At 49.7% G+C, this 566,583-nt stretch overlaps 9 protein-coding genes and 1 long non-coding RNA gene across 39 annotated transcripts; 6 read left to right on the forward strand and 4 right to left on the reverse strand.

The window, feature by feature from the left end:
* The first annotated feature begins 23,190 nt into the window (after positions 1-23,190).
* Positions 23,191-302,332, forward strand: CACNA1B (calcium voltage-gated channel subunit alpha1 B). 14 transcript variants are annotated; one of them, XM_071817478.1, is made up of 49 exons: positions 23,191-24,078; positions 26,272-26,377; positions 32,561-32,700; positions 121,227-121,318; positions 122,715-122,867; positions 127,185-127,372; positions 146,759-146,862; positions 162,115-162,230; positions 168,447-168,503; positions 169,218-169,292; positions 171,546-171,635; positions 176,097-176,306; positions 184,393-184,505; positions 187,675-187,787; positions 191,418-191,549; positions 192,403-192,475; positions 195,897-196,014; positions 201,792-201,859; positions 207,185-207,291; positions 223,505-224,326; positions 225,498-225,712; positions 227,850-227,970; positions 230,227-230,356; positions 232,042-232,101; positions 233,443-233,549; positions 241,831-241,927; positions 243,748-243,908; positions 245,675-245,812; positions 246,628-246,829; positions 248,251-248,415; positions 249,459-249,569; positions 249,729-249,812; positions 253,501-253,506; positions 258,943-259,059; positions 259,990-260,055; positions 260,705-260,796; positions 262,551-262,701; positions 265,893-266,020; positions 270,484-270,580; positions 281,262-281,370; positions 283,408-283,515; positions 284,742-284,854; positions 285,718-285,845; positions 286,979-287,105; positions 288,030-288,140; positions 290,029-290,064; positions 292,350-292,557; positions 292,720-292,931; positions 294,526-298,335. In XM_071817478.1, the coding sequence occupies exons 1-49, from the start codon at positions 23,819-23,821 to the stop codon at positions 295,060-295,062; spliced, it is 7,074 nt and encodes a 2,357-aa protein (XP_071673579.1). In that variant the 5' UTR covers positions 23,191-23,818; the 3' UTR covers positions 295,063-298,335. The 14 variants fall into 14 exon arrangements, with proteins under 14 accessions (XP_071673579.1, XP_071673577.1, XP_071673567.1 ...); XM_071817476.1 differs by lacking the exons at positions 23,191-24,078; positions 253,501-253,506; positions 270,484-270,580; positions 294,526-298,335 and adding exons at positions 214,309-214,371; positions 272,887-272,983; positions 301,841-302,332 and having other exon boundaries at positions 26,277-26,377; XM_071817466.1 differs by lacking the exons at positions 23,191-24,078; positions 253,501-253,506 and adding an exon at positions 214,309-214,371 and having other exon boundaries at positions 26,277-26,377.
* Positions 302,333-303,360: 1,028 nt separating this feature from the next.
* On the forward strand, positions 303,361-372,629 carry COL27A1 (collagen type XXVII alpha 1 chain). Of its 15 annotated transcripts, XM_065854046.2 has the most exons (69): positions 303,361-303,491; positions 323,319-323,466; positions 324,363-324,521; positions 325,057-325,252; positions 327,052-327,195; positions 329,110-329,151; positions 336,878-337,142; positions 337,227-337,636; positions 340,498-340,542; positions 342,012-342,131; positions 345,946-345,984; positions 346,115-346,168; positions 346,625-346,678; positions 347,489-347,596; positions 348,259-348,312; positions 349,593-349,646; positions 349,764-349,808; positions 350,041-350,094; positions 350,901-350,945; positions 351,282-351,335; positions 351,422-351,466; positions 351,756-351,809; positions 352,467-352,511; positions 352,736-352,789; positions 353,382-353,426; positions 353,958-354,011; positions 354,442-354,549; positions 355,447-355,500; positions 355,772-355,825; positions 356,029-356,073; positions 356,673-356,726; positions 356,944-356,988; positions 357,665-357,718; positions 358,139-358,192; positions 358,398-358,451; positions 358,661-358,714; positions 359,368-359,421; positions 359,604-359,648; positions 359,951-359,995; positions 360,293-360,400; positions 360,681-360,734; positions 360,982-361,035; positions 361,235-361,288; positions 361,531-361,638; positions 362,088-362,141; positions 362,410-362,517; positions 362,819-362,872; positions 363,004-363,057; positions 363,288-363,341; positions 363,759-363,812; positions 364,479-364,586; positions 364,795-364,848; positions 364,966-365,019; positions 365,313-365,366; positions 365,841-365,894; positions 366,094-366,147; positions 366,891-366,944; positions 367,610-367,663; positions 368,711-368,764; positions 368,844-368,897; positions 369,057-369,110; positions 369,231-369,248; positions 369,388-369,441; positions 369,650-369,712; positions 370,008-370,173; positions 370,457-370,563; positions 370,833-370,913; positions 371,169-371,357; positions 372,161-372,629. In XM_065854046.2, the coding sequence occupies exons 1-69, from the start codon at positions 303,389-303,391 to the stop codon at positions 372,308-372,310; spliced, it is 5,442 nt and encodes a 1,813-aa protein (XP_065710118.2). In that variant the 5' UTR covers positions 303,361-303,388; the 3' UTR covers positions 372,311-372,629. The 15 variants fall into 15 exon arrangements, with proteins under 15 accessions (XP_065710118.2, XP_071673381.1, XP_071673379.1 ...); XM_071817280.1 differs by lacking the exon at positions 367,610-367,663; XM_071817278.1 differs by lacking the exon at positions 363,759-363,812.
* Positions 372,630-373,188: 559 nt separating this feature from the next.
* On the forward strand, positions 373,189-378,527 carry SLC31A2 (solute carrier family 31 member 2). The gene is made up of 4 exons (XM_065853888.2): positions 373,189-373,320; positions 375,675-375,741; positions 376,761-376,929; positions 377,489-378,527. Exons 1-4 carry the CDS (start codon positions 373,315-373,317, stop codon positions 377,655-377,657), a joined length of 411 nt encoding a protein of 136 aa, XP_065709960.1. The 5' UTR covers positions 373,189-373,314; the 3' UTR covers positions 377,658-378,527.
* Positions 378,482-409,397, reverse strand: NIBAN2 (niban apoptosis regulator 2). Its single transcript, XM_065853887.2, has 14 exons — positions 409,206-409,397; positions 394,223-394,353; positions 390,390-390,518; positions 390,166-390,271; positions 389,267-389,434; positions 385,328-385,443; positions 385,137-385,241; positions 383,981-384,143; positions 383,517-383,704; positions 383,196-383,351; positions 382,350-382,466; positions 381,578-381,685; positions 381,355-381,466; positions 378,482-380,801 (listed from the first exon to the last, which is right to left on the reverse strand). Exons 1-14 carry the CDS (start codon positions 409,258-409,260, stop codon positions 379,717-379,719), a joined length of 2,739 nt encoding a protein of 912 aa, XP_065709959.2. The 5' UTR covers positions 409,261-409,397; the 3' UTR covers positions 378,482-379,716.
* Positions 409,398-417,922: 8,525 nt separating this feature from the next.
* On the forward strand, positions 417,923-440,349 carry LOC136110296 (syntaxin-binding protein 1). Its single transcript, XM_065853522.2, has 19 exons — positions 417,923-418,102; positions 428,400-428,449; positions 428,605-428,686; positions 429,404-429,480; positions 429,692-429,770; positions 430,103-430,206; positions 430,930-431,078; positions 431,707-431,791; positions 431,987-432,117; positions 432,637-432,744; positions 432,853-432,913; positions 433,498-433,563; positions 433,695-433,775; positions 433,887-434,025; positions 434,239-434,348; positions 434,519-434,620; positions 435,870-435,955; positions 436,256-436,410; positions 438,761-440,349. The coding sequence occupies exons 1-19, from the start codon at positions 418,066-418,068 to the stop codon at positions 438,841-438,843; spliced, it is 1,785 nt and encodes a 594-aa protein (XP_065709594.1). The 5' UTR covers positions 417,923-418,065; the 3' UTR covers positions 438,844-440,349.
* A 146-nt stretch (positions 440,350-440,495) lies between these two features.
* Positions 440,496-455,186, reverse strand: AKNA (AT-hook transcription factor). Its single transcript, XM_065853521.2, is given in 23 exon segments — positions 440,496-442,052; positions 442,420-442,594; positions 442,866-442,991; positions 443,099-443,200; positions 443,289-443,393; positions 443,615-443,718; positions 443,955-444,128; positions 444,851-445,031; positions 445,243-445,466; positions 445,670-445,776; positions 445,912-446,119; positions 446,314-446,487; positions 446,575-446,702; positions 446,806-446,968; positions 447,078-447,178; positions 447,277-447,336; positions 447,409-447,575; positions 447,686-447,827; positions 448,242-448,316; positions 448,807-449,792; positions 449,915-450,157; positions 450,160-450,195; positions 454,928-455,186. Coding segments are annotated over 23 exon segments (4,293 nt in total). The 3' UTR covers positions 440,496-441,799.
* A 287-nt stretch (positions 455,187-455,473) lies between these two features.
* On the reverse strand, positions 455,474-501,223 carry WHRN (whirlin). 3 transcript variants are annotated; one of them, XM_065854155.2, is made up of 13 exons: positions 500,566-501,219; positions 486,968-487,183; positions 476,733-476,858; positions 469,168-469,370; positions 468,762-468,798; positions 467,275-467,487; positions 466,733-466,945; positions 464,931-464,963; positions 460,904-460,975; positions 459,913-460,510; positions 457,911-458,089; positions 457,179-457,301; positions 455,474-456,216 (listed from the first exon to the last, which is right to left on the reverse strand). In XM_065854155.2, exons 1-13 carry the CDS (start codon positions 501,163-501,165, stop codon positions 456,034-456,036), a joined length of 2,796 nt encoding a protein of 931 aa, XP_065710227.2. In that variant the 5' UTR covers positions 501,166-501,219; the 3' UTR covers positions 455,474-456,033. The 3 variants fall into 3 exon arrangements, with proteins under 3 accessions (XP_065710227.2, XP_065710229.2, XP_065710228.2); XM_065854157.2 differs by lacking the exon at positions 457,911-458,089 and having other exon boundaries at positions 500,566-501,223; XM_065854156.2 differs by lacking the exon at positions 464,931-464,963 and having other exon boundaries at positions 500,566-501,217.
* A 26,912-nt stretch (positions 501,224-528,135) lies between these two features.
* On the forward strand, positions 528,136-531,398 carry ATP6V1G1 (ATPase H+ transporting V1 subunit G1). Its single transcript, XM_065853859.2, has 3 exons — positions 528,136-528,277; positions 529,592-529,692; positions 531,087-531,398. Exons 1-3 carry the CDS (start codon positions 528,196-528,198, stop codon positions 531,258-531,260), a joined length of 357 nt encoding a protein of 118 aa, XP_065709931.1. The 5' UTR covers positions 528,136-528,195; the 3' UTR covers positions 531,261-531,398.
* A 7,891-nt stretch (positions 531,399-539,289) lies between these two features.
* Positions 539,290-552,365, forward strand: TMEM268 (transmembrane protein 268). The gene is given in 11 exon segments (XM_065853891.2): positions 539,290-540,290; positions 542,049-542,154; positions 542,156-542,172; positions 542,174-542,352; positions 544,106-544,215; positions 544,739-544,846; positions 546,058-546,207; positions 547,497-547,607; positions 549,231-549,311; positions 550,211-550,396; positions 551,171-552,365. Coding segments are annotated over 11 exon segments (1,320 nt in total). The 5' UTR covers positions 539,290-540,198; the 3' UTR covers positions 551,351-552,365.
* A 523-nt stretch (positions 552,366-552,888) lies between these two features.
* Positions 552,889-556,448, reverse strand: LOC136110507 (uncharacterized). The gene is made up of 3 exons (XR_010652620.2): positions 556,299-556,448; positions 555,365-555,466; positions 552,889-553,631 (listed from the first exon to the last, which is right to left on the reverse strand). It is a non-coding gene; the product is annotated as an uncharacterized lncRNA (long non-coding RNA).
* Between the last annotated feature and the right edge of the window lie 10,135 nt (positions 556,449-566,583).

Raw genomic sequence — 566,583 nt, forward strand, 5'->3', positions numbered from 1 at the left:
CTGCATCGGAAACGTGAGCAGCCCAGAGTCAGATGGCAGCTGATAAAAACGCTCATAAAAGGGAGGAAAAGCCCGGATTGATGCCAGTGGCAGGGTGGGAGGAGTAGGGGGGACTCTGTCCCCATCCCTGTCCCCATCCTCATACCACCGGCAGCTTCAGGACCTCTCACATGATTTTTTCCCCAGTGTCACACCAAAATCTTGGGGACATTCCCACCGGCTTCAGCCCAGCTTGCCCAGCGTTCCTGCTCTGCCATCGTCCTCATTCCTCTGGGCGGTTTTATTGGTTGTGGAGAAGGTAAGATGTCCCAAAACAGCTGAGTCTGGCGACCTGAGAGCAGTTGGTCAATAAAACACGGCGGCTGTAGGTTGTATTTGGGGAAAAATCATGGGTTTTGCTGCCGGAATTGCAAAGAGCACGGTTAGGAAGAGCTGGAGCTGCCGGGGAAAGCGAGCGGTACCCTGGAAGACACCCACATGCCCTCACACGTCAAGATCATTTAACTACAGGCTAACGCTAATTATAACAGCACCTTCCAATATTGTATAATTAAACATTATAATGAAAATAATATGCTTTAATTGAAGGTGAGAAGTGGAAAACCCCCAGAGAAATCTAATCTGTGAGCGTAACTTGCCCAAAATGAGCTCTGCTCCTGGCGGTGAGGCGGAAAACACCCCTGGGTTTGGCAGCGCTTGGGCTCCCGCGACGCTGGTGCTGGGCCAGGGAGGATTTGCAGCCCGCGGTGGCGGGCAGAGGCGGACGCGCACGGTCACACGTGACTCCCAGCACCGCTGGGCGATGCCTTTGCCTTTTGGTGCAAATGACCGCAAAACACGTACAGACATTTACTGCCCCACCGCATTTCCGCAGGTGAGGGTGAGCCGGAGAAGGGCTGTTTGTTTCACCAGTGGGCCCTGGCTCTGCGGCTGTTCCTGGGATGGAGGGGACAAAGGGGCCGTTGCTGCTCCCCCAAAACAGCCGGTTTGGCGTTGAGGGCTCCAGGGTTGGGGTAACGGGCAAACCCTCCTGGGCTGCTCTGCCGACCCCGCTCGAGCGGGCCAGCGGCTTGTTCACACGCTTCATTTCAAAGCACGCAGCAATTTGAATGTTGCTATTTTGCCCTGAATCTAAAGCTGCTCTGTTGCTAACTGATGGCTCCCAACAAACCGCTGCTGCCAAACCCACACCGTGCACAGCCCAGGTCTGTAGCTCTGGTTTCGCTTTTGTTTAAGAGAGAGGTTTCTTTAATGCAGCAAGAGCATCTGCTCCGGGCTTTGCTCTCGAGCAGCCGGTACTCACTCTGCTCATGGCAGGGAAGGATTTCTTTTCCTTTTCGCCCATAGCCAAGCGGGACGCGAGGCCTCGCAACCGCCCTGCGAGGGGCTGGGAGCTTCCCCTCGGCTCTGCTGAAGATGCAAAGAAACATTCGATGATTGGTTCGCCTTTTCCAGGGGATTCTGGCTGTCATCATGCGATGCTTTGGGACATCCCCATGATCGCACAGCAGGATGGGGGCCGGATGTGGGTGCTGAGCTCAGACAGGGGCTGGGGCTGAGCTGGGGGGGATATTGTGCATCCCGCAGCATCCTGTGCTCACCCACGTGGCTGGGAGGAGGCCAAACCCCCAGTTTCACAGACCTGGAGGAGCCACTGCTCTCCTTCCACGTGTGGGACATCCCTGCTCTTTCTTCTTCCCACTGGGCCTCCCGCAGTGAAGGTCAGGGAGCTGCTGAGCTCCGCCGGCTCGTCTGCTGGGGGCTGCTGGGCACGGGTGGTGTTAGAAAGGCACCCGAAATGCCCCATCCATCGCCCTGCGGCTGAACTGGCCCAGCAGAACCATAAAATGACCCTGAAATACCAGCGCTGATCTGGCTTCTCTTCTTTATCAACTCCCTCTCTCCATCAGGCAGCGCTGACCTCCATCACTGAGGAACCATGAGCCAGGATGATGGTTATCCCGCAGCCCAGGACTGGCAGCTTAGAGTTATAAAACATCTATAAACATACAGTTTCACTCCACATCTCATTCCTGAGCCTCTGCCAGAGCTGGAAGAAATATTAGTTTATCTCACCGATAGCACAGAATATTCCCTCAACTGCGAAAGGGCTCCCTTATCGCCCTTTTAATTTCCTTTCTAGTGCTACGGGGCAGGATGAAATCCACTGGCACCATCGCTGCCGGCTACAAGAGCCCCGGACCAGGCTGAGCTCGGGGCTGGAAGTCTGCGGTGGGGACGGGAGCGAGGGAGCAGGTGAGGGGATGGTGTCGATGCCGGGGGAGGTTGGGTTCAGTCCCCTCATCCCTTCCCCAGGCAATAGAAATAATGGACTAAATCTCCAGAAAAAAGCAAATGTTACTCAACACTGCCTGCAAACAGGGGTGCAATGCTGCTGTGTTCATTGCGAGGGGGAGGCTGGACAGGGTCAGACCCACACCTGAGCTTTCCTGCTCAACTCTGCCTTTTAATGTCTGTTTAACTGAAATGAGCGTCATTAAAGAGGACTCAGCCCCTGATGACCACTTTAAGCAGCTGCTGGGGCTCCCATTTTGCTGTTTATACTGGGCAGAAGACACACTGGGATGACATCACCAGCATTTTGGCTTGTACCAGCACTCGTGTGGCCAGCAGGACCAGGGCAGTGTCCACAGAGGGCAACGGAGCTGGAGAGGGGCTGGAGCACAAGTGTGATGGGAGCGGCTGAGGGACCTGGGGGGTTCAGCTGGAGAACAGGAGCTGAGGGGAGCCCTTCTGATCTCTGAACTGCCTGAAAGGAGCTTGGAGCCAGGGGGGTCGGGCTCTGCTCCCCAGGAACAAGCGCCAGGAGCAGAGGAAACGGCCTCAAGTTGCACCAGGGGAGGTTGAGGTTGGATCTGGGAACAATTTCTTCTTCCCCAAAGGGCTGTGGGGCATTGGAACAGGCTGCCCAGGGCAGTGCTGGAGTCACCATCCCTGGAGGGGTTTAAAAGCTGAATAGATGAGGTTCTTAGGGACACGCGTTAGGGCCAGGGGTGGGTTAATGGTTGGACAAGGTGATCTTAAAGGTCCTTTCCAACCACAATAATCCTGTGATTCCATGACACCTTGCTGGGTTATATCTGTGTGCCACGGAAGGTGGGGAACGGCCCTGCAGTGCCAAGAGAAACCGCAGCCACTGGCCCTGTGCCGAGGAACCCAGTACAACCTGCTGCTCCTTCACAGGATGGGGCTCACCCCATCGGCCCCGGCTGCCCGGTGCCCCATGCCCAGCCCATCGAGCATCGCTCCTCCCAGAGCTCAGCATCAAAGCGCCCTCAGCAGCACTTGCAGCAGGGAAATGCCCCCTTGCATGGAAAGTTTGTATTTGTGAGGAATAAATGCCCCCCAGACCCTCTGCGAGGGGCGGGGAAGTGGAAGGGAATTTGGGCAATAAAAGACTCCCGACCATGTTACCCTGATCAGCTCATGCTCAGCACTAGCAAAGGTGTCCAAAACACCTGGGGTTTATTAAGCAGCTCTTCACCGTCCTTGGGCACCTGAAAGGTTTGCAGGTACCTAAAATGAATGCCCCTGTCCCCTCCAGACCTGCTGGGATCAGGGGTTCACACCCCGAGGCTGCCAATGTTTTTAAGCCATTGCAGCCTGATGTTTGGCTGGGATTAAATTGGTCACCACAGCAAACTTCCCCAGCTGACCTGGTAGGAACAGGGCACCAGCACCGGACGCCAAGACTTTGTTTAAATATTCGGAGCTCGGCTATTTAACACTAACGTCCAGAGGTTACATTTGGAAAAGGGACAGCTATTTTAAGAGGGATTAATTAGCCAACTTTCCCATCTTTAATAGTGTTGCAGGAATAGAAAGTGTCATACACATATGGATCCTACATGCCCAGTGAACCACTGAGGGTGGGTTTGCAAAGGGCATAAAATGCTTCTAAGCCCAGGCAGAGCCCAGTGTGTTTTGGGCTTAGTCTTACTGAGGTGGCTGGGAGCGGGACAGGGACACCAAAGGAACCACAGGTGTATTTTGGATGTCTTCCTCTTCCCCATGGAAAGGGGAGAAAGTGTGCATCTGTGCCTCTTTACACACTAATTAAGTCCCATCCCACACTGCTGCTGCCATTTGGGGATGACACAGAACACCTGTGCTGGGCGCTGCTGTTTGCTCTGGACTCTTGTGCATCAGTACAGGGTCGGCAGGATGTAGCTGTATAAGCTGGAGCAGAGGTAAGGTAGTAAGGTGAGGTTTGTGGTGTTGATAAGGTGGAAAACATAAAGGTGTTTTTGGGCTAGAAGTTGTCTTTGCTGGGGGGGTCACATTGTGCTCATCACTTGGGAGCCCAGGAAGGTGTCTGGAGCCCATCGTGTTGGGGATGTAAAGCACCTGATTATCCTCTGAAGGAGCCTCTGTCTGTGTTTGCAGGGTGAGGCTGATGGAAATGGTGATGTATTGTCTGTGATTTGTGATGAGCTTGTAAAAAAAATCAGCAACCCTCGTTTGAAAAGCAGAACAACATGCAAGAAATCATTGAGGTTTTTCTTCCTTGTTTCAGAAAATATAGTTGTAATGAAATAGCGGTGATGGGTAAATAATAAAAGCCTTTTGTGCACCTTGCTCGTACTAGATAAATATAAAGCCCCTCTGATACAGGGCTTGGAGTGGGCAGAAAATATTCCACCTGAGCAACAGCAATTAATGCACTTGGTTTTGTCTTTGTTGTGCTCTGTAAATATAATTCGGAGCAGCAAATAAGCAGATAAGCTTTACCCAGACATAATAAGACGAATATCCTTTTCTTCTGTCTCTGCTGGGAAGAGGATTTCTCTCTACTTGTGCAGCTGTTGGAGGAAAATTGCTGGAATAAATTGCTTGGGAATTTGCGAACAGCAAGCATGGTCTGCAACATTAACAAAATGACTGTATAAATGAGTAAAGGAACACTGGGGAGAGTATTCTTGTTTATATCACGAGCATCCCTCTGACAGAGTTTTGGGCTGGAAGAACTTTAGGAACTTTGGTGGCAGGAAAGCGTTTTGTTTTGGTGGTGAGTGTCTGTTTTCCCTCCTGCTGCGCCTGGGAGCTGCTTTTCTGCCGATCTCCTGGAGCAGATGCAATTTTTTCCGGGGAGAATGGGTCGAATTGGGTACTCGAGAGGATGCTGGAGCTTTACACCTCATGGTGGAGAAAGAGCAGGAATTGCTGACTCAGCGGATAGGTGATGCTCCCCATCAGCACCCAGCGTGTGCGCAGGGGCTGGAGCGGGGAGGTGCCAAGCTGCTGGTTTTAAATGGGAGCAAAACATGGGTTCGAGCAACTTTGTGCGGATGCGCGCTCTGCCTAAGCTATCCCTGAATTTAACCTGGGTATAAATCCTCTTCTTGAACTCAAATGTTGCTGAACTGCTCAGCTATGAGACATGAGGCTGCTCTGCCCCAGGGTTGGTTGCATATGGTGGTGGGTGAGCAAGCCCCCCTTGTCTCTTAATTACCTCCATGCAAGGACTGTAAGTTTTAAGTAGTGCTGTGCATCCTCTTACCCACCCTGTGCAATGCGTCCTCTCAGTAGCTGGAACTTCTCTCTTTGCCTCCATTTCTTACCAGTAAAATGGGAATAAAACTTCCCAGCGGATTGTGTGGTCCTTTGTGCTCCAAACTTGCCTACAAGCATTTGAAAACCTCACCCCAAGTGAAGAACTGAGGGTGCAGCTGCTCCGGCTGGCCTGGGAGAGACCCTCCTGCTCCCAGGGGAGGAACAGAACAAGGATTTGGGGTGGAACTTTCAGAGATATTGAGATAGAGACCTGGCATAATACTGTGTTTTAAGAGGCCTGAGCTGCTCCTGTAAAGCTAGCCTGGAAAACATCCTTCACTGTTTGGGCAGGGTTGTCTGGTGTGTGGGGGCCGGTCGTGTTGTGTGCTGTTATTTGTTCTGGTTTTTTGTGAAAGTCCTGTTGCAAACTCCATTAACCTGCTGCAGAGAAGGGAAGAGAATCCCAAACAGCCTACGAACTCTCTGTGCAACATCTCTACTGGTAAAAGTGGTGTTAAACCCACAGGTTGTGTGCTGAATTCGGTGGTGTGGCTGCTGAATCCTTGTTTCTCAGTGATAACAAGCAGCTCTCCAGTTCTCCCACAGCAGCACAGCGTCTGCTGTTCCATACGAGTGACCTCCCCAAATGCAGTGACCTCCCCAAACACAGTGACCTCTGCTTCAGGGCGCGATACTTGACATGGTTTCTCTGTGCAAAATGTCCATGTTATGCAAACTGGTGCCTCTTGCTTTCTGAGGGTTGTGTTTCTGGGTGCCTGGTGGGCGATCATCCCCGCGCAGGTGCTGGGAGCTGCTTCTGTTTCTTGGCAGAGCGCTTGCCAGACCCTCTGCTGCTGCACGAGCGTGCGGTTTGCTGCCTCTGCATTCGCCCTGCCTGCAGAACCCTGCCCTGTGGGTACAAGCGCACGTTGTTTCAGATGGTGCCCGGATCTCAATGCAAAATCAGATTTTTCCATTTATTTGCAATGTCACCACAATTCTCCACAGATTGCATGCAGAAACAAGTCAGAGCAGGGATGTGTGGCTTGGCTAAGCGCAGCTTTCCCTGCCCTTCCAGCACGGGGAGGAAGATGCAGCTGCCTGAGGGGAGGTTCCAGGGCAGAGCCTTCCTCCCAGCCCTGCCGAGGACAGGCTGGGACGTGGGGTGTTCAGCTGGAGAAGAGAAGCTCCAGGGAGAGCTTATTGCAGCCTTTCTGTACTTAAAAGGGGCTGATAAGAAAGGTGGGGACAGACTTCAGCAGGGTCTGATGGTTTTTAAACCAAAGGAGGGAGATTCAGGCTGGACATGAGGAAGAAAGTGTTGCCCTGAGGGTGGTGAGAGCCTGGCCCAGGCTGCCCAGAGAGGTGGTGGATGAACCATCCCTGGAGACATCCCAGGCCAGGCTGGACGGGGCTCTGAGCAACCTGAGCTGGTGAAGATGTCCCTGTCATGGCAGGGGGGCACTGGGGGAGCTGGGATGGTCCCTTCAACCCAAACCACCCCGTGATCCTATCCTGGTGCCATCCCTGCCCCACAGACCTGGACCAAGGGAACCTCGGTGCTGTGGTGTCCGACTCCTGCTGATGCTGGGCAGAGAATGAGGATGGGGGCAGAAAAGGGGTCACTGGGAGCTGCTGCCCCACAAGCTGTGGGGGAGATGATCAGCCAGACCTGAACTGTTCCATTTCTCTGGAACAACAGTTTTGCTGCATATTGGGTTCTGTTAAAGGAATTCAATTTAGAAAACATTATGCTGGGTAAAGGATGAGAAGAGCAAAACATTATGGCTAAATAATTTCAATTAACCATTCCAGACCTTTCTTGCTAATTCAGTTGAAATAAGTGCCGCCTGGTCTACAGACCTGCAGAACTGAGATCCCTGCGCAAACGCAGCTTCAATGTCCACAACAACTTCATCCAGCTGAGAACTGGACCTAAGGACGTGCTGTTTTGATGTTATCGAGCCTTATTTCTTGAAGCAAAACAGAGAAGGAAAAATCTGGACTGTGAAACAGAGCTCAGATACCTCTTTGCTGCCACTTCACTTGGCACATGTGACAATTTTCAGGCTGTTTTTTTAAATCGGTGTAAACATCCAAGTAGTGCCTAGAACTAGACAAATGGTCTAACTCAGTTCTACTCTGGAAAAACAACCCAGCTCCAAATGCAAAGCTTTACCAGAAGTCTTTGGCAATCAACCAAGCTTTTGAAAGTTAGCAGATATTCATGCTAGAGGAAGTTAATTCACTGTTCAGATCAGTTATTCCTTTTTCTTTGACCTTTTGAGTTGTTGCCCTTGGTATTAAGAAACCAAGTGGTGTTGGGATGTTTGCCTTACCCAGCTGCACTTCAGGCTGATTTTCAGATTTGGATGACAGAAATATTTACTCATGTTTGAGTACTAGAAATTCCTGGGGTTTCAGCTCAAAAATCAAAGGGAGCTCAAACACAGGGAGGTTGGGAATTGTTGTGCAGCCCTGACCAGCCTGGCTGGGCTTCATCCTCACTGTATCTCTGCCAGCTTTGATTTCTGCAGGGAACGTCCTCCCTGAGCTTCCCAGCCAGCTCTGATTCCTCCAGTCCCCTTCTCTGGCATCCTGAGAAATTAGCAATGAAGTGTTGAAAATAGCTTTTTTCCCAAGGTGTTTACATGCCTCCCCTATTCACTTGTCTAAAGGTGTCTTCCTTCTGGTTGTTTTCCTTTCTTGTGTGAAGTCCTAATTTGGATTACAAATTCCTTGGGTCAAAGACCATGTGGTGGCAGAAGCTCGTGGACTGTGTGGTTATGGGCAGGAATAACCTCAGAAGACACAGTATAGACTCTCAGATCTTTCAGTGCCTTTCTTTTCTAGCATTGTGGAAAGCCCTGCTTGCTCTCCTCAGTCTAGCGTCCTTCTATTCTTTCCCATTTTTCCGTATTTTCATTCTCTAACTTCATATTTATCTCTCTCGTCTCTCTAATGTGTCTTTCACCCATATCTGCTTATGCAGGGGGGGAACAAAAAAGCTTTGATTATTTTTCCTCTTAGCAGCTCCCACACGGGGCGACCTGAGCTTGTGCTGCTCGGACCCTGCTGGGCTCTGTGTTTAAGGACAAACTGTTGCTTCTGCATTAGCTCTGGGGATACTGCTTTTCTGACTTCCCTGGCTCCCATCACCTGCCCCACACTCCGTGGGTCAGGTTACCCAGGAGATTGTGGGGTTTGATGGGCTCTGGGGGGTTGTTTTTTTTTCCTCTTTCAAGAACAGCAGAGCTCTTGATGTTGGTTTGTGCATCTTTGCTCTGCTGGAGAGACGCAGGCCCTGGGAGCTGTCAAGGAGCCTCTTTTATGAGCACTTTAAAGCAAAAAAATGAAACTGGTGCCTGAGGAGTAGATAGGACTAATGAAGCTGTTTTATCTTTGCTGTTTGTCTGTACATGGGGTGGGGACAAGGAGGATCCTACAGAGTATTGCAAACGCATGTAGGGTAAAGCAGTTAATAGGATGAAAATGAGATCAATACCCAGGACTTAATTAAGAAGCTGTTTTTATTTATGTCCCAGGAGAAAAGTCCCCCCAGATCAGAGATGCCAAACCCTTGCTGATCGCAGGCTGTGTCCTGCAGGCCACCGACAGCCCAGCAGCCTTGTTCAATGTTATTGTCAACTGTGTCCTCAGTAGATAACAAGAGGAGAAGGCAACGAGGGAAGAAACGAGGATTCAGCCCAATGGCCCTTCAGCTTTGAGAACTGCTGCTCAGGGTTATGTGGATATTTGGGGTTAGTCTGTGCAACCCCCAAAATCCTATACATGGTTTCTTTTGTGCATGAGCGGATCACCTTCTGAGCAAGGAGAGGGTTGATAGGGCTCCAAGGTGGGATGAGGAGGGAATGCAAAGAGCGTCTAATGCTTCTCTTGGGAAGTACTGAGCTCTTTTGCTTTTATGCCTCTTGCGAAGCAAAATGAGCTTGATGTGTTTATTTCTCAGTGAAGTGAAAAACGTAGCCGTTCCCAAGAACTAATCCTTTATTAAACTGTCTGAAATAGGAACAGTAAAGACCTCGGTAAAGAGAAATATTCCAAACAGTGAACTGGGCTGCTCAGTGCGGTGTTGGATGTTTTCGGACTAAAGCAAACAACCAAATTTTGATTAAAGTCTTGAACTTCTATCTTGGTGACATATCAGATGAGGCACTTGGAAAGGCTGGAAAATGGATGGGTGCAGAGCATGCCTGGCAGTGTGAGCTCGGTGCTGGACCCGGTGTTTGCAGGGAGGATGGAGCTGGGAGGAAGCTGAAGAGCAGAGCTGTGCACCAGCCACCTCGGCAGGGAGGAGAAGCCTCAAAATGGGCTGAAAAGCTGCGCTCCTTTCAGGTTTTTCTATTCCCAGATAGCGTAAATCAGTCACAGTGAGGCTTGCTGGTTTATATGGGATTGGTTTTGCTGGTAACTTTTCCCATTTGTGGGCTCTGCTGCTGGTGGTATCTAAGCAAAACCCAGGTTTTATTAACACACCTCCGGACTCTCCTTTGTTTTGAGAACTATCTTTTCTACAAAGCGTACTACTTTTTATTTTGTATTTGGATAGAATTATCAACCTGTGTGGCTGCAGCAACCTGCTCAAGTGCTGTGCTCTACTCTCCCTCCCCAGAAATGACTGCTGGCCGTGTCTCTTCTGTGTCCATGGTGGTTCAATGGGGCTCGTCTGGGCTGTTGTCTCCTCCAGCCCTGTTGCCTCTGATGGCTGTTTAGAGCAGGGAGTGCTCCTGGCAGCTTTGAGCACAAGGATATACCATTCCCCATGGTTCCCACTCAGCTCAGGCCACAAAACCAACTGGTGTTCCTGTCAGGAATGCCCTGAAGCCATTGACACAACCTTGCTGCCCATCCAGGAGATGCCATCAACCTTACTCAGCTCATACCTGATGAGTCAAGTCCTGTTCTCACTACAGCTCCTGGTGCTCTTAACTCTGTCCTTGTTGTTCGAAAGTGTGAAGAGTTCAGTCTGCTGCACACCAATCACTTCTGCCCATCGACCGACTCCTGGTCCTGGTGGTCTTGACCTTCAGCCCTCATGGGGCTGCTCTGCAGCCTCAAGTGAATGGTCCCATGGGGATGAAGGGTGGCAATGGTGCTGGGAGCTGAGCTGACCACCCTCCTCACCAGCATTAATGCACATTACTGTTCCACCCAAGTGATGATCCCTCTAATTTCCATGTTTCAGGAGACGATGTCAAATGGATACTGAATGCCCCATTCACTGGCAGAGAAATGTATCCCTCCCCGAACGCTTGCAAGCCGTGATTACTGTGTTTAACTTGTAGAGATGCCAGTATTTAAAACGCTGGCTGTACATTTGTATTTTGCCAAGGAGTAACTTGAATAGCGAACACCATCATTTGATGGGAACATGGGGACTCGCCTCTTCCCTGGGAGGGTGGGGGACGAGGCCATCACACCACTGTGCTCATGGAAGAAAACTGGCCTGGGGACAGGAGCAGTCCTGGTCGCATCTAAAGGTCTTCGCTGAGCTCACTGAAGAAGCATTTAGAAGCAGCATTTGATCACGCAGACTTCTTAGATGTCAAAGACAACATCAAACAGCTGGACATGAAAGGCAGGCTGCTCCTGGGACACGGCCTTGCCTTCCTCAGCTGGGTGTTGAGTACCAGCCCTCCCTGAGTTCTTCTTTCTCCATGAAAGGTCCAAGTCTTGCAGCATATTGAGATGGGATAAATCCCAAAGAGAGAGACTGTGGGGTCTGGATTTTTTTTTTGATCCAGATCAGCAAAGATTTTATTTGAAGACCATAAAGAATTTACTGATCCAAGAAAACCAAGTGATGGCACAGGAGTGTTTTCTCACTAGTAATAATGCAATCATGGGCTTGAAGAATTTTTTCTTAAATACTTGTGACATCCCCTTGGTTTCCCAAAGGTTTTCTTAATAAGGTTAGATTTTGTCTTGCAAAACACTTCAACTGCAGCCAGTGTAAAAAAGACCTGGAGCTGCACGTTAGTCTAACCAGTGAGGTCCTGGGGAGGGAAGCAGCCAGCAGCACTTGAGGGGCTATTGTCACCTTCAGGCGCTGTGCTGTGTGTTTGGTGGTGGGACATCACCTTCTGAACTGTCCCAGCCTGGAAATAGCAGACACAGTCCCTGTGTGAGCTGGATGGTGCCCTTCACCACATCTTTGGTGTCACTGTCACCTTTGGGGGCTATGGCAGCATCAGCAGGCGTGTCCCACCACGCTCTCGGTTGCTGTTGGGGATGAAAAACACGTTGCAGTAAGTTAAGTCCTGACTTCATTAGGAACTGGGTGCCTGTTGCTGAGGTGCTTATGAGAATCCCGCTGGGCTATAAATGCTTTTTGAAACTCTGCCTTTAAGTAATTTTTAAAAATGGAAATGCTTTAGAGATGTTTACAGCGTGCTTGTTTTCCACAAGCTGGCAATAGGCTTAGTGCTTGTGAAGAGTTGCCAGATACCTTCAAGGCCCCTCTTCTGACCAGTGGATTCCCTTGCTGCCAAAACTCAGACAAGAAAATGGGTGTTCTAGTCCTAAATCTGCTTTGCTTTATTGTATTTATTATTTGGAGTCCCTGTTCTTGCCAGTTCTTGCAATGTGGCATTGTTAGCTCCAGTTTCTTCCTCTAATTTCCCACTTTTTGGCACTGCTGGGTCTCTTCTGCAGCACTACCTGCTGAAAAGTTTCTCAGCTTTGCTATGTTTAGACAGTTTCTCTCGTTTATGGGTCGGCCTGTGCAGCTCAGGCACACGCAGTTATATACAGCAAGGGTTTGAAATATGAACTCTTCAGCCATCTGATTTCCCTTGCAATAAATGTTTAGTTTTGACATGTGCTCTGTTTGCTGATTAAAATTATATTCTTGGTAATAGAAGCTCTCAGTATCTTCTCTAATGTGAGGAGGAATCATTAAGTCCTCTCAGTAATGCAAATAAATAATGCCTTTGGAGAGTCCTGAGTGCATCATAAATCATCAGAGTCGTGTTCCTGAGGTGCCACCTCCTCGTGCCCTGGTGCTGGATGATTGCAGCAGGGTTTTAGCATGTGCTAGATACAGATCACCTGCTGGCCCCTAATGCCACCTGTAATGTCACCACCTGAAGAGCCTGGTGACGCTGCGGTGTCCCTGATACCTGGTTATGGGCTCTTATTGTTTTATGTAACCACTTTATAACAGGGATGGAGCATCTTGGGATTTTTGACTCTTTCCTCCAAATAGCCCAATCATAGACAGAAATGCTGCCATCTGTACTGAGGTCAAAGCACATAAGACCTGACCTGACAGAATCCAGTGCTATGCTATAAACATATATATACACATTTATGTATGTTTATTTTAAAAATATATCTTCATGTAGATAGCAACAGTTTGTTTTGTTTGCTCTGGAGCTTTGGGAGCCCATACTGAGCATTTGGGCACCTACCAGGGCAACTGGGGCAAGTATCATGGAGAAAGGTGCAACTTTTCTGCTAATTACCCAACAGGACATAACTGGTTCTGATCAGTTTCTATCATACTCATTCCTCAAGTCATATCCTGTGTGCTCTGTCCTTGAGGTTTGTCTTCTAAGAAGACTGAGAAGAAGTGGTGGAGCCTCTCTCGCGCATTACCCCAGCGATGAGACCATCAGGAGCACTGATGAGGGTGCATCACTCTGGAAGTGCCTGATCCATGATGTTTGCTGGTTTTAAGTGTGAGCATGTGGCTTATTGACTTGGTTTTGTAAAGGGCTGGATAGTGTCAGGTATGATCAGAGGTGGGTGTTTAGAGAGAGGAAAAGTTTCTGGTGGAAACTTGGAGCCTTAAAGACTTGAGGTGCCACCAAGGTTAGGGAGCAGCTGGGCAGGGGGATTGCAGCTTTGGGTGGAGGTTCTTCAACAGCATGGGGCAGAGCAGGTGTCCCCAGGTTAAGCGGCTTCACTTGTGTGTTTTTGAGAGCTGCTCTAGGAACAGCTAGAATCCTAAAGATTTTTGGAAATGTCTCATGTTGCGTATGATGTCTCCAGTTACCTACAGCAGGTTACAGTGCTGGAAACCAGCACATGGACAAAAATCCTCCCTTTATCCCTGCAAGTGACTGAATGGACTCACCATGGGCCAAAGTTGCTGTTCCCATCTTTTGAGAGGAAACTTCTCTTGTGCAGAGCAGAAGTGACTTGTTGCTTCAGGAGGCTCGGCTGAAAGCTTTTTGGAATGACTGCTAGCAGCTTCCCTCTGCTGAGACAGACCGGCTTATTTAGTCTGGCCCATTTACAGAGTGCCGTATGAGCATGGAGAGAGATGCTCTGAGAGCATCGATCTGTATATGGACCAGTGTCTCACATTGCCTGACCCCAGAGAAGGAGGAGAAGGATCTCCCAGGTCGTGGTGGGTATGCTGGACCCCTCTGCAGGGATGAGAGCCCTGGCTTCCCCAGGGTCTACATCCCGGGAGGAAGAGCTGGTGGTGGGCAGGGGGTGCTCTCCTCCTGCCTGCTCCCAGAGCTTGTGGGAACTGGCAAGGAGTGGCCAAGTATCTGTATAACTATCTGAAGAAGCTATACACGGTCATGCTGAGGATGGACGAGCTGTGTAGCTCAGCACTGGCAGCTGCCTAAAATCCGATGCCAGCCCTGAGGCTGTGTCTTGTGCTCCTGAGGGAGCCATAAGCAGAGCGGCTGCAGAGATGCTGCTGATGCTGATATCCCTGGGCTGGGCAGGAGGTTGTAAACCTCCCCAGGCAATTTCTCTTGCACATCATTAGTGTTTCAAAAGTATTGTATAAGCCAGAAACCTGCTTAATTTATAAGGCCATGCTTCTGTGTGCCAGGGGTTGTGAGCGCGGGCAGAGCCAAAGGCAGAGGTGACAGCTGGGGCGATATGTGCCTGCAGAAGAGCTGCCTCCTGTCTGTGGGTGTGGGTCAGTGGTATCCACAGCCATGGCTGGGATGGGGTGTGGGGTGAGAGGATTTTCGTAGAATCCTAGAATCATTTTGGTTGGAAAAGACCTTTAAGATAAAGTCCAACCATTAACCCACCCCTGGCACTGACCCATGTCCCTGAGAACCTCATCTCTGCATCTGTTCAACCCCTCCAGGGATGGCGACTCCACCACTGTCCTGGGCAGCCTGTTCCAGTGCCCCACAGCCCTTTCAGTTCTGGCTGTGCTGGAACAGAGGGCGCTGGAGCCTGATGAAAATCCCGAGGCTGCAGCAAGCGGCTGCCACATCCCCCAGCTCCCAGCTGCCACCTGCACCGGGGCCGAGGGACCCACTGGGAAGGGGAACCCACAGGGTGCTGGGTTGGTCCACCTGTCCTACGGCTGCAGAATGGCTTCTGCAGGATTCATCTGCTCCTTGACATTTGTGATGGTGATGAGCAATTTTCCCCTTTGCTTGCTGTCATGGGGCTCAGCAGCGTGGGGCTGGGCAGGGGAAGCAGCTGGGACTGGAGGTGAATGGTTTTCCTCCGAGGCAGCTTCCAACCTTCTTCCCAGCAGCTCTGGGCACCCTGAGGAGGCCAGACCATCACTGGGGCTTCTGTCCCTTGTGCACCAGCTCAGGAGCAGCCTGTGCTCTGGTTCTTCCTCCCCAGGGTTTCCAGCCTCTCTCCCTTGGCACCGGGAATCACCTCCCAGCAGCCGGTACTTATTGATCAAGGCAGAAGCACCTTAAAACGCTGGTGATCATCTGCGTTTGTATTTGGGATTGATACTATTCACACCCTTTTAACCCCTCTGTGCTGGCTTTATTACCTGACAAAAAATCTTCAGATTGCTTGTTTACCTCTTTAGTGTAGTAATATTTGTAGGATGACTGGGTTTCCCCTGTCCTGTGACCCTGAGGGTTGATTTTCAGCCTTTATCACCTTTCTGTTTGGCTACAAAATGCGTCGCCCCCATCTTAATGAGGCGCTCGGATTCCTTTGCTCCCCCAGCTGCAGTGAGCAGAATTGTGCCCCTGTGTCTGCTGCTCCTGGCCAGGACATGGCGCTGTGAGGGATGGGGCACCCAGCTCCCTTCTGTGGGCTTGTGGCCAGGAGGAACCGCAGCCCTGTTAGCACCTCTCGAGCCCAAGGTGTAGCAGCTCCCTCCATCCCATTGCCAAGGAGCGAGTCCCAGCGGGTTTCGCTTTATCCCGTCTGTAGGTGTGGCGGGTCTCCTGGGCAATGAGCTCATGTTCCGGGTGGTTTTACTGGCTCATAACCCAAATTTTCTCCCACCATTGAGGGATAGCAGACCCCCTGCTTCATTTAATGTTTGTGCAATGAGAGTAAGTGATGTGCTTAAAGGATTAACTCCTCATTTTCCTCAGCCTCTCTTCACTTTACCATATAATCCAACAGAGAGAGGTAGAGATTGCTGTATCTTGTGTGTGACCACAAGAGATTAATTAAACAGTAAGCCCTAATTACTGAAGCTAAGGCTGACCGACTTACTGTGCCTTGTAAAATAGCTGAATACTTAATTTACACGAGAGGGTGGACATAACTTTCACCATTAGCTGAATAAACAACGAGCACTCAAGCTAAACGGATTGGTTGCCTGATAGGTGTACCATTGTAAATGCGTACCATTATGTAGGTGTACCATTATAAATGTGTACCATTATATAGGTGTACCATTATAAATGGAGGTATCTCCTGGCACAGGCGCTGGGCTCTTGTCTGCCTCACTCATGCTGGCCAACAGATACAAAAAAGCACTTTTTCTTTTGTAAGCGGGAGCTGCTTTACAATGCATCAACCTGGGGGATTCCCTACCTGTCAATATTATTCAGCTTTCAGGCTGCTTATCAAAGCCGTGGTCGTTTGCATTTCACTGCAGATTGGGGGAAAAAAATGGGGAAGCTATTGAAAGGCATAAACCAAAACCCCAACTCCCAGTGCAAGGCAGTGGAAGTAGGGCATCTTAGCTCCTATTTCTGCCTTTCAATATCTTCCTTAATAACAACAATAGATTCTGAGAAGTGAAAGTTAATCTGTAGCTCCAGAGCTTTTTATTGTGTTTCTCCCTTTTTGCGTGCATTAACCTTTCAGATCATAGAAGGCTGTGGATTGTGCGGTGCTTTTTTTAAATTGCTATTATTCTTGCTTGCCACATAGTTCCTGATCCGGTCCTAGGCAGAGTAACAGCACAGCCACCCATTAACTGTAGTTCGTTGAGCACTGCATCAGACCTTCAGTCTGTCTTTTATATTTATATATTAGACGGATTAAAGGTTCCGAGTGGGTTTGAAGCTTTGCTGAGCTGAGCACTCTGCAGAGGAGAAGAGGGATCACGGAGGGAATAACTGAAACAGGGAAAAGTTAAGCAAAGGGCATCTTCAAACCTGTTTCAAGATGGGAGAAATACAGAGATTTAAAGACCTTAGGTGTGTCCAGGTGCCCGAGATGGTTAAGTGTACCCATAGCAAAACCTGGTGAACCTCTGTGACAATAGCGCTCGCTGCATGTTGGTCAAAGTAACTCCTGTGTCTGCAGGATTTTGGGAAGGGGGAGAAGTTCCCACTGCACTGACTTTGCTTCTGCCTGTGTATCCAATGTGTGGCTGAATGCGTATCTTCAGTCTTATTCGGTCAGAATGAGTTAAATGTCCAATTTTTGAGACAGCTTCTGTTCCCTTTCTAGTTTGATTTACCTCTTTTATTTTGTGCCATGTGAACTGAAGATCCCATACAGAAAACAAATCCCTGTTTTCTATCATCTCGGCTCGTCACTAAAACCTATTCCTTTTCCTAACCTCAGACTAAAACCATCCTGAAACTGGGAAGACTTGGGATGTGCTAGTGAAAGGATTCAAAGATGGTTCGAGGACCATTTCCCTGCAACTGTGTTCTGCAAGAGGACACGATGTGTGAGTGCCACCAACCTGGTTCTGGCTCCACCAGGATTCCCTAAACCTGTATTAAAGGATGAAGGTGAAGTCTCCTATTGCAGCTGTAGCACCTTAGCTACTGTCATTACTCTATTTTGCTTCTTTGCTTCACGGTGTTGCCTTCTGGGAGATAAGCTTGCCCAGTCAGCTGTTTCCAGCTGTTCCAGAGAAAAGGCTCTTCTAGTACATGAAAATACTGTGGAGGTTACCTGTTCCCCTACGTATCCTCCCTCAGACACATGGCATATGCAAGTGTGTAGTTAATGATGTTGCATACATGAGAGACCAATTTTGCAAATGTTAGGTGCAGAAACACCCACTGAAGCTGCAGATATCTGCAAATCAAACCATCATCTTCCTTAGTTTTAGAAAATGAACTGTCACAGCAACAACCATCCCACAACTGAGGAAGAAAGTGGCTTTGCAGTATGTTATTGTCGTTGCGTAATATTGTTCTTCAAAACTTTAGAGGACCTTGGGAGCCCGGGCCCTTGTCATTGGGCATCTTACACCAAAACTTGGCAGCTGTAAACATGGAGCCATTTCCCCGTATATTCATTTCCCTGTATTTCATCTCTTTATGTCTGAATAGCTTCTCTTGCCCATCACTAAGACGATAGGCCCTTGCTCCTTGATCAATCTGTATTCAATAATAATGGTGAAAGTAATCTAGTCTCAGTGGGATTCGTTTTGCAGTGTGATTCGACATGCACCTGGTGTGCTGGGAGCTTTGCATAATATACAGCAGATGTCTGCGGGGGACAAGTCCAGACACTGCTGGGTGTACATGAAAGGAACCTGGACACAGGCTGTCTTCAACTTGTGTTGACCTTTGGGCAAGTGACTGATAAATGCCCAAACTTCTCTGACTTTCCTTTGCCAGCCCATCTAGCTCCTGCTCTGGACCAGAACAATCTTGATGCTCTATCAGTTTATATGATGCTTCACATTCTTGGATTTCAAGAGTGATGCTCACCCAGAGCTCAGTCTGAACATTAGTTTGTCTGAAGTCAGATTTGAAAAAGTGTTTTGACATCTGCATATTGAGAAGCATCTAGGCAGATTTTCAGAAGAGCCTCAGCAGAGGACAGACCTGAATCTTAATGAGGATTAGATGTCTAATCATTTTTGTACCATAGACGGATATGTACTGACAGACAGGCTAAGGGTCACCACATTCCCCTCTGTGGTGATCAAGTCCTCAGTTGAGTAGAGGTCCACAGCAATGGAAGAGAAGGTGTGAGGTTGTTGCCTTGCCCCACTGTCTGGTTGGTCTTGGAGGGCAATGGTGTAGAAGTAATCTTAGAAATGCCAAAGAGAATAGAAATATTAAGCCTGACATAAACCCAGTATTTTTTACCCACCACCTTATCACAGTTCCCATGCCATGAGCAGCGGGTATGTGCAGCCAGGTTGCTTTTCCACAGAGCAGACACTGTGCTGGTGCTACTGGGGCTGGGACACTATAAGTGTGACATTAGGCACCAGACAAAAGGGTTCTTGTCTGTCTCTACCATGTGGACAGCCTTGCTTCACTATGTCTTGTGGGGTTTTTTGTAGTTGCCCATTGCTGTGAATTTTCTAGCGTGTCATTATTCAGCCATGGGTCCTGCTTGTTGAAGGACATTCTGAGCTGACTGCCTGGTTATTCAGCTACCTGGGATGTGAAACAAAGATGCCAGCAGACTTAACACAGTTGACTTCTTTCACCAACAAGGAATGGCTGCTGGGTTTCGTGTCATGGTCCATCTACAAAGGAATTAAGTTCAAAAAACCAGAACAAGTGCAACTGCTCTTGGTCTCCTTGGGTTCACTCACAGTGGAGAGGTGATGTGGAGAAGATGCTGAGCTGGGACTCATGGTACCTGATTTTCCCTCCTGACCTGCTCTGTGACTGTAAGCACTGTGCCTCCGTTTCCCTTTCCTTCACTTGGACTGTTTAGCTTAAGCTCTTGTAAATAGTAAGCTGGGTCTGCTCTCCTGGGCTGGGAGAACTGTGTGGTGCTGTGGACTTGGGATGGTGCTGGTTTGGAGGTTTGGGCACCCCTTGTGTAGGGATGGAATTGCTGTGCCCGTTGAATCCAACCTGGGCGGTTTTGCCATCGATATTCCCAGCCCAGCCAAGGAGCTCTTGGGGACAGGGTCTCTCTTACTCTCCATTTGTACAGCAGCTAATGGTAATTGGTCCCACTGGTTTAGGATGCTGTTTGTATTACAGACGATACCACGATCATGACACAGGAGTAAGAGCTGTATCTCCCTGAAGCTTCTCTTTTCCTTTGTTCACGCTTTTGTGCTTTTATTCTTGATAAAAAGTAGCAGAGCACCTTTTTCATTGCCCTCCCCTTGCTGCCTCTTGCATAATGCTGTTCTGCAATTGTCTGCCAGACTCAAGCATGATCTTTAACAAATTTCTCTACCTGCATCACAGCAGGATTTTCCTCTAGCACAGCTGGTGCAAAATACAAGCATGTGAAGGAGGAGAACAGGAATTGCTGGCCAGCAATGCCTCAGTAAGCTGCTTTTCTTGGCTTGGATCTGTGGACTTTGCTGTGGGCTGGAAGGTGATGTGCAGTTTGGGTCTGTTTGTTTTTTAAGGAAATATGCTGCTGGGAGCATCTCTCTTTGGTAATAGCCTGGGTCTACACATTCAAGATGTGTGGGATTCAAGTGACTGCTCTATTCCTCAACTTTGTGAATTTTGTGAGGCAAATAACAGCCCAACTACAGTTCTGTGAGCCCTGAGCTCACCCAGACACCTGTGCTCATGTCTCCAGACTAGAGCAAGCTGCAAGTCCAGTTCTTTGTGGTTCAAGCAGAAACCTCCCCCAGGGATGGATGCAGACTGTCTCAGGCCACCCTGTGAGCTGCCTTGCTAGGTGAAACGAATGTTGCGCTTTAACAAATGCCCCTGGATCGTGTGCTTGCCGTGATCCAAGTGTCCCAGACATCCGACACACACAGACCTGTAATATTGTACCCTTTTCTCTAGAAGGCAGGCTGCTGCTTTCCAGAAGGACGTGCTGCTCCATTAGACCCAGTCACCTGCCTCAGGCTTGGTGCTTGGGTTGGAGGTGAAAGTCCAGGGCGATGCTGGGTTGCCTGGCAAAGCTGCTGGTGGGGGCAAAAGGGCTCCTGGTTGAAGCCAAGACAGCCAGTGCTGGCGAGCAGCGCGATTTACTCACCTCTCTCTTTGGGGCTTATGAGGAGGAACTGCTCATGGCTAAATCCACTTTTAGAATTTGCCATGAAATGCTCTTTGCCCTGCTGTAGTGGTAGATTATAGATGTCTGACCTGTTTCAGTGCTCTACATTTTTTGCTTTCTCTTAACTCCCCTGCTCTTTCTGTAATCTTAGAAAGCCCGAGTAAATCTTGATGCTTCCACTCACAAAGCTAAATAATCCTTGCAATTGCAGTCTCTGTCTTTAAGGCTTTCAATGCTTAAGATATGTGTGATCTTCCCTATGGTGGTGGTGGGGAGAAAAAAAAAGCAAACCCCGAGCATGCAGACTGGGAAAAGAGCAACCCCTGGTTTAATAGAACGTCCCCATGACATGCTCGCATCATTTTCTCTCTGTCACAAACACCCCCGCCACCCTGCCTGCTGACTCGGCTGCTGTGTCGTGATGGGGAGTTTGTTCTGGGAGAGATGGGGTGGTTGGGTGGCTCTGAGAGGAGAGAAGGGGATGCGAGGATCGGAGTTTGACTTGATTCTCAATACCATCTGATGCAAAATACAGCACTTTAGTATTTTCTTGGTTTTTTTTTTTTTTTTTTTTGACTTTTCAGAACTGTTCTCCCCAATCTTGCATGGGGGAGGATGCAGACATGAAGATTTGTGGAAACCAATGTATTTATCTTTTCCAGATGCTGATTTCCATCAGAAGAGCTGGAGGATTAAGGAAAATGGCATTTCCCCTTCTAGTGGCTACTGATACAAAGAACCATATTTTTCCACTGAAAAACGTAAGACCATAGCATATATTAGTTTTAGTCACCAAAAACAAAGTGAAAAACTTGGACAACTAAATAAATCAGCTTTTCAGTTGAAACAAACAATTCATTGCAGAAAAGTTGAAATGAAAATGTCTTTAGGGGAAAGTTTGAGGAGAAAAGAGCCTTCTCTTACCCTGTTCAGCCCAGGAGCTGTGAGCTCCCTGCACCCTCCTAACTCAGTAAATAGATAGACTTTCCCTGATGATCCAGTTGTGTGAATCACCTCAGCAATTCAGGGGTGGAGGCTCATAGGAGGAAACACTCTTTTTAATCTCTGCCCAGGGACAGGAATCCTGAGCCAGTGGGAGATGGAACAACCTTGTGGTGGCCAAAGTGTGAGGCCTCGTTTCCCAAAGACTTAGAATCACAGAATGGTTTGGGTTGAAGGGCCCTTCCCAGCTCCCCCAGTGCCCCCCCTGCCATGAGCAGGGACATCTTCACCAGCTCAGGTTGCTCAGAGCCCCGTCCAGCCTGGCCTGGGATGTCTCCAGGGATGGTTCAGCCACCACCTCTCTGGACTTCAGCTTCCTTCTTCAGGCAAAGTTTTTTTCCATTCAGTTTCCTCTGCAAATTATCTAAAACTGGGATTGAGGGGAAAGTTCTTTCACCATTCATGCATGTGCATGGGGAGGGGACTTCTAGACTGGAGCTTTTTCTTGCTGACCTTGTTCCCAGGGCTTGCAGAAACTGGGTGGCCATGGCTGTGTCTGACTCTCAAGGCACTCGGATGTGATGCACCTTCCTCCATTGCTGCTTCCCTCTGCTCTTTGAGTTCATGCTGCTCCTGGCTCACCTTGGCAGCCTCTGGGGATATCTTCTGGCTGTGCTGCAGCATGAGAAAGCCCTTTGGATACAAACCCCTTGGGTAAGAAGCCAGTTTCTTCTGGAGAGTCACCGTTTGAATATTGCTAGCCCTTATTTGTGCCATTTGCAGATATTGCCAGCCCTCTCACTGTCTACTGAAGCCAGCAGATGTTATCGGTACAGAATTGCCTAGTTGGTGAGTTGGTTTTGAACTGAGGCAGCTTGGATGACTAAATCAAAAAACGCATTCACAGCGGAGTCCAGGATTTTCTTACTACGGGGGAAGTGAAAATGTCCACCTGTTGACAGCCCTGACTTCTCTGGAGAGTCCCTTCTAAAAGTTAAATGTTTGTATTCCAGATTTAGCCTAAATGCAGCAGCATATCCTCACCAGCTACTGCAGTCACTGGAACAAGGGGGAGTCAGCTTTCTGACTTGTGGTGGATGGAAGCAACAGAGGCTGTTGGAATAAACAGGATTAAAGGATTTAATCCATAAATACAGGATTAAAGGTAACCAGTGCTCCGCAGGAGTCATTCAAACCAAGGAGAAACAAAGTAAGTTGTCCAGAAGGGCGCAGCTCTCTGTTTGAACCCAGCCCGTGTACACACAGCCCTGCACCACTTTCTCCGTGTGTGCTGGGATGTGCATCCTCCCTCCACCTGCATCCGCCGGCCTCGTGGTCGCGGGGTCTGCCCCTCAGTCCCCACCTTGGGCCCCCATTTCACACTGTTCCCCCCGCATTGTCCCCATCCTTCCCTGAGGCTCCTGATGGCACAGCCGAGGGGGACAGGAGCTCCGATGATTGGCGCTGTCGGAGCCCGCGGCTGGCGGCACCCATGGGTGCAGCAGCTGGGCAGCGCACATCTGGGCAGCGGCGCGCAGGCGCGGGGGCCGCCTCGCCCGTTTCCCCCAGCCAGCGGCACCCCCGGCCGGGGCTTTGCGCGCCCGCGGAGCCCTGCGCAGCGTGCGGACCGGGGAGGGGGGCTGGTCCCTCCTTCCCCGGGGAGTGGCCGCGATTCTGCCGTATTTATCGGGCTTGGGCGGTGGCGGCCGGGCCGGGCCGGCTCCATCCTTCCCTCCCTCCCTGCCCGCCTCCCGGTGCCGGTGACTGGAGCGGGCGGAGCCGCCGCGGCCGATTGGCTCCGGGCATCACATGCGGCGGGGCCGGGCCGGAGTCGGGGCCGGGCTGGGCTGGGCTGGGCACGGCGGAGCGCTCCCGCGGCGGGCACACGGCAGCAGCGCAGCCCCTTCCCAGCCCAGAGCCCCGCCGGACACCGCGGAAGGGACCGCGCCCGCCCCGCCGGCCACAACCCCCGCCGCCCCGGCCATGAGGTCCAGCCGGAGAGCCGGCACCTGTGCGGGGAGGTGAGCGGAGCCCCGGCGCCTTCCTCCGACCCCCGGCGGGGAAGAGAAGGGGGTGGAGGAAGGGAAAGAGATTTTTTTTTTTTTATTTTATATATATATATATATATATTTTTTTTTTTTTTTTTAATTTTTAATCTGTATATTTGGCTGCTATCAATCCCGATCCCGCAACTGAAGCCCCCGGAGGGAGAAGTGCTGCACGCTGTGATGCGTCTTCCTCTCGTCTCGGCTGCCAGTTTGGATTGTAGCGCCCGGCTCCGTGCACTGAGAGAATGGCTCGGTTTGGGGATGATCTGCCGACCCGCTATGGAGGTGGAGGGCCGGCCGGGGCTGGAAGAGGGAGCAGCCGGCAAGGTGGCCCCCAGGCCGGCCAAAGGATGTATAAGCAGTCGATGGCTCAGAGGGCCAGGACTATGGCTCTCTACAACCCCATCCCTGTCAAACAGAACTGCTTCACAGTCAACAGATCCCTCTTCATCTTCAGTGAAGATAATGTTATACGGAAATACGCCAAGAGAATAACAGAATGGCCATATCCTTTCAGGGAGGGTGTGTGGGCACCGTGGGGAAGGTGGGGAGGGGAGAAGGAGACTGGGGGAAAGACAACACAGGCAGCTAAGAATGAGTGTGTGGTGCTAATGTAGATGTCCATGTGTGATCCTGGGTGTGTAATGGGTGTGTGTGACATGGATGCGTGTGTCTGACATAACATACGGCCATGTAGCTGAGTATCATAGGAAATTGCTTCTGTGAGAACAGCAGAGTGTGCTTTTGACTATGCCAGGGGTGTGTAAGACACAGTGCATTTTGGTGTCTGTTTAGGTGTGAGATGTATGGTTGCATAGATTTACATTTCCTACAATATAAGTCAAATGCAAAGGGTTCTCTGAGGTTTGTGCTAATGAATCCTGATTCTTATTTCCACCTTAGAACCTTGCAACTCTTCTTTCTCACTCTGAATAGAACACAGGTTAAAAATGGTGACACCTTAGCATTAAAGCTGCATTGGTAGTAGGGACTTTGATAGCTGAGGTACGTTGTGAAATCCCATTAATACAACCTTTGTCGCTAGGTTTTTAGTGCATTACCCCCTGAATCCATTAGAATCAACATGAATCTTGTCACTTTGATTAGATGCGTAGCCTAGGCTTAGGCTGTACTAAAATGAAAATAAACCAGAAAAGCTTTGTGGCAGAGGGAGGCAGTAAGTGGAGAGAGGGATCATCTGCTATATTGGAAAGGGGCAGATGCTTTCTGTCTCAGAACCAGCTCCCAGGCCAAGTGAGCTGCAGCGATCTTCATCAGAAGGGGGCTTTGCTTGTAATGATGCACACAGTGGGATTGTAAGCTGTGAGAAAAGGGAAGCAGACTATTTGAGGTTACCAGGGAGCAGACACAGTGTTTGTGTGTGCGTGTGTGTATGTGTGCGTGTATGTGTATAGGAGTGCTTTACACTGGTGATCTCAAGGGAGCTGGTTATTTTATTTTCATTTGATATCACACACCTATTAATCCTCGGCTCACAACAGCAAGGCCTCCTCCCAGCCTCCTAGCAACACTTCCAATTGCCACGGAGGCCAGATCCCCATCAGGCTTCCCCAGTTTGTACTTCTTGAGGGGCTAACAGGAAAAAAAAAATCAGTAGAGTGAATGCACCTCCTTTCCCCTGAACATACAGATATATTTATCTTTCTGTCTGTATTACTAAATCACAGCGATTGCTCTACTTCCTCATCCATTTCTCCTTCCCTGCATTCAAGTCTGAATAAACAAGCTCCAAAGCCCTGGTGGCAGCCAGCGCATGGCGCTTCCTGCAAGGCTAGACGCAGTCTATCCCTCGCCTGTCTCTTGGGCCACTCGTCTGCGTCTCTCTTGTGAAGTGTGGGGACAGAGGACCTCACATTGCTGCGGGTCCGTGGGTTCGGCAGAGCCACCAGCCGATCGGTCCGGGGTGGGGCAGGGCGCTGTCTGTGGTGCTGAGCGGAGCTGTCCAGGGTGCCGAGTGGAGCAGTCCAGGGTGCTGAGCGGAGCTCCCCGCGGTGCTGAGCCCAGCTCTCCGCCGCCCTTGGGCCCTGCTGCCGCCCGCGGCTCTGGGAGCGCAGGAGCTGGGCATGGCTCGGGGCTGGAGATGATGGCACAAGGTGAGGTGGTACCTAGTGTTGGGTTAGCCTTCTTTCCCGTGAGATCGCTTCTCTCCTACATCCCGGTAGGGCACTGATGGTTTGATTCTCACCAGGAGCGGGCATTGCAATCTAGCAGTAATTCATGTTTTGGACCTGCGTAGATGCTGTAAATCAAACTTTTCCAGCCCATTGCTTATTTACACTATGCACTCAAGTTAAACGACAGAATTTCTGAAGAACAGATCGGCAGATGGCATTCAGCTGTGTAATCTATTTTGGGGCACTTTAGCTTATCAATCTCATCTAAAAGTAATAATTATTAATAGCTTTTGTTTTCTTTAGACCTTTTGCTTTCTTGCTTCCAAATTCCTTGAGGAGGTCAGATTCTAAATCACTAACTCACTCAAAGAAGAGAGAGAGTTTCCTACTTTTCTTCCAAATATACCCCAGAAAGACCTGAGGAAGTCAAGGAGACTAAATGTCTTCAAAAAATACGAGAGATCCTAGAATGCTCAACTCATGTAACTGTTGAGGTAGAAACAGTATTTGAATGAGGTTCTCTTTGTGTTACGTTGGTTTCTTCTTTAACTTCTGGTCCCCACTCCATTTGAATACATGATTTTAGCTACAATCATAGCCAATTGTATTGTACTGGCTCTGGAACAACATTTACCGGATGGAGACAAGACACCTATGTCAGAGAGATTGGTGAGTTTTATTCATTTGTTCACTTTTTTTTTGGTTTCTGGTTTAAAACAAAAAGCAGTCAGCCACCCAGTGTTGCGAGGGCTCGTATCTCATGTTGAAGATCCACATGTAAACAAATGGATATTGACCTTACAATCAGGAAAAATAAGTTGGTGACAACAAGTATAACTCTAACCTCCTGATCCCATCTTCACAAGAATGCTTCATCACTCTAGCCAGCCCTGCCCAATTGCAGAAGAGACGGACCTCATATTATGATTAAAAGAGCAGCAAACTTAGGTTGTCTGTAAACCAAGATAGGAAGGGAATGCCAAATGCTCAGAATTATCTGTAGGATCAAATGAACTTCTGTGATATTTTCCCAGGAAGTGGTAGAACAGCGTAACCTTTTAGGATCATATGTCTTTCAGCTATTTTCCTGCTACAGTGTATACCAAGGACCCTACAAAGCAAACTTTGAATTTAAATGATTACCGTTCCCTTTTAAAAAAAGAAACCAACTTAGAGAGGAAAATAATTTACCCACAGGCTTTATGGTAATGAGCCCAATTACCTTATTTCAAAAGAAAATATAAGAAGAGCTTCAAAATCATTCTTCCCTTTATCATCTCTGTAGGAGAAATGGGTAATATTTGGTTCGATTTTGTTCCTGCTGCTAATGATCTGTAACATCTTTCATGCCTAAACACATTCATCCTGGTGCATGTTCAAAGGATAAATAAATATGGATACGTATGTGTTTTACATGTAGATATTAAATTATGCAAACAAAGACAATATTAGGCTTGCTGCCAGAAGCTAGAGCCTCTGAATGCTGGTTGCTACAGTTCCCGGGTTGGTCCATACCAGTGGGCAGCTCTCGCAGTCTCATTCTTCAGAAACAGGAAAAAGTGTATAAGTGGTAGATCTAGAAAGAGCTTCAGGGTTTGCAAGTTGATACTGCTTGGAAACGTATCTGCTGATGCTGGCTGCCCACTTACATTGTGTTTGCTTAGTCTCTTTCTGCTTGAATTACTCCTAATATCAAGAGATGTGGAAAAATTGAAGAAAACACATATATGTTGATCCTCCTGATCTTAAACATGCCTTTGTATGTTTTGGGATTGGCGAGCAAGGGAAGCCTGGGGTTTTAGGCAAAGCACAGGTTTTTACCCAGGGTAATGATCGATTTGGGGAACATTTGAGCTAGTGAAGGGGAAAAGTAGTTTTGTGGATGTTCTGGCTTGGTAACCTTTGGGTGATATAATAAAATTTAAGCAGCAGTAAGTATGGTTAGCACATTGTTTCTATGTTCCTCTACCTTCAGTTCCTGCCCAAATCATTCCAAAGGGGGGCACTGGTATTACCTCCAAATTGTGTAAGACAACTGAATGAGTTAAATGCATGCATGGTCTCCACCTTGTTGGTGCTGCCTCGGTGGTGAAGGAAGAATTAACCCCGTTTTTTTTGCCCTGGGCACCGCTGTGCAGTATTGTCTTTGATCAAGATATTATGAAGCCATTTTAACTACAGTACATTTGTAACTCTAAAGTATAAAGGCATTTATCATAGAATAACACTGTGAATCTTTACAAGTCATGAAATATTTTCTGCATTCAACGTAAGCTGAGAAGAGTAAGCATTGTGAATATGAAAAGCTGTTTTCTGGTTTTCAATGTGAAACCTCAGAATGCTCCTGCTGCTTCTGCAACCTGTAAGTGGTTTCATTGAAAATGTTACAAATCTGTGCTAAACCAGAATGGCTGAACGTTCCCATACGTTTACATTTATAGGCTTGTTGAGCCAAATGATAAGTCCATGCAGAACAGCAGGTGCTTTATTACTGTCTTTGTCAGGAATGAAATTGGCCTTTTTTTGGTTAATGATTTATGGATATACCTTTTCTTCTCTTGGGTTCATTAAAATCTTGTTGAAGGAAAACCAGATCTGCCCGAATACTTTGTGCCACAGATACAGTGACAAAAATCTTAAGATTGCCTGAGGGAGGAGTCCATACGAATGTTTTCATGATTTTTGTCTTCTGATCAAAGTTTTACTCTACGTGTCACCCCAGAGACCCAAGATACGAACCTGCAGCGTGATCTCACTTGGCTGTTTTCTGCACTCATTTTACTTGTCAAGCAGAGTTAATTAAGTACACGAGAAGAGCAAGTGATGTCTCAGTATATGCAATATTTCAAGAATTAGAATGGTTGAATTATAAGTAGCCTTTCTCTGTCCATTTTCTGTATGTAGTTTTTTACACGGAAAGGCATTACTTGGCTCTAGGATGGAAATTCTGGTCAAAAGCACCAGTCCGGTGGTCAAAGCATTTAGTGGTGAACTGGAGCATTGGCTTCAATCCCTTGCTCTCCAGACAAGACAAATAAGATCATTCTTGCCCTAGCAGGAGAATGACCTACCCCCTAGGTTCTTGCCTGCTTTGAGATGAGGGTCTTTCATGCTTTGGCTGCTGGGAGTGTTTACTTCACGTTAGTAACTATTCACTAGAACAGAGATGCTATAAATTTGCTACTGTCCATCTCAGCTGAGTGCCTTAGCCAATAGATTGTAAAGCCAGCCTCTCTCTGTCCTAATAAATATTGCATTTTTTTGTACACACTGGAGTGATGCCAACTGAAAAGATGCTGAGGGAGTTGTACTGAGTGACCCAGAGCCTTGCAGTGAGAACTCCAAATGTGGGAATGTGAACTTCACTTCCGAGCCCTGGATGGCCTTGCGGGTGGATGCCTTGCTCATGATGCTCTTGGCTGTCCAGGCTGAGCCACACTCGTTCTCTCCCTGTCTCCTTCCTTTATCATGAGAAGCTTCAGTAGACCATGGATTCGTCCCAGCTGACAGAGACAATATCAGAACTTGCGGTACAGAAAATCTATTTTGTGCCCCACCCCGGGGCACACCTGGTTTAAGACACAAGCGGGTCTGTAGGATGATCATCCGTGTGCCGCTGTCGCACTCTGAGTGTCTGGCTCCCCTGGGTGATTTTGATGTGAGGACAGACTATAACTGTTTTCTCAGATATTCAGCATGACAGCTCTTGCATTTCACTAATGGATTTAATTCTTTATCCTATCCTCAGGCGCTTTGTGCAATCGTATGTGGGCTGTTCATATTAACCTTTGCATGAACAAAGCCTTACACACCCAAACCTATCAGGGCTGTCACATCCAAAGGCCAAGGAAAGACACTGGGACTTAGACTGAGAATAGTAATGACTTTCCAGACTCAGAAGTTGTTTCTGATCTGAAACATATTGATTAAATGTGTGTTTGGCCCAGTCTCAAGCTTTGCTGTGTCCACAGCAGACAACCTGCTGGCACAGCTCTGGCTGCTGCCCAGATTCTCCACCACCCTTCCAAACACACACCCTGATACTCATTGTCACCTGCTTTCCCACTCTTGAACCCGATGAGCAGCACAGTCAGAAGGGGTCTGCAGGGTGCCCTGGCAGCAGGATTTTGGAGGTGACAGCCGTGCCATTTCAGTGCATATCACCCATGTCCTTGCCTGCCAGTTTCTTCTGTCAGATCATCATGCAAATCCCTTTTTCCAGCAGCAGGCACCACCACCTAACGGGGCATAAACTTTATTTTTCATCCCATTGTTGTTACTGCCCTGATTCCTAGGCTAAATTAGCATACATTTAGATAGGCTTTAGAAGAGATCCTCTTTCTATCCCCTTTTACTTTCCCAGCTACTCACTGCCAACCCTATAGATAACCGTTTTCCTTTGTAATAAATACCCAAGCCCATCTGTGAGCCTTCCTGCTTCCTTAAAAGCTGACAAGAGCTTCTTTGACCCACTTCCTAAGAGCTCTGTGTAGTCTTAGCTTTGGGAAGAGTATTTTCTATCAAACCCTTGAGTACCTGAAGCCTGGCTCTTTAAGGCTGACAGCTGTAATCGCAAGGCACCTGACCTAGATTGAGCAAACGAGGGGTAGCAGAGTAGATATAAGGCTTCCACCAAGTGAGGAGGAGTGTATGTGGGTAAAGGTATTTTTTTTTAATGTTAGAAGAGTTATTTTTAGAGGTGTGCTAGTAGTTGTGGGATAGAAATACAGAAAGGGCTAGGGGGCCTTTGTTTGCAAAGGTTTTTTTTTCATACTTGTTGAACTAGAAGGTGTTGTAAGGTTGAGGGGCAGGCGGTCCAGGCTGTTAGAAGGCTCCTGTGTGCATAAGGGAAAGCGGAGGAATAGTAAGGTAATTTCTTCTCAAATCACACACAATTTCTGACCCTTCTCTTCTTTTTTCCCCTGTTTTCTGTCCTGGGTTGAAATCCTGGAGTTCCTTTGGTTCTTGCTGTGGGCAAGCTGCTGGAAGAAGACTCTTATTGTAGGATTTCTATTGAAGGTCATAGAAGGTCTGATGGCCTTGCCTTGTTGCTTTTTCTCTGTGGGTAAACAGCGCTGAGATGGGAGCTGGGGTTTCTCAGTCTGGTACTGATACTGTGGTTTTTGAGCAGTGCCATTAAGGCTCTGGGAAGGGGCAGAGGGCTTGGAGCTGCTGCTGTTAGTGGAAACAGCTTCTTGGCTGAAGGAGAAGGTAGTTTTGGGTTGTAGGTGTGATTTTGGTGTGTAGTTTTCTATTTTTTTCTGTTTTCCTATTCAGCAAAAGGGTTTCTTGCTCTGTTTTGCTGTCTGACCACTGTGTGTGTGTGACCCACAGGTGACTGGGCATCTTGCCCAGCTGTAGAGGAAAGGGAGGTGGAGTTGCTGGGGCTGTGAGACTGGGAGAGGTGGAGGGGAATATAGATATCACATAGGATGAAAGACAAGGTATATGGAGGAGTTGGGTTCACTGGGGTGTGTAGGGGTACGATGTCTAAGTGTGTAAGTCTCTCTGGGAGGGCTGTGCTCTTACGTTGGTGTGGAAACCTGACTTTCTGTAGCAGGTACTGTGCCTAAATCACAGGTCTGTGTGCTAGGGCTGGGTCAGCTGAGCAAGAGTTGCCACGTTTGTAAAATAAATTGCTGTACCCAAACTGATTCTTTCCTTGTTCTGTGGCCACAAGACTTGACATTTATGTTCTTTCTGTATTAGAGAAGTAAAATCACCTTCTGTCATTGGTAGGATTGCCAAATGTAAACAACTGTGTGTCAAACAGCAGCTCAATTCTTTGATGGTCAGAAATGCTAAAGTCACTAGAACAAAGATTTCTACTCTTAATTTGGGTATTTTTTTCCCTTTTGGGTAGGGCTGTTTTACTTCCATTGACTTCAACTGAAACCATGGATCTAAGGCACATTTGAAAATTGGCTACAGGTGCCAAAGCTAATTAACATGTTCTTGAAACTAATGCTCATTGCTTTCACCTCTTGCTTTGTTCCAGTTTCTTGCCCACATCTTCCAAATGTGAATGCTTCCATTTGGCACTGAATTTGTGTTGAAACTCTTATCAGTAAAGTAGAATACCGAGAGATCTGGTGCCACAGACAGAAAATAAAGGTCTAGTAAAACTGGAAATTAAGCTTGGTTTTTCTCTCCAGTGTCTAGAACACAAAGCTGTGATCCCATAGTATACTGTGAGCCTGAGACACAAACCTTACTACTTTTGCTGTTAACTGAAGGGAATGGGTCTTTATTCCTGAATCAGATACACAGTGAAAGGAAAACAAATGAAACTACAGCTGTGGAAATAGTGGAGCAAGAGTGAAGGAAGAGCTGGTGGAATAAACAAGAAATAAATCACTTCCTGCCAGTGTTAGCAAGGTTGCTGTGCTGTTACTCCCCAAGATACCCTCTTGTTTCAGTTTCCTGGATGAATTGGAAATCACGTGCTTTTTCCGTGTCAATAACTACAGAAATATGTCTTGAGTTTCTATATACCCTTAGAGTAAAATTGCAGTGTTAAAATTCCCTCTAGAATCTTGAGTAAAGGTGGAAAGTGTGGGGTGAAACGACGAGAATAAGGGCAAATGGAATATTCTAGTGTGAAAAAAACCAGAACAAAACCCACATAAAATAAGAACAAAAACAAAAACCCCAAACAAATTTATCTTCAAGGAAATAATAAAGAAGTTTTTCTTTGTGCTTAGTTCCAATAAGCTTAAACCGTTTGGTTTCGGCTGTGTCCATAGAGCTGGGAAGGGTGGGAAGTTGGTGCATGTAGTTGTTTGTGACTCTTGTTGTGGGTGTGGAAGCACATGGATCTCCTTAATACCTTTGATTTTTATTCCTTTTCAGGATGACACTGAGCCGTATTTTATTGGAATATTTTGTTTTGAAGCCGGTATAAAAATCATCGCTCTGGGGTTTGTTTTTCATAAAGGCTCTTACCTCCGGAATGGTTGGAATGTGATGGATTTTGTCGTGGTCCTCACAGGGTAAGTGATCTCGTGCCATACGTTTAAAGGGGACTCTTGTTTTGCTTTGATTTGTGTTGTTTTTTAATAGTAGGCTGGGGTGGGAGCAATTTTGGTGAAATAGTACTAGAAAATGGCATTTCTGACTTTACTGTCTTCGAATAATGGCTATTGTGCTGAACGAGTCACTTTCAAAGTGTTGTTTGAACCAACTAAAAAGAGGTTTTCAGGTTATTTATTGGTATATATGCTGGTACATATCTTATCCAGAGGCTTACTGACATTTCTCAGACTTTGCAGGTTCTAATTGCCACCTGGTACTTGAACCTGATTTAAATCAATCTATCCTCCTGACATTACAGGATGACTTGAAAAGTCAACATGGAGTGGGCTAACAAATTAGATTTAGCCCATTTTTAAGCTATTACAGCTCTAAAATCAGTGACATTTCTGCAGGAATGGATTTGGTCTTGCTAGAAAATAACTTTTCCAAAAGTAATTCAAAGGGGGTGCATGTCTTATAAAGGACGGAACTGACAATATTACCTGTGTGTTTTGTACCCTGGTTTGAAATGATATCACTGATTTATTTATTGGAAATGCTTACAGTATTTTTGTTGCAGTTTCTATCTCTATTTATGCAGATGAATGTAATACTAGTAGGTTATGAAACACAAACATTAATTCCTACAAATTGTGCTGTAAAACTCCAACTGAAACGTTCCAAAGGTCCATGTGAGGTCCTGATCCTGCAGCCTTCATCTCGGAAGGATTTCAGTTAGTTTTCCCCCCAGAAGGCTGCAGTCTGGCACTCATTTCATACACCTTCTCTACTACTGTGTGACAAGCATACATATTCTTTGCTCTGGTTAGTGGTGTAGAGTAGGATGCTGTTTGGACGATGCTTGCGTACATATACAAATGTATTCATTAGGTACATTATCACTGTAATTCTATTTGCATTCGGCGTACCATGTGATATAGCAATTGAGAGGCCAAAGGGAATTCTTTATGTATGGTGAGGAAGAAAATAAATATTCAGGGCTTGATTCTCCTGCTGCTGGGGCTGGGTATTTAATCAATAGAAACATCAGTGGAGCTACAAGGAGAATCAGATTTACATACTTGGAAGCAGAGGGGGCACTAGGATGAAAAAGAATTAGCACAGATGCTACAATTATTCACACTGATGGTATCTCCTGATTCCTAGTTAGCACTATGGCCTTTTGTATGTTTAAAAAATATATATAGAGATATAAAATCAAGGCCTTGATTCTGGAAAGGACTTGAGCGTGTGGTTTAATTTATCCTTCAGCAAAGCGTTCAAGTACACGTTTAATTCAGCTGACTCCGGCGTTTCTCTACTTAAGATTACACATAAAAGCTTTCCTGAATTACAGCCATATTGCTATTTGTTTAGGCATGTTTTAGGTTTTTATCATAAACACAGGCCAAAAATCAAAATAGAACTTTTTATTTAAAGCTGCCTAGCCGTGACTGAGATGCTCAGAGTTTTGCAGCAGTAGCTGAGATATTGCATGTGTGTGTGCGTCTCGTGCTCGTGGCATCGCAGCCCGATCGGCGATGCTTTAGGCGTGACCCCCGCGTCTTTCTGGTGCTGGTTTTATTGTGAGTGCTGTTTCCAGCGCTCTTTGATCTCTGAGCATAATTCTGGAATATCGGCTTGATTAGACAGCTGTAATAAGGAACTCTGTTGCCATCTGCAAACATGCGTGTTCTTTTGAAGTACAATTCCCGTTAACGTCAAAGCTGCTGGTTTCCAATGGTGATGCTGGCTGGGCTCTATTGAAATTGTCTTGTACATGGACTTCCCACCAGGCAGGCGACGCAGGGGAGGCAAAGCGTAAACCCATCGACATCCAGCCCAAGAGTCATCTCCACTGGGGAAACCCACAGACCTCTAATTCTGTAATTCGAGGGCTGGATTCAGTCAGGCGCTTGAGCTCAGGCCCAGTTTTTGGTGTCTGGGGGGCTCTACTGAAAATAACGGGGTTACTCGTGCTTGGTTAGCGCTTTCCTGAATCTGGGGCTGTATTTCCAAACCCAATAACGAGGCAGAGGGACCTGTAGCAGTGAAATAACACTGAAAGATCTGCAGCTTCACACAGGGGATTGATTTAGTGTTTTCTCTGTAGCCTGTTGTGTTTTGCTCTGAATTTCTCAGCTCCTTATTATATTCTCTCTGCATGGCTGCGGGTCTGTGCTAGAAAGCAGGAGCTCCTCTTCCTTGGGCTCCCTTTGCTGGCCAGAAACCCTTTTATCTGCCCATTGCCTGTCCTAACTCGGCTAACATGGGGCGTTCTGAGCAAGGCTGTTTATTGGGAACATCATCCTGGCGCTTCTGCATTGAGACTTCAAAGGCAGGTTGCTGAGGAAAAGCATTTACTGCTGACAAACCTGGCTCGTTCTCCAGAGAGGGGCTGGGAGGTGATGACTAAAGTAGGACCTGAATTCTTGTTTTTGTGGAAGGTAGTCTCGGATCTGTGCGTTTGGAAAAAATTATCAAGGAGGTCCTGTAATTTATTAGAGAATAACAAAAAAGGGTGGTGCTAAGCTTGTACTTTGTGTTCTTATAGATAGGTATGACATCGGTTTTTGGAATATAATTTTACTACTCTATCAAAAGCTTTTCTTTGCCATATGTGCAAGATTTCTACTTGAAAATGTTACTTCATATTTCCCAGGCAGCGATCAGTGTTTGGTTTCTAAGCTTGGTTTCACATTGATCTTCAATATTATAGAGGGATTTTGATTTCTCTCTTTATTCTTGTGTAAGCATGAAAGATGATGAAAATGCTTTTCATGATCCCACACACAGAGTTGTATACCTGCTAATCCTGTTGAGTGCATGTTCTTATGACGGTAAATGTTGAATGTCAGAAAATCTGATCTGATTTTCAGCTTTTAGCTCAAACCCAGGAAAGCCAAGAGCAGCTTGGCTCCCGTTAGCTGTTTCCATAGGAGGAAGGGCAGCCAGTGTCTGGGTGTGTTTCGGAGGAGGCTGTGGGGGAAGGCTCTGCATTTATTGAACTTACCCTTACGTAAATATTCAAGTGATCATGCACTAACCCTTTCCACCTGTTTTTCCAACTCCTTTTTCTGCTACTCAATGCCTGTACACTGGGATTATTGATAAATATGTTTTTACTTTATATTTGCCTGCAATGATGTACGTTTTGTTTGTCAAAAGGAGACAGTAGAACTTGTTAATCAGAAAATAGGGCTGTGTTATGTGCAACCAGGATCAATATCCTATTGAGCTCAACTGGAATCTAACAGATAGGGGACCGAAATGGCTTGGTTTGTTCTAGAAAACACTCCCTCCGTTCCTTGCCACAGCAATGTTGTGGTGCCTTTTTCTCATTTGCTTTCAAGGATTTGCTGTTAAGAAACTCCTAGGAAAATAATGGATTGCTGCTCCTTGAAAGATTTTGTTTCCTCTGTCATTTTTTATAGTTATTTCTTGTAAACTCCTCCAGTTGTAGATGGGAATTGAGGGAAGCTGCCCTGCTGTGATGTGCCTGTTGCTGTTGTGGAGAGACACACATATTTTATAGCTCCTGCTCATTCTATTTTCACATTTTTATGGGATTGCATTTGCTCCTGTGATGACATCACCCATTAGCAGCTCTAAATCACACAGAAATGCAATTTATCAACTGGCCTGGGACTATATGGTCTTAATGCACTTTTCTGAAGGGAGGAACAAAGGGACATTTTACTCTGTTGCTGTAAGCTGTCTTGGGATGGAAACCTCAGAAAGGCACAGCTGTCTTGGGAACAAAGTCATCCCAACATCCAAACCCCTCGGATGACAGTGGATGGAGCTATGAGCCTGGATTCAAGACCTTGAGGTTTGAGATCTGTTCTTGCTGGAGTTCACAGAAAGATTTATTTCTCCTGGTGTCCTGGATGCAGTAGCCTGAAGAACTGCTGGACTGGGCTAAACTATGAACACCTTCTCTAGCTGGAGCTGTGAAGGGGAATAATGGAGAACAAGGCATAGATAAAATCATCCTTACCTTCCTGATTCCCAAAGTTCAGATGTCTAGGGATTTTTGAGGAGAATATATCTGATGGCTTTGAAACTACGTGGTCCAAGGGGGTAGTTCTTCTTGGCTGTGTTTTGGAGCCTGTTTGTACTTTTGGCTTCATCATATCCTGGGTAATGGGTCTCATGGTTTAATTACATACCACAAGGTGCTGCTTATCCCTTTATCACTAGCTACCTGAGGTTTCCATTGGTGCTTTCTAGATTTTGTATAGTAAGGTCTGGACAGTAATAATTCTTTTTTTTCCCTGCGTGTTTTATGAATCTCCAGCATTTTCCTGGTCAGATTTATCCTGCCAAACCTCCCTTGACCTGAGAGCTTGTCAGTGCACCACTGACCTGTACTGTTGCTTGGTCCTTTCCCAGTTCTATCGTATCATCTTGGATACAGTGACCACAATCGTGTGCAGTGGTTATTCAACACCAAGAGTCACTAAAGACTGGTAAAAATAAATGGAACACTTGAAAGTATCATGCTCTGTCCTTTACGAGCAGAGTTAATTTCTTTGGCTCTCAGTCACCCGGGGTTGAACACTCTCGAAGAGTCCTGGTAGGTTCTTGAGCCAGTTGGATCAGCTGCCTGGATCTCTGGGTGGGATTGGCAGAGGCAGCGTGTGCCAGGCCTGGAACTGCCAAATGATGTGCACAGAGTCTCTTGTGCTGTTACTGATGTCTCAGGCTGTCGGGAACAAATTAAAAAAGCTCGAATTATCTTGATTGTCTGGAGGGCTGAGAAATGCGCTCCTAGCTCCGGGTGATGCTAATCATTTGGAAGGTAACTCATTTAGTAGCATAATAAAGACCTGTTCATCCTTGAAGTTAGCTTTACAGTTACTGGGATCATCTTAGTATGTGGGCAGCCTGAGATGCTATTCCTGGTGCAGTGTATGAGGAGCAGCGGCAGCCTTGGTTGCGGTGATGGTTGTCAAAGGGGGAGGCATCAAAACCATCAAACCTGCTCTGTGCAGCAGGCTCTGGACCTCTGATCTTTCAGTTCAAGGTGGATGTACCTCCTAGACAGGGTGTGGGGTGTGATGTGGCCATGAAAGGATTTGAGAAGTGAATGTCTGGTTTAGGGCTGGGATTCTGAAAGCTGTCAAATACACAGAAATAACTGTAGTTTCTTTTTTTTCTCCATATGCGTGTTCCTGTGCATTCAAAAGCCTTTGGACTAGGATGTCTGAATTATGGGATCCAACGTGGCTGGCTCCTGTGTACTCCTCAAAACACCTCAATCTTCCCACCCACAAATAACCACAGAAAATAATAGTATGAAAAGCAAAATCACAATGAAATAAAAACCCTTGGATGCCCTTCCAGCATCACTTTAGACAGCATGCTCAGTGCTTTGTCTATAAGCTTTAGATCTAGACACTCTGGGATTAAAGAGTCTAGAAGCAAGGAAATGCGAATTTCTCTCCACTTTTCCTATATGGGACTTCTGGCACTTGTGTGCTAGAAAGCAAAGCTGAACAGCAACAGGAGTTGGGAAAATGAATACTTTAAGAGGGATGAGCTTCATCTTGATTAGTTATCACAAGGAAAACGAGTAAGCTTCTTTGCATGGTTACCCAGTCTGGGTGGTGATGGACTAAGGCTGATCGCTATTAGCACTGTGCATGAGTCATGCTAAGAGCGAAGCCTCTACAGATTTTAATGGAGCTGATCCTTGTTTTCAATTGTTTTTTATGCTCTAATGATGGATGGATACTTGCTGGCTCAGAAAAGCCAAGAGTACCTTCTGAAATTAAATCAGAGTAAAAAATTGGTCAAGGCGAAGGGGGTTTACCTGTTTTCCTGAATGCAAAGTATTAAGTGTCAATCCGGTTGGTGTATGGGGGTGGTAATGGAGGGAGAAAAGTAACCTTTTTTTTTTGTTTTGGAGGCAGAGAAAATGAGTGGTTAGTAACTGGAAGGGAAAAGGGCATGTGAGGTCTCGGTTTGAGCAGTCTAAAGTAGTTTGGAGTTCTGTTTTCTGTCCTTTTGTCATCTGGGCTCTTGGGAAGCTGCAGAAGCAGTTTCCTTCAAAGGAGAAGATGCTCGGCAGGGAGGAAGGATTTGTGGGCTCTAAACCCTATGTCCCTATTTCCTTTTATGCATTTTTACAGCCAGTTTTGCTCAGCAGGCCAGCAGGTTCCTTGAGACTGGATCTTGCTTTCCCTCTGGGCTAGTTCCATGGAGCAAAGGGGGTCCCAGGCTGTGCTGAGCCTGTTGGAGTGTTAATTAGGGCTTGTTCTTTTTATGTGAGTTCTAGCGGCTTTTGTACATTGATTTTGGTGGGGGTGGGTAGAAACAGGTTGGGTTAAGCAGGTGGATGTGTAATTGTGTAGCTGGCTGGTAAATTAACAGGAGATACTCCTGAGTGGAGGAGGACCCAGGGCTGTGCTTGGAGGAAGGCTGCAGATGGTCACAGACTCCCAGGGGACCCGCGGGTGGGGACAGCCATTCCCCAGCAGAAGTCACCCTTGAAGCGCGGCTCTGCTCTGGTTGTGGCAAACAGCATCTTTCAGGTCAGAGCACTTCTCAAGGGCAAATAGGTAATGAGATTGATGTGCTTCTCTCTTGTTTTATTAGAAGTGACTGCAAGGTATTGAATATCTGGTCTGTGAACTGATAGGTGATGGTGCTGCACAACAAGAAGGCAGAAAGTTGAGGCACGGACAAATAACTTGTCTCTAAAGCGAGAGAAAACAAAAGCATTTCTTCAGGTTTCCATCTTGTGCTGCTTACTGTGTTTTGTGCCTGTTTATGCTGCTTTGAAGCTTTTTGTCCACAAAGAGAGGAGTCTCGGATGCGCTCTGAGGATGCGTATGTCTCCTCAGCCTTGAAGTTGGGCAGCTGTAAGCAAAGGTGGCCATCGCAGGCGAAAGGGCAGTGTGCTTTCTCAACAAATCCAGGCAGGATCGCTAGTCTGGAGTCCAGACACCACTTTCAGCTTTTTATGGCTCTCAAAGGGAGGCTGGTGGCAGGGAAATATTGTCTCTTACAAGTGGACCAGCTGTATCGTGTAAAGGCAATTGTGGAGACTGCAGGTGGGAAGAGGACTCTGAACACTGTGATCTGCTCCTAAAATCTGACCCTGCTCTGGCAATCATGTGGTGTGGAAATCTGCTTGAATGCTTGCTCTTCTCTGTAAGTGGAAATCATTGCATACCTAGGTGATATTACAGCTGGGTATGAATACTAGGAATTTGAAACCAAAACAACAAATAAAACTGCAGTTATGAAGTGCTCTAACGTTCCATTTCTTAACGCTTCCCTGCTTAAAAACAAAACAGAAAACGCCAAGCCACCCAAGTCGTCCGTGTGATGTTGAGTGCTGTCTCATGATGAGATGAGGAGGAGTGTTCAGGATTTCTCAGGCTCTTGTTTCTCAAATGGTGCTTTTGCTGCTGTGTCCTGGTTCCCAAGCAGCAAAATGCCTGCTTGTCTGAGATGGTAAGAGCTGGGCTGTGATTGTTGAAAAGCAGGAGGATTTAGCAAATCAGCCTAGTTTTAATTGTAATCTAATACTGAATGCTAGGAGCAAGAGCATCGCATTGGCACAGACATCCTTGTGTCCACAACTTTACCCAAAGGTTTTGGGTGTTTTGGGATCACTGCCTTTCTCAGGGCTCTCTGAAAACATGAGGGAAACTTAACGGAGGTGGAAAACTCATCTTCCATGTTGTTCTTGCTGAACCATCAACAAGATGTGTGGGATGTTCTGGCCAGGACTTCTGTGCTGGAAGCTGGAACCAGGAGGATGAGTGACTCCAGGTCTCTTCATAGGTAACTCAAGCTCTAGGCTCAGCATTTGGGTACCTGGAGGTGCTCTTCAATGCCAAGGCTAGGCGCTTGGCTTAACCTCCGCTATCTTGGATCTTCTGTGCTGAAGGATCTGACTGATTCAGGATAGAGGGAAATGATCTGCTCTGAATGAGTTCTTATTACCAGTGGCTGCAGGATGGATGGGGCAGGGTGTGCATCGCAGAGCACCTGGCTGCATGGCAAGGCCATTTCTGTGCCGTGGGGAAGCCTGGCAGCTCAGGCTGAGAAAGAAACCCCACTTCCGATGTTTGGCACGTGTCAAAGTTGCCTGATCTCCACTAAGGAGTATGGCCACCTAAATAGTGCTCTTCAGCTACAAATGACGTCTTTCTTTGCTGGCATGGTCACCATGAGCTAAATCAATGGCTGACAATAAATACAAGGTTTTGTTTCCTTCTCTCTCCTCTATTTTCCCAGGTGGTCAGGAAAACCGCCTTTCATTGTCTTGATTAATAAATGAAACAAACTTATTTCTTCAGTGGACTCAGGGTGGAATATTGAGGAACAGGTTTCTCCAGTGGAAGTTCTTATTCTGTAAGTGCTGGTGATGTCTTGGTTTCAAGAGCTGGCTACAGGGGGGTGTGTGTAGGTGGTTCTTGTGATCAGCTGTAGACTTCTAAAAGCATCCCTCTGGAGCAAGAAGTTCAGGTCACTCTTAAGTTAAACTCCAGGTTTTAGCCAGTAATGGGTTTAGCTGTTGGCTCGGTTCAAGTCAGTTCATGTTGGGCTGTGTAAGATTTAAGCAAGGAAAAGATCAGAAGTAGAGACTGGAGCAGTGTTGTGGTTCAGTGGGAACAGAAATTGTACCTGGAGCTCTCCAAAGAGGAGAAGGCTGCTCTCAGCATGTTGTCCTTATACCATAAATCTGTTTGCAGCTGCTGTAAATGCTGTTCCTTATGGATATTTCTGGAGAGAAGCTAAAGTTGACTCCCCTGTTTTGCCTCATTAAACATGTAAAAATTCCCTGTGAGGGTCTGAAAAAGGGACCCTGTTTTGGGCTGAGGGTTTAGAAATGTGTTGATGACCCGTGGGGTGATGTAGAGATAAAGGAGTGAAGGACAGAAATTAACTCCTTAGAGGAGATGAAGACTTTTTCAGCTACAGAATGTCCCTGTGCTGAAGAGCTCTCAAACTAAACTGGGAACCAGAAATACTTAGTCGGATGTAACTCAGTTCTGGACTTAAAAGAACTTAAATTTAAGCTCTCAATTTATTTTCTAGTTAAAAAAAGAAAAAAGATGAAAAAATGAAGACTAAGAGATTGAACTGTCTTTTTGGCTTAATTCCCCATCTAAAACATCCTAACCAGCATCCTTGAATACAGTTTAGGCATGTGAGTTTTGGAGGAGGGCTGTGAAAATGATTAAAGGGCTGAAGAAATATCCATTTAAGGAGAAATGAAAAGGCTGAGAGAGTTAAAATTAGGAGGAAAGTCTCATAAGGGTGAGATAGATAAAGAAAAAGAGAGAGAAAATCATGTTTCCCGATCTATTTTGGCAAGATTAAAAAAGCATCAGTAAAGAAATTGAAGTTTTAGAACTTCTTTACTAATGGAAATGTAATTAACTCATGGAACTCATCACAAGAATTTGGTTCAGCTGAAATGGTCTGTTTTGAGTCCTGGGACCAAAGGAGCCCAGAGATCATCTACAGATTCACCAGAGGGGAAATGGGTTTTTGAGGGAGGATGATTAGGCCCTTTTGCTTCCCGGTGCTCCCTGAAATAAGTTAGGTGGAAATGTGAACAGGCTGTTTCATAATTGTCCTTTTCTTTGTCTTGTAATTTCTTCTGAATCATGCCGGAGACACGACTCCCGAGCAGCAATCCGGTCTATTCCAGCGTGACCTGTGAAATACAGCAGTATATGTCAAGGCTAAACTTTGTCTTTTTATACATGAAACAATATCGATAGGAGTAGTGGTATTCCATCACTTAATGTCTGATTTAAAGATCAAATGTCTTTTTGCAAGCTGTGCTACAGCTTAGAGAGAAACTTCAATACTCCAATGCTGCGTTAAGGGTGCCCTCAAAACCTGCGAGCCAAAGCTCTGGTGAAAGATCCATGTTTGAAAATTGTCACTCATGTAAAATGAACCCAGGGTTGTTTCTAACAATGTAGATGTCACTTTGAAGATGTTCTGGTTTTGTAGGGGGGTGAGGCCTGGCACCATCAGGCCAGGTGCTACAGAAATGGTACCGCTCTCCTTCTGTGGGGACACGTGGCCTTGTCCTTGCTTTGGTTGGAGATGGTTCTCCCTGTGTGCGGTATCCAACCTCTGCAGAATTTGGACCATGGAAAAAGACTCTGCAGGTGAAATTATCATGTCAGAGGGCAATCTAGGCCTGAAGGAGGCTTTGGTCAGACCTAAAAACACATCCAGCTGCCAGAAGTTGGCCACTGAAGCTCTCACGCTGGGTAGGAGTGTTAACAAACCACTCTCCCAATGCCAAAGACATTGCTGCTGCTTTTCTGGCCTCCAGTGTTGGGTGAAGGGTGGTAGCCAAAAGCTGTATAAAGCACTAGTGAGCTCTTTCTGCATGGTGAAGAAATGTGCAGTTTTGCCTGGTTCATTTGGTGGTGGATGGGTAGCACCTCTCTTGATGGTCGTCAGATGTAGTTTTGGGGGAAAGTTGAGATGAAAGCTCAAAGCCTTGGCTTGATAAAGACATGAACCACTGTATCCTGGCTTACATGGCTACAGGGCAAAGATCAAATTGCAGAAAAGTCCTTGAATGTGTGTTCTTCTTTTAAATTCCATTATCTTCAAAACCCTATAACCACGTGCTTCAAGTCAATGGTACTGCATCAGTCCAAAAACTTTTAGCTGTTAACATGTATATGCTCATCACTGATCTATGCAGATTATCTCTACCCTGAGAGATATGTGTTAAACCAATAAGTTCTATCTATCTTCTCTTCCAATGCCAAATCCCAGTCTTGTTTACCTGTTTTCCTGGGCAGGGGCACTAGGAATTCCTCAAGTTCTGTGGTCAGACACATTAATATCTCCTGGCCTGCCTGGGTGAATCCTGAACTTGTTCCATAGTTTAAATTTGGTTTTGTGTAGTAATGATTAAAGTACTGAAGCAGGTTAGGTACAGTTTAGGCAGATTTGGAAATACTAAACTTGACTATAAGACCACTCCATGATCTGCGAAGTCTTCTATTAAGAGAATACTAATTTTTTTTCCATCCCAGGTTATAACACTAAAGGTAATTATAACAGATATAAAATGGTGGTAACCCTTGACTTTCACAAGAAGTAAAAAGGACAAAGGAAGCTTGGCATGATCCCATTTCCTTGATTTAATTAGAAGGCTTGAAAGAACATGAGACTATAGCAGCAGATAATGCTGTGTCTGAGGCAGATCCAGGATAATACAGTTTCAGTTCTCTTGCCCAGCAGATTGAGCAGTTGCGTGAGATTTTTGGGTGTCCTGTTTCTCTTTTTTGCCCATGCCATTGGCTAATAAAGGATTTTAGGCCTTTGCTTTTTTGTGTCCACACTTCTACTTCTAAAAATGAAGGTAATAATGGTACCTGAATTTGTAATGTACTAGTGAAAAATGCTGGTTGACAGTATTGAAAAGAAGTGAGTTTAAAATGTCTCAAAAGAAGTAAAAATAATTCTTTAAAAATGTTGAAATCAAGTGAGGAGAATTTGAATCAGAAGTAAAATAGATGGTAACAGCATAATCTTCTAGAAATGCAGATGCTCACTCACAGTGAGTGGGAGAATTTTGCATGGAGCTCAGTGTTCGTGTACCACGGGGAATGTGTTAAAAGGATGGTGTGCTGCACAGGGGAAACTGCAAATGTGGGTGTCTGTCAGGAAAGATTGGACCTTTGAGGGAGGTGACATGCTTTGAGTCAAAATGTCCAGAAGTATTGTCACTGATTTGCTAGAGAATAAAGTAAGAGTGGCCTCACTTTTGCTGGAGTAGAAGTGACTGAATGGAGAAAGAGGAATGTCATCCATGGCAAAGTCAGCATTCAGAATCATGTCCTGGCTTTAAACTGCTTGAACCACAGGTGGATTTTGAAAAGAGATGGCTCATGGTGCATATGGGGAATGTATAAAAGAGACAAATTGGAAGTCCTTCCTGGTGCCTCCTTCCCCAGGAGGAGGATGGAGACAGTTATGGTTTCCTGCAGCACAAATTTCCCTGGGAAGGTGGCGCTGCCGAAGCCATGGGCTATAACACTTGCCAGGTTCAGCTGTTTGGCTTTCAAAGATCTGAGAAATCAACTAATGCCTGCTTGGCATGAAGGAGCCCAGAGAACAAAAGCAAGCAGGACATAAGTTTTATTTTTCTTCTTTTTGAAATCTGGAAGACCTCCAGCTCACCAAATGGTATTTCTGCTTCTGATCTCCTCTAGGGCTGCCCTCTGGTCTTGCTTGTGTGGGCAGGATGAGAAAACCTTCTCTTGTAATTGCCAACCTCTGGTCTCTAGCACTGGTGGGATCAATGCCATGTGAGGTGGAATATGGGGAATTAGTGTCCCTTTTCCCCAGGTCACTGTGCAACCTCCTTGCCCATTAGCAGGAATGGAATAGCCCCCCTGCATCTTTGGAAACCTTCGTTCCTAGGGAGGAAGGTTTGGGTGAGGCTTAATTTCAGTCTAATAGCTTGTTAAAATCTTCACATAGTTTCTTTGAGAATGTCATTAAAAATCAATTACATTAATGGGGCTCAGTTGGAGATGTTCTGGAATATGGACAGGATCAAGAAAAGTGACTTTGCAAAACAGGGCCCTTGGTGCTGCAGACATTTGCTCTGTTTCATCTTCTACTTTACGTACGGACCAAATCTGATCTTTGTTGTTGTCAACTCTGCAGCAGCTGACCTGCTCAGGACCAAGCAGTAAATGTCAGGAACTGCCATGCAAAGCCACTGCCAGTGTGGTCAGGAGGGAATTCTCCTTCACTGTTGTAGATGATGTCCCAACAACACACTTGGGCTGCTTGCCTAACATTATCCCAGCATCACTGTCAGCTCTAGGAGCTCCTTCAGGCCTTAATCATAGAATCACAGAATAGTTTGCGTTGAAGGGACCTTCAAAGCTCATCCAGTTCGACTCCTGCCATGAGCAGGGACATATTCACCCAGACCAGGTTGTTCAGAGCCAACTCTAACTGTACAGTAGATGTCTGGTACTCCTTGCTGCTGGTGTTGCAGTTTATCTATGACCTTACCACATCATGGTGTGGCAAATGGTCCATGTTCTCACTCTGATCCCAAACAGAAGGACTATCCAGTGGCTGGGCATCAGCCTGGCTGAATGGAGATCAGCTTTACTGCATGATGGCCAGCACAGGCTGGGTCATCTGGCCCCATCTGGGAAATAATGGCACTGCCCAAGTGAGTGTGTTCGGAGGATGAATGGGTTGGAGCATCTTTAATAGTGACAGCAAGGGAGGTTGTGTGGCTTTCTGAAAAGGCCAGATAAGCAATGCTGTCCCCATCCTGCCTGCACTGAACAATGTCTTCACCTCTAATTCATAGCTTGAAATTTGCCATCCTCTTGAATCTCATTTTATGCACAACTGTGAGCTACTATTTTTCACATAGAAAATATGTGAAATGTAGGTTACATGCCTATTCCTCCCTTTAAAAAGCCTGTTTTTTTTTCACTGTGGATTTTTTTGTTTAAAAGCTGGAAACAACTTCTGAGAGTTTTGTGAACAAGCTCTTTTAAACATTAGATTATGGTATGTACCTGCTCTAGCCGGTGGGTTGGACTAGATGATCTCCAGAGGTCCCTCCCAAACATAACCATTCTGTACTTCTGTATCTCCCAAGCATGCAGCTCCAGAGGAGTGAGAGGATTAAGAAAATAACCTTGTGTCTATGGCTAGGTTGTTAAAAATTGCGTTAATGCATTTTGTGAAAGATGATCCTTACCCACGGAAAGAAGCCTGTGACAGTATGAAGCTTGATGTTCCCACAGGGGTGGTGCAGATGGTGTGTACAGCAGGGAAAGGTGAAGTGTGTGGGCGCCTGGTTTTGAGGTTGATCAGGACCTTGTATAAAGAGGAACATCCTCCACTGCTGCTTCCTCGGGGTGTGATTTAGCGGGTGCTCACACTGTGCTCGGGGGTGGGATGGAGAGCCACTGGTCTCCACATGTAGCTCATTCCTGGCAGTGGTGACATTGCTTTGGCTCTGCTGCTGGTGTAGGAAGCACAACTGAGCTGGGATGGCAGTGAACATAGTGGTGAAAGCTCTTTACCAGGAGCCTCGTGACACTGGGATGGATGGATTGAGGCAGGGCTGGGACGGAACCTGCAGTAACCACAGTGATTTGAGGTAAAGAAAGCACAGGGGAGGGACAGAGCATCTTCGGCAGGACAGGGACAAGGCCTTTGTGTATGTCCCTGCTGGGCTCCTTCTGTCTCACTTTGAGCCTCCCGGCTCTTTGCAGGGATGTTTGTAGGATGGGAGATGTGTGAAATCCAGCTGCCTTGTGCCAGTGTTTCCAAACGGTGTGTGGGCAGCTCAGCTGCAGGCAAGTGGTCGGAGGGACTCAGGCACAAGACAAAGTCCTGTGGTGTTTGCAGCCAAGTGTCGGGCAGTGTGTAGGTGTCTGAGATGCAGGGAGAGCCTATGAGTCTTGAGTGCTGCCTCTCGTCCATGAGAAATTTTGGCTGCTAGTGAGTGCTCATCTTCACCAGGATCCATGGGTCATACTTACATCTGTTTTCCTCTTGGGGATGAGGGACTTGAGCAAAACCAAAACAACCAATACATTCTTTAAAACGCTGGCAGCAATGCTTTGAGGACCCATGTGGTTGGTCTGTGTGCTTTGATTGAAGGACTTACAAGGTGTGGCTAAAAAGAGCTGTCTGTTGCCTCAGCTAAAGCGTTGACGCAGGGTGACAGGTAGAAAACTGCTGATCTGGTCCCCTTCAATGGAGCTGCATCCTGTGCAAGGGCTTCAGTCGGAATGTTATCACCCTTATTATCTCGGGGCTGAAATCTAAGAGGGCACGTGAGCTCCTTGGGCTCCCTCCCCTCCCTTGGCACTGCTGCTGCGTCCAACTGCTGGATGTGCTGAAGATGCTGCAGACCCTGGGAAGGTGGCTTGGTGGAAATGGCTACTCAAATATTCAGGTTTTGTTTTTGCCACCTGAGGCTGGATAACTGTGGTCTGGCTTTTGTGAGACACAAAATGAGTGGTGTTGAAGCTTGGGCATTAGGTAGCCGGCTCCTGCAGCATGGAGCTAAGCTGCAGTCTGTGCTGCATGCAGATCCTCTTCCCTTGTGCTGTGATTAAAGCAAATTCAGCAGCATAAAACCCACCTCTTGCCACTTCCCACCTCATCCGGCCCCAAGTCTGGTTTGTGTGAGAGGAGGATCATGAAATCTATGAGCTCAATATGAGTGTAACGTTGTGGCAGAGAGATGGAAAGGGCATTGCTTAGACTAACCCCAGCCAGATTGACATTCCTGGAGACAAGCCGTGTTTAAGGCAAATATCTGGGAACCAGGGATTTTTTTTTTTAGCCTGTCTCTTGTTCATTTTCTCCCTGGCACCAGAACTGCAATTCCAGGAACCCTGGATATACTTGAGAGCATTTCTCAAACATGGATAAAAGTAATTAAACATCTCAGCTTTCTCCTTTTTAGACTCTTCAAACGTAGATTTAAGATAGGGACAAAATGTACAAGCTGAGATCTGGCATCCTGTTCCAGCATCAAGAAGGGAAATGAAAGGAGGACAAGACTACACAGAGGCTCCAGTGCTGCTCCTGAAGCAAGGAGAGGTGGTTGGTTGCTGCCAGGTGCAGCCTTTCTTACTGTGCCCCTCTTCCCCCTCATAATTAAGCAGTTAAATTTAGCTGTCTGATAGGTATGGAAATGTATGTAGCGCAACCACTTTGGTTGTGCAAATAGCTGGTGTCTTGGCTTGCTCGTAGCTCTGAAAATCAAGGCAATTGTTTGATGCCATGAACAAGCACTGAAAGAATTGAGGTTCAGATGAAAAGCAGATTAAAAGGACAAGATGATTGGGGAAAACGAGTAACTTTTTTGTCTAATCTAGATTAAGTCAACTTTTTGAGCTTTGAATATACTCAATAACTTCAGTTTTATTTGTGAAATTGAAATGCGACATCCTTCCAAGCACAAAAGACCAGACTCTAGAGGTTTCAATTTAACAATGTTGACATACAAAATGTTCTCCACGTTCCTTTCCTTCAAGGAAATGTTTTGGCAAACTTAATGTGAGTTACTGAAGTGTTGTGGTTGACCTAAATCGATGGTGGGGGGGAATCTAACAAAAATTATCTGGCAAAAAATTTCTCTTTTGCTGCTGTAATACTCAGTTCCTGGGCAGATGGGTCCAGCAGACAGAGCATTCTTAATGATGCAGCCTCTTGCTGAAATGTCTTTGTTAATGAGTCTTCCTGATTGCTCTGAGCTGGCTGGTGTGGAGTGATGGCCCAGCCTGCAGAAGCTGAACTTCCACCTGCTTGGGCTGACTTCAGGGTTGCACATCAGTGTTGGAGTCCTTGGAGTCATTTTGATGTACTATGGGTCTCCATCTCCCTAGGAGCCACCCTATTGTGCCCATCCCTGATGGAATCAGCATTACAGAATGGTTTGGGTTGGAAAGAACCTTCCCAACTCCCCCAGTGCCCCCCCTGCCACGAGCAGGGACATCTTCACCAGCTCAGGTTGCTCAGAGCCCCGTCCAGCCTGGCCTGGGATGTCTCCAGGGATGGTTCATCCACCACCTCTCTGGCCAACCTGGGCCAGGCTCTCACAACCCTCAGGGCCAACAATTTCTTCCTTCTTTCTAGTCTGAATCTACTCTCCTTTGGTTTAAAACCATCACCCCTTGTCCTGTTTCAACAGGCCCTGCTAAAATGTCTGTCCCCATCTTTCTCATCAGCCCCTTTTAAGTCTGGAAAGGCCGCACCAAGGTCTCCCTGGAGCTTCTCTTCTCCAGCTGCACACCCCAGCTCTCTCAGCCTGTCCTCCCAGCACAGCTGTTCCAGCCTCGGGTCATTCCTGTGGCTCCTCTGGCCCCTCTCCAGCAGGTCCATGTGTGTCCTGTGCTGAGGACCCAGAGCTGCACCAGCACTGCAGGGGGGTCTCACCAGAGCAGCAAAGCCATTCCTTGTGCTTGCTACCATCACTGGAGGGACCTGAGATGCCTGGAGTGCACAGAGCGGGTGAGTATCCCATTGGGATGGTATGTGCTGTGCTACCGAGGTGCAGATGGTCTCCTTGCTCTGTTGAACATTAACTTGCATCTCTCTAGCACACCTGCCCTTGGAACCTTTTACAGCCCCACGTGTGGCACACACGTGATGGGTGGTGGTGTAGTTTTGTTTGCTCTCGGTGCTTTGCTCCTGCAGGGTGGAGCACGGTAGGGAGGAAGGCTTGTGGTCTGCCTTGTCTGAGCTGCACCCATGGCATGGCAGAGAGCAGATGGCCTTTCTGGGAGCACAGCGATGCTCAGTGGGGATGCTCCTAGAAGCAGGGATATCCTGCTGGACACCTGGTCTATCTCCAGGCCGACTTATACTGTCACAAAGCAAGCTTGATGCCCCAAAAACATGTTCTGTTTAGTGAGTACTTGGTCAGAAAGGGGGAGATGTTGGAATTAACCCTGTCTGGCAGCATGTCTGTACTGAGTTGGTCTTTGATCACCCCCATGCTTCTCTGCTGGGCTCCAGCTTTGTGTGAGGCTGCAGAAGGGACCGTGCTAATCTCATTTACCATCTTTGTTGTTCACTCCACAGCCCCGGGTCTTATTTACAGCTCATGATCCAAACCGTGGACTGAAGATGGGAATCTTCATTTCCTTCTAGGCCTTTTTTTATGGAACTCATTGCTATAGTATGAGTGCTTCACACAAATGTTAATTCACTTTTACAGCACCCCTGTGAGATAGACTTTGATGTTCCTTATTTTACAGCGGAAAGGGAGGTATAGGAATATGAAAGACAAAAGTAACCATTAATTTTCACTTAATACTTTCAAAGCATGTTTTTGGGAACAGTGATAGGCTTGTTCCCTGTCAGGTTTCAGGGCATGAAGCCAAAATGAAAGATTTCTGGGGCTTTTCATAAGTCACTGGAGTTTTCGTACTTCTCCTTGATTTAAGAAGGGGCTCTGCCACTTCATCAGTCACTGAAGAACACTCAGACCTCTAGAAAACTTCACCTGAAAGCAGAAAACTATAAACAATAAAAAGGGGTGGGAGTGTTTGGCTTTAAGTCTACTGGTAACTTAATGTATTTCTTGTCTCATGATCCGTAGATGTGTAGAGGAAGAAGAAAATCATGTAGGTGATGTGGTAAAGAATGTCTTAGTGGACGTTTTAGCTTAAAGATGACAGTTTATGCAACTTGCACTGAATGCTCATCTGAAACCTTCTACCACTCATCCCATCATTTAGCCCTGTTTGCCATCTGTTAGTGAAAAGTGACTTTTAAAGTTGTTGGTGATATAGCTGTACTGTGGAGGAAAAAAAACCTTAGTGGTATTATTTCTTCACTTGGTATATGTGTACTTTGGGAGGAAGATGTCCAAGAATAATTGAGATGAATCAGTTTTCTATATGTGGCTTCCTTGAATATTTAACATCTGAGATCTTGTGAAGCAAAAGGGGCAAGGAACAAACTCTGTTTATTTTTAGGACTGGAAAATGGATGAAGCTGTTGGCCTAGATCGTGTGCTCCTTCCAGGAGGAGCAAGGGAGAGAACAATCATAAACGGAACGTGTCCTTGTGTGCTGGGGAGTATTTTTCATGTTTAATCAAGTTGACAAAACCAGTTAGTGTTCATGTTGAATTTTTTCTGTTGTGGGGGAAAGTAAGAAAGGACTTGTGGAAACTTGGGAGAAAATCTCTTCCCTCTTTTTGAAACTGGTTTCATTTCAATTGTCAAAATTGAAAATTGTGAGAACTATATATACTGGGGGAAAAAAGGTAAATAAAGGAAGACCTCATCTCTTTCTCTACCCCTTCAACATCTGCTTATAGTTGTTGCCTTAAAAGTTTACCCTTTTGACCAACTGGCTGTAAGAAGAGGGGAGATGAATCTGTGAATAGAGCAGCTCTGAGAATTAACCCAGCCCCTCACCACCCCCTGGTCCATTTTCATTTGGGGAAACAAGGCTCAACCATTCAAAGATAAAATATGTGCTATCTGTTTCCTTGAGCAGTAGGTGCTTCCTTGCTTTTCCAGCTGCCACAATGTGAAAATCTTGGGAGTTTTGTGGGCATTTTCCCCTGCTCTGTACCGTTCTTGGCTCTTTGCTCTGGTTACGGTGAATGATGCACCTTAATGCTACTGACCTGCTCACAAAAATTCAACTGATTGTCAAATGGGTTATAAATAGTCTCCAAATTAAGCCTTAGTTACAGGTCGGGAAGAAGTCTGTGCTTTTGTTGCGCTTCTTACTGGAAGATCTTGCTGTTACTTCAAGATCAAAAATAAGAGCAAAATACATAGAAAGGATGGAAATAAATGAGGAAAAAATTTCCTTTCAGCTGAGACAGGATGGAAAATTTCTACCCAAAAGGAGAATATTTCTGGAAATGACAACTCAATGGCAATGTAATTCTCTAATGCATTCACTGTTGAGTGAGCATTATTTATATTGGAGGAAAGAAACACAATGTGGCATAAGTTTTGTTGCGTGCTTGAGAAACAAAAAGAAAATCCATGAGCAGACATTCATAGTTTGCAAGTGGGGAAACCGAGATACAGAAAAAGGCCGGAGACTCCAGACTATTGCTCTTGTAATTTGCATTTTGTTGGTGTATATAAAATTAAATTACAATTACATTTGTTTCAAGCAGAAGTCCTTAGCAGGCATAGGAAATGCTGTCTGAAACATTAAGCGTATATTCAAATAGTTTTCTCGGAATGAAATTGTTAGAAGTAAATAGCTACTGTTTTCTTGCTGAGGTGGGATCATGTTCTCCGCATCGTTTTAACAGCAAATCTAGCACTGAGTTGCCTCTCCAAAAAAAGTCTCAAAACCATTCTTAGCCATGTGATCCTGCAAACCACTGTTGTTTTATGTTAATGCTTGGATGCTTTTTGCTCCAAAGGGGAGATGCAAACCCCAGCTGACTTGGGCTGGTTTGTGTGATTGACAGATGAACTCAATTCTGGTGCAAATCTAAGCATGAATTTTATTCTTCCTTCCCTTCTCTCAGCCCTTCTAAAGGCGTTAGCATGGTTTGGGCCCTGTGGTTGATTGCTACAGCTGTTCCTGTACTGTGGGCTCTGTGCATGTGTTGCTGGGACTTACATCTCCAAGGTTCCTTCCAACCAAAATGATTCTACGGTGGGGACCTGCTATAGCTGCAGCCAGCATGGATAGTTGGGCCTGCAGGGTTCCTGTGTCCCATCGAATTATTCCCTCAGTGATAAAGGAGTTGGACAGGCAGCTGAAATATTTTCTCTCTTTGTAATGACTTTTTTGACTCAAAATTTATGGATGTCTTTATGCTCATAAAACATAGAAAGTATATTCTCTGTCCTGTTCCAACATCTCTTGTGTAAATTGGAATCCACCGCTTTGAAATGATATCATTGCAAATGGGGTGGAGGAGAAATAATGAAATATCTTGAACCTTAGTAACTTCAAACTGATGTCCTTTACTGCAGAGTAATTACTGTCCCATAAACTGATCCTTTGTACCTCTGAATTAGGCTTTCCAGCCCCTCATGCCACCAAGTCCTTCAAACTGTCCCTTTCAAGCTGGTCTGAACCAAAAATATGTATAGACTCCAGGTCCTGATAATTTTTCAGCCCATTTAATTGGTTTTGCAGAACTATTTGAGGCTGGGAGTGTGACTGGAGTGCTTCCCTGGGTGACTTTGTCTTGGGCACCAGCGTGACTTGCAGTCACCCTGTTACTTTTTAGGTCTCTCGAACAACACACCAATTTTGCAGCTCATTCTTGACCTTTTTGGAGCAAATAACGTTGCAGTCATCTTTTGTTGCAAATATGTTCTACCCTGTTCTTACGACTGTGAACAGATGCTTCTAGGAACATCTCACAATAGGATTTTTGCTGATGAAAGGAGAGGAAAAACTCAAACCCTAGGTATAGGCCAACGTAACTCCTGTCTTTGTGTGTCAGGTTTGCTTCTCTTTCTCAGTGCCGGCGGCACAATGAAGGAGAATCTGGGCCCGGTTATTTCATGTGCAGCTCAGAAACAACTGGTGTCACCGAGCGTCTGGAAATTTCTATCTGTTCTCTTCCAGGAAAGTCTCTTCTCCCACTTAACCAGATTGATCTTGTTGAATTCTAAAATTGCTCTTTGGTTATAGATGAGGGACTGACTCTGGTGTCTGAAAGGAGCCTTAGCAACATGAATATCTCTCCACAATTTTTAGGATGATTACTCTGTCTCACAGGCTAACAATCAGATTTTTCTCTGTTTCTTCTTCTGTGACTTGCACCGTTATGTTTTCAATTTGTCAGTTCTTACAGTATTATTCAATCTATTCTATATAAATCTGAACCTCACAACTGGTGGTTTTGCACCAGAAGAAGTCATGCAGACAAGTTCCATCTATCCTACCTCAAAGTCTCTAAACATGCGAAAGGTTGGGCAGCGATTTGGAGAGACTTCAACCTGCTTGCGGGCTGATGAATCTGCTCCATAATTACCTCATTTGTAATGACTAGTTGGTGCCAGAAACTTCAGGAAAAATCTGCCCCAACCCAAACTACCATCAGTCATTAACCAGGGACTGACCCAATCAACCAGAGCTATTTAAAAATTTAAATATAATCTCTTGGGCGTCTGTCTCTGTGTGAATCTCTGGAGCCTGCGGATCCACGCTGGTTATTCTAAGAAAAGTTTTCAGAAAAAGATTGAACTCTCTCTTATGCTTAGGATCACAAGCGAGATGACCCTGATGAATGTGCTGCTGTTGGACCATTTCTTAATAAGGATCATTTAGCACTATTCTATTTTTTCCATTAGTCCAAGGGAGTTCTTCAAAGTAAGGGTCAAGGAACTCGATGCAGACAAGTGATGCCATCCTCCGAGCTGTCCTTGCCAGCCACCCAGCTTTAAATATCTCCGATGACACTGAAAGGCTCCCTGTGGGGCTGCGAGAATCCAGAATGAATGAGTATCCTTGGATTAAATGATGATTAAGTGGCTGACGAAATGGGATGAATGAGGTGCTGCAAGGCAAGAACTCCTTCATTATAACAGCTGACCTCGGGCCAGATTTCCTCTATTTCCTCATCTGTAAAAAAGAAAATCTGTTGCGTCATGAGTTAAGGTTGAAGTTGGTGCCTTATAAGCCAACTTACTCTGGAGGACAGAGATCACCTTTCTGTTCATAGCACCTCCCCCAATATTTCTGCACTACCAATGATCCTTAGTAGAACCTTTCATGCAACAGGCTGGGACATGAGGCAGGTTTTTCCTAGGTTGAAATGCTTTGTGTACCAAGTCAAAATGGCTCCACAAAGATGTCCCCTGAGGATGTTTTCATGATCCTGATGGAGACGGTCATGCTTGCAACTTCTGCGCATCTTTCATCAAGGAGCTTGCAGCAGCTGGCAAGCAGACAGCTATCAAATATCTTGTGAAAGAGGAGAGTGAAACGTAACTATTACCCATCTTCTAGGAGAGGAAATGAAGGAGGGAGGTAGTAGAATAGTAACAAAGCAACATAGAACAAAAATGCAGCCGTCTTGATGTTTGATTTAGGCAGTTGCCTGCTTTTTTTAGGACCAGGGAGAGGAGTGGATACAGAACATGCTAAATTCCTCCTCCTCTAGAGCTGCGTGTGAAGTTCATTGCAGATCTTCCTAGTACAGATATAAAAGTGAGGCCCCAACCCAGCAAGGTCTCTGAGCCCACATGGCACTTCTAGCTGAACTGGGTTTGTCGTTTGGGTGTTTTTTTTTAGTCTTAGCCCCCTGGCAATGACACATCTTCGCATCTGCCTCCGTAAGCCTTCCTTGCACCTGTAATTGCACATAGTTTCTTCTCAGCCTTCTGGCTGGATCTTCAAAGCACCCATGTACATTGTGAAACAGCTCCCTGCCATCCATCCCTGTGGTTGCATCTGTGTGCTACCTAAAGTGACTCTTACAACCTGTAAAACATCCCAGGATATTTTGCTGAGAGAGGTGCTGTATGCATTTAGGATCATGATTATTCAATCCGGGTGTCTCACCTGCACAGTTTGGTTTTACATAAAACCAATTACTACCTGAATGATAAGAAAAATGACCCATTGTAGGCTGGATGAAGAATCCCTGGCTCTTATAAAAGCTCAGCACTGTGCCTAGGGGCTACTTGTTATGGAAATCTGACAAATGAAGTAAAGAAGTGGAAATGTGGTTTCTGATAGAAAACTCTTTTAATTCTTTACAGTCATTGTGCATTTGAACAATAGTGTTATCTGGGTGTCTCAAACACAGCAGGAAGCATCTCTGATATTTTCCAAATGAACTCGCTGCCCCCTCCCAGCTTCTAAAAAGGAAAAAAGCATGCATAAAATTGATAGATTAGAATTACAAATACCAATGCTATTCTTTTGTATCAGCATTGAAGATTTCTGTTTGCCTTCCTGGAAGTGACTGTTTCTTCCACAATCAGTTGATTGACTTATTCCTTCTGGATGGTGCTATTTTCTTGAGCCTTGTATATATTTCTACTCAGGCAGAAACAGCAGGTGTGATTTTGGTCTTGTTCCCTGGCGTAAGTCATTGCCATCAAGAGAATCTTGTCACCCACCTGGATGAGTACAGAGTCACAGAGAGCCTTGTTTTCCTGTATTCCAACTTATTTTGGTTAGTTTGACCAAATATTTAATGATCCTTTTCTTCAAGTAAAGTCAGAGGTCTCCCTGAGATTGTTCTAAACAAGCTCTACAAGCTTCTTCATGCAGATTTTAGGCTGTGAGCGGTTTTCCTTGCAGTCTAGGTGATACTTTCTGCTTCTTTGCACAGACCAGATGTCCAATGAACCCACGGAAAAATCTGGGTTTGTTTGAAGTGGGAACTGATGGCATGAAGCAACAAAAGGATGTGGCAACTTGGTGTGTGGGACAGGGAAGGGCACATAGAGATGCTCAGGAGGGCTTGAGATCGTTGGGACCAATGTGTTTTCCTCAATATCATGAGGCCTGGTGGAGAACTTTGCAGCCCAGTTCATCCAGGCAGGCTGGAAGGGATGCAAACTGGATATCAGAATTGCTCTTCATGTCAGATATATTTTGGTACAACTGAAAAATAACAGGATCTCTGCTTATGGGCAGTGTTAACATCCTTTAATGTGTTCATGGTGCTGGATAAATGTGGGTGGGCGAAGCTCTGCTGAGCTTTCTCAGCTGAAGTATCTTGTGAAAACAGGGGCTGTGTGGAGAAAGAAGATATGGTCTTTGCCAGCTTCAGGAGAATTTGGTAGGAAAAGAGCTGTTGTTGCAAGCAGTGATGTGTGTTCTAGGTTTGGGTGCTGGGTGAGTCTGACAAGGGGTGGTTACCAGGCTATTGGCCACCCAGACTCTTGCCTAGGAAAGGCGACACAAAGTCTGAGCAGTAGTTTAACTTCAGGGGCTGGTGCACACAAGGTCTCTTTTATCCTCATTTTTAAACTCTGTTTCTGACATATTTATAAGAGCTGTTACAAATTTGTTGCAGTGCAAGCAATGTTCATCAGTTGTGCTGAACAAAGGGCCTTCCAGAAGGCCAAAGAGACTACTGAGAGCAGACACAGGAAGGAAGCAATAACATAAGGGAGGAAAACATGAGATTTATTTTTTCATCTGTTAATACATTTGTTGAAAGATGGGAATTTTGACCCAGAAATGCGGAAGAAAATTTAAAGTCTTTCATTTTGGATGCCCCTAATTATATTGCTTTTTTGTATTTGAAGTGATACTCTTTGACATTATGCTTTGAAGCAGCACTGATCTAAAGTGTAAATAAAATTAATTAAATGACTCAGACATCATAAATCCATTACCTTCTGGTCAGGCTAAATATTTCGTTGACCTAACATGGCTTCTCTCAGATGCTTTTCCCTAGGAAAGCACTTGAAACATTCTTGCAAACTTTTTTCTCAAGTTCTTCATTTGGATCATCAAACTGAAAAGTTCCCTTGTCCAACTCCAGGTGGCAATAATTATTTGTTTTTCTGTTGTTTCTACACTCAGAAATTTGATATTTCCCTTGGGGAACAGTCTGCAATCAGGATTTTCTGTTGCTAGTCTCCTGTGAAATGCATTCCTCTTGAGTTAGAAGGGACCTGCCTGCTGGGAAGTACTTAAACCTGACAGGGAAACAAAGTCAATCTAGGAGAATGAGGAAACTAGGATAATGTTTTTGATTGCTTCCTTGGGCCAAGCCCTGTCAGGATGTTATGCAGAAATAAATGATCCAGCATGATGAGAAAAACAGCTTTTATTCTGTTTACCTGGACTGATTTCACAGAATCCCAGAATGTCAGGGGTTGAAGGGACCTGGAAAGCTCATCCAGTGCAATCCCCCCATGGAGCAGGAACACCCAGCTGAGGTTCCACAGGAAGGTGTCCAGGTGGGTTTGAATGTCTGCAGAGAAGGAGACTCCACAACCTCCCTGGGCAGCCTGGGCCAGGCTCTGACACCCTCACCAGGAAGAAGTTGCTTCTCATATTCAAGTGCAACCCCCTGTGTTCCAGGTTGAACCCATTACCCCTTGTCTTGTCACTGGTTGTCACTGAGAAGAGCCTGGCTCCATCCTCATGGTACTCACCCTTTAGATACCTGTAAACATGAATGAGTCCCCCCTCAGTCTCCTCTTGACCAGCTCCAGAGCCCCAGCTCCCTCAGCCTTTCCTCACACGGGAGATGCTCCACTCCCTTCAGCATCTTGGTGGCTGCGCTGGACTCTCTCCAGCAGTTCCCTGTCCTTCTGGAGCTGAGGGGCCACAACTGGACACAATATTCCAGGTGTGGTCTCCCCAGGGCAGAGCAGAGGGGCAGGAGAACCTCTCTGACCTACTGACCACCCCCTTCTAACCCACCCCAGGTCCCATTGGCCTTCCTGGCCACAAGGGCCCAGTGCTGGCTCATGGTCACCCTGCTGTCCCCAGGTCCCTTTCCCCTACATTTGAAACCTCTGTTGAGGAAGCATGTTGATAGGAAGAATATTCTGGTACATAAAGAAGTAGCGTGTTTATGATTTTTCTGTAGTCTGTAATGGCAGAAGAAATACATGGAAAAAAGATTCCTTCATGTGGCATTTGGGTATTCCTGGTGGCAGCTCCTAGCTGCTAAATTCAATTTAAAACATCTGAAGCTTCTACTGGAACAGCTCAGACCTCAGAAGGAAACAAAAAAGAAATGCTGAAAGGTTAAGGAGCTTCTATCCTCGTTTTCCTGGAAAACAGGTGGTGTTACAGGTGCTTTTGTACAACAAAGAGAGGGTCAGACAGTGTTCAAACGCTGGTGATCAGAAAGGGCTGCAGTCAAGCAGAAGATGCACCCAATCCAGCCAAGAGGCAGAAATGCATCTCTCAGCAAAGTTCCCTGGAGTTGAAATGTAGGTGGCTCCTGCCCCATAGAGACTAAAGCCTTTAATTTTTTTTTTCTGTTTTCATTGAGAAAGCATTTATTTCAAGTCTGAGAAGTTTAGAAGAAGGGCACTTTATATTGTTAAATGTCCCTGTTCCTTCTAGGACAGGTGAATTGCTGAAGAATCATCTGAAGATTTCCTTCCATGTTGTTTTTCCCTCATCACCTTCAGCCCCTGCATTGATGGGGTGGCATGGAGTCCCCAGTTTTATCTGGATTTCGATGAAGCTGTAAGAAAGCAGCCTCCTCTTTATCTTATTTTCCACAAAACGCTTTGAAGGTTTAATGCTCTTTGTGACAAGCTGCGTGTTCATCAAATGAGGCTCTGGTGAGGTAGGGGAGGGATGAGCTTTGAGGCAAAATACCGCTCAATAGCCACCCCCTCCATCCAGCCAAGTATTCATGTGTCCCCTCTGCCTGAGAGTGAAAAGGAGCTAAAGTCGAGTGAAAAATGATCGCAGAGTTTTCAGAACAGATTCCTGGATGGAGCGTGTTGCCTGCCAGTCACTGCCCCGACTGTGCCGCGTGCTTGTCGGCTTTTGTCTGGTGTTTTTTGGGCTGTGAGCTGAGTGCGGTGACAGGATTGTCTTACAGCCTGTTTGTTATACAACAATTTGCCCGAGATGGCCCTGGGCCAGTTGTAGCCAGGCCCGGGATCCCTTGGGCAGGAGAGGAGCAGCTGAGCCCTCCAGTCTTTTCCAAATGCTTCTCTACCTGGGGTTTCTTCTGAGCTCAAGTCTATGTTCATATATATATATATTTTTACATGCCTTTTTTCCCCCAAGTTGTTTTGAGCTGGGAGCTTTGACACATTAATACCCTTATTTTCACTTGTCCCACCAGTTTCACCCTCAGCCCAGGCAGGAATGGAGCAGATTTCATCTGACTTATGATTTTAGGTTCCTCCTCCTATTGAGAATTTTTCAGTGACCCTTGTTTCAGGGTTTAGTCAGTTGTATACCCCACCGGGGACCAAGTTCTTTCATTTCACGTTGAATCTTTCAAAGAGGTACCATTTCTGGAGCTATGAAGGTGGAAAAGTATGTTTTTATATATCTGTATCTAAACGCACACATGCAGTACTGCTCTCCCTGCCACCCTCGCACACACAGATAGCTTTGAACTGAAATGCTTTCTTCCAGTGTTCCTAAATTCAAAGCACCTGAAGAGTGCTTTTAATTTAAGTGAATTTCTTGTTACAGGAGCAGGTCTCAATCATGGATAATCTTACCTTCCAATCATCATGTCTGAAATATTTTAATTTAAGAAATTATTACATCCATTGAATTTTATTAACTTATATATCTGCGTTTGCAAAGAGCCCATAGATGATCCAGGACTGCATTTCACTAGGTCCTATACAAATATGAATTGGATCTGAAACCAATTAGAGGCTCGATTTCAACATGTAGGTCAGTCATTCATCTCTGGGTTGCCAGACAATACAGCTACTTTTTCCAGTACAATAGCTACACATCTGTATTTTGGGAATGGGATTCAGAAGAAATTAAGCTTGCATGTAAGACTGTAATTGTTGCATCTCCGCTGGCAGGAAACACTAACAGCATCTGCTTTAGCACTGATGTATATTGTATTTGTTAATGGCCCAGAAAAGTGGGTTGTGAAGATGCAAGGGTCAAAGTCTCATGTAATTAGTGAGATCAGCCAAGACTGAAGGGTTTCAGCAGGCAGGCATCGAGCTGGCAGGATGATCTAATAGCAGGTGGAAGTCGGTGCTGACAGCCGCAGAGAAACAGCTTATTCCACGGAAAGGATAATCTGAGCTTTTAGTTTGATAACAGCGCCCTAAGTGCGTAGTAACCATGGGGAAGAGGGAGTGAGGTAGATCCAGGTGATGCTGTAGAGAGTACAAAATCTACTTGATACGTGGCAACACTGGAAATAGTAATAAACATATTAGGATTAAAAATGTGTGTCGTACTATCAACAAAAGACCCTTTCCTGAGCTACTCTCTCATCCTTGCATCTAATGGAGTATATGGAGCAGAAATAGATGTTGTCAAGATGCAAAACCAGTAGAACTAAAGCAATATTAATGAAAAGTCTACAGTCAGTTAATGTAGAGAGATGACTAAATGGGGACATGAGAGAGGCAAAAAATAAGAAATGATAGGCCAGTGAATCAGTGTCTCCTTTTCTTACTTATAAACCACTTGTAGAAATTACATGTAACTACTGAAAATAGCAATAATAAAAGAACATGTGCAAGGAAGCACAGTGTTAGTACTTTGTGCAGAGGACACAAGCTGGAGAACTTAGTCTCTGGGTATTATCAACATTGAAGATCTGCATATGCAATATCTCAAGGCAGTCCAGCATTGTTGGTGCTGCATTAGAGATACGGAGCTGTGGTTGTGTTTTGTGGCATTTGCAAGCCTGGAAGGCAGGGAAGGAGGAGAATGGGAAACACTCTGGGTTTTCCTGCTTCTTCTCCAAAGCGTTTGGTCCAGGTTGCAGTTAAAGATGGATTCTGAGGCATCTCACTCTCCAGAAAAGACCTTGCTGTGTGCAAGACTGTTTCTAGGCTGGGGTTGGATTTAAATCTGTGTTGTAGGTAGAAGGTTCAGCATCTCTACGATCTGTTCCTGGGTGGTTCCTTTTCTCTACCATCAAAATGCGTAAAAGAAAAGGCAAAGGGCGCTTTGGCCCCGCCGTGTGCTCTGTGACCGTGCTGGGTGGGTGCAGGCGTGCGTGAGGGGGTGAGCGGGACCCGGCACAACGGCAGCATCCCCGGGGCCGCTGTGTCGCAGCGGGGTGGTGGGCGGCTGGGGAGGAAGCCTGGCTGCACCTAAGAATAACGCCCAGGAGGCGGGTGGGGGATCTCCCCACCGGCACACATCTGTTCTCGGGCTGGCCCTGCTCCAGGCATCCTTCTCATCTACCCCACCTCGATCCAAAGTGGCTGGGCTCTCTGGTTGCTGTCACGTTGAAATGAGCTGGGGGAGAGACACTTCACCCATTTCCTCGCCTAGTTTCTATGGTGATATTCCACTCAACTGTTTTCAGCAGGTCTGAGTTTATTTCCCTGCAGATAAGGCAGTCTATGCTCATATACCGCAGCCTGGGCTCTATGTCTTGGCAACAAGCTGAGGGTTTGTACCACTGAAATTAAATGGCTCTAGGTAGAAGGTATTTCATGCTGGCTGTGGTGATAGCTGGCATTATCTCATAAAATAATATTTTGATTGTTTATTGGTGCTGTTTGACACGCTAGGCTGGAAGGCTGGGAAGCACGGGAAAATGTGCATTCTCATGTTCTTCCTCTGTGCTCTCTGGTGCAGAAAGCTCGGGGACTGCCAGCTCTGGCTTGGTGATGGCTGAAATACAGTGCATGATGTGGGAGGCAGGAAAAACGTGTGAGAGAAGGTGTCGGAAGCAGTAGGAAAGGGGCTGTGCTGGGGATGTTCAGACTGGTTAGATATGTGTGGACTCCAGGTGAGTAATTCTCACCCTTTCCTTCCATGAAGAAGCTGCTGCTGTTCTCACCTCTGTTCCACCTAGAAGGTCTTTGGGAGTGGGCCCGCCTGCATTTTTCCCCAACATGGACTGAATGCTTTGACTGCTGGCAAGGGAAGGGGATGAATGTCCTGCCATGTGCAAGGGGATGATGGGGATCTCTCTTGGAGGCTGGTGCGGTCCCATCCAGGCTGCTTGCTGAACACCTTCCCTTATGTTGGCTGACAGTGCAACAGCTCATCCATCCCTGTAGAAACTGTCAGTCATTGAGATCCCATGGCCCCTGTCCTTCACTCGCATCCCAGAGAAGAAGGGTCAGTGCCACTGCTCGGTGCACCACATACTGCAGAGGGATGTGCAGCAGCTCAGCTTTGACTGTGGTGTGATTTGGGAATGGAGATGTTCTCTTTAGCCTTCTCCAAAGAAACTATGGTTTCAAACTTGCCTTTGCACCAGCACTGTTGCTGTGACAGGAACATTCTCTCCCTTTTGTTGTGTGTAGTTGTTTGCTCCTGCCAGACAGCATGACAAGTTTACTGAGGCTCATCTACCCCGGTCGCACCAGCATGTTTGCTGCAGAAGGATGCCAACCTGGGGAGAAAATGGAAACCCCCACCCCAGCAAGCCAGGGTGTGACCTTTGACAGGACCTCAAAAGTACAGACAATTATTTTAATGATTTAATATAATTTCCTAGAGGTGGGAAGGAAGAAGGCAGGGAATACTGCAGCAGAGCTCATGGCAGTGATGCTGATGATCGTGGTTTTGCTCTGAGCAGGAATACTTCTGTCCAGCAGCAAAAAGAAGGACAGGCAGTTCCAAACACCCGGGCTGTGCCCTGCGGACCGGGGACCCTGCAGTGCAGCCAAGACCTGGTAAAGTGATAATATCTTGAGAGCCACGTCACGTTGCCCTGTGATCATTGGACTATCAGCTCACATCTTCCTCATTCTCACTTCTTCACCTCCATGCCCTCAGGCTAAAGCCTTCTTCTAGTGCTGCCATCTTCACAAGTGTCTTGGAGCCTCAGTAATGCTGACTTTTCCCATGGTTTCTGTGTGAGCAGGCAAGAAAGCAGGTCTGTTGTGGGCTCAGACAGCATCTGTGCCTTCGCAGGAAATGTGGTGGCACCGTCAAGTCTCCTGCAATGTGACGCAGGTAGTTGGCTGCTTCCCTCATACGCTTCACACCTCTCAGAAGTATGACTGATCTCACCAGTGGCATTTGAACATACCCACCACCAAAGCTCTGGGCTGACGCTTCCAGCAAATTCTGTTCCCTTTCAAAGGGCTTAGAGAAGACCTGTGAAAACAAATGAAGATTTTGCTTAGTGAATTGCAAATTTAAGCTCATCCCAAGCTCCCCCTGAAGATGCTGCTTGCCTCCCAGAGCTGAGGTGACTGAGGATGGAGCAACTTCAAGCCATGGGCTTAGCTCCCACCGTGTGCGATCAGCCCCCTGCTCCTTGGCCAGCTTTGGCAGCCAGGGCCCCGTGTGTGGAAGGGAGGAGGAAATCCTGCCCCAGGTTGGAGAAAGGATTTGGGGAAGATCACCACTGTTTCTGGTAGGCTCAGAGCCCACTTGCAATGAATGTTGTGGAAAAAACACAGCACACCTCAAACAGCCCTTGGCCCTGGGGTTGCTCCCTGAGAGTCCTGATTCCATGGAGACAACAGACATGATCTCATTCCTCCATTTTAAAGCAAAAAATGTTTTCTTGGACCCAAATAGAAGATATTGATGTAGTGAGCAGGGTTGGACAGTTCAGGAGACCTTCACCTTCTAAATTTACTCCAAGCCTCCAGGACACTTATGGATCCAGAGCCCTCTCCAACTCCATGTTTTATACGGAAAGTTTAGTACAGTTATGGTTGTAGCCACTAAGCAACTATAGACAACTGACCTGTGTTGCAGTTAATTGTGCTGCTTTGGTTTATTTTTGTCCATCTCAGACTAACAGCTTGTATGTCTGACAGAAGCTTGCTTTCCCCCTTCCAGTGAAGGATTATTAATAGATGAGGCATCAACAAAGAAAAGACCATTTGAGAAATAAGATGGGACACTTGCTTTACAGTGGGGAAAAAAACAACAGCACACACCCACATGAAACATTCTTTTCTTTTTATGGAACATTGACAAGAAAGCCCTCTTTCCTTTGGGAGGTGTTCGTATTCCCTGAAGTTCATGATTCAGCCAGTGTTTCTGCCCTCTTCAAATAGATTGAAATCTGAAGAACTTCCCCCCCCCCATCATACTTGAATGATTTTAACTTAGGTCAGATGCTGACTTGCAAAAGGCTGGGCTTGAGCATCATTTCCTTCTATCACTCCTATCTGAGACTTCTTGGTCTCTCTTCAGGCTCTAAATGAAATGAGACTAAACATAATAAAATCTTATGCTTCAGGGCAAAATATAATTACCTGAAAGGATCAGGAAGAAATAGGTTTTTCTTCTGCGAACAGCACTGATTAATGCAATGTGGGTTGAGGGTGGTGTTTTTCCAACAAGCAGTTAAGGGCTGCCACTGGAAAAGGACTCCATGGGCCCAAGGTCTTTGCTTGTTATGGGCTGATGGCTCATTTCATGGGGCTTGGAAAGTGGATTCTGAGAAGCAAAGAAACTTTATCTGTAGACTCTGGGATACTTTTGGATTCAGAGCTGAAGCAGGACTTCACAGCAGAGTAGTACAGAGGAATTACAAGTGTTTGTGGAGAAGACACGCTGCCTCTGCACGGGCACCCAAGGATGCCACCACTCATGGGATACTCTGCCCTGATCATGCTTTCTGTTTGGCCTCCTCCAAAACCCAAGTGATATATTTGTCCTGAAAACTTGGCCCCTGTGGTGCTGTAACACACTTTCTCTCAACTCAACAAGCAGATCCCAAATGCTCAAATGGTTTTGGAGGAGAATTTATTTTGTCAGTGCAGCACCTGCCCCATTTCCCCATGGATCCTGTTGAAAGATTCCTTTCATTAGACAAATGCTTGAGAGTATTGGGAGCACTGATGGGGAAAAATGAACCATTGCTGAGTTTAGCAGGAGAGGAGTTTTTTGAAGGCCTTGAGCCACCTTCAGCTCAGCTGCCAGGTGAGTAACAGCCTGGAGCTGATCTTTGCCAGGTGACTCCAACACTAATTGTAGTCCTGGGTCCAGTTGAGTGAGAAGAAGGATTAAAAAGGCAGAGGATCACTAGTTTCAACCCTGATGCCAAGGAGAGATGCTGATGCTGGCTGAGGCTTGGGCACAGAAACCAGCTGAGCTGAGATCTGGGCTCTGGCATCACCTTTGGGGCTGAAGACGTGTTAGACGTGCAGCTGGTGATGTGCTTGCTCCTTAATTCTTTCTGTGAAAAGTAAGTAACAGTACATGTCTGGTCTAGGTCTTTGTTGTGTCTCCTGAGAATACAGGTTTTGTGGGGCTAGATACGTGGTTTTTGTATGCAAAAGCTAGTGTCGTGATGGGGTGTTGACCCAGGTGAGTTGGGACCTCTTGTGGTGTTGCATGGTGTGACTGGTTTCTGAACCTCAGGTTCAGCAGTTCCTGTGCTTTAGCATCACTTGGATTGAAGCTGCTGGTTATTTTCCCATAGCAGCATAGAAATGACCATTTATTTGATAGCTAAAGCTTATAAAGGCCCTATGGAAAGAGAAAGAAGGCTCTGCTGACGTACTTAATGATGGGCTGTGAGAGCTGTGTGCTACGTGACACAGGGAAGGCAGCGGCAGTGCCAGGTCTGCCTGCTGGAGAAGGTGTCTGAGTGTGAAACTGCCCTGTTAACCTTCTCCCTTGGGTTAAACCAAACAAGAGCTGTGTTTCTTCATAGAACCAGAGTCTCACTCAAGCCAGGCCTCAGGTCCCCCCTAGTTCGAGAGTGCATGTTGGAAAGGGGGAGCATGCTCAGAGCAGTGCCTGGTGCTGCTTGATTTGCACTGTAGCTGCATGTATAATGATAATTTAGTGATCTAGGGTCACCCAACCCTAGGTTTTTCAATTTTCCTGTTTACTGCATGTGAAGATATAGTAGCCATAGGAGCAGCACATTTATGTATCCCAGGACCTCCTGGCACGATGGGCTGTACATATTAATAATATCATCTGTCCTGTTGGCTGCAGAGTATTGGTGGCTCAAGTACCATTAACATTTTTAAAAGCCTTCAAGAAAGTGATATAAAAAGAAACATAAAAAGGTGTGTTATACTTCTGGAACTGAAATTTGAATTATACAGAAAACAAGAAGTATAACAACTCCAAAAGTCCTGTTAATTATGTGTCTGAAAGGTAGAGATCTGCTGAGACTCCAGCTGCTTGGCCTGAAGTACGGGCACCAAAACTAATAATCTGGTGGCTATACGAGGACCTGCACAAACAAGAAGGGCATGTAACAGTGACCATGGGATTCATAACTTTGCAAAATGTGGGTTTTTTTTAATTGAAGTTCAATCTTTGAGCTTATTAACAATTTTATTTCTGAAGTACCTTATTGGAGATGCTTAAGGTATTGCACAAGCTATAAAAACACACTTGGGGCTTTTGTGGCATTTTGGTTATTTAGATGTAGAAAACCTGTGTTATGCACTCCTTTGTCCCCGTTCTAAACCATTCCTGTCCTGCAAAGTTTCTGATGCGATGACTTCTAGAGCTACAGCTCCTGAGCACTGGTGGACTCCCAGGTTGTGATAAAGGTTGTGCTGTCCTCGCTGTGCATTCCGTTACGTCTGATGGCAGGGATGTACGGATTCTGCAAGCTGGGCTGGGGGTGGAAAAGGTCAGGGGCTGGGAAGATGTGCAAAAAAGTGGCTTATTCAGTTTCCTCTGAGCCCAGAGACAGACTCGACTATTGCACAACACTGGTGGCACAGCAAATTGTGCCTTTTGTAAAAAAGTGGGTTTTTTTAATCAGTGGCAATTGCTATGTGATTTCTCAGAGAGAGGAGCAAAACATACCCCGCTTCCATCCCCACCTCCGTTTTCAGCCCCCAGTTTATTCTGCCTCATCTATATTTGACTTCCCGGAGTTACTGGGAGAACAAGATTAGTAACTGATCATTTATGCTGATTTTCTAAGTGCTGAAATGTCTTTCATTAAAGCTGTCATTCAAGGAAAAATGTTAAATTGTGTGTTCAGTTTCACCATGTGCTGCAACTACGGATGCAGCTTATATCCATGTCCCCGGGATGGAGAAATTTGAATGTTGCTGGTTGTGAAATTGCCTTGTCTTGAAAGGGAGGGGCAACAGAAGCAGCTGGAGGGGGTAATTGGTCCAGATTGTGCCTGATTTTGTCCCTGAATGCTCTCCCAAAAGATGTTGTATGCTAGAGGTAGTTGCACGAGCAGGACGTGGTGTGTCAGAGCGATGCTGTGTGTGATCCCTGCTTTTATGCAGCCACAGGTGAAGATGCTCTCATGGCCTGAAGAAAGCAAGGGCTTGTTTATCAGCACTGTTGACAAGAAGAGTCTACTTCTGCCTCCCAAGGCTGCTGAAAATGCTTCCCAGTGTCTGACTTAAAGGCATTTACGGTCTGAAGGTGGGGGTGTGCTGCTCTCCAGGATGGAGGTGGTGTGGAAAGATGCCAGCCCAGTAAAAGCTTTCAGCAGGGCTCCCCGGGGGCGTGCTGGGGATGGGAGGCTGAGAAGGGATCTGGCCTCCAGCTCATCCTGTTAACTCCTCCGTGCCCGATCCAGCGTTCCTCTCCTTCTCCCTGGCGCTTTGGTGTTTTTTGAAGGCGTTTTCCTCTGCTTAGTTCTGGAGCCACGTGTGGCTTTGCCGATGTCCCATCGGCTGCTCAGCCAACCTGCCTTGCCCTTCCAGACTCCAACAAGGGCGCTGGGGTTGTACATGGCAAATAATTGGGCCCAGCCTGTGATCATCTCCTTTATTCCCTTTGTAACAGCAGGCAGCATCTGCAGTGCTGAAAGGCTGCTGCAATTACCCATCTTGCCACCCGTAGCTTCTCTCCGTAAGCTCCATTTTGATCCATGCTACTCCTGGCAACTTGTAGCATTACCTACCAGCGCTTTGATGTTCAGAGACTGAAGTATGTCAGAGGCAGCATAAAAATTGCATGTAATTATCTTTGGTCTGGGTCTATGGGAGCAAGGAAACATCAATATTGATGTGTGACAGCATTTATGTTTTATGTGCGAGCATATATATCTCCTCTCCTCCATATTCAGCAGGAGTTTTTGATCACTGCCTGTATGCTGCACCATTAGAGAGCTGCTCTGGTACTGCTTCCTTTCCTCCTGGGGCTGGGGGCTGGATGCCGTGGTGGCCCCCGGAGCTCTTTACAGCGGAAGGAGCCCGGTCCTGGGGGAACGGCAGTGGCCGCGCTGCCAGGAGGGAGCGCGGCAACAGCTTCCCAAAGTGTCTTTGCGCTGGTGTTTCTTCTCTGTCTGTACTTCTGCACCACCATGGGTATCGATGAATAATTCAGGTTGAAAGATGGGAGCGGGAGGATGAGTGCTCTCGTGGCTGGGAGATGGGAGGTGGTGGGGAGAGGGGAGCAGCAGCGATCCTGCAATTGCCGTGGAGCGGGGAAGGGAGTGGGTCAGCAGCGGGGTCTGTTAGTGAGGGTATATCCACTGGTTCGGGGGCAGAAGAGAGGGCAGTGTGACTGTGGAGGGAGCTGGATCAACAATCCTTCACCTGAGGATGCAGGGGACATGCTGTAGTTCCTATATATGCTATATATGAAGGGCTGGGTGGTGTGGAGAAGGGTTGGTTGTCCTTGGTGATATTTGGGCACGTACCGTGCCACATGGGAGAAAAACCTTGGCAACTCTGGTTCTCCCTGATTTGGCCTTAAATCACAGCCAGGACCAGGCATTTCACACTTCACTGTTCCTCCTGCACCCAACCTGCAGTTCCTGCTCTGCCTCTTCTTTCCAGTGTTGGTTTTGTTTGGACCGTGTTGTTTAATAAGCAGCTGGATTTCAGCAGGAATTTGTGCCCCGAATATCTTTAAAGGTCATTCCCCTAAGAGGAGCATGTGGGGCAAACCCTCCCAGGGCAGAGTGGGGTGGGGGAGCACGGGGTAGTGTTCGTGCAGAAGAGAAATGTCGCATCCCTGACGGACCACATGTGGTGAGATGGGCCAGGGGAAGTGCAGGGATGAGGTTCCAATGGGACCTTGCCATGTCCAGGTGGGATTTGTTCTGAACCAAAGCTTAGGAACGAGTCTGGACAAGTCTTTTTAGAAGGTTAAATAACAAAGAGCCACGCACCCAAGAGAACCTGTGAGACAATGGCATCATCCCCTTTGGGACAGAGTGTGTGCCAGGCAGAAAGCATCAGGGACAATAGGATCTCTCTGTCTGCTCATAGCAGCATCGGATGTTTGTAGTGCTGCAGTCTCAGCGGTACCATACCCAGCTCTGCCCCAAAGTAGAGGCACATTCAGGCTTCTGAACTCCAAACCTTTTGCAGTTTTAACAAACCTGGATCTTGAATTTTGTGCACTGGGGTCTGGCTGACATCGCTCCAGCATGTGGAAAATAATCTGGTGTTTCTGAATGGGGCAAGGCTGGTAGGAGACACACAGAAACTGATGGTGCTGCAGGACCTGAGACACAGAAAAACAGAGGCTCTGGTGGCTGTGGGGTGGTCTTCTGGTGTGTGACGCTATGGATTGGGTTCCTCCTGGCATTTCATGATGCCTTAGGACAATGAAAGTATTTCTACCCCTCTACTGGGCACTGGGAAGGCCAAACCTCCAATCCTGGGGTCAGTTTTGGGCCCCTCAGGACAAAAAAGCCCTTGAGGTGCTGGAGCAAGTTGAGAGAAGGGAACGGAGCTGGTGAGGGGCTGGAGCACAAGTGTGATGGGAGCGGCTGAGGGACCTGGGGGTTCAGCTGGAGAACAGGAGCTGAGGGGAGACCTTCTGATCTCTGAACTGCCTGAAAGGAGCTTGGAGCCGGGGGGGTCGGGCTCTGCTCCCCAGGAACAAGCGCCAGGAGCAGAGGAAACGGCCTCAAGTTGCGCCAGGGGAGGCTGAGGTTGGATCTGGGAACAATTTCTTCCCCAAAGGGCTGTGGGGCATTGGAACAGGCTGCCCAGGGCAGTGCTGGAGTCACCATCCCTGGAGGGGTTGAACAGACGTGGAGATGAGGTTCTCAGGGACATGGGGCAGTGCCAGGGGTGGGTTATGGCTGGACTTGATGGTTTTAAGGGTCTCTTCAAACCAAAATGATTTGGTGTTTATCTGATAAGCCATGCTGTGCATGGATGCATACCCATGCAGAGGTCACGCTTACACCAGCTTCTTGCCCTTGAATATCCATCGTGGTGATTCAAGATCCGCCCTGGTCTCCGGGGAGCTGTGCCCATCTGCACGGATGTACCTGGGAGCAGCGCCTGGCCCGCCCAGCAAGCTCCACGCACAAGGTTTCATCAGCTTTTTCCTGTGCCTCATTATTCCTATTCTCAACTCTCAGAGGAGTGATTTGATGAGAAATGCCACCGCTCTGGTATTTGTGACGGAATGGTTTCTCCTGGGGGAAGCTGCCATTTTGCTAATACCGCATCAAAATGGATTTCCTTCCCAGACATGGGGTAAACCACAGAAATAGCAAAAAAATAGACTCCCTCTTAGTTACTATGAAATTTATACTTCTCCATACATTCAGGAGGCGAATGACATTTCCTGTGCTTTTTTTTCTCCTATGGTCACTTTTAAAATGTCCTTTACTGAGGTGGCTTCATGACTTTGGTCCTTTCAGTAAATACAGGGTGGTATCTATTGAACTGAAGCAGATGTGGCCACGATACATCATCAGGTTGTCAGTGTCAGCTCCTCTTTATTTTTCAAATTTTCCTAATTACAATTGAGATATCCGGAAACATCTTTTTAGCAGCTTTCTCCTCTTTGTTGAAATGAGTTGCTTTGATGAGGATAATCCATTATTCTTCAAAGCAAGGTTGGGTTCTTGTAAGTAAACCTGTAAATTGAATACCATGGGGGCTTCTCATGCTGAATGAAAGGCGAGTAACTCAAAGGGGACTGAAATTTCTCTCTTAAGTTAAACACAAGTGCAGCTTCACAGGACAATCCTGATGGACTTCCTGGAGTACATTGGTTTATTGTGACATTTCCAAGAAAAATCAGTTAATTTACATATTTTCTTAAAATATAACAATTTTTAATGTTGGGCTCGGTGGATTGTGTCCCCTCAGTTATCTTGAGGGAGGATGATGGAGTTTAGGTAGCTGATCTCAGGAGCTTCTCTCTCTCTCTCTGTTTTGGTGGATTTATTCAGTTATTCATCAGTCCAATCTGATTGTGAACAGTGACACAGAATAAGTATTGCTTTTGGTTTATTTAAAAAGCCTTTCTTCCCCAAGTTGCATGGTTTTAAGGAAGATTACAGTTGATATTCGTCTGGGTCGTTTAAATCTCTAAAGAAATAACTTTTTGCTTTTATTTTTTGAAAAAGAGACAGCTACCAACAGCTTTTATTTCCAACACATTGTAACCTACTTCTCCGTGCAGTTAAAAACGGCCTCTGCTGCAAGGCGCCCATTGAAACTATGACCTAGGGCCCAGATTAAACCATTATTTCACTGGTTTGTCCCTGTGTTGGCATATTTGATATGTTGCTGATCCAATTAAGTTTTCACACAGTGGTTGCATTGTTACTGCAGGACTTCTTTGTTTATTAACCTTTCTTAGTGAGAATTTCCTTCCATAACCCTCAGCGGATCGGACATATGTTAATCTCACACAATAGAGAAGAAGTGTCAGGAGGAAGTGAACGAGCTGCATTTCTGCAGGAGGAGTAACCAGGGCTCAGGTTGGGGGATTGGGCAGTTTGTGGGCTCACAACTGCTGTTACAAAATGAAACATTCCTGATGGTAAAAGAAATGTGTTTTTCCATCTATCCTTCCATTAAACTTTCCAAGTCAGGCAGTTTGCAACCTTGAATCATCCGTATTTTTGTGGAAAGAGATTTTTGCTCTCCATCTTGTCACTGTTGGCGTTTTGACTGAATTATGTTCGTTTGCTATTACTGTGGACTAATAAGTCGGTGAAGACCTGGGATGTTGTTTCTGCTCCTTGACTGGCTGGTGTTTGATATGCTGGAGAAACTGTATTGTGGGAGGGCACCTTGGCTCTCAGGGACAACCCGGTAGGTTTTTACCTGTGTGTGCATGGCACCACGTTGGGAGGAATGGGAGCTTGTATTCCCCTGGGCGGAATTCGCAGGGCTGTAAAACAAGGGCCAGAGATGGGTGATGCATTGCTCATTGCGTGAGTGGCACGTTCGTTTACAGTCAGGAAGCGGATTGTGACTCGGGGCTCTCTGCTCTGTGTCATTCAGATGTGTGTGCTTAATAACACGTCTGATTTACTTCTCCCTGGAGCCCATACCTAGAACCTCTGGCTGGAGATTCACAAATCCCTGCGACTCGGGCTGCAGAGCCAGCAGCATCTCCATGAGGGGGAAAATCTCCCAAGTCCCTGTGCCTTTTCCAACCCCACAGGGGAATAAATTTCTCCACGGAATCTATGTACACGGATCAGCTGTTCCTCACTCTCCCTGGCTGTATTACCAGGACTTTGGCTCAGATAATTTGAATCACTGTGTTTGTGTGTTCTTGCTTTTAGTGTCCAGCAGTGCTGCAATAATGGTTCCTCCAAGTGCTGGGCTCAAATGTTCTGGGTTTTGTTTCCCGGCACTATTTTTCCTATGCAAATTCTGGCAGAATAAGAAGTAAATCTGTTGTAAAATACTAGTGAAGTAAATCTTCCTCTTTGGGTGATGTGCAGGTGTGCAGAAACAGCAACAGGAAGGGATCTCAGGTATCCGGGCTCCTCTCTATCAAAATTCACTATGCACCAAGCAAGGTGTCGGCACCAGCTCCAAACCACATGCTCCACTCTGTCCCTAATCAGTGAAATCTTAGTAATGTACTTAAGCCAGTGGGATTTTCCTGTGGTTCAGTGCAATGCTTACAGGCTTTGCTGGGTCAGGGCCTGCACAAATACTAACAGTGAAAATGAAAGTTGTTGATGCAGATTGCTTTCCATAACTTTCAACAAAACCCAGGCTTATTTCCTCTTGGTTTTGTCTTGTAGCCAAAGTTTTCTGGCCTTTTTTTGTTCTTCTATTGCATCTACCCTGGAGCAACTTGCAACGGCCCGGGCTCCCTGCAGCTGACTTCCCCGCTTAGATATTTACTGCCCTGCAACAGCCCCTATAGGAATTCTTGCTTTAAGTAGCAACCCAAATCTTAGTAAACTGTGAAGAGGGGGCGAAGGGTGTTTGACTTGCGTAGTGCTCTCTCTGACAAAGAACAAAAGTAAACAGCTTCTTCAGGTTTTACTCCAGTGTTCTGCTTTGACTGTGTTCTTTCTGAAGAACCTATAGTGTCTATAGTATCCTTTGAGAGAGCAGACTGAGCTTGCTGAAAGAAAAACATTGGGAGGGACTGGAAAAGAGCAAGGCTGGCTCCCAAACTCAACACACAGCTCTTTTACATCACTTAAAGAGAATTTTCTTCCCTCTGGTTACCCCTAAAAATACGGATTGATAGTTTCAACATACCAGGTATGCTGTTGCTTGGTTTGGGAAGCTGTTTGAGAGGGAAAATGCTTCAAACACTTCGGGCATTCTTGGCAATTCAACAGTTGTAACATCAGACGTGGAGCAGCATCCTCCTTCCTCCTCTTCAGCTGCTCAGCAGCTCTTCTGTACCAGCCCGATGCCGTGGGCAGCTGCCGGGGCGCACTGGACCCCACGACACCTTGGGGGGGCTCTGTACCTATTGAGGACCTACAGTTCTGCCAGCACTGCCCTATTTTTTTTTTAATGCCTTAGATATTTTTAGATCTCGAGTGACAAATATAGTTAATGCATTCAGCACTGACGTCAAACCCAGAGCCAGTGGGTAGCTGGAATAGCTAACATTTTATTTAATCATCTTGGTAAGCAATTTTTTTTCCCCCTTCCATTCTTTTTCAGTTAGAGAAAGAGGATCTAGAAAGGCAGTTCGAGCTGGGCCAGGATGTGAGTATAGGGGAAGGTTGGTTTGTTTTGGTCTCCAAGAAGAGCCTCATTCTCCACCTTGTTGCTCTTCAGGCAATAGTTTATGTTGGACAAGTGAGACTGAGATGCTGTTCTTTAGATCTGGGATCATCAAAATGTTGCTCTTAATACCTGGATAGTTGTTTGTTCCTTTTTGTGCCCAGTCCACTGAAGATGTGAATTACAGAGCTCTCGTGTTCTGCTCTGAGTCTGTGATTCAGACCCGGGTACGTTGGTCGCTGGTATTTTAGCCGCCTGTCCCTACCTGATGCAGTCAGGGCTGGATGGAGCATAAGCTTTCCATAGGAATGATGGAGCTGTGACCTTTCCATGACATGAAGCACACGGAGAACTAGTGTGGGAATCAATCCAAGAGATATCTGCACAGAAAGACAATGTCCACAGGCATCAACAGTAGCTGAGGTTGACCCCAACCCTAGCTGTGGTTTATTTTTTGTATATAAAGTGTTTGACTGTCTTTAGAGGCGGCCTTGGAGCTCAGCTCCATGGGCTGACACTGAGGACTGGGCTGTTCCTGTGTGGAACACCCAGGTTTCATGGTTGACTTCTGCCTCATTCTGGAACACATTCTTCCAAAAAGGTGTGGGAAGAAATAAGTATTTTGGGGTATTATTATTTTGTCTGAATGCAAAGGTTCTTGTTGAAGTAGCACTCTTGATAAAAGAGATTGCCAAGAATGACGACTTCCAGCCATACACCAGTGAGAACGTAAGCACTGGCCTGCTTGATGCTCGAAATTTTTGTGTACAACCCCTCTTTTTACTAAGTTCTGCTGTATCCAGCTCTCTCTTGGAAGGGCCAATTTGGAGGAGCAGTGGATTCTGTTCAACTCCTCCGCGGGCTGGGTGGGAGCAGCAGCAACCTGTGTTTTGGCACTTGGCACCGCTGTTGCCGTAGCAAAGTGCTTGCTTTCCCTTTTCAAACACATCCACTGAGGGAAGGGGAGTGTGAGCCTCCCTTTGTAGGCGGCTGGAGGATTGAGCAGCTGTGATTGCAAGGTGTGCTGTGCTCAGACAGGATTAAATCACAAGTTCCATCACATTAGCACTCAACAGTAAGCTAAAGTATTGTAATACCGCATGATTAAAACAGTGCAGGAGAGACACATTTCTACAGGTAGCTTTAGAGCTCGCTTAATTGTTTTGCCTTAAAGCAGTCTGAGGACGTGCTAAAGCCTTGGCTGTGCTGAATGGATAGACCCATAAGGAAGGTTTTTTAAGTCATGTAATACCATGAAAGAACTGCTCACAGAGCAGTGGGGTGATGTCCATGTGGGTCCCAGTGGGTGTCCATTACCATTGAGCCAGGTGGTGAGAACTCCTCTCTGGTGGCTCCAGGTGCTGGTTTGTGCTCAGCTGGTCCTGGTTCCTGTGCTTCCTTGCTCAGCCTTTGCTTCTGGCTGTGCCACGGCCGCTTGCTGTGAGCCAGCTTGTCATTCTGTTTGGGAACCGGAGGCTGTTTTACCTTGTGAGCCAGCGAAGCAGAGCTCTCCTGTACTTCTGGGGCACCCGCTGGCTAAACGCAAGGCTGACGAGCCTCTCTGCGTCCTCCTGGGAGATGGACTGTGTTTTCTTGCTCCCCTTGCTCTGCTGCTGCAGGGCAAAGCTGAGACATGCTGCACGCAGCCACTGCCACAGCTGGGTCCATGAGGCTCTCTTATTATTGAAGGATATTGGTAAAAGTGACTCCATGGCCCCTTGCAAGAAGTTTCTGCCTGTGCCCAAGACTGTTTTGCCTTCTTTGAGCCATCCAGTGTGTCCTTCCCCTCCCTGTGCCAGCAGCTCCCATTATTTCAGCTCTTTCTCTAGGCTCATTCTCCAGGTAACAATGTTCTTTCTCTGCAACAGTAAAACCAGGAAAGGTATCTTTGTGCTATTATGTGTTTTCCTTTGAAAATCAACATTCCCACAATCTGCATTCCAGAAGATTTTGGGGGGGATTTTTGACCATTAATGGACTGGGGTCTGATCACTTTTTTATGGGATACGTTGATCCAGAAATGGGCCAGTCTTGTGATTCATGTGTAGCTCAAACTGGATTTGGACCATAAACTTGCGTTGATTCAGCCACAGAGCAATGACTTTCTACCTTAAATCGATTGTTAGGAAGGGTTCTGCTGGGACTCCTCTCTTCTCCCTGCCTAGAGCACATCAGTAGGTGATCTCAACTGAAGCTTGCCAAATATTTTAATTTTGCCCTACTCTTGCTGTTGCAAAGCTCAGCACGTTCCATAGTGAAATGAAGGTCAGTATCAAACTGCATCAACTTTCTTCAGCTCAACTTAAATGCTTGAGGAAGGATTTGGGGTGCTGTGCTTTTGCCCAGGGTCTTACAAGCGGAGTTTAGAGTGCTATGAAATCTCCCCAGGGTTGGGGTGACTGTAGGTGCCACTGTAGTATAAATGCAACTATTTGTCTGTCTCTAGGAAAAGGAATTGGGCTTGTTCACAGTCTTTCTGCTCTGCTGTGGGGCTGCATCGCCACAGCAGAACAGCCAGACCGATTCCCTTAGCTCAGACCTACGCAGCATGGCTCAACGTCTTCAGCAAAGTGCTCTACATGGTAATTAAGTCGCATATGCGGCTCTGTAAGCACGCCACGAAGTCAATACCTCCAGTTCCTCTGCAGACACCCCCTGCCAGGGTATTTATAGCATACCTGGTAGTGGGTGGTGTGATTCTTTCGTGTATTTTTTTTTTAATATTTTCATTCATGAAGGATGAGGCTGCGCCGCCCACTCGGGAGCGATGCTGTCATCCTGCGCTGCTGCAGGCACCCAAGCTCCGATTCCTGCGCAGAGGTGCCCACTCTCTGCAGGGAGCTGGTCAAGCTGATGAGGTTTTCTGCTGGGCATGGACCAAATCCCACTGCCCTGCATTGCTGAGGTGCCTCTTGGGGCTGTGGTTCTCATTCTGCTTGTACCCCCTTTTCCCACCTGAAAATCAGGGCTGCTTTACCAAGTCCCAAGCTGTACACCCAGAATCCCTTCTTGCTTAAATTTTTGTGACATTACTCCACCCCTTCAGCAGCTTCCCCAGCATCTCCAGCACCCACCCCTGCTTGGCTGCAATCTCCCTCACTGGCATCTTCATCACCCCCTTCTTGACAGCTTCTCTCCTGTTCCTGATGGACCCTGATGCCTTCCTTGATGCTTCAGGCCTGCGCCACCCTCTTTCTCTTCTGTGCTGTGGCCTTTCTAGGGAAAAATCCTTCCCTTTGCTTAAAAAGACCTACACTGTGTAAGCCCTGGCTGCTGGCTTTGCTTCTGAGCCCTCCACTATCTTCCTGAACCACGTGTGGGATGGCAGCTGGGATGGTTGTGGCTTTTGGGCTCTTTGCTGTGCAGCTCAGGTGCAGATCACAGAATGGTTTGGGTTGAAGGGACCTTCCCAGCTCCCCCAGTGCCCCCCCCTGCCATGAGTAGGGACATCTTCACCAGCTCAGGTTGCTCAGAGCCCCGTCCAGCCTGGCCTGGGATGTCTCCAGGGATGGTTCATCCACCACCTCTCTGGCCAACCTGGGCCAGGCTCTCACCACCCTCAGGGGCAACAATTTCTTCCTCATGTCCAACCTGAATCTCCCCTCCTTTAGTTTAAAACCATCACCCCTTGTCCTGTCACAACAGGCCCTAAAAAGTCTGTTCCCATCTTTCTTATGGGCCTCTTTTAAGCATGGAAAGGCTGCAATAAGGTCTCCCTGGAGCTTCTCTTCTCCAAGCTGAACAACCCCATCTCAGGATGGTCTCATAGGAGAGATGTTCCATCCCTCTTATCTGGGCGACCCATGGTGTCTCATGTGCCTGATGAGCATGGAAAAGGGATGCAATGGAGAAAACTGCATCACCCAAAAGGGATGCAAAGCTGCGGCTGTTCTCAGCGCTAGGTGCCAGACATGGAGTACAGTGTCTGGCCATGAGCAGGTGCCCACACGCCTCCGCACCAACAGACCTCAGAGGACCCCATCCTGCTCATGCCTGGCGTCCACCCAGGCTTCTCCTCGCAGTCTGAGACACGTGGATACCTGCCTGCCGGGACCTGGACCAAACCCGTTCCCTTTGCGCGAGCCACCAGCCCGCTGTCAGATGGTGGTTCTGCATCCCTGCTGCTCTGGGCTGGGCAAACGCCTGCCAGGCTGCGGTAGCCCTGAGCTACTGGGAATACTGGAGACGTGCAGGTAGACGTGTGCTGGGCTGCTGCACGTGGACCTGCAGAGCAGGAAAGCATCAGGGTGATATTTTTGGTCTTGCCCTTCCTTAGGGATAGGGAATGTCGATACAATAAAACTCACTTAAATGCTGAATGTGAGGTTAAACATACTTGGAGGGTAGAGTTATTTTGTAGGCTTTTTAGACAGCTGCTGAGTGCACCGGAGGCCTTAAAGTGCAGTTTGGAGAAATAGATGAAATTTTTTGGAAGAATATGACCCCAATGCACAGGTGGCTTTGGAGGAGTAAACTTCTAGAATCACTCACCAATAAACCCTCTAAATAAGGAAACCCAGGGATCAGTGTCTCTTTGCTTTTTCTGGTGTGGCTGCAAACACTTCCCCCACCCTGCCCCCGAATCTAATAAAAGAAAACATTTTGAAGAAATTAAGTCAATTTAAACAGTGTGTTGTAGAGTGAGCTCTTCCGATAGCTCCCCAGTCTATGTGCTATGGGATGGGGGTTACTCAGAGCTGGTGACAAGTCTGAGCTGCCCTTCTGCTGAGCCTTCGTGGTCCTGCTCCTGTTTCTGGAGCACTTTCTTCCATGTTTCTTCTATATTTCTTTACCTGGAGCCTCTGAGCACAAGGAGTTAGAATGGGAAGTGGGCACAAGGGGCAGAGCTGCAGCAGGGGGGTTGAAGGGAAGCTTCGAGCAGTTACAGAGCCAAGACCCCTCTGGAAGATGTTTGGGTTTGGGCTTCAGGGTTTCAGGAACTGAGGGCAAATTCTCCCAAACACTAAGCAGAGCTTCAGCCATAGCAAGTTAGTTTTATGTGGACTCATGGCACTTATCAGGTCATGGCAGCTACTTTCAACTTCTTTTAGTTCCTGATTTCCAAACGGGAGATTCGAGCTTCTGAGTTTCTGACATAACACACTCTTTTTCATCTCTTGTAGTCATTTCTAGAAATAAATGAGACATGTTTTTCCTCGGAGGTCTCTGGACTGCATCCAGCGGGTGAGGGGACAGTGCATGGCAATGGTGGGGTGCTGGTGGCAGCGCTGCCTTGTGCTGGAAACACAGACTTCAGTGATGTTCCTGACCTGCCTGTCTCTGGGACATCTGGAGAGAAAGGTCCCTGTGTGTCACAAAAGCAGATTGAGCAGGATTTGGCTGCTCCAGAGCTCTGCTGAGCCAGATGAGTGAGTCTGGTGATATATGGACAGCGTGGGCTTTTTCTTTCTTTGTCCACATGTTTCTGGATCCCATCAACCAATCTCAAAATGCTGCCAATAGCTTTCTAGAAGAGAACGTGGGCTTTCTGTCTGCTAAGTGGCATCTTTCTGGGTCCCACTGACTGCAGACAAAAAAGATTTGTTCTCTTAAAATATTTTCAGGTTATGCCTAGCAGCCTAAGCTTATAGTTTTGTGCCTATTGCTGTGACTTGAAGAGTCATTTGCTGTCGGTCAAAAGCAAGGAAAATGTTACAGCATCAGATGGGTAGCACTTTGCACCGGGGCAGTGACGGACTGAGCGAGCCCTGGGTTGTGTTTGATCTGGCACTCACCGGCGCACGATCCTGGCTGGTTTTCAGCTCAGCACGTATGTGGTTTGCCATATTGCGCTGCGGTAAGTGGCAGCTCGGGCGAGACGTGGACGAGTTCCCAGTCCTCACCCTGCCCAAATGGGAGCCGGTGAGCTCTGGCTGCTGGAACTTGGTCCAGCTACAAGGGATGGTAGAGATGGGAAAAATAAATCTGTGCCTACCCTCTTCCCATCCTCCAGAGGGTAATTGTCTTATGGGTCACTCCTATGACACTGCTGAGAGAGCAAGTGGTTTTTGTTTGAGGTTTGGAGAAGGAGGAGGAAGTAGACGGGCAGGCTCAGGAGCGGGCCTGGGAAAGCCGAGCCCTGAGCTGGTACCAAGGGCAGGGAGGTGAAGCTGCTGCCAGCTGTGCCTGTAGGTCTGAATGCTTCTGGATAATGTGACCCCCAATCTCTTCAGTGTGGGCATCACCACTCAGCATCTCTCGTCAGCTCTTAGAACTGTGGCTGCTCAAACTTTCTCTAGTTTTCCCTTCTCATTGTTTTTTTCGGACTTGCATGGCTGCCCATGAGTTGCTTGTTTGGTTTTCTTTTTAAATAAAAGTCTCTTCGCTTTTAGTGCTATTGGCTGCAGAGCAGGGTTTTAAATCAGGACCGTACCGGCTCAAAATCTAGAAGAAGTATCCCTTTTGGGACTCTTTTGGAACACTCTCTGGCTTCTTCAGCCTCGTCTCCAGGCTGGTGAGTGGGGCTGAGATGTGAGCACTTGGCAATGGGGTTACGGGTACAGACCCTGGCTGCTGAATTTTGCTTCTGATTTGATATCTCCAATGTAAGCTGTGAATTTCTGCCTGGAAGTGGCAGGCTGTCCTCCTGTATCAATATCATTCTGATCTGGTATTGCAAATCCCGTGCTGTAAAAACACGTTTAGGAGAGACACAATAAACAGAGCAGCCATCATTGAAGCCACATAATGCATTGTGTCCTTACAATACAAATTTTTCCATTTCCTTTTCTAATTTCTGGTAATTGAGCTCAATGAGCCTGTTTGGAGCTGATTTCTCCATACAGTTTTCTTTACATCTATTTCTGATTTCTGGCCTCACTCCAGCTGCTTGCTTGATGGTGCATTTTATTTTAGCTTCTTAATTTGCTGTTAGAGTTGTCAACACCACGGGGCCCCCTTGCTGCTTTGCTTTGCTTAAGTAGAGTGGCTATATTTCTTAGATTAGTTAACCACTTGGTTGCTGCTAATATAATAAACCTTGCAGGTGTTATTAGGAGACACCTGCTGTGTTGGTGGCAGGTGAGTTTTAAGCAGGCAAAGTGGGTCTGCCAGGCTCTGCTGCTGGGTGTGCCAGGTACAGAACAAGCCACGGACGCAGAGATAAATTTGCTGGACTCATCCTCACGTGCTTTCAATTCTAGTGACGTCTTGGTGCAACTCGCAGCTGCCCAGCAACAGCCTCAAAGGACCAGCTGCAGATGCGGCTGTTGTCACTTCCCCCATCCACATCCAGGTAATTGCATTTGAAAGGAATATTATGGGCTCACAAGCTAGCTGCGTTAAGTACAGATCGCTCCGATCGCAGATCCGAGGAGGTCGAAATCTCCCTCTTTCCAAGCCCGCGCGGTTGCACCGATCACTGCAGAGCGACATTGACCCGCAGCCACCTCGGAGCTGGCGCGCTGCCTTTGCGCTTCTTTCACTCTGCTTTTTGTTGATGCAACAGAAAGCGCTCCCATCTTCTCTTTACCCAAGTAACAGACATGATCAAATCAGGGTTGCAATGAGGCAAAGTGAAAACCTGAGGTACAAAACAGAAATGCAAGCGCTTTCCTTTGTGCTTTCCTTGTTCCCCTCTGTGGCTTTACAGGAGAACTTGCCCCAGTATGTTTTTCTTGCATTACCCATTTGCATTTTGCAGAGCTTGGTTATGCAGGCGAAAAGTAGCTGTTTTGCAGGTGTCCTCATACATTTTCACTTTTCCAGATCTTTCTGACACAGTACGTTCTCCTAGGCACTGCTGTGCTATTGCTGGTTGAAATGTCCCAGCTGGTCTGCATTTGCTGCTGTCTGGATATAAAATACTGGTATTAGAATGTGTGAATCCCCTATGGGCCTGATTTTTTTTTTAAGCATTCACATTGGTCCTTTGGGTTGGTGGTCATGCGATTAGTTCTTGACGGTGGGACCATGCTGTTGCCTGGTGGCTGTATAAGACAGCTTATTCCATTGCTCACCAGAGAATCATCATTGAGAAAATAAAGCACATGTTTGTAGCTTGTTACTCAAATTCTGATCTGCTGCTTGGGCTGAATCATCACCCCTATGCATATAATCATTGTTTATTGTTTACCTTGCTTCCGAATTAATCAGTGAGTTGCTTGATAGAGAAAGGAAGAAGCAGTTGTTTAACCTCACTTGTGGCAAAATCTCTGGATTCCTCATTGCTGCAGAATCGCTTCTGCATCCTGGGCAAAATAACTTCCCTCACATTTCATACGTGGGGCTCATAGTCTAGCACACAGTTGTGACTATTACTGCACTGGAGAATGTCCAATTATGCTTATTTTTTGTGTTATGTAGTAAGTAGGAATTAAAAAAAGAAGCTTAATCTCCTTGTGCTCTGTGATATACTAAAGAATTGGAATGAATAACAATCCCTGCCATCATTATCTAGGTGTGGGGTGGACAAAATAGATGACCAAGGGAGATGTGGTTGCGCTGTGGGTAGGATTGAGCAGGAGAATGTAAAGCTAATGTACAAATTACTGATACAAATTATGTACTCTCAGCCAACGCCGTCAATAGCACAGTTTCTTTTGCAGCAAAGAAACCAACTGCGATTACTTTCTGTTTATTAGCCAAGTGAGGATTTTCTTGCTGTTGTTTTTTTCCCTCAAACACAGACATCTGCAGAAGATGTACATCAGCCCACTTGTAGCTTGAATAGAAGAGGATTTTGGGTTTGATGATGGAAAAAAACCAGTGGTTAACAGTTTTTAGCTTTAATTCTCTGTTGGGTGCTCGTATTGGCGAAGGCTGCCCACCCTTGGAGGCAAGTGGGTGTTGATTTGCAAGGAAAGGAAGAAAGAAGATGAGGTTGGGCTGCAAAGTAGAAAAAAACGTTGCCGTTAATTGGAGAAAACCCTGGATTCATCCCAGTTAACTTTAAGCACTTGAAAGAGGTACCTGCGTTAGAAGGTTAAGGCGTCCGAGAGGAGTTCCAGGTATTGAAATTGCCCCAGGGGACACCTCTGTGCTTTGGAGGGGAGAAATCAGAGTGTGCGTGGGCAGCTGGTGTGCTGGGGGGTTATTCTGCCCCAATTTGTCTTTGCCAAACCCTCCCTGGTTCTGCTCTTCCCTTTGCCAGCCCTCCAGTGGGGTAATGACACTGGATGTGGCAGTAGAGAGACAGACCTGAGCTGGAGATCACAAAGCTAAATTAATTACTGGTTGGAAACAGCCTTCTTAAGGTGGATTTTGCAGTTTGCAGTGCAGCCAGCAAGTCTCTGTCCATATGCAGGGAGTTGTAGACTTGTAGGGTTGGGGCTTCAGTTACCATCCCTATGCTTTTCCAGCCTGGTTTCCGAAATCTGAGGAGACGGCGGCGTGAAGCTCGGTGGCAGCGTGCCACGGAGCACGCGAGACGGGCGCATATTTACATCTTTAATGCAGAGCACACAAACCGGTTTTTACAGCCTGAGGTAAAACTTTAATAGTTGTTTGATGGTAAATTTCCATGTCAGCTGCTCTGGAATTTGGTTGCAGGGCCGAGCCAGGAGTAGCATATTGTAGCAGGGGAAATCCTGGTTATGTGAGAGCCACAAATGTGACCTGGTACGGCAGAGATCCAAGAGAAGAATGCAAAGTTTGAATGATAGCAGTTGCCTCATTCCAAGACGTAAATGAAACACCAAATGTTCAAGTTCAAGCTGGGGTGGCAGCTTTTTTTTTTTATTCCCTCTTGAAGGATCTGGCCACCCCCAGACTGGGTCTGATGTAGTTTCTTTCTTGAACATATTGAAGGCAGAATTCATCATCTTGGTAACTTTTTCCATATGGCTGTTATTCCTCATGGAAATAGTTCTGTGTTTGGCTTCCTGTTCCCTGGTCCTCCTTTCCCGTGTCTGATTTCCCACCCCCCACCCTGCTTCAGTGTCATTGTGGGTCCTTTGCAATTCCTATCTTGAAAATGTGCCCGGGTTGAATTTAGGATGAAAAGTTAGCAGTTAGGTACGTGCAGGGATGCTGTCGCAGCACACACGTCTCTAGCCCACTTGTTTGCTCAGACGTACTCGCTCCTCCACATGGTACCGGAGCTGGGTTCAGTCATCCCAGCTTGCACACACTCATTTATGGCCTTTGCCAAGTCCTCAGCTCCACCTCAGTGTCAAAAAGGAGAATAATAAAATCCACATCACCTCTGTGCCACTCTATGATGTTTATATTAGCAGGCCTGTGTATGGATGCCCGTTGTCACTGGTCAGGTACTGAAAGGGAAAGAGGTTAGTGGGATTCTGTAGTTTTCTGAGAGCAAATCAAATCGGCAGCATGTTTTGTGCTCCTTCATTAGGGCACCGCTTCTGTCTTTGGCTGCTGGGCCTGGGCGTGGGGAGTTCTGATTCAGAGTCCTGATTCTTTGCTGTGAATCCTGATTGAGGTCTTGCAGGTGTAACTGAAGCAGCCAAAAGAAGGGAGGATTTTTGGCAATGGTGCTTTCACAGCCACCTCCTTTCCTTGATATTCTCAGTGACTAACACCTGATGCTGAAGTAGACTTGATCTTTGCTGGAGCAACCTCGACGTGCTATGTTGCTGGTGAAAATTCTGCACGAGTGCCAAGGGCTGACTCCCAGAGAGCTGCTCTGGGCTCTGTTCAGCCTGCAGCATTGCAAAATGATGTTTAGCAGCGTAAATTGGTTGCCTGTGAAAGTTAGGAGCTGATGCTAACTCTGGAAAGAAAGGAACAGAATATAGGCTGCCCTCCCATGTCCTTCTCTGCCCTATACCTGTATCTCAAACTACATTCATCTCAAAGGGAAGAGGAAGAGCACTTGCTAAGCAGACTGAGAAACATCCACCTGAAAGCTCTGGCGCTCATTTGATTTGCACTGTCGTGTTCGTCACATCCACTTCTCCAGTAGTGCTGGGCAGTGGCAGCACCCAGTTGGTGCCAAATACTGACTTCATTGGGAAGTCTGGCAGATCGCAGGTCAAGCTCTGAATGACCAGATGGCAGCAAATTGCCTATTAGGTGAATAATTGTGTTTTCTGGAAGGGAACAGGACCTGTGGCTGACCTGTGTTCCCAAGAGACACTGCTTAGGAACCTTAGATATTGGTCCTGGAGCTGATGGCATTTGGGGAACGTAGAGTCCTGCTGGCTCTCCTGGATGCTGGATAAGCATGGTACCCCTGCACATATGTAACCCATTGCAGTAAAGGCAATAAATAATTATATTTCTTTCTATGGGGCAACATTAGATGGGGCCTGGAGACCAAGGAAAGCTTTGCTTTTGGATTTGAAGCTTTCCTGAGCTCCTGGCTTGTGGAGCCCTGAGGTTTGTAGGGGTTGTTGTGGGATACCAGAAACACAGGAGGATATTGTGTATGATGCTGAGCTCATTAGCACCACCTAGCAAATGAGAGTGAATAAAGTCCCTGAGAGTAGGCTGGAAATTATTTAAAGTAGCTTAAAGCCCCTGAAATGAGGAGGGAAGAATCACAAACCAAGTTGTCCTGGCCAGAAGCTGATTCATATGGTAATTCTCAGAAAGGAGACACTGAGAAACAGCCCAATTAGTGGCACAGGCTGATTGACAAATGCTCCAACCCCAAGCAAGTGCTGCCAGGGCTGGGACAGAGCTGGGGTGCAGAAACCACTGTCTGACCTGGAAAAACTGGGTTGGGAGGGTCTCTGAGGGATCCTCTCTCAACACCTAAAAGGAATCAAATGCATTTAGAGCTTGTGTCATGTCCTCACCCAAAGCAGTTGATCTTTAAGAGAACAAAAAAATAGATGGTTTATTTTGTTCTTTTTTTTTTTTTTTTTTCCTTGCTTTCTTGGCAATCCGTTCCCCTTGTAATGGTGAAATAGCCAGACTCTCCCAGCATAGCTTTGACCAGCCAGTGCAGCCCATGTTTGTGTGTGGACATTTGCTGCCTTCTCAGCTGAGATGTGAAACGCCTGAGCAAGCCCAGTGTTATAGAAACTGAATATTCTTTAACACAAGGGAGAAGGGAGGAAGGGGAATGGATGGCAGAAACCTTTCCTGGGCTGCGCCAGCTGACCTGCATTCAGCTTTTCCAGATAGCAGTGGTAGTTATGTTACCTTCTACCCAAGAGGTGTTTAATCCACGGGAGGATAACACTGGTGCAGTGGCTATCTGGATATTTCGGAGCAACTTCGGGTGCTGCTGAGAAGACAGCTGCATTACCTGTATCTTACAGACAATGTACTTGGTGTTATCCTTGATATTCAGCATTGTTCTCTTAATTTCTCACATTAAAAGCTACTGCCCTCGTTCAGGAAGGAGGAGGGGTAAGGACAGACACTGGCATTGCTGCTTTGCTGTGTCCCATCTTCCAACAGAGGGGCACTTCTCTCTAGACAGGGAGGAGGGCAGCTTTGTTTCCTACAAAATAGTGCTTCTTACGGCAAATATCTTCAAGTGGTAATTGAACAATGCTACATGCTTTTAACTTCCTCTACTGGAATATCTGATGGTATTAATTCAGCCATGCAAGAATCCCTGGAAGTTGGATGAGTGTGAATGCCAATGCCTGTTTGTACACATGGGGAAACTGAGGCACACGTGTCCTGAATGCCTCCAAGAGCCTGTGCATGGAGCTCCTTGCTCTAAATCACTGAACTCCTCTCAGATTTCCTTCCTTCCTTCCTCCTCTCTGCCCTGAAGTCAATAGTGGCTTTTGCACTCCGAGGGATGGTAAATGATGGCTGGCTGTCACTTGGTGTCATCCCCATGCGAGGACCAATGCCATATTATTGTGTTGCTGCGGCAGAGCCTGGCGCAAACAAAGGCAATGGACTGTCAAATATTAAAATGTGACCTGTGACTATTATCTTGGTGTGCAGATGTGTTTGCAGACTAACATCCTAATTTTCTTTCCAGTCTTTACCTAGTACAGTAGAGCTCTCCCTGACTCTGCTAGCACTTCCATTAGGAGCTTTTGTTTTGGGACATGCTCAGCTCTCACCCCATTCTTGTTAGCCAGACAAAGGTAATATTTCAGGAAGCTGTTAAGATCCCGCGTTTCCTCCCTGAAGTGTCAGTCTCAGCCATCTGTACCCCTTCCCACACCCAGAGTTGACGCTCGTGCTTTTGTTTGCTTTGAATCTCGCACCCCAAGACCAGAGCAAAAGCAGCCGGGTTCCTGCACCGTGTACCTGCTGTGCATGGCCCATTCCCAGGTATCATCCTGCAACCCACCGCACACACCAGCCTGACCGAGGGTTTGCTGTGGGGATGTACAAGGTGGGGCTGAGGCAGCTTGGCAAACCACAGATTACTGCATCCCCCTGGGGCAGCCCAAAACATCAGCCTGACACCTACTGCAACCATTTCTTGGCCTTCAGCAAGGACTAAAAGCCACTTTCACTGTTTCTAGTAACCACTGGAAGATTAGTTTAATGAAGAGTAATGATGAGCGTGTGTTAATTGCTGGCTCTGTTTCAGCCTGGGTCAGTCCCTTGGTTCCTCAGGTTATTTGTGGTTGATCCGGCCGTTCCCTTTGCTGTGGCCTCCCCTTCCCTCCTGCTGGATCAGCTGGCAGCGGGGGGTCTCCCTAGAGCCCTCTGATGCTTCTCTCCTTGTGTGCTTCTAGTGAGCCAGCAGCACAGCACATTTCCCCCTTTAATTAGGTTAATGCTGTGTAGGAGGCATCGCAGCTGTTTGTTCAGCCCGGAAGCTCAGCCTGAGGCACCAGCGAGGGGACGTTTTGATGTTTGGATGTTGTGGGATGCAAGCTGTGCCAGAAGGACCTGAGCAGGCACGGTGTGAGCCATGTACAACCGCACAGGGGTGACACACCAGAGCCAACAGCCTGGGTGTCACCAGTGGGGGCCATTCTGCCCTGACTAAGATGCCCCTGCTCCCAGCAAAGGTGACTGGTCCAGCTACTTGAGATGAGGTTGTAGCATGGAGGTGGTTGGTCTCTTCTTGAGTAGCAAGTGACAGGACAAGAGGAAATGGCCTCAAGTTGCACCAGGGGAGGTTGAGGTTGGATGTGGGGAACAATTTCTTCTTTCCCAAAGGGCTGTGGGGCATTGGAACAGGCTGCCCAGGGCAGTGCTGGAGTCACCATCCCTGGAGGGTTGGACAGACGGACATGAGGTTCTCAGGGACATGGGGCAGTGCCAGGGGCTGGTTATGGTTGGCCTTGATGATCTTGAGGATCTCTTCCAAACAAACGATTCTATAATTCTAAGAGAAGGGCTGTGCTCATGTGCCAATGGTGTTTTTGGCTCTGGAGCTACATTGAATATTGTGACACTGGTGGTATTGCACAGGGAAGTGTCATTCAGCCCCAACAGGCACAGCTGCCCTCTTGCCTCAGTGTCCCATGCCACAGGGTGCACTGTGGTGACGTTGGAGAAATTTAGCTGCTCTCGGTTGTGTCATGACTAGAAGGTAAGTTTTAGGGTGTCTCTGCAGGTGTTCTGAGCCATGCTGGAGAAGCCCAACTCCTTGCAGATCCATCCAATAGCTGCTTGATGAACCTACGAGTCTTGCTCCATTCATGTTGAAGGTCAAGGTTAACAACAAGCTCCCAAGTGATGTGCCTTGATTGTCCCCTCTGGCCCCAAGATTATGATTATCACTGGATGAACTCTTGTGGCATTTGGATTTGGAGTATTAACCAATTTCTCAAAGGTTAATATTAAGCGAGGATGATAAATAAGTAACGAGGCACACGGGTGGGGTGATGAGAGATGTCTGGGAAACGCCTGGGTCTTGGTGAATTATCCTTAGCAAGCACTGAACTGTGCTGCGCTTAACAAGCCCAGCTCTAACCACTGCTTGGTGTGTTAAGTGCCCCTGTCTCTGCAGGAGTTGTCTCTGGCTGGTAATTTATCCCATTGAGATTTATATGCTTTCCTTTGGAGACTTTATTTCAGTCCCTTGTGCTGGGCAAGGTGGCAGATGATGTGGAAAGACAGATTGTTTCCCCTTCGCTGCTGGGGACCAGCTCAGTTTGATCCCATGGCAAGATCCTGAGGGCAAGGCTGATGGATGTGAGGAAGAGCTTGGTGTTTATATATAAATATATATATATAGATACTGTACCTGGGTTTGGGGTTTGCTTATAAGGACACAGATTTACAGTGTTGAGGGCTTCCACTAGCATGAGATTTATAAGAGTTTGTTGTTAAACGTGTCCTTCTCTTGCTGATTGACTGTGAATGGAGGAGCTGGCTGGATTCCTGAGACTTATCCCTACAAATGCCTGCCACCCTGTCCTAAAAGACCCCAGGATTAAATTCCCATTGGTGGCTGCCTTAGTTACCCTTATTGTTAACAGCTGAGATAGCAGACATGCAAAGAGTGCCTTAGAAGGCTGAATATGCTCTGGAAAGATAAGAAGATGAGGATTAGTTAACTTGGCTGTGTCACAGTGACTGCTTGACATCTGCTTTGTGTGGGATGTTGTGTCTTGTGACCAAAGTGGCTGTTTTGGACCCAAAAAGCACCACCTGCTTGCACAGCCTCTGAAGGCCAGCTGACCAGGAGGGAGGAGGTGGCCCCATCCTGTCCCTGAGCAGCCCCATGGTAAACACCAGTCAGTGGTATGTAGGCCAGAAACCAGAATTTCTTGCCATCCCCTTCAATATAGGAGGTTGCAAATGATGCCATTTTCTGCCTTTTGCTTGCAGTTCTCCCTGCTTCCCAGCTGAGCGGTTGGGTAAAGCTGGGACTCCCAGTTCTCTGCACTATATTGCTTTTTGAAGCCCAGTTTGTGCCAGTGAAGAAGAGGGATGTCTTGTGCTTCAGTCTTTCTCGCCGTTGTCCCCGCATTGCAGCACGGTGTCTGCAGTGGGGACCGGCTCTGCCACCCCCATGCCCAATGGTGCTCCTGCCCTGCGTGGGACATCTCCTCATGCTCCTGGTGGCCACTGATATGTGGAGCTGGGCCAGTGGACCAGCCTGGCTCTCAACCACTTGTATAATACGCAGAGCTTTTAAGTGGGATCTGCTGAGCCACAGCAGGGCTAAAATGTGGCCTCTCACCTATAAATACAGTGAGTAGGTCAGTTTGCCTTGAGACAAGAATCTTCCCTCCCCTGGGAACATCCTAAACTTTCATGCCTGATGGAGTTGGAAGCACTAAATAAACTAATTCCTCCCTATTAATTCCCCCAGTCTTTCCTCTCCCCTTGCTGGCATTTTTAACCTCAGCTGTAGTTTGAGTGCTCCTGTCCCAGGCAGCTCTCCCTAGGTGAGGATGCTCTGGTGAAGGATCCCTTGGTGGTGAATATTGGAGGATATTCCACAGATGGCTTCCTAGGATAGAGGAAAATCTGAGGGTTCACTTGAAGAATGTTTTTGCAGAGGTATCTGTGCGCAATTTTCTTCTGATAAAGACAGACAATGTGAGGGCAAGTAGTTGAAAGACTCAGGCCGCCCTGCCAGGCTCAGACCTTGTGTGTTAATTTTCATCTGAGGGGTCTGCCTGGAAGCAATAACCTCTCCACATCAGCCATTGCTGCAACCAAAACTGAGCTGAATCTTCAAAACAAATCTCATAAATTCTCTTGATTTGGTGTTTGAAGTTCAATCCTTTTAATATAATTTTTTAATTTTATATTTCTTTTTATATATATATATATATATAAATACATATGTATTTATTTACTGCTCTGTTAATCCAACCCCCAAGAACTTGGTGGAATTTTGGAGCTGTGCCTCTCCCTTACCAGCTTGAAAATATTTCTGTATTAAGGGCTCCAAGTCGCTAGTTCAACACTGATTCATTTTCATTCATCCCTGCTGCAAGGGATAAAGGAAGTATGCTGAGGAGCTAATTATTTTGGGATGTTTTAAACTGTTTCTGTAGCCAGGTGTTCTGGTTCTTATTTCTCACTTGGCCCCAACTCTGCCTCCTGCCAGCTGCTCCCATCAGTGCTCTGTTCTCATGCCGTAGGGTAAATGGTTTGGATTATCAAAGCAATGCTTTGATAATTGTTTTCCTGGATAACGCGGACTCAGTGGCTCAGGTAACATTTGCTGAGTCCTCGTGTTCTCCACCCCGAGCAGCACGTCTGTCCTGGCCCTTTGCTGCCTTTCTGATCCCATGGTGCTCTCACTGGGACCTCAAATTTCCTTTTTCTTTAGCAAATGATTATTTTTAGGAATGTCTAAATAGATTTTCAGCAGGAGGAGGCCTTTGCAGAGAGGAAGCGCTGTCTATCTGTAGCTCAGTATATCCGGCAGACCGGGTGTCACTGAGCTCTGTGCTCACGCCGAACAGGAAAATGACTCGGAATAAAGAATAAACCTCCTGTTTTCTCCAGGTACTGAATGATAAGGGGCTGATGTGAAAAATTACATGTGTGTGAGATGTATATGAAGACATATATATATACACACACCACATAAAATCTGAGAAACTGGAAATGTTGGTACTTCCCAGCGCAGACGTCACCTGGGGCATCCTCATTTGGGTTAATTGTAAATAAAGCTCCAGCCAAAGAAAGCAGTTAAACCTCTTTTTTTCCTTCTTAAAAATGCTCTGAGACACGTTTCTGTATCTGCTTAACTTGTCAGGCTTCTTTCTTGCTTCCATCCTCATTTCTTGTCTGTCTGGTAACAGCAGCCTGGTTGTCCTTTAGGAGTTATTGCTTTTAGTTTGCAGGACAGTGCTCGGTGTCCTCCCAAGTATCTTAGGGATTAGAGGGGATATGTATTTATTTTGTGCTTCTTGCTCTCTGGCTTGCTGACTTGAACACCTTTGAATCCCCCTGAAACATGTGTCTTGTCCTGAGATTTGGAATTGATTCTTTTTCCTCCTGTTTCAGTGGCTTTCCTCACCAGCTCATAAATTTCACCAATAAATCTATGGGCAGCAGCTTTAATGTTGTCAGCTGAAAACAAGTTTAAAGAAACATCTGTGTAAGCAGCCAGATTGTCCTTAGCTTTAATTCTGATATCCCAATCCTGAAATTATGTATTTTCAGTGGAAGAAAAAAATGAAAGAAGTGACGAGAGTGGTTTAGTGCTAGTTTTGCTCTGTCATCCCAAGGTGGATCTGCAGCAGTTACCAGAAGAATCCTTTGGAGATGGAGATGAATCATTTCCCAGTTGAGGCGGGCGCTGGGAGAGCCGGGGGATGCTGTGCAGAAGGCTTTGCTGTCTTTGGTCTCCTCAGTAATAAGAACCTGTGGCTTCTTTTTGTGTTGCTCCACACATGAAGATGCAGTTGCAACCCACTCAGGAGGCAAACGATCCAAGTAAACGACCGTTCCTATTTAGGCTTTACTAGCTGCATTCTTTCATTTGCTTTAAAAACCAGATTGAAATTTATGAGGCTGGTCCAAGTGCGTGGTGGATTGTAAACCGCTGTGTGTGTCGTTCGGGTTGAGTTTGCACGAAATCAGCTCAAAAGAGTCTGGAATACCACAAGAATTCAGGCAATTCTGCTATAACTAATTTTCTGCTGAGTCTTTGCTGAAGGCTGCAGTGGACCTTGGAGGGTTATTGTTGCTGCCGGGATTAGTCAGACCGGACTTTGCTGCTCTTCTGGGGTTTGTGGTGTCCTTCCCCATGGCCAGGAGAAAGCCAAGCAGTGCTTTGCTCTCGCTGTCTCTTATGAGGAAAGGCTGAGAGAGCTGGGGCTGTTCAGCTGGAGAAGCTGAGAGGGATCTTATCAATGCTGATCAATATCTCAGGGTGAGCATCAAGCGGATGGACCAGACTCTGTTCAATGGTGCCCAACGCCAGGGTGAGGGGCAACGGGCACAGACTGAAACACGGGAGCCTCCATCTGAACATGAGCAGAAACTTCTCTGCTGGGAGGTGCCAGAGCCTGGCCCAGGCTGCCCAGAGCGGGTGTGGAGTCTCCTTCTCTGAGACATTCAAACCCCCTGGACCCACCTGTGTGATCTGCTCTGGTGTTGAGCTGGGGATCTACGGAGGTCCCTTCATGCTGACCTTGAGAGATGTCTTTGGCATTTGCTGTAGGGTTTCAAGGATGGCGATATTACAGCACATGTCAAAAAGATGGACCTCACTTCAAAGCAGTATATATTAATATTTCAAATGGGGTCCATCTTTTTGAAACACCCTGTACTACAAGAGAAGAATTAGGCAGCGCCTTGGGGTAAGCAGAGAGACAGAGGAAGCCTGAGTGGGACAGTTATCTGCAGCTCAGACACTTACTTAATGTGGTTGCTTTCCTTGCTTTTCTGCAGAACACCTGACCCCTTTGCAGCAGGGTGATTTTCTCCTTCCCCCTTATTTCATCCTAAGTGTTCCTGCTTTCACTCCCTCACCTTCATCCCAGATAAAGCCTCCAAAGGCACTTGCTGTTTCCTGCTCCTGATGCAGCTGTCACTGATCTTGCTCATGGACCCACCCACGTGGAAGTATTTTTTGGTGGCAGTAGGACCTGATTTCTGCTGTGGTCTTGCTGTGGGTGGGAAAGTAGCAGAGAAATCAGGGACTGTAACATTCACTTGGGAACAGCAGAGGGAGCTTGGAGATGGGTGCAGGATCCGGGCTGGGGGTTTGATCGATGTCTGGTTTGAAGGCTGCAGCTGGTGAGCTCTCCCATGGCCAGACAGCTTCACCCGTGTGAACGGGAGGGAAGGGACACGGGAGCTGAGCAGAGCTTTATTGCTCTCAGGGTGTGTGAGATCTCACAGGGGTTATATACTGTATTAACCTTTGTCTCCTCAGTGTTCTGGGAAGCTTTCATACTTGGACCTCTCTGTTAAGCCTTGAGCACAAGCTCAACTTAATGTGCTTAAGCACTTAGAGCAGAGCTCCTCTCCCAGGTCCCTCCAGGGGGGACACAAGTGGATGTGGCACAGGCTGGGAGGGAACCGGGCATTGCAAGGGGGAAAATACAGGGAAAGGAGCCAAATGTCCCTGGGCTGCTTCTTCCAGGTTTCCATTGGCTTTGTTACGTGGCCCTGGGCAAGGTAATTAAAGTCTGTCCTGACACCGAAACATCCGCAGCGATGCCAGGTGCTGCAGGATTGGATGGAACCACAACTGTGTGCTGGGGTTGGCACCTGGGGGAGACATGGGTACGACCCCAGGGTCCAGAAACATCTGTTTGCTGGGCTCCATCCAGACCATGTTAACAAGAGATTATCCTGCTTTATTTTTGATGATAGAAGTTTGTTGGGTGTTAGTGGAAACAGACCCTATACCAGCACGTTTTGTGTGTCAGATGAAGGAAACGATGTGTCTGAGGAGCAGCTCCATGTCATGCTGAGACCGAAAAGCTTTCTTTTCGAACAGCTACCCTATATTGTTCCCAGCTCGTGTGTTTTGGGAGTTCATTTGTTGTTTTTCCTCTTTGTTAATCACTACTGATAGTCTAATGATTTAAGATTTGGGGTTTTCTTTTTGGTTGGGTGCTTTTTCAATTCAGGATAAAGGCTGAAAAATACCCCGAATCCTAATCAATCTGTGAAGTTGCTGGGATAAGCAAGGACTAAAGGGCTGTGCAGCTTGCGTGTTAGTGCACACACAAGGGAAATACCAGTGCTGAGTAATCTGAATAGTGAAAGCTGGCTGGGTTTATTGTATATATAACATAGGTGCCGTCTGCCCCCCTGGAGCCGTGCTAAGTCGGGCTTTACTCATGCCACTACTCGCATTAATGTGGAATTCGCACTCTGCACTGATGAACAAAGCAGGGTTTAGTGTGGGTTTAGCGTGGTGGTGCTTACATTGCTCACATTATAAACCACTTCTGATGCTCAGCGTGCGAGTCCCTGCGGTGGGGAGCCCCTGGGGAATGGGGGGATCCCTCCCTGGGGCTCGGCTCCATGGGATTTACTCACTGCAGAGCCTGGCTTTATGGCATAAGCTGGTTGAGGTGGTGGTGGATATGTTTGTTCTGTAAGACAGGGTGAGCTGCTGAGGCTGCATGTGTACGGTGTGTTGCTTTGTGGATAAAGCATTGCAGATGTGCTTTTGCTGATTGGGGCGGGCTGGCATGAGAAATTACTGCCCTCGACTGCGGGTTCCTCTTCCCTCTTAGGAGGTCACATCAGGGACAACCATAGGAAACTGCACCAAGTATTTTAAGAGGGAAAGGAGGGAGGTGAAACAAGGTCACCCAAACCCAGATCCAAAGCTTGCTCCTGGCTTGCTGCAGGCGAAGCAGAGCAGGTTGCTCAGTTCTATCTCAAGAGCGGGTTGAGCTGAGCTGCATTAAGAGCTGCATCCCTGAGGTGGGACAATTGCTTCCAGCTGGGTAGGAGTTTCCTACCTTGTCCTAGCAAGATCCACAAGAACATTTGGAAAAATGAGGTGGTGGCCCAACATCACCTGGTTGAGACACAGCCCCACCCCATCTCCTCTGCTCTGGAAGCCCCTGGCTCCATCCTTCTTTAAAATTTTAAATTTTTAGAATATAGTGCTAGAAAAGATTCAGTGCAGGCTTCACCACTCGTGTCCACCCCCCAAAGCCTGAGAGCAGCAGGGATGTGGTGTGAGCAGTGGGGTTTGGACCCCGTGGTGTGTCCTTTGCCTTCAGATCTTCAACTTGGAGCGTGGTTAATCAGCAGGGCTATTTGAGAGACAGCTGGGTTTCCCCCCTCTGTCTTAATATTAAATGAAGAACAGGCATATAACGAGATGAGTGTGGTGTTTTCTGAGTGCAGCTGAGTTTGATTCTGTGTGCTGAAGGCATCAGAATTAAAAAGGAAATGCTTTTAAGGTCTGAAAAATGGAAATGAAATGAAATGAATGTCTTCAGAGTACCAAGGGAACAAGGCAAAGGCAATGATGAATGAAATAAACTGTGTGGTGACAGGAGTGAGGGGAAAAAATGAGAAACAGGGAAAAGAACAGAGAGGACATAGCAAGTGTGAGAAATAATATCCCTGACCTGGATCCGTGAAAGATTCGATTCCTGGCTTGATTTGAAATCAGTAGGAGTTGTGAGCATAAATATTGTTGTCATTCTGGCCCTCAGTTGTTTTGCTTAATTTTTGTTGCTATTAGCACTGCAGTTTTTTGCTCTGCTTTTGGCAACATCTGGAACACCAAGGCGCAAGTAAAGCTCCCGTGGCATGTCCCTGCTCAGAAGAGTCAGGGGACGCGCTGCTGCCCACCCATGGGGACCGGTCACACTCAGCATCCCCAGCTGGCTCTGCTGGAGATGGGGAGATTTTACCAGTGCATTTCCAGCCTTCTTGGAACAGGATCTAGCCATGATTTGTAGCCAATAATTAAAAAAACCCCACAAAACAACAACAACAAACCCCCAGAAACAACCAGAAAAACCACCACCAGCAAAACACCCCACATGATAAAACATAACAAACAAAAAACCAACAACCCACCAAAGATGGGCAACAAAGATGCTGAAGGGAGTGGAGCATCTCCCGTGTGAGGAAAGGCTGAGGGAGCTGGGGCTCTGGAGCTGGAGAAGAGGAGACTGAGGGGGGACTCATTCATGGGGATCAATATGGAAAGGGGGAGTGTCAGGAGGATGGAGCCAGGCTCTTCTCGGTGACAACCAGTGACAGGACAAGGGGCAATGGGTGCAAACTGGAACACGGGAGGTTCCACTGAAATTTGAGAAGAAACTTCTCAGTGAGGGTGTCAGAGCCTGGCCCAGGCTGCCCAGGGAGGCTGTGGAGTCTCCTTCTCTGCAGACATTCAAACCCGCCTGGACCCCTTCCTGTGGAACCTCAGCTGGGTGTTCCTGCTCCATGGGGGATTGCACTGGATGAGCTTTCCAGGGCCCTTCAACCCCTCACATTCTGGGATTCTGTGAAATCCCAAACTACCAAATGAGAAGATGTTTCCATAATGCACACCCAAACTAGCATCAACCTCACTGCTTCTCATTGAGAAGTGCAATTACAGTTAATATAATTTTAAGAATTACAGCAACTTTTACAAGCATTCTGTAGAAATAGTCCATCCTGTTAACCCAGCCAGGTAACAAATTTTGTGTCAGTTCAAGGTCAGGCAGAATGTGGAGTTTCCATCATGGAAAAGTATTTTGCAATGTCAAAATCTACGTTTGGAAGGCTGAAATGTGGATCTTAGAGCACAATGAAAATGGCCTGTTTTGAATTAAATAAAAGTGTTTTTATTTTGTTTTCAGAATTTATTTTTGGTGTGAGTCTCATTAAAATGAAAGTAAATGTGGTTTTAAAATAAGAATAAACATGTCCAACCCAATGATAAGACAGATTGCAGCTATTTTCCTAGATGAAATTTTTAGGAATTTGACCCATTCTAGCAGGAAATTTTTATATGATCAAATTATCATTTTTCTGTCAGAAAACTGTTCTTCCAGAAAATTTGCAGCCAGTTCTAATCAATATTTCCCTTTCTTGTGCCCTGGGCATCCTTGGAGTCAAATGCTCTGGTACAGTTCATTGTGATGTTTTTCCTGCTCTCCATGACATAATTCAACTGAATTGCACCTGGAGCCAGAGGAAGCTTCTCATAACCCCTTCCTGCCTCCGAGCCGCTTCCACCGCAGCCTGCTGAGCTCAGCACAATCTGCATCTCTTGCCCGAAGCTGCTGGAAGTGCTGCTGTTCTCCAGCCCTCATCTGGTCCCCGCTGCTGCTCCCTGCCTGAACTCGAATCTTTTAATACATCCTGACATTGCAGATGAGGTTCTCAGGGACGTGGGTTAGTGCCAAGGTCGGGTTAATGGTTGGGCTTGGTGATCTTGAGGGTCTTTTCCAACCAAAATGGTTCTACGATTCTGTCCTTTCTTCTTACCCAAACACCTGTGGCATCTTGTTGCATGTGGTCGGCAGTTTGCAGGCTCAGTGCTGCCCATCGTGGTGGTGGCAATGTGAGGAAAGGGGAGCACAAGGCTTGTGCTGGCCAGCAAGGCTTGCGCCAGCGTTTCTCTGCAAGGGGAAGCACTGACAAACTGTTGCTTTGCTACAGAGGAGAGGATTGAGGTGGGAGCTGGGCTTGCGTCTTTGCATGTGGAAGCAGTTACAGGAGTCAATGGGAACTTTTGTGCTCGCTAAATTCCCTTCCTGCCTTTGATCCTTAATCCCAGTGACTGAGGTTTTTGACGCTGGTCTGGCAGCGTGAACACCCTGGCCCAGTTATGGGCATCTGGTGGCCAGCTCTGCCTCTCCCCCGTGCTGCTGGAAACCAAGCTGGGGAATCCTGGGAGGCGATGCACAGCATCTCCGGTGCTGGGAGAGCGGCTGCTGCAAGCCCCGAGGCACATAGGCAGGCACAGGTGGGCTGGGCATCGCTGCTGGCAGCCATCCTTAAAGCCATTTCAGTCCCCAGCTCCTTCTGCATGGAACAAACTCACCTGAGCATGTTGGACTGCCAAGCAATACAGGAGATCTCTAAGGGTTGGGGTGAAATAAGCCCCAAATGGTGTGTGGCACCAGGCGGTGCTGTGGGGTCGAGGGGAGCATCTCTTTGGGGTGGTGATGTGGGGCAGAGTGACCTGGAAAGGGGCTGAGAAGTGAGTAATTATTTGGCACCTGTTGTTTTACCTGAAATATCTGCTGAAGAGTTGTTCTGCACACATTTTCCCTATTACATCATTAGCTCCTGATGAACTTCAGCTACATGACAGGTGAGAGGAATCAGGTCTGTGAAGAAAAGGGAAGGAGGATGTTGGGTAAATAACTTCTAGAACACACTTTCCTGTTCTCTGAGCCTTTGTAGCTCTGCTCATCCCCAGGAAGAGCAGAACCACCAGGATGGACCTACTGCCTGGTGGTGGAAGCCATGGGTTTGAGAGAGAGGGAGAGACAGATCAGCAGCTCTGGGTCCAAAGCTCCTGGTGTAGCAGAGAGCGCCTTTGCAGACTGGTCCCATCACTTTGGCCGTGGGGAAGCTTTGCCACCTTAGGTAAGACCAGCTCCTCATCCAGGTGGCAGCGAGGTCACCTTCTCCAGGGCGTCCATCACCTTGGAGCCTCTGCTACTGCAGTGTAGCTCCCCTGGTGCGGAGGTCCAGGCGTGGGGTGGGCTGGGTCCAGGGGCCTCAGAGCATCCCTCTGAGCCTCATTTCTAGAGCTTGACCTATTATTTTCCATTTCTGCTGAACAGTCTGAGATAAATAAGCTCCAGCATGCTTGGTGGACCCTAGATACTCTTTTTATTTTTCGTGAGATGTGAAAATAAGACGTGTTGCTGCATTTTGCTGTTTTTATATATATTTTAAAGCTCGTTTCTGCTGACATACTGAGAATTACTGAAGTTAACACACCATTTTGAACCACCTAATTTAGCAAACACCGAAAGGAAATGTTTGATTACTCCTTCAGCTCTTCATTTTTCCCGGCTGAGGCTATTTACTGTATTCAGCCCAAATTAGCCAGCGCTTTTGGTTTCACTCCACATGCATTTTCCTTTGATAAAGTGTTTTTCAGAAGGAGTTTGCTCAGCTCTCTTCCATTCCCAGTGTTTAAAATGAGAATGGAAATAATATTTCTCATCCTCAGAGGGTGTTGAATTGGGAACTCATGTTATTTAGGACACACACCAGTGCTTTTGTAAGGGAAACTGTGTGTAGGGGTTGAAAATGCTGTAATACTTTCTATACAGATTTAATTTTCCTCAAGTGATACCTGTGTTCGTAGACAAACTAGGAATTTGTGCATATGTGCGCTAGCAACATATTTATTTGTGTGCCCCAAAAGGTGTTTTGTATGAAGAGGACCTGTCTGGGGGTCTGAAAATCAGTAGCGGACTCTTAATTTTCCCTTGGGCAGCTGTAGAAGATGAGTTTCTCGTGTTGCTAATATCGAGGCTGAACCTTACCAAGAAATCTTATGTGTGTTTAAATTTTTATTAGGGTAATTACTGTAGAATAATTGAGAGTCTTGTACGGGTTTGACCTGTATCAATTAATTTGGTTTTCCCTTCAGTGGAGGAGGATGGTGCTCTCCACCATCTGAGGCTTTAGTTTAAAAATACGTTTTTCCGCTCCTTCTGATGTGCTGCTGTGATTGAGGCAGAAAGAGAGGCGCTCTCTTTATGGATGGCTTTAATTGAAATCCACTTACCACACCAACGCTACAAATCTTCAAAGATGTTAGCAGTTACGAGTTTCTGTGTAGATTTTAGATATGTCTTTCTTTTGGTATGAAGTAGAAAACGGTGTGTTAAGCCGTTACCTGTCTCTGGGGTGAGCAGGGCGTTTGGTTTTGGCAGGGACATCTCTGCACTTCAGGCAGCCGGATCTGCTCTCCTGTTTAAATATGCAGCAGAAATATTCATGTGTTGCTCTGATTAGCCCCGCTCCAGAATTAATTTGCCCCTTGTCACCGCTCACACGCGGCTGAGGCAGGTGTAGACAATTTTGGCATCTTCCCTGTTCCTCTTTTCATCGCAGCCTGTGGCGTGTGAACACCCCGACACAGGTCCCCGCGGGTCCCCAACACGTCACCAGTGCTGGGGAGGGGGTTGTGCATCTCCCTCCTGAAGGGTGCCCGGTCCCCCACGCAGGACGTGTCCCCTCAGCCGTGCTGGGGTGTGCAGCCGTTGTCCCTCCTGCTCGGTCATTCTCCAGGTCCCTTTATCAGCTCATGGGGTTTCTTTGTGGGTCAGCCGCAAACCTGGGGTGCTGCACATGAATCCAGCTGCTCCCATAACATATTGACTTGCTTAGGGGTGAGGAATTTCACAGTGATTTTAGTAATGCTGTGCTGGCTTGCAGGCACAGGAGCTGCTGTTCTGATTAGCCCTGTTATATATATATGTGTGTGCTATGTACGTACATCTGTCTTTTGTTCTCCTTTATGCCTTTTAAAGATGAAAAAGCTCCCTTAGATCACCGCAGCTGCATGCCAACCTGCTGTTGGGGGAAGCGAGGGGAAATGTTCGGTCGCTGGCTGGGTGTGCAGGGTTTGTCTTGAAGCCTTTATCCCGCTGGGTTACACGTTGGTTTTGCAAGAGAACTTGGAGGAGCTCAGGGTGGTGATGGGGCTCGTGTGAAGCTCGGCCATGCCTGGGGATGGTGCAGGGATCAGATGTGCAGCGGGAAGGACTGTGAACCCTGGGGACTGGAGGGGACAAAAGCGAGTTGTAAGCTTAAACGTTTTTCCCAGATGAAGCAGGATTGTGACGCAGTGGAACAGGCTGCCCAGGGCAGTGCTGGAGTCACCATCCCTGGAGGGTTGGACAGACGGAGATGAGGTTCTCAGGGACATGGGGCAGTGCCAGGGGTGGGTTATGGTTGGGCTCTATGATCTTGAGGGTCTCTTCCAACCAAAGTGATGGCGCTTCTGGGGCAATCTTCTTAGAAATGTTTGTGCTGGACTAGAAGAGATGGCAAATAGCAATCTACCTCTCCTCAGATTGCTTGGTGCCTCTTCTTGGTGCCTCCAGTGTCTGGTGAATGGGTTGTGTAGATCATTTTGCTGTGCTGTAAACCTCCTCCATGGTGGCCGGGAGAGAGGGAGGGGTTTGGTTCCTCGTGGTGAGCAGGTCCTTGGCAAACCCAGAGCCTCTTAGCTATGGAAGCAAAATATGAACAGCTCCTCATTAAATGCAATTAATATCTCGAGCTGTAAGCTTTGGAGCAAAGGAAACCACTCAAGCTGGGGTAATATAATTTATAAGGGGCACTGGCACTTACAGGCTGGATGGGGGAGACCAGCACACGGCTTCTAATGGGAATACTTGGCCTGGGCCACAGAGGGAACCTTGGGTGGTGTCTGACCCTCTGCATTGCTCCTCTGCTGAGTAAAAGCTTCAGCACTGGTGTCCTCAGCCAGCATCACTCTTCTCTGAGTGAATTATCACTGTTTCTTATTGCTGATGTCCTGTTAGTGGGGGAAGGCCGTCTTTGTGCGGTGCTGCTGAGGTGCAGGGTGGGGAATGTGGTTCTGAATCTGCAAGTCCCTTGCCCGTGCCTGTGTGAGGTGTCTGGCTTGGCTTGCTGAGGAAGAGGAGCTGCTTTCCACGATGCTTCATCCCACCCTGCCCGAGTGCTTCTCTTCACAGCGTATCGCCTTTGGGAGGCGGCTGTAGAGGGACCCTAAAGGATTAGCCTGTGTTTTGTGAGTGTTGAGGATCTTTAAGGTTGTGGTACATGGTGTTGGGCTGGAGCTGTGCGGTGCATGTGTGTGCACAGTCTGAGGGCAATGGGGATGGTGTGCAAATCTCAAGCGCTGGCACTGGTGCCTGTGAAGGGCAAGCTTGTAGGTTGAGAGAACAAGCATTGGGTTGTTCCATACTGGAGGGGTCAAAGGCTTCAGGTCAGGCAAACCAGAAATCCCTTAGGACAGGTCTCTCAGTCCCTGCAGTCCCTGTGCTCGCAGGTCTCCTGCCCAGAGGGAATCCAGCAGGTTTGGTGCCTCTGTCCGTTTGTCCTCCAAGGCTCCCTGTGAACAGCACAACCTTGCAGACGTGGTTGGTCTTCAGCGATTTCTTTTTGGCAGGGAGAGAAGAGAAGGACAGGGTAAAGTTCTAATTATAAAGCTACTCTTGCCAGATATTTCATGCTCCTAATTGCTGACACAGGCTGGCCTGGGATGTTTTCCTCCATCCTTTCCTGCTTAAATAAATAAGTAAAAGCAGGTTAAAGGATGCTCATGTTTCAGAGCAAGCTGCGTGACAGATGAGAGGAGGAGATTTCTACAACTGCTTTTGCCTGATCTTTCCATAGCTCCACTGAAAACCAAGGGGTGAGGGTGGTAGGGATTTATTGACCAGCAAGAGTGGCACGAGGCACCTTCAATTTTGAAGGTGCAATTTGACTTCACCTTCCCAGCCCAGGGAGGAGATGAAAGCCTGCAGATGAGTCAATTATCTGAGCTGCAGGCGAACTCAGGCTGAGTGGCAGAGGAGGATTTGCTGACCTTGCACCCAGCTGAGAGGCTGGATATTGCGACGGAAGACGATCTGTCATTGAGGTGGGGGGCACAGAGAAGTGCTGCTGCAGCTCGACCTGGCTGGAGGGAACACCTTGCAGGGCTGGCAATGGGAGAGGAGAATCCATCCCAGGAGAGATGGTGCAGTGAGGGGTTGTCACTTGTTTGCTCTTCCAAACTCACTCGTGGTGGAGGTTCTGAGACAGATTGTGCTGCAGGGAGGCGCTGGCTCTCCTGTGGCTTTTGCCTGGGTACCAAGCCAGGGGATAAGGATACTCAGAGAACTAATTTGATATATGCATTTTTAACTCGATGAAGTCTCATCAGCTCCATAGCCCTGGGCTTTTCAAGTGTCTGGCCCTGGTGTCAGTGCAGAACTCAATGAGCTTGTGCCTGTGAGCTGGCAGCATCACACTGCCCGCTGGGGTCTGCATTGCCTGAATCAGAACCAGATAAATTCTGCTGGTTTATGATTCCTTTGCTACTGCCATTGCCCACTTGGAAATGGTGAGCGGGACGGATCCCTGGGATAAATGAAGGGTTCGAGAGGTATTTCTGTAAGCACGTGGGGATCTAAACTGCCGCATTTGGAGGCAGAGGGGGAGCAGTGGGGGCAGGTGGAACATCACATTGGATTGCACAACTGATTTTATCTGACTTTACTTCTCCCCCACTGCTTCATCCAGATTAATCCAGCTGCACTCAGCAACTACCTGGGCAGAGCTGTTTACAACCTTAAAGTTTTAAACCTCAGAAAGCACTAAACCCAGCCAAATTGCCTGTCTCAGTTGCCCTATCTCTATGCGTAGCTGGTGGCCGGCTCCTCCCCAGGCAGTTTCTGGAATGAGCTGGCTGGGTTTTTGGGAAGCGCACCCTGCAAAGCTGGAAAACGCTGTTGCTGGAGTTGTGCGCTGTCAGGAGATGCTGCTGGAAGGGCAGGTGTGGGATGCAGCAGCACTTGCTTCCCACTGTGTCCTCCTGCAATGCAATCGTTCTCCATCCCTCCACGATGGTGATGCTGCTTCAAAGCCTTGGCTCCCACACAACCCTTCATCAGGGAGCTGTAACTCCCCCAAACACCCTTCTGCTGCATCAGGTGTCCTCAGGAGGGTCAGTGGTGCACAGGGAGGATGTCATGGGCTGTTTGGGATGGGGTCTGTGTCCTTGAAGGAGCTGGGAGGGTTGGTGCCAAGCACAGAAAAGCTCTGATGCTGCGTGAGGACTCTGCATCACTGTGAGAATGCAGGACAGTCTGAAGGGTTGAGATTTGTGATAGCACAAGGGCAAAATGAAACACCGTGATGCTGGGTAGGTCATGAGCGCAACTGAGTGGGAAGAGACAGAGAAAGGTCATCAGGTTGTGCCAGGGAAGGTTTAGATTGGATCTGGCGAACAATTTCTTCCCCAAAGGGCTGTGGGGCATTGGAACAGGCTGCCCAGGGCAGTGCTGGAGTCACCATCCCTGGAGGGTTGGACAGATGGAGATGAGGTTCTCAGGGACCTGGGGCAGTGCCAGGGCTGGGTTAACAGTTGGACTTGATCATCTTGAGGATCTCTTCCAACCAAAATGATTCTGTGATTCTATGATCTGCTGGTGCCCAGCAGAGCACTGGTGTACACCCATGTCCATGCTGGTTCTTCTGTGGTATCTAGAGATGCTGGCTGCTGCATGGTTTCTGAGGGCTGGGATCAAAGTCCTGGAACATTTTAGGTCTATCTTAAAATGGGAAGTACTGGAGGTGGGGAGTAATGGCCCACAGACACGGAACTCTCAGTCCTAGGAAAATAAGTGCAAATTTTGATGTTGAGGAAACTCAGCTGAAACGTGTTTTCACTTTGGGCTTTTTAGGAGAACTTTCTAAATCATTAGAGCAATATTAAGGGGAAAAAATATCCTCTTCTGCAATGGCATCAGACAAACAGTGCAAGCTGTGGACACTGATCCTTCTGGGAGCTTTTGCAAAGTCCCGTCCTACCTCTTAATTTGGAAAGAAGAAACTGGTGGTAATACTATAGAGGACACCATGTGGTCAGTTATGCATTGGTAAAAGACAGTAATTTTTCAAAATGTTCCCAAAAAGCTTATAATTAGTACAATTAAGTGTCTTAAGTGGTAATTTTATTCTACTCAATAATGGTATGAAGCACAAAAAAAAACCCTCCATGAAACAATGCACCCAACATATGTAAGCCGACATCTTGGTGTTGTGATCTGTACAACGTGTGCTTGTTTAAAATTATATTTAGCTCTTTCAATTCTGGGTAATTTATTGTCTCACAAAGAGCCCTTGTGTTACTTCCACACTTAGAAACACGAGTGAGGATGGCTCATGGATCAAAAGCAGCTTTGGTCCAAATTCATGCAGCAAGACCATTTGGGTGGAGTTGAAGGTGGGTGAGAGTTGGGGGGACACACACAGTGTTGCCCTGAGGTCCCTTTTCCACTCTGTGCCTCAGTTTCCCTTTTCATCTGCAACCTGCCAGCAATACGGTGAGCTGGTGTGGTGATGCCGGCATGGCATTCTCCCTGCTGCATGAATCAGTGGGTTCACAAAATGAAAACGTATTTTTATTTTCACATCCTCTCAGTCTTCCTGGTGGTTTGGAAACTGTCTGGAGAGCAGAATCCATGGTCCAGGTGCCTTGAAGCAAACCGGGGAGGTTTAGCTTGGATATGAGGGAAAATAAATTAGTGGAAAAGGCTGTTGGACATTGGAACAGGCTGCCCAGGGCTGTGCTGGAGTCACCATCCCTGCAGGGTTGAACAGACGCAGAAATGAGGTTCTCAGCAACATGCGGTAGTGCTAGGGGTAGGTTAATGGTTGGACTCTATGATCTTCAGGGTCTTTTTCAGCAAAAATTATTTACAATTCTATAAATATGTATTTGAGACTGTGTTGCTGTGATTTGGGGTGCTCATGTCTGAAGGTGAATGCCTGAGGTTGCCCCAACCAGCTCTGCAGTGGGACGTGGGCACCAGCTGGGAGCTCTGACTTGTTCCAAAACCATGGCTCCCCAGCTCCTTCCTCCTCCTCCTCGGCCTTGATCTGCTCAATCTCACACACTGAACAGGCAATTAATTTTTACATTTGCCAGTGATTTTTGTGGTGGCCGGCCTTGTCGCCGCAAACATTAGCTGGAAAAGTCGTTGTAGAAGGAAAGCACAAAGGTGGAAGAGGAGATAATTACCTTTGTAATATAATTATGGCTGTGCTGGTGAGCCTTTTATCTCAATCCATGTACTTCTGGTGGTAATACAATAACAGGCAAGGACTAAAATTTACTAGGTTATCGCTCGCCTAAGGCAGCCAGAGCTGTTTTCTCTCTACAGTGGGGAGGAGTTTGTTAGAAGAGATTTCAGGTTAAATGACTGTGGAAGAGGATGATTTTGGAGGAGGAAAGAGCTGGGGGAGACACCCTCTGTGCTGTTGAAGTAGCTGGGAGGGAGATGCACTGTCCCATGTGTGAGCTTGTGTCTGGGGATCGTCCCGTCCATGGCTGAGGTGGTGCAGTTCAATGCAAACTGGGCTCTGGATGTGGAGCACAGAGACGGTTTGGTTTGTTTGTCTGCTGGAAGCAATTTCCCCATCAGGGCTGTTTTGTGTCCATGCATGTGGGTGCTCTGCATTGAACCATCTCTTCCGTGGCTGCTGGAGGAGCGGGGATGGCAGCAGATGGGGACGTGAGCCTGGGGAGGAGGCAAGTGCCTGTGTTAGAGCAGCAAAGCAGAATTATAGAATCACGAAATTATAGAATCATTTGTTTGGAAGAGATCCTCAAGATCATCAAGGCCAACCATAACCAGCCCCTGGCACTGCCCCATGTCCCTGAGAACCTCATGTCCGTCTGTCCAACCCTCCAGGGATGGTGACTCCAGCACTGCCCTGGGCAGCCTGTTCCAATGCCCCACAGCCCTTTGGGGAAGAAATTGTTCCCAAGATCCAATCTATCCCAATATCTCCTTTCTGCTCCCAACTCTCTTCCTTTGGCTGATCCCATACAATGTGCCGAGGCCATAGAACACAACACCTCATTCTTCTCCCACCAGGAAAGCCCCGTAGCAGTTTTGCTCTGAGCAATGTGGTGCTGTCCCCTTCACCCTGCTCACCCCAGTTGAGCACGGAGAAGGGGCTGAGTGGGTCTGGACAGCTGATCAGGTTACAAAGCACTGAAAAGGTCAGAGCGGTACCGTTTGCTGTTAGCTTTCACAGCACATAAGACGCATTAAAATTCTGCTGTCTCATTTGTGTAACAAGAGAGGAAAATGAAAAGGTGGGAAAAAGTCTTCCCTCCTGCAATCAGGTCAGGGAAATGGAAATATTGTAAGTTTAATTCTTGTAATTAGTGGTGGCTTCCAGGGGTTTGATGTAGCTGCATGTGCAGCTCCAGACTCTCATTTCTCTGCTGAGGAGTTAAAACAGTCACTGGCGTAATGAATTTGGTCACCTCAACTTTCTCCTCATTTTAGGTTCACCACCTTGGGTTTTGGCAGAGCTTGTACTCAGAATCCAGAGGTGATGGGGTTGGGGAGAGATCAGTCCTGGTAGGTCAGTTTGAAGTGATTTAAGATGGAATAAGATATGAGGATGAGTTTCTGGCTCAAGCAGAATTGTGCGAGATGCTGAGGGCTGGGACAGCAATGACCAGGATACATGGGGATTCAGTATCTCCTCTAAAAGAGGTGATGGGGCTGTGTGGAACAAGTTGGGGCAGCACTGATGTGCTCTAACTGGGGACCCGCTGCAGTGAAATGGCTTCAGTGGATGCACTGACCAAATTGTCATTGATTTGGGCTTTGCAGGAGATGGGTTCAAACTTGTATGTCTTTACCTCCACACTCAAATCACAGTGAAAAAGCTGTTGCCAGTAGTGAGCAGATCTACCCAAGCAGAGCCTTGCTCTCCTTTCTAAAGCAAGATGCATAAGTATAAAGGGTGTAGCTGTGTGCCCCAGAGAACTGCCTGCTGCTTCCATCTCCATTGCTGATTTTTGGAAACTTCCAGGCTAAAATGCTCTTTTTTTCTGAAGAAGAGTAGGGCCTGAGATAAATTCCAAACCCTGATTTCTGCCACAGCCTGTAAATTTGGCATCTCCAGAACCCAGGTGCAAACTTTAGCACTCCAGCTCCATCCTGTGCTCTTGGCAAAGCCAAACTGATGTTGCTTGGCATCCTCCAGCCTCTCTCGCTTTACCTTGTTGCTTTTCTCTCCTTCCTACAACCTGACTCGTCCTCATTTGCTGGAAACTTTGCTGGAGATCTGCATCCTGCACAGCCCTGAGACCTGTCCTCCAGGTGCAGGGCACATCTAGCCAAGTATGTTCCTTCGGAGGTGGATCTTGCTTGCCCCAGCATTGCATTCACTCCCCACCTCCTCCTCGAGCTGCAAAACCCACCTTGAACCTTCTGCTCTTCCTCAGCAACCTGTGTTTGTGTTTAACTGAGCTTTCCTGCCCTTACCTCCGTACCATGTCAGGCCTACTGGGCAATGTGACAAGCCAAAGGGCCACCATAAATCCATTGCTTCTCCACGAGTCGCAAGAAACCGAAGGAGCTTCCTTGCCTGCCAGAAATGCGGTTTACTGTGACAAACAGCACGCTCCTACAGATATCAAAGTGCCATCAGTCGTCTGAGCCATCGGCAGCTGGAAAGGCGAGTGGGTTTCCCTGAGAAATGGAGCTGGGAATGAGGGGGGACCTTGTGTCCCCTGGCGCACATGTGGCTCAGACCCCCATGGCGCATCCCAATGGGCAGGAGCGATGAGCTCGCTTGGGCAAGGGCAGATTCCCTCCAGGTTTTGCCGAATGGCTGCCCACAAATGCAGGTTTTTCCCCAATGAGTAACAGCAGTGGAAAAAATCCTGGTTCCAAAAGTTTTATTTCAAAAGGTAGAGTTTCCCCTGGGAAGTTTCAACCTGGTTTTAAGTGGAAATGCCTTCTTTCAACCAGTTTTATAGTATCTTTGCAGTTAAAGCAAACCAAATAAAAATAAAGTCTGAAGTCGTATTTGAAGTTAAAACAAAAGCAAAATGTTTTGTTTTTTTCCCACTGGAAAACTGAAATTGATGTTTCCCTGAAAACAAACATTTTTAGTGGGGAAAAAAGACATTCTTCAGCACAAAACCCTTCTTTGCTGAATGCTTTTTTCTAAGAACTAGCAATACTTCTTGATTTGCTTGAATTATTGCCGCTATGATGCCACCTATTTGCATTTTGCCGGGGTGGCTCTTAACGTAGGCGTTGCACAATGCAATGTTTTGTGCTTTCCTCTGCCGTTTCTGTTACTTGAGGCAGCACTTAGAGCCCTGAAACGTGACGGCGATGCCGTCGTGCTGGGCGCTGCAGAGCTGTTGGAGGTGTCTGCCCTGAGCTATGGACCAGTGCAATGAACCGGGGAAAGAATCAGAGCACGAAGAAAGCAAAATGCTTCTGAAGACCCCCAAACAAGCTGGGGCTTTGATGGAAGAAGATCTTTAAATTTCTTAGGTGCTTCTCGTGCTGGTGTCTCCCCAGACATCGGTGCCATGGGTGCATTTCATCCCCAGCCCTCTGTCAGCATCTGCTACCCCACCTTGAGTTTCTAGATACAGGAATTACCAAATCAAGCCATTACCTGTGTGCTTTGGGAAGATGGACAAGGTGGTGGCAAGGATGGCGGTGAGGGGGACAAAACGGGAGCCCAGATTTCCCGCCCTGTGTGCCACCTTGCTGCTATATCCACATCTGGAGCTGCCATGTCCACATCTGGAGCTGCCTCCTCCCGCCGTTTCCAGGGCTACCAGGGGAAGGAATCGCTCATGGGTAGGAGACCAGAGGGAAGGCGATGACTAAGCAAGTGTCAGAAACACTCTGAAAACCCGGTTGTGTCCTCCTCGCACCTCCCCTGATCAGAGCTTAACGCGGTCTAGACAATGGTCTGCTCTGTGCAAACTCTCAGTTAACACAGTGCTGATGAGCTGGAAATGTGCTCAGAGGTCCTTTCCTCCCTGTGTGTTGGTGGGTGCAGCCCTAGAGCTGCATTTTTGGGGATTTTTTTCTGCTTGGAGAGCATTGAGTTGGGTCATTTAATGGAGGGGGATGTCATGACCAGGAGAGGAACCGAATGGGCAGAGACTAGAGCTGGGTGCTACAAGCCCTTTAGGGTTTAAACCAAATCAAATGCGAACCATCTCCTTCCTAAAAGTTGCAGCTGAAGCAAGGGAGTTATATTACAAGGAGAAAACAGAAGCGTGGAGTGAAACAGTAACTTGTTTTGCTCACTCGATGATTAAACTCAAGCCAGAGCTTAAAGCCGCTCTTGCTGCTCCTTGGTGGAGCTGACTCATGCGTTTTGAACACCAGGGATTGCCGGGTGCTGCTTCTGGTTTCTTTTTCTCTGCTTGTGCTTTTCTCTGTTGGCTCTAGAGGTAAGCCTGAGGTGATTTAGCTCCTAATGAAACACTTAACTCCAGTGCCGAAAAGCTAGGAGGGATTTCTGGACCATTTCACAGCAATAGGCTGCATCAACAAAAAGCATCTTGATGCTATTGGCCTCCATCCCAAAATCCTCGGTGCTGTATTCTCATGTGCTGCCTTGTCATTAAGCTGAAGTGGACCACAGGATACTTCTCTCTTGCAGTGAAGAAATTCCCCACAGATCTCTCTTTCCTGCCCCATAATTCAGGTCTGCCTTCATGTCACCGGGAAAACTTGTCACAGCAAATCCAGTGAACTCAGAGTCTTGTCTGCTGGACTCTGTCTGTATTTCAGGTGGCTGCAGCACATGAAGAAACTTGTCTGTCTGGTCAGTGTAGTGAAATGAGGCTCCAAACCCCATGACTGATGCAAGAACAGCCCCCCCGGAAAACTAATATCCATCTCCTCCCTGTCGGCTTGTAACTGCCCCATGGACCCAAACGGACAGCTCTGGAAATATGGAAAACACAAACATTTACTGCTGTGCCGGGACCTGGTATGTCAGGTTTTCAGCCCAGAGCATATATTTTTTAATGGCTGGATTACACAGCCCAGAAATGTTGAGCTTATGATGAAAATGCTGCCAGACTTTTATCTGCAGCAATTCCGGCGTTCTTAACGGCCCAGCGGAGAGCGAAAACCTCTGTTATTCGAACTGTCGATTAATTTAAGCACATTCCCCTCTCCTGTTATAAAGATGTCACTTCCCTGCACCAGTGACATTGGTCTGAGGTCCTGCTGGCTCTGCTCAGGGGGACATGGCTGTGGGGCCATTGCTGGCTTGTAGGCGTCTGTGCACTTATGGTGGGTTTGGGAAGGGGATTTTCATGCTGGGGTGGGTGAAAAGGGATGGGGAAAGAGTGGGAAACCCGTGTGGGGAGGAAAGCAGGACCATCAAACTGATGCTCAGAGACAGTGTGATCATGGGCATGTTTTGTGTTGGCGTTGGGGGGATCCTCACAGTCATCGGCTGTTGCCTCCTGAGCGTGCACTGTATTATCGGAACATCTTGACTCCAGGCCAGTGTGTACCTGGGTGTATCTAGTTAATTAGATCTTGTAGGCAACAAGTTGTTGTTTCTCCAGTCCCTTTATCGAAGGACCTTGGTGTTTTTTGACTCTGGTGCAAATTAGCTGAGCGCTACTGCTCTCTCACAGACACAGTCGCATCCCACAGAGGGTAAATTCAGGCAAACATCCTCCTCTTGCTGCACATCTGCTGTGCGGGGTCCTGGACACTGCAGCTCGATCCCTATTTCCCCAGCTTTGCCAAGGAGGAGCTGCTGTGATTGCTCCTTTTGACTCACACAGGGGAGAAACAAGATTTAAGCGTTATTAAAAAATGAGATTGTTCAAACTGTTGAATAGTTACGGGCTCGTTTTGGGTGAGGATGATCAGGCGAGTAACTCCCCAGCAAATCTGAGTGCTGGTAACTTGGATGCCGTGGTTCTAGCAGCCAAGTGTAGCCAGAAGAGACTTTCTAATTAAGCCCTAAAGTTTCTGGGACTTCTCCTCTGGGATGTTCGTTCTCAGCAGGGCCCTTGTGTTATGTCGTGATTGCTGAAATATATTGTGTGGTGGTTGCACAGTGCTGGGCAGAAATGTGCTTTGTGCTGCAAACAGAGCTCACCTGGGGCGGCTCTGAGCTGAGCTTTGTGTAGGCAAAATAGGGGAAAAAAGGGAGTTTATCTGTCACCTGCATGAAATACTGTTCCCCAAGCACACGTGCCGATATGGCTAAATTATCCTAGCAAAGCGAAGGGGGGAAGTTACAATTTCTGTTTTAAGTATGGAAGGAATAAATTCCAACTTTCCTGTGTCCACAGTGCAGCCTGCAACAGGTTTAAAGCACGGTACAGATGGCTGTGTAATTATTGCCAGCATCTACTCATTATATTAGATAAGGCCCTGGGTTTATTTAGCAGAAGCAGATGGAGGGAATACACAATATTTTAGATGTCTTGGCAAACTGTGTTTTCCTTAGAACAACATCACGTATTTGCTGTGATAGTTCTGGCCAAAAAAAAATTCTGAGAAAGAGTGAGAATCTTTGGAGAGTGACAATGAGGTGTGCATTAAATAAGAGATATTATATTGCAATCCTTATGATATCTAGTGCCTTATATTAATCTCATGTCAAGAGGAGAGTTTCAGCTTTTGTTTGAAAGTGTGTGGTTTTTGTGTCTCATAGACTCAACATCACACCAGCTGCCAATAGAAGCTGAGGAATCACAGGACAAATAGAGAGCCCTAATATTATTCTTTTTTTTAAATGGTTTTGACTTTTAATCCAGGCTTATTGATTTTGGGCCTACCTACTGATTTCTAGAGCGTGACTGCTGGCAATACTGCATCTCTGGGCAATGGCATGTACTGCAAGGTGGAAAATGCTTGGGGTTTGGGTTCTTTGAGGGCAGCAGATTTGGATGGGATGAGTATGAGGAACATGTGCATCTCTCTGCTTGCTCAGAGCTTTCATGGGCAAACCCTCCCACAGAGAGCAGTGACCTTGGTGACAAAGGGTCCCATGGCTGTGCTGTGGGTGGTGACCAGCCCCCTGGCCAGGCTTCAAGGGGACGAGAATCTCTGTGCCCGCTTAAACAGGTACCTGATAGCTTTCTGGTCTTTGTCCTTGTCCAAACACTGGACTGTCAGAGGCATTTTGTGTGGGGATATTTGCCAGAGATGGATGGGGTGCGGTTGTTTTGTGTGGTTGAACTCAACTCCAGCATCATCCAGCATGTCTGGGAAGGCACAGAATGGCAGGCAGAGGTGAGGGAGTCAGCACTGCCCAAGGGTCTAACGAGGTAGTGTAATGTGGTAGATACTTGGAGCCCATGACCTTGGGAAGCAGTCTGAGCCACTTAACATGCACGTGGGGAATAACAGCAAACCCAGTTTCTGCCCCAGCCCCTCTGGAGTTCAGCGTTTGCTCTCATCCACAGCTTAAGCAGTTTGCTGTGAACTAAATGCTCAGTGTATCATCTGCTTGTGATGGTTCTAAACTGGTGCAAAAACCAGGTGATTAAATTAACTTGTTACCCAGTGCCCCCCCTGCCATGAGCAGGGACATCTTCACCAGCTCAGGTTGCTCAGAGCCCCGTCCAGCCTGGCCTGGGATGTCTCCAGGGATGGTTCATCCACCACCTCTCTGCCCAACCTGGGCCAGGCTCTCACCACCCTCAGGGACAACAATTTCTTCCTCATGTCCAGCCTGAACCTCCCCTCTTTTAGTTTAAAACCATCACCCCTTGTCCTATCGCAACAGACCCTGCTAAAAAGTCTTCGAACCGTTTTGTTTTGCTTTTTAAACACTAGTGTAATTTGATAGTGATGACATTTTCTGCTCAACTCCTGAACAACTACTTCTGGGGACCGGCCAAATGCAGAGGGTGATGTGGTTCTGGTTCCAAATAACACGGATTTCGTCAGCGCTCCCAGGGCAGTCTGGCAAGGACGCTCTTGTTCGGTGGGTTCTGTAGGGAAGGAGGGCTGGACATGTGCTTTTAGTGACTCAGATCTCTTACCTCCCGCGGTGCCTGTGCTGCCCTGCTAGCCCACCTGGCAGAAAAATGCATCCCCCATCCACCGACCAGCTGTCCTGTGCCCTTTGCCCACTTTCGAACCACCAGCTCTTAGAGAGCAGAGTCACACTCCTCCCGACTTTCTGGCAGAGAAATAACAAGTAGTGTCTAGTTTGAGGGGTATTTTTCATGCACGCAGGATTTGAGGGTTTGCATTTCTGAGGAAAATGGCAGCTTTAAATCAAGTAAAAAATATTTGCAGACTTGACGTGAATTGCTTTTGCTAAAAAAGAAAACACATTAAAAGTCAGAATACTTCATTTTCGAATTTGACAAATGATACAAACAATCTCAAGTGATATTTTGTGTCTCTCTTCCTCCCTCACACCCTAAAGTACTCAAAACATTTTACTGACCCTGAAATTCCCCTATCTTCCTTAAGAATCTTGTTTGCTACCAAACTAACCCTTCTTAGCTTGTCCATGCACAAGAGACCAAGGTGTGGGATGTGTGACCCCAGACATCTCCAGAAAAATGCTTTGGGCTCCTGGCTGCTGCTCTCCACATCCTCCAATACCAGGTACAGAATGGGATGCCCTTTTCTAAGAAGTAAAGCAGTGTCTGTCTCTCCTTTGTGATGTTAATGAAGCGAGACTCAAGGTATGACCTACTTTCCAGCCACAATGAAGCACCGGATGGTTTTAACTCCTCCGTGCTCAGTTTTCCCAGTGTGAGCTCAAAATGTTTTGGACGTGTGCGTTTTGCTGCCAGCTGTCACCGCTTATTGCGGATGAGCCTCTTTGTCTACTCTGTGGTGTGGTACGTTCACATCTCTCCTGTGTAGAAGCAACAAGGACTTATTTGAGCAATTGCCTCGTAACTAAAATATCGTCCTTCATCCTGAGCAGAAGCCAAGCCCTCAGCTCCCTGTAAAACTGCATTTATTTTGTTGGAGCGTCGCACGCTGAATGTCTCGCTGTAGCAGAGGAGTGTGTGTCTGCAGAGGCTGCTCTCCCTGGCTTCTCCCTGGAGCCCGGCTAAGGAATTAGAGTCAGGAAAGTAGGTTGCAGGTGATTTGTGGGGAAGGAATCCTGCTCTCCTTTTGCTGTGTCCCCTCCCAGAACTCAGGAGCGTTTCTGCCATGTAAAGATGATGAGAGAGTTGGGTTCATGTCCAGGCAGCTCGCTCTGTGCTGGGGGCTGGTGGAAAGTTTAGTGCTCGTTACTAAAGTCTCAGAAATGCACCTGTTTGAGGTGAGATCAAGGGATTAATTTGCTGTTTGTGCCTCTGAAGCAGAGCAACCCCTTATCATTGAATATTGTTATTAGTGTATTTTATTTTGCCCTGTGTTCTCTTCATGTTATAGCTAAAGAGAAGTCGCTTCACCACAGTGAAGGCTGTTTTGATGGATTCATTCAAGTTTGGGACAAACATGTTTATCTCAGCAAGGGGATCAGCCTGAATTGCTCTGAGTAAGCTGATGTTAGGGAAAAGGTTAGGACCTGATACACAGTGTTGTAGATGTGCTTTGAAGAGAAGGAGTAGGCTTAGGTGCAATATGCAGATACCAGCTTTGGTGGTTAGACTTAGTGTTTGTCACCTGAAGGAGAGGCAGGGAGCTGGCAAGTTGGGGCTTTTCATGTGGGAGGGACCAGGCACAGCTGGTGGGGAAGTCACTGATGTAGTGATGGAGCCAACAGATGAACCTCGTAGTGCCATAAATTAAACGGTGCAATTAGCATGCCAGATCCACTTATCAGCTCAGACCTGGCATCAGCTGTGTGTCTTTGGTAGTCAAGATAAAGCTCACACACCATGAAATCAAACTGAGTGAAAAGGGGCATCTTTCCAACAGCTCCAGTCATCTCTCACGTGCAGGTTTGTGCTGTGGCTGGGAGAACCAGGAGCAGCAGGACCGGTGGCTGTTTTGTTGTGGTCCAAACCTGAACCAGGCTTGCTGCACTGAACAGAGCGGCTGCCGGTGTCCAAGGGGCTCCTGGCATCTCTTGGCTGGTTGCCTCCACTGACCTGCCCTCCGGTCCTGGGCAAGGAAATAATTCAGACCACATCACCAGCTTTTACTGACCCATCTCTTCAGTGTGTGCTCTGGAGCTAAGGAAATGAAAAATACTTGATTTGGGGTGCCTCTCAGCAGAGAGATGTCCACTCTCAGCACCTGCTGGGTCCTTTTGCAGCCTTTAGGGTGTGCAGCTGGTGTGGTTTCTCCCTGTGGGTCTTACTTGTTGGCTTCATGTGCTGCCAAGACTTTGCTGGTACATGGCAGGAAAGGGAGGCAAGTGATGCCCAGGTGCCACAAGTTACCAGAGACCTTGGTGCCACCTTCTCCACGGTGCTGCCTGTTTGCTGTTGATGCTTTACTGATCTTGGCGGTCAGTGCCAAAGGCCACCTAGATTTCTTACCGGGATGCCTCCAATAATACTCTATTTCTTATCTCCCTTCCCTAAACCAGCATAACCTGGTCCCTTCCTCCTGCAGCTCCTCCACCCGCTGTCCTAGTGACTCCACCAGATTTCACCTTGCATATGTGCAATCACAGGATCATTTTGGTTGGAAAAGACCCTCAAGATCATCGAGTCCAACCAGGTCAGGGACCTTCTCCACTCTTGAGCAGCAGAGGAGGAATTATAAGGAGTGGGTGGGCGAGGGTCACAGCACAGATTGAGATGATGGTCAGCTCATGGACCACTCCTAGATAGGAGTCAAACAATACTTATGGAGATATTTATTTTTCCCATTGGTTTCTATTTCCTGGGGGTCACTGGGGCTTGTTAAACGTCGGCAGCCTGTGCCCAAAGACTCTGGGAATAGGGTGATTTACTGGAGTTTTCTAGATCTTGAGGTTGATGTTCCCAAGGTGTCTGCATTTGGTAGGGCTGAATCTGTGGGTAAGAAGTGGCGACTGCTGTTTCTTTTCATAAGACAACTGCTGTACTGCTGCCGAGTTTTATCTTTTATTGAGGAAAGCTATCTGGTGGGTATTTAGCCTCTCTTCTAATCCCTCTGAGGAGATTGATTCGGTTCTTAGGAACGGGTGCTTGGGATAAAGTCTTTGAAAAAATTGCTGCTTTCGCTTACTTTCTAGGACTAGAGTTTATAATAAATAGAAAAGCTATGATAAAATTGCCTGCAATTCATGCAACTCGTCCTCTGGGTGAACCTGCCCTGGCACCTGTGCTGTCCAGTAGCGAGATCCCCTTGGAAGTGTTAATCGTTCTCGGTGATTAATCCCGCTGCTTTTTGCCGTGACTGCGCGTTATCGGCTCACGAGCAGACGCGCTGAAGCTGCTGGACTTGCAGCCAGTCCCAGTTCCCCCTGCACCGTTGTGATTCATAGACAGTGATGCCAGGAGATGATGGAAAACACAATCCGTCACCTGCAGATATGTATGTGCTGAGTGTGGCCTTGCCGACTGCTCTTTGAGGCTGGACCTGCGTTGTGGCTGCTCCTACAAGTGCAGACACCTATAGAAACCCTGTATTTGTGCTTTTCTGTTCTTGGCTCTTGCTTGGGATGTCTCCTGGATTTCTGTTCCTTCTCTTCCTGCCTTGGGGGAGAAGCAAAAGCACCTTTGTCACCTGCTCCCTGAGAGACCATCTGGAAAAGATTCAATAAATCCACTAAAAGGCCATTAAGGAGCAATGACAAGGTGGGGATGATCCTGAGGAGCTGAGTTAGGTTTTCCTGCTCCAGTCCCTGGGTTTAGAGATCTGGGACTAAGCTTGAAGGAGTCTTAAGGCATTTTGCTTGGTCAGGGCTTCGTTATCATGTCGTTCTGAAAAATGCAGCATCGTACATCTTGCTGAACCAGTACACAGAAATCCTGAGCTCCGAGGTACTTTAAGAAACAAATTGCTAATTATTTATGTTAGCATAACGCTCAGAAAGGAACTTTCCCTTCATTCTTTGCTTTCTTTTATACCCAAAGGAATAAGCTAATTTTATAATTTATTCCAGGCTTTGCCAGAACACAAGTTATCAAGTGCTTATCACAAATGTGGCCTCTGTCTCTGCGAACAGATGTCAGTCAGAGCTTAGTAGTGAAGGTGGTGATGCAGAAAGCAGCATTGAATCAAGTTATCATGAAAGTGGGGAAGAAGTGCAGCCGTCCTGAGCATGGTTGGGCTGGCAGGACGCGTGCCCAGGTCCCCAGCACCATGGGAGCACGGGGGGTTTGATGCTCGCCCATCCTGCTCGCAGGAGGAGTTCATTTCATTGCACTTAAACACTTGAAGTGCTACCAAATACAACATCCTAAAGCTATCAGATCTCCATGTTACAATCTGTTAAGATGCAAAAAGGGCTGCAGATCAATTCATTTATTCTTCCTGGCAAGGTTATCTCCTAAAATCTTCTCTTTTGCTATTTTTTCAGCTTTCACAGCTTTTCCAGCACTGGTTCACCCATCACTTCTGCTTTGTTCTGGGCTGTTGGCTGTGCAGCCAGGGATGCTCTGTGCTTGTCAGACAGCTCCTTTGATCTCTATATTTCTCTTATTTCTAATGATAATTCCACCTTGTTCTGGCCTAACCCACTGTGCCTTCTACAAGTTTTCAGCTGGAGTTGGGGGAAAAGTAAAACAGAATAATGGTACCTAGGCAAAGGTTATCTAGGGGATCACAGCACTAATGATGTGGGAATTAATGAATGATGGGGTGTTTGGCTGGGGGAAGGGCTGCCATGATCTGAGCAGACTGTTTGTAGTTTGTTAGGAAGACGGGACTGGATCAAAGATCTCCAGCCACTGGAACATTTACCGGCACCATGGAACTAATTGGTGGGGTCCCCCATTCCCTTCTATTTTGTCTTTGAATTTGGAAACGAAGCAATGAGCGGATCAAGCATCCCTCCTCTCAGCTTGTACCAGAAACCAGAGCTCTGCCTCATGACAGCACAAATCCATCTTAGCTCACTGGAGACTAATTGTGCTGTTAGTAGCAACATCCAATGTGGATGTTTGAGATTATCTTTTGACTTGAAGCGTGCGCTGTTCCCAGGCTGCCGAGGTTTATAAGTGAGCTATTAAGTTGTGAAGATGGAGAGAAGGAATGCAATCATTGTCATGGGTGCAAAAGATTAAATTAGAAGTCTCCGACTGCGATGGTTCTTAGTTTAAATTGTCTCCTGTTGCTTATGTTTAAACTGCTGATGCAATGTGAATTTTCTGGTCCTAAAAATGTCAGAACTGGTGTCTCAGATATAGATACCCTGCTCCTCAGGTCCTGGCTTGCGCTGCCTCTCTTGCCATCCAACACCTCAGCATGTTCTTTTCCTGATCTCCAGCACCTCCTGCTGATGGAGTCTGGCCCTTTCCGCACAGCGATGCTGCTCCCGCTCCTCCCTAAGCCAGGCTTGGCAACACTCAAGGACAGGGTTTATATCGGAGTGTGGCTATGCCCTGAACGCTCCCTACACAACTGTGTCACCTGCAGCTAGCTTTGCCAGACATCCTGCATAATACACATTACACAGTAAAACTACGTTTCATTTGAAATACTCTTTTTTTCTAGTATTTTTTATGGGAGCTTGATACTTTTTTTGACTGCTCTGCAGCCTCTTACCAGGCGCTGAGAAAAAAGGCCCCTGGGCAGGTGGAGGTAAATCACGGGTGCACACTGTGGGCGCTCAGCATCTCTGTGCACAAGCATGGGACACTTGCTGTGTCTGGGTGTTTAATCCCCAGGGATTCAGTGCCCAGGTCTGGCAGCCTTCTCCCAGCTCTGGAATCCCGGGTTTCAGCTGGGTTTGCAAGTCCCTCTTGGGGAAGGGTTGGCACAGTGCTGGGTTGGATCAGTCATTGTGGTTAACAAAGCGTTGAGATCTTCTATGGTGGGTACCAAGTGCCTGGGGGCTTGCAGACCCCATTGGTGGGCTGGGTGCTCAGCTACTTCCACCTTGGTAAAACAACCTGGGGACAAACCTGGTAAAAATTAACAGCAATTGCTTAAAATCACTTTAAATGGTGCTGTCAAGGGGGAGCTAATAAGAGGTTTTTTACTCTGGACTAACTGCGTAGTTGGCTTGTGCTAGAAAAGCCCTGTCTCAAATAAAGAATATTTCAGTTGAAGCATCATAACAAGTGCTGCAGTAACTCATGAACAGGGGTTTGCTCTGCTCTCCATGTGCCTTGCAGGCTCTTTGCTTAAGGACTTTGCATCATTGTGGCTTGTGGACACTGTGACAATAGTTTTTTCTTCTGCTGGAACACTGAAGGCATTTCATTTCCTTTGCATGCACTTTAATTTTTAAGAATCATTTGGTTTGGGGGTTGTATTTCTTATCAGAGTAACTGCAGTGTATCAGAGGAAGTACTTGCACTCACTCACTGGATATTCTCCTCAAATAAGATACTCTCAACAAAAGTTAATTTAGCACATACAGAGTAAACTGTTTACCTAGAAACTCCTTCAGCTATTAGGAAACACCAGACATCAGTACGTGAGTGATTGCTGAATTTATTATAGGGAGAAGCTCTGGCAGATAATTTCTAGCATAAGTGAGAGGTTTATTTCCCTCTTACTTTACCCTGAAAAAATGATATATATGCTTTACTGTAAGCACAGGGTGCTGCTCTTCAGTGGCCAGACCCAGCCCTGTTCACTATGTATAAATAGCCCCATAAACAGGCAGATATTTTGGATTTTCTTATAAGCTAAGCAAGACTCAGCAGCTCTGGAGGAGCATCTGAATTGATGATTTTCAGCGGACACAATTTGTAATATAATCACAGGTACAAAGTCTAAAGCAGTTTGAATATTTGCTGGTTTTACACAAGACTTGTCCGTGGTTTGGATACAGGAATTTGCATTTAATCTCATCTTTTGCACCTCTCTTTGCTTTTACAATTAGGATTTTAGCAACTGCTGGGACTGATTTTGACCTGCGGACCCTGCGAGCCGTCCGGGTGTTGCGACCTCTGAAGCTCGTCTCGGGAATCCCAAGTGAGTGTCACGATAACGTCATCTTCAGAGGAGCTCTATGGCTTTTGGGATGTCTCATACTTTTTTTGAGCAACGTTTTCTCCCTCTGCTTCATCACGGTCTGTGGCTCCTGCCTTTGGGAGGTTCTGGTTTTGTGTCTCCCTGTTTTGGGTACAGCCTGCTGATTTCAGCACTGCCCTCCCAAATTTTGCAGGTGAGCAGGAGGGGTTGGGGTTCAGCAGAGCCTTCAGGGCCGAATGGATTCTCTGGGGTCTGAAGACCTAAGACCCAAATTTGCAACTTTCAGGCTCCCAACCCCAAGTGTGGATCTTTTAACAGCTTTTACCAGCTGAGCATCCTGCACTGGGGATTTTACCCTTTGGATAAGGTGAAAAAATGAAGGGAAGGAGCAGGTGCTGCCTACACAATGGGCAGCTTGATATATTAATATTTTAAATGCTAATGTGAAGGGTCTGAATGCTCCAGTGAGGGACTACATCACACCTTGCTGAGGCCCTAGAACCATCAATATCCCCACACTGTTGCTTACAGCCTTGTTTTCAGCGATGCTGTGAAAGCTGAGTATGCTGCAGTTTTTTCCTCCTGCACTCATACACAAGCATGGTGTGTGCTTTTCTTCTACACTCTTAAGTATTTTTCCTCTCCAACAGATCCTCAGGCTTTATTTTTAGGCACGTACCTGATCAACCTTTGTAGTGCTGTGCAAGGTGGCAAGACAATGATGAGCATTCTCTATACGTTAGGAGAAGTCACCAAGGTGTCTTTCAGCAGCTGCATATCAATTAACTATTTTTGTTATGTGCAACTGTACGACGTTATCTGACATTTCCATCTCCCCAGCCTTATCTCCCTTGGTTTTAATTGAAAATGAGTTTTGCTGCCAGTGGCAAAGCTGTGGATGGGTCGCCCTGGAGACAGGGTTTTGTTTCTCCAGCAATGGGATGTGAAAGACATGGCAGCATCGTGGCTTTTTTGTGCCTTATAGAGGGGGAGGCAGCTCCTGCACAGCTTAGTGCATCCTGACCCCGGGACAGCGGGTACCACAGCAGCGCATCCTCCTGCATCCATAGGAGCTGCCTTAAGGACCTGGCCCAGCTCCAGGATGAGTTTTAAGACTCCACCGGCTTCAGGAAAAGTCATTTTTTTGGTCTCTGAAGCTGGAGAGAGCTTTGAATCTGTGATTTCAAGAAAAGGAGTCAGAAAAAGATAAATCTCCTGCTTGTCTCTCTCACATCTTGAGTATATTATGGCTGTAGCATCATCTTTATTGCACCCTGGGAAAAGCAGCATTGCTCGATATTGCCAATCCTTAGAACCCTCTCTCTCCTACCTCACCCCACCCCAAGCCCTTGTTTTCCTTCCCTCACCGTTTGCGTGTTTTGCTTTGTCCCCACAGGCTTGCAGGTTGTCCTCAAGTCCATCATGAAGGCGATGGTGCCCTTGCTTCAGATCGGGCTGCTCCTCTTCTTCGCCATCGTGATGTTTGCCATCATCGGGCTGGAGTTCTACATGGGCAAGTTCCACAAAACCTGCTTCTCTAATGAGACAGGTGAGTGTCGAGCTTCACTCCCACCCCAGCATATCATCCTGATGCTTCCAGCCCCCTCCGTTTGATTGGGATGCTTTCTATACTGCTCTTATGTTGCTTTTCCTTTTCCTCGTCTACGTTTATTGCATTGTTTTCTCTTTTTACCCACCTACATTAAGAGGTAACAAGCTTTTGTGTTAGGTCTACACAAGAGTGAGATGAAGGTTCTGAGGGCTGCCTGTCATGGGATTATATTTTTCATAGCAGAAATGCAGAACCACATCCCTGTTGTTCCAGTTTGTTGAAGGGAGGGGGGCTTTGTTGTTATCTTTTTGATTCCTTGGTGTCCATTTACATTTTCATTGGTTTTAGCTTTATAAACAGCTGCTGAACACTGAATTTCCTTGCAAGGTTTCTGGAGCAAGTTGCATGGGTATGAGGACATCAGGGTGAAACAGTGAGGTTGGGAAGACTGGGAGTGACCAAAAAACAAGGGGGGGAGCAATAGATGGAAGGCAAGAAGCCCTTTGATGGAGAAAGGATAAAAGTGTCCTTTGAAGAGAGCAGGGCAAGGGAAGTTGGGTGAATGTGTCTGCATGGGGATGAATGATTAACCCCAGAGATGGAGGTGGAGAGGAGTGATGCCCAGAGACCCTCGCTGGGACCCGCTGCTGTGTCAAAGCCACCTGCTTGTCCATGGCTCAGAACTTATCCCAAATTTAAACAAACAAACAAACCCAGAACCCACCCATTTTTTAGTGTAATTTTAAAATATTCCTTTGTAGCAGTGATAATATATGTTGGTTATCTGGGTGATCCACAGACAAAAATGTTGTTTTTGTCTGCAAAAGATTACAACTTAAAGTACAATTGACCATCTTTAAAAACACAGTCTTGTATTCTCAGTGATTATCACTAACAGGTTGTAATATCGATTTATTTGTATGCGTTCAAACGGTAATAAACCAACATCCCAGCCAAATCCCTGGGCATCCTTCACAGTGCTTTGTAACAAGGACATGGAAACAGTTTAACATATTCAGTTCACACAGAGCTTTGCAAAATCACGGTGAATTTTTTTGCTTACGTTCCTATATAACATTATAAAACCAGAACACAACTTGTAAAGGACAGTCAGGTGCTTAGAGATGGCTTGTGAGCGGAGCACAACGATTCTTGGGGAAAAAGAGGGAATTTTTGGACTGGATTTGTAGGGGAGGAAGATGGTTTTTTTGGGGGGTGGGGGGGGTGTGGTGTGTTCATGGCGAGCAGAACAGGTCACGGCCCCCCGCACTGTCTCAGCAATTACAGAGGAACAGTAACAATGGCAATATAGGTGTGCAGGGAGCACCAGTGCTTTTGGTGGGATGGTGAGGAGAAAGCAATTACCAACACGTTTGTATTTTCCAGGAGCACTTTCAGGTCTGTTAAATTGCAGCCTTAGAATGAGGTGGGTGATTTTTCTCTTTGCATCCTTCATTTGCAGAGAACGGCTGCAGGCTAAGCTCTGAGGATCTTGCTGCCCCGTTTCCCCAAAAATAAGACAGGGTCTTATACAAATTTTGCTTCAAAAGGTGCTTCCTTTTTTACACGTATAGCGGCCTGGGCACTATTTAACTTGACTGTTTTTTTAATGAACTGTAACTAGGGCTTATTTTTAGAGTAGGGCTTATATTTTGAGCATCCTGAAAAATCAAGCTAGGGCTTATTTTTGGGGGTAGTGTCTTATTTTTGGGGAAACAGGGTAATGTGCTGACTTTAGCCATTGGGCTAAAGAGAAGAAAGATTAAAAAATTGATATAATTTTTTCCCCTCTTCTCAGAAACTAGTTAACTTAAATGGGAAAAGACAGCCCAAATCTGCTTGCACTCTCTGCAGACAAGGCTCTGACATCAGTGATGACTGAGAGGTGGCTCTGCCAGGCTTGGGGACAGAGAACAGATTTTAGTCACGTGTAATGTCATGTGTAGGTGACTCTCGCTTGCTGGGCGGCCCCCAGCTGGGAATTGGGAGCGCGGCCGAAAAACTGGTGTGCGCGTTGTGTATCTCTGCGTCGCAGCACCTGGTGTCTCGGTGGGGGACACGGCATGGCCGGGCTCATCCCCCCTTGCCCCCTCGCCAGGCGGTGTGGGAAAGCGCCTGCGTTTACAGGCACCGGTCTCTGCTTTTCTCAAGGGCTGACGAGCTGTTCGTGGGATGAATTACAGGGATCGATTCCCCCCGCTCGGCGGGAAATGGGGCAATGGTGTTTCTGGAAAGGCGGAGAGCGGTGAGGTTTCCTGGCGCTGCGGTCCCTTGTGAGCGGAGCAGCAAGAGCATCCCGCAAAACCATCAGCCGAGCTTTTTAAAGCCTAAGTGCTCATCGTCTCCAAAGAGGTGCATTAATAAGACCGGGACTGATACCACGGGCTTAGGGGTGGAAATGTGAACCCTGTGAAAGAGATGCCTCTACCAGAGGGTTGTATATTGGAGGATGATGCCCCAAATTGAGCAAACAATTGAGATTTTTCCTGGAATCAGGAGCTGTACGAGAGGTACCAGCTGTTACTCCAGGACATCATGGGGGAACCGAGTAGAGGTGTCAACAGCAAACGCTGCTCAAGCCCTGGGTAGGTCAGTAATAAACTGCAATCAAGAGGGATATTGGGGACCAAAAGATGGCGAAAGGGTCATTCAAGGCCTTTGCCACTCAGCCTGTTCTAAGCCAGTGAAAACTTTATTTTAGTGAAAAATGGGTAAAAATGAATGGCAGTGCATGTTCCAGCAGATGTGTGACTTCTTTTCTTCACCCCACATCCTCCTATTGTGCTGAGACACGATGATTTTAAAGCAGATGAGCCAGCCCAAGTGCTCCAGGGTAGAAGGGCATCACGTTTGATTCCCAATTTCCCTTGAGACTCTGCTTTTCTCTGTCATCTCCAGCCATGGGATAGGGGCACCAGTTCTGGTTTCTCTTACAGAAAGTAAGAAAAAAGAAGAAAACAACCCCCCATAATCCTACTTAGTAGACATGCATTATATTTTCAAGAGCATTACCTGACAACAAAAGGCCAAACAGAGATAACACTGGATTCTCTTTTAGGGTACAAATGGTCTGTGAGAACCAAATTCAGTATTTTCTTTTTGTAGACTTGTCTTAGTAAGCCCTTGTGAAAGCCTGTGGTGACCCATATGGGAGCTGGAGAGAGATGCCCTGTATTAAGGTGTTGAGTCAACAGGAAAACACATCACACAAACGTAAATATATATATATATATATCCTGGAGCCACAGTGACGATTTTGTTTTCCTCCTGCAGACTTTGCTCTATGGAATGATTATTCCTAATTATTGTTAGCGCTGATCTTGTTTTCCCCCTGGTGAATCTGATTTTGTGCAGTTTGCTGCTCCATTACCGTAACGTGTCACTTTTAAAACCCTTTAATATTCCCCAAATTGCATCTCTGTGTAAACAGGAATATTACTTGCTCTATTTATTTACTTCGAAAACCCAGCACTTCAGTTTTCCGAACTGTTGGTGCTTGCAACATTTCTGGAGGGCTGCAATGCTCCAGACTTCACAGCTGACTCTGGAAGATGCTGACCACCCTTCTGACCGTCCCTTGTGGTCCTTAGTGGTGACAGACCCTTCCTCCTTTGACTTCTTTGGGTCTGACATGGAACTCAGCAGAGAAACCCCATCCCTGCTGCACATGAGGTTGCCAGCTGGATGTTTTCCCTGCCATGTGTACCTGCACTCCATAGCTTTGCCCTTTTGAGCAGAAATATGAGGTTTACAGAGGGGGTGGAGCTCTTAGGCCACTCGCAGGTTGCGGTGGTGGCACCACCTTGTGCTGAAGCCAGGGGGTCCTCATGCAGCTGTGGTCTCACATCTGTATCTGGGCAATTTTGGGCTGTCTGCAAGCAGGTCTTGCTTAAGCCACTGGTGACGAATTTGCCCTTTTGCTTTAATGTTATAGTGCCAATAGTCAGCACTTAGCTGTGCTCTGTGAGGGTCTATTGTTGGCTCGTGTTTGAAGTGTGCGTGGTCTCTAAGGTCTTACTTTTAATATGCTGGGTTGTTTTTGTGCTATTTGTCATGTATGACATGGCTGAACACTTGGACAAACTTTAAATTATAGGCACTTCAGGGATAGTTTTGCTCCACCCTACCACTAAACCATCTCTTACAACATATATAAATGATTGTATGGGTGTAATGACTTTTACATGCCCATAGCAGCACGAGGAAGCCTGAACTGGAGCAGACGTCCCTGCAGCGGTGCAGGGAGGATGCAGCAGCACCAGCTGCTCGAATGGTTTCGGTCGGTGACGTTTTCCCTGTTGTTGTTCTCTGCAGGTGACGAGGTGGGAGATTTTCCGTGCGGAGAGGAGCCCCCTGCCCGGCAGTGCGAGAGCGGGACCACCTGCAGGGAGTACTGGCAAGGGCCCAACTACGGCATCACCAACTTCGACAACATCCTCTTCGCTGTGCTCACCGTCTTCCAGTGCATCACCATGGAGGGATGGACCGACATCCTCTACAATGTGAGTCTGATGGGGCATCTCCTGAGACGCTGTTACACAATGTGTTAGTTTGGAAATGGTTGTTCTGGAAAGAAAAAGAGCAATAAGTAATTTTGTTTGTGCGTTTTCCCCTTCTTGATTAACACCTCACCCTGCTTCTTAGGAGGATTGTTCCTGTTTTCTTAGAGAGTTGTTCTGCAGGTCCTGGAAAAGCTCTTGAACCACTACTGTGGCCTGTGGTGGTTTGAGGCTGCAGATTTGCTTACCTGCAACATGATGTCCTGTGTCAAGTGTGGCGTTAGCATCTGTAAGAAATGGTATGTGTCCCTCCAAGGTGCTGGTGTGCTTGGTTTATAGGATGGGTGGACGTGTAGGAGAAAGTTCTCACAATGTCTCATAGAAAATCACTTACTAAACTGCACAATATAGGGTGGCAAAACCAGTGAATCATTTATAATTTGTACCTAGAGGTTTCCTCTCCTCACCAGGTCTATCCTTCCTGACCAGACTTGTAGTCTACATCAATGAACAGCACCAGCTGGGTGTGAGCACTGAGATCCAGTGCTGGTTTTGGCAACTCCAATACAATTTCACAAAGCCCCGTTGGTCACCTTCACACTTGGCACGACTCCATTGGCTGTAGAGAAGATACACCAGGCTGAATTTCCTCCCCAGGGTCTTTGCTGGCTGTGTCTCCTGCCAGCCGGGACCGGGACTGTCACAGCTGCTCGAGGTCAGAACCTCTTGATTGGTTTTACTGCTTCAAATTTTACAAAGAGTAGGGCAACCTCACCCAGTTAGCAAAATCTGACTGGACTCCACTGTTTTTCAGGCAGAGCGATGCTCTCATTTGTGTCTGTAATTTATACCTACCCTTTGGAGGCATCCTGTCTTGAGATGCAAGCACCTAACCCTTGCTAACCAGCCGGGAATGAAGCCTTTCAGCTGGTTTCCAGTGTCTGTACCATATTCCTTTGCAAAATGTGGCATCTGGGAGCTGGAAGGGACCCATGTGTCTGTTTCAGACCTGTTCTCCCCAGTTTCATGATTTGCTTAGATATTCACATGTTTCTACAGTGGGTGTGTAAAGTATTATGATTCAGGTCTGGAGGATGGCCCAGCAGTTTTGTGCTTCAGTTCTCTATGGTAGTAAAGATCTTTATCAAGTACCTGAGCACGAAGGAGAGAGACCATTTCACTGGCCCGTAGGACTGCAGAGTGTTCAGTCTACTTCATTATAGACTCCAGACCCATGCTGGGCTCTTTCGTAGGCTTTTCTGTGAGAGTTTCTGTAGCAACAGGGAAGTATTATTAATATCAACCACAGTAAATTGCAAGGTACAAATCAGCTGTGTTTGAAGCCAATATATCTGATGTATTACCTTCTCTGTTTATTGCTCAGTTCCTCCAGTTCTCCACAGTCTCTACCTGCTTGAAACAATGTCTAGAAGAGCCCATTTCCCCCACTGCTTGTCCTCCCCTTGCCCTGAAACTTCATCACGCAACCAGTTACTCCCACTCTCATTCAGCAATCCTGCTCCATCCTTCTAGTGCCAATCGTTGTAAGAAAACCCATTAGCATCCTGGCTGGAATTGATTAATCAATATGTGGTGTATTAGATCATCTTCTCCCAAACTACCTTTTGTACCACATGCAAAAAACAGAGCTTACTATTGGGATATCGATTTTGGGGGCTGCTTTGAAGATTATTATAGCATCATTCTTGATACCCATTAATCTAATTGGAAAGAGATGCCTGGATGAGATGCAGCGGGTATTTGTTGTACAATGTCAGGCCTTGCCTGAGACCCCAAGTTAGGGTTTAATGCTTGGTGGGTTCAGGTCTCTGGCAGATATGAGGGTCTTGTTGGGTGGGGGGTGAGGGTGTGTGTTGTGCTGCAGAACCACTCAGCAGATGCTGTTCACGTAACTGTTAGAGCAGCCAGCTCTGTCCCCTCTCCCTCGTCCCTGCCCCACGTGCTGTGTCACCCCCTCCCCGTGCTGCTCCGCTTGCAGAGGAGCTGGCTGAGCTTTTGTTGGTTGGTAGCTGAGAAAAGCTGTGAGCGGAGAAAATCCACTCTGTGCAGCCTTTCACTTTTCCAGAGCTTCAGTCACCTGCTCTTTTCTGGCTGCTTGGCTTCCGTCTTGGTTTCTTCTGTGCCCGCTCTAAGTTCAGCAAATTTAAAAATGAAGCAGAAGGCCAAACCACACCGGAGCAATGACTGAAAACCCAACGTGGTGGGTGTTATAAAGATGTAGTTGTCAGGCTGTGCAGAGGTAGCAGCAATGCAATCAGCCCATCTTTACAGCACCAGTCAACCCAGCAACTGCACAGTAATGCTGCTCGAACCAGTTGGGTCCCTACTGGATCTGTACTGGGAAGAAGCTGGAAGATGTTACATCTTGCCCCCAGAACTTGAACGGTGCGGTGAGCAAGCATGTGCGAGGGTCCTTCTCCTTGGTTTTGGAAGATCAATAAGTCAGCCAGAATATTTAGGATCAGACAACAGCTGAATGCCAGAGGTTATTACTTGTTTAGGGAGCTTTGATTCACCACTTGGGTTCTCCACTGGTGAGTGAACTTTTGCAGTGGTGGAGCTGGTTTCCCTCCACAAGGAAACCAGTATTCCCTGATGCAGGATACTCATCAGAGCTGAGCTATGAACCTACTTTCAATGTGTTCCTTAATTAAGATTTGCAAAAGGCTGTGGGACCACAAAAGGCAAGATATGGTCTATGTAACCTGTGATTATGCATCAGTAAAAAAAAAAAAGGCTGATGCTTTTTCTTCCCCGAACTAGAAAGTGGGAAAAGTTGTTGTTCCTCAGGCTCAGCAGAGCCCTTCCCTCATTTCTCCCTTTGTGTGTCCGCTGTCTTGTGTTGGCTTGGTTTAGTTGGGGTAGGTTTTGTTGCCTTGCTTGTGCAGACCCTCTCCCTTCCTGCTGCTCAAGCAGACAGCCCCACATGGGTTCTATTCTTAGGGCTGAAATCCCTTTGATGCCAGGCAGTCTAGGACTGAGACCCATTACAGGGAAGCTGAGGTTAGGACCGGCTTCCTTAATGGGCCGTTCATTTCCTTCTGGAAAATGGCGGATTGATTGATTGATTGCTCTGCATCAATAAGGCTTTGTTATTGCTTCTCTTTTCCTGCTACTACATTTGCTGTGGGGTGTTCGGAAGAGCTGGGTGTTTTGGTTTGCAGTGGTGATGGCTGCGCTCAGCCGCAGGGTGAGACAAACTTTACCAGTTCAGCATTAATTTAACTGTGTCCTGAAAGCAGCTTGGAGAACAAAATGTCTGTCCGTGGTGGCATCAGGCAAGCTGAAGGGTTTGGTATAAACTGATGTTCAGGAAAGAGGGAGCTTGGGCTTGAGTGTAGTGGCTTGGCTCCGGTCTTTCCAAAGCAAGAGCTTTGTTGTGAAGGGTTGTTTAGTCATTTCTAAAGGATTCAGATGACTTTATAGGCGGTCCAGATGCAGCCTTCCTACAGATTGAGGGAAAAATAGCATCAAAGGCTAGACTTCGCAGCAAGTAATCCACCTTGCAAATATTCACTCCTTCTCCTGTGATAAATGGAGGAATTATGAGGGAAGGGAGAATAGAAGTTCACGAATCTCAGCCCAGTTTTGCCTTGCTGATGCTCTGTTTATACTTTCACAGAGTTTTATTTTAATTAGGGCCAATGAAAGCTTTCTAGCAAGATTTTATCTGGAAAGTGATTTATGCTTAAAGCGAAAAGACTGAATCATCAGTTGGGTGAAGTGCTTTAAGAACAAGCTGGGGAAAACTCCTTCCTGAATCAGCAGCACGACAGCACCAGAGCAACTGCTCCGAACGAGCTCTCCTGTGGGCTGCAGGCTTGTCAGCTGTGACCTGTTTCTACTCACCAAGCTCCAAGGACCAACAGGTGATTTAGGAAAGTTGCTGTGTCCTGAGCACTGGGAAGCACCTTTTCTTCAGCAAATGGAGTGCACTTACTCTTGCGAATTCAAGGCTTCAGCACGATCTGACACACACTGGTAGCCTTCAATGAGATAGCTTGGGCAGACCTAGCACTGAAACTGTGATAGCTTGGAACTCAGTGCTTTTTGTTGCATACTCAGTGGATTGGGAAGGTTTCTGAGCTCTTTGCTGTGGTTGTTACAGTTCAAACTAGCTGGTCTATACCCCTCCGTGAGGTGCAGTCACATCTCTGCAGTGAAGGTCCATTAGGATCTTCCAGGGAGCTGAGGAATATGGTTTGTGCTCCCAGGTCTCCTGCAGAAAATCGTGGGTCACACCTGATTCATCTGAAGTTCACTGAAGTCTTGATGTTGGCTTTCAAAGAGCTGGGTTTTCACCTTTTATCTTTTCTCTGCAGAAGTTCAAAGCTACATGGTGGAATTTGCTTTGCAAAATAGGGGCTCCTTGCAGGAAAGGAGAAATGTCAAAGTGTACGCTCACTCTCTTTTGATCTTAATGGCAAGAGATTTTCATGTGTCTTCTATTTTTTGTTGTCAAATATTAGTGTCCAGTGGGTATTTCAGGACTGCGGATGGGGCCTAACCTAATATGCTTCTAAGTAGGAATGAGCAGTTCAAATAAAATGTAAGTTTACCCTAAATTGGATCCCAACTAGAACTTTATCCTCACTGAATTTAGAATAGCTTATGATTCACTTGGTATTTCTCTTTGAATTTCTTGATTGCTATAAAGGTACAGAAATGGAAGGTCATAGTATAACAGTTTTATTTCCAGCCCAACGCAGAGGTGGTTGTGTTGGTGGGATGGTGAATGTGTTTGACCCAGTTGTTTGGAGACCAAAGACGTATGCCTTTCTGGGGGCATTATTTACCTATAAAGATGGAATCATTGACACTCGGCCTTCAGCAGTCAGCACTGTGAGCGGAGGAACCGAAGGTGATGCTCCTCGGCAGGAGTTTGGGTGGGACTGGCACTGGCTGCCTGGACCACGAGTACAAAACCCTCCAGGAGGGTGTAGGAGGAGGGTGGGCGGGTGTGCAACAGAAAGCAGAAGGGAAATAACATAAAGCAGGATTCCCTCATCCTGGAGATTTGGATTAAGGTTTCTCTTGGCTCACTGCCTGCTTGTGTGATTCCTCCTGGGATCAAGACCCACCATGCTTTCAGTCACCCTTAAATCTGTGAGTTAAGGCTTTTAAAGGTGACTTAAGTGGCTTTTTTGCTGACCTTTTTCTCATGATTGTGCTTTCATGTGAGGTTATGCACTTGGCTTTCCTGATGTGTGACTGTCACACCTGCTTTGGTACAGCAGTAAATGCAGTAGCAAAGTCTGTGGGACTCTGGGAAGGTGGCTTTGAAATGGCTCTTCTCTCTTAACACACCTAACATGCTGTTGTCTGCTGTCTGTTAAAGTGACCTGAGGCCAGCCCACTAAGATACAAATCCAAAATTGTTTATAGTGATGTTTGTGTGTCCTGGGGCTTGGCAGTCTGTGGCATCAGTGGCTGAGGAGGTTTGTGATGGGCTCGGTCTCCTGGGATTACTCTGTGTGAGTATCAGCTCTCATTCTGCGCTAACGTATTGAGGAGCAAAACTGTTCAGGCAGGAAAAGGGGGGAAAATGGCTGCTTTCCTTACAGTGTGTTAACAGGAAGAATAAGCACAAGGAAAGGTTGTTTTGCTGCTCTGAATCACACAAGAGGTTGATGATGTGGTTTCTTTCTTTTACGCTGTGTTCTCTTTTGTGTGCGAAGGACAAGCTTTGCTCCAGTTAAATGTGGAGTGCCAGGACCCAAGGTTTGGAGAGCAGCACCTGCAAAACAAAGTCTGGGACATGATTTAGTGCTAGATCTAGGTTATGGTTGGACTTGATGATCTCTTCCAATCAAAATGATTCTATGATTGACTTACTATCCATGATTGGCATCAGCAGCTGCACAAAAGCCCCATGAAAACAAGGATGCTCTGCCTTCACTTAGGCTTTCTGATCTTGTGAGCTGGGACGCTCTCTGGGAGCATAGCATGTGGCCAAGGCTTCAAGATTTCCTGGGTCTCCAAAGAGGTGGACGTAGCCTTGGTGGAGATTTATTAATGCAGCACACAGTGGGAAGTAAGGAACAATAGCTGAAAATAATCAATAACTGCTTAGAGCTTAGAGTGAAGAAATGTGCCACCACAGCCTTGTCTGTAGCAAGGAGCCTGTTCTGCTTTCTCTTTTTCTTTAAGAGCATTTCAGATCCAAGAGCGCACAGCATCTGCCTCACAGCTGGGTTACACATAGAGTGTAAAATGTCCCCTGGGCCTGTCTGGGGGACAGATTACCCTTGGGACCCGGTGTTGAACTTTTCTTGTCACTGTGCATTTGCTCTTGGAAATGCACTGAGTGCCAAGGGAGATGCCCAGGACCAGACGCTGTGTTTTGGAGCCAGCAGAGCGTGTGTAACACGATGGAGACAGGAGCTGAGCTCCTCTGCTAACATGCATGTAATTGTGCGCTCTTTCTCCTGGCAGTTTCATAAAAGAGAAAAAAATCCCCTAATGTTGTTAGTGTTGAATTGCATTCACTATTGAGTTAGGATGACTTTAATCTGCTAATAAGAATCAGCCGTCTTCTATGTGTGCACAAAGGTGATGGATAACTCCCTGCTTCCTGCTGCTGCTGTGGGGTTGGTGCTGATTTCTTGTGTTTCGGTACCATCAGTCTCTTAAAGGAAAGCTGGGCAGCGATGGTGGGGCTGAGAAGAGGCAGCCAAGTGCCTGGCAGCAGCTTTGAGTGCAGGATGGGTGCGATAGCGAATACCTGTGAGAGAAGAAAGGGAAAGCTTAGACTGTGGATTGGTGTTTGTGCAGAACAGGTGCTGGAAGTGTGCAGAAGGCAGGGACTGACTTAAAGACGACCGAGCCCTGGCAAGAGAAGCACAGAACAGATCAGCCGAACTATTAAGCACAAAACCATGTTTGGAAGCCCGAGCTGTATCCTTGCCGTGTGTGAAACCCATCCCGACAGAGAGCACACAGACTGTACATTGCCCATGTCCCATTTATGCCTGTTCTGAGGTCTTGGACGGGTTGATGCATAGAGCTTCTTCCAGCTGGTTATAGAGGCATGAATTTCACCCTTGTTTCCTGCTGATTTTAAGCCTGTTCCATCCCATTAACCTGTAACAACACATGTTTTGCTTGAATGGCAGGGGTGATTGTTATTATGTAGAAAAATTAGTTGTCTTAGGTCAATGCTTCCTCATTTAGATTATCATCATCGCTTCTGTGTGATAGTCATCTAGGTCTCAACATCTCTCCTAAGTTTCAAAAAGAATCAGCTATTGCTTGTGTCCTGCTGCCAGGCAGAAACCTGGTGCCATAAGAATAACAAAACATCTCTGTTCTTCAAAACCACCCCTAGAGCTCTGTGCCCAAACTGTCCTGAGCATCTTGCTCTTGCACAAAAGGTGGACTGGATTTCTTGTCTCCCTTTTCCCCAGAGAGAAGCCTCACAACAGGCTTTAGAGTAAAATATTTGCTACTCATGAGACCTTGTCAGTTAATATAGATAAGGTGGTGTATAATGAATTGGTGTGTTCATCAACACGCTTGTAATTCAGCTGAAAAATCCTTTGGAGATCACTGAACAAGCAGCACAAGTTTCCCCTGCTTAACTGATCCGCTCTGCTGGCCCCTGCGAGGAAAGAAACACGTGGTAGATGGAGGAATCTGTGCAACGGTGCGGGATGATGAGCTGTCTGTACAACCATCTTGTACCTGTCTCAATTCTGCCTTGGCCGCTATCTATCTGCTTTTCTCCTGGATTTTGAAAGGTCATAAGGCCTGTTTGCCAAGGGGCTGAACTCCCAGATGCTTTAGGGGTGCAGTGTTACTGCATGGCAGGCTTTTGCATATTTCTGGAAGGTTTTCAGAAATCCAAAAATATTGTAATAGAAGAAGTGGAATATGTCTAAGGCTAATATGTCTTTGAAATGTTTAGATACCAAGATGGGTGCAATCCATGTCTCTGACCGTGCCGGGGTCTCCATCTGTCTGTAAGCAGAGACTGACCCTGTGCCCACGTGGACGTTTTCTCTAAGACTAGAAGAACCGGGACATTTCAGTCCCGATTCAGCAAATCACCTTGTTCAGAAAAGCACTTGAGCAAATGTGTAGAGCTGAGCAAGAGCTTAAGTGCCTTGCTGAATCTTCTGCATTTTATTTAATGTTTCAGTGAAGGTTTATTCAAAATGACTGTGGGGTTGCCACCTCCAGGTTTAATAGGAGACATTTGAGATATACAGCAGGAGAGTGACATATATCATAGAAACTTAAAGAGCCCCTTCAGCTGAGGAACGACTCTCTGAAAAGAAATGAACATCTCCAAACAACAGCTTAATCATCAGTGCTTGCCAAGAAGTGAAAACTCCAGCTGAAGAAATCCACTTGCAGCTTGACAACGTTATAGCATCGAGGGTACAAGCAGCTCTCTTACAAGCCCAACAATTGCTTTCCCACACAGGATGAAAAAGGCAGCTGCGTGCTTTCAGAACGACACCAGTCTGCTTGTGCCGTGACTGCTACATCTGTGCTTGGAGTGGAGCGGAATAACAAAACACTCCTAAGAAAACCAAAAGTGAAGACCTTACTTGCTCTTGTAGTTCCTACGGCAACCCAAAATACTGTCGGCAAGGTTCTCCCGCAGAGGAGGATGGCTGTGCGTGGGCTCTGGGAGAAAGTCTTTGTTCATTAATCCACAGACCATGTAGGAACAAAGGCAGGCTGCTGTAACTGCTCTAGTACCGGTGCAACTGGCATCTTGGCTGTGGGATGAACAGGATGCTCAGTGTGCAGGTGAAAGGCAGCTCGGGGGGCGTTGAGCTTGGGGAACCCAACAAATGGGGGTATGATGCCCATTTTATGTGTTGTGTAGACAGTAGAGAGGCAGAGAACAGTCTGCTGGGGCAGGGATCCTCTGTGGTCAGTCCTACATGAGGGTATCAGGGTGCTACAACAAGGAGTAAGCTGAAGCTGTGCTTTGGCAGAAGGTGTCATCATTCTCCTTTGCCTTCAGGGTCAGCACTGGTGATGTTCAAGCCTCTCTCCTACTTTTATAGAATGGGTTGAAGGGACCTTCCCGGCTCCCCCAGTGCCCCCCCTGCCATGAGCAGGGACATCTTCACCAGCTCAGGTTGCTCAGAGCCCCGTCCAGCCTGGCCTGGGATGTCTCCAGGGATGGGGCATCCACCACCTCCCTGGAAAACATGTGTTTTTTCTCCAACAGATCAAGTTTCCAGCACTATATAGATGTCAGATAGGAAATTTATAATTCAGGGTTTGTTTAGCTTGGTTTGTTTGTTTGTTTTCCAGCAACATTTTCACATTCTTGTGTTAACTTGTGCCAAAATTCAGCAAATCATCTGCAGGAGGAAAATTGCCCAGTAACTGTGGAAAGCAGGATAGCTGCTCATGAAACAAGGTAAACAGTAGATTGAAGTCACCAGTCCAGACTGAAAAGTCATGCAAGACTGAGAGAGTTCATCTGCCTGGGTTCTCAGGACACAGCCCAAGCAGCTGGAGAACTAGCATTAGTTGTTATGGTGGAAGCACCAGCTGTCGTTCAGCTGGATTAAAGAAATATTTTCTCATTTGTTTCTGAACAGAGAAGTGGGTAAATCTGGAGCAATTACTCTGTGCAGAGCCATAGCGATGCTGGTACCAGCCAGGAGTCAGCTCCTCGCAGGGCTCCATCTCCATGGGAGGAACACAAGAGGACAAAGCAGTTGGTTCCATTTTAGTTTTGACCAGGTGTTTCCCAACGTGACAGGTGTAATCTGGAGCATTTGCAACTGTGTTTTAATAAGGGTTAAGTCACCTCCTCATCAACACAGCAAGAAAATCTCCATGTAGCTGCTTATTTTAGGGTTAGTTTGTTTATAGCATGGCCTGGGGCAGAATTTTCGCTGTTCAGCAGGTCCTCTCCCAGCGAGGATTCTTAGAATACGGAGGAGAGCAACTCTGGGCCAGCCTCATAATTTTCTGCAGACTTAATGAATTTACACTATAGTAAATATTTTCACACTTTAATTTGGAATTTCACAGTTTCTATTCAAATTTGGAACAATTTGGCAAGGCTTGTGGCTAAGAAAAAAAAAATCCCTTTTCCCTGTAGCAGACAGTCCTTTTCTATTTAAAATCCTATCATAAAACCTCATTAAACATCTTTAGATAGAGCTGACAGGATCATGACCAACTGTTTTTTGTTTTATCTGAAACAGGAAGACTGTAGAGATAAACTACAGTCCTGGGAAGTGGGGTTTGCATTGACAAAGGACTGTTGGACTTGAGGATTGGGCAGGTTCTGGAGTTTATGTGAGTGAGCTCTTGGCTCCAGCTGGTTCTGTGAGCTGTAGATATATCTACAAGGATGTTTTCTGCTTATAATTAACTGGAGGAGAGGCTGTACCACAGGAGGTAGTCTCATTAGGAGACAAAATGAGAAGGTGGCCCAACCTAAATAGATCGGTAGCCTGCACATTCCCAATCCTCTGCTGGAGAACACACACGAGTAACAGCCTATCGCTGAAATTTTATACAATGGAATCAAGACTTTAAATCATTTAAACAGTTTTCTGCTATTGAAAATTTCTTAGGAAACTTTTTCCCTGCAGTGTTTAGAGTGAAAATCAGTGCTTGAGGTTTATAGGCTTTATTCTTTCAGGAAGTATCTAGGCCTGCATTTAAGATAATGAGGAAGCCTGTGCACTATTCTTAGAACTGTCATTATCTGCAATGACTTTGGGCATTGACCCAATATTTCTTGTGTTCAAAGTCAGACAATGATTGAGTATTGGATTGTTTCAGTGTTCTGGGAATCAGTCCACGTGATTGCCTCTGTCTTGCTGACTTAGGGGCTGCAGACCACAGGGGCTGCTGAGTGGGAGGAAAAGTTTGTTCTGCATCTGTTCACTAGACCAACAAAACCCATGTGTTGGTCTGAATGCATCCTTATTCTTGTCTAAATATCACACGGATCTATGAACAACCAAACCAAAGAGAACTCTAAATACATGTGTCTGTGTGTGTATTTCTCCCTCCTTATGACTTCAGGAGTACATTTGGGAACAGCCTTGGCCCTTCAATGCAAGACAGACCTGAAGCCTTGTTGGTTGGCTTTGCAATGTAAGAAAAAACACCAAGAGAGCACTGAATTTATTCTAAGTGTAACTTGCCTTACACAGGAGTCTTGTCAAGCAATGAGTGACATGAAAAGCACTCTTGCTTTCCAAGAATTTCAAACTGAAAAGCGGTGCTTGTTTTTCAGGGAGCAACCCTTCCTCAAACTCCGCACAACCCAACACCTCCGTGCTAACCTGGTGTGGGGCCCCGGCAGAACTCCCTTCTTAGAAAACAGAACTCTGCGTGCTCAGAGCAAAGAAACGTGAAGAAAACTGTGTGAGGCACCTGCAGCGCTGACTTGAATTGTAGAGTATCTTGGAGTTTTGCTGGATGAATTGGCTGCCCCCTTAGCATCTTGGTTTGAGTCACATTTAGGTGAAACTATTTTAATTACTTGGATTTACTGGTTATTTGACTTTCAGATTTATGATGAATATTGAATGCAGGTAGGGAAGGTTTGCTCTTTGTCGGATGGTGCTTTTGAGGGCATTGAGATAAATGGGTCTGTCTTGGTGTGGGTGACCCTGTGGCACTGTTGGGTGACCTGCTTTGGTCAATGTCGCAGCTAAAGACCCTTCATCAAACAAAAGGATTTGCCGTTGCAAGTAGCCCATGAGATGCATTTGGGTGCTTCTGGTTATAGCTTTGGTTTTTCTGGACTCTGTTCATCATTGTGCCATTAACTTGCTGTGTGACTTTGCAGAAGGTGCTCACGTATGTAAATTGCAGGCTCTAGATGGCTTCAGAGCCGTAAGTGCCCAGAGGGGTTCACAGGGTGACTGGTTGTGTGGTTGTTGGGGAAATTCTTCCTCCTCCATAGGTCTGACCTTCCTCATTGTGAACATACCGTTACCTTTTTCAAGCAGGAAATGCCTAGGCCAAATTTACATTCATAATTAAAGTCCACAGCTATTTAAAAATAAATTAAAGGGGAGGAGTGATTAGAAAAAAAAAAAAAGATTAAAAAAGAAACGGCCAGCCTGTAATTTTTGATGGTGAAAGAGCTTTCACAGAACCAGGCAGGCACGCTCATGAATAAAGCAGCTGAGTGAGTCCACACCAGTGGGGGAAAGAATGAATTTTTTATCAAGAAATCCTGTTAGCATATTTACGTATTGATTTATTGGTGCCGTAAGCCTTCAGATCAAGGCATGAAACATCAGCGTTTTTGCCTTTTTGGTCTCCTCAGTGCTGTATTGCTGGAGAAGGGGAGAAACAAAGGGGAGGATTTGCTTCTATTTAAACCTGGCTGAATTAACTTTATTACTTCATGTGATGACTATATTTAAAACGTGTTCATACCTGGCTGGCAGTATCGTAGCAAAATTAAAATGCTGCCGGCTTCTAGGTTTTTACTTGAGAGTCTTCGGGTATTTGGGTTTATTTTATGCATTTGGATGCTGTTCTCTGAAAGCCCAGCTCCTGGATTTATGTGCTCAAAAGCACTATAGTTCACTTCCTCTCTTATTTGGGGCTTTCAGACCCTTGTCATTGGAAAGAAAAGTTAGAAAATTAGAATCCTAAATAGCCCTTTGGTTTTTGATACTTTATCTAGGTGTTTGTACTTATTTTTCCTTTTGGAAAAAAGGAAGAAAAAAGCACCTTTCCCAATTATTCTTGCTGGTGTGATGATAATGTCAGCCACAATAAGAAAGTGGCTTCTAAGAATACGAAGTGGTTCCATGTATGCAAATTATGCTTTCAGAGTGATTTTCTGAAAAAATGCAGCTTACACCAACAATGCCAAAGAGATGCTTTAATTTTAGCACCTCAAGCTCATTACAGATTTGACTGGCGTCTTGGTTCAAGGGGATAAGACCTAATGCCAGTCTTGGTGTCTCACTCCTCATCCATAGCTGGTGCTGCCAAAGCTTTTAAAGTCTATAGTAGAGGCTGGTTGTGTGTGGTCTCAGGCCAGGAGCAGTTTGCTTTTGTGAAATACTCTGGATTTTGATCCTAGTAGTGTTCTGCTTCTCTAAACAGCAAGTGGCTGTAGGGCTGGGTGCAAGTGACTTCTCTCTTTTGGGGGCAGAAGGGTCGTCTTTGTCTCAAAGCAGCATCAATTTTGGTGTCTTGAGACTCAAAGGATTTTCAAATATTTTTCATCTGATGCCCACTCAAGAACCAGGGATTATGAATGGATCTGAGGAGCAGCTGGAGGAATTTAACAAGGTGGACTGTTACTACAGTAGTGCAGTAGACTAACCTCTATCCTGAAGGTAGAAACGAAGAGTGGAGTAACTCAAAGATCTTCTGTGAAGACAGAGGATCTTCTCAGGAACACCAGTTAGAGTGTAAATGTGCTAGGAGTTTAGAGCATCTCTTCCCAGAGACTTCAGGTTGAGCAGGTGTTGCACTCAGGATGTGTTTGCCTTTGGCCAAGGTTTGATGTAGAAAGGAATCAGTGGCTGGTGGGATCTCCGAATGCTTTTTGTACAACTACTGGCCTTCAGGACAACAGGTACCCCATCCCACAGGGCCCCTAGAAAGCGCATCCTCTGCCATGAAATGCTTTCTAGTGTCCAAAACCCATTTGGGACCTACCAAAAAGGCACAGGAAGCACAATCGTAATGTGCTCTAGGAGAAGATCAGGTCATCCTTCAGTCTCCAGTTGTTGGCTGGACCTCAGATGGACCTTATACTTGTGTTCGGGAACTTCAGATGTAAGTAACATTTGGACTTGAACCTATTAAGTTTGTATGAAGCCTGTGTACCTCATACTTCATCTGTGAAAGCACTTTGCACGTTCCAGAAGCAAAGATCAACCCTTTGGGATATTTTGGTAACATGGACTATGCAGCATCCCAGAGAAGTGACTGGTTTAAATGTCATTTGAGGCTCTGACTATTTTGTGAGTACAGTAGGTTGTCATTGACTCCACAGACTGGACTTGGAATGGCTTTTCTCAGCAAATTTGAGTTTTCTGCCCTTATACCTTCTTGTACAAGGTCTGTCAGTCTCTGATTAATAGCTCAGCGGCATTTACTTGGTGTCTAGAGAAAATGTGCTGGGTAAGGCAGGCTTCATGCCCTTATTGTATATGCTTTTAATACTTTTTGTTTTGTTCTTGGTAATTTCTGTGTTCACTTAATCCTAGGAATAGGAAGAGATAGAAATAAATCAACCTTAAATAGCGTTGCTAATTAACAGAAGTAGCAAGGAGAGAATTGTGAAAAATCCGATGAAGGGTAAATAGAGTTCATGTCTTGAAGACAGTTGAGAGTTTTCCCCAATGCAAAAGCACTTACCTAAGGGAAGATTACTCTTTAATTGCCCCAAATAAGTCAGGCTCTCCTGTTGATTAGATTAAAGTGAGTAAACTCTAGGTGTCCTATACATTTTGATTAAACATAGTAAAGAGCTAATGGTCTGTGGTGTTTCAGCTTTGGTTGTATCTGTCAGATTAGATCCCTTCTTTATTGAACTCTTTTCTGGAAACATTTCCAAAGGATTATGTGTTAGCCTATTAATGGCTCGTTTTTCGCATAGATGGACAACGTGCTGAGCAACGTGATGGCAGAATTTCTTCCTTGGAGATCCGGGGCAATCGCCTGAGGGTTGCTGCTCCTGTCAAAAGTGGCTGAAGGAAGAAACTCTTGTAAGCAGCAGAGGCAAAAAATGCCATTTTGTTCCCCTATTGGCAGAAAAGTGGAGTAACTCTAAGCCTAAAGAAGTCTACAGTAGCTTGAGAGACCAAAGCAGCATTTTTGCATGGCCAGGAAACCTAAGCCAGAGATCTACCAGCAGGATCAGTGTGGATCTTGTCCTGGGATTTGGTGCCCATGTTGGTGCTGGTACATGGTAGGATGGTCTGTGACTTTACACTTTTGTAGATGCTGCCCTTAAGGTCTCATTTAAAGCTCCAAAGTCAACAGCTGAACACCTATAAAGGCATTTTGGGCGCTGGCAGAGGAGCTCTGGTGAAGGTTGCTGTGCAACTCCTCTCTTTGAGAGATGTCTGTCATCCATAGCAGCAGCAGAAGGGAATTTGTCCCTGAGCTATGAAGCCTGGAGCGTGTTTCTTAACTCTGGCCATGTACAGGAGAGAGTTTTCATCATGGTGAGTGTCTCCATAGAGGTGCAGGTGATGAAGGGGGTTTGCCATGAAGGGTTAGTTGCCCCAGTGTGGCAGTGCCCGGCAGCTGGCCCTGACATCCTACCCGGTGCAGCAGCTTTTTGAGTTCAAATTGAAGTAATCAGGAAGTCTGTATAATTTATATTAAATATAGGCTTACCATAAAATCAGTGTGTTCACACGTGTGTCTGTGGTGACCTGAGATGACCTGGTTTAGTCTTGTGTGTTAGACATCCCTCAATTTCCTTTTCCTCTCAGTACAGGAATAAAGGGACTCCAAGTGGAGACAGCAGTTATTTTGGGACAAAGTCAAAGAGAATGATGGTGTTTTGGTCAAAACCCCAGAAATCAGGAGCTGAAATGCAAGGTTTTATTGTTTAGGTTCATTGCCGCACAACAGTCTCCAAACAGGGTATCCAGCCCCTGCCATTTTCCTGTGGCAAAGGTCTTTGTTCTGCTGCTTTTGTGCTGCCCAAGAGGATTCAGTCAGGTTCAGCAGTGTATAATAATTATTTGAATAAGTTGTTTAAACATGTGCTGTCACTGCCTGACTCACTCAGTCCTTGGCACAGCCTGGACGGGGTTGCTCGCAGTGTGGGGTGGTGGCACCAGCCAGGAGGAGCCGTCAGCTCCAGGGTGCAGATCTGTCAGGTCTCGATTCACCCGTGGGGCATGGCCTTAGGACTCAGTCTGCTGGCTGCTGGTCTGTGGCACACGTGCTTAGCTGCGTGGGAATCCCCCATCCCTCTCAACACATGAAATATAGATTTAGGTCATGTTGCATAAGCTGGAGGAGAGTGGGAGGTTGTGGGCAGTGGTGCTGTCTGCTTAAAGCAGGGCTTCTTGTGATAGGAGAAGGGGTGATGGTTTTAAACTAAAGGAGGGATATTCAGGCTGGACATGAGGATGAAATCGTTGTCCCTGAGGGTGGTGAGAGCCTGGCCCAGGTTGGCCAGAGAGGTGGTGGATGAACCATCCCTGGAGACATCCCAGGCCAGGCTGGACGGGGCTCTGAGCACCCTGAGCTGGTGAAGATGTCCCTGCTCATGGCAGGGGGGGCACTGGGGTAGCTGTGAAGATCCCTTCAACACAAACTATGCCATGATTTTGGGTATTATGGGCTGTAGGTGCCTGAGGTACAGTGCTCTGGGTATCACCATGAACCTGAAAGTGTCCCTCAGACTTCTTGTGTGGCTCAGTTTCCCACTGTGAAGCAGCTCTCCTGTTGGGAGCCTTGTGCTGTCTGGTTTAATGGACATGAGCTGTTTCAGTGCCTGGGGCACTCCTAGAGCAGGGGTTCAGCTCGGTGTTGGCACTGATAGGTGCTGGTTGCAAGGAGCACTGTGACTGTTGCTGACCAGTGAGTTCCTTGGCTCCTGAGCAGCAAAGAAGCCTTTCCGTAAGCCCTTATGTATTTGGATGTGATTCTGGCACATCATGACAAGTATTCATTTTCTCCTTCTTCCCTGTCGGGTTAGACCTGTGGTTAGGATCAAGTAGCCCTGACAGTCAGCCAGGCGTTGCACCAGTGAAATGTTGTAGCTGGAACATAAAAATTGATTTGATCTCTTGGCTCATCCTGCTTAATGAGCGAGCCTGGAGCTGGACCACAGCCCAGAGCCCGGTGTCTCCATGGGCAGAGCTGCCTCCTCGCTCAGCATGGCCAAGGTGCCTGTGGGACTTGGGGGGTTTTCCCTGGGGGGCAGGAGTTTGGTTTTCCTGGCAGCAAACAGGTTTAGTTCATTAAAGTACCTCACCATGGTAGAGCTGGTGGCACAAACGGATTGGTTTCAAGTGTGTTTGGGAAAGATGCTGCATGCCTGTGAATGCTCTGCTTTCTCATAAGAGGTTTGCTGTCCATCCTCTTGCCTGGTGTTTTGCCCTTTAGTTTGTCCTGGATCCCTGTGTGCGAAGTGGGGCAAACAGAGTGAGTCCCTACCCTACATAAGGTAGTCTAGCAAATGCTCAGAGGAAGATGGTTAATTACTCGTATTTCAGCACATTTCATTTTTCAGGGCTTTGATCGTGGCATGGAATTGTGGATCTGTCGCCAAGTTTGGGCTTCAAATGAATAAATAAATGATAAACGATCATTTGGCAGCAATGAACCTACTGCACTCCCTTTGCATGTTTATGTGGTTTTTCCTTCTCCCATCTGTTCCCTTCCTCCAGCTCTTCCTTGCCGGTTGGCTCTCCAGCCCCCTTGCCTGGCTGAATGGGATGCACTTGCTCCAACCAGAGACACGAGGTTCTGCCACCTTGGTCAACAAAATGAGAATTAAAACCAGCCTCTAAATACAAAAGCACAGGTTTTTCTCTGTAATCCCAGGAGAGCAGGCTGGGGTTGTACCCAACATTTTCCCCGTGTGCTGGGGAAGAAGCTAAGGAAGGGTGTCCTTCTCTGAACGCATCTGTAGAGATGCGGTGCAGCAGAACAGGCAAAGGAAATGGCTGAAAGCAGAGGGGAATGGAAAGATGAAATAGTGAACAAAGATGTGGTGCTGCTGGGATGTGGTGACACGTGTTGCAAAAGGCACTAAAAAATTGTGATGAGAGACTGGGCTGCACAGTTTCCCTTATCTTTCTGCTCTCATTTTACCGGCCTGTTTTCTCTTCAAATGAATTTGTCTGTCACGTGCTGGTTTTGCCTTTAGCGGGGTGGTTGGTGATGAGGTTAGTTAGTCCCTGTTCCTCTCGGGTGAGTCACTGATCAACTGACACAGATATTTCTGAAGATGTTTGCTATTTGGAGAGATGCTTGTCATGTGTTTGATCCGGAGTACGTTCCTTGAGGAAGAATTTGTGCAGACATGCACCATATTCAATATGTCTCGGAAGGTATTTACTTGTAATAAGTGAGATTACCTGTAAGGAATGCTGTGACATCGGTCACCCACACGACACGTTGGTTTTGCTTGTTGGTCGGGTGACTTCGACTTACGCAGAGACATTTTGAGGTGGCATCAAGCACCTGCACAGCTGAAATGCTCATGGATGCATTTAAAGCCCTTCTTCTTTCTGTAAACCCTTCTGCATGCAAAATTGCACTTGTGAATCTGATGGGGAATAGTGACCGAAAACCACCACAGATAATAAGTAAAAGGCACTGCTATCAGCTAGAATTAATGCATTTTGTGCAAGCTGGTGTTTGAGAGCCTTTCTCTGTGATCTCTGCCAGCCTCTGTGGTTGGGCAGGTAAGGAGCTCTGTGTTGGTGTTATTCTTTACCCTCTGTTGTAGGAGGAGAATGTCTTTGAGTCTTTCTGCTTCCATTTTGCCCTCCCTTACATCCAATCTCAGCTTCTCAGATCGCTGCATTCTGCACTCACGAGAAGAATTCGCGTTTTTCTCAGCATTTGGCTGCAGTAAATGGCCATGTGGCATTTTACTTTTCAGCAGTTCCTTAAAGAGCTCCCTTGTGGCTGATGAATGCAGAAACTTCATCATAAACTAAACCACCCTTCCCTCCCCTTAATCCAGCCTGCTGCTTACAGGGGGAGCCTCAGATGGGTTTTGATGACAGAAGCCCCAAGTGCTGAGTTAGCAGATCTGGAAGCCAAATCACTCTGAAGATGCCTCGTCTTCTTGCAGACTTCTTGTCTTCTCCCACTCTGTGTGCACGCGAAAGATTCTGGGCACGGTGCCACGCTCTGCCTTAATTGCAGCCCAGATTAATGGAAGGCTGTGGTTCCCTCCTGTTGTGGGGTGTCTTGATTTGGATGGAAATAAGACGCTGATGCTCAGCGCATGGGAAGGCAGAGCTGAGGTGGGGAGGGAGGAGGTTGGTGTAGGAAACCTGCACAGGGCAGGTCGCTTAAAAATGTGTTTTGGCCCCACTGCAGGGTCAGCCAGGGCCTGTGGAATTAGGTGAATCTTCTCACTGGAGCCGATGACAAGTGTGTGGATGGTGGGAAAATCGACTTGGTTCATCAGCTCTTTTGTTGACATTTCAACCTGATCTGGTTCAAGATGTCTCTGCTTATTGCAGGGGGTTGGACTATATGACCTTTGAAGGTCCCTTCTGACCAAAACTGTTCTGAGATTCTGGTGAACATAACAGGACAAACCAGTACATCAGCGGTGGACAGACCTGTGGAAATCTGAGGGCAATGTCTCCTGCTCTCTGCCCTGCTTTTCTAGATGGTGTTTTGTTTCTGAGGCTGATTAATATTTGTTTTTTAAATCTCCCCCTTTCTTTTGTTTTTCAGACAAATGATGCTGCAGGAAACACCTGGAACTGGCTTTACTTCATCCCTCTCATCATCATTGGCTCTTTCTTCATGCTCAACTTGGTGCTGGGTGTCTTATCAGGGTAAGACACTCATGATTTTTTTTGTCTCCAGCTGGATACAAAAACAGAAGATGTGTTGGTTATAGAACTGAGAGAGGATGTAGCTGGAAAAGAGAAGCTGGGGTGACACATCATGCTGAATGTTGTACCACTTCACACACCTCCTATCCTGTCTTTTCCTTGCAGTGGGGTGTTTCTGTAGGACTATAGAGCCATAGGATGGAGGATAGGCTGGTGAAAAATCATTAACTGAGATGATTCTGAATTCAGAGCCAAGAGCTAAGGGAGGTCCCTGGAATTATACTGACTTGGGTCTGTGCAGCCAACACTCCTGTGTCATCTTGAAAACCCACCAGGAAACCAGTGATGCCAGTATAAATACTTCAGTGCTGGAGGTGGACATCAGTGTCCATAACACATTTGGTTTAACTGTGCAGCATGGAGAAATGTGAAGATCAAGTAAAAGGCAATTTAAAGACATCAGGTTTTGTTGTTGGTTGTGGGTTTTGTTTGTTTGGTTGGTTTCTTTCTCTCTAGCTCTTTAAGCCAGTGTCTGAATTTTGAGATACACTAGCCTCTTGATGTTCAAACCTCTGGGTTCAGCCAAGATTTTGGTGTTTGTTGCATGTGAGTTTTGGGTTTGGGCCATTGTAGAGATCAAGGTGCCAAGTTTTGAACCTTAGTTGGAACATCATCAGCATCTGTGGAAGTTTGATCTGGAATTAACAACTTGACTCATATTAATGATTTGCAAGCTCTTAGCCTTGGGCACAATTTCTTCTTAACCCATCCAGGTGATCTAGATTGTATAGGTTTATCAAGATCTAGGTTTATTTCTGGCTCTTGGCAGCACACGAAGAGAGAAAAGAGTTAATGTTGCTGAGTGGTAAAAGTCCTTCAGCGCTGCACCTTTACTCTTTAATTACCAAGAAAAGAGAAATGTTTTCCAAAGAACAGATTAATGCTTCATTTTTTTTGTTTCGCGGAGGATCCTTGTCCTCCAAGCACATGCAGCAGTTTTGTTGGAGGACGAGGAGATGTGCCGCTCCAGGTCACGGAGAAGGACAAGTCGTGCACTTTGCTTTTCCTTCAGTCCAGGAATAAGAGTCATGATCAATGACCGATCAAAGCCATTCAGCAGACATCCTGTTGTATCTGAGGCTTTGGAATGGAGCACTTCATGACCACGCTTGTCTGACAGATGATTTAAAGCGAGGCCCGGAGCCAGGGCTGAGTGTGGTTCATTAGGTAGTTCATCTTCCTCCTTCCACGGTGGGGTCAGCCCACGTTGGCTGTAATGATACTTGAGATTTAAAACAAAGTGCAGAAGCCTGCAGGCTCCCGGCCCTTAGTGCTGGATTCAAATGTGCTTGGTGACCGAAAGATGGAGACCTCTCTCTGGCTCTCCTGAAAGCTTCTTGTTGCTTGGGGCAAAATATGAATATTATATAAATGTAATGTGCATCATCTTTAAAAAAATGCAGCTCTGTGCATCAGGTTTCCCTTTGTTAGTGGCAAGGATGATAAAACGTTCTTCACAGAGGGAAGCTTTTAACTTCTACTTTGCATAGGGTTTGACGTCCTTGGCTGGAATAATTCCTGGGGAGAAGCTGAAGAAAATAAACATAAGTGTTGACCACACTGCCCGGTGGGCTGCTGGGTTTGCAGCTATTGAGCAATGAAGGAAACTGGGTATATCGGAACGGACTGGTCATGAGAAGGCACCAGAAAGATGGAAAGACCCTCTGAAGGCAGAGGCTGTTGCCATTATATGCTTTAGCCAAAAGCCCCAGACAGTATTGTAGTAATAATAATAATAAATTGCGGGAGATGATTATGCACATGACTGTACATAGAGAAGGGGTCATTGGCAAATGCACAGTGACTTCCATAGGGTAGACACTCCTGGCATTATCCCAATTCCTGGTTCAGTAAAACCAAGTTGATTTAGGGTTAGGGGTTCTACAGATAGCCCATGAACAGGGTTAACTCAGCAATCACTCACCTGCTTCTTATTGTCATGATCTGTGCAGCTCACAGCCTTTGATATTGTCCTGGCTGTATCCTGGGGTGATGTGATGCTATGTTCTCCTTCTCCACACATCACGAGAGGGAGCAGTGGGGTAGCAAGAGGGGATGTAACTCCCCCAGGAGTAATTGCAAAGCTGAGGTCAGGTCACTGGTTTCCTGGGCTTAGGAGCGATCTCCATTACTGCCCTCTTTCACAAAAACCCTGTTGGTCAGGTTGTATTTTATTTTCTGATACTTTGCCACATAGATCAGCAGCATTAGGGGGTTAAGTTTCATGCCACTGTATCTCAGAAAGCCACAGAAAAAGCTTTTACCTGAGCATTTTTCATTGCTGTTAATGTTGAGTTATTTCTTCTCACATATTTGTGTTCCTCAGTGGGCAGTAAGGAAGCTGCAAATTTCTGAAGTAGATATGTAGATGCTATCACAGATCATAGTAATATAAATAACCTAAAATGACCACAAGTTATTGAGCTTCCTATGACATTAGATTATACAGAGTTTTGCCATAACTAGTGAAGGAATTTTCTACCTTCCTGTAGTTATTTGTGAACACATGTCAAGACTGGGTGGATACTTCAAGTGAGTGGGTTTAGCTCCTGGTTTATCTGCTGAGCAGCACAGGCAGTCTGACCCGGTTAGGATCCTGAGCCTCATCTGCTACAGAAGAGATGATACCTGCTTCAAAATAAAGAGCAAACCACCTTTCCCCTCTGCTGATTCTTCTGGAATTATAATAAAAGCAGACAAGCAAGTGACAGGGAGATGTGGAAATCTGTAAGTGTTGGTAAAAACTTGGTATAAAAATAACTCCTAATCTTGGGCCACTGTTGATATGACAAAAATCTCTGAGTACCTGTCTAAAGATGTAATGAAAAGCATATTGACTGCATAATTCAGATTAAATGAGACTCTGCCTGCTGTACAGGGCATCCTCCTCGTGCATGGCAATCAAAGCACTGCCAGCGCTCTTGTAATCACTTAATATTTAAAAACCCTCTCCAAACGGTGCACTCTGCCTTCCGCTCCTTTCCCCTCCCTGATGGAAGCACTGGGGACCAGGCTCTGCTTGTGCCACCAAGTATCCAGATTTCCCGGATGATCCGAAGACATCGGGTGTGGAATTATTGCAAACATCTTATTTCTGATGGTGCGATAGGGACGTTGGGCTTTCCAAAGGTGGGTCTCTGACTGGGGAAACTGGTAGTAGCTCCCTCTTGCCAGGTTGAAAGACAGACTGTGTTGTTCTCCAGCTGTGAGGATGGCGGGATTTAGAGTTTTCCTGGGGTGCTGCAGTGGTCAGAGTTGTACAAGCAAAATGCGATTGAAACAGCTCCTAAAATCCAGGAGCTGCCTTTGGTTGTTCACAGAAGTTACGGGGCTCTCCAGCACAGCATTTCTTACACTGTGGAGCGGTGGTAATGTGGGTTTGTGTCCCTTGCTGGGGATTTTCCTCTCTGCTCCTTGCTGTGTATTACCCCCGCTTTCTGTTTTCCTGCTCTGGTGCTTGACCCCTCCATGAGCTGATAAAGCTCAATAGCCCCGCAGAAACCAATAGAGCAGAAAAACATAGATTGTCTTCTGGAGGAGCTTTTATGGAGCACCATAACTGATTCAAGAGAAGATCAGGACTGTACAGAGCAGAAGCAAGAGAGAGATTTCTCTCCCCTATGGTAGCATTAAGACATTTGGTAGGTTCATTCGCTTCTTCACTGTAGAGGTCCGTTTGCTTGATCAAGATGTTCATGTTGGAGTGATTGTCCAAACCTGCTGCCCCCAGTCACAGACACAGACACAGACATCCACCCACAGGACAAACAGGTTTCGTTCGTACTAGAGAGCTGCCCTTGACTCTATTCCTTTGTTTTAATCATGAGAAGCTGTTCTAGCTGTGCTAACCTTGTTCCAGAAAGCCAAGGCACCTTGTTTCCCAGAAAGTAGAGTAGCATTTTGGAAGGTTTCCAGTGCAGAATGGAACAACAGCAGCAGTGAAAATGTTTAGGAATTTGTATCCGTAATATATTTCTCTTGAAACATCTTTTTGTGTTGCCTGGGGTGGGTGGTTATTCTTACTTATTAGGTTATTTGTAAACTTTTGGTGACTTAGGCAGCAATAAAGGCATCAATCACAGGGAATACAAGCTTTCCATAGGAGAAGAGTTTGGCTGGCTCTGGTGGCACTGTGGGAATGTTCTGGCTCCAAGTCATGCCAAGAAGGGTTGACCCCAGATGCTTTTCAGTTTTCCCTAAACAGGGCTGTATGCTGCTTGGGACCCCATGGGATTTGGCTTCAGTTCTGACCAGAAAATGCCCTGTCATGATCCTGATGAATTATTGATTGAACTCTGCACAGGGTTCTGCAGTTTACAGTGAGGCAGGAAAAAATACCCCCTATTGAACTGAGAAATCCAGACTAATGCGCTCTATCTTTTCTACCTTTGCACTGTTTTCTTGCTGCAGTCCCCCCTGCTCTGGCAGCTCTTGCCACCAAGAGATGGGAACCCATCTCCATGTACACCTTAGTTTCCTGGTGTTCCATCCCTTAGCAGTGATTTCCAGTGCTGCTTTTCTCCTCCCGCTGCCGTTCAGCTGGTGGGAGTTTTCTACACCCTGGCTGTTGAGCTGGGTATTAATTTTGCCTGGTAATGAGCGAGATGATTCCGTACAATACATTTGTGAGTGTTTTGATGCTTCGGATTACACAATGCAAAGTGGATAAACGTTATCATGGGGATGCTGTGGAGAAGATGATTTAACTTATTTCAAGGCTAAGTGCTTTTTGGCTCCGTTTCACGCGGCGGTGGGGGAGCTGTGAGGGTGGAGACGCAGCAGGAGCGCTGGCCAGAGAGGGCAGTGCACTGCGAATGATGCATCGGAATTCTGAGAGTGAAAAATGCTGCTCGGCAACTCCTCAAATATTTATGGTGAAGCCTGAGGTATTTCCAGACCAGCCGGTAAAGAGTAATGATCTTTCCTGAGGTTTACTCATCTGGTTGCAATAACCACGCACCGCAATGACCAGTTTGCATCTTCCCTGCTTAAGTGTTATTGTACCATAACACGGTCCAGAGCTGCTCTGTCCTGAGATTCTCTTATATGCCTTTTATTATATGAGACCACCTGGTGTAAGAACTGCAGGGAGACCTTTTCAGTGGATGCAGCATCTTTGTGGCAGCAGGAGCCTGGCAAGGAATGCAGCTACAGATCGTGCTGGCACCTTGCAGGTGAACAAGGCTCAGGCAAATAGATATTTAATTCCTCCCTGCTGCACCCTGTTTTGAGCAGAATCCTATTAAACACTCTCCCTGTTGTGTGCTCCAGTCTCCCCAGGGGATTTCTGAGGGTTGTACTTTGGGTCCAGGGGCTTTTGCAGAGTTGGATCAGCTCCCTGGGGTGAAACACAATCCCATCCAGACCTCACTGAACCGGCCGTCTCGGTGACTTGCTCTGCTGAGTTTCATGACAGGTTTTTCCCATCCTGAGGATTTTTGCCAGGTTGAGATCATAAAACTTCAGCCTGCAAGACGTGCAGAGGCTGGAGGAGAATCAGGCTGATTAATTTGTCATAATGGCAAAGTGTTCTTTTGTCCTCCTTCTCCCTCATTACAGAGACAATCATTCATTTTCCCTGCAAATTTGTTCCAAGTTCACTGCTACCTGCTGTGATCTGACTTTGGCTGGTGTTAATTATTTGCAGCAGAAGAGCTGCATCACGAAAAGATATGAGATTCTGCTGCTTTCTCATTGCTTTCAGTCTTTCCTCAGCCTGTGCTTAAAAACGAGGGGAACCAAAGGGCAAAAGAAAGATGTTCTTTGCTGATTTTCCTTGCTCACCACCCTTTTCAACAAAGCCATCATTGCAAACAAGAAATGCGGGAGCAGCACGTCTGTTTCTTGCAGAAGGAGTCAGGGAGCCGCGACTTTCCGTGTAAGCTTTGTCTCTCCGGGATAAATGTCCTATTGAACATGGATCCTTTGCTCCCTTTGTGCCCTTGGTTAGTACAGGAGAGGTGGACTGCATTTATTTGCCCTTCTGTTAAGCTGCCATGGAAATTGAAGCCTGTCATACAGGAGTGATACATAGGAGACCTAAATTCGGATTTCCTGGGGCTGCTGCTTTGACTTTGGGGGTGGAGACTTGGTGAATGGAGCCAGACGTTCATCCAGGAATTGCAGTAGGCTGATATCGTGAGATAAATGGTGATTTTTAATTCTTCTTTTCTCTTTCTTGTTGCCTCCTTCGGGCCAGGTTTGCCCAGCTGTGGCATTTGCAGCATTTCAAATTGGATTAGGTGGAATCAAAGTGAAACTGGCACAAGCTGAATGTAAAAACAAAAGGAAGGCGGATGCATTGAAGGCTTCATCTCTGCGCTGTTCCTCTTTCTAGAGATACAAGATGTAGCCATATCTGGCTTGCATTTGAAGCATCTTCCTGTTATGTGCAGTGATAAAAGTGACTGTGAAACCTGGCTCGGTGCTGCGAGATCAATCTCACAGCGATACTTTCATCCTTTATCAGCTGGTTGAGAAGAGTTATTTTTTTGCCCTCTTTAGAGCGATGAGGAGCACACAGAAGCAGCTCTAGCTGTGCAGGATTGATCGAGCCAGCCCTTACTCTTCAACGGTGGATATGAGGATGGGTTAAGCAGCTCAGCCAGCTGGGTCTGCACATCTGGGCTCAGTCTGGGAGGGATGGATGTGCCCCCTCAGATCATACCCAGTGTGATCTTGGCCAGCTGTAGCTTTAGGTGAGATAGAAACATAAAACACCGTGTGTTTTTGAGATTTTTGGGCAGTTGATGGGACAGGATGGTCCCACAGAGCTTGGTCATCCTCAGCACTAAGAAATCTCAGTCCTCCTCTGGGATTTCTTCATTTGATAACAACATTCAAAATTCCAAGCTCTCAGCAAACCACCATTATGGGCAGGAAAATAATATCTTAGAGGTACCAAATGTCATCAGCATAAAGAAATTCTTAGTGATGGTTTTGCTGGTGAATCAGTTGCTTGGATTCATCATTCTAGCGCTTTCCAGTGTGATCTCTCTGCACCCTGGGATGTGGTTTCTTGCACCTCCCTCAGGTTTGCTGCTCACCCAAATGCGATGCATTTCCATGCTTTTCCTTCTTGCTCCAGACAGGCTTTCTAATGAATAAGCTTTGCCTGTGTTCAGTGGTGACCTGGGCCTGACTTTTAGAGGTATTTAAACTTAGTGATTTTACAATAATTTACATGTGAATTGAAGGGCAGAGTTATTTTTAGTTTTGCCCGCACGTTTCTCTGCACATGAGGATTTTGTCTGTGAATAAGAATAACCATACCTTGGCTCATGCTGAAATCTTCCTGGGGCTTACTGCAGTGAAGATATCTGATGCTACGGTAGAGAAACCAGGGTCCTTGCTGATCCCCTCTCAATTTTCTTTGCAGCCCTTCTGGGTGCAAGGTCCTGGCTATGAACACTGCTGACCCACGTGCTATTGGTTTTACAGCTTCCCAGCTACAGACCTTGACACCATGTCCAGGCAGCTGGAAATTGCGCTGCTTGTCTATTTACTCCTGGATTTATTAGGTTTGAAATCTTTCTTTCCTAAGCCAAATTTGAGTCTAACTTCCACATGTGTTTCTAACTCAGCAGCACCCACCCAGGTCTGTGCACTGAAGGGCAATGATGCTCTTCCTCCTCTACCCCATCCCTTTCCCTCTCCCCTTGCCTCCCGTGTGCTGCTGTGAATAATTCAGCCCCTGCTGTTGCTTCTTTTCCTCCTCTCCCAGAGGAGCTTTTGTGAGAAACACCAAAGGTTGGTGCCTTTGAGGTGGGTGTCCTGCGGGGCATCCTCCCGGCAGGATTGCTGTTCTGGTGTCGCTGCCTCCCTGGCAGCCCCTTTCAGGCTCTTGGAGCTCTGTTGTGGGCTGAGGTGAGTCCTTTAATCTCTGAAAGAGTTCAAAGCATTGCTGGTGCTGCTGTTGATACGGTTCCCTCGTGACAGTGCACCCCGCTGAAGCAAAATGCTTCAGGAATTGAGGGCACGTGGTCTCTGCTGTCCCTGCTCGGATTCTAAGCTTTGCTGTTGTGCTCTGGATACACCGTTTGCTGCCTGGTGTCCTGTTCACCTCCCAAACCACCACAGCACCCACAGGAGGGTTGACGATGCTCAGCAGGTCCCCAGGGCACTGATCACCTGCTTTTCTCTCCTTTCCCTCCCCACTGCCCATCTTGCTCTGCTCCCCATGGGCTCGCTCTCTTTCTTTCCACCAGGACTCGCTCACTGCCTTTGTCTCTCCAAGAACAGGTTTGCAGAGGTAAAATAAATATTAAGCACTGCCAAGGCTTTGTGCCCTTAGTTGTATCAATGGTTACAGGCATCAAGGTGTTAGGATTTTTTGTTGCATCCACCAGAGGCTTCCCCTTATAAAGGATTTACTGTTCTCCAGGAAGAGAAAAGACAGAGATATGAACCTGCAGAACAAATTCTTTCCCTGGAGCAAGAATCTGCCTTTCAATAAACAGGTGGATGCTGATGCGGTTAGTGAATGAGATGTTAGGAGTATTAACCGAATCAGACCCTGGTGAAGCAAACCATGCGGGGCTTTGCAGGATGGTGTGTATGAGGTAACAAAATCCATCATGCAAGTATTGCAGGAGCTGCAGGATGGCAGGAGCACGAGGAGGGGCTGGCTCAGCAGGAATCTGTTATGTTAGTTTAACTAACTTCACCCACACTGTTGAGATTTGATTGGATTAGGATAAGGTGGCAAACTCCAGCATTAGAAACAGAGACCTGAGAGGGAAAGGAAAAATTAACCGAAGGCTCTTTCTCTATTTCCTTCACACAGTTGATTAAACAAAATAAATGGTAAGAAATGGATTTCCACCCTTAAAATGCAATTCAGTGTTTCTGCTTGCATGTGGGTGCTCTCAAGATGCTGGGAAGCTTGGATGTGTGTGTGTTCCCTGTGTTGGTAAGTTACCCCAAGGCACATCTGGAGCAACTACAGCCCCAAGCATGTGGTCACAGCCTGCCAAGAGCACAAGAGACGTGGTTTTACTGAAAAATAGAGGTAGTATTACATTTATATTACCTCTCTTATCATTCAACACGTTCATACATCTGGGGTGTTACAAGTGCATGTTCTTATCTCTGTCATCTCTTTGCAGTCTCTTACAGAAATTCCTACCTCAGCCTTGCTCTTGCAGGAGGATTACTGAACCTTCGGTGGATAATCCACACCGGGGTTCTTTTGAGGTGCTTTCCTTGTTGATTGTGAAAGGGGTGCACTGAAACCGAGAGGGATTTGTAACACTTTGTCCCTGGGTAGCACTACACTGGTGATTCTGTACCGTCCCTCCGGCACGTTTGCTGCTCGGATCCGATGTCAGCGCGCTGGCCGCTGGCCGGCCGGCAGGGGGTGAAGTCCCCGGGTCGCTGCGGGTGGCACGGCCGGGGCAGGCGACCCCAAACGGGGCCGGGCCGGGCGGTTCGGGGCTGTTATACCCGAACCGGGGGGGTTCGGCGAGGGCTGCAGTCCCAACCGGTTTGTGCTGCGAAAGAGGCGAGAGACGCGTCGGGAGCGCCACGTGGTGAGAGGTTGTGCCTTTTCTGTTTTCCTTCTCCTTTTTCCTTCTCTTCTGTTAAACTGCTCTTACCCCAACCCAGAGTTTTGCCTTTGGTTCCCGATTCTCCCCATCCCCCGGGGCAGGGCTGGGGAGCAGTACATGTTTTTAGCTGCGGGGTGGGGGGGGGGGCAGGCTGGGACGGTCTGGCACCCAGAGGAGTTGGTGTTTTTCGTCTTTGTAGAATCACAGAACAGTCTGGGTTGAAGGGACCTCCCCAGCTCCCCCAGTGCCCCCCTTTCCACGAGCAGGGACATCTTCACCAGCTCAGGTTGCTCAGAGCCCCGTCCAGCCTGGCCTGGGATGTCTCCAGGGATGGTTCATCCACCACCTCTCTGGCCAACCTGGGACAGGCTCTCACCACCCTCAGGGGCAACAATTTCTTTCTTATATCTAATACAAATCTCCTTCTTTCAGTTTAAAGCCATCAACCCTTGTCCTATCACAACATGCCCTTGTAAAAGTCCCTCTTCAGCTTTCCAGTAGGTCCCTTTAGGTACTGGATGGCTGTTCTAAGGTCTCCCTGGAGCGTTCTCTTTTCCAGGCTTAACAACCCCAACTCTCTGTCTCGCCTGTGTTCATAGCAGAGGTGTTCCAGCCCTTTGAGCATCTTCATGGCCTCCTCTGGACTTCAACAGCTTCTGTTGAGGGCTCAGAGCCAGACGCAGCACTGCAGGTCCCTTTATTTCACATGCCATCCAGGCTGAACTTTGCTCATTGCTTTGACATACTTGGACTGGAGATGAAGTCAATCCTAAAACTGTTTGTTTTGGGGTTTTGTTGTTGTTTCTTAGTCTGGGCTCTTTTTTTAAAAGTTTTAGACTTAAAATTCTAGAAGTTCTAAACCGCTGCTTTCTGGGATTCCTTGGTGCAGTCGTTCTGGGATCTGCGCTGCTTTCTGCTCACTTTGAACAGTGCTTTAGATTCAGCAGACGAAGGCTTTTCTCCCATGTTAATATCTGAGATTTCATGAGATCGTGTGTAGCTCCGTGATACCGTTCTGAATGAGGAGCTACCTACCTGTGCTGCTGTCATGAGCACTGTTAGTGGCAGCGATGCCGTATCATCTCTCTCTGCCTCTTCCCCGTGAGTGGGAAGTGTTTCTGTCTGCTTCCTAAGCAGAAAACACGCGCTGCAGAGGTTTAATGGTGTGATCAGTCTTGTAGCAGGCTGGCTGGCGCGAGCCCTGGGACCCTGCCATGAAACCCAGGACCGGGAGGTGCGTTACATGATGCTCCATCTCAGCTCCCTGCTGTCCTATAGGAAAGTTAATCAGAGACTTTCAGGGTGAAGATTGCGGCTTGTTTTACTTTTTCAGTGACAGTGTTTGTAATTTAAGACCAACATGGATAAAGTACTTGAAAGAATTTCATTTGTTTATAATGTTTTACTGACCCTGGTGGTTACTCCTGAGTTGACCTTGGCTCTTTTGCGGCTGGGGAGGCTCTTGAATTTCCCTGAAGTGGCTATTCCAATGTGTATTTACACTGAGATTCATTTTACTCTTCCACTCACCAAGGTGACAAGCAACAATCATCCATTTTCCTACTGACTTTAAACACTGACCACTCGAGAAGAAAAATGTGGTGCATTGAGCTTGACTGGTATGGCATATGGTTTCCATAATGAATGCCCTTCCTTTGATTTGTTTGTTCCTGCTGTCTCTATAGGATCAGTTATTCACAACTGTCATGTTGTAACTAAAATGCATTGTAGTCACCTACCCAGGCCGAGCTCGGCTTCCTCCAAAGCCACATCTCCTGTTGCTGTGCTGTGTGTAGGAGTAGAGTCATAGAACTACAGGATGGTCTGTGTTGAATGGACCTTCCCAGCTCCCCCAGTGCCCCCCGTGCCATGAGCAGGGACATCTTCACCAGCTCAGGTCGCTCAGAGCCCCGTCCAGCCTGGCCTGGGATGTCTCCAGGGATGGTTCAGCCACCACCTCTCTGGCCAACCTGGGCCAGGCTCTCACCACCCTCAGGGGCAACAATTTCTTCCTCATGTCCAGCCTGAATCTCCCTTCTTTAATTTAAAACCATCACCCCTTGTCCTGTTGCAACAGGCACTGCTCAAAACTCTGTCCGCGTCCTTCTTATTGGCCCCTTTTAAGTATTGAAAGCATTTTGACCTTTCAGCTTTCCTTCTTCTAATTCTGCCCCAGAAAGAGCTGAAATATGAATGTTTTGGGGGGCTTTTGGTGCACATGGTGGTTGATGAGAGCCTAGGATGAGGATGGGTGAACATCTTTCAATATTCCTCATTCCAGAACTGGCCAAAGTGAGGAGGACCAGCTGGGAAGAAAGTCCTGGAGGTGAAGCTGGTGCGAGATGAGAGGCAGCACATTTCCAACTCAGGTTTCCTATCTGGTGATTTGGGAGATTTTTGCAAGTCAGTGGCATAAATAGCAATTATGCTGAATAAAAGAGGAAAATTTGCTGCTACCAGACCTTCCCATGGGACTTTGTGTTTTCATTTAGAACTGGCAGGAAAACTGCCATTTTGACAGAATTTTTCCCTTTTCTTTGAATATGTTCTGAAATTTTGTTGAAGAGCTCTCAGACAAAAATTCTGGGAGTTTTCCAGTTGCTGCAGATGGGGAATGTTTCAGTTCGTGAATGGTGATGACCATAGTGGAAGAGAAGCACATGCATGCTTTTATTAATGCATTTCATAAAGAAAAACACAGTCTTTTCACAAGTTCCAGCTTCATCAAACCCGTCTTATCTGTTGGAAATAAGAGGTAGGAGATCTAGGTGCAAGTGATGCATTCCTCTGGCAGGCAGACAGACATCAGGACACTCCAGTCTTCAACCTGGACTGTTCTGCTGCAGCTCAGTAGCTCTCAGAAGAAGTGAGATGAGCTCAGACCCAAGGTAGCGTTGTCTTCTCAGCCTTCCCAACTTCTACGGCAATGCCAAATCTGCTGGTTCCAGAGAACAGGAGGGTGCGGGTGGTTTAAACCTCAGCAGTGTTCCTCACTGGTGTCTTGCAAAAAGTGCGTACGGCTGTAGAGAAACTACTGAAGGTTTGCAACTTAGCAAAGTTTGTCTCCTCGTTTTATTATATGTTTAAAGTTGAGATTAAAGGGACAAGTTCTAGGTAGCTTTTGGTTTCCTTAGGCCAGATAGGAGCTGGCAGAGGATGAAACGCTTTGCAAGGAAAGCTCTCCCTTGCCTGCTCCAGAGGGGCGAGGGGTGGCTTAGAGCCCAGAAAGCCAAACGTATCTTGGGCTGCATCCCTAGCAGTGTGGGTAACAGGAGGAAGGAGGGGATTCTGCCCCTCTACCCTGCTCTGGTGAGACCCCCCTGCAGTGCTGGTGCAGCTCTGGGTCCTCAGCACAGGACACACATGGATCTGCTGGAGAGGGGCCAGAGGAGCCACAGGAATGACCCGAGGCTGGAACAGCTCTGCTGGGAGGACAGACTGAGAGAGTTGGGGTGTTCAGCTGGAGAAGAGAAGCTCTGGGGAGACCTTAGTGTGGCTTTTCTGAACTTAGAAGGGGCCAATGAGAAGGATAGGGACAGACTTTTGAGCAGGGCCTGTTGTGATAGGACAAGGTGTGATGGTTTTAAGCTAAAGGAGGGAGATTCAGGCTGGACATGAGGAAGAAATTGTTGTCCCTGAGGGTGGTGAGAGCCTGGCCCAGGTTGGGCAGAGAGGTGGTGGATGAACCATCCCTGGAGACATCCCAGGCCAGGCTGGACGGGGCTCTGAGCAACCTGAGCTGGTGAAGATGTCCCTGTCATGGCAGGGGGGGCACTGGGGGAGCTGGGAAGGTCCCTTCAACCCAAACTGTTCTATGATTCTTTGATCTGCTGTCCCCCCTGCCTGCTGTGGTCCTTCGTGACCCTCCCCTCTAGGTTTTACCTCCTGCTCCCATCCGGCACAGCCGGAAAATTTGCAGTGACACAAGCCTGTAACACAGGAAATGTGGCCCCTCCTCGTCTGGCAGTTTATAAGTGCATGTTGTCACTTCGTGCTGTCTGATCTCATTCCTCCCCTTCCAGAGAGAAATCAAAACTGAGAGGAGGTCGCTGGCCTTGACCAGCAGGCACTGAACCAGAGATGAGAACATTAGAAAGGAAGAGGGGGAAATCGGCGATCCAGCTAACACATGCAGGATCCCAACTCACCGGCAAACCTGTGCTGAATGCCAAGGAGGAGCTGTTGGTTCAGAGCGATGTTTCGGCTTCCTCCGTTTCAAGGATGGGGTCACGGGCTGTGCTGTCAGGTGGGGGACAGAAGAGGGGAGTCAGGAAACTGGGATGCGCTGCCAAAATCAAGATAACGGCTCAGCCGATGACAGCTCTCACATCAGAGGGTGGCACCAACGTGTGTCATGGTACTGAGCAGAGTTCTCCCTGCAGTCCCTTCTCAGACAGTCAGACAGTCCTGTCAAATGAAGAACAAGTGTCACCTTTGAAGCGTAAAGTGTAGACTGTGGATATAAAGCTGGTCTGGCACCTGCAGCTCCTTTTTCCCTATTCTTCTACCTTCCTCCCATCTCCTCCTGCTTGCTGGCTTCTGAGGAGCATGTGTGGGTAATGAATGGGTGATCAGGTGGGATTTTTACTAAAGAATAACGATTAGCTAAAGATTTGCAACAGTTAACTGAAGGTTAAGATGCCAAATGAGCGAACCACTGGTGTACATGAAGGAGAAAAGCCTGATCCCACATTTAACTGTGTAGATGAAGCAATTGTGGGTCACTGTAGTGTGTCCTCAATGAGAGAGGTTGCAGAGGATGGTTCAGAGCTCCATAAATGGTACATGGGCATGTACATCTCCAGGTGGGTCATCAGAAGCTTCCCAGTGATGTGAATTAGCCCGGGGAAGGCCCCAGAGTGGGTCTCTTTTGGGTGGTGGCTGCACCTTTGTCCCAGCATTGTTTCAAATGATGCAGTGCGATGTACTGGGACTAAGTTTTTGCAATGGTTGTGTGAACTTTGCTTTCTGACTCCCCTCTGACCCCCCCCGACAGTCCTCTTCTGATGATTTGATGTCAAGGTACTTGCTTTCCATGAGATTTCAGCAAATGGTGGGATCATTGTTACCCTCAACCCAGAGCATCTGGGCTATTTCACCTTCACCCCAGAGCACCCATCCTCACTTGTAACTCTCGTTTGACTTGTGTTTGTCAAAGCTGATTTAAGTCTGGGAAAATTCAGAGAAAGGTTAACGGGGAAGAGTAGATATCTTTTACAAGACAGAGACACTGCTGGTGTGTCTGTGACATAATATTGTGCTTCTAGAGGAAATTCTGCTGTGGGGTGAGTGGTGTGGAGGATGGAGGACAGTTTTTAGTGTTGGCGATAATAAATTGTATTGCGTGACTGGAAGGTATACGTGGTTGTGCTTCAGGATCTTATTGTGATGGACACAGAACAAAAGTAGTGTGTGCATGTGGCGCTTTGCAGTCCTTGTTCAGGATGGAAGAGGCAGGGAAGCAACTGAGCTACAATCAAAGTAGTAGTTGGTTGGACAACATCATAATTTGCTGTCGTCTCCTCTCACTACAGCTGTCATTGACTTCACAGGCTTTGTGAACATAAGCCGAAAGATGAAAAGGGGCTGCGTGTTTTCCCTGACCGCTTGTGACATGTTCCCTTTCATTCTTCTCTCTCCATAGTGAATTTGCCAAAGAACGAGAAAGGGTAGAAAATCGTCGAGCTTTCCTGAAGCTCCGTAGGCAGCAGCAAATTGAACGGGAGCTCAATGGGTACTTGGAGTGGATCTTCAAAGCAGGTAAGGCCAGACATCTCCTGATCTTGGTTCAATATGTCTTGTGGCAAGTGGAGTCTGGTGATGACACAGGACAGTGGCCACAGAACTAACTGGTCTTTGGTGTTGCTGGCCATCGAGATGGCCATTGAGATGTTGCTTTTGTTGGGCTTGTTTCTGAGCACTCACACTGAAGCTATTGCAAAAAATCTGAGTTTGGTTAAGCAAAAACAAAGGAGCTGGGCTAACTTTCTTTATTGCTGAGTTCAAAGCAATTGTCTTAATACAGCATAATATAAAAAGTGATACAGTGCCCAAAGTCTCCACAGTGGGGAAACTGTTCCCTTATATAAGTCATTTATATTTTATTTACTTCCCACCACAGCTGTTTTATAAGCCTCCCTTGCTGTGATGGTAAAATACACTGGAGTGTCATTTTTATGAGCTACAGAGATCACTTTCATGAAACTCACCCCAGCACATATTAACATTGCTTTATAACCATTATAACTGAGCATTGCACTTTATTGCAAGCCGTGAGCAACTTTAAAAAGGACCCAAATGCACTAATTTAAGAAAAAATAGCATGCTTTTCTTTTCCTTTCTATCAGACAGTAAAGATTACCAATAAACCTTCTGCATTTCAGAGTAGCTGATACATAGATTGACATGACCATAGGGCAATTCATTCACATACCATCAAAAAAACTTCCGGGGCTGATTTGCTTCCTTGCTTGCTTTTCTGAGAAGCTGAAACATCTGAAGGAAAATGCGTTTTAAAACAATGATGGGCAGAAAAAGAAGCCGTTGTTTTTCAAATAGACTTTCAGGTGCCTTTCTAGGCACATCAGCTTCATCCTTGCCCTTCACAGATGGGAAAACAGAGGCCCAATGTTATATAGTGACTGACCTGATGCCAGCCCAGAGACCAGTGGCAGCCCTTGATGCTCCTGAAATCCCCGTCATCATTCCTCGTTTGGAAATCTAGGCTGATGCTAGACGCCTAAGGAGCTAAAACGTGCTTGCACAAGTGATTTCGTGGTCACGATAGCTCTTTGCAGTGTTGCATGTGCGTGAGCTGCATCCACGCCAGGGGCTGGAGCATCCCGTTGCTATTCTGCATAGACGTGGCACTTTTTCAGGATTTATGGCTTTAGTTTCATGTGCATAACCCGGGTGTCAGAATTTGGAGGAGCATTTTCAGGTGGATCCCACTGAAGCGCTGTGCCAGCCTGTGTGCCCGGGGCTCTGTGGGGTCCCCTGGGAGCACAGGGGTGGCTGCGGTACCTGCCCAGGGGACAGAGGTCTGGGCAGGACTTTGAACAGCCTGGCCAGGGAGGAGAAAGACTGAGGCACTGAAATGTAAAATAGGAAGACAGAACAGCAGTTTATGTGGTGGCTTGAACCCATTATTTCCCCTGGTGCTACACAGGGTGACAACTGAGTGCCAGTTGTGTTGATGGGTTTTTATTCACCATGACGGTTCCACAGCAACTGTCCCCAATTAGGTAACCACACTTCATTCTGTGGTCATGTAGGATTCAATGAAGGAATCATTCACTTTCCATTCATCATTTGTTTTCCCATTTGTTTACAGCTTTTGTGCTGCCTCAAATTCAAATTAATTAACAGTTGATCCGGTGGCTGGACTAGCGTGCACTATGGTGATTCCATCTTGCTTTTATGACTCTTGTGATGTCTCTAAATCCTGGTCTCCTCTTCAGTAAAATAAAGAGGAGAATTCCCTTGCAGGGATGAGGGTTGCTCCTTTTCATTTTGGTGACTGTTCTGCCAAGAAGAGCGATGCAGAGGTCATTAGCACAATTTGGCTGAAAGTTGAGGTGGAGAAGTTATAAAACAAAGAGTCAGTCCCTGCTCTGATTTTACATCCTCTGGGAATGGCTGGTTATTCTATTTCTGTGTTGCCAGTGCTGAATAAATGCCACATCAGTATGGACTGAAACTGCTTTAAAATGCCCATCTTTTCATTTTGTCTAATAACCCAAAATTCAGAAGGTTTTCTAGAACAGGAAAGTGTGTGCAAAATAGCTGAATTAGGGAATAATAAAATTATGCTGTATAGGCATTGTTGAAAATACAATAGGAATATAAAAAAGCTTCCTAGTACAGCTGAATAATAGCAATAATTAAAATCAACTTAGTAAATCTTTGAATACAAAAGGTAGCGTGAAGGCAAAGCAAAACAGGTAACTGAGAGAATTGAGGCACTGACATTTGAGGCTGTGCTGTCGACGGGGGGTTCCCGTTGGGGAGGCCAGGATTTCAGCTATGAAATGATAGTGAATTTCCAAAGTAGGTAATCAGTATTTCTTGTCCAGGACCGTGTGTAGGACAATGGCCAAAGCCAGCTACTTGGATGGGATCGCAGCGGTCACAGCCAGTCCAGCCTGGGCAGAGATCCGCACCAGCCCGGGCAGTGGGGGTGATGAGCTGTTTGCATGAAAGAGAGAGCAAAACTCATGGTGTTCTGCCCTAATGTAACGCCGAAGGATTTAGTTATTACTCATGCAAATATTTAATTGTTTTTAAATCCTTCTAGCATCCTTGACCTCATTGAATCTTGTAGCAAGGAGTTCCACATGTTAACAGCTGGTTTTCTTTTGAGAACACCCCCAACAGTGCGTCCTGTCCTTGATTTTAAGTATGTTACATTTCCGCATTGAGAGGAGGAGCACACTTCATATTTCTTGTTATTACTTTTCTCTCTACCTTGTTTTGTGTTATTTTTTCTGCTCTAAACATGCAGAACCAATCTGCTCAACCCCCTCTCTTCCCATGGAGGTCTCTCCAGGCTTCTAATATTTATAGTGTCCTCCCTGAGCGTTTTGTTTGTTCATTTTTTTCTCATTTATTTTTGATGCTAGGTAGGAAGAGGGAAAGCTGCATTCTGGTCATTCACAAAGTGGCATCTTAATACTTAACCTGATTGGTTTTGCTCTGTAGTGTCTTACATATTCCAAGTAGTTGCTGGAGCTGGAAAGGAGATTTCCTTGTTCTGGGTAGCGCTCAGGTTTTATCACAAGGGCTGTAACTGGTTTAGGACCAAGGAAAGTATTTGAGTAACTAAAATCCCCCCTTCATCTGTTCACTACCTCCCATTTGGCAACACTGATTTTAATTTGACATTGTGCTCATCATTTATTGACCACTCTTGAGTGTCTTTAATGTTTCTCACAGCCTTTCTCTATTCATAATCTGGATTATATTATCTCTTGCATTAAAAAGGTGGTTCACGTAAAATTTCGGAATTGTTTACTATCAACCCTTTCGTGTAGCGAAATTGTAGACTGTTTAGTCCTCCAGAAGAAAACAATGGGTCTTTGTTTTCTAGCTCTTAAGTCTTGAGTTGAGCGTGTTCCAGACCCGGTCTAACGACTTGTCTTATATTTGTGTCATAAGAACAAAACTTCTTTAATAGCCTGGTTCTTGAGTAATTGCGTATTTTTCTTTTGGTGGTGCTTTATTTGTTTTTCCCACTGGTAAAATAAGAGTATAAAGAGGAAGCAAATATAAATAAAAAGTGCTTGTGAAGGTTTCAATGGGGTGTGTTGGTAGAGCTAAAAGATTTTGGTGCCAGCTCACTATGAATAAATCACCAAAAGTGCAGCTGTGGTCGAAACTGAAGCCAACACAGCTCAGACTATTTCAGACATGGACTGTTTAATATAGTCAGCAGCATATCTGCTTGAGGGATCTATAACAAGGTGTTTTAAACAGTGACAACCCTAATGTGCAAACACTTGTCTGAGTTACACTTAATAGAGGAAGCCTTAATTGATGAAGCGCTTAATAAATGCCTTTTTAACAAAGGGTTGGGGAACAGAAGAGAAAATTATAACACTGTTAATGTGCTGAAGCGTTGAACTTAGATTGCATGACTTGAAAGTAAAATATCAACCCCCGGTCTGACCGATTTCTTTAGCGTTTGAATTGACTTTCTTCACTTAGGATTATACAGAGGCCAGGTATGAAGTTTCTGGCTTTACTTATTTCTCAGATGCGTGTTGAAGAATGGATACATAGGGTAGTCAGGAGGGTTTTAATATTTTCAAATGAGAAAACAGGTGATTTTATGTAAAGTTCCCGTATCATAAGGTCCAGACGAGGCAAGGAAGATTGTAACTCAGTAGAGTCTTTTTGAGGCTGTCAAGACAAGACGTTGTGCCACCTTAAATGACTTATAAATCTGAAAGTGTCTTCAAATCTGTAAGATTTTCAATGTTCTAAAACTAGTGTGAGTTAGAGGCCAGAAATAATGACCAAATCCTATAATTTTTTGCATCTCACAGAATTTAGGCCAAAAATTCTTATGGTAATTGTCATGTCAGTCTCATAAACATTGAATGTTATTTTAAAGTGAACTGTACGGATCAGTTAGAAACAGACATGTAATCTTAAATTTATATTGAAGAATAAAGTAAACTCTCTGGTGGTTTTTTTTTAGTAAATTCCTTAAAGGGACCAACTCTTCCCACCTCTAAAAAGGAGGTGATACAGGTGTAAAGATCAGTGCTTCACACTGTTGCTTCTCTGGGCATGCAACGACAGTTTTCTTCCCCAAATAACTCTCTTCAGTTCAACCAATATCAAATGAAGTCTTGTTGGTGCTGAGCGAACCCTGTCCTGTTCCACCACTCTGCTCTTTGGTTCATGTTTTCATTGGACTCTGTGCAAAGCCAGTCAAGTCAATTTGAAATTGTGCCTTTCAGAGGAATTAAAAAATGGCAAAGCCAAGCAATGTCATCCACGCTAATGATTTTACCCCTACTGCTTTCTCCATTAAACTCCTCAAAACTGTAGGAACTATTGGGCTGTCGTGCTGCATTTCCAATGGAGAGCGGAGACCTAGAAGTTCTCTGTGCGGAGTAAAGCGCTTACAAGCCCACAAATATTCTTTTGAAGATGTTTCTCTTATCTTACAAGGACATGCATCATTTTGAAAACATTTTGCTCAGAGACTGGAAGTCTTTCAGTTCAGAGCTAACCAAGTTTCGTGTTTTTTATTTTACTTCTTTCCAAGTCCATCTCTTTCACACAGCACTGATTGCGAGTGTTTCTTTGCTCCTGGAGTAAGCAGGTTTTGGGAATGGGTTTAATCTCTCTCTTCCAGTTTATGGAAACGCGAATGCCATTCCTTGACATGACAAAGCTTTATGAACCTCAGGTTTCAGCTTTCTGCAGGAGAAACAGAGCAACAAGCTGCTTGATACAGCCTGAAAAAGCCACCTACATACCTACATCAGTGAGAAAGGGCAGCAATGTGTGTGAAATGGCGAGAGAGATCCCTATGAGAGCATGACACCTTCTTTCAAAGGATGCATTTTAATTCACTTCTTCTACTTAACAAGTCTGAAGCTTCAACAGTTAAATTCAGTTGTTCTTGCTTTTATCTGACTCCTGTTTTCTGTTGACCGTGAGTTATTTCCTGTAATCTGCTCTTCGTTTGAGCCCATCTTCCCACGCCAAAGAGAGAGAGAAGGGGCACCGTGTTCTCTGTTGCTTTGCCTGGGTTGTTCAGCTTCCCAGTTCATCAGTATAAGGTTTGTTTTTATTTCCAGTCCTGTAACATGCTGTGTCTTGTCTGTACTTAATGACCAGCAATTAATCTTAGTGCTGAGCCACCTCACACTCTGATATCCTTGCAAAGCCCCCGTGCCTTTGTTTGGAGGCTAGAAATTGCAGTTTAGATACCGTCTCTTGGTCAAATATTTCTTCTAATGTAGAGGGACTGTTGTTGGGGTTTTTTTCAGGCATCCTAATAATTTTCTTCCAGTCTCTGTGTTAGTGATGACTAAAGGCAACGCAACTTCTGATCTCTGCTTAGGTGTATGGTTAAGAAAAAAGAGCAAAGTCCTAGCAATGATGACTAACCTGCTGAGCTGTGGTATTGCTTGGGTCTGAAGGAAGATTCTTGCTCTCTAGATAACCGGGTAAAGAAACTGGAGTGGGTGGTTTGTTATGAAGAGGGGAATCATGGAGGAGGTGCTACAGTTTCCCAGTGGCCTTTCTGGCCTCCTCCCCCTGTGCAAGAGGGGCATAGGGTACGAAACGCGGCTCTCTCAGCCATCCTGTCCTCCACAGGCTTGGTGTAACTGGGAGATTCGGTGGGGTCAGGTTGGTGTCAGCCCGGGCAGGTACCTGCTGCATCCAGCTCAGCTGCTTTTAGAGCAGAGATGTCATAAATCTGAGGTTGAACCTTGCTGTTTTTTCGTTTTACAGAGGAGGTCATGCTGGCAGAGGAAGACAAGAACGCGGAAGAGAAATCTCCTCTGGACGGTAGGTCATTTTGCTGTGCCGTTCTCCTCCTGTGACACGAGAGAGGCTCACGTGCTGCCCGCTGACATGGCTTTCTGTTGTCACCAGGAGGGTGCGAGGAACACGCTCTTGCATGCACTTGGCAGAAGTCGGGCTAAAGAGTCCCTTTTCCCGTACCGGGTCTTTTCGAGGTTGCAGGTGGATGATGAGCAGTTATGTGACACACCACACTGGGATGGGGGTCAGTCGCTCCCTACGCTGCCTGTGGGCCCGCAGCGTGACGGGGATGCCCCGTCAGGCTCTGCTGAGCATGGCTGGCCGCGTCTACCTGCAGGTCGTGGTAGGGTTAGGCTGCAGATCGGATGCCAGAAAAGAAACGCATTGTCCGAGAGAAGGCAGGGCTCTAAACCGAGGTTTCCAACAGGATTTGGCCAAGAGACTAAGACCCCTGTTACTTGTAAGCAGTAAGACATAACAGGGTGTGGTGATCCTCTCTTCCGACGTGTGACCCTAGCGTTGCAGGACGGCTGGAGCTCCAGACACAGCGAGGCCGCGGGGACCCCTCTCCCTGCGCCTCCAGACCCAGGAGCTCTTAGGGTGCGACAGCCAGTCAAAGTTCAGTTAAAGATTCTTCCCTCTCCCTTTTCTGACCATCTTTCGTCCTCCCATGTCTCCTCCTTTCCCCTCCCCTCCCTTTTCCCTCCTCTTTTTTTTTCTCCTCCCGTTCACTGTCAGGGAGGGCCGCCTCGGAAGGGCCGATTCAACAAGGCACGGCACCGGCAGAGACTAGCAGCGGCAGCAGCTACAACAGTGAGTGGATTGCAAATCACCAGGGGCTCAGGCGGGACAGGGCTTCCCCTCCGCCGCCCCACGCACCCAGGTCACCGGTGATGCTTCCCGAGTGGTTTTTTGCACCTCACTCCGAGCCACGCGGCTCCTTGGGGCATAAGGCACCCACCTGCCAGCCCACGTTGGCCAGCCTAGTGACCTGTGCTCGGGGAGGACTCGGGGATGGAAGAGCTGGGGCTGAAGAAGGTCAGGGCTGAGGTGTGCTTGGCAAATCTTGGTGCGTGTGTGTGGGTGTGTGTGCACTGGGGAAGTTTGTCCAGCACGTGGGTGCAGCCAGGGCTGTTAGTCTTGAGCTTTCTGTACTTAAAAGGGACCGTTCAGAAAGATGGGACAGACTTTTTAGCAGAGCCTGTTGTGATAGGAGAAGGGGTGAGGGTTTTAAACTAAAGGAGGGGAGATTGAGGCTGGACATGAGGAAGAAATTGTTGGCCCTGAGGGTGGTGAGAGCCTGGCCCAGGTTGGCCAGAGAGGTGGTGGATGAACCATCCCTGGAGACATCCCAGGCCAGGCTGGACGGGGCTCTGAGCAACCTGAGCTGGTGAAGATGTCCCTGTCATGGCAGGGGGGGCACTGGGGGAGCTGGGAAGGTCCCTTCAACCCAAACCATTCTGTGATTCTATGAAATGAGTGTCTGGAAGAGTAGTCTGAAAAGCTGAGTGGTGTAAGGGAACTAGAGGTGGGTGCAGACAGTGACATGAACACCCAGGTGTGCTAAACCTCCCTCTCTACCAGTAAGCTAAAGGATTCCAGCCTTGAAGCCCACGGGTACGGAGCAGCCCGCGTCTGTGCTGGGAAATTGTCTTAATCTCAAAACCAGGGCAACATTGCGTAGAAGGTACCTGTAGAGATGGCACGACCTAACTGCTAGACATGTGCAGGTCATTTTGGAGGGAGAAGATAAAGAAGAAGGTATTCATTTGCTACCAGGAAATGTTTTAAAACTTCAATCCCAGGGTTTGGTTGTTTCAGTACTGGGGATGGCCCTGGACATGCTGGAGTGTACTGGGACAGGTGCAGCCTGAAGGACCCAAAACCTGGTGCTGCTGGGAGTGAGGATTCAGCCTACTGCTGGGCAGGAAGTGGTTATTTGTAAAAATTTGGATCCAGAGCACTTGTTCAGAGTGTCCTCTCCTCTTTGAGCCTCTCCAAACCTGAGTGATGCTCTGGGTGTTTCCTCAAGTGACAAAAGCACTAACACTTGCCTTAGCCGTGGAGGAAGAAGCGCATCCATTTCTCTGCCAAGGAGGGGAAATTTGTGTAGGGTGAGGGGATCCTCTCGTAAGACCTGACCCCCCCGGGCAGTCGCTGCAGAGTGAGTGGGTTTGCTGTGTGTGCCTACTGAACAGAATGTATCACCACACCGTGGGGTGTCTTACTGCTGATAGCAAACGGTGCTTAGTTACTGTGTGTCTTGAAGCTGTTTCCAAACTGTACCAACGTTATTTTTCTCTGCTAGTTCTCAAGGTTTTGCAGGTAGGTGGTCATGGGACCAGTGTCTGCTCCTGCGTTACCCCTGTGCACTGGGTGAGCGGTGCCGACCTCTCCGAGCCTTAAGCTGCAGTTCTCTTTCCCTGTCGAGTAAAACGGTGTAGAGACACTCTCCCTATAAACGATGCTGTTGGACAAAGCGTGTTTCCAAAGGGTTCTGACATCCCCAGAGGGAAGGAATTGTACAGTGGGTGCTGTTAAGAGTGTGTTCACTGATTTGCGGTGGTTGCTTTCAACGTAGCGTTTCTGCTGCTTTAGGCGTCGCTCTGTGGTGAGCTGTATCCGAGCACTGTAAACGCTAACTTCTTAATGGTGCACACTGTAAACAGCATTAATATTTTTAGTGGTTAGAAGCACTCATCTCCTAACCCACTGGGGCTCAGGAAGATTCAGTGACCCTGCCCAGCGATTCTGCTGTGCTAAAAGGTCCAGCGGCTGCAGTGACCCCCCCACCCTCCTGCATCTGCTGGGGTGAAGTGTGAGCACGCAGACCTGTGTCTGGCAAGCCTTCAAGATCTCGAAGGTTAAATAAATCAACAACCCTGGCATCAAAGCATGCGGAGGCCCTGCAAGGTTGTAGGTTGACTGATTTGCTCCAGCTTAGCCTTGTGTGAGAGCTTTAAGCTGGCATTGGGAAGTAAATGCTGACCCTGGAGAGTGAAGGGAGGGGGAGAGAGAATCCACTCTGAATGCTCACGGGGAATTTTCTCTTTAATTTGCACACAGTGTTGAAAAGAGCTGCAATAAAGAAGAGCAAAAATGACCTGATTCATGCTGAAGAAGGTGAGGACCATTTCACAGACATTTGCTCCGTTGGTGAGTACTGGCTTTGCATTCGCCGAGGTTTAGATCTCCGCCTAAACATGTTCATGTTGCGTTTCCTCCGAGCATCTCCTTTGCTCCAGAAGTTGCAGTTTCAAGAAGAATTATCCCTGCTCCTGCAGCAGCGCTCAACTTAATAAGCAAATGGCTTTGTGGCTTCACCCTCTCCCCAGTGCTGCCCTGCTCAGCTCTTGCATGCTGCACCCTTTAAAAGAGCCCTGCCGAAACGCTTGGAGAGCCCGTGCTGGGTTGGCCATATTGCGATTCTGCTTGGAACGTGCTTATTTAGGCTAATGAAGCCCAAATACGTCAAACAATACCACTAAGGCTCATCTGTTGCAGGGAGGAGAGGAAGTGGACACTTAGTCACATCTGTCACTAATGCACAGCGTGTGGTTTTTCAGCCTTTGCCATGTGAATGGTTACTGGGAAGTGCTGGGCAGTGGCCCTGTTTGTCATATTCTTGCCTTAGAAGAGGGTCTTAAAGCGATTCTTCACGTTTTTACAGCCAGTTATAGAGATGCGCACTTGTGTGCATGTGATTACCTGCATGCCTCCAACATGGAGTGTAGCATCCTTCACAGTGTAGCATCAATGGTGCAAATTGGGTACGTTAGACTCTGGAGAATGAGACGCTGTCAGGCAACAGAGGTGCTGCTTGTTCTGCAGTTAAGGGAGAATGACTTCCCTCCTGGGACGTGGCAGAGAGGCAGGTTTGAGATTTGCAAGGCTCTGAGCACACAGCACCACATTTGGACATGTGCAGAAAGACCTTTCAGTTGTGGGTTTTTACTTGCTAGCTGGGGAAACATCTTCCTGAGTGCTTTGCAGTTAGCTGTTTGGCTTGTTCCTGTCCCTGTTGTTTGAGTCGGTATTTCGCTTTGCTGCTGAAGCAGCAGATGTTCTCATTATCTTCCAAAGAAACGTCTTGGCACCCCAGTTACCACAAAGCAGCAAATCCTGGATGTATGAGAGTAGCAGCACAAACAGTACATTGGAGAGTATGTTTCTGTATATGCTTGCAAGCATGAGTGCCTCAAAGGCTCTTTGGAAGTTGGGCATTAACATTTTAAGAGATTACAACTGCTGCTGGATTTATTTTTCCCCCTTTAAGCGAAGACCTGGTTGCAGGAAATGAATGTTGCTCAGCATGTTACTGACACCATCGCCCACTGTTGAGCTGCCGCAGTCCCCAGGCTGAGCAGGCTGCAGGTTTTGTGGCTAAACTGCCGACAGTTCTGAGAGATGCTGAAAGAGGGCAAAAATGCAGCAACCGTGTGCATTTTTGTTTGGTTTTATTCCGGGCAGCTTGGATCCCTGCATGGATAACAAGGAATGGACATTTTTGGAACATTTGTTCATGGTTACAATAATTATGAGGTCTTTGCATTCACATCCAAGTCCCTCCAGGCTCTGGGCACCCATGCCACGCAAACAGATCTTTGAATTCAGCGTTTCAAGTGGCAACGGATGACGGAGCATCTGGACTTGTGGATAATCTGATGCAGAGCTGGGAACTGTCTCGGGAGCATATGGCCGGGAAAATAACAGCAGTGCTTTCCACCTTCTGCGAGTGGTTCACCCACTTGGGAAAAGCGTTTTTGATTCATGAAACAAGGCAGAAAAAGAAGAAATGGATAAAGCAGATAGTTCTGCAGGCTCATGAAAAGGCTGAAACTCTGCCTAACATAAACAGTCAGATCATATGGGCAATTATGCATGAAGAATATGTTTTTGAGAAAAGGCTTTTTTGGATGGTTTTCTGTAATGGCTTGCTGATGGGAGTGTAAAGAGAGTGGAAGAACTAACAATACAATTACCAAGTGCAACATGAAGATGCAGACCAGAGTGGTACAGACTTTGACAGGTCTCTTGCTGGCCATTGACTGAATGTGTTGCACTTTAATTCAAACACAAGTACCTCAATGAGCCTTATAATTGCATTATAAAGCTCTATAGTGGTAAACACTTCCCAGTGTGTTCTCTGGAGTTCTTAAAATTTATTCTTTTCTTTCCTCCTAATGCTCAGCCTTCCTTTCCGCACTCATCCGCGTGCAGCAGGAGATGCTGCTCCTTCTGCCTTCTCACCCTCTACGCTGCACCAGACACAGAGCACTGTCTTGATTGCCAGACAGTGAAGCCTGGAGAAGGTTTAAATACTGCTGCTTTTGTTTTCTGGAAGTTCAGTACAACCAGTAGAGAGGGGGTAAAAGGGCAGCAGACTATCCCCATGCAAATCTGACAACATAGGCTGGCTTGAATATCTGAGAAGTCTTTACCTGCTAAACAGTAATACGATACGGTGCAGCCTGTATCTTAACCTGCAGTTCATGTTGTTTTAAAGCAATAGATGAGCACTATTTTCTTGTAACTGCTAAAGGAAAGATTATCAAACTAACATAGAAACAGCATACTAAGCTTTCTGCAAGGAGTTTGTTCAAAGCCTGGCCAGGGCCAGCTCTCCATTTGGTGTGTTGGTGGATGGCCAAAAGTGTGAAATGGAGCAGAGAGCTTGCTTTCTATGTGGGAGACGGCACAGCGTGCTCTTATGTAGCTGTGAGGCTTGGAGAACTCATTGGTGTCACATCTGGATGCTTCATCCTTCCTGTGAGCACTGTGTTTGATGTTACTGAAGGATGAAACAGGGCGAGATTCCCACCCCTTCCAAGTATTGAAATGCAAGCAAGCACACTCAAAAATCTGGCTGCCTCAGCCAGAACACATTGTTCATGTAACTCAGCTGTCTCCAACGGCAGCCCATGTAAGTCATCTGCTCTCATGGTGCTTGGTCCAAGACAGGATGATGTGTGTCCTGGTCAGCCCTACCTGCTGGGATGCTCTGGCCCATGATGGGGAAGGGCAATAGTATATTATCTTGCCACAAACCATCTTAGAATCATAGAAACATTTTGGTTAGAAGAGACCCTCAATCATCAAGTCCAGCCGTTAACCCACCCCTGGCACTGCCCCATGTCCCTGAGAACCTCATCTCCACGTCTGTTCAGCCCCTCCAGGGATGGTGACTCCAGCACTGCCCTGGGCAGCCTGTTCCAATGCCCCACAGCCCTTTGGGGAAGAAATTGTTCCCCACATCCAACCTCAACCTCCCCTGGCGCAACTTGAGGCCGTTTCCTCTGCTCCTGGCGCTTGTTCCTGGGGAGCAGAGCCCGACCCCCCCTGGCTCCAAGCTCCTTTCAGGCAGTTCAGAGATCAGAAGGTCTCCCCTCAGCTCCTGTCCTCAGCTGAGGCCCCCAGGTCCCTCAGCCGCTCCCATCACACTTGTGCTCCAAAAGCACAAAAGCCAAAGGTTCGGTAGCAGTTCCGGAGCGGTGCCAGCACAGCGGGAAACAGGTAGTGGGCAGCCTGCAGCAATCACAATTTTCCCGGCTTGCAACAGCGTCTGTGGCTGTTGCAGAGGAACTCCAAGGGATGTGTGTTTGGTACTAACGTGCGCTGGTTTCTCCTGCCTCAGCACTGGCTGGAAATTTGCCTTTTCATCATATGTTTCAACAGCGCCTGCGACCGCAGGGGGAGAGCTTACATTAGAAATAATTTCTTCTGTCAGCTTCCTATTGTTAAAACATTTGACTCTTTTCCAGGGTTTGAGGCCAGACTCAAAATGCAGCTGATATAGGCAGAATTGATACAAATGAGTAGCTGTGCCCAAAATATGATGCATGGAGGCAGATTGAGCCCTCTGCTGTAGAAATATATGAAGTAGTGGAGTAAAATAAGGAGACTTCAATCAATTCAGAAGGGCTGGATCTTTGCCTGGTCCTTGGAGCAGGGGAAATAGGGACCAGCTGTTGCCAGGTACCCAGCTCCAAGGGGACATGGCCAGAAATGCCACTGTGACTGGGACTTTCTGTCCTTCCAGTCTATCGGGAACCCAAAAGTTATGGGTTAAACTGGGACAGTCAAGAGTGCTTAGAATCATAGAATCATTGTGGTCGGAAGAGACCCTCAAGATCATTGAGTCCAACCATAACCTAAATCTAGCACTAAGCCGTGTCCCTGAGAACCTCATCTCTGTGTCTGTCCAGCCCCTCCAGGGATGGTGACTCCAGCACTGCCCTGGGCAGCCTGTTCCAATGCCCCACAGCCCTTTGGGGAAGAAATTGTTCCCCAGATCCAACCTCAACCTCCTCTGGTGCAACTTGAGGCTATTTCCTCTCATCCTATCACTTGTTCCTTGGGAGCAGAGACCAACACCCTCCATGCTGCCCAGTTTCTTGATATGGTGGGGCTGGGCATTCGTTTATGAAGTTCTAAAATCTCAACATTCACCCTCACGATACCACTGCAAACAAGATACCCTTGCTCAACCCATAGTCAATGCTCCAGCTTCTGCTCAGCCGTGTTTCTGGTGCTTGGGAGAGGGTCTGTGTGCCCAGGAACGTCCTCCAGCCTTTCACACACTGGGATGTGGGGTGGTGACTCTGCTTTCTGTCCCAGGGTCTCCTTTTGCCCGCGCCAGTCTGAAGAGTGGGAAGAACGAGAGCTCGTCCTACTTCAGGAGGAAAGAGAAAATGTTCCGGTTCTTCATCCGGCGCATGGTGAAAGCTCAGAGCTTCTACTGGATCGTCCTCTGCGTGGTGGCCCTCAACACGCTGTGTGTCGCGATGGTGCACTACGACCAGCCGGAGAAGCTCACCACTGCGCTGTGTGAGTACCGGGGACTCCGCCTGTCCTCTGATGAGATCTGGTGTCTTTGATCACTCCGAGCACTGTTACATAAGGTTTGGTTTTCTGAGGGTCAGAAATGCATCAATGCGTGTTTGCAGTAACTCAAGAGTAATTGAGTCATAAAAATCAGGAAAACATGATGCTGATTTGAGATGAGAATGTCATCCCAAACATTATCTGAAGCATCAGATTGAACCACATTTAAATCTCGTAGCGCTGCGGGAGGATTTGTTCCATAACCAGCTTTATGAAAGAAGGGGAATGACTCCGTGCTTGGGTAAAGGCTGGTTTCTCTGTCTGATCAGCATCTGCAGGATTCCTGCCGCTTTGCAGCTGATTGATCCCATGGCTGGTTCCTGTGGTGGACACTTTTAAAGCTCTACTGGGGCTGATGTCCCTGGGGTGGCAGAACGTGCAGTGGCTGGTGCTGCTCGGGAGATAAAAATGTCTATTGTTGTTTAAGGAATCATAAAGTGATTTACTACAGTTGTAGCAGTTATTGTCTTATCCTTTAAAATGTTGCAACTTTACAGCAGGACTTTTTTTGGTAATTTTGTCTTCCTTACTAATGGTTTGTGATCAGATGGGATAAAAGTCATGATGCCCCCCAGTGAAAATATGTACAGTAGTGATAGACATAATACTATACAGGTTATACATATTTGTGCAAAAGCTTTTTATTTTAGCTTGGTTCCTGTGGTCAGTTATCAGTTTGGGCTTCAGATGGTCTGTTGTAAGTGCTTTTGAAGTCTAATTTCATTAGTTTTTTTTAATTGCACTTGTTCTGTCCTGTGATGAATAATCAGTGGAGGCAGCTGTCTGCAGTCAAAGCCTTTACACATCGCAGTGTTACACTGGGGCTACAGACTTGATCACAAAGCCTGTTTTAAAATAAATCCGCAATGTGAAGGAGAGACCTTTGCTCATTTATTTTAATGAACATTACAGGCTATGACTCCTAGAGCTCAAAAACCTGTAGGAATATGGTGACACTGCAAGTTTTTCCTTCTGAGGGGAAGGGATGGAGAGTTTGTTTCTGGATGACAGAGCCATTGCGTTTGTCACTTCTGGATTTATGCAATGGTCAGGAAGGAATCTTTTTGCAGTACTTGATGTTCAGATGTGGCTACTTCAGGATTTAAGTAAAACTTAAAAAGCCACAGAAGACTAGGAAAAAAAACCCAAATATTTCCAACAGTCTGACTTAATAACTGTGGCTTAGATCATTAAAGATACTTATCTACCTAATTTTCATTGATTTCTTTATAAATTAGATACTTAAATATTTCTAGCCCTAGATCCTCAAGTCTTACCTTATTACAAGGAATCAAAATTTGAAGCTTTTTTTATAGACCTAAAAGGTCAAGAAATACCAGCTGCTCTGGCTTCAAAACCTCCCTGTTAATCGTTGATGAAACATTTAATCCCACCAGGTAAATGGAGCTCTAATGAGAGTTGCAGAAGGACAGAAATTTCTTTCAACTCCTTTTTTTTCGTTCCCCCAAGATTTAGACTGAAAAGAGAGACAGACTACACAGAGAAGTCAGTCTTGCTTATTCAGGACTAAATGTCTAGAGAAGAAACAACACTTGAGTCTTTCAGCTCAAAAAAGAAGGCTTTAGATTTCCAAACTAAGCTTTAGGAACACCTTATGCAGTAACTTTTCTAAGGGAACATGAAGATATCTGTCAGCCAGCAACTTCTATTTAATAGAAGGGACGGAAGGGATTTTCTGTTGATTAGAATTAAAGATGTGTTGCCATGTGGGAAACTCTTCTTGGACAGAGACCATCAGTTATTTTCCCAATCTACTTCAGTTGAAGGCAAAAAATAGGGAAGGTTGAACTTGTGTTGTGCCTGGGATCAGGGACTGGGATGGATCCTTCTTTTGGGAGCTCTGGGTGTGTCTATAACACCCAGTATTGTGAATTAGTTTCAGAAAAGTGATCCGTTGAGTTATTTTTGATGGAAAAGTCAGAAAAACACCAAGGAACCCTGTGTTCTTGGAAGTTATAATAAACCCTTAGCATCCTCCCAGCCATTGGTGCTTTACTGGGTCTCATCTGCCCTTGATGTACCTTTGGATCGTTGTACTGTCCTTACTGCAAGACCCAAGTGTCTTTGGTCAATAAGGAAACACCTGGGCAGGTATTTCACAAATCAATCCCTTAGACTCACCAAAAACCATACCAGTAGCTACAGATAAACACTGTTAGAAACACCAGTGAGGGCACAGGTAAAGCCAGAATGTCTGAACAGTCTTAGGTTTTGTGGATGTGCTTGTAGAGGTGCAAGCATTGGGTCTTTAAACGGAGTGGTACAAGATTAGCCACTGTGACCTAGAGAATAAAAGCCGGAGATGCAGAATGAATGGTCATCATGGAAATTTGAGATACTATAGATAATTTTCTCCCTCTTGTTTTTTTTTAGTTTAAAGATAGTTTTCTCCAAGACAAGAAGCAGACGTGCCCTGGGTTCCTTGTCTCTGCTCTGTCTTATGGCACAGTGTAATAGAAACTCTGGGAAGAAACCTATTTTAGCACAATTTTACAACAGAGAGCTTGTCCCCTGAAAAGGCTTACAAGTCCAAACTCTTAAACTACAGGAGTCCTGTACTTCCAAACCCTCCCAGCTTTGCAGGGTGATGAGCTGTACCGTCATATTCATGCCCATCTTTGTGTTTAGTGTAACCTGAAGGTTTCTGCCTGTTTTCCTGGGGATGGTGTAGTCATCATAACAATCTTTCCTATTACTCTAAAGCTTAATATTTAATACAGGGGATATTTTACACCTTAAGGTGCGTGGACTAACTGGTGGTTTTGTTACTACACTCAGGATAAGGCTGGACTTGGCTCCTCTTCTGTGTGCACTAAACCACAACCAGCCTGATGAACCCTTCAGCAAATACATTTGTGAACAAGCTCCTGGAAAGCCCCATTCTGCCCAAGATTTGTGCACAAATCCATTAGATACAGCTAGAACAAGATATCACAAAGCCGGGGGATTTGAAGCAGCTCCTGGAAGTACTCGGCAAAATCCTTTAAGTGTAAGAGCGACAGAGTTTAAAAATGGCTTTAAAGTTAAGCCATGAGTAGTGAACTTCACTAAGAGGAGCAGGACTTGGCTAGGCTGATGTAGAACAAGAGAGAAATAGCCAATTCTAATTATGTTGTTTCATGGAAGGTGCTTAGAAGTGAAGTGCTGAGGAGTTTTGTGAAGTGCAGCAGTGGGAGAGGAGCATGGAAACAAGTCTGGCAGGATCTACTAAACCCTGAAACTCTACCCAGGCACCTCTAATTCAATTATACCTGTCCCTCTGGGGAGAAGTTTAATTACATTACAAATTAATTTTACTTAAAGAATGGTTGGTAAAAGCCTACGGGTCTGCATTGATTTATTTTTCCCCTGGTCTTTTCTTTTAACTTTTGTGCTGTTGAATTGTTCTGATTAGCTTTCTCTGTTTGATATTCTGTGTTGCTGCAACTGCTTTGAAAAAGGAACCGTAGGAGCTTTAGAAAGGGGCTTGGGATTTCATTAGTCTTATTGAAAGAGCTGATGAGAAATTCCTTGAATTCTTGGGGTGTGGTGAAGAACAGGACATCCTTTATGCCCCTGTAATTATCCCCAAATTAGAGCGAATATTGTCCATCTCTGCATGGGAAGGACTCCAGTGCCACATTGCTACAGGAGTTTTCTCATACAGCACATGGACACATGGCATGTTCTGCTCACCAAAGCATGGGCCTTTGATTAAATAAGTTGCAGTTCCATATAAAAGTATATATTTCATGCAGCCACACATGATTGTCATCAGTTTGGGATAATTTCCACCATTGCAGGTATTCTCAGAAAAAAAGAGACTTCTGTTGGAAGGCAACTCGCTAATCCAGCCTAGAAAAGCATCCCTGAGGTCTAGAGCAGGGATGGATATCCCTCTGGATAGAAATACGCAGCATTTGCAATTGCGAGTAAAGGCTTTTTGAACCAAGTGGATTTATTTATGTCTGCTGAGCATTTTTACATCTACTTGGCCAAAGAGGAGGAAGTTTTACTTGACCGAGTTTCTACTCCCGGTTGGTTTCATGTATGGGGAGCGTGAGCAGAGGAAACCGAAGCGGGAGGCTCGGCACCTGCTCCTGATGACATCGGGCTGGGAGACGGGGCAGAAATGGAATTAATCCATGGGTGATTGACAAAAAAGGGCCGCTAACTATCTAATTCAAACTTCTAGGGCAAAAAAGATGCTAGCACAGCCTTTGCCAATAGCACAAATTTGAAATTGAATCAGAGTACTTGTATCAAACTTTTTTTTCTTTAAATCACATTACAAAATGCTTCTGCTTGAGGCAGATTAAATTACATGTGGGGTCTGAATACCAGGAGGTCCAAACAATGAAATTGCATTTTCAATTATATAGGCCGTGTCAGGAGAAATGGTGTTTCTGATCCTTCCGTTGGAGAAGCTGATTCGTTTTGACTCAATGGCTTCTGCCCAAGGAGTTCACTATGTCCACGTTTTCCTTCCCTCCACCGCTTGCCCTCATAGTGCTGGTTGGTAGCACTGGTATCTGCTGGAATACATGATATAAGAGATATTGGTGCCTGTTTGGAACTCTGCTCTTGGTGGAAGTCACCAGCTGTGAAAGAACAAATTGAGTGGCTCTTTCAAGAGCTGCTGAAGGAAGTTGTTTCTTGGATGTTCTCAGTTTCTAACACTTTCTGGGCTTTGTTTGTGGTGTGTTTTGTTGGTTTTTTTTTGGTTGTTGTTTTCGAATCAAATATTTCTTGATTCTGTTTTGCTTACAGATGGCATTGGCCAGCTTTTATTCTCCTCTGACATTCTGGTTTTGCAGCTCTGTTTGCAGGATGTGTCAGTCCATTGATGGAACATTGCACTGGTTGATACCTGGGTTTTTTTGTTCATGCTTCTGCTGGATGGGCAACTGAACATTAATCCTTGTTTCTTTCCTCCTTTTTCTTCTTTTGGAATGAAGGAAATTTTACCTATTGGTAAAATTACAGTAAAAAACTTCCTGCCTAGTATTCTTGTTATTCTGTGAAAGAATATGGAGCAGACCTGAAATGTAACTCTTAAAAGTGAGTTTGTGGATGGAGAAGGGGATAAGAATCCCCTGCAGGAGTGAGATATGAAGCAGGTGGAGGTTGTGCAATGTTTGCTGTAGGACCCTCCTGACAGTTTTAGGTTTTGTCTGCTAACTAAGCCAGGCGCCACCAGTTTGAAAGCACTGGTTTGGTATCCTTGTGCCAGGGAGAACTGACTTTGAACTCATTCCAATAAGCACCATCCAGCTTGTGGAGGGAGCAATTCCGGTCAGCACAAGCTCTGGTCCAAGGTTTCCCTCCCAGGTAACAACTGAAACAGGTGACAGCGGCAGCACAAATTCTTCCACGCCTGGAGAAGATGCATCTGCTTTATTGGGCGAGTTTTGCCTTCTGTTTCTTACCGTTTCCAAAGTACATCAGGTACAGTATGGAAGTTCAGGATCTGGCCTGGAAGGTAGTTTAAGCTTCTGATTTACAGGGCCAGCTGTCAATAATTAAGGCTTTTAACATTCTTACTACTTCACAATCGCAATTTTTTTTAAATTATGTGCAAGGAAATTCAATACCACCGAGTGTGTTTCTAGAAAATTCTCTATTTTTCTATTATTGCACTTGTCAGTCACCTCATTTTATGGCTGACATTGGTTCACCTGGTCCCTTTCCCGCACCCTCTGCCCCTGTACAGTCTGGATTGTCAGTGTAGCTGTGGGTAACTCCCTATTCTGGGCTCCCTTGTGCTGCAAACAGCTGTTTGCTCACTGGCTCTTCCCTCTGATGTCAGAAAAGTCATAGCATGGTACAGGTGTGAACAAGCTTGTCCTAGCAAGTTCCAAGCTCAAAGGGAGTTGGAGATGTGCTGCTCCTTGAGCACTGAGAGCCAGCGATGGAGCCTACATCTTGGTCAAAAAAAGGCTGGGAAGTCTGCAGACTTCATGATCTTATTCCTCAAACGTGACTACTTTGCCCTTGAAAGTCATCTTCAATGATATTGCTCCTGTTTTCAAGGAGAGTAGGTTACATGATGTAATTAATATACCCTCCTGGTATTTCCTCCCCTATTGCAAATGTTGGCAGAAATGTCCTTGCAGGCTCCTCACTGAAGCGTTAATAAAACCTTTCTTATCTAGTTAACGTTTCCTGGATTTCAGTTAACGTTATGCCCATGATATTTCACGACTGCCTTTCATTTAAAATTTAAAACTTCTTTTTTATTTTTTGATAATTGAAGCCATATTTTTCAAGTATTTTCAAAAGAAAAGCAGCAATTTGAGATGGACGTGGGCCAGCCACGTTCACTCAATTCTGAATGTGCAAGGCAATGAATGGAGTGAAACCCAAGTAGTTTGAAAGGACCTGTGTTCCCTCCCCTCTCTTTCCACACACTCATTAGCTGAAGCCACGTGTTGCAAGAGGTGTACAAAGCACCCAGGATTTGAGATTATCCAGGTGGAGTTTTTCATCCTGCAGCTTGTATCTGTGGCCCCTTGTCTGTCCCTGTGCACCTGTGAGACCAGTTTGGTGTCATCTCTTTATCTATCCTGGAATCGTACAACTGAAATTCCAGCAGACGACTTTCCTGTAGCACATTGAAGTGCTGGAGTGGGTCCAGAGAAGAGCAAGAAGACTTGAACACAAGCCCTATGGGGAGAGGCTGAGGGAGCTGGGCTTGTTCAGTCTGGAGCAGAGGAGGCTTAGAGGTGAGCTCAGCACTCTCTAGAACCACCTGAAGGGCAGTTCTAGCCAGGGGGGATTGGGCTCTTCTCCCAGGCAGTCAGCAATAGGACAAGGGGGCATGGGCTTCAACTCTGCCAGGGGAAACTGAGGCTGGAGATGAGAAAGCAATTCTGTGCAGAGAGAGTGGTCAGCATTGGAATGGCTGCCCAGGGAGGTGCTGGACTCACCGGCCCTGGAGGTTTTTAAACTGAGATTGGCCATGGCACTTAGCGCCATGATCTGGTCAATGGACTGGAGTTGGACCAAGGGTTGGACTGGATGATCTCTGAGGCCTTTCCAACCCAGTCCATTCTATGATTCTGTGATCTGTGCTGCTGCAGCATCCAAGAACCTTCTGTGGTGCTCGGAGCAATGGGATTAATCTCCACACTTCGAAGTTTGATTCTGTTCCTCATCTTTTCTCCAGAGGGAGAGGTTTGCCTTATGCTCTTTAGTTTGTTTCGGTAGTGTAGAGCTGTTTTGCCTTTTTTGTGTTTGTTTTTAGTGTTCCATGGTTTCTGTTGTTCGTTGGCCTCCAGATCTAAACTCGCATGACTTAAAATGCCAACGGCAGCGCTTTCTGTAGCTTTGAGTCCTAAAAACTCGATCTGGAAATTATACTACCCAGCTATGTTCTTTCTGCCCTTTTTTTCATTATAAGTGATAAATTTTCCCATCAATATCTTCACAGCCTATTTGCCTGTGAAGCAGAAGGAAGCAGAACTTGCTCTTCCATAATTATATAGTTATACAGACATAATAAAAATAAATGTGGCTATGTGCTAACAGTAGACACAACACCTCTGAATATGAGCTCTCAGAGGCATCAGTTCCATTGGGTATGGAGGTATTTTTATCATGAGAGGATGTTATAGAATCTTACACCCTGCTCCCAAAAGTCCCTGTTTTATGTAGGTATGAGAGTCCCAAATATACATTTGCAAAACATTATCTGTGCGATTAAATTAGACCTTTAGAAAAATTAGCTCCAGAGCTTTCTTTTGAAATTTCTTTACAAAGATGATGAGAATATTATTTAGTGCTCATTGCAAGCATCCCACAGTACAGATGAAACACTGCATTTATGGTTCTTGAAGGCTGAATACAACCCATGTGCATGTAGAAATAATGATGTGAAACTGTCCTTGGGGTCTTGTTTGGTATTGCAAAGGGATTTTCTTCTGGCAGGAGGCAGTCTGTGTTGTAGAAAAGTACCATTGCTCCCCACATGAAGAGATGAGCCTACCAAGGTGTTGTGGACTAATTTAATCTCTTTTCCTCTTTCCAGATTTTGCGGAGTTTGTTTTTCTGGGTCTGTTCCTTACTGAGATGTCACTGAAGATGTACGGACTGGGGCCAAGAAATTACTTCCACTCTTCATTCAACTGCTTTGACTTTGGGGTGAGTAGGTTTCGGCTGCGTGGATGGAGCGCGTGGCTCTCCCGTTATCGGATGGTGTTGGGCATTGCAAGGTGAGTGTGGGAATTCATGGGAAGTGGTGCTGTAAGCAGTCGTTGGATAAATTAGCTGCAGCGAAACACATTAAACTCCCCCTCGTTCTCATCCTTCTTGAAGAAATGTGGCAGCTGCGGGTTTTGTTTCCTTGGTGAGCCACAGTGTGTTCGCAGCATCAGCGCCAGTAAATGCTCTGATTACCGGGAGGTTCCCTCTGCCTTTTAAATGAGGTGACTGGAAGACAAAAAACCCACACATCTTATTTACTCATCTCCGCTATTGCCCATTTAATGTCCTTCACCTCAAGATACATAGGCAGCACTTCTCAAACATGAGTGCCCAGAAGTAGAAATCTAAACGCACTGTTAGGTGATGGAAAGGCAATAACTCACATCCTTTTATTGTACTAAAACTAAAGCTTTGAAGTGCAAGTAGTGGGGCCAGTTTTGACTCTATCTAACCAAGAGCATTGCATGCAAATGTTGATTTTAATTCATTAAAAGCTACTAGGTTGTAATCTGTCCTCGCAGAGGTTAACTCAGCTTGTCTTCAGCGTGGGTTGAGCACTGCATCCCACAGCGTGAATCAGTCTGTAAGATTTCTTTAACAGAGCAGATACAAAGCTTATGATGCAGCCAGGAGCAAGGGGAAAACATTCAGTTCATTGTACCCATCATCCAGCCCTTCTCTCCAAGATTTAGTCTGTTATTTCTAGCCTTTATCTGCTGAAGTACTGGGGGTAATTCTTCTCCCCTATAAAGCTAGAATCCCTTCTTCAGCACTGCTCCCACAAGGTAGGAAAAAGTATTTTTACCTTTGGGAAGTGGCCGCTCCTAAATCCCAGAATGCAGCTAAAGTCAACTTGTCCTGTTTTTGATCATGTCAAAAAGAAAACTTGGAGCTAAATAGACTAAATAGACATTGAGGTTCAACCAGCCCATGAGTCCCCTGTGTCCGACAGACCAAGGTGTTGCACTCAACGTGAGGATCTCCTCTCGGGGGTGTCCATTGAGCACTTGGTGTCTCAGAGCATGGAACTGCATCGTGCTGCTCTCCTGGCTGCATAGGACAATGCACAGGCTCTGTCGTGAGAGGAAACCGGAGCACAAATAACACCGATGACGTAAGACAGCTGGATGCTTGTAGATTCAGAGTTGTGCCTGAACAAAGGGCCAGAGAGGTTCCCTGCAACTAAAAGCAGCCAATTCATGGGAAGTTGAACTGCAAGTTGTCCTGCAACGGCTGAAATGAAGAGTGTGCCCACAGAATATGAAGGGGCTGACCCCCCGCGTGCCTGATGACCCTAGCTTCTGTAAGCTGAGTCTAAGACGTTTGGCAGCCAAGCAGTATTGCCTAGTTAGACTTTTAGGGTGTCGTCGCCTCCTTTGCATTCCTGGTGATGGATGCTACATCAATGCATGTCACCAATGGATTAAACAGGCTCTTGGCTGCCAGTTTCCTTGGATTCTTGTATCCAGGATGCTCCTTCCACAGCAAGAAGAGCTTGTCGTGGATAGGTGATTTAGGAGCTTGCACGATGTAAGAGAAAAACCTACCGTGTCTCTCTGTTTCGTGTCATGCTATGGCGAGTGCAGCACTGCAATAAGCTTTGCCGAGTGTTTCCCAGGAGGTAAAGCTGTTGGTCTGTTTCTAATTCTTCCTCCTTTAGAGAATCCGCTGGGATCCTGCTTCGAGCTGTGTTTCTTCCTCCTCACCCACCTTCCAGCCCCCAGAATTAATTCAGCTACTTCACCCCCACTGGAATATCCCACAGATCTGTAGTCAGTTTAGTTTGACAAACCATCAAGATGAAACTGTTCAAATGCAAAACAAGTGAAGCAACAAATCAGAGCAACATCAGCCTTGGGAGAAACAGTATGGGGGGGTCTCATGTGAAACAACTCCCAGGGGGCCATGGTGAGATGCCAGGAAAATTAATTACCAATGTAACATGTGGAGGATCTGAGGAAAGGTTTTTGCTGATTCATGAGGGGTTTCCAAGAGTGATAGATTGGAGGAGAGAAATTTTAGTTCCTTCTTTTTGTGATGGGAGAAACTGCATGAGCGGCTGTTGTAGATCTCCCTTTCCCTCTACATTTTCTCAAGCAGAGCTGTGTTTTTTAAAAGACATCCAGGTTTCTGTTTATAAAGGGGTTTCCGAGCTGCTGCGCCCCCCAGCACTGTGCTCAGACACAGCTCTGCTGGGCCTCGCTGCCCATTAACACTCCCCTTCACAGCACGAACGGCTCATGGGATCCGCTGATAATGTGTTCATGGTGTGCGTCACGCAACCGGGGACCACAGACCACGGGAGCTCTGAAATGCTCGGTTAATGCAAGTAATAACAGTAATTGGCAGCAAAATGCCTGCCTTCTCTTATTAACCGTGCAGCAACCTGTGTTGATATAATTGCCCTTTCCATTTGTGCTTAACCCGTTACTATTTTGCCTTTTTTGTAATAAAGGTTGAAGAGATTTCTTTATTGCTTGAAGTTAATTCTCTGCCAGCCTTAAACAGACAAAACAAAAGTTAAAAGACTACCTTGATTAGGGACATATTTTTTAATAACATAATCTGGGGGCCTGGCAGATGATTGGATGTGAATGCTGGAGGCTTTGCAGGATCTCTTAATAGCTATTATCTTAATCGGTGTCCTAAAGACTCTCAGTTGCCAGAAATTTCAGGTGAGTCTTGCCCAGAGCTGAGCTTTGCTGTTCTGCAGCTCCGGGGCTGAAGCCTTTTGGTGCTTGTGATGGGAAGGGAGGACAAGGCAGAGTCCCCATGCTCCAGCTGTGTGGGGTGGGAAATGGAAGTCTTAGCATTTGTTGTTTAGCCAAAGTAGAGGAAAAAATACAGTGTCCTTCAGAAAAGGTTATTTTAAAGTAGTTTAGTTGCTAGAGAAGAAAACAACAAGTTCCTATATGTGGTTCCCTGTGCTGCTTCCAGGTATTATTGCTCTTTTTTAGACCGGCCTGCAGAAAGCTGGAACAAGAATTTTTAGTGCTGTTCACTAATTCATGAGTTTGCTGAAATGATTGCAGCCCAAACTCTGATCCTTGTTCTCTCCAGAGCTAAGCAGAAGTTTTGCCTCGTGTAAAATGGCTTCTTCTTGCAGGTCATCGTGGGAAGTATATTTGAAGTTATCTGGGCTGCGGTGAAACCGGGGACCTCATTTGGCATCAGCGTGTTGAGAGCTCTTCGACTGCTGCGCATTTTCAAAGTAACCAAGTACGTCCAGCTCCCGTTCTGCTCATATGAGGCTTTCAGTACCATATGAAATCTGTATCATCAGCCTCCTGGCAAGTGTTAGAGCTTACCACAGTTGTTATAAACAAACCAACACAAACTACCCCTAAAAAACCCAGTACCAGCTGACACAAAGGTCTCGTCTGTCCTAACATCCCATGTGCGCATTGGCTCCAGTGGATGGGGGAATGGAAGAAAATTGCAGATGCAGAATTGCCCTTCCCTTGGGGCAACCTGGGTTTCTGGCAGTTGAAAGTTTAGAGAATTTCTGAGCCAGAATTTGTACTTTTAACAGCCCTTTCCCCAGCCTCGTATACAGGTTTGGCTACCCTTGGGCTCCACAGTGCAGCGATGGGCTGCACAAGAACATCCTGCTTTTCTTTGTTTTGAATCTTAAACCAAAAATCTTCTGAGATTTTTTTATTTCTTATGGTGAGAGAAAAACATTCCTTATATATTTTCTAAGCGCCATCACTGTCCTTATCTGCTGCTGATCTGGTGGTAGTTCCATAAGTATATTTAGGAAGTGTTAAACTGAGCTAACCTGATTATTGCCAGATACTAAATGCCGGTGCCTGAACCAGCGTGTTGACACAAATATGAAGTGTCGTGTTGCTGCCTGTGCTGTGTCTGCTCTGGGAACGTCTGAGATTTTCAGTCTTGAGCCTGTGAAGTTGAATTTTCACTGAAGCTGGGTTGCCACAGCTTTTCAGTTGTTTTCGTGAATCACGTTAATGTGTGCTGGCGTTAGCCAACAGCTACTGCACGGTTTATAAACCCATCCAGAGCAATTTCTGCAGGGTTTCAAAATAGGAGTGTGGAAATTGGTGACACGTTTGGGTGCTCCTGCTGTTGTTTTCCACTTTATTTATTATTATTTTTAAAATTTTTACACTATTTTACACAGTACCTCCTCAGATGTTCCCTCTTTCCATCACTCTCTTACTTGTTCTTGACTTGAAGTAACAAAAGGAGGAATGGCAACTCCCTCCAAGAAAACCCAACTGGATAAAGCATAGGTTGTCACACTTGAACAAAAAAGGAATTTGAAGTAATTAGGTACTTTTGCAGCTATTCAAAATCATGGGTTTGTTAGCTCTGTAGGGTCTGCTAATTGATATCTGTTAATCGTGATGGACATCCAAGATTTATAAGTGAAACTGTGTCATTTGTTGTACCATATGATAAAGGGGTTGGAAACATAAAGTTTTGTTAAAGTCCAGCTAAAGAGGTGGGCACCTGCTCCAAAACCATCTCTTAGTTTACATTTGCACTACTCTTATTTATGGAAAACTACAGGTTTTGTAGTAAATTCATAACAATTAATTCTTAGCAGTTAATTTTATCCAGAGCTACTGAGATCTAGTGTATCTGGTCATGTGTTGTGATTTTCGGTTGTTCAGGATTTTGGCCAGCATAATAAAAGGTAGGAGCCTGAGATTTGACTTAATAAAGCGAATAATGGAGTAAGTTGAGTGCTCTCCCCGTTTTCAGGACAGTGAGTGAAGTTTTCACCCCCACCCCACGATGCTGGAGTTCCCTTGACCTATTTAGGTGGATATTTCCCCTGACATAGTGTTACTATGTTTAACAGAAGCTTGGGTAATTGATGGTAATAGATCTTCTGATTGGTATGTCCCAAATCAGTGTGACCGCAGATGGCAATGGTTAAAAAGTTAAGTTAGAGCTGGGCTAAAAGGTGAGAGCAGGATGTGGTACGAGGGGATGCAGCCTAAGAGGAGCTAAAATGCAGCAAGGAGAAAACAGCTCCATGTGTTTTCCTCTTTGTCCTGACAGAAGTGAATGGGCACTGGCATTTCTAGAGATGCAACTTATGTCCTGGTGCTCTGTAGCCTGACATATTTGGTGCTGAGCTATTCCAGGACAAGACAGAGCTTCCGCGTGTATTTTGTGTCTGGTTGTGTTAACTGTAATGTGCAAAGCCCTGGCTTGTGGCAGATTTTGCCTGAAGCTGCTGTGTCAAGCCGGGGAGGACTGTGTGAGGAGCAAACCCTTCCTGCTCTCCAAGGAGAGCAGCTCAGCCCCTCTTGCTTAGGGGCTCACGCCGAGCAGGTCTGGCTGCAACTTTTTTAATGGAAGATTTTCTCCTGAGAGACCAGAGTTTCTCCTGAAACCTCTGTCACTGTGTTATGGATGTAACTTTTCTTGGAATGACTGCAATGAGGGCACAAGGTCCTGCTTCTCCTGGGATGGATGTGCCTGTGTCGTCCTCAGCAGAGAAACATGGGGTGATTCAGTCTGCCCAGCTACACCTGCGGGAAGGAAGAGGAGGAAAATGAAGACAAAGAGAAAAGAAAGGATGGTGTTTCTGCTCTTCTGACTCAAACTTGGAGCTTTTCTCCCCACCAGGAGATCAGACAAATCCCTGGACTTCCTTCTGCTGGGTACCCAGGGAGGAGCTTGGTGTGTGGGTCTGTCCCAAAACTGCACCAGAGGACGTGCAGGTAGAGGATGCTGCTGCCAAGAGTGACCTCGGGATGGCAGCTCCAAGCACCAGGTGGTGAAACGAGAGAGGTCACTGGAGAAAAAGAGAGACAAGTTTCCTCCCGTGATCTCAGACTCAAAACTTTTAACAGAGGACACGTGAAATGACTCTAAATCACTCGTTTCCCACCGCCTGCTCCAGCCCCGTTGTTCCGCATGCCCGTCTGTCCAAAAGGAGATTGTCAAAGAGCTCCTCTGCTTAATAGCTCTTTCTGCATTTTCTGATTCATTAGTTTTCCTAATATAAATGCTCCCTGCCTGCTCTCAGCAGGGCAGTAAGGCCAGGAACGAAAGCTATTTGTGAGCACCCTCCCCGCACACCGTCACTCCATCACTCTGTGTGCCTGACATTGTGCCAGGGGACAAAACAGCAAACTGGCTTCAGTAGCCAGCCAGATGCAACTTGGACGTGTCAGTGGTTGAGCCGAGCCATCCCCTCTTCTCATGTTGGAGTTAAGGTCCTGGATTTGTTTTCATCCTCCAAGGGTGTTGCTTGGTCTTGGATGCTGAAACCCTGTGGTTGAAATGCCCCACACTCAAGGCGTCGCTGGGCATGAATGTGGGTGTTAAATGTGGGCAGAAATGTTTAAACATGTGGGAGTTTAAGTCCACATGTGAATACTGGCATTGAGTAAATTGGAAGGACATGAGGCAAAGATGTTCTGGTGGAAATGAGGTGTTTATTCCTGATTTGTGTCTAATGAAGGGAGAGTTCACCATCCCCACATTCAGTCTCACCTTGATGATATCAATAAATCTATGGTTTTGACACCCCTGCTGGCTGCTGTGCTGGATAAGAAGATGCAAAAGGTTGAAATCTATACCAGGAAGGGGGTTAGTGAGGAATTGAACTGAACATCTCACTGCAGACGACTGCTCTGCATGAGCACACATGCACAAGGCTGACCATCTCTGCCCTTGCAATGCTACAACAGGCTCTGCCCTGCAGTGAGCTGTATTTTCCCATTATAGAGGGGAGTTAAATATGCTGATATTCCTTGCCATTATTTTTGTTTTTTTCTAATAAGAAAACATATCATATTAGTTTTTACCTAAGCCCTTTCTCCCACTCACATTGTCTCTTGGCTGCTCTGGTCTCTAACACAGGTACTGGAATTCCCTGAGGAATCTGGTGGTCTCCTTGCTCAACTCCATGAAGTCCATCATCAGTTTGCTCTTCCTGCTGTTCCTGTTCATCGTGGTGTTTGCTTTGCTGGGGATGCAGCTCTTTGGAGGACAGTAAGTCTGATCAGTCCTTGTCCTACCAGGGCTTATGTGAAAGCAAGCAGGATGAGGGGAACAATGGGGGCAAGGGCTGCAGGGCTCATGATATTCTCATCCTGAGTGCAGATGTCAGCCCTGGGCTGCTGAGATGTGATCTCTGGTTTATAGGAGAATAGTTCCTGTTCTGGTGTTTTTCCTGGAGCTGAATTCTTAGAGTCACAGAACAGTCTGGGTTGAAGGGACCTTCAAATCTCCCTCAGTGCCCCCCCTGCCATGAGCAGGGACATCTTCACCAGCTCAGGTTGCTCAGAGCCCCATCCAGCCTGGCCTGGGATGTCTCCAGGGATGGTTCATCCACCACCTCTCTGGGCAACCTGGGCCAGGCTCTCACTGCCCTCAGGGCCAACAATTTCTTCCTTATATCTAGTCTAAATTTCCCCTCTTTCAGTTTTAAAACATTACCCCTTGTCCTATTGTAACAGGCCCTGCTATTTTATCTTAAAAAAATAAAATTAAATGACTACTAAGAAGGTAACTTCAATTGACTTTCACACTTGAGAACAAAAACTTATTGGAATGGTTTGTTCCACAGAAAGCATTTGAGATTTTGATTGCTCTTTTTAATTGCGGATGAAAATGAATTTCAAAGCATCAGAGTTTTCTCCAGGAGTAAAATTGAGTTTCTGCTAATAGTTCTGTTAAGCATCTTCTCAGAGATGCTGTGTTTCCCACTGCGCTTGCCTGGGGTGTTTTTTATTGCCAGGTGGAACAAATGTTGCTCTCTGACTCAGGTTACAGGGTATTACAAACAACTCTCCTGCAGTCTGGTACCTTATTGCTCTTGTTTTTATTTCCTTATTTTCTCTAGATTCAACTTCCAAGATGAAACACCAACCACGAATTTCGATACCTTCCCTGCCGCCATCCTCACAGTATTCCAGGTAAAGCTGTCGCTTGTCCTGAGTGAGCATTAGAAAATACTTTCCTGGGCGTCCCTTCCTGCTTATGAGATCCCCAAATATCTGTGGAATTTAGGAAAGAGGGAATCCTTCCTCCTTGTGAGTTTTGCTGCATTTGACCAATCAATGCGTCATTAAAAATCAGTGCAGTAGAATTAAGGAAAGCAGGAAATATAGAAATACATAGAAAGAAATATATATAAAAATATATTTCCTGTATTGATAATATAAAATGTATATTGATATAATAGACGTTTCTGGGCCGAGTTTAAAGGCTGTGCGTGCCCAGGCTGTCGCCTGCTTTACCCCCAGGGCTGGACGCTGCGGTGACAGCACCGGCACATGCTGCAGAAATCGTCCCGTCTGAAATCCCAACAGCCCCTGTGTGGTTGACCTGTTCCACTTTCTCCTCTGGTTGCCATAATTTAACGAGGAGAGAGCCCCGAGGCAGTAGGGAAATCATGTAGCATCTTCCACAGTAATAGCTCAAGATAAGATAATGCTGGATGAGAATTACAATCAGTGGGGGAGTACGGGAAGAGGCATCAGCCTTGGGCGTGTTCGCGTGATGGTAGGAAGGAGTTGTAATTCTGGCAGACGCGGTGCTCGGATTTAAGAGCCCTGTTTTGCAGCTGCTCCCTGTGTGCCTTTTTTAAAACAGTTATTTCAGGTGTTTCAGGAGAGAGCTGGGGATGCTGCATCCTGTGCTGTGTGCAGGTAACACTCAGGTCACTGGAAAACCACCTGGCATTAAGTTCTACTATATATATATTGTCCTATACAAATGGTCAACATGGACTTGACCTGAGACTTGACCCCAGATCCAACTAGATCTCAGCAAGGCTTAGATTATGTATTTCAATGTCCCTCCCAAAAAGGGTTAAAAACATTGAGCTGATGGCAATTTTTGGATTAAAACAGAAAAAGAGTCTAAAAGAAAATGTGTCCTGTGACCCCCGCATAAGCAGCTTCCTCTGGGTCTTGCTTCTCTCCAGATGTAAAGCAGGTTCAGTGGTACTTACCTCGCAGGATATTGCAAATCATGGTAGATTAGTATTTGCATAGTATTTTAGCAGTCATCAAAGCAAGGGCTTACAGAAACCTAAAGGTATTGCCACGGAGCCGGATCTGAACCCCGGGCAGGCTCTGGATATGAGCATCTGGACATTTTGATGTTATTGTGCTTTGGGACTATAGCTATCTCTTGAGAGTACTTAACTGAAATATTTCCTTTCTATTCCTGAGATAAATACTCCTGTAACGTAGTGGCTGTGGGATGAAGGCAAACACTGTTGGTTTTATGATGTATGTGTAAAACATCAGAGCTACGAATTAAAACCTTCAGCACCGAATTAACTCAATGCATACTTGCAGAGGGATTTTGATAACCACCCCGCTCCTCCCCTGAATTTCAAATATCGTGTCAACATTATTTCAATATGGGCTTTGGATCCTCTTCTAACCTCGTCTCCCACTAACTCAGGCGAGCCAGCAGGCTCATTTGGTTGCCGCTCTAATGAGCAGAGCAGCATCGTTCAGTGAACGCATTCGATGTGTTGAACAAATATAATAAAGCCAGATACACTGTGTTTGTCCCTGATGTTAAACAAAGCCTTCTGCAGCCTGCCTAGCCCATTTTAGTTCAGCAGAGCTGGCTGGATCACGATCCTCTGTCACGCGACTCCCAGGACACATTTTGTCACCCATGAGCTGGGTGAACTCAACACTGGGCGCAATGAGCCCCGCCGTCCCCAAATTCTCTTTGAACAGCATCACGTGTTTTTCTCCAGCTCCTGGCTCCCAAAAAGGTCTCTGTGAGCTCATTGCCAAACTATGTATATACAAAATAAAAACACAAACTATATATATATTCATATATATCTCCTTAGGCCATTAAAATTTCACAACAGCTCTTGAAAGCTGTTTTTATTCCATCACCTAGTGGCTCCTCCAAGCCTAAGTATTAAATGCTGAGTCACACTGGACAAAATGTGACTAAAAGCAGCTTTGGACCTGGGGAAAAACAAAATGTTTGGGCTTTATCTTGCTCCAAAGTCCTCAGTTCTTGCACCTCTCCCTCTGCAATGCTGTCCTTTCTCTCCGGTAGCAAGAAGTTCTTACAACATCCATAAACGGAGACTTTCTAGAGCAGGAAGGCTTATTTACTGCATATGTGCTGCTACCCAGTTGCTTAAGTAATTTTTCCAGCTAATGGGTGACAGCACAAACAGTGGGAAGGACACGGGTCCAAGTGTCTGTCCCCTTGCCAGGGCCTCAGAGCATCCTCGGCTCTGCCTGGGCAGGCTGGTTAGTTTAGACCATTTATCATTTTTTTCCTTTAAGTTTTTGTTCCACTTCCAAAATAACACAGTTGGGTTTTGGAGCCCAGACCCCAACCTGCTGGACTTGTTTATGTGCAGCCCGTGATTTGTGATACATTCAACTCCCAGTCTTCTGCAGGGCATAGGAGCGTTCCCAATGGGTCCCTTTCCACAAATGTTTGAGTGAATAGGAATTACTTTGTGGTTATTCCCAGAAAGCAGGAACAGTTGTGAATTCATGGAGATTACGTGAATGCAAGTTTGCGAACAGTGTTTTCCATAACTGAATGACAGAGCTGAAAGCCTAGTGCCCTGGTTCAAATTCTCCAGCGTAAATCTAGAGTAACTCCAATGGTGTGGGTCAGGCTTGAGCTGAATTAGTTGAGACTAGATGCTGCATTTCGGAAACAGGTTTGTGTATGCACTGTATGTCCTTGTGTCTAAACTTACTCTCAACCTATTGCTGTCATCAGCAGCCACCCTGCAGCAAGAAATTTTCTCCCTGTCAGCAGATGACAACTAGTCTGGAATTTGCGATTGTTTCGAGCATGTTGTATGCACGTGGGATTTGATTACTACAGCACACAGCATGCTTTGACCTTTTTTTGTTGATTGCTTCTACTGAACACAAAGATAACGTGCTGTTTAGGAATTTGAGCCCCATACCTCATTGGGCAGGTTTTAACGTACTAAAAGTAACTGTTGTGTGACTCTCCCAGGGTGGGCAGGTGAAGTGCTGAGTGTTGCTGTGTTACAGTCACTGGTGAAGAACAGGAAGGGCAGGCTGTTCAAATGAGTGCACAATTAGCATCTCGCCTACTGAGTCTTAGATCTTTTCAGTTCTTATGATAAATTTTTCTGTTATTCCTGTGCTTGCTGATTATCTGTGACACCTCCCTGGGGCGCCTGTTCCAGTGTCCAGCACCCTCTGGGTGAAGAACCTTTTCCTCATGTCCATCCTGAACATCCCCTGGCACACTCTCCTGCCTTTCCCTCCCATTTCTTAGCACCCCCAGACCTTCCCTGCTTTGTCTTTCCTTTGGGTCACACTTTCTTCTTCTCTCTCGAACTTTGCTGTGCAGATCCTGACGGGAGAAGACTGGAATGCCGTGATGTACCACGGGATAGAGTCGCAGGGTGGTGTCCGCTCAGGGATGTTCTCCTCCATTTACTTCATCGTCCTGACGTTGTTTGGTAACTGTATCCTTACACGTTGCCTTGTGGTGGTGACACAGGGTGCCACGCGCCCTGCCTGGGCTGCTAGAGATATCTAGTTTTGTTTAAATTCTCATACCCACATTTATGCCTTTAAAAACCATTGGTATAGCTCCTTAGAACACTGGTGTGGCCAGCAGGACCAACACAGTGACCGTCCCCGGTCCTGGTCACTGGTGAGGCTGCACCTTGAATCCTGGGGTCAGTTTTGGGCCCCTCACGCCAAGAAAGGCCTTGAGGTGCTGGAGCGAGTTGAGAGAAGGGAACGGAGCTGGTGAGGGGCTGGAGCACAAGTGTGATGGGAGCGGCTGAGGGACCTGGGGGGTTCAGCTGGAGAACAGGAGCTGAGGGGAGACCTTCTGATCTCTGAACTGCCTGAAAGGAGCTTGGAGCCAGGGGGGGTCGGGCTCTGCTCCCCAGGAACAGGCGCCAGGAGCAGAGGAAACGGCCTCAAGTTGCGCCAGGGGAGGTTGAGGTTGGATCTGGGAACAATTTCTTCTTTCCCAAAGGGCTGTTGGGCATTGGAACAGGCTGCCCAGGGCAGTGCTGGAGTCACCATCCCTGGAGGGTTGGACAGACGGACATGAGGTTCTCAGGACATGGGGCAGGGACAGGGGTGGGTTATGGTTGGATTCAATGATCTTGAGAGTCTCTTCCAACCAAAATGAGTCTGTGATTCTCTGATCAGCACCCATGGACTGCCTGGTAGGACTCTGGCTCTTTGTTTTGCATGAAATCTCCTCATTAGCATGAGGAACCGGGATGAGGACCAGCAGGGCATGCAGCGTGTGAGCTGTCCTTGACACACCAGTGTGTTTCTGTGGGATTTATCCTGTTAACAGGCACCGTCAGAGCCAGAGCAGCCGTGTCACTGAGCCTGGCTCCATAGCTGTGCTCAGACATCGGCTCATGGGGGGCAACGTGCTCCCTTCTAGAAAACAGGAGGCCTTGGAAAACTGGGTCGGTAGAGAGCTGGGAGGGAGGGACATCTCAAAATCCTCAAGGCTTGGCATTTGGAAATGAGATTAAGCTATAATCAGGCTTGACAGCAGGGCTGAGAGACTTTCAAACTTAGAGCAGCCAAGACGGAGCATTTTTGAGGAGCAGGATATAAATTCCCTTCTTCCACCTTTAATTCAAAGAGGGGGCTTCTCCCTTGTCCTTTAGTTTTCATGAAAAGGGAAAGAGCGGGGGATGTTGAGAGGAGGGAGTAAGGACCAGGTTCACCTCCTGCCACTGCCATGAATCTGGGGTTTGCCCCCGCTTGCCCTGGCTCAGTGGTGAGTCGAAACAGTCTGTGTTCTCCCCAAATATCACCCTGGCAGAGGGCAGCTGTCTTGCTTTCCCTTCTGCTGTCCTAGAAGACTTTTTCCACCAACTTCTAGCGACCAGAGTTATAAACCTGAAGTAAATCTGTTAATTTATATGGTGATTTACATCTGTGTTTGTGAATTAGAAGCTTGGCCCAGATTGTTTTGGTAGAAATTCAGTCTGAGAGCATCAACTGCTTTCACAGGGAGCTTGTAAGAGCCTTTCTGTATTGCACGTGAACCCATTTGCTTTAAGGGAGAGAACTGAGGCTGGAGTGTGTGGTGGAGAGCGTGGGGTTAAATCTTTCCCTTGTCTCTTTACCGTGGGAATTGCAGCAGTAAACCCCCTAACGCTTGCGCTGGTATTTCAGGCAGTGTTGCAGTAAGGTCAGTGCTACCCCTGCTTGTCACCAGCTCTGGTTTTGATGCCGAGAGCAAGCAGCAGGCAGTCATTTATCTCTGAGGGACAGCTGAACTGTGTGACTTACCAAGGACTTAACTTATCATAAACTGTCAAAACATAACCAGGAATGTCTGAAAATAAAGTGTAGTTTGCCAGAAAAGAGTCGTTTGGCATTTTTGCGGGTAGTTAAATAGTCATTAATGTCACTGATGTTGCAGTGCCCCAGCAATGTTAGGGACAGGTCGGTGTATGGGGTGAGGTATATGGCTGAGTCTCGGGGTCTTCCCAAGGAGAACCCCAGAGCCCAGCAAATGTCAAGAGGCCACCCTATAGAGAACAGTTGTTGATCTCATTAATTATAGATCAATGTGAACTGTCTTTTCTGCTCTAACTTGGGAATTCACAAACATCTCCCTGCTCTGCCTTGCAGAACGCCCTCCAAAAAGCTTTAAAAATGTACTTGTTTTATGCAATTTATTTTGTTTTATTGTATCTCAAGTGTGGATTTGCCACCAGCTCTCCCCACGCAGTTGTTCATTGTGACTGAATTTCCTAAGTGGATCTTTTTGTTTTCATTTTCTTATATCACTACAGTTGAAAATAGTCCAAGCCCCTTCTGGATGCTGATCAGCTTTTGCATTTTGTTTCCTCTGCTTGGAGGGGTTTTCAGTTCCTGAAGGTTGGTGTTTGGTGAGGCCATTTTTAAGAGTTTAGGAACACTGGATCAAATCTTGTTAGCGAATTGGCATAGGTGGTTTTTGGTCAGCTTGCAAAACCTGCTCTTTTTATACATGAGGGGTCTCCTTATTTTTCCCCCAGAGCTGCTTGGGGTATTGTGGTTGTTCTTTTCCATTAAGAAGAAAGGTGGGTGGGTGCCGACTTCCCTTGCTTCTCACTACAGCTCAGTTATTTCTTTGAATCCATTTACTTTTGCAAGGGGCTATCACAGGAAAAGATCCAGAAACTTTTGTAGAATCATAGAATGGTTTAGGTTGGAAGGGGTTGCCTTGACCCATGTGCAGGACCTTGCACTTGGCCTTGTTGAACTTCATGACGCTTGCATGAGTTCCACCTTCCAAGAATGTCAAGGTCCCTCTGGATGGCATCGCTCCCACACCACACAGCTTGGTGTCATCCATAAATGATGTTGGTTTTGGAAACTGGAAACCTCTTGCGTTATGTTCCCAGTTCCAGAAAGTCTGCATGGAGCCAGACTTCCACATCTGAACTGGTTTAATTGAAGTAGTATGATTAGAGTAACAGCAGGATTTGGCCCGTTTTCTAGGAAATTACACCATGCCTGCATTCATTGTTATCCAGTTAATTGATAAACTGAGGCATCTGTGGGCGGGGGGACCTGGACCAGAGGCTGGAGTCTGGGTGATATTTGGGAGTCTCCGAGCTCTGCACAAAGGGCTGATGGACCTTTTTGGGGGCAGAAACACCCTTGTCTACCAGACAGTGTCTGCCTGGAGATGGATCAAAACAGCCTGATCTGTTAAAAAAAAAAAAGAGAGATTAATTATATTTCCAGTGGTTGATTATGTTACACAAGACATTTTCAGCATGTGTGTGTAGGAGGCAGGGGTAGGAAGACAGTTTTATTGCCGAGACATTTATTCCCAGAGCAGGAGGCTTGGAAGAGTTTCCAATGTGTTGGAAACATCCCAGAGGAAAAAAACCCAAACAGCCGGCACCCCGGCGGTGCCACAGGCAGCGGTGCCTGAGCCTCCCTGCCCTCACCCATCTTCTCTGTCCGCACCCCATCTTCTCTGTCCGCACCCCATCTTCCCTGCCTGCACCCCCTGCCCACAAGTGATAGCACAACCCGTGGTTCAAAGGAAAAAGGGAAATTAGTATCTTTGCAGATGAAAAGTTGATGGAGCTCTGACTTTAGCACGGGAGGGAGGTGATTGTTTCAGTGTCATCTTTTCCTTTGTCTTGTTCTTTATCTGCTTGGCTTAGTGGGATTAAGGTTCTCCAGCCCTGAGCTCCTCTCTGTCCTACTGGAACAGAGGAAGGAGTAGTTGATGGGCATCACAGTTCAAAACTCCATCTGTCCCAACCTCCATCTTCCCGTGATATAAACCTCCGTTCCATGTTACATCACACAGAAAACCTGATGAGTGACCTGGTCTTTGCCTGGAGAAACCCTGGGATTCTGTGTCCCTTGCCCTGCAAGGCTGGGTGATCTGGATGCAGATGTATCCTGAGAAATTAAAATCCAGCTCCTACTTCCCCTGTCCCAAGCAGAGGCTCCAGTTTTGATAGACATCCGGGCTCTGGAGACACTCATCTCAGTGGGGATTAGAGACATGAACATCTTGGCTGAATTATGTTTGGTGAAAGCTCTTGAGAGGGAAAGCAAAGAGCCCTTGAGCTGGTTGTTTTGGGCTGGTTTTGGTCCCTGGGAAGTCTTTTGAAGCTGTGCCAATATGGGGCAACAGCTCCCCAGCCAGCAGTGCCCGCAGGCTGCTGGAGCAGGAGGGTTTCTGGGCAGGCTCCTGTTCGACAGAGATGATGGTGGCGGATGAATCAGCCTCTTTGTATAGAGAAACCCCAGGTGCCTCCTTCAGGCATCCTTCTGGGAAATGGAAAGCAATCAGAGGGGCACTGAGGTTTCCCAAAATCCCGGTGTGGGTTTGCCAGCATGGCAGGAGCTCACATCTTGCCTCTCCTCCCCTGCTGGAGTGATCACCTGGCTCCCCCAGCACGCTGCCCTTGTCCCTCGGTCCCACCTTTGCCGCAGCGTTGCTTTGGGCATTGCTTCCAACTCACAGCCCAAAACGGGGACAGGTTAACCCACCAGAAAATAACTGGATTAGTTGCCTAAAGCTGCTGCACTCAGCGTATGGGGATCTGCATCTGGTCCCAGACTGGGATGTGGCTCTGGTGAGGTCAGTGTGATACAAACATGATATCACTCACAAGACAACTTCATTCTCATCTGCGTTCATTTTTAGATGAGCAGTCATAGCTTTACACTTTTATGGAGTAAGTCTCCTGTCACCAGGTAATGTGCAAGAGCAAAGGGGTTTTCTTCTTGCAGAGTAGTTTAGCCTTGTGTTTGCTTTGCTTGCTCTGCTTTATATGCAAAGGTATCTGATTTACAGTTGTTCTGGGGCTGTTTTGCAGACGCATAGCTGGAATAACAACAATAAAATATATGAAGGGACAAGTAAGAGCTGAAATTGTTAAGTGGGAAAATGAAAATAAAAGATGAATAAATAACGATAGGGAAATGTTAGGTCCTAGTGATAGAAGGCAGTGCTCTGCAGAGAGGCCCAGGCTTGCGTGGGCACTGGCGGTTGTTTCGCTGGGCTGTGTGCGATTTGGCCTGGACTAACGGCCCATTTTAATGAGCAGAGCTCGTTAGCTGGGGCTGGGTGTCCTGCTAACAGGCTCTGCTGTAGCTATGCTCTGCGGGATGCTGCAGCATTCAGGATAGAGGATGTCCATGGCGGCCTAATTGTCATATCGACTTGAGTGTGATAAGTCATGATAGTTTCCTCCCAACAGTATGTAATGCAGCTGTGACCTAAGCTTAACTTTTTCGTGGTTCCCAATGTCTTTATATAGTTATATCTTTATATTACGCAAATGTTGGCTTTAAATTGTCTGTTTTTCAGGAAATCTACCAGTTGTCCTTTTAAGCAAAGGGGAAATATGAAGATTAAACGTTCTCTGTGTGTATGGGCAGGAGTGCAGGTGTGGATTTTCAGATTTTCTGGAATGAAAAACCAGGGGCTGTCAACATTCTGGGACCCCCATGTGGTCCCATCCCGGTTGCACGCACAGTGCTGTAAATAAATCCCATCTGCTCAGCATGTGTGTGTCCTCGCCAGGGATTTTTGTGGGCAAGAGGCAAATGGGCGTCCAGCACCTGCAGAAGTGGATTAAAAATGAAGACAAAGCAGTGATGCAAGGGGTCAATCCATAATATATTGATGATTGTACGTGGGGAAAGAGGGGCAGTGGCAGCAGAAGGGGAGCAGTTTTTACTCTATTTGCTGTATGAAGATTATTTTTCCTTAGCTATTCCCCAAAAGATACGCTTCTCAATGTCTTCTTGGCCATCGCTGTCGACAATCTGGCGAATGCCCAAGAGCTGACCAAGGTATGCACAAGATTTCTGTTCCTTCAAACCTAAACCACAGCCACTGGGTCTAAAGCGCATGTTACCGACCCCTCCCGACACCCCGAGAGTTCCTCCAGAGTCTGTTCGTGCGCTCTTTATTTATCACTTTGCATTGCGGAGGGACCTGGAGGTTTATTCTTATTCAGGTTTGTTTCATTTCAGGCTTATTCCAGTGAACTATTTCATGTTCCTTAGTTTTGTTTTATCATGGAGCGGGCAGTGGGGTTTGCTCATCCCGCTGCTGCAGGGGCATTCGTAGCATTTGCTGTTCTCAAGAGCAGAGGTGAAGCAATTAACAGGTTTCGGCTGATGTGAAGCTGAGGCACGGGGAAACGCAGGTGCTGTATTGCTGCTTTTGCTGTCTCATACTAATGTTTCATATCTTGCTGAGCTTTGGGATGAATCAAAGCGTTAACTTTCTCCAGTCAGCTCCCTGGAAAACAGCTTGCAGAGGCTGTTGTGAATACACAGCGAAGATCCGCTCGTCTCTCCCCAGGTGCAAGAGCGATCTGAGGCACAGGCAGGAAGGCAGGTCCTGGCAAGAGGTGGAAATGGCACCAACGTAATTCTGTGTGCAGATTTACTATGTATTGGAGCATTCACTGTGGAAAAAATCTTACAGCCTCACTATTGCGCAGGGAGGATTGCAAATGCAGCAGTTTGGATTGGTATTATTCCACACTTTTGATTTCTCGTTGCAGCACACTCAGTTGTATTTATGAGGCAGTATTAGGTTTTGTTTGCACATTTCTAGCGCGTTCCCGCTGAGCGCATAAAACCACGCACAGCCCATTGCTGCGCTGCTCCATCGCCGTAAGTCACAGTGACCGGCTGGTGGCAAAAACAGCACTGTATCCACCTTAGCACTTGTATTTTATAAGCCTTATATACTCCATATAGGGTGAGAGGATCACTAACCATGTGCTTATGTGGCAGCAGACAAGGGTGTTTTCTCTTCTTGGAGTTGTAGGAAGGTGCAGTAGTTGATGGATACGCCATGTAACTCTACAGTTGAGGGACACTGGAGATTTCTAGGAGTTTCCTACCCCGCTCCAGCTGCTGAAGACCAAAGCAGCCAACCGTTCCCAGTTTTTCCCTTACAGCAGCTCAGCTGTTTCTGTTCTTTCCAAAGCCCACAGAAATCTCACATTGTGGATCCTCCCAGCCTTGTCAGGAGAGTTATGGGCATCCCTCGTGTGTTCTAAGAAAGAAGATCAGCCCCAGCACAATTCTTGGATAATAATGCTCATCCTACTTCTTTCTTAATCCTTTTAGTGCTTTCTTGTGAATATTTCAGCAGCTGACTGAGACGGTTAGAAACCTGACTTTGGAGGTGTTTATAAAGTATAATTAAATATTGATGGATTCAGCAGCACTGCCAAATCATAAAGCTTCTGGAGAAACTCTTTTTTGCCTTAATTTTATTTATGATCCCCCCAAATCGCTAGGGCTTTCAAAAGAAGAGGAAAAAGATAAAAGTAATTCAATTATATAGCATACCTGGAGAATGAGGGGTTTATTGCTAAGTAAATATGATCATGCAAAACCAAAAATGGCCCGGAGATATAATTAAGTTACTCAGGAGTCAGTTGGTCTCAGGAGACTTTTCTTGACATTTATGCTGTAAAACTAATCAAGATCAGTGCTGCATGTAATGTGGGAAAACCATAAGCAGTTTGCAACTGCCTCTGTTTTAGAAAGCATCTTCAGGCTGTAATGTTTAAACCAACATGGCCAGTTGTGGATGCTAATTTGGACACGTTTTATTGTGGTATTTGAACATTTCTCAGTAACCTTAGCTGGGCCTTGTGACCTGTAATAGAAGTTATCATAATTGTAGTTATATTTAACTTAAGCTTGATCATCCACTGTCTGTTACAAAACTCACCAGTACTTTGGAATGACTCATTTTGGGGAAAGAAAAAAAAGAAGAATCAATCACCTTCTTTCCTTTGAATGTATAAAGAATCCATTCTCCAGCCTCTACCTCTCTCCCCCCAGGTCTCTCTCCTCCTGTGCTGGCTCTTCCTTATCATTGACTTAAACTCTGCCAATTTAATTTCCAGTGATTTATCAGAACTAGCCTGAATCTCTTTGATTACCTACCCTCTAGGTTTTTTCTGTATATTGGCAAGTTTTTCTTCTTGTTCACTTAGAGTGGAATGGAGTCTGGAGCAGAGGAGGCTTAGAGGTGAGCTCAGCACTCTCTAGAACGACCTGAAGGGCAGTTCTAGCCAGGGGGGATTGGGCTCTTCTCCCAGGCAGTCAGCAATAGGACAAGGGGGCAGGGGCTTCAACTCTGCCACAGGAATTGAGGCTGGAGGTGAGAAAGCAATTCTGTGCAGAGAGAGTGGTCAGCATTGGAATGGCTGCCCAGGGAGGTGCTGGACTCACCGGCCCTGGAGGTTTGTAAACTGAGATTGGCCATGGCACTTAGTGCCATGATCTGGTCAATGGACTGGAGTTGGAGCAAGGGTTGGACTGGATGATCTCTGAGGGCTTTTCCAACCCAGTCCATTCTGTGATTCTGTGAAAGTTGCACCCCAAATTTGCTTTTAAAATCGTCTCTCCACTGACCATCCCGTGATGTCTCTGGTGACACAGAGCAGTTCGTTCTTCATCCTCCTTATGCTGACATGTAAAGCTGCCATGAGCAACCATTTATTTCCCTAAATATCCTAAAGCACAAAGTGTGTTCTCTGATTTCTGTGCAATGCCAGCAATCCCTCAGAAAACAGTATAAAAACATGCAGTGTGGGATAGGAGGGCTGTGTGAATTTTATATAAAAATACACTAAAAATTTGAGAAATCACCAAAAGTAATGGACCGAAGTGGCAAAAAACAAAGAGTCTAAAGGCTGTGAAGACCCCTCCTTATTATTCCCAGTGGAGAGGGCTTTAATTGGGTGAAGTTAATAATGATGGTAGTGGCTGACAGAGAGGGACTGTTGGTGGGATGGATGGATGGATGGACATATGGATGTTGTCACAGCTCAGAGCTGGCCTCAGTCACCTGCTATCACACCCCTGTGTGCTTCCAGCAGAATAAGATGAGCCTGTGCCCCAGTGAGACCCCACAGGGTAAGGATCAGGTGAGACATCAATTAATTTTGTAGTGATCTGCAATCTCTGGGTAGAAGGAGCTGCAGAAATATCCTGAAGCAGTCACCTGCTAAAGAGTGTGCTTGTTCTGGCTTAGGGATGGCTGCATTTATAATGACAACAGGTATTTTCTGCTCGCTCTTTGAGATATCGGCTCCAACAGAATTACTGATGTGCTGGGGAGAATGGAGTTGGAGCTACAAATTGTAAAGAGATGGTAAAAGCTGCACCTGGTGCTTTAGAAGCACAGAAAGAAAAATTAAGAGCCTTTGAATGTGATTTTGACACTGGTAGGATCCTCAAGAGAAGAAACAACATGAAGATACCTGCGGAATGAAAGGAAACCCTTAAAAGCCTTTTAATTTGGGACCTTGTTCCTCAAAATGTTCATATTCTGCAGATACTCTTGACTTAGAGTAGGCTTCCAAATAATTGATAAATTTAATGGAAGTTGGCAGTGGAGAAACATTGACTTTGTATATCTGTTCACTGGGGCTTTTTTCGTGGCCTGTCTCAAGTTCTTCATTCACTACAGTAGGAATTTACTTGTTACAGGTTTGCTAATATTTGGAAAGAAAACCAAAAAGCTTTGCTGGTAGCAGATTTTTTATCAGTTTCCTATAATTTGTCTTTGAAATGAGAGGCGGAAAACAGTTTCAAAATCAGTTCAGTTGAAGCAAATAACACTGAAGTCAGAGCAAGGCGTTGTTTATGCATATGGTATTCAGGAAGGATAAATCTATATGAATTCCGATTTGAAAGCTCGCTGTCTTCCAGTCTGCTTTCGTTATTTTAAGCATCTCTTCACAGCATTACCTTTGAAGAGCAGAGGTACACCTGTGGCATTTCATACCGTTTGACAGATGAGGCTGTGATTCCTCTTGTCTTGGCATGTGGTTATTCCTTGAATACATGTGATGCTGATGTTGCCATCTCAGGGTCTGTGTTTATCCTGCCATGATTTTACTGTCAAATTTGACTGGCTAGGAAGTTCAAAAGAAGTTTAACCCAAATGACCATTGAAGATGGACTAGGCTGTTCCTTTGCCTTTTACCCTCATCTCATCGGTTAAGATCCTGTAGTGTGAATTTGAGTGCTATTTCTCTTATCATTACACCAGGTAGGAGGAAACAAATCACAGTTATACTCTGCAGGAACTTGTGATGTCAATAGAGGTTAAAAACCCCCATGATCTGGGGATATACAAAAAGTATGAACATAACAATCTTCTGATCTACGCTTGAGTCAACAAACTACTCTTTAATATGACTCTTCCTTTCAGTTTTGCCCTGTAAGAGATTCAACTGAAATAAGAGGAAATATCAGGGGTAAAACTGGTGTGAGCAGGACCAGTGAAATCCTGGAACTTAATGTTGTGGAAAAGTCCCATTGGCCAGAAGTCGTGAAGGATTTGGGAGCCTGTCTGATACATTTTGTTAGGACTTTAGAATGTTTTACACGTGCAAGACAGAGATAAATGGGGCTCCTTTTCCCCAGAAACATCACATTCGTGGTCAGGTCTCTCCCTGCTCAGCCATAATCGCCTACTTATCATAGAGTCATAGAGTGCTAGGGATTGGAAAGGACCTGGAAAGCTCATCCAGTGCAATTCCCCCATGGAGCAGGAACACCCAGCTGAGGTTCCACAGGAAGGGGTCCAGGCGGGTTTGAATGTCTGCAGAGAAGGAGACTCCACAGCCTCCCTGGGCAGCCTGGGCCAGGCTCTGCCACCCTCACCAGGAAGAAGTTTCTTCTCAAATTTAAGTGGAACCTCCTGTGTTCCAGTTTGAACCCATTACCCCTTGTCCTATCATTGGTTGTCACTGAGAAGAGCCTGGCTCCATCCTCCTGACACTCACCCTTGGTGTATTTATAAACATTAATAAGATCACCCCTTGGATCTTAAGTGATGAGAGGAGACCCAAAGAGGTAAGAAAACTTGGTGAGGGAGATGTGTTCTTGGTAAAAATGCAGTGAGCAATTGACCAAACCGTGCATTTCTCATATTGACCAGCTGTTGTTGGCACCAGGGCCATACCCAGGGGTCCTTGCAAGAAGTTATGAAATTCTGCTGTATTTTTAACTAGTTTCCAACGTTCTTACAGCACGGTAGTGACAGTCACGTTTGACCCGTGCCTGGGGAGCTCTGGTTGTTGTCGTGACATGATGCACAGCCTGATTTCTCTTGATTTTCTGCACCAGGACGAGGAGGAGATGGAAGAGGCCACCAACCAAAAACTCGCCCTGCAAAAGGCCAAAGAAGTGGCCGAGGTCAGCCCCATGTCTGCAGCGAACATCTCCATAGCCGCGTAAGCTTTCTTTTCTTATTCGGGAACTTTGCCGTTTGGTTTTTGTTTTTCAATGTCGAAATATGTCTGTTCAAGTGGAGCATCCCATAGTCCTCTGTGAGCCCTTCTATATCATCTGTGTTACTGGCAGGGCTTTAGGTTGACTGAATACTCCAGCGCTGATCGCTTAACCATTAATTTGAGTATTTCTTTTTAGTTTGTTTTTTGTAATGTCTCATCTTTTGTCTTGCTATAAATAACTGTATTTTAGAAAGATTTTTTTAAGCTGTCCTCAGATAGATTTCACCAGGTGAAGTGATTAACAATTCACTGTGGATTTTTAATTATGAGAGGTGTACACACATATAATATATTAACTAATTTTTAATCATCTTTGCTTTAAGAATTGAAGTGTGAAGGTATCCTCCTAAATATTGGACTGAAAAATGTGCTTGGCTGGTCTTTGCTGTTTGAAAGAGCGCTGGGTTGAATAAAATTGCGTATGTGAACAGTCACTGGTTTATAGCTAGAAACATCAGTTTACCTTTTCAGATGCAAGCTTTTCTGCAGGGATATGGACAATGCACAGATTCTGTGATACCTGAATCCTTGGAAGACATTACCTTGGCACCCACCTTTTCATATACACTGATCTAAACTGAAGGGGAAAACTGATATCTGGGTGGAAATACCTGTTTGGGTGTTGCTGAGGTTGGTGCAGCATTCTGTGTACGTGGGATTATGGGCCTGTGTTTGAGACATGCCTACCCTGAATGGATTTACTTTAAAGTATATTCTACCTAAAGGTTCATTTACCTCTTCCGGAATTTTAGCAACAGGGCTTCCAGCATCAAAAAGTCTGGTCATGAATTGTACTGAGAGCTGCTGATATTTTCCAGCTCCCTTTTGCAAGGGAGATCTCCAAAGACTGCAAAAGCTCAAGCACAGAAAGAGAAATTTCCAGGAGTTTAATCCACTCCATCAAAGACAATAGGCCAAATGGAGTCAGTTCATTATATGTGAAGGAAAAAATATTATTAATTTGACTGTGTTATTCTTCTTACAATTTTATTTTGCAATTACTGCTTTAATCAGCTCCTATTCATGCTGCGTCTGTTTGTTGGTTTGGAGTATAATCCTTTTCTTACAATGATTTCCTGTCTAGTCTCGAAAAGAAGTCAAATGAGGATATTTGCTCTTGCTCTTTGATGAATTTCCTGGTACTGTTATTTTAAAAGACAAGAGAATAATGCTTATTTTCTCCTCCTTTAATCAGAAGCGTAGTGCCTGTGAAGATTTCCTGGAAATCAGAAGAAAAAACACCTTAATGAGGCTCAGATTTCACACCACATTGTTGGTTGCTTAAAATAACCTTATTCCATGATTTTTCACCAGGCGCTTTCACCTGTTTTTCAGTATCACGGGGCAGTTTTGCGACAATTGCAAGCAAGTACAAAATTGTGGATTTCTGCTTGTTTTGCCTCAAATTGTATCTGCCCAGATCCCTACCTGCCACATTTGTATTGGCAGATAATTAGTCTTGCAAATGAGCACATTTGAAAGTGCAGTTGTTCCTTCCATGTCTATTAACCACGACAGCATCGTGCACGCTGTGTGGGAGCATCATTTACCAGCCATCGCGTGACTCCTTGTTATTTCGGCTTTAGTGACAGAGAGGCGCTTACAAAGCTCACTGGACTTTAATTTGGAAAAGAAAAACCCCATGTTAAGGTCAATAGGTTGACAACCCAATGGACAACGACATAGAGGAGAAGGCGAGCGAGAAATTAGAAGTTTTATGAGCGAGAAATAGGTGTAGGGATGGATTGCTGGCCAATGATCCAAAAGATATTTAATGAATGCATGCCAAAGCAGTTTGTTCAATATATAAATACATCTCTGGCGAGCTCCAAAAGGACGTAGCAGCTACAGCTTTCAGGTTTGCAGCGCCCATGCCTTGGATAGCTCTGTCTGGTGCAGTTGGGCTGATGATGGGGACCCATGGTTGACAGCCAGCTGGACCCTGTTGTTGTATTGTATTGTCAGGGGTTGGAAGGGACCTGGAAAGCTCATCCAGTGCAATCCCCCCATGGAGCAGGAACACCCAGCTGAGGTTCCACAGGAAGGTGTCCAGGCGGGTTTGAATGTCTGCAGAGAAGGAGACTCCACAACCTCCCTGGGCAGCCTGGGCCAGTGTTTTGTTACCCTTACTGAGAAGAAGTTGCTTCTCATATTTAAGTGGAACCTCTTGTGTTCCAGTTTGTACCCGCTACCCCTTGTCCTATCACTGGTTGTCACCGAGAAGAGCCTCCCCCTTTCCATATTGATCCCCATGAATGAGTCCCCCCTCAGTCTCCTCCTCTCCAGCTCCAGAGCCCCAGCTCCCTCAGCCTTTCCTCACACGGGAGATGCTCCACTCCCTCCAGCATCTTGGTGGCTGCGCTGGACTCTCTCCAGCAGTTCCCTGTCCTTCTGGAACTGAGGGGCCACAACTGGACACAATATTCCAGGGGTGGTCTCCCCAGGGCAGAGCAGAGGGGCAGGAGAACCTCTCTGACCTACTGACCACCCCCTTCTAACCCACCCCAGGTACCATTGGCTTCCTGGCCACAAGGGCCCAGTGCTGGCTCGTGGTCACCCTGCTGTCCCCAGGACCCCCAGGTCCCTTTTCCCTACGCTGTTCTCTAATAGGTCATTCCCCAACTTATACTGGAACCTGGGTTTGTTCCAACCCAGATACAAGTGGGTCCAGTTCCCACAGAGGTGACAAAGCCATCCTGGGGCTGAGTCTGGTGACAAGTCACATTGATTGTTCTGCTGTTTCACCGACAAGGTGCTGTGCTTGCAGTTTGGCTTCTTTCCCTTGTCAGTCCTACATCAAGGACTAAGAATGTGTTTTCCTTCCCTTAAAGCTCCTTCTAGGCCATCGCAAACTCTGTAGTGTTGTATCTGCTCCTCCACCTCCAGCATTTTCCTGTGCAGACGCAGTTTATCTGCACTGGTTCTTCTGCTCTCCTCTGCCATCCAGCCTCTCTTCATAACTGAGCTCCAGAAAATACTCACTTTGTTGCCCAGTTGCAAAACGTAATTTCCTAGGCTTAAGAAACTGGTTCTTATTTAGGGTGTCAGCCTGGAGGGTCCCAGGAGATACCTTCACCCTGACACATGCTGCTGCAGGAGCTGCTGATGGTTTTTTGCTTGATGGATGGTGAAGCACTGCAGTGTCATGGGGATATGTTTTAATAATATACTCATTATTACAGCAGCGTCGAGATAACATCTATCTTGCAACTGACTCCAAGTGCTGTATTACAATTTCTACTTGCATTCAGGTTTCAGCTTCTGCTTCATCGATCTCCCAGGATTTTTATGGTTTGTCTTCTGCTCCACCCAAGGGATTTGAAGTGACCAGACTTGTCTGACTGCACTTTGTTTCTTCACCTGGTGAACTCTATCCTGAACGGACCTGTTTGTTTTGTGTTTTTCAGGATTAAGAGCTAGGATGGTACATTGGTTTTGTCATTGTTGCAATGTTTGGTTTGAAACAGAATACACGTTTAACATGTGTTTATTGCCTTTTGATTTCAGCCCATTGTTTCATTCCTATTTTTGTCATTTGTTTTTGTTTTCTGTTTAGCATTTTCCTTGCTTTGTTGTTTCTGGAGGTGAGTTTCTGGGTTTGTTCAGTTTGCCCAGCGTTGTCGCTAAGACCCTCTGTTTTGTACGACGTTTAAACCACTCGGCCTCTTGAACTGAGCGACTGTACAGACCGATGGGTCTTTCGAGCAAACCATTGGTGCAGCTTCCTTGGCGGTGAGAATGGAGGAGGCGGGAGAGGGGAAATTATGCACATGATGGACATGCGAAACATTTTGTGACCCCGCTGGAAAAGCGCCGGTGGAAGGGAAGAGTCGTCAGGTTCGTTCCCACGTGTGGCACGAAGACCCTGGCGCAAACACAGTTATTTTCTGTATTTGCCATATCCGAAGGCTGAGCGCCCCGCATTTGGGTTCCTCCTCCTCCATCTTTTCTGTTCCAGCCAGAGATGCACCAATGACACGTACAAAAGGGGCTGCAGTAGTTTTGGGCCACAGACCAGCTGGAGAGGACACAAACTGGCTCACCCTACTCGTGTATTCTCCAATGGACCCCTCTTCACCTTTTCTTGGGAAAAGTTTTAAAATAACGATCACAACAGCAAGCAAATGCTAAATTTGTAGGAACTTGCTAAGTAGTAATGCTGAAATCATGCTGAGTGAAGATTTTGCATTTTGTTACTTAGGGGTTTTTATAATTCCACGTGGTTGTGGGTTACAGTTGTAGCCAGACTCAAGGAAATTATTTAAGGATTAGCATGGGCTGTGAGTTCTGGATGGGAGAGTTTCCCAGATGTGGTGGCTGAAATTTAGCCAGAAGTGGCACAGACAGTTCAAACAACGTGGGCACAGACCTAAACCTGGTCTATCGTACTGCCCATTACCATTTTTCAAAGTGACATGTGCTTCCCAGGACAATCTTCCAACTTCTAGAGACCCCCTTCCTCCCTCCAGGCTCTGACTGGTTTCTGCTGGTCCCCCACATGGTTGTTCAAAGAAGTTTACACTTTAATTGCGTTGCCTGTTCATGTGGATGGGTTGATTACTCATTAGAAAAGTGCCAAGAGCAAATCCTGGTGGCACATCACTGCACAGTGACTCCTCAGAGGTGTCTGTCCCTTTTGTACAGGTCTGGGGATGAAGTGGGGGGGAGTTGCTCTGTTTCTCCAGGACATTTTCCATCTCAGAGGTTCCATATTTTCCTTTTGTCTTGGGAATACTGTGGTCTGTTTCCAAATCCCTGTTGGGCTGTGGGTACCCAACAGGACCCAGCAAGAAGCCTGTCTGAACACCTGGCCCGTGAAACGGCCCGTGTTGGGTGATGTGTAGACTAGAAGAGGTGTTCTTTTTCTCTTGCTGGCTTGTGATTTCTTCCCTTTCTTTTTTCCCCCCAAAGTGTGTTGCTGTGTGAGGTACTGTGATTCCTCCCATTAGCTTAGCTTTTTGCCCTTGCTGTTGGTGTATCGGTGACTCAGCTACACCTAAAGTCACTCTCTTGTGCTCTGTCCCTCACGGATGGTAAGTAGCATTGGGCAAAACTCAAGTGCTTCTGTCATTTTGGTTTGGAAAGGAGGTTCTCTTTGCTTTGTGACTTTACACCGTGCTCTTCCAGCACTGATTTAGTCAAGCTTACAGTTTCAAAACTCCAGCGATGGGAGCAGAGGAGTGAACTTGGAGCGCTGCAGGACTCGCATAGCACTGGCTGGCCAAGGCACAAGGACACTTGGCAGGATCAGAGCGTGGTCTCCGTCCTGCACTGCACCAAACGAGACAGGGATAGACACAAAGGTTCATTCCAGCCTCCTGCTGAGGGATGCTGAGATCTGCTTGCAGCAATTAAAAGCAAAATTTCCACAGGTATTACATAACGTCAGTGCTGGCTCTCAGGTAAATTAGGGCAGTCCTGTACATTCTCCTCCATCGTTTTGCCACCTATTTCACCCAAGAAATTTCTTACCTATGCTTGAGGCATTTGTACAACCAAGGGCTTGTTCTCTGCAGGTTTTAGCTGATATTCTAGGGGTTCAGCATTAAGGGGTCCCCAGCTTGAGAAACCTGGAAACAATAATTTTCTTGGCAAGCAAGCAGGGCACACCAACCCCACTTTGACTCTGTTTCATCTGGCATGGTACAAATGTAGAAATACTGAATTTTAGGCAAAATACCTGACTGTTCAGGAGATTCTTGGCTCTAAGGAAAATGTTTGTGATGTCTTTCACGATTTCACTTACATTTGTTCCAGGTTTCTTGACCTCTGGATTATTGTGTTATATACTTCACCTGGGCCAAGGTTCCTGTTCAGAGTAATCCATTAATTTCAAGTAAATATGTTTTTAAAACTGTGCTTATATGACATCCAAAGAACATTAGATTTTAACTTGACCTTGTGGTTTGCTAGTGTTGATTGTTAACAGATTAAAACCTAAATGGAAACAGGAGCAAAAATGCTGCAACTGAAAACTCAGATTCAGAAGGTGAAGGGATGTGCAGAGGACTCTTCATAGGATGTAGATTGATAAAAATAATTGTTTATAACTTTGACAAAATTAACGCCTCAAGCCAAGATCTATCAAGATACTTAGAATCCTGGTTTCCATAGATTCTTTGGCAAAGGAAGAATAAGCTATTTTCCTGTGTAATGCAGTAATTTCTGTATTTAGAACCCCCCACGTATAGCGGTGTTTACACAAACACTGGATGGAGGAGAATCTACAAAAAGGCTTGTGAACTGAAACAAGCTCCTTTCAATACTATGTAATCCTCCGCCTAAGCTGCAGCAGAGCTCTGGCTTTAGCCCCGGCGACCTGTATTTGGATGGACTGAGCTCACAGAGGTAGGTGCCTCTGAACAGTAAACCTGAGGCAGGGACTGAGCAGAACCAACCTGGCGCCAGCTGCTGGGGTCCAGGTGATTTTGGTTCTCTGGATGCGGCTCAGGGTCCTCCCTCCGGACCCCGTTCATCTCTGTGCTGAGGCTTCTTGCTCGTGCTCCAGGGAATTAACAACCTGCTCCCACTGGGACAGAATTATTTGCAGCACAGCTGTAAAAGCAATCACCACCTGTTTCTACAAAGACCTCCACCCCGAGGTCCTAAAGATGACTTCTGCGGAGGACTTGCGTTGTGTGAGTATAGCGGATGGAGACATAAAGTCCTAATATCATTGTGTGGCTTTTGGTTCACCTTTTTTTTTTCCCCCATTTTGGTTCCGCTTTTGGTTCTTTAGTTGTTTCCCTGTTAACTACAAGGTGGCGTGTCTGTGGCTTCCACACTTTCTGAAACTTGCCTGGTCTCCTACCAAGATGCACGCTGCCGTCTGCATTCGATAGGACACAGCCTGTATGAGTCTCCTCCCGATGTCTTTTATGGTTTCTCTTCTCCTCCTTTTTTTTTTTATTTTCTCACTTTTTGTTTTCTTTGTTTGTTTTGTTTTTGCATGTGCAGTTTTGTAAAGCAAACTCGAGGTACTGTATCTCGCAGCTCGTCAGTCTCCAGCGTAAATTCACCGTGAGTTGCTCTCTGTTACAATATTCAGTAAATGGATTTATATCTATATTTATAAACCTCCCTCTTTCCCCATCCCTGATGCCTTCACTCCCCCCTTGTTTCTTCCAAAAATCATTCCCATCATTGTGGAAAGCCTCCAGACCAACATACGGTGGAAGGACTGGAAGGTGTGCGACATCGCCATATAATGCTTGTGATTTGATCGTGAGCAACTCTGTAGTATTTTGTACATTGACTGTGATTTTTTTTTTTTCCCCCCACTTCCTTCATTTTTCTCCCATCTCCTTAATTATTTTCCTTTGTTCCCTCCTTAAGTATTTTCCCTCACCTGCCCTCATTTGGTGGTTCGTCTTGTTCTCACTTGTATTTTTGTCCTGTGTGTTTATTATGTGCTGGGCTGATGGCTTTGATGTTCCACCAGTGTTTGCACTTCTGGTTCTATAGGAGAACAGGGTCCTACCACAAGTGCGCTCTTTAACCAAAGCTGGAGGAGGCTTTGAAAGCAAAAATCCTGGAAACAGGGCCCAAGTGAGACCAAATTGGAAAATTCTTGGGAAACTTATACTCAGAGAGCACTGGTTATGCCTGAGCTCTCTAAACTTCTCAAGCTGGAGATTAAAGCTACAGATATTGGAAAAATGAGGCACTCAGCAAGCTCCTATGTACCTGTGGGTGAACAAACACAGTGGTAGACCTTCCATTCACTCCACGCACTTCCTAACAAATAAATCTTGCTGGCTTTGCTGTGAATCACAGGTGCGCTTTGACACCGATGCAGGTTTGTAGAAAGTACCATTGTTTCCTGCCAAATAATACAGCAAAACTCACCATCAGCTTCTCATCAACCCATCTTAGTGTCTTTGCTTTGGGTTATACTGTTACTGTTAGATGTTGTCTTTCTTCTTTAATGCTTTTGGAGAGATGGAGAAGTGCAATTCACACACACGTGGTTCTGTCTTTACGTGCAACATGGCAGGTACCAAAGGTGAAGCAAAGGTGGTTTTGGGGATCCTTGTCCACTGGTGGGTCTTAGCAATGTTTGTATTAAAAATATGTTGCTACCATGTGCAGATTGAGCTTCTGTGACCAAGACTGAACTTTTGTGACTGACAAAAGTAGGTGTGACATGTCTGTGCTGATGTCTGAGATCTCACAGGGTTGGGATGGTGAAAATTGAAGTAGACAAGACCGAGGCAAATTTTGGCTCAGTTCTTCTGATGGATTTCCTGGCTGATGAGAGACTTGACAGGCAGAAAGGTATGGAGAGAGATCTGCTGCTCTTTGGGTCTCTCTCAGCTGCCTTACCCCTGACGGGAGTGAGGGGTGGTTAAAGGTGGTCATGGAGCAGAGGTGCTGCTGACCCTCCCAGCGCTTGAATTCCCTCAGCAGAAGGCCTCAAGTTGCGCCAATGGCCTCACGTTGCATCAGGGAAGTTTCATATTGGATATTAGGAACTATTTCTTCCCAGAAAGGGTTGTGAAGCACTGGAACAAGCTGCCCAGGGCAGTGGTGGAGTCACCAGCCCTGGAGGGGTTGAACAGACGCAGAGATGAGGTTCTCAGGGACACGGGGCAGTGACAGAGGTGGGTTAACAGTTGGACTCAATGATCTTGAGGGTCTTTTCCAGCCAAAATGATTCTATTATTCTAAGTTGCATCAAAGCAGTCCAAGGCGATGTTTGCTACGAGTGGGAATAAAGCCTTGAAAGAATGAAAAATGTGGCCCCTTTTCCAGACTTCCAGAGACAGCGCTGCCTTCTCAAAGGATGAAATCAAACAGCAGGTACTGAAATCTCCTTGGAAGGAGGATTTGCCCACGTTTGGAGGCGTTTGCCATCGAGGTTTGTTGCTGACTCCCCACCAGCAATAGAGATGGTATAATAGAGGCTTCTTTTGCTGATATGACTCACATCTGTTCTCTGAACAGAATAAATTTTGACTGCAAAAAGCTCTAACTGAGGCTTCTCATCCTTTTTAACATTTCTATGCACCGTCTGGGCAGTAATTGTAATTTCATATGCAAACCAGGGCCTGTTTTGATGGGTAAGCTGAATGTGCATTTTCTTTTCTGTGGGTTTATAAAGAGCATTTCCCCAGCAAAACCCCTTGTTTTGATTAAATAAATGACTGGACCCAGAATGGTCTGCAATGTATAGAAGTACGAGTCACCACAGTGCATCAGTCGAACCCCCCTGAAGTGCAAAGACATCTGAAGGTCTTATTTACTCAGTATAAATATCATGGTTAGAAATGTGGTTTTTCTTTGAAATTCAAATAGATAAACTGGAATAACTCCTCTTAGGGACCTGCAGGTGTGGTGAACTCCTGGATGAACATCAGTAAATGTTCAGGATGCCTTTATGTCACTCACTGTGAGATCTATTGCTGTAATTATACTGAATAGATAAGTGGTCTAATTTTTGTGCACAGATGAAATTTGAACAGTAATCTACTAATCCAAAAGAGCTTTTCAGAAAGTGCAAAAAATCCCTGTTCCTTTTTCTCCCTTTAATATTAATCAGTAAGAACCAGGATCTGCAAAACCGTGGTCACCTATTCTGAAGGAACAAAACTTATTCAACAGTCTTTGGAGATAGAGAGGGTTGGGTTTTCCCCCATATTCTTTCTTTGATTATTTTTCTAAAAAAATCTAAATTGGTAAGAGTCTGAGGACAAAATGCTGGATCTAGCTGCTTAAAAAGAAATTTTAAAAATAATAATAATAATAATAAAAAGATCAAGGTGAGTAATTTTCTTTGCTAATTCCAGGCTTTCATGCTATAACAAATTTATGAAAGAAGAGGTGCGAGCAGCGTGAAATCCGTTTTTAATTCACTGAGGAGAGGTAATTAAATACAGATATTCTCTGGTTCTTTAAGTAGATCAGCCTTTATCTAAAATACATACCGAAACAGGCAACTAATTTCCGTGTCCATAGGTGATGACACACAGTTCCGTGAATAATTATGTTGGGTTTTTTTCCAGTACTATGTATTCAGGAGTTATGGGATCTTGAATTTTCATATGAATCCTCATATTGCTGGTTAAGTCCAAACCATTACATTTAGTAACTTGAGGTTTTTGTTGCATTGCTGTTGTTTAGTGCTTATTTCTAATAGGATCTAGAGGTATCAGTCATTGCTTGGACATGAAAAGTGGCATGTTCTTAGGGTATTTTCTAGAATGGTAAATAAAGCAAAAGCCAGCATTTCACAAGCTGGGGATTCTTTTGTTTTCCAGAAGTGCTGAATACCTGCACTTGCCATGATCTATTTATATTTTCCAGAATAAATTTGGTTTTCTTTGACCAGCAGTTTTTCCCACCCCAACCATCACAGCACATCTCTGCGGCATCCGCCCAGCTGTGGACAGGCTGATAACACAGGGAGGGAAATGGAAAAGCTTCCATATCTCCTACCCGGATTAATTTGTCATTTGCCATCCAAGAACCCAAATTGTTCTTGATCTCTATCACTTGCTTGTGTAAATTCACTGTCTGGGCCATCTGCTTTGTTTCCATCCTCACTGTGCAAAAAGGGGCCGTGACTTCATTCCCGGATGAGTTTTGTCTTGGTTTTTATCAAAAACCCAAAGCTCACAGTGGGACTTTGGCTGTAACAGAGTCTGGTTGGGGCACCGCAGTGCATGGGTGCTTCAGAAGAAAAACATAATTTAAAGTAAGTGTAATTTGATTGGATTTTAGGAGAAATTAATGGTTCCACATATTTAGACTCAGTGTGTTTTTTTTTAAATTAGGCCATAGTGATGTGGCTTTTAACTTTCATAATTTTATTTTACTTTTAACTCTCCCTGTGATTTATCGCAGAGGATGCAATTGCTTGGTCACAATTCATAACTGAAATACCAAACAAATCTTGCCGTCTTAGAGCAATAGGGAGCAGCGTGCAGGGTGGTGAGTTATGGTTGAGCAAAGTAATTCTGTTCTTCTGAAGAAACTCCAGCTGGTAGCAATATAACTTCTGCAATGTTAACACCGGGCAGCTTTGGCTTGGGTGAACTTCACAAAGCTTTACAAAACCAAGTGCTGCAGCCGCCTTCAAACCTGAAGGAGCAGCTTATAATGAGTTTTCCTGCTCTTAGGTGGCCATGGACACCTCATGGGAGTGGCGGTGAAATGTGACTTTTGTTCTGTTACACACCTTGCTCTGAAAGGCATTTCCAATTTCAGTAGCAAGCTTCTGAACATAAGGGCATGATGTATGGCTGATATTATTTTAGGCTTAGCCCACATTCCAAATTTAGGGTCCCTAGCTAATAGACATCAGGAGAAATATGAAAGAAAGTGTTTTCGCTCTGAGAAACTGCAATAATAAAAATTCGGATAAATGAAAGCAAAATCGAATTCAAGAATAATACTGGAAGAGCGTGATGCATATGGTTGCAGCTCATGAAGAAGAAAAGGTGCTAAAGCAGCCGAGCAGCAGCTCCCGGGGCCACTGGCAAAGCAAATTTAACCAGTAGCAGTGAGTTCAGCTGAAAGAAAACGGTTTTATCAGATCAAACAGAGAGAAAACCTTCTGCTCTGTGTGTGCCCACTCCAGACTAGAATGCGGCTTTGTGTTTCCCAAGCGGAAAATGGAAACATGGAGAGAGCCTCTCCGAGTTTATGAACAGAAAATAGTGTTTTAGTGGGAAGGATTTTGCATGGCGTTTTCTGTTGGCACTGTATTTTAACAAGAAATTCCCTTTCATCTGTAATCTTTCCTACCTAATACACAGGTGTTTTTAACATCAAATTGTTATGTTCAGTCAGCTTTCATTCATTATTTACTAAAGTAAAATTTTAAGGGTTGCATGTACGTAGCTGATTAAACCGGTAGTTCTGGGAAGCAAAGTGCCATTAACTAAAGCAGTGTTTTCAAAGGTCGTGGTAATAAAATCTTTAATCATTAAGGAATACTGTAAGATCAGAATATGACTAAAAATATGCTTTCCTTTCTTGAACAATCTAAGCAGTGACTGGTTGCATTTTTAATTTATACCAAATATTAGTCACTGCTTCATTAATATGAATTTTATTTGATTCTACATTAATTTTATGGGTTCGTTCTTAGCCACAGGCAGGAGTTGTTGGACTGCTGACTTCTTAATCCAAGCAGAAGCACTGGAGCTGCTTAGAAAAGAATATGAACCGTAATACATACTGCAACATTTCAGGCCCAGAGGACCTGGAAACTGAATATATTGCCAGTACCCTTCAAAGAGCTCAAAATATTCTGTAGACAGAAAATAGGGATGGGAAGTAATTGTGAAGAAAGCGAATTAATCTTTGTAGTATGTCTGTAAATCAGAGGTGATAAATGCAATTTTATAATGGATTCAGAGGGATTTTTAAGAAGCAAACAGCGAACAGGATTTCAGATAAGGAGTTGGCTTCGTAAAGAGATCGTTTTCTCTTATGGAAAATATTTATCACAAAGGCTCGTTTTTATCAGTTTGGACAAGCCATGCTATGCTGTGGCGTATCGTGCTTCTACTGCAGACGTTTTGCGTTCATACAGCGCTTAACGATTGAAATAATTAACTGGACCAAACGGTGAAGGAAACTATTTTGTCCTGTGTTTTTCCATCTCTTCTGCAATTCTTTGTGTGCGCATCAGCACCGCATCCTCGCAGGCAGGGGGTTCTAATGAAACCGTTTTGCTCTAAGGTGACGTTCTTGTTGTGCCAGGACTATGTTGAAAAGCAACAGGAGAGGAGAAGCTGCCACACGTGTCCCCGTTCAGGTGCCGTGGAACTTGTAGAAAGCAAGAGTCAGATAAATGTATTTGGACAAGCAGACGACACATTCCCTGCCCTTGCTGCTGCTTTGGCTCTGAAAAGCCCTAAACACTGTCCCCGGGGGGACCGACCTGCTTGGTTGCTTTACTTCCAGTTTTCTCCAGCAGGTTTGATTTGCGCTGTCCCTTGCTCCTGATGTTCTTGACTGGTTGGAAGTTGATAACGAGCTCGCAGGCTTCACATTTTCCTGATTTTTGTTTTCACCGCTCTTTACTTCCTGATTATTTCTGTGGGTGCTGTATCTTTTCATGCAGAAAGAAGAAAGGATGCAGTTGTTAGGTCTGAACCTCCCGCTCTTTGGCTCGCTAGTAAGCAAAGCGGGCGGGTGGCAATCACCTCCGCTAATTGTGTCGACGTTAAGGATGCATCTCATTTCTAGATGCAGAGACATTTGAGTCTGTAACTTCTGTGTCTGTTTGAGGAAGGGATTTTAGCAAAATAGGCTTAGTTAATATGTGCATTACTTGGTTTCTCCAGGTTCTCAGGGGTGTACGGAGCTGACAGCACCTTTCAGTTAGTTATGAGTCATGTACTGTGGAAGCTTTAGCACTTCAGAGATAATTTAAAGGCTGATTTGTGTTCTTGGTGTAAAGGAAAAGCAACTAAAAAACCTTTTCTGAAGTGATGCATCTTGTGTCAGATCTAGCAGGTCCTGAGTGTCTCCTCTGTGCTGTGTGATGAGCACCAGCCCTGCATCCTCATCCTCCTCACCACATCCAGGCTGAGTTAGATTTTCTTTGTCTTGGCTTTGGGCTCAGCTCAGGCACTGATGGAGGGGCTGTGTCCATGGAAATTGCCGGATGGTTTATTGAGTGTTTTACTTTGGAGAGTCTCTGCAGGGAGGCTGGGGCTTCGCATCCCACCCCTGCGTGATGCCCGTGGAAATGAAGCGCTGGGTGGTGCATGTGGAATAGGTGGTTGTGCTCTTCCCTGTGCTCACGCTTTGTAGATAAATTGAAGGTTTCAGTCAGTGTAAGGGCAGCTTCCCAACTCTTAACTCGTTAGTACCAGTCATTACTTCAGTGCTGACAGCTCACTCTGGCTGTTCAAGGCACAAAACACAAGCTGGTCCCTGCCCCGAGGACTTTCATTACCAAGTGAGAAATGTCCGCTGTGAACAACTGTTTGGTGGCAGCTCAGACATGCACGTACATGTCCCTGAGCTGCCTTGTTTCCCAGAGCCTGTGGTGCTAAAGAGGAGGTTTATTTTTGCAGCCCAGCTCTGTTTAGCAGAGCTGGATCCAGAGCACCCTGTCCATCCTGGAGGATGTGCAGGACATCCCAGGACACCCGTCCCAGGCAGCTCCGTCCCTCTGTGCCCATCTCTGCTGACGTGAAGAGCTGCAAACACACCTGTCCCAGGCAGCTCCGTCCCTCTATGTACATCTCTGCTGATGTGGAGAGTACAAACACGCGGCTTCTCATGGGAAATCCTGGGCAGTCACAGGCTTTGCGTGTTACTCATGAATTCTTTCTAAAACCAAGCAAATCCGCTGGTGAGTGACACCATTTCAATCTCTCTTAATGATGAACTGAAAAGAAGTGGCAAGTTGTTGCCTGCAAGTTACTGCCTGCTATGGTGTGGCCGTTCATCCTTGTGCCAGGGTCACTGGGTTGGCTTGGGGATGCTCTCCACTAAGGACTCTGCTTTTCCTTTGGTGTGGGATTTGTGGTGAGTGGGGCTCTAAGCTATGTTTCCAGTGCCTTCTGGTATCATTTATGTTTAGAACTGTGATTTTTGTCACCTGTTCCTCTGCTATGGTGTTAATGGGGCACTCAGCTGCTAGAAAATCAGTCCTTTTGGGAAGAGGGGACGTAGATTTTTAGTTTTGGTGATGAGCTCTGCTCACTCCGATTTCTCGATTAAATCAAATCCGCCTGGGTGCCCTCATCCCATCTGCAGTGAGCGTTTAAGAAGTGGATTTCTGTCTCTTTAGCAGAAGCAAGCAGCAGCGCCCTCCGTACAGATCCGACCCCAGCACAGCTCAGCCATGCAAAGCCTTTCCGACAGCTCCCCCTGTGCTACACGAACGCTCCCCCTGGGGTCTCTGCACGGTGACAGACCCTGACAGTCCGAATCAGCACATACACATGCAAAAGCTGCTTTTTTCTACTGTCAGGGGAGTCCAGAAAGCGTGTAAGGAAAAAATGCGTCTGCCTCCCTATTTCCACAGCCTGGTGTGTAGTGTGTGAAGGGCTGGAGGTGGGTGAACCCTCCGGCTGCAGAGATCAGCCTAAGTGGTAAATGGAGACATCTGAGCAGGCTGGTGGGGACTAAAATTATTTTCCTCTCTTTGTTAGAAGTTTCATAAGGAAGAAAATGGGTGCTGATCCTGCACCAGGCTAAATCCACAGCTCCACCCTGGAAGCCAGTGGGTTTGCTTTGATTTTATGCAAAAGCAGAATTTGACTTGTAGTCTTTAGGAGGACAGAAAAAAAGCCTTCCCTTCCTGCACTCGCTAGCCAGGTGATCCATTTGTGTGTGGCGGTCAGAAACCAAGTGCTGTGCTGAAAAATCAAAGCATGAAGGCAGTGCCAATGGAGGCATCTCCATCATAATAGACAGAGACAGAAAAGAGCGGTGTCTCCAGGGGATAAAGGTGCTGTCATCACATCCATGACCCTCCCAGTCCCTGAGGTCTTCTCATGGTACACAGAACAGTTTTATTTTGTTACACTTTTCCAGACACGGGTGATGCTGGGGCAGGATGGTCCATCCTCACCTCGGAAGGGCGCTGCAGGGTGAGAGCAACAGCTCTTCTGTGCCACCGGGCAGTGGGGTGTGCAGCCTGAAAAGGGCCCTCTCTGGGTGCAGGGGCGCTCACAGGGGGCTCAGATCCTCAGGGCCAGATTTCATTCCCCCTGCTGCTCCCACCAATCTAACTCGTCTTTCTTGCTGCTAATTTTGCTCATCGAGATGTTTCCAGCTGGGGAGAAAGGTGCTGTTAACTGTGGGGAAGCTTTGTAGGCTGTTTAAAAGCTCTGGCTGTGCTATATGACTTTTGTGCACACAGACTTTAACCCTTTGGGCTATACCTGAGGCTTCCAAGGGGGGACGGCCACATTTTAGAAATCAAGATCACTTCTTTCCAGAGGGCCTGTTTCATAGTGCCTGATGCGTGTGGGCGCAAACTAACACTGATGATCCTGCTGGCTTTCCCTGCTCATGTTCTCCGCCAGCCATTCTCTCTCCATTCCTTTAATTTCTTTGGCTCAACCCCCTAATCCCCTGTATCAGCTGAAAATTTCCTCTTTTTTTTTTTTTTTGGTTGCTCTTTAGAGAACTGGTGCACCGTTGGATACTAACTTTACATCTTCCTCCCCTCCTTTAGCAAGCAGCAGAATTCCTCCAAATCCAAGTCGGTTTGGGAACAGAGGACCAGCCAGATCCGGATGCACAATTTCCGCGCCAGCTGCGAGGCGCTGTACAACGAGCTGGACCCGGAGGAGCGGGTGCGTTACGCCACCACCCTTCACATTCGGCCCGACATGAAGACTCATTTGGATCGGCCGCTGGTGGTAGAGCCGAGGGCCGAAGGGAGGAACAACATCAGCAAGCTGAGCCCTGTGGACGTGCAGGAGGTGGAGCAGAGCAAAGTTGGCTCTACCGATGGGGCAGAAGCTCCGCGGAAGCACCACCGGCATCGGGAGAGGGACAAACTGGGCGAGCAGGAGAAGGGTGATGTGACTAAGGATGAAAACGGGGAGTCCGGCACCAGCAATAAGGAGGAGCGGCACAGGCAGCACAGGAGCCGCAGCAAGGAGGTGGAAGGGGGGGGTAAGGAAGGGAAAAGCGATCGCAGCAGGGGTCAGGAAGGGGGAAAGAGGCACCATCGCCGAGGGTCGGTGGAAGAAGGTGCTGAGAAGGAGCACCGCAGGCATCGGACTCACCGGCACTCGGCCGAGCGGCAGGGCAAGGAAGGCAACGGGACGGTCAACGGGGCCAGGGGCGAGCGGCGTTCCCGACACCGGGGAGGGTCGAGGGCTGCGAACCGGGAAGGGGAGCCCGGGTCCAAGGGCGAGAATGGCGAAGAGCCTCACAGACGGCACCGGTTCAGGAACAGGGCGCTGTCGACGTATGATTCGGTGGAGAAGGAGAGCGGGGAGAAGGAGGGGGAGGCTGGCGAGAAGGAGCACCGGAACCATCAGCCCAAGTAAGTGAGCGCTGTGTGGCCGGGCTCGTCCCTGGGACGGCTTGGGGGCACAAGACCCCAAACATGGTTTGGGAAATGACTTATTTTAACCTGCAGTTCTGCTTTGCTTAAATTGATAATGACAGAGGCTCCCAAAGATGATTTTGGTCCATGATGGACCATAGTACAGCTCAAGTTTACAGAAGGAAATATTGATACAAATACCAACAGGCTCTCTAGGACATAATGTGGAGCAGCAAATTTCACAGCCTCTGACAGAAGTTTTTAAGACATTTTTAAATGGCATCCAGTCTTGCTTATTAGCCCTTTGTGGTCTTTTCTTTATGTTAAACCTGTCAGCTGCATCACCAGTTGTTACAGCACGTGGCTTCTTCCATTAAGAGCAATGATGTACCCCATTTGGTTTAATTCTTATGTAAGTCAAGTGAGAAAAATAGTACTCGTGAAGCATTTAGAGTAGTTAATAAAGAAGGATAGATTGCGTTTTCAGCTTTATTACTCTGATGGAAAAGAAATTTCACTGGGATTCTTTAGAACAGAGTTCATGTCACCATGGAGAGTTGTGAGTGGCACTGCGATAATAATTTTCCTGTCTATATTATCTTCCTTTCAGACACATTTCAAAACACTTTGCATACGGTTTAGTTCCATCACGTGCACAAGCTCGCTTTCCTCCTCATGGAAACAGAGATGCTGCTGCAGAGGAATGCAGAAGCTATTTAGCTGCTCGCAGCAACACTACAGAGTGGTTTAGGGCTGGAAAAGACAATCAGCAATTTTAAGTAATCCCTCAGGAGAACATTAAGAAGCAGCATGTCAGGCTCCGTTTAGAAACCAGCTGATGCTGGAAAGCTAATGTCACTGTTACAGGAAAGTGCCGTGTGGTCCTTGCTTATGAACCTCAGTTCTGAGTCTCGTTAAATTGAATAATGTGGCGTTCGTTGGCGCAGTTCCGCTCAGTATTGTACCTGGATGTCGGTCCAGAAGGTCCCGGAGGAAAAGGTCACATACTGTGCTATTAGTAAGTTGTCCTGCAGTTTGTGGCTTTTCTGTAAAGGACTTTAATGAAGAAAACCGACTATGAAACCTAGCAAGAGGTGCAGCATCAGGGTACATGTGTTCTGAGTCACTCTCAGGACGTATTTACTAAAAATCTGCTTTTCTACCTTAGGGAGAATCAGTGTGAGATTGAGGCGAGCGGGAGCGTGAGCGTCCCGGTGCACACCCTTCCCAGCACCTACCTGCAGAAAGTGCTGGAGCAGCCGGAAGATGCCGACAACCAGAAGAACGTGACGCGGATGATTCAGCCGTCCGTGGACAAAACCACCACTGTGAACATCCCCGTCACTATCACCGCCCCGCCGGGGGAAACCACCGTCATACCAAGTGAGTGTCTTGGGCCCTCTGCTTTTTGCTGTTGAAATTGCCAGAAAAGAGAGAATTTTCCAAGGAGCTAGCAGCACGCCCTGGGTGATGGGGGGCTCTCCTGGCCACTGGCATCCTTGCGATAAGTGGACGAGAGAATTTGTTGGTGATCTCGGCTCTTACAGTTAATGCATTCTGCAGGAACCCAAAATGCAAGGGCCAGCTGGTGGATCTGGAAAGCACTGTGTAAGGTTCCCTGGATATGGTTCACCCTGAGCCCATCCATGTGTCTTTGCATAAGGGAAAGATACAAAGAGCAAGAAAAACAACAAAATGTAGTAACAAAACTGGGCAGCAAAACTGCTGCAGACCAGTCAAGACCTTGTTGCGAGCACAGGAGTGGATCCTCTGCATTATCACCGTCCTCTGCTGCCATGCTGCAAACTCCCACCCCAGCAGCCCTGTGCTACCATTCCTCTGGTGTCCCAGCGGCCTGAGTGACCCCCCAGCAAGAGGCAGCGGCCACAGTGGCATTGCATTCGAAGCCACCAACTCAGTTCACACTTCTTGGTTCATTAGCAGAGCCGGCTGTGGAGCAGCAGGTCTCCCCTGGCTGCACAGCTCTCACAGCATCTATGGCGTGACTCTGCTGTTTCAGATTCCCGCAGGCTGTGTAAATTCAGAGCTTATTGCAAACCTCTGCATTTCGATTTCAGCAGATCCACCTTAGCTTCGCTTCTCCCAGAGCTCTGTGCCTCTATCAGCACAGATCGATGTTGTTTTACAGATAGTCCCGAGATCATCATCCCCATGCTCTGCTCTGCAGCCTCCAGCCTGTTCTGAGCAGCTCACGGCCCATCCCTGGCCATATAGGCTCAGCCTATAGAGAGGTCTTGAGATCTGGGACTGCCCAGGGGAGACACAGTATCACATCCAAGAAATCCTCAGGCTGCCAGGACAATGCTTTCCAAAAGCCACATCCATATCTACACGTTTTATTGTTTGCTTGTTTGTTTTTTCACTGTGTTGTCAGCCACCCAAGACTTGTCTGTTTGTTGTCTGTCTCCTTTATTCTTAAATGGTAATTTTACTATATGGCAATACTGAGTTCCTGTCAATCACAATTTATCAGACAGTCTGTGGCCATTTCCTATGTATCTGGTTGGAGATACTGTAGGGAGTTTATTGAACATGTCACTCACATAGAATGAAATGTCGTTCTGTTGCAAAATAAAACAAAAAGTAATAAAAAAAGGCACCTAACACGTAATAAGTGGGTGGGATTTCAGATTCTAAACCCTGTGAATTAATAGACAAGTGTATATATCTGTCTAAGAAGAGAATTTGCAGCATAAAAGGTTTTCAAGTTTGTATATTGGAAATTATCTTAGGTAAATGATCCTATAAACCCACGGCAAGGAGCCTTATGATCAAAATTAGAATGTGTATTTCTAACCTTTGGGAGTGAGGTTCAGAACAATCTTCTAGAAGGGATCACGTAAGTTAAAAACCTGATGTGAGATGGAGCTGGACACCTTTATACATGGGGTGCTGGGCCAAAACTGGGGTGCACTGTGCAGACGCAGAGCTGGGGGGTCCAAGAAGTCCCTTCCAAGTCTGCGTTCCTAATGTTGGGAAGTTCAGCAGCCTTAGCCTCAAAATTATTAAAGCTCATCTGTTAATTTGCGTTTTTCCATGTTCCAAAGCCAGTTGTGCTACTGATCTCTATGGGAGAAGATACAGAATTAGGAGGCTGGTTAGACTTGCCGTCTTTTTCTTCTTTTCAAGGATCCCTAGCTGATCCTCTCTCCCTAATAATTTATGATATTTGGAATGGGATTTCCATCCCCCATTTGGCAGCTAATGTAAGATTTCTTTGTTTGTCTGCACTGGGCATCTTCATTTCCTCGCCATTTCTGATGTATTGCTCATCAGCGCAGCAGTTAAGGAGTATAATTGCAGTGTACATCATACTGTAGTAAATAGCGGCAATAATAATCAAATGATTGTTCATCACATTTAATCATCGTATTCAAAGGCTGTTTGCTATCCCAGCTGCATTGTTTGCATATCCAGCTGTTGCAGGCAGCCTGCTGTGGGGAGACTGCAGATACATTTTTAACTCTCTCCTTTCTGTTTCCTTCAATTCACATTGTAGTGAACAGCGTTGAATTTGAAAGCAAAACAGAGGAGAAGAAAGACGTTGATGACTTGACAAAAGATGGACCTAAACCAATCTTGCCTTACAGTTCCATGTTCATCTTAAGTCCTACCAATCCGTAAGTCCTCTGACTCTCTAATACCTCTTATCGGTTATTTGAAGCAATAACATTAGTTTGATTTTCATCTCTGCCAATCAAACATGTTGGGAAATGAAATAAAAGCTTATATACACTGCGGACCAGGTGTTGGGATATTTATTCCTAAGGGAATAAACTGCCAGTAGAGGGAAATGATGATGCTTTGTGCAGAGACCCTTCGTGCCCTGCTGATGGTCAGGCGAGCTGTAGATCACTGAAGAGTGAGTGGGAGGATGGAACGGCCCTGGGAGAAGACACGACCAGGAGAAGCAACTTGGGGGCTGATTTTGTTGTCAGCTAAATCTTGCAGCTTCCTCAGCTGGAACTCACGTTCTTTCCATACTAGTACCCTCACATCACTGAAAACTTTGAACTTCTGGGAAAAACATGGATATTTTTCATTTGCCAAGGCTGAGAGTACAGCTTGTGGGATCTGCTGGGATTACAGCATTTCTTCCGCTTCAGGCATCTCTGCCTCATGGGGAGCTTTGTACTCAGAGCCTGTAAACACTAAATGTCTTGCTCTGAAGGGCTCCAGGGCTAGACAAGAGCAGCAGGGGTTGTAATAATTGTAGCATGAAGGCCTGTGAGTCATTTCAAGCAGTAACTTAAGGTAACGGAAGGCGTTGGAAACTTCTGCCAACACAGAGATCTACGAGGAGCAGAGGTGATCATTTCTCTCTGGCTCCAGTAGACTTGTTGCAAATCCTCGGTGTTGCCCTCTGAGGTTGAACCCTGCATGCTCAGATAACCCCAAAGCTGGACTAAAAGACCACTGAGAAAAAACCAAAGCTCACTGGGAGAGAGAAGTTTTATAACACAGGGGAAATAACAAGATGAAGATGGAACTTGGGGAACATCAGCAGCTTGTTTTCCTTCCTCTGGACACAATGCGGGCCCAGCGGGCTCTCAGGTGTTTTGGCTGGTGTTGACTTCTCCAGAGAGGTCTTCCTGCTTTTTAGGGTACAAAGGTTTTCCCTGTCTGGGAAGAATCAATGGAATGTATTACTTTCCAAGTGCACCCACCCTCCTAGAATATTTGAAATGATTACTCAAGCACTGCTGGCTGTTTACAACTTTTCCTGCATCTCACTGCTATATAAATGATGAAGATTTAAAAATAGGCACTTGTTATTTCTTCAATGAAGTGAGTTTGATGCATGAATTACAGTTACAAATGTTGTCTTTCACTCCTATGGATTCACAGAGCACAGAGATGATTGTGCTGTTCCGTCAGATTGGTAACCAGAGTTGAGGGTCCACAAAAGCACTTTTCTTCATGTTATTTTGTATCAAATCTGTTTGTAATTCCTTTTCGTTCTCATTCTGTCAGCAATCCAGAGAAAATGAATATACAAGTAGATGTGAAAATTTAATTCTATCTGTTCAGGTATTTGCTTAGAGAAAATGTGATATAGTAGCTGAATTACATTCTCAGCAAGATTGTTGGCAAGTTACACCCATAATTTGATTCTCAGAAAGAACCTAAGTCCTTTATTCAGCTGACAAATATGGTGCAAATGTAGAGTTGTACGTGCAGGTCAGTAGTTGTGAATTGTGGTCACATAGCGTTATTAGCTGAAATTTGTGAATAGTTTCGCATTGCTTAGAACTCAAGCATTTGCCACTTTTGTTGGACACAATTTGTGAACAAAAATATTAGGTTAAAGTAATCAAATACATTACTGCAAAGTATTTGTTCAGTTTATAAAGCATATCTTAGAATGAAGTACAGGCAGAAGTATTTGGCAAGAGAGAAATTGCTAGAAGTAATGTAATACTCATAGTTACCAAGCCAGTTTCAGCTAAGAGTCTCAAAGTGCATAGTTAATATCTCAATTTTAAAGGGATTAGTCGATATTACAAGGATTTCAAAACTAGTTTTGAGTTCACAGAACTTTTGCATGTGGGTTCAAAGTGGCGAGGATGGGGGGGATGATATATAAACACACTTCGTAGAATTGATTCTCAATGCTTGAAAGCTCTCAGTGCCCCCTTGACAGATGTCATTGCTTTGTAGAAGGGGCAGGGAGCAGTGCAGAGATGTTAAACATCTGTAAATCTCACCACAAACTGGAGTTTAAAGCCTTCGATCCTGGGTTTTATTTTCTTATTATCATAACAGGAATCCTAAGGGTGATATTCCTGATGACCTTTGTCCTTCTGCCACCCTTTCATACCGCTGTGCTTGACTTGCACCCCCTGCAATACCCTCCCCTGTGCTTCCCTTTGCAGGATTCGGCGTCTGTTCCACTACATCGTCAACCTGCGCTATTTCGAGATGGTCATCCTCATCGTCATAGCCCTCAGCAGCATTGCCCTGGCTGCAGAAGACCCTGTCCAAGCCGAGTCACCGAGGAACGATGTGAGTACCAACCAACACAAACGCAATAGAGTTGTTCTGCTTCTCCCAGCAGTTTTGCACGTGGTCCGTCTGTTCCCATCTCCAAAGGATAACACGGTGCACTGGCAAGCGGAAAACTGGAGCTTTCTCTAATAACGTATTCAACTAGCTTGTCCCACTATCAAAACGCGCACAATTCCTGTCCCTTCCTGCTGTTTCAACCACATCTGATTGTGAGAACCTAAAAATCATTGGTGGTTTAGCTGGTGTGACTTATGCGGATGAAGCTTGAAAAGCTTTTGCATCGTTCGGCAACGGGAAGGTCACAACCCAGGGCTGACGTTGTCCTAAGATCCCCAGCTTGCTAAAGCAGAGCCTGAGGAAGTAAAACCAGCTATGGCTTGTTATCTTGGTGGGGCATGGCAGCAACCTCCCAGAACTAGTAGAAAATCTGCTTATCCATGGATGTCAAACGAAACTCGGAGACTTTGGGTGCTGTTATAGCAGGAGTAGGAGTCAGTCACCTTTCACATGAGAGTATGTGGCCCAGGAATGTTCATGAAGCAGATAGCTGGGGGTCTTTTTCAACCACATTCACGTGAGGACATTGGCACAGAGGGGGTCACAGTTACATGGATCCCACAGAACTGAAGATTAAATATAGAAATTGCAAGATGCAGTTGCCTAATTTTGCACTCTTTAGGGTAGATAGATGCAGTATGCAGATATCATGTGATACTTATATTGACTTAATATCCATTTGCTATGTATAATCATGTGAATCTGATTGCGAATAGGTGCTTCCCATCCACAGAATTATGTTAAAATATAGGAGACCTATAGATATTTAATGGACTGGTATTGCCTCCTGCGTCTGAACCTGGTCAGTATTGGCTTTTTCCCGACAAGGACCTGCTAATCCCTGTATCAGTAATGAGCTGAAGTAGCTATGAGCCATCCCTCTTCATCCTTAATACCTGTGCAATCAGTTTTACCAGATTTTATCACTCTCTCACTCTCCTGAGGTCTTTAATAGTACTATCATCAGCTACACTGGAAGAGAAACCCAGGCTGCGACACACATGCTGCAAACAAGCTCTTTAGGAAAGGATATTCAAATATTTCCATTTGAAATATCCATTTTGCCTTAATAAACCTACCAGATACGCGGGTGCGCTGAAGCAGTCCATGGGCAGGCATACTGCAGTATGGCAAGGACTGGAAAAAGTGTTGCTGTTTGAATCAGATGATTTGAGTTTGTGCCTGAACTGTTTAAAAGTGTCTCATGAGATGACATATATGAGATGGGGATTGGGCTCTTCTCCCAGGCAGTCAGCAATAGGACAAGGGGGCATGGGCTTCAACTCTGCCAGGGGAATTGAGGCTGGAGATGAGAAAGCAATTCTGTGCAGAGAGAGTGGTCAGCATTGGAATGGCTGCCCAGGGAGGTGCTGGACTCACCGGCCCTGCAGGTTTGTAAACTGAGATTGGCCATGGCACTTAGTGCCATGATCTGGTCAATGGACTGGAGTTGGACCAAGGGTTGGACTGGGTGATCTCTGAGGGCTTTTCCAACCCAGTTGGTTCTGTGATTCTGTGATATACCCATTGTATCAAATAGGCCATTGATAGAATAAACTTTTTACTCTTAGCAGATTATTTCAGTGCGTAGTCTCCCCTAATACATATTTATCTTCCCCATTTAGGCTCTGAAATACTTGGATTATATATTTACGGGCGTCTTTACCTTTGAGATGGTGATCAAGGTAAGTTGTTTTCTTTTCAAGTGGAAAGGTTCATCTCTCCTTTCAGTTTTGCACTCCTCTACTTCTGGGAGGCCAGATAAAGAGAGCGGAACATGATGGAGCTCCCTGGGGCAGCTGGGCAGGTGGTGGTGACAGAAAACTTGAACTCAGGAGCTGTGCTCAGAAGCAGCCAGTGCACAATAAATGCCGTTCTGTAGCGGCTCTTCTGGTTTCTTTAATCTCACATTTTATGGAGGAAAATCAGGCTATCTTTTGTAGCTGTGGTTGTGTAAGACAATAAGAAATGTGGGTGCCTGATTCAGAAATATCTGCATGTGGATAAGGACGCAGGAGCTGATAGAGCTTACTGAGATACATCTGATACTTCCCTTTTCCTTTTCTGGTCAGAAATACTTATAGCAACTGATTCTTGGTTTGTCCTGTTTCAAAAGGTCAAGGGTTTATCATCTTTACTCAGCAGAATCATCGTTTTTGCTAAGACGATGGAGCAATAAGTTTCCAGAAAGCACGACTCTAATAAAGTCAGGATTTATTCTTGAGGTAACGGTGGAGTTATTTTTGCTGCCAGGGCAAGATGCAGAATTGTTTGTTCAGTAGAAGGATGTGAAGCTATGTGAGGAAAGCAACTTTACATGGGTAGTTATAGGGTTCTCGGAAAAGCAAATAAAATGTCTGGCATGCGCTTGGAAACTCAACTCTAGAAGGTCTTTAGCAGCACTGTAAGGAGAGACTCATCTAACGCTGTGCCGAGCAGCATCTTTCAGCACGTGCCCTGGAGCAAACATATTTCTCTGTTGCATTTGACTGTGGGTCTTCCCATCCTCTCTGTGTTTTATGGTGTAACATCCTGTGCCAGTTGTTAATTCGTATCTGGTAGTTGGGGGTAGAATAAAATTAAACCGTTTGGCTATTACGTACACAGACTGCTTTTCCCATAAACTAACGCGTGTCTGTGCAAAGAATCCCATGCAGCAGTTGGCACCCGTGTCTCTCATGTTTCTGGTTACAGTTTATTGACTTCAGCTTCAGTTTTGACAGAGCTCTTGGTGCCTGTTAGAGATAGGCAGCTTGGCCGAGCATCTAGGGCAGGGCTGTAGGAGCAGTTACATTTATACAGCCCTAAAATTACATTCAGCCCTTTGAAGGCAACCACAAGGTTGATGTGGCCCCTGCTGAAAATGAGTTTGTCGCCCCTGCTCTAGAGGTTACCCGACTGCTGTGAAGCCCTGAAGAAGAGCTTGCGAAGGGTCATTGGATCAAGGATATTCCTCTGTACCTCGGTAGTGTTGTTTTGGTACTTGTTTTAGTAAAACTCTTTCTTTTCCTGTGTTTTCTCCCAAGATGATTGACTTGGGGCTGTTACTCCACCCTGGCTCCTACTTCCGTGACCTGTGGAATATCCTGGACTTCATTGTGGTCAGTGGGGCCTTGGTGGCATTTGCCTTCTCGTAAGTACATTTCCCTTAACATCCCAATTTCTAGGAATAGGTTGCAGAGGAGGCAGGGCGCTGGCACGGGGCTGGTTGAAGCGTAGTGTTTGTGGCTCAATTTCTCAGCAAAATATTCCATTTCTGCCCTTTATCGTCTTGTAGCTGGGAGGAAGAAAAAGAAAATCCCTAAATTTGTGTTGTAGAATCACTTGAAAATTTTCCCACCTTTAGGGTAAGTCATTCAAACACTGAACCACAATTTTTGTGACCTGGCCGACTCCTTTTCAAGGACACATTATACCAGTTTGTGGCAGTCCTTTGTCTTCAGGCAATTGTTTTAAAAGATGTTCTTGCTCTGAAAAAATAGTTAATTAAATCAGCCAATAACTCAGTGAACTCTACCAAACATTATTTCTCGAGTCATGGGTATTTCTGGTCTATATAATTCGGTGTTTCTCTCCTCCTCTCTCATTCAGGTACTTGCATTTCCAGAGTTTACTTCTAAGGCTGGTTGCACCCTCCCTCTATCACAGCTCTCTATTTATGACAATAAATGATGTTCCTCTTGAACGTCATGGAGGATTTTGAGCAACAGACACAGAAGAACGTCTTTTAAAAACAAAGATTAGTGTTTAGTTTGAGCCTTTTTTTCTGAAGAGACCAGAGGAACAGCAATGCGGGTCCTTCAGAACCTGAGGAGCTCAAATTTGGCTGGTAGAAAGCAATTTTCCACATGTAGTACCAGGCCAAGGAATAATGATATTGTGAGTGTTTTCCCAGTAAGTCTTAGGAGATGACCTGGAAATAGGCTACGAGACTTGGCCAGTTCAATATTCTGCTAAATTAGCCTTGAGTAATTACCGTGAACATTTAGTAGCTTGTGCTTAAACTCCCCTCACGTGTTTTGTTGATGTGATGATTGGTGAAGGCGAAGGAATTATCCGTGTTTTATGTGCTATTTAGAAACAGCATTCACCTTAGTCAAAGGGCTGTGGAAGCATATCCTGTACCTTTTAGACTGACAGTGATTTTTAGGCAGACGGCCATGGGCATTGCTTTGCTGATGCAAAAATCTTGGCATGTCCCTCACAGCGCACAAAGTTACTGGGACCTTTCTGGTGAGGTTGGCCTGGAATATTGCTCAGGAGCTTTTACTCTTCTGAGGTGTCAAAATTCATTTCACATTAAGACCATGAGATTTGTATTTTAGATCTTCTATTCTTCATAGCAAATGCTGGATTAAAAAAAACCAGCTCTCTAAGCTACTTTGACCAAGGAGTGGATGGACACAAGTTGATGGGATTGACATTTTTTTAATGATTTTTGAGCCAGTTGAGGAGTGACACTTGGCGATATTGGGCTTTCTGTGCCCAGCCCTACACCGAAGAATTGGTTAGATCTTGGAGCAAGTCATATCTACTATAAATTTTTCAAAGGGACGCTGCCCCCTCCTCTTTAAAGACTTTGTCACTATTCATTTTGTGAGGAGCCGAGTGCTATGTTTTGAGCAAGATTGTCTTAAGGTGGGATTGCTGGTCTGGTGAATGTCTTGCTTACCTAAAATTTGGCATCCAAAACCAGGCTGCTTTTTAAGCCTGACTAAACATGTGTGTGGCTTATTTTCCCTGCACATTAAATATATTAGCATGAGACCTTTCAGAACTGGATGTGGTCAGACTAAGTTAAGCAAAAACTTACTGTAAAAAAGTTTAGCAAGTTAACGGAGCTCCTCTGAATTGAAGAGAGGTATAAAAGTAAAACAGTATTAGTCACAAGTATTGGTTTGCAAAACAATGTTACTCAAGTCTGCGGTTCACTGAGAATTTCCCTTTTTCATTAAGAATTCAGACTGGGAGAAAAGGGGCATTTTGTGAGCCCTTCAGAACAACTCCATGTGCTGTGAGAACAAACATCAGGGTTTGCCTTTAAAACATCCGCTCTTTGAACAGGATTTTCTTTGGGACAAGTTATGAATTAAAATGAATATATTTTAATCCTTCTGAGTCTTTTTGTGCTCAGGTTTTATATTGGGCCATGAATATCTAGCAGCACCTCATCAGCCTTTAAATAAATTATAATACCTGCACATCCCCTGACTGTGCTTCATAATAGCGTGCCCCAAGCTGCTTCTATTTTACATGCTCTTCGAGTAAGTATTGAGCAGGGATTTGCAGAAAATGAATGCATAAAACCTACCTGACTATTTGCTGTCTCGCAGATTAAAGCAAGTCAAACCTATTTCTGAGGCTCGGAAAGATTTGCATTCCTTCTGTGATTTGTATTGTGGCCGCAACCTCTGCTGCGTGTCCATGTTTCAGCCGGCGGTGAGGGTGGGCATCCAGTTCAGAGAATGCTTGTAGTATCTCTGGTGTAATCTGAGAGCAGGAAATCCAGTCCTTAGTAGGAGATGACATTTTCTCTGGTCCAGTTACGAATAATAACCAGCCTGGGACTGTGCAGATGAAAATTGGGGAGATAATCATGTCCTTAGCTCAAGTGCGTTGTTTGGTTCAACCAGACGGGCACACCAAGCCTGCTGAATTTTGATAATCCCCAAAATGAGCTTTTGGAAAATAAACGGAGTGATTTTCGTTGTTTTGTTAGTGGGATTTTTCTAGCAAACACTGCAGTCCTGTCACCCATCGTCAGTATCACTGTACGACTGTATTTAACGTGGCTGTTCCCAGTTTGTGTTTGCAAGAATACACCACTGCCACTCGATGGGTGTGATTTAATTCATGTACATTCTTGACCTCGTTGGTGTCCAGCGAAGGTGACGTCGATCAGCTTCTTGCCGCATAGACATGTCACTGAAAACCTAGGAAAAGGAAAACAGAGCTCCCTGAAACGCTTCCATCTGGAATATTGCAGCAGCCTGTGTTTGTTTAGGCATCCGAGATGTTATAAGTCACTGCTGCAAGGTACATAAAATCCACCTCAGCCTCTCAAACTGTTTTACCTTCTGCCTGTAGCTCTTTAGAAGCTGTTCTGTGGTTCGAAAATGTAAATGAAGGCCCCCGGTGAGATGCTAGAGATATTAATAATAATGCTGATGATAATGTCTTCCATTTAGCAATGTATTTCGAAGTGAAAATCATCTCTTTTTCTAGAGACAAACATGCCACAAACATACAGGCTTGTTTTAGTCTTTGGGGAAATAGAAGTAGAGAAGCTTAAAGCAGGCTATAGTAAATTTGCCATCAAAATTTACCAGTCCCAAGTGTAAAATCTCCTCATTCAATAGAAATAGCTGATGAATAGCAGCGAAGAGATTGCGGTTTTTTACATTTTCAACAGCAGAAAGGTGCCTGAGGTGCACAGAATTTCACACAACCCCTTGAAAAAGCAAATAGCATTTGCCAAACAATTGAAGTTATTACCTCCCAAAGTGCCAGGAGGATGATGGTGTATTCGCCCTGTCTGCTTGTCAGTCGAAGGGCTGATGCACTGCGGGGGGGTGTGTGGTACATGCTCTATAACCAACCTGTTGCTTCCTTGCTTGTTTATTTTGATGAATATCGAGTCGGTGGGTGTGGGACGGGATGGGATAATCCACCAGCACGGATCTGGATGTGCATGGGGTGCACTGTATCGCCTTTTGCTTCTGTTTGTCATTGACTCTGCTCTTTCTTTGTCTTCTTCTTGCTGGAATCTCTCTCTAGGAGTTTCATGGGGTAATATGTTATTCCTGTCTCTCGCTGCACTGTTATGCCTGTCAAACGTGTGTACACACACTTGCCACTGTGGAAATGACCCATGTTACACCCATCGCATCGACTCCTTTGTCCCTTTAATGCTCATTATTCAGTGAAATGTATTTTCCCTTAACAGTCCTCATTCATCCTAATTTTCTTTAAGCAGTGGTTAGAAGCCAAATAGACCAGAGAGTCAGAAACTATGAGAAGCAGGTATTTTGTACCAAAAAGATTGGAGGGGATGACTTAGTGGGTACATCTTCAATGTGTGAGTTGTAAATCCTAATAACTGAGTTTAATGAAGCAGTTTTACTCTCATTCAGAGGATTGCATGTCTAAACTGCGTTAGCAGTGCTTGGAAGCTTCAGGTATAATTTTGTGCAGTTTGGACAACGTGTCTCAGCCTGGATTCAGGCTGTCGGCATCTGAGAATGGAAAAAAACCTTTGACGTGAAAACATAGCGTAGGGAGATTATGGAGAGGTTGGCAGGAGGGATTTGTAAAGGAGGAGGCAGCAAAAATTGCATTTAACCGTTTGCAGGGAGGCAGCGGTTTTGTTGTCGGGGCCGTACAGAGCAGATAACCCGGAGGTGCAATGAAAAGGATGGAGAAAAGGTCTTTGACGCGCTCCAGGAAATTGGGAGCTTGTTTCTTCTGTCTAGGAAAGCAGATCGCTCAGACCCTGGCAGATGGCTCTGTGCTTGGGCAGAGTTGCGTGGCCTCATTTACCTTTCGGTGCGGGAATTCACTTTCTGCTTTGCGGATTATGGGCGATCGCAAAAGGCGGCGACTCCACCCTGCTCTGAATATTTGATGATGTGACTCCGAGAGGCCCATGTTACATGAAATCAGAGCTGCTGGCGGCGGCTGCAGAAACAAGAAGCTTCCATTTTAAAGAACTATTAATTTTTTAAAGGATCTCTTATTTATTAAAGGAAAAAAGGCCACACAAAACTCTTTTCAAATATTTGAAGTGTTTTAAATAAATGAGCAGCAAACTGCCCCAGAAAAAAACAGAACTGACCTAATGCAACTAGAAGTGACCTAATACTTCAATTTTTTGTCCTTGTGATGTTCTTTTCTAAAGTCACCGGCCTTCTGTTTGCTGTCTGTCTTTATCCTGCTTGCTCTTCTGAATTTTGTAGCTGTTATTTCGAGGTCACCTAAGATCTGGTTCTTCCATAGCAATCTCTTTTTGTTGTGAGAAATATTCTGGTCCCGTGTGTGCTCGTATACACCTTTTGACTGAATCCCAGTTCCATCTGGACCTTTTATTTTGTGGGACATCTGGCTTTGTACTAGAGCGGCGTAGAAAACAATGTTTGCGGAGGCGGCTCTGCCAAACGCCAAAACCAATTCTTAAGGTCTTATTTGACAGGCTGGAATATTTGCAGAAGATCCATTTAATTGAAATGCAATTTGCAGCGCTGTAGTTCAGAGTACCAGTCTGTTGATAAAGCTTTCTCCTATACCAGGAGCCTTGCTGTGACAAGAAATAAATGTGTTTTTTTGGGATTCTCTATGTGACTTAGATCATAAATCCCATTAACATTTAATTGCCTCGTGCTCTTTATTTGCTTAGGTCTGAAAAGAGGGGGAAAAAAAAAAGCAATCAGCTCTTCTTAGTGTCCTTCATTCATGCGGAAGGAATTTTGCAGGAGTGGAGCTGCCCGTCACCTCCAAACTCTCACCGCAGTCATCATCTTCCTCTCCCATACACCCAGGAGGAAGGGTTTGCTCTTCCTCACCTCTTCACTGGTCCCCAGTAGGTCTGTTTAACCTCCCTGGAAATATTAAGTCCACAGAGGAGTCCTGAACTAGCTCATTCAGAGCCGAAAATTGTCTCTGCTCGTGCCTTGAACTTCCCTTCCAGGACACCGGTCATTACTTAGCACAAACACACGGCAGCACACTAAGCGGGTGTTCAGGTCTCCGTGATGAGGGGCACTGGAAGGTGCTGTGCAGAAATACTCTGTGGTTCTGCCTGATCCCAGGTGAGGGCTGCTGAGGTTTAGCAGTTCAATTCCTACCTGGCAGTGGCTGTGCTGCTAAGCTGGGCTTGTGTGTGTTAATCTACAAATCAGAAACGTGGCAACAAAGGATTGAAAATGGAATATATTTCTGGGTCAAGATGCCCTGCCTCCTACATACCAATTTTTTTCTCTCCTATTTCCCCAACCACATGTTTCTCAACCCTCTCACCTTCACTCTTCTTCTCTTATCTCTGCTTGCCTCAGCTCCTACCTCTTTCAGCCTGGACATGAGGAAGAAATTGTTACCCTGAGGGTGGTGAGAGCCTGGCCTAGGTTGGCCAGAGAGGTGGTGGATGAACCATCCCTGGAGACATCCCAGGCCAGGCTGGACGGGGCTCTGAGCAACCTGAGCTGGTGAAGATGTCCCTGCTCATGGCAGGGGGGGCACTGGGGGAGCTGGGAAGGTCCCTTCAACACAAACCATCCTGTGATTTTGTGATTCTTCATCCCCTTCTGCCCTGCCTTCTTCATCCAGTTAAACCCCAAATCGCTGGGCTACATGGAGCAAGTTGACTGCAGGGACAGCCAAGGTGATGGACATGTGCTTGGTGACCATCAACCCTGGGGACAGGCTGGCCAAGCCAGGTGGTTTCTCATTCCCAGTAACCTATTTCCCTTTCTATTCCCCTCTTTCCACTGACTGTCCTCCCCAAGAGGCTTAATTAGTTGTTCTGCAGCCAGGACATTGCTAAGAACCAGCCAAAGCTGCCCCTTGAGCAGAATCATAGAATCAGAGAATAGTTCAGGTGAGTAGGGGAGCTCCAGTTGAACTGTGGTGACAGAGAGGCCAGGGTAGGGACCGGTGCTTGATAGGAGGTGATTTGAAAGCAAGTATGCAAAGCCAAATGTGGGCCAGATATTCAGATACGCTAAAACATAGAGAGAAAGCCAGAAAAAGTTACGTCGGTTGTGTCTGCTTCATCTGGACCAAATTTAAAGGGTCTCTAATGTGAATCGAAAATTATTTCTTCTAAATGTCTAATAGTTATTCTGCGGTATTAAATCAGTCCTGTAACTCTGTGAGTGTTAGCTCAACTGCCTGGATTTACAGACATGTCAGGTTCCAGCTGTGGCTGATTAAAATGGCCCTAAAGCAGCCCTGAAAGACAAGGCAGAGAGAGGAGGTAAATCTCTGTCTTCTTCCCCCTCTTTTCCATTTCTATTAAATCATGTGCAAAGGCAGCTTATGTTCAATGTCTATGTCGTTGGATTAAAACCCATGGCCCTCCAAAAATCCCTGTGTCTGGATGCATATTGGATTTCAGGACAACTGCACTGCCTGTTAATTGGAGAAAAAGATCAGAGATGAGACAGGAATGGGTGTTTCTAGGTTGCAGATTGCAGTCCAGTGCTAGCACTGAGTAGTACAGTATTAATATTGAGATATTAGTCTTCTAGAAGCCGATAGAGTGCAGAAAGTCACGTCTGGCAGGGTGGGGGAAAGCTCTGCAGTCCATGACGTGCACATCTTGTGGGTGTCTTGGGTTAGTTATTTGTGTTTCTATTGCTTTCCTGTTGGAGAAGATAAATGTTTAGCAATGTGGAGGAGTGTAGAATAGGTATATCAGCATCACTCGACGTGTTCATTCACACCTGTGTTACTCCAATACTGTCTCAGACCCAAACCTAGAGTCATGAATAAAACCCTGTAGAAGATTTTCATCCCATTTTTCACTTCATGCGAAATGAAGGGGAATGTCATTGTTTTGCTGTTGCGTTGGAAGAAGATGTAACGGTGTCTTGGAAGGGGGTAAAATCCTATTTTTTTTATTTATTTTGGAAGTGCACGAGGAAGTAAACTCTGTAAAAACTTCTGAATGGTAACAAGAGGAATGATCTCAAGTCTTGCACAAAGTTTTATTAAAAAAACTAAAGCCTGCATGCGTAAGTGGGAAGTTGCCCTAGCACTGCTCTAGGCATGTAATATGCCGTCATATTACATGTTCCCGCATGGATTTGGTAGCATGTCTTCCGAGAGAGACCCAAGGATGAGGCTACGGGCGTGGAGAGCAGCTCTGGTCCCTTGGAGATGCTCCATTTCCCTCTGGGCATTAATGTCCCTGCCAGAGGAGTGCAAGAAGCTCACAGAGAAACGTCCCCCTGTCTCACCCAGGTGTCTGGGAGGGCCAAGAGCCACGTGTGACTTGGGTTGAAGGTACCAAGCCTCCTTTGCTGGTGGCCATAGCCAGGGTGTGCTGCTGGCCTGGCTTGGACCCTTGTCTGGGTGGGGAGTTGGGGCAGGAAGGTCACCAGATCCTCAGTGACGCTTGGTGGCCTCAGCGAGGTGACTGAAGGCTGGAGAGCACGAACGGCTGAACGTGAGGACCGTCCTGCCCCAGCCTTCCTCCTGCACACGGCTCAGGTGGGCATCCCTCTGCAGTCCTCACCAGTACTGGGCCTCACCGGGGAGGATGGCACCCAAAAACTGGAAAAAAAACCAAAATCACACACACACACACACAAACCAACCACCACAACCAAAAACTCACCGAGCATCTATAGATGTTCCAGTGAATGACCTGAGGACCAAACTCTTCCTTCTGTTGTTCTTGTGCCTTTTGTCCCTTGCAGAGGAACCAAAGGCAAGGACATCAACACCATCAAGTCCCTGCGAGTTCTGCGGGTCCTGAGGCCGCTGAAGACCATTAAACGACTGCCAAAACTCAAGGTTAGAGAATAACCACAAATCTTTCCTTCTCTCAAGGTTTGTAAACTGATTGGACTGGAAGCTGATGGACTAAACTTAATCCAAGTTATTTTTGTTCCTTTTATTTTTTTTCTATTTATCTGTTTGCCAGATTTATAAAAATAGCTGTGCAGATGTTTAGTAAATGTCAAACACTTATTTCTTTTGCAAACACTGTGTGCAATATTATGAATTATTGTGAACCCACATTAAAATCAGACTTCTAAAAAAAGCAAAAAATGCAAATAAATTGAATTACAGTTTGTAAGTGTGGTGCTTTTAATAGTGATCCAAGAGAAATAGGTTTTGAAGTGTTTCACTTTCCCTAGAGAAATTAATATGAAGATAGACAGCCTGTGGAAAATCTGGCAAACAAGAAATGGCATTGCTGTATGAGGATTGTTAATCTGTTCATCTTTTCTATTAAAGAATATACAGTGCAGGGTTTTATAGCAGTGTCCTTTCATCTCTAGAATACTAAGTCATCTAGTAAAATAAATGTAATGGTGGTTACTTATACAACTCCATTTCAAGAGCACTTTGAGATACAGCCAGCCCCTGGAAGCAAAGAGTGGAAGGAGTTACAAAATTTAATCATTTCTGAGTTTGGGGGACTCTTGGTTACCTGTTGTAGAAGGTCTTTGTGTTGGCATCACCGCTTGCAGGCTCTTTTCTGTGAGAGATGGAGGAAAAGCGATGGGGGTTTTTGCAATGGTGTAACTCTGGTAATTCCTGTTTTCACGTAGTGGCACGTAAAAATCAGGGCTAGGTGTTTGATAGATGCGCTTTTGTCCTTACCCACTATTCATGCTTAATTAATTTTGATTTTATGCGTATTTATGCATGCTAAATTTACCTCAAAAGATAAGGAAGAGTAATGTTGAACAATGTAGAAAATGGTCTTTATTTGCTTAGAAATTTGAAATGTACAGCTCTTAGGTCATAAAACATCAACCATAGCTCAGTCCTACACTAGGACACCGATTGCTCACTTTTTATTGAATGTATTCCTTATTTTCAAGTCGTTTTAGAGAGTAATTTTACCTCTTCTAAAGAGGTATTCAGAAATCCTTATATGAAGCAGTAGACATGTTCATATGGTTTGTCTTCAAAATTATTTCATCTTTTTTTCCTGGATGTGGTCTTGTACGTAACAGTCAGCATGGTTAATGGGGTGATCAGAGATATTGCTGGTGTTTTAATTCAGGATTTCTGGGTTGTGTCAGGAGTGTAATTTTGTGAATTATTCACCTCTATTCAGAGGAACTGGAACACTATTGTAGAACCCCGTGCTTGGGCAGTAAGGCTGCTCAATTTCTATTTATTATGACAAACTCCTCAGACTAAAATTAAACTGCAAATTACTTGTAACAATGAATCAGTGACTAATAACCAAATAATAAATGTATTTGAGAAGTTCATTGCAGGGAGTTCAGAACTGGCATATGCTGACTAGATTAGTCACATTTTCTTTTGATAGACAGTACATTAGAAAGAGATTATTCAAAGCATTTGGTTGGTGTGTATCTGGTGTATTTTCTTCATGATTCAAGCAGTTCCAATAACGGTCAATGAGTGACACGTTTGATGACTTTTTAACTTGTGCACTGGGAATGAATTAAGCAGGTGTAGGAAGCCAGTGTTATTTCTCACAGCTCAACTATGACTCTTGGTCAAACTCTTGGTGTGCAAGTCCGTGGAACCATCCATGGGTTGTAGGTTGGGTTGTTACTCCCAAATATAGTGAGATGTTCAATGCACTTTTCTCTCGACCCCTGACCCTTGTTCTCCTCCGTCCCCAGGCTGTCTTTGACTGCGTGGTGAATTCCCTGAAGAACGTCCTCAATATACTCATAGTCTACATGCTCTTCATGTTCATTTTTGCTGTCATTGCTGTGCAGCTCTTCAAAGGCAGATTCTTCTACTGCACGGATGAGTCGAAGGAGCTGGAGAAGGACTGCAGGTACATGAGGGAGAGTGTGACCAGTGTGTCGAGGGAGGTTTATCCTCTCCTTCTACTCTGCCCTGGTGAGGCTGCATCTGCAGTTCTGTGTCCAGTTCTGGGCTCCCCATTTTAAGAAGGACAAGGAATTACTGGAGGGATGGGTTACTAAGATGATTAAGGGTCTGGAGCATCTTTCTTCCCCACCAGCTGTCTCTGGTCCCTCCCATGCGAAGATGCTGAGAGGTCTGGAGCACCTTTCTGATGAGGAAAGGCTGAGAGAGCTGGGACTGTTCAGCTGGAGAAGAGAAGCTGAGAGGGATCTTATCAGTGCTGATCAATATCTCAGGGTGGGTGTCAGAGGATGGACCAGACTCTGTTCAGTGGTGCCCAACGCCAGGGTGAGGGGCAACGGGCACAGACTGAAACACAGGAGGCTCCATCTGAACATGAGCAGAAACTTCTCTGCTGGGAGGTGCCAGAGCCTGGCCCAGGCTGCCCAGAGCGGGTGTGGAGTCTCCTTCTCTGAGCCATTCAAACCCGCCTGGACCCACCTGTGTGATCTGCTCTGTGACCCTGGTGAGCAGGGCTGGGCTGGGGATCTACAGAGGTCCCTGCAACCCAACCAGGCTGTGATTCTGTACGGCCAGGGGCAAGGGTTGGTGGGGGAACCCAATCTTCCTCTGGCAGCAGCGTCTCTCTTAACTGTCCCAAAGCTATGTCGGTCGCATATCTGCTGAGCTTGAGGACTCTCCTGTAAATCCCAGCAATGCTTCAGCACTATTACCCTAGAGGTGAATTTTCCCTTTTGTTGTTTTAATAGCTGCATTGCTCCCAGCTCTGATCTAGCAAATACTTACTCAAATGCTTAATGATACAGGGGAGAGGTTCCTTTTCCCAGGGAGGGCTAGGTGTGATTGTAAGATAAAGAGTTTTTTGAAGGTATGGCGTGATTCATTTTTCTACCTGCTGCCTTGATTCTTAAGGCTTGTATGAATTAGAAAAACATAATGAATAAATAACCAGAAGTGAGTCGGTAGGAAGTTAAAGAGCTCCCAATTAGCTAGAAAAGAGGTCAGTATTTGAATATATTAAAAGCCCTGTCATGCTTTGTCCTTTGCAGCAGGTTGTCAAGGTGTTTTACTCACCGCAATGTGCTTCTTTCTCACTACCCTTTTGTCTTGGCACCCAAACCGCATCCTCAGCACCAGCCAGGTCCTCCCGTGTCACCCTCTTCTGCCACCTTGCCAACACGGGACATGTCTCTGATGGGACCACCTGCATGCAGCAGCCGTGGAGGCTGTCACTGCAGTTCTTCCTTGCAATAAAACGGATATATTACAGAAAGAAATGTGAAATTATAGAAGAACATAGCATGGAGGGGAACTTTCCAGAAGCCAGGTCCCTTTGCCCATCAAAGCTGGATCCAGTTAGGAGCTGGATCCAACTCTGGAGTAGGAGCCAGAGACTCTTCCCCATCAAGCAGTAGAGTCTTCTGTAGGATCAGATAATTTAAGGGCCAGCCTGCTGTTAATTGCCAGCTTTTTCTAATGGATAAATATCCTGATTATGATTCCTTTAATTTCTAGACTTCAGGTCCAGTTCCTGTGGCTCAAAATGTCCGAAAAAATGGTCTTTACATCTTACCTAGGGGCTTTTTGTTTGTCTTTAATACATAGTGCTGTCAGACTTCGCTACTGGGGCTTTTCAGCACTCCTCACTGAGTCACACGCAGTGGCTGATTTGGTTTAGTTGTCTCATTTGTTCTGAATCTCTGTTTTTCCTAGGGGTCAGTACCTCGATTACGAAAAAAATGAGGTGGAGGCGCAGCCCAGGGAATGGAAAAAATACGAGTTCCACTACGACAACGTGCTCTGGGCTCTGCTGACGCTCTTCACCGTGTCCACGGGCGAAGGGTGGCCCACGTGAGTACCCGGGGCTGGCGGGGTCAGTGGCTTCCACAGCTCTGGGGGACACGTGGACGACAAGTTGCCTGTGAAATAAGAACAGTCTTTTATCAGCTGAGCTTTTAGTTTCCCTTGCGTTATTATTGGGTGAATCAGCAGGCAGGGCTCTGCGTTTTTCTCGACATTCTTCTGAGCTTGCACAGGGATGCTTAGGGAGTTTTCAGTACTTACCAGCTTGCTTGCTGCAGTCTTTTGGACTTGCACGCCTTTCTCAGGTGTAAAATTGATAATGGGAATGCAAGAAAATGTGGGGGAAAAGTATTGTGATCTATGCTGAAAGTATGCTGGGTGTGACAGTCCCAAAGTTATATTTACTGTTCAGCACATGACTTTATTTTGGCACGCTTCTCTGCTGGGACACATGGAGTACAATTCACGGTCAGGGTTTCTCCATGGCAGGCCTTCCCTCTCCTCCACATTCAGCTATTTCATAAAATAAAGAATAAAATATGCAGCATCAGTCTTCCTTCTCCAGTCCCTCACTGTGTTCCCCTACTCAGAGATCATCAACCCCCTTATTTTCCCACCTTTACTTCATCCCTGTTGAGCTGAGAAGAGAAGCCAGATCTGACTGTATCCTCTCCCCTTGGCCAGGGGGATCAGTGGATCTGGACACAGCAAATCTCCATCATTCTACAGAATGGTGAAAACAAGGGTTTCCCTAAAAATATCCTCAGGGAAGACTTCTTCCCAGCCATAGTGACTATCAGGGTGTCATTGGTGCTTCACACGGATTTCATTGACTTGTCTTCTCTCTTTGCCCTTGATTGCAGCGTGCTGAAGCACTCGGTGGATGCCACCTACGAGGAACAGGGTCCCAGCCCTGGCTACCGAATGGAAATGTCTATCTTTTACGTGGTGTATTTTGTTGTCTTCCCTTTTTTCTTTGTCAACATCTTTGTGGCGTTAATCATCATCACCTTCCAAGAGCAAGGAGATAAAGTGATGTCAGAGTGCAGCCTTGAGAAAAACGAGGTACCCGCATCTTCTGAATCCAGAGTTGGGGGCTCAGAGCACCTTGATATGGTTGGAAGCCAAATCCTCATCCCTCCTGTGCCGTGGGGGCTTTAGAGCATTCGGTACCTGAGGGTGTAGAGACCAAACAAATTACAGACCCTTCCAGCTTTTGCATAAAAACAAAACTGGGGAGAGCCCTTGAAAGCTGCACGTTAATAAACACTGTCACACGTCCCCATGGACTAAATCTCTGCTCCGAAGTGAATATAGACTTATGTGTTAGACCGAGCATATACGTGTGAAAAGAGACAGATATATCCTCTCGCCAGGCTGGTCTTGTGCCTGGCTGACATGATGTGCTCCCGATAGCAGCCAAAATTAAGACCAGCACAAGCACATATGAGGCTTTTCTTGAACACCCTAGCAAAAAAAACCCATCATTTTCAGCTCAGGAACCTCCTGAGTTGCACGTGGTTTGTCTTTAGTTAGCAACATCTGTGTATCTTCCTTTGTGAATGTACCCAGTTTCCTCCTGAACTCATGCAGATTTTTAGCATCTGCAATATTCTTCCTCTGCGGTCCCACAGCCTCAGTGGCCTGTTGTGCAAAGAACCATCTTTTTTCATTTCTTTTGAACCTGGAACTTGATTTTTAATGAAAAGAGATGACTTCTTACTCAATTCTTAATTAGTGCATTGTTTGTCTATATGAACAAAAAGTCCAAAATAAAGCAGAATATTTAGAGATGCTTTATCCACATTATTTTTCAATAGAGCAGAAAATACTTTTGCACTAATTTAAGACTTTGAATTTTTATCTAAATCCAAGATGAGAAAATGCTTCAGAATCAAAACTTCTTGTGGGTAGAAACCGATTTTTAATGCAATTTTATTCTCATAATGGTGTGAACAGCAATAGCCAACTAATGGAGTCTTTGAGAGTTCACCTGGTAATATTTATTGGATAATTTATTGGTTGAGTTCAGTTCACATTTTGAGATGTTATTAGCTGGACAGTTTGCCTGTGTGTGAGAGCATACCTGGGTTTCACAATACTTTATTTTAAACATAGATAACATCTTTACATATCCTCCAGTTTCTACAATTACATATCAGGAGGAATTAGCAGAGGGTTTTCTGAGTGTGGATTCCCTGTGTGTGGGAAGGGATGTGCTGGGATGGAAGGCTGTTTCCTAGGATTGCAGGGGCCATAGGAGTGTTACAAGGTTTAAAATATCAGTGAATGCCCAAAAGCGTTTATAATTTAAGGATCCTGTGCTGCATTTTAAAGGGGGAGTCAGCGCTCGCATCGTGTGTGAGAAACCCTCAAAAAACCATCCTCCACTACCAGTTCTCCGCTTGTTCTCCCAAAGATGTCCTGAGGGATAGAGACTGCCAGCCCTGTTCTTGTATTCTTTTCATCCCGTTTTTGTTTTGTAGAGGGCCTGCATAGACTTTGCCATAAGTGCCAAGCCGCTGACCCGCTACATGCCGCAGAACAAGCAGTCTTTTCAGTACAAGATGTGGAAGTTCGTGGTGTCTCCTCCCTTTGAGTATTTTATCATGGTCATGATCGCACTCAATACCATTGTCCTAATGATGAAGGTTAGTGGGATGTTACTGAATCTTTGCAATCTTGGGCTAGTGAATGTGGTGTCTGCTGGAGAGGCTTTGTACACTCGCCTCTTCTCATCTGCCTGATGTTTTTAAGATGTCTTGTGGGATTCCTTTGGTCTCCAAAGGGAGGTGGTTTAGTTGTGATTTTTACAGTGAGTTGTGGTTTTTACACTGAGGGTGGTGAGAGCCTGGCCCAGGTTGGCCAGAGAGGTGATGGATGAAGCATCCCTGGAGACATCCCAGGCCAGGCTGGACGGGGCTCTGAGCAACCTGAGCTGGTGAAGATGTCCCTGCTCATGGCAGGGGGGGCACTGGGGGAGCTGGGAAGGTCCCTTCAACACTATTCTATGATTCTACGTGGTGAGATACTGTAAATGGAATTCCCCTGCACAAGGCTGGTTTGACCCTCAGCCTGTTCAGCGTGTGGCCAGTGGGATGGGAACTGGACTTTGCAGGTCTGGAATTCCTGGCGCGACCTGGGATTCCTGCCAAAGAACAGGGTCACTTGTTGGGGATGCTCAAAATCCAACCATCCCAGGGGACTTACTCACATTTGTGGCAGTGTCGAGCTGCTGGGACATGACACACAGTGTTTAGGAGGAGGAGGCGCAGGTGGCTGCGTGTTGTGGATGATCCGCCCTCCTGACTCCAACCCTCTCCAGTATCTTCACAGTCAAGTAGTCACCATGTTTTTAGGGTCTGCAGGTATGCATCACCGTTCTGCGCTTGTGCTCAGGTTTCAAAAATGTCTTTCCTCCCTCCTGGTACATGTTGTACTTACACAGGAAGATGTACCCCAGCAATTCTCCCAGTCCTGGGGTTATCCCAGCAGCACCATTAAGACAGCGTGTAAGCAATGGTAGGCTTCTGGAGTGGCATGAATAACTGTGGTGTGACACCAAGTCTTGCTTAAAGTGAGCACCAAATCTGGGCTAAAGTGGGCAGGAGCCTTGCAGTCAGGCAAGTCAGCTGGGAAGGTTTTATTCTGTAAGTGATGTTCCAGTAACAGCCTTTCTTCCATCCTGGTTTAGTTCTATGATGCTCCAGAAGCATACGAAGAAATGTTGAAATGCCTGAATATTGTGTTCACGTCCATGTTCTCAATGGAGTGTGTGCTGAAGATCATTGCCTTTGGCGTGCTGGTATGTGCCCTCCTTGTTCACTTTCAGCTGTTTTCTCTCTACATTAAATGCTTGTATTTCATGACATGCATTTAAAAAGAAGCAAACAACAAGAACCTGTCTTGCAAATAGAAAATAACCCCATGATCCCTCTGTCCCCTTTGTGTTTTCATTTGACAGAATTATTTCCGAGATGCCTGGAATGTCTTTGATTTTGTAACAGTGTTGGGAAGTATTACTGATATTTTAGTAACAGAGATTGCGGTAAGTACAGTTTACTCAATTTACTTCGTTTACTGATAAAGTTGTAGCCTGTCAAGACGTTACATCTTCTTTCTACCAGCCTTATTCCCTAGAGCTGCCCCTGGGACTCATGTGATGGTGACCTGGCAGCCTGGTTCCATCTCCTGCTCTTTCCATGGAGATGAGCAGGGCTGTCTGTGCCAAAAACTGTCCTGCAAAAGCTGTGATGGGAACGACAGTGTGAGTGACTCTGCCAGGAGACAGTCTCTCTTTCTCGTTCAGCAAAAGACTCTAACCCCAAGCTGGTTTTGCCTATTAATGGAAAAATCCTGTTGAATTTAATAGAGGGAGAAGTTCAAAAGGGTTCTGTTGTAGAGGGGTGTTTTGTAGTGTGAGGTGCTTTGCGGGGCACACACACGGGTCTGTGCCGTGGGGCTCCCGACCAAAATTGGCCACGGGGCAGAGTGAAGGGGAGAGATGACGGAAACATAGGAACGGGCAGGAACTCATCAGCCTGTGCAGTCTGGGTTGGGGGAACATGGTGTTTTTCTGCTACGTGCACAAAAGCTTTGCACGGCAATTGTTACAACAAACAAAGAACGGACTTTGGAAGGACTGCTCTCTCCCTGCTGATGAGTCCCTTAGATTACATGAGTGTACAAACTTGCCATTAAATTATACAGGATTTTTCCATAAGGGCAGCAAATGTCTGACTCAAACCTTGACAGCCTGCTATTATCGAATTCATAAATTGTGCCTCTCTTCTCCCAATGCATGTTTTAGCTGATGATGCTTTATCTGTATGTGACAAATTTGAACTTTACCATATTTTTTTTCTCCTCAGTCCCTGGGATTTGCTTGTAGATTTGTTTTATCTGTGCTAAGAACTGTGCTCCCCAAACTTCTTTACAGGACATTGAGCTGGTGGTGAAGACCATATTACTGTTTCTAACAAAAACCATTATTACCTAACTTCCTTGGTACAAAAAAAGCACAGAAAAACAAAAGAAAGAATGATATCCATTTAACAATTGGTGAATCCTATCTTGTAGACTTTGGGTTACCTTTAGTTTTTAATTCATGCCTTACAGCAGGGATAAAGTCACTCGGATCAAACACAAGGTCTGACTACCGCTTCTCTGGGTGCTTAGGAGATTTATCGCACTGCAGGCAGGCACTGGATGCCTCCGCTCCCTCTGCTGTGGGACACGCTTTCTTGCACCCAAACCTTTGCCTTGGTTGGAAAATTTGTGAAAACCTTTGCAAATCAGCCACAGACAGAGCCTGACGCTTCTCTTGCCCCCGTCCTTCAGCCACTTTTACCATGAGGAAGCAACACGGCCAACTCCCATGTGGTAGGGGAGCCTGTGATCTCTCCGAGACTGGTGTCTTCTCCTTCACAACACTGAACTTATTCAAATCCTCCTTTGTACAGCTGGTTTGCAGGCAGAGAGCAGCCAGCGCTGTTGCCCGTTCCCTGCCAGGCAGGCACTGGTCCCTGTCTGGGGCTGTATGTGCATATCCCCAGGGTTTTGGAAGCAGTAGCTGTTGGGATAGGAGGCTCTGTGTGCAGGCAGAGGGTCCCCAACTCTCTCCTGGTCTTTGGGCTGGAAAGTAAACGTGGTCCCAAACACCCTCACCTGAGTTGGGAGCCACTGATGCAGTAACCTCCACTCCGCACTAATGTCTATGGCTTCCAGCATCAAAGACAGCAGCAATTTGGGGATGCCTTTGAAGTATGAATTATCTCTAAAAAGAGTCAGTAAACTCCAATAAGGTTGAGCTCCCAAGCACCTGTACACCTTTCCACTATCCTCCCGGATGGTAATTGAGAGGCTTTTGGTTTATCAATAGCTAGATTCCATCAAGTCAAACCTTAGAGAGGACTTTCTAATGTAGTTTAACAACTTCCCCAGCAGTGTGTCTTATACAAAGCTGCTCTTTAATATAAAAGCCATATGTCCCCCAGAAACTATTGGTCCTTTGTCTCAGTCCATAGACCTGTTTCAGGGGTCACCCATGAGGGTGCTGAGATCCTGGAACAGGTTGCCCAGAGAAGCTGTGGATGTCCCATCCCTGGAAGTGTTCAAGTTCAGGTCGGACAGGGCTTTGAGCAACCTGACGTGGTGGATGGTGTCCCTGCCCATGGCAGGGGGGTTGGAACTAGATGGTCTTTAAGGTCCCTTCCAGCCCAAACCCTTCTATGATCTACGTTCCTATGATTTGAGCTCTGCTCTCTTTAAATCTTCCCCTTATGCAGCATTTCTGTACAGCCATCATCTCTCCTTCCCATGTGCTTTCCCCCTGCAGAGAGTGCCCAGATGTCCCCCCTGTCTTCTTGCTAGACTTGTTTTTTCAAACCTTCTTTCACACAGCTCCTCTCTGATCTCTCCCCAGCCTGTGCTGGTTGAACCTCCATTCTGCACAAAACGCCGTAGCTGATGCTCACTTAACCCCATTTCAGCTTTCTGGCTCACACACGACCAGGGGTGCAGCAGCTTGTTACGGGGCCGAGAATTACCGAAGAGAATGGGTTTTTACTCATCACCACGCAGAGCTGTGTCCCCAGTGGGCGATGTCCCCTTCTCCATTTGCCTTCCCCAGCCCCAGGCTCTCCTTAGCCAATGGGCAGTCATGGGGACATTTGGGTGGCAGTGCCTGTTAGTCCTTCCTTGGGTATCCAGCCCTGTGATTACCAACAATAATAATAATACATAGTTCCCACAGGAGGGTTTCTCAGGCTGAGAAGCCCAGGTGACAGCCACAACCTGACCATGACAGTCATTCCTCATCTGTCCCCGCAACAGCCACCCATGAAGCCCCCAGCTCCTTGCAAAGAGGGGATGCTGGTGGGTGTGACTTTGAGATCAGGCTTGCAAATAGTTTTCTCCATGAGCGTCTTCCAGCTGTAAATGTTCTCCAAGGTAAATAAACCTGCTCACCTGGGCGGTCTCGTCTTGAGAGACTCGGCTTCCACCGGCCTTGCTGCGTTGGTATTTTTAACCCACTTGAAAAGTAAAGATAAAAGGAAAAGAAATGTGTTGGTTAATTGCTTTATTTTAATTTTGTAGTCATGTCATATGTAATTTACTTTGTGAATGCAGTGGAATATATATATATATTTTTTTATTTCCTTAGGCAAAAAAACATGTATGTCAGTTTTTTCACCCTCCCAGCAATGGAAGTAAAATGGTGAAATAGGTGGCATTAAGGACAAGCTGTCCTTGTGGACACAGCGGCCTGAGGGGCCGAGTGTGTGTATGGCAAACTGACATCTCTTTCTATGCCTGGAAATATCAAAATACCATACTGAGAAGTGTTTGTGAATTGTCTCCCAATTTGCATTACAAAATGAAATGCAAATAACTACTGCACTGTCTGTGTTACCTTTAGGATCTCAGAATCTGTTTTGGTTTGAAGCATTTTTTTATTTATATAATTATCATAAAATAACACTCCCAAAAGCCCAGAAGTTTTTTTCCAGTGAAATTTTCAGAGTTTCCTTTTTTGCTTGTCCTGATTACTCATTTTCTCTTTTGTTTCCTGTTTTGTTCTTTATTTTCCTTATCTACCTGCTGAATCACGCCATCCAATCAACATACAATGCGAAAACCATGTCTCCGTCTGTATGTTGTGCACCTGCTGCTCAAAAAACTAATAATTTGTAAATAATCTTGCAAATATCCATCCATGAAAACATCACATATAGGACACGGTTGGTTTCATTGAATTTAAACAATTATTTAAATTCTCTGCTTTTATTTTCTCTCGTTTTTCTTTAATTTGATTCGTTTTGATGAGATTTCCGATTGCACTGGTGAAAAAGCCTCACTGCAGCGTGCCTCAAAACTGCCTTCTGTTCTGCATCTCCTTCCCCTTGGCTAATTGGTGACGTGAGGCAAATGCAGTTACCAATAGCCTGTTCTCCGCTGTTTGTTACACCCGACAATGATAAAGGGGAGACTGACACTTGCTTTATTTTGGTGGAAAATTGAATGAGAATAGGAGGGAAGAATCCATCTGGATGGCCTGGAGTAGAGCTTGCTGGGAAACCCTTCGTTTTGTAAGTGGTGCTGCCCAATTTGGTTCTTAGAAATTGGTTTTCTTTCATGATTAGATGTGTTGAGCTTTCTGCAAAGGGAAGCCGTACATTTGAGAACAGCCTTACAGGTGTTCTAAGCCCATGGGTTGCACTGTATTGTAAGGCAAAAAGAAATCAAAGTTATTACACACTTGCTTCCCTCAAATCAAAAAAGAATTCATAGGAAAGAGCGATTTCTTTTCAACTTCAAAAACTCTTTGCGATACCAGCACATAGAAGCGTTTTGCCACCACAGTGGACACACAGTCCCTGGATCAAAAAGCAAACATCTCAAGTAAAATGCGTAAGCCGTGTTATGAACAGGGCTGGAAAATACTGGGAACCAGATCCCACTGGGAGTTTAGTGCCTGATTCCAGAGACTCCTTTGGAAATACTGACTCCTGTCTTTGCAAATCATAAATTAAGCAAAAGAGGATGAATAAAGAAAAACACAGTCTAAAAATAGATATATTCTTCCATTCTTGGCTATGGTTAATAACACAAATGAGACCATAAGCTTATGAAAAATACTTGCTTGGCCACCTGACAACAGCTCTTGGAGCTGCATCGACATCTGGATTTTCTGTTGCACAGTTGCTGTTAAGATACAAATCAGAGCAAATCTTCACGGCAGACAGCAAATGAGCTCCGGGTGTGCTCCACGGAGGGTCACGGGAGGGAATTTTCTGCTGGGAAAGAAGAAAATGACCATGTATAAGTTACAAGTTTGCCTAGTGCAGTCTGAGAAGGGAATTCTGTGTGCTTCTGGCCGCGTTACAGATGTGCGGGAGCTGTGAGGGTCGCCATGGGATGTCTTGTCTTAGGAGATGTCGCCATGGGATGTCTTGTCTTAGGAGATGTCGTCATGGGATGTCTCAGGAGATGTCGCCATGGGCTGTCTTTGGAGACTTCACCTTCTGCCCCGTGGCCCAGGCAGCACGAATATGTGCTCTGGCATCAGCTGCACACATGAAAATATACTGGAAAAAAAACAGCTTCTCTCCATCTGGCCGAATTTGGGCCTTGTTGCAGTCCATGTTACAGGTTAAAGATTTAAATGCTCATCCTGCAGCTTGTTCACATTGCAGACTCTGTGGTCATGTGTCCAAATCCAGGCTCCTTCTATCACTCGGCATCCAAGCCAGATGTCTGGAGCACCAAGTCGTCCTCGGGCGCTGCCTCCTTCCTTCTGCTGCAGACGGCAGGAGCCGACAGTGACTGCAGCAGCAGCACCAAAGCTGAAATGTCGTGGGGAACATGGAGAGATACGGGCATCACACACATAAAATCATATTTCTGATGCTCCTGGGTCAGGATGAAAGGATATGATATGATATTGTGTAATGGCAGAGTCCCCAGGACTCAGTCAAGCGTGGTAAAAATCTTCAACCTCTTACATTTATCAAGGATTTTCCTCGGGCTTCAGAGGAAGTGAAGACTGTGGAAGATGCAGGAATTCTTTTTCACTACTGGCAATGACATGGACATTTAAATGGGAACACAATCCTTTCCTTGACGGCAGTTCCTTAGCGGAACAGCTTCATTCTTGTTGATGCCAGATGAAGAGAACTGCCAAAGCTGCACGAGTGACCCCGTTCTTGGCTTGATCAGATTCCTCTGCCCACAGTTTTTTGTAATTTTGGGTGAGACCTTCATTTTGAGGACAGAAATCTGAAGTTTCAGGTCTAGGGGTTGGTTATGGTCTTCAACCAGGCTGCAGGAAGAAACAGGGATGAGCAGCCCAGCTTCTGCCAGTTTGTTTGCTTTGTGGCAGTATAACGTAATGCTCCTTCACTAAATCCTGCAGAGCACATCCAGCCATGGCATGAAAACCTCATATTTGCACTGCGGATTTAAAAATCCAAACCACCTATCCACAGAACTGGGGTTTTTTTGTCACTGGTGTACAGGACAGAATTTGTTCTGCATCCCCGTGGACCGTGTTGGGGAGGAAACCACTCTGCTGCTGAAGATGCTGGAGGAACAGATGCAGGCGATGGCTGCACACCCTATTTTTCATGGCTTTTATACTTTTCAGTGTGGAAAACACCCTAAGAAAGAGTAAAAGAGCAGGCTGCACACGGCAGGACAAGAATCAGTGCCGGTTCTTTAACCATGACGTCTGCTCTCCATTTCTCTCCGGCTTTGCAGTTTGCTCCAGAGATGCATCGCTCGGCTGAGCTTTGGTCACGCTCCCGTCATGGGAAGTGGTGGCTGTGCCTGGATGGGCACAGTCCCTTGGGGGTACCAGAGCCCCCTCTTTTAGGAAAATAGTGACAGGCCAGGGGGAAACATTTTTCCAACAGAATTTCTAGTCCTGAAATGGATCATAAAGCTCTGGTGAGCAGCAGTCAGCTGTTAGCATCTGTGCAACAGAAAAGCGAACAACAACCTGGAAAGAAAGATCTTGCTAAGGTGGTTAAGTGGGGGGGAGAGTTGCTGCAAAACACTGTTATGCACAAGAAATATCGCAATGTGGAGTTTCCCCTTTAACTGCATGCAGTTCTAATTCCTGCCTGGAGGGTGGAGGTGTCGAAGGACAGGTTTTCCACGCGGTGTGCCGAGGGTTACACACGCCAAACCCTTCCATCCATCACGAGCGTGTGTAACTTTGCCTCCCTACGAACAGCGCGGAGAACCGTCCTTCGAACAGTCTGGGGACGTGGGTGACGGGGGATTTTCCTGGGTTGCGAGTGATTCCCTGTGGAGCGGAGGCTTTTGCTGCACTTTAGGAAACGGCAACGCGTGACTCAAATGGAGGGTTTGGGGCTGGGAGGCAAAAATAAGGTTATGGACTGTTTGTCTCTCCAAATTCTGGGAAGTGGGGGGCTATAGACACAACTACACAGCTTTGAGCCTCTGCTTTATGCTGCATTCATACAGACATCGTATAGAGCCTCATGTAGCGCAGGGGTAGCTTGTGCTAAGCATGACCTTGTAGTCAGTCCAGACTAAAGCAGCTGTTTAGCATAATGTCAGCTGTGATTAAGAGATTAGAGCAAAGTCTGAGCAAAACAATGTTGCTGCTAAGCTACAGTAAGGTGGAAAGAGGGAGGAAAGGCAGGTTCATACATGGAGAGATGGATCCTACTATGCACCTGCCATCCGTAGGCTGGCGGATGGGAAAGACCTGGCTTGAGCCTAGCTCCAAACGTGATAACTTATGAGACTTGCAGGTCTGATGCCCAGGTGCCATGAACGTTTTCTATTAGGTCTGATCCAGTTCTTGCTGGTGGGGAAACTTTCTGTGCATTTAAATGGGCTCTGGGTTAAACCTCCGCCCTGCACCGAACCCTGTGGAGATGCAGCAGCCTGCACAGCACGGGGGTTGCAAGGAGCAGATTGCTGATGGACCTGTTATCCAGCCGTGGTCCAGCTCTGCACCGCAGGTCTCATAAATTTATATTTATATATAATTATGAAGCACCTATCTTCATATTGTTAAACATTCTTCAGAACCACTCTGATGGCCCTTACCTGCTAAGGTGAGTTCAGCTGGTGAAGGGAATGTAAGCGGTGTGAAAAATAACACAGAAGCTGATGCTAAGAGACAAGCGTTGAATTTTTAGCACCTGTTTTACTGACCTTGAGCAACCCAGGGGAATCCTCCCTTGTATTTTGCCTGCCAGAGCTGCTTTCTGTTGCTGGCTTGAATGAGCTCAGTGTTGTCCGCTCTTTCATTGAACATACCTATGCTTTTCTCTTTTCTCTTTATTTGAGGATTGAGTCTGATATATGGTCTGTGCCTAACTCTGAGCTGCTTGTGTTTTTAACGTGAGAGAAACCGAGTGCATGCCTGAGACTGATTTCTTGAACTCTTTGATGGGACTGGTGGAATGCGATGCTAATGGCCCCAAAACTGAGCTGGCACTTGAATAAATGAATAGATCCAACAAGCCCCCCCAAATTCAGCGTGAGCTCTGTAGCTAAATGAGCAAGCAATATGGGTCACTTCAATATGACTGGGTGTCTTCTGGTAAAATAATAATACAAGGGAAAGACTATTTTTGCTCATCTCTACCAACAAGAGCTCCTTATGGTTATATTTTCCACTCTACTGCTTGATAGTTTCAAGTGGGATGCTTTCTCTCATTAGCTAACTCAGCCAAATAAGTGGCTGTGAACAGAGATTCACAAATAAGTGAATTGGAATCAGTACGGAAAGGGGGGATATTTTTGATCTCCTTAAAATAGGAGGGCAAGAGGGATCTGGCTTTTGCATGTTTTGTTTTGGAAAGAACCCTCTCTAGATTAGCTCATTGGGGCAAGCAACCTCTCTTCCCCGAAGGCAGGAAAACAACGGGGTGCGGGGTGGGAACAATCACACAAAACAAATGGAAATCAGAATCTGTCTCCAGCAGTTTTTTGATCCACCTGCGAAGGTACATTTTATACTAATTAAAAAAACCCAGCAGGTTCCTAAGATACCCTCCTGCTGTTGAACGCTCAGCCTCCCCAATTGATTTGCTGCCATTGATCCATCTTCCAAACAGGCTTGCTGGTGCCATTTCTCCTTGAAAAGCCTGTCCAGTCTCATGGTGTATAAACACTTAAAACCTCCAGGTTAGAAAACATCCTCATTCTTTCAAGGATGTTTTAATCTTCACTGGACAATGCCGTTCTTTGTTACGGTAGAGGCTGCACACACAGTCCCTTGGAACTGTCTTGGCTTAAGTTCAATGCATTGTAGAAAGCAAGCTGACCAAGACTTCAAAACAACCTTATTCTTTATAAAATCATAATACGGCACCATTACCTCTCCCTGAGTCTCCAGAGGGAGAAAATCTGCCTTACTCAAAGAAAACCAGACCTCCATGGACAGCGTGAAAGGCCCTTTTCCTTTTCTATCGTTGACCCAGTAGCAGAGGGGAGGGCTCTTGTGGAGAGGGATTTTCTCATACTTGCTGCATGTGGAGTGATCTGCACTGACGAATGTTTCTTTTGGAAGGTTTTCTGGTGGCCGATTTGCTGCTTAGATCGTGAAGCTGGTAATTTTAATTTCTTTTTTGCGGGCTGTGGTTTCCAAGCGCGTTAATTGCTGAAGGACACAAACCCTTTACTTTCCGCAGGACAACTTCATCAACCTCAGCTTCCTGCGGCTCTTCAGGGCAGCCAGACTTATCAAGCTCCTTCGCCAGGGTTACACTATCCGCATCTTGCTCTGGACCTTCGTGCAGTCTTTTAAGGTGAGTTTTAGGCAGGTGGGATGTAGGGAAGAGACGTGGGGAGGTGGTAACACTCGGCACGTCTGTAGCATCATCTGTTGAGTGTCAAAGAGCTTCACCTTGCCAAGGGAATGGCCTCTCTACACCCCTACAGAGCAATTACAGGAATATTAATTCTGCCTAAGAGTTGACCGGTTTGCACTGAGCATCCCCTGAACACTACAGGTGCTGAGCGTTTTGGGAGATGAGGCTGAAAGCCGGACAGCTGATGATGCGGACTCGCAGCAAGTGTGCAATGCTCAGTTTGCCCTTGAAACTACCACAAAATCCCTATGGCAAAGTTTTGAGACCCAGGTATTAGTGCAATGCAACAGGAGTCTAGCCCTAGAACAAGACTTCTCATTTTTCTCAGCTATTTACTAATTAAGAGACATTAATTACCCATTCATTTAACCAGACTGGAAAGTAGCTATTACTCCCAGCTTGGGTGTCATAATTACATTTTAACCTTCACTGATATCTTGCTAAAATTCCGAATCTTTTTATCTTCCTGGAGTTGCAGTCTGTGCCCATTTCAGAGCAGGAACTTGGATGAACATTTCTTCTCATACTAAATTTACAGCAAGGTCATGAAAAATTAATGTTTGTACAATTATGCATAGAAAGTGCCAGTGCCTGCCAGTAGCTCCAGCACTTGCTGCAAAGCTTCTTATTGTGTTTTCCCTGCTTATCTGCCTGTGAGGATGTATAGAAAGCCCAGACTGTTTTGTGATCAATGAAAACCTGGCTCCAGGGGTTTGTCTCCTGAAAGCTGCCAGAATTGTTCATATTCTCTTCCCAGTTCCTTCATCTGAAGGGCAAACACCACAAAACCGAGTGCTGACCATGAATTAAATGCTACCAGCTGACATGCATTTGCTGTCACTAATGCCACCTTCTCGTTTTCCTCAGGCCTTGCCTTATGTGTGTCTCCTCATTGCAATGCTCTTCTTCATCTATGCCATTATTGGCATGCAGGTAAAATTTTAGCTTTAATATTAACAATAAGTCACCTGGTTTTCTCCCGCTGGTTCAGGGTGCAAATGGGTTCTTGCCTGCACAGCAGGATCAACACCTGACTTAGGACAAGGCGAAAGTCCCATGTCAGGTAAATCAGAAGTGCAAAAAATGCCATTTTTGCTCCCCTTATTGCCAGAGTTTGTGTTGAACGTGGCCCTGGGTGTACAGGTATTTCTGGGGGTACCAAGGGAGAACGTGGGCAGGCAAAGTGGCAGAACAGCATCTCTAGGGACAGCGGTGGGCAGCAGCGTCCCCGCGGACAGGGACAAACCTACTGGGTACAGCACAGCAAGAGGCTGGGAGCAGGGAGCAGCTCAGACCCTGCACCTTTCTCAAATAAATAAGAGTTTTCTTGGCCTGGGATGGAGCTGAACTGTGGTGTTGGAAAGGGTCTGCGTGAAAACAAAGCACGTTAACTGATTCTTTTCTCCATCTGATCTCTACAGCATGTTTTTATCTCCCTCTTCAGCAGAGTCTTTTGAGATCCCTTGAACCAGACCAAGTTATTTTCCTGCCTTTTTTTGTTTCCAGCTCCACTTAATCTGCCTTTACTGACAAATTCAATGTGAAGATGTATTTGGCCTGAATCCTTCTGTTTTCTGTGCAGGTGTTTGGCAACATCGCACTAGATGATGAAACCTCCATTAATCGGCACAATAACTTCCGTACCTTCCTCCAAGCCCTGATGCTTCTGTTCAGGTAAATAGAGAATAAAATACGATAAGACTTGCGTGTGAGCAATAAATAAGTCCTTTTCTCCCCACGTGCCAGTTTAGCTACTGAGATTTAGGGGTGCGAAGTATCACTGAGTATGACAGATCTGATTCAACACACCAGCATCTCCACAAAGTGACACCCAGTGCTGTGACACCCCTTGTCAGCTCAGGTAGAAGCTTAATGTAAAACAGGAACCCCCTAATTTAACTGATCAATGTGGTTCCTGTCGTGAAGCTTACTTTTTTTTTTTTTTAAGGAATAATTCCTTTAATTGGTCATTTTTGCGTTATGAACATGTTAATACTTCATACATCAACAGCACCCCTGCTTCAGAGTGAAAGTGTTTCCATCTGGGGTCATTCTGCCTGGAAACAGAGAGTTTTCAAATGACAAGGAAGGAAGGAAATGACAAATTTTCATTTTCAGACCCAGCGAAAATGAAATGCGGGCCCTGCTCCAAATGGGGGCAGCTTGGGGATGATTTCACTTACCCAGCCGTGTGGTGTGGAGAGCCAGTGGTTAATAACCGCTCTGGCCCCACAAGGCTCGGTTCTGCGGATTATGCAGCGCTTGTAACTGGATATCATGCCTGGGATTTGGTTTGGATGGTTTCTGTGAAGCCAGACGGAAATGCAATTAGCCCTCTCTAGCTCAGAATAATCACTCGACTCAGAACTCTGAGGTTTAATAAAACTGGATAATTATTCAGTCTGGTGTCTCAGACCTCCTGGTCCCATTCCAGACCTGGGCAGCAGCCGTGTGGGGATGGAGAGGACAGAGGCAGCGGGTTCTGCATAAGGGAATGGGGCTTCTGCACTCATTTTGGGGGGATGGAATCTGCCGTATAATTCAGAGTAGCCTGGAGTTTACATTGAGTACCAAGTTTTCTCCAGGAGCAGGGCAAGGTTTGTGAGACAGGTCTGTGAACAGCCCTGCGGAGAGACCCACTAAAGGCATCTCTGAGCGTGGTGCAGAAATTATGGGGGGATAAATCTGAGGTTATGTAGGAAGTCAGAGTGGTGGAACATGGGGATCCCCGCATTCTGGTGGAAGAATCAAAGAATGTTAGGGATTGGAAGGGACCTTGGAGGATCATCCAGTCCAATCCCCCTACCGGAGCAGGAACCATCTGTTTATGGTGCAGGGGATGATTTGTTTTGAGGACAGACCCTCTGGGACTGCAAAGTTTTTCCTTTTGGCTATTTTTCTCCCTTTAGTAGAAATAGAAGTTATAAAGGAAGGAGGGAAATGATGAAGAAAACCCAGGAGACTGTCATGAAAACAGGACCCAAGTCACTGTGACCAACCAGAACCAACCTGGTGTTTCTGTATCTGCTTGATAAAGGAAATAAGAGATTGGAGTGGAAAATCCTGGCTTTGTTTCCCTTCATTTCCCTTGTGTTTGCCGCCGGGACAGAAGAGGAAACAATCTGAACTCTGTTTACTCACGTTGGCACTTTGCACTTGCTGTGTTTAGATCAGTCTGGTTTTATTTTGCAAAACCAACGAAGCTCAGCCTACCTGAGCCTGCTTGGGTTTTTTTACATCCCCTGTGACAGGGGGAGATGTTCCTTCTTTATTTTATGTCAGCGCTTCAGATTCCTAATGTAAAGACAGCCTCTCCACCTGAAGACAACCCTTCTTCTTAATTACTGTAGTTAATTGGGCGCAGGGATGATGTGAGGAGGGTGTTTGGGGGGGCTGGCCAAGCTCACCCTCTGCCCTCCCGTCCCCAGGAGCGCCACGGGGGAAGCCTGGCACGAGATCATGCTGTCCTGCCTCAGCAACAGAGCCTGCGACCCGCTCTCCGGCCTCACCAAGAACGAATGCGGCAGCGATTTTGCCTATTTCTACTTCGTGTCGTTCATCTTCCTCTGCTCCTTCCTGGTAAGTCCATCCCCACCTCTCCCAAAGTGGAGTCTCTGGTGTGGTTCCCTCCCCACCCCTTTGCTTTCTCCTCCTACTTAATTATGATTTATACGACATTACGAGGTGGGTTCGCTGAAAACCGTTTATCATCCTGGCGATAAAATCCCTTTAATCCCCAAAGAGATCATTTAGTCATTAGCTTAAAGGGAAGGTTTTTATCTTCCTTCCCACAGGGGGGATCTAATATTTGGAATTAAGCATTAATCGGTTTTGTCTTGATTTGTAATGCGGTCCTTTGAAGAAGGGCAATGGGGAGGGCAGGGTGAGAATGGCCAAGATAACATTTGTTCAGAAGTGTTTGCAGCAAGCAGCTGGGAGCATCACGCTTATTTGATGCCTCGTGTTTTGTTTTGATTTGTTAAATAAATGCAGTGATTATTTTCTTCTGCAATGGTGCCTGGGAAAGCTTTAGACATGGAAATACACAGGGCTGCTGTACTTGATCTGTGCCATCATACGGGGCTGGGTCTAAGCTTTAATAGGCGCCAGTGTCTTTCTGATCACTTCCATACATGAAAAGCTCTCTGCTCTCAGGGCTTGGTTCACTTCCCCGCACCCCTGGGACAGGGGAATGGAAAACCAGCGACAGGGACCCAATTAAACTTCAAGCAGGAAGAGATGAAAGTCCCGGCTCTGAAATGCAGCGAAAAGCAAAATATCAAGCCTACAATTCAGTTCCATGGCTTAGCTTTAAAATATAAGATTTAACTTTTTGTGTAGCCAATTCCTCCTATCAATCAGAAACCTTTAACCAGGAGAAAGAGGTACACATGGCAGTTTGATGCTGGGTATAGACAGACCAAGTTCAGTGGCCCCTGCGGAGATCCTTTGTCTGACTTCTGTTGCCCCTTTGACATCCCGTGGTTTATTTCTCCTGCATATATTAAAAAACATGGAGCCCTGAAAGCTTATACAAAGTTAATGCTCCTTTTTCTGATTCCTTCAGCGCTCTGTATTTTAAAGCCAAATTGTTTTCCTTGTACAAATCCTTAACCCACCATCAGACTTTCTCGTCGTTATTTTCAAGTGTGTTATTGTTCCTAAAGCTTTTGCTGGCAGAGAAAGGGGAGAGCCCTGGTGAAGGGCAAAGGCAGGGGGGGCTCCAAAAGCAGGCAGCAGAAAGCCAAGCAGCTGGGCTGCTACAGGGCAAGGCTGTAACTCATTTCTTAAAATGCATTTGGCACTTCATTGCAAGGAAACATGTGGTTCCCCACAAGCAGTTAAAGCGTTACAGAGCCACAGCCTTGCCAGGAGGGCATGTTTTTATGGTTTGTTCGATGTTGTTACGCTGTAGATTGGAGGGGAGATGGATAACGAATTGGTTTTTAAATGTTGTTTCTGGCTCTTTGTGGATGTCCAGCCTGGCATAATTTTCCTCCTGTAATTTACACTGTTGAAAAATATAAATTGAAATGTAAAAATATAAGGGAACTTTAGAAACAGATGTACAGAAGCAAGGAAAAACTGTACCAAGAGCTGGGAGCAATGGAAAGGGACTTGGGACCAAGGGGCAAACTCTCAAAAGTTTTACTGTCTCGTGATGCTCTGGGGGTACCGATCTATGTGTGGGGTACCCGCGGCACGTGGGTGAGCGCTGCTGATGTGCTGATAGTGCTGCAGCCTTCGAGCAGCTCATCGAGAGCAGGTTTGGACATCCCTGTCCAGTACTGCGTGGTGCACTTCAACAGGATCCTCAGGCTTGTCCACGCTGTGCTGCACACAGACCTGCCAGCGTCCGGGACCGGGGTGGCACGAGCCACTGGCCTCGTTCCCCAAACCCAGCAGAGTTGTTTGTTCATAGAATCACAGAACAGTTTGGGTTGGAAGGGACCTTCCCATCTCCCCCAGTGCCCCCCCTGCCATGAGCAGGGACATCTTCACCAGCTCAGGTTGCTCAGAGCCCCGTCCAGCCTGGCCTGGGATGTCTCCAGGGATGGTTCATCCACCACCTCTCTGGCCAACCTGGCCCAGTGTTTCACCAGCAGTGTGAAACCTCCTTTACTTTAAAACCATCACCCCTTGTCCTATCACAACAGGCAGCGTAGAGCTGTGTTTGAGCTGCCAGGCCCTGACACTCAGCCGCTGGAGTGAATCCGCAGGCGTTGCTGCAGGGGCAGGAGCCGTGTTTGCAGCTGAGGCGCAGGCTGTGTGCTTGGTGCTCTGCAGCTTGGCCTGAAGAAGACCCTTGGGTGGTGTGAGACACCTGGTGCCTTGTGCCACCTGGGTTGTTATCCAGCACAGGAGCACCCGTTCCCTCCTGCTCTTCCGTTCCGCTGACTGCAGCTTGATCTTTTCCCATTGAACTCCTCGTGCCGCTTCTGTTGGCTTTAATAAGAGAAGAATCTTTATATACCAGAAGCTTTTGCTGGGCTCTGTGTTAGACAACGGCCATTAGGGACAGGAGCCTTTTATGTGTCCTGGCCCTCATCTAGCTGGGGATTTTTGAAGGTTTGAATTGTTGTGAGTCTAAAATAGGACACTCAAGCTGAAGAACAGGGTTTTTTTTCTAGCTGTTCTTTTCTTGATGTGCCTTGCTATGAAAGTGATGGAATGAGTTCCTATCAGCTGGTTCATTTAATGGTGAAGATAATCTCGGAGACAATTCAGAGAAGGGAACAGAGCTGGTGAAGCATCTGGAGCACAAGTGTGATGGGAGCGGCTGAGGGACCTGGGGGGTTCAGCTGGAGAACAGGAGCTGAGGGGAGACCTTCTGATCTCTGAACTGCCTGAAAGGAGCTTGGAGCCAGGGGGGTCGGGCTCTGCTCCCCAGGAACAAGCGCCAGGAGCAGAGGAAACGGCCTCAAGTTGCGCCAGGGGAGGTTGAGGTTGGATCTGGGAACAATTTCTTCTTCCCCAGAGGGCTGTGGGGCATTGGAACAGGCTGCCCAGGGCAGTGCTGGAGTCACCATCCCTGGAGGGTTGGACAGATGGAGATGAGGTTCTCAGGGACATGGGGTAGTGCCAGGAGTGGGGTAATGGCTGGACTTGATCATCTTGAGGGTCTTTTCCAACAAAAATGATTCTATGATTCTGTTCTCCAGGGTGCAGCTTCTTCTTATAGAACCCACACATCCTTCTGAAGCAATTGTACCCTCTCCCAGCTTCTTTTTTCTTTTCTCCCTAACTGTGTTGTTGCTCTGTCTCTGCAGATGTTGAACCTCTTTGTGGCTGTGATTATGGACAACTTCGAATACCTGACAAGAGACTCTTCCATCCTTGGGCCCCATCATTTGGATGAGTTTGTTCGTGTCTGGGCTGAATATGACCCTGCTGCCTGGTATGTATGCTGTTAAACATGGAGAAATGGATACACATTGTGTGTAAATACCATTCCTGTGCACACTAACAGCCTGTTCTTAACGTTAGTCCAGCTCCAGAAGGAAAACTACTCCAAAGCTAGAGGTGATGTTGGAAATAAATGCTCCAACTTAACGCACGGTGTGATGGAGATGAACAAACCTGGTGTCATTACAAGGGCGTTTCCTTCAAATAGACATGAGATAGATATAAAGAAACAAACCAGGAAAGCAAAAGGCACCGTCCTTCCCACACACACGACCAAAAATTAATAGGTTAAATTCAAATTACCTTGGCTAAATGGCTGAACAGAAAAGGTGTTTTGCATTTCCAGAAGCTTTGATTGCCTTTTGTTTCTGCATCCCGGTTCGGAGACAAAAATATGCAGTATTTCTTGCCATTGGCAGTGCTTCAGGTAACTTGGGAGGTCAAGCCTTGTGATACCTCATTTGTGCAGCATTTCTCTCCCAGTTTAGAAGCACCTTAATGGTTTCACAAATCCTTTGCAAAGACCTGAGGCCACATACATCAAAATTGCAGTTTTCAAGGTGCAGTCTCTCCTGTAAAGGAGGTGATGAGCCCCACTGCTTTGCAGATGGCTCAGGTGCTGCAGACCCAGATGTATCATTTGCTCTCACCCACCTGCGAGGCAGCAGGGAGTGACCTGGTGTTCCTCAGCATTAGGGTGGTTCGCTGAAAATGTGATTTTTTTAAACATATTTCTCATCAAACCCAATGTTTCGCTCTTGGAAGCCTCCTACTAATGACATCAAATCAGAGAATCTTGTTTTTCTGAATCATATTTTAGCTTTTGGACTTGCAGCTGAAACATAAGATGTGCAAAATATAAATAAGAAGACAATGCGATAAGCCGAACTCTGGACGCATTTCAGTTCTCAGGGAGCCTCTGATAACATTTTCCTGAAATATGAGTGTGCTAAAGGAGGAAATGGTTTTCTCACAGCCAGACGGTGAGGTGTTTGGTTTTATGGTTTTATCTCTTTGTTTTCGTTATTCAGACTCTGGTGCAGAAGGGGCACTGCTGGCACCGACCTGAGAGCTGAAGCATTTTAAGGAATTTTTTAAAAATAAGGGAATAGCTTTGACCGGTGATCACTTGTAGACTGACTTTAATATATCGCTTTTCTCCATTACCCAGAGAAAGCTACTGCACAACAGTCCTGCTTATTTTCATTTCTAGATGCTCCGAGATACAGGTCACAGTAATTTCCTTGATATTCTGCAGCTTTGGAATTTGCCTGATGGGAGACTGTTTTTTTTTTTTCATTTAAAGCTCTGCTGATTTCATATCAATTTTCCTCCCTACGAGTTGCTCTGCAATGAATCTCCTCTGTATTCGTAATGAAGCTGCCTCCAGCTCCTCCAATCTTTTCACTCTTTTTTGTTTCCCTTCAGCAGGGAGAGATGCAGAAATTGTTTGTATAATCAGCAGCTCCAACTCCCTGCTAGGATGCAATTAAACCGCTTTAAAATCTCAGTTAAATTGATTTAGGCTAACTTCAAATGTAAACCTATTCCAAAACGCCTGCGTTTCTCTGAACTGTGTGTGATTTTAACTAGCTCAAAGCCACCCATACTAGGAGTCTGCAAATATACAGCACGTAGACTAGCAGCTTGTAATCTCCAAGCAGATTTTCATTACCACATGCTTTGTAACACAGACAAGGCCTTTGTCGGTATTTGGCAGGCAGTAAATAGCTTTTTTTCCCTTCCCTTTTTCAAATCCGGTCCTATCTCTTACCAGTAGAAAATCTCAATGAGACTGAGAACTTGGGGAGTGCCCCTTCTCCCCTTAAAAAATAATCTTGGCTCTGACTGGCGTCTGTGGGAGGAGTAACACACCTGCAAGGGAAAAAATAGTATCAAGGTGCTTTTTTAATGTGTACCTGTTCAGGAACTTTCCACCCGTAAGAGGCACAAGCATTCAGTTTACAGAATGATTTGCTCGCTCTGTTAACTCTGAGCGCAGAGGTTACGTTTTGTGAGTCACTCGGGGCCCAAGCCTTTTCACTTCTAGAGCTGTTACTACAGAATATGTCATATATTAAGATTCTAATTCTGTTTTTCTCTAATCTTGTTCCCGTTTTGCTCTGGTGTGAAGCTGTTGATGTTGGCAGAGTGACCGGGGCAGAACCGCGAACCAAAGGACAGCCAAGACATGATGTTCAAGGCTTGATCCTAAAACATGGGCGCGTTCTGGATTTTCTGTGTGTGAATAGTCCCACTGAAATCACTTATGTTTGCATAAGGAGGACTAACATTTCCACAATTTAAAAGTAATCTGAAATGCATTCACGTTTTAAGGCCAGAACAGATCTTTTGATCACTTGGGCTGAACTCCTGTGGAGCTCTGGACATGGTATTTCACAATAGATGCCCATGGACTGAGCTTAATAATTTGTTCTTTTAAGGAATGGCTCCCAGCAGTGCACCCCATTTTGATCCGAAGACAAAAGATCCAGTTCTTATTCAGCTGTCTGTTCCACTAGTTGCTCAAACTCCTTGAAAAAAAAGGCGATCTAATTTTGCTTTCCCATGTCAGCCGTCTCCTTTTAGCATTTCAGCTCCCACTATACAGATGTATAGGGGAATGATAAATAATCACCATCGCATAATTTGAAAGAAAGGCTTCGTGTTTGTCCACTTTCTGTAGCTCGACACCCTCGATGAAAGATGCTGCACAGCCAAAGAGTACAAGTGTTGTTATACTTTTGTTATATAGATCATATTTCAAGCATAATGTGTGTGGCTGTTTCCAATGTCATCTCTGTTTCTGTTACAAAATCCAACTTACCGTAAAGTTTTGTGGGGAAAACCATTCAAAAGGAAGTAAAGCAAAGCAGCTAGCAGTTGTTGTTGTAGATGTGTGATGCTCAGGAGGGTAAGTATGTGGAAGTTGTTGGATTTGGAGCTGGCAGAAACCTCAGGCTCGGATAAAGAGAGAGCGAGAGAACGGGGACACACGCAGCGGTTTGGTCCAGGGCTGTGGGTTAATGAATGAAAACACTGAATTTGGAAAAGAGAAGAAAATTTGATTTATATCCACTGTTATTTTTTCAAGATACATAGAGCGAGTGCTTTAAATCTTTCGTGTCCCCCTCCGCAGTGTTCACCCCATAGAGGTTCTGGAAATGCTGGCCTTACCGTCCCATTCCATCAGTTGCTCCTGGCAGCACCTTCAGTGGGCGGGAGGAGATGCAGGTGCTTCCAAAAAAGAGCTGTTTTCATCACTTCCTGAGATAAAAGGGGTGCTGATGAAAAGGAAGAAAACTCAAAGAGATTTAAACAACTGGGGAAAGACTGCCTGTTTTCATAATTTGCTGCCATGACCTCCTGGTGCAGTTTATCTGTTGGTTTTCAAGCCTTCCACGGACTCTTAGAGAGCTCGGAGAACTGCTGATTTATATTTTCTACGCTCTGGTTTTACAAAACCATGGTAAAATGTCAGTAAACTCCTCGACTCGGTTAAACCAATATACTTTTTATAACCACGATTAGGCCTGCAGCCAAGACTCGCACAGTTCCATTTGGTCTGTTTCTAAATTAATAGTTTTGAGTTGATTGCGAAGACTTTGAATAGACCTTAATTTTTCACGTCCAAAAAAGCAGTAATATTGAAGGCGACATTCCAAAATATTCCAGCCTTCTTTATATAATGTACCAAAATAAACATAGTGAAGCTCAATCATCTCATTTTTCTTTAGAGGTCATTTTGAAGTTCAGCGCAGCTCTTTTTGTACATGATTTAGTTACTTACAAAAGATTAAGAAATCTAATCCTGCTGTTAAATTAGCTGAAAATATTGTTGGGAGTTAATGAGGTTGACCATAAAGCTACCTCGAGGCGTCCAATTTCACCTCCTGGTAACGAAGGCTGGATTTTCCCGGTGCCGATGGCCAGGACAGCTCTCAAAAGGGCAATTTCTGGACCTGCAGCAAATAATGTATTGTCTGTGCCACAAAGCACAGCTCTGCTGGGGTTATGTAGGTGGGAGCAGTGGAAAGCAGAGGTGCCCAAGCTCTTTTTAACCAGCTCATTTGAATCCCAGGAATAATCCAGCAAATAGGCGATTTGTGTGCTGGGGGCTCTGGTTTTGCTGGGCGGCTGCTGGGTAGGGGCTGTCTGGGGGTGGATGGGAATAAAACGTTAGTGATAAAGGTAACCAGATGCAATGTTTGGAAAGCCTGGCACATAGCACTGAAGGTTTAGCAGAAGAAAACCCAAGGATAGAGCTTTTTTTGAGCAGCTGGAAGTTCTCTCTCTCTCTCGGTCTGTGTTAAGTGTCTCATTCATTGCAAACCCACTTGCTGTCAGACTAACTTTGCTTTTCAGCTCCTTTGGCCCTTCCAACTTCTGTTTACCTGGGGAAAAACTGATTCCTCTTGGTTTTTACTGTCATAACGTCTGATGTTTTCTTTCCAGTTGCCGGATTCATTATAAGGATATGTACAATTTGTTGCGTGTAATTGCTCCACCCCTGGGCTTAGGAAAGAAGTGCCCGCATAGGGTGGCATACAAGGTTTGGAACTTGAGAGGCTCCCTCCGGCATTTTCAGTTCTGGTTTTCTTTCTTTTGACCCCTCCCGAGTGCAAACGGAAATGGTGCGGGAAAGAAACTGTAATATAACTAACCCCTTGCCTGAGAAAGGAGTGATTGACTGACTGCCTCCTTTTTCCTCCGTGCATCTCGTCCCCGTCTCCTCCCACACCCCAGCTGGCTGGAGACAGGCAGCTTTATGAGACAGTGAACCCTCCAGCTCCCATCCTGCCGGCTCGAGGTGGGAAGTGTTGGGGAAGAGCAGCACAAGCATCATCTCAGCACTTTATATATGCACATCAGAGAGAAATGTCAGCCCAAGATTTCCAGGGAGTAGCAAGTTCTGTTTTGTTTGGGCTCCGTAGCATTGTCGCTCCAGTTGAATGACCAATGCTTGAAGCTTTTCCTGAGCTGGAAAGAACATTTGATCTGGGCACTGGTTAACTGGGCAGCGGAGTGGGATGGGAGAGATGAAGGGATGGACTTTTCACAGTGCAACGGCCAGAGGTTGCTTGGGGAGCAACCTGAGATCCTGAGCTATGATGGACATCTAGTGAAACCTCCTGCCTCATGGCACAGGAGATGTACACTGTGCTTGGCAGCCAAGGGAGGGGATTAGGACAGATCTTGCCAAGAAATCAGCCCAGTATGTCACTGGGCTTAGTGGGGTCCCAGTTACAGGTTGGGTTTTCTTGCAGCCGCTGCATGGAGAGCAGAAGGAGAGGATGAAGGAGGGACAAGTGGAAGCAGCAGCATGGAGCTTGCCATGGCTTTTCTCTTTCACTCCAGTCCAGGTGTTTTTGACACCTGGTTGGGCATTAAGAGTTAAAGAGTGTTGCAGAGGAGGCGTAAGACCCTGTACCTGTAGCCAGGGAGCAGGGGCAGAAGAGAGAAGCCAGGGAGAAGCTATTGGCTGTAATTACAACTGGTGTCTCTCAGCAGCCTCTAAATTAGCTCAGGGCTATAAAAACCTGGGTGGTATTTTAACTGCGTTAGTTACCAAGGACAGGAATAGATGTTTTTGGCTGGGTAAGTTCTCTCTTCCACCCACCCTCTCCTGCATCAATGCTTCACACATTGAGACCTGTGTCAGGGCTGGTGCGCGGCTGCTGGAGCTGTCCTGATGGAGAAAGGGGTTTCGCTTGACTGCTTAGGCCTCAGTTTCCCTCCTAGTATAGTGGAGATGCTAATACTGTCCTGCTTTTCCAGGGGTTAAACATTAATTAATAATAAGCCACAGTATACTCAGGTCTCCTCAGGTGACCAGTAGCACTGATTTGCACAGTATAATTAGCAGGCAGCTCACTTGGAGAACTGAATGAGATCGTCACCGTCATGTTCCCAGTTTCAGTAGTCAGAAAAATGCAAAGCAGGAGAATTCCTTGCGGTTTCTGCATCCCTTGTTTTTCAGAGCAGGATTTTCTTTGTCACCAGTGTGCTCTGAAGGTAGATGCCATCAGTATGGGCTGTTCTAAGGGCTGTTTCCCAAATCTCTGCAATTCCCAGTTCCCTCTAACATGTAGGACAGCCAGCTGCCCTCAGAGACAGCCAGGTGACATTGGCTTGATGGAGGAAGGACCTCATCAAGTGTAAGGGAGAAACAGCTGCCCCCTTCTACCACCTTCTTGCAAATCGAGTGCTGGACTCCGGTTTTGTTAAACCTGGATTCAGGCTGGCTGAGGTTTTGCAGAGTTGCACCCTCAGCTTGCAGTCAGAGCAGTCCCAAACACACCAGGACTGGCTTTTTGCTTCTCTCGTAGCCCGTAGGCTGAGCTGCAAACCCAACTCTTTATTCACTGTGGGAAAGCTGAATACTTTTTTGAAGCCCCGTCTCTCTCTGTCCCATAACTCTGCCTACCAGCCCTCCCTGGCATGGTGAAACAGCCCCTCCATCGACTGGTTTGGGGGGGCGAGAAGGGGCAGCGTCCCTCCGCCACCGCAAAGAGCAAGCAGAACCCAAGCCCCCCCATCCCTCCCCCTATCAGGGACATCAGTGATTCCCCGCAGGGCGGCTCTGAATGTCCCAGAGGATTCGTTGGGTGTTGGAACAGCAACGGCAGCCAAGAAACCTTCCTCTTCCCCCACCTCTTCCTTTCGCTTTCCTGAGAAATCTGATTAACCGGATCTCTGTTTTCTTGTCTGCTTCCCCTCTTCTCTCCTCCTTTTCATTTGCTCCCTTGTGTTGCCCTTTTCCCCATCCCCTCCCTCTTTTATTTTTTGCCCCCTCCCACCCGGTCTGGTTTGATTTCTGTGTTCTCTTGCTTTTGCCTCCCTCCCTTTGGTTCCCAGCGGGCGCATCAGTTACACAGACATGTATGAGATGCTGAGACACATGTCCCCACCTCTAGGCCTTGGGAAGAAATGCCCGGCTCGCGTTGCCTATAAGGTAGACCAACCCCTATAGAAACTCCTGCCAAACCACCAGCTTTTTGTGCTGTGGCTGAAGCGAGCACTGGTTTTCTGTGACTTTAATGTTGTTCTCCTGGACTTTTCTGGTGCTTTCTCTGCTTTCCGAGCAGATTGGATTTTGAATCTTCTGCTTTTTTTCTTTTTATAACTTTTTTTTTGGTCTTTGAAACTATGGCACGTCAGTTTGTCTTTCTAACTATGTCTCCGCTATCTCTATCAGTGTTTCTGTCTCTCCTCTCTCATTCTGCTTCCATTCAGGCTAATTTGTGGAGGGAGGGTGCTAATGAGCAAATTACCCCACCAGTATGATCTCCATTTATCTTCCTACAGCTCTTTGACTATCCCTTTCACTAACCCTTCAGTAGTATGCTGGTTTTTTCCCTCCCTCTTAATTAGATCAGAGTAATTAGAGTAGGCAGTACTGTGGGAGGTTGCAAGCTATTAAACAGAGGCAACACCAGAAGGGCTCCTTGAATACCCTCGTGAAAGAAATTATTTTAACAGAAAACATTTAAGACAGTAAGATGAAGAAATCACTCAAACTTATTGTTTATTCTGAAAAACTTTGTAATTGAGCCACAAAAACGCGTTCTATCCGAAACGCCGCCAGCTGCTGCCTTTCAGACACTGCCTGATGAATGCGGTGGAAACTCAGAGATGTGGAGTTAAATCACGGAGCAGACCCGGACTCCAGGGAAAGCCCATCTTGGTGCTTGGAAATTTGCATTTTCAGGGGCGATTCCGTGGAAGCTTTTAATGTGCAACCTCACGGTTTTGGAGGGAGAGGTTTCTCATAAGCGTTTAGCGCTGGTGTGATCGAGCATCCATCAAACTCAACAGGGTTGGGGTTTTCTGCTGTTGGCCTCATTTCAGCCGCCACCAAGCCTAATTACCACACTGTGCTGGGTGCAGTGATGGATCCAGATCACAACATCCCCTCCAACAGTGCTTGTTTTTTCACTGAGGCCATGTGAAAACAAGATTTTGCAAAGAGACTCAAGCTAAACCCAAACCTAGGCCTGCCTTTGTGTAAGGCACTTAGAAGCAGATACGGATTCCTACAAGATCCGTCCTCAGTTTGTTAGGATTTAAAATAAAAATAAAACATATCCTCAAAGCTGGCCAGTTAGATCTCTTTTCTGTATTCCTTTTGATTTGTTTCTGGCCACTTTGGCAGCTGCTTTAAAAGAGCATCTTGGTTACGAGCAATTTGTACCCACCATTCCCTATCTCAGCTTGAGAAACCCAACCACCTCCAAATGCCAACTCCCAGGTCTCAGCTGCTCTGGTTAGATGGGTGGATAGATAAACATTTATATGGAGATAGCAATTATCCACAGAAACCCAATGCTTTTAAAGCAATCAATGGCTCCTTTTAGCACCTCTGAGTTTCCACTGACTTCAAACGGAGCCGAGTCCCTGCGGAAAGGCCGGCAGGAGGTGTTGGCAACCAGAGCTGCTCCGCGGTCCCACCTGCGGACCAGAAACATAAAGCGCATTTTTTAATCTTGTACAGCTAAAAAAGGAAGAAAATAAAAGGAGAAAAGAAAAAGCTTATGTGTTAAAACAGGCATTTTAAGCAAGCTTTTGGGCTGATTTTCTAGCGTGGTGTCTTCATGCCTCTACGTGATGGTTGCAGCAGATTTTCCCCGGGCAGAGACATGGCAGATGTCCCTTCCCTGATCTGTCTGCTCCCCGCAAGTTAGCTGGAATCTAGTTTAAGTCATTTGTCTTTACAGAACAAATCCACAGAACGTATATACATGTGAATGATTTATTTTTAAAATACAGACTCCTGATTTTTTTTAAAGACTTCTTGAATCTTTCACCCATCTACTAAGAGACCTCTAACAGGTGTCTGTGTATGGCTGAACCACAAGTAGATATGGGTTCAAGTCAAACAGCTCCAGCCTAGGCTGAACATCACATTTCTCTGAGCTTATAGGTGACCAGATTCATTTTGCATGTTCTCAGCAAGCCCAAAACTACAGAAATACAGACTTGAGACCAGATCTGAAATTTCCCCAGGCTGTGAGGCTGCAGCTTGGCCTGACCCCCACTCCCAACTGTGGCTGCTGATAAATCTAAATGCTCATGGGGACACAGGAGCCATTTGTGCTTCCTCCCTCCTCCCCGTGTGTGCAGCGCTGGGGGCAGCACATCCACAGGGACAGATCGGTGCTGAGCATCTCCCCACAGACAGCAGCTGCATGTGGGTCACAGCATCTGCTGGGTGTCCCCGCATCCCAGTGTCACTCTTGCTGTCCCCTCACAGTTGATGGGACACTTCGGGGAGGACAGTGCAGCCCCCACAGCCCGAGCAGAGGGACAACAACCCCTCATCCTGCAGCCGGGGCTCTGTGTTCACACTCTCGGCCTCTGAACCAAACATTTCTTTTGAAACTCCACTGTTCTGTCTGGCAAAAGGTCTTTTGCCCCATGCCCTTTTTCTTTCCATATATGTTTTTCCCAGTCCTCTCCATTTTGTGTGTTTTTCCCTCTGTCTTTATGTTGCCTTCTCAGTACGCGCACACTGTCGTTTCATTTGGAGGTTTCCCTCTTTGCAGCCTCCTCGGCTGCTGCCCTTCCTTTCTGCTGTTCTGGTTCCCCTCTCTCAACTCTTCTCCTTGCTCAGCATGACCGGTCTCTGCATTTGGGGCGCGTTGCTTGCTGCTTGCCCGGCGGTGCACGCGTGGGGCCCAGGAGAGCTCTGTCCTGCACTGGGGGGTGAGGGAAGGGGGTAAGAAATTAATTATAAAACCGCTTTTATCTAGACAGATGAAAAAGAGGGAAGAAAACCACTCTGATTTAGTATCTTGTTTGCTGGTCCATTTTCAGATGAGACTGACGGTGTTTTTCACTCTGTGGTCTGTATTTTATAGTGGAGGGTCCTGGGGTTTATATGCTATTCAGTAGTAGCAATAGAGCAGCAGCCAGCTTTGCCATCACCTGGAGTCAGTCCATCCTTTGCACACAGAGCTTTGGATGTGTCTTTAGAGCAAATGGCAGAAGGAGATGCCCGTGATGCTGCTAAGTCCCTCTTTTTGTCAGTAAAATGCTATTGAGATATCTTGGAGACATCTGCAAGAGCGGGGTTGGAGGAGAGGGCCTGAGGGTGTGATTCTTAGGAAGAATATGATGCTAGGAGAGGTGATAACCCAAACCTTTCCCCTCTGCTCTCCAGAGTTATCTTTTTACCTTCTTCTCCGGGGACAGGAGAAGACGGCATCACCAGCAGACACGTCTGCTGCTCTGTCCCAGTTCCAGACGAAGCCCTGCTGGGGTCTGCAGGGCGATGCTGGTAGCTGGAGGTAGCTCTTGACTTAATTTTGTGATTCTATTAGTGCTGTCAAGCACAGTTTTGCACACTCTAATTCATTGCAGGGCTCAGGAGGGCTCTGGCTCTCCCTTTAGCACCTCCTGACATGGCCAAGATTCCTGGATACGTGATGGGGCTGATCTTGGAGCTGGGCTGGCTCCCCATCCACACCAGGGCTGCACCTCACCTTGCCCATCACTGCTCTGTGGATTTTAAAATCCAAATTAGGTCTCTGAAGGCTAAACAAGAGTTGGAGTGATCTGTTTGCTATAACTGCCCAGCCTTGCTGCCTCTTCTGCACAGAGATTGCTGGACAAGGAGCAAGACTGCACCTACTGCAGGCAGGACGGCAGGTCCAGGTGTGTGCCAGAGCCCATGTTTTGGGGCACAGATGTGGCTCCTCTGCTGGCCAAGGGAGGGGGAAGGTCATGGCCAACCTCTCTGAAGGCAACAAAAGAGTTAAATGAGAGTAGAATAATTACAACTAGGTCGGGGTGAATTATTCATATAATAGCAAATAATTTATTCACCCAACTCAGCCTCATTTCCCACAAGCCGTGCTCCACTGTCCTGGATTTATTCACGGTTGGGGATTATTCCCAGAGCAGTTGTTGTCCCAGAGGCTGCGCAGGAGCTGCTGGTGGGGTGCTCTAAATAATTCACATCCACCAGGGTGACGGTTTTCCTGGCGTTCCCGGCTCAGTATGCTCCTCGTCCTGCTAACGTTTGGACCAACAGTGAATAAAATGTACAGTGCAGATATTTCTGCTCAGTGCTCGCTTTCTGGGTCAGGCTGGGAACCACCAGGAGACCTTTTATCCCAGCTTTTGACACCAGGATGAATTTTCCCCCAAGTTCCCTGCCTATTCGGACGTTGTCCAAGAAGTTTCGAAGCAGAAGATCTGCAGAAACCAAATGCTGAAAGGGCATAAATTCTGCTTGACACAAAGATTTGCTTTCTCGTTAGCGATGTCTTTGTTATTTGCGATTAAATGGCTACCAGAAGCTGAGGGATGCCTGCACCCCTCCTGGCTACACAAGTAACTGAAGCAAAAAGTGTTAACTAACCCCGGCTGTAATTGGTGACTACCTCGTTATCTGCACTGAGTTAATTAGGAGACTCAAGAGACAATATTGCAGCTCCTGCCTCTGGGGCCTTTTCCTGCAGAAACATTAACGAGCTCCCTTGGCCCTTGCTGGGGAGGGAGTTGTCTCCAAATCAGCCTAATTAAAACCAAGGGCTGGAGGAGGGATCCCCCGGCGCTGTTGGGAATCAGGAGCGGGGACTCCATCTGCTGCTGGTGCTTCTCCTCAAACCCTCCCCAGGAAATCAGAGACAAAGGGAGGAAGAGGAGGATGAAGAGGAGCAGCACGGGGAGCCCTTTTCTGCCAGGTCTGAGCACTCGAGAGGGATTTTTACCTTTTTTCCCTGCTCCTTAGTTATTATTCACCTGAATGCTCCTCATTTGGAGCTGGCAATTCCCAGGGCACCCCAAGTGATGCTTTTTATCGGTGCAGGGGAGCGTTGGGTTCCCTGCCATCTGCATCAGCAGACTTGTGCGTTTTCCATCTGGGGTTTAGAAAGATGGAAAATTATCCACATAGGTTTTATTTTTTTAAATCAAATTTTTACATCATGTTCCAAAGCACAAGGAACTGCTGAGGAATGACCTTGAAGTGCAAATCGAGCCAGAAGAAACAGTATAAATGGGGGAGATGTTAATTTTGCTTTATACTGTATAAAGGCTAAACAAATGCTTGAGGGTTTTTTTTAACCATCTTGTTGCCCATGCTGTATGAAAAACATTGAGATTTTCTCTTCTATCATGATTAGGGATGTTCTTCACTAATTTTTCAATTAGCAGGTTTGTGTCAATCAGTATATTTGACTTGGATAAATGTTACCAGTTTCAATTGGATTCCAGTTCCTTTTAAATGGGTTGTAACGAAATGGAAGTTAATTAAAATATAGGTAATATTATAAAGTAGCCTTGAAAGGATTGAAATTTCTTGCTCTGCATATATTGGCAGGATATTTTTTTATGTTAAAATTGTTTTATAATATTAGAAGGGAAAATGAAGATTTCATTTTCTTTGCCTTTTTGGTTGCGTTTCCAGCACTAGGAAAACACACCAGGAATGTGCAGGAAGCTGAGGTGCCAAGTCCCTTCCCAGGTGGCTGTGCCGGTGTCCGGCTGCCTCCTCGGCTCCTCTGGGTGACAACGGTGTTGGGGACGCGGTGTGAGCGCGTGCCACCAAAACACCTCATCCCTCGCTGCCCACGTGGGGCGCTGGCAGGGCTGTTTTCAATCAAAAGTGAATCAATTGCTTTCGTCCAACTGCTGCTTCTTCAGCAGGAGGTCTCCCAGAAATGTGGTGTGTAGAATCATAGGATCATTTAGATTGGAAGAGGCCCTCAAGATCGTTGAGTCCAACCATAACCTAGATCTAGCACTAACCCATGCCCTTAAGAACTTCATCTATACATCTTTTAGAGACCTCCAGGGATGGTATCCATTTAAGCAATACATTTTTTCAAGTCAGGGGCTTCCGAGAAAGTAGTTTTCACTGATGTCCGGAGGGATCTAGGGTGGTTTGTTGCTGAGACTTGTTGGGCTCAGCTGGAGCAGGTTATAAGGCTCTTCTCACCCCTTTTATGGCTTTTTCTTGCTAAGAAATGGGCAGCTGTTCTGCCCTGGTGGGTGCAACTTGCAGCCCACCTGCAGCTCAAGTGCTCCTCAGCTTGGTTGCCTACAGCCCATCCCAGGGGAGGACGGGGAGATGCACCCCAGTTTGTCACCCTGATGAAAAGGAGAGAGTGGGACATCCCACCCAAGCCAGACCAAACCCGTCCTCTCCTGGTGGGACTGGTAGCGCTGCCATCCCCAGCTTGGGGCTGCGAGATAGGCAAGGAGGGACACAGCAATCTCATTTTCTGTTAGTTGATGGTTTATCACATTGGAAATTGTGATGACTGAAAGGTGTCTGGGTTGACCTGTTGGACCAGTTTGCTTATTGGGATGGGAAAAATGCTGTAGACAAGGCAGTACAGACGGCAATGTGGTTTGGGGAGAAACTCTTCCATGGAGGCAGCTGTTAGCAGCACTCCCACCCAGAACTTAAACGTAGGTTTTGCTGAGCCAAGTGTGCAATTGCAAGTGTGTATCTCCTTGGGAAATTTCCTTCTGAGTCTTTCAGAAAGAATTTAGGGGGAAAGACCTTCATACAGCATTGCAGCGGATACCTGTGATGTGGCTTGTGTTCCACGTTCATGTGCTTTGGGAATTTGGTCTAGAAAGTCAGCTGAGGGACCTGGGATGTCTCAGTCACTGGAAGTTTTTTGGTGCTTGTTTTTGTGAGGATAGAGCTCTCCTGGGGAATTATTTCTCATCTGCTTGTTCTTCACCTTCCATGCATCTTCTTTCTCTCTCCATCCCTTAATTCTCTCCCACTGAACTGGAATTCAGTGGGACCCTGTAAGTGGTAACTGGGCTCTATTTGACATAATACTTGTGTTGCAACTTTTTGTGTGCTGAGAGCAAAAGTCTGAATTAAAATGCTGTTTCATTTGATAAAAGTGAAGAGAAAATATTGTTGTAGTGTTACCAACATTTGATACTGTCATTGAATTATAAAGGCAGGAGAGTCTTGGCTTTGATTTCCCTATCTGCGAGGCCTGTCACACGTGGAAGATGACCCCTGGGCATGCTTAAGAAAGCTCTTGGAGCTTACAATGGTTTGCCTCAGACTTCAGGAAATGGGGCAGGTTGTTACATGAGTCCCCGCAGCATGCAACAAGTTCTGAAGAAGTACAATAAGATAAATAAGGAGGATTTGGCTCCTCTGAATGTTAGCTCACTTCAGAGGCAGATGTTTTGCATTGGACCAGTGCCCTGTGCCTTCTCTCTGCCCACCACATGTCCCCTCTGGGGGAACATTTTCTCCTTGGCTGGGAGAAGATCCCAGGGCTGGACTCTGTCTTCTCCCAGAGCACCAAAATCATAGAATCATGGAATCATTTTGGTTGGAAAAGACCCTCAAGATCATAGAGTCCAACCATTACCCCATTCAGGCACTGCCCCATGTCCTGAGAACCTCATGTCCGTCTGTCCAACCCTCCAGGGATGGTGACTCCAGCACTGCCCTGGGCAGCCTGTTCCAATGCCCCACAGCCCTTTGGGGAAGAAATTGTTCCCCAGATCCAATCTGCCTAAGGCAGCTCAGTTCATAGTTCTGGGAAACTGTGTCTTGGAGCTTTCTCTAAGCAGGCTGTGTACAAAATACATCATCATGGGACCACTCTGGAGCCTGCAGAGCTGTTATACAAAGCACTCAGGTGCCTCCTGTTGTCATTGTCACCAGCAGTGCCTTCCTCACATACTGCTCACTGGCAAGGCCACCTGCACAGCAGAAGAGTCACATTTTGGGTGGAGCTGCATCCTCAAATGCTGGATGCAAAGCCCCCATCATCTTAAACGGTGCCAAGTCCCATTTATTTCTGTCGCTCCTGTTGCAGAGGCAGAATAGAGGTGAAGGAAGCTGGTGTAAGAAGGGATGGCAAAGATGCTCCATGGTTTCTCTCTCCTGAGCTGGCTGCTTTGGCACCAGCCACATCTTGAAGCTGCAGATGTAATTGGAGGCTGTCAGGAGTAGGGTACCAGGCTGTGAAATGGGGTGAGAACATTCAAACTGACTTCTTTTGGAAGAACTGTCCGGGTAGGATTGCAGTGCAAATGTTGGCAAATCAGTTGTTTAACCACTAAAACTCCTGAAAAGGAGCTGACGTTTACATGGAGAAGATGTGTTTTAGCTCAGCGCACAAAAAGCTCACACACGTTTGTAATCTGGCTATTTCTAAGGGCTCCAGCGGGGAGAAGGGGAGGATGGGGGGGAGCATCCTGACCCCCGCTCACAGCCACCGTGTTTCTCTCCGCAGCGCCTGGTGCGGATGAACATGCCGATCTCACCTGAAGATTTAACCGTCCACTTCACATCCACACTGATGGCCCTGATCCGCACTGCCCTGGAAATCAAACTGGCCTCAGGTGAGAGGGAGGTGACGTTTCACAGCACACGTGGGCTCAAACCCCAACTTGGCTGTTGGCTTGGTGTCCTCCCCAAAACCCAGAAATCCTGCCCCAGGTGGAAGTCCTATTTTTCTATTGCTTGCCAGTCACCTGCCTGCACCCAAGGACCAGGGAGCTTTGGGAACAGGCAACAGAGGGGTCCTGAGCATCTCTCTGCCTTTGGTGTGACTGTAATCTGGTCGACCTGTTGATGAGATGTGGAGAGCTTTGGTTACAGAATCTCTGTGCTTGGTGCTGTATAACAGAAACAGGAGTTTCCATACCTCTTTCCTAGACTATTCCAGCACGAGGAAAAAACAGCAGCCCTTCCTCTCCAGTTGCTGTCTGCTGGCAGCAAAGCAGCGGCTCCAAGTGCCATGAACCACGTTCTGCCATGAGATGAAGTTTAAGTGTTTAATCAGGCATATGCTTGTCTTCCCAATTAAACATTGCAATGTAATAAAATACACTGGTCTTTTCTCTGCGTCATTACGCTATTTAATCAGGCTGGCTGGGGTCAGAATCAAGGCATGACCAGCCAAAGCACCCTTGTACCCAATTTAAAAGCTAGCAGGAGGTAACAATGTTCTTATGAGGGAAGGGCGAGCAGGGTTAGGATCTTGTTCTTTCTTGAAGTGGTTTTAGCCAGCCCTTCAACTTCTCAATATTGATACCTCCCTCATACATTGCTTAAACTTTGCCCTTGAGATGCTTTGGGGAGGCGCTGCTGGAAGAAGACAAAACGTTGGGGTCCCTGGAACTCCCCTGGGGAGCGACACCCAGTATCAGATACTAATTTCTAAGGGTGAATTTAGGACTGCCTGGAATTTTAGGGAACAGCCCCTTATTTTAGTAATAACCTCTAGATAAGGACAGTGAGAGTATTATTTTAGGACTCTGGTTACCTGTCAGCAATGGTAATCCAAACAGTTTTTCAGTTGAAAAAGGCTCCCCCCACCCTTTTGACTGCCCACTGGAAGGGAACCAGACAAGAGAGCTCAGCTGACAATGCTGGATTCTTTCTAAGGTTTATATGTGCTGTGGCTTGTGAGTTTTTGACCTATTTTGTTGTTAGGTGCTCTGTTTGAATAGGTTTCGGGTGCTATGTTTAATTGAGTCTTTAGTGGGACTGACAGGCCCTTAATAAACACTCCCTAATGAGCCTCCATGTGGGAGTTCAAACCATGATGTAGCAGAGTACCCAGAGCCTCCTTCCATTACTTTTCTCTTAGAAAAATAATCTCTGTCATTCGGATGAACTACTTAATTGCCTACTGTGCTGTGCATTCATTTGGGAGCTGCCCTGTTGGCTTACATCCACTTTAATCACTTTCCACTTGTGTATTGAGACCTCACTTTGGTCATTTTAATAACACCACTGCATTCAGTTCTTTCTGGTTTATATTGTGAGGTAGCAGCTGTTTGATGCTGCTGATACAGGAGAGCGCACCTTGTTGCCAAGAACTTCATTAAGTTGTTGGTGGAAAGGGTTTATAATCAATCATGGCATTGCTCATAGTCCAGCACCTCAGACCAGGTTGTGAGAGGTGCTGCTGCTTTCTGCTGACACTGTCCAGCACCTGCAGTCAGGTAGTAAGTCTAAGCTTAAGTTTAGGCCCCAAGTAACAGCAGAGGGTCAGCAGGTTGAAGTGATGATGCTCCAGATGAGTTCATGGAGGAGGCCACCAGTTCCCTTTGCGATGTAGAATCACAGAACAGTTTGGGTCAAAGGGACCTCCTCAGCTCCCCCAGTGCCACCACTGCCACGAGCAGGGACATCTTCACCAGCTCAGGTTGCTCAGAGCCCCGTCCAGCCTGGCCTGGGATGTCTCCAGGGATGCTTCATCCACCACCTCTCTGGGCAACCCATAGCTGGTGCTGCCTTGGTGCTCTGGAGAAGTGGGAGTGGGGAAATGCCTCCCCCATGCTTGCTGTGCGAGTTGTGGTGTGTGATGACAGGACAAGGGGTTTTCACTTTTCTTAATGTGCCCCTTTCTCTCCCCTCCCTTTCTGCAGGGGGTGTTAAACAGCACCAGTGTGACGCTGAGTTGAGAAAGGAGATCTCGCTGGTTTGGCCCAATCTGTCCCAGAAGACTCTGGATTTGCTGGTGCCTCCTCACAAACGTAAGTGGTTCATGGGGAAGCACCTACCCCATCCCAGCCACCTGAGAAGCCCATGGGGGGTTTGTCCCTCCTTGTCTGCTGTGTCCCTGGTCCCATCTGAGTGCACAGAGGATGCAGCAAAGAAACCCAGTGCAGGTCAGCTTTTAGGGATCCCCTGTTCCCAGCCCACACCTCCGTGCCACAGCCACAGGAGGCACAGGGAAGCTGAGGCCACATTTAGACCTGTATTTCATTATGCTACAGTAGATTTCCTGTACTTAGGAATAAAAACCCAAAAAACACCAGCTCCAAGAAGGGACTGATGCCCTGTGTGGCCTCTTTCAGAGCTTTTTGTAGCTTTGGCTGCCTCCAGCCTGTGCATTATGGGACAGGAGAGCAACGTCTACTGTCTAGGCTCCAGAACTATAGAAGAAAAATAAAGTTTTCAGAGAACTTATAGCATCAGAAGTGAGGTATTTTGGGGCTAAAGGTCTTTGTGTTACTTGATGTCCTGGGTGAACGTGCTGAGAAAATGGAAAGTTATTATCTTGATTGGCCAAGACAAGGGCTCTGGATTTCTGATTAATGAGGAACTGCACAGAGCAATAAAGGCATTGTTAATTAAGAAGCTGAGGAGGTGCAAATCAGTGGGTAGTGACTTCTTAAGTATTTTCCTTCCCTTCTCTCTTGATGCCTCAATATGTGCTGCTTTAACTCTTCGCTCAGCTGCCATGCAGGGAAGGGCTGGTAGCAAAGCTGGGAGAGAAGACATCTGGAAAAGTGAAATACTCTTTAAATGTATATTAGCCCACTATGACTGAGGTGACTGTAATTCAAAGAAAAAGGAATAAGGCTTCTTTGTTGATAAAAAGCTGGCCATGGATCTGGTATTAATTTAGCAGTTCTTGTGTCAGCAATCCTTATAATGCCACAGAGTTTTCCTGCCTGTCTTTTTTCTACACGGTCTTTGTGAATGTTTGAGAGCTAGAGATGGGCCATCCTCCTCCAGTGGGGACGGCAGCAATGGGCAAAGCTCTGCAGAAATCTGTTGTAACCGTTTGTTTTCTTCCCCCCACTTCTCTGTGTCTGTTTTGCCTCCTTATTGTAACATCCCCTCTCCTTTCTCCTTGTTTTTTATGCCTCTTTGTTGTTATTTCCCGTGCTTTTTTGACTTATTCTTCTCTTCTCCTGATCCTTTCCCTTTCCTCACCCGAACATCTGTGCTGCGTTTCGCCCTCCTCCGGCAGCCGATGAGATGACCGTGGGGAAGGTCTACGCGGCGCTGATGATATTCGACTTCTACAAGCAGAACAAGAACAGCAGGGAACAAGTCCACCAGCCTGCCGGGGGCCTGTGCCAGGTACTCCGCCAAAATATGTTCTTCCTGCTCCTCCCTGTTGGGTAGTTTCTTCTCCAGCCTTGGGTAGCATCTCTCCTGAGAGTCACCAGCACGTATCGTATAGAAAGTCTGGATGCTCGTCCAGGCAGGATTTGAAAACGCTGTCTCAAAAAAACCCAGATATTAGCAAAAAAAAAAAAATCTTGTAGTTGCCTTTTCCAGTAGGTCTGGAAAGATGTTTTCCAAAAAATGTCAAGTGACGTTCGGCAGGCTACGTCCTGTTTGCAGAAATGGCCTAGGGATTGCGACACACCAAAAGGTTTCTTTGGAACACCAAAGAATTCGTGAAAGCTGGTGACAGTTTGGCTATATCGTGTTGAAGTTACTTTAGAAAATGGGAATTATTCAAAATCATTTTGGCTCTAATAGATTTGAAAATTTTTACAATTTCTTGAAAATATTCTCACACCACTGCCTTGGCATTGAAACCCCAATGGTTTCTGATAGGACAGATGCCCACTGATTTCATGATCATCCAGCTCATCTCCAGCATGGCCTGTCTGTCTGTCTGTCTTGCAGACGGGAGGCTGGAGCAGACCCAGGGACATGATGGGCCAGCTGAATCTGCCACATCAGTGTATGAAATCCCTGCTGTGCCCTGGTCAGAGGGGAATACTTGTTAGAGGGAAGGGGGATTGCAGCAGAGCTGAGGGCAGCACTTGTCCTTCAGAGCCTCTTCCAGCCGTGGGAAGGTTGGGATGTGCTTTCTGCTGGGCTGATCTTTCAAAGTGACAGATGGGCATTTTATTAACTAGAAAACATACTGCAGACTGTCTTCTCCACACACAGCTCTGTCCCTGACAACCTTTCCTTGTGCTTGGCAGCCTGGACCGGTGTCGCTCTTCCACCCCCTGAAGGCCACTTTGGAGCAGACCCAGCCGGCAGCATTCAGCAATGCCAAGGCGTTCCTCCGCCAGAAGAGCTCGGCCTCGCTCAACAACGGGGGCGCGTTGTGAGTACCCCCCGGCCACCCCACCAAAACTCTAGCATCAAGGAGGAACACATTGGCCATAGACACCAACCCCAAACGCCGCTGGTTCAGTAGCTCTGGAGGTGGGAGCTCACAGCTGGTGACACCAAGACCAGCAGCCCCTTCATGCCATGGCTGAGACAGTTTCCTGCCAAAATGTCTCCATGTGGCTTTGCTTCCCACTGTGCCTCATGGGCAGCTGTCTTTGTGGTGGTAGCGTTGGGTTCTCCAGAGCTACGTGTTTTCTTAACAGTCTCCTCTGCATTTTAATTGGAAAACTTTCCGTTGTGGCTGGTCTTAAGCGTGAGTTTACTTAGAGGAATTTGGCATCATTGCAAAACAACTAAGGAAACACCAGCCACCAATACAATGAGTTTTTTTGAGTAAAAACGTCATTGTGAACGAAAAAGTCCCTCAAGCTTTGTGGTGCTTGGTAACACCAAGAGCTTCTTGGGACTTTCCAGGACAGAATCTAGTTGGACAAAACAATTGCTCCACAGAGAGCTTCCCAAACACTTACAGTAACAGTGATCCCTAATCAATTCTCCATTTCCTGCTCTTCTTCAGGTGACTTTCCTTGGGATGTCAAGTGCTGTGGACTTTTAGTGATAGACATCTGAGGTTTCAATGTCCCAGATAACCCCGATGGGGAAACTGACACCAGACTCAAGAGTTAAACCCAAGGCCATTTGTACCACTGTACATTCAGAGAATGTACTTCAGTATTTGTTGGGCCAATGCCATTTAGGGCTATTCATCTAATTAGTCCTGCATACATAATTTGCCCAAACTCCAGAATTCTCAATTTTTCTTTGCAGAACTTCAGCTGTAGAAGTTTGCTTTCTATAGTTACTGAAAAAAACCCAACCAACCAACCAACAACGTGCTGCCTGGTTTGATTTATCTGTTGCTTGTGGGATCTTCAGGCTATATAGAAAGTGGCCCTGGCAAAACCCAGGGGACCTTATAGCTTCACCAGCAGGTGTGCCTACCCTGCAGGTAGTTTCACAAGTAGAACCTCAAAGGGTATCTGAGCGGTTTAGCTTCAAAACAATAAGGTCAGTAAAATCTCTTTGCAAAAGAGTTAATCTTTTTCCCTCTTTTCTTTCTGACAGGCCAGCCCCAGAGGGGGGGATCAAAGAGTCCAGTTCTTGGGGGACCCAACGCACCAAGGACGTGTTTTATGAAACCAGAACACCAGCTTTTGAACGAGGCCACTCAGAAGAAATCCCCATTGAACGGGTGAGTAAACAGGTGAAGATAGACAGAAATGCAGTAAATTTTAATAGGTATCTGGTTACATGCTTCCCACAGAGCTGAAGAGGTCTTCTCCCCCTTGAGTCAAACATTGTTCTCTCTTACAACCCAAAGTCTACTTGAATGTTATGGAAAAAATCCAAACCTGACAGATGTCTATGTGGACACGCTTTTCCTGGAATGAGGTGCCTGCTGTGATTGGTTACTTAGGGTTAGCGTCTCCAAGTTGTGCCTTTGTCCCAGTCTCATTGTCATTAGTGTACAAACTCAGAGGAGAGGTCTCACAGGTCAGAGATGGTGGAAGAGCTTGGCCCATTCATGTCCTTGTTGAAGACAGCACTGTAGATAAAGTAAGCTCTTTCTTAGAATCATAGAATCATTCTGGTTGGAAAAGACCTTCAAGATTGAATCCAACCATTAACCCACCCCTGGCACTAACCCATGTCCCTGAGAACCTCATCTCCATCTGTCCAACCCTCCAGGGCTGGTGACTCCAGCACTGCCCTGGGCAGCCTGTTCCAATGCCCCACAGCCCTTTGGGAAAGAAGAAATTGTTCCCCAGATCCAACCTCAACCTCCCCTGGCGCAACTTGAGGCCGTTTCCTCTGCTCCTGGCGCTTGTTCCTGGGGAGCAGAGCCCGACCCCCCTGGCTCCAAGCTCCTTTCAGGCAGTTCAGAGATCAGAAGGTCTCCCCTCAGCTCCTGTTCTCCAGCTGAACCCCCCAGGTCCCTCAGCCGCTCCCATCACACTTGTGCTCCGGGTGCTTCACCAGCTCTGTTGACCTTCTCTAAATTCTCTCCCAGCTTCTCTTCACAATTGAATTGAACTTAGCAGAAGGTTGCTCAAATGATGGCTTCAAAGCTCATGTTCACATTCTCGCTACTGAAACCATTTCTTCTTTCTCTCAGGTGGTAGAAATGAGGGAAATGAGCCCCACACTTGCCAACGGAGAGCACCAACCGGGCCTGGAGAGCCAGGGGCGAGCGGCTTCCATGCCGCGCCTGGCTGCCGAAACTCAGGTGAGTGAGGAGGCTTTTCTGGTGGTGGGAGACTGAGAGTGGGTTGGGAACACAGTATCATCTTCTGCTTGCTGTGTTGCTGGAAGTTATTTGTGAATGTTTGTTTTAGAATATATTTGCTGAACATGGAGACAAGTAACAAGCCTTTGTGTTTGGATGGCAGGTATTCATAGAATCACAGGATGGTTTGGGTTGAAGGGACCTTCCCAGCTCCCCCAGTGCCCCCCCTGCCATGAGCAGGGACATCTTCACCAGCTCAGGTTGCTCAGAGCCCCGTCCAGCCTGGCCTGGGATGTCTCCAGGGATGGGGCATCCACCACCTCTCTGGGTTGTTCCAGTGTAATAGATTCATGTGTAGACACAGCGTTTCCCCCATTTTATTTCTCCTTGGTGGCAGCAAAAAGCGACCCAGAGAAATCCCTCTGGCTGGACACCTACCCAAGAGTGTCTGTTCTGATTAACCAGGGGCAATATTGTTTGCCAGCCTGTATTCCTGAAGGCATAATTTTCCACCATCTATCTGGACAGGCAGCCAAGGCATGCTCCTGTGCCCCGGCTGTCAAAAAAGCTGGAGAAGTGCTGTGATTCTCTGTGATGAATGTAATAGGCACAGAAAACACCAGGCAGCCTGTGCCTGAAAGGCTTCAGTGAGACACTAAGCAGCCTCTGTGTTTTTTATTCTCTTCCCATAGTATTTAGCATAGATCGTATTGTAACTTTGGTCACTAAAATCTCGTTGAGGATTTCCCTTGTTTAAATTCTTGTAAAGAAACCTCCCCATTAGAGCTGACTTCTACAGCAACCTGTGGGTGCTCCTGATTGCATAGGGTGTCATGGTTTATCCCCGATCATTTTTGGGCATTTCACATGTTCATTGCTAGCTCGTTGTCCCAGACACTCCCCGGTCACTGTCCTGTGTGTCAGAACATCTCACCACTCGTAGCTGTGTCTCTCTCATTCCAAGGGCCTGATCCATACACTCAAGAGTGAGCAGCCCGTGGGCTGTTCCCGTTGCTCTCCATGGGATGCAGAATATGGAAGATGCGCTGCATCCTAAAACCAAAAGCCTGTGTACTGCAGACGCAGCAATAGCTCCAGCAGGTAACATCTCTTTGCTCATGTGCTCAGGCTGGCACAAGCTGCATTTCATCGGCGAGCAAAATTCCGAACTGGCTGCAGAACCTGCAGTCTTTGTACTGGAGCTGGATTCTCCGTGTTATCAGGAACACCACTCAACATGCTTAATAAATGAAACAGACCCCAAAGCAAAGCCATAGCCCCTCCCTTCCCCCTTCCCAGAACAATGTTGTCTTTTATTCTAGACCACAAGCAGCATCTCTTCTCCCAAGGCACGAGCCTTTCCTGGGGAAACTCCTCTGCATTGCAGCCAGATACTTGCAGACACAAGTTCCCCAGGACACGGCTGCCCCACGTGAAAGCTGCTTAATCTCATTATGAATCAGGCCCGTAATACCCGAGCAGATCTAACCTCATTTAATAATACAATGTTTTGGTGGTTGTAGCTTCAGCTGAATAACCGATGTACTTTCTGTGTGTCTCCCCCTCCATCCCCTCCACCCTCCCTCTCACGTGCTGCTTCTGCTCCCCTAAACTCTGAATTCTTTATAACTCTTATTTGCAATGCTTTCTGTTTCTGGATGTCTCCCTTTCCGTTTCGTTTGCCTGTTGTTCCTCTGTCTCTTTATGTTCCATGTTTTAAAAAAACCCTTCTAATCTCACCTCTTCCCCCCACTTTGCTGTCCTTCCCTGTCACCTCCCCTCCCTTGTCGTCATCGTGTCTGCTGCACATCTGCCGTGATGTCTGACACTGGCTGTACTGTGGGGCTGCTTCAAATAATGTCTCTCATCTTGTCCGAATTGTTTGCAGAGGAGCAAAGCACGGTCACCTGGGAGTTACCTAGCAGTATGTAGTTTGCACTAAGTTGTATCCTATTAAATTCATATTAAGAAATAATTAACCTTCCTTAACCCTTTACTTTCCCCCCCTTCTCATTTGGAGTCCAATCTTGCACCGACGCAGCCGCTATCTCTTTCCACTTTGCCGCAGTCCCCTCGATCCACAGTTGCACGCCGCACGCTGTAACAGCAGGGACTTTTTGTTTGGTTTGCTTGTTTCTTTGTTTTTTTGTATGCCTTGTTGCACAGGAATTTAGGAAGTGAGAACAATTGGTTTGGTAATGAAGAAGCAATTAGCAACTCTTGGAAGGGTTATGGTGTAGCCTCCCAAGGCTTGTGGGGAGGCTGTGCATGCCTCGTTAACATAACGAGAGCATTGTCAGGATTTATGGAAAGGGTATTCATCACTTTGCCGCTTCTCATTAGTGTCAAGAGGGACTTTTGTCTTCGGAATAAGCACAAAACCAAGTCCAAATTTCGAAAAGAAATGTTAATTTCTTGTCAGTTCGTCTGGATTTTTGTTGGGAAATTTCTGTTGTGGATTTTTGAAATCTGGATAAGTGTTTTAAGTGGGAAGTATTCTCACTTTTCACTTTTTTGCCCATCAGACCATCCAGTTTGCAGAACCTCTCTGCCTTCCTCCATCTTCAGGCTCAACAATAAACAAGGAGTACAAACATATAATTTCTTGCCCACAGAGCAAGGGCCACCAGAAGAAACAAACGCAGGACACCATGAGCCCAGGGATGTCCTGATGTCCCTGAGCCCCCCAAAACCAGCAGCATCTGCCTTGTGCCCCTGACAGATCTTCCAGCTCCACCGCTCTGCCTTGCTCTGTGCTGGGAAGCACCAAAGTTTGGGTAACTGCCTAGCAAGAGAGCACCAGACAAAAATTCAGCCCAGACTGCACCTTTGCACAGACAATAATCCACCTGCACCAGCCCGCTGGGAGGGAGAGCGGTTCTTTCCACTCGAAATAAGGAGCAGAGCTGTGAAACAACTGGCTTGGCGTTGTGCAAATAGCACGGGGCACCGGAGATCTGAATTTCAGAATAAGCAAATAAAATAGCATAGACAGTAAAAATAATACAGGGCTCTTTGGAAAGGTTACAGTGAACAAAGTAAATGTTCTGCGAGAAGCGTTGTTGGAGGCATATATTGGATTGTGAATGAAACACGTGTAAGAGCTGAGGGACCTGGGAGCTCCTTTCCCATCAGGCTGGACCACCGTGCTCCAAGGTCAGTCCTCTGCCACCAGTTTTGATGCTGCGGTGGACCAGGGAAGGCTCCAGAGGATGGATGAAGCTCTGTCTCCACCACAGAGCCAGCTGGAGGCCAGCAGAGTGACAGAGAAGGACGTGTGGGAATTGTCCTTGTTTTCTGAGCTTTACCCCTGGGCAGTAGGGAAGGGAAAGGCTGTGTGAATAGCTGTCCTGCAGTCTTGGTTTCTGCAGAGCATCTTTGTGAGGTTTTGAGCCAAAAGGGAAGGGAGAAGCATCTGGAGCTGTTGCTGGCCCAGGGAGAGGATCCAGCGGTGCCCGTGTGAGATGGTGTTACTGTGCTCAGTGTCCAGATGTTTGGCCACAAATGATTTGAAAACAGCATTAGCAAAAACCGATAGTCATTTTTAGAGAAGTCGTGGTAGAATTGCAGGACACACACACTATCCTACTTGGCCCAGCCACAAGGGCTTTGAGGAGTGATGGTGATTTAAATGTTTGATGTGAATTGTCTTCGATTGCAGGGAGATAGAAGTAATAATGTCTTGGTGGCTTGGCCTGTCCCTTGCCCACTTATTCTTGATTTTTTTCCCCTCTCCATGTGACACCCAGCAACGCTTTCCTGCTTTCCTCTTTGGAGTTGCTTTGGGATGACCTTGTGCCCTGAAGCAGCTTTAGGCGACACTGGTCTTGGAGAATCACCTTTGAGATGCTTGGCTGTTGTGCTGCCCTGTGCCCCTGCTCACCTCCTGGTGACTCCTGTGCCGCTGTGTTTGGTGTGACACGTTGCACATCGCTCTGTGCCCGTGGCACCTGCGGGTTGGCCCTCTGCTAAAAGTAAAGCCCATTTCAGCAAACCGAGATCACATTCGCTCCTCCACCTTTAGCACTACTCAATCTACCATCCCACAAGTCCTTCTGCCCATTCTAGTTACACCCGATTAACTATTTTCCTCCTTCCCCTCCTTGCCCCTTTCTCTTGCTGTAAAACCCTCCCCATGGTGGGAAGCGAGAGCCGAGCGGGGCGCAGCGCCAGCCCTCACCCTGCTCCATGTCTCCGTCTGCCTTGCAGCCCATCCCGGACACGAGCCCCATGAAACGCTCCGTCTCCACGCTGACCCCGCAGCGGCCTCACCCCATGCACCTCTACGAGTACTCCTTGGAGCGCATGCCGCCGGAGCAAGGGCATCACCACCACCACCACCGCTGCCACCGGCGGAAGGAGAAGAAGCAGAAGTCCTTGGACAGGTCCCCCCATCAGCTGGCCGATGGAGAAGCTGGTAAGTGCTTTGCAAACAAGGATTTGTCCATTGTCCTCCTCCCTTTGTGATACACAGCAGCCATCAGATGTGCTTTGGGGTCCTGTCTGCATGGAAAGACCTCCCTGCCCCATACTTGGGAGTTCCTCCCATGTTGGTGACTCCCAACCAATGTTCTTTCAGTGGCCCAGTCTGGTGAGTCTTCTTCCAAGGACAAGAAGCAGGAACGTGGCCGGTCCCAAGAGAGGAAGCAACACTCTTCCTCCTCCTCCGAAAAGCAGCGTTTCTACTCCTGCGACCGCTACGGCAGCCGGGACCGTTCTCAGCCCAAGTCTGCAGATCAGAGCAGACCCACCTCACCCAACGGAGGCCCAGAGCAAGGTCCACACAGACAGGTGAGGAGATGCAGGGTGGGAAGAGAGCCCAAGGTCTTCCAGGGATGTATGCACCTTTTTTATGTTTTGCTTAAAATAATGGAGACAGAACAGGGAAGGAAGGCCAGGCAGTAGGAGGTAAAGCCTTTGAGGTCCTGCTTGGTACTTCACATCCAAGACAGGGATGCAAATGTCACTTGGTGGCTCTTTAGCAGCCACCTGTAAAGTGAGGGACCCCACTGCCAAGGACCACCCTTGCTCCCTGCTCGAGCAGAGCAGCCGGGTAGATGGGACTATGGGTCTAGAGCAGTAAGGCTGAAATGTGGGGAAAACAGAGAAAGGAGAGGGTGAAAATGAAAGAAGAGAAAGGCCAAGTCTTGCTTTCCAGGCTGTGAAAGACGGGAGTTGTTGGCCCAGCAGCAAATGCCACATCGGTCCCTGATGCTTGTGGAGGGTGGGGCTGCAGTTTGGGACACCCCTGCTGCTCTGCACCCCCAAAAAACACAGGGTTTGCATCTCCATCTGATAGATAGGACACGGCTCGTGGCAACTGCCGCTGAAATAGCCTCTGCATCCAGCACTGCCCGGCTTATCCCCAAAACTTTGCTGGAGAATCCCAGCAGAACAGCGCAAGCGTTGACCGACAGCCCAACAAGCAACAACCTGGTGGTTTTTATAGGAAGGAAAAGCCGCTCTTTAAAAATTAAAGGTCTGGCCTCAAAATGTTAGGTCACGAAAGGCCGAGGGCTTTTTAAAACACACTCACAGGGCCACTCATGTGCTGCCCTGGGAGAATGGAAACAGAAATGCCAAAACAAGGGCCTGTTCCTCTCACTCACGGCGTTTTTTAATTTGCTGTAGCTTAGCTTGCTCCCACGTGTTTCTATTAGTAACTCTGGAAGCTGCCAGACTTCTATAACATTCAAAAATCCGATGTCTGATATCAAAGAGAAAGTGGACAGTTTTTCTTTAAGAAACCCTCTTGTTAAAGCACACCAAAAAGCTTATTTTTTTTCAGAAAGTGGCTATTTAATTAAAATACATCTCATTCCCCAAAACTATCAAAAAATAGTCTGCCCCAAATCCTCCTTCCACATAACCCAGTTCTGACCACAAAGATGCTCCCCAACATCAGCATTCACAACCATCGGGTGAAGTTCTGCAAAAATCCCCCCCAAAGCGAAGAGTGTTGTTTTGCAGAATTGTATTTGCAAAAAAATCAAAGAAACCCCAAACCTACCGTATGTTTTTGAGCTGCTCCCGCCTAGTTCAGGTAAGGCGCATGTCGAGCCCGTGTATGGTGTGGATGCCTTTCCTCCGGACAGTGTCCCCTTCTGTTGGAGTCCTACCGATGCTCTGATCGTTTCTGTTCTTATCTACTGCTTGCAGAACTTTAGTTCTCCAGCTCTTTACATCTCGTGTTGAATGATTTCTCAAGAACCTCCTCCCCCTAACTGTGCTTGTCTAAACTCTCTCTTTTTTGCTTTTCTTTCCTCTTGTGACTTGTCTCTCCCTCTTGTTGCTTCTCCTTCTGTTTGATACCTGCCTGCCTTTGTGTTTGTCTGGTGTTTCCCTTTTTTATTTTTTGATTTGCTTTGTTCCAATTTTTATGTAGGGCAGTGGTTCAGTTAATGGGAGCCCCTTGCTGTCGACATCTGGTGCTAGTACCCCATGCCGGGGCCGGAGGCAGCTCCCACAGACTCCACTGACCCCCCGCCCCAGCATCACTTACAAGACCGCTAACTCCTCGCCCGTCCACTTCACCAGTTTCCAAACCGGCCTCCCCACTTTCTCCCCGGGACGTCTGAGCCGTGGTTTATCCGAGCACAACGCGCTGCTGCGGGGGGACCAGCAGCCCACCCCGCCGGTGGTGGCCCGCATCGGCTCCGACCCCTACCTGGGCCACCGCGATGACGGTGACAGCCCCTACCGCGCCGTGCCGGAGGACACGCTCACCTTCGAGGAGGCGGTGGCCACCAACTCGGGACGCTCCTCAAGGACTTCTTACGTCTCCTCCTTGACCTCCCAGTCTCACCAGATCCGCAGGGTGCCCAACGGGTACCACTACACGCTGGGGCTCAACGCGGGCCCCGGGACTGGCACCAGAGGACGTAGCTACTACCACGAAGCCGACGAGGATGACTGGTGCTAGCGGCGTGGCGGAGCCCCTCGAGGTGTGCGCGTTTAAAATCGATGAGTTTTATCATCTGGAAGGCTGCGTGCTCCCACGTGTGCCGTGCCCGGGGCCGGAGGGACCCGCGGGGCAGCCCCCGATGCGAGAACTGCTCTGCCTCCGCTCCGGAGACGCTCCTGCAGCCCTTTTCATTATTTTTCCCCTTTCTTTTTCTTTTTTCTTTTAATTTTTCACTAGACAAACGGAGGAAGAAGGCTCCCTCCTTAGGGGGAGGGCAGCGGAGGGAGCGCATCTCTCTCCCCTCTCGCCCGCCTCCCGACTGCCTTGTCTAGTTCAAAGACACCAGATGCCAAATCCGCGACACGTGCGAGAAGAGCGGTCCTGACCTTTGACGGCGGAAAAAAAACCAGGCTGTCAATCCTTTTCGCAGTTTTTGTTGGGCTATTTCTTAATTAATTTATTATTCTATTATTTTTTCCCCGGTCAGGGTGGGAGTCGGGGGTTGCAAACACGCACGAACAAAGATCGCATCCGCCTTTTGTCTCCTTCACCGCTAAGAGGAAAGAGAGGTACCCAAGACACTGGAAGAGGAGAAACACAAACCAGAACAAAGGACGGTCCCTCGGGACTTGATGTTCAGCCCCAGCAAAGCTTTTTGGCGCAGCCAGGGACCCATCTCCGCGCTGACCGAGGGCTCCGGCAGCCGGGACTCGGCTCGGATGCCGCTGCCGTGTTCAGTCTCTTTTATGTTACTCGCCACCGCGTCGGGTTCTTCCCACTGACACACAATGAAGCCACAAGAGAGCTACTTTGTAAGGACTGTTTCCTTGCTGCTGAGACTTTTCTTTCTGTCCCCTCTCTCCTGTCGACCACCACACGCCCCTCACTGTTTTGTCTTGTTTACAATATAAGCTTGATTTAACAAAAAACAATGAAAAAATGAAAAAAAAAAAAATCCAGATTAAAAAAAAAGCGGAAAAAGTGTAGGGGTGAGAAGAGGAAATGTTATTGGTTTTATATCAAGCTATTAGATAGAACTTTAACTTTTCATTGTGTGCATTTTTGTAAATTGTACAGTAAAAAAAAAAAAAGAAAAAAAAAGAAAAAAATACTCTTTATGTAGAGAATTAGTCCAATTGTCATTCCAGGTCCCACCGTTTCTACCGAATGCTCCAGTTGTTCACTACTAAGTGCCTAACCTTTGAAATCTTTCACAGCGACGACGTGACCTCTGGCTTCGGCGCATCAGAGCGCGGGGAGGGCGGGAGGGCAGAGCGGGGGAGCCGCAGGTTCCGCGGGACACGCAGCAGCCCGCGTCGCGTTACTGGACGGTGTATTCGAGTACCAGCTTGGAAGCTGACAGTGGGGAAGACGAACATGCTTTGGGCTTGGTTTGGGTTTTGTTGGCCTTTTATTTTTTTCTCTATAATATATCTATTTATTGATGGGAGGGGAGCGATTGCAGCAAACAAAACTGGCCTTTTCTCATTGAGTAGCATTGGAGGCACAGGTGGAAAAGTACGGAGATGCTCTGGCAGGAGCAGCGTCGCTCGCGCTGTGGGGCTGCGAGAGCTCTGGCCGCGCTCCACGGTGCATCATTTGTGTTAAGGGCAGTTGGAGAGAGTCTCGTTCTTATTGCCCGCTAAGAGAAGGTTATGAAGAAAAATAATAATACTAAGCAAAACCTCTAATTCTGACTCTCAGGGATGAGATTTCTGTGTTCTTGCAATGATTCTTGTGTTGGGTGATTTCTTTAATTTGGGGCGCAGGGTGGCCGGAGGATACGTCGTACACTGATAAAAGGTTAAAGGAGGAAGGGTGGGAGGTGCAGGATGAGCCCATCGCTAAACATGCTGATAGGAAAGAGAAGAGGGTTGCATGGATTCATTTTTAGAGCCCCAGAACTGTGACAGTTCCCGAGGTGATGCCTGGGGACAGGCAGAGATCCCGCTGGATGCTGGGGCGGTTGGAGGGTATCGGATGCTGCTGAAACGCTCGGGAGGTCTCTTGTGGTCACAGCAAAAGTCTTTCAGCCTCGGGCAGAGAACAGGGTGGTTCTTCACATCTCCTGTAGCTCTTCTGTTGAGGAAATTCAACCTGGTTTTGTTTCTTTCTGTGTTTTAGGGTCTTTTTTTTTGTTCTGTTACTTACTAATAATCTCCGGCCAATCTCATCCCTGGATTCTGCTAAAGGAAAAACCTCGTGTCTCTATCTTTGTCTCTGTATTTCTGTGCACTTTGAATAAAGGGAGTGCGGTGGGCAGAGATCTGCCATGGGTAACGGCTGTGATTTGCAACCAGAGGGCTATGCAACCAGACGACACGCTCGGAAACACATCCCAAAACCAGGCAGAAAGACCTTCATCCATCCTGTAGCTTTATCTGCTGGATTTCCCTGTTTCAGGCGTCAGCACGATTGTGACCAAATGTTTTCTACATTTTCCTTACCTGAAGGCACAAACACGTTATTTGAGGTTTTAAAGAAAACATTACCATCGTAGTCCAGGCAGGGGAGGGAAGACGCGATCTCTCTGGCAGCGCACGCTGACATTGTACCCACAGTAGAAAGCAAAACGGACGTCTTTCTGTCCTGAAGAATTTTGGCTTTTCCCCACTCCGATTTTCCCTTTCCTTTCCCATTTCAGATCCCCAAACCCCTCGTCCCACACTAACGCACCGTCGGGAAGCGATGGCCAAACGGTGGCCAAACGGTGGCCTTGGGCCGCTCTGTTTTTCAGGCAGAACACGCAGAAGAATCTCAAGTTGTTTAACCCTTCACTCGCCTCGTAGGGCTCAATGACAGTGACAGACAAGCCTGACCACGATTGTTCATAACCCTTTTCCCACCTTTTTTTGCAGCCTCTCTGCTGTCTCTTCAATGCACACATGATATTTCCAAGAACCCTCATACTGAGTTGCCAAACTTGAATTGCACCGATCAGTTTTCTGCATCCAGAACCAGTCTCGTAGTGGCTGTACTTTGAATAAGTAATGTTTGCATGTAAAATATATACATATATACATATATATAAAAAGTATGTGCATGGAAAATGTTTATCTTCGTACTTTTTTGATACAATGTATTCATCAGTTGTTAATTTTTAATTATATTTGATATAAATTGGGGGTTTGTTGCAAAACTTTATATTTAAAAAAACAGTGTTAAAAATGATAAAAGTTCCAACCATGCAACACAAGCGGAACTTTACCCAAAAAAAAAAGGGGGGAAAGGTTTAAAAAAAAGGTTCTGTGATTGCATAGTTTGCTGCCTGAATAATATTTATCAGCCAAACTTTGAACTCTGCAGTTGTTTCTACAATTACATTTTGTATGAAGCAAAGTCCTTGAATTAAAATAAAAACTTAGCAAAAAAAAAACCAAACAACCCTTAGCAATTCAGAGGTGGTGTGTGCAGTGTGCCTGGTGACCGGGAGCGCAGCCTGTGGCTACTGGAGAGTCATGGGGGGCAACCTGGCTCCAGCACCACGCTGAGCGCTGGCCCCTGCGAGCCGGTGTAAAACCGGGTTTAGCTGAGCCCGACTTGGGATGCTGTAAGAAACTGGCCGTGTCTGTTGGTTTTCTGATGTGCGTGAGGTGATAATTCCTGCAGCCCAACAGGCAGCAATGTCGCATCCTTTAGGTTGAGGGTTACAAAACATCCCAGCAGTGATTGATTCCTTCAAAGGTTTTAGCAAGGGGATGTTAGGCCAACAGTTGGACTCGATCTTAAAGGTCTTTTCCAACCAAAATGATTCTGCGATTCTCATGTCGATGTGCAAAAATATTTAGCATGCAGCTCCCTTTAGCATTAACTCATATTAAACTTTAAACCCGCTCCCAGCAAGTGTCCCTGGTGTTACCTCAGGCATTAGGGTGGAAATCGGTGCCACGTGGGGTTGGTTTGGTGTCAGGAGTCTGCCACGTGTCCAGGGCATGACATTGTACCTGTAGAGAAAAATAGTAATAATAATAATAATAATAATACTTGCTGAGTGTACCTTGAAGTTCTTACTCCCAAGGCTTGCACTGAACAGAAGAAAAACCCGAAGTCTGTTGGTACACAAGGCAGGAACTTTTGATATCTTTGGATAACTGCAGAATCACCTTCATCCCCCACCAGGGTGAAAAATGCACTGCGTGCATCTCCTTCATTGGGGTGCGGTGTTGTGACACTTCTGGTAACATCAAGGACTCTCCAAAAAATCATTCAACTCTTCTTCTATTTTGTTGCATCATTTCTGTGATGAGACCATCCAAGGTCCCACCTGAGGTTTGGGTATTGTGGGCAACAAAGATGCTGAAGGGAGTGGAGCATCTCCCTTATGAGGAAAGGCTGAGGGAGCTGGGTCTCTTTAGTTTGGAGAAGAGGAGACTGAGGGGTGACCTCATTAATGTTTACAGATATATAAAGGGGGAGTGTCAGGAGGATGGAGCCAGGCTCTTCTCAGTGACAACCAATGATAGGACAAGGGGTAATGGGATCAAGCTGGAACACAAGAGGTTCCACTTAAATTTGAGAAAAAACTTCTTCCTGGTGAGGGTGGCAGAGCCTGGCCCAGGCTGCCCAGGGAGGTTGTGGAGTCTCCTTCTCTGCAGACATTCAAACCCGCCTGGACACCTTCCTGTGCAACCTCAGCTGGGTGTTCCTGCTTCATGGGGGGATTGCACTGGATGAGCTTTTGAGGTCCCTTCCAATCCCAAACATACTGTGATACTGCGAAATGCGGTACATGCAACGAAAAGGTCTCTTTCTCTCCTGATCACCAGATCAGGCTGTAGCATGTGAAGAAAATTATTTTGCTTGAGGTCACACAGCAAATTGTCGGCAAAATTTGGAGCAGAATAACTTCTCTTGGCTTGCAGGCTGTGCAGGGGTTGGGTTTCTTGGGTGGGACAACAGTGGAGCATAGGGGAGAAGAGTTGGATTTTTAAGATATCCCAAACGAACAGGAGGAAGGGAGATTTCTGAATGTGTCTGAGCAGCATACAAGGAAAGGTTTGAAAAATAGTGCAAGATTTGTGAATCAGTGTGCATCCCGACTCCAGCAGAGCCCAGTCTGCTGCACCACGTCTCTGCGGAGCTGGAATCTGCCTGGAGCACCAGATGAGCACCATCTCCCCTCCAGATGTGTGTCACAGAGCAGCTCCAGAATGATCTTACAATCCCAGCTGTGTTTTCAAATCCTAAAAGCCGTTTAGGGAATTTATTCTCTTCTCTTCTCTTCTCTTCTCTTCTCTTCTCTTCTCTTCTCTTCTCTTCTCTTCTCTTCTCTTCTCTCATCCTCTTCTCTTCTTCTTCTTCCTCCTCCTCTTCCTCTTCTTCCTCTTCCTGTTCTTCTTCCCCTTCTCTTCTTTCTCCCTCTCTTCTCCTCTTTCTTCCCTCCCTTTCCCTTCCCTATCATCTCCTCCTCTCTCTTTGTCTTTCTCCTTATTTCAGTTGTATTCTTCCCATCCTTTGCTGTTGAGTTCAGCTGAACTCCACGAAACAGCTCCGTTTTTGTACCTCATCCCCAGCAGTGCCGGGTTCTTGTGCCGGGTGTCACACTGTCCCTGTGAAGCTGCCGGGAGTGGGTTTGCATGGGGTCCCTGCCCCACAGGGACACATCTTGCTGGCACAGATTGCTCCCTTTCTGCTCCCCACATCCCCATGGATAAATCTGGGCTTGGGATCAGTATTTCTACATACGACACCCCCACGCCTCGTTTTACCAATAGGGGGTAGCATTTTCAGGCTTTTTCTACATTCTAGGGAAACAACAGAAAAAAATTTATAAAGTCTGATACATCTCCCCTTGTTGGTTTTTGAGGGTTATTCCCTGAAATATTTGCCTTAGGATGCAAAAAACTTGGGGTGAGACACTGAATACACCTGAGTTTGAGCAGTGCAGGTAACTTGGCTTTTTGTCCTCCCAGCATCATTTGGCTGATTCCCCGTTCCAGTCACATCTGCAGACGATGCCCATAGATTCCTGCGTGCCCTCCGAACTGATTAATTACCTGTCCCGGTGGAATTCATCCCTCTTGATCAGCCCTAAGCAGACCTCCTGGTATTTCTAGGGCTGAGGAAAGCACTGTTTTCAAAAAGCATCATAACGAGCCTCAACACTGTCCCTCAGCTCATTGCAAAGTATTTCGCAGAAGAGGCTGGTTTTGCATCTTCATTTGATCAAAAGCAAACTGAGACACCTCAAGGAGACTAAATTGCTCAGGGTCACCCTGCAAGTGAATGCAGAAGCAAGGACAAGGTCTCCTGAGCTCCTGCAGATTATTCTGTCTCTGTGTTTTAAATCACTGATGTGTGCATGATTCTTTTTTTTTACATTTACAGGCTCCTAGTGGGGTGTTAGAGAGGTGACACTGGGATTTTGGCATCTCCCTAACAGACACCTTGGTTCGCTGGAGGGAATTCAGAGCAAAGAGCAATGACAAAAAATGCCGAAAGGTCGGGGACCAATGGCGGTAGCTCTGAGGAGCTCTGTTGGCGATACAGAGGGGGCTCTGATAAGGCTCTGCAAATAGTTGTGGGGGTGAAGTCTTGAGGCAAGTGAGTCAGCACGAAGGAGCTGCCGAGGCTGTTTGAGGTCTGAGCAAACTGATGGAAACACCGCAGCGGAGCCTTTTGCCCACGGAGAGAGCGTGGGACCTGCTGATGCAGCAGAGCTGCGTTAATTCAAATAAAACAATATCTATAACCATAGTTTACTCATTTTATTCTCATCTCCACTTTCTGTCACTGCTCTGAAACGGAATATCCCAGTTTTGCCTGTGTCTTTTTATAATTTCTCTGTTTCTGGCAGCATTTCCTCTGCCCAGCACGGCGCCAGCAGAGGAGGAGGAGTCGTCACGGTCCTTGCCCAGCTGCTCCCGCACAAAAACCTGAAATACCATAGGGATGTAAAGCCCCATTTTCTCTCAGAAGGCTGCAGAAGGGAGTGGATGTGCTTGTGTTACTGGATCCAGCAAAGTGACAGTGCATTTAGAAAGATGATGAGCTGAGCCAGCTGGACTGTGGCAGAGTAAATGCCTTCTGCAAGGTTTTGTTTCTCCTCGTGGAGCAGAACGCATTTTAAAGACCCGGTTCTGCAGGTGACCCACCTAAAACACTGGTCCTGCGGTGGGATGTGGAAGGAGCGGAGGACAGAGTTTCTGCACGGTGTGTCCCACAGCACAGAGCGGCTGCAGGACAGAGCCCCGAGATGCGACAGATGTGCTGCTGGGACAGATGGTGACAGCCGTGGAAATCAATGGGATTCAGCAACACCTGAGAAAGGAAAGCCGAGCCCGTGTCATGTGTTCTCGACAAATAAAGTTTGCTACACAGCAAAGCAAATGACTCCTGAGTGTGTCCGACCTTCATTTCCCTGACAAGCTGAGTCGATGAGTGGCAGGGGAAGGGGCAGAGAGGGGGACCTGGTGAGATTTAACCCCTGTAATGCCAAGAAGGGGGTGAACTGTCCCAGGGTCTGGGTGAGGAGAGCGGGGGTTAAACCCAGATGACTGGGAGAGCTGGGGTCCCTCCCTCACCCCAAAATGCCAGGTTGAGAGGCTGATCTGTTCCCATCACCCTGCGAACACAGGGTCAGGCATCTCACTGGGAGAAGCAGCGAGCTGGGAGACATCTTTGAGGGCAAAGCACTCAGAAAAACCCACTCACAGCAACTTTTATTTGTGAGGGATGCACATCTCCTTTACCCATGGAGGTGAAACCAGCACATGATGGGGGGTCATTAACCCTGCAGCCCCTGGTTTAGGTACAAGCCTGTGTCTGTGTTACCCCCTGCAGCTTTGCACACATAGAAACATTGAAACATTTTGGCTGGAAAAGACCTTCAAGAGCATCGAGCCCAGCCTTTAACCCACCCCTGGCACTGCCCCATGTCCTGAGAACCTCATGTCCGTCTGTCCAACCCTCCAGGGATGGTGACTCCAGCACTGCCCTGGGCAGCCTGTTCCAATGCCCCACAGCCCTTTGGGGAAGAAATTGTTCCCAAATGCAACCTCAACCTCCCCTAGTGAAACTTGAGGCCGTTTCCTCTTGTTCTATCACTAACAACTTGGGAGAAAAGAGGGATCCCCCCGGTTCCAACCTCCTTCCAGGCAGCTGCAGAGATCGAGCGGCTCTCCCCCAGCTCCTGTTCTCCAGGACACGCCGGGGAACCCCCACTCCGACCCTTGCGTTGGAAGCGCCTCTAGTTTCGGGGAGGGGGGCTGAGGGGGACATTAACCCCTGCAGCACCGGGCCCGCAGGAGTGTGTGCCAACCCTCGCAGAGGTGCGTGTGGGGAAGGGGGCGGAGGGAAGGGGGTGTCCCCGGCGCGGGGCGGGGGCGGCGGGGCCGGGCGCACGATGCGCTGCGGGGCGCGGGCGCTGGCGCTGCTCTGCGCCCTGTCCCTGTCCCTGTGTCCGGCGGGGCTGGAGCTCCCCGAGCCGGGCTCGGGGCTGCACGCAGGTAGGAACGCACCGGGGCGGGGGGTTTCACACTATCCCCCCCCATGCATGCGGTCGGCGGGGGCATGGCGGCGGTCCCGGTGCTGGGCGCGGCGCTCCCCGCTAGGATGCACTGTCCGCCCGGGCTGCAGCCCCGCCGGTACCGGTGCCCCCAGCAGCCGGGGCTCTGCGGGGTGCGGCGGCGGTTCCCGGGGTGGGGACACCTTGAGGCTCCGGCCGCGGGACAGCCTCGCTTGTTTTGCGTACAGAAAGGCTCCCCACACACACCCCCAATGGCATCCCCGTGGGATCGGCTGGCGGTGTTGGGAAGGTCTCTCTTTGGGGGGGTCTCAGTGTGGTGTAAGGGTCTCAGCGGCAGGGGCACGGTGTCCCTCTCCCTGCAGGAGCAGGGCAGTTGTGCTTGCCGGGGTTTGTGCGTGGCTTCTCTGATGTGGAATAGAACGTAATGAGCCACAGCCGGCGCTCTTGTTCCTGGGGTACAGCAGCATCCCTCCATGTCCCTCATCTTTCCCCTCTATGGCTGATCACTGAGTCACCGTCCTGAAACTTTTCATGAAACTTTAGGGAATGCTGAGTCCTGTTCCTCCTGGTGGCTGGAGCCCCTGAGCAGCTACCACCTGGGATGGGCAGAACGGGGTTTGGGCCCCTCATGCTATAAAATGAGGCGCAGGACTGGTTTGTCTTACAAAAACTTCAAGCAATCAGTTCCCAAAGCTTGGCATGTGGGTCTGGGACTTTTCACTGGGAAGTGTTGGGCTGTGTGGGGGATGTCAAATATGTTAATAAAGTGACTATAAAAAAGGACGTTTATTTTGAAGGAAGCACTGACTTGTTTGTAAGACACTCATTTCTGCATTCACCTTGTGCTAACATGCACAGGTCCCACTCAGAGGTGGTGACCAACCAACCCAGAAAAATCCTGTCTGGGAACGTGACCCAAAAATAAACGCTCACGAACTATTTGCCATTAATTAAAGCTTAGAGTTGCCCAATTAAAATCTGCTTAATTAAGGGATAAGTGGCATCTGAAAATGCAACGCTTGGCTCCTGCAGATGGTATTTCTTGCTGGAGGGTTGGTGAAAGTGGTCTGTCGGTAAATTATCCTCCTGGAGGTCTGGTGCTCTGAAGTGCCCAATACAGTGTAGTACAGCAAGGATCTGGTGTCTTACGCTGTTGTGTGCCTGCAATTACGATATGCACGGGGATTTTGCAAACTAAACATTTAACCCACTGTAAATATGCAAAATCACACATAATTTGCAACGCATCAGTACTGTTTGTGTATGTGTCGTAGCATATATTTAATATGACAGAGATCATGTTTGTGCGTGTGCACGTGTATATATAAAGTTTACAAAAGTATGGTAATCTTAACCAGTTTGCAAGTCAAATTGCTTAAAAATCTAGAAATACCAGATTTGGATGCTTCATGTCGTCTCTATTTGACCCTCCAGTGCACGCACATTACTATGGAGTCCTCAATTAGGTGATTAAATGGTATTATTTACTTTTCCCTCACACAACCCTAGATTGTGCATGGGAAGTGGTGTAACTACAGGGATCACTGCCTCTTTCCCCAGCTGTGCTGCCTTCCCCGAGCCTGTTTGCCCCTGCAAAGGCAGAGAACGAATGATTAAAACTTCAGGGTTTGCAGGAGATACGAGAGCCCCCAGACAGAGCTGGCCAGTATATTTTTACAATGCAGCTTTTATCTCAGAGGTCTTCTTAGCCGAGGTTTTCTGCACCAGAGGATGGAGGGGAGAGCCAGCCCGGCTTGTTGTGCTGCAGTGCATCTGATGGGGGCTGAAGGACGGACGTGGGGATGCCGCGGGGGGGAGATGCCCAGCCAAGGGGTCGGTCTGCTCTCTCCCCTACAAAAAGAAGGCTCAAAACCTGGAGAATTTGGTGCGGTGGTTTCTGCACCAGGCCTGACAGAGCACATCTGTTTTCCTACATGATGTGAAAGCTGTTCTGTCATAGCGGGAAGACTCAGAAGCTGGTTTGTTCCTAATGGGCTGCAGTGAGCGATTGTCCTCACAGCTGAAAAACTCACCCCCCACATCTGAAGTTTTTTAGCATCAGTTTCCAGATGTTATCTGCTGGATAAAAGAGTCTTTTTCTGCCCTAAAATCATCCAATACCTTTGTCCGTGAATTGGGAGGCGGTAGGTAGAGGCAGGAGACCTTGCTGCCTTCCCTTGGACACAAATGCCATCACGCGCATCACATCATAAGTTTTGGGTGTATCTCTGTTTGCACTAAACCCAATGCAGTTGGGTACCCACTCATTTGGGTGCTTTGGGACCCCCAGCCTGGATGTGGCCCGTGTTTCTCCAGAGGAGAAGGCGCTGACCGGGAACATGATGCTGCGGTTTGGGATGTGGCACGTGCTGGGTGTTTTCACACTGCCCTTGCCAAATGCTGCCATCCCAGCCAGCGCTGCCACCTTCCCGAGGTGACGGGTGGCACACGATGCTTACGGCAAAGCTGTAAGGGACAGGGACACGGGGGTGCAGGGACGCTGGGGGGTGTGTGCAGGCACAGAGCTGGTACCGCTCCTAGTGCTGCCGTATCCAGACAACTGCTGTGATGTTTAACTTTGCTGAACTTGAGCTGTTTGCATTGAAAAGTCTTCCCGTTGTATGTCTGCCTCATGCTGAATTATTTGAAATAATTCTGTCCAGCAGTTCCCAGGATCCCCGTCCTCAGCGTGTATTTGTATTGCTGTAAGCTGGAGTGCAGACGTGAAGTTTGGCAGCATCCCCACAAGAAATTCTTCCAGATTAGACCCAGTTATAAATTCTTGAAACATTCCAGGCCATACGGAGCCTCATTTCCTAAAAATTCTCTCTCCTTGTTGATTTTTAAGTGTCCACTCTGTGTGCCAGCAGGTCTGGACCCTGCCATGGGCCAGCTCTCGTGTCCCCACATGTGCCACCATGCCGAGCACAGAAGGACTGAGATGCAGCCAGGGATGCTGGCACTGCTGGCACCTCTATTTTTTGCACGTATTAGGTGGAAATCATTACATTTAAATTCCGCTGTGCTGGGTTTTCAAGGGTGGATGAGTGTCTTTCCTTTAGGGAAGAATTTTCTAGAGAAATGTAATTGATAGCCAGCATGCTGCAGGTTTATGATCATATAAACTGCTTCAGGGAGTTGAGCTGGATGATACAAGCATCACACCCATGCAAAAATAAACAGTTTGAGCTGGACTGTGTGCCGTTACACCCAACCTGGTGCCTGTCCTTGTCGAATTATTGACAGAAGCGCCGCTGCTCTCCCAGCCAAGCAGCTCCAACTCCTGGTGCTCAAGCCCAGGCTAAGCTGGGCTGGTTTGAGGTTTGATTCCAGTGAGGTGGAGGGGTTTGGGGATGGGGGCAGAGGGTTTGGTGTGAGAGGCAGCTGGGGGTGGCTGTCCCCACCCCTCGCCTCGGGCCAGGCTCCCAAAAGTCGCTCTAATTTCTTGCAGGGGCGGCCGCCATCTGCTCCTGGTTGAGGTCCTGGCTGTGCCGCGGGGGCTGACGTAACGTCGTTCCACCCTGGTCAAGGCAGCCAGAGCTCTTTGTGTATGTTCACTATGTGCTATATATAAATATAACATTAATCTTGGCTCTCAGAAGCCTCGCAGTGATTGTGGGGCTGGTGTTAAGCCCCTGTGCTGGCTGCGGTGCCGCTGTCGGTAGCTGTGACTGGTTATGGCTCATCCCCTGAGGAGAGGAACTCAGTCCCCGCATCCCTGTGGCATTTGGGATTGTTCTTTCCTCTGGGGCTTTGTTCTCTTTGGGTCTCGTTTGGGAAGGACCGCTCGGGACCCCCTTTGGAGAGGTGGTGGGTACCAGGTGGCTCGTGGGGGCTTGGTCCTCATGGCCCTGGTTGGGTGCAGACTCAGGTTTGGCTCCGCAAGGTGTGAGGAAGGAGCCCTCTTCCTCAGGGATGCTCCGGCATCTGGGGGGGTCCATGCAGGTGTTGCAGCTCTTGCCCAGGCAGGGAAAGGCTCTCCCCCTGCTCCTGCCTGTCAGCCCGGCAGCATTTCAGGGCACAGACATTTCCTTCAGCTAAAAAGAGAGCGGAGGGCTGTTCACCCTGACCTGCCGTCACATCGAGAGATCGTGATTACTTTTTTGTGCTTTGCTCCCTATTTTTAAACAAACCAGACTGGCAAAATAGGGTCTGTCCCCTTCCGTGACATTGCAGTGACCGTGGGAGTGCTCAGCCGAGCATCCTTGGCTCCACCAGCTGCATCCCAGGGTGTAGCGGTGCGGTGAGACCTGGTCCTGCCGGCGCTGCCACGGGCTCTGTGTGGCTGAGGCAGACGGTGACGGTGGCAGAGGGAAGTGGTGCTGGCTGCGAGCTGGTGGCAAAGAGACTCCTTGTCCCCGTAGTCACTTCACTGTGTTAAGGCTTAATTCAACCTGCAGCCCCTGTGACAGAGCAGCCGGCTGAAAAACCATCAATTAAGGAAAAAACCTCTCTAAGACTTAAAGACCCTCCTCCTCTGCCTTTCCTGCTCCACGAACTCAGGAGAGCAACACAGTGACAAAAATCAGCTTCTGTTTAGGGCATGTCAACCTTGACAGTGCATCTCCATCCCACCATGATGGCAATTAGTGCAGCACTAATTACCCACGTGGAGCTTTGCCGAGCTCCCCCATCCCTCCCGACAGTGTAATTCCTGTGGGTTAAAGGCCACCTCAGGTCACATCAGGCTGATCCCAGTGCCGCTGGGGACAAGGGTGCCCCAGCACGTGGCTCTTGGTGCCAGGAGGGATGGATGGACAGAGGGATGCAGCAGCCCCTCAACCTGTGTCTGGGAGTCTCTTTGTTTCATGGATTTGCCACAGCGATTTCACAGACGTGTTGCATCAGCTCTGCGGGAAGGAGCACCAGGATTTGCTGCTATAAGGTGCATTTGTTTTCCCTAATTTCCTTTCCACCCAATCCCTGGTGCCCAGCGTTTCTGGGAGGGATGAGGAGATGTGTTGGCTCTCTGGGAACAAGGTCGGCTCCAACGTGTCCCTGTCCCTGATACCCTCTGCACACGTCCCCCGGGATGCTGTGAGGTGTGGGTGCAGCATAGGCAGTGCTGCTCATTCTGGGGTGTTTAGCAGCCTGATCCCCTCACCCCCATCAAATCACAGAATCATAGAATAACCCAGGCTGGAAGGGACCTCAAAAGATCATCTGGTCCAACATTTTGTGGGTAAGGGAGCCTGGATGAGATTGTCTAGCACCCTGTCCAATCGCACCTTGAAATTGGGAAGCCCTGGGATGGGGTGGCGGTGACACAGAGCAGGGAGTGACACCAGACAGATGCTGCTTTTGCTCGCTCTGTAATGGCTCTGAGCTGAGATCTCTTTGCCAGACAAACTGCAGCCGGACAGTAGATCATGTTCCATTAGCTTCTTCCTTTCTCTTTTTTAATATATATATATTTTTTAAACCTGCTAGACATGACGTTTTGAGGAAGTGCTGTTATTCTGCCGGATTGCTCTGTTTTATGCTTATCCGTTCCCTCTCTCACCCCTGGGGGTGCCAGCGTTTGTGCTGCTGCAATTTCGTCAGGGTGCTCTGGGTCATAACAGAGAGAAGTGGGAATCGATGGGCTTGTGTGGAGCTGATCCCATAGCTGGGGAAAAATGCCGTGTTGCAGTGTGAGAGCTGAGGATGATGTGATTCCTCCTGGAAAGGTGTAAATCAGAAGAGATATTCAAAATAACTCCAGGCATGAAGACCATGAACTGTAGGGTGAGGAGAATTTATTGGGATATTATCTGCATACAGCACCATGCGAGACCCAGACCTGGTGTGTTTTGTGGCATTTGTATGTCTCTATACTCACGATTAAGTGTGTGTGTGTACTCAAGATTGAGTGTGAGTTCACGCTACAGGTGGAGCATAGGTTTTCAGAGTGGAAGATGTACATTTTACTATGACTTTTTCTGCTTTCCTGCTGCTGAACCTTTCTTTCTAAGCCACATTTTCAATGGCAGCATCCACTGGGAGTGGGGAACGTTTGACTGGAGAGGCAGGTTGAACGGGTTACCATCCAATGAAGGCATCTGCCGCACAGGAGTGAAACCTTCAGTGTGACAGCGTTGTGTTGTTAATGCTTTCTGAAGTCCTTGAATAGACCAATTAACCAGCTGGGGTTTGCCTGTGGAAATGCCCCTCTGTGTTTTGGCAGGTGGCGATGTACCCGATGTACCGGGGCTGAATGAGATGTTCTGCAATGAGAGCCATTAAAAGGTCGTTAGCAAAGCAGAGTGGTTTTGAAGTTGAATGAAGTTGAATCGCGCTTTCTGGCAGCGAGCTTTGCGTGAGCAGATTTTAAACAACTCCTATGCTATTTTTTTTCCCCTTTATTTCCTTACTAGAGTATTTGGAATGTTTTAACTTTAAGGGTGGCATACTGAAAGATTTGGGTGAGAGAGGTGAGAAGAGACAGAGGACCCAGTCTTCATCGTGCGGACGGGTCCTCCTCACCCTGGCCGGTGAGTAGAGGATGTGGGGTGTGGAAGTGAAACTGAGCTGCAAAAGAAGAGGGAGAAAGAGAGAAAAACCAGTGGACACACACTCTGTACATAGATTTTGAGTAACTTAAAGAGCAGCTTTTTGGCCTGGTGGCTTCGCTCTTCTACATCACTTGCAAACTCCTGCTTGTGTCCAGCCAGTGCCTTGGTGCCTCGCTGCTGTTTTCCCCATGGGTTCTCTACCAGAGGTTTAACCACAGCTGGCACCGCGGCACAGAGATGCTTTGTGGTGAGGCCGGCAGAGGTTTTGCGGGAGCGCGGTGGTTGCAATCAGCTGGCTGCAGGGTCTTGTGTTCTTCCAGGACAGGGTGGTGCAGGGACCTTCATTCCCCGCAGCACATGAAGGGAATCATAGAATCAGACTGATTTGATTTGGCTGCACAAAGACCGCGGTTCTGTCTTGTGGCCTCAGGGCAAACCCTGGGAACCAAGCCCCGAGCTCTCTACCCCAACCTGAATGAAAATATGTGCAGTGAGTTTTGGTTTCATGTTGGTAACTCCAAGGTTTCATACCCATTTGGGAGGAGAGAAGGGCACGAGTTCCTCATGCAGGAGTGTTTGAGCAAGACTTCAGCCTGGGCAGATGATGGTCCTGTGCTGATCCCTCCATCCATAGGCAGCAAAAAAAAGGGCAGCTGGAAACCATCCCCAGCTTCCCCTGATGTGCTGCGTTGTGGGGACATGGGGATTGCAGGGACAATTTCTTTCCCAAAGGGCTGTGGGGCATTGGAACAGGCTGCCCAGGGCAGTGCTGGAGTCACCATCACTGGAGGGTTGAACAGACGGACATGAGGTTCTCAGGGACATGAGGCAGTGCCAGGGGTGGGTTAACGGACTCAATGGTCTTGAGGGTCTCTTCCAACCAAAATGATTCTATGATCTCCCTGGGGCTCATGGAAGCAAAAGTCATCCTGCTCAGGCTGGGCAGGTCTTGCAAACCACATACTGTGTTTAACGCTGGAGGTCCCAGTGTTTCCCTCCTTGGCAGGGTGAACCTTTAAGCTGCCGAACTTGCTTTGAGCAACAACTCCTTCTGGTGGGTCTTTTTAAGGAGATCAAACTCCTGCCTGGGGTAGATGGTTTTCTGATTCCTTATTAATGGGTTCATTTTGTAACACCTTGCTCATGGTTTTCCTCTCTAAATGAGTGGTCTTTTGGGAATCCTATACCTTCTGCACTGAAAGTGCTGTTAATTTTCTTCCACATCTCCGCTGGTTTTAATTGCAACCTCTCACGTTAGCTGTAACAACCCATATGTTGATTGTATATACGATTTAATTGGCTGCTGGCCCACCTCATGGTTGGGTTGTGGTGGAGTTCCAGTTGCTGGGAAGACTTTAAATCTAGATGAGCTGTTTTTCCAACAAGGAAATACATTTTTCCAAATTCAGCTGCAGCTGTTGGTCTTAAGCTGGAGATCTCCTTTGGCATATTCTTTGTAGGACATCAGATCGCAGTGGTGGGGTTTTTTCTAGGTTGAAAATGGATAAATAGGAGAAGATCCCACACTTAGCAACCAGTCTTGTACTACCTGATGGATGCTGACTGGGCACAAGTGACCCAAAATTAAACTAAAGCAGCAAAAAGCTGCACCTCACTGTGTTGCTTTAGAAGACAGTACTTAGAAGCCATATCTTTGGTTCCTGTGGTTTAGTTTTATAATTTTTAGTCTAAAATATACAAGACAATCATGATTTTGGGCAGGGAGTGACTGTGCCCCAGAAGCTGGTGTTACTGGGGTAACTGGTGTTACTGGGGTAGTTGCTTGTGGCTCTCTGGAAGCCCTGGGCTTGTGAGAAATTGGGTTTTATAGCTGTGGAGATACTGCAAGTCTGTTTAACATCACATGCAGCGGCAGGAGGCGGAGAGGGAGATTGTCGTAGCATAATTCACGTTGGAAGAGACTTCTGGGGACCATGGAGAGCAGGTCCATTGATCCAGACCATTGAAAGGGCCACCTGGAGATGACCGCTGCTGGGTGACTGTTTTCCTACAGAGGCATGAGTGACATTTCCAAGATTGTTCCTTTGTGTCTGGGCTCTTATTTCTGATATGTGCAGTCTGGTGTAGTTTACCTTGGTCTTGAGCCCTGGAAAGAAGTGTCTGGGGTTACGTCAGAGCCTGCAGCTTTCTCCATGCAAGTACAGGGCGCCAACTGATACTCGAAAGGGGAGACAGGGCTGACACACTCCAGGAGGTCCCGGGGTGTGGAGGGAGCTCCAAGCCTTGTCCATGTGGGAACTGCAACTCCCAGTGCAGCATTTCATTCCCACAAAGACGGGAAGGAGGGTGAACATCGATAGCTGGAGGCTGATCCTAAACCGGCTGGTTGCAGCTCCCTTGGAGGCATTAAGGTGATGGAGGAAGGAGCATCCCAGGCTGCTCCAGCTCTGTTTCCTCCCCATCCCTTCATTTCAGCCCAGGGACCCCCCTGCCTTGCAGCTTCCTGCCTCTCCTGAGCCAAACATGTGCAAATGTGACCGTCAATCCCACCCTGGATGGTTTTTACACGCACAGGCTGGTATTTCCTCCCAGCTCCTTCTCCCCCTGCACGGCCCCTTCACAAAGCACAGAGTCAGGCATCGCTCCTGACCTTGACCTCTGCACCTCCTCCCAAAATAGGAAGCATCTGGCAGGCATGTGCTGCCTGGTGGAGCTGCAGGGGTGTTACAGGCGCTGTGCCTTGTCCTCGAGCTCTCTGCTGGACGTTGATGGGTGGTCACTCCCAGGAACCATGTAAACCCCCCCTAGTCTGCGATATCTTGTGGGTATTTTACTTGCTGGCAGTAAGCTGCAAGGCCAGGCGGCAAGGATTGCTTTGCACAAGCTGGGAATGTTTTAATGTCTTAGAAAGAGAAACCTCGAAACCTTCCACCAGAAGGATTTCTCCCATTGTGTTATTTGATACAGTATACAGCTTAAAAAATAGTTCCTGGCCTTCGCGGAGCAGAATGTGATACAGTGTATTAGTTTAACAAACCCTTCTCTTTTAGTCTGGGAAGTGAGCCCATGGATCGAGCTTTTCTTCTTTTCAGTCATCACACAGAGGTGTCAGGGCAGCAGGATAAAGTGCTGTGCACTTCGGTGAAGCTGGAGAGATACCAGGGTGGGTTATGGGTGAAACTCATACTAGAGGAGTTCTGGTGTTTTCCGGCATCTATGTGTCTATAAAGATGGTAAGTTGAGTGGTCCTCTTGACCGCTCCAGAGTATGTAGCACTAGAGGTGATTTGCAACTGAAGTGGAATAGAGATGCAGCAAAGTGTTTCCCACAGATGTTATCAGACATGGTCCTGAGGTGCCTGAACAGGAGATATGTCTACACAGAGGAAAAATATACTGGGGGATGTTCTTCAGGGTGGCTGCTTCAAGGTAAAGGTCCAGTGAAGTTGAGGGAAGGTGGGCTTGGGGAGCTGCTTTGATGGACCTTGGTGGAGCCCCTCCTGGGCGTTGGTGAAGTGGTACCTCCAGCACAGTTTGGGGTTTAACAGCTTCTCTCCACACAAATCCTGGTTTATGTATTTGTCTGGAGCCTTCTGACCTGTAGATCAAGCATTATGGGCTGAATGTGGCGCATGAGGCTTGGCTGAAATGAGACTTTACAAGATGAGATGTTCTTGCTGGGGGGTGTCTTGGGGTCCCTGGCCCCAATGCCATGAGCTGATGCTATCCCAGGCATCGGGAAGTTTGCCATGAATCTTGAAGGTTCACAGGCACCCAGGAATACTTTGGGTTTAAAAATTCCAGTGGAGGGGGAGAGGTGGGAGATGATCAGCTCTGCGAAACGCTCAGTGTAAAAAACTTGGAGAAGCATTCGGGAGTTGAGTAAAGGTTGAAACCGCGACAATTCAAGAGTTTGTGCAGGAAAAATTGGCAGTTGCAAGTGTGGAATGAATCACAAATGCGCACATGTTTTGCCCGAGGTGGAAGTCAGAGTGCTTTTTGGCTGTGAAATGTCAGCTTGTTAGTCTGGGAAACACTCATTTTTAATTTTTTCTTTATTCTTGTGAGCTGTGTTGAAGGGAAAAGTCGGGACTGCTCCTGCCCTGCTCTGCCCCAGGCTGTGCTGGTGCATGAGGCTCTTGTGCTTCTTTCTTCCTTTCATTCCTGCTCTCTTTCTGCAGGTCTCCCGGGACAGACAATGCGTGGTAGTGAGATACAACCTCCAGAATGCTGTTCTTGATCAAATGAATGTTAACACCAGGTCAGAGCCTGAGCACTGACTCTCACAACAGCATATCTAAAAGTGAAGGAAGCAGAAATCGATCCCTGCAAAGCGCTGTGCACTTCGCTTGCCTGCAATGGAAAACTTTCCCTTTGATTAAGTGCACTGGTACTAATTTAGGTTTGGATATTAGTCATATGCTAACAGGAGCTGGTAGAGGCACTTGCAGGGCTCAAAGGCTAAGCTCAGCTCAGGCAGGTCCAGCTCCTGCAGCCCGGGACTGTGGCAGATGTGGGCTCCTGGGGAGCAGCGTCTGTCTGTCCCCTCTCCCTTGACATAGGACGCTTGCTGCTTTGCAGGGAATGCCAGTATCTTCAAAGTGATTTGTTGCAGCACGAAGTGGCTGTATGTTAGCAAAGGTCAACAGTGTGCTGACCTGTAGCCATTCTTGTCAAGGGGAAAGTTGGCCTTGCTGAAGGAAGGCATGCTAAGAGAGTTTCACTGAGTTAGGCTGGGTTTGGACAGAGGTGGGAGGTACATTCACAGGATGATTTGTGTTGAAGGGACCTTCCCAGCTCCCCCAGTGCCACCCCTGCCATGACAGGGACATCTTCACCAGCTCAGGTTGCTCAGAGCCCCGTCCAGCCTGGCCTGGGATGTCTCCAGGGATGGTTCATCCACCACCTCTCTGGCCAACCTGGGCCAGGCTCTCACCACCCTCAGGGACAACAATTTCTTCCTCATGTCCAGCCTGAATCTCCCTCCTTTAGTTTAAAACCATCACCCCTTGTCCTATCACAACAGGCCCTGCTGAAAAGTCTATCCCCAGTCTTTCAGGAAAAGGAGACTGGACTTGCCTTTCCTTGCCAGCAGCCAGGACCTGGAGTCTCCAAGAAGCTCCACGAAGCATCCCCGGTCCCATCCCTGCCCGGCAGCGGCTGGAGGAGCTGGCAGCAGCAGGCACTGCCCAGCAGCCCGGACGTGGCTCCCTGCCCATCGTACCTGGCACAGCGTGGAGCGGGTCCCTGCCAGCCTTTTGTCTGGCCGCGTGTCCCGTGCATGTACCCCAGCCTTTGCCCTCCAGCTCCCTTCCCCGAGTGCCGCTCATCTCCAAAGCCAGCCTGGCGGGACGGGCAGCGCTGCTGAGCATCCAACTTCCTGGCTGTAGCCGCCGTGTTTGCCCTGTGCTTTCCAGACCAGTGGTTACTCCAGGGTCATGGTTTCAAAGTTTTCTCTACAGACTGGCATGCTGGAACTACAAATTTAAATCACAGAATCGTAGTATCATTTTGGTTGGAAAAGACCCTCAAGATCATTGAGTCCAACCATGCCCCCACCCCTGGCATTGCCTGATGTCCCTGAGAACCTCATCTCTGCATCTGTTCAACCCCTCCAGGGATGGTGACTCCAGCACTGCCATGGGCAGCCTGTTCCAATGCCCCACAGCCCTTTGGGGAAGAAATTGCTCCCAAGATCCAATCTGTCTTTTCCAACCAAAACTATTCTATGATTGTATATATTGTGTTCCATTGTCATTTTTCCCGGGGATCTCAGTCACAAAGGACATGTGTTGGGACAGCACAAGCCCTGCTCCTGCACAGATGCCATGTGGATGCTCATTGGCGCCTTCTGCATGGGTTTAAGTTAACCTGAGGCTCCTTTTTTGCCCATCTGGGCAGATCTGCTGTTGCGACCACCAGAAACAAAGCTGCTCTTGTGGGTGCTGTTGTCTGACCCGATGGGGCAGCTCCAGTGTTCAAACATCAGGTTCTCTGGGGCTGGAAGCTTTACTGCTGCTGCTTTCCCACAGGTTTTTTTGATACTTTGATTATAACTTGGAGAACAGGAGTTGCAGAGGTCCTGAGCCAACGTGCGTGTTTTTGTGGTGTGACAGATGGCTCTTGGCACGCGATCAGACCCTTTCTGGTGCCTTTCACCGGTGACTAACATCTGGGTGTATTGCCTTAGAGCTGGCTCGCCTTGCACATTTTTGATGATATCAGGTTTAAGCTTCAGTTTTTCAGCCTCGGATGATGTTACACATACAGTTTAAAACCTCTGTTAGACTAAACCAAGCAAACCAATCCTTCACTAGCAGAAGGAGTGGGGTAGTTTGGAGGAAGGGTTTGTTTTTAGGGTACACCAAGCCCTTATTTGCTGAAATGAGAGGAATTCCCAGGATGGGCTCCCTGGACGTATTTATTTTCATTTTCTCAGGCTGTAATCTCTCCCAGATGTGTATGTCTGCAGCAGAAGATAATACCAACCCAACTGTTTCCCTTGTTACTCAAGACACTTTCAACATTGTTGAAATAATAGCTCGAGCTGAACCTTTGCCAGACTTTAAAATAACTCATCTAAGACAATGGGAGGTTTAGCTGGAGAAACATTTATGAAGATCAACTTGTAAGGGAGAAAAAGAGGACGGAGGTATTTCAAAAGTAGATGTTTCCCATCAAACTGCTGCTTCGTTCCAAAACTCTGAAATTGCATTTCCTTTTGTAGGAAATCTTTCTGCCTTTACCTCTTCATTTCACTTTTGTAGCTTCTGATGTATATTTTGCGGATTCCCTCTGCCATTTGGTGAAGAAAGGGGAATTAGGAGGTAAAGCGAACCCTTCTACCTCCGTCCTTTCCTACCACTGCAAAGGGGACACTTTCGTGCTGCCCCACCCAGCTGGCTTTCCTACCCCCACAAAGTCTTGCTGAGATTTTAAAAGCGCATCCGATTCTGCCTTAGGAGGTATCCAAGACTTCACAAAACATCATGAAAGCTCAAAAGTAAGAGAGAGAAAGAAAGTGGTATATGCCGAGGTATCTCTTGGGCAGCCCAGGCTCCCCAGGACAGGAAAGACTTGAGCTGAGGTCTCTGCTCACAAAGACTCTGCCTTTGGCTCAGCAAATCCTGACACTGCAGGGAGCTGGGAGGAAGCAGCAGGAAAGACTCACTCGGTTCCTGCCCTTTTCCTCCCCTCCAAGCATCTGCTGTTGGAGCCAGGGATGGGGGCTGGAAGGACCTCCTGGTGGCCCTGATCTTGAAGTCTGCCAGACCTAGAGAAGTTCTGGGGAGACCTTATCGTGGCCTTTCTGTACATAAGAGGGGCCCATAAGAAAGGTAGGGACAGACTTTTCAGCAGGGCCTGTTGCAATAGGAGAAGGGGTGATGGTTTTAAACTAAAGGAGGGAGATTCAGGCTGGACATGAGGAAGAAATTGTTGTCCCTGAGGGTGGTGAGAGCCTGGCCCAGGTTTCCCAGAGAGGTGGTGGATGAACCATCCCTGGAGACATCCCAGGCCAGGCTGGACGGGGCTCTGAGCAACCTGAGCTGGTGAAGATGTCCCTGCTCATGGCAGGGGGGGCACTGGGGGAGCTGGGAAGGTCCCTTCAACCCAGACTGTTCTGTGATTCTAAGCCTTGGCCATGAGAGCTTGACGGGAGGAGGGGGGTGGTGTGCACACCAACATACGTGAGAGGATTCTGCAAATTAGGGGTACAACCTCTGGCTGTGCCGTGGGCTGCCCTCCGTGGGGCTGAGCATCCACCCAGAGGAGGTTTTCATGGTAATCCCTTCACTGCATTTCTCTGGTGGCTTTGTGCGTATTTACGTGTGTGTCTTCTAACCCTACAAAACAAAACAGCAGAGAGGGAGGGTCTTGGAAAGCTGGTGCAGGAAACAAGCCCCTGGAGTGTGATAGTTTGTAGAATTTTCTATTAATTTATTTTGACAGCAAAGCAACAAAGGAAAGTTTATTTACTAGCAGCAGTGAGAGCCAATGTTGTTGGGACTTGTCCCCACTCAGTGGCACACAAGTTTTACCAGTATGCTTTTTAGTTGTTTTAAATAAATCCCACAGAATCCTCTGCATACGCAGTGTAGACCAATTCCAATCTGGTTTATGCTGATTCACTGTAATTCAGTAATTAAGTTTAATTGCCATGAGGCGGACTTGAACAGATTGAAGAGTGACTGTGCAGGGATTTGCACAAGTTTAAATGAAATCCATTTAAAAATGCCCCTCTAGCTAAACCTATCAAGCCCTGAATATAGACAAAACATCAGGTCCACAGTGTTTTGTTTGAGGAAAGTGTGGGGTTGATCTCAACCCAATAGCATTTGCTGTCGATGCTCCAGGAGGGGACAGGACATGGGTGCACAGGGCATAGGAGGGAGGAACCTGGGTAGATATGTGGAGAACATATCCACATATGGGGAACAGGAGACAGCCCAGGGATGGGCAAGGCTGGGGCGAAGTGTGGTACCCAGAGCATTTCCCCAGGGACCAGAAGCTTTGGGTTGAGGTTCATTCTCTTGGATGCTCAGGAAGGAGATGGTTGAGGAACAGTGCAGGATCTCTCAGTACATGTCTTGAGAAGGTTAGAAGTGGCTTCTTTTTGGTTTTCTTATTAAAAACAAACAAACAACAAACCAAAACCAAGCCAACCCAAATGAGGCCACTCTTGGGGTGAGATTTTTCACGCCATCCTATGACGGGGACAGTTGGGATTTACAGAGAGAAGACCTGATGAGGATGGTGAAGCCGAAGGCTGAAGTGCCCACCAAGCCCACTTCCCTGCTCCTGTGGCCACTCTGGTTTCATCATCTTCATTGTGGGTTTAGCAAGTCCCAGTTCTTAAACTCTTTGCTTTCCTGCTCCCATTGCTCTTCTCAGAAAACTCCTTCACAGACTCTTTCTGCCACTTGGCCTAATTTTTCTTGTAGCCAGCGTATCCTTATTCGGGGTCATTCCCGACTTCCAGCAGCTCTCCCTCCTCCCCAGGCTTTGTCCCCAAAAGCCCCGTCCCTGTCCCACAGAGCCCCTCACGCTGGGCCCGTACAAAGGAGCGGCAGACGCCTGCAGATCTGCGTCATGAGCTTGAAAAGAAACCTGTGCTCCGATTTTTCCTGTCCAAACAATGCGTACGGCTAGTTCTTTTCTTCTGAGAAGGTTTCGCTTCCCTGAAGCTTTCTGTCCTCTCTGTGGGTGGATGGTTGCATTCACTCTTCCACTAATAGGTACAACGTTCTCCGTGAGAAATGTACTTTTTCTATTTTTCTTCCTGCTTTGGCTCTGTCCCCTTCAACTTCCAACCAGTGGTAAAAACCAAATTATCTCTGCTCTCCAGAGCAGGGAGACGAAGGTTGAAATCCTGTTGCGTAACCCTCTGAATGCGGGTCCATTGCTGCGAGCTGGCTGCGCTTTGGCTTAAACCTGGTCTCATGTGGCTTGTGGTGTTGCCCTTAAAAAGAAATTATGAGGTGTCAAGGGAAATGGGAACAGCAGGAATCAAACGTGGCACTGGAGGTGACACGGATGGCTGCCGTGGACATTATTTATGTTACAAGCAGTGCTGGAGTAGAAAGAAAAGCAGGAAGAGCTGCTGGAGGGTTGATGTTCTGCAAACACAACACTATTGAGGTGTCCTTGACCTTGTCCACCCCATGTGCAGAGTCATCAGGCAAGTCCAAACAAATATGAAGCTGCCACCTTGGATCCCCTTGGTCCAGAGAAGGTCAAGACACAACCTCCAAGCCTGAGAAAGTCTTTCAAGAGGCGAAGGGTGGAGGAGAGTGAGATGTTGAGAGAGGGGTGGAGGAGCATCTGTGTTTTGGGAGAGCCTTCTTGTTTAGAATGCTTGGTTATGGACCATGCATGCGCTCATGTGGTGGTGTCAGCGGTGTGAGCTGCCAGGAAACGCTTGTCCCTGTGTAAAAGCCTTTTTTTCCATCACTTCATGCAGAGAGCCTTTATTATTAAATTCTAGCTGTGATGTATGAGCTTCTTTAATTCAGAGCTTGCAAACACAGCTGAAGTGCATGGCCTGTGATCCTAAGCAGACTTTTAGCAGGACATTTTCATGAGCCATTCAGAGATTAGAGGAGCAAAAGACCCGTTAGGTCATATGCTCCATTCCCAGCCAGCAAGTGCCAGGGCTGTCGTCCCAGCTTGTCCCCAGGCCTTGGCCAGCCCAGTTGTTTCAGGTCCCAACCAGTGATGCCACATCCAAGGGAAGTGACTCAGTCTGACAAATCCTGTTACAAGCTCTCCCAAGGCTCCAATTATGCTTTATGTGTTTTAGTATCATTCACTCTTCCCTCATTTCCCTCCTTTGGGGAGAACATAAAGCAGAGTATAAGCTTCACATGTGCAAGCATGAATGGTCACTTTTCTGTATTTGCAACCCCAGGGTGTCCCCCCAGGGAATCTCTTCCAATGGGATGGGGTGGTAGGGGACCACAACTGAACCCTGTCTGGGTCCTGAGAGCACTAATGAGCCTTAATGGCCCTGACCAGCCTCATCTGGAGCTTCCACCCACACCCTCAGCCCAGCAGCCCCATTTAAGCTCAGTCCTGTGCCCCACGCCCTCCCCTGAGCTGTGATACAGGGTGCTGCTCTCCAGCCCTGCCTCTGACTTTGTCCCCTGGATGGACCAATGCTGGGTGTAACTTGTGTCCTGGTAGGTATGTTTGTCTCTTGCGTGGACTTTGCACCTGCACTGTAGCCTTGTTTCCAGCCCAGCTTCTGCCCATGGAGCCATCCCAGGCCAGGCTGGACGGGGCTCTGAGCAACCTGAGCTGGTGAAGATGTCCCTGCTCATGGCAGGGGTGGCACTGGATGAGCTGGGAAGGTCCCTTCAACCCAAACCATGCTATGATTCTATGTCTCCCTTTGCGCTTGACTGTACTTCATGGTGGACCCAGGACCTGGTTCACGTTCATGGTTAGCCTTGGCTGAGGGTGCCCAAGCACTCTGTTCCCAGGGCTTGGCTCTGCCTGTTGTGTCGTCCCCTTGGCACTGCCTGTTAGTGGCACTGCCTGTTGGTGGCACTGCCCACACTGGGGTCCCTCAACCCCCGCCATGCCAGCGCCTGGGGAGCAGCCGCCCCTTGGTGTTCCCTGTCACCGTCCCTCTCCACTGCCCAGGCCGAGCTCGTGGGTCCCTGTACACCCATCGGGTTCCCAATTGGCCTCACAGAGTAACCAGAATCCCTTTTCATAATGTTCCCTATCAAAGGATGTATTTACCTCTGGGGTTGTCCATCTGTGTCACCAGTCTGACCAAGACATATTTCCTGTTTCTCTTCTTCTTCCTTTGGAATTTTAAGTCTCTGTGGGGCCAAAAGACTGATGAAGGCAGGAAAACCCTGTATTGAAAACGCAGTTGTGTGCAATGACCATATCCTGCCCAGCAAAACTCCATGTACATGTGTTATTTCTAGTACTAAGTCTCCAGCTGCAGCTTGTGTATGAAGACTTGATAGAATCTGATGAATTCACATTGTCTGCCTGTAATCACCAGCAAAGCTGATCGGTGATGGGAGCTGCAGCCCCTGGAGATGGACCGTGCGGGTCTTGGCACATCCACTGGTGACAGCAGATGGGAAATCACCTCCCAAAACTGCTTGGGAATGAGAAGGGACAAACATTCCTGTTTATTTTGGTGGTTTTTTTTCCCCCCTCCATCAGTTATGTTTGGTCTCACATTAATTCCCCACACTGTGCACATTCATCACTTGCAGCACTGATAAGCTCCGCCAACTTGGTACCATTTTGGGGTTTATGACTGTTCAGGTCTCCGAGGGCTCAGCCCTGCACCCTATGAGGCTTGGTACTATTTTTGCAATGTTCCTGCTGCTGAAAGCTGTTGCACGTTGACGTTGCTGAGCTGAGAGTTGCCTGGGAACCTGTCAATGCTGTGACCATGTGGGGAGTTGGGGAAACCCCAGGTGAAATCCCAGGTCACTACAAATAGCTGTGTGTCCAGGACTTCATTCCCTGCCCTCCTTCCCAGCACAGGACTCTTTCCCTTGCAAAACCTTCAGAGGAGGTGGTGGTAGGACTGCTATGTTAGCATCTGAACTGGATCAAAGCAGCTTTCTGCTCAATTGACTTGTTATTTTCCAGAGCAGCAGATCTATACGGTGCGTATATCCCGTCAGGCTGCAGCACACCCGAAACTGTTCATCTGCCCACCAATAAATCTCGCACCTCATCGGCAATGGGATTTAGAGTGAATACTGAGGCTGGATGCCTCCCAAGCCATGGCAGATGCTAGTGCAGATGGTACTGGCAGGATTCCCATTGACAAGTCATCGAGTGGGCTTGTCCAGGCCCTCCCAGTAAAGGGGCTGTGGTGGATTTGGAGTGATCTCATAGGCTTGTCCCCACCCCTTGCAGGTGGCAGGGTTGTTGCCCACTGCCCAGCAGTGTCAAGGCATGACAAGGAAGGAGAGACCTGGTTGGAGATGTCTTGGAGGTAGAAAGAGTGTGTCTGGGTAGAGCCAGGTGTCTGCAGGTTTGGGGTTTTTTTGCTAATGGAAGGGAACAAGAAACGTTGTGGTTTTAAACAATTTTTTGTTCAGCTGTTTCTGTAGTTGAATGATTCTTTAGTTAAAGAATGAACCTGGAAAAGGAATGTCTCTGTTCACCAAGGGAATCAAAAGCTCCTTGTGAGACTGAAGTGATGGTGCTGCCAAGTAACCCAGACCAGGGGCTCTCACCCAGTTCAAACCATCTTGCATGTTCAGAGCGTAGTTCTGAAGGTGGGACTTTCACCTGCTGGGAAGGGGTTATTGCGTGATACACAGCTCCCGATGGAGCTCCTGACCTTGTCGCAGCAATGAGCCCTGTGTTGGGTGGAGAGGAGTGCTCCCATCCTCTGGTCAGGACACAGTAACCTCAGCGTACTCCTTTGTCCAGTTCTTTATTGAAACTGGACGGACTTCAACAAGGAAGCTTGGGAAAGGGCTGAGCAGGGTTTTCTGTGCCCATCTGATCTAGGACTTGTGTTTTAGGACATTTGTGTCCCAGGCTTTGCTATTTAGTCCTGAGCATCCTCGCTATATAAAGGCACCACCACTACTGGGGCAGGAATCGCCCTTCATGTGTTTGGGACACTGGCCTCGAAACATCCTCTGTTTCAAAAAATACCACCTGGCTGCCTCTGAAGTTATCTGAATATTTATTTTGGTCTGAGTTTGCTGAATTTGTGAATTATTGTCATTTCCCCAAATTGCATTCTCTCCTTCCTGGAGGTTTTGTTTGTCATGTAGTACGAAGAACGAAGAGAGCAGAGCCCTGTAGTGAAGGTATCTCAGCTGCTGAGCATCTCTTTTTTCTTCCCCAATGCAGATGAAGTGGACTTGCTGGACAAAATTACTTCCCACGCGCAGGACCTCAGCAATATTTCCTTCAGCTATGATGAAGCCAACTGCAGCGTCCTGGAGATCGGGCAGTACGCAACCCTCAACATCCCAACCAGGGAGGCGTTTGGGGACAGGTGGGCTGGGCTGGGGGACTGGTGCTCAAAATCATCTCTTGCATGCTTGTTGGTTTGAGGGGTTACTTTAAGACCTTATTCTGTAAAAACACGAAGAGAACACATTCACTCTGGTCTTACAAGCTCAGTGCTGCTTCTTGTTCTACTATCTTTATTGGTCACAGAATCATAGAATAGTTTGGGTTGAAGGGGCCTTCCAAGTTCATTCAGTCCAAACCTTGTGATGAGCAGGGACATCTTCACCAGCTCAGGTTGCTCAGAGCCCCATCCAGCCTGGCCTGGGATGTCTCCAGGGATGGTTCATCCACCACCTCTCTGGTCATGCGCAGGAAGACGCATTGGCACAGTGGTTGACTGACCATTTCCAGGAATGTGTTTTCTTGGTGTTGCCATCAGGAAGACCTCTCTGCTCCAGCACAGAATTGGAGAGAGCAAGAGAGGCAGCACAGCCGTGTCCATCAGCATTGCTTGATGCCAAGGTCTGTGGAGACCTAGAGCAGGTCAGACCTTTGCTGTACTTGCTAAGGGGCTGTAGCTTGCTGTGGACAAGGACACTGTGAGAGAAGGCAGCGTTGAAGAGCTGTTTGTAACTGGGTCACCATCCAGTCTCAGAGGTGGGCAGGGCAGGAGTCCCATAGAAAGTCATGCACAGCCACACAAGCATGTGCTGAGATTTCACCTGGGATGCATTAAGGTTATATGGGGGATGCTAATTTTGCCCTTGCTGCTTACTTTTGAATCCCTGACCTTACAACCTGGATGGCAGTTTGCTCTTGGCTTTTTAATTTTTGTCCTCCCTGGGTTCATTTGTACTGAGACTTTTTTATGTCCTAAGAGGGCAGCTGGGGGTGATCCCATAGCTGCTGCAGGACACCATGTGTTGCTTCTTTCTGCAGGTTTGCAGATGAGCTGAGTGTGCTGATGAAGCTCAGGTACTTGTTGAAGGAGGACACTAGTCTGGTGACCATCCTTAGCCACCGGAGCCACGTGCTCTTCCAGATCAGGATTAACCCCTACGCCTTGGTCTTTGTCACCACCAGGAGGAGACACTATGAGTAAGTTCCAGCTCCGGTGCTTTCATCTGCCTTTTCATGCTTCCTTTTCTACTCCCAAGTTAAGGTTTCTTACTCTGGCCTTTGAGCAGTGCTGCTCTGACCCCAACTCAACTGAATCAAGGTTGTGTCCCCGCTCATGGATGATGGTCCCTCAGACCTGGTGCTGTCACTGCCTAACTCAACTTGGTCAAAATGATGCAGATCTGGAAAACAGGTCAAATAACAAAAAGATTCAAATGCCTGGGGGATAAATCAAGTGGGGAGAGACACAATTACCATAATTTTCAGGCAGCCTCAACTGCTTGTAGACATACCCGAATCTATTGGATAGAAATAGCATTCCTGTGCTGGAAGAGAAGTGATGGTGCTGGTGCTGGCTTTTGACTTAATTTCTCTTGTACTGTCCTTGGCATCTGCACTAAGGATGGATACATGAGGGACCCTGGGAGCTGGTAAGGGTGAAGCCCAGTCCTGCATAAGGTGTGTGACCAAAGTTTCTTGTTGTGCCTCTTCCCTTCCCCTCTGGGACACACAGGTTCCCAGTTTCCCTTCTCAGTGATGGGCACTGGCACCAAGTTGCTCTCAGCATCTCCTTGGAGAGGCTGGAGCTGCACGTGGACTGTCGGCTGGTGGACAGAGTGAGCTGGTCCAACTACTTCGGGATGGGAGTGAACACTGACGGGCTGATCATCATCGGGGGCCTGATCGAGTCCTTCGAGATCCCCTTTAAGGTGAGAGCTGGGCAGACCTCGCAGGGCTGGGTTTGAGGACATGATCTGCTCTAGCTGCATGAAGTGAGGCTGCAGCACCCCTCTGAAGGAATCCATTGCCTTCTCTTCCTAAATCACACCATTTATTTTCACAGTTGGGGAGGGTGAGCTTTGCAAAGGCTTTGAATTGTGCAAAGTGCTTGTTTTTGGGTCAGAGCAACACAAATGCTGGCAGTCACATCAGCTGTAGAGACCTCTAGGTTACAGATTTACACTCATCCTCTCTTGTTGACCATGACTTGTACCATGTACAGAAGTCATCTGTGCAGTTTCCATACTAAGTATTTGGTTGCAGAGCTTGTCCCATGCATGTGTTGAAGATAAAATCCCTACTTTGAGGGCTTTACAAGGAAATGGTTCCCAGTGGGGCGAAGTAGATGGCCTTATTAAAATGCCTAATAAATCCAAGGCTGTCAGGCTTTGTGTTGAAACATCTGATGGTCAGCCTCAAACTGAGGGCATCAAACAAATCTAGCTCTTACAGAAAAAATCCAAGTGGCATTTCTGAGACCCACCCCTGGTTTGTATCATCAATCTGAAGGTCTTCTCCATTCCTGTGTGGTACCTCTTTCCTTGTCCTTGGTTCATAGTGGGCTGCCCACCTGCTCCAGCCTGAGGATGAAGGTTTGAGCTCATTTAGCGAGGTTCAGCTGGCACCTTGGACATGCTCCTCTCTGCTTTTGCTGCTGCTGGGAGGCAGCAGAGGAGCACTGGGTGGACAGAGGCAGCTCAAATGTTCCCCTGAACAGTTGTGGTGTGCAGAAAAGCTGCTTGAGCATCAGTGGTGCTGTGTTGCTAACTAATTATTTCAGTTGCCCTGAGCTTAATGAAGGAAATGTGAAAACAGCCTAGTGAGGTAGGGAGTCATAGAATCATAGAATGATTTGGGTTGGAAAGGAGCTTAAAGCTCATCCAGTGCCACCAGGGACATCTTCACCAGCTCAGGTTGCTCAGAGCCCCGTCCAGCCTGGCCTGGGATGTCTCCAGGAATGGTTCATCCACCACCTCTCTGGCCAACCTGGGCCAGGCTCTCACCACCCTCATGGGGAAGAAAAAGCCTTTTTTAAATCAGTTTTGATTCTGACAGGTGCAGAACCTTGGAGGCTGGCATTTTGCCTTATGCAGACAAACAGGCATCTCTGTGTATCTACCTGCCTCCCTCCTCTGTTTGCTGGTCTGTGCTGGGAGTCCAATATCGTGCTTTGTTTATCTTTGTTAAATCTTCTCCTATACAGAATATTTTCTCTTTGTTCTCTCTCCTCGTACACCCTTGTTTCCAGCAGGGCTTTTGCTGCCACTGTGCAGTCCCCAGTGAGCAGCCCTTGCTCAGAGCCCTGCTGTCTGGGTGTGCGAGGGTGATGGAGGAGGTTCAAACCGTATCTGCCTGCAGACATCCAGCTGTCACCCTGTTGAGGAGTCCTTTGGGTACCCCCTGCACTGGGGTTCTGTGCAGGCTGGCCCAGGGAAGGGTGCTCTTTTGGGAATAAAGAGTAAGGGCCTGATCCTGCAGTGTGCTTAGCATCCTTTGAATCCTCGCTCTTAGTTAATTCAAGAGTAGCTTGCACATTGCTGCCTCTTAGCAATGTTCCCAGAATATTTGCATCCAGCTCCTGAAGATGGGGAGTAAATGCTGATTGCCTAAACCAGCCTGTTAAGAAGTCTGTGGCTGTGAGAGGCTGGAGACCCTTGCTCAGACCTTTCCTGCTCCTCTGGAGGAAACATGTGGTGAAACTGTGGTTTCTGTGTCTCTTCCTCCCCAGGGTGCTCTACAGCAACTGACGTTTGTGATGGGAGACCCAGCAGCCGCCGGCGAGCACTGCCGCAGCTACAACGCAACGTGCACAAACTCCTTCAACCTCAACCGCTCTGGTTCCCCATGGGAGCTTCCACCAGCCTGGCCAGAGGTGTGTCTGGGAGCACCTGACAAATTTGGGGGTTGCTGGTCCAAGATCTTCTTTTCAGTATTAGGAAAAAAATCTTCATGGAAAGGGTTGTCAGGCATTGGAACAGGCTGCCCAGGGCAGTGGTGGAGTCACCATCCCTGGAGGGGTTTAAAAGGCTTTTGGATGAGGTTCTTAGGGACATGGGTTAGTGCTAGAGTTAGGTTATGGTTGGACTTGATGATCCTGAGGGTCTCTTCCAACGGAAATGATTCTATGATTCAAATGAAAGGACCAACCCAAGGCGTTAGTGCAGCCTGGAATCACTTGGGTCTGCAGCTGGAGTTGAGATGTGGGGAGATGATGGTGGCCAGCACATGGGTGGTTCTTCTTTCACCATCCAAACCCACCTTTCAGGTCATAGATGGGTTTGGTGCAGTTGAAGGATGAGTTAGAGGGAGAGTTTCTGAGCCAAAGTAAGCCCGTGTGTGTGTGTGACTGTGTGTGCTCATGTGTTCAACATAGCAAAGTTTTGAGTAGCTGTTGAGTAATGCTGCAGCTGGAGCTTTGCTTCTGGGAAAGGGTGAAAGCAATGGGGAAGGGTACAGCAATTTGAAATTCTTGCTCCCTGCCAGCAGGATTGCTGCATTGCACCCTTTGCATTGTCCTTTCAAAGCTGTTTTGTTTGCTGGAAAGCGGAAATTTTGTGCATTTTCCTTTTATTACACTGTTCAGCAATTTTTCAAGAAATACATCTGGGCCAAAAAGCCCAGATCACGCAATAAATCCCCAGAGACGCAAAGCACCCAGGCTTTGTGTGGGAGCTGGAGTTGGCCCAGGGAGACACCTTGTCTCTCCAGACCGAGTGTCTGGAAGGGCCTCCGGGCTGCCTGGCAGAGGTTCGGGAATGTCCATGTTTGGCACAAACCTCCCATGTGTCATCCCCTTTTCTGATGCTCTAGCGAGGAGCTGGGAAGGGGCAGTGTCACGGGAGGGAACTGGGTGTAGGATAGGGCATCTGCCCTCTCTGGGTCCTGCCCAAAGTTTCTTTCCCCTGGAGTCCTGGTGCTGGCAGGTCCAGGCAGCAAAGGGACCGGTGACACCACCCAGTGTCACCACAGTCCTACAGTAATGGCTCCATTCCCCAGCATGGGCTGCATCAGTTTCCATGTTTATTATTTTAAGAGGAGGATTTTAGGAAAGCCCTGATCATAAGGGATTACCTGGAGCTGGCTTTTGCAGGGAGCAAGTGCAGAGAAGGGCAAGTGTGTGGTGCAGAGGAGGGATGAGCAGCTCAGGCTGGTTGTCCGCCTGCTCCAAGAGAGATCAGTGTGTCTGAGCTACCAGAAAACACAGCCCATGGTCATCCCCAAAATGCTGCCTGGCATTTCTCTTGCTGACAGCCCTTAGGTACTGTCTGTAGCTCTGAGATAAATTGGATTCACTTCCTAGATCTGAGAAGACAAGACGCTGATTTAAAAGATACAGGATGTGTCCTCTGAGCCTGCAAGGTGATGGGCTCCTTTTAACCTGCTCTTAATATCTGTATTATCCTATGCTTTATAGACCTGGAGCACTCACCTGAGTGATTCCAGTGGTTTACCCAGCAGGGAGATGGTTTTATTTTAAGCATCAGTGAGTTGACTGCAAGTGGGAACCCACAGGATCATTCTGCCCCATATCACACCAGTTCCCGTCCCTTGGGGGCCTTCCTTCAGGCTGATTAGCTTCAGAAACAAAGGAAACCACAAGAACCACCCAAAGACTCCAGAGGTTTAATGGGAAGCCGTTCTGTCGTGTTGTTATGAATTGCTGGTTCCCAGTGTGCATTCCCAGGATGTTTCCCGTGCTGGAGCCAGCAATAAGCACATGCTGAAGTCAACGCAAGTCCTTGGGCAGTGATATTTTTCCTCTTTCTTTCTCTCTCCAACTGTTTAGGTGCCCAATGAAACCAATGAAATTCAGGACTCATCTGCTCAGGTACGTCTGTCCTGCATTGCTGCAGGGGGTATGTGCAGGGAGCCCCCTCCCCAGGTCCCTCTGGTGTGTGTCACTGGCTTTATGGCTCCTGGAGAAATGAGTTTCTCTAATGAGCAATCTGCTAAAAAGCTAAAATACCCAAGCAAGGCTACAAGATACGATTTTCTTTATTGCAACATCTCTCTTTAGTAGTTTAAATATAAGTTGTAGTGAGGAGGGTGTTGGTCGCTTTTCCCAAGTAACAAGCAACAGGATGAGAGGAAATGGCCTCAAGTTGCACCAGGAGGATTGAGGTTGCATCTTGGGAGCAATTTCTTCACAGAAAGGGCTGTGGGGCATTGGAACAGGCTGCCCAGGGCAGTGCTGGAGTCACCATCCCTGGAGGGTTGGACAGATGGAGATGAGGTTCTCAGGGACATGGGGCAGTGCCAGGGTGGATTATGGTTGAACTCGATGGTCTTGAGGGTCTCTTCCAACCAAAATGATTCTATGTCTTTGAGCATGTGGAGGCCAGGTTTAGTTTAGGTGACCTTCCTGAGTGTTTGCATTGAGCCCAAGAGGGGTGGTGTAGTGCAGGTGATGATGAGACGGATCAGGCCACTGCCTGCAGCTTGGAGAGAAGGAAATGGTGAGGTGGGAGGGGGTGGCAGGTCTCTTGCATGGCACAGGAAAAAGCAGGAGGCTGGATGACTGATGCTTCCACCCATGTGTGGGATGTAAGACCTGCTGCTGGCCGTGGGTGTGATTCTGGGGTTGCGGGGCATCACGCTGCCTTGGCTCCCCAGGAGTCCGGTGATGGGAGGGAGGTGTGTGCTCCCAGGTCCCACTGGTGCTCGCGGGGTGGGGGCTGCCTCCTCCTCCTCGGAGCTGCTCTGGCATCTGTAGAATATGTCTCCAGATCTTCCACATACGTCAGGGAAAATGAGCGATTGCTGGGAGTGAGGCAGGCTGCAAGTCCTTTAAGTTTCTGCTTTATTTGCGATTTCCAGCCAAGGTTTATTTTTCAAGTTCACGCGAACAGACATCCTGAGGGGGAAGCCTGCCAGCAGATGTGAACTGAGATTTTTGTATGTGTGACTGAGCAGTAAGGAGTCCTTTCCCATTCCCCCTCACCCTCCCAGGTGTCACCATTAACTATTTGAGGCTGGTCTCTGTTCTCACACCTGGTTTAAACTGTCTGGCTACACCTTGCTAACTGCTTTGTGCAAACTACTCTTCACATATGGCCAAGTGGCCTTTCGTAGCTGGTCCCTACTGGGCGCTCTGGAGTTTAATTGGGATACAGCAGCGGCCAGGCTCCCAGCTCATGGGTCAGGTTTCTGATGCTGATAATGAACCAAGATGGCAAAATCGCTCTTCCTGAGTGTGTCTGAAAGGTGGTCCCTGGCTCCCTGAGGTTAGTCTTCAGTCCCGATGGATCCTGTTTAGGATGCGCCCCCATCCGATGCTCGTTCGGCAGCTGGTTTTGCTGGCAGTGGTTCTCTCAGCGACTGGTGTGAATTGGTGAGATGTTGCCGTAATAAGAAAAACGGTGCAATTCATAGGTCTACAAGGGAAGACTAATGATATTGTGGGTTTGGGACAAGTTTATTTTTCGAGCACTTAATCAGGACCAGAGACGCCTCAGGATCTTTGACGTTTGGATTTATTAAAAGACAAAAATGCGCTACTAACACGTTACAGTTTGAAAATAATGAAAAGCAGATCAGCTCTGCTGCAGGGACAATCCGAAGCTACGTTTTGTAGTTAGGCTTTCTGTGCCTTTGTTCATTTAGAAGTATAATAATTTTGTATATTGATGAATTCCTTAATTGCTAATTAGAGCTAAATAATTTTGGAGGGCTAGGGTGATGGTGGGGGAAGATGTAAGTTGATGAAGGCAATAGATTAGATGTTTGATACCGGTGAATTATACCTGAATTGAAGTCTTCTCCTTTTGTGATAGTTTATTTTTTTTGAGACGTTGGTTTTAATTTATGAATAATCTTCAAGCAATGGATGGTATTGAGCCACTTCTGCCTTTTGTCTTCTATTTGTCTGCCTGTACTAAATGTGAGCAAGAGGGCTGAGCTGATGACTAAACTGAATGGCTTTTGCCAAAGCAATTTAATCCGGGTTCTGAAAGCCATTCAACCAAAAGTCAAATAAAGCTTAAATCCTACTGATTTCCAAAGAGGCAAAATGTCACAGGTTTAATTATCTGGACAGTTCAAGCTACTTCTGAGATTATTTCTTGATATGAAAATGCAGTGAAAGCTCTCTGAAAATGCTCGGTTTGTCCACGGCATGTCTGTTCTTTCATGCTCAGGTTTGTTATTGAGCAAAATTGGTGTTGCAGCCACTCGTTCAGTCTCAATCAATCCTAAAACTGCTGGTAGCTCCTTAAATAATTGCAGCTCAGTAGTGACCAACACGGTCACTGAGCCCACAAATGCAGCATTTCAGCAGTGGGGGCTGCTCGTTCCTCCTCCTTGCCATTGTTTTGCTCTTCGTAACTATAAAAACCCAAGGTAGGTCTCTTATTAACGTCTGAGCGCTTCTGCAAGGATTCAAAACTTTCAATCTGGGCTCTGTTGTTAGAGCTTGGCGAGAGTCTTATTTAGCAGCGTGGCATTTTTCCAGTTAGCGGGTGGCCTGACTCCACGGTGATGGGCTGGGAGGAGTAACGGGGCAGATCTTCAGCCCAAAAGGGGAATTGCGGAGTGAGGCTGATATCGCTGGTTTAGCTTCCTGACGCGTGTCAGCCGGCAGCCAGGGAACTCCTTGCAAATGAGTTTTCAGAAGCACTTCCAGGGAGCAGGAGGCCAAATAAACCAGAAGAGCATGTGGGCGAATGCTTGTCTCTGCTCCTGGGTTTGCACATGCTTGAAGAGGAGGAGCTGCTCCTGTGTGGCACGATTCATGAGTGTGTATTTCAGCTGGGTCCAGCAGAGAATATGGACCAGAATGAGCTTGGACATTACTATGAACTGGATGTCAAAAAAATTCATTGTGATGTTTTGTTGCTTGCTACCAAGTCTGAGTTTTAACTAAAAATTATTTTGTTGTTGAGGTTTTAAAATATCCAATGTACACAGTAAAAATGTTACTGTACAGGATTGGATCATTAGTTTTTGATCATACCAAGAAACATTCCAGTTGAAAAAAGCAAATCACAATGTGGTGCTCTTGATGATTAAGAGCCTTGAAAAACGCTCTACCAAGCCTGACTTAGCTGAAAACTACAGCAGCTCATTACTCCAGTTGTCTGGGCTCCCGTAGAGACGTTCGGAGCTGGGTTTTCACCTTTTTGCTGGTTAGGAAGTCAGTTGAGTTTTTGGATCATGGTATTGAGCCCTATGAACTGAAAAGCCCTCCAGAAGTCTAGAATCATTACGTCAATGCTGTTATCTTTGTCAACAAACTGCTCTTAATCTCATCAACCAAGATACCAAGCTACATGGCAACTCTTTTCAAAACCGTGGCATTAATTGCATTATCTGTGGTTCATTTATTAATGAGCCTCCTATCAGTTGCTCTGTTGTTTTGTTTGGGCTCAGCTTTGGGGGAGAGGTCTGTAATTACTCGAGGTCTCCCCCGTTTGCCTTTTTTTTTGCATATTGGCACAACATGAAGCTTTTTCCCAATCCCCTGGAACTTCTCCAGATTTCTGTGCCAAATAAGAAAAAAATATCAGTGTTTGTGTTTGGCAGAGCTTGCTATTTTAACGCTTTGTAGTTTGAATTATGGGGATGTGATTGAGAAACCCCCCTTCCTCCTTGTCACTTCTGGAATGGAAAGTATTTTGTTGTCATCTGGATTTTCCCAGATGTGGACAGAAATGTGGCTCCCCCAGCTCCATCTTCCCCGTGTGCTGCAAGGGGGGACGGCTGGGTCAGAGCTTTGTTGCATCCTCCTTGCCCAAGTCAATTGTCTACAAATCACAGACTCTGCATTGCTTGTCACGTGCCAAATCTCTTTGTGTTCTGTTTTATGACAGATCATCCATAATGGCTGCTTTCAGTTTGTGCTCATTCCCCACTTCCCGTATCTAATTTCTGGAGGGTTGTAAACCCCCATGCCTTCTGCCTCAACTCTCATGCTTTTGGGCAACTCCTGAGCTGTTTAAAACAGTTCCAAATTTGTCTTTCTCAGCTGGTTCTTCTCTAAATTTGGCCTATTTAAAGGAGCAGCCATGTGTGCTATTGATTTTGGCTTTTTATTCTGTTTACACAGAACCTATATAATTCGGTCGTGATTACTTATGCCGAAGAGACCAGTAACTTTTAGCTTAGAGACCCATTTCCCCTGAGCTCGTCAGATGAGAGTTTCCAGTACAGACCTTTCCCATGCCAGATGTTGAAGTCAAATTAAAATAATGCACGTCTGCAATGTGTAGAATTCAAGGCTGCAGTAAAAAAAACATTTAAACCCGGTGTTTCACGAAAGTGGGGACAGAGCTCAAGCCACCATACTGTTCCTTACCTTATGCCATCTGCCAGCTGTGCATTAGATGTCTTACCCATGGGTGACCTTCCTTTGAAGAACTGGCTTTTAAATCTGTGGCTTTGCAGAGTTGTTTTCATGAGGCATCTTTTTAAAGCCAGATCTCCCTTTGTCCTTTGCCTGTCAAATGATTTCTGGTTAATGATGCCCATGGGCTTAATCATCCAACCCCGTGGTGCTTGGTGGAGCAGAGAGGTACCGATATCTTTCATTAATTTCCCTCTTTAAGATGCACAGAGTGAAGCACCAAGTTCTCTTACAAGCGGCTGTGACTGAAACTTTTCAATGCTGTGGTTTCATGTGTTACAAAATGTGTTTTAAGGAAATTAGCGCTTGGGTCAAAGCTGCCGAAGTTGTTGGTTGAGGGATAAATACAGATCAGGTTGAAAAGCTGAAGTACTTTGTGGGTTTTTTTTCCACCATTAAAGCTATATTTCAAGACTGGCTTTAATAAGAAAACTCCCAAAAGCAACAAAAATGTAATAACAAACCCATACTACTTAAAAAATTATTTTTTTAAAATAAAAACTAAATTCTTATTTCAACTTGTAAAGAAATGGTTGTGGTTTTTACCACCTCTGGAGATTGTGGCACAGAGAACAAATATTCACGTTTCTCCCTTTGAGGAACCTGCTGTCGACGGTGACAGTCACCCAGGTGGTCATATATCTCTGCTCACATTTGTCCTCCTCTTAGGGGTTTATCTGGGTGTATAAATGAGGAATGGGGCTGTTGAGGTCCTCTCCAAAGGGGCTTCTCAGACCTGGCAGGGACCTGCTGTGGTCGTGCTGTCCTGGCCGGGCATGGAGGACCATGGTTATGCTCAGGAGCACCTGCATGGACTTGGGCTCCAAACCTCAAGCAGATCCTCCTTCTAGCTAAAAGAAGGTGGGGTGGAGGCCTGACTTGTAGGATGGCAGGTGATGTCAGGGCAGGATTGGTTGCATCAGGGACCCAATTTTGTCATGCCTTCAGGCGAACGTTTACAGGCACATGTCAGCATCTCTCTGAGGACATCTGCTACTGGTGGTGTGTGATGGGGTCAAGGAAGGGGTCTTAGAAACCTCCTGTCTGCTTTCATGAGGGGTTTGATGGGACCCCTGCAGCTTCCCCTGGGACTTTAAGGTACATCTAGGCATCAGGTGGCTTCTCTTATTTTGGCAGTTTAACGGCAAAAATAATAATTAAAAAAAAAATACTCCTGTGTAACAACGCATTGAGTTTAAGATCTTTCTTGCTACAGACATTCACATGGCAGACCGTAGAAATCTGAGCCCAGTCTCCATGGCAGCAGCCAGTGCTGCAGATGAGAAAATGTCCTGAAAAACCCTCCAGCATCTCCTGGCCAGTGGGTCCTGGGGACCAGGGCAGGTCACTGCTCGCCCTGGGGATCCTCCTTGTGCGGTGGATGCCTGGGAAGACGCGTTGCCTTGGGCTCCTCTTGGAGATGGATGCGTGTGACTGAGTCCATGTGTGAGCAGGGAATGGGGACTCATCCAGCGAGGTTTTTCTGGAGGGATTGTAGCAGAGGGCTACAAAGATGCTGAGGGGTCTGTAGCATCTTTCTTGTAAGGAAAGGCTGAGAGAGCTGGGGCTGTTCAGCTGGAGAAGCTGAGAGGGATCTTATTGATGCCAATAAATGCTTCCAGGGTGGGTGTCAGAGGATGGACCAGATTCTGTTCAGTGGTGCCCAGTGACAGGGTGAGTGGCAGCAGGCACAGACTGAAGCACAGGAGGCTCCATCTGAACATGAGGAGAAACTTTTTTACTTTGAGGTGCCAGAGCCTGGCCCAGGCTGCCCAGAGCGGGTGTGGAGTCTCCTCTGAGACATTCAAACCCGCCTGGACCGACCTGTGTGATCTGCTCTGTGACCCTGCGTTAGCAGGGGTTGGACTGGGTCCTTATCTGCAGAATCACCAGTCCTGGCAGTGCAGCTGGTGTTTTTTCTGCTTACTGTTCATACAAATCCAACTTGGTGCTCCCAAGTGAACATGCGTCTTGGGTCCATGGTGCAACACTGAAGCAGAGCCAAGTAATGGGTTCAGTCACCAGAAGATAGGATGGGAAGGATACTCCATATCTCCTCGTGTGGCTGCATTCCCCTTCTGCAGCCCCGCAAGGCAAGCGTGGGCCTGCATCTCCCTCTAGTGACTTCTCACAGACTATCTCTCCATCAGCTGCCTAGCACCAGCACCAAGGAGTCACCAGCCAGGGCTGAGGTCCCACCAGCTCTTCTGGGTGCCATGCCCTGGATTGTCCGTTCCCCATGGAGCTCAGTGGGAGTGTGGAGCAAGCTCTGTGTGGGGTGGTGGAAATGCTGATGGAGAGGTGACGGTCCTTCACAGCCACCAACCGACCCAATGCTGGTCTGTGGTTCAGTGTGCAAGCCCAGTCTGAGGCACTTAGACTGATCCCAGGTGTAAAACCAATGTATATTTTAGATGCAGGTAAACTCTTTAAAATTTAACTCTGTCTCCATATTCAGCACTTTCATCTTGAGTGTAGATATTTCTATTGATATTGCCGTTTCTCTCCATCCATGGTGCCCAGGCTCTGCTGGTGGTTGTGGGACTGACAGAGCTATTGTGGCCTGGGACCATTTATCATGGCAGCTGAAGACAGAAGGAGTCCCTTGCAAGTCATTGCCTTAAATTAATTTGCTGCAAGCATCCAGGAGGCTCCACTTGTGTCTGCCTTCCCTTCCCAACCCTTGGAGATCTGCCGGGAGCACCATTGCAGCTGCTTGGCTGGGGATGAGATGTGTGCTGGGGGCTGCAGCTCCTGTGCTGTTCCCTTGAGACCACCAGGAGCCTTGAAATATGTAGAAGCAGCAAAATCAAAGGCTGAAGCAACAGCCTGATCCCTAGTGTAGCTCTATACATTTGCTTTAATGGTTTTAATAATTGCTCTCAAGCTTGGATTTCTGTCATTAAGCTTTTCTCCCGATGCCCCTCCAGTACAGAAAATTGTGGGGGAGGATCATGGCAGTGGGAGGTTCGTGTGAGCGTGGTCCATGCGGAGAACTGGCTTGTGTCCCTTGTGGAGGGTGAGTTTTGTTTTGCACGTGGCTGAACCAAGCTGCCCATCACCAACCAGCTTCCCTGGGGCTCACAAGCCCTGGGCTGCTCTGTGTCCGGGGGGGACCTGTGTCTGCAGGAAATTAAGAATCACAAAGTGTGTTGAGTGAGGAGGAGGGGAAGTGAAAACTCAAAATTTCCTTTTTTTCCTATTTTCTTTTCAGGACTCCAGACTCACTGAGTCAGGTTTGACCCTGGGGCCACCTTGGGCATGGGAGAACACCCAGGAGACCCTCAACTTCCAGCCCGATGGGAGCGACCTCACTTCACCCTCTGCCACCGAGATGCCGTCAGCTGAGGATGAGGAGGACGATGGCCTCTCTATTGAGGATGAAGGGTTTGAGCTGTTGAACTCCACCTATAATAAAATCACTGGCCCCGGCAGGCCAGGGCTCGACAAAAGCATCCTGCGGGTCACTGGTAGTTATGGTGGGTCCATAGTCATGGCTTTCTTCGTTTCTCCTGTGCGCTGTCATGATGTCTGAGTACCTGATGATGCTTTTGTCCACCCAGGACCCTCCACGAAAACACACAAAGCAGCCAAGAAGGAACGTGCCTCTGAGCCCTGGGAGGAGAACGTCACCACGGAGAAGCTGAGGGGCGACGCGGGCACCTGGCGGCAGCTCTTGCCCGGCAAACCCGGTGATGCCATCACCGACCTGGATGTGCCAACCACCTTCACCAAGGTCTCCCCATCAGCACGTCAGGCAGCCACCCCCAAAGGAGATGTGCTTCAAGGTTCCCTGGGGACAGGGTCCACGGCGGGTGTCCCAGAGCATCCTCCAGTAGCAACCAACCCTGATGTCCCAGGGTTTGGGGATGGTGCTGCCCACCCAGAACAGCCCATCTCACCAGTGGGACACGGGCAGCAGGGTCACGTGAAGCCAGGACCACCAGGGCTGCCAGGACCACCGGGGCTGCCGGTGAGTGGTGGAGGCGATGGCTGTGGGAGGGAGGGATGGGTGGTGGTGTGTCCTCTCCGCCAGGGTGGGTGGTGGGCACCTTGCAATGGGAAACTGGGCAGGGAATATGCTGTGTGGGCAACATGTGTCTGTGCACCAGCCTGGCCCTGCAAGAGGGTTTTGTGATGTCTGTGGAAATGTTTTTAAACTAAAGGAGGGAGATTCAGGCTGGACATGAGGAAGAAATTGTTGTCCCTGAGGGTGGTGAGAGCCTGGCCCAGGTTGGCCAGAGAGGTGGTGGATGAACCATCCCTGGAGACATCCCAGGCCAGGCTGGACGGGGCTCTGAGCAACCTGAGCTGGTGAAGATGTCCCTGCTCATGGCGGGGGTGGCACTGGGGAAGCTGGGAAGGTCCCTTCAACCCACACGGTTCTGTGATTCTATGATTCCCTTAACCCCACTGCCCTAGAGCTGGTCTCAAGTCATTTAGCCAGTTGCTGGCCTTTATTTCCCTCTGTCCTGCCCAGAGGCATCTCCTCCAACCCCTGTCCCCGCAGCAAACCCCAGGTGTCAGCCCACAGCCTCCCCTGGCATCACTGTCCTTTGCTTCTCTACCATAGCGACACCCAAAAACTTGTGGTAGTTCAGAGCAGAGCATTGAATTTGTTGTGAAATATAATGTTTTGATTGTTTTTCAGATTATTCATCCATTGTAGCAGATGAAAAACAAGGTGAATGTAAAAAAATCTGTAAACTTAGATAAATCTTCATTGAGAAGTAACTGAAAAAATGTTTTTACATTTTTTTCCCCCATATTCATTTCTTCTGCCAAAATTATTTCCTTGCTTTGGCTAAATTTTCTTAACAATTCCTCTAGAAAATTACATTTTATTTACCCAGTGCCACTGCCAGAAGTGACCATGGGCACCTTCTCCTTTTCGCAGGCAGACACCCACATGAAAGGTGTCTGGGATGCCCTGAGCTCAGGGCTGCCTGGGAGGGTTCATCTGGGGGCTTCAGGACAGGTCTCCATGCACAATTAATTTTATGGCTCTATTTGAGGGTCCTGGCGCTAAATCCGTCATCAATGAGCCAGACTTTGCAGGATACTGGTTAAATTTAGGAACGCCAGCTTCCCCATCGAGCCGTCTCCGTGCTCTTGCAGCCATTGCCTGCAAAATATAGAAGAAAATAGCAAAAGGAGCAGATGCTGAAGGATGAAAAAATCCCGGGAGTGAAGGAAACATCACGGCGTTTGACAGCCCTGCTGTCAGCCAGCGGGAGGGGACCCAGCCGCGAGGGAATTGCTTTTCCCTCCTGTAGAAAGCATTGAGATGGGGATTTTTTCTTGGTTGTGAGCATCCTGGATGGACACGCAGGTACGAACAGCTCCGTCCTGGCATTAGGAGTTTGGGTTTGCGATGCTGGTGCAAGTGGGTGGAGGTTGAAGCTTTGCAGCGGCAGATGAGGTTCTTAGGGACGTGGGTTAGTGCCAGGGTTGGGTTAATGGTTGGACTTGATGAGCTTGAGTGTCTCTTCCCACCAAAATGATTTCATGATTCTATGATCTAGTTTATATCTGCACCCAGGGTGGACATGATGAGCCTGTCCCCAGGCACCTTGCAACGGGCATCTGATGCTCACAGGAGAATCCCGGTGACTCCAAACTGGGCACCTTCCTGCAGAACTGATCTCTCAGCAGCACATATCCAGCTACTTAAAGGAGGGGTGCTGGGGGAATAAACGGGGCGCTGCCTGGCACTGGGAGGGCTCTCTGCCCGTTCTGGTGCATGTTTTAACATTGAGTACAGTGGGCAGGAATTGTTTTATTTTACCTCCTTCAGCAACACGCAAGGTTTGAAAATCAGAGCAGAGCTGTCAGCATCACTGCTGCTGCCTGTGCCATTCAGTACGAACACATAGAATCATAGAATGATGGAACAGAAGGGACCTTCAAAGGTCACCTAGTCCATGCTGTACTCAAACCGAGCTCAGAGGGTCCCCAGCCCCTGGGTAAGGGGAACTGAGCAATGAAGCATTTTAGATTATGATGTTCCCCTTGGCAAAGCATAACCTTGGTGCCAAAGTTGTTTCTGGACGTGCAGCTTCACCTTTTACCCATCCCGTGGGCACAAGGCAGCGAGGTGGGGGCTGCCTAAGTGGCTGTGGGGATGCAGCCATGTCTGTAATTCATGGGGATCGTCTGTTTGCAAGCTCAGAACAAAAGCAGCGGCTGTAACTGATGGCTCGGGGCCGCACCTCTGCGGCAGACAGACGCTGTGCTGCAGCCGCCGTGTTGTCAGTCTCTGCTGACATCTTCCAGGTAGATTTCTTACATCGAGAAAAGCCAGAATCTCCCAACTGACTTTGTTTCTGTTGGGACGGATGTTTCAGGAGGCCTTGAAGTGGGGTCACCGCTTGGCCAAATTGTGCACTTTAGACTAGGGATGCACTAGATCAGATCTCACACACGTTCAAAGCTGCAGATGTTTGCAACCTTGTCCAAACTACTGTTTGAGTGGGTGGCCGTGATCCAGCTTTATGGGATTTTTTCCTAACATGCTGCCTTTCTTCACCAGGTGTCAGGAAATGTGCTCCTGCTCCCTGGCCTTATGGGCTGGGGTGTTTCTGGGATGGATGATGTGGGATTGCACCGCTCAGCTGGCTGAGCAGAGCTGCATAAAATGGGGTGCACTTTCCTCCCTGCCTGTATAAAACAGGGTTTGAGACTCAATGCTGCCAGTTTGCTCTGAATCAGCTGTTTTCAATTCCTGCTTCCCTGGGGCTGGGATGGCACTGGTCACCCAGCCACCATGGAATGTCCCCTGGTTTGGGGGAATTCTGCTTTGGGGTCACACAGTCCCCCTCCTTTGCCTTTCAGGGCTGTCCTGGGAGACGTGGACTGGTGGGACCCAAAGGAGACAAAGTGAGTATCGAGGAAAATGTGGGAAGGTACGGGATGCAGTGTAAGGTCTGGGGCAGACACCACAGATGGTTTGGGTTAGTTTGGGTGTTTTTCATCAAGAGGGCAGTGTGAGCTTATGAAGCTGCAGCCTGGTGACACTTTATGTGCATTTGCAAGAGGAAAGAACTCATTTTATGGGTATTTTAAGCCCAGGCTCACGACTGAGCGTGGACAGGCTCCTGTCTCTCATCTGAGCCATTTGATGGCTCTGCAGAGGTGACAGAGCTGGGAGATTGGAGCAGCTTTAGCTCAGCTCACCTAGAAGAGGCATGTCCCAAAGTCCAGCCCCATGCTGTACCCACCAAGTCATCTTAGAGGGACATCTGTCCCCTGGCACCGCATTGCTCAGACCCACAGCTGCCCGTCCTGCTGCAGAACCCAGCACAGCCCAGTTCCATCTCGGGCTGCAGGATCCCAGCACAGCCCAGTTCCATCTCGGGCTGCAGGATCCCAGCACAGCCCAGTTCCATCTCGGGCTGCAGAACCCAGCACAGCCCAGTTCCATCTCGGGCTGCAGAACCCAGCACAGCCCAGTTCCATCTCGGGCTGCAGGATCCCAGCACAGCCCAGTTCCATCTCGGGCTGCAGGATCCCAGCACAGCCCAGTTCCATCTCGGGCTGCAGAACCCAGCACAGCCCAGTTCCATCTCGGGCTGCAGAACCCAGCACAGCCCAGTTCCATCTCGGGCTGCAGGATCCCAGCACAGCCCAGTTCCATCTCGGGCTGCAGAACCCAGCACAGCCCAGTTCCATCTCGGGCTGCAGGATCCCAGCACAGCCCAGTTCCATCTCGGGCTGCAGGATCCCAGCACAGCCCAGTTCCATCTCGGGCTGCAGGATCCCAGCACAGCCCAGTTCCATCTCGGGCTGCAGGATCCCAGCACAGCCCAGTTCCATCTCGGGCTGCAGGATCCCAGCACAGCCCAGTTCCATCTCGGGCTGCAGAACCCAGCACAGCCCAGTTCCATCTCAGGCTGCAGAACCCAGCACAGCCCAGTTCCATCTTGGGCTGCATGCAGCGTTGCCTCATGCATGGACAGACGCTCGGAGATGCTCTGGGTTAAGGGTGGTGCCTCAGTTTCCCCATCAGTAAAACAGTAAGCATGCTCCTAACCACCTTTGCACAGCAGTTTCCATCTTTCCCAAGCTGTAGAGGGGCAAACTTGTTCCCTCATGAGTCGTGTAACTTCTGTGTGCCTTACAGCTTCAATACCTGTAGCATTTAGATAGGTCTGGGCATAGGCGTGTACCTGTGAACCTCGTTCCTTTTGCTTTCCGTGGTGTCAGGGTTATTTAGATGTTAAGAGCGGTTTTGAACCCAGGAATTGTGGATGTGCCTACACCCAGACTTTGCTCAGATGCTGATTTGAGTCAGAACCTGTGTCCAGCTTGTGCTGGTCGGTTTTAAGCAGCTGTCCCTGTCTTCCTAGGGGTACCCTGGAGCCATGGGGCGGATGGGCCCCCCAGGAGATCCTGGCCCTATGGGCATCCCTGGTGTCCCCACCGTCGTCCTCTGGAGGAACTCCAGGGAGGACTGGCAGATGTTCACGGTGAGTTACGGCACTTGGGGAGCTCTGTTTACACCTCCCCATCAGCTCCCATGCACGCACCTCTGTGCTGCTGGGGTGGGAGCTGAGGGGAGGGATTTGTGATGGTTTGTGATTCCTGATCTGCTGGGTGCGAGGACAGAGGTGGGGAGACAGGTGGGGACAGAGGGAGGATGCCAAGGAGACAGATACTGCTGTCCTTGGGTGAGATGGGATTGGTGTGTGCCGTGTTCCAGCTGTGCTCACACAGCTGCTCATCCCTCTGTCCCCTGCCAGATCTTGGAACCCCATGGTGCACATACGTCCATGACCTCCTAAGGGTTTTTCATGTCCTGCCTCTGTAACGTGGTGGCTGAAGAAGATCCACGCTGTGCAGAAAGCAGCCCCTCTCCTGCTTTGCGCTGCTGGTTATGCAGCATTGCCCCTGTTTCCCACCACAACCCAGTTTTCTGCCGTCACCCAGCTGTGTGCCGTGGCTTTGGCTCACAGGGCTTGCGCCCATCAGGCTTCTTGCTGACATATTTTGTGACCCAAGCCTGGCTGCTGTGGGGAGCACAGGAGCAGGGATGGGAGCTGCGGGGAGACAGCAGTGCTGCAGCTGCTATCCTAATTCTAAAATTGTTCTGTGATTCCAAACCACTGGGTTTCTAACTGCCTTGGGCACTTCACTGACCCGGGGCTGGAGGTCCCTGGAGGGGGGTGCTCTCTGTGTTGTGTGTCTGTGATGTCCCTCTGATGGACTGCAATCTGTCCAGATAATATGAGCTGCTTGAAGCAGAGCTGGGCAGAGCAGCTTGCAAGGGAAGCTGGTGGAACAGACAGAGTAATGGGCAGAATGCTCTGGCTCTCTAAACGCTTTAATGACCTTGGGCAGGACATTTGACTTCCAAACTTCAGCTCATTCATTTGTGAAGAGGCTATAGCACGCTGTGCTCCAGGGCAAATGCCTTTAATGCTGGAAGAACAATACAGTGAGGAGGAGCTCTGCTCTGCCAGGGCAGCACATCCCGAGGAAGGGATGATGCTGGCCAGAGGGGACCAGGGAGAGAGGGGCCTTATGCGGGTTGGACTTTCAGCTCGGGTTGACCAACCAGTCCTTGGGCCAGACCTGCCCCTCGCAGTTTGTGTTGGAATGGATCAAAGCAGCTGTAAAGGATAAATACCAGATTCCTCCTGGGAAGCGTAGAAGAGCAGATCATTGGTATGTATCTTAGTTGACCTGGTGGTCCTCTGTGTTCTCCTGTCCTCCTGTTGCTCTTGACTATGAGCTGTGCCAGTATCAATGCTCACCAGACCCATTGCAGGTACACAGAGCAAACAGGGACAGGAGACAGCGAGCTGGAAGTGTTGTCCAAAGCAGCCTGCAGTGCCAGAAAGCATCTCCAGGGCAATCACCTTGCTCCCAGGGTGTCTGGGGTGGACATCTGCATAGCCAATTCAAAGCACTACAGCATTTCACAGGGCTCCTGATGCTCCTTGCTTTGTACGCTCAGCCAGAATTGCATAGTTTTGTTTTTCCTGCTTGCATTTGGAAAAGGACCTCAGACTTAGTTCTCCTGCAGGCAGGAACATTCGTACCTGTGGATGTTGATACAGACCATGATTTCTTTGGTGTGTTACCACCTTTAGGAACGCTATGGGGAGCGGATGGTGTTGTCTGTGTTTGGGGAGCTGGAGGCTGCCGGGGCCCTGGCTGCAGCTCCCAGGGGTTTGCGTGCTGGTGCTTGGCCCCACGCTTTTGGCAGAATGCCGATCTGGAGGGGAAGGCAGCGTCTGGCGAGGATGACGTGGGGCACCCGAAAGCCGTGCTGGGCTATTGTGTCTGTGGCCCTATGACCCCGGCAGTGCCGGCGGCGGCGTTTTGCCTGGCAGTGGGAAACAGGAGTGCAAAGCTCTAGGCTGGGTTTTGCTAATCTTTGTTGAGATAGTGCAGGGGTGAAAAGCTGAGAGCTGGCTGCTGTGAGGAGGGGGGGGCTGGTTCTGCAGTGCACTTCAGTGTCCGGGGGACTGGGGAAATGCTGTGACTGGGGACAGGGCTGCTCTTGGGACCTGAGGGTTTGTGCTTTGGGGGCTGCAGGGGGGAATTGCGGCCTGCTGGGGTTTGTTATGGGCTCAGCCTTTGGGAATTGCAAGTCAGAGGAGCCACCTCTCAGCCCAGGGGATGTGACACAGTGTGGCAGACTGGGACAGCAATGGATGTTGGTGACCGTCCTTGGAGCAGTTGTGGCCATTGGGGTGCTCCATAGCCTCTTTATGCTGAAACAAGCCTTTGATGTTCATGGGAATTGAGCAAAATCAGCCTGAAGTCACTGAGGTTCTGCCCCAAGCCCTGTCCTGTGTTTTTATAGGCGGCAGGGTGACAGACGTTGGGTTTGCCAAGACGCTTTCTCGGTGTAACTGGAGGGGCAGGAACTGTCGCTGTCTTATTCTGGCAGCCTTGACTTTGGAAGTGGTGGAGACCCAGGAGCCTGAGAAGGAGAACAGGAGCTCCTGTGGGGAAAGGAGGGCTGGGAACCATTGAGCGAAAGAAAATATTGCTCCATGCAAAAAAAAAGGAAACCTCTAGGGATTTACTGCTGCTGCAATTAATTTCTCTCCTCTCTACTCAGCATCTGGTGCTCCAAAATAAGGGTTCACATCTCCTGTGGGGTTTTTTTCCCCCCTTTTTAAAAGGCTGGATTTTTTTTTGAAGCCTAATGAAATAATATCCTGTCCTGAGTGAACCTGAGTTCACCAATTCCTAAGATAAGGCAAAAGCCTTGGCTGTGCTCCAACCTTGCCAAGAAGATTTTGTAAGCAGTTTTTGAGGGAAACGAGCACTGGCCGGGCAGAGGAGCATGGCCAGGCCATGGCTGCACACCTTGGCTCAATTTGGAATGATTTGGGTGATCAGTTTGGGATCAGCTTGAAAGGCATTGAGACGCCTGATGTGGCGTTTGAGCTGGTTAAATCCATCCATCTATCCATCCATCACCTGCACCCCAGAGCCCAACTCATTATTAGAAATATTTCCACATGTTGAAAGGTCTGTGTTTTTTTCCCTTAGTGAGGTCCTTGTTTTTTTCCCTTCTGTCTCTTCTGGTATCGGAGAATGGATCACTGGGCGGGGGGGGGGGGGCAGGTGGGGGTTTCCAGCCCAAAGCTGGGGAGCACATGGGGATCCTGCCCCTCCAGCACTTGGGGTTGGGCTGAGGAGCAAGGGGGGTTTTCTCAGCCAGGATTAAATGTTGCTGTGATGGGATTGGCCCACCCTGAGGCTTTTGGGTGTTTTCTTTCCTCTTTGTGGTCATCTGCTCTTCTAAAACTATTGGAGGGGCATGAAAGCCTTGCCTGGACATCTTCTCATCTGTGCCTTCGGATGGGGCCGGTAAGGACAAGGTTTCCCACTTGGGGCAAACTGCAGTGTCAAAACAGCTGCTTTTAGTCCAACCTGGGCTAAATATGATGGTGTCTGTGCTCACCAACAACACATTTCTGACCTCTCCACATGCAAAACATTTCCAGTGTCCCAAGGCTGCTGGGGCATCCATGGGGGAGTTGAATGTCAGCAAATGTCAGAAGAGATGGGCTCTCTGTCTTAATTTGCTAATGAGACCAGTAGTTCCTTATCTCCTGGACATTGTTCTCAGATTAAGCCTTCTCCTGTGACTTGCATAAACATAGTCTATAAAAAACAATAATAAATGAATTAGAGGACTGGTTCATTGCTGTGTCTTCCCAAGCAACAGGAAAAAGACTTTGGAACCAGCAGAAAGGGATTTATGTTATTTTAATTTTTTTTTAATATATTTTGCTTTTTTTCCCATTCTCCTTTCAGCAATCATCATTTTACCAGCTTCTGCATGCGGGCTGGCCGGTGAGTATCGCTCTTCAATAACTTTCTGTGGTTCATTTTTCCCTCGGCTTGGTCAGCTGGGTCTTTTTCTCTCCAGGGTCTTCAGCAAGGAGATCTATTTTACCTAAACTTCTCTTTTTCTTTCATCCAGAGAAAACCCGGAGCCCCTGGGCCCCCAGGACATCCAGGGAAAACAGGAGCACCTGTAAGTAAGAAAACCCCCAGTGTCCACCCGCTGCCACCTCATTGTCACCCTGCTGCCACCCCTGGTCCATCCCCAGCCACTTCCACAGTCCTGGGCTGTCCCAAAAAGCACCTCTGTAATTAATGACCTTGGGACTGGGTTTCAAAGAAGCCTAGTAGTTTTCTTGTCTACTTCCCACCAAAAACTGGGTGATGTTCAGTATCTAACCCCCTGGGTTTTGTTGGCAGACATGGCTGGTTTATCTTCCCGGGATATCAGGTCCTTGAGCTGTCCCATGTCCCCCTCTCCAGGGTGACAGGCAGATGTGAATGTGAATCTTCCCACTCTGCCCTTCCCAAGGCCACTATTGGGCATTGCTCATTGTCCTGTGACAGCCACTGCAGGGCTCTGGCTTATCTTGGCACGGGCTGGGACAAGGGGGACATGTTTGGTGACTTGAGCCCTGTTTGTGCACAGGGACCCTGTGGAGATCCAGGGGAACCAGGCGAGAAGGGCCAGCGGGGGTACACGGTGAGTGGGGGTGCTGGGGGACCCCCAGCTTGTGGGGTGGGGAGGGGAGGCTTGGTTGTGGGGACAACCGGGTTTGGAGACGTTGGGTAAGCCCTAAGGTCTGTCCTGGGGACCTGCTGAGACCCTGTCCCTCTGGAAAGGAACCCTGGAGTGCTGGATAAGGGACAACTGCCACAGGTTTGCTGCTGGTTTGGGAACTATGCAGGGAAACGTGTGCCTGGTTTGAGAGGCATGGGAGGTGATGCCCTGGACCCTTCTCACAGAAACCCAGCCTGGTTGGGTTGAAGGGACCTCTATAGATCCCCAGCCCAACCCCTGCTCACCAGGGTCACAGAGCAGATCACACAGGTGGATCCAGGCGGGTTTGAATGGCTCAGAGAAGGAGACTCCACACCCGCTCTGGGCAGCCTGGGCCAGGCTCTGGCACCTCCCAGCAGAGAAGTTTCTGCTCATGTTCAGATGGAGCTTCTTGTGTTTCAGTCTGTGCCCGTTGCCCCTCACCCTGGCGCTGGGCACCACTGAACAGAGTCTGCTCCATCCTCTGACACCCACCTTGAGATACTGATCAGCATCAATAAGATTCATCTCAGCTTCTCCAGCTGAACAGCCCCAGCTCTCTCAGTCTCCTCATCAGAAAGATGCTCCAGACCCCTCAGCAACTTTGTGTCCCTCCACCGGACTCTCTCCAGTTATTCCTTGTCCTTCTTAAACCAAGAACCCAGAACTGGACACAGTATTCCAGATTGAATTTATTGGTTTCATAATGATGTGGATTTTTTTAAATTTCCCGTGCTTGGCTTTTCTCCCCAGGGTGAGCCCGGGCTCCAGGGCTTGCCGGGACGTGCGGGTTACCCCGGCTCGGATGGTTTCCCTGGCCTGGATGGCAAACCTGGCCCGTGGGGGCTGCCGGGAGAGCAGGTGAGCTGCGGGCAGGGCCCTGGAATGGCCAGTGTTGGAGAGGAAACTGCAGCCCCAAGCATTGGACAGGAGACAAGGGGCTCCTAATGCTGCTCTCTTCATGTTCGCTTACCTCCTTTAACTAAAAGAAGCCTACAAACCCAGGCAGTCCCGGATTAGTGCCTCAAGGTTCATGTTTCCCAAAAAAAAGGGTTGTAGAACACGTGTGTGTTCAGGTGCAGCTGGGACAACCTGAGCGCTGCAGATCCTGAGCATCCCTGAGCATGAGGTCTAGGATGCTCTTCTGGAGCTGAACCTCCTCGTTGTGTTTACAGGAGAAAATAGGGGGGAGGGGGGGAAGAAAGGAGAGAATTATGTACTGCCTGGATAGTATTTAAGCTCTGAAGGTTGTCACTTTTTGGTGTGACAGTCCCTGCCCTTTTCCAGACCCACAGCAGCAATCCCTGGGGAATATGGGCAACGCACCTGGGCTGGAAGGTTTCTCAGGGGGCTTTTGGAGGATGATAATGACTGGGCTGTGCTGAGAGCTTTGGGGTCTCAGCAGCCCCCCAGGAGTCTGCACAGGGGTGGCTGTGGGCAGGAGGCAGCAGTGGGGAGGTGGGATGGGGCCGGGCAGGGGTGGGAGGTGCTGGGGGGGACACCCACTGTGCTCCTTTCCCCAGGGACCGCAGGGCTTCCAGGGTGACCAGGGAATGGCTGGTGAGAAGGGAGAAGAGGTAAGCTGCCCTCATCTGCTGTAGGCACGATTTGCTGCCAGCCCCAGTCCAGCACACACACTTAATGCCAGCCAGTAAGAGCTTTTTGTTACTGGTTTCACTGGTACTGCACCAGCAGTGCCCAGTACCCATGTCCCACCCCCACCAGCCTGCGACATACTTGTGCCAGCCTGATGTTGGGGGACAGCATGGGATCCCTGTTGTCACCCTCCAGCTGTGCGGGGTCCAGCTGGCAAGTGCCCAGTGTCCCCAGCTGCCCAGCCCAGGGGGGACTGGGGGCTGCTGATGCATAGCACTGCAGTCAGGGCTTTGTCAGCCAGGGTATAAAATGTCCAGAAAAAAGCAAATATTAATGGTTTCTATTGCTTTTTTTCCCTTTCCCCCCACCAGTCTTTTAAAGCCAAAATGTTCAGACCTAACCAAGAGATTCTGGCCCTGATCTTCTCTGAGGTTTGCTCAGCCTGGGGTGTTTGAAACCTGATTTCTTCTTTCTGAAACAGCAATCCCACGTCACTTATGATACAGGGGGTTTCAAAAAGATGGACCCAATTTCAAAGCAGTATACAGGGCGTTTTAAAAAGATGAACCTAATTTGCAATCACTGTATCTCTGCAACCACGAACCACCCATGAATGGAACTCTTACCACGTGAAAGGGCAGGGCATAGTGTTTCAAATTATTATGGCTAGATAACTCATTAAATGGTTTGTAAATTTTTGTGTAATTGTAACGTGTTGCCATCATGAAATATATGGCTTTGAAATTGGGTCCATCTATTTGAAACACCTTGTGTATCTTTTCTGGCTCACACTTAGGACCCTCTTGCCCATGAGCATCATCCCAGCATCCAGGAGAATCTCTTGCCCTTGGGCTTGACCTCTCTGTTCTTGAGCCCTCAGCAGCTGCAGATGCATAAGCTTTGCCCCATGAAGCTCTTTTCCTTCCTCGGTGCCACCATGTGCAGCCCAGGGCACCATGGTGTCCCCAAGGCACCAGTGGTGGCCATGGCCCTGCCACTCGGTGCCATGGAGAGCCCTGTCCCATCCCTGGGGGTGCTGGGACACCTCTGTGTCACCGTTGTGCGTGGCGTGGTGCAACCCCATCTTGGGACACAGGTGTGGGGTGGCCACAGCGTGGTAACACTGTGCTTGTGCTAAATGAGGCAGCCCCAGAAGCAAAGTTCAAGGGTCCCTATCCCCAGTCTTGTGGGGCGCAGCAGCCATGTTTTGGCTCCTGATGGTCCAGCTGGGGCTCACACATCCTTGTTGTTCCTGTTTCAGGGTTTTTTGGGAGACCCTGGAGCAGCTGGGGACAAAGGAGAGAAGGGAGTGAAGGTGAGGGTGTCTGTCCTTGCTCCTCCAGCCCTGCCTGCCTTGGGCAGGGGGTTGTTCCCTCCCTGCTGTCCCCTCAGCTCCATCTTCCATCACTCAGGCTGCTCTTGGCTTTTCCAGGGAGTGAAGGGAGAAAATGGCCTGCCGGGTCCTGCTGGTCTTCACGTGAGTTAACGTGTCTTGTGATGGCTCCTTTCCTCCATCCCCTTTCCTGGGCTGACCCTTTTTCTGCAGTGGCCTCAGCTCCATCCCTCGCTCCATCCCATGTTCCCCTGGCTTTGCACAGAGCTCTTGAGGTCTCTGCTCCCTCTGACCCTTCTGCAATGGATGGGACAAGGGCAGCTGCTGCCTCGGGGTGGGCACCTCGCTGATGCTTTTTTCCTGGCTTTTCTCCCAGGGGATGTCGGGTCTGAAGGGTGCGATGGGCTTCCAGGGCCCTGTGGGGCCAGAGGTGAGTGGGTTTGCTGGTGGGTTTTGCTTTCTCTGTGTCACCAGCCCTCCCCGAGGAGCCACGTTCTCCTGCTGCTCCCACTGGAAGGACGTGTCCCAGGAGGGAGGGCTTGGGCTTTGCAGGTCACTGCCACTACTTTGTGGTTTGATCTTACAAACCCCTTATTTTACTTTTAGCATTCAGGGGAAAAAGAAAACCCTAGATCTCCATAATCCTTTTGCATTTTTGCATCTGTGTCTTTGTCCTGAAAGTGGCTCTTATTAATTGGGAAATTGCTCTGGAGCAACCAGGCACATTGTCCCTCTGCACGTCTGCAGGAGCCTCCCCTTGCCTACAACATCTGCGTGGACATTTGCATCCCAGCTCATTCTCCTGGCTGGTGATGAAGAGAAATGAGCCTTTGCAGATCACATTACCTTGTGGTTTATTTTCGGTGACCACCTTCAGCTGAGGTGACTCCCAGGCTGCCAGCACCTGGGTTTTTCCACGCTGCTGTCAGCATGCTGATAGCTTCACTGCTGCCCCGGCTGTGCGAGAAATCTCAGCCAGGGGAGGGTTTGCAGAGGGTTTAAAAAGAAAACTGAAGTGGTTTGGTGGTGGTGGATGGAAACACCTTTCTAATATGAAGTGAGTCAGGGAGGTAGGGGCTGGCCAGATAGGGACATCAAGTAGCTGGTGCTTGATGCAAAGAAAAGGGAGAATTTGGGATGTGAAGACTGAAAAGGGAGAATTTGGGATGCGAAGACTAAAAAGAGAGAATCAAAGCAAAATAGGCTGGAACTGGCATCCTTTTTCTCCTGCTCCAGGGAGAAGGTGGCTCAGTGGGTGCCCCAGGTCCTGCTGGCCCCATGGTAAGTCACAGCTTTGGGGTTCAAAGTGCTGCTGAAACACAGCGGTGGCCAGGCTGGTGGGAGCCGCTGCCATCTGGGATGTGCCATGGTGTCCTGCCCACCTTCATCCCTTCTGCTGGTGCTCGCCTGAAAAGGATGTGCCTGCTGAAAGTGCAGCTGCCTGATAGTGAAGGGCAGAAAATTGCAAAAGGACAAATGGTGTTACAAATGATTTTAAAACACACACCAGTAAAGCCCCTCCAGCACCCCACCAGCCTGGGGCCGCCCCGCTGCCATGGGAGGTGCCGGGGGGCCTGTCCCAGTGCCCGTGGGGCTGAGCCCGCTCTGGCATTGCAGGGGGAGCTGGGCCAGCCGGGAGCAGTGGGGTGCCCAGGTGTCAATGGCTCTCAGGTGGGTCTGTCCTGCTGTCCCCTCTTTGCTGTTTGGGGTTCTCCAGCCACTGTACTCACCCCATCCCTCCCCTGCTCTCTCCCCAGGGAGAAATGGGTCCCCCCGGCTCACCTGGTCCCCGGGGCCCGCAGGTATGTGGGTATGTGACTGCACCTGGAGACTTGGGTGTCTTGGGACAGATTGGAGGGTGTCATCCAGCTTGGAGGGGTCTGCTCCAGCTGGCTTGTGATCTCAACCCACTCTAAAATCTGCAAAGAGGCTGAGATGGGGGCATGGGAACCCCTTCCTTACCCTTCACAGAGAAGGATGGGGGGGTTCCCCATGGACTCAGCAGAGCGGTGTTTCCCAGGAGGGGTTTTGCAAGATGTGCATGGGGATTTAATTCTAACAGCAGCTCATCGTCCCCCACTGTTTTTGCAGGGACCACAAGGCTTGCAGGGCAGACGCGGCGCTCCCGGCCCCAGGGGTGTGCAGGTAAGCAGGTGCTGCAGGTGCTGTCCTGGCACAGAGCTCACCATGTCCCCGCGGTGTGGATCCCCTCACCTGTGCACTTGCTGAGCGAGGACAGAGCTGCTGGGACTTGTCCCCACGCTCTTGGCAAATGGGCACAAAGTCCTTGACCCTGCAGGTCTTTATGGCTCCCCAGGAGGGGTGCAGGGGTGTGAAAGGCCATGCCCCATGGGCAGGATGTGCAGGAGGTGGGCCAAGGGAAGGGTGAGCTGATGGGGACATGGTCCCTGGGGTGTGACACACAGCTCCTGGGGGGCCAGGCAGGGTTCCTCTGGGCTTGGAGCTCATCCACAGAGCAGAATGGTGAGCTGCACCTCTCTTCTTAGCCCGTGTAGGCCAAGGGGTGATGGTTTAAACTAAAGGAGGGAGATTCAGGCTGGACATGAGGAAGAAATTGTTGGCCCTGAGGGTGGTGAGAGCCTGGCCCAGGTTGGCCAGAGAGGTGGTGGATGAACCATCCCTGGAGACATCCCAGGCCAGGCTGGACGGGGCTCTGAGCAACCTGAGCTGGTGAAGATGTCCCTGTCATGGCAGGGGGGCACTGGGGGAGCTGGGAAGGTCCATTCAACCCAGACTGTTCTGTGATTCTCTCAAATCTTCCTCCACCTTTCTTTTCCCCAGGGTCCACCTGGGATGGAGGGATCAGCTGGTCCCAAAGGAGACACTGTAAGAGCTTCTCATTGACTGGCTTTGCCCTTATGGGGTGAAGCCCAAGGGCTTCCCTGGAGGGACATGAGAGTTGGGGTGAGGGGTCCCTGTCCCTGCTTTTGGAGGGGAGAAGGGGGCAGCACTTGCAGCAGACCTGACAAATGAAGCCAGAAGGTCCCTGGCAGCCCCATCGGGGAACACAGTGGGGTTGGATGCTCCCTGATCCTACACTGCTCTTGCAGGGCACAGACGGTGTCCCCGGGCTGAGGGGACAGCTGGGACAGGAGGGCCCTGGGGTAAGTCCACGGGAGCAGGTGGCTGAGTGCGGGGTACCTTTGTCTTCCCCCTCGCAGCACCCCAAAGCGCCGGGGGGGGATGCCCTGCTCCCCCTGCCATCCTAGCCTCCTGCAGGGCTGGTGGGGCACAAGGGCTGCTGGGGGTGACAAGGGTGACAAGGCCAGGGCAGCCTCGCCTCCCCCGTGACCCATGTGTCCCAGCTGAGCATGGCCATCGGTGCATTTGCTTCTCATTGCTGCAACCCTGACACACAGAGCTGAAAACTGGTCCTTGTGAGAGGGATGAGGGATGCAGGGTGGGATGCGGGTTGTGCATTTGGGAGGCTAACAGAACCTCGTCCTCACGCTAGTGGCCACTGTGTGCGTGGGGGCAGCTTGGGGAGGGCTTTTGCATCCACTAATCCCCATTGGGGAGCAAATCCCACTGTGGCATCAGCAGTAACAGCTCTGCAAAGCTGAACCTCGTCTCCAATTTATCAACATCTTCCCAACCTGTGGGAGCATTGCCAGCCTCCGTGAGTGCATGGCTTGTGATATTTTGGTGTGTTTTTTGTTTTGGTTTTTAACTTGTGTTTTGTGTCTCCCTCTGAAGGGGTTTATTGGGCTGCCAGGTTCAAAAGGCACCCAAGGAGAGCAGGTGAGTGATGGAACCCATGCCATGCCTGGCTTGGGATGCAGGCAAGCTGCATTACAGCAGCCCAAAGCACCAGCTTTGTGTGCTATGCCCGTGTTAAGACTTGACGTTGAATAGGTGGCAAATGCAGTGGTTTGGGAAGGCAGAGCCACACTTGGCCTTGCCTGGCTTTGCTAAAAGGAGCTTTGAGACACCATGGTGCATCCTAAACTGTTTTCTGCTTTGGGGAGGCGGCAAGGGAAGTGGGAGCACTTCAGTATGTGTTAGGGGACACAGTGATGAGGACAAGGTGCTCATCATCGTCTTGGCATCAGGATGGTGCAGCTGGGTGCTGGGCGTGGGATTGGCATGGGGTGCTGTGGCACTAATGGTTTGGTGGGAATTAACCCAAAAGTTCCTGGATCTCCCCTGCTGCATTAGGAGCAAAGCTCTGATCTAAATGGGGCAAAACTAACTTTCTTTGCATGCACAACGTGCTTGGGTTGCAAGGAGTGGCATATTGTGGTTCCCTTAGCGTACCCTCTGTTCTTGCAGGGCTGTCGAGGTCCAGGTGGATCCAAGGGAGACCTGGGAGCCAAAGGAGACAAGGTACCACGTACCCAGGGTTGTGGGGGGAATTCCTCAAGCTGCTGCCCTTTCTGGTGTTCAAATGTGCTATTTCCCCATCAGTGGATGAGTTTGTGTGGATGTCCAGGCACCCAGGGGCATTTGCTTTGGAGAACTGTGAGAGCTGCTGCCCCTGATCCATCCTTCCCTGCTCCGTCTTGCTTTGGCTGTTTAAAAATGTTATACTGCCCCAGGGATGCTCTCCGAGCAGGGTTGTGGAGTGTTCACCCAGAGCAACCTCCTGCCAAAATCTGGGGGTACAGAGAAGTGGGACAGCAAGCAAAGGGCTCTTGGGGGGCTCCTGCCCATGGGTGGGGGAGCCCCAGGCACCAGCTCTCCCTCCTGTCTGCAGCTCATGTGAGATGGGCCCCTGTGAGCCCCGCTGTGACATTCTGCATGTTATTCCTCCCAGGGTCCCCGTGGAGCACAGGGAGCTGAAGGACCTCCGGGGATTCGGGGCCAGGTTGGCTCACAGGGTTTTCCCGGCCCCCGTGGAGCGGCAGGACCCCGGGGACCAGAGGTAAGTGCTGTGGCTGCTCCGGGGCGACGCGTGGTGGGACACGTGGTGTGGGTGGGTGGTGTGGAGGGTGGCAGCTGTGCAGGATGCGGTCAGGGTGGGGGGTGCTTCCTTGTCCCAGCCCTGCCCGGCGATGGGTGCCATGGCTCAGCGCCCATCCCAGAGCCACGTCGTGCAGTGCTGCTCTCTCCCGCTGCCTGATGCTGGCTCTTCTCCAGCATCCTGGGCATCTCCACCACCCTCTTCTTCCTTCCATGGGCTGAAGGCTCACCCCAGTCCAAAGCCCACCTGGTGGTACTGGTGTTTCATAGAATAATTTTGGTTGGAAGGGACCCTCAAGATCGTTAACCCAGCCCTGGCACTACCCTGTGTCCCCGAGAACCTCATCTCCGTCTGTCCAGCCCTCCAGGGATGGTGACTCCAGCACTGCCCTGGGCAGCCTGTTCCAATGCCCCACAGCCCTTTGGGAAAGAAGAAATTGTTCCCCACATCCAACCTCAACCTCCCCTGGGCAACTTGAGGCCGTTTCCTCTGCTCCTGGCGCTTGTTCCTGGGGAGCAGAGCCCGACCCCCCTGGCTCCAAGCTCCTTTCAGGCAGTTCAGAGATCAGAAGGTCTCCCCTCAGCTCCTGTTCTCCAGCTGAAGCCCCCAGGTCCCTCAGCCGCTCCCATCGCACTGGTGCTCCAGCCCCTCACCAGCTCCGTTCCCTTCTCTCAACTCGCTCCAGCACCTCTTGGTGTGAGGAGCTCAAACGCAGGGAGCTTTCCTGTAGACAGGAAGCGTCCTGGCAAACGGAAACAGCTCAAACCAAGAGCACAGTTGAATTGTGGCACCTGTTGGCATGTGCATCAGATTGGGCTCCCGAGGAGCCTGACCGACTCCTCTCCTCTCTCCTGGCAGGGGCAGGAAGGCCAGATGGGCCTGGCAGGGCTGAACAGCAGCGAGGGACCCAAGGTCAGTGCCAGCAGCTGTGTCCCCTGCTTCCCTATGGAGGGATGTGACCACCCTGCCTGTGACCTCCTGCATGGTCCCAGCACCCAGGGGACAGCACCACGCTGCACCCACAGCCTCTTGTTCCTCCACCCCTCCGTGACATCCCTGCACCTGCCACAGCCCCACACCACCTGCCAAGGTGGTGGAGGCTGAATGAGTCCTGGGATTGGGGGGCTTGGGAGGTGCTGCAGGGTGACCCAAGTGACCATGTGTCCCTCCCTGTGAATTTTAGGGAGGCCGAGGACCTGATGGCCCAAAGGGAACCCCAGGACCACGGGGAGCCCGGGTAACTAATGGGTGCTGGTACTTGTAGCTGAATCTTGGAGCATCTTTGGCTGTGAGAGATTGAAACAACCCTGCAGGCACCTTGCCTGGTGGCTTGGGGCAGAGATGAGGCACCTTGGGGGCAGCTTGCCATGGAAAGACCCCAAAATATGCAGTGTTATTGCTGCCAGATGGATGCTTTTCCTAATGTTTGCTGTTTTGTAGGGCCGTGTGGGTCAGCGTGGGCTGGTCGGAGACCCCGGGCTGCCCGTGAGTAGATGTCCCCTGTCCCTGTGCTGGCACATGGTGCTGGGACAGGGAAGCCAGTTCTCGGGGAGCAGCATCCCCAAGTGTGGATGGATCACAGTGTCAGGCTCTGCTTAGGAATTTGCACAGGATAAGTTGGGGATGAGTAGCTTGGGCTTTTGCACGTTGCACACAGCGTTTTGACAAACCACCTGCAACAACTTCCCTCCTACTGTGAGCACAGAAAATTCAGGAAATGACAACTTTTTAAGAAAATCTGTGAAGTTGTACTTGGTGAAGGAGACAGGAATAAATAACTGGGGCAAGAGGGGGTACAAAGCACGGTCAGGGTGCTCACGGTAAGAGCGGTTTTCCTCCCACACTCCTGTTATTTCCCAGCAATCGCATCCTGAGGTGGGATGGAGCAGGAGGAGCTGTGCAGGGATGAGCTGTGCGCTAACGAACCTGGGGCTCAGTATAGACCAGATGAGCACCCAGGGGACCATGTCATCATCGATTCAGCACCTTTTAATACTGGAGGGGAGCTGTGGGGCTGGATAAACCCTTGGTGGGGGCACCCAGCTGTGGGACTCCCCTTTCCTGAGACCAGACTCTACTTGCAGGGCTTGCGGGGCATCCCAGGAGCAGAAGGCGCAGAAGGAAAGCCTGGTACCCAGGTTCCCATCCTCCACTCTGTACTTGGGTGAGGGCTGGGGCGGGGGGTTGTGTCAAGAGGGCTAACAAAGCCCAGCAAGGGGGGGAACTTTCCAACTCCTTCATCCCTGTGGCCACACAGGTCAAGACCTTGAAACCATGTTGGACATCGCTATGGGATGGGACTGGGAGAGGTGGTTCTGCCTCCCCATCCTCATCATCACCTGCCTTGTGATGCAGGGTCTCCCAGGAACCACAGGCAGCCCAGGCAGGAGGGGACCACCGGTGAGTAGAGCTGCACGGCTGCATGATTGCTGCCCTCCATCCCCTCTGCTCAGCTCTCTCCCCTTGGGGATGTGCGTCAAAAGCATGTCCATGGGATGTGGTGCGGGTGGTGGGTGGCCCAGGTGCTCCTCTGGCTGCGGCTGCAGGCGGGGACCTGCCGAGCATCGTGCTGAACGGGAACGGAGCAGCACTTTAAGAAGTGGCTATTGCAAAATGATTGCTTATCCGTGACACTGCTATCTGAAACAGGCCCATCAGCAAGACCTGGGCTGGCAGCAAGTTTTCCCTTCTGTAGCGTTTGTTTATTCTTGCTCCAAGATGCGAAAGGGGAAACGAACAAAACCCAAACAAACAAACCCCCAAAGCTGCTGTTTGCCTCGAAACAAAATATGAAAAATGTTCTGCTGTGGGTTGAAGAGATGCTCTGAATTTGCTGTGAGCTGTCTGGCTGTGCGTGTGGGTGTTTTCTGTGTGCACACAGCCGCTCTACTTCAGCAATAAGAACCAAAGAGCTGGTTTGAAGTGGGAAGCCCCAGCACTGCCTTTGATGGGCTGATCTGTTCTCCTGGGCACTGGGCTTGGCTTTGGGTTGGTCTTGGACCACAAACTCTCAGGGAAAAGCCTTTCCATCCCTCCTGCCTTCCCTCTGTTGCTCACCTTCTGCCCTTTCTCCCAGGGTTTTGCTGGCTCGCAGGGGCCTCGTGGACACGCAGGACCTCCTGGATCGATAGTAAGGAAAAACCTTCATTCTGCATGAATCCTACTTTTTGCTCAGTCTGCCAAGGAGCATGGGTGGGAAGTCAGTGAGGTGTCCAGCAAGGGTTGATGCCAGTGGTGGGGGATACAGGATTGTCCCCGCTTGGAGGACCAACAGAGGATCTTTTCTTATTAAAAACCATAAAGAAGCTTCAGTGGCAGGAATAGCTGGAGGTGGAGAAGAGCAAAATAACTTCTGGAGAGAATCAGGCTGCACAAGGGGCTTTGCAGCTTCTCCAAGCCTAGTGAGGTGTCATGGGGAACACCAGCCCCAACAACCTGGTTTGGAGCAGGTGACACCTGTCTGTGAGCACAGAAGCAGCAGCAGGGGTTCAGTGGGACTTGTCTCATCTCAGCCTTTTGACTGGCATCTCCTTCCCGAATATTTCCAAAGGGTTTCTTGGGGAAGCCTGGACCTGATGGAGACCCGGGTTCCCTGGGCCCAAAGGTGAGAGCTGGGGCTTAGGGGGGAGTGAATGTGCTGGGAGGGCTGGTTGGGACAGCGATGAGGGTGAACAGCCCCGAGAGGCTCTGGGCAACCATGGGGGAACCTGTGGGCTTGCATGAGCTCGGACATGGACACCAAGTCTGGGAAGATGCCCGCCCACATCCTGGGAGCGGAGCTTTGTTAATGCCCTTGTCTCACCTGGCAGGGGCTGCCCGGGAAACCTGGCTTGGAGGGGCTGCAGGGACCTGTTGGCACCTACGTGAGTGATGGAGCTGCCCATGGAGGGGGATACGGTCCTGCCTGCCCATGGGCAGCAGGCGGGCTGGGGGGACATGGTGCTGTCACCAGGCAGTGCTCCCACGGTGCCAGGGTCCTGTCTGTCCCCAGGCCAGAGCTCAGCCTCGGCATTCACCTTCCCAAAAACCCTGGAGATGCCCTGGCTGCCTCCTAACACCATCCTCTCTGCAGGGCTACCCGGGACTTGCTGGTGACCGCGGCAGGCCGGGGCGCAGGGGGGACAAGGTAGGGCTGGGAGATCCAGCACAGGGGTGAAGGATGCGCCAGGGTGGGGATCCAGACTTCAGAAATGTTTCTGGGTTGAGATGTTGAATGCAGCGGATGGGTTTGGGTGATGTTTGTGAATGGTCTCCATCAGCTGTGCCAGGCGGGTGGCAGGAGGGGAACGGCTGCAGGTGGCTCCCACATTCTATAGGAAAGATGGGGACAGACTTTTGAGCAGGGCCTGTTGTGGTAGGAAAAGGGGTGATGGCTTTAAACTAAAGGAGAGGAGATTCAGGCTGGACATGAGGAAGGAATTGTTGTCCCTGAGGGTGGTGAGAGCCTGGCCCAGGTTGGCCAGAGAGGTGGTGGATGAACCATCCCTGGAGACATCCCAGGCCAGGCTGGACGGGGCTCTGAGCAACCTGAGCTGGTGAAGATGTCCCTGCTCATGGCGGGGGTGGCACTGGGGGAACTGGGAAAGTCCCTTCAACCCAAACCATTCTGTGATTCTATGAATGTATGTTGGGTGAACTGATGGTTGTCCAGCACTTCATCTGCCCAAACTCCCTTACTTTGTTATAAGACATCAGGCAGCTGGATTGTTTTTTTTTCTTTAAGAGTTTACTGCATTAAAACATAACAGCAGAAAGGAAATCTTTCTTGCCTCCCGACAGGGAGAAAGGGGAGCCCAAGGCCCACCGGGATTTCCAGGAAAAGCTGGTCCCAAGGTGAGTGCTCTCTGCTGCCACCCTGGGCAGCTCCAGTCCCCCCAGCACAGAGCGAGTGGCCTTTGCTGGGCTTCCTGTAGGAAAGTGGGAAACCTTTGCTACAGGGATCAAGGGACTAAACTGGGGAGGGGGGAGCAGTGAGGGCTGTGGTGTGGGGCTGTCATTGCCTTCTCCTCCCCCAGGCCCTGCCAGGTCCCCCTGGTCCACGAGGTGCTCCCGGCTCCCAGGTAGGGCTTGTGTGCTCCCATGTGCCCAGCTCACTCCGCTCCCTCCCTGCCATCCCTCATGGATGTACAATATTCTGCAATATATACTGTGTGCTTTAGCAACATAGACCCCAAACCCATTTGCAGGAGCAGGCAGGACCCTGGTCCTGCTCATTGCCAGCTGGGTTTCGTTGTGCTGCTGCATGGACACAGCTGAGCTGGCCTGGGCACGCGGGGTTTGACTGAGCAAAACTTGACCCTGCCCGCGGGGTCCTCTGTGTCCCTTCGCTGTGACCACGCTGCTGAGCACCCTTTTGTTTCAGGGCAGAGCAGGAGACCCGGGTCCTCGAGGGCTTCCAGGGCTGCCAGTAAGTGGGAGAGCTGTAGCTCACAGAGATGCTCTGTGGGCTGAAGATGGGTGATGTCCCATGGGGTGAAAGATGGGGGTCACGGGGCAGAGAATGACCCAAACCCTACGTGGGTAGCTGGGTGGTCACAAGTTGGGCAAGGGGACAGCCGTGGCCTCCTGCACCCACAGTGATGAGCCACTGGTACCACCCATGGTTGCACAACTGCTCCAGGCATGGGGCTCCCACTGGCACTGACCTCCCTGGAGCTGCACCCCACACTGTTTCCGGGTGCTAAGTCACCTTTTGGCCTTGCAGGGTGTCCCTGGCCCACGAGGGCTGGATGGTGTCCCTGGGAAACCTGGCTCAGCAGGAGAAATGGGGGTTCCTGGAGTGGCTGGTGCTGCTGGCTTGCCTGGGTACCCGGTGAGTGCAGATGTGGCTCCTTCAATTGATGCCCAACATGATCTCCCGCCTCAGCCAGGTGCAACAATTTTGCTGGTGCAACACTTTTGGGGAGCTTCCAAAAGCACCTGCAGAAAGGGCAGCTGGTGCAAGGGGTCTGGAGAAGCTGTGAGTGGTTTCTCTGTCCATGGGGATGTGATGGGATGCGGGATCCCAGCCTCTGCCACCCATGCTCAGGAGCTGCGAAGGCTTCATGATCGAAGGCGATACCTTGCTGCTGATGTGGGCTGTTTGTTTTCAGGGACGGGAAGGTCCAAATGGACCTGAAGGGCCTTCAGGGGTGAGAGGAGAGAAGGTAAGGACAGAGAATGTGCTTTGGTTCCCCTTGCTGGCCCTGTGAGTCAGGAGCTGCCCAGCTCACTCTGGTTGCCCAAAGGGGATGTTTTCCTCCCAGTTTGGCCACTGGCTTTGCTCAGTGGGATGGGGATTTAAGTGCAAGGTGAGATAAGAGCCGTGCAAGCCCTCCTGTGGGGCTGGGGCGGTGGTTGTGTGTGGAGGACCACCAGGGCTGCCTGTCCTCATGTCTGTGTGTCCTCTGGCAGGGTGACACAGGACATCCTGGGGAAGCTGGTGTCAGCGGGCTGGATGGCGAGCAGGTACGTCAGTGGGGGAGCCCTGTCCTCCCCTCACTCTAGAGCCTGCACCTCCCTGCGATCCACCCCGGGGATGGGAAACGAAGGGATGCTGATCCTCAACTAAAGCTGAAGGTTAAAGCTGTGTCTGCATTAGCTGAACCAGAAGCTTTGTGCAACGTGCGGTAAACAAGCTGTGCTGGGCTGTGTGTTTCCTCCCCAGGGACCACCAGGACCACCAGGAGCCGAGGGTCAGCCGGGACCCAAAGGCGAGCAGGTGTGTTCCCACAGGGGCTGGCACCTAAATCCATGTGGGGCTTTTTGAAATCATCCCCCTCCAGCATGCTCATGCTTGGAGTTTGATGTTGCTGGGCAAGGGTCTGGGGTCCCCTCAAAGCCTGGGGACACCTGGTACAAGGAAAGCTGGGGTGTCTGTGCGGTGAGAAATGATGGAGACCAGAGCCAGGCTCAGCTGGAAAATCAACCAAGAATAATGCTGGTTGTGTTCATCCCATCCAGGGAGAGGCAGGAACCTGCGGAGCTCTGGGCATCAGTGGGGATCCTGGGGAGCCGGGAGATGATGGCCCAGAGGGGCCACCAGGGAGGCCCGGGGAGCGAGGGAAGGAGGTAGGTGAGCCGGGTGACACCAGGGCAGTCACCACTGCCCACCAGTGTCCCTGCGAGGGGAGGGGATGGGATGGGATGGGATGGGATGGGATGGGATGGGGACAGCAAAGGTGTGAGTGCCCTGAACAGCTGCCCTGCTATGGCTTTGTCACACCAGGCTGAGGTGCCCCTGGGGGAGGTGGGGGCTGATGCTTTGGGGTCCCCTTGCAGGGTAAGGTGCTGTGCTCAACAATTTGTCCTCACTTGCTTTTTGGGCTGGCATGGGTCACAGCTGGGGGTCACCTCCTGGGGCAGGTGACACTGTGGGGCCGTCTCATAGCCAGCACCAAAATCCCGGCCAGAGGAGCAGGGGGATAGCCCATGGAAGTCAGAGCTCAGTTTTTAACCCTGCCAGGACAGGGCTGGGGAGCAGTGGCTCTATCTGATGCTGATATTTCCCCTCCGGGCAGGGTGACACTGGTGATGCTGGAGACCCGGGTGAGCCAGGACCACAGGGACAGAAGGTGAGGAGTGCCCCTAACGCTGTCCCTCCTTGGGGACACCCATAGCTGCTTGGTTTGGTGTGGTGGGGGCAGAGCAGGACACAGGTGTCCATGTGGCTGTGGACCACTGGAGATGTGGGGCTCAGACCTGGCATCAGCATGTCTCCTGAGCACCCTCGGGTTCGCAGCACCCATTGAAAGGGTGAAACACGTTGTCTCCATGCAGAGGCTCATTTAATTGCTGTTTTTTTTCTTTTGTGGTGACACCTCTGTCTCCATCCCCGAGCAGGGTGACACTGGCCCCAGGGGTCTTCCTGGAGCGCCCGGTCCAGGAGCCGCTGCGGGAGAAATTGGAGAAAAAGGCCACAAAGGAGAGAAGGGCCAGGAAGGGTTGTTGGCAAGTACAGCGAGGAGCTGCCCCAGCCCCCCGGGTTCCCTGTGTCCCCCAGGTGGGTGGTTGGGTGCTGGGTGCCAAGGAGCAAGACTCACCCCCAACGGGAAAGCTTGGGCTGCAGAAAATACTGGGAACTGGCAAATCTCTGTAAATATAGGGAGCTTCATGGCTCACAGGCATGACACCAAAATTGGGTCTTGTTGGTACAAGGGGATGGTTTAAACTTGGCGGGCAGTCAGGGTTAGTGCTGCCTCCAGCCCCCTGGCGCTGGGACCCTGCTGAGCCTGGCTCTGCTCTGTCCCAGGGCCAGGTCGGTGTCACCGGAGCTGCGGGACCTGCTGGAGCCAGAGGATGGTTTGTAAGTGAGCTCATGTCCCTCCTCCTTTTTGGCTGATCACAGACCTGTGTGGTAGGTGGGGGACGTGACTGTGACTGGGAGCACCGGGCAGGGTTGAGTCAATGCGGCTCCTTTGCTTGTGCCCTTAACAGGGTGTGACAGGTCTCCGAGGCCCTCCTGGGCACGACGGTCCCGAGGGAGTGAAGGTACAGCAGGGTGATGGCTCCGACCCTTCATCTCTGGGTGAAATGCCTTTTTCTGGTCTTTTCCCAAGCTCTGCTTTCTGCCACGTGCTGGAGCTGGGGCAGGCCTGGGCAGGCTGGTGACCCGGGGGACCTGCTATGGGGACGCTCCCTGCTTTCTTGCCTGAGATCCAAAGTCAATGAGGCAAGGAAGGGCTTTGCCAGGGACAGAACTGTTTCTCCTCCTTCCCCAGGGAGATCCAGGGCCACGAGGCATGAACGGACCCGCTGGTGCTGCTGGATTTGAGGTATCAATGTCCGGGATCTTGTAGAGCTCCCAAAGGCTTTCCCACTGCTTCACTGTTTCCAACACAAACAAAAGCCCAAAGAATTTATTGCCCCTTAACTACCCAGGCCAGGGGGCTCAGCAGTGAGGAGGGGGTTTTAATGCCTCACAACTTGGTACTGACTTCCAGGAGGTACTTATATGCCCCCACCCCAAAAGCGAGGCCATTTCAGTTTGACACCCAGGGATGCCTTTGGCAAGAGCCACTCTCGCTGTCACATCACATCCACTCCCATACGGAGCCGGGTGCTGCCTGGGCACGTGCCTTGGGCAGCTGAACATGCTGCAAGGGAGAGGATGCTTAAAATACCCACAGAGGGCCTGAGCACCAAGCACGTGGTGGTGAGAGGCTGATTCTAAATCCCCAACGTCCCCGCAGGGACTCGCTGGAGATGATGGAGTCAAGGGAGACAGTGGCAAGCCTGGTCTGGTGGTGAGTACCAGCCCTGCTCTGGCAAAACGTCCCTGGAAAAGAGGTTTGGTAACACCTTGTGATAGAGCAGCAGAGCCTGGGGCTGTGTCTCACCTGCTGGGGTGGCCACAAAGTGACCTCTGCCAACCGGAGTGCTGGGATGTGTCTCCTGTGTCCTGCCCAGCAATGGCTTTAACTGAGTCATCGTTTCCTTGGCTTCCCTAGAGCCAAAGCTCCTTAAAGGCACTTTAATACAGCTATTAAAAACCATGCACAAGCACCACGGCTGTTGTGCAATTAACACTCGGCTGTTGCGGTCTGCCTGACGCAGGTCCAGGGCATTTGGATTCCCCCTGTTCTGCTGTCACAGAGTGAATCCGTGGGTGTCTGTAAGGTCAGGGGGCTGCAGGAACTGCTCTGTGCTCAGGAGCGCTTGTGCTGCTCTGAGGTGCATTTTGTGGTCGGGGTCCTGATGTGTGCAGAGCCGCAGGTGTCTTATTGCTGCCTTGCTCTCAGCTGCAGGATAAATCCCATTTGCGTCCCAGTTTTCCCATCTTGCCGTGCTGCTCTGCCTGAGTGCGACATCCCCTTAACTCAGGCGATTGTTTCTGCTGGGAGAGGTTGTGATGCGCCCTCAAGGGACGGCTGCTGGACAGGATGTCAATGTCCCCTCTCTGTGCTCCGCAGGGCGCAGCAGGTCCCCAGGGACTGGCTGGTGTCCCTGGGCTCCAGGGATACACTGGGCATCAAGGAGTGAGAGGAGTAGCTGGTGGCAAGGGGGATCCAGGCCGGCAGGTAACTCCTTTCTCTGCCTGGGGACATGCAGGGGACATCCCTGTGGGGTGGCCATCCCCTGCATAGCTATGTCCCCAGAGGTCCCTGGGGGGACAACCCAGTCCAGACCCTGGGGCAAGGCAGCTGGCTCTGTACTCACCCTCCTGCCTTCCCCTGAGTAAGCTGGAGCTGATTCCAGCCTTCTGTTTTGTCCCCAAATTAACCTCAGGGTCCTCTTGGGCCACCGGGTGAAGCTGGAGCCGTGGGGCCAAGTGGCACTGAGGTGAGTGGGCTCCTCTGGCCCCTTCCCCGCTCCGGCTGTTCTTGCAGCCCAGGATTTGGTTGAATAACCCTAGAAGTTAATCTGCAGAGTTGGGTTGATCTTTATTTTGCTTCCCAGGGCATGGCAGGTGTGAAAGGGGAGCCGGGCAAGCCAGGAAAACCAGGGCAAATGGTGAGGAAGGGGACGGGGATGTCCTGGTGCTGCTGGGTGTGGGTTGCAGGGTACCAGGATCTCCCTCTACAGCGAATTCCTATGTGGGCATCACCTCCTGCTCCTGTGAAACAGCCCTGCAGCTCCGCTTCACCCAGCCTGCTATGGAAAAGGGGCAAAAATCCCAAATGGAGACATCAGCTTAGAGCATCCTCCTGTGCACACTGTGGCGAGGGCGGGCGGGAGGCTGGAGGGGGCACATCCCCGGTGCATCATCCTTACAGATGTGTTTTCTTCTCCTTTGGGATTATTAGGGGTCTCTGGGACAAGCCGGTCCGAAAGGGCGGAAAGGTCGCAAAGGAGAAAAGGTACCTTTGAAATCGTCCTCTGCGGGTGGCACCTGACGGGGACTGGCCATGGGGCATGGGTGGCTGAGCCTGGGCTGGTCAACCCTGCTGTGGTCCAGGGGGAACGACCTCAGGAGAACCCATTTCTCCCCACTATAAAGGCAGCTGCACATCCATGTCTGGAAAACACAGAGCCCTGAGATGCTCTTGAGCTGCCTTATCTGGTTTTTGGGTGAGTGGCTGGCAAGTGTCCCCAGCTCAGCCCCCAGCCCCACAGGGCTGCCTCTGTCCCAGCTCATGTGTCCCTGGGGGGTGACAGGGGACCTCCCCTTTATGTGCCAGCTCTGCACCATGGCCTTGGTGTCCACCCCCAGGATCCCACAGTGGCTGGTAGCTCTGCCCCCTCCCCACGCAGGCAGCAGCCCCTTGTCCCCAGTCCCAGCCATGTGACTGGGCTGCTGGTGTCCCATGTCTCCCATCTCTTCTTCCCCCCAGGGCGATGTGGGTCGTGAAGGGGAAGAAGGGGCCCCTGGAGAAGCTGGCAGACGGGTAAATGGCACCGTTGTCCCCATGGGGGGTGGCGGGAGGCATGAAGCTGATGCTGGGAACCCGCAGAGGTCTTACAGAGGGGCCCCAGTTTGCTGGGGGCTCAGCATCCCTGGGGGGACAGCGAGGGGGACGCAGACAGACGGCTTAGTGCCTTTAACACGCTTGAATTGCTTGTGAGTCTTTAATCTGTTGTTCCCAGGGCAAGCGAGGCAGGGTGGGCCACCGGCCCCCGAGAGGTCCCCGGGGACCCAAGGTAGGTTGGCTTTGCCCTGCTGGGGGTGCAGCTTGGGGGTGCTCCCACCTGTCTGAACCCCTGGTATAGAAAAGGATGGATCAATATAGACAATATGTCAAAATAGAGGGTATGTCAGCATAGAAAGCCCTTGAGGTGCTGGAGCGAGGTGAGAGAAGGGAACGGAGCTGGTGAGGGGCTGGAGCACAAGTGTGATGGAGCGGCTGAGGGACCTGGGGGGTTCAGCTGGAGAACAGGAGCTGAGGGGAGACCTTCTGATCTCTGAACTGCCTGAAAGGAGCTTGGAGCCAGGGGGGGTCGGGCTCTGCTCCCCAGGAACAAGTGCCAGGAGCAGAGGAAACGGCCTCAAGTTGCGCCAGGGGAGGGTGAGGTTGGATCTGGGGAACAATTTCTTCCCCAAAGGGCTGTGGGGCATTGGAACAGGCTGCCCAGGGCAGTGCTGGAGTCACCGTCCCTGGAGGGTTGGACAGACGGACATGAGGTTCTCAGGACATGGGGCAGTGCCAGGGGTGGGTTAACGATTGGGTTCAATGCTCTTGAAGGTCTCTTCCAACCAATGATTCTGTGATTAGAGGCATCATGTTACTGGAGGGCTCTGTCCCCCCATCCCTTCCAGTCCATGGGGGGGTCTCCCACACGCGAGCCCAGGGCTGCTCTCCCTGCAAGAGGCACTGGGATCACTCCTGCCCTGCTCTCACTGCACCACTGTGCCCCAGCCAGGCTCTCTTGGTTTTGCATTTCAGGGCTACCCAGGTGACGATGGCCCAGAAGGACCTCAGGGCCCCCAAGGACTCTATGTGAGTATTAGTTCCAAGGTTTCGGGGTGCTAGTGCTCCCCATTTGGCTCCTGTGGGTCCCATGCAACCCAGCTCTGCCAACAACCGAAGCAGAGAGTTATTTAAAACAAATGAAGTTTTGGGGTGTTTCATCCATCCATTGCTCATCTTGCCTTCTGCTCCCAAATGAGCGTCCCAGCAGTGTGTGTGCAGTCAGGCAAATCACATTATTTCCAATACATTGTTCCAGAAGCCACATCATTCCAGTTAAGCATCTGATGCCTGGCAGTGCCGAGTGCTGGCAGAGAACTGGCTGGAGCCGGGATGTACCCAGGTTTGCATGGCTGGAGGAACCAGCTGCACTGCAGCAGCCAGCATGAGCCAACAAAACTACTGAAATATTTTATTTGTATTTACTGGAAATTGCTTTTTCTGTATTTAAAATAAAATTCCAGCTTTGGAAGCTCCACAAGGCAAAGCCAGGGTGTTCTGTAACCAGCCAAGGCACCTGAACTGCATTTTTAGTGGGGTTTGCTGAAAGCAAAAATCACAGATTTGATGAGAAATGCCTCAAAGTCTCTAAAACTGCCTGAAATCCTCAGAATCCCTGTGGCGACCTCGGCTGTGGCGAGGTCCCTCCTGGCTCAGCCCCAGGGTGATGTGGTGCTGCATCGTTTCTCTCTTAGGGCATCCCAGGGCTGAAGGGCAGGAAAGGAGACCCTGGTCCCAAAGGACACAAGGTGGGTGACATGCCCTGGGTATAGCAAGAACTCTGGGCACAGTTTGCATTTAATTAGTGGGATGCAATCACTTATTCCCCTTTTCTTGAACCCCAATCGCTTGCAGCATCCTTCTTTGGGGCTTGACCACGGCATCCCATGATGCTGGGAGATGGGACCTTTAGATTTTCTCCAAAGCCATGTTATTTTCCAGCCTCGTGGCATTGCAAGCAGCAGCGTGCAATCTTTTAATCCCCTGTTCTCGCACAAGTGCTGACTGATGAGCTGATGGGTCCAACCTTGGCCCCAGAAACCGAGCGCATCCTCACGGTCCCATCCATCAGCCGCAAGGCTGTAAATAAGAGCGACAAACAGTCCCTGGCGGCGGGTAGTTGCTCATAGCCTTCAGGAAAATGATACTCCAGTAATAAATAAAGCTTTCAATTTATTGCAAGCTAAATGAGCGATGGCAAAAGTTAAAAGCCAGGGCGTTCAGCAAGGCCAGAGCTGGGAGAGCAGGCGGGGGGGCTGCAGGCAGCTGCTGCGCGGGGGGTTCTGCTCCCGCTCCACCAGATTTTGGCACACAAGGAGTTTTGTGTATTTTTTCAATGTGTTTCCTAGGAACTTCCAAGGTTTTCTGGAATTATATTTTAGTCTGGGATAAAATAATTTCAGTTTTGCCTTCGCAGCTGAGCAGGGGAGGCAGACGCTCCATCTCATCATCCTGCTTCCCCAGCAATATGGGCACAGTTAATTCTACCAGATCGAATGGTTTGGTTTGTTTTTTTTTTTTCCATACACTTTGCAGCCAGCCATAACAGAATTTCCTATTTCCAGCTCCTTACTAGAGATGTTTGGCCAGGGAAAATGTGTCCCCATGCAGGTGCCTCCTGTCAGGGTCAGGCAACAAAAGCCCTGCTACCAACCCAAGGAGATGTCCCCGATGCAATAACCAGAGCAGGGGTCCCTGTGCCCACCCTCTGGGGCAGAGCCCCCAGCCCAGGCTGGTGTCCCAGGGTGGTTCTGCTGTCCCCTTTGTCACCAATGCTCTCCCTGACTCTCTCCTAGGGCGAGAAGGGCAGTGGGGGTGACCCAGGCCAGCAAGGGGACGATGGCTTCAAGGTAAGTGAGGGGTTTTGCTCTTTTCCTCCCTCCCCTTGGTCCCTTGTCACCCTGTGTGACACCCCGTCACATCTCCTAGGGCAAGCTGGGACCCCATGGTGTCCCAGGGAGGCCAGGACCCAAGGGACAGCAGGTAAGGACAGGGTGGATGGCAGGAACCAAGATGAGTGTTTGTGGTGATTTCCTGATTTTTCAAAGGAAAATCCACCTGGGGAAGGGGCTGGGTTGCAGAAGGACGTAGGGCTGGGGGTTGCCCTGTGCAGCACCCTGACGTTTTCTGGTGTCTTTGCAGGGTAACAGTGGCCACCCTGGCCCATGGGGACACCCTGGCATCCCCGGGATGCCGGTGAGTCCTTCGTCCTCCTGGCAGGTTTGGGGTTCACTCCTGGCCCCATGGGGGTTACACTGGGATGGGGCTTTGGTCCCACCTGTCCCCCCTTATCTGGGTCTTGTCCTTCTCTTCCAGGGCTTGTCTGGACCCAAAGTAAGTCAGGGGGAGCACCTGGAGCTGGTGCTGTGGGACACCGTCCCCTCCTGCCCTGTCCCTGGGGTGCAGGGTGGCCCTGTGTGGCACCCCGGGGTGCAGCATCTCTCCATCTTGCTGTTCTTCCCTCCTTGGGCAGGGGCTGAAAGGCTTCCCGGGGCTGCCAGGACCCCAAGGCACACCAGGCCTGCCGGTAAGTGGGGCCGGTGACATCCCTTCTGCCAAAATTTGGGTCCTTTGCTCCCTAAAATGTGGCAGCAAGGTCCCACCGTGCCACACCATGGGGATGGTTGGCTGCTGGCGCTGTTGGAGGGGCTGCTGGCGCTGTTGGAGGAGCTGTGAGCCTGCCGGGGGGCTCGTGGGCAGCAGCCAGCATGACCAGCGTTGTCATTGTCACCCAGGGTCTGGCCGGCTCCCCTGGTCCCCGCGGACCCACGGTGGTGCTGTCTGGGGAAGAGCTGCGGGTGAGTGCGTTGGCGAGGTGGGGGTGAGGGGTTCCCAGCCCCACTTCTGTAGATGCCACCCTGGGGGGAAGGGGCTGACAGCGATGGTGTCCCATGTCCCACTGTTCCTGAGGTCCTCTCTGCACAAGGTCCTTGCAGGAAGAGCAAGCAGATATGGTTGATCCCACTCCCACCATGCTTGGCCTTGTCCCCTGTGTGTCCCATCCCCTCTCTCAGCACCTGGTGATGCTCCTGCCCAAAATAAGAAGTGGGGGGCTAATATCAGCTCACTTGTATCTCCCTCACTTTTTTTCAGCACCTAATTTATCCATCCAGCCACCTGAATTACACTGCAGTCTGGGCTCTGCTGGACACCCTAAGCCGGGAGCTGCAAGCCCTTGTGGAACATCCCAATGGCACCAAAACCAACCCTGCAGCCACCTGCAAGGAGCTGCTGCTGGCTCATCCCAGCCTGCCTGACGGTACTGGGGTGCACATGGAGTCCCCCCACCTTGACTCCTGACCTGGAGAGCCCTCCCCACACTGGGCTGGCTCTCCAGATCCAGGGACAAAGTGGGGGGACAAGCAGCTCTTTGCAGTTAAGAGGGGATGAGGATTTGGTGGATGAGCTCAGCTGGGTTTCACAGACATTCCGGGAGGATGGAGGTTGCAGCTAGGGATGTGCCATGAGCTGGGATGGCATCACATAGCACCCTCCCCATGCCAAAAACTGGGTGCCAGGAGCTCCCTTCTGCCTCCCCCCAGGGCAATACTACATTGACCCCAACCAGGGCAGCCCCCAGGATGCATTGGTGGCCTTCTGCAACTTCACGGCGGGCGGTGAGACCTGCATAGCCCCCGTCCACAACCAGGTATGGGGTGGCTTTCATGGGGCAGCTTCAGCCCTGTGTACCCCCTTGGGGCAGATGCGGATGAGGGTTTGTAGGGCTGGGAAGGCCAGTGTGGCCGGTCCCTTGCCGTGGTGACCGCTGCCAGCACAGGGAACTGCTGGAGCAGTTTGTGGTGATGATCCTGGTGATGGTGTGTGACCAGGCTACATGGGCTGGTACGGCTGGGTCCTTGTTCTGGTGGTGCCACCATCCCTGCTGGGAGAGCATGACATGGTCCCCGCTCCCCACAGGTCCCCATCAAGGCTTGGCTGAGCACCTACAGCTCTAAGGACACCTTTGAGTGGTTCAGCACCCTGCCCGGGGGCTTCCTGGTGAGTGTCCGGTGGGACAGCCAAGGGGACATGAAGCCCATCTCATGGGGTTGGGGGTCTCCCAGTGTCTGTCCCACTGTGGTGAGTGATGCCTGGGCACAAGGTCCTGCTGGCCATGCATGGAGGGACACTACACCTTCTCTCTCTGCAAGAAAACCCAAACCAACTGAATCATGCCCAGTGTTCAATCAGGGGGAGCACAGACCCCTCCAAGCCATCCCCGCTACCTTGTTTTGTCTCTGGTTGTCCCTGTAGCTGGAGTACGCAGGGGCCAGCCCGGTGCAGCTCCGCTTCCTCCGCCTGCACAGCCACCGGGCCAGCCAGAAGGTCTCCTACTCCTGCCGACCGGCCCCCCAGCACAGCCAGCCCCAGCCCGAGAAGGAAATCCGCTTCCTGGCCGATTCCCAGGAGCAGAGCTATGCGGCCAGCCTGCAGGGCTGCCTGGTGAGCTTGGCCAGGACCAGACCCTTTGCTCTGCTTGGAAGAGCCCCCTGACGTTTGCAGAGCCCCTTGGCACGTGTTTTCATCACCAGTGTTTAGGAAAGACATGGTGGCTGAGGGTTCACAGGGTGGGATGGAGCTGAGGAGCATCTTCTCCCCAGCCCCAAGGAGCTGCCCGAGTCCTGGGGATGGGGCAGGGGATGGGGTGGGCTCCAGGGGACACTGGGAAGGTCACATTGCTGCAGAAGCCATACAAGGCTGGGGATGGAGACCTGGCTCCTGGGGCGTGTTGGGTGGATGAAGTTCAGAGAAGGGAACGGAGCTGGTGAGGGGCTGGAGCACAAGTGTGATGGGAGCGGCTGAGGGACCTGGGGGTTCAGCTGGAGAACAGGAGCTGAGGGGAGACCTTCTGATCTCTGAACTGCCTGAAAGGAGCTTGGAGCCAGGGGGGTCGGGCTCTGCTCCCCAGGAACAAGCGCCAGGAGCAGAGGAAACGGCCTCAAGTTGCGCCAGGGGAGGTTGAGGTTGGATGTGGGAACAATTTCTTCTTTCCCAAAGGGCTGTGGGGCATTGGAACAGGCTGCCCAGGGCAGTGCTGGAGTCACCGTCCCTGGAGGGGTCAAACAGATGCGGAGATCAGGTTCTCAGGGACATGGGGTAGTGCCAGGGTTAATGGTTGGACTCGAGGACCTGGAGGGTCTCTTCCAACCTAAGTCATTCTGTGGAGTAACCAGAGCGGTGCAGGGAACAGTGGGGGCTCCGGAAGGGTTTCAGTGCTGCTCAGCTGCCCCTGGTACTCATTTCAGCTGGACAATGACTCCTCCATCACCGACACCATCTTCCAGTTCAGCACGGAGGAGCTCTCCCTGCTGCCCCTGCGGGACCTGGCCGTCTTCCACAACGGCGACGCCTCCCACCAGTTTGGTTTCACGGTCGGGCCAGTTTGCTTCAGCTGAAACCAGTGCCACCCAAACTGAGCCAGCCCCTTCCCTCCCCAGCCAAGAACTGGGGGCATGTTTGGAGGCTGGGGGTGGCACAGGGCTGCCTGGAGTTGCCAGTTCTGTTTTCCAGACGCCTGTTTGTAGCTGCATTGTGCCACGGACTACACTTCCTTCTGGAGTAGGAGAATATTGTTTACAGAAGTCATTTCTCTATAAATTATATATATTGTATATATGAGAGAAGGTGCTCATTTAATGACTGATTGAGGCTCATATCATTATAACAATGGGACCCTATCTCCTCAAAAAAAACCCAAAAAACACAACAAATAAACCCCACGAAACCAAAAAACAACAAGAAGCACAAACACTTCATCAAAAAAAAGGCAAAAAAGGCTTGTGCTGGAAGAAGGGGAAGGGAAAGGGCTTTGCTTTGCCTTGGTCACACGCACAACTGCTTGGAGCTGGGAGTTACACACACAGCCGCGGGCAGGCTCTGGGTGCCACTGTGGGCATCAGCACCGCTTTGCTTTTGGGGAAACTGAGGCAGGGGCAGCCCCAGCGCTCCCTGGTGTCATGGGGATGTCACGAAGAGCGCGCAGCTGGGACGGGCAGCTCCCTCCGCTCTGTCCCGCCTCTCTCAGCAAAAAGCTGGGGAAAAAAAACAAACCAAAACAAACCTTTCAAAACTTCCGCGTTTTGCAGCTGCCGGGTTGCAAAGCCCCGGCGCTGCCCCCCCGGGGAAAACGGCACAAAGACCCGGAACGCGCTGCGGGGCCTCAGGCGGGTGGCGGGGGGCGAGAGGAAGCGAGGCCCCGGGAGATCCCGCTGCCCCTTCCCGGGGGGTGACGCGGGAAGGAGTGCGGGAGGGGCGGGGACACGGGCAGCACCGCCTCCCCCCCGCACTACAACTCCCGGGGAGCCCCGCGCGCGCGTCACGCGCCCGCGCCGGTCCGAGCGGAGCTCGGTTAGACCGGGACTGGCTGAGCCCGCACCGGGACGGGCCCCGCACCGCCGCCATGCAGGTGAGACGAGCCGAGCCGAACCGGGGGGGTACTGGGCCGAGGGGGGCGCGACGGGGCCGGCTGTGCGCGCCGGACACAGCTCCGGTGTGGGGCTGGACGCAGCCCGGCTGCTCCCGTAAATCCCCCCTGAAACCCCGCAGCTCCCTGGGGACGAGCTGCGGTATCGCCGTTCGCCCTCCGGCACCGCGTCCTCCTGCTGGAGCTTTGGCCCGGTTCCCGTTTCTCCCCGTGCTTCACCTCGTGTTTCCCCCCGTGCTGTACCGGGGCTGCGGCAGAGCCTGCCCGGTGGCCTGTCCGAAGGGTGGGCTGTTTGTCTGTCTGTCTGTCTGCTCCTCGCACCCCTGGGCTGCTGTGTCCCCACCACCCACTCGCCCATCACCCGTGGAGGAGCCGTTGCAGATGCAAACTTGCAGCAAAACTCGTAGCGTGGCTCAAGTCACAGCGCAGGGCTCAAACCATCCTGCTGGAGCGGGTTTGCCTCATGCTCTGAGCTCAGATGTGGTGTTTAATAATACTGGGTCCCCCCGATTTACTGGCACCAGCCCCCTCACAGCAGCATCCCTGCAAGTTCTGGGAACAGCTCACAGCAGCTCCAAGGAGCATGCCGCTGTGGGGACACCTCCCCAGGCCACCACGTCCCCAGCGTGGGGCTGCAGGTTGGGCCGGCTGGGACAGTGTCCCACTTGTCATGTTTTTGTGCAGATCAGGGGTTGGTGCGATGCAAACCAACAAGCTCATCCCGATGCATGAGACTGGGTGTCCCAGTCAGACCAGAGCAGCGGGTTGGGATGCACCGGGCAGCCTGACATGGCTCCACACAGGCACCGCTGGTTTTCCATTTGCCAGCAAAGAGTAACCCCAAAACTGCACCAGATTCAGCCACTAAATGCACACGTTGTGCACAGGATGTTTTTCAGCAGCTTTGTTTGTGCGTGCGAACACCTGCGCGGTGCAGAGGAGGATCTGGGTGCAGCTGTACCTGGACACAGCTGAATCACCTGCGTGGGCAGGTGGGTGAGGACAGGACCGCGTCCCTCCCACGAATATCCCAATCCAGTTGCATTACCCTGGAGCACAATTCCCCTTTTGCAAAGAGCGCAGAGATTTTTTAGGGCTTGCCCTGTTGACCTTTGCAAATGCGTCTCACCCAGAGGGATGCTGTCTCTGGAGAAATCATCGCTGTAGCATCAGGGAAAGGAGCAAAGGGCTGTTGACCCAAGAAGCATCATTTTGGCCTCACAGTACCCAAAAACACATGGTGTTACCCCACGCTGGGAGGACTGGTGTGTTGGGGGATCTTCTGCCTGTCGCTTCTGTTTCCCTGTTGGTAAAATAATGTTACCTCCTTCTTGCACAGCATTGCAGACTTGTGGGTGAAACCCGAAAAGGAGAAATAGCTCCATTTAAAGGCTAATTATCATTAATTTGTTGCCAAAAGAAGCTTGAAAGTTGGAGTCAATTAAGTGTGCTAATGTGTTTTGGGTAAGGAGCGGCCAAAGGGTGTAATTAGAACCCAGCTGTGGCGTGGACACCAGGGTATCCAATGGTGTTTCTGCCGAGGCCAGACCCATCAGCCGCATCTGCTGGTGTCAGTAACAGTGGGTACACGCAGCCAAAACCAGGTTGATGTGAAGGGAAAAAAAAAGCACAATTAAATTCTATTTTTGGTGGCAAAATGAGCCGTGGTATCAGTTCTGTAGGTGTGTTTGGTAAAGAAGAGCAATACTTGCTCCTCCTGTTTTACAGTGCTAAAGATCAGGGTTTGATGCCTTTGTAGGTTCTGGCAGTCCCAGGTCAGACAGACTGACAAACAGCGCTTGGATTCATGCTCTTCGGCCAGGGAGGCATCCCTGGAGGAGCCTGTTGGGCTCTGGGTGCTTTGACCAGTCCTGGTGATGCCGGAGAATCCCCTGGGCGGCAGAGGAACGCGGAGGCTGGCTGGGCTCTGATCTCCAGCAGGTTTCGCTTTGGGCTACAGACGGTGGCCACCAGCCTCTATCCCTCTCCCACGGGCCTTTCCTTCTCAGATTTGGGCTAATGAAGTCCTGGGCTCATCTCTCTTTACTGCAGGGATAAACTCTGGCTTTTTCTCTCCAGCCCAGACGCACACAGGAGCTGCTGCTGTAGGTGAAGATTGTCCTGCTAGAAGCAAAGGGAAGAGCTAAGCCTGGTCAGCGTGACTGTGATTTTTCAGTCCAAGTTCCTCTTCCCGTTTCAGGAATCAGGGGAAAAAAAAATTGCACCATTTTGTAAAACCCCACTAAGCATCGATGTCAGGGCTCAGCCCTTCAGGGCAGTGGGTTCATCTGACCCATCATCCCAAGCCGGTTCCTAACACTGCCCTTTCCTTCCAGATGACCTTCTACTTTTCGGACACGGCCGTGCTGCTCTTTGATTTCTGGAGTGTCCACACCCCTGCAGGTACACTGCCAGCCCCTCTTCCCCCAGACACCCATCTGTCTGTCTGTCCGTCCACCCCTGACTGTGCTCTCTGCCTGGGGAAAGACTGCAGGGCAGAGGAACAAAGAGCAGCTTTGCATTTCCGCAGGAGCAGTTAGCGATGGGCTGTGAAGGGAACCAGGGACCACCCAACATTAATGCTGGGCATTTACTGCATGGGGGGGTCGGGGCAGAGCTGTGAGGGCTCCGCACACCGCTCACCCCAGAGCTGGGAGGGCAGTGCCTGGTTTGGGCTGAGCATCTCCTACCCCCATTAGCAGTGCTGTGCCCTGGGAATGCCCCGGGCAGGAGTCATGGATCATCAAATTGTTGTGGCTGGAAAAGGCCTTTAAGATCATCCAGTCCAACCATAACCCACCCCTGGCACTGCCCCATGTCCTGAGAACCTCATGTCCATCTGTCCAGCCCTCCAGGGATGGTGACTCCAGCACTGCCCTGGGCAGCCTGTTCCAATGCCCCACAGCCCTTTGGGAAAGAAGAAATTGTTCCCCACATCCAACCTCAACCTCCCCTGGCACAACTTGAGGCTGATCCTCCTGAGCTGACAGCAGTGGGAGGCAGGTGTGGGAATCATCCCCCCCACATGCCTGGCACCCCCCACAGCCACTCACTGACAGCTCAGCTTCCGTTTTGCTTGTACACTCTTCCTTTTTTCCAGTTATTTTTCTAACATCATGTTTTAACTCCCACATTTTTGTGGAGTCAACGCAAAGGTGTTTATTTTTTTCAGAGCAACCCGCCACCGAAAGTACTCCCTAGAAGTTTAGAGGGAGGATTGGGCTAAATACACCATTTCTCAACACTGCCCAGACCTGTTGCTCCAACCCAACCCCTATCCCAGGAGTCATCCCTTCCCTCCACCCTATGGATGTGCCCAGGTGCTCCGTGCCAGGACCCACCACCCCCTCCAATTGCCCCATGTCCCCTCTCCCACCATCAGTGGGCAGTGACACGGGGCAGTGACGGGTTGTTCCTGGCAGGGATGGCGCTCTCGGTGCTGGTGATCCTGCTGCTGTCCGTGCTCTATGAAGCCGTCAAGATGGGCAAAGCCGTGTTGCTGCGACGGGCGCTGCTGACGCTGCCCCGCAGCCTCAGCCGGGAGTCGCTGGTGGAGCCGGAGGAGACAGACACCAACCCTCCCGAGGGCAGGTACGCAGTGTCCCCTGTGTCCCCTGGGCTGGCTGTTTGGGGGGGAGAATGGTTATAAAGGGGCAGCTGGAGACTGACAGGCTCCCAGGAAAGGGGATGTGTCCAGCTTTGGGAGGTGGCCCTGGGGACATCCTGGCCCCTCCAGGTATTCTGGGAGGTGTCCAGGATGGTTTTCTGCTGTTTTAAATGTTCACATTGCCGCAGGAGCCATTGTGGGCACGGGGAGGTCCCTGTGATTCAGGGGTGGGTGCAAGCAGCAGCTCAGCCACCCCAGCAAGGCTGGCCCAGGTGTTTCCTCCCCAGCGCAACCCATTGGGGCCAAGCTGGGGGTTTTTCCTCTTGTATTAAATCCCGGACCATGCCTGAGGCTGCCAACTCCTTAATTATATCCTCCCTGTTCCTTTGGAATGGGATTTCCCCCTGCACTGCTTTTTGCAGCCCCCATCCCTCTCCCTGCTCTCCAAACCCACCTCTGGCCACTCTGGGATGCTGGGCTTGAGGGGGAAGATGCTGGGCTGCCCCAGCCCCTCACTGATGGGTTTCCCTTCTTCTTCCACAGGTGGTTTCAGTACCATGTTGCCCAGACGCTGTTCCATGTGGTGCAGGTGGTGCTGGGCTACATGGTGATGTTGGCTGTCATGTCCTACAACGCCTGGATCTTCCTGGGGGCCATCGTGGGCTCCACGCTGGGCTATTTTGTGGTGTACCCCCTGCTCGGCCGGGGCTAGGCAGCCCCCCCCGGGACAGTGGGCGACATGCTCTGCACCTCCTGCTACTTTGTCTGGAATAGCTGCTGTCACTTTTGCTGGGTCTGTCCTTGTTCCCATGCTGTGCGGGACGCAGCAGCCCAGGGACTCACTGCGGGGACCCTCGGTGCTGGCGCTGGGGAAGGGCAGTCCCATGGCCAGTGCTCTGTCACACTACTGCCGTCCTCAGCGGGTGGCTGTCCCCCAGCTCTCAGGGAGCTTTATCTGGGTGATTCCCCATCCCTGGAGACATCCCAGGCCAGGCTGGACGGGGCTCTGAGCAACCTGAGCTGGTGAAGATGTCCCTGCTCATGGCAGGGGTGGCACTGGGGGAGCTGGGAAGGTCCCTTCAACCCATACTAACTATTATTTCCTTTGCCCTCCCCCCTTTTTTTACGGGGCTCATCCTGGCTGGCACAGGGATGCTTTGGTGACCTGCTAGGGAAGCGGACACATTGGGGACAGGCACCCCTGCCCAGAGCTGCCCTGCACCAAGCCCCTCTTCACACAGTGCCTTCTGGGGATAACGGGGGTCCTGCTGCCCCCCCAGACCCCTTCTCCTGTGCAATGCTTCAGGGATGGGGTTGGTGAAGCCCCCCAGCCATTGGCATGGCCATGCTGAGGAGAAGCTCCTGCTGCGGGTGCCTCTTGCTGCTTCCTTGGGACACCCCTTTTAATAAAATCATCTCAGTCGTTCGGCTCCTGGTGTGTGATGGTGCAGGGTGGTCCTAGGACGTGACACCTCCCAGGTCCCCCAGCCCTACCCCTCTTCAGGAGGGTGGTTCAGGAGTAAGAACAGTCTCCTCTGGCTTTAAATAAAGCTTTTCCATTTTATTAATTATTATAAGCATATTTTTAAACATTTGTATAACTTTCTTAATAAAATATCCTGGAAGAGACAGGTTTTAAGTTCCCAAAGCAAGGCACTGTGGGGGGGCTCCCCAAGTGGGTTAGGCTGGGCACCCCCCTTCAGAGGCACCTAAAATACAGGCAGGTGTCGGGGTGCTGGTCCGTGCACACACGTGAGTCTCACACCTGTGAGTCTTGACAGTCGCCAGCAGCTCAGGGTCTTTTAGCATCTCTGCATGGGGCTGCGTGGGTCCTGTCCCCCCACTCTGGGTTGCCAGCAAACCACTGTTAAAGCCCCAGCTCTTTGCCTGACCATCACTGCAGGCACCAAAACCTGCAGTGCCCAAGAGCCAGGTAAATCGTCTGTGCATGGTGTGGGGAGCTCTGGAGAGCAAGAGCCAGGATCCCTCCCTGGCATGGCCAGCCTGAGCCCAGGGGCTGTCCCGTCCTGCCCAGCAAAGCTGGAAACGTGGTGTGAGTGCTGCTTTCCCTGGAAGTTTTGTGCTTTGGACTTAAATAGCTGCTAGAAGACCCCAGGCTGAGGGCGGCCAGCGCAGGCAGTGGGTGCTCTGAGCCCAGCCTGAGCGTTCTGAGCCCAGCCTGGGTGCTGTTAGCCCTCTCCTGCTCCAACTCTTACCACATCAGCAGCAGTTTGAGCCACCTGGTATCGCTGTATCCCCACCACCCACCATCATGTTTTTCCATCGTTCTCAGTGCCCCTGCTTCCACCAGCACTCCCAGAGCTGTCTGGGTGGGATGGTGGGGGCCAGGCTGCCAAGAAATCCCCCCAGGCTGGGGCAGGGGACAAGCCACCCAGGGCAGGCAGGACCATCCCGCACACCCATCCAGAGCGGGGTGCCAGCCCCCCCTGCCCGCAGCAGCCCCAGGCACTCCTGCTGGGGGGCAGATAAAGCATCTCTTCAGTAGAACATAAGAAAATAAGGCAGAAGGACAGAACAGAGTGCAGGGGGTGCCCTGTGTGGGGCTGGGGGCCTCCCACAGTATGACCCAGTAGGACCAGTGGGCTGTGGCCAGCCCTGCACAGCAACAGGGACCCCCCCCCGCGCCAGGCAATCAGGTCTTGGTGTTTCCCATCCCCTCCCTCTCCATCCCCAGCAGCACAGTGGGTCCTTTTCCCCTACCCCAAACCCCAGCCTCACCGGGGCCAGTCCATGACGGGGGTGGCCCGTGACTAGAACTCAGTCTGCACCCCCTCACTGCTCTCCGTCGTGCCCGTGAGCTGTGGGGAGCTGCAATCGCTGCCAGGGGGGGACACCTCACCCGTCTCCTTGTCACTGGGCTGGTGGCAAGTTGACTCAGTGGATGGTGATGGGGTCTGGGCTCTGAGTGTGGGTGATGCTGGTGTGGCATGGGACACCCCGGCCTCTGATGGGACATCGGCTCTGGGTGCAGGTGATGCTGGTATGGTGTGAGGCACCTCAGCTCCTGAGGGCAAATCACCTCTGGGTGCAGGGGATGCCGGTGCAGCGTGTTGCACCCCAGCCCCTGATGGGACACTGGCTCTGGGTGCAGGTGACGGTGTGGCATGTTGCACGCTGGCTTCTAATGGAACATCAGCTCCGGGCACAGGTGATACTGGTGCAGCGTGTGGCACCCTGGCCTCTGATGGGACACCGGCTCTGGGTTTGGGTGATGGTGGTGCAGCGTGTTGCACGCTGGCTTCTGATGGGACATCGGCTCTGGGCACAGGTGACGCTGGCATGGGTGATGCTGGTGCAACATGTTGCACCACAGCCTCTGACAGGACATCTGCTCCGGGTGCAGGTGATGCTGGTGCGGTGCAGTGTACCCCATCCCCTTGGCTGGGTGGACCCTGGGAGGGGACATCACCTGGGACAGCCCCTGCCACCTCCTTGGGGGCACTGCTCTCTTGTGTGGCATCGGTACCGTTCGTCAGCTGCTTCTCCACTTCGTCCCCAAGGCTTTCCTTGGTCAGCGCCTCCTGGATCTTCTCCACCCCATCTGGGGAGCTCGGCAGTGCCCCGGGATCTGGCTTGGGGGAGCCAGGCTGCAGCAGCACCTCAGCACCCACCTCGTAGGGCAGGACCCCCTCGTCATCTTGGATCACCGACACCACTTGCTTGGCTCTGCGGCGCTTCTCGGTGGCCAGCTCAGCCTCGGGCTGTCCGCCGTGCTCCTCGGCCCAGTCGATGGGGACACCCTCGCCCAGGAGGTGCAGGTTGGGATCGCTGTTGTGCATGACCATGCTGTCGCGATACAGGTTGTGCTTCCGCTGCACGGCCGCCTCCTTCACAGCTGGAGCACCGAGGGAGATGTCAGACAGGCTGCAGGGACGGGGCAGCGCCCACCGGGCTCGGGCAGCGCTCCCAGTCCTCTGCGTGGTGTGGGGTGCAGGGAGGGGGGCTGCAGCTGGGCAGGGGGGGCTCAGCCCTACCAGTGGGAACAGCTGCTACTGGTACAGCCCCAGCACCCTACGTGGGGTCACCCCCTCCTTGTACAACCCCCAACACCGTATGTCATGTCAGCCCCTCCTCCTATGGTTCCCAGCACCCTGCACAGGGTCACCCCTCCTCACACAGCTTCCGGCACCCTGAATGGGGTCACCCCCTCTTCCTATGGTCCCTAGCACCCTGCATGGTGTCACTACCTGCTCTTTTGGTCCCCAGCACCCTACATGGGGTTACCCCCTCCTCCTACATTGCCCAGCACCCATCACAAGCCCTCCAGGCGCTGCTAAGCCCAGGCTCAGCTCACCCTCACTCTACCCAGAACCCACCCCAGGGTGCTGGAGCCCCCCAGGGCTCAGAGCTCAGCAGTTCTATGCCCCCCTGGTGCTGCAGGACCCTACCTTGCATTATGTCCTTCATCACGGACTGCAGCACCACCTCCTCGTACGTGTTCTCCACCAGGATGAAGCTGGCAAAGTCCTCGAAGATCAGCTCCTGAAACTTGGCCAACTCCTGCCGTGGGGGAGAGGCCATTCAGCGTCGGGGGGATGGGGCGGGGGGATGCTGCAGCCCATCCAAAGGGGTGGTCTTTCCCCCACTAACCCCCAAACGTTATCCTCTTACCCCCTTGCAGGTTGGCGCCAGCTTTTTCAGCAGGAAGGGGATGGTGATCTGCAGCAGGGCCTCTCTGAAGAACTTCTTCCGCACAGTGCTGCTGTCATAGTCGAATTTCTGCAGAATAAGAGGGCAGCCCCGGGTCAGTAAGGGCTGCAGTTTGTCCCCCCTCCAGCACATTTGCACAAGCAGGTTCCTCTGCCCCCTGCATCTTTCTCTCCAGCTCGTTCTCGGGCTGCCTGAGCCTGGGTAGGAACCATGTCCTGCACCACTGCTGGCAGAAGGGTTTTTGGGCCAGTCCGAACCCTGGGTGGCTTTTACAGAGATGTATGTGATCAGAGAGACAAGGGGTAACAGGCTCAGACTGAATCATAGGAGGTTCCATCTGAATATGAGGAGGAACTTCTTTGCTGGGAGGTGCCAGAGCCTGGCCCAGGCTGCCCAGAGCGGGTGTGGAGTCTCCTTCTCTGAGCCATTCAAACCCCCTGGACCCACCTGTGTGATCTGCTGTGACCCTGACTGAGCAGGGCTGGGATGGAGATCTACAGAGGTCCCTGCAACCTGTCTATGATTCTGTGAGGGGACATGGCTCTTCCAAGTGATTTCCCACTCACCTGCCTACATCCCAGTAAAATGCATGAAAAAAATCTCAACATGAAGTATTTCCCCACAAGACTTCTGTTAAAATCGGTAAGGTCGCTCCTGGCCTCTTCCCCAGATCACTGGCCCATGGAACAAGGCCACTGAAAGTCACTGAAGCCCCTGACCCACCACCCCTCACCTTGAGCACCCTCTCGAGGATGCGCTGGATGGACTTGCAGACGTCATCTTTGCCCTGCAGCTTCCCCAGGTCCTGATGGAGCAACGTCTCGAATGTGTAGACAGCATCGTCCATTTGCTGTGGGCAGAGGCAGATGGTCACCATGTAGGGGCACCCAGAGAGACCAACCATGGGGGTGGGCAAGGGGTTCTTTGGGAGCACTGTCACACCGAGATGAGCCGCCACACTGATATGGTCCCTAGCAGCCCAGTGTGGCAATGGATCTGGGGAAGGGGCTGGAGCACAAGTGTGATGGGAGCAGCTGAGGGACCTGGGGGGTTCAGCTGGAGAACAGGAGCTGAGGGGAGACCTTCTGATCTCTGAACTGCCTGAAAGGAGCTTGGAGCCAGGGGGGTCGGGCTCTGCTCCCCAGGAACAAGCGCCAGGAGCAGAGGAAACGGCCTCAAGTTGCGCCAGGGGAGGTTGAGGTTGGATCTGGGGAACAATTTCTTCTTTCCCAAAGGGCTGTGGGGCATTGGAACAGGCTGCCCAGGGCAGTGCTGGAGTCACCATCCCTGGAGGGTTGGACAGACGGACATGAGGTTCTCAGGGACGTGCGGTTAGTGCCAGGGGTGGGTGAATGGTTGGACTCAATGATCTTGAGGGTCTCCTCCAACCAAAATGATTCTGTGATTCTATGACCACACACCTTTAACTGGCTGCCAACGACATGAAGGTCCCTGAGACAGGACAGACATCCCGGCCAAACCCCTATCTGGGTTATCCCCTATCCCCTCTCTGCCCACACTCCCCAGCCGCCTGTGCTCAGCCCAGGGGGACATGGGAGGACCCTGGTCCCTGTCCCACCTGTCTCATGTGGATCTGGGCTCTCTGCTTGAAGACAGACGTGCTGGAGACATCGAACCGCTGCTGAAGGCCCTCCAGTTTCAGCTGGTCCATCTTTTCGTAGCATGACTGCATCTTCACAGGGTGGAAGGCCAGGTGGGAAAGCTTCTCCATGTACTGAGGATAAAGTCAAGCTTAGCAGGGCAGGACATGCCACCCCACGTGGCCTTCATCCCCATGTATTTTCTCAGCCTGGGGTGCCCCAGCACCATCCACACCAGCAATGCCAGCAGGACTGGTCCTAACACCTGCAAGTCAGCAAGAAGCATCACCAGCTCTCACCTCTGCCAGCTTCTCCATGCCACCTTCGTTGACGATGTTCATGTTCATGTCTGTCACCTCCTTGAAGAACACCTCCCGCGCCTCGGCAAAGCCCTGGCTTGTGGGGGTCATCAGGGCCTCCAGGATGGAGGAGATGTAGGGCTGGACATGGTTACGGACGCAGACCTCCGCTTTGGGGAGGACGAATGCTGGGCAGAGAGCAGGGAGATGCATGGTGAGGCTCCTCCTTCACCCTTCCAGCTCTTCAAATCAGGTCCTAAACCCACCGTAGGGCCATGGACCTGTCCCTGTCCCCAGGTCCCGGCAGGAGTGGTGTCCCAGACTTGCAATACAATGCAACTGGTTCTTGCAAGGGGCCCTTGGTCTGTATTGAACCTGTTCCTGCCCCATTGCCTTATCCAGGGCATCACTGCCCACCTTGACCCCCACCTCCTGGGACAATGCATCACCCTGCAGGGCTGTACCTCGGATCTTGCTGGCCAAGTGCTCCTTCGATGTGATGATCTGGTCCATGTCCGTGCGGATGGTGCTCTCCATCTGGGGCCGCTCCTGCTCGCACTTGGCCGTCACAGCATCATACTGAGCCTTGGTCTGCTCGTAGACCATCCTATAGACGGCATCCGAGATCTGGCGAGAGACAGGTGGGCTGGTCAGCGTCCTCCCACACCTCCTGCTCCCCCCACTAACCATCTTGTCCAGCATCAGATGCCTCCTGAGCCTTCACCCATGCCCTGACCAGACCTCTCCTTGCACCCTGGCACTAGGTTTTCCACACCAGGGACCTCCCAGCTGGGTGAGATGAAGCCCCCATGGTGCAGAAGATGCTTCAAAGTGATGCCTGAGGGACACAGAGCCAAGTGCTGCTCCAGGCAGGGTTGGGGATGCTGCAAGTCTGGGCATGCTGGTGGTCCAGCTATGCTGATGGTTCAGGGATGCTGGTGGGCCAGGGATGCTGGTGGGCCAGGCAGGAGAGCCCCTAACCCCATTTCAATGCTGTACCCTGCCTGAGGTTTCGGGAACCAACCCCATGAGTGGGTTGGAGCCACTCGCTGAGGCTTCACGCTCACTTTGCAGCCAAACGCTGTGATTTTGGGGTCAGCGGGAGGCAGAGCCTTCCCCCATCTCCCTCCCTCGGGCTTCCCAGCTCTGCAGCTAAGACCACAGCTACTGAAAAAGCAGAGTTTGTGCATTTTTAGGCTGCTCCAGCAGCATGTTACGAGCCTGGTGATGATTAACTATCAGCTTTTAAGGTTTTCACAGGCTGTTTTGAAGAGCCCTCGGTCTTTCGCAATGCTCCAGGCTGGATTTAGCCAGCGCTGCTCTAAAAATGGCTCTCGCTAAATATAGCCAGGACGGGCTTTGCTCCAGGGCTGGGCTTCCTCCTGTTTGCTTCCCTGGCCCCAGGGACAGGCAGTGCAGGCAGGGATGGGCAGGGCTGCTGCAGGGGGACAACAAGGAGCTTTCAAAAGCCACAGCAGAGAATGAGGACGGATTCCTTAGTGGCTGGAGAGGGGGTAACGCGGCGGGTAGTGATCCCAGTGGCAGTGCAGTCCCCAAAGCAGAGGCAGCACAGGAGGGGTGGCGGGGGGGGAGGTGACAATGTCCCCCCCAGACCCACACCTGGATCCAGGTCCGTTGGCGCTCCGGAGCTTTGCCCTTCAGGCGGGGGCCGATGGTGGTCCGCAGCTCGGGGAGCAGCTCCTCCATCACCAGGTTGCTCAGGACCTGCAAAGGCAGGAGGAGGTTTTGGGGACCCTGCTCAACCTGTACCCTTCAGCCCCCAACCCAAGCTGGGGGTGACAGGTCCTCACCTGGGTTTCATTGCCACACAGCATGTCCCAGGTGCCGTACTGCTCCTTCGCCTGGCGGTACATGCGGATGGCATCCGTGAAGGCTGGAGCCTCCACTTTGGAGTCCTCAGGGATCCCTGGGGTGGGGACAGGGGGACGAGTAAGAATTGGGAGTGAGGGGCAGCCCCAGCCCACCAGCACGGGGTATCCTCCATGTCCCCCACACCCCTGAAAGGAGTCCAGGGTTGTCACCAGGGGTGGGGGATCCCCTCCTGAGGCCCTGTCTGTAACTGGGTGGGGGGCAGCAGACCTCAGATACACCCATGGCTGGGGGGTCCCACTCTGTTCACAGACTGACCTGTCCCCCAGAGCCAGACAAAGGGTAGGGAGGCAGAATGGGGGTGCTCAGTGACCCCCCACAGTGCATGGGGACTTGATGATCACTCATGGCATGGCAGCAGCAGGCACTCAGAAGGTTGGGGGGGCTCAGTGACCCCCACCAGCACAGCAGGACAGGACAGGGGGGCTGGAGGAAGTGGGGGCCCTGCAAAGAATGGTGCAGCTGGGGAGGAAGAGGAAAGTGGCTGAGAGACATTGGGATGAGTCAGGTCCCGTCCCTGAGCCTGTGGGAGGGACACTGGGCTGTCCCTGAGATGTCACTGCCATGAGTCACCCCAGCCTGGCTCCCAGGACCACCGGCAGGAGGGGGGTTCGGGCATACCCCCACTCTCCCATGACACCCATCATGGGGAGCGCAGGGTGCTGGGAGCCACGTGCCGTGGGGAGGAGGAGATGGGGACAGTGGGACACAACCTGGGACCCTGCTGGCACATGTCCCACACATGTCCCTGCCTCGTTCCAGGCTGCAGAGGCACCTGTCAGTTGGGAAGGAACAGTCCTGGGGGTGAACTGCCCCAAAACCCCCAGTCCCCCTCCTGGAACTCTGCCAGGAGGGAGGTGGCATGGGGCCCAGCTCAGGATGCCTGTGCCCTTTGGCCAAGGGTCCCCTGGCACAGCAATGACAGCAGAGGGTCATGGCCCCAGAGCCCCCAGCAAGCCAGTGTCCCGGGGAGCCGCAGCCAGAGGTGGCTTCTCCCCTCCTGGGGTGGTGAGCGGATCTTTTCCAACACACAGATTTTTCTAAGATGATTACATTTAACTCCAAGCATAAGCAGCTTTTCCTAAGGGGCAGCTTAATATACAGGAGGGGAAATAAACGCTGAAAAAGTCAAACCTGGCCCTTTCTCAGTGCTCGGGGTGAGCTGGACCAGGGTTGCGCTTCCAGGGACCAGTGCTTCTCCATCCATGGAGCTCAGTGTCACCTCCCAGGTGGGACAACCTGATATGGGCTTCAGTCCCCTGCCAGAGCTGCTACAGCCAACCCTTGTCCTCCAGACCACCCAGGATTCACCCCCCAAGAAGCCACCAGGATCAGCCCCACCAGAGTCACTTGTCCCTGGCTGAGCATCACCCCGGGGACACCCAGACAGGGTTGGCTGCACAAAGCCACCGTGCCACCTCATAGGCCAAATTTCATGATTTGGCTTCATTAACATGACTCTAATTAAGCACTGATATGAGCTCGCCTTTGTTGGGCATGGGAAGCAACCACCCAAGCCTGGACCCTGTCCTGGAAAGGGTCCCAGGGTGACTGTGTCCCCAACACTGGAGAGTGATGTTACACCTTGACCTTTGCAAACTCCACCCTGCTCACAGCACAGGGTCATCTCCTCTCGCCGAGGGAACAGTGCTGAAGAAGAAATGGGGGTTTGAAAACGCTTTTCGCCCAAAACACAGCCTGCCTGCAATAAAGGACAAAAGTCATTGGGGTGGGCACTGCTCCAGCCCCACGTGTCACCGTATTGGGCAAAGAGACCATCTTGGAGCAGCCAAGGGCACCCAGGGTCCAGGGAAACCAGGCTGGACACCTCCTGCGTGAGGAATGATGTTGCACGTCCCTCCCTGGCCCTTACAAAAGAGCTGGTGTTACAAAAATACAGTCTGAGAAAGGGAGGTGAAAATTCCCACACTAATCACAACCGGAGGCAGAGACAGAGCCTCTAATTTGGGGAAAAAAAAAAAAATAAAATGCTTGACAACAACAAAAGAGCTTTCATGGGATTTGAAACAGTATCCTGGAGCTTGCAGGAGCAGCGAGGGGCAGAAATGGAGCTCGGGGGGGTGAAAGAACCATCTCAGAGAGAAATCCAGGCTGCAGAAATGCAGAAACCCACCAGCACACACTGTCCTGGGAGACCCCCCCTGGGGGGGGTTTATCACATGTGAGGAGGAGGAGGAGAGGGAGGAAGGGAGGTAACAGCACAGCCCTGGCTGGCACAGGGTCATATCTCTCCTCTCTCCTGCAGCAGCACCCGGGTGGGGGACATTAAAGATAAATACGCTGGCTTGTTGTTAGTACAAGAAGTCAATTCCTCTTTTATCAGGAGCCGGTTTTGCTTGCAGTGCCCCAGTTTTGTGGGTTCAGCCAGCGAGCACGGGGGGCCCTGGGTGCTGAACCCTGCGTGGCAATGATGCTGCAGCAGTAACGAGTGGCAGGGGGGTCATTGCACCCCTAAAGGAGCCCAAGCTCCTTCAGGACATGCTCATCCTGATGAGCTTGGACACCCCCGGCTCACCAACAGTGCATGGATGTGTTTGGTAGCGAGGAGCACCAAAAGGAAGGGAAAGAGCAAAGTTCTCAGATTAAATCTAACATGGGAGGATGGAAACTGCCACCGAAACCCGGGCTCAGGATATGGTTCCGTTCCTCTGCTCCCTAACCAGCAGCTCTGGCAAAATCAGGGCTACATGCAGTGAAAGAAGCACAAAAAGAATTGACAGCATCACCCTTTGCCCACTAAAAGACCCGATTTTGAGCTGGTTTCAGCGCTGGCACCTCCTTCCCCAGGAATCCTCTCGCCATTTGTGGCACCACTGGGACCTGGGGCTCAGCCCAGGAGCACACGGGCCCCAGCTGAACAGGAAAATCGTGTTTTCCTGCCAGAGTATCGCTGACACGGGAGGCAGGTCCTGCCGCAGCCCCGCACCCTGTCCTCCTGCACCGGAGCTCGGGCGGTGCCAGTGGGTGGGGAGCGGGACGGTGGGGCTTGCAGGTTTGATGACTTTAATTACCAAATATTTTCTACCTCAGGGTGGAAAATAGGCACCAGGGTGACTCTTGAGCCAGGCTCCATGATGGTTCCTGCAAACGCTGCCTGCCCTGGAGTGGGCACCGTGTTCTGAATGGGATGAAGCTGGGCAAAGGGATGCACCCATTGTCTGGAGTCCCCCCACAGCCCCCCTTGCTCGGGGGGAGGATGAGATGCTTAATGATCTCAAATCTTGGGTTCACTTCTGGGCCTTTCACGACAAGAAAGAGGTGCTGGAGTGAGTTCGGAGAAGGGAACGGAGCTGGTGAGGGGCTGGAGCACAAGTGGGATGGGAGCGGCTGAGGGACCTGGGGGGTTCAGCTGGAGAACAGGAGCTGAGGGGAGACCTTCTGATCTCTGAACTGCCTGAAAGGAGCTTGGAGCCAGGGGGGTCGGGCTCTGCTCCCCAGGAACAAGCGCCAGGAGCAGAGGAAACGGCCTCGAGTTGCACCAGGGGAGGTTGAGGTTGGATGTGGGGAACAATTCCTTCTTTCCCAAAGGGCTGTGGGGCATTGGAACAGGCTGCCCAGGGCAGTGCTGGAGTCACCATCCCTGGAGGGCTGGACAGAGATGAGGTTCTCAGGGACGTGCGGTTAGTGCCAGGAGTGGGTTAATGGTTGGACTTGATGATCTTGAGTGTGTCTTCCAAGCAAAATTATTCCATGATGCTCAACAACTCCCAGTCAGTTCCTCCTCTTGAACCCCAAATCATCTCTTTAGGTCCCAAACCCAACCCAACCACCCCTTTGGAGCAGGAGTATGATGGTCTCCCCACCCTGGACCCTCCCTTCTTCCCCCCAGTATCACTCACCGTTATTGCAGTGCCGGACGCAGTCCTGGAAAACCGCCCGCCACTTCTCCTGCTCCTTGCCCGTCATCACGCAGAAGTAATAGTGCCGGGCATAGGGGTGCCAGAGGATGAGGGGGAAATCTGTGGGGCACTTCAGGATGGGGGACTGCCCGGATTTGGGTGTCACACCTGTGGAGGGGGGAAGGATGCTTTGAGGAGGGAATGGGGTAAGAGGACAGACTTTTTAGCAGGGCCTGTTGCAACAGGACAAGGGGCAAGGATTTTAAACTAAAAGAGGGGAGATTCAGGCTGGACATGAGGAAGAAATTGTTGGCCCTGAGGGTGGTGAGAGCCTGGCCCAGGTTGGCCAGAGAGGTGGTGGATGAACCATCCCTGGAGACATCCCAGGCCAGGCTGGACGGGGCTCTGAGCACCCTGAGCTGGTGAAGATGTCCCTGCTCATGGCAGGGGTGGCACTGGATGAGCTCTGAAGGTCCCCTCAACCCAGACTGTTCTGTGATTCTATGACAGTGAGCGGGGTGACGGCTGGTCCTCCTGGGGGTCTGGATGGAGAAGTTGGAGCTGCTGCCTTCACCCAGAACTCCCCAGAACAGGGAGGTGACAGCAGCTCAGGGCATCTCTCGTGGAGCCGCAGACACATTTTCCTTCCTTTCCCATCGTCTGTGGCAGGACTCGAGCAGCAGAAACTTTACACAGCTTCCTACACTTTGTGGAGGGGATGGGGCTGTTCTCCTTCCCTACAGCCCTGCACCCCAAAACCATCCATTTCTGAAGGTCTGCAGGGATGTCCACACCACCAAACCACCCCTTCCCAAAGGTCCTGAGAGATGCCCAGCATCATGGGGGTGGCAGGGGACTGTGAGCATCCCTCCTTGCCCCGCAACTACCAGAACACTCACCGGGGAGGCTGCTGTTCACCAGCTCCAGGTACCGCTCCACGGAGGTGAGGATCTTGTAGCCAGCGCTGTTGACCAGCACGCGGGGCGGTAGGTCCCGCTCATAGGCCTGAGCAGAAAAAGATGGTCACGGATAACGGGGAGCACGGCCACACCACTGCAGTGATGGGGTGTCCCCCTCTGGAGCTGTCCCCACTGGAGATGGGTGACAGGGTGATGTCCCTCACCAGTTTGTTCTCATAAAGGACCAAGCCGTAGTTGTGCGGGACCACGCAGAAGCGGTTCCTCCACTTCTTGTTTTCCTCGATGTACTGGAAGAGGTTGCCCGAGTAGATGACGTGGTCCTCCAGTGGGACCTGTGGGCAGGAGACACATAGTGGGTGGCACATGGGTGGTGGGGTTCCCAGCTGGGTAGCCCTTCATCCTACGGTCACAGCCTGGCATGGGGAGCTCAGCAAGGTCCATTGATGGTGATTTGGGTGGGGTTTTCTGCACTAGGGCTATGTTGAGTGTCTCTATGTTCACCAATTGATTGTCTCCTATAGCATTGCAAATATAGGTGCCTGAATAGGGGTGTCTGTGTGATAACCTGGGTGTTCCACATGCACAGCCCTAGAAAACCCCAGAGGGGCTGTTCATACAGCAGCTAAGTTGCACATGGTCACCATGATGGTGATCACACCTCTGTCTGTGTCATCTCCTTCCTGGGAGACGATGCACCAAGCTCTGCTGAGTGATCTGAGCTCACTTGGCCAAGCGGCAGTTTAGGGCAGAGCTTCCATCAGCGATTCCCAACCTCAGTGCTCAGAGAAGGGAACAGAGCTGGGGAAGGAGCTGGAGCACCAGTGTGATGGGAGCGGCTGAGGGACCTGGGGGGTTCAGCTGGAGAACAGGAGCCGAGGGGAGACCTTCTGATCTCTGAACTGCCTGAAAGGAGCTTGGAGCCAGGGGGGTCGGGCTCTGCTCCCCAGGAACAAGCGCCAGGAGCAGAGGAAACGGCCTCAAGTTGCGCCAGGGGAGGTTGAGGTTGGATGTGGGGAACAATTTCTTCTTTCCCAAAGGGCTGTGGGGCATTGGAACAGGCTGCCCAGGGCAGTGCTGGAGTCACCATCCCTGGAGGGTTGGACAGATGGAGATGAGGTTCTCAGGGACACGGGGAAGTGCCAGGGGTGAGTTAATGGTTGGACTCTATGATCTTGAGTGTGTCTTCCAAGCAAAATGATTTTATGGTTCTATGGTTCAACTACTGCCATTTCCCCAGCCTGGGGCAGGCAGGACCGTTCCTAGCGCTCCTCAGTAGTGGCCATCAGCCAGAAGGTCCTGCCAGGGTGCAGGTCAGAGGCAAGCTGCAGATGGCAGGAACCTTCGCGTGGTCTCCCAGTGGGACGCAGAAGAGGAATTGCAAAAAGCCACCCCATAGAGCTCAGGACCAGACAATGCTCGAATGCCCTGGGCTTCACGGAGGACCAGCAACAGCAACGGGCTGAGGACATCCTGTGTTCCTGAGCACCCCCCTGCGATGAGCAGCTCATCTCCAGCCCCTTTTGGCCCACACGCCGGCAGCCTTTACACCGTTCCAAACACAGGCCGGCTGAGCAAGCCAAGAATTTGTCCCAAGAATTTTTATGATCCCAGGAACATAAACAAGAGCCGAGAGCTCTCGTGAGGGAGGGATCGTTCAGCAGCCGGCCCTCCTGCCGTGGCCACCCACCATCCACCATGGTGGCCGTCAAGAGGGACCAGCCAGGCCATGGGTCCCACCATGCACCCAGCACCAGAACCTTTCTCTCTCCGCACCTCCTGGTTCACAGACACCTCACTGCCTCCTCCCAGCCCCCGCACACCCTTGACTTGCAGGGAGGTCTGAGAGCAGCTTGGCTCAGCTAACAGGCTGACAGCACCTCGCTGCTCCCTCCTGCTTTCCAAAGCCCTGGGAAGGGGGAGAAGAAGCACAAAGTCCTGTGGGGCTGGGGGACAGCGGGAACGATGAGACCCTCAACGCCAAGGCCACCACCCAGGATAGGGACAGAAAGGTGGTGCCAGTTCTGGGAGTCCCCATCAGCATCTCACTGGGGTGGCTCATCCAAGGAGAAACCATTCCATATAAACAAGTTTCAAAAGTGCTGCCCGAGGCACATGAAGCCATATGGACCAGCTGCTAAGAACATAAAATCCAGGCTGAGCCCTGATGCAGGTCCAGGGGACGCTCAGGTGGGGAATGGCTGCTCGTGGCCACGAGCATCACAGAGTGTCCGTCCCTTCCTTACACACCCTCCTTGCCCGGGGGAGGCACCGAGGCAGCACCAACCAACCCTGGCAAATATTTGGGACAGGCAGGTATGTGTCAAATTGCCAGGCAGGGCAGGTTGGGGCTGGGGGGGATGGCACTGCCTGCATCCCTGCTGCGGGGAGGGGGAGCCGGGGGGAGCGAGACTGGGTATGTTGGCTTTGGGGCTCAGTCAGGAGAGGTTGTAATGAGAAGGGACGATGCTTGGGGACACTTTTCAGCGGTGCTGCCGAAGAGGCCAAAAGTAGAAACATTTATTCTTTGTTCTCCTTGCTGCTGCTTCTTGCTGGCATTTCAGGTGACCAAGGCACACTGTGGACCCCAGCCCGGCTGGTCCCCTCCACCCAGGAGGGCCACCAGCCCCTCATATCACCTCTGAGCACCATGTCCCCAGAGAGATGGCAAGACAAAAAAGGTATGAAATAAATAAGATAAATAAAACAAATGTTAGATCCCAGCTAGACCTGCTCGAGGCCCGGGAGAACATTTCCCTGCATCTTCTTGATTTTTGGGGCATATTCAGGGAGTGCAAAGCCCAGCTGGAGGAGATGCTCTCCCCAGCTCCTTGCAGAGCCACCCCACAGACACGCAGGTCCCAGGGTGTTTGGAGCCCTAGTACATTCCAGTGACAATGCGAGGACTCCGGCAGAGGACGGGCAGCAGATGGGACAAGAGGAATGTCCCGTTTATACGCTGGTGTTTCGAAAGGCTTGCAGGGCGTCCCTGACCTCCCCGCCTTGCCGCTGTTCCCCAGACATTCCAGGGCTGCTTGATGGAGCTTTTTAATGAAGCAACCAACCTTGGGAGGGAGGTACAGCCCGAGCGGGGGCTGAAGGCATCTGCCAAATTGCAAGGAACCCAAGGGATGCCTTGCCCAGGACACCAGGCTCCCGGCTCCTGCCTGGGAACCTCCACACCTTTATTTTGCTCCACACACTCAGAAGCTTCCCAAGGAGATGGGGCATGGCCAGGTGACACTTTTGTGGGCGAGCCAGTGAGACAACCATTGTGAGCACCCAGAGCTCCAATCTCATGGATGCAATTTCAAGATTTCTTAAAAAAACAACGCTTTAAGGCCCAGACAAAAGCAGAAGCCTGTCCCCATGGGCAATCACATCTCCTCCTGCTTTCAAGGAGCACCCACAGAACAGCGGCTCCACCGACCCAGCCAGGGAGGGACCCCAAACCCTGTGTGCTGCTGAGAAGCCCCAGCTGACGTGCATGTGCCTTTGGAGGTGGGAGGGGAGGGCAGGATCCATCCCCAGGTGCTGGACCCCCCAGCAACAAGAGGGGATGCTTGGAGACCCTTTGCCAGGCAGAAGACACATGACTGCTGGAGATCGGACTCACAGCCACCTCCTCTGCCCCTATGGGGACAAAGACCCCTGCCAGGGGCTTCCTACCCCTCCCCAGGCATTTGGTTGGACCCAGGAACAGGACAAGAGCCCAGCACACCCTGCTCGATATATCCCTGGGGCAGAGGGGTCACAGGAGCTCCTGCCAGCCCTGGCACCGAGCACAGCCACCCCGGGGCTCCAGTCCTGCCCCTGCTTGCTGGGTGTGGAGTGTGCTCGTTGCATGGGTTGGGAAAGAAAACCAACCCAGGGAGCCCCATGGATGGTGCCTGATGCCACGGGGATGGGCTGGACCAGTGGCATGGGGACATTTTCCCCCTGCACGGTGGGACAGGGAGCGGTGATGTGCCTGGGCTTTGGGGAGGACACCAGTCTGTGCTCGTTGGGCAGGGGGATGGAGCTCCCCACCAGCTCTTACCTTGCGGTGGAGTAGCTGGGCCTGTGGCCCCCCGTTGCCTTCGATCTCATAGCGGACGCTGTTGAAGAGCGCTACGCCATACTGCTCCTTGTAGCACCGACAAAACTCCCCCAGCACCTTCCCCGTCCTCTCTGCAAGGGGAGAGCAGAGCCGTGTCAGGCACAAGCTGGATTTGGGGATCTTCTTGCTGCAGACCCCCCCGGCGTTCCGCACAGACACCTTTCCCCCACCCACCCTCCTGCCCACCAGAGTGCGGGGGCCACCTCCCTGTCCAGCCCAGGGACTCATTTGGGGTCAGCACCATCTTTTTTTGGCCTTTCACGTTAATGCCATAGATTCCTCTCCCAGGCAGGAAATTCCTGACATTAAGCTGATTCCGGCAATGCTGACGGCTTCCCGTGCCCCTTGCGACTCCCTGGCCCACCTCCGAGCGCCTTGGCTGGCTGAGATTGGGGGGTGCAAATCCCCCCCTCAGCCCCAAACATCACTCCTCCCCAACGCTGCTGTGCCCCCATTAGCACCATCCTCCAGCACGGCTGGGCAGATCCAGGCTCCCCAGCAGGAGGATTTGAAGGGGAAAGGACAGCCTGGCCCCCACCATGCTCCCCATGTCACCCCACCCAGGACCCTGACCTCCAGACTGGGGTGATCCCGACATGTTGGGAGAGCCTGAGGTGCCAGGTGCCCCCCTGCACCCCACACCAGAGGAGGTCCCGCTCCATCCTGAGGCAAAACCCTTCCCCGACAGCACCTTTATAAAGGGGGGCATTGCAAACCCACCCCCCAGCAGCAGTGATGATGCTTTCCCAGCCCCAGGAACCCCTTTCTCCTCCTGGGGTAACGGCCACAGCAGGGGAATGGGGTCATCACCCCATCACTCCCATTGCCAGCACACCAGCCCCATACGCACCCCACTCCACACAGTACCCACTCTACCCTCACCCAAGCTCCAGACCCCTCCTACACCAATAACCCCATCACAAAGCATCCCAGATCAAGGAACACAACTCCCTCCCAAGCTGCCTTTGGCACACGGAGCCTCAATTTTTGAATTTCACTCTCAACTTTGCTCCAGAGCCTGTGAAAAGGAAAGAATTTGAGTGGTCTCCAAGTATTTCTGAGGGCTCAGGCTCTGCCAGGGCGCAGGCGATGGGCGCGGGGAGGAACGGTGCTGGCTCTGCATCCCCAGAGCGGGAGCCAGCGCGATGCTGGGGGCATCGACCCAGACAAAACAGACCCTCGTGCCAGCCCCGGCACAGCTCGGCGGGAGCCAAAACCTCCCGCAGCGGCAGACCCAGACCCGTGATCGCAGCCAAACCGGAGCAGCTTGCTCCAGGGTGCTGCAAATCCCCGTGGGTTGAACAGCTCCAGAGGAAAACGCCGCCCGAGGAGGGTGGCTGGGGGCAGAGAAACCCGTCCCCGAGGAGATGCTGGCACTGTGATGGGGCCAAACACCACGTCGGGGCTGAAAATCCCTTTGCATTTAAGCAACCATTTTTTCTCGGGGAGGAATGAGACGCCTGCACGTCCCAGCAGAGAATTCCTCACCCCCGATTTTGGCATTTTCTCCTGGAAAAGAGCTCGCTCGCAGTCACGCCGCGCTCACGTCTGCGCCGCAGCTCCTGTCTGCACAACTGTGTGATTCTGGCCGGGGCGCTGGGCAGTGACGCTGACAGCTGAGATTTAAATGGACATCTTGTGGTTTCATTTCCTTTCAGCTCATGGGAAATAAAAAAAGCACCCCCAGTCCCCGGGGCGGGTGAGGCGGCTGAGTCACTCATTCTTGCCTGATTAACAACGGAGCCAATTAGGAGGGCTTAAGTAAATGGAAAAGCAAAAGTCGATGACTTGCAAACATTGAAACAAAAGATTTGCAGTCAAATACCCAAGGTGACTAAAGCTCCCCCGGCCCAGCAGGCCCCTTTGGGGTGAAAAGGGGATGCTGACAACACTGGGCTGGGATATATTTGTTATATCAATATATAATCTAAAAGAGAAAAAAAAAAATCCACCCCACGGTTAATTTTTCCTATTTAATAAAATACTGCAAATAAAAACAACATTGTAAGTGGTACAAATATACCAGATAGTACAATTTGATGACAGTTTTCTAAGAATATTTGTAGCGTGAAGAAAAGCTAAAAATTAATATTTCTCGACTAGTATTTCATTGTCTTGGACAGTCTGAGCAGAGGTGACAGTCCCCGAGCAGCCAGGGGACAGCGCGGACTTCAGCTCATCCCTCTGGTTCCTGGCAAGGGCAGGGGGAAGCCACCAGCTCCGTGGTGGCAGAGGGGTGACCACAGCCACCGCCTGGCTCAGCAGGAGCCCCAGTGCCAGCACCTCTGGGCACAGGCTCCATCTCTCCCCCGTCCCTCCCCATGACTCAGCCGCACGTGGCGGCTGCGGGCAGAGATAAAGGGGCTCTGTCTGCAGCAGCGGCTGCACACAGCGGGCAGAAAAAGGGTGCTGGGCATCCCAGTGCTGGGCAAACCCCTGAGGTCAGGCTGGACACAAGGCTGGGGAGGGATGCAGGGAGCAAGGAGAGTTATCTCATAGATATCTGGGTATCTCATGGAATTACAGAACAGTTTGGGTTGAAGGGACCTTCCCAGCTCCCCCAGTGCCCCCCCTGCCATGAGCAGGGACATCTTCACCAGCTCAGGGTGCTCAGAGCCCCGTCCAGCCTGGCCTGGGATGTCTCCAGGGATGGTTCATCCACCACCTCTCTGGCCAACCTGGGACAGGCTCTCACCACCCTCAGGGCAACAACTTCTTCCTCATGTCTCGCAGGGTCTGGCTATGTCGCATTCCCTGCCAGGTCCCCAGGGACCCACACAGCCACCCACCCAGCCAGCACCCCCACCGCGAGGACACCCTGGCAGTGGGATGGAACAGGCAGCACAGGTTTGTCCTTGTCCCGGATGACGCCCAAGGATCATGGAGCCTGAGGCTTGTCTGGGCGAAACCAGCCTGGAGAGACAGCTCCTGCTCCTGCCACCCCCTCAACCGGTCATGCCACCACAGCTGTCACCAGTCACAAAGCCATGCACAATGGCATGGACTGGCCAGGAAGGTGACAACCGCTGGACCAGCCGGTGCTGCCAGTGTTGGGGTTTGCACTCCCAAAGGCATGTGCAGCCTTTGCATGTAGAGAGGTCACAGCCCGGCCACAGCAGCACTGGTCTGGTGCCAGTCCCTTTGAAGCAGGGCAGGAGGTGGATTTCACCCTCAGAAGGACTCCAAAAGCTGCCCGAGCTGGTCCAGCAGCCTGGGCTGCCTGCGTCCTGCCCTCAGAAGCATCCCCAGCCCCACACATACACATCCCACGGCAGAACCCAGCTCTTATCCTGACCTCCCATATGACCAGGGCGAGCTCCAGCACCTCTTAGAGCAAAGCCAAGGGGAAAAAAAATGAGCTCCAGGTCTCACCCAGAGACCTTATCTCCTGGAGCACAGCACAGACAGCCTGACCGTATTCTTCCCTCCAGCTGCCTGCATTTGCTGCCTGTGGTTTGTATCACCACAGTGGGGATCCCAGGGCTCTAGGAACACCATCCTGGCACCTCTGTCTTGCAGAGAGCCCTGTCAGCAGGAAGGCATGGCCAGAGCTCGTTTTCCTCATTACCCTCGAAATCATGTGAAAATGAGAGTGATGCTTTAAATAGTCCAGGCCACGGCCGGGAGAGTCAGCAGATCTGGCAGCGGGGATGTCGGATCTTGCACAGGTTTTGCTGCAAAGTTTTCTCGGCACCCCACCCAACAGTGTTACCCTTCCTGCTCTCCATCCTCTCAATGCATCCATGATCTATGGAGGTACCTGCAGGATCAAGGTTGTTGCAGCATCACAGCACGTCCCAGGTGGGACAGAGTCCAGCAGGGACAGGGATGTGGCTCAGCCCAGGTGGTTCCCCAGAGCTGGAGACCAGCTTGGGCTCCCCCAGCACTGGGCAGGCTCTGTTGGGGATGCTCGACAAAGCTGCTCTTCAGATGAGCATCCCCCCCATATCCCTTCAAAGATGACTGATCAGCTGAGGTTGTTTCTAATGTAGCAGGATCTTGAGTGGGCAGCAAAGGGTTAACGCTTAACGGGAAAAGGTAGGGGAGGGTGCACTGCTCCTCTGCACCCAAAACAGCCAGCACCCCTCTGGGGACACAGAGCTGCCTCCTGTCCCTTGGGCTGTCCCCTGGGGCACAGTCACCAAATTGTGTCCCCCCAAGGGCCAGGGAGTGGGTGCCCGAGCCCTGAGCAGGGTGGCATCGCCACAAGTGTGCATGGCCAGGGGGGAGCACTCAGGGGACAGGGTTCTCCCAAATGCACCCCACGGGGTGCAGGGACAGTGAGGACGGGGTGCTGCAGATGAACAGCTTGTGCCTGAAGCAGCACATGTATCCACACACGCCCATGCACAAACATGCAGAAACACGCACATACATGCATGTGCACACGCATGCACACACACACCCTGCCATGCACACACCCATGCACACTTACACATACACCCCCATGCACACACTCACGCCCACACATGCCCTTGCACACTCCTACACACACGTCGTCCCCCCCGCAAGGAGAGGCTGGAGGCCACATCTGACAAAACCATGCAGAAAGAGTCATCCACAACCTCCCTTCAGCCCACATCCCGTTTTGCAAACCCGAAGCCCCACATCCACACCCTCCAGAGACCGTGTCATCCCTCTGCTGCTGTTTAAATACAGTCGGGGGGGTGAGGGTGCCTTTGAAATCCCAACCCTCCCCAGGACCCCCTGGGTTTATGCAGCTGAGACGAGTGGGAGCAGCAGCTGGGAGGCGGGTGCCCAAGCCCTTATGGGATGCCGCAGGGATGCCTCACCATGGCAGGGAATTTTCCCTCAATCCAGAAAAAAAATAAGAAAAACAAAGGACAAAAATCTCATTGAAGCAGAACCCCCGGGCCAGCTGAACCGTGGCCCCCGCACTCATGATGAAACCTCTCCTGGCTCATTTTCCCAGCTGTCATGGGACAGCTTGACTCAGGGGGGGGTGCAGGAAACCCCCAGTTCCCCTGGACATCATCCAGGTGTCCCTTGTCCCCTTCGCTGCCTGCACAGCAAGGGGTTGATGGCACAAGCAGATGCGTGGGGAACCGTGCCCCTATCCCAGTGAAGGTCCATCTGTGTTACGGTGGTGATGGCCTGTGCCATGGTGGCAATGGCCCATAGGACATCCCGTGGGTTGGGGACACGTGAGCAGCGTGTGCTGGCCTGGCCAAGCTTGCCAAGGCTGTGGGAAGGAGCTAATCACTAATTTAGCCAGTAAATTATTAGCGAGCAGGGGCAGGCTGCTGGGGAGGGTGGAGGCTCTCAGCAGCCCCAAACCAGTGACACTGACAGGGACATCCATGGCTGGCACACAGTGCCACCAGCCCACACCTCGGGGAGGCAGGAACGGACAGAAGCCAACTTCCACCCAGATAAGGGCAGAAAAAAACCAAAAGTGCCGCCCCCCCCGCCTTACCCAGCCACTGGCTGCTGGGTGCAGGCAGGGGTGCTGGTGCAAGGCGGGGGGGCACGCTCATGGGGACACCCTGTGGCATCCTCAGCTGTCTCCAACGTCACAGGGAGCAGCCGCCAGGCTGACAGTTCCTATGTCCAGTGTGTGAGGGGGTAGCGGAGCCACCGGCACCCTGCCTGTGCCAGGCTGGTGGGATGGGAGCCGGGCAGGACAGACAGTGCCACCGTGCATGTGATGCCTGGAATGTCACCCAAGCGCTGACTTTCCCACGCTGGCCCCCTGCCTGTGCCCCGTCCCTCGCATCCTGTTCTCGGGCTGCTCCAGCTTTTCCCAGCCAGGGAGAATGGGGACAAGGACACCGCAGGGAGGTTGATGCCACCATCACCCCCTGCAGCGGGGCTGCTCCAGCAATCCTGCACTGCTGCCTGGTCTAAATGTGCCCAGGGGGGTTCCCCACTGACCCCGGCCACCCTTGTGTGCCCCAAGTCCTGACATTATGCAGACAATGAATCCGGGCATCCCCCACCAAGGGTGCACAGCACAGCAGGAACAGGGTGCACACATGGATGGGGTGCACAGCACACATGGATGGGGTGCACAGCACACACAGATGGGATGCTGAGCCAGACCTCAAACCAGCAGCACCCTATGAGCCCTGAGCACCACTGGAGCTGCTGAGCTGGGAGTTACTCACAGACACAAGCTGTCCCCACCAGGCACACAGTCCACGGCTGTGTCACACACCCCCCGCAGTGCTGAGTGGGGCTTAGGGCAGGCTCATCCCTATGAGATTTTAGGAAAGGCAGTGTGACAGGGCACGTGATGGCTCTGTGCAGGCTGAGCATCAGCAACTCAGTGACAACCCGCAGAATGGACAGTGCAACTGTCAACTGAGCATACAGAAGAGCTGCGAGCTGCTGCATCTCCCTGCAGGAGCACCTCGCAGCAACAACGGGTGCACTCAAGGGGTTAAGCCCCAGCTGGCATTTCAGGATTTTGAGAATTTGAATGAGTTCATTTCCACCCAGAAAACACAAACTCCTTCACATGGGCCTGACTCAGCCTGGCTGAGCATCCCCTGAGCATCCCCCTGGGAGGGGGGTTCCAGCACACGCTCTCAAGGCGATCCTGGGGCTGGAGGGGACAGGAACCAGCTCCTCAACGGGGAGGACACAGTGGCAGAAAAGGGGCTGAAGATGGGCTTGTTCCTGATAAAAGCAAAACCCAGGTGCTGACCCAGTATCCCTTCATATCTTCCTCTCTTATACAGACCAGGCAAGACTGAAACAGGGAAAAACAAATTGCGGAGGGAGGAAACAAAGGCTGGGGACAGTTTCCCTCACTGCCCGCAAACGCACTCTCCACAGAAACCCACGCAAAATCAGTGCGGGGTGTTGCTGCTCCAGTGTGCTATTGGGATTCAGACTGAGCTTATCTGGAACAACCCAGGAGCAGCCTGCTTCCAGCGCCTGCCCCAGCTCTTTGCTCCTTCCTCTGATGCTGGCACCTGGGACATTGTGCAGCACCAGGGGACCTGGCACGATGGGGATCGCTGCCTGGCTCCAGCACCATCCCAAAACCCATAGGAATATTTTCAGCTAGAAATCGTCTCAGAGGCACGGGCTGGGCTGGGGCTGAGCCGAGCAGCCGGCTGGGCTCTGACTCACGCCTTTGCGGGGAAGGGTGGGCAGGACGGGGGCTGAGCAGCAGGAAGGGATGAGGCAGCGGAGCCTCAGAGGAGAAACCAGCTGGGCCCAGGCCTGAACCAGTTGATCGTCTCTCGTTGATCCTGCCTTTGCCAGGCTCGGCTCTGCCCCCGGATGAGTCAGAAGCACCCACGGTGCCAGCTCAGGGCTGGGGCACCCGTTGGGGACATGGCACTGCGCTTTGCCGCCTGCAAGGTGCACCCCGTCACCAGCGCCCAGCACCCTGCGGCATCCCCCATCCCGACTGCTGGCAGCACCCTGTGTCCCTGCGGATGTCCCTGGGGTTCTGTCCCCACCGTGGCAGCACCCAGCCCGTGGCCCAGCACCGCACCCAGCCGCGGCGGTTGCACCACGGCTGCACCACGGTTACACCACGCCGCTCCCCTCCCAGCCCCGAGCAAACAAACTTGCCGACACGGAGCCGTGCTCAGCGCGGCTGCGGCCAGATCTAAAGCAGCCCACGGAATCCACGGGGCCGAAAACGAAGCAGAGCATTCAGCAGCGGCTTAGAACAGAATGAAAATCCTCGATTGCGCTTCGGACACCTTTCACCCGCTGCTCCTGCACCCCAGTCCCAACCACAAAGCTGGACTCAGCCCCCTGCACCAGCCCCACAGCTCGGGGCACATCCAGCCCAGCAGACAAGGGATTAGCGCCCGGCTACGTGCCGGCGGGTGTTTGTGGATGCTGGTCTCCTGCTGCTCCCCGGGAACAAGGCTGCTGCGGGGCTGTGTGCAAGGAATGTCCATGTGAATAACAAACAGCATTCGGAGCCTTTGAACGTCTCTGGAGAAGCCGGTCAGGGCTGGATTGAGCCCAGCGAGAGATGACTGCCCTGAACCTCCCTGCACAAACAGCCTCCGAGGGATGGGGGCAGGAGGAGACCCCTCCCTGCCCACTCAGCCCTGCCTGATCCCAGCAAGACCCTCCTGCCTCATTCCTTCCCGTTCACCTTCAGGGGTGATGCTTCAAAGCCACGGGGCACAGGTGTCCACACAGCACCCCAGCTGGGCTAAACCCACCCTGTGCTAAAGTGCCACCTGCCTGGTGGGCACAGCAACCAGGTTCAAGACCACCAGAAGAGGTGACTACATGGGCAAGACAGTCAGGAGACGTCCCACGGGCAGGGAGGTGGCTGTGGGGAGGTGAAGCATCCCCCTGGAGCAGGCTGGCTCAAGCTGGATGCCACCCCCAAACCCCACGCTGGACCAGGACCCGCTGCCCTCATCCCAGCTGCAGTCGCATCATCCCACGTCTCGTGCCCCAGAGACCCATCAGTGTATGGCCAGGCTGGAAAAGAGCTGCCAGCCCCTTGGCGCTCACCCCACTGTGGTGCTGCCCCACAGCAGGGTGGGACGCACCATCACCCCTCCCCAGATGAGGTCCTGCTCATCTGCCAGCACCAGGCTGGCAGCATTGCACCCATGGTGCCACCTCCACTGTGGCCAAGCCAACACGAGGGTGCAGGCAGTGGCGCTGTGGGCTGCACTGAGAGCTGCGGGAACAGGGGGTCCCCAAGGTAAAGGGGTTAGATCAGACTTGGACATCCCTGGGTCTGTCATGTTCCGGGTGCCAGAGACAGCAGGGGGTGGGTGGTCCTTGCTCTGGGATGCCCCAGCAAATGCTTCTGCGCTCGGCAGGGGTCAAGCAGCCGGTCCCCTTGTGCCCCTGTGCCCAGTGCAGGGAGAGGAACTGATCCTGGCACACTCTCTCTCCACTGAGCTGGCTGGTGACAGCGGGAAACCCAATCCAGCACGGCAGGAGGAGGCCAAACAAAGACTTTTATGTACATCCACAAAAACAAAAACCAAGAGGTATTTGAACAAAACAGCCCTGAGACTGTGCCGGGCTCTCACACGAGACAGGGCAGCCTGGCCCCCTGAAGCCGTGGCAGGACAGAGGGGCTCCACCTGCCCCACAGCACCCATCCCACACCACGTCCCCACACCTGTACCCTCTGCCCCACAGAGGGCAATGCCCCAGCCCAAGGTGGCCATGGGATCAGTGTCTCCCGAAGCTGAGGATGCGCCAGAAGCACCAGGGGCCCTGGTGAACTGTGGATGTCTCTGGATGGTGGGCCAATAGGGTTGGCAACAAGTGCCAGGCGGCACAGAGCATCACCAGCATCTTCCTCACTGCAGGAGGATGGGCAGAGTAAAGCAGCTCCTAGGAGAGAGCCAGACACCCTTGACAGGATGTCCCCAAGGCAGGAATGTTCCCAATGTAGGGACACTCCCAAGGCAAAACTCTGTCCTTGTCTCAGGTGATGCTCTGCATGTGTTGGAAGCAGAGGAAGGGGATCAGGATACTTCCCACGGCTGAGCCATAGTTGCTTTAAGTACCTGGGAGCTGGCAGTCCTGCTCTGCTGCCCCACGTAGTTGCACTGAGGTCACCCCAGCTTTGGGGCATGTCCCTTCAGGCAGGGAAACCCCTCAAGGGGCATCACGCCTAGTGCTGAGCAGAGCTGGCAGAGGGAGCCAGGACAAGTGTCCCATGCCCCAGGAGCCACCAATGCAGCAAGAAGGGAGGGAAGTCCTGCCCTGGGTCCCCTGCCAGCTCCAGGGCAGAGTGTCCCATCCATCCCTGCTGTGTGGGGACATCCCATCGTGGGGATTCCTACAGCAAAGGGATCCAAGCCCCCCAGGGCAGAGCTGGACAGATCCTTGCTGGAGAAGGGCAGGAGGGCACAGAGAAGGGCATCACGCTCTACCAGCCAGAGCCGGGACCTGTGCTGAATGCAGCTGCCCTTTCCCTTTGAAAAAGGGGAAAAGGTGGAGCTTTAGTCCTTCCTCCCACTCCGCTCCGGGCAGGCTGGGAGGAAATCTGCTTGTTGTGAGCGCTGGGCTCTGCTCTGCCCCTTCCTCCCCACTCGCCCCCCCGGCACCGTGCTCACCACAGAGCTGCTGTGGGCACATCCAGGCACGGGGCAGGGCTCAGGGGCTGGGGGGCACAGCCACTGCCTGCAGCAAACGTGGGGTGATGTCTTCTGCAAACTGGGTGGTAGGACCAGACCTGGGTCCTGCAGGGGCAAAGCGGCTGCTCAGCCCCGTGCTGGGGTACTCAGATGCCTTCAAACATCACGCTGGCAAGCTCCCGTGGACAAGCATTCCCCCAATCTCCCTGCCCACTGGAGCAGCTGCCTTCGGGGTTGTGAAATAAAGCCTGGTGGCAGGATGCTGTAAGAGGGATGGAAATGGGGAGGGTGGGTCCGATGCCACTCCCTCCCCATGGGCTGGGACCAGGCTCCTGGGTGTGTCCATAGGACCCACCACTCATTGCATCCCTATGGACCAGGGCTGTCTGCACACCTTCCCTGGGCTGTTTCGGTGACCGTCCCCACACCCACATGGCACCTTTGCTGTTCCTGGCGTGGGGCTGGACCGGGAGCACCGTGGTTACAGCAGGGCTAGGGGTGGGAGCCAGCAGCTTGTTCCAACCTGTCATGGGGCTTGGGAGCCCCTCAGTCCCCAGGAGGGTGGGATAGAGCTGACGGGGGCGCGCTGAGCCTCCCTGGGCTCTCAGCCAGCCTCTGCTGCAATCTGGGGACAGGGGGGAGGCAAAGGCTTGGGAAACCCCAGCTCTTGGCTGTGCTTCCCTTGTGGGGTCCCTGCAATGGGAACGGGAGTGTCTGACACTGCAGTGAGGGGGATCCTGCTCCATAGAGTGCTGTTCTGTTCCGGGGCTGACCCAGAAGAATGGCTGCAATGCCAGCTCTGCTCCTTCTGCTCCCAGGCAGAACAGAGATGCCCTCCCTAAGTACCCCAGTTTGCTCAAGGCAATGCCTTTGGATAAGCCCTTGCTGGGGGAGGCAGGAAAAGGCCCCCCAGGAGGGAAGGCAGCTTCTGCCCCAGGGCTGGAGGGTTCCTACCTCCTGCCCATGCAGGAGGGCCACCGACACAAGAGGCCCCCACAGCCAGCGATGTCCCCTGCCCCGACACGCTGGCTCCGAGTGAGCCCCATGCCCTGACACGACAGCTGCAGGTAAAGCCCTGGCTTGCCAGAACCAGCCCTTCCCCGCTGGCAGGGAGCCCTGACATGCCAGGGGAGTTATTTATTTCATGATGAAAGAAGACACACTCTTCTTTACGAGAAAGCACTCTATAGCTCCAGCACATTGCAGTGCCGATCCCTCAGAGCCTCCCTGCATCATCCCACCCCAGGGCAGGGTGAGGTTTTCAGCCTCAAGACCAACCCCAGAGCCCAACACCAGCAGCCACTGCCTCCCATGCTGGCTGGAGCTGAGCTGTGGCCATGGCAAGGAAACGAGTGCTGTGATTCAGGAAGCCACAGCAATCTCCCCCCCCAGCACACCACAACCAGACACTTTTCCGTGTTTGCTGGGCACCCCCGGACCTGACCCCACAGCCTATCCTGTTGGCACCCAGCTTCCTGGTGGGAGAAGGATGCTCCTCGGTGACGCTGGGGACAAGCAGCCACTGATGCCCCACAAGTGTCATTGGAGAGGAAAGGATGTGGGTTCAGCACCAGGGGTGAGGCTTGGTGTCACCTCTGCCACCATTGCGTGGGCTGATGTCTGTAGGAATTCCCACCCCAATTAACAGCTGGTTTATTCGCAAATTAACGGGCTGGTGACTCCCTGGAGATGCCAGAACAAGGTGTGAGTTCCCAGGAACCCTCCCTGCTCTGCCGCCCACCTTCCCATCCCTCTGGCTGCAGAAACACCCGGCAGCTCCCACCACATCCCTGGGCTCTCCCACTCGCCCAGGACCACCAGCCCCACGGTGCAGAACCACCCAGCTCCTGCCACCCCCTAAAGAAGGTGACCATGGGGCTGGGACACACCAGGGAAGGAGTTATTCCAGCATGGGGGAAGAACTTCACCCAGCCCCTTGCTGAGGGCACCAGTCCCTGCTCCAGCCCACAGAGCAGGTCGGGAGCAACTCCCAACCCACATTTGGGAGGAAGAGGAGGAGGAAGCAGCCAAATGGTGTTGACAAACAAGCTGGGTGACTCACGCCAGGACAATGTCAGAAGCAGGGTGGCAGAAGGAAGCACTTACTGGCTGCCCCATCACAACTGCTCCTCAAGCCCATACATGGTCATGGAGACCCCAGAGAAAGGGAGGCAGGAGCTGCTGGTAGCACTGCCTGACAACCACCCTGGTGTAAATCACATCCCCCAACTGCCCCATCAGCCCAAGCGCAGTGGGACATCCCTGGTGCTGGCAGGGATGCTGCCCACACACCTGGTCCAGCAGCAGGAGGATGGACCAGTCCCACCAGCAGGAGGAAAGACCCTGATCCTGAGCCACCAACAAACAAGTCACGTGTGTGTGGCTTGTGACATTTGGGAGATGCTGACATCAGCCTCACCACAGCCACCACCACGTGAGCTGGCACAGAGCATGGGACCTTCACAGCATGGCTGTGATGGCAGAGGGGATCGCACCATGCATGGCATGGGAAGGCTTTTTTTCACCTCCTTCCTGCCTTTAACCCTCCTGCAATGCTGACAGCTCTGCACCCAGCAGGGAGGAAAAGCCCAGGCTCTCCCCATATCCCTGCAGCCCAAGGATTTGCTGCATGTCCAGCCAGTGCAGTTCTACTGCTGCATGGGGGCTGCGGCCATGGGGAGCATCAGCAAGCCCAGAGAGCCCCCCGTCCCTCCTGTAATTAGGGGTCACGTCAGCCTGGGCAGCTCCTCCAAACTCGCCAAAACTGGGAGGACAACAGGGACAAGTTCCTTGGAGAAGGGATGGATCCCTCCCCGGGTGCCGGCAGGAGCAGCAGCAGTGGAGAACAGGCCAAGCGAGGCAGGAAAACCCGGAGTTTTCCCCGCCACGTTGCTTTGCATGCCTGACAGCAAGTCATGCCTTGCCTGTCGGGTTATGGCCCCTCCCAGCTCTGGGGGCTCTGCACCCAGCGAGGAGCCCGAGCAGAGAGGTGCTTAGTGAACCCAGTAGGCTCCAGTCTCTCCCAGGGAGGTGTCCCAGCACAGCTGTGGGTCCCCCCTACTCACCCTGAGAGCTCAGAGCTGCAGCATGGCTCAGGACAGGTACCAACTTAATCCCCATAATCCTATTTCACAGGAATATTATTTTCCCCGTGAAAACTTGTCTGCAGCCCACACGGGCTGAAACCCCCCTGTGTAACAGCTCAGTCCCTGCCAGGGTGCAGCTGTCCAGCCTGGCCTTGCAAACACCTCATTTCTGGCCCAGCAAGACAGATTCCTGCACAGGAAACCCAGCTGAGCTTCTCCTTGTTATTCTTCCCAGGCTCTTCAGGATTAAGACCGCAGGGCTTGGACAGGGAGCAGCCTCTGTACGGAGAACTAGTAAGTTAAAGGGAGGTTCGGAATGTGCTTTGAACCCAACCATGCTGCGGAGAGCAAGACTCGACACCGTGTCACACACAGACTGGATCAGCCGCGCTGAGCTTTAACTGTGCACCACGAAAATCCCACAGCGTGTTACAAGCTCACCTTCAAAGTTCGCAAACCTGCTGGCGTCCTGCTGAGCCACATACCATGTAAGCATTCCTGCCAGTGTCCCAGGACGTTGGCATCAGGTGGGCTCCACCGTACACCGTAAAACATCAAGCCCGTGTGCCAGTACCCGGCACCTGCACCCTGCTGTTCCATCAGTGCCAAACCCACAGCAGCTTTTTACCCAAAGACCTTGGGGAAAAAGGACTTCAAAGCCACTCCCGTGGCTTTATGGCAGAGACAGAGGAAAGATATTGCAGAACCACCTCCAAAGCCCGGTGATCCCCAAGCCCTTGAGCTCCCAGCAAGGTGCACAAGGTCCAACATGAAGCCACCTTATGAGATGCAGCTTTGTGGGAGGGGGTTGCTTAAGCCAGCGGACAGCAGGGTTTTTCAGCCTGGGGAGCTGAAACCAAAGCACAAAAGGGCTCAGAGGTCAAGTCTTGCCTGCTCAGGAGCCCCAGGGAACGAAGCGCCGGCATCACAAGTGACGCAAGGCAGCTCAGGGCGGGGGGGCACGGCACCCCGACGGAGGGGTGACCCCACTTATGGGGGTCAAGCATGTCACCGCAGGCACTAATTAGCAGCCCTGCCCTCCCCAGCCATCCCTTCGCACAAAACCGTGCCTGTACACTCACTGTAATCCCACGTTCCGTGATTCCGGGGCGGCACTGACCAGACATCCTGCGCCGGGCAGACATCCCGGGACGGCTGGGATCTCAATAACCACATTGTCACCCTTCCCCATCCCACGGTGGCGGGGAAACTGCTGTGTCCTGCCCGTGCTGAGGCATCCTGGGGTACCCCAGCGGTGCAGCCAGTCCTTTCCCCTACCCCAGAACTCTCCCCCAGCATTGCTAAGAGGTAGAAAGTTCATCTGCCGGCCCAGCCCCAGCAAACCCCATGTTGACAGTGGTTTCCCTGCACAGGACCCGGCTTGCCGGCATCTCTCCGGAGCGCAGCTCCCCCCTTCCCTCCCCGCAGCCCGGGGAAGCTCAGCGCACGAACACGCTCCCCGGTCTCCGGAGCCAACACAAACACCCCCGGCACAACCCAGCCTTTCATTTGGGAGGCAGACAGGCACCTCGGCTGCCTCCCTCACCGCCCCCCCCGCCCCGGGCTGCGCCCAGCCAAGGGGACAGGCAAAAACACAGGGAAACTGCAACGTGGTGGAAAGAAAGAAAGAGAAAAAAAGAAAAAGTTGAAAGTGCGGGAGAGAGGGGAAGAGTAGCCGGGGGACCCTCGGGAAACACGGGGGGTGTGTCCCCCCCGCATGGACTGAGAAGAAGGATGGGCAGAACCCGGGTGGGATACGTGGGAAGCGCGCCCGGGGCTCACCCGCGATGTGCTGGCGGCGACCCTCGTCCAGGTGCGTGGAGACCACATCTCCCATGGCGAGCGGAGCCGGCCGGGCCGGGCGGCGGCAGGAGGAGGAGGAAGAGGAGAAGAAAGAAGAGGAGGAGGAGGAGAAGGAGGAGGAAGGCCGCGCCCGGGGCGGTCAGGCAGCGCGGCGCCCCATGGCAGCCCCAGCCCGGCCACTCCTCCCGCACCGCCCCGCTGCAGCCGCGCCAGCACCCCCCGCCTCCTCCTGATAATTAGCCGCTGTAATTTGCTGGCTGGGGGATGGGGGTGGCTCAAGGAGAGCGGTTGTGCCACCCCCACCCCCCACCCCGGGGTGCTGGGAACCCCCCCCAGCTTAATGGCATCGCTGTGTCCCGTCCCTCCCCACCGCACACAGCGGGGGGACCCTGCCAGCCCCGCGGCTGCTGGCGCCAGGGAAACCAGCCCCGTCTTGGCACCGGCCTCCTCCGCTCCTGACATTGCTTCACGGGGCGATTGCAACACCCGCTCCTCCCTTTCTACCTGCGCCCTCACGCCCAGGTCCTCAGCAGCCGCAACCTTGAGCTCTGCTCGATGCCAAGGTGAAGGGCGGCCGAGGAGCGGGGCAGAGCGGGAGAAGGGCGAGGGGTCCCGCTCCCTCCCCGGTCCCCCGGCCAGCTCTCATCATATGGCACAATGGCATGGAAAAACTCAAGTTGCCTTAAAGCACTTTCTGGCCGTGGATTCTGGACCAGGAGCTGTTTGGTCCCACTCTCCCAGGGTGGGGCAAGCCAGGAGGAGGATGGCACGTCCCAGATCAACCAGCATCACTGGTGAGCTGGAGGGTACACTCAAAATGCAATACTAGAACCAGCAATGAGGTACCAGTCTTGCAAAATTCCCTTAGCACACACGCCGCCGGGGCTGAATATCCCCTGCTCGGATCCACAGGGTGCTGCTGGGTGGTGGGTGAGCACTCAGACCTGGGGCTGCTCCCCCAGGGAGGGAAGAAGCAGCCGGGGCTGGGGAGCTGGAGGAAGCGGTGGAAAAGCTCCTCCTTCCTCTGCTTCTGCAGCTCCTTTCCCAGGAGCAACAGGCGGAAACAGCCCTCGTAGGATCCTCAGCGAGCTGCCTGGGCAGGATCCGACCGGAGGAAAGGCCTTGGCTGTACCGATTCCAGAGCCCTGGGCACAGCGAGCAGCCGGGGTGTGACCAAGGGAGGAAGAGGAGGAGGAAGAGGGAGGACGTGGCAGCGTGGCCAGAAAGCTCAGGCTGTTCCCAGCTGCAGGACGGCTCTGGGAACTCTGTGCCGAGGTGCTTCCATGCCTCGGGATTGCTCTGGACCCTGGATGCTTCTGTGCCACTGGGAGCTCAGGCTGGTCCGGGCAAAGCTTGGCTTAACCGCGGCCAGGTTGCTTGGCTAGGTCTAGGCTATCTGGGGTGGAAATGACTCTGAGGTTGTGCCGTGAGTCTTTTCCTGGGCTGGACTGTTTACCCGGCGGTGGGAGGGAGGAGTGGAGGTGGCCAGCCCTGCAGTGAGGCATCCTGTTTATCCTGCCCAAAATAGCTCTTCTCGGCTGCCCACAGGCTGCTGGGCTGGGGAGGGGGCCAGGAGGCTGCTCACAGCTCTCCCTGCCAGCAGCCACCAGCCCTGCCCTGAAACGGTGCCCACCACCCACCTGGCACTAACACCCATGGCGGGGAGGACCAGGGGCTCCTTCATCCCCACCGTGCCAGGATGTTGTCACCCTGGGGCCAAACATCCCCCTGCGTGGGGAGGGATGAGGATGCTCCCACGCCAGGCTGGGCTCTGCTGAAGCCAAACACTCAACATGAAGCCGAAGAACATCAGGACATCAGCCACCATCCAGATGCCACCCTGCATCTGGGCTATCCCCTGGACTGGGCTTATCCCACCAAAGATGCCCCTCACGCATCAGCCCTTTCCATCTTACATGCTTCTTATCCCTGAAGTCATTTCAAAGGGAAATGACTTCAAAGCTGAAATATTTACCTTTTTCTCTTTGCGATGCCCTGTAAGAAGCCTTTACCCTCAGCAGCAAGTTTGTTTGCCTGGCCAAAATGCTGTTGAAATCAAGACATTCTCATGGGAAATTTAGCTATAGTGAAACCTCATTTCCAATAGAATATTGTTCCACTGAAAGCTTTTAAACACTTTCCCCAGCGCTGATCCCCGAGGAGTCTGGCTCTGAATTCATTTGTAAGTCTGCCTTAGAAGGGTGATGGTATTGAAAAGAAATGCATCTCCCTCCCTCAAATAGAAAAAAGAAGTTAATATCTACCCATGATAATAACTTCATTATTAGAAACCAAGCTTCGTTTTTTCAACAGAAGCAATGTATGGAATATAATTTAGGCAGTGCACACACAGACCGGCTAAATAGACCACATAAGTAGTATAAACCCCTTATTTCTGAAAAATAAATCCGTGTAAGCACTGGAGCACACAATGCTGAGCCATTACCTGTCTCTGCCTGCTGACGTATTTCTTAAACAAGAAAAAAAAACCCTAATTAAAAGGTATAAAAAAGAGAGCAGTGATATTGTTGATTTGCAAACAGGAAGGTTATATTTGTGGCACTCAGAAATAGAGTGTCAACAGAGACTGGAGACCGTAACGCAGACACAGAGGCTGTTTCTGAGGCTCAAAAAACCACCTGAAGATGAGCACGGCATCCCGGCACCATTAGTCGGTGTTGCGCAGTGACACAGTGATGAGCTTTTGCTGCGCGCTGGCTGGTGGCAGAGACAGGCTCAGCTGCTAAAACTTGGGAGTGGGCAAATAAAGGAGTTAGCAGAAGGGTTTTGTCGTGATGTGAGGCGTCTGGTGGCTCAAAGCTCAGCAGTGGTATCACGCTGAGCACTTCTCGATGTATTCCCATGTGGCCACGCGCAGAGGAGATTGTCCCCAACATGGTTCTGGTCAGGGTCTTCTCCATCCCCACCGCCCTGTTGGGTACCTGAGGAGGATGGGGATAGGGATGAGGATGGGGACAGGGATGGGGATGGGGACAGTTTGTCCTTCCTCTCCTACTGCCAGCTTCTGGGAGCAGCATGGGGCAGAGCCCATCCTTGCCCTGCTCAAGCACTGAACCCCACCCCACCATGGCAGGGCAGGGAGTGCAGACAGAGCCCCCCACTGCTCTCCTGCTTCCTCTCCTCCCCCGGGGTGTCTTTAAATACAACCCCTTTGCACTGCCTGTGTGTAAGGGAGGCTCATTCCTTCGGCACAGAGACTGGCAGCATCATCCCGCTCTCCTTCCCCGCATCCCTCTGCAAAGGCACCGGCTCTGGATGACGCCTCTGCCAAAACTGGAGCTGAGCCCTGCTGGGTTCAGGAGCCCTCGGCAGCTCTGAGCAGAGGGAAAGCAAATGCAGCAGCTCCTGCACCGTAGATGATGCTCAAATGAGTTTATCAAGGCCAGCCCCACATCTTCCCCTCATGCTGGGGCTCCAGACAAATCCAGCCCGGACATCCCTCCTGTTAGAGACTGTGCAGATACAGAGTTTTAAAAATTACACTGTGATAAAGTCTAATCATCCCAGCTAATTACATCTCACTGAACAGATGGAAATAATACTTATCTGTCTGGAGCTGGCTGAATTACCCCAGCTTCAAAATGAAGGATTTCCCTCTCAATATAGTCTGGGAGAATAAATGCTCTCATGGTTTCAGGCAGCTGCCTGGGACTGTGGTGATGACAGCAGTGATCTGAGGTAGCCCCCAAACCAGCAGAGCCCTCATGTGAAGCCTGAGGCTGGTGCAGAAGTCCCACCATGATGAGCAAAGTACTCCAAACCTCTTCTTCACCCTCCAGGGAACCCAGTACATCTCCTGGATGATCCTGATGCCCCAATCCATGTCTGTGAGTGAGCATCTTTTTTTAAAAAGCTGATTATTTTGGATATTTTTATGCTCACAGCAGCCAAACCAAGCCTGGCAGGGTCTGTGTGCTCAGCTCCTTACCCCTTCAGCTGGTTCCCCCGGATTCGGTACCTGCAGGGAGGGTCACCCCTGACGTGCTCCCCTTGGATTTTGCATGCGGTCATTACCATGGTGTAAAATCTGACCTCTCAGCAGCAAAGGTGGTTGATGCACCTGCAGACAACCCAGAAACCGGCTGTCCCACATCACCTACTGCCACCAGGACCTGCTGAATTCCTGCAGCCGCAAAACACAGCAGTACATTGCGAAATAAAGCTTTCAGCCCAGTAAATATTTATTTCCCTTTCTCTGACACCAGGAGCAATCAGCGGAGTTTTCCTTTCACTTTCATTGACCCCAGGCCAAGGATCTGTTTCCACCACAGCCGGATCATCTGGAAACCTGATCACTTTGAGGGAAGAGCCTGGGGGTGCTACGGGCAGAAGGTGCAGCCCGCGGGATTTCAGGGTGTCCCTTGCAAATACAGATGCATATATTTCTCCAGTGGCCCTGGCAGCCAGCACAGTGCAGCTCAGGCCACCATCCATGGAGGGACAGCCACACACAAACCCACCCAGGGTCACCTCTAAGGCCTTGGAGCTGAATAAGCCTTGTCCTTGTCACAGGACGCTGCTGCGGCACAGGGTCTGAGCAAGCCAAGGTTGGGCAGGAGGGAAAAGCACCAGCAAAACAAGGGTGTGAACGTGCCCTCCTGCGGGGGGCTGCTTGTCTTCACTGGAACCAGTCTTGGTGCAATTAACAGCTATATAATTGCAGCAGTAAAACTTGCTTCTGCTGATAAAGCCGAGGGTGGCTCTGCCTGGCCCCACGGGGCTGTGGGTGCTGTGCCCATGGCTCCAGGGACAGTCCCATGGGTTGTCGCACCCTCAGTCCCACTGACCCCAGCGGGATTTGCTGTGTCCGCGCAGCGCTCAGAGATATTATAACGAGGTGATTAAGCAGTGCTGAATCAGGCCTGTCACCACCCCGGGTTTTGCTGAATCAGGGCCAGAGCGTGGGCAGGATCAATAACCCCCAGCCCCAGCTCCAGCCTGTGAGCAGAGGGATGGAGAGGACCAGCTCCAAGTCTGGCCTTGGCTGGGGAGCAACTTGGGACCCTGCAGAAACCACAAGACAGTCCCACGGGGCTGTGACAGGCAGCACAGGGGTCGAGGGCTGCCCGGGATGGTCACCCCCACCCACACACCCCCGTGGGCCAGCACCCACCCGCCTGCGAGCATCCACCTGCCTGCGAGCATCCCGTGGCAGGGCGGGGGAACCAGCAGGGCTGGTGGACCAGCAGGGCCAGCGGACCGCAGCCCCCCCGGGCTTGCAGAGGGCACGGGTGGAGGAGGTGGCTCATGTGGATCACCATTCCCCTCTGCTGGTCGGGACTGGGATAACTGGTCGCCGCCAGCCGGGCTCTGGCAGTGCAAACTGCGGAGGATGCGACAGCCTGGCCGTCCGGGCATGGCATGGTCATGGTGCATGGGGGCCAGCAGGTGGAGGGAGGGGATTGTCCCCTCTGCCCCGCTCTGGTGAGACCCCCCCCGCAGTGCTGGTCCAGCTCTGGGTCCTCAGCACAGGACACACATGGACCTGATGGAGAGGGGCCAGAGGAGCCCCAGAAATGATCCAAGGCTGGAACAGCTCTGCTGGGAGGACAGGATGAGAGAGTTGGGGTGTTCAGCTGGAGAAGAGAAGCTCTGGGGAGACCTGATTGTGGCCATTCCATACTTAAAAGGGGCCGATAAGAAAGATGGAGACAAACTTTTGAGCAGGGCCTGTTGTGATAGGACAAGGCGTGATGGTTTAAACTAAAGGAGGGATATTCAGGCTGGACATGAGGAAGAAATTGTTGTCCCTGAGGGTGGTGAGAGCCTGGCCCAGGTTGGCCAGAGAGGTGGTGGATGAACCATCCCTGGAGACATCCCAGGCCAGGCTGGATGGGGCTCTGAGCAACATGAGCTGGTGAAGATGTCCCTGTCATGGCAGGGGGGGCACTGAGGGAGCTGGGAAGGTCCCTTCAACACAAACCATTCTGTGATTCCATGATTCTATGATTCTGTGGGCGCTGTGACTGACATTAGCATGGGCAGGGCAGAGAGCCTGTCTGTGGGTCCTGGGGGAGTCCCAGGGCTGACCCTGGCATCAAGCCAGGAGGTATTTTCTTGAGCCTGGGGTCATGCCAGCAGTGTCCTGGCGGATTCTTGTGACTGACCCCGACATCACACCAGGGAGTCTGGGCTTCACACTGGGGACCATGCCTCTGCCAGTAGCACCAGCATGGGCAGGGCATTTGGGAACAGGCACTGGCATCACTGTGGCCACAGGCATGGGCACCAGCACTGGCATGGTGTACTGTCACTGGCATGGGCACCCAGAACAAGTATTTCTACTCAGTTGTCACCTCTCACTGTCTCCAGCGAAAACACCGGACCCTTGGAGATTATTAACCCCGAGGAACTTCACCCCAGGCAGCTCATGGGGATGAAAGAAACAGGTGACACTGTGCCCCCCCCCCGTAGCCGCCTTCCTTTGGGACACATTCCCAGCCTCAGGGTGAAACATTTGGCTTCATCATCACCAGTTTGCCTCTGCCTGCACTGAGGGTGGGGTGGAAACAGCCCCAAGGATGGATGTATCCCCCAGGAGGATGGAGACTGAGGGGCTTCCCCCTCCCTGGAGTTCTAGAGGAGATTTTTTGAATGAAGCAAGTGTCACTCTTTCTTCCTTTCTTTCTTTTCTTTCTTTCCCTTCCTTCCGTCCTTCCATCCTGCCAGATGTGATGGATGCAAGTGACCCATCCCCAGTTGTTGGGGAGCTGAGTGTCCCTGAGGGCAGAGGGGGGGGGGCACCACAAGGACCCCCAGCAGATGGGTCGCAGCTCACCTGTGGCTCTGTACATGTGCCACGTTTTTGCCCACAGACGAACGATGCTCGGCCTTGCCGGGCAGATTGACAGTGAGATGGGAAAGCAATATAAATACCTCGCTCTTAAATAGCCTGCTGGTATTTATAGCCTCTGGTTGGCAGAGAGTCCAGCGGCTCTGACAAACGCAACTCCAGCTTATTTTTAAGGAAGCATTGAAAATAACAGGTTTGAAAGCAGAGGATCGAGACGCATGTCTGCCTGGCCTGGGGTTGCTGGGAACCCAGGCATCTGGGCTGGAGCAGGGGCCCTTGTCACCCCATTGTCCCTCCTTCGCTGTCCTGTGTCCCCAGGCGCCCCCTGTCATGCCCTGCCTCAAGGTGATGGGGTAGAGCACATATATGGCCATAAATATATATATATAAGTATACCTGTGCGCACAGCCTGCCCCTGGAGCACTCTGCCGTAAGCTCAGGTTCTGCACTAGCACTGCACTGTTTCCCACCTCCTTTTCCATTTTTCTCCCATCACCCCATCATCCCCTGCCCAGGCTGGGAAGGGGGGGCACAGAAACACTCTGATGCCCTCAGCACAGGCCCGGGGGCCAGCTCAGCGTCCCCCCACAGCAGCTGGCAGCCCTGGCATCCACCCTGCACCCAGCCCGGAGGGAAGGACACCTCCCTGCCGTGCCAGGCGCTGGGTGAACGCGCAGCCTTTGCCCTGAGGTTTATGAGATTTACAGCCCCAGCCATGCCCATTGTGAGTGGGTGGCCATGGGGTGTCTGCACTGTGTGTGGGGGAATGTTTTACTGCAAAATAAGCCTGATACATCATGGGGACCCCTCCCCGATGCCCCAGGCAGGGTCTCTCCCCCAAAGTGGATGCTGCAGCCCTGGGTAGGGGGGGGCAGGTTTCCTACAGCCCCATGGCCTGGGGAGGGGGTGGTGCAGAGGTTTCCCTCGGTGCTGGCAAAATAAACCCGGAGGTGCAGAGCTGAGCCATGGGGGGTGTGAGGGGGGGTTGTGATGCTGAGTGCAAGGGGATGATGCTGGGTGCAATGTGGGGAATGGTGGGTACCAGAAGGGGGTGGTGGTTGTGGAGGGGGGATGCTGGGTGAAAGTGGGTAATGCTGGGAAGGGGATGCAATGGGGGGAATGGTGAATACCGGAATTGGGATGGTGGTTGTGGAAGGGAGATGCTGGGTGCCGAGGCGGGGGGGATGCTGAGTACAATGGGGGTGATGGTGGGTGCAATGAGGGGAATGGTGGGTACCAGGGAGGGTGGTAGTTGTGGAGGGGGGGATGCTGGGTGCAGGGGGGGATATGCTGGGTGAAAGGGGGTGATGCTGTGGGGGGATGCAATAGGGGGGATGGTGAGTACTGGAATTGGGATGGTGGTTGTGGAGGGGAGATGCTGAGTGCTGGGAGGGGGATGGTGGGTACCAGGGGAGGTGGTAGTTGTGGAGAGGGGCTGCAAGGGGGGAGATGCTGGGGGCGGGGATACTGAGTACCGGAATTGGGATGGTGGTTGTGCAGGTTGTGCAGGGGAGATGCTGGGTGCTGGGGAATGGGGTGGCACGCCAGGTACAAAGGGGGCCATGCTGTGTGCAGGGAGGGGATGTTGAGCGCCTGGCGGGGGGGATGCTGGATGCAATGGTGAGGGTGAAGCTTGGTGCAGGGGGGGGATGTTGTGTGCAGGGGTGCTGGGTACGGGGGTGGACGCGGGGTGCAATGAGGGGGGAGCTGGGTGCAATGAGAGGGACGCTGGGTGCCAGGGGGCGCTCCGCCGCGGTCGCTGCGCTGCGGCGCGGGGCGGGGCGGGGGCGGGCACAGTGACGCGCATCCCGTCGCCCCCCCGCGGTCCCTCCTCCCGCGCGGTCAGCTGAGCCCCGCCGCGCCACCGGAGCCCGCTGCCCCCCCGCCCCGGCCCGCCCGTGCTTCCCCCCCTTCCCTCCCGCCGCATCCCTGCGCCCGCCACCCGCAGCCTCGCCCGGCTGTGTGCGTGTGTGTGCCCCCCCCCGGATCCTTCCCCAGCTGCTGCGGACCCCCCAGCACGGCGACATGGCCCCTGTCGGACTCAAGGCTGTGGTGGGAGAAAGTAAGATCCGCGTCCGGCCGCGTTACTTGCGCACCCCGCGGGGGAAGGGGGGGTGAAGCTGCCCAGGCTCCCGCTCCCCTTTTTCGCGGGTGGGGGGATGCTGTGGATGCGCAATACGGACCCTCGGGGCGGCATCAGCGCCCGGCGGGGGTGGGGGGACGGGACCCCCGTGGGGCAGCGGGCAGGACGTGGGGAAAAGGCGTCCCCACGGTTTGGGGGGGTCGTGGTTTGCAGTCTCCTTCCGGGTTTTATTTATTTATATTTTTTAGGGGTGTGTGTTGAGGCTGTTGGGATTTTTCTGCAGTGCTGAGGGGAGGGGAGGAGAAGGGGGGGCGGTGAAAAAAGCCGGGGGGGGTAAAGAGGGAAGTGAGAGGTGCTCGAGTCTTCCCCGTATCCGGCTCCGGGCGGGGTAGGAATTGCCCCATCAGACCATAATCAGCAAAACCAACCGGGACCCCACATCGGGGGTCTGGGGTCGCGGGGTGGGGGGGGCACAGGGATGTCCAGCAGTGCAGAAATCCCCCCCCGCCGCCGCGGTGACAGGCCGGGCGCCTCGGCTTTGTCTGCCGCAAATCCTGCTGTCATGGAGGTTTATTTTTTCAATTTTCCCGGACGTGACTTCGCTTCCCTGATCTCGGGGCAGCCGTGTCCCCCCCTCCAGACCCCTTCCGGACATTTCTGCGCCCTTCGGGGTCGCTATTTTTGGCGGCCGAGCCGCGGGGTGGGGGGAACGGAGCAGCCCCGGGTTCCCTTCCTCCTTCCCCGGCTGTTGCAAGATGATATTTTCAACGTCTTGATGGCGGAGGGGAAGGGGGGGGGTGTTCTCCAAAACGCCCGAGGGTGGGGGGGTGGGGGTCGGCTCCTTTCCCCGTAGCAAAACTAAAGCGAAAAGCTCCACGTTATAGAAAAAACATATATAAATAAACCAAGAGCAGAATGGGTAGGAAACGGTGGAAACTTCCCCCGGGCTCCCCGCAGCCATGAAAAGCCTTTTTCGTCCCTCCCCGCGCCTCTTGCATGATTTATTTCCGTGGCATCGTCGCCAGCCGGGGCCGGATCTCTTTATTTATTTATTTATTTTGGATGGGGGGACGGTTGGTGTGTAATCTGGGGTGGGGGGGGAGGGTACGTGGGTGAAACCCCCGCGGGTGGGTTTGGCTCCGTTGTGCAGCGAAACCTCCCGCCCAGGCTGCAGATGGTGCGGCCGGGGCTGGTGGTGTGATCGGGTGGGTGGTGATGGGAGGGGAGGGGAGGGGAGGGGGGGATATCCCCCTGGATTCGTGTCCCTGCTTCATTCCCACTCGTCACCTACCCTGGGGATGGGGCGGGGGGGATGCACCATCCCTATGCCCCTTACCCACCTCATCACCCTGGGGTGCTGCATGGCGGGGGGGTGGAGGGGGGGGTTAGAGCCGGCCAGCTGCAAAATGAAAGGGGAAAGGGCAGGGAAATAACCTGTTGTTTCTGTGCTGCGGGATGGGCTTTGGGGAGGGGGGAGGTTGGCTGTTGTGCCTTGCTGTTTTTACTTTGGGGGGGGTTGGTCCCCTCACCTTAGCAGGAGGCAGGGGAGGGGGGCTGGAGCAGCCACCCATGCACCCCAGGCAGGGCCCCATCCGGGGCCCTCACTAAAGGGGGGACAGAGACCAGTGCCACTTATTTTCATTCATTGTCTGTGTGCTGAAATAGCCTGGGAGAGAGCACACACATACACACACACACACACACACACACACACACAGGTTCAAGCCAGCATCATGGAAATCTGGCTCAGTCCTTCCCTTCAGGGTTTAATAACAAACAGCTCTGTTCTTCGCTGAAAAATATCATTCCGGGCTGAAAATGATGACTGGTAACTGGGCATTGATGCTGTAGCAGGGCTGTCAGGGAGGTGTGGGTGTCTGGCAGGGGAGAGCAAGGTTTGTGCAGGCAAAATGCTGCAGAGGAGCGAGGGACGGGGCCCTCGGAGGAGCACCCTGCGGGGTCCAGCCCTGCGCTCCCACCCGGGCTCGAGCTGCTCTGCAGGCTGCTGTGGGAAGCTCCTGGTCTCGGTGGGCCGGTTCCTTGCCTTGGGATGCTGTTTGCAGCTGGAGCTGCTCCCTCAGAATCATGACCGGTCCTCAGGGTCCCCAGACCTCCCCCTCCCCTGGCCACCAATGCGGCTAGCACAAGATTTCCCTGGCTGGCCCTCACTGCGCCAATCCGATCGCAGACAGGGATTCCCTCGAGCTTTACCTGCAGGAGATGTTTGCTCATGAGGAGCAAGCGGTCCAAGGCTGGGGCTGACCCTGGGGCAGAGCATCTCTGCTGCGCTCCCTCCCGAGGAGGAGGGGAGGGAGGAAGGATGCTGCCGCGTTGCCATGGCTCGCTCTGCCACCCCCCCTCTGGAGCTGCATTCTGCCCTGGCTTCCTTCCAGACCCGGATTATTCTTGTGACCAGCTGGTGCCATAACAAGGCAGGTTTTGACAGCCCCTGGAGAGGTGGGAAGAGGTGGGCAGGGGGATGAGATGGGTGAGTGTTGCAGGAGATGGGCAGAACTGGAGTGTCACCCCCAGAGCCAGGGGGTGCGTGCTGGGGGGGCTGTCCCTGCGCCTCCTGCAGTCTCCAGCAGTGATGGCTGCATCCCTCCAGGACTCGCTTTCGCCTGAGTGCACTCAGACCCGGAGGCCATGCCTGAGGACTGGGTCCTCCTGGTGTGTCTTCTGCTCCCTCTGTGGTCACCTCCCAGTGAACCCACTGGAGAACCAGCCGCTTTGCTCTGGTTCTGGTTGGAAAAATCTCACCCACATCTGAGGACGTGCATCCCTAAATCTTCATCTAAACCCCCACCATGTGAACATTCCTCCCATCTTCTTGCCCCAGGACCTTCTTGGATCTTCTCAGAGCAGCCTGCCCTGAGCTGCCCAGCCTGGTCCCTGCTCTCCTGCAGCAGCCTGCAGTGGAGAGGAGGAGGAGGAGGCTGGGTTTACTTCACTGAGCCATCGCCAGCGAGGCAAGATGGGCTGTGCTGCAGGGGTGACACCTGTGCAGTGTTTGCCACCACAGTGGGCTGCTGCAGGACATGTAGCCGGAGCACACGGAGGTGGTGCCGGTGCTGGATCTGAAAACCGCTGGACCCCTTCACCTACAAGAGGGGAGAGACCTCCCAAGGGCTTCCTTTTGCTCGTGTTGCTGTCGTGGACAGATTGGCGAAGCAGAGCAGCCTCAGGATAAAGCAGCACCGTGCTTGCTTCCGGAGACAGCAAGAAAACACCTTTCCCCAGGACAGCAGCCGATTCTCCATGGAACATCCCTGTCTATAGAGCCTCCCGCAGAGCAGACCTGTGCCTGGGTGCCCGCCACGGCCACACCGAGGAACCTCATGGTTAAATCCTGCCTGGACAAGGTCTGATGTGCCCTCAGCACCCATGCACAGCACTCAACTGCCATACCATGTCACTTTTGTCCCCATCTGTACCTCTCAAGGGTACCCATCTCCCTGGCTGGGTGCTGGGATGCAATGGCTCTGGGACAAGGCTCATGCTGTGCTGCACCTCGGGGGACAGGGAGGTGGCACAGGCCTCGGGGCACAGCCAGGGACCCCGGGGACCTGCAGCTGAGTGGCTGGTGACTGAGTCACCCAGGCTGCTGGGGGCACCTCCCCAGTGCCACCACCCCTGGGCTGAGGGCACAGGGGGACTTTGGGGGCCAGATGCTGCCCCTCAGGGATGCTCCAAGCGCATCTCAGGGTACAAGGCTTGTGTGCTGCCCCGGAGCCAGGTCTGGCGAGGTCTCTGGCAAGCAGAGGAGGAAGAGAAGGCAGCAAAGGGCCAGTGAGAACGTCGCAGGGATGCGCGTTGCATCCTCTTCCCTGCATGGGGGCAGAGCTTTCAGCCCCGCCGTGATCTCGGTGTGCTGGTGCAGTGGCTGGGGGAGGAGGAGAGGGTCTCCCATGGGTGATCCAGTCCCTTCCTGGGCATCCCGCCCTCCCAGTCCCCTCCTTGGGGAGTCCCCAAGGTGGTGCAGTGCTGCCTGCCCCACGGGTGGGTACAGGAACGGGCCCTTGGCAAAGCCTCTGCTGGGGTCTGTAGCATTTGCCCTTTTGGGATCCTGTCACCAGGATCTGTCACATTTCCAACATCAGCTCTGAGTTGGAAAAGCTCGGAAAAAAATATGTGCAAAATTCAGGACTCACCTTCCCACGCAGTGCAGAGCAATTTCAGTCTCCAAACCACGGTTTACACCAGGTGCTGAGGAAAAGTTGCTGGTACGTGGCCATGGAAGGTTACCAAGAATGACAACCCTCACTTTGGCAGGTCTGCATCCACCTACTGGTGTCTGCATGTGCAAGAAGACTGAAAAAGCCACCGAAGTAGAGGACTTAGGCTTTTTCCCTCTTAAAAAAAATTTATATATATATGGCCTGGGTTTAATTCCCCTGCACCTCAGGAAGAACATCCTAGGAGTGATTTCCTCCCTCTTCCCACAAAATCAACACATTTATAAAGAGAATCATCATCACATGGCTTTTAGTTGCATGCTGAGAAGCAGATGCTGCGTCCACCAACTCACAGTGCGGGAAGGAACTTGGCTCTGGCGTTTTGGAGAGCGCAGAAATAGATCAGGCTGAAGGTGCGTTAATTTAGGGGCTTCTGCGTCATTCACATAAACGCGTGAATGTGTACACATGCATGTCAACATGTGTGTTGTAGGGTCGTAGATGGAGCCCATCAGATGGTTTGATGTTGTGCCACCAAGGGAGCAGCAAAGACCACTCAGAGTTCGACCAGACCAGCTGCCCCCCATCCCATCCCATCCCATCCCATCCCATCCCATCCCATCCCATCCCATCCCATCCCATCCCATCCCATCCCATCCCCAGCATCCACATGGGCACAAGGGACCAGCCTAGCCTGGATTCCCAGCAAGCCAAACCTGGAGTGCCCCAATTTGTTGGTGTTTTCCTCCGTTTTGGTTCAAGACCAAGAGAAGAACCAGCTCAGAATGTCACAGCCACACGTGTAGGATGGAATGACTTACCCCTGGGACAGGGTCACCTCCCCTCCGGGATGCTGTGACACCCCGTGCATACCGTCCCGCTGCAGGAAAGCTCTTGGCACTGAAGCATCGCCAGCGTTGGCTGCACCAACCCTGCAGCCACCACCAGCCAGGTCCAGCATCTCCGCTGGGGATGGAAACACCTGGTGGAAGAGGACAAGTGACAGTGAAGGGTGATGCCTTCAAAGGGGACCTGATGTGGTCTGTGGCCCATTGACCGTACCCGGATGAAGCAGCTCTGCTCAACTCCCAGATCCTCGAGCAGACCCACAGGAACTGGGCCGGGAGTGATCCCGCAGGGAAAATCTGTGTGAATTTTACCCCGTTTCTCCAGTGCAGTCAATGAGAGCGACTCGTGGGCGTGATCCTGCATCTCATTTCCCTTATTGCCTTTTGGGCATGTTATTAAATTTCTAAAGAGTTCAAGACCTCCAGATCTCTGTCCTCCTTCTCTCCAGGCTGTGCAGGTTTGCTCTGGCTTTGGCTGGCGGGTTTAAATACATATATCCTCCATGAGAGAGCAGTGCAAATAGGAAAAGGAGGAATTAATCACAGGTTACTATGATTACTGTGACTAATCCTTGAAGCTGGAGCCCCAGCAGCAACGCAGGGTTGCTCAGCTCCCCAGAGCAGCACAAATACTGCTCGGTGTGGCTTTGACATGTGGCGTGTTCCACCAGGGGATATGAGAGAGATGTGTGATGCTCTGGATGAGAAAACACCAAAGTTCTCCTCATCCAAGGTTGGGGAGGAAAGGATGGAGCTGAACCTGGGCAATTCCGCCCATGCAGGACTTATCACAGCTGGGCTGCACCAAGAACAGGTTCCTATGTGAGGAACGTGTCCTTCAGAAAGGCTGAGGTCTTCCAGGTGGGCATCCAAAATAATCTAGTGAGAAAAATTGGTGTTCAGGGCATGGGCTGCTGGAGGGGAGATGTTTGAGACTGGCTGGGTTTATGGACACAGGGGTCTCCAGGGTCAAATAATCCTTGAGAAGGTTCTTAGCCATGCTGAGGAACGTCAGCTGGGCTTTGCCTCCTATAAATGAAATTATTCCCTACGTCAATAGGATTGACAGCCTTCCTACCATCCTCAGGTTCATAGGGCCTGGTTTAGGACAGGACAGAACAGAACAGCACAGCACAGAACAGAACAGAACAGAACAGAACAGAACAGAACAGAACAGAACAGAACAGAACAGAATAGAATAGAATAGAATAGAATAGAATAGAATAGAATAGAATAGAATAGAATAGAATATTTCAGATGGAATGGACCTACAATGATCATGTAATCCAAAAATTTCCTTGGGGACTGCTTGGGGATGGTGCACTGGCACCTAGAGAACCCTGACCAAGGATGTTCAGAGGTAGAGAAGTGCTCCACTACATTCAAACGTGGTTGTATCTGTGTAACATTTACACTGTTTTAAGCAATTAGTTAATGAACCGGCAAAAAAGCAGTTGCCAAGCCAACCCAAAGCCAAACATGTTCGTCTTGGAGATGCATCGTGACAGCTTTTTAAGAGAAGTGGGTCTCGAGCAAACCTCCCTGTGGGTTTCTGTGACCCGGCTCTCCAGATCTGCTCCGGGATTTTGGATCCCAAACCAGAGGACATGTGAGGAGAGCGAAAGGACCAAGCCCTGCCTGTGACAGAGGGAAAAGCCCGTGGTTAGGACACCTGTAGGATCTTTGGCAATTCTGCTGCCCATCCGTAAAGCAACTCCAGCTTCCCTGACCACTTCAGACCAAGGTATGCAGCCCATGAAGTCCTGGGATGTGCCAGCAAAGGAGCATTTCTGAGCAGCAGGACTTCGGCCTCCTGCATTGCTCCAGGAGGGACAGGTTTGGCCTTGGGTGCAGCATCCTTCACCCGTCCTAGGGCTCCAGGATGTGTTAGTGGCCAGGACAAGGTTTTACTGCTCTCTCTGCAGCAGGATAATGGGCTTAGAGCATCCCAAAATGATGCACTTGGTCACGGCTTTGTTGGTGCATGCACAAGCGGTGGAAGGGTTGGTCCCTCTTCCCCCAGAACCAGTTGGAGATGTGGGGCTGGTTGCTTTTACCATGAGCAAACAAGGCAAAGCTGGCGTGGAGAAAGGCTGCCCGCCCAGCTCAGTGTAAATAACGTGGGCTAAGCCTCTTGGAGTGACGTGTGGGCTCAAGTCCTACTAGGCCACCATGTCACCAGCACCTGGCTTTGCTTGAAAACAATGCAGTGGGTCATTTTCATGCCATGTGTCACCCCGAGAACGAGCCCAACTGCAAGTGGTGGGCTGGGGGAGGTGGTTGCTCTCAACCATGTGATCATTTTAAACTAAGGGAGGGGAGATTGAGGCTGGACATGAGGAAGAAATTGTTGTCCCTGAGGGTGGTGAGAGCCTGGCCCAGGTTGGCCAGAGAGGTGGTGGATGAACCATCCCTGGAGACATCCCAGGCCAGGCTGGACGGGGCTCTGAGCAACCTGAGCTGGTGAAGATGTCCCTGCTCATGGCAGGGGGGGCACTGGGGGAGCCGGGAAGGTCCCTTCAACCCAAACCGTCCTGTGACTCTGTGATCTCCATGATTGCACTTTTAGGACCATATTACTCAAGAGCACTGGAGGTCTCACTTTTGTAGGTGAGATGTGCTTCCTTGTCCACAGGCACTGGTGTTGTCTCTACATAGGGGGATGTCTCTCTGCATTGTCTGCTCTTGGTAGAAATTGTAATTAAAATTCTTCCATCCTGAAGGAAACAGATGCAACCTGGCAGGTCCTGGAACCCGGTTTATTTCCAAGATGAAAAGCTCGACTGTGAGCATCACCCACTGACGTTCGAGCCCAAAAGCTCTGGCTGGCCAGACCATTTTGGGCCACGGGCAGCAACATCTGACCTGCTAATGCGGGGACGTGAGAGCTCTGCTTCCTGGGAGGCGTTCGGGCTTGGCTTGAGGACCTCAGGCAATGGAAGAGCTGCTGTTTCCCCTGGGAGTCTCTTGCTCATTCTATAATGTTCCCTGAGTGTGGAATTGACTCGTCCTGGTGCCAGTAGGGTCCCACCTCTGACCAGGGCACAGACACCCTAAAACCACAAAGCCCAGAGCAATCACAGAGCCCAGAGCAATCACCCTCCAAGGTGCTCATCTTGGTGTCGGGATCAGGCCAGGAGACATGACAACACTTTTGTCACCGGGAGGTTCACAGCCAGGCAGGTGCTCCCCATCACACACATCCAGCTTAACCCCTACACATGCAAAAGAGCGAGGGAGTCCCCAAAAAGCGAGGCTCTGAGGACAAAATGTCCCCTGCAGCAGCTGCCACAGCAAGGACAAGCTCCTGGCTGGCCAAGGCCGCATTTTGGGGAGCCCCAAGCCCCTGTCCCCCAACTTACCACAGCAAACAGAGGGTGCTGGGAGCACCGTGGAAGCCTTTGCACTGACAGCACCTTCCCCAGGCACCAGGATGCTTATTCCCAGCCTCCTTCCATCCTTCTCTCCTTCCACCCTTCCTTCCTCTCCCAGCCCCGGAACAAAGCTGTGTTTTCATGGCAGGGCAGGATTTCTTTCTGGCTGCTCACAGACCTGGACCCTTCCCGACCAGTATCGCTGCCTGGCACTGGTGCAGCGGCACCCACCGCGCTTTAGTCCCGTGGTTTGGGATGGAGGTTGTGGGATGGAGGTTGTGGGTGTGGGATGGAGGTTGTGGGTGTGGGATGGAGGGCGCCTGCGTTCTGCCTTGTAAACAGCACAGTTATTCCTGGATCCTTGATCCGGGGAAGGAGCCAAATGTGAGTAATGAAAGGAGGAGGAGGAGGAGGGTTGTGCTGGCATCCTGCCATCCCGGCCCCGCACAGGACCAGAGAGCAGGACCAGGGATGTGCTGTTAGGGTTAGGAAAACAATTCCTGGTTCAGTTTTTCGCACGTGGGTGACCTGGTTTTGGGTGGGCAGCACGCAGGGCTGCAGGCAGCATCCTTCCCCCTCCAGCAGCACCCTCCCAATGTGCTCGGGGTACAGACCCAACCCCACTCACCCTTCATCCCCTCTCCATGGCCCAGAGATGCCCCACACCCCTTTTACTGATGGAGAGGCTAAGGGGTCTGACCAAGGGCAGGCAGGGCCAGCAGTTCATGGCCAGCATCCTTCTGGGCTCCCCAAGGAGATGGATGTGCAGTGGCAGGAAATGTAGGTCCCAAACTGCTCCATGTAAACCCAAACAGGGGTTTACCCGGAGGACTGGTACCCATAGGGTCACTGCCACAGGGGAAGGGTCCCAAGGCTGGGCCAGGAAGGGTGAAACCCTCACTGCCATCTCCCCACACCTCTGCCTTTTCTAATCTAAAAACATTTCTAAATTGGGTTTTAATTGGGCATTTCCATCCCAGTCCCTGGAATCAGAGAGCTGGAGCAAAACCCTCCCGGGGTGGACACAGACTTCCCCTCAGGCTCAGCAGGGCAGTTCCCACCATGTCCCTGCTCTGCGAGGGGTGATGCTTTGTACACTGGGGTAAAACCGGGACCTTTGGGGTCTTGGGGACACCTCATGTCCCCCAACACAGATGTGTAGGCAGCACGTTGCTCTGGCAGGAGGACAAGTCCCTGTTCTGGCAAGGCTTGAAACCCCCTCCCTGCAACCCAGCCCCAAAAGGTGATGTCCTTGTCCCACTGCTGGGGCCACCTTCTTGCATGGCCTTGACCTGCACCCTACAGGGAGCAGCCCCGCAGCCTGGCCTGGGGTGTCTGTGCCTGGGAATATGGGTGTCCCCAGCCCTGGGGGTCCGTGGGGCACAGGGGGACCTGTGGGTGCTGCTGTCCTGGCTGGTTGCATAAGCCCAGCAGTCGCGGGAGGCGAAATGAGATTGCGGGGGATTACAAGGAACAGGCTCAGGCCACTGGGTTCTTGTTTCTAAAAGGAGCTCTTAAGCTGCTGTTGTTTTCCTTTGCATTAGGGATGAGACATGTGGGGTGGCCCCCAGCTCCCCAGAGGGACCCCCTGACCCTCTGCCAGCCCGTGGCTCCCCACTGGCACAGGCTCCGTCTGTTAGTGCCAAACATGAGAGAACAACAGGGCTGGGGGCTGACCACCCCTCCCTGGGTACCCCAAAACCCCCCATCTTCTCCCCACATCCCCAGAAAAGGCACTGGGGGAGCATGGCTGGCTGTGACCCCCCACATGGGGGGCTCAGTGACCCCGGTGCAGACCCCGCTGCTGCCAATGGGCCCCAGGGTGTTATAGGGGGGAACTTGGGGTGCTCACACCCACCCCGTGCTCCCTCTCTTGCAGAGATTATGCACGATGTGATCCGGAAAGTGAAGAAGAAGGGCGAATGGAAGGTGAGCGCCAAACCCTGGGGGGGTCAAGAGCTGAGGAGGCTGATGGGAAGGAAGCAGAGCAGGGGGTGGATGTGGGCAGGGAGTCCCCAAAGCAGGTGGGGGGGTGGGAAGGGCATTTCCCAGCTGTGCCCCCCGCTCACAGCCCCTCTGCGCAGGTGCTGGTGGTGGACCAGCTCAGCATGCGGATGCTTTCCTCCTGCTGCAAGATGACCGACATCATGACCGAGGGCATCACCAGTGAGTACCGGCTCCCGGCCACCTCTCCCAAACCTCGCCATGGGAAGGGCAAAACCAGGGGACCCGCAAAGGCACCTCCAGGCTGGCAGGAGCCAGTCGAGGCAGCGGCATGGCCCCCCCAGCCCCGTCCCGCGTGGGATGGAGATGCGCTGCCTCCCATCACTCATGGCCAACTGTCTTGGAGCCGGGTTGGTGTTTCACAGCCTCCCTCATTGGCTGCTGGGGCTGGAGGAGCCTGAGCGCCTTGTTTCCTGGCTGTATCTCAGTCCAAGGAGGAGGAGACCAGGTGTAATTTTATGTCAGCCCTATAAGTAGCTCCCTGCAGCACTTGGGGAGGAGAAGGAAACCCCAGACATTGCATTGGGAGGTGTTGGGGTGGTGGGGGGTTACCCCAGCCCAGGTACCACCAGAGCATCACCCCGGCATTGTACCCTCCAGCGCAGGGATGTGAGAATAAACCAATAAACCAAAAACCGAATCCACCAGTCCCCAGGACCTGCCAGGCACCCCCGCACACAGCCCAGGGGGGCACCACAGGGATGGGACAAGCTGGGGACATCCCCTGTCCCAGCTCCCGGGTGGGCAGGGTGAGTGACTGGGGACGTTTTGGACGTGGAGGGGCTGGCAGGGCTGGTCCTGTGCTGCTGTGGGGTATCCGACACCCAATGAGCCCCTGCCTGCACCCGTCCCTGCCACGGCCCCTGTTTTCTCCCCCAGTTGTTGAAGACATCAACAAGCGCCGGGAGCCACTGCCCAGCCTGGAGGCCGTTTATCTCATCACCCCTTCTGAGAAGGTGAACATGGGGGGGCGCAGGGGCCTTTGGCGGGGGGATGCCCATGCTGGGATGTGCATCTGTGCCCATGGGCAGCATCTTGGCCCCAGTGAGGCTGGGGCTGCAGAGGGGCAGAGTGTCCCCTGCATGAAGAGGGGGGACATCGGGTGACCCTGTTGAGATGCCCACGGTGCCACCATCCCCAGCCCAGGTGATCCCTTCTCTCTTGCAGTCCATCCACTCCCTCATCAACGACTTTAAGGATCCCCCCACCTCCAAGTACCGAGCTGCCCACGTCTTCTTCACTGACTGTGAGTACCGGGGGTCACGGCTCCCACCCTATTGCACCCTGGAACCCCAGCTGCCCCTGTACACCTCCCAGGCCAGAGAGAAGGAGCAAACTGTGGGGTGGTTGCCCCATCCTGCCCATGGCACTGAGCAGCTGTGAGTGCAGATGGGTGATTTTCATCACCAAAGGGATGGCTGGATCCCAGCACCTTGGGGAAGGCCACAGGCAGCCAGACCTCCCCCAAGACAGAAATGGGGGGCATGGAAAGACCCTGTCCCTAAAATACATCCAAACAAGCATGGATGGAAAGATGCTGGGATGCTGAGCGCTACCCTCCTCCTCCTCCCCATGCAGCCTGCCCTGACGCCCTCTTCAACGAGCTGGTGAAATCCCGCGCTGCCAAGGTCATCAAAACCCTGACGGAGATCAACATCGCCTTCCTCCCCTCCGAGTCACAGGTGAGGCCGGGCTGGGACCGTCCCCGCTGGGGTGGGGATGGGGCAGTTGGGGGATGCTCCAGGTTCCTTCTCCAGCCTGTTGGGGTTTGCGTAGGAGCCTGTGAAGCCACCACGCACCCCTCTGTCCCAGCCGGCTCCCCACCCACCTCCCACTCTGCTCTTTCTCCCTGTCTCCTTTGATTACTTCTCAGGGATGATCTTCTTGGGGGGGATTTAGCAGGTGCTGGGCCTTGGCTGGCTCTACGACCCCCATCGCAGCCCCCAGCCAGGGGACAAGGGGGACAGGGAGGGACAGATGGCATGGGACCTGCTTGGTGCCGTTAACTCTGTGAGCTGCAGCATTTCTGAGGAGATGACTTCTTGGCATCCCCATACATAGCCACATTGGCTTCTGGTCTTTACTGGTGGCATGGCCAGGAAGCAGTGGGTCCCCACTTGTCCCCAGGTCTCTGCTTCCCTGCCTGGGTGCAGGTGACTGCTGTGGGCAGGGTCTGGGGGGCTCCTGTCATCTCTGCTCATCCTGGGGGGCTACACATGGGTAGGGACCATGCCATGGAGCCAGAGCTGGCAGACCAAAGCCCAAGGGTTGCTCCAAGCATCACTGAGATCCAGCTGGGAGTTAAATCTGGAGTTCAATGCTGTTTCCAAACCCACCGGGGTGTCCTGCGGGGCTGCTCTCCTCTGGACATCCCCCTCTAACCTCTGTCCTGCTGCACCTCCCAGGTTTATTCCCTGGATTCGGCCGACTCCTTCCAAAGCTTTTACAGCCCCCACAAGGCCCAGATGAAGAACCCGATCCTGGAGCGGCTGGCGGAGCAGATCGCCACGCTGTGCGCCACGCTGAAGGAGTACCCGGCTGTGCGGTACCGGGGGTAAGGGCACCCCGGGACCGGCCATCCCCCCCACAGCATGGAAGAGCTGGGGTGATGCTGAGCATGGAGGAAACGGCCTCAAGTTGTGCCAGAGGAGGTTGAGATTGGATCTTGGGAACAATTTCTTCTTTCCCAAAGGGCTGTGGGGCATTGGAACAGGCTGCCCAGGGCAGTGCTGGAGTCACCATCCCTGGAGGGTTGGACAGACGGACATGAGGTTCTCAGGGACACGGGGCAGTGCCAGGGATGTGGGAACGGTTGGACTTGGTGATCTTGAGTGTATCTTCCAACCAAAAAGATTCTATGATTCTATGAGGCCATGCTGTGTCCTGTGTGGGTGTGGGGATGAAGGAGAGGGTGGGATGGACAGACGCCTGCACTCAGTGTAAAAACAGTCTTGAAAATGCTCTGGAGAGGTGACTGGGGGTTGGGACCCTAAAAATCCAAGTGGCACCAAGGCAAAGCAGAGCATGGCAAAGAGAGGTGGAAATGGGTAACAAAAGCTGCTCAGGTGCCCCCTCTCCCAAGAGCCAAGGATGTTGCACAGGGAAACAACAGCTCCTCCCCATCCTGTGCTGGTGAGAGCCACCCATCCCAAGGAGCTCACTCCTGCCTCTGTGTCCCCCAGGGACTACAAGGACAACGCGATGCTGGCACAGCTCATCCAGGACAAGCTGGACGCCTACAAGGCTGATGACCCCACCATGGGTGAGGTGAGCGGGGATGGCATTGCAGCCCTGGGGAGGATACTGGGGTGGTGCTCCAGTCCTCAAGTCCCACTTGAGCTCGGCCATGCAGCAGTTGCAGACCCCAAGTGGGGACCCTGAAATGGCCCTGGCTTCCCCCAAGTGCCTATGGGGCTGGAGTGGTCCCTGGCCTTGCTGTTGATGCCCCCCCCGGCTCTGCAGGGTCCGGACAAGGCTCGTTCCCAGCTCCTCATCCTGGACCGTGGCTTCGACCCTGCGTCCCCGGTGCTGCACGAACTGACCTTCCAGGCCATGAGCTATGACCTGCTGCCCATCGAGAACGACGTCTATAAGTGAGTGCAGTGCTGCTGTCCCTCCATAACCCCCCTGAGCAGGATTTGGAAGCTCAGCTATGAAACCTGAGCCTCAGCATCCCTCCATCCATCACAAGTCATCGGGTGGGAGAAACCACTCCTGCCTGCAGCCTGGCGGGTGTGATGGGCAGGACTGATGCCCCATCCCTGGAGACATCCCAGGCCAGGATGGATGGGGCTCTGAGCAACCTGAGCTGGTGAAGATGTCCCTGCTCGTGCCAGGGGTGGCACTGGGGGAGCTTGGAAGGTCCCTTCAACCCAAACTATTCTGTGATTCTATGAAAAGGGGCTTTCCCAGCCTTTAGCCCTCCCATCATTTGGCATTTGAAGGGGTACAAGAAGGCGAAATGTGAAACAGGGTTGAAATAATGTCACCTCACTGCTGGCAGAGCTAAGAATCTTGCCCCATGTTCCCCCAGCTTTCCTAGAGCCCCCGCAGTGAAGGGACCATGTGCCCCCAGCCCTGTCCCCGCTGTGACGCTCCTGCCCTCTTCCCAGGTATGAGACGAGCGGCATCGGGGAAGCCCGGATTAAAGAGGTTCTCCTGGATGAGGACGATGACCTGTGGGTCACCTTGCGCCACAAACACATCGCCGAGGTGTCCCAGTGAGTGTCTCTGCAGATGGTTTGCTGGCTAGGTGGGACATTGGTATTGCCACCCACCCTGCTGCTCAGGGTCCCCTCCGAGCTGACACTGTGTTCTCCTGTCCCCAGGGAGGTGACCCGGTCCCTGAAGGAGTTTTCTTCAAGCAAGAGGATGAACACAGGCGATAAGGTGACCTGACTGTGCCTGCTGAGCAGGTGACGGGCGCCTGGGGGCTCAGCCGTGTGCTGGCACATGGTGGGGTCTCCTGGGGACACCCGATGGGGACCTCTGCAAAGGGACAAGGGTGCTCAGGTCCCTGACAGCAGGCGATGGCTGTGGGGTGGCGGCTGGGGAAGTGGGGTGCCTTGGGAGCGCCCTAACCCCCAAGGAGTCAAGGGTGCTTGCCACCACCGTGGGGTCTGTGCCCCCCAGCAGCCTTTGTCCCCAGCCTATTCCCATCCTGAGACCCCCAAGCCAGTGGTAGTGAGGGTACCTTGGTGAAAATTGGGTGTAAAAATGGCCAGAAGCTGAAAGCACCACCTCAGCCTCAGCCAAGTGCCCAAGGGTCCTGGAGGAAGGTCCTGGGGGGGGTTTCTCCCCTCAATACTCTGATTTGTAGAGCTGCAGACCCCTCCCTGCCCTACAGACCTGGCAATGCCACGGCTGGTGTCACCAAACCCCTGTGAGGGGCTCACACAGGGACAGAAGTCCTTAGCAGAGTCTTTTCATGGTCCCTAAGTCCCTGTGGGTGACAATGTCCCCTTCCATTGCAGACCACCATGAGGGACCTGTCCCAGATGCTGAAGAAGATGCCGCAGTACCAGAAGGAGCTCAGCAAGGTATGAGGTGGGGGGATGCCCTTGCAGAGCCCACCTGGGGAGCAGGCGATGGCAGCTGTCCTGGAGTGGCACAGGGACCTTGGGCTGCCACCAGCCCTGCCAGTGTAACCGCATGGCTTGTGTGTCCCCAGTACTCGACCCACCTGCACCTGGCCGAGGACTGCATGAAGCACTACCAGGGCACGGTGGACAAGCTCTGCCGAGTCGAACAGGTACCGGCTACCCAAGCCCCACATCCCCATGGGGACAAACTGGGACCACCAGCTCCTGCCCCACAGCTCAGCATGGAGCCATGGGGTGATGAGTACGTGTGTTCTCTGCAGGACCTGGCCATGGGCACCGATGCTGAAGGCGAGAAGATCAAGGACCCCATGAGGGCCATTGTCCCCATCCTGCTGGATGGGAACGTCAGCACCTATGACAAGATCCGCATCATCTTGCTCTACATCTTCCTGAAGAACGGTGAGGAGGAGAGCTGGGCAGGGCAGGGCGAGACGTGCAAGCAGCTCCGGGTGATAAACAGCTCAGGGTTTGGCCAAGATAACCGAGAGGGAAAAGCTCAACCCTGTCCCCACAGCCACCACCAAGCCGGGTGTCCTAAGGTGACAATGGAGCAACCATGTCCCCATGGGAGGCATTTCTCAGGAGGATGCCGTCTCCCCATTGCATTTCCAGGTATCACTGAGGAGAACCTGAACAAGCTGATCCAGCATGCTCAGATCCCGGCAGAGGACAGCGAGATCATCACCAACATGGCCCACCTTGGGGTGCCCATCATCACAGACGTGAGTGCCCACCCCTGGCTTCCCACAGCCTGCCTCACCCCTCGGAAGGACCGTGTCACCTATGGGAACTGCGTACCCCCTGGGATGCCCCCATCTCCCCTCTGGGGTGTCCCCGGTCCCACAGCTGGAGCCTCCGTGTCTCAGGGTGTCCCCATCCATCTTCTCCCCAGTCCACCCTGCGCCGCCGGAGCAAGCCGGAGCGGAAGGAGCGGATCAGCGAGCAAACCTACCAGCTCTCCCGATGGACCCCCGTCATTAAGGACATCATGGAGGTGAGCCAGCACACACGGGGACAGGGGACAGGGCAGGGACCCCGGCACCACGCAGAAAGGGACCTGCGGAGAGCTGGCTGCTGCCAGCCCAAACCTGGCACCTCTGCCAGCCCAAACCTGGCTTCTCTGCCCAACACGTGCCCTCCAGGCTGCTCACTGCCTGTCATTGAAACAAGGGTGGGATGTTTTGGAAGCTTTTCCTGTTCTCCATGTGCACACTGGCCCCAGGTGGGATGCATGGCATCCCCACGGTACAAAATGCAGTATCAAGCTGGTTGCTCCTTGTGACATGATGAACATGGCTGAGTGGCCTTGTCACAGCATCACCCGTGTCCCAGCTGAGCTGGGGCACAGGCACAGTGCCATTCACCGCTGCCTGTGCCTGTGGGAGCTGCCTCTGAGCTCTGTGCTCGGGTAGCACTGGGCAGAGCTAAAAAGTGGTTTTCTCCAGGTGCTGCCATCCTCCTGACCCACTCTGTCCTGGCCACCCCTCGGTTGGAGCAGCCCCTTGGGGTTTACCCGGAGCCCTGGAGCTGGGGAGGTCCTAGGCACCAAAACTACGCCCCAACACAGACATTTCCCACCTGCTCAGACAGAGAGACAGACCCTGGAGTCACATTTTGGGGAGCAGGGATATCACTGCAGCTCAGGGCCACCTGCTCCCAGGCACTGATGACAAGCAGAGCCCCAGCTCCCTCGATTTCCAAAAGCACACGTAACACCAGCTCCCACCTTTGTCAACCACAGCCCATGTAAACCCTCACCGGGATGGCTCCATGCCCAGCGCACCTCTGAACCTCCTCCCCAGGACCAGAGGGGACCATACAGAGCAACAACATCTCACACTACGGCATCAACCCTCCACCACTGAGAAAAGCAAAGAGCATGTCCCTTACCTCAGGGTTGGCTCTCAGATGTGAAGCCTCCAGCTCAGTGCATGCTCCTGAGCTTCCCAGAAAATCACTGCACCCTGGCCACCCCTTACCCTACCTCCCCTGACACCCCCAAACTCTGAGCGAACCTCCCCTGTCCCCCCATGCTGCAGCCCCCTGCCCCACAGCCACCACGCACCGCCCTCCTCCCCACAAGTACACCCTCTTACAGGAACACAGCCACATTGTTCTGAAAAGCAAGGCTATGCAAATATATGCAAATGAATCCTGACCCAGTTGGGCCAGTCCTTCTGGGCAGGGGGGCTGGGGGCTGTGCCTGGCTCCTCGCTGACCCCATGGGGACTCTCTTCCCACAGGATGCCATCGATGACAAGCTGGACACCAAGCACTACCCGTACATCTCCACCCGCTCCTCCGCCTCCTTCAGCACCACCGCTGTCAGGTGCGTCCCCCCACCCTCCCCTATACATCAGCACCTATAGCACCATGAGCATCCACCCCTCGCCTGCCTGGAGGGGCTGTATCCATCAGCAGGTCTGTGAGCTGCTCTGCCCTCATTTAGGCATTCTGTGACTCAGTTTCCCTACCTGTAACAGCTGGCTGGAAAGCTGGACTTAACCTGCTCCAGCAGCAGTTTGGAAGCTGATTAATGTGTGGTTTTAGTTAAGATGTGAACTCAGTGCGTAGTTTGTTGGTGAGCATCCTCCTCCCTGTCCTTCATCCCTCTCCTCTCCCTCTCCAGCGCTCGCTATGGCCACTGGCACAAGAACAAGGCCCCCGGTGAGTACCGAAGTGGCCCCCGCCTCATCATCTTCATCCTGGGCGGTGTCAGCATGAACGAGATGCGCTGCGCCTACGAGGTGACACAAGCCAGCGGCAAGTGGGAAGTGCTAATAGGTGAGTGAGCGGGAGCCGGGCCGGACCCTGCGCCCCGTCGCGTGGCTGCGCATCCCACGCTCCCTCCTCCATCCTGCAAACTCCCGGCTCCAGATGGGTGTGGGAGCAGGAGCGCTGTGGAAAGGTCTTCTCCTGCTGCCCGGTGTCACCCCTGTGTCCCTGCTCCCCAGGGACAGGGCATGTCCCTCCATCAATCGCCATTTCTGCTCCCATTTTTCCTCTCCCTGTCTGGTTTTCTTCAAGCAGAACTGGGTGAAAGAAGGGAGTTTTGCATCTTGAATCACTCGTGTTGCACCCTCATCTTTGGGGTCATTTCAGGGAGAAAAAATAAAGAGCTGTGCAACGCTGCACAGCAACCACAGTATGCACTGTGTGTGCAACAGGAGATGCATTCTCTTGTTGCACGTGTGCTGCACGTCCTGTCGCATTGTGTGTGCCACTAGACATGCCTTGTGTGCTCAATCTTAGCATCCTAAAGAGCTGTGTGGGACATGATGGAAGCCCCACCAGATGTTTGCAAGGAGCTTTTAGCTCCACTGAAATTCCCCTGGGGAAGCACAGCTGGATACACACCTTGTAGGGCAGGGGCAGGAGCCCCTCACCGTCTCATGTGATCCCTGGATTCTCGCTTGAGGCAGCTGGTAGAGCCTCTTGCCAGCATCTCACCTACTCCTTGTGTTCCCCTGGGAGCAGCAGCCCCTTCTCCCTCACCTCCCACTGCCCCCAAATGTGTGTCCCCCCCCACCAGACCAACCACCACCTCCCAGCTCCATCCCGCCTCTCGCCCATCTCATCCCGCGTCTCTCCGGTGACCGTCCCCTGCATGTGCCTGCGATGCTCCGGGTGGCAACCGTGTCCTTCCTCACCCCGAAAAAAAGGTGGGGGGGGGGTCTTGGCACAGCCGTCAGCCCCGCTCTGTTCTCCCGCAGGTTCTACTCACATTCTCACTCCCACCAAATTTCTCATGGACCTGAGGCACCCCGACTTCAGGGACTCTACTAGGGTGTCATTTGAGGATCAGGCTCCAGCAATGGAGTGAGCCAAAGAAACCAAGTAAAGGCAGCTTACTAATGAAAAAAGAAACTCTTCCTCCCTGAAGGGTTTTCTTTGATTCTTCCGTTCCTCCTTTCTTTAATTATTGTTTTGGGTTTCGTTTCCGTTTGGTTCTCTGATAAGAAAATGCTTGCGGTTCCTCCTACCAGGTGGAAAAGCATCCAGCGCCGCTCCATCATCCCTCTGCCATGTCTCTTGGCCGGACCTGGCCGGCTCCTTCATGCCATGAGTTCCCCCTTGACAGGGCAAGAGGGGCCAGGGCCAGCGGGTCGGGGTCCTGCCTGCCGGGTAAAGGTGTCCCGGGATCTGTGGGCAGCAGCGGGCACAGACCTGGCGCTTGTCCCAGCTCTGACCCCTCCATGTCCCCTATGGCAAAGTCTGGGTGATGCCCTGATCTCCCAGCCTGGGGTGTGATGGGGCTGAAATCCTGAGTTAATGGGTAACAAAAATGGTCCGAGGGTGGAACAGCTCTGTTGGGAGGACAGTCTGGGAGAAAGAGAGCTCCAGGGAGACCTTACTGCAGCCTTTCTGTGCTTAAAAGGGGCGGATGAGAAATACGGGGACAGACTTTTTGAGCAGGGCCTGTTGTGATAGAACAAGGGGTGATGGTTTTAAGTTAGAGGAGGGAGATTCAGGCTGGACATGAGGAAGGAATTGTTGGTCCTGAAGGTGGTGAGAGCCTGGCCCAGGTTGGCCAGAGAGGTGGTGGATGAACCATCCCTGGAGACATCCCAGGCCAGGCTGGACGGGGCTCTGAGCAACCTGAGCTGGTGAAGATGTCCCTGCTCATGGCAGGGTTGGAACTCGATGATCTATAAGGTCCCTTCCAACCCAAGCCATATTCTGTGATTCTACAACTCCCTGCCTTACTAGGCTGCCTTCACACTTCCTTCATTAAGCTCCAACCCAAACTGTTCTATGGTTCTGATTCTATGACCTGCGGAGGGTCCCCCCCTGCCCGCTGCCTGCTCCCTGCCTGCACCTCTTGCCTTCTCACCCCTGTGGCCACCCCAACAAGCCCAGGAGCCACCCCACGGACCAGGCGCCTGCCAGCTCCACCCATCCCCTTCATTCCTTCATTTCTCCTTTTCCGTTCCCATTATCCGCCCCCTCCTCCCCCAACCTCCCCCCACCCCACAGTCGTACATTTTCTCGCAAGCATTTCCACGGCGCGCGGGGCCATCGCCGCAGGTAAGGCCTCGCTGGGGGGTACCGGGGACAGCGGGGACAGCGGCCGGGGCACAACGGGGAGGGTCTCAAAACCATCACTGACGCTCCCCCCTCCTTTTCCTCGCAGGGTCCACACACATCCTCACCCCACAGAAACTGCTGGACACGCTGAAGAAGCTCAATAAAACAGAGGAAGAAAGCAGCAGTTAAAAGGAAACGCCGCCACCGACTCGATGCTGTATTCACCCCCTCGCCGGGCGCGCAGCCCCGGGTGCGACCCCCCCGCACCCACCCCAGCCCGGCCCCGCTTTCTTGTGTTGACCCCCCCGCCCCTCCCGCCGCCTTCCCCATCTCATTTTATCCACAGGGAGGGGACAACAGCCAAAAAAAAAATATATATATATATTAAGAAAACTGATGCATTGTGTTTAAAAGAGGAAAAGGAAAGAATATCAATATATTTGTAGCTGCAGCTATCTGAAGCACCCAGGAGCACATTGCTGAATAACCCATCTGCCTGTTGCTAGCGAATGATGGTGACAAAAAACAACCGGAAAAATACCATTTTCCAAAAGTTTCGCTCCTCATTGGGGTCATTATGGATGACCGTACGGACACGCCACCATCACTCCGGCCTCCGCTTGGGGGGGTTCCCTGCCACCATCACCTCTGCCCCCTGTCTTTTGGGGTGGCAGATGCTCCCGCCAGATGTGCACGCCAACATCTGGCCTGGGGCGGGGAGGGGCTGCACCCAGGATGCTTCACGCTGCGGCAATTCCCATGTGAAAAAGGGACCAAAACGGTCAAAACCTGGAGACGGGGCCCATTTGCTCGCACGGCCCCCCCCTCCCCACCCCTTCCCCAGGTGCTCCTTAGAATGCATATATATATATATAAAAAATAAAAGTTTAATTTATATCTATCCCTCTCCATCCCACGGCAGCTCGGCCCCCCCGCGCCCGGCTCCGCTCGTGTCGTCCCGTGGTGAAGCGTTTCTGAGCGTGCTGTCGCCCCGAGACCCCCCCCGGACTCTGTGTATATTAATGACTGTGTCTTGTGATGTTCTTACAAAGCTTGGTGTATAGTGATTTAACCCAACCTCTGATTTTAGTTCTTTTGGTGTTTGGTTTTTTTTTAATTATTATTATTTTTACACCCCAGGATTGCCCCCCATGTCCCCCCCCTGCCATTAGGTGCACTGCAATATTTTGGGGTCCATCATTTTGTTCTCTCCCTCTGAAGGCTGTGACCCCCCTTTTCCTTCCCCCAAATCTCTTTCTTGCCTCGTTGGTGGTTAAGCCCCCCCCTTCCCTACCCGTCTGTTCCTTGCCCATAAAGTTAAATATATATTTTTAGGGCAAAGGCTGTATCATTGCACTGATATTTGTTGATTCCCCCTTGGTCCTTCCCCCCCAGTTTGAGTTCCTTCTCAGTTTAGCAATGCAAATGCTTCAGGTTCTTGTATGTTGGACATTATCGTTTGGTTATTATTTTTTTTTCTGTTACAGTTATTTATATAAAAAATAATTTATCAAAAAGGAAAACTTTAAAAAAAAAAAAAGCAATCTAGTCTGTCTTGGAACTTGTTTACCTTGAAATTACTGGAATCTAAATGTTTGAAAGTGTTGAAGCACAAACATGTATCATCTCTGTATATCTGTTCTGTACTAAAGCACTCGAGTGATTCAATAAAAGCGATTTCCATCCCTAGTGCAACCGGGGCTCTGCTGTGCCGCTCGCTCGGGGCCAGGAGAGGGGAAATGTTCTCACCCAGCCCCCAAAATGCCTCCATGGGAGAGATCCTGGTGCGGCGATGCTGAAACACCCGAGAAATGGCTTTGAAAAGGAAGAAAAACCCCGCAAGCCAACCAACCGCGTTTATTTTGTTCAAAAATAGGCGATTATCTTTGTATAAAATACCATCCAAATGGCTCTGCTGGTTATTACAAAATAGGAGATGCGGGAAAACAACATATTATTTCTTGGCTCTTGCGTTTGGGATAAAAGACACAGAAATCCTCTTTAAAATCCCCCCCAAACCCACACATCTCCCCCCAAAGTGGGGGGCAGCCCCATTGCCGTCCCCCCTCACTGTGCTGTTGCAGGATTGGGGCTCAGTGGCTATTGAGCTCTTCGGGAGGCTTTGGACCTGAGTAACTTGCCGGGGGTTTTAGATCCCCCCCCAAAATGAGGGTCTTCGTACAAAAAAGTATTACAAAAATAAATAAGTTTGACAGGGGCACTTTAGGTAGGTCCTACACATAAACACAGCTGGGTTTCACTGTCACTGCAGGGGGTGGAGTGGGGTTTGGCTGGACCCATCCTGCCCCTGCTTTGGTCTCATGGGGTGATTTGGCCTCTACCAACCCAAATCCCCTGGGAATTCCAAGAAAAACCCCAAATCCTTCATTTTTCTGCCCGGATGACGCTGAGTGGCCACATCCAGCAACAGACAAAAAAATGAACTAACAAAACAAACCTCAAATGCCCTAAGGATTATGCTGGAAATTAAAAAAAAAACATGTGTCTATATATATATAGACACACACAAACACATATTATATATATTGTGGATCAACCCCCAAAGTGATTTAGCTGCTTGCTAGCTACCTTGAAGAAAAAAAATCACATGAAATCGATAGAAAAAAGAGCTTTTCCCAGGGAGGACCCGGCTCAGTTCAAGTCCAAGGGCAGAGCAGAGGGCAGGGGGGGGCACGGGGCGCACCCTGGGCATTGAGTCCTCAGTCTCAAGGCTGGGAAAAGGAACAGTATAAAATAAAATAGAGAAATGCGGGTGTTTCTGCCCACACAGGCACGGAGGTAAACACAGCTGCCAAACGGGATCCACTTGGGATGTGGGAGGTCCTACCCAAAGCAGGGGGTGGCACCTCCCTTGGGGGACACATCCAGGGGACGGTGCCCTCCTGCCGGGGCGCTGCAGGTCTAGGACATCTCTGTCCTTTCCCGGCAGTTTGGATGGTCCTGAAAACAGATGGACAGATGGACTAGCGATGCAGGTCTAGGGCAAGCGGGATGGGGCGGGGAGCAGAACCCCGTGGAGAAGCCTCCAGCCCCGCTGCTGCCCACAGATCTGGCAGGGATGCTGATGGGGGAACCGCCCTCCTCCTTGTGGCCCCACCAAGGGCAGGGGGGTTTGGGAGGTCCCTCAGAAGAGGCAGGAGCCCCGCAGGGCGCGTGCCCGGCTCAGCTCGGTGGCCAGCGCCCGGCCCATGCGCGTGGTGGTGACCCCGACGCTCCGCGCAGCCTCCAGAGCCCGGCTTAGGGACCAGTCCAGCTCCTCCAGGCCCCCCCGGGCCGGGCAGCGGTGGGGGGCAGCAGCGGGCGGCTGTTCTGTGGGGTGCTGAGGGGAGACCCCAGCTGGGGTTGGAGCTGAGGTAGGTACCGCTGGGGAGCAGAAGCTGGAGAGAAGGAGACACATGCTTGGGTCTGCTCTCTGGGCTGTGACCCCCCTCCCCAGGGCTCTGTGACCCCCCCACTGCCCAGGGCTCTGTGCTTCCCCCCCCTCCTTGTTTCTCATCCCTCTCCCCAACCTCATCCACCTCCAACACCCAGCACCCATCTCCCTGTGCTCACCCCCATGTAGACCCCCCCCAAAAAGGAGCCAGGAGCTGTGTGACCCCCCCGCCCCATCCCTGTGAGCTGCCACCCAGGCTCTGTGGGCAAAGCAGCAGGTCCCTGGGGGGCACAGCCCCTCCCAGGTTCAGCAGTCTCCCCAGGGAGATGCTGAACCCCCATATAGCCCCTCCCACCGCAGAGCATCCTTACAGCACAGAGGGGACATAAGGCACGAGGGGGACAGGTGCCAGGCAGCTGATGGCGGCGGTGGCAGCGTTGGCAGCCGGGCTGGTCATCAAGTACCACAGTCCGGGATGCTCCGGCTTCTCGGCGCGGGGACCAACACGGGAGCCTGGGGGGAATGTGCCACCAGGGCCACGCTCTGCTGTGGGGACAAAGGTGGCTGGATGTCCTCAAGGTGTCAGATGTCCCCAGGGGGCTGCAGCAAGTGGCAGCCCGAAGTGAACACCCCCATGCTATGCTGGGCTGTCACTGCTGGGTGGAAACACCCATGTCCCCTGGGAGCGGTTGTCACTTCTGTCCTCAAGCAGTGTGCCAGCACTGTGCCAGGCGTCTGGGGGTTGTTTCCTGTCCCCCCACACCAACCCCCATGAGGGGACAAGCCATGCCAAGCATGTGCCACCCCCATCACCCACCATGTGCAGCTCTGTCCCTGCCGTCGGGCGCTGGGGCACCCATGGGTGCCCGGCACGTGGCGCAGCGCGTCCTCCTTGGGGTGCTGTGCCGGGACGGCCTCACAGCATCACCTGCCCAGGAGCCAGCTGCGGAGAGAGGAGCAAGGGTGTTGGGGACCGGCCCCGTGCAGGACGAGCAGGGGCACAGTGGGGTGGCCAAAGGGACACCCAGAAGGGGCTGGGGGGTCACTTACCCGATGGTGTCCCGCTCCTGTGGCACCGGGGGCACTCCTGGGTGTCCGACTCTTCTCGGGGTGCCGGGGCAGCATGTGGTGTCACCGCCTGGTACCGTGTCCCTGTCAACACCCAGTGTCAGTGCAGGGGGGACCCCAATGCGGGGGCAGCTCTCCTGAGCCCCGAGCACTGCCTGCTGATGGCACCCACCTGTGTACTGTCCCCGAAATGTCACCACACCCGGGGAGTTCTCAGGGCTCTTCTGTGGAGAGGGGGTGGCCTGCGCCCCGGCGGAGGGGGGGTCCGACTTGGAGGCTGTGGCAGAAGAGGGAGGAGTGGGGGGACCTGGTGGGTTCCTACCCCACATCCACAGGATCTGGCCCTGGGCTGAGCGCTGCTGTGTCCCACTGGGCCACCTGCCCTGTCCCATGGTCTCACAGCCCCCCAGCACCCCGCTCTATCTGGGGAAGCGGTGCTCAGGGAGGAGCATGTGGCCGCTGTCCCCTCCATCCCCACCCCAGGAGGGTCCCACTTACTGGTGTCCAGCTCCGGTCTGTCCCGCGGCAGCGACGCCGACCTCCCCCTCCTCACAGGAGGGACCCCAAGGGCCACCCTGCCCCGTGCTGGGGGACTCAGCTCCCTGGGGAGGGGACAGAGCCATTGTCACCAACAAGACACCTCATTGCCCCCTCTTGCATTTCCATCCCCACCACAGCCCAGCTGTCCACCCTCATGAGCCCAACCTCCCCCTGGCCACTGCAGAAACAGGACAACCTGGGGCTGGGGGTGTCCCCACGCCCACGGGACATGGTGCTGTCCCCAACCAGGGGTGGCTGCTGCCATCCCCCCCACGCCAGGGTCCCTCCTGCCACCTACCCCGAGGGTGCTGCGTCCTTGGGGGATGATGAGCTAGGGGTCACTGGCTGCCTCCTGCCCGGGGGGGCACAGGGGGCGGCTTTTCCCTTGGGATGGCTGCGGGAATGGTGCAGACTCTCCTCCAGCCGCCGCCGCAGCCGCCGCACCTCGTCCCGCAGCGCTCGGATGGCCTGGCTGTGCAGGACAGAGGCCATGGTGAGGGGTGCCCACGGCCAGCCAGGCTGGGGGGAGCACCCCTGGACCCCACACCAGCCCCCCAGTCCCACTGGCCAAGACTGAAGAGCTCAGGCTGTGATGCCCCTCAAAGCCAAGCCTGGGGCTCAGGCTCAGCCAGCCCACATATGTCAGGAGTTCAGAGGACTCAGCCCCAGCCCAGAGCCAGCCCTGTGAGAAGGAAAAATCTGCTGCTGCCCAATGGAAAATGCTGGTGCCTTAGAACCATAGAATCACAGAACAGTTTGGGCTGAAGGGACCTCCCCACCTCCCCCAGTGCCCCCCCTGCCATGAGCAGGGACATCTTCACCAGCTCAGGTTGCTCAGAGCCCCGTCCAGCCTGGCCTGGGATGTCTCCAGGGATGGTTCATCCACCACCTCTCTGGCCAACCTGGGCCAGGCTCTCACCACCCTTAGGGCCAACAATTTCTTCCTCATGTCCAGCCTGAATCTCCCTCCTTTAGTTTAAAACCATCACCCCTTGTCCTATCACAACAGGCCCTGCTCAAAAGTCTGTCCCCATCTTTCTTACCAGCCCCTTTTAAGTACAGGAAGACCACAACAAGGTCTCCCTGGAGCTTCTCTTCTCCAGGCTGAAAGAAGCCCTCAAAGCCTTTGGGGACTTGGTCCCTCTGTCATTTGGGGGGACTCAGCCCAGTCTGGGGGGACACATGGACACTCACTCACGCTCCAGGCGGGAGCCCAGCAGGTCACAGTGAGACAGGTCGAGGGATGGCAGTTTGGGGGACAGCGGCTCAGGGGACAGCGGCTCTGGGGACAGGGCGGTGGTCGCCAGGTCCCTGGCCGTGCTCAGGGGGTGGCCGCCAGCACTGGCGCAGCTTCTGCCTTCAGAGTCCGTGTGAGCTGGGGAGAGGGGGGGACAGTCAGAAGAGGTCGGCAGTCTGGGACATGGGGGTGTCAGCCCCAGAACAGACTGGGAGAGCAGAGCCAGCAAGTGGGGGGCACCCCTAGACCAGCACTCCAAGGGGGTTGGGGCACCCCATACATCAGAGCTGGTGTTCCCCCAAATCTCTCTCCCTGGGGACACAGCTCCCCACAAAAGCTCTCTACTCACTGCTGTTGCCGTCGGGTCCCCCCTCGCTGCCCCCGCTCTCTGCCCAACGGGGAGGGGAGCTGCTCCTTGAAGGGGTACTGGGGGGCTGGTGGGGCCCCCTTGTGCCATCCGTGGGGTAGATGCCCATCAGCACCGGCTCGGGGGGATGCGGGGTCGCGTCTCTCTTCCACAAAGGACGGAGGGTGGTGGGGATGGGGATGGAGGGTTGCAGAGAGCTGGGGGTCCTGTGGAGGGAACAGGTGAAGCATGCAGTCCCCACGGCTTGTCCCCCCAGCCATGTGCCACCCAGCACATCCCCAGCCCCCCGTCCCTGCTCTCTACCTCTCCCCCATTCCTGCTCCCCTTTGATGCCCCAGATTCCCCCAGACAGCCCACCCATGTCCCAAAATCCCCCACCCAGGGTGAGGGCAGGAACCCAGAGCCATACCTGGTGCCGTGTGGCCGGTGCTCAGGGGTGTGCGCGGGGGGTGACACCCTGCTGGCCTCTGAGCCCATGAAGCCACTGTCCGTCTCTGGTGACACGATGCGCTGATCCTGCAGAGGCAGCCGGTGGGGCAGGATTGGTGTCCTACACCCCAGGACCCCCTGGTAGGGTCTGGGGGTCCCCAGGACCACCTGGTGGGGTCTGGGGTGCTGGTGGATGGGGAACCTCAGTCTCAGGGGACTCACCTTGCTGGGACGGTGCTGGGTGACAGCGCTGCCGGCCCTGCTGCTGCGGTGGGACAGGGACACCCGTGGTGGCTCTGGAAGGCCCAGGGAAGGTTTGGTTGTGGCCGGTGGTTCCTCAGCGGTGACTGGGGACAGGCGGCCCTGTGTGCCCCCTTGCCATGGAGGCTCCTTGGGGGACAGTGGTGCTGCTCTCTGCTCTAGGGGATGGCTGTGGGGAGAGGATGGAGCAGGAGTAACAGGGCAGAGCAGCCTCAAATGTGGGAAAACACTCTGGTGCAGCCAGCTCTCCCATGGAGGCTGTTAACTCTGAAACCTACCAACGGCAGTGATGTAAAACCTGAGACATGACATAAAACCTCCCGCTCGCCCTGCATGGGGGACTTGTGCGTCCACAACACTTACAAGGGGGAGGTCTCGAGGTCGGCCCCCTCCTTTAGTGACTGTGTCCTGCAGGGGACATTGCTGGGGCTACTGTCCCCTGCTGTGGGTCCATCCACCTCCTCCAGGGACCCGCTCTCTGCCAGGCTCAGCTGCTCCAGGCTCAGTGACTCCGGCAAGGACTTGAAGTGCTTGTACCTGGGGGGGACCCATAGGCAGAAGCTGGTGCGGTTTGGGGACCCACTCCCTGCCCACTCCCCCTCATCCCCGCACAAGGGCACTCACTGCGCCAGCAGGTCGCCAAAATCCTCCTCCACTCGGAGCTGCTTGCGCCAGAGGGGTCGGGGTAGCCTCCCTGTCACCTCCTCGCTGTCCCCCACTATCCCTCGGGGACCCTCCATCAGCATGGGGCTCTGCAGGGCACAGCAAAACAGGGTCACAGAAGCATGCCCCCCCCAGCTGCAGCAGGGTGCCCCCGCCCCAGCATCTTCACACCCCCCAGCTTGCCCAGTTCACCTTGGGGCGTGGGGAGTGGGCGGCCGGCGGTGGGGAAGGGGCTGTGGGGGAGTGGGGCTTGGCTGAGGGCTGCGGGGGGGGCTGCACCCCAGCCCCGGGCTCCAGCCGCTCCTTCAGCTCCTCCAGCCGCAGCCCCAGCCAGAAAATCTCTCCTTCCACCACCCTGCAAGACAGTGACCATCAGTGCTGGGGTGACACAGAACCCTGTAATGCGGGGGCTGGCAGCACCGTGGTTGGGGGCTCTGCCAGTGGGGAAGGGGACAAGTACCAACCGGTCAGGATCGAAGTCCCCCGAGTCCCCCGGGTGCTGCTGTCGGGCTTGCAGGTACGCCCGCTCCAGCGCGTCTTGCGCCTCCTTCAGCTTCCTGAACCTCTGCGGCACAAGGGTGGTGATGTCCCAGCCTGGTCCCTGCCACCCCCCAGCCCCACCGTGTGTCCCCAGGGTGGGGTGTCAGGAATAGGCTCACACACCTGGAGCTGCTCCGGGGATGGGGGGTTCCCTGCCTGGATCCAGTCTTCAAGGGACTCAACCTGTGTGGAGAAAAAGGCTGAGCCTCCCAACTGCTGCAGCCCCCATCCCACATCCCCCGCTCTGGGACCTGCCTGTGCCTGCAGCTTACGGGTCTGTCCTGCCAGCCTCTGTGTCAGCGGGGTCCCCAGGGTCCCTGGGCAGCGACACAACCCTGTGCAGGTGGGGCAGCCCCCCCGAGGTGAAGAGGTGGAATGATTTTGGGGTGATGACCCCCCGTCTGATGGTGCTGCTGCTGGAGCTGCAAGAAAACATGAGGACAAGGTGATCCTGAGGACCCCCCCAGCACTAGTTCCCCAGACCTGGGGCAGGAGGGTGAGGAGCTGGAGCGGGGAACAGGGGGTGACCCACCTCCAGCTGGGGGGGCCGGGGTTGTGCTGAACGCCGCCGTGCTGGCCCGTGGGATGCTGAGGGACATGACGCGGCAGCCCGTGCCCACGGTGCCCATGGCGAGGGGCTGGCTGGGCCGTGGCGGGTCGGCGTACAGGCTCACCTGGGGAGGAGAGGGCATTTGGGGCACCCACCCTGCACTGCAAAGCACCCATCCCCATGGGGACAGCATGCAGGTGGGAGTGAGGATGTGGGTCACAGCTGGACCCCGTCTGTGCCTCAGTTTCCCCACCCGCACAGTGGTGCAGGAGGCAGTGAGGGTGACACCCCTGCCATTTCAGGGCTGTTTTGGCTCAGCCCCCTGCCTGGTGCAGAGGGGAGCCCACTGCTTGTGGGGAGGCACAACAGCCCCCTGGTTTTGCTGTGGGCTCTGTGGCAGCCTCACCCCTCCTCCCTGGGGTGGGGTGGCTAAACTGCAGCTCCCCAAGAGGAAAAGTGGGGTGAGGTGGGAGGAAGACACCCATGGGGAGGGGGAGCAGAGTGGGGAGACCCCCCGCAGCCATCCCCCAGCACCCACCCTGGCACCCAGACGCAGCTGGTCGATGGTGTTCTCAGCCTCCGCGTACTTGGTCAGCAGCTTGTGGTAGTCATCCTGTGGAGAGGGGACACACAGCAGGTGACGGCACCGGGTGCAGGGGACAGGGGTCAGAGGAGGCTGGGTGGGGGTCCCACGAGTGGGGGGCAGCCTGGGGTGCAGAAACCTGTTGCCCAAAGCACCCAGCTGGTGCAGATGTGGCCCTGGTTTCCCTGAATGGGAGTGACCCTCTCCCCCAGGGGACAGGAGGGCAGCCCAGGGGACAAAGCATCCCAGGTGAAGAGCATTGTGGGGGGTACAGGCATCCTTGGAAAGGACATGAGCATCTCAAGCATCCCTGCCCCCAGCCTGAGCACTGCCCACATCCCTGCCTGCTCACCAGCCCCTGCGCAGGATTGGGAAGGGTGACCAGTCCCACACCCCTCCATGGGTGACACAGGGACAGTCACTCATGGGACTGGTAACCTGCATCCCCTGGTCCCCCTCCCAACCCCAGAGACTCTCCCAGTGAGGAATCTCTGGCTGAACTGGGGGCGCTGGGCGTTACCTGCAGCTGCTGCACCAGCGCGGTGGCTTGGCGGGGGGACCTGAACTCCCGCGGCAGCTCGGCGGTGGCAGTGGGAGGCTTGGGGGGGGCCCCCTCCCCACTGCTCAGCAGCACCTCCCGCACGATTTCGGCTGGGGACTTGAAGCCGACAGGGCCCCTCGGGGCCACGGGGTGGGGGGGCAGCACTCTGCCCCGCGGCGGCCGGTAGCTCTGGTCGATCTTCACCCGCGCCCCCACCTTGGAGAGGTCAGGCAAGGGGTGGTTGAGCCGCCCCCGGCCATACTGGGTGTACTGGGTGCCACTGGCTGTGCTGGTGCCTGGTCCTGAGGGACCCCTTGTCCCCTTGTCACCCATGTGCCGCTGCCGGGGGCTCAGGGACCGCGATGGCCGACCAGGTTGGGGCAGCAGCACCGCGGGTGACGCTTTCTTGGGCACCTGTGACCTGTTGTGCAGTTGGGGTGCAGCGGGGGGCCCAGCACTCCAGGGGTCTTTGGTGGGTGTTGAGCCAGGGGTGCCAGGGGCCGGCAGCCCTGTCCCAGCCAGCTGGGGCTTGGGGACAGGCTCAACGTTGGTGGCATCACAGAGGCCGTTGTCAGAGAGGTGCAGCTGGAGGCTCCGGCTTGGGGTCCAGCCCTGCCTGTGTCCCCTGCTGGTGTCCCCAGACGTGTCCCAGCCCCGGTGCCGGCGGGAGGGGGTGGTGGGGCTGTGGCTGACGTCCGACAGCCCTGAGATGTCACCACCATCCGTGCTGCAGCCGTGGGGCTGGCAGAGAGCCCGGCCACCCCGCAGCACCTCGGGGCTGCCGCTGGACCCCGAGCCCCACCGGCCCTCATAGGAGAGCTCAGCATAGGGGTCCCCATCACTCTCTGCCCCCCAGGGCCCCTCATCCCCCCTGGAGCTGCCCCGCTCCTCCTCGTCCAGGTGCTGCCGGGGGTGCCAGGGACTCTCCTCCACTGCGGACCCCTCCTCCAGGTCCTCGCTGTGTCCTGCAAAATACCCACGCAGCGGGGCTGCCACCAGCCGCAGGCGTCCCTGGTCCCCTCGCAGCCCCCCTGGCTCCAGCAGCTCCTGGGACACCCAGGTCCCCCCATGAAGGGGGAGGACTCACCCCACGGTGGGCTCCTGGCCTCCTCCCCCAGGCCGATGACCCCATCCTCATCCATCCGCCTTTCAAAGTCGTCGTCTTCCTCCTCCTCCTCCTCCTCCTCTCCCTCCCAGCGCGTCAGCTCTGTTTGTGTCCAGTGCAGCCATGGTGCCGGGCTGGCCATGGCCCGCGGGCACCACGTCACTGTCACTTGTGCCGCTTCATGTCCCAGCAGTGGTGGTGGCGGGCTGGGGACCTCCTTGTTGCAATGTAGGTCACATCATCGCTGCCTTGTCCTGGTGGGGCTGAGGGAGAGGAAGGGATGCTCAGTGGGACACGGTGGGCAAGTTTGAGGTCCCCCCACCCCGTTGCCAGGGTTTCACCTGTCCCCCAGGCCCTGGGGACAAGAACAATCCCTCACAATAGCAGGTGACACCCTCAGGCCACCCTGCGTCCCACTATCAGCACCAGGAAGCCAGAGCTGCCGCATCCCCCATGGCCACAATGGTTCCCAGAGCCCCCCAGGGCGACACCAAAAGGCATTTCCCCCAGAGACTGGGGGCACCCAGCCTGTGACAGCACCCTCCAGATGTCACCCTGGCCAGGCAACCATGGCCTGGGGACCGTCAGCGGTGCCACCGTGGCACAGGACAGGGCTGGAGGGGTAGGAGCACCCCAAGGTCCTTTTGGCTCTGGGGGGCTGACAGTGAGAGGGATCACGGTCAAGGCCTCGCACACTCACTACACTGATGACCTAAAAGCAGGAGCTCGCCCTCGCTCCGCTCCCCGGGGTGCTGGGGTTCCCCGAGCCACAGCAGCGGATGGAGAGGCACCGGATGCCGAAAACCCAACCGTGAGGGGGGTGATGAGAAACCAGGTTTTCCCAGCAATGTTGTTGTGGCTGGATTTGAGCCCCCACACCTCAGTTTTGGCCATGGGGTGCTGGAGGAGGCAGCTGCCAACGTGCTGGTACTGAACACCATGCTGGTGTCACCAGCATCACCCCACAGCATCCCCACCCCAACACCAGAGTGTGGTGGAGCAACCAGCCCCAGGAGGGATGCACTCACCCCGTACCAGCATCCCCCCAACATCCCCATCACCACGACCCCATTGGGAGTCCCCAAGCACCCCAAAACCTCCCTGCGCCTGCGGGGTAGCTGAGCTTTTGCAGAAGTAGGAAAACCACGCTGGGTGCTTCCTGCAAGTTTGCAGGCAGCCGCAAGATTTTTAACCCCATCAAGCCCTGCGTGGCAGGGCCCCATCCCCCCTTCTGTGCTGCTTTTCATTAAAACCTTTACTTTTTTTAAGCCAGTTTGGAGCAAAATGACGAAGTAAAATGAGGTGGATCCCTGAAACCAGAAGTCATTGGGATGAGGGTCCTCCAGGAGGACAAGCAGCTCCAAAATTTAGCCATATGGCCCCAGAATTCAGCCAGGATTCACCCATATCCCCAATTTCCAAGGGGGGTCCACTTGGCCCCCACCCCAAGATGCTCCCAGGGAACACCGTGGCCGTAACCAGGCACCCGGGTGCGTCCTGGCACATTTGCAAGTGGGCAATTAATCCAGCTCGTTACTGTGTAATTAGTGGCACACGGGGGAGAGCTTGCGCAAGCTCGGCTGCTAATGAAACCACAGCTCGGTCCCTGGGGTGGCTGCATTTAACTGGGGGGTGCTGTGATGATCTGGGGGTGCTGCTGGCATGAGGATGGTGGTGATGAGCAGCATGCTCCAGGAAAGTCTTCTAAGCCCCGCCAAAGCCTCAGATCTGCAAGTCCCCTGGTTTAAATCCCACAATTAGTGGGGTTTGGGGTTATTTTTCAGGAGCCAATTGGCATCAGGGTCCTCAGGCATCGTCGTGCTCCCAGCCCTGCCTGCATCCTTGGGGCTTTATGGGCTGGGAGCAAACCTTGAGGCATCCCTTAGGGTCTTGAAAACCTTCCGGAGAGTTTGCAGAAGGTTTTTTTACCCTGTACGCTGGCCAGGCAACTGCACTTTCTGCACCTGGAGATGCTCCACAGCTTCTCTTGCCTCCAGGGAGGACTGGGTTGCCCATGGGATGCATCAGGCTCTGCGGCTTCTCAACGCAGCTTAAAGTGCGATTTTGGCTTTAGCCCCTCTCTGAGGTTGGATGTTTCCAGCCCCAAGCCCTTTCCCACATCCCGGACCAGAGAAGCAGCACAACAAAGTGCCCCCCAACCCGCCTCAAGCCCCACAGCACCCCCAAGAGACAAGGAGCCCCAAACACCAGCCCCAGCTGGGGGAAAGGAGCCTGTGGGTCCCGGTGTCTCGGGGCAAAGAGGGTTAAAATGTTTCCTACCCAGTCTGGTGCCCGGATCATCCTAACCCGTACACCATCGGCTGTCACCCCCTTTCTGAGCAGCGTCCCCCCGAGCTGAACTGCCCGCAACAGCTGCAGTCCGCAGGGTCTTGCAAATCCAGTTGCATTTATCGCTTTCCCAGAAAGTCCCTCCACTGATGGTCATGGTGGTGAGAGAGAAAAATCTAGGGGTATTTTTCCCCTTTAAGTGAGTTGCTCGCTGTTATTGGTAGCGCAGAAGGGCTTGAAGAACCATGTGGTTACGCACTCGGGAACCACAAAGCAAATGCAAACAAAGGGCTAAAAAGAAACTTAAAAGCATCAGCTGGGAAATATCTTTTACACTTGAACTCTTCTCTGCCCGAGACCTTCGGACTTGAATTCTGCCTTGGGGGGTGCTTGGGGTTGTGATGAGTGCTGTCAGGTCTCAGCCTGTCCCTGTCCCCTCATCTGTGATCCCCTGCACAGGCAGCTTCATCCTCAGCCACAGTTCAGTGCTATGGGACAGGGACGTGCCGGGCTGAGACCGCCAAACTCATTGCACGAGTGACGCAGAAGAACAGCGTTGAGGCCGAGGCCCCGTCACCACTTCTGGGTTTATCGGTGGTGACAGCAAAGGAGACGCCGCATCCACCGCCCCAGGGCTCGCTCGGTGACATTAGCGGGGGGTGACAGGGCTGCTGTCACTCTGCCTTCGCTGCTTCATCAACCCTGCGCACAGCAGGCGGGTTGTGGGGGGCTCTAAGCCCCCACTTCCATCCCTGTGGCTTGAAGGCGACATCCCTTGACTGATGGAGAATAACCCTGCCTGTGCCCCAAAATAAAATAGCCATCCATCGCCCAGGAGGGGGGTTAAAGACCCCCCCCCGGGCAGAGGATGGCTATTCTATGTTCCTGAACCACCAGCTTATCTCCCAGAGGTGCTGGGCACCCCTATCCCTATAGGGATCTACTAAAAAGACCAGGCTAAAAAGCTCTGCAGCCCGAGGCTCTGCAGGAGATGCTGCATAAACACACACATCTTTTTCTGCTCGAGCGTCTAAAAAGCCCCTCGCAGTCAGCGGTGTCACCCAAAGCATCTCTTTTGGAGGGGTAAGGCGGCCAAAACGGCCTCTACTTGGAACTTGGCGAGGGGCAGCTGCACTCCAGGAGGGAGGAATTCCTGGTTTATAAAGCCTTTTTTATTTTTAAAGCCCACAGAGTCTCGTTTTTATGAGCGTGAAAGAGAGCAGAGAAGCGGAAACGCCGCTTTCTTAGTTTGTGCTGTTTCTAAGACAAGGGAGAAACCATCAGGGTGAGGAGGAGCTCGACAAACCCTCCTCATCCTCTGAAATCACACACGCCTGTTACTACACCATCGCTCTTGAGCCCATGTGTCCCCAAGTCCCTCTGCCTGGAGGGGCCGTGTCCCCCCCCAGCTCCCCTGAGCCAGCACATCCCCACATATGGGAACCAAAACCCCCTGGAAACGGCAAAAACGGCTTCTCTGCATCACTCGGACTGGAGCGAAGCCTCATGGCGGGGCAGGGAGCTGTGTCCACGGCCACTTTTCTACCTCCTAACCAATACAGGGCCCTGTCCTTGTTGGGGACAGCATTGTCCCCAGGTCCTGTGGGTTTACACCCCGGAGTTGAACCCCAATCTGTCCGCCGGAGGCGGGGGCTGCTGATGGCCATAATGCCTATGAAGAGCGGCCTTAATCCCCGTCTGGAGAGAGCTGCCATGGAGTCGGTGGCACAGAGATCCCTTCTTATCTCAGAGGTGGCAGAGGACACAGGAGGGCGGTGGGGGACACGGGAGGGCAGTCAGCCCTGAGCAGTGTGTAGGGGGGTTATAACCAGCAAACAGCATCATGCACCGACTGCTAAACCCTCCGGGGAGTCCATAAACCCCCCCTGCCTGAACCGTTCTGAACGGGTGCTGCAGAGCAAGGGAAACCCACGACACCCGCAGGCACCCACCGACTTTAAGGAACACAGCTGCCCTTTAAATAAAACAAGGAACTGAAGCTGAAGGTAGCTCTTGCAACTTCCTCGGAGGAGCCGCAGGCAGCGACACGGCCTCGTGTCCCGCAACCTCCGCGCTTGGCTTGGTGCCGCCCTTCGTGGCCGTGGCCACGCCAGCCTGATGAAACCCTCCCGAAATCTGCGCACAAACCGGGCGGCAGATTCGACCTTGGGCGGGGAGGAAGCACCGGAATAAGGAAAGTTATGACAAGTTTTGCCTTGGGCCATGAAGGCTCTGATGGCGTGGGCAGGACACATGTTGGTGATGAGCGACACAGCAGCGTGTCCCACGCCCTCCCGGTGCATCTCCGCGGCCGCAGGGACCCTGGTGGGGCTGGGGGTTCCCCGTCTTCATCCAGGGACCTCGACCACCTCCCAGCTGTGAGTCAGCCCTGCCAGAGCCGGGCTCAGCAGAGCCGGAGGGTGCTAGATGCGCCCCCCAGGATGGGGCCAGCCCTGAGAGCCCCCAGCTGTGCCCCCAGCGGTGCCCCCAGCGGTGCCCCCTCCTTCCCTCCAGCTGCAGCAGGCGCCTTGCAGGGAGCAGCCACGCAGCGCTGGCCCCACGCCCCGAGCCAGCTCCGGCCCCCCGAATCACAGCTGGGGCGGCACATCTGGCCCGGGGGCACCGCTGGAGGGGAACCGCTGGAGAGGAACCGCTGGAGGGGGCCCCCCGCCCCACGCATGCAACAGCTGCCCCGCGGCCGCTCACCTGCAGGGTGGGCGCGGCCGGTCCCTCCTCGCCCGGCTCTGGGCGGCTCCGTACGGCGGCCCCGGCCCTGTTCCCGTTCCCGGCTCCGTTCCCGTTCCCGGCTCCGTTCGCCGCCGCCGCCTCCCGGCCCGGCCCCGCCGGACAATAGCGGGTCCCGCCGGCGGCGGGAGTGGGCGGGGCCTGCTCCCTTATTAACATCCCTTCCGTTCCTAGCCAATCCGCGCACGCCGCCGAGCGGGGACCGGAAGGTCATTAGCATAAACCCGCCCCACCCCTATATTTGCATAACGAGAGGCAGACGGCCAATCAGAGCCGTGGCTTAAGATTCTCATTGTCATAATTTATGCAGCGCGGGCACCCCCTGCTGGGGCGCGGCGGGGCCGGGGTTGCCCCATTCCCGGGGATGTCCCGCGGGGACGGGAATGGAGTCTCCCCTTCCCGGGCCCGGGGCAGCTTTTCCCATTGCCACCTCATGGTGGTGCTGGAGAGCCCTTCACCTTCCTACCCGCCATGTCCCAGCCCCGAAGAAGGCCCCACAAACCAAGCCTTTTTCTAACCCGATGGATTTATTGAAAAATTAAAAGCACAAGCTCTGTATATATAAATACGACGACATTGCCAGCAATATACAAGGCCTCCGGTTGCTCTCTCTGCATCCCCACCCGTGGTCGGTGCCACTCACCTGGGCACAGGGGCAAACACCCAAGGGAGCAGCGGCCACCTGAAAACCCTCCAGCCTGAGCAGCGCCCACCTTGCTCTGTGTGTGGCACTCGAATGACAGCAGGGACACGCAGACCCCCACCGTTCTCCCACCCCACTCCCCAGCCTGGCCGAGGGGAGAGGGTGTGTTCCTAAAGGCAGCCCTCCCCACCCCAGAGAGGACAGGAATGGACGTGCACTGATTTCTGCCTGTTCTCACCCACCCTACCCAGGCAGTGAGAGTCTGCGGTGGGTGAGGGGACATCTGGGGACAAGCTGGGGGTGTCTGCACGTGGGGGTGAGGGCTCTGCATGGTGGGATGCTGCTTTCACACCTCGGCGCTGCCTTTCATCCCCATTCGGGTGCTCCCTGTCCCAAGCCACGCTCCCAAACCCCACTCGGGTTCCTAAAGGGCGACGTTGAATTCTGTGACCAAGAAATCAATGTAGTCCTTTTCCTTCAGCTTAAAGGCTTCAGCGATGATCCGGGCGGCTTCCCGGTGCTCTTTGCCCCGTAGCCCCGTGCCATTCACCTCCAAAATGACGTGGCCCACCTTCAGCTTCCCGCAGTTGTGCGCCGAGCCCCCGCGCTGCAGGAGACAGGGGGTCAGCTCGTGCTCCCCCCAACCCCCAGCTCAACCCAGGGATGAAATACGGGTGGGTTGTGGAAAATGGGAAATATTTCGTTTCCGTCATATTCAGCCTGACCCAGTGAATATAGGGCCTGTTGTGATGGGACAAGCGTGATGGTTTTAAACTAAAGCAGAGGAGGCTGAGATTAAGGATGAGGAAGAAATTGTTGGTCCTAAGGGTGGTGAGAGCCTGGCCCAGATTGGCCAGAGAGATGGTGGATGAACCATCCCTGGAGACATCCCAGGCCAGGCTGGACGGGGCTCTGAGCAACCTGAGCTGGTGAAGATGTCCCTGCTCATGGCAGGGGGGGCACTGGGGGAGCTGGGAAGGTCCCTTCAACCCAAACTGTTCTGTGATTCTATGAAATGAAACATTTCACATTTTGGAAAGTGGGGATGAATTTGACTTCCCCCCTGCTTGCTCCTGGAGCACAGCGCCAGCTGGGATGGCCAAGAATAACCAAGGTGCAGTCAGCTCTGCTTTAGTTTTGCTGTAAATAACTTGAATTTTGCCCTAAGTAAACAGCAGAGGAAACAGAGCGCGGAGAGAGCTCTCCAGGGCTCAGTTCCCCAGCTCTCATCCACCATTCCCACTCCCCAACCCCCTATCTGAGCAAGAAAAAGGGCGGTTCCAGACATATGGGGACACCAGCCAAGCCTTTGGGGCTGCCCGCACCCCTCTGAAATGTCTGTAGCAAATCCTTGGCTCCCAGGACGTGTTTTGTGGTATGGGATCATCCACACAGCACAAATGCAATCCTTACCAACCCCCCAGCAGAATGAGGCCTGGGGCTATAGGAGGGGGAAGCCCATCTCCAAAATCCCCTCTGGGGCAGGGTTGTGGCTGAAAGGCTGAGTATGCCCAGGGAGGAGTGGGATGGGACGTGCACTGAGTTCTTCCCATTCTCAGCCCAGCCTACCTGGATGGTGACGATGCGGGGCAGCGGCTGCCGCGTGTTCGCTCCCCCCTCGATGGCGATCCCCAGGGTGGGTGCGCTCTTGGACACTCGGATCAGACACGATGTGGGCTCCAGGAGCCCCGGCTGAGAGGATTTACAGATCTTTAGGTTAGAAATTGCAGACAGGATTCATTCTTTTAAGTGACAACAACACAGGGATAGATGGCAGCGCTGCCGAGGAGGCCGGGCATGTTCACCCAGGGGAGAGGGATGGACACGATGCCCACAGTTGCTCTCTGACTTTTGACATCCAAGATCCCAGCCTGGAAGGGCTTGGGGAGTTGCAGAGCAGCTTTGCAACTGCCTGCCTACACCCCTCAAACTTGCCACCATCAGAAACACTCCACTTTACGTCTGGTATCTGGTGTCACCTTCCCTTCCAGGCGACAGGAGACTTCACTGTGCCCTGCGGATGTCCCCTCAGGGCCAGGAGCTCTGCCACATCCCAAGCAGCTGCGTGCTGGGGCTGGGAGGGACCAGATTTACTCAGGATGGGGTGAATCAGCCTACGTGCCCCTCTCAGCCATTCCTGCTTCCCTTCCCCACAGCTTAGCCCATCAGCGAGCTGACTCAGCTCATCAAACAAGAGGCTAAATAACCCATCAAAGGATTAACGAGGAAGGAGCAGGGAGCAGCGCTGTCCCTTGGCACCCTTGGGTGCCCACCCCGGGGTCCCTGGGCACCCAGCCTCACCGGCTTGGAGGCCCCTTCTGCCATCCCCTCGCTCCTCGCCACCTCCTTGAGGCTTCGGCTTTTCCCAGGGACCGGCTGCCGGCTCTTGTCCTTGCCGCTCGTCTCCACCTCCCCGATGTCCACCCCGCTGTCCTCGCTGAGGGTCTGCCCGCTGTCCGACAGCTGGGAGAGCGTGGAGGCTGGGGAGAGACGGGGCGGTTAGAGGTCGGGCAGCACGGCTCTGCGGCCGGCCGAGCACCCACGGGCTGGGGGAGGACCTGTCACCCGCTCCCAGGGCTGGGCAGCACCCCTGGGATTTAGACCTGGACTTCCGAGCGGGGTTCCCAAGCGGATCCCTCCTCAAGAGCAAAGTTGAGCACAGGAGCATCAAGGAACAAGTGGCTTCATACCCAGGTTCAGGATCCAACCCAGATCCCGAACTGGGATGGAAGGAGAGGGCAACGAGTTCAGCGATTCTGCTGGAGGCCAGTTGGAGTCAACTTGTGCTGGCAGAGGATGGGACAGATCTGAAAGGAGGTTGCAGCATGGAGGGTGTTGGGCTCTTCTCCCAAGTAACAAGTGATAGGACAAGAGGAAACGACCTCAAGTTGCACCAGGGGAGGTTCAGGTTGGATATTAGGAAAAAATTCTTTGTGGAAAGGGTTGTCGGGCATTGGAACAGGCTGCCCGGGGCAGTGGTGGAGTCACCATCCCTGGAGGTGTTTAAAAGGCATTTAGACAAGGTTCTTAGGGACACGGTTTAGTGCTAGAGCTAGGCTATGGTTGGACTCAATGATCCTGAGGGTCTCTTCCAGCTGAAATGATTCTATAATCTGACCCAGGAGGGGCTGGGGACAGACCCCAGCAAAGAGGAGCTGCATGGTAGGAGCTTTCTCCTCTTGGAGGATGAAAGCTCTGAGTGCAGATCAAGGTTCTGCCTCTGGAAACAGGTGTGACAGCACCTGCAGAGAGGGCTGAAGGTCCAGGAATCAGCCCTGGGGCTTGGAGGAACCGGGGTGACACTGCTGACACCGCTCGGGCAGGATCCGGCCCCTGTTCAGTGCCAGAAGTCGTTATCCTGAGATGAAGCAACTAATTGGAGAGGGAGGATGGTACCACAGGAGGGCGACAAAGTCACTCGTAGCGGGTCCCACAGAGCCTGGCTGCAAACAGGACATTTCGAGGGGGGCTGACAGATGCTCCTCCCTCACTCCCACTTCTTTTTCCCGGGATACGCTCAGGACAAATCTGACTCCCAAGCTCAGTGAGGCTACAATTAGACTTTCTCTCTTTTTTTCCCTCAAAAAAATCTGGAGTTAATGGGAAAAATGAGAATTGATTCTTTTAAAACTCCACTGGAAGCAGATTTTATGACCTGATGCAGCAAAGCCCACACAAGAGAGAAATTGCAATCAACAGCCTAACAGAGCTTGGTCTAAAGGTCAGCCTGAACTGTACTGGGAACCCAGGGAGGCTTTGCAGAGCGAGCTGGATGCCGATGGGGAGCTGCTGGCTGCCCTGGGCCCTGCAGGTTTGCCAGCGTTGCCAAAACCCAGAGCCGAGGGCTTTGTCTCAGAGATTAACACCGCTACACTGTGGAAAGCTTTATGTGTTCCCTGGATTTTCACTTCTTCTGCTTTTTTTAAGCCATGACGCTGTCAAGCTGTTCTCTGCAACTGAAAATTCATCCCAGGGAAAAAAAAGCAAATGAACACACGGCTACCAACCATCACATCGATCCAGGCTCTGTGGTGTCTACCCTGCCCTATTGACTTGGAGTTTGAACCAAAATCACAACGTTTGCCCCCATGGCCCCTCCCTGGCTGCCATCCCACATCCCTGCTGGGAAAGGGGATGCTCTGCAAGCAAGGTTGGTGCTCAGGTAGGGACCTGTAGCCTAATGGAGATATTTTCCAACTCCCTCCCCAGTTCCTGCCTTCAATATCTGCTTCTTCTGTTTTCTCCCTCAAGGAACACCCCGGAGAGGGTTTTTTCATCCTGTGGTTCATAACACGACACCCACCTCTGGCCTGGGGCAGGGGCCTCACTTCATTGACGTCGGGCTCGCTGTTGGGTTGGTGAACCTCCACCATGATGAAGTGCTGGTTGGCCACAGCCTGGGGGCTGCCCTTGTCTGGCGGAGGGGGGGCTGGGTGGGGTGGTGGGGGCGGAGGGGACGGGGAAGGGGGGCTCTGAAGCCCACCGGCTGCAGCGCTGTCTGGGGACGGGCTCTTCAACCTCGTTGGGGACTGGACCCTGGGGAAGGGACCGATGGGGTGCTGGCTGACCAAGGAGAGCTGGGCATCCATCTGCCTCCTGGAGCTGCGCAGGGCTGGGGAGATGGTGGCGTAGATAGGGCCGGGGACAGACTCCTCGGTGGAGGTGGTGGCAGTGGAAGTCACGCTGACCGTGTCCTTCTCGGGGTAGCTAGGAGGGGGCGTGGGGTTTCGGGGGGCCACGAAGAAGAGGCCGGACTGAGAGGACTCGGAGGAAGGGCGCTTGGGCTTGTCCTGCCCTGGGTTCCTGTGCTGGGCAGCAGAGGGGTCCAGCATCTGAGGGGTTGAAGGAGGAGGCGGAGGCTTGAAGTTGGGTGGTTCATCTGGGAAGGAGGAGAGATCATCCTGCCAGAGCAAGGACAGAAGATTTTAGGACACCAGACTCAGCTGCAATAACTTCCCCAGGCTCAGTCACCTGCATCTGCCTTCTTGTAGCGACCACAGTGAAATGAGGTGATTTTCATAAAAACACCTTTCTGCCCTTATTGGCAATATGAATATGACTCACAAGTGAAGATGATTAGAGAACAAAATACCCAATCTTGCTTTGGTTAGCACAGATACTACTCTTATTTAGACAGCTAATTCCTAATCAATGTGATTAATTTACTTCAGTGACTGCTGTGACATACACAGGGCATTGATGTAGCAAAAAGCTACAGAAACTGAGGCAAAACTCCGTATCATCAGTACCTCCAGCTCCCACCCAAGGTGCAGCAGCACAGTGTGGTCTCTTACCAGGGAGATGTCCGGCAGGGTGTTGATGCTGCTTTGGTGGCCGTCTCCACCTCCCTCCAGCTCCGACGTGTTCTGATAAGGCAATGAAGGAAAAGAGAACCAGGTCAGAGCAGCCAGGAGCAACCCCCACAGTGCCAGCACCACAGGGAACATGCAGAGTGATGCAGGGCACTGCACAACCCCCCCTGACAAGGCCGGTCTTTCACCCAGAGGTTTGTGTTTCTTTGGAGGTTCTGGGGAGACTCACACATCACACAAGTAAAGCAGCTTTGTTGGGATGCGCTCTCCCAAGCTAAGCAGTGTGCTCAAAGCGTGCTGTGAACCTGAGCTACCGGGGCAATTTCTGCTGCAGCAGAGGAGTGTGCTCCTCTTAACCCAAACCCCGGCTCCTTCTGTTTAATTTGGGAGGGGAGGGACCAGCTCTGAGGGCTGCAGGTTCAATACCTGGATCTTTCCCAGGAAAAGGGCAATAGAAAAGTTTCTGCAAACCAGAGCAGTCGGTCTCAGACGCAAACAGAAGCTGTTGCCACTGCTTTCCCTTTCTGAGTCAAAATGACATTAGAAAACGTCACAACACCGCTCTGAACGCATCCCAGCTCCAGAAATCAAGAAGGGTTTGTCAGATCTGTCAGTCTGTCTGCACAGGGGCAGCTGTCAGTCAGGATGGACCCAAGACGAGGAGGTGGATACAGCCAAGCAGAGCAAACAGGCACCCTGGCTAAGGAACAGCAGGGCTGGCAAGGCCGGGTGAGCGGCACAGGCTGGGTGCAGAGCTCTGTCTTGGCAAAACCAAGCATGAACCCAGCTGGTCCTGGGTCTAGCCCAGAGCTGTGGCTCTGCTGCTGGCTTTGCCCCCGGTGGGTACCAGACACCTCCTGGGGGATGCTGTGCCGATGGGAGACATCCCCAGCTCCCTCTGATCCCCCTGCAAGAGCAAACCCAGACTCAGCGCCCCTTTCCCACGATAACTCCTGATCTGGAGGTGCCGCTGCTGCTCAGAAAGGGCGCAGTTCCTTTCTGTCACGTTCACAGGGATGTTTGTGCTGGAACAGGCAGGGTACAGTTTGTGTTTAACTGCGTGTTATTTATTGCAGGGTAAACAACTGATTAGTTGAAATGCTGGTGCATCTGCTTTTCCCCCATCTGCTGGAGGCTGCTGCTGTGCCTGTAAGACGTTAGCGTCCCAAAATAGACACGGGAGACATTAGAGAAGCTGCAAAAACATTGATGGAAAGTGCTTTTAGCTCTGTGGTTTCAGAAGGAACCCTGCAGAATGAGAACTAAAAGAAATGGCTTGTTCAGAGAGTGACAAGTCAAGTATTAGCTTGGGAAATCATTCCTTCCTCTGAAAAGGGTTGATTTCATCATCAATTAATCCAACATAAAGGCAGGTGGTTTTTGAATGGGAAACATCCCCTGCCCCTCCGTGGGTTGCTGACTGTGCAGCCAAGCTGGGGCAGAACTGAGATTTGGCTGAAGCATTTAACAGCAGCAACAGAAAGAAAAGGCTTCAGTCAGACCTGACACGGCACAGGGCTGTGCAAATCCAAGCAGCAGCACGGAGGACACGGTGACACCTTGTCTGAGGCTGGAGGAGGAGGCAAGTAGGGTTATTTCAAAAGCAATCTGCCTTCATATTGATTAAAATGACCATGAACTTCTCTGGGCTGTGCACGCATTAGCAACAGGTCTTCAGATTTGATTGAAGTGCCAATGAGTTTAAAAGCTCGAGTGCCATCGTGTCCCTGCGTGACGCCAAGGAGCAGGGATGCTCAGCCGGGTAAAAGGCAGCGCTGGGGAAACTGCACCAAACTGCGGCAGCGCGCTCGCCGCACAGCTCCCTCCTTTTGCCATCGTTTCCTCTAACGAGAAAGCTGCTCTGCAGAAAGCTGCCCAAATACCACCCTCCCCCTGCACCAGCCCACGCCCAGATGCTGCCCAGAGCCTTTAATCCAGCCAAATGGCTGCGTGCACGGGGACAGAAGCCATGGTGGAAGTGGTGGCATTTCAGCCTGGCCACTTTGGGAGGATCTCAGCTGCATCCCTGACTCTCCACTCGCCAGCCCTGTCTGTGCCAGCCCCAACCCGCCTCCAAGAGTTCACTGAGCTGCTGGCAAAGGTGTGAGGACCAGACCCCTGTGCCACGACCGGGAGCAGCCTGCCATCAAATAGGCATAGTTACATCGCTATTAAAAGAGAAGAGTGCCCCATGTTTCCCCCCAAAATCTGGCAGTGTCTTTTCCCCCAGCCCTGCCACTGAACTCTGTGCCCGTCACCATGACATCGAGCCCATCCCATGTGCCATGTCGCAACCTCATAGCTGGGACCAGTCTGCACCCAGACGTGAATCCTCCTGGCAAAGGGAGGGGTGCTCAGCCAGCTGCACCCTGTGTCCCCCCACCAGACAGCCCTGAGCCCCTGCCCCCTGAACAGGGACACCAACACCGCTCATCTTCTTCAGGGCACTTTTTTCTGCTGAAGTGTGCATGCAGGAGATTTGCCTTTGCCCAAGCTTAGTACTTCAGGGGCAAAAGCAATTAAATAGAAATTGCTCTGGGCTATAAAATGTAATGGCTTTTAAGCCAAGCACATTTGCTTTCAGGAATTGGATATTTTAAGACTGTGCTTTCCTGGATTTCCCTTGAAAGACCCACCGAAGCCACACGCCACTGCTCTGAAAAATGAGTATTTATCAAGGAGGCTGCTCCTCTTACCGACTATCCGCTCCTTCACCCCATCTATTTTCTAGTTACTTATAGAAACTGGAGGCCAGGGGAGGCCCCTCCAGCCCCTCTGCAGGGTGCAGCCGGGAGACTTTGGTCCTTCCTGCCTTGTGCAGAGTCCACAGCAAGAGTGATGGAGCTGGAGAGCATCCTTCAGACAGGCAGCCAGTTTCTGTTCACAGATTAAGTGGTGGAGAAACCGCCACCTCCCTGGGGAATACAACCCAACCTTTAATTAACCTCACAGCTTCAAATGAGTCCCTTCTTTTCCAGTTACTGCTAACGACTGCTTTGCAGAGCTACTGAGCTTGACTCCTGCAGGGTTTAGAGTCTTAACAACCATGCCAGTCTGAGAATAAGCGCAGCTTTCCTCCTCTCTCCCCTTCCCTCTCCCAGCCCAGAGCTCCCACCCCTGCCCTCTCTGACTCTGGGAACTCTGAGGGTGACACAATGACCCCCCGGCAGTGGCCTGCACACTGTCTCTGTCCTCATCACCTAAGAGGACTGTGCCAAGAACATGCGATCCCTCCACATGGGATGCCTGTGTCCATGCTGGAGAGGGTAAGAAGATAGCAGAGAGCTGGAGCAGCTCCGTGACGGGGACATAGATGAGGACAACGTCCTCTGTTTCTCTGCTCTCTCTCTGCGGACAGAGATCAGTCACCAAAGAGGCATCCTCCTCCCAACTAAGAGCTCTGCTATGACAGAGGCTCTCCCCACATCCATTTCTAGCCTCTCAAAAGTCTGCAGGAGGATTTCTCCCAAGCTGAACATGCACAAAGCCGAGTGCACCAACCCCTCCTGCACTGGAGCACAGATTTTTGCAGACCCAAAGCCCACAAGGAAAATTCTCCCCCATCCCTGAGGATGTGTGATGGGATGTGACCAGACTACTGGCATTTAGCCAGGGTGCCATACAGGGAGACAGCAGCAGGGAGAGCAGGCAGGGGGGCAGTCAGGGGTCCACCAGGCATTAATGCTGCTGATCCTTCTAAAAACTCAGCCCTGAGCTGTCGGGGGCTTTTGTGCAAGTGGTACCAGCTGGGTTTGGTTCAAGGCTGAGTCTAGTCCACAGCACCAAGGCCTGCAGCCGAGCTGGGGAAATAGCTCTGGAATGGCTCAGCAGAGCCACAGGATGAAAAAGCAGAGCTGGGTGAAAGGAGACGGCCGTTCACGTGGCCAAGTCGCATGCGGGGCCCTGGACAGCCTGCACCCTCCTCCCACCCGACGCACATTCGCGCACTCAGCCCGTCTACTATGGCAACCGCAGCACTCAAACTCCCCGTGTCAATGACGGCCCCTACCTCCATCAGGTCTATTAGCCACAAGAGCCGCTCCTGGGGACGTGCGAGGGGAAAAGCAGATTAAAACAACCACAAAAGCGAAAACGTAACGTCAGGGAGGATGCGGAACAAATGAGGGAGACAAGCAAATCCCGGCACCATGCATCCCTCCTCCCCAAACCCACCCTGCAGAATCCACATCCAGCTGCACCCAGTGCTGAACATGACGGCTGCAACGAGCCCCCCCCACAAGAGGTGCTGGAGGGGCTTAGGGCAGAACAGTGCAGAGCAGTCTGGGAGCTCTGCCCCTCCTCTCTCTCCCCTGTTAGCTGAGATGAGCATTCATCCTACTCAAAAGTGGCCTATACAAAGATGGGGACAGACTTTTTAGCAGGGTCTGTTACAACAGGAAAAGGGGTGATGGTTTAAACTAAAGGAGGGGAGATTCAGGCTGGACATGAGGAAGAAATTGTTGGCCCTGAGGGTGGTGAGAGCCTGGCCCAGGTTGGGCAGAGAGGTGGTGGATGAACCATCCCTGGAGACATCCCAGGCCAGGCTGGACAGGGCTCTGAGCAACCTGAGCTGGTGAAGATGTCCCTGTCATGGCAGGGGGGGCACTGGGGGAGCTGGGGAGGTCCCTTCAGCCCAAACTGTTCTGTGATTCTATGATCCACCACAAACCAGCGCTCTTTGCTTGGCAGCCCAGGCACAGGGATAGCACAGGAACAAGGGCATCTTGCTCAGCAAGTCCTAGCAGACCTGTGCGGGCTCTCTGATACTTCAGAAAGATTTTCCCAGCAGGCCTTCAGAGAGCAGCACAAAACTCCCTTTATTCATCCTGATTCAGAAAGGATCTTGCTGGAATCCATCCGGAACAGAGCAGATGGCTTTCCTATGGGTATTTGTGAAGTCAACAGGATAAAAACCACAGCTCTGATGCTCTGAAACTCTTGGGAGGCTGGACTAAACTGGGTAGGCTGGACTAAACTGGGTGGGTAGGCAAAGTCTCAGGAAAGCCCTGGCCTATCCCTCCAGGCTGTGTTGCCTGGGCTCTGGGCAGCACAGTCCTGCTCACCCCGGCCATGGGCTGGTTTGCTTGCTGACACATTAACAAAAAGCCCATTGTCATCCCTTCTTTTCATGAAGGTTTTAATTTCCAAGGTTGCTAATGCATTTATGATGAAAGGCATTTTATGGCCAGGAAATTAATTTCGGGGCTGTGTGCCTGCACACTCTGAGGTGATTACGATAAGTTAATTAGACGGTGCGTGCAATGAAGGCCTGGCAGAGAGACGTGGGAGAGTTGATGCTTAACAGTGGAGAGTGGGCAGGGGCTGGGACACGATGCAGCTGGTCTGGCCGCGCGGTCCCTGCTGGGACGGGGAGCAGGAACCAGCGTCTTTAAGGAGGTGATTTAAAAGCAACAGCCAGAGCTGGTGAATAGCAGCAGGCACAGTGTGGCAGTGACAAGTCACTGACATTTGTGTGGATTTAGCTTGCATTGCGCTGCAGAGGTCCTGGAAGCGAAGCAGACTTCGTGCCTTGCTGGGGACAAAGGGACACTTAGCACCAGGCCCAGTCCCCATGCCCAGGACAGTGTCACATCAGTCTCAGAGGCACAGGGATATCAAACACATGTCACAGAATCACCTTATTGCACCCAGCCCGCAAGGAATAAAGAAAGCTTTGGGGGAACCCATGGGGGAAGCAGAGTGAACAGGGCTCCCCGTGAGTGAAATGTCTCTAGAGCACTGCAGGGAAGCGCGTTTGTTGTAAGGCTGCCAGGAGCAGGTGTTGAATGAAAAAGGAAGGGAGGGACTCACCCGGGCTGAGCTGACGGTGGTGGCAGTGAAGTGGCTGCTGGAGGAAGAGACGGTGTCACTGTAGGACATCATGGAGTAGGAGTCGGCGCTGATGCTGGGCCCCGAGGGCTGCCGTGCCTTCATGGACTCGATCTCTCTCTTCAGCACCAGGTTGTCGAAGCGGTCGAGGTCTTGCGGGGAGATGACGCCCCGCACCTCTGAAAGCAGTGAGAACTGCGCCAGGCAGACAGGCAACCAGAGAGAGGTTGGAGAATGATCACATTCCTGAGTAGGCGAAGACCCATCCTCCCACATTGCTCAACAGTGCTAACGAGATGTACTAGCAGGTAACACATGAGGAGGTTTGGTCCTAAACTTTACCAGAAGGTCCCCTTTCGCTGCACACCAGCCTGTATCCCCCATAATGTCCCACATCTGGACTTTGCTTTCATACTCTCACCCTTGATCCTGAGCAGATAACCTTGGAGGCACAAGCCACACTGTGACAACGGCTCAGTCCCATGGGTACGAGAAACTGTCCCTGACTTTGGTGTGGGTCTCACCTTAGCATGTGTGTTGAGTAGTTCGAAGAGCGCCATGACCAGAGCATCCACGGAGATGTTGCCTTCCTTATACTCGTCAAGGTAGTAGCCCATGGTTGCCCGCTCCTGTTCATTCAGCAGGTGCCGTGCCTGCTCCTCCAGCATGACTCGGGTCTGGTTCACCATGGTGCTCAGCGTTACCTGTGAGCCGGCCAGGCCCCGGTAAAACACAGGCTGCAGAAGAAGACAAGAGATAAGTTTTGGTCTGGGATGCTGAGGAATCAGCTGCTGAGAGGAGGGAGCTGTCTAAGAACTGTCCCCTTGCTCAGGCTCTGCCCACCAGCCCAAGCTGGCCATGTTCCAGCCCACCGCCCTCACCCCACAGCCTGCGGCAAAGCTGGAAAACGAGACTGGAAGGGGGATGCTGAGAGGATTCACCGCCACGGCCACTCACTCAGTGCCACTACTTGTCTGGGTAACTCCAGAGCTGTGATTATGCAGCACCAGTTGTCTAAACAAAACTGCTTCTCAGCTCTGTTCAGCAAGCACGGATGCCGTCCCTTGACCAGCTATTGATTTAATAACAGCCAGTGTTCCTCTTGGCAGACCTGGGGCTTCCCATCTTTGTAAAAGGCATATGATTTAGTTCTAGGTAGTCCTGCGAGCAGCAGGGGTTTGGACTCGATCCTTATGGGTCCCTTCCAACTTAAGATATTCTAAGATTCAATGTTTTTGCCGCCACTGCAAGCTCAAAGCAGACCCTGGTAAAGAAAGAGCCACTGGCAACCAAGAGAGTCCCACGGAGAGCCATGTCTGGCTGCAGATGAAAGGCTTTTCCCTCTGTGAGGGATTTCTAAGAGGTCCTTGCTGTTCCCCTCCCTGACAGTGCTGGCACAGTCAGCACAGGGACACAGAGCCAGACAAACCCCCGACTGTCGCAGGGACACCGAGGAGTTGGGGCTGGGGAGCACGTTTTGCCAGCAAACAGTGCAAAGCTGTTATCAGCGACAGCCACCTGTGAAACCTTCCTGCTTTATTTCCATTTAAAAGAAATGCACTTTGCAAAGAGGTGTTTGGAGAAGACACGCTGGCACGGAGCTGCAGCCACAGCACGGGGTAAGTCCCTGCTGCTGTGCTGGGGAGGGCTGGCTCAGCCCTGCTTCGGGGTTGGGGACATCCCTGAGACAGCCACCACAGTCACCTCTGAGGGTCCCCACGGTCCTTGCTCATGTGTGATCATTGCCCCTTGCGCATTAACGTGATAATTCCCAGGCTTAGAGACACCAGATGTGCAGCAGAACTGCCCCACAAGCAGCACTGTTTGTAGAAATGCAGCTGGCAAAGCGAGATGGGCCAGAGAAAGGCTAAAGCCCGTTAAAACCCACTGGTCCTCATGGAACTAACATCGCTTTTACAATCAGGAGCACAGAGTGTTCCCTCCCATGGAAAACTGGGGACAGCGATGGCAATTTTTTCACAAGGCATCAGGAAGGTCTGACATCTCTTACCCGGGCTGTGGCCTCTGCAGCGTGATCACCCACTGCCCTGCAAGGAGGGAGAAGATCAGTCAGCACCGAGCGCCCTGTGCTTGTCACCCACCACCCGCCACGAGATCTGTTTTGTCCTCTTTGTGCCTGTAAGTTAAAAGCTGCTGGTCTGAGAGAACAGGGAAGGGGCAGAAGGATGTTGTCCAGACCTGACCCACCTTACAGCCCAGACATGCCATCTTCTAAGCACCAGATTTGGGGGCCACACACCTCAGTACTGGGGTTTCTCCCACAGACCTGCTGCCGATGCGTATCTCAGTGTGTCAGGCTGCCACCCCACACCTGTCCTGGGTGATGTATGTACCCTACTGAGCTCTGGGTCAGCAGCCCGACACAGCAACCTCACCTGAGTGTACCGAGCACGTACCCTGCCGAGCTGACGAAGGTCTCTCCGATCTGGGAGCTCGCTATCCACCTGGTCTCGTCCACGGTGGTGCGGGCATGGGGGAGCCTCCCGATGTCCTTCACCGTCATGATGAGGTGGCGGGAAGACTTGAGCAGCTTCACCGCCTCGTCATGGGGGATGCTGAGGAAGCTCCTGCCGTTCACCTCCAGGATCTGGTCTCCTACCTGTGGAGTCAGGATGGGGTGAGTGTGGCAGATTCTGGGGCTCTCCTGTTAGGAATATGCCTTCTTCTGCCTTCTTCTCCCACCAGGGAGGAGCTACTGAGTCTACCCCACCACCAAATTAGGGCCACATCGAGAAAGACAAGGAAGAAGGGCTAAGTGCTGGTGGCTGGAGACCAAGCACTCAAGCTGACAGCAAGTAAAGGACCAGTCTGGAGGAGCGTGTTTAGGACCCCAAGTCAGACCAATCTGCCCAGTCTCCCCGATTAACTAGATTTGCAGACCCACTTGGTTAGAAACAACGCCCAGAGAATATCAATACTTCCAGCCCTGATCCCTCCTGCTGATCTGGGAGGCCAGGAACCATCTGGGGAACCTTTGGATCTCTGTGCAGCAGGGAGCATCCAGCTTGAGCATCTCACCAGCCTCCAGCTCTCTGTACACGGTGGGATCTGGGACAGCTGGATTCCATCTCTCCTCTCCTCCCACTTCCTCCCCAGCTGCCCCACAGAGCTTCCATTTGGTGGCCGGGGCCTTTGCTGTGATCAGGAGCTTCCCTGACAGCCTGGCAACGTTCAAGACCCAGCACACACGTGGCATTTCCCCCTTCACCCCAGGGCCTTCCTCTTTGTTTCCAGGGCATTCAGAGCCACTCCTCCTCACCTCCGTATCACAGTTCACCCTGTTTCTGATAAGCCACATCTTTCAAACTGCCTTTTCTTATCTTTGCTTAACCACAGGCTCTGTCAAAACACAGTCTTATTTTCTTTATGCTGCAATGCCAGCAGAATGAGACACTCCTTTAAATAACTGGCCTCTATCTTGGAGAAGAGGAGAAAAGAGGGAGTGAGAAGAACTTCTAAGGCTGAAGAAATAACCTGGACAGTTAATATGATCCTTTCAGCTCCGTGCATCTCGTTCTACCACTGGGTCAAAGAAGCCTCAAAGGACTGGGATTAATTCTCCAAATTCTTTAAATCATTTATTCAAGTGAGAAGCCATGATTAGACACTGCCAAGTCTACACAGTGGGCTGTGACACTGTTGTCACCCCAGTTTCCAGTGCTACCCTGAACTTTGCTGGGGTGAAGCAGTGGACATCGGGACTACCACCAGCAAAGCTCGGCTCAGCGTAAATCACGAGAGATCCGGCAGCTGCTCCGGTGGGAAGGGAAGGCAGCTGCCGGTTCCAGGAAGCAGCAGCCAACCTGCAAACTGCAGTACAGCATTTGGGCACTTGGACATGGCCTCTGTTTCACGCTACAGCCGCGCCGAGGCTCACAAGAGCGCAGGAGCAGGGTTTGCATCAGCTGCTCTGCAGGAACAGCATTGCCAGCTGAGAGAGAAGGTGGCCGGGGCTGTGGTGGCAGGGCTGACACACGTATGGGCAGCTTGCACACTCAAATGCACGTTCCCACTCGATTTCTGCCAGCCTGGGGCATCTACATGGTCGATCCAACAACCACTGAGGCTTCAAGGTGAACAAGATCCCTGTCAAGGGACCCACTTTGTGTTCCCAGGACAACGTTTCCCTTCCTCTAGCACATCCAGCAAAGGGCTGTTGGGAGCTGAGGTAGAGACACAGGGAGAAAAGTTCTAGAGAAAGGAAACAGAAATGATTAGTGGCAGATGCGGGTACCTGCGAAAGGAGAGATCAAAAAGATTAGGCCTGTTAAATTTAGAGAGGAGATAATGTGTGGGGAGCTTGATGAGGCTGTACAAAATAATGCTGGCAATAATGAGAAGCCAGAGAAGGGCTCCTGTTCATCCTTCATCCTGATGCAAGGACGGAGGATGCTCAGGGAGGCTGGAAGGACGCTCTGAGTGGCATCGATAGGAGAAAAGGACCTGGAGCAAACACACCAGATGCAGCAGAGCTCAGTTCTGCATTCACCTCTGTCCAGTGACCTCAAGCAAATTTGCCTTGTTCTTCTGGGACAGTTCCTTCCTCTGTGACAAACAGAGAGGCTGGTGGACAGCAAGGGCTGTGACAGCACCAGAGAGCCCCATCCCCAGCACCGCTGTCAGGGCCCCTGAGGTTTGTCCTCACATGGGTCAGCCGATGCCCTTTGCTCGTCTTCAAAACCGCTGTTAACGGGGCAGCAGCTAATAAGGCAAAAAAGAAGGTGTAGGTAAGGGAAACCCAAAGTCCTACAGCCAGCTGAGAAGCAAGCTGAATCCTTCAAGCTGGGCTGATGGCAGCCTGCAGCTCGAGGGGAAGGGGGAGCATGTGACAGATCACAGAATCATAGAATACTGGCTTGGAAGGGACCACAAGGATCATCTGGTCCAGCCTTTCCTGGCGAAATTGCATTGCAGCAGCTGCCACGAGGCCTTGGTGCTGGCACAGGGCAGGTCCAGCTGCACCATCTTTCTCCTTTGACTTCTGTAAGATGGTCAAATCAGGAGGTCCCGCAAATTGAGCTGCCTGCTCTTGGCTGGTCCCTCCCTCCTCAGCCTTCCCTGTGGAAAGACAGAGACAGCACTGGGTACGCGCTTTGCAGGTCACGACCAGGGGACAGTGGCCCTTTACACCGGCTGGATGAAGAGGAGAGGGCACAGAGCAAGGGTGGGATACTCACAGATACTCACACCTACCCCAGATGATTGCAGAGTGGTCAAAACCATGTGCCAGGGATGTGAAATTTCCCTGGTTTGAAAGGCAGAGCCCGGGGCCAAGCTCAGCTCTGTGAACCAGCTCAAGGAACCAGGGACACGTGGCTCCACCTGAGCTGAGCCATGGAGACCGAGAAATGGGAAAGGAGGGAGCCCAAGGGAAGGCAAATGACACAAATGACCACAGTGCCAATAATCAGACCCCAGAAATAGCTCAGGTTCCCTCCGAGCTCTGTCAGCTTTAAACCAACAATCAGAAAATTTCTGACCACCAACATAACAGGGAGGGAAAATTACACAAGTGCCTAAACTGCCAAGAGAAAGGCGCGTTCAGGCGCAATGAGCATCAGCTCCCAGGTCTCCGTAATCCACCGGAGCGGAATTTGCTGCTCATATAAGGAGCACCAGGCTCACTGCAGCACCGAAATGATGAAAATCCAAATTCGATTAGATAAGTTTTATTGCAATTATGAATCTTTAATAGTTTTCCCTATCAGGAATTAAACTTCCATGACTTTTTTTTGTTCAGGGCAGTTATACAGATTTGATAACCTTTCTTTAATTTCTCCTTTCAGGAGGGGACCAAAAGGAACCCGGCAAACCCTCGCTGTATTGGGGAGACCTGAGGGGCCCTGCAGAAGCTACTTAATCTCCCTGTGCCTGTTCTTCATTGCTGCCTCAACACTGATTCTGAGTTCTTCATGGCTCTCCGGTCTCTCATGCTCTGCTATTATAGTGCCCAGCACAAACCCACTTCTATCTGGTGCTACCAGAGCATTAACGCTGGGTGAGAACAACCAGCCACAAAACACTGGGGTGAGTTTCAGCACCTCGTACACGGGGAAAAAAAAGACTTGCAAAAATAATTGCTGGTGAAGGGCAGATAAGGGAATTGTCAGACAGCTCCATTGCCCGCAAATCAGCCTATCTTGATGATAGGTTCCTATTAGAGCTGGAAAGAATTTTTTGCTAATTAGCATAGATAGTAATTATTTTTTTCCCCTTAAGTCAAGGACAACTGGGAAGGTAACAAAAGACTGCAGAGATGCAGAAGAACCAGCTATTCAAACAAAAGTTGACCCCGGTGAATTATTTGCTGTGTGCATAGATCCAAACCAGCACAGAATTTAAAGGTAACAATAAGACACACAAAAAGTTACAATAAATCACAGAAAAAATATTTTCCTGGATATTTCAGGAATAAGTTTTCAGTTGTGCTCAGCTAATGGTGGGTGGATATAATGGGACCTCCTGAGGGCCTGACCACTCCTGAAAATGAGATTATTCTCATTTCCTAGGGAAAAATCTACCCTGAAACGCAGGGGCTGAACACGACACATAGAAGCTGATTGACCACAGACAAGGAGCAGAGTCCACAAATAACACACCCCAATGAGGGGCTGGGCTCCTTTTTCTGGAGGCAGAGAATAACATGGGAAAGAGAGGTGCAGTCAAGAGAGATTTAACAGACTTGAGACAAGGGTTCTGAGCACCTAAAGTCTCTTAAAAATAATCAAAGTTAGCTCTGGGAGAAATTCAGTCGCACAGAAAAATAGGTGAGGGAATTTAAACATGAGTTAACATTAAATGACACCAAATTGAGCTGGGACTAACAGGACTAATAGGATGCAAAATGGTTTGGCACCAGCACTAGGTCTTATTTAATGCCACTAATGTGTGAGAAGAGAGGTTAAATTACACTCGTGGATACCACTAAAGCAGAAGGAGTCTCTCTCTAGCACAAATAATTACCAAAAGCACACCTTAGGAAATTAAAAATATGGGCTGGAGAAAGTATGAGTCAATTTGGAAATGATCAAATTAAGACTTGCAGGAAAATTAGGAGGTTTTCAACTTCCCCAGGAGAGAAACAGATTGGGGCAGATGATCCATGGCCACCAAGGTGAACACGGCGCGTTGGAAGGATGAGACCGATTTGGGAGCAAGGCAAGGGAGCAGCAGGTGCCAAGTGTTGTCTGAAAAAATGTTCTTGTCCTCAGACACCTCACAAAACAAACCCAAGGAACAAAGCCGGCAATGAAATTGGGCCAGAAGAGAAGGTTGGCTCTTGGGGTAGGCAATTTAAGTAACGATTGTCCCCATGGAGGTGACATTGCGTGAAGGACCACTCCTCACTTTGTGGGCCACAACCACCCACCTCCTCAGTGAATTTCTCACCCTACAGCTCATTCCCCAGACTACGAGACAGCCAAAAGGCTCTTTTTTCATTCTTTTCAGTATCCTTGTCTACATGCAGAGCTCAAAATACAAGCCAGTGTTCAAGAGGCTTCATCACTGCCACCGATGATGTAAAATCATTCAGCTCTTCCTATTTACAGTCTCCCTTTTTCTCTTGTATACGGATATACGTGGATTGTTGTGGCCTTTTTTTACGCCAGCCTTTATGCTGGGAACTCAATATTGAGTTGTTTGTTCCAAGAAAACTACCTGAAATCTGCTATTTCTGATGTGAAGGTCAAGGAGAGGGGGGAAAAAAAATGGTCTTAAAAAAAACCTGACAAAATAAACCATCAGAAAAAATGATCGAGGAAGAAATTGGGATGAGCTGAGCCACGAACGCCAGCAGAACAAGCTCAGCTCCTGCATCGCTGTGAATGTCACGTAGGAGACAGAAAGGACAAAAGCCGAAAGCAAACAAGACTGGCTCGCGTTCCTCCTTTGCAGTTCTCTGCTAACCTGCACTTTTTCAGCCTGAGAACTTACAGCGAGGCAGCAGATTTTAAAATAAGCCCGAAGAACACGTTGTCAGAACTTTTATGAATGAATAAACATCAAGAAGGCCAAGGGTATGAATATTTAATTATGGACGGACTGCTGCAGAGCGCTCTGCAGGGCTGTGGCACCAAACTGGCTCCAGTGGGGCCACATCCCCCCCGGGACCCCATCTCGGGACCACGGCCCCTGTTTCTGCAGCAGGCAAACGCTGGCTTAGGTTTCAGGCCTGAGAGAAACGTCCTTGGGTTTGACTGGCTTTCAACACCACGCTGTTCATCCTTTCATCTAAATTTAAGGGAAATTTAAAATACACATTAAAACATTCAAGATTTGGTATCACGGATGAAAGGTTTTCCCTAAAATGAAAAGTCTGTCAGAATTGACTCATAAGCAATTCTGGTAACAAATTCAGTGGAAGAAGCAAAACCCACAGAACTATCGACTGCCTGGGAAGTCTGCAGGATCCTTCCCATCGAATCCAGCAAGGTTGGGCTGAGCCCACATTAAAATAAAATAAATTGTGTGTTTGTTCAGAGGGCAAAGAATTATCTGGAAATCACATTTACCCATCAAGTTCTTCCCTCCTTGTGGTACCACATTCCTTTCACCACCACCCAGAGCAGTGCAGGGAGCATGTGGATCCAGTCTAAACCCTCATGTCTAACAGCAGAACAAAGACCTTTCTTTATCTCCAAATCTCCAAGCAGCTCTAAATTCGCAGCCTGCAGCACACTCAAATCAGAGCGGGAAGTGTCCGTGCGCATCTGAAATCACATAAAGCTTGATGTTCAGAATAACATCAGCCTGCTGGCCCGCACAAATCAGCCACTAGAAAACAGAACAGCATGGAGAGAGATATAAGGAATTGCTAAGCAGAGGCTCTGGTGTGCAAACAATCGTCATTGCGTGGGGACGGTGCTCGGCAGGGACAGAGAGGAGCAGCAGACACCGCACATGTGCTTCGAGTACAGCCTGAGGGCGATTATTTTCTCACCTCCCTGGCAGGCGTGAAGTGAGAGCTGGTACAGAGGGAAGGGTAGAGCGGCTCAGAGGTGATGTGTAGAGTAGCTCAGAGGTGATGTGATGTGTAGAGCGGCTCAGAGGTGATGTGATGTGTAGAGTAGCTCAGAGGTGATGTGATGTGTAGAGTAGCTCAGAGGTGATGTGATGGGTAGAGCGGCTCAGAGGTGATGTGATGGGTAGAGCAGCTCAGAGGTGATGCGCGTCCACAGTGGGATGAACGAGATGTAGGATCTCACTTTACAAGAGGTCCAAAGCAAAACTGCAGCCAGCTCTGGATCTGTGCAGCCTCAGACAGGCCCAGCCAACCCACAGAGCAACCTTTAGGAACCTGTTTGACCTGGAGGTCCCATCAAGTGAGGCTGCTGATAGCTCAGCTCTGCTCTAGCCCTGAGGCTGATCCTGCTGTTTCTGCTTTGTTAAGACATGATCCTTGTGAATGCCAAAGCTGCGGTAGGAAACCAGCACGTGCCTGTCCCGCCGCAGCAAGCCTCTCATCACACGTTCCCTGCAGGCAGGCTAAGAGACCCTTGTGCAAAATTTTAGCTCCAAACATAACGGGTTTGGGTGTGAGATGCAGAAAGAGGGCAGAGGACCAGGAGTTTTAATGAAAAACTCTTCTCCACCAGCTCGGGGAGGTGGGAGTGAGTTCCTTCCCCTGCCAGGTCTGGGCTGCACTCTCAGATATCTCCACCAAAAACATGTCCATCCCCAGGGTGCCTCAAGGGGGATAAATCAGGTGTGGGAGCGCACTAAGACAGAAGGCAAGTACAACGTATTTCTGAAGTTGCAAGACACTACTTCTCTCTGCACAACCACCTTGCTCCCTCCAGGCTTAGTAGTCAAAATTTCCAAAGAACCTGCCATGAAAAGCTGTGTTGAGAAAAGCAATGCTCAGCTCTCCAGTGGGGACACAGAGGCAGAACGGCAGCAGTGACACACTGATGTGTCCCCACAGCCACAGCGTGTGAAGCTTTACCAGCATCACTCTTACCTTTAAGCCAGTGCTCTCTGCTTCAGAGCCTTTATCTACTCCGGTGATGTAGATGCCCAGGGAATATTCAGCCCCTCCTCGGATCATGAGGCCCAGGGATTTCCCTTCATTCAGGACCAGATTCACCTGCAGAGGAGGAGGAAGAGCCCTTTATGTGGTGTCAGCTCCGTGGTTCTAACAGCCACGTCCCCCCACTGCCACCAGTTCTTCCACTTCTGTAGATGCCTTTGCACAGCCATATACCTTATTATCGCTAATTAATAACACCAGGACAGATTTTTCCCATCTATCCTTCCCAGAGCCGGCAGCACATACTGCAACAGATGTTCAATATTGTCCGCAAACCTCTGACAGGCTGAAGTACCAACACAGCACCTGGGCAGCTGTTTTCCTCACCAAATGCTGGCTGCGGGGCTGATTTTGCAAAGTATGGCCAAGCTATTAGCCAGCTTCCCATCTGCCTTCTTCCAGCCTCTCTTACTCTGAGGGCCTGATGATATATTAAAGTTCAGGTGAGAATTTAGAGTGAACGAGCAAGCTGGTATTTAGCTCCCTCGAGGACTCTCAATTTAAAATGGCCTTTGTTCACTCGCTGCACGACATTTTCTACATGAAAAACTCCAAGGTTTAGGGTTCTTTTTTTGCTTTTGTCTCAGGTCTTAAGCCAGTTTTGGAGAAAAGCAGCCAGCAGGAATAAAAACAAATGAGAAAGGCCAAAATGTGTTTCACACTGATAGGAAAAGACTGTTTGTGAATGGTTTTTATATTTAAAACTCTTCATCGCAGTCAAATCGAAAGCTTGTCCATTTACCTGGATGGGAAAGTCATTTCCAGCTTCAAGTCACTAATTAACCCGCCTTTCTGAAGGACGCGGCATCACACAGGGAATTCAGCCCAGCCTTAAGGAGGCTGGTATTGATAACCCACTTTTTTATCTTGGTGATGGTGCAGCACCAAGACAGAAATCAGTAGCAGGACATAAATCTACCTAAGGACAGAATACTGCAGAATTTTATACTTTAAGAAAGGGATGCCAAAACAGCTCCTAGTTTTCTATATCGGTATCACCCCTGGCTGGCAATTGCATGAAAGCCTCATCAGCTACGTGTGTTTTATGGATCTGCAGCCCACAAATGCACCGGGGACACGGGCAGGGTCTCAGCTCCCCAGGCTCCAGGAACAGCTGGAAAGCTGCACAGAGAAGTGGAAATACATTCACTACCTGTATCAGCATCCTTGTCCAGGGCTGGACAAAACTGACGTTCCCTGGCTTAGTCCTTCCCCTGCTTTAAAGTGCACAAAGCGCTAGAAACAATTTTAGGATTGAAGTATTATAAAGGAACTGTAAAGAGACCTTCACGCTTCAGGCACAGAGGAGAGCGGGACATTGCACCCACCCAACAGAGCGTTTGTCTGTCAAAATCAAGGGCAGTTTAACTTTATCTTTACATGAGAACATTGCTCTGGATAGAGACAGATTACTTTATGGAACATTTCACTGGGTTTTATTAAAACCAGAAAAATATTAAACTCTTCCAAAGTACTTCTGTTTTCTCCCCTTCTAACGACATTCAGTGTTTCCCTCCTCCTGTAACTTCTCCACCACATCGTGGCCATGCCTCCTAAAAATTCCTCAACTTTGGGAAAAATACAAGTAGCAGAAACACAGCAAAGTGCATGGAATCACAGATCAGGGTCTGGTAATGCAAATAACCCCTCTACGAGCCCCTGAACAAATATATGCGCCAGCACTTCACTGGAATTACCAACAGGCGGGGTAGCTCCATACCAAGACATTTACATTTCCCTTTAACACTATCCCAAACCGGCTGGTAAACTGAGAAGCTGCTCTCCCCACCCCGATAACATCAGATGGAGTAAGAGATACTCCCTCTCCCTATAAACCTGACTGCTGGGTGAGCTGGTTTGTTTACACACGTACCAGGCAAATCTATTCTTCAAGAAGCAGAAAGCAATGAGTACAGCCTGGAGCAATAACGGGCTGAAAGACCTTCCTGCAAAGCCAAGCTGCGTGAAAAAAAAAACCTAAGCACTACTTAAGAATATGCCCCTGCTGGCAATTCCAGAAAGTTGGGTTGTTGAGGACTTAATTGCATTTCTTAATCAACTAATGTCTACGCCTCTCCAAATAAACCCCGCAGAAATCGCAATAGAAACTCAGGGTGCCGGGAAATGCGTGGCAGGAGGGGAAATAACTGCTTTGGGAACATTTGGTTTATTGGCAAGCTGCAGATTTAGGGAATAGCTGAGAAATAAAGCAGGTGCTCACAGGCAGGGGGCTCAGTTTGATCAGACTGGGGAGTGACAAGGGGGGCAGGAGGAGCAGAGAGAAAGCGCCCAGGAGCCAAACCGAGTGATAAGCTGATTGCCAGGATGAAGCAAAGGCTGAGACACCCTATGTTAAGGGACAAGAGGGGAGATATTTTGCACACTGTTTCCCAAGGCTGCCCCAGTGATGGGGCACAGCACAGCGATGGTGGCAGGTGGGGTGACACCATCATGCCAGCTGCCCCAAGCACAGACCTGTCCCGTTGGGGACACCTCTCCCGCCCCATATGCCCACAAGTCCTGGCACAGCTGTGGGGTGGGAGGGAGACTGTGGGGAGACAGCAAAGCACAGACCAAGCTCTGCTGTCCAAGGAATCACAGAATCCCAGGATGTCAGGGGTTGGAAAGGACCTGGAAAGCTCATCCAGTGCAATCCCCCCATGGAGCAGGAACACCCAGCTGAGGTTCCACAGGAAGGTGTCCAGGCGGGTTTGAATGTCTGCAGAGAAGGAGACTCCACAACCCCCCTGGGCAGCCTGGGCCAGGCTCTGACACCCTCACCAGGAAGAAGTTGCTTCTCAGATTTAAGTGGAACCTCCTGTGTTCCAGTTTGCACCCATTGCCCCTTGTCATCGAGAAGAGCCCGGTTCCATCCTCCTGACACTCACCCTTTATATATCTGTAAACATTAATAATGTCACCCCTCAGCCTCCTCTTCTCCAAGCTATATTGTATGAGAACGTTTAGTCAAATTCAGGCTGTTGTTTCCAGCCGTTCTCACCACCGTGACTTGATCCTGTCACAATGGAAAGTGCTGGTCCCACTGGGGACAGACCCCAACACCCTGTGTCCTGGACCAAGCGCTTCTGCTTGGCCTTTTCCACTCAGGTAAAAGGGTTTGTACACATATGATTAACACTTCTGTGCAAGTCTTACTTAATTTTGGTTACATTTCTACTTTGTTTCCTCCCTCCCTGTTCTGCTGCCAGGCAGGCGTCCAGAGAAGCTGTAACATACCTCAGGGATCGCTCCCAGCTGCTCTAACACCATCCTAAAACAGAAACAGCAAGCAAGGCTGTGCAGGAATGCAGCTACTCTGGGGGGGGAACCAAGGACACCCAGGTAAGGAACCCCCCAATATCTTGCTGAGAAAGACCAGGTGTTCCCAGGCTCGCGGCAGCACAGACCTGCGCAGTCCCCATCTCGTCCTCTGCGCCACACCAAGGCTGTGTCCAGCCCAGGCTGCTCCTGTGCGTACAACACAGGAGCATTTGGAAGACAAGGGTCACAACTTTAATTTCAATTTCAACACTGAAACATCTGCCGCCTCCTGTAGCAGGAAATGAAGGAAACAAATGTCATCATCAGTAAGGCGTTTGCTCTGAGCTGATTCTTGCATGGGATTTCGTTTCGCCACGTTTAAGAAATTACCTGTTGACAGATTCAATTTTGCCATTGGAAAAAGTGCTTTCAAACAAGAATTACTCTGCATCAGCACGATTCAGCACACAGCTGAGTGGCTGAGAAGGTTTCACCCGTGCTGACAGCTATTTCCACGCTATTAACTGCTACCACACAACAAAAACAACACTTAAGGAGGCTCACAGGGCTCATCCTCCTCCTGTTTCCCAAGGAAACTCCCTGGCTTATGTCTAGACACCCTGCAAATGTGGGAGCACAGTCCCAGGGACACAGAGCCAGCTCACAGCCCGTTCACTGAGGCACTGGGAGCAGCAGAGTCCCAGCTGCTCGGGGAGCTGGATCCATCAGAGCTGCCTCAACACCAACCACCACCCAGGCTGGGCTTGGTAAAGCCACGCTGGGGACTTTGCTGTCACAGCTACCCTGGCAGCCACCTCCAAGGGTGTTTAACATGAACACAGCTGCAGTGCTGCCTCTGGCTACACAACAGACGTGTGGGGCAGGGGTTTGCAAAGAGGTTATTGCAGCAGGTGTGTGCATCTCCCATGGCTGAGAGGTGACACTCGGGGCAGAGGGACCAGCAGACAACAACAGCAGTAGTCAAGACAGTCTTTAAGCCGAGCCTTAGCCCAGCAGTACTGCCCAGCTCTTGGCCACGCTGCTGTTGAGCCCAACAGCTGCCTCTCCATCTCGACTCCTACAGGACATTAATTACCACTTTGGGGTGCTTTTTCTGCTTGAGGTGCCTGAAATAACAAAAAGATGAGGTGAGGTCTGATCCGAGGCACATTTTGGGGTCAGTCTGCTGGGACAGTGCTCCAGATCACCCAAGGCAGCAGGATACCTTTTGTCCTTGAGGAACTGGGGGACCAGGGGTTCACGTCACATCCTCCAGTCACCACGGGGAATCAACCACATACCCCCGGGCAGCCTGGATACGCTTCTGGCTGTAAAGCAAACCAGCAAGGTCAGTGTGAACAAACAGTGAGAGACACGGGGAGTTGTACCACTTCACACTGAAAATGTCATTACAATCTAATAGAAAGAAATCCTTCCTTATCTCTCCTGCATCTCTTATCCTTCATGCTCAAGTAGTCACCATTAGCGTCTCAATCGTTTAAGCCACACAATGTTATCACAGATATATTTTTTCTTTCTGTTTTTTTGTAATAATTATAGCTGCTTTTGAATACAGAACAGCCTGAAGGCAAGGAGACATTCACACTCTCTTCTTTACATATATTTTCTTTCTTCTGCTGCACCAAAAGCTTAAAGGAACAAGCAGCTCCCCTGGCAATAAGCACATTAGAGCAACGATTCAGCTGATGAAATGGCATTTCTCAGAGAATTAGCAGTCCGACACTTGCAGAGCATTTTGCACAGTTCATCTTCCTCCTGACTCAAGAGCACCTATGAGTTTCTGCTGGCTGATGGTTTCCAAAGTGCTTTTAATGAAACAAGGTTTTGATCCCAGAACTACATCAATGACAATTCACAGCCCAAATGGTCCTTGCGGTTGTGAAAAATCTAGAGGACTTAAGCCTGAACAGATCATAAAAATCAAACTGCTCTGAAGCACAAGGTGAGCACTGGGAGCTGGTCCCATCTTTCCAGCATGGAGGCCACATCTGTTGGGATGGCACTGGGGACCGTCACCTGTCACGCTGTCCCCTGGAAACAGGTGGCTCTAAGAACGTTTCACCAGAGCTTTGCACTAGTGCAAGCCTTTCATTTCACATTTATTACTGACCACCATCATTGGCTGCTTCACCTATGGGGAAGATGGGCATCAGGCCCTGATGAAACCCTGGATCCTCTGATTGTGACTCCAGGGAAGGCTGAGGGAAGGCAAGAGATTAATAATAGCAAAACTTGGGAAATACAGCCACCTCTTCAACTTGCCACGGACACACAGATATGGGAAGTAGTGTGAAGATTTGCAACAACCTGCACAGCCACCGGTGCACACACACCAGCACCTCCTTCGTTCCTTCATTCACTTTAATTCACACATGCCTTCTTGTGCCTTCTCACGAGAAGGCCTGTTAGGTCAGGTCTACACTGAGTAACTGGCCCAGGCCTTACCATTCACCTCCTGCTCATCCACACAAAACAGTCTGTGCCCCAAGTTTGCTGCAAGCTGGATTTTAGCCCAGAACCACTGAATGGAACAAGATCATAGAATCATTTTGGTTGGAAGAGACACTTAAGATCACTGTGTCCAACCATAACTTAACTCTGGCACTAACCCATGTCCCTAAGAGCCTCATTTCTGCATCTTTTAAACCCCTCCCGGGACGGTGACTCCACCACTGCCCTGGGCAGCCTGTTCCAATGCCCGACAGCCCTTTCCATGAAGAAATGTTTCCTAATATCCTATCTAAACCTCCCTGGCACAACTTGAGATGGTGAAGGCAAAGCCAGTGGACAGCTGACAATCCCCCGGTCACTTCCCAAAGCCCCATGGTGGCTTCTTCCACAGCTGAGAGCGAAGGAATCCCAGTGTCCACCCAAAACTACCATAGAAAGCCAAGGGCAAGGAATGTTTCAGCCCCAGGGTGGTAATGCTGGGTGCCTTCTGCCCTGATCCCGTAGCAAAGCTGTGCAGGGAGGTCAGGCTGACCTGGCAGCTGGATGCCCAAGCACCCCTGCTCCACAGCTCCGTCCCAGCGCCCGGTGGGACCGCACAGGGACACAGCCGCACGCCAGATCCCTCCTCCGCCAGACGGATCGGTTACGCTATCACACACGCCAACTGCAGCGGTTTCCATTTCAAGCCTTTTGATAATGAATGCTCCTGCCTCCAGATAAGCAAACTTGTTAAACTACGCTACAAAACCCATCCTTTCAGGCATACAGAACAGATGTGCTGGAGGGAAAGGTAGCCAGACAGGGATATCTCTGTTGCCTGATGAATGTCAGGTGCCTCCACCAACCTTGAATTTAACCTTGGAAAAGCTGGAAATACCACCTGAACTACAGCGGCGTTGCAGGCTCACTGAACTGTAGCAATGCATTAGCAAACTTGCTGGTTTACATCACTTCTCCTGCTGTAGGGCTGAAGTCTGATCTCTGCTGTACTTTCCCAAACAGTGCCTGCTTGAAAGCTTTTGCGTATGTATTCCAGGACGTTCAGATCAATCAGAAATAGGAGAGAAAGGGGGGAAAAAATAACCAGCTAATCCCCAGCCCTTCCCTCGGAATGTAAAACCATCCAGAAATCAAATAGCCCTTGGGGGTACCTGTCAATTCCGGTTGACTGGGCTGAATTAACCAGGGATATGTTGCATTTATTTGCATGATATTTGTGAACAGAATAACCCCGCTTTCAACAGTTATATATATTTATCTCTAAAGATACAAAAAAAAGAAAAAAAGAGAAAAAAACTAAAGGCAGGCTATCTCTGTGTTCTGGCACATGTTTCCATCTCTCAGCGGTGCACAGTAGGCCAGGACAAAACGACTCAGTAACTCGTGCCCTGAAGCACGCGTTCAGACAAATGACACAGGCAGTCACGCCAAATAACTCCTCTCCAATCTACCAGCCAGGTCAGGCTCTCCACGCTGCCATCCAGCCTCTGATCATGGTGGGGCTTTATTCCACCACCATCTGGCAGAGCAAGGCACCTCTGGACACAGAGTTGTCCGGGTGGCCCAGGTCATTAACAGCTGTAGCATCCAGTAATTTACTTTTGCTGGTCTTACAGATGGGAATTCAGGAGTGCAGGTTATTGCAACACGCACACCAAGCCTTGTGCATCAGCACCAATGAGCAGGAGCTGGGTTTGGACACAGGCTCAAGGCAGTGCAGGAAGTGGACGGGTCATGGTGGTATTCTGGGCAACCTTGGGTCCCACTAGAGCTGTCAGCTACTGCTGAAAGCACTTCTGAACCACCAAGTGAGGGAGAACGGTGCATTGTGCTTGTGGCCAGCAAGGACAGACGCCATTATGGGGGCAAGGAGAAGACCTCTGGCAGTGCCAAATAATTCCCAGGGCTGGAACAACACTGGGCTGAGAGTTTCTGTTAAAAGGGTGGCACATGGCCAGCGCAGCACAGAGGGACAGGATGGGAACAGAGTGACCGATGTCATCGCTGACACGCCACAGAGGAGCCAAGCCAGGAGGGTGCATACAGCCGGTTCTCATGATGCCAGCGCTGCCCTCCGCGTCAGATCTTTGCACAATTGTTTCTGTGAGCTTCAGATATTTCCTGCAATGGTCACTGACTCTTCCCAGGTTAATAAAGGGGACTCCACCCCCCTGCCCTGGGGTCAAAGCATGATCCTGCACCACAAGAAGGTAAAGGGATGACTGTTTGGTGCAGTACCAAGGAAAAGAAGAAGAAACTCAGAATTTGGAAGAGCCAGGTGGAGAACGAGGGTCATCACCACTCTGCACACCTGGGCAAAAGGTCCTGAAGCCAGCAAGCCACAGGCTGGTAGAACCACGAAGACTGCGCCTCCCACCCAAGTCTGGCAAATCTTCCCAGTGCTGCAAAGAGGCATCACAGCAATGGCACCAGAGAATCACAGCTCAGAACAAGGGTAGCCACTCTGTGTGCCAAGGTCCTACAGCTCAGCTCAGCTAGAATAGTGAGCAACTTGGATCTGAGGCCCCCCACACCTTGGGAATGAGTGTATCCAACAGCAGCCAAGCCCAGCATGGATGCTCTTTGAGGTTTAACATGGCCTTCATTCAACTTGGCTTCATTCCCTTTCAAAGCAGATTAAGCTATGGTAATTAAAGCTCTTTTAACTTGCAAAGTTCAGTTGGATCCATTTTCCTGTTTACACCCTCTGGGAGCCGGCCCTGACGAGCTCGGGACCAGGAGCAGCAGAGGAAGGTGCTTTGGTGTGATGACCGGACCGTGCAGCAGCCGAGCAGCCCGGGGACAACCAGGGCACCTGTGACCGCGTCTCCATGGGGACTGACGGGAAGGGGCTGCCTGGGGCTGTGTGGGGCTCAGGGATGTGACGAGCTGCAGGATTCTGAGCATTTCACGTTGATACAGAGCAAGGAGTAAAGGAACACTGTGCAGAGAAACACCTCCTACCTACAGCTTCAAAGAGTCACTGCCGGCCCTGTCAAGGTGACACTGAGGGATAGGGGGTGGGGGACACCAGCAAGCCAGCACTGCCTGCCTTTCTCTTCTCTTTAAAGTAAAAATAATGGGGCTTTCTCCCTTGTGGCCCACATGAATATTTCATCAGCAAACCACCTCATCCTCTATCAGATTTTCTGCACTCTGGCTGAGGTGGGAAGCTGCAGGTTACAGATTCCTCCACAGCCTTTCCAGGTGGAGCTGAGGACATTTTGGGCATACAAACTAAGTGCTGGGGACAGCCAGAGTGACCCAGGATAACAGGATGCAAATATGTCAAGGCTCCAAGCAACTCCATGCCTTTGGGAAGCAAGTACCTCGCTCGCTCATATGACAGGTCTTTGATATCCCATGAACACTGGTGAGGAAAAACCATGTCCTGCTTGTACCAGACAAACTGGTTCCCTATCCATCACCACTGAGAGCGTGAGCAGAGTCTTCCCAACCCAAACTATTCTATGATTCCCCAGCCTATCCTTCAGTGCAAGGGCATCTGAACACTGCTCCTCTGCATCTACAAGTCTCCAGGTCTGTTTGGGCATGGGAAGCACGAGGGAGGAGAAACACTAAATCCCCGAGATCAGATACTGCACCTTGAACTTATCCTCTGCTGGCTTCACTTATTATAAGGCTGATTTCTAAGGAGGGCGGGCTCACAGCAAGAGGACTGGAATTAGGTGTGCTGATACGCTTTCCTTTCTGTCGAAGACCCAAGATGCAGGCTCTGTTGGAGTGGCCAGCACTGGCCAGACCCCACCAGCTCCCCTGGGTACCGTTACAAAAGCCATTTCATTCCCTTCCCACTCCTTTTTCACTTGCCAGAGGCTTCTGCGCAGCACTGCTCAGGCCCTTCCTGGCTCAGCCTGCCTTTCCCCAAACAGAAAAGGAAAATCCTCCATTTTGCTTGATAGCATAACTGCCAAGAGACCCAGGAAAGCCTGATGAGAACACCTGAGGAAAGGCCTGAAACACACGCAGAAGGGCAGTAATGCACTCTGAGATCCAGCCCTCCAAATCCATGAGAACATAACATCCATGTCAGCCTCTCAATGACCACATTGGCCATGGTCGTCAGCCAAAACCACCACCTGTTCAGGAAAAGTCTTAAAAGCAGCTTCTGGCCTGACCACTGTTCCGGCAGGACCCTCATAACCAGACAAGCTGCATCTGTCTCCAGCTCGGGTTCTACTTGTGCCAAGTGGGAACAAAGCCAACCCATCCTGTCCTGCAGGACTCCTCAGGGGAGATGGAGGGAGAGCTACAGACCTGAGAGAAAACCAGGATGCAGAGTATCCCGGAGACAGACTATCCCAAAGGAGGCCGGAATCACATGAATGAAAGCATAAAGGGAACAAGGAGGGTTGGTACCTACAGGTAACCGCAGACAGGTCCCCGTGGCTGTGGCTGTCCCCCTTGCTCACCTTTTTCTCATCTCCCTCTTGCAGGAGCTGGAGGTGGCTCCTCTTCTCGCTGTCCTTGCGGAGGGAGCTGTTCTGGTGGTGGGGCAGTCCCGTCGGCGGGGACACGCTCCGGCCCTGCGGGTCCACCCAGGTGTAGATGTGGTTGGTGACATAACCCCCGGGGATGCGTCCCACCGAATGTACAGACAGGTTCAGCTTCTTGCAGCCTTTCAGCACCTGGAAGACAAACCACGGAGGGAGTTAATGCCTATGGAGGGGGAAGGACAATCTTCCTTGGGACTCTAGGGTGACACGGCTTCGATCTTCCTTGAGGTCGAAAGATGCCAAGCTACTCTACAACCACCAGCTGAATGATTGAGTTACACACACTAGTGAAAGAAGTGGGATTTCTTCTGTTCCCTCCTGAATAACAACAGTGTTATGGCAAAGCTGCTGCCAACAGCGAAAATACGTTCATCCCATCAGCCAGGGAAAGAGCCGGGTGAAGGAGAGCATGGGAGGCAAGGTGGGTAGTGACATGGCCAGAGGAACCTCAGTGTGGGCTGAACCTGAGACTGAGCAGCTTCTGTAGCTTTGGAGAGGAGCTGGAGCAGGACAGGGATCAATGCTGGAGGACAACAGCACTGCTGGTCCCCTCAGCTCACCCTGAGCTTGGCCATGGGAAACGCTCCACAACGCTCCCAGAAATCCAGCCTCTGTTGCTGTTTCATTACCAGCTGCTTCCCCAGCACAAGTAGTCAATTAATGAGTACAAGAGTTAATAAATATATACATAGATTTGAAACAGCATGCACCGAGATGACCTTGCGATCCAGATAAGCCCATTTGCAATTGTTCCTCCATTCCTCCAGCCTCCACTGTGAGAAGCTGACACAAGCTTTATAATAAATTTAAATTAACATATAGGAGCTCTCTCTGGGGACAGCTGTACATGCTGATCCCTTCTGAGGCCTCAAGAACATCAATGCTCCAGATCTGCTCTCAGAAAGGAGATGCTTTGGGTTCTGTATTTTTCCCCACATAGATATGGCCTTTTGATGAGCTGCTCCCGCAAGGTCTCCTCTCCCCACTGAGCAGAGAAGCTGCCGAGCAAAGCTCGTGACTGGGAAGAACTAATACCAGCAGCTCTTCAGTAAAGAGTAATATCGCCAGTAATACTGGGCTGGCCGAGTCCCAGCTCTGACCTGGCAACGCTGCTGTCCTTCCCTGCCAGAGCCAGAGAGAATCCAGCCCGCCAATTCCCAGTTCAGCATCTCCATCACATACAGCAACTTGGCTGCAACTTTGTCACATGCTCCCAAGGTCATCACGTGCCTGGAGAGCTTAAACGAGAACTGCGAAACCAACAGCCCCATCAGAACAACCGCACAGCACTTTGACATCCTGGGCTGCTTGCTAACTCTGGTCTCTGTCCCCTCAAACCCATCCTCTGCTGCGATGTCTTCTCCCCTGCGAGCTCATGGAGCCCAGGCTGGCCAGCAGACAGGAGAGGTGCTCACCAGGCTCCAGTCTCGCTGGCATCAGCACAAGACTCACTGGGACAATGGAGCTATTCCTGAGCCCCCCGTCCACGCCTGGGCACCGCTCAAAGGGACAGCACTGCGCAGGTGCCCAGCCACGCTTCAGGGCACAGTTCAGCTTCCCAAGCCAAAGCCCCTGCATCAGCTGCCACACCAACACACTCAGGATGATCTGAACTCTGCGGCATTGAGCTGGGGGTGGCAGGGAGGCTTCTCATCTGCTCTAGACCTACCAGTGCAGAGTGACCCCTATTGAGATGGGGTACAGCCCCCACAGAAACAATCTCTCCCCCTGCTCCCTGCATTCGCTGCCACCCCATTCCCACAAGGGTCTTTTTGGGGCTGGCACAGGGATCCCATCTCCTCCCTTCCTCAGAGCATCCATCCTGGCAGGGGAAGGGGGACCAAGAACAACCTCTGGAAGAAGGGACACCAGGAGGAGTGACAGGGACTCCCGCTCTGCGCTGGGAACAGGGCAGTGGTCATTGCTCAAGGTGGCAGCAAGCAGAGCACTGGCTGTTCCTGTCCTACCTCGGCTAAATGTCACCCCCTGAAAGCGCCGGAACAGCAGTAGAGCCGTTCTCTGGAGGCATGGGAAAATTTCCAGGGACGAGAGGCCAGAGATTTACAAGGGACTTTTTATGTCCCCCTGCAGCTCCCTTGACAAGGCCACCAGGAGATGGGATCTCAGTCAGAGGGAGATGTTTTATGCATGAAGGTGACAGCAGTGAGCAGGGAGGCCAGGAGAGCAGCCGCCTGGCTCAAGGCACCAGCCTCAGCACAAGAGGAGGGAGGGAAGCTGGCGGTGCCCATCGGGACATTGCTGGTGACAGCCTCTCCCAGCAGAAGGCTGGGGACACTCTGTATAGTCCTTTACACATTTACAGAGGCTTCTCGAGGATTCAGCAAGTGAAGCAGTTTCCTGCCCAGCGCATTGTTTCTCCTCTGACATCCACACACCGAACTAGACTTTAACAAAGCACTTGGCATGTGGAGCCGCAAAGTGATGAGGCATCAGGTGAGCCAAACGGGAGAAGCTTCCATCATACATCCAAATAGAGACAAGAATCACTATCTGCAGCTGTGGTGAGCTCCAAACAAGCAGAGCTACTTTCCACCTGCCTGCACTGGAAGAAACGCTAATGTTTCCCCCTCTGTGGTTTTGTTTCTTGCTTTACCAAGGCTGGTGCATCTGTTCATCCTCTGGTTTGTAAGAATGCCCTCCTGGCATCTGGGGAAAAGTCTGTTGCCTTTGGGAGAGAGGAAAAACGGTGGTCTCAGTGGTATTAGAAGAGATCTCTGGAACAGGAGAAGTGGTGCAGTGCTCTGGTGGGAACACGCTGGGCCAGCAGCCCATGCAGAGGGACCATCACTGCACAGCCCATGACTCATCCTGCGCACAAAACCAACCCCACACTGACCTGGGGGGCTTCACCCCTGTCCCCACTGAGCCCCCAGCACATCTGCCACACCAGCAGAGCCAACCACTTCCACTGGTGTGTTTTTCCTATTTATCATCCCTGTGCTTTGACAGGCTTTAGATTGGGAGCCAAAAAACCTCCAGCTGTTACAGATCCTGACATAATAAGTAGCTTGCTATTTTTCAGTGCCTCAGTTTCCATGCATTGAGGCTGACAAATCATCCGCTTTTGGAAATAAGGCTGAGACAACTCCAACAGCAAGTCCCCTCCAAGCTGGTTCATCTGGATTGTCCACCCAGGCACAGAAGACAGAGCCAGGATGACTTTCTCACCAAGCCTGGGGCCCAAGGCAGGTGCCCTCAGCAGCTGCTCTCTGCTCCACCCCATTTCGCCCCTTCTGCTCTGCTAATACCCATTTCCACCAGGCTCTCCGCAGCTCTTGGAGTCTGGAGAAAACAAGGTTGATTTGACATATCGAATAAGTCGGCAGGTAATTTTCTCATCCACTGAGCATGATCATCCAGCATCTTTGGAAAGTTAGCAGCACATGATAACTACTCTCTCTTGCCAGCTGTTCTTCAGGTCATTACAACATGCTTTGGGAGAAGCCTCCCTCCAAAGGATGCTCCAACCTCCTATGAGGAATCCAAGTGACCACCCAGACGAGCATTTGCCATAAATTTCTTAACACCATCTTGGTCCTGACAATTTTTATTGCTACATCACTGGGATACAGAGTAGATTTAATGGGGCCATTTATGCCTGTGACTAAGGTAATGAGGTGCAGCCTACTGCTGCACTACCGCTGGGCCAGGATCTTATCTCCTGCTTTCCAAGTGATGCAAGGCCAAGCTTTGCTAAGCCTGAGGGCTGCGGGGGGCTTTGGGCAGCTCAACTCCCATCCAGCTGTAGCTGGGGTACCCAAGGAAACCACTTCAGAATGAGAACTGAGGTACAAGCCTTGCATCTAATAAAAGAAAGTGCTTTGAGCATAGAGGTGCTGCAAAAATGGAAATCACTAATAGCCATCCAAGGAGGCCGAGCTGGAGAGGCAGTGGAGCCTCTGCAAGCCCTTGGGGACACACCAGTGCTAGGGGACGATGATAACTGTGTTACAAATGGGCAATTCAGCAGCTTGGGCAGGATGGGAGGTTTTCAAGCCAAGGATGCAGCGGCAAAGCCGTTTGTCACAGGGGAGGAGGTGGCCATCAGGGACCATTTCTACTGCATGAGGCAGGACCCATTTTCTAGCTGGTCTCCCTGAACATCAAGCGATCAGCAGGAATCATTATCCAGCCCTATCGCATCGGCTTCTCCCGCACTGTGCATCCACCATGGACCCCGGAATGTGTTTGCAGAGGGTTCCAAAGCCCACCTGAGCACGGGCTTTCAGCCAGCTGCACTGTCCCCTTGGTTAAGGGGGCTTTGTGACAGGTCTCCACCGCTGTCCCCTCCTCCCTCACAAGCCTCCAGGCCGCCGGTCCCCGTGCTCATTGAGCGCTTTGCCTCTCCCGGTGAGGTGTCACAGCGTCAGCGAGCTGGCACGAGTCCACTGACCTCGATTTTGCTGTCAGCCCTATTTATAAAGCAACAACAGCAAGCGAGAGGGCCAGCACCTGCCCACACGAACAATACACTTCCCGTGAAGCAGGTCACCCCAGCTCCCTGGGACAAAAGGACAAGCTCTTCAAGGCAGTTTTTATCGAACCTAAAAAGCATGGGGGCCATGGAGAGAAAGGATGGGAATACTACAAGAACTTCTTCCTCACAGACATGCAAGTTGTCTCGTGTTCAATGCCTGCAGAGATATCACCACAAAACCAACCAAAAAACTCATCCCACAAGCTCTCTGGGAAAGCGGATTATTTGATGGGCACACTGAACATTACCTATTTGCAGCAGACGACTAAATAAAATTATTCCACCTCCTTAATCCCCTCTGCAGAATTCAGGCAGTGCAGACTGCGTCTCCATTTCTTTTCTCGAGCCATTTCAGGGACTTGTTACACGGTTTTCAGTGCTGCTGTGTTTTGCTCCAGACTCAGATGAAATTCGGCTTTGCCCCATTCATAATGCATTTGAAGACTGTGATAGGAAAGGTTTAACACTGGCACCACAGTGTGCAAGCACACCTGCTAGAAGACAAACTTAAGGAAATAATTGAGTTGAATTTGGGGATTGGTGCCAAAACATTTAGCAGGGAAACAGTCACCAACTGCCTAGAAACGTTATTAGAAGTGGCAAGTGCCAGAGATGGGCAGATTGATTCCAGAAGGCCACTGATGCCCTGACAACACACTATTTAATTATCTATCGAGTCCTCCGAGAGTGAAGTAGGTTATTTAAAATCATCAAAAACAGGAAACACGCACCTCACGTACCCACAGTTCGCACCTTTTTAAACAACAAAATAAGCCAAACCGACACACAATGCAGGGTGTTCTTTGCTCAGATGAAGACTGGGGGCTGCCACCCCTCCCTGACCCCCACCTGTGCCAGGCCACTCTCGCCCAGCACGTCTTGCATTACTGAAGGTTTTCCTCTCTCGCCTTCCAAATTTTCCCCTTGTTCTTTCCACTTCTCGAGGGCGACGAAAGGTTGAAGGCTGCGTAAAAGCATCTCCCCGGCCTTCAAAATATCCCCCCCCTTGTAGGAAGGCAGATGTCAGAAATCAATGACAATTAATCACCAGTATTCTTCTGGCAGCTTGAATACAATATGCGTCTCGTATGGATACAGCCCACTCACCTTCGCCGCTAATGAAATGAGCAATCTATTCCAATTCATTCCGTTAGTGGGCAGATCACAGTTTGCTACAAGAAGCATTAAGTATGAGCCATCCTCCCCCTTGCTGCAGACGCAAGCTGCTTTCTTCTGGCAATAAGAGACTCGCCAGAGCTGTTTGGCTCCTTGGGCAGCTCAAATAATGGGCAGCCAAGCGCTCGCTCCATTTGCGAGCTCCAAAGGTCAGTGCGGAGGTTATCAATCATCAAAGTACCACGCAATGTCACACCAAGTCCCAAAAAAGTAAGGCACAGGCTTGAAAAAAAAAAAAGCTGCGAGGGGGAAAGAAATGCAGAGATACCACAGGAGGGAGGCAGAGGGAGCTTTTACAGCATGTTCCAGCACTGTGGAGGGAAGACTTTGCAGAAGTTTGTCTAACCGCTATTTGCTGCCCTGTCCTGGGGTGCTCCTGCCAGACACAGGTGGACTCGGGCAGTTTTAAGCTGGTGGGCTCAGCTAGAATGAGCAAAGCCATCTCAGTGGCTGTGCAAATGACACGAGTCCCCATGTCTATGGAGCAGGGGGCTGCAGGGGCAGCACTGCCAGAGCCTCTGCAGAACCACCGATTGAGCCACATCAGCTAAATGGTTTCTCTGCCGGTGGAAAGGCCAGAGCAGAAGACAACAGGCAGATGGACCACCTGCCTGCCTGCCCCCAAAGCCTTGCTCCAGAGACCCACTGCAGGCAGGACAAATATAAGACTATTACAGCTCCCACTACACACCTCGGTTAAGGCCAAGTTTGCCAGGTGACATGCAAACGCATAGGGAGAGGTTGTCCCCTGCCCAAGACCTCAGCCGTAAATAAGATGCTTCCGATCAAATATATCCTCCCCCCATCTACAGATGAAGAGCAGGGAACTGCTTCTGTGCAGAGGAACCGGGAGATGCGTCTGCACTGACGTACACAAAGTTCATCCCTGTGCTGCTGGGGAGCGGGGAAAACTGGTCCAGGAAAAAGGTGACACAGAGGCAGGTGGGGAGAAGGGGATAGGAGGACGGCTGGAGGGGAGAGGAGGTGCCAGAGTGCTGGGCAAGAGGAACCAGAGAGGGATGCAATGGGTAACAGCAAAGGAGATGGAGGGGGTGAAATGGCCTGTCAGGAAGATAAAAGGCAATTACAGGAGGCATACTCCAACTTCTCCCCCTCCGCCGAGACAAAGGTGACAGCAGTTTGGCTTTCAAGTGGTGGCGTTTATGCAAATAAATGCAAATTGATGCATAATTGTGGTGATTGCACACATTTAGCCCCAGGGTACCAGGAAGCCCACGATCCTTTCACCTGGAAAGGTCAAATGCAATCTTAGCTCCAGGGCTTCTCCCTCACCCCTCCAATGACTGACACCCCCATCCCCGCTCACAGACAACAGCCTGTCACCTCAAGGTTGGTCACCGCCCTGTGCATCCCTCAGGAAAGTCCAGGACAATTTAGAAAACCAGCAGAAAACTCCACAAACTTTATTTCAATGCAGGCCTGGAAAGCTGTTTGGGTGCCTCCTGGGGTGAGGGGGTGCACGAGGGGAATCCCTTCCTCTTGTCTTCTCATTCCACTCCACACCAAGAGATGCTGAAAAATATCATGAGAGCCAACAACAAACTCATATTGTCTAGATATAGTTTTTCCACCAAATAACTAACCAGCTTTGAAATGATCAGCTGGGGGAAATGAGCCAGACAGTTGATGATGCACCAAGGATGCACTCTCAGTGTCTTCAGAAACTGGGGACCCTTCCAGCCTCCGGTGCAGCACATCCCACCCTGAAAGTGACAGACACATTTTCTGAGTCCAGCAATGAGAACCTGGCAGGAGAAGAGCTTCTCCAGGCTGCCCAGGTCTCCGCTTCACTTGCATTTACTTACTAAGCACTTGGTGGTCCGTGACAGGGAGAATTCACAGAGCACCCAGTCAAAAGAAACTAAGCCAAATCATTTTAGCAGACGCATTGTCAGTTCAGGCGAGGGGATTTAGAGCTGAATAATTCTCTGAGCAGACGTGGCATTGAGGAAGATGTCAAGAAAATCCATCATCTTCCCTAAGGACAGAGGAACCGAGTGAAAGATATTTTAGCTCACCAGCTAAGCTGCACACTAATGCTTTTGTTTTCTTCTAACGGGCACCAAAGGAAAGACAGGCTTTTATGCTTTGGGTTATCTTACCAATTTCTCTACAGAGACAAAACTGTTTATTTACAAGGAGCCTACTAAATAATATTTATGCTTCAAGAACTCCAGAATGCCCTAACAGTACTAACCCTGATGAAAAAGCCAATACCCATTTCGAGTACTATCATCCTTGCATTATGGGGAGAGGAGATATTAAGGACTTCATTCTAATCTCTCACATCAGCATAATGTCATTTGATTTCATTAGAGCCGATAGTGATTTTCTAGTGTAGTGAAGGGAAGCAGATGACTAAGTAACTTGCCCACTGAGGGCCATCAATGGCAAAGCAGGAAATATAACCTGCTCCTAACTCCAGTGCAACAGCTAAAGCCACGTTCCCACAGGTGCCCTCTGTGTGCCCAAGTTCACCCCTCTCCAAGCCGCACGTGGTATTAATTTGATCAGCTCAGAGGAGCTGACGGTGACAATGGCCATCATCTCTCGGTCCATGTCGGGCCCTCCGAACCGGCTGAGGTCCAACGCTCGAGTCTGCTCCACCGGTGCCATCCGATCCGTCTGTGAAACCAGGAACGCCACTTGACAGACCTACAAACTAATTTAAAATGCAGATGCCTTCAAGTTCAAGAGCTTTCCCCTCCCCTTTTCCTAGAGGAAGATCCTGGTGACTTTAGACTTGCCACCCTCAGCCTCTGTGCTCAGCTGGCTACGCAAGTTAAAATGGAAACTCTTCACAGGACAGAAAAGCAGAGCAGGAACCTGTGGTATCGACAGCACCTGCATTTTAAGCTGTAGGTGCTTTTTTTGTATGCAGTTCTTGGGTGGTTTTGTTTTTAAGCAGAACAGAGTCCAAGGAATAGGTTACTGCTTTAACTGTTGGGGCAGATGCTGGTCACATCCTCCTCCTCCGTGCTCCAGCTCCCTGAGATCCCTTGGGAAGGCGAGAGGTTTGTAGCGTCTGGATCAGTCACGGACTTCTAAAAATACGCAGAGAGAGAGAGAAGCAAGCAGGCATTTAAAGGAACAAGGCTGACATCCATGCGGGATCAGGGGATTGATGTATTGCTTTCATTCGTTCATCCCAATCATGATTGGGTGTGATGGTCCGCAACTCCACATACTTGGAAGGGTTAAAAACCAACCAAAGAAACCAAGCTGCAGTCCATCCTGCCAGCTGCAGCAACGCCTGTACAGTACAGTGCTTACTGACTACGGCGAATAAGCAGTCTCAGATAATGATAATCAATTAATTGGGCATCACAAGAAAGAATTAAATGAGATTTGCTTCCTTCTAAGTTGCCTGGAAGGTAAAATTTCTCTAAATACGCTTCCAAGGCTGCACATCTCTCTGGTCTTTTAGCAATACCACAAGTGCCCCCCAAGAACTAGCAGCTGTAGTCTGTCCTACCTCGTATGAAAAGCTACAGTCTCTGAAAAGATCGCCTTGTTTGCCATCATGAAAGTCCAAATGAATAGAATATAAAAAGAGTTTTAACCTCCTTTTAATTATTTGTCAATGTCTGCTCGACACTATCAGTGTAAGAGATGGAAAAGCTGGTTTGGAAGGAGCCTGCCCAGGGAGAGCTGCGGCAGGAGCATCGCAGGAGGGACAGCCAGCGGAGACCTTCGCCTTGTCCTTCATCGGCCTCATCACAAGCCCTCCCCTGGCCCCACCGCGCCAGCAGCAGAACCTGCAGCTTGTCCCCAAAGCCACTCGGAAGGACCCAAGACTTGAACTTGAACTACCCCGGTTCCTTCAGAATAAACCCAACGCGAGCCCATTGACTCTGGCAAAGCTACCACAGATTGACACCAGGACAAAAGAATCGTGTTTCCTAAGACCGATGCATACAAATCAGTCTAGTTTTGGTGATTTTGATCAAGCTCATCCAGATTTGCTGTCAGCAGGAACAAAAAGACATGGCAGGGCAAACGGAGGCATAGGTGCAGCTCTTCTGAAGCTGGTGTAGCTCATTAAGCCAAATCCTCAATCAGAAATGATCCAGAGTCATGATACTTCACACTTTCTCTTCTCCTTAAATGATCTAAAGGGCATAAAAATCTAATGCAACGCAACCAAAGCAAGGGATGGGAAGGGAAAGGGAGTGCAAGTTTAATGCAAACCCCAAAGCAGGGGAGAAATACCTCCCTGTGTAAGGTTTTGATGGTTTAAAACCACAAGCTCCTCAATTTTAACCACTCTGGAGAAAATATTACAGCTTATCAATTCAGCCCAACTGCTACAATATGAACCATTTACTATACAGCAAGGCTGGTGAAAGCTAAGTGAGCTCTAAAAATATGACAGACAATACGAAGTTCTCCACTTACACCATAATTCAAATTACAGTGATCTTTTGCAGAAGTGCACTCTTGAATGCCGGAATGATAGAGCTATAATTGTAATGGAGTAATTTAATTTTGATTTGGATGAAATATGGAACACAAAGCAGACAAAGCATAAAGCTCTGCTACTCATATAAAGGTTAAGAAGCTGGTCATTAAGTGAAATGATCTGGAGCGCTTAGGTAATCTTGTCATTTAAGTCAGAATTCCACTTTTTAATCTGATTTCCACTTAAAGTTCTACAAACCCCATTGCACTGGTCACAGGTCACCAGTCAGTTCTCAGCTGGGACAGCGTGTAGCTTATTACTTTCGGCTTCTTTGCCCAGTCTCGTGGCAGTTTTCATTGAGTGCCACCATCCCACTTTTGGTGCAGCACAGCTCTGAGCGACGCCTGAAAACACAAGGTAGAAGACAGAAATTGCTGGAGCGCTGGAAAACAGCTGGGTCACTCCTGCATGGCCAGACATGCATGAAAATACAGCAACAGAGCTATCGTGATTTGTTAAAGGAATGCAGTAGCTGTGTGAATGCTTTCACAAGATCGCAAAACCAAGGCCATGTGTGTATTCTCTGCTCCATCCGAACAGCTGCCTCACCGCCCGTAGTCACAACTGGGCACCCCTAAGCACCCCGACAGACAGAAAGTTGATTTCTGGTTCAGTAAGTTTGTCATCTCGCCCCGGAGAGCGCGATGTGCCAGCAGTGGAAGAGCTTTCCTGATCTCCGCAGTTGTCTTATACCCTGAAGAACAAGCTTTGACAACTTCTCTCACAACAACATCGTTCTGCATATTCTGAATAGTAGTGCTGCCCTAGACAGACAGTTCCTTGCTGCAGGACAGGCGGGATGGAAGCGCAGCACGGGAACGTGCTCCCTCGCAGACAGATGGAGAGCCAGACCATCGCCGCACGCACAGCGCGGGAGCTGTGCCTTCATCAGACAGATGAGAGAGCTCGGCACATCTCCTCCGCTGAGGCAGGCAGGCAGCGTTCGGGAGATCGAGCTGCACAGCGTGGTTTTGTATTAAGAAAGCCTCCCTCTGCTCACCTTTTTCCCCCTCTCTGTATTTGATCCTGAGCATGGTGTACGCATAAATTCCAGGAACAAACCCAGCTCTGGTACAAGCCTCTTTATCCAATATTTCTCTCTCCCATGATCCACTACAGAGCAGAGGAACAGACACAAGCGAGGATATCAGGACACAGTGAGGTTTAGTTCGCTAGAGGAGACCAGAGCACAGCCAGAGCCCTTCACAGAGCTGTTAACATGTCAAGACAGAGCCCGAGTCCCTGGGTTTCAAGGAAAAGCAGAGAATACGAGGTCAAGTCACCCTGTCCATCATCGCCTCTTATCCCTGAAGCTTTGACACCCTGCACGACAGCCAAAACACGGTCTGACATGTTTGTATCTTAAACCCAGAGAAATTCTCCTTTAGCATCACTAAATGCGATCTGCCCTTCGTTTCCCGCTCCCAAATGCGGCGTGCAAGGACAAATTAGCACTTGCTTAACTTTGAAAGTCTCCAGGGGAACCATTACAGCCATAGGGTAAATCACTTTATGACTCTTCCCAAGGAAATAAGTGTTTCTACCACCACTACATGGGTAACGAAACCCTCCCCAGATGCAACACGAGTGCAGGAGCTCTCAAAGATGCCAGCACAGCCGAGCGAATGATGAAACTGTTGTTTAAAGGGGTTCAGCTCACAGGCTGACAATTTCTAAGATTCTCTTTCATTATTAAGATCACACTAGCAAAATATAGCTCTTGTTCACAGAACAACCCCTTGGCAAACTGCATCCTACGGGAATTATTTCTGTGCAGGAAGCACTTAGTTTCACTCAATAGCGTCTCAAAGACATCGTGTACGCTATATCGGAGAACAAACAGAAAGCGATGTGAATTACCCAGCAGAGCAGGTTGAGTTAGAGATGAAGTCATTTAACAGACCAGAGCATTTCTAACACCTGGTTTCTATCCATCCCAACACCATAACCAAAATACAGGGCGTTTTTTGTTTGTTTGTTTGTTTTAAATCTTCAGGGTAAAAATTGCACACTAACTTTCAAAAGCTTACACTGCTGTTGTTCTATCATTAGGAACAACAAAAGAGAAATTCCTACAAACCTCTTCTCTGCTCTCATGATTAGCAGGGACTCAGTTCCAGCCTGGAAGATGTGTCCTTGCTTGGGCACAGATTTAAAGACGGATAGGGAGCACACAGGTTGGCTGTGAAGATGCTGTTCAAAGCTATGTAAGATTAATTCACTGTTGGAGGAATGCGCCACATGAAGCAGTCTGCAAACACGAGTGCTTCAGCTTATTCTGGAAGAATTAACACACAAACAACTGCAAAACAGTCTTGCCACCCCAGGTCCCTGCTCTCCATGTGCTGCATACAAATTGCTGCCCTAAAAGTCGATTCTCTGGCGCTGCTGTCCCATGGGAACCTCCTGAGCTGAGCCCACCAGCCACAAGATCATCCCTATGAATGATCTGTGTCACTCAAACATGGACCTTGCCTCAAAACACGGAGCTTCAAGCAAAAATCCCGCAGCTTATGGGGCTCTCACGCTCAGCATTACATGAAAGCTTTCATTGACAGCATCCCTGCTGGCATGCGCTACAACAGGTCTCTGGGGCATATGGAAAGGTGTGGTGCTGCAGGAAAAGCTGGGGACACTTCAGTTGTGTAACTGTTCTCCTTCTCCCCCTGGCACAGAGTGGATCTGGGATGTGCTCTTGCTTTGGACACACTGCAGTCCTGCAGTGGGTGTTCTGCTTCTCCGTGCCTCAGTTTCCCTACCTTTGGGAGGTGAAAACATGGTACAGCAGCTAGAGTACATGCCTTAAAACCCGGCTCAAGCAGATTTCTAACTTCCACAAGACTCCCAGACTGAAAGGGAGACACAAACAACATCGTTACGTTTCAGAGACGTTGCGATTAAGAAAAGTATCTCTCGGCTCCGAGGGGACGAACCTGTCGTGCCAGAAACTGCAGACGATGCCAGGCTGACCCCCAGCAGCCTGTTCCCGCCCGCGCTATCAGCAGGAACCGTTATTTTCACCGTAAACTTCCCGGTTAGACTTCACCCACGGCTGGTGCCCGCACGGCGGCGGGACGAGCCCGATGTCTCCGGCACGATGCGAACCCGGCGCCGCTCCGCTCCGCGCAGCCCAGGGGCTGCAGGTTCCCACCGCCACGTCCCGGAGAGCCGGGGGGGAACCGGGATGGAGCAGCGAGCGAAGCCGGGGATGGGAGTGAGGTTGGACGGGGCGCACAGAGACAACACCCGGAGAAAGCAGCGGGGCGGGGGGACACGCACAGCCGGCGGCTCCGGGAGGGGCAGAGCGGAATGAAGCGAAGCCCGGGACGCGGGGCACAGCAGCCGGAGCCCCCTTACCTTGACCGCCTCGGCGTGGGTCACCCTGTCCAAGGACTTGCCGTTGACACCCAGGATCTGGTCACCGACGCGCAGCCCCTCCCGCTCGGCCAGCGAGCCCGGCTCCACCAGGGACACGTAGATCCCCACGCCGTGCTCGGCCCCGCCGCGGATGCTGAAGCCCAGGCCCTCGTGGGCCTTGCTCCGCCGCAGGGTCACCTGCCGCAGCTCCCCAGGGACCACGGGCGGCGGGGCAGGGGCCGGCGGGGGGCGGCCGGGCGGCGGCAGGTAGGGCCCCTCGGCAGTGTACTGGTCGAAGAGCAGCTGGTCGGAGCGCGGCAGGACGAGGCGGAGCAGCGGCAGGAGCTGGCGGCGCCGGGGCCCGTCGAGGAGGGCGCGGAGGGAGCGCACCAGGTCGTAGACGTTGCGGCGGCCGTGGTAGGCATTGAGGCAGAGGATGAAGCGCTCCCGCTCCGCCTCGCTCAGCAGCGCCGTCAGCGCCTGGTGCAGCCGCCGCACGTTGGCGGACAGCGGCCGCGGCACCGGTCCCGCCGCCGAGCCCAGGGAGCCCGACGACGAGGAGGACGAGTGCACCGACACGCCGTCCAGCTCCGCGCTCATGGCGCCGGGCGGGACCGGGCGGGACCCGGCGGGACCGGCCCGAAGCGGGAGCGGAGCGCGGAGCCCGGACCCCGCCGCCCCGCTCCACCTGCCGCCCGCTCGCCGGCGCCTCACGGCGGCTCCCCAGGAAGTGACGTGCCCGCCGTTGCCGGGAGACGGGTTATACAGAGCGGCCCCGGCGGCGGGACCGCGCCCCCCCTCACACCCCCGGCCCGCCCAGCGCCCCGCCCCCGCGGCAATTAGCGCGGCCGCTCATTACCGGGGGGCACGGCGGGGTGACGGGGCGGGATGAGCCCTGCCCCGGGACCGCCCCCGCCCGCCCGGGCTGAGGCCGGAGCGCAGCTCGTGGCAGGGATGAGCCGCGCAGGGACAGCGGCACCTGAGCCGGGCACGGGGTGAGGAACGGCGGGTGGGGGCGGACAGCAGGGACACAAAGTCACTGAATCATTCTGGTTGTAAAAGACCCTCTAGATCATCACGTCCAACCCTTATTCCAACCCTGGCACTAACCCATGTCCTGAGAACCTCATGTCCGTCTGTCCAACCCTCCAGGGATGGTGACTCCAGCACTGCCCTGGGCAGCCTGTTCCAATGCCCCACAGCCCTTTGGGGAAGAAGAAATTGTTCCCCAGATCCAACCTCAACCTCCCCTGGCGCAACTTGTGGCCGTTTCCTCTCATCCTATCGCTTGTTCCTTGGGGTAAGAGACCAACACCTACCATACTACCACCTCTTTCCAGGTAGTTGTAGAGCCCTTCCACTGTCCCTCAGGTCACAGAACAGCAGTAAACGCTGTTCCTGGCACCTCAGCCCACAGTTCTGGGAGGGGACACAGGACACACAGCAAAGCCACACTGGCGAGCAGGAGGAATCAGCTTACAGCCCGGGAGAACAGCCTGCCCGGGGCACACGGCACCTGTCACTTGACCCATGCAGCTGTTTTTCCATTGCCCAGCGTGTCAGACGGTGGATTGTCATTAAGTTATAGCACTAGTGATTATAACTACTAAGTTATAATACTGGTAATTCATCCATTCAGCCGCTATTCAGCAGAGAACTTCAGTGCAGGTTTCATTTTAATCTGAAGTCAATGGGATTCAGGCACATGCATTACGGACAGGGCGTTAAAGCAATATAGGATAGAACAGAATCATTTTGCTTGGGAGAGACCTTTAAGATCATCCAGTCCAACCATAAACTAAATCTAGCAATAACCCATGTCCCTAAGAGCCTCATCTACACATCTTTTTAAAATTTATGATGTTTGTCTTGGAGTCAAACCCAAAGTCAGTGCAATCAACCCTCCATTTAATAAATACAGGCTGAGTCGGCTGCCCCAGAGAAGCCCCTCAGGGAGGCATCCTGGTGATCTGGATCCAGCGATTCAGGAGCCAGCAGGGTTGCAGGCAGCTGGAATTGCCAACCAGAGCGTGGATCAGGGGGACTCAGGGGGCACATTCTGGGCTGGGACGCTTCCACAGGCCTGGGCACTTTCTTTTCTGCTTCCACACCCCTAACTTGATACTTCAGATCCAAAAGTGAAGCATCGAGACTAGAAGTCAGTGCAGAAATCCAGAGACTGCTTTTCCAGTTGCCAGATGAATTATTTCTTACTACAGGAGGTTTTAGTTTCTTTTACATCTCTGGAGCACTGAGCAAAGACCATTTTCCACCTCAGTCATTTCAAATCTTTCTGTCATCACTGAAGTGCCATCTATCCGCTGCAGCAGAGGAAGATTAAACCTAATTTCTCAGATGCATGTTGATAGCAATAGAATTCATTTTGTTCGTGGATATGATGGAAGAGCTTTAACAGCTGCCTTACAAGTAGTTTTATATATTAAGGCTGTGTTGAAGCTTTCAATGCCTTGTTTGAAACAAAACTAAACAAAGCAGATTGCTAATTGAAATTCGGGTTCTAACCGTGGGTGATAAATAAGCAGATGGAACAGTCAACATTACTGGAAAAAAAGGAACAACACAGGACTGAAAAGTGAGTAAAAACAAAAATACGCCTACATAAGCCAAACAAAATAAGAGGAGGGCAAACAAGGTATTGCACTCAAACACAGTTTCAATGCTTAGTACCCCGCTCAAAGACTCCTCTATTTAAAGCACTACTCTTCCCACAAGCGCAGTAGCTGAACATTTCCAACCTTTTTTCATCCTTTGAGAAGACCAGATATGTTAACACGAGCAGATGCAGAAAGAGCTGCCCCTGTGCTGCAGCTCTAGTTCTTCCCAGTTCAGCAGAGCACGGCAGTGCCCAAACCACAGCCACCGCAGCGTTTCATGATCCAAGCTGCACATTCGGTCCCTGATATTTTGACCACTATTCCAGAAACTGTCACAAAGCCCATTTGCCAAGCCTAAGACAACTTCCATCCAATGTTACCCAGCAGAAACACACACAACGTCCACACATTTGAAAGTAATTCTGTTTTTCATTACAGCTACAGCCCTGCCAGGGGAGGCTGTTCATCCTTGGGATGTCCACTCACCATGGACCACCCCGTGGTGCCCCCCTCCCAGAGCCGGGCTGGATGTGATGCCTGTTCTAGTTTCTGCTCACAGAACACAAAGTTTTGCTCCCCAGATTGTTCACACACTGCGCAACTTGGATCTGCATCATGCACTGTCCAGCCAGGGACACCCACTGCTTTTCCTTTGGAGAAGAAAGGGATTGAGATCTTCTCCTAGAACTTCAGCTTTTAAGTGAAGCTGATTAATTTCTAGGGGCTTTATCCTTTCCACAGCTTTGAGCACTTAAGCCATACAGTTGAGAGAGCAGCACATGGCCTTGAGCCAGAGGGGAAAGAGGAGGTTCATCTTGGGCACAGGAGCATTCCCACCCCTGAATAAAACCTCTCAAAGCTTTCCCAGTGCAAGTAACGCAGCTGAGCGAATAAAGCTGAGCTTGCAAGACCTGCGTAGAGCTGGGCAGCTCAATGGGCCAGATTCTCACTGCTGTAAATCAAAACAGTCCTTTGGAAAAGGGAGCTCTGCCAGCCGGGGAGCTGTCAGCAAGGGCTCGGGATGGAAAGTCAATGCCACACGCAATGGCATTACTCTGCAAACACCCAGGCAAGTGGTCCTTGGGAGCTGAGATAGTGAACCTGTAGCTGCTCACATTAATTCCTGGGGCAAGTACTGACTGAACGGGACCTTTAGTAACCCACGGAGCTGCACAGAAGGTGGCAATGGAACTCCAGGACCATCACACACAGCCAGGAGCTCAACTCTCAAACAGTATTTCAGAACCACCACGCAGCTCGCACAGCAGTGCCTTAAGGGTAGCAAGAGCCAAGACGGTGTTATTAATTTGTTTTTTAAAGTCATCTTTGCAGCGCAAAAATAATCCGATGCGTTTGCTGAGTGCCAGATGAATAAATTGCCCAACCTTTCCACTTTAATCCACTGCAATCACTTTCCAGAGCACTCTTTGAAAAGTGAGCTCCACGTTTCCAGAGCAGCTGCGCTCCTAATTAAAAGGCATTGTAGCAAGAAGACAACAAAACACAATTCTGGTTGGAAATGCCTCGCTGCAGAGCTGGAGGACAGAGCTGAGCTGCGATGAGGGACGGAGAGGCAGCAGCTGCCTGTGCTGCTGGGCTCCTTAAGAGAGTATTAGGGGATGGCTGGCACTCGGGGCTGCCTCTTGGCTAAATCCCTGTTTAGCAGATTGGCTCTCAATCCCGTGGCCCTGGCCAGCTGCACTGGTTTGTGCAGCTTGAACATGTGCTTTCCTCAGCATGGGCGAGAATCAGCTGAGCGCTGTGGTTGAGCAGGCTACAGAAATAGCCAGCACAGAGGAAAAAGCATCATGAGGGTCTTGTGACAGAAATCCTGGGCCCCGCAGGTCCCACCACCTCACCAGTTGTCTTGCGGTAAAGCTGGATCCAGCACAATTCAAACACAAGGTCCCCACTGTGCTTGGAGCTGCACAAGCAGCCGAGATGCACGTTCCATCTCTCCAGGTGTAACAGGCAGAAGCTGGATTTAAAGAAAAGCCCCGGGAGCAGTGAGAAATCATCATTTCAAGGTGGATTTTCTGAGCTCTGAGTTATGAGCGTAAATGTAATCCACTCGCAACAGGAATGTTTCCAATTTATTGGCCCTGCCATGCTTAATCAGACCAAGTTCAATTTGACACATCCCAGCAAACAGGCAGAGGTAGATGCTGAAGAGCATGGTTCAAGCAGGCAGAGGAGGCAGGGAATCCAGACACCACTTAAGTCCTTCTGTATCTACAAATCTTTATGCTCATGTTGCTCAGTGCCACACTGAGCCTGTTAGTGAGCAAAGCCAGCTTGAAACAGGTTCAGCTGGGAGGGAATTTGTTGTTTTCCATTATGCAAGAGATCAAATTTTAGCTCCAAACCACTGAGACATAATGTTTCCATAGGGTGGACACCACAGGATTAAAGTTTATCAGTCATTTAGATACTGCTTGGATTAAAAAGTTAATAAAATCATAGAACAATAGTTCCACTTTATTACCAGAAATATTTTAGTGCCACTGGAATACTTTGACACTTATTAAAACCCCAAAACCAAGGCAATTCAAATTAAAACCACATTTGGGAAAAGCATTTGCTTTAGATAAAGCTACATTTTCCGGTGGAAAAAAAAGTACCCGTTTCCAACTAGAAGTAGTTTTGCCCATATTTGCCTGCAGTGATCTCTCCACTGTGCCAACACCACTGAGTGTAACCCTGCATCGCAGTGCCAGGCGGTTTAAAAGCCGCAGTCCTCTTCCTCCCCTCTCCAGCAATCCCTTGCTCTCTCTAGTCCCTTTCAAAATGCCTGAAAGAAAATGCCGCTTGCATCACCAGCTTTTTTTTTAATGCCCAGCACAAATCATCCATAAGTCACAATGTGGGCCTGGGTGTCACAGACAGGTAAAGCAGAGCCTTGCTGAGGATCAGTCTTTGCCTGGGCACTGATTTGGGAACCTTGGCCACTACATTTCTGGGTGTATAAAGGACACAGAGCCTGTTCAAGAGGGTTGACTGTCCTTAGGTGTGAGAGGTGAAGTCTCCAGAGCGGTGGTGTAGGCAGCCTTGGGGTGCGAATAACTCGCTTCACAGGACTGGGCTTATTTATATTAACAGTGGAAATTGTCAAGCAAGTGCAATATTCTCACCCAGATGAGCTGGGTGGCTACATTTGCATGTGGAGTTGCAGGATGCTTTGAGAGAGGGAAAAGCAGAGACTCTTCATCCTTGGTGTTGCCTTTCTGCACAGCCTGGGGTCTACCTTGCACACGGACAGTGCTATGGTACAAAATTATGCCTCCAATGCTGAATTCTCCTGCTGGATACATCATTTCCCCAGCCTAATGGTCTAATTAGTCTCCAACCTTCAGGCAAGGGCTGCCTGACACTGTCTGCACACCAGAGCTTGGACTTCTCTAGTTGAGGCACCCAAACTGGCGCAACAGCCCCTTCCAGCACAGAGATGCTCCCAATCCCATCACACATGAGCTGCGGTGCTTACAGCAGTCACTGCAGCTGGAGAGCACCAAATTAATTTGGGGGAAGCACCGTCCCTTTCTGAGGAGCTCTACACATATCTGACAATTCTGGAACAGGCGTGAGCATCGCAGAGCTCATTTGCACAAGTTCAGCCTCCCAGTAGGTGGGAAATTCAGGGGCTTCGCTCACACTGACAATTGACAAACCCACACAGAGCTAATATGATTTGAAGTTATTTATCTAATTTGAAGACATTTATCTAATTCAAATGAATTTATCTATGTCTACTACTAGTGGAAGCCTGTCAGTCTAGCAGGATTTATGAGCCCACCTCCCTGCCACATTTTCTGCAGCGGTGGAAATCCCGGCTGCCTGCCTGCTGTGGTACACACCGTCCCCACGGGTTTGCATCAGGAGCACAGCTCAGCCCAGCAAGCAGGATAATTCAGCTTCAATATCTCTTTGCACAGATGTGGGGGAACAAACACATTGGGGGACAAAGCGGGGCTTACTCCTTCCAGCTACTCACTGAAGCCATCTCCTTTTCTGTGCATCTTTCACAATACAGACTGCCCTGTGTCTTAGGGGCAAGTGCAACACAAATGTCACCCCTGAGCAGCCAACTCCTGCTGTGGCAACGCCACCAGAGCACCTGGCTGGTCTCATTTCCTTGGGCATATTCATCACACCGGAGGTTTTGCACTGCTCAGAGTTTTGCTCCCTATTTCACCATTGCCACAGAGTTACCAGGTTTGCAGCCCTGGGAGCCTGGAGAAGAGTGAACCCTCCCATAAGCATCTCTGTCCCAGTGGGGATGATTTAAACCATATTTTCTCCACTTACTCAGAGAAATAATAGGGTTGCAGAGTCACACTCAAAAGCATCAGCACTCATCTTCTCCAGCATGCAAAACCATCTCTGCCAGGCTGGAGAAGGATGCTCTGTGCTCTGTTATTACAACACTGCAAGACGACAATCAAAAGAACAGAAAAGGGTAATGAGGTACTAATCGCTATTGATTTGTAGTATATAATGCAATAAATACCCGCTGCTATCGATTAGACATAGCAGGGCAAAGGCATGTAATCAATCGCATCAGCCATTTGATTTTCTTCTTCAAAATTCATTTAATATCATCAGGTGAATGCCAAGAGGTGCCAGAGGACCAATCTCCAGCCCAAGGAGCACGGCGGGGTGAGCAGCCACAGCCTCAGTTCCCTCCCAGCATGGACCAGTAGTAACACCAAATCTGGCTGATGGGGCTCCATGAGGTTTCACTGCAAAGGCAAATTAGCAGCATGGAGGGATAGGAAGAAGAGCCAGGACCAGCCTGAATCCTTTTTCTTCAGGTTTCTATTCCTTTGCCTCCAGCCACAAACACCATTTTCTTGTAGAAATTAAACTTTTGATGGAATGAATATTGGTTTTGGCAAAAACTATTCTGGATACTGGACGTTCTCCTGAGGTGGGAAATGTTGAACAGAAAACAAAACAAGTCTCAGAAGAAACATAACACTTCTGGAACTCCTCAGAAAGGAGGGAAAAATGCTCAGATTTCTCTTCAGGAGATCAAGACACAGGAAACTCCCTACAACCAGGTGTAAGTCCATCCTCAGGACATCATGGACAGTGCTGCGTCAAAGCCTGTGTAGTAACTCCAGAGCATCGGAGGCACTGGCCAGGCAAATGGCTTGGCTGCCAGTAGAAGATGAGACTAATTAAAGCTGTGATCCCCTGACTCACACACTAATGCCTGTGGATAGATCTCTAATGCTCTCAATTCATGCTCATTAGCACAGGCAGCAGAGACAAGACAAGCGTGTTATGTCATCGTTTAAATCCTGTCACATTTCCCCAATGACTCTGATTACATTTTTAAATGTTTATTCTCCTCCCCGAGGTGGTATTTGCTGGCAGTGGAAGCTCTGAACCCAGATTTGCTCCTAGCAAAGCTCCCACACAAGGTGAACTGGTCCCCATTCCTCCCCTTGCCCTAAGGAAACTGGAGTTCCCCTGGTAGAAGCTTTGAAAGCATCAGCTCATCCTTCCCTAATTTTCTGCATGACTTCACATCTCAGACTAGAGTTAAATTGAATATTTCCTATTGCATGAGAAGGGAGAACCACACAAGCAGACATGTGAGCTTGTCTGTGCATTTCAGTGCATCAACAGCCATACTTCAGTTAAATAAGAATAAAACACTTTTTCAGGCAGAAGCAGCCAATTTTTCTAGCAAGTCAACTAGCAGGAGTGACAGGAATAAGTATTTATGGACATGTCCTTCACTGATCAGTACCAGCTGTATTTATACCAACCCTTGTTGTCCCCAGGGCAGGGTTTCAGCCTTGTGCCCTCCTGAATCTTTCCTGCCCTCATTGCCGAGTGACCTAATGGTGACAGGGTGGCTGGAGGGTTTATAACTCCCCAGGGACCTTGGTCAGCCGGTACCTGGCGGCTGTGTCCTCAGAGGGAGCAGGGGCGGGAAGGGAGGAAAAATAAGTCTTTATGCTCTGAAAACCCGGGGCAGAGCACTATAATTTCTCTCTCTATATATATATATACACACATTCATCAGTTAACTGGGGCTGATAAGAAAGACTGAGATTGACCTTTCCATAGGGCCTATTGCCATAGGGCAAGGGGTGATGGTTTAAACTAAGGGAGGGAGATTCAGGCTGGACATGAGGAAGAAATTGTTGTCCCCGAGGGTGGTGAGAGCCTGGCCCAGGTTGGCCAGAGAGGTGGTGGATGAACCATCCCTGGAGACATCCCAGGCCAGGCTGGACGGGGCTCTGAGCAACCTGAGCTGCTGAAGATGTCCCTGCTCATGGCAGGGGTGGCACTGGGGGAGCTGGGAAGGTCCCTTCAACACAAACTACTCTACGATATCACAGCACTAGTCACAAGCACATCTGCTCCTGCCCAAGGGGAAGGAATGCCTCCCACTAAGTTCAGCGCAGGCTGGATCAGGCCCCTTTGCTCTTGCTAGGAGCCAGCTATTCCCATGATCATTTTACAAAAGCTACAGAGGGAGGAGATGTGGCCACAAGCAGGAGGGACAGCCCAGAGAACCCTCTCTGGACAAATTCAACCCCACAGCACACCCATCCCATTCCTTTCTTTGCCCAGCTGGGCTGTAGAATAGATGGTGGTGTAGGTTTGAGACATCTGTGCTTCTGTTCCCCTCCCTTTAGCACTGCAGACAGCACCAGCAGGCGCTCGGTGAGGCTTTTACTGCAGGATGTCCCAGGGGAAGGGCTGAATTGCTTTTGTCACGGCGGTTGTAGATTTTAGATCTTGCATATCAAAGCAGGGAAAAGAAGAAATAACAGAAACCTGTATGGTGTCACATCTGCATTAAGAGAATGGGTTTACACTAGATGACACCTGATCTCATAATTTTAGATGCAAAGAGTAAAACCACCAGGATGATTATACCAAATGATGTTATTCTTTTACTAGGAGCTGGCTTTGTGGCCATCCCCAAGCTCCCAGCAGCAGTGATACGTGAAGCACAGTGAGCCCGGCAGCCAGCACGCTGCTGTGAATGTTAAACACCCTTTGCATAACCGCCATCTGAATCTCTTCAGAGATGCAGGAGCACCCAGGTCTGCCCGGCCAAGCCACTTCCAATGGCTAAAGAGCGCCCAGTCTTCTTTTCACAACTCACCAGCCAGGCTTTGTCTAACCTGAGGAACAACGTTGTTTTGTGGAAGGAAAGGGAATTAGAAGTGCTCTGTCCCTCACTGATTTAACTTCATCTTAAAAGGCAAAGCTGCCACAGGGCCATAACATGGTTAATCCAGCAGATACAAACCACCCACCCTGAACACAGCAGCCACTCAGGCACCTGAGGACACTCCAGATCCACCACAGAGCCTAAGATGAGCACAGATACACCAAACCCAACTGCAAGCTCAAGCCCCTTGTCCCAGCTGCTTTCTGTAAGTTCACGGACAGCCCTGTGATAGCAGCTGAAGACACAAACAGCAGCCGTGGTTTTTGCAACACTGATGTAGGAGCAGCCTGGGGACCTGCCTGCTGGCCTGAGGAACATGTGGATGGGGCGCTTGCACAAATCACTGCTGCACAGGGAACAGTTCACAGTGACTTGTTCTGAGAGGGAAATGCTGTCAGATGGGAGGGGAGAAAAGGATGCTCAGCCTCAGGCTTGCTCTTAATACAGCATCCTGTGGGTCCCTTCCAACTCAGGACATTCTATGATTCCATCATCCTCTCTGTCATCAAGAGCTTTCACTAAAGATTGCAGCTGGTCTCAGTCCCTGGGCACAGTTAGTGTCCATTTCCTGAATTACCAGCCCAAACATGAGCTAGAGCTGCCCACTCCATCCAGTTTCTGCCCCTAAATACTGTTAATGAGAGTCCCATCTAAATGAAAGCTGGTAACAGCTAAATAAAAGCTAAGTGAGGAAATGATCCCTCCACAGATTGGTTGTAGCAACAGGTCTCAGTCCCTCACCTGGATTATTTTTCCTCTTGGAGTCTGCCCTGGGCTAAGGAAGAGACTTCTGCTCCTGGTAGCTACACAGCACCTTTGCAACGAGACTCAGAGTAAAGTCACTATCACACTGCTCCGAATACATTAATAGGAAAATTATTCTGTCTCTCCCAAGCACAGATAGTCATTGCTTCAGCAGGAGGCAGCAACTAGATGACATGAGATAATTTAGTAGCTGACGTTAAAAACATCTCATTTAGCCTGGAATAAAAATATCTTCATTCAGCCTAAGCTCTATTAAGATAACTGAATTCACAGTAAGTTTTGAATAGCTGCTCACCTGGGCATGAATGAAGACCGTCTCCTCCAAACCAACACCTCCCCCGTCATCACGCCCCTGCTGGAAATCAGGAATGACAGCAGGGACTACTGGACTAAATGGATTCTCGTCTGGTCCTAAATATTCCTCTTTGGTACTACAGATTTAATTTTCCAGCTTTCCTATATGAATTGCTTTTTACCTTCTTCCTGGTGCGGGCCCACAGCCTCCAGCTAATAGAAAGTGGAGATGAATTTTGCTGCATCCCAAGCATCTGTTGCTCTATTTTGACTTAATGCCGTGCTCTAAGCAGAGCTACGACTAAAGCAATTGAGTTAATAGTATCCTGAATGAGACAGGCAACAGGGAGTAGAGACATAACGGGATGCAGTGAGGAGGGATATTTTAAGCACTGGTTTATCTGACAAATTCTGCAGTTATATGTCCTGGGCTCTGCTTTCCACTGCAGCCTGTCAGCAGACAGATGAAAACAATTTTTACATGGCATAAGCAGAAGAGATGCGATCAAATCCTTGCTCCCATTGCAAGGCTGAACTGCAGAGGTGCCATTTCTGTAAGCTTTGGAGACCTTCATAATAAAGGAATTTTAAAAAATAAATTAAGATACAATCCCTATCCAACTGCATTTTTGGGGCAGCAGCTGCTCTGAGGTGTTTGGGATTCATCCAGGCACCAGCCCAAGAGAATCTGCTCCCAGGCAAAGCAGCTAAAGGGCCCTGACTTTTAGCAGCAGAACCCAGAGCTCTCTGCACACAATAGTATTACAGCCTCCTCCAGAAACAAAGCACCACCACAAGGCCCAGGCTTTAATCTGTGATTCTCCATCCCGGTGCCTTTTTTTCCCCCCTAATATCTGGAGCTGAAGAACCAGAATTTGCAAAGCTCCTTCTGCATGGAGCTTGTTAGCAGTTCGAGATGTGCTCATTGCCCATAACCTCCCAGCTGGAGAGGACTCCTCTGGAGGTGCACACGTGCCGCCCCAGCTCTCTGCTCCCACCACACCAGTAGAGCACTGGTGGCTTCTTTCAGAGAAGAAATCAAAGCACCTGATCTTAAAAAATACCCCATGCTCTAGACCCCAGCTCTGTGTTGCAGTCCACACAGAGGCAGGAGTTTGGACACAAATAGTGGTATCCATTTAATGTTTCAGCAGCTCTAAGCCAAAGCCCCTGATCCTTTAGATCCCTTCCAGAAGTGCCGTGGTCCCTTCAGACCATCCGGGTATCCAGCTCATGGTTAGTGTTGCTCCAATTGTTAAATATCTGAACATAACTCCTAGTTCTCTTCCACAAACATTTTCTCTTAGCTGATGCATTATGGATCAGATGCTCCTGGAGGTGATGGCCAGAGGGACTTCCAGCCATGAGGAGGTGTAGGACAATCTCCTAAATTGCTACAGCACCTTCAGCTGCAACAGAGACACCTGATTTACACCAGCTGATGATCTGGCCTGAGCACCAGAGCCCAAAGGGTTGCAACAGAGCAACTCCAAAGGGCTCACAAAACCAAGCTCTCTGTGTCCACAGACTGCAAGTAACACTGACATACCAGAGAGAACATAACTGTCCTTCTGGATTTTGCTCTCTGGAGTGCTGTAAGAGACGTCAGAGGACATTTGGCATGTGTAGCTGGATATTAAACTTGCAATGAGAATGTCTGGGCTTGTTTCCCAGCTTTGAGACTGACACAGTTTGAAAACTCTATCAGTTCACCTTCCTTTCCAGGCCTGATTTTTCCTCAATGTGCATCTTACAGCACCATTCTGTACCTGTACAAAGTGTTAACCCAACAAGAACATTTTGCTCACTTACACTGTTGTCCCACTTTAGCATCAACAGAGGAGCACTTTCAGCACCACTTAATGAGGCTTTTCAACTTTGCATAAAAACTTGGCAATAAAACTCGCAAGGATGATGAAGGAGGAGAGCTGCCAACTGACAGACAAGGAGACAGACAGATAGGGCTTAACACCCTGCTCTCCTTTGGGCACAGGGAGGAGGGTTGTGAAGGCAATCACACCGCCGCAACAGGACACCAGCAGCCCTCATGCACTGAATTCACATCCCCTTCAGCTTCCCACAGCCCTAGTGGGGTCCCTGTTAGCACTTGGTTCTCTCCAGCTCCAAGTCCCAGCTCATTCCTCAGGCTTTGCAGGCACTCAGGAGCTTGTTTATACCCAATCCCAACCCCACATACATAAGCCAGTACAGACAAGAGAACAACAAATTAAGAACACAACAGCGCATTTTCACAAGATGTATTTTCCTAATACTTCAACCAGATATCCCTACAAAATTCCAGGTCTCCCAGCCAGCAAAACCCAAGGCAGCTGCAGCCACCTCTTCTCCTACCTGAGCCATAGCAGAAACCCCTGGTGGCTGCCATCCCTCTTATAACCGCCAGTCCTCTGCCAGGTGCTCTCCTTCTACCAATAATCACTCATCAAGCTTTGAAGTCTTCTACCGCCTGAGCTCTGTTTTGCTTTCCCTCATAGGATTCCTATGGGAGAAGTGTTGTGTCTTGAGTTCTGTCAACTTTTTAAACAAAATATTGCATGTAAATGAGCTGTTGGTACAGTCGAATGACCACTTCTCCATTGCTGCATGGCCTGTGCTAGACCTGGAAATGATTCCTGTTCCCTTTGCAGGGATTTAGCTCAGAAGAGCTCCCAGAGTTGTGGAGACATGTCAGACAGGATGGTCCCATCTGCAACTTACAGGTGTCTTTGTGTTATTAGGGACACAGAGGTGTAGAGTGCCCAGTGCTACCTCAACTTCCCACCCTTTTGCACAGATTATCACGTGAAATGCTAAAACAAAAAGGCAAAAGGAAATATTTCACACTATCAGTCACCCGTGTCTTGTTCTAACCTGGTGACTATGCTCTTCTGAGACAGCAGCAAGTTGTAGAGGACTATTTTTGCCAAAACCATCACTGCAAACACCATTGAACTTCCCTTGACCTTCCAAGAACCAAATAATTTCTGCGGTTCAGGTCGCGTGGATCAGGGACATGTCCTCCAAAATCAGCATTGCCCGTAGTGTTGCACACCAAACTAACTGCTTGCACTGGAGATCATCCGCTTTCCCCAAGCGTCAGATTGTTGTCACCTTTCTCCTGAGGGCACAGATGGGAAACCCAACATTACAACAGGCTGGGTGCTTGTTGATGCTGTAAACAGCAATCTGCAGCAAACAGGAGGTCGCCTCCAAGTCGTCACATCAGGACAGTGCCCGAGGAAACCCCAGCACTATGGCACAAGAACAGCGAGCAGGACCTTTCATTTGATATTGAGCAGGCAGAGCTCTAGAACAAATTGGAGAGAGAAAACACTTAAATCCCAGATTAAGTGGAAAACAGCCTAAAAGCCAACATGGCTAATGATCTGACAGGGAACATGCAAGGCTAATTTAGTACTTCTTTCAGTAGGTTGCTTGATTTAATAAGCAACAGAAAGGCATTAAATCATGTAGCTGCTCTTTGATAAAAGCATCTGTGATGAAACTGTGCTGGGAAATTTTTAGCGAAGTTGAAGTAAACAGAGGCAAGGAGAAAAACACAGAGAGGATCCGGTGAAAGAAGAAGTCACTGAGAAGGGGTCACAGACACTCCTGATTGCAAGGAGCACAGGGATGGAGTACTTCTAAGGACTGATTTTGCTTAATAACTCCTTAATTACTGTGGCAAAATGGTAGGGCTGTGCGGATGAAGAGTTTTCCCTCCCTTTGGTGCTCTTTCTCCCTATGCTCCACCTGCCCCTGATTGCCCTGGGCAGACCCGTCTGGGGTCTCCACCCACCAGCTTTCACCTGTTGGCTCAGGAGATGAATTTAAGCTCAGGCCCTTCCTTAAATTGTGGTGTTTATGTGGTATGTGTGTGCTTTTGTGTTTTGGTGGGTGGTGGGTTTTTTTGTTGGTTTGTTTGGTGGGGTTTTTTTGAGTATTTGGCTATGGAATTTTCTGGAGATGGATGGATGGCCAGCATGGAGTTTGTCTTCTTCTTGCTCAGGTATCTAGTGCTGTATTCTCCTTGTTAAGGACCCTTCCCTTTGCTCCCAGTTCCCCCTCCCTTGCCCAGTGCTCCTTCTGTTGTTCCCTGGCAGTTCCTACCAAAGCCCTAGCACAAACCTTGCACTCTGAGAAGCAAAGATGCTGTGGCCAGTTTCTATGGTCCTATATGTAACAGGGTATGGTAAAATAAGGTAATGTGTGATTATGAATAAGTTGTGATGTGGAAGTTAGTGATAGTTACTAGACAAAAAGAGGCAAGCTATACATAACAGAAATGATATGTTACTCCATGGATCTCTTTCTTATTCTGAATACATAGCTCCCTTATATCTGTATTCCTGGTGTTTGCCTGCAGGCAGATTCAGTTTTGAAGAAGAACACCATGCTCTTGCTGTTGGGATGAAGTGCCACCCAGCAACCTGCCAGCTGGGATTGCTTTTTTGTGTGTCTATGCAGGTACCAGAAGACAGTGCCTGACCTCTTGTTTCTGCTGGCAGGGCGTTTGTGTGGGGCACAGGGTTTTACTCTCGCTGACCTCTTGTTTTCCCAGAAGCTGCCTCTGTCTGGTGGCTGAAGCTTAGAGCAGCATGAGGACTTCTCAACCGCTCTGGTTTGTGGTCCTGGGATGGTGGCAAAGTGCAGTGCTTGCGCTTGTTTTATTTCACTTGAGTAGCACTGGATGCTCCTTTTGAATATCTGATGTATGACAAATAACCTTGTGTTTTTATGTGTAATTACAGCCTTCACAGTCAATAAATACAATGAGCTTGAACAGTCTGGTGCTGCAAGTTCTTTAAAATCATGTCCTCTATTAGAAATGCCAGTCGATAGTACTTATTCCAGTTTAACAATGATTATATACCAGTTACTGCAGAAAGTCACTAGCAATCCAGAAGGAGGGACTGTTATTTTCTTTTGGTGGATAGCACATCTGCACTGCTCTTCAAATGTTAGTTTTTAATTAAAGTGGATAAAATGCCTTAGAAAATGCTATGTGCTTGTTTAAATACCAGTCATTATTCATGGAAAATGAATTTAAACAGAAAAGTCAGAGCTTTTTGTAATGAAATATGTAGCTGACTGCATAGGGTATTTCACTTAGCTAGATGCAATTCATTTAAAGTGTCAGCCCCCAATTACACTTGCTGTCTAAATTAGAAGGAGAGGAGGAAAAGGATGTATGTATATGTGCATAAATATATATGTATGAAATGTCTGGGTTTGATAACAAACACTTTTCTCAAAAATGCTGGAGCTCACACAGAAAACAAATGCAATTGGGAGCTAATGCTGCTTCTGTGCCAGCACTCTCCCTCCACCTGCAATGAGGACCACTGAGGCTCTAAGCTGTTGATTATTAAACAAAACTTCAGGTGTGGGTGTAGCAGAAAGGTGTCACTTTGAATCTTATCTGCTGGAGCATTGCTGACAAACGAACCACACTCTTCTTGAGTGAAATCATAGGATTTAAGCCTCCTGTACCAATAAACTTGGGCCAGAACTGAAGGGGTGGTTTTACCCATCACAAATATATTTTTCAGTACCAATAACAGCAGCAAGACCACGTTTCCTAGAGATATGAACAGGGCGTCTGTGGTAGGAACAAGCAGAACTTTGATCTAACACCCCTTGCTGGGCTGGCTGAAACAGAGCTGGAGCGCAGATTCTGCTGGAGTCTTACCCAGGAGCAGAATGAGATAGCAAAGAGAAACTCCTCATGTTTTTTTCCTTTTTATTGCAAATTCACTTTATTGTATTTTATGTTGGGCAGAACAACCAAGCGAGCAAGTAGATGTGCTGGGTAGGCTTGATATCTCCTGCTCCAAAGAGACTGCTTTAGGCTGTGTCAAGAGGTGGGTCAGGGAGTCAATGTGGTTTGGATATAAAGAGGCAGAGGCTGTATAGCATAGGATGTACAGATGGGCTCTGCCTCTGTTTATCGCTAGGAGCGAATTCAAGGCTCTCACACCACTCAAGGCTCTCTTAGACCCTGGTCTAGGGTCTGGCTCTGCAGTGAAAACCTGGCAGTGTGGAGCTTATTTACTGCCCAGGCTGAATTGCTGAACTGGAAAGTGTGTGACTGGAGAAAACAGGGGCTTGTCCACTGTTCCCTGTTGTTTGCTGCTCCCCAGAGATGTGGGGATTCTGGGGATCAAAGGGTGGCAGCTGTGTGGGTCAGCTGAATGTTTAATGCACTGCAGAGATTGGAAGGGAAGCAATGTGTGCAGTTTGCACCGAGTTAGACCTTCGATTCTAGCAGTGCTAGATGCTATTGAGCAATTTCTTTCTACAGAAAAATGGATCCATGGCAGTCCTATGAGAATTAATATATCAAGGTCGCAGCCAAGTATCAGAAGTAAATAACTGTGCCTGTTGAAACTGCAGCAGCACTCAAAGGTCCTTGTGGGGGATTGGTCCTTATTTAATCCTTCATATATGCAATGAAAATGTGAACAATCTGGGAATTATTTTTATATATCTTTGACCTGCACTTCATTGTGCTATTTTGCTACATAAATCAACCAGAAGCTCCCATTAAACCAGCTGCAGGTATCTCAACCATCCATCCTTGCCCGGTAATAAAGGGAGCAGCGCAGTCCTTCCATGCTGAGATTTGTCTTGTCACATTAGTGACTCACCAATATCGTGTCTGGGGCATAAAGGTTACGAAGTGCAGAAGTAAAAGGCTGCTTTTTTGGCAAGGGACAAAGTGTAGGTGGTTCAGACTTTGCTTGTATGCAGATGTCACTCAGACCACGGATTAACATGTGGCAAACTAAGCTGTCATCATTTCAAAACGCTGCAGATATGTGGGCAGGTATAGTGCAAGCCTAAAAATGATGGATCTGTACAGCAGGAATGGCAAATTTATCTCTGCATGAATCAACTGCACTTTCTGATTTATTTTTTTTCCTAATGCCTGCCTCTGGATGCCCAGGCACAACCTCCTTGTTTGTAGGCAGCTGCTGGGATACATGTTGCTCCACTGCCGCACATCAGGTTTCATTTCATGTGTCCAACTTTGGAGCATTGTCCCAATTGTTTGTTTAGTGATGCTGCTACAAGATGCGATTATTGAACGAATGCAGTTTTTATGTTGGAGACTCCCTTCTCTGTGGCAGTAGCTGGAGCAGAAGGAGCAATCTCAGCTGTACTTGTATCAGTAAGAGCAGGTGTTGATTTAGGCATGGTCCAGTCTGTGCAGCTCTGTATGGGCAAGGCCTAAGGGGTTTAGGCTCTCACTTCTCTATGTGATTAGGAGTTGGGAACTTCTTTCTGAGAGTCCCAGAGGTGGGATTCTCACAAAGTAGCACTTAGTGTCATCTGTAGATGCGCAACTGGTTTTAAAAGCCTGGTCTTGCACTGCTTGAATATTTCAGCATCTATTTGTGAAGATAATGTGGGCTTATCAAAGGCACCTAATACTATTAAACCTCTTTGGCTATGTGGGAGACTCTCTTAAAGCCAGTTAAACTCCCACTTGTGCAAACCCTTGGCATCTGTGCGCTCACAAGGGGAGGTGGATGAAAACCAAATAGCAACACTCCAGCACTGCTGTCAAAGCTGGTGACCAAGCTCATAACCATTTTCTTTCTAAACCTGGATGTAATGATTTCAGGAGTGAAAACGTCAGTCCAGCAGAAGAGCCTTACTTTGGGAAAGAGCAAGCTCATGCATACCAGCACAACCCAAACGATGCTTTTAAAGCCCTGGGCAAGCAAAGAAGTCTTTATAGGAACATTGTTCTGCCTCAGGCATGAGGATTACCATGGAACACCCTTGAAATCGATAGGTTTTGTTGATCTGTGCTGTTGGGGCTTGGATCAGGTTGAAGGTGAATACAGAGCTACATTGCAACCACGAGGCTTCTGCTGCTTGTGCCAATGGCCTGGTGTTGCTCTAACAGAACGCATCCTTCTCTAATTGCTGTGCTCATGTATCATGTTGTTATCTGCAAGATGAATTTGTAATATCTCTGTCAGGATTTCATCTTATCACTGGCAGACTGAAATAACAGGTCACTCTTTCCTCCACCTCCATCCTCTGCTCCTGATAGCGATGTGAGGCAGTTGGGAACAGGTCCCAGGGCTGGGGAAAGTGGATCCAAGGCTGTGGCCTTTACATCACAGGTGTCCGAGAAGGAACAAGACATTTTGTCCATTTAACCTGCAAGCTTCTCAATGGGAGAAGAGTGCTGCAGTGACTCGATGGCTCTGGGGATGGCAGCAGAGCTGAATTATTAAGGAACAGAAGCTATTCTGTTAGGAGGTGCTATGGTAAAGAGTGGCTGGTCCTTCCAGAGGCAGTCCTTACCTCTCTGGGAGCATCGCTGCCAAGGCTGGAAGAGGGTGAGTTCTACCACCTGCCATCTCAGTTGTTCCATGTCCTGACTTTACCACCACTGCAATGTGCCCAGGCTCTTTCTGGATTCCTCCTGGCCCGGAAATGTCTCTCTAAAAGTCTCCTCCTGTGAAGGAGGCAGTGAAAGGGGTGCAGGGGAGACTTGCTGCCGTTCCCAGTGGACCTCAAAGCCCAAATGGGTCACAGGCTGTCTTTCCTCTGATGCCAATATTAATACAGGTCAATGGACAGCATGATACCAACTTACCCTGGCTCAGGCCCCGGATATCTTAGCGATCTCCTTGTCTTAGATCTAATTTTTGTCACTGGCTGTAAATTATTCTCAAATTAAAGCAGTGAGCTGTGGCCCACTAATTTGAATTGGATAGCTGGACTGGCTTTGACTTATTAACTGCAGCAGTTGGCACTTCTTATCCCATCTGTCTATATGAAGACTTCTGCCCAACTCTTAGCCTCGGTACAAGGAGCATGGAGCAGCTGTGTAACTCCTTATGCACCGGAGGGCCTGCCAGGGTGGAAGGGCTGGGAAGGGCTCTGTTATCTGCTGTTTCCAAGTGCAATATCAGATTTGATGTAGGGGACATGTATGTTCTGAGCTTCAGCATTACCTGAGCACCTTCTTACATAGATGCTACACTTGAGAGCACCCAGGAGATGCCTGGAAGTGAAATAAGCCCTGATCTGCCCTGGGACTAGTTAACGTAAGAGCTGGTGCCTCCCTGTGTGTGGATGGTGACTGGGTGTAGCAGAGGACTCTGGGTGCTAACCTGGAGCCAAGTGGCTATTTCTCTGCTGCTGTTTCTGTGCTGGTGGACAGCATTTACAAATTATCAGCCAAAAAGTTCCTAGGTGTTATAAATAGCCTGCATCCGGGGCTGGGAGGCACATACTTATTCCCTCTCAGCTGTGCTCATCTCCAGCTGCTTGGATGTGGATACATGCACTGCGACACAACAGCGGATGGTTAGTGAACCTCTCTGAACAAAAGGTGCGATCACCAAGGCAAGACAATAATTCAACCTCCCGATGCGCAAGCAGGGCTCTTCTTGGGGCTCATTCATTGTTTCCTTTCTGGATCAGGAGATGTGGGCAGATGACTTGTATTCCATGTGCAGGAGTTATCCACTTGTGCCTCAAAGGAAATGAGAGTTCAATTTCCAGCTGCAGTTTACAGGGAGTGAGATTTGCTATCTGACGATTGAAGGTTCTTCAAACATTGCAGCACAGTGAGCCTGTGGGACCCGTGTTACTGCTGGTGGGAAGGCAGCTGGATCCAGCTGGGCTGAGCCTTTAGAAATAGCCCAGAGTCTGCCTTCAAAGGGCTGTGGATGGAAAACTGCCTGAGAAAATCCAGGGAGCTCAGGGCTTTGGGGTGCAGGGGGTCCCCAGCCTGTCACTCAGCAACTTGGTGTATCTTGCAGGCTTTGGATGATGGAGCAGCCACACTCCCGCCCATGTCCTTCATGCCTAGAGCAGCCACATCTTATCCTGGCTCCAGACCCTGTAAATCCAGCCCCAAAGTCTTCCAGGACTGGCCAGTAGCTGGGGGTGAGGAGAGGCAAGAAATTAGGATGAAAGCCATTCCATTACTTGTGTCCAAGTCTTAGAGATGTTAAAGCCAGCAGCCTTCTCATCCTTTGTCTTCTGCATTCCCCAAATAGTTTGATCAAGTGCTGGATATTGCTCTGTGCTGGAGGTTGTTACAGCCCTGTAGACAAGTCCATGGCTTTCCAATGCCAAAACCCAGCCAGACTTACCCACGTAAGAAGATGATTTATTGTTCTTGAATAATCAATTTGTTATCATGGTTGCTCCAGATTAATCACGCTATTAATATCCTGAAACCTACTGAACTGCAATTTCATTACATGGAGCCCAAACTTGGCTCCTGTGCCCCTGCCCATAACACAATCAGGCAGATAATTGCAGCCCCTGCACTCGCAGCTCTGTAATACAGCAAACCAATGGCCCTGGGCTTGTTTGGTGGTGGCCAGCTGCTGGAGAACTCATCTTGGCAACGAATGGCTTGATGCTGGGCGAAGCATGAAGCTGATGAATGAGGTGGTGGAAAAACACATTGATTTTTATTTTTCCCTGCAGCTAAGTGCTGTCTGGCAAATCGCAATGGAAACAAGTGGGATGGAGTGTAGGGTTTTGATCTGGGAAGAGCAGTAAGAGAAGAAGGGGGTAATTCAGGTAAACCGGGTGGATTTGATTCTGCAATGAACTGTGCCTTTCATAAGTCAAAAATGTGTTTACAGCTTTGCCAAAGCAGACCAGCAGCCTTTGGGTTTTGTTCAGCAGAAACATCAGGACCGTGGGAGGGTTGTGCTGGCTCTCAGTTTATTTTTGACCTTCTCCCATAGCCTCAAATGAGTGGATAGGGCTAGTAAGCACAGGCATATAGAGCTTGGATTTTTAAAGGCATTTAGACTAAATATAGAAATTGGTTTTTAAGATTTTTTCCATGAATGTTGTAAGCAAATTAGTTCCACTAGGTAGCTATCTGCATGCATAGGTGCTTATGCACCTCTGAAAAACCTTACTTGAGGAGTTATTTGTCATCTGACTCGAGGATCCAAATTCTGAGCTTGGAGTGAGGGCAGTTCCCCTTCCTGGGGCAATTCAGAGCATTTGGTTGAACTTCTGCAGTGAAGGGTCTATTGCTCTGCTGCCGTTTTATGGAGAAAATCTGCTTCGTTTAGCAGGCAGGAGTTTTGTAGCTGAATGTGAGCGATCCCATGAGGAACCTGCACATCAGCAACTCTTGTTATACATCTCATCCAGCCCCAGAGGCCAGCAGGATATTTGCTCAAGCCCCAGATGCTGTCGCTTGGATGCTTTCCAGCATCACTTCTGTTTGAACAAGCGTTTGAAAAGGATCCCCTAGCACCCACATCATCTTCCCTCATGGGCCTACAACTACACCAGCTCTCCACCACGGATTGAAGCTGCTGGTGTCACTGCTGTGGTGTTTTGTTATTGCTGCATATTCCCATTTCTCTAGAGCCTGTGATAAGCATCTAAATTAAACTGAGGCCTCAGATGTTTTTGATATTTTCAAGCAATATCAATAATGAGTCTTATACTGCAGTATGTCATTTATTTAAGCATCTCTCAAAGTGTCAAACAATCTACATATGCAGGGATTACTTCATTCATCACTGAAATTCAGCCACCTGAAAGCAGTGGCTGTACAGTGGTACACAATGACATTACTCAATGTCTTGGCAGAGAAAGCTGAACTGAAAAGCCAAGAGATCTTTTATGGTAGGGAAAACAATATTGGATTGTGTGCTTCTCCCCAGTGGAGCAGGAATAGTGCTCTTGTTCAAAGAACCACAGAATGGTTTGGGTTGAAGGGACCTTCCCAGCTCCCCCAGTGCCCCCCCTGCCATGAGCAGGGACATCTTCACCAGCTCAGGTTGCTCAGAGCCCCGTCCAGCCTGGCCTGGGATGTCTCCAGGGATGGTTCATCCACCACCTCTCTGGCCAACCTGGGCCAGGTTCTCACCACCCTCAGGGCCAACAATTTCTTCCTCATGTCTAATCTCAGTCTCCCCTCCTTTAGTTTAAAACCATCACCCCTTGTCCTGTCATTGTTCTTGCAGAAGCCAATGAAGAACTGGTAGTTTCCTTCAGCAGTCAAAGCTTTAGTGCTGCCCATTATAGGAGAATCTCTTATTAATTAGTGTATAACAGGAACTGCCTGGTTTTGTTGTTGTATCTAAAAATTCTTGTCTGGACAGCCTGTGCACTGTAGGGATGAGTCCATGAGGACCAACACAGTTGTGGTCCCTGATGCTGGGGCCCTCAGTGGCTCTGCAGACATCAAACACAGCAGCAGCTGGGAGCTCAGAGGCAACAACCCCATGGGGAGTGTTCAGTTACTCGTCAAACAACGGATTAAACATCCCAGTCACATCCCTTGCAAAGAATGCTTGACCTCTGATAAAGAATGGACACCAGGAGATGTCAAGGAAATAGGAATGGAGATTTCTTTTGGCATGCAAGGAATTTATAAGGTCTGCTGACGTTTCATCACAACAGAAGAATACATAACCAGAGTTGCCACCTTCCCTTGCTCTTATGAAAAGGTCCTGATTTACATGAAACAAGAACCTCATTTTGTTGCTGTAGGTGATGGGGCAAGGGTGACTTTGGCAGGTACCTGCAGGATAAGGCACCTTGCAGCAGGGCTGTGCCAAGGCCAATGGCACTGCCACCACCTGCTCCTTGGTCCTGTGCTCCAAATGCAGCTCGTTAGTGCTGGGGGAACACGTTCATCAGCTGGGTCAGGATGTGGGAGCCCAGCAGAAGGGGCTGCAGTGAAGATGTGGCTGTGGGACAGGACCCCATGGAGAACCCAGCTTGGGGACCCCCCAACCTGCCCAGCAAACCACTGAACAAGCCCAGCAGAGCCCGAAAGCAACATGTTTTCCCAAAGACAGACAGTAAGAGCTGACTCTAGAAGAAAGGCTGCCCAAACTGCTTTAAAAAATCAATTCTTACAATATAAACACAAGTGTATTCTTCTGGTGTAATTCCATCACTGCAATTAGGTTACTCTGGGCTTTGAATTGCTCTGGATGATAAGGAAAATCCAAATGAAAAATGAAAGATTCTTATTTTGGGATATTTGGGCCAAATTCTTGGTGTAGGTCAGATAGAGTCTTCTTTTTTCTATGTAAATTTTACTGCTATATTGTGCTTAGGTTTCTAGTACTTAGTTTATAAATTTAAAATACACCTCCAAACTATGAATTCTAATTAATAATTATGCAGTGGAAGTCTTTTAATGATCAGCTGATGATCACTTATTGACAATCAACAGCTGCATCATCTCAATGCCTCAAAGTGATTTGTGTTAATGAATTAAAACTCAGAGGAGAGAAACCAGTTCAGTTCCCAGGCATTCAACACAAAACCTTTTTAAAAGAGTAGACAATTGCACAGCGTAAGGGTTTAAGTTGGGGAATGGAGAATAATAATGTATCCAATTGAAAGTGCAGGGGAATTTAGAGAGGAGAAATGTAATTGCCTGATCTGGAAAGAAGCCAGGAACCATGTTTAAAGTCTCATTCTTAGGAAATGTGTCTTAGAATCTTTAATGACTTCAGGATCATGAGACGTGACACATGTTTTATGTGCTTGGAAACTAAAAGAAAAACAAAGGCAATCTGTGTTTCTCTTTTTTTCTTCCTGATTCTAGAGATGTCCTCTGATATTTTAGAAGCTGGTGTAATGCATGCATGGAGTTACGACCCAGCGTTGAATGAAAGCAGAAAGACACCACTCCAAAATGAAAACCAGTCTTCTACGCTTGCAAGAAAATAAAAAAAAGAAAGAAAATAGTGAAGAAATGTGTTTATTTTCACTTTCATTAATGTGATCTGTGAAAACAGCTGAAGAAGAACAAGACGCTTTTGTTTCCTCCAGCCCTGCAGGACAGTTCGCTCTTTCTGGCACATGAGCCCTGAGCCACCTCCTGGTCCTCGGGCATCGGGACGGTTCAGATCCCAACAGAATCCAGACACAGAGAGAACTTTTTTTCTAAAACACTAAACTTTCCATGTTGCTTAAATATCTCAGTGTACGTGTAACCAGAGGCTGGAGTCTCAGGGTGAGCGGGCAGGATTCACATCTCTGAATGACCCACCAGCCCAGGCGGAGCAGCACAGGGGAAGCAGTTTTGTGCCAAAAAGATTGTTAGCAATTTATTCTCCCATGATAGAGAGCAGAAGCAGCCTTAGCCTTCTACAGATGTTTTTCTTTGAGTGTGAGTGACATGAAATGTAGCGTTAGTCAAGTTTACGGTATTAAGAAATCAGTACTGGACAAATAACAGGATGCTGGTATCAGTTTCAGAAATAACTGCTTTCTATGTAATAGCAAACGACAAGTTCACATACAATGAATTTTGGGGGAATAAAAGCCAAGTTCAGAAGTATTTGTAATGCTAATTGATTCTAAATCCACTGCTGATGGAATTAAAGCTCTACAAGCAGCTCTCTTATTCATGTAAATGCAGGTTTGAGAATTGGAAACATTTTTTGCCATAAGCAAGAAGCCATTTTTCAAAATTTTAAGTGGATTGAAAAGTTGATCAAAGAGCTTTCAGGTTCACATCTGTTTCGTGTGATGCGCACCATGAGGTTTCATTTAGCTTTCGAGCAAACTTAAACTAAAAAGCAATGCAATGAAACCAAAGGTTGTTTTAAATGTAAACTGTTATTGCCTCATCAAAATGAAATAACTGAAAACTCATCAAATGTTTTTGGTCAAATTAAAGCTGTAACTTTGGGTGGGATTTTCATCTGGAAACTTAGTGTGATCATAGCCAGGATATTTCTGGGAGCAAAAAGGGGCATCATTATCATAATTATCTTACAGATAGAAGCACTGAGTCTGAAAATTGTGATTACCCTGGAGGAAAATAATGTCCTGGTGATGGCTGCGACTTCAGGGGAGAGCTGGGCCTGTTTGGGCCCCTTTGCTGCCAACCTGGCTGGATGTGTCACAACGTGTTCAGAGCATCTTGCTGGGGGTTAATTTGTGGGTTCAGCTCAAGTGGCTGAGTTAGCAGCAGATGAATATCCCTGTAAAAATGAGAGCAGTTAATGAGGGTGGGGAGTTTCTAGATGGGAACAGGACAGAAGCTGCAGGAGTTGGTGGGAGTTAAACCACTTCATGGCTGTTGCAGAGGTCTGGGTGAGAGGAGAGCAGGGGACTCCTCAGATTGAGAGACAGGTGAGAAAACTTCAATTTCTCGGCCATTGCCATTGTAAACCAGCCTGGATCTGGCCCAGCTGAACCCCAACGGGATTTTTGACTGTGGTGTATTTTGAATTGGACCTGCATTTTCTGTCCTTTTCTTTCTGCGCTCACTGATAACCAGTGCAGAGCCTGAGCTGCCACCCCTAGCTAAACCTGCCCCCTTTGTGACAGTTGATTTAGGACCAGAATAGCTGTTTTGTCCATGTCTGACAGGAGCAGTCGGTGCGGCAGCACCTGCTCCCCGGTCACACAAACCAGCAGGTCCCACGTTTGCTTCAAGCCCCAGGTTTATGATCAGAGCTTTTCTCCCCATCTTTCCTTTTATCTTTTCCTTTAACACTTGACAAACAGACCTGCTAAGCCCATTTAGTTAATCGCTGGGCCCAGATGAAGGTCACCCTGCCAAGCACTCTGAATATTCCTATTTGCTCTATAAATATGCATTTGATTCATTGTCTCCTGTCCTTTCCATCACGAGGGACGGGAGAGGCATATCAGCAGACCCCGCTCCTCCCTGCAGTGCTGTGAGTCACTGTCATGGCTCTGATGCTTCATTAGAGCAATATTATTCAGCAGTAATTGTAATTTATGCTCCAAAAGCATTGGGAGAGCTGTATTCAGGGCTTTTAAATCATCCCCAGGATGTGATGGCCAAGGGCTGGGTTGGTGTTGGGGTGAGGTGGGTGGGTGTTTGAAGCAGAGGGGTCTGGCTCCCCTGGGAGCTCCTGAGGAAGATGTTCCTGGGTGATTATATTATAAATTTCCCCCTGCTTGGGAGCGACACCCCAGGTCCCAGGCAGTCAGGAGGAGATGCTGCTGCCCAGAGGGGACCAGAGCTTCCCATGGCGGAGCCTGGTGCTAATGGCAATGTGCATTCTGGGTTGCTGCGATGCAAATGAATAAGAAACATGAAATAAAAAAAAAATCAATTCCACCCGCTGCTGTCCAGAAGGGTTTAAGGGAGGCTCCCTTGTCACAATTGAGATGGACAAACAACATAGACAAAGTTCTTCTGTACAAACAGCAGTCTCCATTTATTGCCACAAATGCTTTTTTATATAGTCTTTACCAGCTCTTGTGACTTTTTGCTATTGGTTACGGGCTGCAATAGCAACATATCATTGGCTAATCTTGCTATCGTAAATGTTACTCTTTCACTCCCTTCTTTCTCACGGGTGTACCTTAGTATCTTAAAGGTCAATCTCTGTTCCCATACCCTCCGTCAGGGAATCCATGGACCCACAGTCGTCCCCCACGCTCCCTTCAGGTTTTCAACATATTTCCTGGCCGGGGGAGCAAAGAAAGCTCTTGGAAACCTCAGCCGGGGGAGGCGGGTGTCATCTCCAGCGTTTTCTGTACGGCACCCCGGGCGCGAACACGCGAACCCGAGACCAGCAGCAGCGGCCCCGCCGGGGGGGGCGGGCCCTGGGCGCGGTGGGCTGATTTAGGGCGGGGTCTGATGCCTGTAGGCGGGGTTAGGGCACGGCTAGGACGGAGCCTATTGGCTGGAGGCGGGGTTAGGGCGGTGTCTGTCTGCTGTGGGCGGGGCCCGCTCTGACGCAACGACGTTTACGGCGGCCGTGAGGGGAGAGGGGAGGCGCTGCCATGGCGAGCCAGTCGCAGGGTATCCAGCAGCTGCTGCAGGCCGAGAAACGCGCCGCCGAGAAGGTGGCCGAGGCCCGCAAGCGTGAGTACAGCCTGCCCGGCCCCGCTCTGTCCCGGGGTGGGATGCGCGGGCTGCCACGAGGGGCTGAAGCGGCGGAGGGGCCTGGCCTAGCCTAGCCTACCCTACCCTACCCTAGCCTAGCCTAGTCTAGCCCGGCCTGTTCGCCTCTGGCCTCTCGGGCCTGTTCGCCTCAGGTGAGCGGGAGCTGCCGGTGCGGCCCCCCCGAGGACAGTGTGGGGGAGCGCTGTCTGCGGGCCGCCCTCACTGCGGGGACCGCCCCAGGCCCTTGGGGAGGGGATGCGGGTCTCATCTCGGTCGGGGATGGGGAGTGGGGCGCACAGCGCCCTGGGCCTCGCCGGTGAGAGCTGGGCTGGAGGGCTCGGGGATGGTGGAGAGGAACATGGTTCCTTGGACCGGGCCTCTGGAAACCTGTGTGGAGGTGTCGGAACCGCAGGGGAGCCCTGGTTTGTATGGCAGGAGAGGCCTGGGCAGGTCTCAGGGATGCTCAGCGGGGCCTCTCCCTAGGAGACCACCATCCACCCCCTGTCCTTCGTGGCAGCAGGGTGGCTGCATGTCCTTATCTGCATCTTTCCTGCGCCTATTTTTTTTTTTACTACTTGATGAAAACAGTGTGTTTCCATCTTGGTGATCAGACACTTCATAGAGCTGAGTGAGCTACTCCTTAAGGAGCCAAGTTAGCTTTTCCTCTTAAGCAAGAGAAATTCTGATTGCAAAGATCCCCACCTTTACAAATATTTCCTGCTTCGAGCATTTTTATTTTATTTTAGTGAAGACACACAGTGTTGTGGTTCTGCTCCCTGACAGTGTTGCGAGAAGAAGCTTGTTGTAGCTCACTCTAAGGGTGATAACCTTGGAGGGGAGGCTGTGGTGGAAAGTCTAGAGGGGAAGTTGATGCAGTCATCAGTTTTTCTCTTGGTTGCACAATTGGCCTGAGGCAAAACTAAGAATTAATGTTCTTTCTGTTGTGCTCTTTGGCGTCGTTCAGGGATGTTACACACTCATGTGAGCAAGGCCAGGCCTGTGGGTTGTCTTATGTATCCACTGGCTCAGAGAACCTCTCTGGTTCTTGCTGGTGGGAGCTGGTTGTGTAGTGATCCTGGTGATGGTTTGGTGGTGCATGGGGCAACCTTGTGCTCCCAAGATTGGCTAACAAAGCAAAGCTGGGGGGGGCTGCAAGGTGTGTGATACCCTGCTGATGCCTCATACAGAAGGCACTGTTGCAGTAGCAAACACTGGGTATCTGGAAGGATGTGAGGAAAAGCATTCTGAATGCTTTTTCTTCTTTATTTCATATGGCGTGTTCTTTGGAAACAGGGAAGAATCGGCGTCTGAAGCAGGCAAAAGAAGAAGCCCAGGCAGAGATTGAGCAGTACCGCCTGCAGAGGGAGAAGGAGTTCAAAGCCAAGGAAGCAGCGGTTTGTTTTCTAGATCATTCACTGTTACCCACCCAGCCCCTTAGCCTTGTGTTTGGGGTTACTTGTCTTGTGAGCAGCCCTTGGGGTGGAGCGTGTTGCCGGAGAAGCACTTCCCTAACTGCCTTCCTCTGATGCACAGCCACATGTCACGGAAAAAACAGTGGAAGTGAATCAGAACACAGTGTATTGCATCTCCACAGCCAGGACTATTGATTGGTAGTGAATTAGCTTAATAAGCTCAAGTATTGGCTGGTGCCCTGATGGGTCACAGCCTCCCAAAACCTGCTACATAGCAGTGTTTAAAAAAAGACCAAGCGCGTTCCTCCTGTGACAAGGCTGTTTCTGGGATGCTAACGTGGTAGAGACTGCTTGCCTTGTCAGTGCTGCTCTCGTGCTGAAGCAATTGTAAGACTTGTATTCTGCTTAGCAGCATTGCCTACTGTGTCCTGAGGGGTGTGTTTTTGTTTCCTGAGCAAGAGGAGTTATTCCCAAAGGTGCAGAACAGGGGTCCTTCACCAGCCGAGGTTGTTTCTGCTGCCTGTGTGTCCCTATCAGTTCTAAAATCTTTAAAAAATGACCTGACAAACCTCCCTTCTGTCCATCTGGTTAGCACAATACCACCTCCTCCCTTCTTCTGCATAGTTGCCTTCATGTCAGTAGGTCAGGGTTAGTTTTTACAACCACTTGTTAGCTTGGTTCACTAGATATATGGTACTGGGCAATTCCAGGATCATAAAGTGGACTTCACTGCCAGTCAGCTGGCTCTGCTTTATTTATCCTTCTTTGGAGAGAGAAGCTCTTTGAATTTGAGTCCCAGGCTGCAAGTTTCCTTCAGTGTACTTTTTTCCTGCCATTTTCTCCCAATTATAACAGGAGTCTGCTCTCTCTGCCCTTGCTTATAGGGCAAGAAGGCTGTTGTAAGCTGTGAGAGACTCCTTGCTGTGTGTTGTGTGGCCCACAGTCCAGTTAGAAGGGAGAGATTTCTATGAAAATTCTTCAAGGATAGAAGCAATCGGATGATGTGAAGACTGTGCTTAAACTAAATCATGATTATTACATTTCTAACAGTATCTAGTACAGTAATGCCCAGGGATTCCCAGTTGTCAGTATGGCAGGAGCTTGATTTCAGGTGTTCTTTAGAAGCCCATGCTTTAAATTCATAGATGATGAATAAGAGGATAAAAGGCAGGGGCTGTGGATGTAATATAAGTGTAGTGAGAAATCTGAGCAGAGAGTCAAGAATCCAACAGTACTTTGTTTTTTTTTCGGTGCAGTTCTGCCCTTAGCGAAGATTAATGTTTGAGATGTGGTGAGGCAGTCCAGAATAACAAAAATCACATTTTCTTTGTCAGGCTACGCACATCTGAGCTTTCTTTTTCCTTTGGTATTTGTAGGCACTTGGATCTCATGGCAGCTGTACCACTGAAGTTGAGAAAGAGACCCAGGAAAAGATGAGTGTCATCCAGCAGAACTTCCAGAGGAACCGTGAGGTTGTCCTCTCCCAGCTGTTGTCATTGGTGTGTGACATCAAACCCGAAATCCATGTGAATTACCGCATCAACGGGTAGTGGTGGAACGAGGCATAAGCACACTGGAAATGCTGGTAGTAACGTCTGAGCTTCAGGTGGAGTGTACAGCTCTCAGCCATACCTTAACTGTTCCCCTTGTGAATGTGTTAAATTATTTCAGTAACCTGTAGGTCATCAGTATCTTGTTGAGTTCTGTTTGTCTCTCTCAGCACTTGGAGCTTACTCAAACATTAAATGACCATGTCTCAAATGTGGGCTGTTATTCAATATACATTCAAGTTGGCACATTAATGCTCCCTTTTTATCTGGATAGTATTCAGTGGAAGGCTTTCCTCTGAGAAGCAGAAAGGGGGGAGAGTTGCTGGCCAGGTTTAAATGGAGTTTAATTCCTGTGCCAGGAATTGTTAGACCTGTGCAACTGTGTTCTTGTTGACCAAAATGCATTTTTCAGTGTGGTGTTAACCTTTGTACAGGGGTTAAACCTTGTAAGCAGAATTCTCGGGCTGTACAGTGCTTGCTGATATTTTTCAGGTGCTTGAGTTTCTCTGTATTGAATATCTTCTGTATATTCTGCTGTTAGCTTGAGTTACAAGTCTGGCACTATGACACTTGAAAGTAAAAACACTTATTTAACTCCAAAGTCTCTAGTCAGTCTCATTCCTGCGAACTTGTTCTGAGAGTGCTGAAAGGTCTCGCTGTGTCGCATGGGAGTCTGGACTCTGAAAAAAGAATGTCAAGATGAAAAGAGGAGTAAGAGATGCAGCAAATGTCTGAAGGACGCAGCAGGTGAGTTAAAACCCCATTACAGATCTCCTCCTCTTGGCTCCAGTCTGATGTTTTACCTGCCAGATTATTCTGAAAACCTTCAGGAACAAATGTTCTAGTGACCATTAGGGGAAATAAGATGTTGCCAGTTCACCGGAATAGTTTGATAACCAGGTGCTGTGCAGTAATTATCCCTCCTTTAGTCAACTACTGGTCACTGCTGCTTTATACCAAGGTCATACTGCATCCTGCAGCATCCTGTACCCAGGAACAGTGTGAAATAAGTGTGCTTGAGTTGTCTGTGCATCGCTTGCTAGCTCTTTAATCACACGCAAATACATCAGGAGGCTTCATGTTTGGGCGGTTTCTTCCTCTTTCACCAGCAGAATATTAAATATAACTTTGCTTTTTTTGTTGAGTCCAGCTTAAGGCTTTTCTTTTTTTTCCAGAAAAAAGACCTTGATGAGCACACACTGGGTCACACCCAAGAGTTGTGCAGTTGGGGATCTAAGCAGGAGACCTTATTGATGCTGTTCCTCAAACAGAACATCCTGTAATTCCCCACGCCCTCAGTGTAGCATTGAAAAGCCTCTCGGACCTCTAGAGTTTGTGATTGGGGGGGAGGAAACCAGGATGGATGAAAATCATCACAAAGGAATGAATCTCTGTCTGCAGTTAATGAAAGCGCTGACTGCTGTGGTGTCTCCTGTTGTAATACTTTATGGTGGTGTAGTTTTGGAAAGCTTTCCTCAGGAATTCAAGCTATTAAATTGGTTGTGAAATTGAAACAAAAGCCTCTTGCGAAGTCAAATGTGCCAGGCTGGGGAAAAAGCCAGGTCAATACAAGGAGAACAGCATCAAAGCAGCCTTAATCAATCTGGTCTAATGACTGAGGAGGTGCTATGGCCTCATAAAAAGTCACAGCCGTGCTAATTGTAGCCTGTCCTTTGGAGATGAAACATTTCTTCCTGTTGAGAACAGGTGCTCAGACTCCAGCATGGTGCTCCTGGTAGATGTCCTGGCTCTGGGCTGTAATTAGCAATTTCATCCTGTTGGTTTATCAGTAAAAGGCTGATACTCCATCGAGGAAAAAAACACAGTGCGTGCCCCACTTTCTTGTAGTGGTTCATGAGTTTCCCCCTTGTTAATGAGGACTTTCTATCCTTAATCTTTAGAATAATGAGAAAAGGAAAAAAACCCTTCCCTGGTTATTTCCTCTTGGCAAAAGGTGGTGTGAAGACTCTCCATTTCGAGCAATGTATTGCAAGAATATAAGTGTTTCTGTAATATTTCCCTGAAACTTAACTGTTGAGAATTAGACCTGACTCTTAACTTTGCACAGATGAAAGTCTTTCCAATGACTGCTCTCTGGGAAGGCTGGCTCTGTTTGCAGTGTGGATATTTTATTTTAAATCGACATTCTTTCATTTTATGCTGTGACGCCCTGGGAAAGGGAGACCTACCGCTATCTTCATGCCTAAGCCAGGCTGTGCCAGGAAAACACTCTGCAGGGAACAGTCTGCTACTGACAGAGGTGTGGAATTGGCTACATGGCTTCTCGCCTCTGAAATCTGATTTTTCTAGACTTTGTGCTGCGAGTTTGATAAATCAGAGTTAAACCTGCCTCAGCTGCTAGTACAGATCTGTCTCTGGAGTCTCCATGCTGCTGATTGTCCTGCATCATCCCTCACAGATGCAGCCCTGTGTACATGAGTTTGCTCCTGTACCCCAGAAAGGGCCAGAAGCTGCTTTGGGCACATACACCATGTCTAGTTCCTTTAATTTGAGCTCTTGGCCTCAGAAATGCTGACTGAAAAAGCCTTGGTGCTGTGTGGCGGTAAGAAGTGCTCAGCGCTCGTGCCTCGTTTGGTCCACGCAGCGCCGGGTGAGCGGCTGCTGCTGTTGATTTCCCCCAGGTACAAGTGTTGGCAAATAAGCGCTTTCCTGGGATCACGTCAGGATTTACGCAGCGCTGTTTGCCTCCGGTCGCATCCGCGTTCATCACCAATGCTTTGTATGTGATTTTTGTGGAATTTATTTTCAGACAGGATTTATGATGGAGTCTCTACATTTCACTTTTAAAATCCCATTGAGAAGACGTGTTATCTGCACAAGCACCAGATGGACAGACGGCTTATTAACACCAGAACACCAGTGTCATCTGGACGGCTTAACGTGCAGTTTGAGGTGCGATTAGGCCGTGCGTTTGTGCTGCTTGAAGCTGGAGTTCAATTTTTAAGTCGCATCTATGTTGACGGAGATTGCTGCACGCTTGGCTCGTGCTGCTCGTCTGAAGTTCGGTGTCTCCTCACTGTTTAAGCAAAAAGTTAAAGAGCTCAGCACCCCTGGGAGGGAGGCAGAGGGGAAATCGGAGCCTGTAATCCCACTCAGGTCTGTCACCTCTGATCTGTCTCATGATGATGAATATTTTTTTGTCAGTTCAGAGCCAGTGTGGGTTTGATCCCTTGTGCATTTGCTGCGTTTAAACCCCAAAGCATGTGAGAAAGGTCCAGTAGTGGACAGCAGGGATGAAATGTGGTCCTGGAGGATTTCCTTGGTGTTTCATGGCAGGAGACCATGACTCTTCCTGCCTTTGGGTTGTTGTGCTTCCTCTGATGTAAGAACAATCACCATTTATTTATTTTTACAGGAGAATTTTGAATGATATTTAACTTGGTAATTTTGTTTGTTTGTTGCAGAGAAAGCAGGTTTTCCCTCTAAAGCTCCTCCAGCCCTTTTCCCTTCCTCCTTTTCCAGTGTCCAAACAGAGAAAGGAAGGAGGGAAATCACCCCCAGCCCCATATCCAGAGTCCAGGAATTTGAGAGACCTTTCCTTAAGAGAGGACAAATTTTGGCTGCCGATGTTTTATCAGAAACTCCCTTAGCAGACTGATGGGGACAATTTTAGAACCACAAGAGAGGACCCTCGATTTTCCCGATGCTGTGGCTCCTGCTGAAGGTCAATGAGCTGCTCCTCGTCCTGTCCTGCGGTGACAGCCTGGCTGCTCAATGGGACGAATTGCTTGAGGTATTCCAGTAAGTCTAAATTTGACAACTTAAATTTCTCTTTCTTCTGCAAGGTCTCTACACAATTCCTGATGACCTTTATTAAAGCTGTTTTTTGGGATTTTTTTTATGCGGATAAAGCCCAACGAGCTGCTGGCAGTCCCTGTCCCCTCCCTTCCACCCACAGCTTTGGGCTCCCACTGTTTTTTTCCCCCCCCCAACCCTGCACTCAGTGGGGTTCCCTGGTGATGTGTAACCCTACAGAAAACCTGCAGTTGCTGGCCTGTGAAGCAGCTCATGGGGGAAGTGGATAACAAGGTGGTGTGTCCCAACAATAGCTGCGTGGAGAATGATAGAAAATTTTGCTTGGGAAAAAAACCTCAGGATCGAGTCCAACCATTCACCCACCCCTGGCACTGCCCCATGTCCCTGAGAACCTCATGTCCGTCTGTCCAACCCTCCAGGGATGGTGACTCCAGCACTGCCCTGGGCAGCCTGGTCCAATGCCCCACAGCCCTTTGGGGAAGAAATTGTTCCCCACATCCAACCTCAACCTCCCCTGGCGCAACTTGAGGCCATTTCCTTTCATCCTAATTTTGACTGGCCTAAATACTCTCGTGCTCTCTTGCCATTCTGATGTATCATCACACAGCCTCTTCTGTAGGTTACAGATAACTTAATAGAACACAATTCCTCTTCCTTCTCTCTGCCTGTATGAAACCTCCTATTTTTTCCTTTCTGTCTCGATTTCCCTCATCTGGAACCTCTTTCCCTTTTATTTGACATCGCTGGTTCTCACATTTATGCATAATAAGAAAGAAAAGCCTAGAACCCACTGATCCCAGCTGAGGTTTTGGCTTCAAAGTATTAAAAGAAAAACTACCCAGAACATTAAAGATCAATGTTTTGTTGAAAAAGTTCTCCACACTAATCTAAGGAAGCAGCACAGTGTAATCTTTCCTTGAGGTTGAAAGGAGAAAGTACTAATTTCATGCAGAGAAGATTGTATCTTGGACTGGCATAGGAATAGAAAATAAATAGGTATTAAATTAAGTTCGGCTGTCTCAAAATAATCTAATAAAGCATCTGCTGGATCAATAGCCAAATCATTATCCAAGGCACATAGCAAGCTTTTCCTTTTTCTAATTGAAGATGCAAGAAAGAGGTTTTTGCATTACCATAGTAATAAGAATAATACTTTGTCTTCATGGGAAAAAGGCAGCAGTAGGAGGGGAAAAAAAACCCCGAGAACCACGCTTTATGACTTAAGCAAGTGTCATTTTTCATTTGAAATATATAATTTAGGGATATTGTGAAATGAAGTTTTTTATATTGAATGGCTGTCAGCTTTGCTGAGCTGTTTGACAACAATAAAACCCAACCCAGAGTCTGTGAAAAAAGACTTTGTGTGCGGGAGGAGGGGAAGGGCAAGACAGGGCTTTCGGCAACTTTGTTCTCCCCATTAAGGCTCACTGGAAAAAAGGGGAAAGATGGAGCAGTTATCCACTGAAATGCAGTTTCCTCAAAAGAAAATGAGATCTGCCTGTTGGCTGCTGCAAAGTGCGGAGCCGCAAACACGAGAAGCTGCAATCGCACACAGACCTTGCAAATACAGCAGGAATAACAGTGGCGTGTTATCAGCCTCTCAAACCTTGCAGAAAAGGTGTATCAAATAATGTAATAAGTATAGAGAAGAAATAGTGTCTTCAGAGTCAGAATAGGAGAAAGCAGGCTAATAGGTATATGTCTTGGTATTTAAATCAGGGGGGTTTGAATTAATGAAGAGCGATCTAAGAAATGATGTTGCGAATGTGATAGAGGATGAGGTTACCCCAGAGGACAGGAGGCATCGGTGGTTACTGTCAGTCTGGGAAAGCACTTAAATGCATTTTTTTTTTGTTCCTGGAAGCAGGTTGGCTGTAATATATTCATTAATGCAGCATGATGGAATAGGGAGTACATTTATAATATATGTCCAGGGCAGCAAGCTGGGAAGAGATACAAACTGTACAGAGGAATAAATTACAATTCAAAATGTCCTGATAAATGGGAGAAACGATCTGAAACCAATAGCATGAAACTCCCCAAAGAGAACGGAGAAGCTGAACTGAGAAAGGTGAAACAAAATACACAAACCCCGAGCAACCAATAACCAGCACTGCAGAAACTGTGAAAATGAGGGTGAACTCCCCAGACTTGGCAAATGCTTTGGTTTTGAAATGTAGTATTGATACAAGTGTCCAGTGTAAGACGGAGGTAAGAAAGGGAGAGAGTTGTTATGCTCATGAATGTGGTGAAGTCTCTGTGTCCTGTTTGGATGCTGAGCTTTGAAAGAGATGAAAATAAATTGTATTTTGAATAGACCATCAAAAGGCCTGGATGAGACTGGGAAATGTGGCTCAGAGTGATGATGGGGGGAGGTAAGAGATTATTTAGTCTGGATGGAGAAGTCTTGAAATAAATTAGATTGTTTCAAAGAGGACAGATGTTTCTTTTTTCACCTGATTCACTGAGGCTGGGAGAAGTAATTGAGTTCACTTGAAATGGGAAATATTTCGTATTTAACTGCTTTTTACCAGGCTGGAGTCCTGCTGTCCCCATGTCCGGGGGTTGTGCAGGTGGGTTTTGTCCCCTAAAAACCACAGGCCCTGGCAGCTGGTGTCACCGTGCTGGGGTGGAAATGTCCCTTCCTGAGAAAGCTGCAGTGGGTCCTCATAATTTAATTATCAGAGAGGTAAGACTGGGGAGCAGAAAATAGGCGAAAAGTGAAGTGAGAGAGGCAGACTTTGCAAATAGCTTTGCTGTGCGTTTATGTTAAGTCAGGACTTGGTTCTTCATAGATACCAGTGAATAAAGCTCAAGACAAACCTCAAGCTGCCTTAACTCTGAATTTGTATAAAAATGAATCCGCAGATCCCCTGCCAGTCAAAGATACAGCTGACGGGGTGCTTCCTGGAGGAGACAAGGCTGATTTTTCATTCACTCTCAGTTCATTCCCATTGCAATTTTGGGCAGACCTTCCTTTTCAAACAGGGCCAGATTCAGAGGGTGTCACCTCCAGTCTGCTGGGATCCCGCCAGTTTCCTCTTTCTGTTTTACAAACAGTTCCCTATTTCTTGTGAACCTTCATCTCTCCCCACAAGTCTTTCTAGTTTCTTGACTGACTTTGTATTTGCTGTTAATTACAGTTTTCCCTGGTGGGTCCGTTAATAGGTGAGATGGAATGTTACAGACCTATCTTTGCATTTCAGAAACCTGGATATAAATGCATATGTGCAAATACAATAGCAGTTTATTGTCAAGCCAGAACCTAAAATGTGTTGTTTATTGGAATATATTAATCATTTAATATTTTATAGGCTATTCTGTGGGACTGTGGCTACGGATACCTGCTTGGATTGAGAAGATACCTGGTAGGGTCTCACCTGCCAAACAAAACCGTTAAAATTGTGCACCGGGTAAGATAATCAGAAAACTAACACCTGCCAAAGGTTCCTGAGCATGCGCTTTGGTGAACACTTCTGAAGCTGGGCTGAGAGACTTGGACTCCTCATGACCCAACCTGCAGATCCAGCATCTCCTTTGGGCCAGACCTGCAAGTTCAAGGAGGTGGTTGGGTGGAAAAGCATCTTGGAGAAACAACTAGAGAACCCTGACTTCCGTTTTTGTTGGTTTAAGATGCTGTGGAACTTCTTCCTTGATTCCTTAGATAATTGCCAACCCATACATGCACATCTGGCTAAGCAAGAGCTGTATGGTGTGCGTGCTACAGGTAATTACAGGTATTGCTTTCAAGTTTATTGCCTCTGCAGAGTTTTGCCTCTGGCATTTTTCTTCAGTGAGCTGACAGTGCTCTTTCAAATCACTTTGGTCATCATAATTCTCCCTCCATCAGGATCCTTGTGTGGGTGAAAAGAGGTGGAAACGAAGCCAACGCTTTTGATGAGGAGCATTTGCAAAACAACCTAAAGCTTTGCATAGCCCTATCTTGGGCGGGGATTAGAGCTGGGCCTTGAGCTAGTGACAACAGCAAGAAGATTTATCTGATATTTCTCAGTACCTGAACGACGTTACCACGTGAATTGCCGGTTTCCAGTGTAACCGGATCCCGTGTGGTTAAGTGGTTTTGGAGTCAGTTCTGTTCCCCACGTGACCAGGTATGTGATGAGCACATTGCTCAGCAATGCCTGGACCAAGCGGGGTGGCAGAAATTCATCCTTCCAAGAGAAGAACGGCAATTTCTCCGGGAACTGTACACAGGCACTGCAATGAAGCTTTTTCTTCTCACTTTTTGAAACTATTCACTAAGACTAACAGTCACTATGATACTCGATTCACTCTGTTCTAGGCCTCCATGGATCTTCATGGCTTTTGCTGAGCCATGAAACCACAATTCCCAGGCTAATGAGTCTTCTCTCCTGTGGTGTCTCCCAAGTTTGTCTCTTTGCGTGAAAGCGAATGATTTCTCCAGCACGTGAAGCTGTTCTGAGGGTCCATCTGACCTTGTGTCCGAGTCTCCTGCTTTTCTGCTGAGTCCAGCAGCTGGAGAGGAAACTCAAACCCGCCCTCCGTATCAGCACAGCCTCCTGTTTTGAGGACAGCTGCAATTCCCACCCTGCACGTTATCTGTTTCTCTGTGCTTTAACATGATATTTTGCTAAATATACAGTGATCTGTCCTCAGCCTTGAGGTCTTTGCTGCTTCTTATTTCTCCAGCCCTGTCATCGATGCTTGGCTTTGACTGCTATATTCACGACAACTAATCTGACACAGCTTTGGGATTTTTGCTGGTGAGTCCTGTCTGTCTGATGGAGGAGGAGGAGGACAGCCTTCTGTCTGTGCTGCTCTTCTGCTCATCTGCCTTAGGGTCCAGCTCTGGACCTGCAAAAGCTGAGCCTAACTCCTGCGTGCGATCTCCTCCCAAGGCTGTGCCTGCGGTGGGGATGCGTTTTTGAGGAACTCTAGAGGGTTAAACCAGGGTTCTGAAACCAGCCTGGGGGAAAAGTCACATGCACAAGGGAAATTTTGCAAGTTGGTGCTTGCAGCTCGGGGTAACGAGAGGCAGCGCGGGGGCGAAGGCTTCCTGCCTTGGGTGAGCTGCGCCTGCTTAGTCCGTGCTCCCGGGAGACACGGGGAAGAACGTGACCTTCTTCATGTGTGTTGGGGCTGTGGGACCGGGGACCTCCCTGCTCGGCGGTGGGACAGCATGGCGCCTGGGCTCTGCGGAGTGGGACGGTGGCAGATAAAGGACCGTGAGAGGAGGAGGAGGGAGCTGAGCCAGGTCCCCAGGAGCAGGAGGTGAGCTGGACCAGGTAAGCTCTTGCTGATTGCTCTGGAAATGATGCAGAAAGACTTTCTGCATGTTTCTCTGCTGTTTAGCTAGGGCTTGGAGGTGTCCTAAAAAGAAAGTCCATAGCCTAAAGGAGACAAACTCACCAGAAAGATGTTGGCATTGCATAAAGAATAAGATGAGATTTAGAGGAACGCAGAGCCTGGGGAGTGCGGGAGATGAGAAGATGCACAGGGGGTGGCAGAGCGAGGTTTGGGGGAACAGTCTCTAAACACAGGGAGTTGTTCTGCAGTAAAAGGCAATGGAGCCAAACAAAATCTATGCTGCGTGAAGAGGTAAAAGCAAAGCTGCTTTTGGCAACAAGCTTGTCCCGGCTGGGCAAGGCTGAGCTGCCCTGGCCCTGCTGCACCCTCTGCTGTCACCTCTGGGGTCTCAAAGTTCTCCACATCTAAGCCAGAGAACCCTGCTGCTGTCACCTTGCATTAGAGAGGAATCAATGACAGGGTGGTAGGTTTTAATTAGGTTTTCCTTCTGCTTCTTGTGTTTTTTTTCAATCTCTGCTTTGCTTCTGTTCTGTGTGGGTCTGTCTTGCCTTTTGCTTTCCCCTCTGCGAGATGCTAACCTGAAGGGATTGAAGGTAGAAGGGGAAAGGAGTGAGAAGATTCAGTGTTTGAGTCCACTTTTGGGTGCTGGGAGCCGTGCTCTGCAACACGAGCCTGCCCGTGACCTGCAAGGAGATCGCACTGGAGAGTGGCACTCAACCTGTGCCGGTGACACGCAGGTGCTGTGCCCATCCCGTGTACACACACACGCTGCACGCCTCTTGTGCAACGTGTACCATGGCCTGATTCCTTTAAACGTGAGCTTTCAGCCCTCTAAAGATTTTTGTCTGCAATCAGAAGAACCTTTCGTGCTGTTTCTCTTGCCTCAGTTTTCTTTCTGACGCTCCTTCAACTGGTGACTTATCCCGGCTTTGTGCAAGGGGGTCATTGCAGCAACAACCATCAGCCAAAAATAAAGCAATCCTCTTTGGAAGGGGAATGGATGAGTTCCGTGAGGGACCCTTACACCAGGAGACATCAACAGGCTCCTGGTGCAAAAATAAGACCAAGCCGAGGTTTAAAAAGTAAATTATAGTTTTAGAGAGTCAGTGTGGACGCAGCTGAACCACATGAGTGGAAGATAATTGGAAAGCAAACTCCAGAGTCTTCCCAGCATTTGCTTTAATTGCCGCCCACACATCCTGGCAGTAGGTTACAGACCTACAGCAGCGGCATTTGCCTGGCAAGCCTGTGGGCACGGTGCCTGTGGCAGAGAGGAGAGGGGAAAGGAGAGCAGAACCCTCCAGGGTGAGGGGTCCTGCTTGCCCCTGCCTTCCGTGGATGTGTTTTTGCTTCCTCCGTGTGCTGGGGAATCACCCACCGTGTTGCTTCCAGGGAGGGGCGTTCACTCCAGCTCCACTTTCTTCTGAGAGCGCCCGCTCGAAGTGGCACCAAAATGCCCATTGGCTTTGCAAAGAGAAATCCCGCCAGTTCCTTGAATAATTGCTTGCAAGGACTATTTAAGGATAACTCTTTCACCTTTTAATTAAAAAGTAATTGCAGCAAAAGGTGAGCCTGTATGTACTGCACTTGTGTCTCGCTAACACCCACCTGGTGGTAACACCCACAGGGAGTGGGGTCCAAAGAGCAGAGAACTCCCAAGTGATCGCTGCTGTTACCCTCTCTGTCTCTCTAAGATGTGGAATTTTCTTTTCCTCCTTTCAGGGCTAGAAAATGCCTGCTTGCTCATGGAAAGCAGGATCTCGAGGAAGCTGTCAGTGGGAGTGTGAATAAGGATTTCACAATCTGGTCCCCAGTGAGAAGAGCAAGCCGACTGCCTTGGGCTCAATCTTAGCACTGAAAGATAAGGCAGATACACAAAGTGCTGCATTTCTGACAATACAACAGAGGAGAGGAACCTTCGGCATGGCCCATAAAACCCAAGCTGATGGAATTGAGAAAAATGGGTCACTTTCTTCTGTCCCCTACAAGAGTGATTTAATGGAAGGATCCCTGCAGTGGGTGCAAGGTAAGTGAGCAACTTGATGACGATAAGGAGAAAGGCAGCACCGAGTACAGTGCCCTTCAAATAACAGAAGACAAATTTTTCAAAGTAGCTTATTAACGGCACCTCATTTCCAAAAGTAACTAGACATTCTGGATGTTTCTGCGTTTCGGGGAGTGGATGGGCACACTTCTTTTGGAAAGCCTGAAATGTAGGAGTGAATAGGCATCCACCCACTAAAAATCAGGACCCCAAAAGTCCTCTTTTGGCCTTCAAAAGTCAAGGAATATTTGGGAAACTTGACCTGTGGGGTTTTTTTAAGTGCCTCCTGTCCCCGGTATCAATTTCCTCCATCGCTGCAGCACAGCTTCTAAAACCGCCCCGGGTGCTGTGCAGAGACCCAAGGCAGTGCCATGGGTGACTGTTCTCACTCGGTTTTTGCAGCTCTTGTCACTCCAGCAGAGCTCAGGGAGCTGAGCCCCTCTGTAAATCCCAGGTGCCTGAGGTTGGCACTGCACTTTCTCAACTTGGTGCCAAGCAACTTGACCCAAGCCACGGAGAACAGGAGAGCTGAGCCCAGCGCTGAGGCCATTGGGTTTTATTCTTGCTTTATACTCACTGCCTCCACTGCTCTGTGTCAGGAGGAGATAAACCTCAGCAAGCAAACAGGATCTTGTTATCCTGGAGGTTTCAGATGCATCTACTCATCCCTTTTTGACTCGATGCAGTCGTACTGTTTTGTAATATAACTCCCTCCTTTAACTTGGCATCTCGTGCTGCTGGGCAGTGCAGGGATGATGAGGATGGGGGATGTAAGTGGGAGAGAAGGGGATGGTGAGTGTGTGCTGTATTTCAGCCAGCACAGCAGCTGGGTGAGCACCCGCAGTGGCAGCAGGAGCAGCCCCAGGGGACACCTGCCTGACCCCAGATCTGCAAAGGGGAAGGAAAAATGGTGAAACGTTTCAGTGAAACAGGATCTCATATGAACACGCCACTTCCTTAGACATGAGCTCTTCCTCTTGATGCGGCACAGCTTTTGTAAACCCCAGGTGAACGGCAGATGGGACGCCTGGAGATCACAGCTCTCCTGTGCCGATCCAAGGCTGCTCTGCCTCAGCTCCCAGCGGCCGGCTCCTCAAATCCGGGACAGGCTGTCCTCACACTTTCTGGGCTCCTGGTTGCACCTCGGGTCTTGGATTACATCTCTGATCCTACTCCTAGCTGAAACTGGGAAGCTGGGAGCCTGGAGCAAAGCCCAGGGGCACTGCGAGACTGGGAACCTGGATGCTGGAGCATCTATGGAGCTCATGCTCCAGGGCAGCACTGCTGCATCCCAGACAATGGGATTATTGGAAATCTCCTTGGTTTGATTGCTCAAGCTTTTTCTTGTGGTGGGTGGGGTAAGTAGGCAATGAGGCAGATAGTGTTAGGGACATGGAGCAGCCTGAGTCAATTGTCCTTTCAGTTAGAGATCAGAGAAGCAGGACATTATCCTGCTGAAGATCAGAGCATCAGGTTATCTCTGCTCAGTCTTGGAACCTGTCTGGGGTTTCCTCCCTTTTCATATGTTGATTCCTTACGGGAGATATCAGCTACTGTGCTGCTCCCAAAGCTCTTTGTGATGTTCTTAGAAGCGTCCAAGGCGGGATTCTGGGTCCATTTAAAACATGTTGGAGTGGTTTGTGTTCCTCAGCCTTCCCTTTACCACGTGCTCCTTCGCTGCTGGGAGAAAAGCCCGTGCCAGAGCCGTGCTCATGACTCCTTTGGGCTCTTGCAGAACCCCTCGATGGCCAGGTGCTCCTGGTGCTCCGCATGGACAACAACTGCTCGGCCACCGCCTTCGACATGGAGCTTTGTGCGGAGAAACTGAAGTCCCTTGGGGTTCAGGTAGGCTCCTCATGTGTAATCTCCCCTGGGAGCCCTGTAGGAGTGGATGCTGGCTGGATTAGCATCTTTTGCAGTTGCACCCACGTGATGGACAGCTTTCCTTTTTATTTGGCTTGAGTGGCTTGTTTCAGGTCAACTTTAGTCTATGGACTGCAAGTCACCTGTAACATGCTTGGCTTAAACCTTCATGAAGAAGCCTGTTCCACAGTGAATTGCTCAAAAGTCACTCTGGGAGGGAGCATGCTTGGGACAATCTGTCTTATCCTTTGTCGTAAAAAGGTGGTGTTTTTTCTTGTGACTTTTCCTGCACTTTCCAGGGAGATCTGACTCCCTGCAGATGGGGCAAGCACACAAGTTTTTGGTCTGTGACAGCTGTATGGCTGAGGTTGGAGGTGCTCTCTGCAGGAGGGTGCTCTGGGACACAGCATTTTGCTGCAGCACCAGCCTGGCCCGAGCTGGTTCTGATGGGGTAGGACCCCCAAACTGGAGGGTGACCCTCGTTTTCTGGTTTCTCCCCGAGCAGGTGGCAGCGGATCAGTGCAGAAGGTTAATCCAGGATGCTGTACTGAAGCCTGAAGTGAGACGGTACATGTTCTACAACTCCAGGGCGTTCCAGATAGCCATTGCTGTGGTAAGGACAGCAGGTGTCTCGCAGGTTTGCCATAGATATGCACTCGCTGAGATGCATCAGGACCTACACGTGGGGCTGTTATGGCCAGGCAGAGAGGTTTGGGTGAGGAGGAGATGCTGGTTTTCACACATCCTTTGGAAACTTCAGTTCACAGAATTTCTGTAGATGGAGGGCAAGGCACCTTCTCCACCCCCTTGCTTGGCAGTCCCACCAAAGCAGGCCGTCCATGGCTGAATAACCAGCAGATGCTGAGGCAGTAGTACCCACATCAGGCTTTTTTTTTAAACTTGATTTAAAAAATCTGTAGATATTTTGGTCCTGATGCTAATTTAGATCAATGGACCAATTAGCTTTGGCTACTGAGGTGATTGATTGTCTAGTTTTGCTTCTCTTCTGGTGACAGAGGCTCCTCCAGAGACCCCAACCATTAGCAACTACTGTGTGGCTCATACTTTGCAGTGTGCCAAGGGTGTGATAAAATCTGACTCCTTAATTTAGTTGCGTTTATTTTTTCAAATAGCCATTATACATATCTTCTCCTTTCGCTAATATTGTAGGAATTGGTGCTCAGTGTTTCAAGGGTTTTGGTGCCTGTTTAATGCAAATGAGTTATATTATTGTGAGATGATGCTGTGACACGCTGTGCTGTACACATCATATTTGTTTCCAGGCGATCTCCTGCTCAGATACGTGCTATCTGAAGTAAAGGCCAAATTAATTCAGTTTTGCCTCTCTTTATGCAAAGGCCAAGTTTGTCAGTCCTTAACACAGTCCTTGAGCCCAGTGTCAGTATTCACCAGTTGAGTGTTAGTATAATTGAGTCTCTGTACCAACTTATGCTTTGACATAGGAGCTTTCTAAGTACGGGGACTGTTAGAATTATTATCAATACACATCAGTGAATGCATTTCTTATCTAAATGGAAGAACTCGGTTGACACCCTTCCCAGTATGAATCATCATTAATAATTCACTGTCGACCAGAATTTTTTTATAATAAACTAGGTCCCACTCAGTCCTTCTAGTCCTTTCTTTCCCCTGTTTATTACTGGAAAGAACTCTTGTCCTTTCTCACCCTCTTAAAATCTCCTATGACTTAATTTTATGGCAAGGTACTACCCTGAGAGAAGGGACCAGGAGTTTTCTTCTTCCTTTGACCTCTCTCTCTTTTATAGTTCTATGAGTATTGTCAGTACCTCTGGGTTTTTATAGGTTTTCTACGTGTCTCTCTGGACAAACATTTACTCCACGGTCCAGCTGTGTTCCTTTGGACGCTACTGGGAGGCCAGTGTGCTGGTGACCCTGGCTGCCGTACTGGTCACTGTCATTGTGATACTGGTTCTCAACCGTCGGCAGAGGAAGGTAAGAGGGGGCTGCTGGTGCATGTAGGGAGCAGAACTCCATCCCACCAAAGTGCTGGGACCCAGGTCATCTCCTGGGTGTGTACAAAGAACACAATGGTACAGGGAGGGATGTTAGACATGAGGAAGAAATTGTTGGCCCTGAGGGTGGTGAGAGCCTGGCCCAGGTTGGCCAGAGAGGTGGTGGATGAACCATCCCTGGAGACATCCCAGGCCAGGCTGGACGGGGCTCTGAGCAACCTGAGCTGGTGAAGATGTCCCTGTCATGGCAGGGGTGGCACTGGGGAGCTGGGAAGGTCCCTTCAACACAAACCATCCTGTGATTCTATGAGCAGGCTCAGAGATCAGATTCAGGCAAGGGCTGTTGTACAGCCAAGTAAGGTGTTGTAATGCCTAAGCCGTAGGTGTTGGAGCCCGGCAGGCTGGCTCTGAGTGCCTGCTGTCGCTGGAGATAAAGCCACCATGGCGATTGTGGTTTGTGCTCCCACGGCTGGTGGGGGAGCCCCAGGGACTCATCGGCAGAGCCGGCTCCTGCCCTGTTTCCACAACAGTCCTTGCTGTCTCGGCTCTGTGCAGCCGTTAATAACATCGCTCGCTTGTGTCGCTGCAGTGCTCTGGACCTTGCAAGAGGTCCAGGACAAACAGGCATCTCCTAACACATAGAAGTTGTAATCAAATTATAAAACCAAGACAGACTGGGCAGTAGAAGGAAATATGGAGAAAATTTGTTAGCATGAGAAGCACCCAGCCTGCAGCATCCACCGTGTGGTTGTTGTTATCTTTTGGTTGTAGGAATCACAGGAGTATGGAAATTTCGAAGGACTGATCTGAAGAGTAGTATTAGAAAGGCTTGATTCAAAATCCAGAGGGGTCTTTGCGCTGATTTGAATGGATTTTGGGGCAAGCCTTAATGACAGCTGTGCAGTGATTCTTCCAAGGGGAAAGCTGGCAAATGTGTGGGGACACAGAAGCTCAGGAGAGGAGTCCTTAACTCAGGGACTGTTGGGGGACAAGAGAGAGAACATGATACTGGGCATCGATTCTACTTCAGACATTTTATCTGCAAGAGAAATAATCCTTGGGGAGATTTCTGTCTATACAGACATTGGCTAGTGGTGGCCAGGCCGATGCTGCTGGCTGGTGACAATCCTGCCCTGACTGCACACTGCTCTTGTCACCATTTTCCTTTGAGGCATGGAGTGTTTGGGACTATCCAGCTGCAGTTCGTACCTGTAGGCTGGCCCAACTTTTCTTGTAGAGTGTGGTAATTTTTCCTGCATTCTCCAACAGATAAATATGAATACAGATGCGAGGCTGGCAGCTGTCAATGAAATCTTGATCAAACACAGTTTAATACTGGGGATTACAGACGCCTGGGATGGGCCACGCAACATCCTACAAGTATCCTTTCTGTAGGGAATCATTTATACCCCTTCTGGGTATCTAACGATGTGGAGGTATTTGTTGATGTTATGATTCACAAGGATTTCCTGTGGGTGTGCTTTCTGGCATTTGTTTTTTCTGCTATTGAATGGTATGAGGGATTTGGGTATTTTTTCTTCTCCTATAACTGGGAATTGAGATATGCCCAAAGGCAATGGGAAATAATGAGTCTAAAGGATTGAAGGAGGATTAGTCCTTTGGGCAGGCAATTATCCCTGGAAGTGTATTATACCTACATGACAGTGATGATTCTTATTATGAGCACAGTGACAGAAATGTGCCTATGGTGAAAAAAAAAATCCACAATATGGAGAAAAAGAGAGTCCTTGTCCCTGGGAGCTCATGTTCTGCCTTGCAGAGACAAACTAAGCCAACAGCATCCAAGTGCCTCACCTCCCTCCTGCAGGCACATCGCAGAACTTGGTTTCATGGGAATTTTCAGTAGCCAAGCGCTTCTGACATTCCTGGCCTTCTAAAAATGCAGCTTGAAGAAATCAGGTAGAGGGGAGGCTCATTGGGTGCTGTTTAGAGGTTCCTTTTCTGGACTAGGCAAAGAAGAGAGTTTTAAGAGAGCATGAAAGTGTTAAAAGACAGTGAGAGAGGTGGGCTCCCAGGTTTGCTGGTGGACCTCACCCCATCCTGTATGTACAGGGAGGTAGGAAAGAGAAATGGAGAGGGAACCAAGGCTGAGACATGGGGTCAGAAAGGGGCAGGGAATGTTGCAGGTGGGCAGGGCTGAAGTCAGGCAGAATGAGGAGGAAATACTTAAGAACCTGAATTACACTTTTTTTTTCAAACTAGCGTAGTTTTATACCTCAGTAAGTGAGAAGTAATCCAATGAGCCTTCACCTTTACCTACGTGTCCCAGAAGTGCCTGAGGGCAGAAGATAACCCAAGGAGGTGTTCCTGCTCCAGCAGGAGTATTGGACGGTCTGATCTTTCGAGGTCCCTTCCAATCCCTGACATTCTGTGATTCTGTGATTTACGTTTTCTCTGCTCCAAGGTCAGATCCCTGTTAACCCTCCAGCTTTTATGCTGCTCCTGATCCCCTTACCAATGGCAGCTCGAGCTGTGGCTGTGTTTGGGGTGGGGGGTGCAAATGCTGCCTCTGTCCTGCAGACAAGCACCAAGCACAGTAAATTTTGTAAAAAATTAATTGAATGAATCACTAGAAACAAAGGAAAAAGAGGAAGGGGATTAGGGGAGCTAGATCAGGACACCCACCAGTTTATTTAGATGTAAGGCACTGAGATGAGTGATGGGCAATGGCTCTGGGTTATCCCAGCTGTCACCCCCCCCAGGCTGCAGGTTTGCGAGGACTTGCTGCCCTCTGGGGGAATGTCCCCCTCCCTGCCACCCCTCTTCCCCATTAGTTTGAGGTCTTCCTTATCCCAGACACTCTTGGCTTAAAATCAGCCCTGCAATGTATGATTTGGTTCCTGACTCTGTCCTGGGCATCCCATGGGCATCACCTGCTTTTGCTCTGCTTCCTGCGAGGTCTGTACCATGATCTGCATGGAGGCAGAGGGCTGGGGAGGGGGAAACATGGCAAAACCCCTTCCTTAACCCTGCCTGTCCCAGCTGTGGTTCGTGCGCTTCAGCCCGGAGCGCTGCCTGCAGTCCTTGTCAGCCCATATCACAGACCTGCAGAGGACACGAGAGGTAAATGAGGGTGGGTTCAGCCCAAGATCCCCTAGGGACACGTCCAGGCCCACCCCTGGGCCCCAGTTTTGGTGGGATGGAGGTGGACAAGGAGAACAGAGTGTTTGAGTGTCCTCCTGGGCATCCCCTGGTGTGAACTGGACAGACTGGGAGGTGGATAAGCTGCATGTGTCGGTGTCCAGTTCAGCAGGAGTTTGTTTAGACCCTGCGGTACCTGTGTGTCTGGATAATTAACTGTACAACTTTAATAAAGGAAAGCCATCAAGAATCAAGGGCAAATTTTGAAAGCATGTGTCACAACTCGAAATAGCCGACACCTTGACCTGTCCTCCTGAAATAAATGGGTTAGCCTGAGGAATAAGTAAACACTGTACTGGGTTAACTGTATAAAAGTTTTGCCCTCTTGGCCTTCAGAGAATGTTTTCCTCTATGGGGGTGTGTAAATACACAAACACTGCTCTGTCCTGTATGCAATTGCCCTTGCTGACCATGGCTGTGGCATGAGAGGTGAAGGTGTACAACCCCCCAAAACTCTCTGGGCTGCTCCTCTCCTTGGATCAATTAACAGATGCAGATTGGGGGATGGACAGTAATACACCAATTCACATATTGGCTGATATAACTCATATAGGTTTTTAAAGACTAGATTCTCTGTGCCAGGCTGTGACCATCGTGCTGGGAACAGTCACCGGCACAAGAGGCAGCTGATGGCAGCCAGGATGAAGATGCTCAGCTCCAAGTGCTGGGCACGGCCCTTGGCCAATGCTGTTTTTTACTCTCAGGACAATAACTCCCAGAAGTAAAACATGTGCAGGAGACAGTCGTGCCCTTTAAAGGCTGTCCCCAAACTGGCACTGCTGCCTGCCTTTGGACACCCCCAAAATCTGTTTCTCTTCCAGTCGGGCTTGCGGCGCAGCCTGGACCAGCTCTGCGTGGTTATGGAGGCGGTGGTTCACCCCGACCCGGGGACGGAGGAGGAGGCTCCGTGTGAAGAGTCCCCTCTTCTATCCAAGGGAAGGAACCCAAATAAAAAGCCTGTGACGTGCAATGAGCTGCTCCGCCTGGTTCCTGATGGCCCACCAGAGGTAATGAGAAATATCCCTCCAGGCGCCTTGACTCCAGAACTCATCCCAGCAGGCACCAGCCATGAGGAACATGTCCTTTTTCACCAGTAGAAGCACCTGGAAGTCTGGAGGTCCACAAATATCTTCTCCAGCCCTGGCACTGCTGAGCAGTTAATGCTTGCTGAGCAGCTAGTGCTTAATCCTTGAGGAATTCATGGATTGTGCTTTTTCTTGCTGGTGGCCAGGGGTCCCCATTTAGAAGACAACCTCTCCCCACGGTCTGTGCAGGGACCCAGTGCCTCTGTCTGTGCTGGGGATGCGGCGTGGATGTCCCCAGCCTTTGCTTCCTCCATGGAGCACGCCTTCAAAGACTTACGCCACGCTGAGCAACAAATGTGTCCTCATTCCCACTCAGCAAGAAACTTCAAAAGGGATGATTTTGATTTATTTTAGTTTTCTGCTCACTGTTATTAAGTGAATTTGGTGCAGGTGATGTCCCTGCAGATTGAAGCTCTCTGGTTCTCTGTGGGCAAGATAAAGCACCGGGAGGCGGTGGCTGGGCAGGCAGATCCCCAAACAGCCTGGCTCCATGGTCATTCCGTGTCACCCCCCCATGGGGACAATGTGCCAGCACTGCTGACCAGAAGGGGATCTGGGACAGTTACATATGCTCTTGGCTCCTGTCCTATTTCTTCCAGACAAGGACAGTCCTTGAACAAGGGAGCAAATGGCATTTGATGTATCATCCCCTCTTCCCACAGGGAGATGCTCTGACACCTCTTGTGCTCGTTCCAGGTGATGGCCCAGCAGCTCCTGGTGATCTTCAGTGGATGCTACGTGCGGCTCCTGGTCACCGGCCGGCTCCCCGGCGCCGGGGTGGGGGGACACCTGGAGCACAGCAGCGTGCCCTGTCTCTGCCAGTTCATTGAGACCACCGCGCTCAACACACAGCACAGCTGGTTCATGGGCAGGTGACCTGAGGGGGCTGGAAAACCCCGAAATAAGAGCTATGAAACATAACAGCATGAGGAAACTGTGGGGTGGAGGACAGAGCTGTAATCGCTCATCCTGGACTTATCAGGGTGAACGAGTGGAACTGTGGCTCTAGTGAAACATGCAAGATGCTCACCAGAAAGCTGCTCACCTTCGAGACCTGCCTGCCCACCCCCTTGGTGTGAAGGAGCTGCTCTGGGGGCAGAAACACTCTGAGGAAACCCTGGAGCTCCCTGGGACATTTCCCACTGCTCCTACTTGAGAAGCCATGGGCAATACCTGCAGGTGCCAGCCCCACGCCTTCGAAATGAAGTACGTGGGGAGTTTAGTACAAGGAAGACTGGGGAAATATATACATAGTGGTGTTGCAAATGAGATGTTTGCTCTGGATTACGTTTATGTCGTGTAGCTGTTGGTGACAGTGAGCTTTGTCCTGTGACAGGGGACAACATCTCAGCTGATGACTTGACAAACTTTCCATGCAAGAACCAGCTCAGGATGGTGCTTGGCACCTGCCCCTTCTTCTGCCTCCCCAGGAGGAGGGTGATGGGCATCTGGATGATTCATGGTATGAGACCTTAAAGAAGGCACTATGCACTGGAGTGCAGCTCTTTTTAGACCCTCATTTCTGCCCTATTTTGGAACAGGCTGGTGTACTTTGCTTTTCCTTGCCTTCTTTCCCTGGTCACATTTGCACACTGTGTAAGAGGAGCCATTGGTGGGCAGGACACCTCTACATTTGCTTGGAGTCCATAGGGACTGGGAAATAAAGTGCCTTAAGCCTACAAGAGGCTGTGTGCTCAGGTAGTGCCTGTGAATGCAGAACTGCGGTATGGTCCAGAAGCTGCTGCTGTCCTCCTCTGTCCCCAGAGGACGGCATTCCCATTAAATTCAGCTGCCTGAATACACTTATGATTACCTGACCACCTAACTGCACAGTTTGGTGGTGATAGCTGCCAATGGTCAGAATAAAGAGTCCTATGGTCTGTGTTTTCCAGCCTTGCTGTGCCTGAGCATACACAGGTCTGTCCTGCACCTCCCAGCCCACCCTCCCTTTCTCCCCATTTCCAGCAGAGCTCCCCAGCCTCCTGGGCAGGGCTTGTGCCTCTCCCACCTGAACAAAGCTCAGCATGGGACACCTGCCCCACATGAAGCCACAAAGGTTTTAAAATCAAGGTCCCTGGTTTGTGTGCATCCCTCAGTTGTGCATGTCCCATCCTACCGCTGAGCATCTCCCCATCATGCGATATTGGACCAAAGGACAAATCATCGCTCAGGGTGGCTGCAAGAGGCTGAGCCCTGGAGACCTGGGAGCTTGGTGCCAGCTCTGCCCGGGGTGGCTCTGCCCTCTCTCCTGTTGTTTCTGCCACAAGCAATAGAGTCAAGGTCCGTCTCTTCCTACATGAGCAGTAAGGCAAACCCTGCTGGTGCCAACATACGATCCCCAGCATCAGTCCGTTCAAACACCATGATGATAGCAAACCCCTTCCAGGAGAAAACCCACTGCAATCCCAACCAGCCTCTTCTTATCAGTCTTTATTTCTGGTTCCGCTCGGGCTGTCACAGCAAGGGGTCGGGCAGATTTCCCCCCGCACATGCGGAGTTTGCGATTCTGCTGTCGTTGCTTTGTGACGATGTGGGGTTTGCTGGAGGGGAAGTGGGGGAACCCACCGGGGTCCCTGCAGCTCTCTGTGCATCACGCCGGGTGCTGGCTGCAGGGTGAGCTCAGCTCCAGCAGCTTGTACAAAACATCATGGGATTTCCACAGACCTGAGCTCTAAGGCTCCTTACTCCAGCTCAGGAGCTGATTTTACCATTGTGGAAATCACCTGAATGTATGCCAATATCATTGGGAGAACAATTTAGTTTCACGGTATAAAACTCCGATTTGCTGCTAGGATGCAATGGCTCATCCTCTTCCCCCAAAGTGGCAGAAACCTCTGATACACATTGGCAATTTTTTTTTTCTGCCAGCTAGAAAATTCTGGTAAGGAGAGAGTGATCAGGACATTTTCTATCGTTGTGCTTCTGTGTTGAGAGCAGACACAGAAAGGATTTGCTGATGTTTTCCAATCCCTGGGCTGCAGGATTCCCAGTAAAGAGGTTCCCTGGGGAAAGTGGTGGGAAGAAAGCTCGTGGGCCTCAGGCAAGGGCCACGAGAGCTTCTACCCTCAGGACTTGCAGGGCTGGTCTGGGATGGGGCGGTTGTTCCCGGGAAGCGAGGCTCTTGCTTGGGGGGCTGCTGTTACATCTGCCTTTACATCTGCAAATGCACAAGCATTGGAGAAAAGAGAGGGATTCAGATTAGCCAAAGGGAAAGATTCTTGCTGAAGGGACAAGACTGGGGTGTGAAGTGTCAATGTGCTCGGAAAACCTCCTGATGGGAACTATAAGCACCATTAGGTAAGAGTGAGGGAGTCAGGGCAGCTTTACAACTCCCCGGCAGAGCCCGCCTTGCTGCAAGGAGGGGACAAAGCTCCACGGTTTCCAAGCTGTGACCTGGATGCCACCAGTGCCTCCAGATCACCCACATTTCCCAGCCGGACCTGTGCTCTGCTGAGCTGTGTGATCCTCACACGCTGTCCTGGACCAGCTTTCCCTGGGGTGCTGCAGAGCCCACAGCTGGGGATGCTCCATGAGGGAGGTGCAGACCCTCTGCTAGAGCCGGCTGGGGCAGCTCCTCCGATTGCAATAAACACCCAGCAATTAACTGCAGAGAAGGAGCTTAATTCCTTTGCTCAAAGGAGGAGTTTGATTCCCATCACTAATACACCCGAGCACCTGCCCAGCTCTTCCCATCTGGTGCTTCTGCAAAGTCTTGGCTCCTGTTGCAGGCCAGATGACTTTTCCTTCATGAGCACTTAATTAAGGCATTAACAAAGGGAGGCAACCATTCTCCCCTCCTCCTCCCCCCATTAAAGAACCAGCTGTGTTTTTAAGAGGTGGTTTTATAGGGCTGTCCTAGGCCTGCAGTTTATTTTCCTCCTTTGCACCCAGCACATGGGAGCAGCAGAAAGGGGATAACTCAGCTCTATCCTGCGGTTCTCCTGGGACAGCCCTGAGCTCCTGGCAGAGGTAGAAGACCATGGGCACAACCTGACCGCGGTAGCAGCCGCCCGGGAATGTGCTTGTGCCCGAGTGCAGCTCTGGGCATGTTTGCACAACAGCAACCGCGGGTGACTCAGCTAAACCAGTGAAACTGGTATTAGTGGGGCAGATCTTTCCACGGCTCGTGTCTGCTGTTCAAACATTGTTTTGTTTGGACAGGGAGCTCCAACAGCAGAGCGGCAGGGCTGGGAGGTGCAGGAGCAGCCCCTGGGGCAGGGCTGAGGAGCCAGGAAAAGCTTTGCAGAAGCGGGACCAGCTGCTCTCAGGCACAGTTGCATGAGGGATCTGCAAAGTCATAGCGGTCTGTGTGTTTTAAATGGGGCAGGAAGGGGCTGGGGAAGACTGGCAGCAAGGACAGAAATGCTACTGCCGCCTGGGGTGCGTGGTGACGCGTTTTGGTGTTTAGCAGAGTGCCTGAAATAACATATGTTGCTCCAGGGAGATGTAGCTCTGGGGAAATAGTGCTTCAGGGGGTTATATCCACACACTCCTCTGATTACCCCCAGTCCTGCCTTTTAAAGGCTGCTATTTGCTCATCCTCTCTGTCAGGAGCTGGGACACAGCCCTGACATTTAAAGGTAAAACCCAGCGAGGGAAGATAAAGCAGGAAAGAAAACAAACTTTTGCGATTTCCACCTGTTATGGTTACAGCTCTGAGGAGACTACGGTGGCTGGATGACAGGGAGGGAGCGATGGGGACCCAGCGCGTCTCCCCTGTGGGCTGGGCAGCAGCAGCAGGTGCCCCCCCAGCCCATGAGCCCCAACAAGCCCTGGCCCCTCCATCCCCTGTCATTGGAGCTGAGGTGTGCGATGTCCCCATCCCTTCCATCCCTTGTCATTGGAGCTGAGGTGTGCGATGTCCCCATCCCCAGTGAGCCCCACACTTACTGTGGGGGTGGCTGGGGGTTGCTGCCTGTGCCGGGCAGGGTGGTGGCTCCTGGTGCTCCCGCCTGCACAGGGTCCACATCTTCCTGGCCACATAGCAACAGGCTGGTGGGAAAGGAGAGACCTGTCTGCTTGCTGCAATGGTGCGAAACACCGGCTACCCTGAAAATCCCTCCCCAGAGTCCAGAGCTGGGGGTCCTGGTGCAGGAAACAATCTCCTTGCCAATATAATAGGCCCAGGGAACATCTCTCAGCAAAGCATATTTTATCAATGGTTTTGTAAGACCAGGTGTTCTACCTAAAGGTGGGCACACATAATAGGGCAAAAAGACCCTGCTTATATCCCCCCAAATCCCGGCTGCAGTTTCCCTCCCCTGCTCCCCATGGGTTGGTACTTTAGGGTTTATAGTCTGCCCGACGCCTGCCTCAGTTTACCTGTCTCGTTCATCTAATTCTAACAATTGCCTTCCCTTATTGATTTACTTTAAATATGGATTTCTGGCTTTTTGGCTACCCTTCCCCCTAGCTCAACTTTTTAAATAATCAGTTTGCATTGTGGGATTAGTTCAGCTCGAAAAGGCTTTGTTTTACATTAAGGATTCATAGTCTGATGTCTCTCAGTCCTTCCCCCCACTGGGCTTGGGCACCAGGTCTCCAGTTTTGTGAAAACAACAGTCCTTTGTGAAACGTTCCTTACACTGGCAGAGGAGGATCTGCTGGGGACCCTTGGTGGATTATGGCCAAAAGGAGCAGAGGAAACAGGGGATTGGATTTAACAGGGTAGAGGGAGTTGCTATTTCTGGCGTCCTGGCCGTGTTTCAAACCACTCCAGCACCAGCCTTTCTCGCCCCACAAGCCAAGGCCAGAAAATATGCAAAGTATTTACCGTGCAGAAATCCCACAAAACTCTCTTGCCTCAAACGAGAGGTTTCCTTACCGTTGATAATTACTCAAACCATGTTCTCCTGGGCTCAGCAAAACTCCTTCCTGGCCAGCCGGTCTCTCCCTCCCGCAGGCAGCTCTGCCGTGCTTTAGATTTCTGTACAGCCCGGCTTCCTCATTCCATCCCTCCCGCGGGGAGGTTGCTCGGGTAACACGCGTCACACATGGACTTAGGCTCAGCCCAGCACGGACTTAGGCTCGGCCCAGCACGGCCCCTGGGCAGGGCTGCACTGTGCTGGGATCCCGCACGTCCCGGGAAGGAGGAATCACCCCGAGCGCTGAGGTTTGAACGGACTGTGATGGGAAAGCAGTTTGGCCTCAGCTGGAGGAGCTGCCGATGGTGCTTGGTGCTGATGGAGGAGCTGGGTTTGAGAGGTGGGGGGGTAAATCTTGTGCTGTGAGCTCCAAGCTGAGCTGGAGAGGAGAGCTGCAGCGTGTACTTTGCTTGTATGGAGATGGGGGGAAGAAAGGGATGTTTCTTTTCCTTTCCTACTGCAGGGACATCAATATCCTTCCCTCCCCCAGCCAAACCTTCAAACGCTCCTATACCATGTCCTATTGTACTTGGGCTTAGATAAGGATGACACTCCTTGCAGATGAGATATAGGCAGTAACACTGGCCTCAGTTTCTCCAGGGTCGTTCCCCAGAGCACTGCTTGATTTTTGTCCTCAGGGATCGCTGCAGGTGGTTACTAAAGAAGTGCTGGTTTTGTGCATCCTTGGCAAACCCTTGCTGTTGTTCGTGCTTGGTGTATATTCCTCTAGTCAGGTGAATTCTGAAAGGTTCTGCTTTGCCCTTTGACCAGGGCAATGTGTTCCCTATTTCTGAGCCAAGCACTTGCTGATTCAGGCAGGCTGGACTTTCAATATCCTTGCCTGGGGATTGTGTAAGGTTGGTCAGGGACGTGGTTGATGGAGTGTGGGTATTGTGTCTCGCGGCACTGCGAGTCAGCAGAAGAAAGAGCAAGATCGGTGTGTGAGATAGAGAGGAGCTAATATCGCTCCACCCCACCCTTGCTCTTGTTCTGGTGTTTCATGTTGGGAGACTTGGGTAAACTCTGCACTGGGCTGAAAACTGTTAAAGGCAGCAGGGGAAACTTCAGCTGGTGCATGCCATGCGGTGTTAATGGAAGGCAAAGGCTTCAATGGATGTGAAGAATGATCTCTGCCCTAATCCACGGAGGACTCGCCATCACATCATCAGATGTCGTTGGAGCCTGCAGGAGTATGTCATGCAAGATCTGTAGCTGTTTTAAATTAAAAAAAGAAAAAGCCACCCACAAAAAAACCAAAACCAAACAAACAAAACCAAGAAAAGCAAATAAACCACAACAAACAACCACCAAACAAAACAAACCAACCAAACAAAAAAACCTAACAATAAAAACCACAAACAACCATAAAAACCAAAGCTCTAAACTCTGAGCACCCCCATCCAGACCTGCAGAACCCACCCCCCCAGCCTCCAACCCTCTCTGGAGGACTCAGCTGTTTCACAGAAGAGCTCAGCAGGGCAAAGGGAATGATGGTACCACAGCTTTGTGCTTTAACAAATAGTGAAGGTGGCTGGAGGAGTAAACTGCTCCTTTGAGGCTTTGCTTTCAATTGTCTGGTTTCTGATGGGTTTCAGGCAGGTGTTATCCACGGCCAAATGTGCGCTGTGGAGCTGAACCCCCAGGTTTGCAGGCACGTCCCTCTAGATGGTGCTAAGCTAAAGAGAAAAGGCGGGTGGCAAGAGGCCTTTGAGGAGAGGTTGTCTGGTGCTCTGCCTCTGCACATCTGGATCTGCTCAAGGCCTCCTGGGTGTGGAGAACATCTCTGCTGCCAGCCAGGTGCCCGTGCATTTGTACAGGTGCTCTCCTATGGTGCTCATCGTTTCTATTTGCAGCAAATGCTTCTCAGGCCCTTCTTCCACTTCATGTTTCCCTGCTGATGTGTGCGACTCCACAAATGCATCATGATTTTAATCAGCGTGTCTGTTCCTACTCATGCACTACAGCAGACAAGTTGATTTTTAATGGCAAAAATCCATCTTAGCTGCTTTTTCCACTTCAACTGGTTTTGCTGAGCAGCACAACTAAGACTACATCAGCTGAGTCCTCTTTTGTCTCATGCATCATTAACCAGAATCTTAACCAAATTCATGCACAGATAATGTATGATTTACTGAGGTGGGAAGTCGAGAGAGAATTATCCTGGCTCCCAGAGAACAGCAAGGATTAGCTCTGAAGGGGAAGTCTTTTAGATCAACAGCTGAAGGAACTTGACATTGGAGTCACAGATGGGTAGTAAATAAGCTATTGAAAGAGCTATTGTTAGAAGAGACTTTTCAAAAAGAATAGCCCCATTCAGGTCTGTTTTTCTTCCCACTAAGTATAAATAGGGGGGGAACAACTCTATAACCTCAATAGCACTGTGTGGATGTGGTGCTGCTGGGAGAGGAGGATTGAGCTCCTCCCCTGGTACCTTGTTCTGCAGAGGGAAAAGCTGTTTGTAGGCACTGGTGGGATCGCCACACAACCTGATGTTTTCAGTAGGGCTGTAGGAGACACCTGTTTGGCAGGAGCACACTTAGATTGACTGGAACTGAGGAGCACCCAGCTGCATAACCTAGAAAACAACCTGAAAAGTGAGTCCTCTTTTGTCTCATTCATCATTAACCAGAATCTTAACCAAATTCATGCACAGATAATGTATGATTTACTGAGGTGGGAAGTTGAGAGAGAATTCATCCTGGCTCCCAGAGAACAATAAGGATTAGCTCTGAAGGGGAAGTTGGTGTTGGTCCTGTTCCCATGCAATTAGCTACGGCCGCTGCCCTGATATCGCTGTTTTCTCCGTCATGGAGAGAGGAAGTCACAGGTTTTAAAGCTTCCCAATCTAGATTTGTTGGCCTGAGTTTCGAATGTGGTTTCTACTGATGCAGTGGAGAAAGACTGCTTTTGCCAAGTTTTCCTTCCAAGAATGGCTCAGCTCCATTCGTGATGAGCCCATAAACTGGATTAAGAGCTCAGGGACAGATTTTCTGGTATTTGAAACCCATAATCTGGGCTGGGCTTTCAGAACAGCTCAGTCCCCTTGTAAGCAGCAAATTATGGTCATAAGTGGCTCAGCACTTTGCAGTTTATATCAGGCTACTCGAGGCTGCGTTTTCCGTAAAGCGCAGCACCCAGTGCTCTGGGATCTTGGGAAAAGCGGGGCAGTTATCTGAGTGCTGACCTGAGCTTTCCTGAAGATGAGAATCCTCAGCCTCTTTGTATTCCTTCTCAAGGAGTACAAGCATCTCTAAAAAAATCAGTTGTCAAATTAATCCATGGGCTGCAGGCAACCTATCATCCATTAAAACCTCTGATATTGTCCATGGCTACATAACTTGTGAAGTTGAGGGGCCTCATCTCCAGCATCAGTGTGACCCCATTTCAGAGCGTGTCTGCGACCTGTGGGTTCTGTGGCTGGAGATGAGGATACCTTTAGTGTGGATGAACTAGAACTGTGACAAGGACTGATGTGGCTGCAGGTACATGCTGACTATTCTCCCAATTTGTTTGGGAGATTTTACCGTCAGCATCGCCACACCTGCTTCCTTAGGAGAAAATAAGGTGAGTGAGGTGGGTTTAGGTGTCTGGTCCAGTTCAGAAGAAAGGGCGGGTGACATTTAGCACCCAGGGTGCTGGGTCACTGCAAACCAGCTGAGCATCACGACCACTGCTCCAGAGCAGCTCGATGTGCTGCGGGGCAGCGAGGAGGCAAAATGAGCTGCTGTAAACGTGGTGCTGCTACTGTTTGCTCAAGTGCTGAAAGCCAACCAGGGTCAGAGTGATGTGCTGCGTCAGAAAACCTCACTGGCGTCAGGAGGAGTCAAGGCATCAGCAAGTCCAAACAAGGCTTTCTCCAGAGGGGTTACAAGGATCTTGGTGTGCAGGAGCTTCTGAGACTCTCACGATGACAGTTATTGATGACTATGGATAGCAAGACAGGGAAAGACCTTTTGTTGAGCCAAAGTTGGCATCATGTTTTTCCAAATGATTTGTTCCTGGTATTGATGGTGGGAAATTCCTGTTGAATCAAGCATTCCTCAGGTGGGACTGGCTCTTGTCACCTTGGTGACCTATTTGCTGTGGCATGGAGCTCATTCCTGCTGGTGGCCCTGTGCCACTGGCCCAGCCCAGCTCTTCCTCTCCAGCCTGGATGCAATCATTACAAAAAGCATATTTCTGAATAATTTGTCCTGATATTTGCAAGTCTGAGGAGAGATGAAGGTGACTACAAGCCTTTCGCAGCAAAATTCCCCCAAAATTGTTTACCTGTGCCTTTCCCAGCCCTTGGCAAGGTGACGTCCTTGCTGAGACGGAGGAGAGACATTGATGCAACTCAGAAAGAAGCCCCGGGTTGGCTCATCCCCAGGTGCTCTGAGCAAACACCAGCAGCAGAGCCAATGCAGGAGATCCCTCGGGGTGTGTTTCATCTCCTGATGTTTGCTAATCGTTTTAATGGCATGGGAGCCGTCACCTGGCCTGGCCTTCCTGCGGTTGTCATTCTTGGCTGGGCGTTTCTAGGAATTACTGGCAGCCTCTGAAGGAAGAGTATTTTGGAAATAATTTGCCCCCAAAGCACAGGGTAAAGATTGTTGTCTCCCGCATCTTCTTGGGGTGCGTGTAAATGAGTGAACGTGCAAGTCAGAGCTGCAAGGTCTCCTGTGCATCTTCTCCAGCAGCTGCTGTGATGTAGGGCAGCCTTAAAAACCCAGATAAAACACCGTAACACAGTGCTCAAAACCAAACTACGTGGTTATTGGAGAAGAGGCAGAAAACTTCATCTGTGCAAACCTTAATGAATCTTTCTGAGTTCTGGATATATCCTGGGTATATCTACTTCCTCCTAACCCATCTCTCAGAAAAGTTGTTATGTGGCCCAGTTTGCTCTTGACAAATGGTATTTGTCTGTCTCTTGCCATTGCAGTGTCCTCAGATGGCTCATGTACAGACTCTTCAGGCTTTTGAGGTTGCTTCTTCCTGACCATCCCCTCTCCTCATTTTGCCGCCTTTCTGGGCAGCCGGCTCAGCTGTCCCCTTCCTCTGGCCCTATGTCACTGCATCTTCAAGGAGGTTTCAGGATGGTTGTTAACACCTCAGAGTCTTTTAACTGCTGAATACCAGAGTATTCAATACTCCTGAATGTATATTTTTAACATATACAGCCTTTATTTAGTGCTGTATTGCTGGGCAGCTGGGTGGAATTGAGCTTGTTTCTGCATTGATTACTGTGGCTTTCCCTGTGGCTCTCAGTGCTTTCTTTTCTTTCTCTCTTAATTCTGATGAATGCAGAAAACCTTTTTATTTTTGGGAGGGGGGTTCTTAACTCTTCCTTTTTATGTCTCAGTTTGCATCTCAGCATTTGAGTTTAATCACTGAATATTTGTGCCACACAGTATTTACCCATATATCCTTATTTCTAGGTGTTGTATCGCTCATTCTGATTTTCAGAAAGCCTTCTTGTTGCAGCTGTGCTGGTTCTTCACAACACTTCCTATTTTTCTGCATGGGGAACGTTTGCTATTGTGCCTTTATTTTACTTTTACGAGCTGCCCACTCTTCTGCTTCTCTTTGGTTACTTTCCAGTTTCAGATTTGCAGTCAGTTCACATCGCCCACTAAAACCGACTGTTCACATGATCTGAACATGGAGGGGGCAAGGGAGCTGTCTGGCTGTCTGTTTGTCTGTCTGTCTGTCCATCTGCACTGCCTGGCTGGGTGGGATGCAGATACTTCCCCTTCCTCCCTGCCAACATCTGGGTTCATTTAGCACCAAAACCAAGAGCTCCTCACCCAAAAGTTCAAGAGCTGAACTCATTTTCACCGAAGCCAAAAGTACAGTCAGAATCCTTAAGTATTCAAGCAGAAAGCATTTATCCACAATCCTTGGATATTGCTGCTGTGTGTGTAATGGGTCTGATGTGATGCAGTTTTCTATTAGGAGGGAATTGCATCTGTGACATTAAATCACGCTGCAATGCTATAGGGCAGCCAAATGAGCAAAAGACCTTTGACAAAGGACCTTTGGCTTGTGACCAAGTATTCTGACTTTCTTTTGGTATGACCCCAGATTATTTTCCAATGATAAACTCTGGCTCATTACACACAGCAGAGCTTCCAGGAGCAAAAAGGAGATACAGCAGCAGTAGGGAAGGGCAAGGGTCTCGCCTGATGATGCTGCATGCTGTTATGTGGTTGGACCACAGACTGGTTTATTTTGGTGGGGAGGAACAACGCATACCGGGATGCAGACAGAGGTTCACGCAGAGACAGAGATCTTGTTCTGGAAAAAAGCACAGAGAGCTGACCTAAGCCACTTTCTTTATTCACCATTGACAATTTATAGGATTTACAGGTACAGGCCTGGACTAAGATGTTTACATAAGATGTTTTTCCACTAATTGGAAAACACACTAAACTCACGTGGTGTTTGTCTGACTTGTTTTTCTGCTCATTCACAGACCAGGCCCAAGGACACTCACACATCCCATGCACTTGGGGGTGGTTATCCAGCCCGAGATACCATTCTCATGAGTCTGGGCTATAACTCTTTACAATTATGAGAAGCGTTCTTCAACACAGTCTGTCCAAGGCCCTTTATATTTTATTATGATCTGACTATGTTAGTATTATTTCTTCGACCATCCAGATGGTTATGTTAGTATTGACCTTCCTTCCAGGTGGCTGGAACCGCACATCTTGCTTTCCCACACTTTTACTTTCCAACAGGCAGGGTGGTGAAACAATGAGACAGCTGCATCAGGAACCATCAGTGGTAGCTGTAATGAATGGCTGCACTCTTCCTTCGAGCATTTGAAGCTCCTGTTCTGGTTTATTTACACCCAGGGCGATGTGGTTTGGGGTCAGGGCACAGGGCAGGTGAGACAGGAGTCAAGCATCTTCTGGGCTGCAAATAGGAAACGCCGGGGCATCCTTGCCAAGTCAAGAAATCCCCTCTGGGTCGGGCTGCTGTGTTTAAATAGCCAGTTATTATTTACATGAAATGGTATTTAATTCCTCCTCTCACCTGAGCGAGTTACGTTGAGCACTGGGTTTGGGACATGGTTATTCAGGGACCAGGGAGGGTGAAATTGGTGCCAAAGGATTGATGAAGTGCAGGGTGGACCAGGGCTGTGCTTGGCTGTTGGCTCAGTTGCTGCTCGTCTTATAGCTCAGGAAAATAAAGACCACTCTTTTCCTATTAATAAATCACATCATTTGGTGAGTATTGTCCAGAATACCTGGTGTACTGGGCATAACACTGGGACCGATGCATCAGCTTCAGGGTGTGTTTTACTTCAAAATCTTTCTTGTGGTGGGATAATAGTAGAAAGCCTCAAAAGCAACTTGTTGAAGGAGAAAATAACTTGCCAAAATTCACACTCCTGGGGAATTTTCCACTAGGTGAAGTTTAAATGAAAAATTGAGGGAGAAGTTGTAGCACTGCGGTCTTTGGTATTTTCTGATCAGGTTTTGTTCAGTATCTTGAAAGGGAATGGTGCAAAAACTTGGTCCTTAGCCAGGGCACTAACTATGCCCCTGCTATTGACAGTAATAAATGTGATTGACTTTAAGGGAACTACATCAGCTGGCAACCACTGATGGTGTGGTCTGTCAGATTTGGGAGCAAATTAGATAAGAATGGCTGTTACTAACTTAGATGAGGTGAGGTTTTTAGAGCAGGCCAGGGATTTAGCTGTTAACATTAATGGAACATTTATAGAAAAATTTCTCTGGGCTGCTCTACAGATGAGCCCGAGGTGGCTGCAGGCCAGGCTATTGACTGCATAGACCTGATGTGACTTTTACTCATAGTTGTTTTAAGTCTCTGGCATCAGCTCTGTTGACTTTAATATCGTTAGCCTGGATTTACAGTGCTGTAAGTGGGGCTGAAATCAAGTTTTCGGTACCTATTAGAGGGTGAAATTGATGTCTTTGCAAAGAGCCCAGCCAGCCAAAGCTTCTGCAATACTAAAATCCCAGCATGGAATGGCAGTGGGGCTTTCAGAACCACATAACAGGCTTCCAGCGTCACTCATGTTGTGGGCTGGGAGGCTTTGAAAATCCCAAAGGCCTGAGTAACCCCTCTAAGACAAGCTGCTTTCGAGTGACTCATTAGCCTTAGCACAGGGAGGTTAAGTCAATTAAACCACTTTCTGTAATAAATTAGGTTGGGTAAATCAGCATCCCTTTTTGCACAGGGATGTGGCAGCAGGAGGTGGGTCCATCAGCAGAGCTGGGGGGCAGAAGCTGCTCTCACCCAGATGCATGTTCAGCTGTGGCACCAGGGGGGGCACCTGGGGCAGGGGAGACCCATCATCCCCTTCACTGGGGATCCTGCCCTGCCTGAAACCAAAATGCTGAGTGCAGGGAAGCTGCTTCTCAGCAGATGTTCTGCCTGATCCAAATTGGGAAGTGCTGAGAACTTACTAAAAATCTCACAACTCAGGGTTTTGCAGGGGTTTCAGGTGGATCCCGGATAAGAAGGAATGGTCCCAAGTGTGGCCATGGAGATGAGACCTGATGCTTGGCTGCTCCCTGCTGTATGCAGTCATAGAATCATAGAATTGTAGAATTATTTTGGTTGAAAAAGATCCTCAAGATAGAGTCCAAGCATTAACCCAACAGTGGCACTAACCCATATCCCTGAGAACCTCATCTCCGTGTCGTTTAAACCCCTCCAGGGATGGTGATTCAACCACTCATCTCTTTGCAAATGCCAAGAGTGCCTTGTTGTGCATGGAGGTGATGATGTGACTTGCAAAAGGGGTGGTAAAAATGGGATTTCAGGGATAAAAGATCTTCAGGAGTCACCCCTATAAGGGACAGGTGATGTTTCCTGGGGTAAGGAAATACCAAGGGGCCAGTGCCAGCTGGCACGCTCTGGCCATGCGCGTGTCGGTGCAGGATGGATGCTCTGCAGGTACCCGGGGCCGTCTTGTCAGCCCCGCTCAGCTCAGCCAACCCTCCTTTTTAATCCTCGCTCTTCCCCTTCACCATGAGACAAGCCAGACACGGAGGATGTGACAAACCGTGTGGGAGGCTTCCTAAACAGGCACAGCAGTTGGGTGCCCGGGCAGGGCGGGAGATGCCAGCTCCGCTCCTGGCTCTGTTCTCACCACGCTCTTATGCAAGTGGCTTCATTTCTCCATTTCCTTCACATCTGATTAGCTAAGGCGTTTTTTAGGGGGCAGGGACTGAGCTTTATTTTGCTTGGGTAAAGCACCCCCGGTGAGAGAGGCTGGAGGAAGCTGATGGGATAAAAAAGCATAGGATGTCACAGCTCTTGCCTGGGTGGTTGTGCAAGGAGCAGCTCACCCAGCGCACGTGGCCTCGCACGGCCCTGCGGCACAGACCCCACCACGGACCCTTCACCGAGCCTTTTTCGACAGACTAGTCAAGGTGCATTCGCTCCAGGAAAGTGTTATTTCCTCCTTGGTATAAATCTTAATAAATAACTTCCTACAAAGGCAATTAATCATCTCCCTCCAGACTTTGGATTATTAAATATGTATCTATTAAGAATTACAGTCTCATCTGCTTTCACTGGGTGTTCAGGCCCATTACTATAGTTGCTCATAGAAGTAACCCAGCTGGCTCATATTTTCCCTTGACCACCTTACATTGTTATGGAGAAATGAGATAAAAAGTGACAAAGTACCAAGGAGATTAAATGTTGTTCTGATGAATTTTGCCGACATTGTCGTTTCCTGGAGGATGCTTTAGAATTCATTTCCTATGACAGGCTGCTAGAAAGAGGGTTTTTATAAATTTGCATTTTTCCATATTTCTGTGGGTAAAAGGCTCTGTACCTAATCCATTCCAGCAGCTCTGCTGTATCATGTCCATTGGCATTAGAGACAGGGTTGCGTTAACTCCTATATAGTATTGAAAAATCTTTATTACAAATTAGTGTGGCAAGAAGCTACTGCAAGATGCTTGAAAAGCAGAGAAAACTCATTGGATTGGTGCGGGTTCCTTTTGCAGCTGCTGGTGTTGGGGAGCAGAGAGTCCTGGTGCTGCAGAGGTTTGGGCTCCATCCCAGCTCTATCACAGGCTTTATCACAGGTTTTCTCTGTGATGGGGAGCCTGCCGCTCTGAAAACCCTCCCGATGTTTTGGGACTGTGTGGGAGCTGGGGGCTTTGGTATTCTTGGTGATTGTAGGGATACAGCTACAATTTCTTCTTCTCCATTTGCTGTTTCTGAAATTGAGATCATGCTCGCTGCCTCCCCCACCAAATCCAACCT

The sequence above is a fragment of the Patagioenas fasciata genome, chromosome 20 (genome assembly GCF_037038585.1).
Source record: "Patagioenas fasciata isolate bPatFas1 chromosome 20, bPatFas1.hap1, whole genome shotgun sequence".
NCBI lineage: Eukaryota > Metazoa > Chordata > Aves > Columbiformes > Columbidae > Patagioenas > Patagioenas fasciata.

Excerpts from the sequence above, each read along its gene's own strand:
- CACNA1B (XM_071817478.1), top strand. The coding sequence starts at position 23,819 with ATGGCTCGGTTTGGGGATGATCTGCCGACCCGCTATGGAGGTGGAGGG. Across the intron at positions 243,909-245,674 it reads GAGCTGGAGAAGGACTGCAG|GGGTCAGTACCTCGATTACG; the intron begins GTACATGAGGGA and ends TGTTTTTCCTAG. Across the intron at positions 249,570-249,728 it reads TCATTGCCTTTGGCGTGCTG|AATTATTTCCGAGATGCCTG; the intron begins GTATGTGCCCTC and ends TTCATTTGACAG.
- COL27A1 (XM_065854046.2), top strand. The coding sequence starts at position 303,389 with ATGCGCTGCGGGGCGCGGGCGCTGGCGCTGCTCTGCGCCCTGTCCCTG. Across the intron at positions 324,522-325,056 it reads ACCAGGAGGAGACACTATGA|GTTCCCAGTTTCCCTTCTCA; the intron begins GTAAGTTCCAGC and ends TGGGACACACAG. Across the intron at positions 349,647-349,763 it reads AAGGAGAGAAGGGAGTGAAG|GGAGTGAAGGGAGAAAATGG; the intron begins GTGAGGGTGTCT and ends TGGCTTTTCCAG.
- SLC31A2 (XM_065853888.2), top strand. Across the intron at positions 375,742-376,760 it reads GAGTGTCCACACCCCTGCAG|GGATGGCGCTCTCGGTGCTG; the intron begins GTACACTGCCAG and ends TGTTCCTGGCAG. Across the intron at positions 376,930-377,488 it reads ACCAACCCTCCCGAGGGCAG|GTGGTTTCAGTACCATGTTG; the intron begins GTACGCAGTGTC and ends CTTCTTCCACAG.
- NIBAN2 (XM_065853887.2), bottom strand. The coding sequence starts at position 409,260 with ATGGGAGATGTGGTCTCCACGCACCTGGACGAGGGTCGCCGCCAGCAC. Across the intron at positions 389,435-390,165 it reads GGTGAACAGCAGCCTCCCCG|GTGTGACACCCAAATCCGGG; the intron begins GTGAGTGTTCTG and ends CCCCCTCCACAG. Across the intron at positions 382,467-383,195 it reads CCCAGATCCACATGAGACAG|CAAATGGACGATGCTGTCTA; the intron begins GTGGGACAGGGA and ends CTCTGCCCACAG.
- LOC136110296 (XM_065853522.2), top strand. The coding sequence starts at position 418,066 with ATGGCCCCTGTCGGACTCAAGGCTGTGGTGGGAGAAA. Across the intron at positions 432,914-433,497 it reads GGATGAACACAGGCGATAAG|ACCACCATGAGGGACCTGTC; the intron begins GTGACCTGACTG and ends CTTCCATTGCAG. Across the intron at positions 435,956-436,255 it reads TTCAGCACCACCGCTGTCAG|CGCTCGCTATGGCCACTGGC; the intron begins GTGCGTCCCCCC and ends CTCCCTCTCCAG.
- WHRN (XM_065854155.2), bottom strand. The coding sequence starts at position 501,165 with ATGAGCGCGGAGCTGGACGGCGTGTCGGTGCACTCGTCCTCCTCGTCG. Across the intron at positions 476,859-486,967 it reads AAGAGGGAGATGAGAAAAAG|GTGAATCTGGTCCTGAATGA; the intron begins GTGAGCAAGGGG and ends CCTCCTCTGCAG. Across the intron at positions 464,964-466,732 it reads CCACCGTCAGCTCAGCCCGG|GAGCGGCTCTTGTGGCTAAT; the intron begins GTGAGTCCCTCC and ends GCACGTCCCCAG.
- ATP6V1G1 (XM_065853859.2), top strand. The coding sequence starts at position 528,196 with ATGGCGAGCCAGTCGCAGGGTATCCAGCAGCTGCTGCAGGCCGAGAAA. Across the intron at positions 528,278-529,591 it reads GGTGGCCGAGGCCCGCAAGC|GGAAGAATCGGCGTCTGAAG; the intron begins GTGAGTACAGCC and ends CTTTGGAAACAG. Across the intron at positions 529,693-531,086 it reads TCAAAGCCAAGGAAGCAGCG|GCACTTGGATCTCATGGCAG; the intron begins GTTTGTTTTCTA and ends TGGTATTTGTAG.